Source organism: Ranitomeya variabilis, chromosome 3, assembly GCF_051348905.1.
Source record: "Ranitomeya variabilis isolate aRanVar5 chromosome 3, aRanVar5.hap1, whole genome shotgun sequence".
Lineage (NCBI taxonomy): Eukaryota > Metazoa > Chordata > Amphibia > Anura > Dendrobatidae > Ranitomeya > Ranitomeya variabilis.
The window spans coordinates 483,856,867-484,433,582 of NC_135234.1; the positions used below are offsets into that span (position 1 = coordinate 483,856,867).

At 43.9% G+C, this 576,716-nt stretch overlaps 7 protein-coding genes and 1 long non-coding RNA gene across 12 annotated transcripts; 4 read left to right on the plus strand and 4 right to left on the minus strand.

Moving 5' to 3' along the window:
• The first annotated feature begins 3,416 nt into the window (after positions 1 to 3,416).
• On the plus strand, positions 3,417 to 46,470 carry RAB9A (RAB9A, member RAS oncogene family). Its single transcript, XM_077296730.1, has 3 exons — positions 3,417 to 3,558; positions 42,951 to 42,983; positions 45,564 to 46,470. The coding sequence occupies exon 3, from the start codon at positions 45,606 to 45,608 to the stop codon at positions 46,209 to 46,211; it is 606 nt and encodes a 201-aa protein (XP_077152845.1). The 5' UTR covers positions 3,417 to 3,558; positions 42,951 to 42,983; positions 45,564 to 45,605; the 3' UTR covers positions 46,212 to 46,470.
• A 23,643-nt stretch (positions 46,471 to 70,113) lies between these two features.
• Positions 70,114 to 75,607, minus strand: PCNP (PEST proteolytic signal containing nuclear protein). Its single transcript, XM_077296731.1, has 5 exons — positions 75,451 to 75,607; positions 74,995 to 75,215; positions 74,159 to 74,233; positions 72,720 to 72,775; positions 70,114 to 70,487 (listed from the first exon to the last, which is right to left on the minus strand). The coding sequence occupies exons 1-5, from the start codon at positions 75,476 to 75,478 to the stop codon at positions 70,367 to 70,369; spliced, it is 501 nt and encodes a 166-aa protein (XP_077152846.1). The 5' UTR covers positions 75,479 to 75,607; the 3' UTR covers positions 70,114 to 70,366.
• Positions 75,608 to 94,499: 18,892 nt separating this feature from the next.
• Positions 94,500 to 107,129, minus strand: TRMT10C (tRNA methyltransferase 10C, mitochondrial RNase P subunit). The gene is made up of 2 exons (XM_077296732.1): positions 106,916 to 107,129; positions 94,500 to 95,844 (listed from the first exon to the last, which is right to left on the minus strand). Exon 2 carries the CDS (start codon positions 95,819 to 95,821, stop codon positions 94,547 to 94,549), a length of 1,275 nt encoding a protein of 424 aa, XP_077152847.1. The 5' UTR covers positions 95,822 to 95,844; positions 106,916 to 107,129; the 3' UTR covers positions 94,500 to 94,546.
• On the plus strand, positions 106,984 to 130,458 carry TXNL4B (thioredoxin like 4B). 2 transcript variants are annotated; one of them, XM_077296733.1, is made up of 4 exons: positions 106,984 to 107,054; positions 127,290 to 127,450; positions 127,576 to 127,727; positions 129,986 to 130,458. In XM_077296733.1, the coding sequence occupies exons 2-4, from the start codon at positions 127,319 to 127,321 to the stop codon at positions 130,149 to 130,151; spliced, it is 450 nt and encodes a 149-aa protein (XP_077152848.1). In that variant the 5' UTR covers positions 106,984 to 107,054; positions 127,290 to 127,318; the 3' UTR covers positions 130,152 to 130,458. The 2 variants fall into 2 exon arrangements, with proteins under 2 accessions (XP_077152848.1, XP_077152849.1); XM_077296734.1 differs by lacking the exon at positions 106,984 to 107,054 and adding an exon at positions 107,064 to 107,129.
• Positions 130,459 to 140,749: 10,291 nt separating this feature from the next.
• On the minus strand, positions 140,750 to 175,393 carry LOC143816416 (putative protein ARB2BP). 3 transcript variants are annotated; one of them, XM_077296738.1, is made up of 2 exons: positions 174,969 to 175,088; positions 140,750 to 141,988 (listed from the first exon to the last, which is right to left on the minus strand). In XM_077296738.1, the coding sequence occupies exon 2, from the start codon at positions 141,984 to 141,986 to the stop codon at positions 140,916 to 140,918; it is 1,071 nt and encodes a 356-aa protein (XP_077152853.1). In that variant the 5' UTR covers positions 141,987 to 141,988; positions 174,969 to 175,088; the 3' UTR covers positions 140,750 to 140,915. The 3 variants fall into 3 exon arrangements, with proteins under 3 accessions (XP_077152853.1, XP_077152852.1, XP_077152854.1); XM_077296737.1 differs by having other exon boundaries at positions 174,883 to 174,988; XM_077296739.1 differs by lacking the exon at positions 174,969 to 175,088 and adding an exon at positions 175,271 to 175,393 and having other exon boundaries at positions 140,784 to 141,988.
• On the plus strand, positions 174,900 to 342,979 carry SENP7 (SUMO specific peptidase 7). Of its 2 annotated transcripts, none has more exons than XM_077296735.1 (22): positions 174,900 to 175,262; positions 177,191 to 177,266; positions 183,144 to 183,251; positions 184,069 to 184,160; positions 209,366 to 209,445; positions 218,454 to 218,602; positions 228,461 to 228,821; positions 248,600 to 248,751; positions 252,863 to 252,979; positions 262,808 to 262,841; positions 271,558 to 271,737; positions 273,947 to 274,203; positions 284,268 to 284,392; positions 285,207 to 285,323; positions 287,740 to 287,862; positions 288,071 to 288,163; positions 299,472 to 299,665; positions 304,409 to 304,449; positions 309,471 to 309,508; positions 317,806 to 317,874; positions 331,534 to 331,684; positions 342,597 to 342,979. In XM_077296735.1, the coding sequence occupies exons 2-22, from the start codon at positions 177,204 to 177,206 to the stop codon at positions 342,726 to 342,728; spliced, it is 2,676 nt and encodes an 891-aa protein (XP_077152850.1). In that variant the 5' UTR covers positions 174,900 to 175,262; positions 177,191 to 177,203; the 3' UTR covers positions 342,729 to 342,979. The 2 variants fall into 2 exon arrangements, with proteins under 2 accessions (XP_077152850.1, XP_077152851.1); XM_077296736.1 differs by having other exon boundaries at positions 175,050 to 175,262; positions 284,304 to 284,392.
• Positions 342,980 to 344,983: 2,004 nt separating this feature from the next.
• Positions 344,984 to 474,338, plus strand: IMPG2 (interphotoreceptor matrix proteoglycan 2). The gene is made up of 21 exons (XM_077299206.1): positions 344,984 to 345,083; positions 351,012 to 351,104; positions 352,931 to 353,179; positions 395,975 to 396,141; positions 397,384 to 397,415; positions 402,098 to 402,121; positions 439,113 to 439,162; positions 439,334 to 439,416; positions 440,766 to 440,924; positions 441,095 to 441,153; positions 441,241 to 441,261; positions 441,556 to 441,809; positions 443,011 to 443,090; positions 443,448 to 445,307; positions 449,871 to 450,090; positions 450,770 to 450,980; positions 452,643 to 452,831; positions 458,726 to 458,930; positions 459,979 to 460,058; positions 460,969 to 461,045; positions 473,472 to 474,338. The coding sequence occupies exons 1-20, from the start codon at positions 344,984 to 344,986 to the stop codon at positions 461,003 to 461,005; spliced, it is 4,173 nt and encodes a 1,390-aa protein (XP_077155321.1). The 3' UTR covers positions 461,006 to 461,045; positions 473,472 to 474,338.
• Positions 474,339 to 474,704: 366 nt separating this feature from the next.
• Positions 474,705 to 478,131, minus strand: LOC143816418 (uncharacterized). Its single transcript, XR_013223940.1, has 3 exons — positions 478,081 to 478,131; positions 476,930 to 477,105; positions 474,705 to 475,310 (listed from the first exon to the last, which is right to left on the minus strand). It is a non-coding gene; the product is annotated as an uncharacterized LOC143816418 (long non-coding RNA).
• Between the last annotated feature and the right edge of the window lie 98,585 nt (positions 478,132 to 576,716).

Here is a 576,716-nt window from a genome sequence, read left to right on the forward strand (position 1 = left end):
AATAACTCAGGAACGCTTCAACGGATCCTAGCGGTTCTGAGATTGTTTTTTCGTGACATATTGGGCTTCATGTTAGTGGTAAATTTAGGTCAATAATTTTTGCATTTATTTGTGAAAAAAATGGAAATTTGGCAAAAAATTAGAAAATTTCGCAATTTTCAAATTTTGAATTTTTATTCTGTTAAACGAAAGAGTTATGTGACACAATAGTTAATAAATAACATTAACCACATGTCTACTTTATATCAGCACAATTTTGGAAACAAAATTTTTTTTGCTAGGAAGTTATAAGGGTTAAAATTTGACCAGCGATTTCTCATTTTTACAACGAAATTTACAAAACCATTTTTTTTAGGGACCACCTCACACATTTGAAGTCAGTTTGAAGGGTCTATATGGCTGAAAATACCCAAAAGTGACACCATTCTAAAAACTGCACCCCTCAAGGTGCTCAAAACCACATTCAAGAAGTTTATTAACCCTTCAGGTGCTTCACAGCAGCAGAAGCAACATGGAAGGAAAAAATGAACATTTAACTTTTTAGTCACAAAAATGATCTTTTAGCAACAATTTTTTTATTTTCCCAAGGGTAAAAAGAGAAACTGGACCCCAAAAGTTATTGTACAATATGTCCTGAGTACGCTGATACCCCATATGGGGGCGGGAACCACTGTTTGGGCGCACGGCAGGGCTCGGAAGGGAAGGAGCGCCATTTGACTTTTTCAATGAAAAATTAGCTCCAATCTTTAGCGGACACCATGTCGCGTTTGGAGAGCCCCTGATCTGCCTAAACAGTAGAAACCCCCCACAAGTGACCCCATTTTGGAAACTAGACCCCCCAAGGAGCTTACTTAGATGCATAGTGAGCACTTTGAACCCCCAGATGATTCACAAATTGATCCATAAAAATGAAAAAGTACTTTTTTTTCACAAAAAAATTCTTTTAGCCTCAATTTTTTCATTTTCACATGGGCAGCAGGATAAAATGGATCGTAAAATGTGTTGGGCAATTTCTCCTGAGTACACTGATACCTCATATGTGGTCACAAACCACTGTTTGTGCACACGGCAAGGCTCGGAAGGGAAGGAGCGCCATTTGACTTTTGAATGAAAAATTAGCTCCTATCGTTAGCGGACACCATGTCGCGTTTGGAGAGCCCCTGTGTACCTAAAGATTGGAGCTCCCCCACAAGTGACCCCATTTTGGAAACTAGACCCCTCAAGGAACTTATCTAGATGCATAGTGAGCACTTTGAACCCCCAGGTGCTTCACAAATTGATTCATAAAAATGAAAAAGTACTTTTTTTTCACAAAAAAATTCTTTTAGCCTCAATTTGTTCATTTCCACATGGGCAACATGATAAAATGGATCCTAAAATTTATTGGGCAATTTCTCCTGAGTACACTGATACCTCACATGTGGGGGTAAACCACTGTTTGTGCACACGGCAGGGCTTGGAAGGGAAGGAGCGCCATTTGACTTTTTGAATGAAAAATTAGCTCCAATCGTTAGCGGACACCATGTCGTGTTTGGAGAGCCCCTCTGTGCCTAAACATTGGAGCTCCCCCACATGTGACCCCATTTTGGAAACTAGATCTCCCATGGAACTAATTTAGATGTGCAGTGACCACTTTAAACCCCCAAGTGCTTCACAGAAGTTTATAACGCAGAGCCGTGAAAATATAAGATCATTTTTCTTTCCTCAAAAATTATGTTTCAGCAAGCAATTTTTTATTTTCACAAGGGTAACAGGAGAAATTAGACCCCAATAGTTGCTGCCCAGTTTGTCCTGAGTATGCTGGTACCCCATATGTGGGGGTAAACCACTGTTTGGGCACACGTCGGGGCTCAGAAGGGAAGTAGTTACGTTTTGCAATGCAGACTTTGATGGAATGGTCTGCGGGCGTCACGTTGCGTTTGCAGAGCCCTTGATGTGCCTAAACAGTAGAAACCCCCCACAAGTGACCCCATTTTGGAAACTAGACCCCCCAAGGAACTTATCTAGACATGTGCTGAGCACTTTGAACCCCCAAGTGCTTCACAGAAGTTTACAATGCAGAGCCGTGAAAATAAAAAATCATTTTTCTTTCCTCAAAAATTATGTTTTAGTAAGTAATTTTTTATTTTCACAAGGGTAACAGGAGAAGTGGACACCAATATTTGTTGCCCTTTTTGTCCTGAGTATGCTGGTACCCCAAGGAACTTATCCAGATGTGTGGTGAGCACTTTGAACCCCCAAGTGCTTCACAGAAGTTTATAACGCAGAAAATAAAAAATCATTTTTCTTTCCTCAAAAATTATGCTTTAGCAAGCAATTTTTTATTTTCGCAAGGGTAACAGGAGAAATTGGACCCCAATAGTTGTTGCCCAGTTTGTCCTGAGTATGCTGGTACCCCATATGTGGGGGTAAACCACTGTTTGGGTGCATGTCAGGGCTCGGAAGGGAATTTGACTTTTTGAACGCAAGATTGGCTGGAATTAATGGTGGCGCCATGTTGCGTTTGGAGACCCCTGATCTGCCTAAACAGTGGAAACCCCTCAATTCTAACTCCAACACTAACCCCAGCACACCCCTAACCCTAACTCTAGCCATAACCCTAATCACAACCCTAACCCTGACACACCCCTAACCCTAACCACAAGCCTAATCTTAACCCTATTTCCAACCCTAGCCCTAATTCCATCCCTAACCCTAAGGCTATGTGCCCACGTTGCAGATTCGTGTGAGATTTTTCTGCACCATTTTTGAAAAATCCGCAGGTAAAATGCATTGCGTTTTACCTGCGGATTTACCGCAGATTTCCAGCGTTTTTTTGTGCGGATTTCACCTGCGGATTCCTGTTGAGGAACAGGTGTAAAACGCTGCGGAATCCGCACAAAGAATTGACATGCTGCGGAAAATACAACGCAGCGTTTCCGCGCGGTATTTTCCGCACCATGGGCACAGCGGATTTGGTTTTCCATAGGTGTACATGGTACTGCAGGATGCGTTTTTTCTCCAAAACGACGCATTGCGACGGAGGCCAAACGACGCTAGCGTGAAAGTAGCCTAAGGGGCTAAATGCCAGTGTGAACCTGACCTTACATTGTGGCATTTGGTATCTTCTTTTCCCTTGTTGTCAGTGGCTCAGTACATGAGCCTGTACCGGCACTGCTCCTGTGATAATAACATGGGAGGAGGACAGTCCGCTCAGCACGGAGCCGCCCGGCTAATGGTCAGATTAGTCTGTCAGTAACACCTAGCCCTGAGGAGACACGTGACAGGGACTGAGCCGGCCACATGACCCTCCCCACCCTCACTGGCTGCTGACACCACACTACTGTCAACAGCGATCACGTGTGCGGCGCGAATTCTCATTGGCTGCGCTATCTGCCGCTCCCAGCTGTAGTTCCCGCCCATCGCTAGAGACGTGACGGGCTGCTGACGCTCGCCATGTTGTTTCCCCTGGCGGCCGAGAGAAGAAGAAGCCGGGGATACAGAGAGCTGCTCCTCAGCTGGGCACCGCTGCTTCACACCCGGGATACAAACTTTATCATCCACGGTCACACACAACAGGTTCGTGCTGAGCTGCTCCGGAGACTTGTGATGTCAGTGTAATACCTGCAGCTTCGCCTCTCCGAGTAGTGCGGATATGGGGCTATGTGCTGCGGGCGTACAGCGCTCCTGTCTGTGTGTGCAGGGTACTGAGGCTGCCCACCCTGCTGCCCACTCTCCTGCCCACTCTCCTGCCCACCCTGCTGCCCTGAGCCGCTCACACCTTACCATTAGCTGTGTCCCAGGGAAGCCTCACTGAGGTCTCGTCCCTGCATTCACCTCACTTTCATGGTTTGCCTGATATTCTATATTTTTCCTGCAAACTTCAGGAACACAAATGGTTACCAGTGGGCACTGACCTCACACCTGTCCTATAGGTGCCCGGCACACTGACCGTGCCCACACACCTGTCCTATAGATGCCCGTCACACTGACCGTGCCCACACACCTGTCCTATAGATGCCCGGCACACTGACCGTGCCCCACACACCTGTCCTATAGATGCCCGGCACACTGACCGTGCCCACACACCTGTCCTATAGATGCCCGTCACACTGACCGTGCCCCACACACCTGTCCTATAGATGCCCGTCACACTGACCGTGCCCACACACCTGTCCTATAGATGCCCGGCACACTGACCGTGCCCCACACACCTGTCCTATAGATGCCCGGCACACTGACCGTGCCCCACACACCTGTCCTATAGATGCCCGGCACACTGACCGTGCCCCACACACCTGTCCTATAGATGCCCGGCACACTGACCGTGCCCCACACACCTGTCCTATAGATGCCCGGCACACTGACCGTGCCCCACACACCTGTCCTATAGATGCCCGGCACACTGACCGTGCCCCACACACCTGTCCTATAGATGCCCGGCACACTGACCGTGCCCCACACACCTGTCCTATAGATGCCCGGCACACTGACCGTGCCCCACACACCTGTCCTATAGATGCCCGGCTCACTGACCGTGCCCCACACACCTGTCCTATAGATGCCCGGCTCACTGACCGTGCCCCACACACCTGTCCTATAGATGCCCGGCACACTGACAGTGCCCCACACACCTGTCCTATAGATGCCCGGCACACTGACCGTGCCCCACACACCTGTCCTATAGATGCCCGGCACACTGACCGTGCCCCACACACCTGTCCTATAGATGCCCGGCACACTGACCGTGCCCCACACACCTGTCCTATAGATGCCCGGCACACTGACCGTGCCCACACACCTGTCCTATAGATGCCCGGCACACTGACCGGTCCCACACACCTGTCCTATAGATGCCCGTCACACTGACCGTGCCCCACACACCTGTCCTATAGATGCCCGGCTCACTGACCGTGCCCCACACACCTGTCCTATAGATGCCCGGCTCACTGACCGTGCCCCACACACCTGTCCTATAGATGCCCGGCACACTGACCGTGCCCACACACCTGTCCTATAGATGCCCGTCACACTGACCGTGCCCACACACCTGTCCTATAGATGCCCGTCACACTGACCGTGCCCACACACCTGTCCTATAGATGCCCGTCACACTGACCGTGCCCCACACACCTGTCCTATAGATGCCCGGCACACTGACCGTGCCCCACACACCTGTCCTATAGATGCCCGGCACACTGACCGTGCCCCACACACCTGTCCTATAGATGCCCGGCACACTGACCGTGCCCCACACACCTGTCCTATAGATGCCCGGCACACTGACCGTGCCCCACACACCTGTCCTATAGATGCCCGGCACACTGACCGTGCCCCACACACCTGTCCTATAGATGCCCGTCACACTGACCGTGCCCCACACACCTGTCCTATAGATGCCCGGCTCACTGACCGTGCCCCACACACCTGTCCTATAGATGCCCGGCTCACTGACCGTGCCCCACACACCTGTCCTATAGATGCCCGGCACACTGACCGTGCCCCACACACCTGTCCTATAGATGCCCGGCACACTGACCGTGCCCCACACACCTGTCCTATAGATGCCCGGCACACTGACAGTGCCCCACACACCTGTCCTATAGATGCCCGGCACACTGACCGTGCCCCACACACCTGTCCTATAGATGCCCGGCACACTGACCGTGCCCCACACACCTGTCCTATAGATGCCCGGCTCACTGACCGTGCCCCACACACCTGTCCTATAGATGCCCGGCTCACTGACCGTGCCCCACACACCTGTCCTATAGATGCCCGGCACACTGACCGTGCCCCACACACCTGTCCTATAGATGCCCGGCACACTGACCGTGCCCCACACACCTGTCCTATAGATGCCCGGCACACTGACCGTGCCCCACACACCTGTCCTATAGATGCCCGGCACACTGACCGTGCCCCACACACCTGTCCTATAGATGCCCGGCTCACTGACCGTGCCCCACACACCTGTCCTATAGATGCCCGGCACACTGACCGTGCCCCACACACCTGTCCTATAGATGCCCGTCACACTGACCGTGCCCCACACACCTGTCCTATAGATGCCCGGCACACTGACCGTGCCCCACACACCTGTCCTATAGATGCCCGGCTCACTGACCGTGCCCCACACACCTGTCCTATAGATGCCCGGCTCACTGACCGTGCCCCACACACCTGTCCTATAGATGCCCGGCACACTGACCGTGCCCCACACACCTGTCCTATAGATGCCCGGCACACTGACCGTGCCCCACACACCTGTCCTATAGATGCCCGGCACACTGACGACCGTGCCCCACACACCTGTCCTATAGATGCCCGGCACACTGACGACCGTGCCCCACACACCTGTCCTATAGATGCCCGGCACACTGATTGCAATAATTGGTTGATCCCTATACCTGCTATGAACAGTGGGCAGCGTGAGTTATGCTGGCACATGTAGTGTCCTTCACCATCAGCCATTGTGACCTGCCTAGTGGAGACTACACGGCTGTGTCAGTTGATCAGGCACAGGGGTCTGACATCTGTTACACGTGGGACGGGTGGATAATGGAGAACAGACGCTAGCAGGACTTGATGCTCGATCATGCACAGCCACTTCTGCACAGCTATGTATGTGAGTTATGGAAATCTACTTGTGAAAGGCAGCTGTGCATGAATGGGCGCGGAAACATAGCAAGTCTACTGAAAATGCTACACTGTGCTACAGAACGGCTGCTGGCTGCGTAGTGGTGCCCATCACTAACGGAGATGTCACCCGGTCCTTACACTGCTAATAGTCCTACTTGAAGATCGCACTTGTAATCCAACTTCAGGATAAAAGTCAGAGGCGGTGCTGTGATAGTTTTAAGTTCCAACAGGAACCAGACGAGACGATGATGCCATTTCTTAATCGCCACTGGATCGGCAGTAAGGTTTCGCACCCATGAACACTTTCACATTTTTCATGTTACGCCACAAACTTATTTTATTTTATTGGGATTTTATGTGATGTCACCACAAAGCATGAAGTGTAGGGGCTCGCTCACACTGCTGAGTAGCCAGCGTACAACTGCGGACGAGTGCTATCTGATGTTTCATCGGATTGCACTCGCTCCAGTGTTATACTATGTGGCAGTGCCAACTGCATGCTGCAATTGGCAGCGTATGTTGGACGGCCTGCACCCATACAAGTCTATGGGTGCTTGCAAAACATTGAACTGCGCTCAGATGTCACCCGAGTGCAGTCTGATATATTCAGACTCTCACAATTGGGAAGATAGAAAAATTTAAAGGGCTATTCCCATCTCCAAGATACTATCCCAAAACATAGTAGGTGTAGTAGTAATAATATTAGCAAATATAACATATTAATATTTTTTAAAAAATTGCTTTTTTGCCACTCTTCCATAAAGATTTGTGGAGTTTACGACTTGAGGGCTGGTGCACATGAATGTTTAAATCGGACGCATGATATCTGTGGTTTTGACGGATAGCACTTGTACCATGTTATTCTATGGATCTGTGCACATGTCAGAGTTGTCTGATGGAAAAAATCACAGTATGCACAATTTGCCTTTGAGAATAGCAAGGCCCGTTCATGTTTATGGGTCTGTGAAAAATACTGTACAGCACCTGGATGACATTTGGTTAGTGTGGTCAAATTTTCACTGACCAACATAATGGAGAAGGTGAAAGAAACGTGTATCCATTTATTTCACACTTTACAACTACTTGCTACATAGGGTTAGTATATCACAGAAAATCCCAGTAAAATACCTTTGTTAGATATCTGTCGTCTGGATGATGCTTCGGATAAACGTTTGGCTGATGGCCATGTCAGATGGCTCTCCCATCCACAGGAGGGCTAACTGGGCACAGCACTACTGCATTCTGTACTACCTCTGGCAAAAATTATGGAATAACAGGCCTTGGAGGATGTTCATTCTTTTGTTTAATTTTGTAGAAAAAAAGCAGATCACAGACATGGCACAAAACTAATAATAATATATAATAATAATAATTTTTATGTATATAGCGCCAACATATTCCGCAGCGCTTTACAACTTATAGAGGGGACTTGTACAGACAATAGACATTACAGCATAACAGAAATCACAGTTCAAAACAGATACCAGGAGGAATGAGGGCCCTGCTCGCAAGCTTACAAACTATGAGGAAAAGGGGAGACACGAGAGGTGGATGGTAACAATTGCTTTAGTTATTTGGACCAGCCATAGTGTAAAGCTCGGGTGTTCATGTAAAGCTGCATGAACCAGTTAACAGCCTAAGTATGTAGCAGTACAGACACAGAGTGCTATTAACTGCATAAAGTGTATGAGAACATGATGCGAGGAACCTGATTATGTTTTTTTTACTGTTCGCCACGACAGCACCCCACTGGAGAGAGGGATCCGCCCCGCAGGAACAGGAAACCTATTGAGAAATAAAAGGGGGCGGTCCGCCTCTCCTCCTCAGTTTAGGTTTCCTGTTCCTGCGGGAACGACAGGACTTCGTCATGAGAAACATACCTGGGCTAGCATGCCGCCTGCGCGGTATCCGAGAGAACGGCAGGGGCTGCGGCTCAGAAGCAGCGTCGGGGGAGTTCCGTTAGACGGCTCCCTCCTCGTCTGATGGAGCGGGCAGATGGCCGGGTCCGGGGAGGGCCGACCGGCGTCCTTCCCAGCGTGCGGTGTGGCAGTACGACCAGGAGGGGTAAGGTGATCCTCCATTGCGGCCCGGCGCTGAATCCCGGGCCGCACATGTGCCGACCGCCGCAATACAGGCTACCCCGGAAGTGAATCATGGACTTCCGGGGCGCCCAGGCCGGATCCAAGGCGGGGGAGCCGGCGCCGATCTGCGCATGCGCGAAAAAAAAAAAAAATTTGGCGCACTATTTAAATCGCTCACTAACATTGGAACGGCGATGCAGAGATGTCATCCCCAGGTGCCATGGACCCCACAGCTGGAGATCCAGTACCCCCCGCCAAAGATCACGCCAGAGGATCCTCGGACACCGCTCGTAAAAGTGACGGTTCCAGAACAGGATCTCGGCCTTCTGATCCGGTATTATTTGCTTCACTGGGTGAGTCGTGAACTCTGCCTATTAAGCTGACGTTGTCTCCCTATTTCTCTCTCTTTTCCCTTTCTCTACTTATACGCTTAGGGCAAAAAACGACAAAAAACGAAGCACAGGGAATGTGCCTTGTGTAACCAGCCCCTTCCTGACTCATACCCCAAAAAGCTTTGCAAAGACTGCTTTAAGGAAACAACACAGGGAGCAGCAGTGTCCATTACGGACCTACGGGCCATTATTAGAGAGGAACTAAAAAATATGACCCAGGACAAACCGCGTAGTGCCAAGTCTAAAACACCGACACTTGTGTCAGACTCCGACAGTGACCAACCTGTACTGTCAGACGCCTCCCTGTCATCATGTCCAGCATCATCATCCTCATCAGAGATTGAGGGACGCTCATGTTTTCCCTTAGTGTGGACAACTTGGTAAAATCTATTCGAAATACCATGGGGTGTGAAGAGTCTAAGGGTGCGCAAACCGCGCAGGACATAATGTTCGCGGGTTTGGCAGACAGAAAGAGGAGATGTTTTCCAGTTATACCAGCAGTGAAAACATTAATTAAAAGAGAGTTGGAGAAGCAGGATCAGAGAAGCTTTCTACCCTCAGCGTCAAAACGTAAATATCCGTTCAGTGACGAGGAGCTTCTTACATGGACCAAAGTCCCTAAGGTCGACGCTGCTGTAGCTTCCACCTCTAAGCAATCCACTCTACCTGTGGAGGATGCAGGACTACTAGTCGATCCTTTGGATCGTAAGGCTGAATCATCCCTTAAACGTTCTTGGGAAGCGGCTACAGGAATATTCAAACCTGCAGTAGCCAGCACTTGCGCGGCCCGGTCAATGATCATCTGGATTGATCAATTAGACCAGCAAATTGAAAACAAAAGCTCAAGAGAAAAACTACGAGCAGCCATCCCTTTAATACGAGGAGCAGCGGCCTTTATGGCAGACGCCTCCGCCGACTCACTCCGTTTAGCAGCAAGATCTGCGGGCCTTGTGAATAACGCAAGAAGAGCTCTATGGATGAAAAGTTGGAAAGGGGACGCGCAATCTAAATCCAAAATATGCGCAATCCCATGTGAGGGTGAGTACCTCTTTGGTAAAACCTTAGACGAGATACTCAAAAAGGCAAAGGACAGGAAGAAAGCTTTTCCTGAATCCTCTATTCCCTTTTACAGGAGAGCCTTTAAGAGGAGGCCGTTTGGCAAAAGGAGACAAACGGATAGGTCTACAACATGGACCCCTAAGGACGACAAGCAGAGAGGTACCATGTTTAGAAGACCCAACCCCCCAAAAGACAACAAATACTGAGGATATGCCAGTTGGGGGCAGACTTAAGTTTTTTTCCACTCAATGGGAGAAAATAACATCTAGCTCGTGGGTTTTAAATATCATCCGAGATGGAATTAAACTAAAATTCTCTCGTGTTCCCCACGAGTCTTATATTATAACATCTCTCAGCTCGCCTATACAGCAACAGGCTCTAGAGCTTGAAATTCGAACCCTAATATCAAAACGGGTCCTAGTCCAAGTGCCGGTGGGACAGGAGGGTAGGGGATTCTACTCTCCCCTATTCCTAATTTCTAAGCCCGACGGTTCTTTCAGGACAATCATAAACCTTAAAAAACTCAATTCATTCATTGAAAACTATACATTTAAAATGGAATCCATTAGGTCCACCATAAAGCTCCTCTTCCCAAACTGTATGATGGGGGGGCATTGATCTAAAGGATGCTTACTATCATCTCCCCATTCATGACAGATACCAAAAATTCCTCAGAGTGGCGGTAAAAATCAACAACGAGGTTCGTCACTTCCAGTATGCGGCCTTACCCTTTGGCCTCTCAACAGCGCCGAGGATCTTCACCAAGATAATGCTAGAGGTGATGGCATACCTACGCCAGAAGGAGACTTTGATTGTGCCCTATCTGGATGACTTTCTGGTAATAGGAAATTCAGTTACTCAATGTACTGATCGTTTAGCTCACGCAATTTCCTCTCTACAGGACCTGGGCTGGATAATCAATACCGACAAATCCAGACTCACTCCGCTTTCCCGTCAGGCGTTCTTGGGGTTCCAGTTAGACTCCATATCTCAAAAGTGTCTTCTGCCGCAGGTAAAGGTTCTACTGATCAGACACAAAGTCCTAGCTGCAATAAATAATCCGCGTATATCCCTAAGACAAGCTATGTCGTTATTAGGGTCTCTTATCTCTTGTATACCAGCAGTGACATGGGCTCAACACCATACTCGAACACTACAACATCAAGTTTTACAAGAGGATAGACGGTTATTTGGGCGCCTAAATGCAAAGATAACCTTATCTCAGGAGGTTTTAACTTCCTTAGAATGGTGGCTAGACTCAAACCATTTGATGAGTGGGGTTCCATGGGTAATAACGCCATCTCATACCATAACCACTGACGCCAGTCCTCATGGATGGGGCGCTCATATGGGGAATAATTATTGCCAGGGAGCATGGAGGAAAGCGGCAGCTCCTCTAACCTTAAAGAACTGAATGCTGTAAAATACGCCTTATATCATTTCCTCCCACAGCTTCGGGGGAAAGACGTCAGAGTCCTATCCGACAACACCACCACGGTGGCGTATCTAAACCGGCAAGGAGGTACGCGATCAGAGACTGATGTCTTCTGCTACAGAAATCTTAAATCTAGCAGAAAGTCACCTAACATCCCTTACTGCGCTGCACATAAGAGGAGCAAACAATCAGCAGGCGGACTTTTTAAGTCGACACACCCTGAGACAAGGAGAGTGGTGTCTAAACCAGCAAATATTTCTGGACATAATATCTCTTTGGGGCCGTCCTCAGATAGATCTCTTCGCCACAAGGAAAAACAGAAAAGTCCGGAGATTTGCTTCTCTATCTCCAGCGGATCATCCGGACATTCTGGACGCTCTCCAAGCCCCTTGGCAGTTCAGTCTAGCGTACGCGTTTCCTCCGATCATATTGCTACCTCAAGTTATACGCAAAATCAGAGAAGACGGGGTGAGAATTGTACTGATAGCTCCATTCTGGCCCAAGAGACCATGGTTCTCATGGCTACAGACCATGTCGGTCTCAGATCCTTGGGTCCTCCCCTCAACGCCCAACCTTCTCTTCCAGGGTCCGTTTTTCCACCCTCAGGTGGACAATCTCCACCTGACGGCCTGGAACTTGAGAGGCAGATGCTAAGATCGAGAGGATTCTCGGGGGGTTTAATTGATACGCTTCTCCATAGTAGAAAACCCTCCACCACAAAAATCTATACGAGAGTATGGAAAAAAATTTTTCAATTCCATACATCTACCAACACATCAGAGATTCCGATACATTCTTTCCTGGAGTTTCTTCAAAAAGGGAGAGAACTAGGTCTAACTGTAAACACCTTAAAGGTTCATGTTTCAGCACTAGGAGCCCTCTATGGCCATAACGTCGCGGGGGATAGATGGGTATCCAGATTTATTACGGCCTGCGAAAGAATGAATCCAGTTAACATACCTAGGATTCCACCCTGGGATTTAAATTTAGTCTTACAAGCCCTAACAGACTCTCCATTCGAGCCAATAGACTCAATACCAATTAAATGTCTATCACTAAAAACGGCCCTCTTGGTAGCACTGACTTCAGCTAGGAGAATCGGTGACATCCAAGCACTCTCTATAGATCCACCTTTTTTGTTAACCTTTCAGGATAAGTTAATTCTTAAACCAGACCCTTCCTACCTTCCCAAAGTAGCGAAAAAATTCCACAGGTCACAAGAAATAATCTTGCCCACTTTCTTCAGTAATCCATCCACTCCTGAAGAACAAAAATATCATACTCTAGACGTTAAAAGAGCAGTGTTAAAATACATTGAAAAGACCAGCAGCTGGCGACAGAGTAGGGCTCTGTTTATTTCCTTCCAGGGTGTCAAGAAGGGTCATGGAGTAACAAAAAGCACCTTATCCCGGTGGATCAGAGAGTCTATCAGACTGGCTTACTCCGCAAGGAAAGAAAATCCTCCGGAAGGCATAACGGCACACTCTACCAGAGCGATGGCATCCTCCTGGGCAGAGAGGGGAGACGTCCCGATTGAAACTATATGTAAGGCGGCAACTTGGTCAAATCCTTCTACATTCTATAACCACTATAGGCTAGACCTATCGTCAACTTCTGACCTAGACTTTGGCAGGACTGTCCTCAGCACGGTGGTCCCCTCCCTAGGTGATGGTCTCTGAAAGATCTCCAGTGGGGTGCTGTCGTGGCGAAGAGTAAAAAGCCGGATTACTCACCGGTAATGCTCTTTTAGTGAGTCCACGACAGCACCCTCTTACATCCCTCCCTAGATTAATATAATACATATTATTTGAGTAAAATCTTTTTAATCATTAGCAAATAAGTTTAAAGAATGAAATAAATGATATTTGCCTAACACTGGCGGTCCTCCGGGTACTCTGAAATCAAAACTGAGGAGAGGCGGACCGCCCCCTTTTATTTCTCAATAGGTTTCCTGTTCCTGCGGGGCGGATCCCTCTCTCCAGTGGGGTGCTGTCGTGGACTCACTAAAAGAGCATTACCGGTGAGTAATCCGGCTTTTTTTTTTTTTTTTTTATTAGGCCACACAGGGATAGTTAGGTTAATGTATTGAGGCGGTAGGCCAGTCTGAACAAATGAGTTTTTAGGGCACTGTGGGGATTAATCGTATTAACCTAGGTAGTGCAGTCCAAAGAATCGGCGCAGCACGTGTAAAGTCTTGGAGACGGGAGTGGGAGGTTCTGATTATTGAGGATGCTAACCTGAGGTCATTAGTGGAGCGGAGGGCACGGGTAGGGTGGTAGACTGAGACCAGAGAGGAGATGTAGGGTGGTGCTGAGCCATGGAGTGCTTTGTGGATGAGGGTAGTATTTTTGTACTGGATGACTGGAAAACTAAAGTCATCTCAAATGGCAACTTTCTGGCTTTAAGAAACACTAAAAGAAATCAAGAACAAAAGATGTGGTAGTCAATAACGGTTACTTTTTTAGAACAAGTAGAGGGAAAAAATTATGGAATCATGAAAAACAAACAAACAAAAAACACACACTAGTATTTTGTTGCACCACCTCTGGCTTTTATAACAGCTTGCAGTCTCTGTGGCATGGACTTAAGTGTCAAACAGTACTCTTCATCAATCTGGCTCCAACTTTCTCTGATTGCTGTTGCCAGATCAGCTTTGCAGGTTAGAGCCTTGTCATGGACCATTTTCTTCAACTTCCACCAAAGATTTTCAATTGGATTGAGATCCGGACTATTTGCAGGCCATGACATTGACCTTATGTGTCTTTTCTCCAGTCACCTTCCACGACAGCAGTATCGGAGGTTGTCTCCCCGCCCTACTAGGGGACAGGAAACAAAGAGGTTAAATACCCCTCCCCTTCCTGCAACCACCAGTGTTTTTCCTGTCCCCTATGGGGCATGAAGAGGTTCTCTGATAGTGTTGCCGTGGCCGGCGATCGGGAGCACTGTTACCTGAAGCCGGGCAGTTGAGGTCGGGAGCTCCCCTCTCCTCCTCCTTGGATTGCTCCCGTCTACCGCGTGACTTGGGACCTCCACCCGCCCTACCCGTGCCTTTTTCGGGAGGCAAAGCAGGGCGGTGCGGTGGGCCGGGGTCCTCCTGCAGCTCCCCGGCTTCCTCCTTCCTCCACGCTGCTGCTGGTGGATGACGCGCGCGTACCGGAAGTGACGTGTACCTGAACTTCCGGTTTCTTCGGCTTCATACGCTGAAGCTCCCACGCGCGCCGGCTGGCGTCCCCTGCCCAGGACATCCAGCGGCAGCCATGACGGGCGTCTCTGAGACCCCCCACACAGACACTAACGAGGAGGAGGAGGAGCCCCAAATTCGCTGGGAGCCTCGATAAGTATTTATTCCTGGCTGGGGAAGCCTTCAGGTAAGACCTTCTGTCTGTCACCCTCTTGACTGGACCACTGACCATATGGATGGCGACAAACCCCTACTCTCTGCTCCTGCGGAGCCCAGCGTACACCCCCCTACTGTAAGTAGTGGGATGATGTCCCTTGCTGTCCATTTAAAAAAATTCAAGTGACTTAGTCCACCTTTCTCTCTCGTTTTAGGGAGACAAGGTCCCTGGCCATAGGAAGGATAAAATGCCCAGCCGCAAGTGTGCTGCATGTGCATCCAAGCTTCCCTCCACGTATAAAAAGAAGCTCTGCCAACCATGCACAGACGAAGTCCTGCGTAGTAAACAGCCCTCACTCATGGACAGCATCAGAACCCTCATTAGACAGGAGGTTCAGTCCTCCATGGCGGCCTTTTCTCAAACCCCAACACCGCAGCCTCCCCCTCCTAAGAAAAGGAAGATGGCCCCGGTAGTCTCCGACTCTGACTCGGGCGAGATACATAACTCGGGTTCAGACGACAGTTGGGAGAATGAAGGTTCTACTTCCGCTCCCAAATCTGACAATAAAAAATATATCTTCTCCTCTGAGGATATGGAAGAGTTAGTGTCCATGGTATGGGGCACCATGGGAGTAGAAGACGAGGTAGAGGGTCATTCTGTACAGGATGACATGTTTGGGGACTTGAAACCTAAATCAGTGAAGGGATTCCCCATTCACGAAAATATCGAAGGTCTTATGCTCCATGAGTGGGGCTTACCGGAAAAGGGGTTAAACGTCCCATCGGAGTTTAAGAATCGTTTTCCCCTTGAGGGAGACTGTTCCCTATTAGAAATGCCCAAAGTGGATGTGCAAGTGTCAAGGGTAACCAAAAAAACGGCTCTACCCTTTGAAGATTCCTCTCAGCTTAAAGATTCCATGGATCGGAAAACTGAGAGCTTATTGAGGAAATCTTGTGACACTTCAACCAATTTGCTGAGATCTAACGTGGCTTCAACATGTGTAGCCAGATCTTTGTTTCTCTGGCTGCGTACCTTGGAAAATCACCTTGTACAAGGTACTCCTAGGGAAGAGATTCTTAATTCCCTCCCTCTGCTTCAGAAGGCGACTGGATTCCTCGCGGACGCTTCCGCAGAATCTGTACGAGTAGCCGCTAGATCAGCTGTCCTCACTAATTCGGCTAGGAGGGCTTTATGGCTTAATTCCTGGGGAGGGGATATTACCTCAAAATCCAAGCTTTGTGGTATTCCCTTCCAGGTTCATTATGTATTTGGGCCTGTCCTGGATGAAATCTTGGACAAAGCTTCGGATAAGAAGAAAGTCCTTCCGGAACAAAAGAACCCTAGAAAGCGTTTTTTTCGTTCTCCCCGTGACCAAGCTCCCCAACAAAATTACAAGGGCAAAGGCAAATCGGGTCGGTGGAGCTACCCCAAAGGGGGGAAAACCAGAAATATCCTGGTCCCCCAACCCCAGCAGACCTCTGAGAAGCAATGACTGCTCTCCGGTCGGGGGTCGACTCTCGCGATTCCTCTCCCAGTGGCAGACGATCACCACGGATCAGTGGGTCCTGCGTACCATTCGGGAGGGCCTAAAATTGGAGTTCGAGAGTCCTCCCCCTCACCATCTAAAAATCACTTCTCTACAGTCTCCAGGACTTCGAGAATCTCTGATGTCAAATATTCTAAGCCTGCTTCAAGCAGAGGTAATTTCCCAGGTACCACATCAGGAAATAGGAGAAGGTCACTATTCCCACCTTTTTCTGGTGAAAAAACCCTCAGGGAAACACCGTATCATAATAAACTTGAAACCTCTAAATCAGGTAATAAAGTACCGAAGATTCAAAATGGAATCAATCAAATCAGCAATCCCGCTGATTGGTCAGGACTGGGTAATGGCGACGCTGGACCTGAGGGACGCATACTATCATGTGCCAATACATCCAGATCACAGAAGGTTCCTCAGGTTCGCGATTTCCCAAAACAAGCGAGTCAGCCATTACCAATTCAATGTCCTTCCATTCGGAGTCTCGCGTGCTCCCCGAGTCTTCACCAAGATCATGTCAGATGCGGTAATCTTTATCCATCAACTGGGGGTCTGTGTCATTCCATACTTGGACGACTTTCTCATCACCCCATCCGCTTCGCGTCTCAATCAGGATGTGACGAAGGTCCTCAATACCCTAAAGTCACTCGGGTGGATCCCGAATTTGGCAAAATCAGATCTCCGACCATCTCCACGGAAGAAATTCCTAGGAGTTATTCTGGACTCGGAGAAAAGGATGTCCTTTCTACCCAAAGACTGTCGGATCGATCTTATCCACAGGATCTCCAGGTTCAGAAGCCAAAAAAACCCGACTCTAAGAGACTGTCAATCCTGGGTTCATTGACATCGTGCATCCAGGCAGTCTCCTGGGCCCAAGCCCATACGAAAATTCTGCAGTCTCACATCCTGACGTATTCAAGAGGTCACCGGATGGCTCTAACCAGGAAGATTCCCCTTCCCTCTCGTGAGATCTTCCCTCTCATGGTGGCTGAACTCCCAAAACCTACAACGGGGAGTCAGCTGGGATCAGACTCCTCTCAGTACTCACGACAGACGCAAGTCAGAGAGGTTGGGGAGCTGTGATCGAAGGCTCCCACTTTTGGGGGCTGTGGGCCCCAGATGTAAGACACAGCTCCTCAAATCTGAGGGAATTAAAAGCAGTGGAGGAGGCGCTAAGAGCCGCATCTGCCCTCATCCAAGGTCATCATGTATGGGTGATGTCCGACAATATGACCACTGTAGCCTATCTTCGGCACCAAGGGGGCACAGGACATTCGAGCCTAAAGATAACGGCTGGAAGGATTTTTTTCCTGGGCGGAGAATCACCTTCTGTCCATCTCTGCAGTTCATATAAAGGGATTGGACAACTCCCAGGCGGATTACCTCAGCAGGAGGGACTTCCATCCAGGAGAATGGTCTCTAAGTCAGGATGTATTCCTATCCTTAGTCCAGAGGTGGGGAACTCCCGATGTGGACCTGTTCGCCAACAACCGGAATACAAAATCAAACATCTTCTTCTCCCTGACCTCCTCAAACGAGGCGCAGGGACTGGATGCTTTCTCCCACCCCTGGGAGTTTACCCTGGCATATGCCTTCCCGCCAATCCCTTTGCTACCCCGAACATTACAGAAGATCCGGATAGATCAAGTTACAACGATTCTGATAGCCCCATGGTGGCCAGGGAGAAGCTGGTTCAGCGCACTAACAAGTATGTGTCTAGAGGGCCCGATTTCTACTTCCCCCAAAGACGCGACCTACTTCAACAAGGTCCCCTGATCCATCTGGACCTACACAAGCTAAAACTAGCAGCCTGGCTATTGAGGCCGAGATCCTGAAGGCCAGAGGTCTCTCACGGGAAGTAATCGAAACCCTACAAAAGAGTAGGAAGCCAATAACTAACGCCATTTATGGCAAAGTCTGGAAAAGATTTTCGTCATGGTGTTTCCCGAATAGGCCGGATCCATTCAATCCAAATATTGCACAGATCCTTCAATTCCTCCAGAAGGGCTTGGAACTGGGGCTTTCACCTAGTATCTTAAAGGTTCAGGTGTCAGCTCTTGGGTCTTTCTTCGACCAAGATCTAGCAAGCCACCAATGGATCAAGAGATTCATAACATCGGCAACTAGAATCCGTCCGAGACTTCACGTCCACACCCCTCCTTGGGACTTAAACCTTGTCTTTAAAAGGTCTGACCGGTGACCCCTTTGAACCCCTTTCAGCCTCCAGCTTAAAAGTTGTGACCCTTAAGACCGTCTTCCTGGTAGCTATCACTACCGCCAGGCGCATAGGGGAACTACAGGCCTTATCAGTCCAGGAGCCATTCCTGACCATAACCATGGACAGTATAATCCTCAAATTAGACCCTTCCTTTATGCCTAAGGTAGTCTCGGACTTCCACAGAAATCAAGACATCATATTACCCTCATTCTGTCCAAATCCTTCTAATCCAAAAGAAGAAGCCTTTCACACCCTGGACATCCGTAGAGTGGTCCTATTCTACCTCCAACAGACAAAGTTCGAGGTTGGACCAAAACCTGTTCATCCAGTGGTCAGGACGAAATAAGGACAAGAAAGCAGCCAAAAGCACAATCGCTAATTGGATTAAAAATGCCATTAGTCTTGCATACTCATCACAGAAGCGTACACCTCCAGCTTCACTTAAAGCCCACTCTACCTGTTCAGTCTCGACTTCCTGGGCAGAGAGGGGAAACGCATCATCGGAGCAGATATGCAGAGCCGCCGCCTGGTCGTCAGTCCATACATTCACCAGACACTACAGGCTCAACTTCAATAGGGACCTATCGTTTGGCAGACGCGTTCTCCAAGCAGTTGTCCTTCCCTAAAGAAATTAGCGGTTGGTATTACTCCGATACTGCTGTCGTGGAAGGTGACTGGAGAAAATAGAATGTCTTACCGGTAATTCGGTTTCTTGGAACCTTCCACGACAGCACTAATTTCCCTCCCTATCTGATGTATTTATTAGATGATTCCTGCACTTAAGTGGTAACTATTCATGCTACTGTGTCCAGAAAAAACACTGGTGGTTGCAGGAAGGGGAGGGGTATTTAACCTTTGTTTCCTGTCCCCTATTAGGGCGGGGAGACAACCTCCGATACTGCTGTCGTGGAAGGTTCCTAGAAACCGAATTACCGGTAAGACTAATTCTATTTTTTCAAGGAATGTTTGCACGGTCTTTGCTCTATGGCAGGATGCAATATCATCTTGAAAAATGATTTCATCATGCCCAAACATCCTTTCAATTGATGGGATAAGAAAAGTGTCCAAAACATGAACATAAACTTGTACATTTATTGAAGATGTAATGACAGCCATCTCACCAGTGCCTTTACCTGACATGCAGCCCCATATCATCAATGACTGGAAATTTGCGTGTTCTCTTCAAGCAGTCATCTTTATAAAACTCATTGGAACAGCACCAGACAAAAGTTCCAGCATCATCACCTTGCCCAATGCAGACGCGTCATTCATCACTGAATGACTTTCATCCAGTCATCTGCAGTTCACGATTGCTTTTCCTTAGGCTACTTTCACACTAGCGTTAACTGCAATACGTCGCAAATGCGTCGTTTTGCCGAAAATACGCATCCAGCAAAAGTTCTTGCTGGATACGTTTTTTCGTCATAGACTAACATTAGCGACGCATTTGCGACGCATTGCCAAACGTCGCGTCCGTTTTGCGACGCTTGGGCGTGTGGTAGCGGACCGTCGGGAGAAAAAAACGTTACATGTAACGTTTTTTGCTCCCGACGGTCCGCTTTTTCCGGCCGCGCATGCGCGGCCGGAACTCCGCCCCCACCTCCCCGCACTTCCCCGCACCTCACAATGGGGCAGCGGATGCGTTGGAAAAATACATCCGCTGCCCCCGTTGTGCGGCGGAGACCACGCTAGCGTCGGGAACGTCGGCCCGACGCACAGCGACGGGTCTTTCCCGACGCTAGTGTGAAAGTAGCCTTAGCCCATTGTAACCTTGTTTTTTTTCTGTTTAGATGTTAATGATGGCTTTCGTTTAGATTTTCTGTATTTAAATCCCATTTTCTTTAGGTGGTTTCTTACAGTTCGGTCACAGACGTTGACTCCAGTTTCCACTCATTCGTTCCTCTTTTGTTTTGTTGTGCATTTCCTGCTTTGGAGACATAATATTGCTTTAGGTTTCCGGTCTTGACGCGTTGATGTCTTCCTTGGTCTACCAGTATGTTTGCCTTTAACAACCTTCCCATGTTTGTATTTGGTCCAGATTTTAGACACAGCTGACTGTAAACAACCAACACTGATCTTTTGCAACATTGCGTGATAACTTACCTTCTTTTAAGAGTTTGATAATCCTCTACTTTGTTTCAATTGACATCTCTCGTGTTGGAGCCATGATTCATGTCAGTCCACTTGGTGCAACAGCTCTCCAAGGTGTGATCACTCCTTTTTAGATGCAGACTTAAAGAGTAGATCTAATTTGATACATGTTATTTTTGGGTATGAAAATTTAGAGGGTGATTCCATAATTTTTTCCTCAGAATTGAGTGATTCCATAATTTTTCCCCAATGCTTGGTTAAAAAAAGTAACCATTACAGACTACCACATTTTTTGTTCTGGATTTCTTTGTGTTTCTTAAAGCCAGAAAGCTGCCATTTGAAATGACTTTAGTTTTGTGCCATATCTATGATCTGCTTTTTTTTTTCTACAAAATTAACCCCTTCACCCCCAAGGGTGGTTTGCACATTAATGACCAGGCCAATTTTTACAATTCAGACCACTGTCCCTTTATGAGGTTATAACTCTGGAACGCTTCAACAGATCTTGGCGATTCTGACACTGTTTTCTCGTGACATATTGTACTTCATGATAGTGGTAAAATTTCTTCGATATAACTTGAGTTTATTTGTGAAAAAAATGGATATTTGGCGAAAATTTTGAAAATTTCGCAATTTTCCAACTTTGATTTTTTTATGCCCTTAAATCACAGACATCACAGACATCTCACGCAAAATACTTAATAAGTAACATTTCCCACATGTCTACTTTACATTCGCACACTTTTGGAACCAAATTTTTTTTTGTTACGGAGTTACAAGGGTTAAAAGTTGACCAGAAATTTCTCATTTTTACAACACCATTTTTTTTTAGGGACCACATCTCATTTGAAGTCATTTTTAGGGGTCTATATGACAGAAAATACCCAAATGTGACACCATTCTAAAAACTGCACCCCTCAAGGTGCTCAAAACCACATTCAAGAAATTTATTAACCCTTCAGGTGTTTCACAGGAATTTTTGGAAGGTTTAAATAAAAATGAACATTTAACTTTTTTTCACACAAAATTTATTTCCGCTCCAATTTGTTTTATTTTACCAAAGGGTAACAGGAGAAAATGGACCCCAAAAGTTGTTGTACAATTTGTCCTGAGTACGCTGATACCCCATATGTGGGGGTAAACCACTGTTTGGGCGCATGGCAGAGCTCGGAAGGAAAGGAGCGCCATTTGACTTTTCAATGCAAAATTGACTGGAATTGAGATGGGACGCCATGTTGCGTTTGGAGAGCCCCTGATGTGCCTAAACATTGAAACCCCCCCACAAGTGACACCATTTTGGAAAGTAGACCCCCTAAGGAACTTATCTAGATGTGTGGTGAGCACTTTGACCCACCAAGTGCTTCACAGAAGTTTATAATGCAGAGCCGTAAAAATAAAAAATCATATTTTTTCACAAAAATGATCTTTTCGCCCCCATTTTTTTATTTTCCCAAGGGTAAGAGAAGAAATTAGACCACAAAAGTTGTTGTGCAATTTGTCCTGAGTACGACGATACCCCATATGTGGGTGTAAACCATTGTTTGGGCGCAGGGCAGAGCTCGGAAGGGAAGGAGCGCCATTTGACTTTTCAATGAAAAATTGACTGGAATTAAGATGGGACGCCATGTTGGGTTTGGAGAGCCCCTGATGTGCCTAAACATTGAAACCCCCCACAAGTGACACCATTTTGGAAAGTAGACCCCCTAAGGAACTTATCTAGATGTGTTGTGAGAACTTTGAACCCCTAAGTGTTTCACTACAGTTTATAACGCAGAGCCGTGAAAATAAAAAATTTTTTTTTTTTCACAAAAATGATTTTTTAGCCCCCCGTTTTGTATTTTCACAAGGGTAACAGGATAAATTGGACCCCAAAAGTTGTTGTCCAATTTGTCCTGTGTACGCTGATACCCTATATGTGGGGGTAAACCACTGTTTGGGCGCATGGCAGAGCTCGGAAGGGAAGGAGCGCCGTTTGGAATGCAGACTTAGATGGATTGGTCTGCAGGCGTCACGTTGCATTTGCAAAGCCCCTGATGTACCTAAACAGTAGAAACCCCCACAAGTGACCCCATATTGGAAATTAGACCCCCCAAGGAACTTATCTAGATGTGTTGTGAAAACTTTGAACCCCCAAGTGTTTCACTACAGTTTACAACGCAGAGCCGTGAAAATAAAAAATATTTTTTTTCCCACAAAACTTATTTTTTAGCCCCCAGTTTTGTATTTTCCCAAGGGTAACAGGAGAAATTGGACCCCAAAAGATGTTGTCCAATTTGTCCTGAGTACGCTGATACCCCATATGTTGGGGTAAACCCCTGTTTGGGTACACAGGAGAGCTCTGAAGGGAAGGAGCACTGTTTTACTTTTTCAACGCAGAATTGTCTGGAATTGAGATCGGATGCCATGTCCCGTTTGGAGAGCCCCTGATGTGCCTAAACAGTGGAAACCCCCCAATTATAACTGAAACCCTAATCCAAACACACCCCTTACCCTAATCCCAACGGTAACCCTAACCCTGACACACCCCTAACCCTAATCCCAACCCTATTCCCAACCGTAAATGTAATCCTAACCCTAACTTTAGCCCCAACCCTAACCCTAGCCCTAACCCTAGCCCTAACCCTAGCCCTAACCCTAGCCCTAACCCTAGCCCTAACCCTAACCCTAGCCCTAACCCTAACGGGAAAATGGAAATAAATACATTTTTTTTAATTTTTTTATTTTTCCCTAACTAAGGGGGTGATGAAGGGGGGTTTGATTTACTTTTATAGCGGGTTATTTAGCGGATTTTTATGATTGGCAGCCGTCACACACTGAAAGACGCTTTTTATTGCAAAAAATATTTTTTGCGTTACCACATTTTGAGAGCTATAATTTTTCCATGTTTGAGTCCACAGAGTCATGTGAGGTCTTGTTTTTTGCGGGACGAGTTGACGTTTTTATTGGTAACATTTTCGGGCACATGACATTTTTTGATCACTTTTTATTCCGATTTTTGTGAGGCAGAATGACCAAAAACCAGCTATTCATGAATTTCTTTTGGGGGAGGCGTTTATACCGTTCCGCGTTTGGTAAAATTGATAAAGCAGTTTTATTCGTCGGGTCAGTACGATTACAGCGATACCTCATTTATATCATTTTTTTATGTTTTGGCACTTTTATACGATAAAAGCTATTTTATAGAAAAAATAATTATTTTGGTATCACTTTATTCTCAGGACTATAACTTTTTTATTTTTTTGCTGATGATGCTGTATGGCAGCTCGTTTTTTGCGGGACAAGATGACGTTTTCAGCGGTACCAGGGTTATTTATATCTGTCTTTTTGATCGCGTGTTATTCCACTTTTTGTTCGGCGGTATGGTAATAAAGCGTCGTTTTTTGCCTCGTTTTTTTTTTTCTTACGGTGTTTACTGAAGGGGTTAACTAGTGGGGCAGTTTTATAGGTTGGGTCGTTACGGACGCGGCGATACTAAATATGTGTACTTTTATTGTTTTGTTTTTTTTATTTAGATAAAGAAATGTATTTATGGGAATAATATATATATTTTTTTTCTTTATTTAGGAATTTATTTTTTATTTATTTTTTTACACATGTGGAAATTTTTTTTTTCTACTTTGTCCCGGGGGGGACATCACAGATCGGTGATCTGACAGTGTGCAGCAGGCACTCGGTAAGCCACCTCCCTCCCTGCAGGACCCGGATGCCGCGGCCATCTTGGATCCGGGACCTGCGGCGAGGAGGGAGGTAGGAGACCCTCGGAGCAACGCGATCACATCGCGTTGCTGCGGAGGTGTCGGGGAAGCCCGCAGGGAGCCCCCTCCCTGCGCGATGCTTCCCTATACCGCCAGTACACCGCGATCATGTTTGATCGCGGTGTGCCGGGGGTTAATGTGCCGGGGGCGGTCCGTGACCGCTCCTGGCACATAGTGCTGGATGTCAGCTGTGATATGCAGCTGACACCCGGCCGCGATCGGCCGCGCTCCCCCCGTGAGTGCGGCCGATCGCGTATGACGTACTATCCCGTCGGTGGTCATACGGGCCCACCCCACCTCGACGGGATAGTACGTCAGATGTCAGAAAGGGGTTAAACAACTTAATGAACATTCCCCAAGGCCGGTGATTCCATAATTTTTGTCAGGGGTTGTATAAGAGAGCCACCAAGTGACACACTGGCTGCTGGTTTACCTCCGGGAGAACAATAAGATTGACAGTCTGAAATTGGACATGCCTGATCGACATCTCTCCCAGCCATCAGTCGGCCGGCGCCCCCAAACACCTTAAACAGTCGACGGAACCTGTAAATATTGGTGAAATATTTAGTGAAAGTCTAATGTGTGTAAGGGCCTTAACCTTCAGAGCAGACGTTGAGATGGGATCAGAATTTGTGCCGGGCATTGATATTCATCCTGAGAGCCTGCAACTAGTATGTTGGGATAGACGTTCTACTCAAAAGCCTTCATAGAAACATAATCTTAGAGGAGCCCAGTGTGGTTTATATGGACACTTTAGAGTCAAGTTGGTTGAACCCACCTAATACTGCAGAGCCGGCTGACCATATAATGAGAACTGAGCCTAGTGACTCTGTCCTGAGGATGGAGATGAGCATTCATGTACAGTTGTGTGAAAGTGGTTGCCCCCTTCCTGATTTCCTATTCTTTTGCATGTTTGTCACACTTAAATGCTTCAAATTACCAAACAAATGTAAATCTTAGATAAAGGTAACACAAGTACAAAATGCAGTTTTTAAATGAGTCTTTATTATTAACCCCTTAATGACCGCCAATACGTCTTTTAACTGACCTGAGATATAAGAGAATAGCCTCCCCATACAGGTGACAATCCAGCAGCTGTCGGCTTTACACTATAGCTGACAACTTGCTGCATCAGCCACGATCAGTGTTTGCACCATCCAAATCTGTTTAACCCCTTAGATGCTGCTGTCAATAGTGACTACATCATTATAAATGGTTAACAGAGTGTGGGGGCTTCCTCTTTATCCAAATTGGTGCCCTCAGATCATCATTGTGTGGTCCTGATATTTGCCATGGCAATTCATGACCAAACAGTGGCCTTAGTCTGACTGCTGTAGTAATCTGTTTAGAAGTTAGAGACATTTAGGTGGTAAAAATACATTTTCATTTCTGTCATACCACTTTGCATTAATTCCTGTAAAGCACCTGAAGGGTTAATAAACTACCAGACTGCAGTTTTCAATATGTCAGGGGGTGCTGTTTTTAAAATGGTATCACGTTTGGGGGTTTCCCAATATATGGGACCCCTAAAGTCACTTCAAACATGGAAAAGTCCCTAAAAAAAAAAAAAAATAGTAAATTTCCTTGAAAAAATGAAAAATTACTGCTACATTTTTAAACCTCCTAAAATGAAATGCTAACAAAATAAAAGAACGTTTTACAAATGGTCCTGATGTAAAGCAGACATGTGGGAAATGTTATTTATTAATGGTTTGCTGTGGTATGGCCATCTGGATTAAAGGGATAAACATTCAAATTTCGAAAATGGCTAATTTTTTAACATTTTTCTCAAATTTTTGATATTTTTTATAAATAAACACAAAACATATTGACCTAAATTTACCATTATCATAAAGTATAATGTGTCATGAAAAAACAATCTCAAAATCACTGGGATTTGTTGAAGCGTTGCAGAGTTATTACCACATAAAGTGACACTGTCAGATTTCAAAAATTTGGCTCCGTCGTTAAGGGAAAAAGAAATCCAAACCTACAGGGCCCTGTGTGATAAAGTATATGGGCAAGTCAGGAATGATACCCAGCTATTACAAGGGTGTGGGCACCTTTTTAGATGAGGAGGTAGAGTGCCTGTACCATGATAATGGCTGGAGAGACATGGACCATCTCGTTTAGATGGCAATATGCTTAGTTTGAAAGGTGTTATCATGTAATTTCTGGCTCCAGTGGCATTGCCCTATCACAGGTACATATGTTATCATAAGAATAGGCAGTGCTTGGCTTGGACTGGATATTGGATGTAATTGGGGTTTGTAGTTTTCTCTACATAGAGCCTGTGTAGTCAATTGCCGAGTAAGGCTGTGCACACATTCAGGATTTTTCGCTGTTTTTCGCTATAAAAACGCGAAAAACATGCATACATTAAGCATCCTATTATTAGAATGCAATCCACAATTTTTGTGCACATGTGTTTTTTCTGCGGTGGAATCGCATTCCAGAAAAAAAACGCAGCATGTTCATTCTTTGTGCGGAATCGCGTGGATTCCGCACACATAAGAATGCATTGATCCGCTTACTTTCCGCATGTGGCTATGCCCACCATGCGGGAAGTAAGCGGATCATGTGCGGTTGATACCCAGGGTGGAGGAGAGGAGACTCTCCTCCAGGCCCTGGGAACCATATAATTGTTAAAAAAAAGAAAAAAATAAATAAGAAAATCGTGATATTCTCACCTTCCGGCGTCTCTTGCAGAGTTCCCACTCCTCGCGATGCTCCTGTTCCCAGTGATGCTTTGCGGCAATGACCTGTGATGACTTGGGTCTCGCGAGACTGCTACGTCATCTGTGGTCATTTCCGCTAGGTATTATTGGGACCGGAGCATCGTGAGGAGCGGTAAGACTGCCAGAGGATGCCGGAAGGTGAGCATATTATTATTTTTTTAAATTATTTTTAACATTAGATCTTTTTACTATAGATGCTGCATAGGCAGCATCAACAGTAAAAAGATGGTCACACTTGTCAAACACTATGTTTGACAAGTGTGACCAACCTGTCAATCAGTTTTCCAAGCGATGCTACAGATCGCTTGGAAAACGCTAGCATTCTGCAAGAAAACGCTAGTGTTTAGCGGGAATACGCATGCCAATTCCGCATGCATTTTACCCGCGGCACAGTTGGGGATTTGTCTTGGAAATTCCGGACGTGTGCACATAGCCTAACAATGAACCTTTTTACAGTGGACACCGTGGCTCATGTTCTGTTATTGATGGAGACGATTCTTATTTGTATATTAGTTTCTGTTCACTTTTATCATCATCTTTTACTGGAACATAAACTCCTAAGTGCCTGTGCTATTCTGGCCTGTACATGCCTTGTATTCTGCAGTTGGAGGGAGTCTCTCCTAAACAAAAAGCCACATCAGGGGAGGGTGGGGAAGTTCTATCTGCTGAATTGTGTAGAGGTGAAAATGAAAAACATTGCCTGATCATTAATGCCCGAATACCATATGATTGACCTTCCTGCTTCTGATACATGAAATGTCATGGGGAGCTCATCACTAAGGAGACCTGTCCTGCTCTTACATTCATTCACAAGGCCCCTTTTTTTTTTTTTAATTTATTTTAAGGGTGATATGGCTTGTTTAAAAAAACAAACAAAAAAAAAAACAAAACAAAAAAACTTCCAACTTCAAACAATCAAAGGATGGCCTATGGCTTATAGGCTAACAAGGTTCTACCAACTGCAACACCCTATTAAATTAGGCACAAAAGAAAGAAGTATAAGGCTGCCGTCACACTAGCAGTATTTGGTCAGTATTTTGCATCAGTATTTGTAAGCCAAAACCAGGAGTGGGTGATAAATGCAGAAGTGGTGCATGTGTCTCTATTATACTTTTTCTCTATTTGTTCCAGTCCTGGTTTTGGCTTACACATACTGATATAAAATGCTGACCAAATACTGCTAGTGTGACGGCAGCCTAATATTGAGTCTATCCAAACCTTTCTATGCAATCCCATAGAACAAGGAGATTCTGCTGCTGTAAATACAAAAACGTTATTCAATAATCATTAAGTTAAAAAAAAAAAAATCCAATAAAAAGATATCAAATCCAAGTGGAGGATAGCTTGATGCAGGGTAAAGTATGGTGGCAAGCTGTAATAATAACATACCATCCCACCAGACCTTCATCTGAAGAAGCTATGGTGCGTCCGGGGTGATCTGTGCTATTATGAAGTGGTTTATATTCTTTCAGAAGGTAATCCTTTTCTTCTACTCTGCTTGGCTCAGGTGTGGTGGGATACCACGATGATTGCACCATTCTTATGCATCAGACTTTCTATATGATGTTCTAAATGATTTTCTCCCTCCTAGTTGCACTTTCATTGTGATTGGACTAACTTTGAATTTTGGATGCATACATCATTGGTCATCCTACCCAGTAATGACATTTTTTTAAATATAAAAATCTTGATGGTATTATTTATAGAAGAGTCTACGTGTATAGGATTAACCCCTTCATGACCGTGGGATTTTCCGTTTTTCCGTATTCGTTTTTCACTCCCCTCCTTCCCAGAGCCATAACTTTTTTATTTTTCCGTCAATTTGGCCATGTGAGGGCTTATTTTTTGCGGGACGAGTTGTACTTTTGAACGACATCATTGGTTTTACCATGTCGTGTACTAGAAAAAGGGAAAAAAATTCCAAGTGCGGTGAAATTGCAAAAAAAGTGCAATCCCACACTTGTTTTTTGTTTGGCTTTTTTGCTAGGTTCACTAAATGCTAAAACTGACCTGCCATTGTGATTCTCCAGGTCATTACGAGTTCATAGACACCTAACATGACTAGGTTGTTTTTTACCTAAGTGGTGAAAAAAAATTCCAAACTTTGCAAAAAAATAAATAAATAAAATTGCGCCATTTTCCGATACCCGTAGCGTCTCCATTTTTCGTGATCTGGGGTCGGGTGAGGGCTTATTTTTTGCGTGCCGAGCTGGCATTTTTAATGATAGCATTTTGGTGCAGATACGTTCTTTTGATCGCCCGTTATTGCATTTTAATGCAATGTCGTGGCGACCAAAAAAACGTAAATCTGGCGTTTCTATTTTTTTTTTCATTACGCCGTTTAGCGATCAGGTTAATGCTTTTTTTTTATTGATAGATCGGGCGATTCTGAACGCGGCGATACCAAATATGTGTAGGTTGGGTTTTTTTTTTTTTATTGATTTATTTTGATTGGGGCGAAAGGGGGGTGATTTAAACTTTTATATTTTTTTTATTTTTTTCACATTTTTTTTTTACTTTTTTTTTTTTAACTTTTACCATGCTTCTATAGCCTCCATGGGAGGCTAGAAGCAGGCACAGCCCGATCGGCTCTGCTACATAACAGCGATCATCAGATCGCTGTTATGTAGCTAAAATGCAGGTGTGCTGTGAGCGCCGACCACAGGGGGGCGCTCACAGCCACCGGCGATCAGTAACCATAGAGGTCTCCAGGACCTCTATGGTTACCTTCCTGACGCATCGCCGACCCCCGATCATGTGACGGGGGTCGGCGATGCGCTCATATCCGGCCGGATGCGGTAGTTAAATGCCGCTGTCTGAGTTTGACAGCGGCATTTAACTAGTTAATAGCGGCGGGTGATCGCGATTTCACCCGCCGCTATTGCGCGCACATGTCAGCTGTAAAAAACAGCTGACATGTCGCGACTTTGATGTGCGCTCACCGCCGGAGCGCACATCAAAGCGGGGGTCCCGACATGTGACGTACTATCCCGTCACATGTCGGGAAGGGGTTAAACTAAGGAAGGCGATACCAAGGACCTTTTATCTGATTAACCCCTTAGTGACAGAGCCAATTTGGTACTTAATGACCGAGCCCCTTAGTGACAGAGCCAATTTGGTACTTAATGACCGAGCCAATTTTTACAATTCTGACCACTGTCACTTTGAGGTTATAACTCGAACGCTTTAACGGATCCCGCTGATTCAGAGTTTGTTTTTTCGTGACATATTGTACTTCATGTTAGTGGTACTATTTCTTCGATATTACTTGCGATTATTTATGAAAAAAAAACGGAAATATGGTGAAAAATTTTTAAACTTAGTAATTTCCAAACTTTGTATTTTTATGCCCTTAAATTAGAGAGATATGTCACAAAAAATAGTTAACAAAATAACATTTCCCACATGTCTACTTTAAATCAGCACAATTTTGGAATCAACATTTTTTTTTTTGTTAGGGAATTATAAGGGTTAAAAGTTGACCAGCAATTTCTCATTTTTACAACACCATTTTTCTTAGGGACCACATCACATTTGAAGTCGTTTTGAGGGGTCTATATGATAGAAAATAACCAAGTGTGACACCAGTATAAAAACTGCACCCCTCAAGGTGCTCAAAACCACATTCAAGAAGTTTATTAACCCTTTACGTGCTTCACAGGAATTGAAACAATGTGGAAGGAAAAAATGAACATTTAACTTTTTTTTGCAAACATTTTATTTCAGAACCATTTTTTTTTTTTCACACGTGTAAAAACAGAAATTTAACGATAAATTTTGTTGTGCAATTTCTCCTGAATACGCCGATACTCCATATGTGGGGGTAAACCACTGTTTGGGCGCACCGCAGAGCTTGGAAGAGGAGTGCCGTTTGACTTTTTCAATGTGGAATTGGCTGGAATTGAGATCGGACACTGTCACGTTTAGAGAGCCCCTGATGTGCCCAAACAGTGGAAACACTCCACAACTGACACCATTTTGGAAACTAGACCCCTTAAGGAACTTATCTAGATGTGTGTTGAGCACTTTAAACCCCCAAGTGCTTCACAGAAATTTATAACGTAGAGCCGTGAAAATAAAAAATCCTTTTTTTTTTTTCCCCCTCAAAAATGATCTTTTCACCCCCAAATTTTTACTTTCACAAGGGTAACAGGAGAAATTGGACCCCAAAATTTATTGTGCAATTTATGCTGAGTAGGCTGATACCCCATATGTGGGGGGGACCATTGTTTGGGCGCATGGCAGAGCTCGGAAGGGAATGAGCGCCGTTTTGGAATGCAGACTTTGATAGAATGGTCTGCGGGCGTTAAGTTGCGTTTGTAGAGCCCCTGATGTACGTAAACAGTAGAAACTCCCCACAAGTGACCCCATTTTGGAAACTAGACCCCCCAAGGAACTTATCTAGATGTGTGGTAAGAACTTTGCATTATAATCTTCTGTGAAGCACTTGGGCATTCAGAGTCGTGAACATAAAAAATATTTTACCCTTAACTGCCGCCGTTAAAAGGCGTATCGGCGGTCGTTAAGGGGTTAAAGCTCACTCATCCCTCAGGCGTCTGGACTCTCTTGTTGCCATGAGGACAATCTACAACACTTGGCATAGTGTACCAGTCCCTGGCTCTCCATTCAGGTGCCCTGACCCTGTTCACCCCCATTGTGATGAGGTTGTCTTCTCCCCTTAGTTTCCGCTCTGCCCGACTTTATGTGCAGTAAGCTTCTTTTCCTTCCCATTTTCTGCTTCTTTCTAGTTTGAGGCACATGACTTTTGATCAGAATTGATGTGGAGCGTGATCACTCTCGTTATGTGTTGGCCTCATGACTCATATTTCAGACGACTGTCCTTTTCACTGAGAATTGCGTTAATCGTTCTTTCACTGCCACTTCTAGTTAAAAGACCCTTTTTTGTTCACTTTTGTTGCTGTATGATGACTTTAGAGGAGCATCTTTTTCTGCCAGTTATTAACTGATAACTCTGCCTAACAGTCTTCCTTGAAACTTTGGCCTGCTATCAAACTGCATGATCAGATGTTCTTCTGTAGAAGTGTTGCACCTTCTACCCTCTCCCCACTGAAGGCACTGATTGCTCAGTTTAAGTCAAGTATTCATGTCTATTCATAAAACCTTTTTTTGAGTCAGGAGAGAGATGGACACCTTAGTGATTATTACATTCACTTGTACTGAATGACCATATCACTGTGGCCAGCCATTACGGTAGCTGCTGTGATCACCCTTGTCGAACCAATCCTAAAACCTTGTACATCTGTGTTTTTTTTCCTATGCTACATTTTCTTTGCTGGGCGAGATCACGTTTATTTTTACCATTTTGGTATAGATATGACATTTTGATCGCATGCTACATAATTTTTTTTTTTTATTGTAAAGACAAAAAACGTAATTTTGGAGTTATAGAATTGTTATAGTTTATGGTGTTTACCGATCAGTTAATAATTTTTATATTTTGATCGTACCTTGCTGAATGCAGCGATTATCACATTTTACTTTTTTAATTGGGAGGGAAAGAGGGGTGATTTTAAACTTCACTATACTTTTTAGATCCCTTAGGGGACTCTGATCACTTGTACTATGTACAGCAATACCACAGTATTGCTGCATATGATAAAAATGAGTCTTTGCCACAGGCGGAGTTTTAAGGGGGCTCTGTAATGACAAAGGTGGAGGTCTTCCATTGGACCCCCGGCTGTCATACTGCCCAATCATGTCACAGGCGTCTCAGTGGTCACATGGAATAACAAACTCTCATGCTGGTACATTGTTAGTTTGCCAGCGGCATTTAACAAGTTAACAATAAATTATTAGAGGCAGGTCCTAGCTGTAGCAGACCACCATTCCTGCCAGGTAATGGGCAAACTCACCCTGTGAGCCTGCTATATACACCCACTACCAATTTTCGCCGTACATGTGCTGCGGATATCGGTAAAGGGTTAATAGCGACTGCTGGGGAAAAAAAATCAAAACTGATTTTGTGTACTGTGCATGGATGACAAGTGAGAAAAATGTCTTCCCACTTCTCTGGATGAAATGGAACACTATATACCGTATATACTCGAGTATAAGCCGAGATTTTCAGCCCACTTTTTTGGGCTGAAAGTGACCCTCTCGGCTTATACTCGAGTCACTGTCGGCGGGTGAGGGGGAGCGGCGGCTGTCACATACTCACCTGCTCCTGGCGCGGTCCCTGCATGTCCCATGGTCTCCGGGCAGCTCTTCCTGTGTTCAGCGGTCACGTGGTATCGCTCATTACAGTAATGAATATGCACGCATATTCATTACTGTAATGAGCGGTACGTGACCGCTGAACACAGGAAGATGCCACCGGCTCCCGGAGACCATCTGACAGTGAGACGCTGCCAGGGACCGCGCCGGGTCACCCAGCAGGTGAGTATATCGGGAGGTGAGCATTGCGCGATAGTCACCTTCCTCGTTCCATCGCTGCGTGCTGCTCTGTCTTCCGTCCTCTGGCTGTGACTGTTCAGGTCAGAGGGCGCGATGACACGATTGTGCGCGCCGCCCTCTGCCTGAACAGTCAGTGCAGAGGATGGAAGACAGAGCAGCGCGCAGCGATGGAACGAGGAAGGTGACTATCGCAAGTGCCGGGGGCCTGAGCGAAGAGAGGGGAGTATGTGATTTTTTTTTTATTTTAATTGCAGCAACAGCAAATGGGGCAAATGTATGGAGCATCTTATGGGGCCATAATGTGTGGAGCATCTTATGGGGCCATTATTAACCTTTGTGCATTATTATATGGGGTATATTTTAATATGGAGCATCTTATGGGGCCATCATGAACTGTATGGAGCATTATATAGGGCTCCTGATTCAATATGGATATTCAAAAATACTTAACCTACTGATGTCTCAATTAATTTTACTTTTATTGGTATCTATTTTTATTTTTGACATTTACCGGTAGCTGCTGCATTTCCCACCCTAGGAACTCGAGTCAATAAGTTTTCCCAGTTTTTTGTGGCAAAATTAGGGGGGTCGGCTTATACTCGGGTCGGCTTATACTCAAGTATATACGGTGTGTATATATATATTTTTTTTTTTATACGCATGTGTGAACCTACCCTTAGGAACTGCTCACAACACTGTCTGAGTGCCTGGGAAGAGTGGACCCACTCCACTGTTGCTGCTACTTGTGCCGTTTATGCTCCATGTCGGCTGGAAAAGATGACGGTCATCGGTAGAGTTAGTCACTCTATTGCGGTTCAGTGTATCTGCACTGTACAGGTGCCTTTATTGGGCCATTTCTTCTACACCCTAACTCAACAGTGGTGTCAGGAGTAATAAGGCTCAGGAGACATGCCACTGCCATAACGATCTGGCCGCAGCTTTTTTCCATTTTATCCTTTGAAATATGAACATTTGGCCAATCTGAGTATTCTTGTGAATGGTGGCTCAGGAGATTGCTGTTGGCTGAATAATCATTTATACAGCAATTCTGAAACGAACTTTCAAAGTAAGGCCGGGGTCACACTAGCAAGTGCAATGAAATTCGCACATTAATACCTGGCACTCGGGACTGGAGTGTTCAGCTGCATAGAAATACATACAGCCAATGTCCGCAGCATTCCCGCAACTCCCTGCAGCGGGTAAAACGCATGCGGAATTCGCATGCGTTTTCCCGCAGAACATAAGCGTTTTTAGCTTGCAGAATGCTTGCGTTTTCCAAGCGATTTGAAGCATCGCTAGGAAAAGTGATAGACAGGTTGGTCACACTTGTCAAGCATAGTGCTTGACAAGTGTGACCAACTTTTTACTATTGATGCTGCCTATGCAGCATCAATAGTAAAAGAATTTAAAAATAATTAAAAAAAAAAAAAAAGGTTATTCTCGCCTTCCGACGGCCCCCGATCTCCCCGTTCCCAGGGATGCTTTGTGCGAAGGATCATTGACGTCACGGTCGTGTAACCGTGACGTCATCCCAGGTGATTCGCACAATGCATCCCTGGGAACGGAAGCCACCGCTTACACCGCTGAGAGCCAGGAGAACTCCAAGGGCCATCAGAAGGTAAGTACGGTATATCCTATTTTTTAACCCCTTAAGCCCCGAGGGTGGTTTGCACGTTAATGACCGGGCCAATTTTTACAATTCTGACCACTGTCCCTTTATGAGGCTATAACTCTGAAACGCTTTGACGGATCTTGGCGATTCTGACATTGTTTTCTCGTGACATATTGTACTTCATGTTAGTGGTAAAATTTATTCGATATAACTTGCGTTTATTTGTGAAAAAAATGGAAATTTGGCGAAAATTTTGAAAATTTTGCAATTTTCCAACTTTGAATTTTTATGCCCTTAAATCACAGACATATGTCACACAAAATACTTAATAAGTAACATTTCCCACATGTCTACTTTACATCAGTACAATTTTGGAACCAAAAATATTTTTTTTGTGACGGAGTTATAAGGGTTAAAAGTTGACCAGCAATTTCTCATTTTTACAACACCATTTTTTTTTAGGGACCACATCTCATTTGAAGTCATTTTGAGGGGTCTATATGATAGAAAATACCCAAGTGTGACACCATTCTAAAAACTGCACCCCTCAAGGTGCTCAAAACCACATTCAAGAAGTTTATTAACCCTTCAGGTGTTTCACAGGAATTTTTGGAATGTTTAAATAAAAATGAACATTTAACTTTTTTTCACACAAAATTTATTTCAGCTCCAATTTGTTTTATTTTACCAAGGGTAACAGGAGAAAATGGACCCCCAAAGTTGTTGTACAATTTGTCCTGAGTACGCTGATACTCCATATGTGGGGGTAAACCACTGTTTGGGCGCATGGCAGAGCTCGGAAGGAAAGGAGCGCCATTTGACTTTTCAATGCAAAATTGACTGGAATTGAGATGGGACGCCATGTTGCGTTTGGAGAGCCCCTGATGTGCCTAAACATTGAAACCCCCCACAAGTGACACCATTTTGGAAAGTAGACCCCCTAAGGAACTTATCTAGATGTGTTTTGAGAGCTTTGAACCCCCAAGTGTTTCACTACAGATTATAACGCAGAGCCGTGAAAATAATTTTTTTCTTCTTTTTCTCAAAAATGATTTTTTAGCCCCCAGCTTTGTATTTTTACAAGGGTAACAGAATAAATTGGACCCCAAAATTTGTTTTCCAATTTGTCCTGAGTACGCTGATATCCCATATGTGGGGGGGGAACCACTGTTTTGGCGCATGACAGAGCTCGAAAGGGAAGGAGCGCCATTTGGAATGCAGACTTAAATGGATTGGTCAGCAGCCGTCACGTTGCATTTGCAGAGCCCCTGATGTACCCAAACAGTACAAACCCCCCACAAGTGACCCCATATTGGAAACTAGACTTCCCAAGGAACTTATCTAGATGTGTTTTGAGAACTTTGAACCCCTAAGTGTTTCACTAAAGTGTATAGCGCAAAGCCGTGAAAATAAAACATCTTTTTTTCCCACAAAAATGATTTTTAGCCCCCCAAATTTTTATTTTCCCAAGGATAACAAGAGAACTTGGACCCCAGAAGTTGTTGTTCAATTTTTCCCGAGTACGCTGATAACCCATATGTTGGGGTAAACCCCTTTTTGGGCGCACGGGAGAGCTCGGAAGGGAAGGAGCACTGTTTTACTTTTTCAACGCAGAATTGGCTGGAATTGAGATTGGACGCCATGTCCCGTTTGGAGAGCCCCTGATGTGCCTGGACAGTGGAAACTTCCCAATTCTACCTGAAACCCTAACCCAAACACACCCCTAACCCTAATCCCAACGGTAACCCTAACCACACCCCTAGCCCTGACACACCCATAATTCTAATCCCAACCCTAATCCAAACCGTAAATGTAATCCAAACCCTAACTTTAGCCCCAACCCTAACTTTAGCCCCAACCCTAACCCTAACTTTACCTCCAACCCTAGCCCTAACCCTAACCCTAAACGTGACTGAAATTACGTGGCACTGAAATACGTGGCACTGAAATACGTGGCACTGAAATACGTGGCACTGAAATACGTGGCACTGAAATACGTGGCACTGAAATACGTGGCACTGAAATACGTGGCACTGAAATACGTGGCACTGAAACACGTGGTACTGAAACACGTGATACGTGGCACTGAAATACGTGGCATTGAAATACGTGGCACTGAAATACGTGGCACTGAAATACGTGGCACTGAAATATGTGATACGTGGCACTGAAATACGTGGCACTGAAATACGTGGCACTGAAATACGTGGCACTGAAATACGTGGCACTATGACTGTCAGAAAATGTTCATTAAACGGTTAGGGTTAGGGTTTGGATCCCTTTATCACCTTGATGGTGGTGGGTGGCTTTTCAGTGTGTTTTCTGTTTTTTTTCGATAAAAACGCATGCGTTTTTAACGCAAACAAACGCATGTGCTTAAAAACGCAAGAAAATACTGCAGGTTGTATTTCTGAAAATGAACACATGCAGAAAAAAAACGCATGCGTTTGAAAACGCGACCAAACGCGTACAAAAAAACGCATGCGTTTTCAATGTTAAATATAGGGAAAAAACGCATGCGTTTTTTTGTGCAAAAAACGCTGCAGACAAAAACGCAAGTGTGAAACCAGCGACGCTTTTTATAGCAAAAAAGTTTTTGCGTCTCCACATTTTGAGACCTATAATTTTTCCAGATTTTGGTCCACAGAGTCACGTGAGGTCTTGTTTTTTGCGGGACGAGTTGACGTTTTTATTGGTAACATTTTCGGACACGTGACTGTTTTTGATCACTTTTTATTCCGATTTTTGTGAGGCAGAATGACCAAAAACCTGCTATTCATGAATTTCTTTTGGGAGAGGCGTTTATACCGTTCCGCGTTTGGTAAAATTGATAAAGCAGTTTTATTCTTCGGGTCAGTACGATTACAGCGATGCTTCATTTATATCATTTTTTATGTTTTGGCGCTTTTATACGATAAAAACTATTTTATAGAAAAAATAATTATTTTGGTATCGCTTTATTCTCAGGACTATAACTTTTTTATTTTTTTTGCTGATGATGCTGCATGTCGGCTCGTTTTTTGCGGGACAAGATGACGTTTTCAGCGGTACCATGATTATTTATATCAGTCTTTTTGATCGCGTGTTATTCCTCTTTTTGTTCGGCGGTATGGTAATAAAGCGTTGTTTTTTGCCTCGTTTTTTTTTTTTTCTCTTACGGTGTTTACTGAAGGGGTTAACTAGTGGGGCAGTTTTATAGGTTGGGTCGTTACGGACGCGGCGATACTAAATATGTGTACTTTTATTGTTTTGTTTTTTTTATTTAGATAAAGAAATGTATTTATGGGAATAATATATATATTTTTTTTATTATTTATTTAGGATTTTTTTTTTTTTTTTACACGTGGAAATTTTTTTTTTTTTTACTTTTTTACTTTGTCCCAGGGGGGGACATTACAGATCATTGATCTGACAGTGTGCACAGCACTCTGTCAGATCGACGATCTGCTGTGCAGGGCTGCAGGCTTACCAAGTGTCTGCTCTGAGCAGACACTCGGTAAGCCACCTCCTTCCCTGCAGGACCCGGATGCCGCGGTCTTCTTGGATCCGGGACCTGCAGGGAGGAAGAAGGTAGGAGACCCTCGGAGCAACGCAATCACATCGCGTTGCTCTGGGGGTCTCAGGGAAGCCCGCAGGGAGCCCCCTCCCTGCGCGATGCTTCCCTATACCGCCGGTACACTGCGATCATGTTTGATCGCGGTGTGCCGGGGGTTAATGTGCCGGGGGCGGTCCGTGACCGCTCCTGGCACATAGTGCCGGATGTCAGCTGCGATAGGCAGCTGACACCCGGCCGCGATCGGCCGCGCTCCCCCCGTGAGCGCGGCCGATCGCGTATGACGTACTATCCCGTCACCCGGAATTAAGTCCCAGGTCACCTTGACGGGATAGTACGTCATACGGGATTAAGGGGTTAATTTTAATTCTTTTTTTTTTTTTTTTTTTTACAGAAATATTGTTCCCAAGGGCCTGGAGGAGAGTCTCCTCTCCTCCAGACCCGGGTACCATCCGCACATTAAGCGCTCACTTTACGCACGGTGGGCATAGCCACATGCATCAAGTGAGCATTTCAATGCAATCCTATGGCTGCGGAATCGCCGCGATTCCGCAGAAATAATAAACATGCTGCCAATTTTACCGCTATGCGATTCCACAGCGGGAAAATTTGCAGCATGGGCACAGCAACTGTGGAATCCCATAGGATTGCATGGGAATGCGGTTTTTATGCGTTTCCGCTGCGGCAAAAATGCATTGAAAAAAATGCAACGTGGGCACACAGCCTTAGGCCGGTTTCACACGTCAGTGGCTCCGGTACATGTGGTGACAGTTTCCTCACGTACCAGAGACACATTAAAATAAATGTGTCTCTGCAGATGACAGCGTGATTTCACGGACCGTGTGTCCGTGTGCAAAACACGAAGACATGTCAGTGTTCTTGGGAGCACACGGATCACACGGACCCATTAAAGTCAATGGGTGCGTGTAAACACGTACTGCACACGGATGCCGTCAGTATGCTGTCTGTGTGCTTTTTTAAAGTCATAGGGTCAAAATTGAAACAAACTGTTTCAGCACACGGACAGCAAACACGGATAGCACACGGATGGCCTACGTGCACACACGGACACGGATAGCTCCGGGACCTTTTCTTCCGGTATCGGAAATATCTGGACGTGTGAGACTGGCCTTAAAGTGAGAGACTCATGTGAAAACCTCATTAAGTATAAGGGATCTATTTAGTTTTCCAAGAGGACGACGCTTCAGGAAATCCCAATTTTTATTTATTTTTTTTTCCCTGAAGCAGCTTTCTTTGCACTTTTGTCTGGTCCTTTTCTTTCATTGAACATATGAATAGAATATCATTTTTACCTTTAGGTGATCGCTGCCATCGATTTATACCTATCCCTTACCAGACGGTATTGCCCTATTTTGTGTGCGCTTCTGCCCCTCTCTATAGCTTCTCAGTTTTTACAACATCATGCATATGTTCATTTTTGTGATTGTTAGCGCATTTTAGGTGGGTGTCACAGAGTGGTCCTAGCTTTTAAAAAGATGTCAGTGCACACACCCTAATGTATGCCGTTTGTGTAATGAAATATGGCGACTGAGCCTCTTTAAAGGGCAGTGCCTTGTATGGTGCCTCCACAAGGCTCACGTTGGGGGTGGGTGGGTGAGGGGTTGATATTGCAGTACTTTACAAAAAAATTTCCCCACAAAGTACTCAATTGATCCCATTATAAGTCAGTGGGGTATGACATGCTCCTATGATGGAACAGAAAACAGAAAAATGACAGTGCACATGTGACCTGGGCCTATGTCAGTGATTTCCTCCATAATTATGGGTATACTGGGTTGCATCATTTCCCTGGATGGCTTCAGATCCCAAGTATTTCGGATATGTCATGCTACAGTCATAAGACACGTGTGCTCTGTACACTTCAGTGAGGTTCTGCACACTGCCATACCAGTTATCAGCTGGTTATTTTCCATGAAGAAGACGTTACCACTTAAGCAGTCTTGTTTCATCATGGATTTGGGACTATTTTAATTTTTCACTAACTTAGGATGTGCTGCATGAATAAGTCGCCATCTGTCACCTCTCATTTTCTTTTCATATGGTCTCTAAATACAGGGCAAATTACATAACCCCTTCTTTGTGTAAGTGTGTCCTGGGCGCATATAATAAAAACGCTCCAAATTTGTCTGGATTAGCTATAAATTCACTGGCGATCGACAAGTTTGCCACCTTGTGTAGAATATTCTTAGCTCTTCCGGGCCCAGATTTCAGCACCCTCGCAATCATAGTGATGATGTTATGCCATCAATGTGATTGCTACTTCCACTAGGTGTCACTATCATAGACGGCTTTCTTTGGAGAGCTAAAGTGTCATTATGAGAACAGATCTAGTGTGCAGGGTGGACGCTTGCAAGTCTCCATTAGCCCTGTTTCCCACGTCAGTTGCTCCGGTACGTGTGGTGACAGTTTTCTCACGTACCGGAGACACTGACATACGTAGACACATTAAAATCAATGTGTCTCTGCACATGTCAGTGATTTTTCGCGGACCGTGTGTCCGTGTGCAAAACACGGAGACATGTCAGTGTTCGTGGGAGCGCACGGCTCACACGGACCCATTAAAGTCAATGGGTCCATGTAAACACGTACCACACACGGATGCTGCCCATGTGCCATCCGTGTGCGTTTTTCCTGTCATAGGGTAAAAATTGTTGCAATACACTCACACGGACCTTAAAAACGTACTCACGGACATCACACGGATAGTCTACGTGAGCACACGGGCATGGATAACTCCGGGACCGATTTTTCCGGTACCGGAATTATCTGGACGTGTGAGACTGGCCTTACCCACGGCTGTAGATGGAAATTCAACGATTCCAGCCACTGGCAGTAAAACAGATTATTGGATCTTCAAAATAAAAAAAAAATAAAATTATATATATATATATATATATATATATATATATATATATATATATATATATATATATATATATATATATATATATATATATATATATATATATATATATATATATATATATATTTATTTAAAACAATTTTTTTTATTAATATATAGAAAAAAGTTACCCAATAAGATTGCATATGCTGTGATATAATGTACTGATTGATGTTGGGCTGGTTCCACACTGCTGATCTGTCCCTCCACTCTAAAGTCCCCAAACTGTATGGTCACCCCTTACATCATTATAGTCAGAACTGGGACTGCTACTAGATAACCGCCTTAAATGTATAATGGATAGTAAAATATAATGGATGTGCTGAATAAAAGTAATGAAATGTACTGCTCTGCTGTAAAGTCCCAATTCTCTGGCTACGGGGAAGAGCACATGTAGTACTGTTATAAACTATTCATGCCCTTGGAACAGCTTGTATTGAGCGAGTAACTGATTTCTGTTCCTTAACGGGAATCTGTCAGCAGGTTTTTGCAATGTAATCTGCCAGCAGTATGATGTAGGGACAGATATGCTGACTCCAGCAATGATCACTGCAGCAGTTATGTGGTACAGTTTTCTCTGCTGCAGTTGTAGCAGAGCTGAGATGTTGTTGTTGTTGTTATGTATAACCCCAACCACACCACAGCTTTGTGTACATTGTATAGTGACAGAAAGCTGCTCATCAGTGGTGGCCAGGATTGTGATGCATGAGGCCAGTTGTCCTGAAGTGATCTACTGCTGATAAAACACCGATTCTATCAACCCTGCCCAGTAAGTGACACATTGCTAGAATTGGGCTCTCTTCCTTAATATAATTGTGCTCTCAAACTACATGGCAAACCTTGGTGACCGATTACCTTTTAAAGGAGTTGTTCGGAACTTAGGAAAGGTCATCAATATCTGATTGGTGTGTGACACCTGGCACCCCATCAGTTGTGGAGCTGCACAGCTCAATCAATAGTACTTACTACACATTCCCCCCTCTGATTAGAATCGGCCACACTGGGAACAGCTGCTCCTCAGGGGGTGCCGGGTGTCGTACCCCCAACGATCACATATTGGTGGAGAGAGGTCATCACTAAAAGTCCCGGGCAACCCTTTTAATTCTACATTTGACTTGTTAATTTATAATTGTGGAATACGTTCATCCTAACAAATCACACATATATATTTTTCTTTCAGTTGCTGAGTGATGTCGGACAGTGAAGTGAGAAGGTAAGAGTACATCTTTACTATTTTATTCTTAAAGCAATGATTAAAAGGAACCTGTCTGCAGGATTTACCCCTGAAAACCTTTAACAGCACTGCATGTGTGTTACAACCCTTTAATGACTTGCCAAGTTTTTTTTTTTATTATTTTGGCTTTTTTTTCCAACTTTTCATTTTATCTTTCTTTTGCTATATGAGTTTTTTTTTTTTCTTTTATATAAGTTTTAATTTTGAATGAAACAATTAATTTTACAATATAATGTTGCAACAAAAAATTCCAGGTAGGGTGAAATTGTAAAAAAGCAAACAAAAACAAATTACACCAGTCCACCATTGTGTATTTTGGGAGGTTGTTTTTACAGCTTAATTGTGCTGGGAAAAAAATGACTGGCAACATGATTCATCTGGTCACATCTGATGATGCCAAACTTCTAAGGTTCTTGTTATATTTTGCAAAGCGCAAAAGGTGATTTTAACTCTCCTATTGATGGAGCTGTGAGGGTTTGTTTTTATGCACATTGAGCTGCAGTTTTTATAAATGCCATTTTTGGAGTACCTACAAAGTTTTGATCACTTTTTATTGCATTTTCAGGGTGGTGGAGAGGCAGGCTAGTGACAAAAAAAAATTGGGGATACAATTTTTTTTTCTCCTTTTCATATTTTAATGTTTTATATTAAATCATTTTATATTTTGATAGATCAGACCCTTATGAATATCCAAATATGAAGAATGTTTTTATTTTTTTACATTACTTTGTTTTAGAGCAGGAAAAACTTTTTTTCTTCCCCTACTTTTTCACTTTACTTTGAAACTTTGATATTGAAGTGCATAGTGTAATTGATGTTCTGTGAAGCCCAGCCAGAAACTGGGTTTCATAAAAGGTCTAGGATGTCATAGGAGCATTGTGCTGGACTCCAATTCGATAGTAAGGCATTGACTGCCCACAATTGTTTAGGGGGTGCTGGTGTATGAGTGATTGACTGCAGCATTTAAAAGGTTAAACGTCAGTGAATGACGCTAGATCCAGTCAGTGCAAATACTGGTTATGTAACACTGCTCACACCTGATTGATATTGCGCGGACTCAGTTCCTGAGCACGATACATACAGCACATGACCCATGTCAAAAAGTTTGTCATAAGTCGTTAAGGGGTTAGCACGGATTTCTGTCATCCCTAGAGCTTCTATAAAGTTCCCTGCGTGTTTGGAAGTCGATTCTACTAATGTCAAGCCCAAAGAGGTGTTTCATGTCCCAGCAAGGCCCTCTCCACCTCTTTTCTACGCAAAAGCGGCATACCTGCACTGCGCTCATAGAGAATCGCCCTGTAGCGTTCATTTCTGAAGTCGGGGCTAATACTACACATTGATGGCACAAGGCGGAAGCGGAAAGGCCTTATTGGGACGTCAAACATACCTTTATAGGCACAATATTGTCAGAATGGGCTATACTGTAAAGCAATGGGTGCCCTTTATGTATAGTCTAATTATATTATGAGGCACCACCATATTCAAAAGTTAGTTGTTTTTTTTGCTTAGGGTATGTGAAAACTATCAATAAACAGTGCTGGTTGGACGCTGCATACTTGTGCAGCGTCCAGATGTTACAGCATAGTGGATGAGATTTCAAGAAATCCCATGCCCACTATGCATCCAGACACGCCCGCGGCTCACCCATGGAGACGGACATGCGACGCGTCTTTCCAGACTGTCTCCACAAGATAAATTTCACACACAGAATGTATTGGACGCAGTGAATCCAGACCGTTCAGTGATCACATGTGGAGTCATCTGCGTTCAGTAGACGGCAGCGAACATGTGCTACATCCACAGCGCTGCCAGTTCCGGATTGTGGGCACATAGCGCTAGAGAGCTTTAGCTAAACACAGGTAATAATGGGAAACGGTAATAAATGACACTCGCAGTGCTTTCATTAGCTTACAGGGTAGATCCTACTGATGGGTTCCCTATTTTAAATTAGAACACCTTTTGGGGAACGAGTGGGATTTGATTTAATAACAATTTAATCTAACTGGCCCTCCATTATGGACGCAAATGTGAGAGATGCCACCACCCTCTCCTGCAGGCTGCTTCTTGTCCTGAAAACCAGAAAATTCAGCTATCATAGGGAGGGTTTATGACATGTATTATTATGCTCTTCCAGAACTCAATTGAGGTCTGTTCCTGTCTTTTAGTTTTGTTCAACTTATGAAATAAAAACCATAGCTGAGGCGTAGAAAAATTAAACAAAGGTAGTTTTTTTTTTTGCAGTGGTTACTAATGGAGAAGTTACACTTCATTACCAAAAATAGCAAATACTTCTATAATAAATGATTTTTCCATTTTTGCCTTAAGTTGGTTTGAGAAACTGCTGATCATTTCCAAGCAGTGACTGCTGTGGTGAAGCGCATTGGCTCCATGTCACATATTACTGTAGTATTTGCCCTTGTCCTGTTATTTTCCATGTGATATTATCTATATAAATGTTGCACAAGAGCAGGGTGTTGTCCTGATTAGATCACTGGCTCTTTTAACGAACTGGTCATCAAGAATAGATAACTTTTATAATCTATTTTTTTTTCTCACCAGAACCACCTATTGAAGACAGAGATATTTTGTATAACTTTTACAATGGCATCAAAGTCTTCGTTACTGAAAGTAATACTTTTGGGAGATGGCGGTGTGGGGAAGAGTTCTCTGATGAATCGGTACGTTACCAACAAGTTTGATACTCACTTATTTCACACGATAGGAGTTGAGTTCTTGAACAAGGAGCTTGAGGTGGACAATCACATGGTCACCATGCAGATCTGGGACACCGCAGGCCAGGAACGGTTCAGGAGCTTGAGGACCCCTTTCTACAGGGGATCTGACTGTTGTCTGCTCACGTTTAGTGTAGATGACTTGCAAAGCTTTCAGAACTTAAACAACTGGAAGAAAGAATTCATCTACTATGCTGACGTCAAAGACCCAGACAGTTTCCCATTTGTGGTTTTGGGAAACAAAATTGATATCACTGAACGTCAAGTATCCATTGAAGAAGCACAGAATTGGTGTAGGGACAATGGGTACCATCCATATTTTGAGACAAGCGCAAAAGATGCCACCAATGTGGCCTCTGCATTTGAAGAAGCTGTCAGAAGGGTTCTGGCTATTGAAGAAAGATCGGACCAGCTGATCCACAATGACACAGTTAATCTACATAGAAAACCCAAGTCTAGTTCAGCATGCTGTTGACTTACACTCAACGCACAACAGCTACTGGAGCCGGTGGAGCCATTCATCATGCAAGAAGAAGCCCACCAGGTCATCACACTGGAGTTTCATTAATAATTCTAATAAGACCACTTAATGGAGAAGCCATAGACCTTGCAAGAGGTATCACTTGTGGGAGGAAATGTCACACGTTTTGTGTACTTCAAATTAATATGTATTAATGTAACTAACAAGTTTTATTGTAATGGCATAAGCAAAGAGAAACCTCTCCTAAAGGTTATGGTCTTGTGTCCATGATTATTTATGTGCAGTGAGAGAAAAGCAGGACTTCTTTCTACTAATGATACTTAACACCCCCCCCCCCCCCCCCTTCATTCTCCTCTCTGCAGTTTACTCTTTTCTCTACTTAATGGCTACTTAATTCTGTTGGACTTATTACTAACAGAATTTGGCCACTATTTGGTACTGTCCGTCATTCTAGACTTTTTAAAATCATTTTCGTTATTAACTTTATTTAATTTGGTCTTCATTAGCCTTTGTGGGAAGCCAGTGACTGTGTGAGGGCCTCTGCCATTGTGCTGTAAGTGACGACGTTCTCATACTGCCTAGGGATGAAAGACCCTCAATGTGCTGAATCTTATCACTGACTTTGTAGTAGGTGTTGTGGGAGAATGAACGGTTTCTTTGGACATATAGCAATCATTCTCTGCAGCTTCCCAACATGGTGAATTACAGGAAGAACAAGAGTAAACAAACTAGAGCATACAATATAGTCTAGAACACAGCACGTTGTCATATCGAAGAGCGCGTTCGTCCACAGCATAAGCCTGCAGTTGTTGTACACTTAGTCATGGGTCTGGCTCCTCTCTGCTTGTGTGGTAAGAGGTATATTGGGAGTACTGGAGTTGCACACGCTAGAGTGGGAAAGGAGCTATTGCAATGCAGGGCAAAACGAGGCAGCACTGCACAAATACTAGGGAACTATGGGAAATGTTGTTTTCTACATGACTCTAAAACTGTATACGTGCCCAGCAGGAGTAGGGGTAGCATACAAAAGGTACTGAAGCTGTCAATCATCACTAAGTAACAGAAAAGCTTCATCTGGTTCCCAGACTGCCTGTATTGTTTTTCTTTCTATTATAGATCCTAATTTACTAACCTCTCGATACCAGATATATTTGAACATACAGCACTTTCCTAGAGGTATCAGGGTTGTAACATGGATAAACATTTCTCATGAATATTTATCATAGAAAGCTAAACTTGTTTGAACATAGCCCTCTAAAAACCACAATTTTGAGATTGTGACTTAAAGCCTACTCATCGGATATGGTTAACCATTAATATGTGCGATTTACTGCTTTGAAGAATCATCGGTGTAATTATTTAATTTGGTCCAATTCAAAGTGTTTGGACGATGGCATTGTCATTAATGTGCAGAATTACCCAGCGCCCCCCTCACCCCCAACTCTGGCCACGAGGCTCTGGTTTGATTTAACATTAAAGATCTAGTTTAGTTAATCCTGGTCCTGTAAGAAGTCTGCAAAACAGTCGTATAAGTTCTGAGCTCCTTACAATCTTCTTGGGCCAAGCTCAGATGGCTGTTTGAGATATACAATTTTTCATTTATATGCCACCTGTATGTCCGCTTTTAACATCCATATTACAACTGTCTAGCATGTGGTTTTATGCCTCAACAATGGGAAAAAATAATTCAAGTACAAATACAGTTCCCTGTGTTCAAAGTAGTTATTTGGTCTTAAACTTCAAGTCTGCGGTCACTATTGGGTGACTGCAGACTTGTGAATCTTCGCATCACACGTACTGCGCGCTGTGAGTGCACTCCGGTGTCAGCACTGGTATGTATACCAATATGTATACTGCTGGCCACAATCTGACTAGACTGTCTTCACTCAGTAACTTGTATTCAGTGCAGTGGTACCCATGTAGTCTGATTGTGGCTAGGAGTATACATATCACACTTACGGTCACATGACTGCCGTTCCCAGTGCTGACACCGGAGAATCTGCAGTGTGCATGGTGTGAGGATTTACAAGTCTGCAGTCACATAGAGAGACTGCAGACTTGTAGTCTTAGACTGGATAATGCCTTTAACACTTGCAGTTGCTTTTTTATGTGCACAGACTGAAAGTCTGCATGTATAAATATTCAGTTGAACTATTCCATTCACTTGAACTGTACACAGACCAGTGCATTTGTCATAAGCTAAATTTTAGTGCATATCTGGACAAGAGCCGCAAGGCTAAATTCAGACATCCGTATATCATGGTCTGTGTCCAAACCACGGTACATGAACTGGCCATGGCTATCCTGACCCAAACTTGGTGGTCTTGTATGCTTAAGAGGCTGATGTTTGGGTCAGGACACTTGCTGCTAGTCTGTGCATTGCGGTCTGTATGCAGCTCATTATAGACTTGGGCCAAATTCAGACATCCATGTGAGTGGGTAGAAGGATGTGGCTGAGAGATTGCACCTAATACTCAATTTTTGACCAGCAGCAAAAATCTGCAACAAAGTACAGTATAATTAAGGCCAGGTTCACACTGCGTTTTAGCGGTCCGTTAGACCGACTACGTTACACCACGGCGTAACGCAGTCCGTTAACGCCGCCATTAAGCCCTATGGTGGACGCATCACTAGCGCACGCACACAATGGGCTTTCGCTAGCGATGTGCTGTCATTCAGTGACGGACCCTGGGACGCGGGAGCAGCGTTTCCGGGTCCGTCACTGCTAGTGCAGATAAAGCATCTGCTAGCTCTATCTGCGCTAGCGGTATGACAAGCCGGCACTTGTGTGAACAGCAGCCCGTTAATGCATGTGTTGAACAAGCTGCTGTTGACGCAAGGTGAACCTAGCCTAATGCATATTAATGAAGTTTGGTTTTTTTGTTTGTTAGGTTAAAAAAACAAAGTCATGTACATCAGGAGCAAGTCGTACAGATTTGGGTGTAGAATTAGGACACATTCTTCAATCATCGTCACTTACAACCACTTTATGCGCTTCTGATTGCGGCCTATTTCACATGCCATAAATGGACCACGGTGCACAGACCTGACACCGATCTCCTGACCAGAACTTCCAAACTAGCAGCTTCATAGGCATAGGTCAGGCTTTTAGTTCAGGCTAGGTTCATAGTTCATGAAATATGTTTATCTGAAAGTGGCTTATCTTTAAAGATACCCCTTTAAGTAGTTTTTTCATCAACTCTGAGCTCTGTAATATCCTCCCTTCCTGGTTTCTGGTAGGGACGGGCTCTCCTACTTGAGTGACAGTTCTGGTAAATTACTGAACTGTAGTTTCAGTAGCACTGTAAGTCTTGGCACCTGTTGAAAAGTAAGAGCCGCTGCAGGCTGGTGTTTTTTTTTTTTTGCAGGAGATTTTGATGCTTAGTATGTTTGCTGCACATAAAACGCAATGTCTTACAGTTCCAGCACAGTGGATGGGATTTATAGATTTTTATTTTTCGGTTACGCAGCATAAACTGACCTTCTTGAAATCTGCAACATTATAAAACTCTGCAAACCCGCAAGAGAAATTCTGTGCATATTTTTCTCATAGAACTGCATTGAATGCAGAAAATCCGCAGGTAAAAAAAAACCGCTTGTAATCCACACATCAACAACCCACCAAATACTCATTGTGGAAATGTAGCCTTACACCTGGAGCAGGGGTGAGAGAGGTGAGTAGTTAATGGCTGTCTAGAAATTAATAGGCTGCAGAGAGCCGATTTGTATATTAGGAGTAAACCCCTCTCCTGCAATAAAACTACTGCGTGCACTCAGCCAGTGTCTGGACAGGCTTTGGTGGCCAAGCTCCATGGCAACCAGCTGTACACTATGAAAGAGAAAAGCTGTCAGTGCAGGAAAATAATAACTTGAGAATACCCTTTTAATATCAACTTTTTCTTAGTTCTTTATTATTTAGTTCGATTTTACTTGGCTTTTGCTGGAGTAAGATGTGCCTAATTCATTAACAGGCATGTGCCATTTAATCAATTAGGCGAATCATATAACTAGCATGTGCTTCTGCCAGAAAGATAATTGCTTACCGATAATTTGATTTTCCAGAACCATGACAGCACTGCACAGGGAGAGAGCATCAGCGCCCCAGGAACAGGAAACCTACCACAATAAAAGGGCCGTTACCTCTTCCCCAGTGTGGGTAACCACCTTATTATGACATATATACATACAAAGTGACTATTAACCTTCGATATATTCTTTTATATACACTTTTTTTTTTTTTTTTGTGACAGAGAGGAAAGTCAGCAGAACAATAAGGGAGTGAAGTAGCACGGTGCTGTCATGGTTATGGAAAATCAAATTACCAGTAAGCAGTTATCTTTTTCCCTTCACCGTGACCGCACCGCACACAGAGATTAAAATAGAAGAAATCCCTAGGGAGGGACCACCGCAGAAAGAACCTTTCTCCCAAAGGAAATACCACTGAGCTCTAGATCCAACCTGTAGGGTTTAAAGAAGGTGCTAGAAGACCAGATTGCTGCTTTGCAGATTTGGTCAACTGAGGTATTATCTCTTTTTTCCCAAGAGATAGCGATGGCCTTGTAGAGTGTGCTCTGACCCTGAAGGGGGATGACGGTCAGAGGCCAAATAGGTTAAGGTAATCGCCAGCGTAACCCATCTAGCAATCGTGTATTTATTAGCCTCTTTACCTTTATTTGGCCCCTGAAAGAGAATAAACATGGCAGAGGACATCCTCCACTGACTCGTTACTTCAAGGTATCTTGGGACCTTCTCACATTCAACGAGTGAAACGTCATTTTCCCTTGGGTTTTTGATCTATCACAAAATGAAGGGAGAACTACGGTATTTCCTGACTTCTGTGAAATTTAGAACTTACTTTTGGAAGGAACGTTGAATGTTGGCCTCAATATTTCTGTATCTTACAAGATGTCTGTAAAAGGGGGGTTGACCAATATCACCTGGCTGAGGTTAGCACTACCAGCAGTACTGTCTTTAGTGTAAGCACCCTAGTACTAATGGATGAAACGGCTTCAAAAGAAGCCAGGGGGCCAACTACTGGTCGAGCTGAAAAAGATGCGTTTAGGAACCTATGCACCAATGTGTGACCAGCAATCCTGTGATCAAATAATGCCCCTAAGGGCTCAATCTCACATGCGAGAAACTCGGAGTCTCTCACATCAATACCCAGCACTCGGATCAGAGCGTGCGGCCGCGTAGCAATACATGTAGCCGCACGCTCTGAATCTCTTTAAAGGGAGTCTTATCATGTCCCCAGCAGTGGTGTACTTTGCTAAATACCTTGGCTAACAGTCCCTTTTATTACATTACACACAAACAGATCTTTAGAAAAATATTCTAAAGTCCGTTTATGATATGTAAATGATGGCTTTGGCTTGTCCATGGGGCGTTGGTGTTCCCAGACTAGCCATCCACTACTTAGCATGTTCTCACACCCAGACAAGTGTTGCTGCCAGCGCTATACATCCCCCATATATACATGCACACGGCTTCTTTCCCTCACTGCATTGATCCTCTGAAGCCGGGTGTACGTGTGCCGGCTTCAGCGAGGCAAACTGTGCATGATCAGAAGTGAAGACTTCTGATGGTGTGCAGTGCTACTCTCTGAAGCCGGCATACGTACACATGGCTTCAGAGGATCAATGCAGTGAGGGAAAGTGTCTGCGCTCAGGCGCGAGGTATGTATAGCACTGCCGGCACTTGTAAGTCATGTTTAGCGGGCCGACAGTGTCCCCAGACTAGACACCCCATCAACTAGCCAAAAGCCTCATTTACAGACTTTAGAATACTTTTTCTAAAGATCTGTTTGTGTGTAATGTAATAAAAGGAATGTTAGGCTGAGTATTTAACATTGTAGACACAACTGCTAGTGATTCTGGGGTACGGGGGACCTGACCGGTTCCCTTAAAAAGAATTTTATCTTGCCTTTTAGGTGTGCACTACTCCTTAGCCTCTTGCGCTCAATAATTAACATTTCTGGGGTAGTAGTATCGGTGAGGCGCTGGCCTAAACTGTGCACCCTGATACTGCAAGCAGAGGCCGCTTTGTCTCGGCAATATGGAATGATCATTGGATCAGGCCAGCATCAGAGCAGCACACCATCATAATTAGACCCCCCCCCCAAATAAAAAATAAGATTTTTGCTTGGAATTTTCCAGACCAGTATCCAGGAGTTGAAAGAGAAGTTGCAATCCAGCACTGTGAAGAAGATACAAATTATTGTGCCCCCCCCCCTTTTTTTTTTTTTAAGCACCACTTCCGTGTGTTTCTTTTTTTTTCCCAGTGCTGCTGCTTATAATGTAAGATCCCTGACCGTAGTCTTATACTTGCCTGCCGCTGTCAGCGCTGCGCCATCTTGTGACTGCAACTTCTGTCTGGAAATTAGAAGGAGTTATCACAAGATTGCAGTGCAAGTCTGAGGGCCAAAAGGAGGTTCTCAAAGACTTGCATTAAAAAGTGATCTTCAGCTCACTCAAACATGGAGATACATGAGTGCAGCGGAGATGGGTGAAGATGGCTGTGGGTAAGTGTAAGACTAGGCTCTTGGGTTAGAATCACCACTCCAGCACTGTAATAATACAAAAACAACTGCGGAGTGCTGCTTTATGTTCATAAAATATTGATAAAAACCATAAAGGGAATAAAAGAACATTTGTGATAACCTAACCTTGTAGGAACTGTGCTTCTTAGGACACTAGCCATCACTGATGAACTGCATTGCTGGACAGTAACCAAGGCAACAAGCTGTAAACAATAGAATAAAAAAAATCCATCCATTCTGAAACGGAGCGGATTTTTAATAAGAGATATGTTGCTTTGTAATTTTAACCTTTAAATAACTTGAGAATCAGCATGTATTCCATTAGGGGCTTGCTTGAGATTGGAGGAATAGTAGACAAAAAAAAAAAGTTACAATTTTTTTTTATTTTTTTTTACCTAAAATGTCCCTCTCCTCTTTGAGTGTAGTATTAATAATAAAGGTTAATAAGGGTAGGCCATCATTGATGTGGTACTATATTTTAAATAGTGGTAAACACATTCTAATAGCTTGAAAATCAGTGTACATGAGGCTAAAATTGTAAACTCCATGTCGATTATGTAAACCTCAAGAGCTTGTTCCCATCAGTTCTTTGGTTGCCTTTGTAAGTGTATTCTATACAATAGGGCTGATTGTGCCCCCTGCTGCATTATGAAGGGTGGGGGATGATCTAAGCAGGGGTGTCACTCCCGGGTAGCAGCTCCGCCCTGAGGACCAGCCATCCATGAAGCAGAGGAGCAGCAGACATCAGAACAAGCCTTATGTAGAAAGAAACTGAAATAGAAACTATTTCCTAATAACGTGTCTTAACTATAGATGAAAGATAGAATCAAAATACTATATTTTTACCAAATTCAGGGAACTGTTTAAAAGTATTTTTACTAATATGGTGAAACTTTGTGGAAAATGTATTGATTAGCATTCCATGTGCCAGGCTTAGTATGCGGTGCCTCGGAGTACATTAGGCTCTTTCTCATTCTGTGCAACAGTCAACTCTAGGCCTGCTACCAGCTGCTCTACATTGCACTCATTTACATCAAATCCTCCTAAATATTACACAGACAAAAAGTTGCACATTATCAAATAAAAACAGTACATTTTTTTTCCTGCCATAAAACTGGTGTACTACAATTAATAAAATTCACCTTTGTGTTTCGTTCATACATCGTCAAACGTATGTAGACATCCAGATGTCTTAATCCATATTTGCTTGTCAAGGAGCTACTTCTAAACTCTACCGTCACTATTTCTGACATGTTTGCTGTTGTAAATACTTGCATTTCCTATACAATAAAACATATGCTGTAGCATATACCTCTGTATGGTGCCTCTTAGAGGTGTAGGAATAAACTGACAACTGGGTGTTACTGTTTCATTAAAAATGTGTCCTTAGCCAGTCAGCATAGGCACCGATTCTGTCATAACTCTTACTAATAATAACCAGGCGTCAATCTACTCATTTATTCCTCTAAAGCATAATGACAAAAAATAGGTCAAAGAAAAGTTTCAGAATTGTCTATTTTGGTAAATAGGAGCATTCAGTTCCAGCAGGCAGATGTGCTGGATGATGCAGTACAGAGGACGTGAGACAATGCCTTACATCTAGGGTTGAGCGAAACGGATCGTTCATTTTCATAAGTCGCCGACTTTTGGCAAAGTCGGCGTCTCATGAAACCGAGCCGATCCCTGTGTGGGGTCTGCCATGCGGTACGCGACTTTCGCGCCAAAGTCGCGTTTCAATGACGCTAAAAGCGCCATTTCTCAGCCAATGAAGGTGGACGCAGAGTGTGGGCAGCGTGATGACATAGATCTCAGTCCCCACCATCTTAGAGAAGGGCATTGCAGTGATTGGCTTGCTTTCTGCGGCGTCACAGGGGCTATAAAGGGGCGTTCCCGCCGACCGCCATCTTACTGCTGCTGATCTGAGCGTAGGGAGAGGTTGCTGCAGCTTCTTCGGAAGCAGGGATAGTGATAGGCAGGGTACATAAAGCTACAAACCGCTTGTGCTGTAGCGATTTCCACTGTCAAACACCACCTTTTGATTGCAGGGACAGTGGAAGCTACTTTTTTTTTTCCTCAGCGCTGTAGCTCATTGGGCTGCACTAGAAGGCTCCCTGACCCTGATAGCTGCGTTGCTGTGCCTGTGTGTACGCCGCTGTGCAAAGCAACTGCTTTTTTCAAAGCACAAATCCTGTTTTTCCTTCCTTTCTGCACAGCTATCTTGTGTGTTTGTCCACACTTTTGTGTGCAGCAGTCCTTTTTATAGCTGCCTGCCATACGTTTCTGAGATAGCTGCAGGGAGATAAATATTGGCAAGTCTGCCTCCGTGCCATTGCTGTGTGTGGCATCTGTCTCTCATTGTGTGGCACCGAAAACACTGTGTAATACTTGGCCTTTTTTTTTTTTTTGTTTGGCTAAATTCTCCCTTTTCCCCAAAAAAAATTAGTGGGAGATAAATATTGGCAAGTCTGCCTCCGTGCCATTGCTGTGTGTGGCATCTGTCTCTCATTGTGTGTCACCGAAAACACTGTGTAATACTTGGCCTTTTTTTTTTTTGGCTAAATTCTCCCTTTTCAAAAAAAAAAAATTAGTGGGAGATAAATATTGGCAAGTCTGCCTCCGTGCCATTGCTGTGTGTGGCATCTGTCTCTCATTGTGTGTCACCGAAAACCACTGTGTAATACTGGGCCTTTTTTTTTTTAGGGTAAATTCTCACAGAAAAAAAAAAAAAAAATAGTGGGAGATTAAGATTGGCATTTCTGCTTGAGTGCTGGTCCTGTGTGTGCCATCTGTCTCAAATTATTGGGGCACAGAAAACCTAGTGTGTAACAGTGGGCCTGATTTTCCTTTCAGTGTCAGGCACCTATAAAGGTATATATAAATCCTACAGAAGTTTGAGTTCACCTGATAAGTTGTTTTACAGTAACAAATAGCGTTACTTTGGTTACGTTTTGCAAACAATGAGGAAGTCTAGTGGAAGAGGTCGTGGCCGTGGGCGGTCATTGTCAGCTGGTAATGATGGTAGTGGTGGTGGAGCATCAGGTGGTTGTGGTAAAAGCAGTACAGCACCTAAGTCTCGAGTTGTTGAGCCAGGTTCGTTGTCTGGCTACACAAGGCCTCGAACGCTCTCTTTTCTGGGAGTAGGAAAACCACTTTTGAAGCCGGAGCAGGAGGAACAAGTATTGGCTTTCATTGCTGACTCTGCCTCTAACTCTTTCGCCTCCTCCTCGGAAAGTGCCAAATGTCAGAGCAGTGCATCGTCAGTGGATGCTCCCGGTCAGGAACAAGTCGCTTCCTTGTGTCCTTCACTAAAAACAACAGTTAAGGATGCGTCAGTCGACACAACAGGTTACTCCATGGAGCTCTTTACACATACCGTTCCTGGGTTAGACAGTGAAACAGTTAACAGGCCATGCCCATTAGAAGTTGAATCGGACATGGAGTGCACAGATGCACAGCCACAGCCAGATTACGATGCTGTTCCTTTGACTCAGACCAGAACATTGCCCTCGCAGTGTACTGAGGCAGAATCAAACCCAGCGGAGACTATGGTGCGCCGTCATGAACGCTATACCACCGGCTTACACGGTGACACAAACGAAATTGCACACGACATAGAAGAGGAGGTCATAGATGACCCAGTTGTGGACCCCGATTGGCAGCCATTGTGGGAACAGGGTGCAGGCGGCAGTAGTTCTGAAGCGGAGGAGGAGGAGCCGCAGCAGGCATCAACATCACAACAGGTTCCATCTACCGGGCCCGTATCTGGCCAAAAACGCGTGGCAAAAACAAAACCAGTTGGAGGACAGCGTGGCCATCCGGTTAAAGAAGCTCAGTCTGCAATGCCTGAAAAGGTATCCGATAGTAGAAAGAGTGCAGTCTGGCATTTTTTTAAACAACATCCAAATGATCAGCGCAAAGTCATCTGTCAAAAATGTTCAACTACCTTAAGCAGAGGTCAGAATCTTAAAAGTCTAAATACAAGTTGCATGCATAGACATTTATCCACCATGCATTTGCAAGCCTGGACTAACTACCAAACGTCCCTAAAGGTTGCAGCACCCTCGGCCAATGAAGCTAGTCAGCAACGCTACATCCCTTCCCTCCCTGTAAGCCCACCATTTCCCGCGCCACCTGCAGTATCTGTGCAGCTTTCGTCGCCAGGCCAAAGCAGTCAGGGAATCACCAGGTTAGTAGTAGGAAACACTGCATGTAGGGCACCGGCAAGAATACCATCTCCAACACTCTCTCACTCACCCATGTCCACCGGCACCACCGCTAGTTCCACGATCTCCAGCTCTCCAGTCCAGCTCACCCTACATGAGACTCTTCTTAGGAAAAGGAAGTACTCATCCTCGCATCCGCGTAAACAGGGTTTGAACGCCCACATTGCTAGACTAATCTCATTAGAGATGATGCCCTACCGGTTAGTTGAAAGCGAAGCTTTCAAAGCGCTGATGGACTACGCTGTACCACGCTACGAGCTACCCAGTCGGCACTTCATTAAAATGAACCACTCCTGGATTTCAAATTATTTTGCCCCACCTTTCCCGGCTGACACCTAGCTTTCCTATAAAAAGGTCTTGCTTGTGGACTGGTCTTACTGAGTGTTCCAATCTCTTAATTTGCAGCAGCTGTTTGACCAGCATACGACATGTTTACACATCCCCCAATGGGAAAACTCCCCCCACGGGGCCGTTGTCTCACTCTCGACACTTGTCACAAGCACCCGTTAGTTACAGTGCTGTTTGTCAGAAGAGGTGGGTGTGCTCGCTTTTGGTCGACGGCACTGCCACTGGGTCCAGCATAGTACAATGTAGTGTCTCTGGCGGTGGTGGTGCGCACCCAACGTCAGACACACCGTTGTAACATGAGGGGCCCTGGGGCGGTATCGCCGGCCACAAGAGAGTTCCCCCCCCCCCCCAGCTCAAACTGTGCTCTACCACGTGCAAAATTATCTCGCACAGCTCCACCAATGTTTAGTCTATGCGCTGACATCATTCAATGCCTGGCACTGACAAACAATACCAATTTGTTGACATCTATGATGCTAGTTAAAGTAGTCTGGGTCAGTGTCCTATATTGACACCAGTAAATACTAATTTACTGCCAAATTACTTTGTCATAAACTCTGCAGATGAGCCCACTCCTGTACCTAAGCATGCCACCCTTTTTTTTATTTATAGTTGTTTTGCGAGACATTAACATCTATTTATTTTTTGGGAGTACTAACTGTGTCAGACACTTCTTGCAATACTCCTCCACTGACCACAATGCTGCCTGCCTGTGTATCCATGTAACCGATTTAAAACTGCCATGCCTGCCTATTGTTTGTTATTTTAGGCCTTTGTTAGCCTGTCTGCGGCCCCTACTTGCAATACTCCTCCACTGACCACAATGCTTCCTGCCTGTGTATCCATGTAACCAATTTAAAACTGCCATGCCTGACTATTGTTTGTTATTTTAGGCCTTTGATAGCCTGTCTGCGGCCCCTACTTGCAATACTCCTCCACTGACCACAATGCTGCCTGGAGTGCCTGCCTGTGTATCCATGTAACCGATTTAAAACTGCCATGCCTGACTATTGTTTGTTATTTTAGGCCTTTGTTAGCCTGTCTGCGGCCCCTACTTGCAATACTCCTCCACTGACCACACCAATGCTGCCCGTGTACCCCTGGAACCTATTTAAAAGTTCATAGCGCCTAGTTATATATTTTATTTACTATTAATAAGGCCATGATGGACTACGCTGTACCACGCTACAAGCTAACCAGTCGACACTTCTTTTGCGAGAAAAGCCATCCCAACCCTCCACCAGCATGTAAAAGACCGCATTGTCCATGCACTCTGGCAATCTGTGAGTACAAAGGTGCACCTGACAACAGACGCATGGACCTGTAGGCATGGCCACGGATTACGTGTCCATTACGGCGCAATGGGTTAATGTGGTGGATGCATGGTCCACAGGGGACAGCCTACTAAGTCTGTCTGCAGTCCCTAATTCAAATTGTCCTCCACTGTCTAAATCGGAGCTTCCACCTTCTGGCTTTCGGCCTATAGTATCAGATATTAAACTGCATTTGGCCTTCAACTTTGGTTACGGCCTACTAACGGTGTCTGCCCCTGCCTGGTGTTTTTCCTCAACTGAATAAAGCTGAGCTTCAACCTTCTGGCTCTCATTAAGTGCTGTGTTTTTAAAAATTGGTGGTTAGGGCCTACTAACGGTGTCTGCCCCTCCCTGGTGTTTGCCCTCAACTGAATAAAGCTGAGCTTCCACCTTCTGGCTTTCGGCCTATAGTATCAGATATTAAACTGCATTTGTCCTTTAACTTTGGTTACGGCCTACTAACGGTGTCTGCCCCTCCCTGGTGTTTGTCCTCAACTGAATAAAGCTGAGCTTCAACCTTCTGGCTCTAATTTTTTTATTTTTATTTTTTAAGTGCTGGTTGGGGCATAATACCTCTGTTTGCTGCTCCCTGGTGTTGACCTCAACTGAATAAAGCTGAGCTTCCACCTTCTGGCTTCGGCCTATAGTATCAGATATTAAACTGCATTTGGCCTTCAACTTTGGTTACGGCCTACTAACGGTGTCTGCCCCTGCCTGGTGTTTTTCCTCAACTGAATAAAGCTGAGCTTCAACCTTCTGGCTCTCATTAAGTGCTGTGTTTTTAAAAATTGGTGGTTAGGGCCTACTAACGGTGTCTGCCCCTCCCTGGTGTTTGCCCTCAACTGAATAAAGCTGAGCTTCCACCTTCTGGCTTTCGGCCTATAGTATCAGATATTAAACTGCATTTGGCCTTCAACTTTGGTTACGGCCTACTAACGGTGTCTGCCCCTCCCTGGTGTTTGTCCTCAACTGAATAAAGCTGAGCTTCAACCTTCTGGCTTTCGGCCTATAGTATCAGATATTAAACTGCATTTGGCCTTCAACTTTGGTTACGGCCTACTAACGGTGTCTGCCCCTGCCTGGTGTTTTTCCTCAACTGAATAAAGCTGAGCTTCAACCTTCTGGCTCTAATTTTTTTTTTTTTTTTTAAGTGCTGGTTGGGGCATAATACCTCCGTTTGCTGCTCCCTGGTGTTGACCTCAACTGAATAAAGCTGAGCTTCCACCTTCTGGCTTTTGGCCTATAGTATCAGATATTAAACTGCATTTGGCCTTCAACTTTGGTTACGGCCTACTAACGGTGTCTGCCCCTGCCTGGTGTTTTTCCTCAACTGAATAAAGCTGAGCTTCAACCTTCTGGCTCTCATTAAGTGCTGTGTTTTTAAAAATTGGTGGTTAGGGCCTACTAACGGTGTCTGCCCCTCCCTGGTGTTTGCCCTCAACTGAATAAAGCTGAGCTTCCACCTTCTGGCTTTCGGCCTATAGTATCAGATATTAAACTGCATTTGGCCTTCAACTTTGGTTACGGCCTACTAACGGTGTCTGCCCCTGCCTGGTGTTTTTCCTCAACTGAATAAAGCTGAGCTTCAACCTTCTGGCTCTCAATAAGTGCTGTGTTTTTAAAAATTGGTGGTTAGGGCCTACTAACGGTGTCTGCCCCTCCCTGGTGTTTGCCCTCAACTGAATAAAGCTGAGCTTCAGTCTTTAGGCTTTTGGCCTAAGGTATCAGATATTAAACTGCATTTGGCCTATTAGTGTGTTTGGGCCCTTAAAACAGTGTCTGCTGCTCCTGGGTTTGCTACTCCACTGAACAAAGCAATGCCGCCTGTTTAGTCCTGTTACCAATTTTGAACTGCATTTAGCCTACTTTATTCTTTGGCCCTATATGTGTTTCCTCCTCATCCTGCCCATTGCCCAGCCACTGCTAGATGAGTCTGCTGGTACATTGACCTAGACCACTACATTCCCCTTGCACTCTACACAGCCAGAATCTGACCCTGCTGAAAGTAAGGTTCCCCTTCCCGCATGTTATACCACCTTACACAGGGACAAAGAGGAAGGTGCAGATGAAAGTGCAGGTTCCTTCATCAGGTGGGGGGGGCATACTCGTTGGCGACGTCACTGGCACAGGGCCCCTCAGAGTACGCAAAGTGTCGCTGCTGGTGGGAGGCGCCCCCGCCGTGCAAACACACCGCTGTACTTTGAGGGGCCCTGTGCCAGTGCCAGTGCCAATGCGAACGAGTGTGCCCCTCTGCTTGCTTAGGATCACAGCACTTGCAACGTTGAAATACTTACCTCTCCCTGCTCCACCGCCGTGACGTAGTCCACGATTCCTGGGCCCACTAAAACCTTGAACCAGCCCTACCCCCCACAACTTTTGCCAAATGACCCCCAAGTTCCATTGAACAACTATTATTATAAAGTTAATTAAGATTGACAAGCTTCAGAAACAAGAATGGATGTTTTTGGCATTAAAATGGGCACTGTAGGTGTTTTCCTGGCCTCCACTCACTGCCGACTATGCTTCCCCATTGACTTGCATTGGGTTTCGTGTTTCGGTCGATCCCCGACTTTTAGCGATAATCGACCGACTGCACTCGACTCGACTCGACTCTGGACAAAGTCGGGTTTCACAAAACCCGACTCGATCTTTAAAAAATGAAAGTCGCTCAACCCTACTTACATCAGCTCTTGGTTGTGCCAATATTTGGGGCATTTTCAGTACTGCCTAGTGAGACACAGATCAGGTACAAGGCATGTGTGCCAAAATTGGTGGTGGAGAATGAGGGACGACCATGAATGAAGCAGCGCAGGAGGGAAGATTCAGCAGTTGAGATGGGCTGGGTGTTCTGATGTGAGCACGGTCAGTGAGGCACAGATGTGTGAAACCTGGCTCACCTGGCCTCAAAATGCCTGCACTCGCGACTCAATAAGTATCCACATAGTTTGGCCATGCAGGTTCTTTGTGATTTGTCAACCTGGTATTGTTTGCTCACACGCTAGTACATACAACAGCAGCCACATCCAGATAGATCCGTGAGAGCAGATATGAGGCACTGTTCATCTGGTATTCCAGCCACTGACTGCAGCTGGGCCCATCTGTTCACCATGTGTCAAAGACCTTTTACCCTGAATGGTGAAATTGGATGAAAGGTTTATTTCTGATTGGGAGTGCTACTAGATTTCTGTTTTCTGAACATCTTCCCTGCTGATGATTATATAGATTATTCTAAGCTACCAATAAAGCATTAGAAATGGAGTCTCTGATCGTGATTTTTTTCCCCCACACTGTCAGACTAGAGTGGGGAACCTTTTTTCCTTCCATACGCCATTTGAACATTTATAACCTAATTCATGGGCCATTCAAATTATCAACGTAAAAAGAAGTCTAATTTTCCTTTCCTTCAGCTGTAGGGTCATTGTCAGCCTCTGGAAATGCTTAAATTCATTCCTAAGAAGAGACTGTGGTAACGTTCCCGATGCCCTGATGAATGTCCCGCCATGGCGTGTTAAAAATTACTCTGCTAGATTTGGTGACACATTTAATAACACAAAGAAAACTATATGTGATATTTGCGCTAAGAACACCTATATGAAGCCATAAATCGTTAAAATACTGGGAAATGTCATAAACAAGGTTCTTCATTCAGGACTAGGATTAACAAGATGTGTTTACCTTAATATCAAAGAAAAGGAAAACTGTATCCAGTGCTGGCATCATAATTTATTTTTATTTGGTCTGGGGGCCCCATTTTACTAAATGATTTTATTCAACACTTAAACATAAATGATTACTTTTTAAAATTCACTTCAGTTATAAATAATAAAGAAATAAATTTTTTAGACTTAAGAATTTTTATTGTGATAGTAACAAAATACATACTCAAATATATCACAAACCCACTGATTCTGGAAACTATATAGCCTTGGACAGTTGTCATCTCCCCAGTTGGCTTCTCAATGTTCCAAAGAGCCAATTCCTCAGGGCACACAGAAATTGCTCTAGACTGGACGACTATAACAAGGAAGCAAACCTTTTGGTGGAGAAATTTGTAATTAAAGGATATGACAAAAAATTCCTGTTAGAAACTAAGGAACAGGTTGGAGAACACCCGAGGGAAAGGCTCCTGATGCAGATAGAAAAGAAGTCAGAAAAAATGAATGGAGAAAAATGGGGAGATTACGAGATTCCAATTATAATGCAATATAATTCTAAAAGTGGACTGCTGAACAAGATTGTAAATAAACATTGGAACATACTCAAAGAGGATAAGGTAATTGGGGAGTCACTGCCAGTGCGTCCAAAAATCGTCTACAAAAGGGCAAAAAATCTGGGGAATCTAATTGCCCCAACGATATGTAGACCTCTGGAGAAAGAAGAAAAAAATCAGCATTTTTTATCAAAACGCCCCAATGGCTTCTTCCCATGCAAAAAATGCTTATCATGTAAGAAATTAGGCACAAAAAACAAATCTCCATCTCCAATCAGTCAACAGTAATTAATATTAAAGATTTCATCACCTGCTCCACTAAAGGAGTTATCTACAGCATTATGTGCCCTTGCAAGAAATTATACATAGGTCGCACTATTCGCCCTATGTATGTAAGGATTAGGGAACATTTGTGCAACATCAGTAAAACATTCTCGGAACACCCTCCATCTCAACATTTTGCCAAATATCACGGAGGTTCACTTGAGGACATTTTAGTCACTGGACTGAAAATAGTGAAAAAAGACTGGAGGGGTGGCAACTTTATTCACCAAATGTCAAGAGAAGAAATGAGGTACATATTTGAATTGAACACTTTGGCACCCCATGGTCTAAACACGGAGATAGAACTGTTTGCTTTCATCCAATGAGCAAATAAAAAACATAAAGGGAAGAAAAAAAAAAAGGGAGGCACGCTATATAAAGCACACATCCTGCACACAGCACCATCCCTGATGAAGGAGTCAGCGACTCTGAAACGCGTAGGATTAGTTGGTCCTGTGTGCTATTCATAGCTCCTTAGCTCTGCAGTTTTGTAGCTGGTCACGTGTACACATCACGTGACTGACGTCACACAAGGTCCTGCACCTTGTCGGCTTCAGCTCTATACACGCGGCCGCCACTGCCTGTGCACGGCAGTTACCAAGCTCTGGGGGAGTACGCTAGTCACCGGCCGGGACAGCGTCTCCTATACTACTATTTGCTCTGCAACATATTGGATATTTTTGGAACAGAGATTCAGAGGCGGCTTCAGATACCAACCTTTCAGCGCATGAGTGAAGGACCTTTCCGCATGTCAGCACTAGGACACAGATTTCCTTTTCTTTGATATTAAGGTAAACACATCTTGTTAATCCTAGTCTTTAACGAAGAACCTTGTTTATGACATTTCCCAGTATTTTAACTATTTATGGCTTCATATAGGTGCTCTTAGCGCAAATATCACATATAGTTTTCTTTGATTAACCACTTCTGGGACGATTGGGAGTGATCTCGTCCATATATTTGCTGCTTATTCACCTGGAGCAACTAAGCAGCGCCGTATGGTTCATTTTTAAACACATTTAATAACTCGGCTCATGTGATGGCTTCTCCTAACTTTAACAAAAAAAGAAAAATTATCATTTGTCCATTTCTCTTGGAAAGATCGACACACTGCATCAACTTATCTTTGTAGTTACCATGTCTAAGATTTTTCACCAGTTGCAGGAGTTTGACACAGTAACTTGGCCTGTGCATCACACTTACACGCTTCAGTCTGGCATGCATTAGTAAGTAGTTTTATCTAAGGCCGGTTTCACATGTCAGTGTCTCCGGTACGTGTAGTGACAGTTTTCTCATGTACCGGAGACACTGACACACGTAGACCCATTCAAATGAATGGGTCTATACACATGCCTGTGTGTTTTCACGGACCGTGTGTCCGTCTGCAAAACACGGAGATATGTCCGCTTTTCTCCGGCAGCACGGTCCGCAAAGCGTCCCGCACACGGAGAACAGTGTGCACTCTCCTCCGTGTGCATGTACCGCCGCAGGAGAAACCGCTACAGTTAAGCGCTGTCCCCTGCGTGTGGTGCTGAAGCCGGCATTCTTCCCTTCTGTCCTGCTCGGCTGAAAGCAGCGCTTGCAGGAGAGAAGGGATGAAAGATCAAGTTTTTTTTTGTTAAAAATAAAGTTTGGGGTCACCTCCCGCGTCCCCCCCCCCGTGCACCTGCCCACTTACATAGTTACATAGTTATTGAGGTTGAAGGAAGACTTTAAGTCCACCTAGTTCAACCCATAGCCTAACCTAACATGCCCTAACATGTTGATCCAGAGGAAGGCAAAAAAAACCCATGTGGCAAGGAGTAACTCCACCATGGGGAAAAAAATTCCTTCCCGACTCCACATACGGCAATCAGACTAGTTCCCTGGATCAACGCCTTATCAAGGAATCTAGTGTATATACCCTGTAATATTATACTTTTCCAGAAAGGTATCCAGTCCCCTCTTAAATTTAAGTAATGAATCACTCATTACAACATCATACGGCAGAGAGTTCCATAGTCTCACTGCTCTTACAGTAAAGAATCCGCGTCTGTTATTATGCTTAAACCTTCTTTCCTCCAGACGTAGAGGATGCCCCCTTGTCCCTGTCTCAGGTCTATGATTAAAAAGATCATCAGAAAGGTCTTTGTACTGTCCCCTCATATATTTATACATTAAAATAAGATCACCCCTTAGTCTTCGTTTTTCCAAACTAAATAGCCCCAAGTGTAATAACCTATCTTGGTATTGCAGACCCCCCAGTCCTCTAATAACCTTGGTCGCTCTTCTCTGCACCCGCTCCAGTTCAGCTATGTCTTTCTTATACACCGGAGACCAGAACTGTGCACAGTATTCTAAGTGTGGTCGAACTAGTGACTTGTATAGAGGTAAAATTATGTTCTCCTCATGAGCATCTATGCCTCTTTTAATACATCCCATTATTTTATTTGCCTTTGTAGCAGCTGCCTGACACTGGCCACTGAATATGAGTCTGTCATCCACCCATACACCCAGGTCTTTTTCATTGATGGTTTTGCCCAGAGTTTTAGAATTAAGCACATAGTTATACATCTTATTACTTCTACCCAAGTGCATGACCTTACATTTATCCCCATTAAAACTCATTTGCCATTTATCAGCCCAAGCTTCTAGTTTACATAAATCATCCTGTAATATAAAATTGTCCTCCCCTGTATTGATTACCCTACAGAGTTTAGTGTCATCTGCAAATATTGAAATTCTACTCTGAATGCCCCCTACAAGGTCATTAATAAATATGTTAAAAAGAAGAGGGCCCAATACTGACCCCTGTGGTACCCCACTGCTAACCGCGACCCAGTCCGAGTGTGCTCCATTAATAACCACCCTTTGTTTCCTATCCCTGAGCCAGCTCTCAACCCACTTACACATATTTTCCCCTATCCCCATTACTCTCATTTTATGTATCAACCTTTTGTGTGGCACCGTATCAAAAGCTTTGGAAAAGTCCATATACACTACGTCCACTGGGTTCCCTTGGTCCAGTCCGGAACTTACCTCTTCATAGAAGCTGATCAAATTAGTCTGACATGAGCGGTCCCTAGTAAACCCGTGCTGATACTGGGTCATGAGGTTATTCCTCTTCAGATACTCCAGTATAGCATCCCTTAGAATGCCCTCCAGGATTTTACCCACAGTAGAGGTTAAGCTTACTGGCCTATAATTACCGAGTTCAGTTTTTGCCCCTTTTTTGAATATTGGCACCACATTTGCTATACGTCACTCCTGTGGTACAGACCCTGTTATTATGGACTCTTTAAAGATTAAAAATAATGGTCTATCAATGACTGTACTTAGTTCCTGCAGTACTCGGGGGTGTATCCCATCCGGGCCCGGAGATTTGTCAATTTTAGTGATTTTTAGACGCCGCTGTACTTCCTGCTGGGTTAAGCAGTTGACATTTAATGGGGAATTTTTATCACTAGTCATATTGGCAGCCATGGGATTTTCTTTTGTAAATACTGATGAAAAAAAGTCATTTAGCAGATTGGCTTTTTCCTCATCCTCATCCACCATTTCACCCAGACTATTTTTAAGGGGGCCAACACTGTCATTTTTTAGTTTCTTACTATTTATATAGTTAAAGAATATTTTGGGATTATTTTTACCACCATAGGGGTGGAGCCTCATATCCATCACTGTAATGAGCGGTACCACGTGACCGCTCACACAGGACAGGCTGCAGGCGCTGAGAGGAGGCATCACGGGAGCTGGGTGAGTGTTTCTCTGCAAGCAGGCGGGCGCACGGGGGGTGGGAGGTGACCCCAAACTTTATTTTTAACAAAAAATAAAAAATAGATTTTTCATCTCTTCTCTCCTGCGAGTGCTGCAGGGGACAAGAGATGAATGCTGCCTTCAGCACCACACGCTGGGGACAGCACTTACTGTTGCGCTGTCTCCCTGCATGGTCCGTGTGGTCCTCAGGCAGCACACGGGCGGCACATGGCTGCTGCACGTGTGCGACACTGATGTGCCACGTGAGCACACGGATAACTCCGGTACCGTTTTCTCTGGTACCGGAATTATCTGGACGTGTGAGACTGGCCTAAATGACAGTGAACATCCCACCAAGACTTAGGGTATGTGCACACGTTGCGGATTCGCAGCAGTTTTCCGAGTTTACAGTACCATATAAACCTATGGAAAACAAAATCCACAGTGCACATGCTGCGGAAAATACCACGCAGAAGCATAGCGGTGTTTATTCTGCAGCATGTCAATTCTTTGTGCGGATTCTGCAGCGCTTTACGCCTGCTCCATAATAGGAATCCGCATAAAAATTGCGATAATTCCGTAGGTAATCTGCAGTGCGGTTTACCTGCGGATTTACTAAAATCCGCACCACTTTCCGCAACGTGTGGCCTAACTATGGGGGGGCAGAGATAACTAAAGCCTCTACAGAGACTGACTGGGGGGATGCAGATGTGGTTTGGGTGTGTCCTCCTGATAAAACCTCCAGGCTACCTTATCTGGGTTTACATGCAGTACTAAGGCACAAGTTACTATGCTGAAGAGTTTGCCTTGGCACGACTAGACCAATCATTTTGCAGGCTGGATGCTGCCCACCTATGCTATGAGGACCGAGCCAATTGTCTGGGAGATTTCATGATGTACACCTCTTGCCACCATACTTTGTCATTATCAAAAACTGCAAAACCTACTCCCCACCCCCCATGTATAAGAATGCGCAGTAAGTGCTCACCCCCTTAGTCCTATGGATACAATTTAGGAATATGATGGGATTTTTTTTTTTCCTAATATATACACCTAAAGCAAGGCATAGACACACTGATGCCGATTTCTAAAGCAGTCTAACTTTTAGACCAGGGGTGGGGAACCTCAGGCCCCAGGGCCACTTACCGCCCTCGATGACCTTTTGGCTATGTGCACACGTAAGAAAAGAGGTGCAGAATTTTTTGCACGAAATCCGCATCTCCTGGCAGAATCCGCAGCCGTTAAATAAAGCCATTAAATAACATTATACTGTACATCACAGTGCGGATCTGCAGCGTTTCTGCGCGGAAAAATCCGCTGCGGATCCGCATCGTGTGCACATAGCCTTTATCAGGCCTCCGAGCAGATTCTCAGGGACCGCATTCTTGGCAGGGAGATGTATTTTGATTGCCACCAGCTCATTGATTTTTTTTCTTGCTCTGTTAGCACACACACGCAGTGTTCACCACTGACCACTGAAGAGCATGCAATGAAAGATTACATCCTGACACCAATACCAGAGTCAGGATGCACTTTGTGGGTGGAGTTTGTACGGCCCCTGAAAGATGGTATAAATATCCAAATGGCCCTTGACAGAAAAAAGATTTCCCACCCGTGTTAGACCGTTCAAACTTAATACTAGGCAGTCTTGGAATGCACCAAATTATATTGGCACATACAGAATAATACATTTTGCACATCTTTATGCTGTATAGCGCAGTTATGGCAAAACTTTTAGAGACCGACCAAACTGCAACCCAAAACCAACTTATTTACCACAAAGTGCCAATACGGCAATTTAATCTGAATACTGAGGTTTTAGTTTATAAAAAACAATTCATGCAGAAGGCAGGGGCAACAGAGTGCAAGCAAGCATATCAGAGAGCAGGTTGGTGCAACAGATCAGGCAGGGGCAATGTTGTAAGCAGGGGTAGCAGGGAGGGTCAATAGAGAAGGCAGGGGCAACAGAGAGAAGGAATGGGCACCAGAGAGCAGGCCGGAGCAACAAAGGGCAGGGAAGAGAGAACAGGAAGGGTCAAATGAGAGCAGACGGGTATGTGTGCATGTGTATATAGTACACAGAATATATTTGCTGTAGGAGGGGGGGGTAGGATCAGAGGTCAGCCTGGATTAATCAGAGCATCAGTGACAGGATACAGATTTAGTGTCTGTGCTCGGAGCTCACTGGTTGGTGCAGTGTGGGGATGAGAAATGTGACACTGTACCGATCAGCCAGCACGGAGCTTCAGACTTGCCATCACTAAATCGCAGCTAATAATCTCTGACAGGGCCGCCTTCTGCCACTGCAGATTGAATTGATGGCAGTTGAGTACTTGCTCCAGATGAGTGGAGATCCCAGCTCAAAGCGGGAGGCTGTACTAACCGGGAGGAGGAGTCAAGCAGACTGGGAATCTGGTTCCGCAACACACTGGGCTAAAAGGAGGTAATGCTGCGTGTGTGCCTGCGTACACAGATGCAGACACTGTACGTTACAACAAAATAAACTTTATTTAAAATAGAAACATGCAGACAAAATATTCGGGGCAGTGCACTTCTGATTCGGGGCACAAGCCCTGAAACAAAGGACCTAGCAATGCCCCTGGTGTACACTGTGCACTGCAACGCTGGACTGCTCTGCTACCCCAACCCTGGCGCAGAGCTCCCCATGCAGGCGCTAGTTGTAAGGCGATGGTGTGCATGCCCACAGGGAGGGCTCTCCGTGCTCTCCCTGGCACACGTGCCATAGGTTCGCCACCACTGGTATAGTGTAACCTTTCACCATCTGTTAGTTGGCTTACTTTGGTCCATTCCATTAAGTTACGACACATTTTAACCCATTTCCAGAAAACTCCCATCCCCTCGTCGACCATGTAAAATATGTCTGAAACATGTGGTGCAAGGCATGTAAGCGTAGTTGTTGCCTGATAATCCACATGTTTGTTTATCAATTGATGCAGAATTTCATGATTTTGAAAAATACATATATATCTCCTTATTGACATTGGCCAACTAACACTTGGCATCTGTATTGCAATGGCACCCAAGACAGAAAGCATGGTGCAATAAGAACATGAGTTTTCACATATTAATTTAGAATCATTGTGTCATCAGACCTAACTAACCAGCCAAATGCCTGTATTGCTGAAGAAAGCAGTGTCATTCAGTCAGTGAGATCGTCAGTGGTAGAGGCAAAGAGCAGACACACTCCAAAGGACAAAACAAGTGTTTATTCCCAATGACAGTAAATGAAAACAATAGACAAACAGCAGAACAACTCAGTACAAAACATAATTACAATTCTCATTTGTTTCTGTGCCATACAAGTTCCTTCAAAAACATTACACCTCATTCCAATTGCAAGGGTATCCTTCTGAGGGGGCAGGGGAGGGGAAAAAAAACAAAACAAAAAACAAAACCAGATTTGAACATCAGATCATCCCATAAGCCCTGGCCATAATTCAGTCATCTGGGACCCTTTCCAAGTGTGATTTAATATTCCTCTCCCAGAGCTTCTGGCTGTCCGAGAATCCATGTTTGCCTTTGTTGAACGAGTTTGGTCCTGATGAAGTCGGCGTGTCCCTAGATGGTCAAACAAATAGGCAAACAGAACCTTGTGAAATTCCAGTGCAGTGTAAGGGGATTCTCAAATGGAAACTTTGATGTATTATCTACTACTTTTGTCACACAACGATGGTGTGATGCTATCTCCTTGGACCACCTTGAGATTAAAGGCAAAAAGTAGCCCAATTTTCCCTGCCAAGTTGCACTCCTGAACACCCACCACAGAGAACTGCAGAATGGCCCCATTTTCTTTGTTAGGAATAGCCCATTAAAGGGAACCTGTCACCCCCCAAAATCGAAGGTGAGCCAAGCCCACCGGCATCAGGGGCTTATCTACAGCATTCTGGAATGCTGTAAATAAGCCCCCCATGTATCCTAAAAGATGAGAAAAAGACGTTAGATTATACTCACCCAGGGGCGGTCCCAGTACGATAGGCGTCGCGGTCCGGGGCCTCCCATCTTCTTACGATGACGTCCTCTTCTTGACTTCACGCTGCGGCTCCGGCGTACTTTGCCCTGCTGAGGGCAGAGCAAAGTACTGCAGTGCGCAGGCGCCAGGAAAGGTCATAGAGGCCCGGCGCCTGCGCACTTCAGTACTTTGCTCTCCCACTCCCTCCCTCAACAGGGCAGACAAAGTACGCCTGCGCCGGAGCCGCAGCGTGAAGACAAAAAGAGGACGTCATCTGATGAAGATGGGAGGCCCCGGACCGGACCAAGACTGCCCCTGGGTGAGTATAATTTAACCTCTTTTTCTCATCTTTCAGGATACATCGGTGGCTTATCTACAGCATTCCAGAATGCTGTAGATAAGCCTCTGATGCCGGTGGGCTTAGCTCAACTTCCATTTTGGGGGTGACAGGTTCCCTTTAAAAAGTGTTCTCCAAGATTAGACATTACCCCCTTTTCTCATGATCTTCTGATCACTGTTGGTTCAACCTCTAGGCTGCGGAATAGCCTCATTTAAATGGATCAGAAGTCGGGCATGCTCCCCACTGCTCCATTCATTCTCAGTTCCAAAGATAGCCAAGTGCAGTGCTCCGCAATCTCTGGCTGTCCCACTAAAATGAATGGAGTGAAGGTGTGCATGCTGTTCAGAACCCAGTTCTCGAGGGTTGATGGGGGTCCGAGCAAAAGTGATGTTATCCCCATCCAATGGATATTGGGTAACTTTTAATCTTGATACAAAACCTTTAATTACCACGGCTAAAAGGTTATTCCCAATGGGTATTGTCAAGCAGTACTTGCTAAACCAAGCAATTTTGCTTATTAAAATTTTCAGTCGTTGTTGAGAAATTAGCACTTGTTTATAGCTCATTGCCTTGGAGACTGGCCACCGCTGCTAACCAGTCGAACATGTGCAATGCTTCCAAGATCTTTTCTATTGAGCTTGTAATCACTGTTTTGAAGTTGGCCAGAATCGCTGGTGTGTGCCGTTACCTAAGCTTGGCCAGCTTCAGCGCAGTGCTTACCATCTAGATATCAGCGGTGGTCGGCCTCAAGCTGTAAACACTAGAAAAGTGTTACTATATCAAGAACAGCTGCAAATTTCTATAAGCAGTAAATTACAAAAGTGTTTGTTTTATCATGCGCTATCCTACAATACACATCTATGAAGATGGGAATAATAAAGGCAGTCTACCCAGGACATGGTTATTGCAAATTACATCATCCAAGCCCGGTTATCAAACAGGTGAGGAATTATTTTTTTTCATTCCATAAGTTATGTGGCATGTAACTAGCATGAGGGTCATCAAACAGTGACACTACTGATATACAAGCCCCACTAGTGATCATGCATCCACAGAAGATGCTAATCACTTCTATAGGGACATATCATTGATTAAAAGGAGGATCACAACTAATCTCTTAATCAGTAAGCGCTATTGTATTAGGAACGTAAAAGAGTCGGTCAGAGTCTGCAGTAAGGCATCTAATGGCATCCAGGATACAGTACAGGACAATGTCTCCTGGTGCACAAATGCCCCCACAACAAAACAACTGACGTATTGTACTGATGCATGGCCTAATATGTGGCACCATGCATTACTAGTGTACATACCAGAAAACGGCACATCATTGCCACTGTTGGGTCTGTTGGGTACAATTGCCAAGCTGTTAGCCTAACATTATATTGATCTTTATTTTAGTAGTGAAACATTTCTACAAAACATGATCAGAGTCAGTGCAATCACAAAGAAGCCCCTGTAGGGAGCAGTGTAAATCCAAACTATTCCAGAAAGGGAACCTTACCTTCCAATATTTTTCATCCTCATCTTTGCTTCTGGGGGCATTTCTTCAGGTTCACTCTGCAAATAATGAATGTATCTACATGAAATACAGGTAGCATTTCTAAAACACACAAGGCAGCAGATGTACTGGAAGAATCAGGTGTTGGCCTTTAAGGCTATGTGCACACTTTGCGGGGTCCTCTGCGGGTTCTCCCGCAGCGGATTTGATAAATCTGCAGGGCAAAACCGCTGCGGTTATCCCTGTAGATTTATCGCGGTTTGTTTTGCGGTTTCCGCTGCGGGTTTCCGCCTATACTATTGATGCTGCATATACAGCAATATGCAGCATCTATAGTAATGTTAAAAATAATAAAAAATGGTTATATACTCACCCTCTGACGTCCCGATCTCCTCGGCGCTGCATGCGGCGGTCCGGTTCCAAAGATGCTGTGCGAGAAGGACCTTCGTGACGTCACGGTCATGTGACCGCGACGTCATCTCAGGCCCTGCTCGCACAGCAACCCTGCAACCGGACGGCCGCGTGCAGCGCTGAGAGGGGAGTATATCATTATTTTTTATTTTAATTCTTTTTTTTTTACACTAATATGGTTCCCAGGGCCTGGAGGAGAGTCTCCTCTCCTCCACCCCGGGTACCATCTGCACATTATCCGCTTACTTCCCGCATCGTGGGCACAGCCCCATGCGGGAAGTAAGCGGATCAATGCATTCCTATGTGTGCAGAATCGCAGCGATTCTGCACAAAAAAAGTGACATGCTGCGGAATGTAAACCGATACGTTTCTGCGCGGTTTTTCCCGCAGCATGTGCACAGCGGATTGCGGTTTCCATAGGGTTTACATGCAACTGTAAACGCAATGGAAACTGCTGCAGACCCGCAGCTGCAGAAACGCTGCGGTTCCGCAGTAAAAACCGCTATGTGTGCACATAGCCTTAGTCACTGAGCTGTAAAGGATGTAGATATCCGTTACTGGAACATAAGACCCAAAGCTTGGACTTCTGTCTGGACAGCTGCTACTGTACTGCTTGGAGATAGTTCTGTGCATCTCCACATAGAGGTTTCCACAGTCTAGACATAAAAGACCAATCATTTCAGCCATGAGAACAAGCAACGAAACAGCCTGGACTCAATACCTGGAGACGTATTGTGAAAAGGAAAATAGGCCATATCCCTGTATAGGAATGGTCAGTTACAACACGCCTACCCACTTACATTAAATGGGGTTTTCACTTATTAGACACATTTGTCCAAGAGGAGGATAGAAGATACAATATTGAAAAACAAAATAAATGTATATTATGGGTTAAATCCTCTACTGTCCCAACAGCTGCCTCCTCCATTGGATTTCTGGCATGTCCAAACACCATTGAGCCCAGACTTCAGTAATCCTGCATATGAAGGCCGTGCAGACATGGGGGCGTACAAATGGATGTGCATACTTACATCATCCTCATCATTAAACGCTGCGGCTACAGAGGTTTTTTTGGGGGCTGCGGCAGGAGGTGTATCCTTCGGTTTCTAAAAAAGAAAAACATCACTCACTAATAATGCGAGAATAGCTACAACCTGACGAGACTGCAAACGGCAAGACTTTGAGAAGATGCGGATCGGTGGGTGAAAAGGTGCAACTTGTAGACAGCGTTTCCCCCAGACATCGAGGCGAGGTGCACACTGCATCTGTGCCTGCCCAATGTAGATCCAATGTACAATGGGTCCCTATGTGGTACGGTGCCAGGAAGCCATCCTGACAATGGCCAGCAGTGGCCACAACTGCAGTGTGAACCTACCCCGACATGCATCTGTTTACAATGGCCGAAGCTTATGTTCTGTACAGCAGGAAGAAAGGATTGGGCATGCTGAAATTCAACATGCCTGATCCTTCTTCCCACCATTGCCAAGAGCTGAATAGGGACGACCCATACATTCCAGAATAATTAGAATGTGCCGCACACTCCTCTATATTGCCTCCTTATATTTTTCAGACAGCCAATTATCAGTATTTTTTTTTTAACCCCATGCTGATTTTTTCATTTCCTCCAGGTTACTATTATGAAGAGACAACCCTCCAGTAGGGTTTATCATTGGTTCCTGGATAAGCAGGAGGGTACCAGTAACTCCGCAGCATCTGGCGACAAATTAATCTATGCTTTAGAAATGGATAACAAATGGACCGATACAGCCGCCATGAAGGAGAGGGGTCCGTGTGCAGGACCCCGCTGTACAGGCAGGAGTATGCAGCCATTATTCCACACCGCAGCCCACGGGCACCGGATACGTACCGCCGCGCCAAGCTTTATCGATATGGATGGCGGCTTCTTCGCTGCCTGACCTCCAAACGCAAAGCCGAACTTGGCCACTTTGGAAGGGCAGGGCTGGGAGCCAGCCTCCTCCGCTGAGGCGACGGCTGACCTCTTCTCTGCGCCGCGGCCAGAACTCTCCCCTCCATTACTGGAAGAAACAGGCTTAGTGTTCACTGTGGTTTCTGCGTCTTCTTCTGGTCCTGGTGAAGTTGAAACAACTTACCAAGATGAGCATTTTGTTACTGAGCTGAATGATGGGAACAGCAACCACAAAAAACACCAAAATTCACCATATTAATAGTGTAGGCAGGACCCACACGGCACACAGTGACCCGCCCTGCACTGCAGCCACCACAGCACACGCCGCACTCCTCCACCAACATGGCCACACACCCGCACAGAGCACGCACCGCCATCACACACTCTCCATATCACCTCCTTGTAGCTCCTTCTTATCCGCCATGTTTCTCGGCGCTAACTAGACAGCCATGACGTCACACCTCCTACAAGCCGAGCCTCCATCCAGCAGCGTGACCATAGAGCGGAGGCAGCGCGGCCTAGACAGTCTCATGCGTACGCTCAGGATTACACTAGTCTCTATGGTTGTGGCGGACCTTTTTTGTAGCTACTTCAAAAAGCTTTATTGCAAATACGCAGGCGCCTACAGCAGGAAACAGGCGACTGCCTATTGATTTTTTTTTTGTTTACTACAAAAAGCTTTATTGCAAACCCACAGGAGCACACATAGCAGAAGACAGGCGACTTCCTATTTTTTTTTTTTTTTTTAACTCCAAAAAGCTTTATTATAAAGCCTAGAAGACACAGCAGGCAAAGGGAGTCGTTTTTTCCTCAATGGGGTCTGTCATTTCCAAGGCACAAATTAAATTATTCATTTATTAAGAGGACATGACCCCTATAAAACCATACCACCACTTTTGAAGATGGGAAAGAGGGACAAAGTTTGCGGCGTGCAATACGCGCCGCGGCAGATTTTAGGCCACGCCTCTGACCACAACCATTCATAATTAGTCACACCCATATCCACGTCCCAACCACACCCATTTAGCACTGCTGATCACTGTTTCATATACAATAATTATAAACAAAAAAATATGGCCACACAGTGCTCCATACTGTATAATGGCCACACATGATGCCCCATACTGTATAATGACCCCATATGATGCTCCATACTGTATAATGGCCCCACATGATGCTCCATACTGTATAATGGCCGCACATGATGCTCCATACTGTATAATGACCGCACATGATGCTCCTTACTGTATAATGGCCGCACATGATGCTCCTTACTGTATAATGGCCGCACATGATGCTCCATACTGTATAATGGCCGCACATGATGCTCCATACTGTATAATGGCCGCACATGATGCTCCATACTGTATAATGGCCGCACATGATGCTCCATACTGTATAATGGCCGCACATGATGCTCCATACTGTATAATGGCCGCACATGATGCTCCATACTGTATAATGGGCACACATGATGCTCCATACTGTATGATGGCCGCACATGATGCTCCATACTGTATGATGGCCGCACATGATGCTCCATACTGTATAATGGCCGCACATGATGCTCCATACTGTATAATGGCCGCACATGATGCTCCATACTGTATGATGGCCACACATGATGCTCCATACTGTATGATGGCCGCACATGATGCTCCATACTGTATAATGGCCGCACATGATGCTCCATACTGTATAATGGCCGCACATGATGCTCCATACTGTATAATGGCCACACATGATGCTCCATACTGTATGATGGCCGCACATGATGCTCCATACTGTATGATGGCCGCACATGATGCTCCATACTGTATAATGGCCGCACATGATGCTCCATACTGTATGATGGCCGCACATGATGCTCCATACTGTATGATGGCCACACATGATGCTCCATACTGTATGATGACCACACATGATGCTCCATACTGTATAATGGCCGCACATGATGCTCCATACTGTATAATGGCCGCACATGATGCTCCATACTGTATGATGGCCACACATGATGCTCCATACTGTATGATGGCCACACATGATGCTCCATACTGTATAATGGCCGCACATGATGCTCCATACTGTATAATGGCCGCACATGATGCTTCATACTGTATAATGGCCGCACATGATGCTTCATACTGTATAATGGCCGCACATGATGCTCCATACTGTATGATGACCACACATGATGCTCCATACTGTATAATGGCCGCACATGATGCTCCATACTGTATAATGGCCGCACATGATGCTCCATACTGTATAATGGCCGCACATGATGCTCCATACAGTATATTGGCCGCACATGATACTTCGTACCATATAATGGCCGCACATAGCTACTCCTACACACGCGGCTGCGCTCCGTACACTTTGCACACACGGCTCCACTCCATACACCTCGTACACATTTAGCTCCGCTCCATACACCTCGTACGCACACGGCTCCGCTCCATACACCTCGTACGCACACGGCTCCGCTCCATACACCTCGTACGCACACGGCTCCGCTCCATACACCTCGTACGCACACGGCTCCGCTCCATACACCTCGTACGCACACGGCTCCGCTCCATACACCTCGTACGCACACGGCTCCGCTCCATACACCTCCTACGCACACGGCTCCGCTCCATACACCTCCTACACACACGGCTTCGCTCCATACACCTCCTACACACACGGCTCCGCTCCATACACCTCCTACACACAAGGCTCCGCTCCATACACCTCCTACACACACGGCTCCGCTCCATACACCTCGTACACACACGGCTCCGCTCCATACACCTCGTACACACACGGCTCCGCTCCATACAACGCATACACACACGGCTCCACTCCATACACCTCGTACACACACGACTCTGCTCCATACACCTCATACACACACGGCTCTGCTACATCCACACTGTACACCTCCTAACCCCACACAAGGCATTACTTACCTTATCCTGCGGCTGCAGCACCATGTGGCAAGTTGGCAACCAGCACAGGCAGCAGAGTCCTGCAATCCACGGAGGTCCCGATCATGTGACTCCTGACTCCTCCCCTCCTGTGACCTCATCACAGGACCTGTGCACAGAAAGCAGGCAGCCATACGAAAGGGTAAGGGCCCGGGGCATAGCTTAACACAAGGGGGCATGTCGGTCCTGCTGTCTGCGGGATCAGAGCGTCCCGTGCTGGACAGCAGGGCAAAGGCTAAAAACCGGGACAGTCCCGCACAATGAGGGACGGTTGGGAGCTATGTATAAAACCATAGCAGGCATATAGACTGGAAAGTGACATTTATGCTAACGAGGGGGCTTTGGTGCACCTTAGTGGGGTTTATTTCTTGGTGCACTGTTACGCCCCCAAATTTGCATAGTGCACCCTCCTTACTGACAGCAACCACTTTGTAAGAGCAAACATCTAAAAGCAAGTCCCGTTACTGCACCTGCGCAGCACTGACACCGGAGGAGCCCAGCGATGCACTCAGAGTCAGTGTACAGTACAGACCAAAAGTTTGGACACACCTTCTCACTTAAAGATTTTTCTGTATTTTCATGACTATGAAAATTGTACATTCACACTGAAGCATCAAAATTATGAATTAACATATGTGGAATTATATACTTAACCCTCCGTCAGGGGCAACTGATCTGACAGGTGCAGCTCACTTAGTTTCATTTCTCTATTTTCAGTGGTTTGTCTGGGAAACACCCTCCTCCCAGTACCTTCCTAACTTTTAGGCTATGTGCACACGTTGCGGATTAGGCTTAGGAATTTCTGGTGTGGATTCTGCCTCTCCTGGCAGAAAACGCACCTGCGTTTTTTTGTGCGGTTCCGCAGCATTTTTTTGTGCGTTTTTGCTGCGGTTTTCTTGCGGATTTGCTGCGGTTTTTACCCCTGCGGTTTTCTATAATGGAGTGAGGAGGATGCTCAAGACATAGAAAAATATTACTTTTCTGGTTATTAAACATTTTTTTTCCACCTGATTATATGTATTCTCATTTATTACATTTCTATTAAGGTAACTTATCACTTTTAGAGCATTGAAATTTTTAAAAAGGAAAATATGGCCAATTTTGTAGCCTGTGCCGGACAGGCGCAATGCCCCTAAACTTGTTATGAAACATATTGCCCCCTGACGGAGGGTTAACAAAAAAGTGTGAAACAACTGAAATGATGTCTTATATTCTAGGTTCTTCAAAGTATTACTATTATTATTTATTGTTATAGCGCCATTTATTCTATGGCGCTTTACATGTGAGGAGGGGTATACATAATAAAAATAAGTACAATAATCTTGAACAATACAAGTCACAACTGGTACAGGAGGAGAGAGGACCCTGCCCGCGAGGGCTCACAATCTACAAGGGGTAGGTGAGTATACAGTAGGTGAGGATAGAGCTGGTCGTGCAGTGGTTTGGTCGATCGGTGGTTACTGCAGGTTGTAGGCTTGCCGGAAGAGGTGGGTCTTCAAGTTCTTTTTGAAGGTTTCGATGGTAGGTGAGAGTCTGATATGTTGTGGTAGAGAGTTCCAGAGTAGGGGTGATGCACGAGAGAAATCTTGTATGCGATTGTGGGAAGAGGAGATAAGAGGGGAGTAGAGAAGGAGATCTTGTGAGGATCGGAGGTTGCGTGCAGGAAAGTACCAGGAGACGAGGTTACAGATGTATGGAGGAGACAGGTTGTGGATGGCTTTGTATGTCATGGTTAGGCTTTTGTACTGGAGTCTCTGGGTAATGGGGAGCCAGTGAAGGGATTGACAGAGGGGAGAGAATAGCGGGGGGACAGGTGGATTAGTCGGGCAGCGGAGTTTAGAATAGATTGGAGGGGTGCGAGAGTGTTAGAGGGGAGGCCACAGAGCAGGAGGTTACAGTAGTCGAGGCGAGAGATGATGAGGACATGGACTAGGGTTGTTGCAGATTCTTGGTTTAGGAATGAACGGATCCGTCAAGGATTACCCCGAGACAGCGAGCTTGTGGGACTGGGGAGAGTGGGTAGCCGTTTACTGTAATGGATAGGTTCGTTGGGGGGGTCGCGTGAGATGGGGGAAAGACAATGAATTCTATTTTGTCCATGTTAAGTTTTAGAAATCTAGCGGAGAAGGATGAAATAGCAGATAGACATTGAGGGATTCTGGTTAGTTGGGTGGTGATATCTGGTCCAGAGATGTAGAGCTATGTGTCATCAGCATAGAGATGATACTGAAAACTGTGAGATTCTATGAGCTGTCCCAGGCCAAAAGTGTAAATGGAGAAGAGCAGGGGCCCTAGAACTGAACCTTGTAGGACTCCGACAGATAGGGGGCAAGGTGAGGAGGTGGTGTGTGAATGGGAGACGCTGAATGTTCGGTCAGTTAGGTATGACGAGATCCAGGATAGGGCCAAGTCTGTGATGCCAAGGGATGAGAGGGTCTGTAGTAATAGGGAATGGTCCACTGTGTCAAAGGCAGAGGACAGGTCCAGGAGGAGGAGGATAGAGTAGTGTCGCTTGCTCTTGGCGGTTAATAGGTCATTGGTGACCTTAGTTAGGGCAGTTTCAGTGGAGTGGTGTGACCGGAAGCCTGATTGTAAGCGGTCGAAAAGGGAGCAGGAAGATAGATGGGCGGACAGTTCAAAATGGACGTGTTGTTCCAGTAGTCTTGAGGCATAGGGGAGAAGTAACGTAGGGCGATAGCTAGATACAGAGGATGGGTCAAGAGAGGGCTTTCTGAGGATAGGTGATTGAGGCATGTTTAAAGCTTGAGGGGAAAACACCATTTGTTAGTGATAGGTTGAAGAGATGGGTTAGAGTTGGGATGAAGACTGTGGCGAGGTTTGGGATGAAGTGGGAAGGGATCGGGTCAAGTGCACAGGTGGTGAGATGTGATCTTGAAAGTAGAGTCGATCTTCTGTAATGGTGGAGAAGTTGGTTTTGGAGGTGGAGGGCTGGGTAGTTGGGAGGAAGGGCTCTGGGGGTTGTCGACTAAAACTGTCCCTGATGTTCTCAATCTTCTGCTTGAAAAATGAGGCAAAGTCTTCAGCTGAGATGAGTGGGGAGGGAGGAGGTGCTGGAGGACGGAGGAGAGAGTTTAAGGTGTTGAATAACTGTTTAGGGTTGTGAGACGGAGGATATGAGAGACAAGAAGTAGGATTGTTTAGCTGTGGAGAGTGTGGTCTTGAAAGTAATGAGGGACTGTTTGAATACGATGAAGTGCTCTCTGGAGTGGGATCTTTTCCATCTCCGCTCAGCAGCCCTGGAAGCTCGCCTCAGTTCCTTGGTCAGGCTGGTGTGCCAGGGCTGTTAATTTTGCGAGCTTTGGTATGTGTAAGAGGGGCGAGATTCCAAAGCTGCAGCTATTGTGGTGTTATATAGAGTGGCAGCATCATCCACATTGTGTAGGGAACTTATGTCTGTGAGAGGAAGGAGGGATTCAGAGAGTGAATGTAGATGAAGGTGTTTAAGATTTCTGCGAGGGAGTGCAAGTTTGTGGGGTGGGGATTGTAGACAAGGAGTGGAGAGGGAAGAGAATGTGAGTAGATTGTGGTCAGAAAGAGGAAGAGGTTAGAGAGGTTAGATAGGGAGCAGAGGCAGGTGAAGATGAGGTCCTATGTGTGACCATCTTTGTGAGTGGCTGCAAAGACCATTGAGTGAGGCTGAAGGAAGAAGTGAGAGATAGAAGTTTAGTGGCAGCTGAGAGGGAAGTGTCAATCGGTATGTTGAAGTCGCCCATGATGATAGTGGGGATGTCTGCAGAAAGGAAATGAAGTAGCCAGGTGGTGAAGTGGTCAAAGAAGCTGGTGGCTGGCTCTGGGGGGCGGTAAATGACAGCCAGTTGGAGGTTGGTGGAGGCATAGATGCGCACAGAGTGCACCTCAAAGGAAGCGAGTGTAACAGAGGGTGGCAGTGGGATTGGGATGGAGCAGTTATCTGACAGGAGAAAACCAACTCCTCCGCCATGCTTGCTGCTGGGGCGGGGTGTGTGAGAAAGGTGGAAGCCACCATAGGAAAGTGCAGCAGTAGAGGCTGTGTCAGAAGGGGCGAGCCAGGTTTCAGTGATGGCGAAGAAGGAAAGTTTGGTAGTAACAAAAAGATTGTGGATGTAGGAAAGCTTGTTACAGACTGAGCGAGCATTCCATAGAGCTCCTGTTAGTGGGACTGGGGAAGTGGGGGCTGGGCGAATGGGTATAAGGTTAGAGGTTACGGAAATTTGTGATGGAGCGTGGGTGGGAGGTAGAACTGACTGTGGCGATGTGGACCAGGATTTGGAGAGATATCACCAGCAGTGAGAAGGAGCAGAGAAAGTGTTAGCAGGTGGGAGCAGGAGAGGGCATGAGGTAGCTGTCTGTGCTTGGAGACAGAGGATTGTATGTTAAGGAACAGTTCTGAAGAGTAGCCACATTTTGCTTTGATGACTGCTTTGCACACTCTTGGCATTCTCTTGATGAGCTTCAAGAGGTAGTCACTGGGAATTGTTTTCAATTCACAGGTGTGCCCTGTCAGGTTTAATAAGTGGGATTTCTTGCCTTATAAATGGGGTTGGGACCATCAGTTGTGTTGTGCAGAAGTCTGCTGGATATACAGCTGATAGTCCTACTGAATAGACTGTTAGAATTTGTATTATGGCAAGAAAAAAGCAGCTAAGTAAAGAAAAATGAGTGGCCATCATTACTTTAAGAAATGAAGGTCAGTCAGTCCGAAAAATCGGGAAAACTTTGAAAGTGTCCCCAAATGCAGTGGCAAAAACCATCAAGCGCTACAAAGAAACTGGCTCACATGAGGACCGCCCCAGGAAAGGAAGACCAAGAGTCACCTCTGCTTCTGTGGATAAGTTTATCCGAGTCACCAGCCTCAGAAATCGCAGGTTAACAGCAGCTCATATTAGAGACCAGGTCAATGCCACACAGAGTTCTAGCAGACGACACATCTCTACAACTGTTAAGAGGAGACTTTGTGCAGCAGGCCTTCATGGTAAAATAGCTGCTAGGAAACCACTAAGGACAGACAACAAGCAGAAGAGACTTGTTTGGGCTAAAGAACACAAGGAATGGACATAAGACCAGTGGAAATATGTGCTTTGGTCTGATGAGTCCAAATTTGAGATCTTTGGTTCCAACCACCGTGTGTCTTTGTGCGACGCAGAAAAGGTGAACGGATGGACTCTACATGCCTGGTTCCCACCGTGAAGCATGGAGGAGGTGTGATGGTGCTTTGCTGGTGACACTGTTGGGGATTTATTCAAAATTGAAGGCATACTGAACCAGCATGGCTACCACAGCATCTTGCAGCGGCATGCAATTCCATCCGGTTTGCGTTTAGTTGGACCATCATTTATTTTTTAACAGGATAATGACCCCAAACACACCTCCAGGCTGTGTAAGAGCTATTTGACCAAGGAGAGTGATGGGGTGCTACGCCAGATGACCTGGCCTCCACAGTCACCAGACCTGAACACAATCGAGATGGTTTGGGGTGAGCTGGACCGCAGAGTGAAGGCAAAAGGGCCAACAAGTGCTAAGCATCTCTGGGAACTCCTTCAAGATTGTTGGAAGACCATTCCCGGTGACTACCTCTTGAAGCTTATCAAGAGAATGCCAAGAGTGTTCAAAGCAGTCATCAAAGCAAAAGGTGGCTACTTTGAAGAACCTAGAATATAAGACATAATTTCAGTTGTTTCACACTTTTTTGTTCAGTATATAATTCCACATGTGTTAAGGCCCCGTCTCACATAGCGAGATCGCTAGCGAGATCGCTGCTGAGTCACAAGTTTTGTGACGCAACAGCGACCTCCATAGCGATCTCGCTATGTGTGACACGTACCAGCGATCAGGCCCCTGCTGCGAGATCGCTGGTCGTGTCAGAATGGCCTGGACCTTTTTTTGGTCGTTGAGGCCCCGCTGACATCGCTGAATCGGTGTGTGTGACACCGATCCAGCGATGTCTTCACTGGTAACCAGGGTAAACATCGGGTTACTAAGCGCAGGGCCGCGCTTAGTAACCCGATGTTTACCCTGGTTACCAGCGTAAATGTAAAAAAAAACAAACAGTACATACTCGCCTTCTGATGTCCGTCAGGTCCCTTGCCGTCTGCTTCCTGCTCTCACTGACTCCCGGCCGTACAGTGAGAAGTGAGAGCACAGCAGTGACGTCACCGCTGCGCTCTGCTCTCAGTGTACGGCGGCTCAGTCAGAGCAGGGAGCAGACGGCAAGGGACCTGGACACCGAAAGGCGAGTATGTAGTGTTTGTTTTTTTTGGTAACCAGGGTAAACATCGGGTTACTAAGCGCGGCCCTGCGCTTAGTAACCCGATGTTTACCCTGGTTACCCGGGTGCTGCAGGGGGACTTCGGCATCGTTGAAGACAGTTTCAACGATGCCGAAGTCGTTCCCCTGATCGTTGGTCGCTGGGGAGAGCTGTCTGTGTGACAGCTCCCCAGCGACCACACAGCGACTTACCAACGATCACAGCCAGGTCATATCGCTGGTCGTGATCGTTGGTAAATCGCTTAGTGAGACGGGGCCTTTAATTCATAGTTTTGATGGCTTCAGTGTGAATGTACAATTTTCATAGTCATGAAAATACATAAAAATCTTTAAATGAGGTGTGTCCAAACTTTTGCTCTGTACTGTATATTATATATATATATATATATATATATATATATATATATATATAATACATTGCTCAAAAAAATAAACGTAACACTAAAATACCACATCCTAGATATAACTGAAATAATCCAGTTGCAAATCTTTATTCATTACATAGGGGAACGTGTTGAGAACAATAAAACATAAAAATGATCTCTGTAAATCAAAATTATTATCCCACGGAGGTCTGTATTTGGAATGATACTCAAAATCAAAGTGGAAAATCAAATTACAGGCTGATCCATGTGCCTGTATGACTTTCCTACAACGCCTGGTTTCTCCTACATCTGGATTCAAGTAACCGTCAATTTCTGGACAGTCTATGTTGCGACATAGTGTTGGTGAATGGAACAAGATATGGTGTCCCAGATATGTTCGATTGGATTCAGGTCTAGGAAACATGCAGGCCAGTCCATAGCATCAATACATTCATCATAAAGGAACTGCTGACACAAATCAGCCACGAGACCTAGCATTGCCATGCATCAGAAGGAATCCAGGGCCCACTGCACCTGCATATAGTCTCATAATGTGTCTGAGGATCTCATCCCGGTACCTAATGGCAGTCAAGATACCTCTGGCTAGCACATGTAGGGCTGTGCGGCCCTCCAGAGAAATGCTTCACCACACCATTTCTGACCCACTGCCAAACCGGTCATACTGGGGGATGTTGCAGGCAACAGACCGTTCTTAACGCCGTCTCCAGACTCTCTCACATGTGCTCAGTGTAAATCTGCTCTCATCCGTGAAAAGCACAGGACGCCAATGGCAGATCTGCCAAGCTTGGTGTTCTCTGGCAAATACCAATTGCCCTGCATGGTGTTGGGCTGTAAGCACAACATCCGCTTGTGAATGTTGGGACCTCAAACCACCCCCATGAAATTAGTTAGTGGCATGCTGGAGGTCATTTAGCAAGAAGATAGCAGTCTTGCTGCTGGGTTGTTACCCTCCAAGGGCCCCCTCCATGTCTCCCAATGTACTGGCCTGCCTCCTGGTACTGCATCTGTTCTAGGCACTATGCTGACAGACACAGCTACTACCTGAGCAACTTCTGTGGGTTGTAAACACCGCCTCATCCTACTATACAGTACCTCTAGGTGTGAGAGCAATGACAGAAGTGACCAAAACAACAGCCAAAAAGAATGAGAACAGAAAAATGGTCTGTGGACACCATCTGCAGAACCACTTCTTTATAGGGGTTGTCTTAATAATTGCCTATAATTTCTACCTCTAGCCTGTTCCATCAGCATAACAGCAGGAGAAATTGAGTCACCATCGATGTTGTGGTAGACAGTTACATTGTGTTGAGTGTTCCCTTTATTTTTTGAGCAGTGACAAAATGTATATTTGATGGAGAAATTTTGCCCCCTGGATCCAGGTCTTTTTTTTCCAACCTACCGTATATAATCGAGTATAGGCCGAGTTTTTCAGCACATTTTTTGTGCAGAAAAAGCCCCCTCAGATTATACCCGAGTAAGGCTACGTTCACATTTGCGTTGTGCGCCGCAGCGTCGGCGACGCAACGCACAACGCAAACAAAAACGCAGCAAAACGCATGCACAACGCTGCGTTTTGCGACGCATGCGTCCTTTTTTTGGTTGATTTTGGACGCAGCAAAAATGCAACTTGCTGCGTCCTCTGCGCCCGGACGCGTGCGCCGCAGTGACGCATGCGTCGCAAAACGCAAGTACAACGTATGTCCATGCGCCCCCATGTCAAATATAGGGGCGCATGACGCATGCGGCGACGCTGCGGCGCCCGACGCTGTGGCGCAGACCGCAAATGTGAACGTAGACTAAGGGTCCCACAAGACGGAGGGGTAGTGGGTCACAGGAGTCAGGAGCCGACTACTAAAGAGAAATGAATTTTCACTGCGCTCACAGTGAATATTCATTTTGTTTTCATAGCGAGCACAGTAGTCACAGCCGCCGACTTCCTGCAGCGGCCAGGCGATCACGTGAGGACTGAGCCATGCAGATCAGAATAGGGATGAGGAGGCAATGTATACCAGGATAGGGATGAGGGGGCCATGTATACCAGTATAGGGATGAGGGGCCCATGCATACCAGTATAGGGATAAGGAGGCCATGCATACCAGGATGGGGATGAGGAGGCCATGCATACCAGTATAGGGATAAGGAGGCCATGCATACCAGTATAGGGATAAGGAGGCCATGCATACCAGGATGGGGATGAGGAGGTCATGTATACCAGCATAGGGATGAGGAGGCCGTGCATACCAGGATTGGAATAAGGAGGCCATGCATACCAGGATGGGAATGAGGCGGCCATGCATACCAGGATGGGGATGAGGCCATGTATACCAGGATGGTGATGAGGGGGCTGTGTATACCAGTATAGGGATGAGGGGCCCATGCATACCAGGATGGTGATGAGGGGGCTGTGTATACCAGTATAGGGATGAGGGGCCCATGCATACCAGGATGGGGATGAGGAGGCCATGCATACCAGGATGGGGATGAGGGGGCTGTGTATACCAGTATAGGGATGAGGGGCCCATGCATACCAGGATGGGGATGAGGAGGCCATGCATACCAGGATGGGGATGAAGGGGCTGTGTATACCAGTATAAGGATGAGGAGGCCATGCATACCAGGATGGTGATGAGGGGGCTGTGTATACCAGTATAGGGATGAGGAGGCCATGCATACCAGGATGGGGATGAGGAGGCCATGCATACCAGGATGGGGATGAGGAGGCCATGTATACCAGTATAGGGATGAGGAGGCCATGCATACCAGGATGGTGATGAGGGGGCTGTGTATACCAGTATAGGGATGAGGGGCCCATGCATACCAGGATGGGGATGAGGAGGCCATGCATACCAGGATGGGGATGAGGGGTCTGTGTATACCAGTATAGGGATGAGGGGCCCATGCATACCAGGATGGGGATGAGGAGGCCATGTATACCAGTATAGGGATGAGAAAGCCATGCATACCAGTATAGGGATAAGGAGGCCATGCATACCAGGATGGGGATGAGGAGGCCATGTATACCAGCATAGGGATGAGGAGGCCGTGCATACCAGGATGGGGATGAGGAGGCCATGCATACCAGGATGGGGATGAGGAGGCCATGCATACCAGGATGGGGATGAGGAGGCCATGTATACCAGTATAGGGATGAGGAGGCCATGCATACCAGGATGGTGATGCATACCAGGATGCGGATGAGGGGGCCATGCATACAAGGATGGGGAGACTGTGCATACCAGGATGGGGATGAGGGGACAACGCATACCAGGCTTATACTCGAGGCAATAAGTTTTCACAGTTTTCTGTGGCAAAATCAGGTGCCTCTGCTTATACTCAAGTATATACGGTATGTAACTGGGTTTTTTTTTGTTTTTTTTTAAATCCTCTAGTCCCTATAAGAGACTTAAACCAGCGGTGAATGTAACAGATGACCAAGCAGGATCTTGTGGCTTAAATGGAGCTATTAGTTATTGACAGCAGCAATTAAGGAGTTAACAGCAGCAAATAGCGTTTTGTTCACTGCTGTTAGGCTGCTTTCACACATCAGTTTTTTGCCATCAGTTGCAATCCATCGTATTTTGAAAAAAAAAACGGATCCGTTGTAGATTGTGAAAAACTGATGTGACGGATCTGTTTTTTCGCCAGGTCCGTCGAAAAAACTGACAGCTACGGATCTGTTGCCGTCCATCGTTTGTTAGAATGGAAGCTTATGGGCACCGGATCCGTCAAATGATAAGAATCTGGAGACGGATTCAGTTTTTTTTAACTGAGCATGCTCCGATTTCTTAGGATCCTTTAGCCAGCCCCCCTAGTCGGATCCGGTGAAAAAACTGATCCGTCACATCAGTTTTTTCACAGTCCGTGACGGATAAGTTTTTTTCAAAATACGACGGATTGCGACTGCTGGCAAAAAACTGATGTGTGAAAGCAGCCTAAGGCTAAGCCTAAGGCCGGCGCATGTGCAGATGAAGATCTCGGCACCAAGATCTCGGGAGATGAGATCTCAGCGCTGAAATCTGGAATTTGAGTCCATCCCATAGGAAACGATGCAACTGCTGGGGTTCTGGCCTTTCGCAAAATGTCGGCAGAGCCCTCGCAGCACCAAACACCCGCAGCGGAACGCTGCACATCCCAACACCCCGTCATCCTAGCCAGTGGCCTGCAGCAAAGCTCCACTCTTGTCTCCTCCAGCAGCGACCCTAGGACTCTGCCAGGGCCGGTTTTAGGCAAAGTGGGGCCCTAGGCAAAAGTATAAAATGGGGCCCCAAATACTAACATATTGCACATCACACAGAAATAGCAAAAAGATCTAATGTTAAAAATAATAAAAAAACAAAAAAACTGCTATTCTCACCTTCCGTTGTCCGCCAATGCGCGCGCGGCTGCCGCCAGCTTCCGTTCCCAGAGATGCATTGCGAAATTACCCAGAAGACTTAGCGGTCTCGCAAGTGTTATATACTGCGTGGGCTGTTATATACTACGTGGGCTGTGCAATATATTACGTGGGCTGTGTTATATACTGCGTGGCTGCTATATACTACGTGGCCAGTGTTATATACTGCGTGGGCTGTGCTATATATTACGTGGGCTGTGTTATATACTGCGTGGCTGCTGTATACTACATGGGCTGTTATATACTGCGTGGCTGCTATATACTACGTGGCCAGTGTTATATACTGCGTGGGCTGTGTTATATACTGCGTGGGCTGTGTTATATACTGCGTGGGCTGTTATATACTGCGTGGGCTGTGTTATATACTGCGTGGGCTGTGTTATATACTGCGTGGGCTGTTATATACTGCGTGGGCTGTTATATACTGCGAGGGCTGTGTTATATACTGCGTGGGTTGTGTTATATACTGCGTGGCTGCTATATACTACGTCGCCAGTGTTATATACTGCGTGGGCTGTTATATACTACGTGGGCTGTGCTATATATTACGTGGGCTGTGTTATATACTGCGTGGCTGCTGTATACTACGAGGGCAGTGTTATATACTACGTGAACAGTGTTATATACTGCGTGGGCTGTTATACACTGCGTGGCCACTGTTATACACTGCGTGGGCTGTGTTATATACTGCGTGGGCTGTGTTATATACTGCGTGGGCTGTGTTATATACTGCGTGGGCTGTGTTATATACTGCGTGGGCTGTGTTATATACTGCGTGGGCTGTGTTATATACTGCGTGGGCTGTGTTATACACTGCGTGGGCTGTGTTATACACTGCGTGGGCTGTGTTATATACTGCGTGGGCTGTGTTATATACTGCGTGGGCTGTGTTATATACTGCTTGGGCTGTGTTATATACTGCGTGGGCTGTGTTATATACTGCGTGGGTTGTGTTATATACTGCGTGGCCTGTGTTATATACGGCGTGTCTGCTATATACTATGTGGCTGCTATATACACACATACATACATATTCTAGAATACCCGATGCGTTAGAATCGGGCCACCATCTAGTAGATTACATAACCACGATATGTCTGGTATCTGCTCTACATATACTGTACAAACATACACACATATACCGACATACATACAGATACACATATAAATACAGTATATGCAAACACATACATATACCATACATACAGATACACATACATATACCGTCATACATACACATACCGTACATACACACATGCATATACCGTACATTCACACACATACCGTACATACACACAGATACACATACATATACCGTACATACATATACATGCATATACCTTACATACATACACACATACCGTACATACATATACACATACACGTACTGTACATACACACACATACTGTACATACACACACATACTGTACATACACACATACAGTTATATACACATATTGTATACACATACCGTACATACATATACCATACATACACACAAATACACATAAATACAGTATACTGGACATACATACACATACCGTACATAGATATACCGTGCATACACACAGATACACACATATACCGTACATACAGATACACATACATGTACCGTACATACACACAGTATATACACATATAGTATAAACATACCGCACACACATATACATACACATACTGTATGTACATGCACATAAACATACATATATATCATATATACATACAAATTTATTGCACATACAGATACACATACATATACTGTACATACATACTGTACATGCATACACACAGCCATACAAATATACCATACATACACACATATACCGTACATATATACACAGAAACACACACAGATAGAAACATACACATAGATACACACACATACACAGATGCACATACATACACATACAAGCATATACATACACACATTAATCTGTGATATCAGCTCACAGGTGATCAGATGAGCCCTGGATGAGGTCACATAGTTCAGCTGGAGAGGGCTGCAGAACCCACTATTGTGGGGGATGGGGCACAGAGCAGGCAGGACTGATATCAGCCCCCTGGTGCTGCCCTGTTGTCCCGTGCAGTGAGCCTCCTCCCCCATCTCTTCTCTGTGAGGAGACGCTGCAGCCTGCTCTGAACAGAACAGTGGAGGGAGCAGAAGACCCCCTGTAAGTCCTGCTCTTCCTCCACTGATGTCTCTATTTGCTGTGCAGCCAGGGCCCCTGACTGTAGGTGAGCACTCACCATTGGGAGGCGCCATGCAGGGGGACAGACGGCAGCCAGTGAGCACTCTCCTCAGTCTAGTGAGGAAAGCGTTCATTGGCCAGCGTCTCTCCCTGCATGACATGCCCCCTTTTTGATCTTCTGCACTTCGCACCCCGCTCTCTCCCCGGCACTCGGTGTTCCATGATTACAGGAGGGAGTGAGAGGGACTCGATCCTACATGATACCGGGCCTGCCTGCAGGGGCCCCCCTCCACCTCTGGGCCCCGAAGCAGTGCCATCAGCAGTATGTCCACCACTGGCTGGGGGCCCCTAGGGCAGCGGGGGCCCTAGGCAGCTGCCTAGTCTGCCTGCCCCTAACGCCGGCCCTGGACTCTGCTTCACTGCAGCCACCACCCCCGGTAAGCAATAAGACGCATGGATTGTAAGAGGCACCACCATTTCATTAAAAAAAAGTTTATTCCTCAAAATTTGGGGTGCGTCTTATAATCCGGAGCATCTAATAATCCGGAAAATATGGTACTTGCGTTTTGGATGGTACAGTTTTTGTCTGTTTGGTATGTCATTTTTTAATTAAAACTGCTTTGTTTTTGATACGTCCTGGTATTTGAACTTGACTACACTTTTTTTGATGCAGTAATTTTCTGATTACATGTGTTTTCTACCTGCCGATCTTCTGCATCTAATGCAATTCTATGTGGAAAATTTGCACATAAAACTCAGTGAGCCCGCAAGAAAAATTGCCTTGTTAGGGATCTCAAAAGTACCGCAAATTAGTCTGTGCTGTATAAAAAAAAAAAAAGCACACTGAGCATGAGATTGCTACTATTACTTATTGCTTTTATTGATTGGTATTATTATTGCTATTATCCAGTTTGCTGATACTGCGAGACACTGCATTTTTGTCTCAGTGAAAACATGTAGCATCAAAAACTCACCACAATCCTTAACATGTCAATTTTTCTTATGGGTTTGCTGAGTTTTGTGTGCAAATTTTCCCCAAAGTAATGCAATAGATGCAGGAAATCCAAGGGTTAAAAATGCATGTAATCAGAACATGACTGCATAAAAAAAGTGTGGTCAAATTCAAACACCGGGACGTATCAAAAACAAAACCTAACACAGCTAAAATCTGCCTTGTGTGGGGAGAACTCAGCTCCTGAGCCCACTCCATACACCAACTATGATGCAATGTACAGATAAGTCCATATATATTTGGACAGAGACAACATTTTTCTAATTTTGGTTATAGACATTACCACAATGAATTTTAAACAAAACAATTCCGATGCAGTTGAAGTTCAGACTTTCAGCTTTCATTTGAGGGTAGCCACATTAAAATTGGATGAAAAGTTTAGGAGTTTCAGCTCCTTAACATGTGCCACCCTGTTTTTAAAAGGACCAAAAGTAATTGGACAGACTAAATAATTTTAAATAAAATGTTCATTTTTAGTACTTGGTTGAAAACCCTTTGTCGGCAATGACTGCCAGAAGTCTTGAACTCATGGACATCACCAGACGCTGTGTTTCCTCCTTTTTGATGCTCTGCCAGGCCTTCACTGCGGTGGTTTTCAGTTGCTGTTAGTTTGTGGGCCTTTCTGTCTGAAGTTTAGTCTTTAACAAGTGAAATGCATGCTCAATTGGGTTGAGATCAGGTGACTGACTTGGCCATTCAAGAATATTCCACTTCTTTGCTTTAATAAACTCCTGGGTTGCTTTGGCTTTATGTTTTGGGTCATTGTCCATCTGTAGTATGAAACGACGACTAATAAGTTTGGCTGCATTTGGCTGGATCTGAGCACACAGTGTGGGTCTGAATACCTCAGAATTCATTTGGCTGTTTCTGTTCTGTGTTACATCATCAATAAACACTAGTGACCCAGTGCCACTGGCAGCCATGCATGCCCAAGCCATCACACTGCCTCCGCCGTGTTTTACAGATGATGTGATATGCTTTGGATCATGAGCTGTACCACGCATTCGCCATATATTTCACTTTCCATCATTCTGGTAGAGGTTGATCCTGGTTTCATCTGACCAAAGAATGTTCTTCCAGAACTGTGCTGGCTTTTTTAGATGTTTTTTAGCAAAGTCCAGTCTCGCCTTTTTATTCTTGATGCTTATGAGTGGCTTGCACCGTGCAGTGAACCCTCTGTATTTACTTTCATGCAGTCTTCTCTTTATGGTAGATTTGGATATTGATACGCCGACCTCCTGGAGAGTGTTGTTCACTTGGTTGGCTGTTGTGAAGGGGTTTCTCTTCACCATGGAGATTATTCTGCGATCACCCACCACTGTTGTCTTCCGTGGACGCCCAGGTCTTTTTGCATTGATGAGTTCACCAGTGCTTTCTTTCTTTCTCAGGACGTACCAAACTGTAGATTTTGCCACTCCTAATATTGGAGCAATTTCTTGGATGGGTTTTTTCTGTTTTCGCAGCTTAAGGATGGCTTGTTTCACTTGCATGGAGAGCTCCTTTGACCGCATGTTTACTTCACAGCAAAACCGTCCAAATGCAAGCACCACACCTCAAATCAGCTCCAGGCCTTTTATCTGCTAAATTGAGAATGACATAACGAAGGGATTGCCCACCCCTGTCCATGAAATAGCCTTGGAGTCAATTGTCCAATTACTTTTGGTCCCTTTAAAAACAGGGTGGCACATGTTAAGGAGCTGAAACTCCTAAACCCTTCATCCAATTTCAATGTGGATACCCTAAAATGAAAGCTGAAAGTCTGAACTTCAACTGCATCTGAATGGTTTTGTTTAAAATTCATTGCGGTAATGTCTATAACCAAAATTAGAAAAATGTCTCTATCCAAATATATATGGACTTAACTGTAGGTCATGGAACTTCTCATGGTTATAATGGGTTTCCAGTGGAAAAATACATTAAATTATTATACAGCAAGTTACATAAACTACTAGTATAGCCCCTATGTTCCCCCGGCCAATCGATCATGCTCCTGGCTATCTTTCTGGTTCTCGGTTCACTGGTGATTTACTTCTTTTCTACAACTATAGAAGAGCATGAGAAATTCCAATTAATTTGTATGGGAATTCTGACCCAGTAGCGTACCTTTTTCTAAAAATCTTACAACAGTTAGACATAACATTATAGTGACTATTCTAAGGTATTATGCTGCTAAAAGCCTACCCCTATGTTTTTATGTCACTAAGTGTTCACTTACACAACAAAGCAAATTAACAAAAGTAATTGTATGATTTACTGTTTTTGATTATATATTGCATTAATCAGTTTCTTGCCACCAGTTTTTAGACTCCTTTTGGGCAGAATGAGTTTGGGTCTCTTTTTGAGCATTTGTGGCTTTCCGTTTCAATAACTCATATGTTTTAGCATTTTTTGACAAGAGTTGCTCAGATTTATGACTTTCTCTAAATCCATCGTGTTTTCTGGTTGGAACAGAGGACAGTGCCTTCTTCCAGTCTCCAGTGTCCTTAACAGTCATCAAGATTTCAATCATGTTGTTAAGGGTGAGATTTTTGCCTCCACAGTTCCACTTCAGGAACTTATCTAATGGTAACCGTGCTGTGGCCAACTGTAGCCGCTTAGCATTTCCTAAAGACACTCCAGTCTTTTGACTTTTATCAACAAAAGCCCCAATGATATAAATTTTATCATGCTCAAATGTCTTGAGCACATTTGGAGAGTCAGCCGTGAGGTAAACCAGTTGATCGTTAGGGAAGAGGTCGACGTGCGACTTTTCAGTGGTAGTTATCATAAGGTTATCAAAGGCACCCTCATAACGCTTCACCAACTCTTTATGGTACAGACTATTTGGTTGTAAGTTACAGAAATGAAGATGAAAGGGTTCTATGGAGCTTTTGTTGAAGCCGTCACACATCTGAAGTTGAGTCACCGTGTTCTCCATTTCTCTCTGAGACATGTAGCGTTCATAAGCCATATCAAATACTAGTGGTTGCCCAAATATCATAGCTTGGGCACAACGCCATGCCTCAAAGCAATCCTCTGACCTACTTCTGAAATTTAACAAGTAGGTACTTCGCTTCTCAGTGTTAATCTCAACATTGCTCTTTGACTGCTCTTTTTCCATTTTCTTTTTTTGTCTACTTTTCTTGTTTATCTCTTTAAAGTGGAGTTGTTTCAGGTATTTTTTTCTGGATGACTTTGTGGGAAGCTCCAGAAGGACCTGTAGCTCCTCTGTGCTAATGGAGTCAGGTACGGCTTTTCCTGCCAGTCTCCACATGTCAACAAGCTTCTGCACACTTTCAATAGTGGACTCCTCTTCAGTTTCTTGCTCGCTTTCTTCACTTTCAGTCTTTGGTGCAGAACTTTTTAAAATATTTTTCCACGTGTCCAGATCTAACTTTTCAGAAGCACTGGGCTTCTCTTGGTTCCTTATGCAGTGGGTCAGCATCAACACTCTGCATTGCATGAGCTGGTGAGAAATTCTTAAGGGGCGCTGTCTATTTATACCTTCCTTAATTAGATTGTGGACCGTAGAACACCTAAAGTTTCGTAGGAACGCGTTCATGAAACCCATTTCCAGGCTTTGTGAAAATTAGACTGAAAGATAAACAGAAAGATTATTTTAAAATGCAGCATAAAGTCAAACTCATGTTTAGACTGTGTGCACACATAAGTGTTTTTGGTGAGGTTTTTTTAAGCTTTTTTCTGCTACTTTTAGCTGAGTTTTGCAGTGCCAGCTATATCTATGAGAGTTCAGAAATCTCATGCACACCGCTTTTTTTTAGTCCTCAGTATTCTGTGCAAAACCTTGGGTTTGCAGAATAGAGAATGTCACTTCGTTCAGCATTTTTCACCCATTGAAAGGAATGGGTGGTGAAAAAAACATAGAAAAATCACAGATATCAGGATTTGCTGCGTTTTTTTTGTGCCAAAACCTGATGAAGTAGAACCAGATTTTTTTGGGGGGGCATTAAACTTTATCAGCAAGTAAAATAGACAAATTAAGGATGACAAAAACGCAGCAAAAAAAGCAACAAAAACCAAGCAAAACCTTTTTTGCAAAATGTTTTAATGCCAAGGGAGCAGGTTTTGCTGCAGAAAAAAAACGCAATGTGTGAACATAGCCACGCAATGTGTGAACATAGCCTTATACTACTACAGTAATAGAATAGTCCCAGCATCATCAGTGAGAGTACAGAGCCCTGTGTAGATATGGCCAATCCAAATGACCTCAGCAGACCATAGATCCATTATGTGCCAATGCAGATTTTTTGCTGCATTCTTGTGGTATTTGCAGGCTAATAGGTGCCAGAATAATGACTCTTAGGCCGGCGTCACACTCAGCGTATGAAAATACGGTCTGTACTTTACGGCCGTAATACGCAGAAATGTTCCAAAAATAGTGATCCGTATGTCATCCGTAGGCAGAGTGTGGCAGCGTATTTTGCGCATGGCATCCTCCGTATGTAATCCGTATGGCATCCGTACTGCGATATTTTCTCGCAGGCTTGCAAAACCGACATCTAATGGATTTATGTGCTCAAATGTTCGTTAAAACATATATACAGTATATATATATATATATATATATATATATATATATATATATATATATATATATATATGTCATCGAGACACACATATACTGTATATATATATTCTGTACTTATATTTAATTCAGCGCGAGATATGTGAAAAGCCGGTAATTCAATTGCCGGCTTTTCATTTCTCCTTCCCAAACCCGACATGATATGAGACATGGTTTACATACAGTAAACCATCTCATATCCCTTTTTTTTTGCATATTCCATACTACTGTTAGTAGTGTGTATGTGCAAAATGTGGGCACTGTAGCTTGTAAAATAAAGGGTTAAATGGCGGAAAAAATTGGTGTGGGCTCCCGCGCAATTTTTTCCACCAGAGTGGTAAAGCCAGTGACTGAGGGCAGATATTAATAGCCTAGAGAGGGTCCATGGTTATTGGCCCCCCCCTGGCTACAAACATCTGCCCCCCAGCCACCCCAGAAAAGGCACATCTGGAAGATGCGCCTATTCTGGCACTTGGCCACTCTCTTCCCACTCCCGTGTAGCGGTGGGATATGGGGTAATGAAGGGTTAATGTCACCTTGCTATTGTAAGGTGACATTAAGCCAGATTAATAATGGAGAGGCGTTAATTATGACACCTATCCATTATTAATCCAATAGTACGAAATGGTTAATAAAACACACACACATTTTTTACAAGTATTTTAATGAAATAAAGACACAGGTTGTTGTAATATTTTATTATACTGGTAATCCACCTGATGACCTTCGTTCTGTAACAAAGGAAAAATAAAAACTCAACAATATTTCATACCTTCCGACGCTCAGGTCAAGTCCCACGAAGTAAATCCATCTGAAGGGGTTAAATCATTTTACAGCCAGGAGCTGTGCTAAAGCAGTGCTGGTGGCTATAAAACCCCCGGGAATGAATGGAGTGCAGGGGAATGACCTGTAGTTACCTTGAGTTGCGGTGAGGCGCCCTCTGCTGGATGTCCTAATATGATCTCGAGTGTGGGAACTTTTTACCAGGCTCCAGGGATATTGTTTTTTTTATTTTTCCTTTGTTACAGAACGAGGGTCATCAGGTAGATTACCAGTATAATAAAATATTACAACAACCTGTGTCTTTATTTCATTAAAATACTTGTAAATAATGTGTGTTTTATTAACCATTTCGTACTATTGGATTAATAATGGATAGGTGTCATAATTAACGCCTCTCCATTATTAATCTGGCTTAATGTCACCTTACAATAGCAAGGTGACATTAACCCTTCATTACCCCATATCCCACCGCTACATGGGAGTGGGAAGAGAGTGGCCAAGTGCCAGAATAGGTGCATCTTCCAGATGTGCCTTTTCTGGGGTGGCTGGGGGCAGATGTTTGTAGCCAGGGGGGGCCAATAACCATCTCTAGGCTATTAATATCTGCCCTCAGTCACTGGCTTTACCACTCTGGTGGAGAAAATTGCGCGGGAGCCCACGCCAATTTTTTCCGCGATTTAACCCTTTATTTTACAAGCTACAGTGCCCAAATTTTGCACATACACACTACTAACATTAGTAGTGTGGAATATGCAAAAAAAAAGGGATATGAGATGGTTTACTGTATGTAAACCATGTCTCATATCATGTCGGGTTTGGGAAGGAGAAATGAAAAGCCGGCAATTGAATTACCGGCTTTTCTATAGAACACCGCTGCGTATTTCTCGCAAGTCACACTGCTGGTCCGTGTGTAATCCGTATTTTTCTCGCCCCCATAGACTTTCATTGGCGATTTTTTTGCGCAATACGGTGACAAACGCAGCATGCTGCGATTTTGTACGGCCGTAGAAGACCGTATAATACGGATCCGTAAAATACGGCTGATAGGAGCTGGGCCATAGAGAATCATTGGGCCGTGTGTTATGCATATTTTACGGGTGTATTTTCTGCGCTCATACGTCCGTAAAACTCGCCAGTGTGACGCCGGCCTTATAGTGTGAAGTTTCCTTTATATGGAATACTGCAAAAATACAGACTTTATTGCATGATTCTGTTGCCACACAAGTCTCATATAGCTAAAATCATGCATCCTGTACTCCACATATTTTAATCACACAGAGTTCTGCAAAAAAAAAACAACAGCAACAGAAAACATGATCTTGTTTCCATTTTTTTGGCTAAAAATGCAGCAGCCTGATGTTACAATAAAATCTATAGTGAAATATAAAATGCACTTTTTTGGGGAGAGATTCTGCAAAAGCTTCAAAATATAATCCTGGAAACACCAGAAAAAAATCATTTTTCATCACCGCATTTTTCAAGTTATTTTTATTTTCTGTCAACATAATTGTAAGGTCAGCTCAGCAATATTGGTCCTGATTGATCAATGTGTTTATCAGCTTAAACAAAAATTTGGCAACCTGTGGCGTTTTCATGCCAGTTTTGGCCAGCTTGGCAGAGCTAGGGCACGATGGTGCATAGAAAATTCATTGACAACTGTGGCAACCCTGATTGGAGTAACAGTTCTGGCGAGTAGGACGCCAGTGATAAGTTGCGCCCAATTCATCTAATGGTGTGTGCATGTTAATGAATTCTTATTTCTGCAAATCCATCAATATATTTATAGACACTATGGCCCTAATTCATTAAAGGGGTGACCAAAAACTAAAAATTATTATAATTCTGAATATCTATTTAATTTCAAAATCAAATCTTTTTTCTAATATACTTTAATTAAAGGTCCCTATCGCTCCATCACTATTTCCAACTGCTTTATTTATATTTTTATTACATCCTGTGTGATGAAGCTTCATTTCAGAATCCAAGTATACTCAAACGTATTGTCATCAGGGGGCAGCGGCTGTGGTCACTGCTACTGCCCCTCCCCCCTGAAAAGAAGCGTCATCAGGGACATCTGTTTCAAAGGCTGGGCTAGTCCCTACTCTACTGAGCATGCGTCAGTTGTCAATTCTGATGGATACTCAGTAGGATCTTGTCACTATGCACTGCACTTCTCAGTGCACAGAAACAATGCACTCTCTCATTGACTCTGATGAGAAGTAGAGTGCGCCGTCAGTGCGAATTGTAAGGGTATGTGCACACGTATTTTTTAGCTCTGCAGATTTTTCCGCAGTGGATTTAATAAATCCGCAGGTAAAAGGCACTGCGTTTTACTGCGGATTCCACCTGCGGTTTTACACCTGCGGATTCCTATTATGGAGCAAGTGTAAACTGCTGCGGAATCCGCACAAAATAATTTTCTTTTAAGAAAGACATAGCTGAACTGGAGCGGGTGCAGAGAAGAGCGACCAAGGTTATTAGAGGACTGGGGGGTCTGCAATACCAAGATAGGTTATTACACTTGGGGCTATTTAGTTTGGAAAAACGAAGACTAAGGGGTGATCTTATTTTAATGTATAAATATATGAGGGGACAGTACAAAGACCTTTCTGATGATCTTTTTAATCATAGACCTGAGACAGGGACAAGGGGGCATCCTCTACGTCTGGAGGAAAGAAGGTTTAAGCATAATAACAGACGCGGATTCTTTACTGTAAGAGCAGTGAGACTATGGAGCTCTCTGCCGTATGATGTTGTAATGAGTGATTCATTACTTAAATTTAAGAGGGGACTGGATACCTTTCTGGAAAAGTATAATGTTACAGGGTATATACACTAGATTCCTTGATAAGGCGTTGATCCAGGGAACTAGTCTGATTGCCGTATGTGGAGTCGGGAAGGAGTTTTTTTCCCCATGGTGGAGTTACTCTTTGCCACATGGTTTTTTTTTGCCTTCCTCTGGATCAACATGTTAGGGCATGTTAGGTTAGGCTATGGGTTGAACTAGATGGACTTACAGTCTTCCTTCAACCTTAACTATGTAACTATGTAACTATGTAACATGCTGCGGAATGTAAACCGAAGCGTTTCCGCACGTTTTTCCCGCAGCATGGGCACTGCGGATTGCGTTTTCCATAGGTTTACATTGTACTGTAAGCGCATGGAAAGCTGCTGCGGATCCGCAGCAAAATCCGCAACGTGTGCACACACCCTAACGAGAGAACGAGCGAGCAGAGAATAGCACTGCCACTGCAAGTGATGTCAGACTCCAACCACTGGGGGTGGAGATACGGAAACATCCAAAGGGGTAGTGATGGACAACCCGGAATGTTTCAGCTCTGCTCACCATAAAGAGCTAGCTCTTTTGGATCCCAAATGGATCTTGTTAAATGTGTTTATCCACAGGTGAACACATGTTTAAAGGCAACCTGTCATGTCATTTTTAGCATCTAACCTGTCCTCAGTGCGTGGATAGTGATGCAACGTGCATCAGTAACACTTTTTCTTTTTTTTTAAATTAAAAACAGCACTATAATAATGTGCAAGAAGCACTTTATATAGTTAATCGTACCTGCTTCATTTTGTTCAGTCACAGTTGTCGCCGCCATACAATTTGAATGAGGTTCCCGGGGTTGCGCCGACCTCACTCCAATCCGCTTTGAGATCCTGCACTTGTGCAGTGTTTATTGTGGAGCTGCACATGCGCCGTGACATGCGGCTTCCCGAGCTTGTGCACTGAAGCTGTGTGTACTACCCAGCTTCACTGTGGGTGCATGCGCATACAGTCAGTAAAGCTGGGTACTACACACAGCTTCAGTGTGCATACGCGGGGAGCCGCTCATCATGGTGCAAACATGGGGAGCCGCTCATCACAGCACATGCCCGGCTCCATGATACACACTGCCCAAGTGCAGGAATTCAAGGCGGATTCGAGTGGCGTCTGCACAACCCCGGGAACATGATTCAAATTGCGTGACGGCGACAACCGTGACTGAACGAAATGATTGCATCACTAACCACACACTGGGAACAGTTTAAAAATGTCATAACATATTTCCTTTAAAGTTGTTGTCACTATTATATCACTGATGACCTATCCTTAGGATAGATCAACAAAGTCTGATTAGTTAAGAGTCAGACGCCCGGTACCACCACAGATCAGTTGTTCTCGGCGATGGCAGCCCCAGTAATCAATTGCGGCACATCCCCCTCCTACTGATATAAAATGAGCATTTCCGGCTTCCGCTGATCGGCAGTGTGTGCTGGGTGTCAGACCCTGACTGATTAGTCATCAATGACAGATCATAAATGAGAAAGTAGTGCACAACCTCTTTAACCCCTCTGTGACCTTAGACGTACTATCCCGTCGAGGTGACCTGGGCCTATCTGACCCTCGACGGGATAGTACGTCATAGCCGATCGGCCGCGCTCACGGGGGGAGCGCGGCCGATCGCGGCCGGGTGTCAGCTGACTATCGCAGCTGACATCCGGCACTATGTGCCAGGAGCGGTCACGGACCGCCCCCGGCACATTAACCCCCGGCACACCGCGATCAAACATGATCGCGGTGTACCGGCGGTATAGGGAAGCATCGCGCAGGGAGGGGGCTCCCTGCGGGCTTCCCTGAGACCCCCGGAGCAACGCGATGTGATCGCGTTGCTCCGAGGGTCTCCTACCTCCCTTCTCGCCGCAGGTCCCGGATCCAAGATGGCCGCGGCATCCGGGTCCTGCAGGGAGGGAGGTGGCTTACCGAGTGTCTGCTCAGAGCAGACACTTGGTAAGCCTGCAGCCCTGCACAGCAGATCGTCGATCTGACAGAGTGCTGTGCACTCTGTCAGATCAATGATCTGTGATATCCCCCCCTGGGACAAAGTAAAAAAGTTAAAAAAAAATTCCCCACATGTGTGTAAAAAAAAATAAAAAATAAAAATATCCTAAATAAAGAAAAAAAAAAAAATATTATTCCCATAAATACATTTCTTTAGCTAAATAAAATAAAAAAAACAATAAAAGTACACATATTTAGTATCACCGCGTCCGTAACGACCCAACCTATAAAACTGCCCCACTAGTTAACCCCTTCAGTAAACACCGTAAGAAAAAAAAAAAAAAAAACGAGGCAAAAAACAACGCTTTATTATCATACCGCCGAACAAAAAGTGGAATAACACGCGACCAAAAAAAATGATATAAATAACCATGGTACCGCTGAAAACGTCATCTTGTCCCGCAAAAAACGAGCCGCCATACAGCATCATCAGCAAAAAAATAAAAAAGTTATAGTCCTGAGAATAAAGCGATACCAAAATAATTATTTTTTCTATAAAATAGTTTTTATCGTATAAAAGCGCCAAAACATAAAAAAAATGATATAAATGAGATATCGCTGTAATCGTACTGACCCGAAGAATAAAACTGCTTTATCAATTTTACCAAACGTGGAACGGTATAAACGCCTCCCCAAAAAGAAATTAATGAATAGCTGTTTTTTGATCACTCTACCTCACAAAAATCGGAATAAAAAGCGATCAAAAAATGTCACGTGTCCGAAAATGTAACCAATAAAAACGTCAACTCGTCCCGCAAAAAACAAGATCTCACATGACTCTGTGGACTCAAATATGGAAAAATTACAGCTCTCAAAATGTGGTAACGCAAAAAATATTTTTTGCAATGAAAAGCGTCTTTCAGTGTGTGACGGCTGCCAATCATAAAAATCCGCTAAAAAACCCACAATAAAAGTAAATCAAACCCCCCTTCATCACCCCCTTAGTTAGGGAAAAATAAAAAAATTAAAAAATTTATTTATTTCCATTTTCCCATTAGGGTTAGGGTTAGGGCTAGAGTTAGGACTAGAGTTAGGGCAAGGGTTAGGGTTAGGTTTAGGGCTAGGGTTAGGGCTGGGGCTAGGGTTGGGGCTAGGGTTGGGGCTAGGGTTGGGGCTAGGGTTGGGGCTAGGGTTGGGGCTAGGGTTGGGGCTAGGGTTGGGGCTAGGGTTGGGGCTAGGGTTGGGGCTAGGGTTAGGGCTAGTGTTACGGCTAGTGTTACGGCTAGTGTTAGGGCTAGTGATAGGGCTAGGGTTATTGCTAGGGTTAGGGCTAGGGTTGGGGCTACAGTTAGGGTTGGGGCTAAAAATAGGGTTAGGGTTTGGATTACATTTATGGTTGGGAATAGGGTTGGTGTGTCTGGGTTAGAGGAGTGGTTAGGGTTACTGTTGGGATTAGGGTAAGGGGTGTGTTTGGATTAGGGTTTCAGTTATAATTGGGGGGTTTCCACTGTTTAGGCACATCAGGGGCTCTCCAAACGGGACATGGCATCCGATCTGAATTCCAGCCAATTCTGCGTTGAAAAGGAAAACAGTGCTCCTTCCCTTCAGAGCTCTCCCGTGTGCCCAAACAGGGGTTTACCCCAACATATGGGGTATCAGCGTACTCAGGACAAATTGGACATCATCTTTTGGGGTCCAATTTCTCCTGCTACCCTTGGGAAAATACAAAACTGGGGGCCAAAAAATAAGTTTTGTGGGAAAAAAAAGAGATTTTTTATTTTCACGGCTCTGCGTTGTAAACTGTAGTGAAACACTTGGGGGTTCAAAGTTCTCACAACACATCTAGATAAGTTCCTTGGGGGGGTCTAGTTTCCAATATGGGGTCACTTGAGGGGGGTTTGTACTGTTTGGGTACATCAGGGGCTCTGCAAATGCAACGTGACGCCTGCAGACCAATCCATTTAAGTCTGCATTCCAAATGGCGCTCCTTCCCTTCCGAGCTCTGTCATGCGCCCAAACAGTGGTTCCCCCCCACATATGGGGTATCAGCGTACTCAGGACAAATTGGACAACAACGTTTGAGGTCCAATTTATCCTGATACCCTTGTGAAAATACAAAACTGGGGGCTAAAAAAATCATTTTTGTGAACAAAAAAAGAATTTTTATTTTCACGGCTCTGCGTTATAAACTGTAGTGAAACACTTGGGGGTTCAAAGCTCTCAAAACACATCTAGATAAGTTCCTTAGGGGGTCTACTTTCCAAAATGGTGTCACTTGTGGGGGTTTTTAATGTTTAGGCACATCAGGGGCTCTCCAAACGCAACATGGCATCCCATCTTAATTCCAGTCAATTTTGCATTGAAAAGTAAAATAGCGCTCCTTCCCTTCCGAGCTCTGCTATGCGCCCAAACAGTGGTTTACCCCCACATATGGGGTATCGTCGTACTCAGGACAAATTGCACAACAACTTTTGTGGTCTAATTTCTTCTCTTACCCTTGGGGAAATAAAAAAATAGGGGCGAAAAGATCATTTTTGTGAGAAAATATGATTTTTTATTTTTACGGCTCTGCATTATAAACTTCTGTGAAGCACTTGTTGGGTCAAAGTGCTCAACACACATCTAGATAAGTTCCTTAAGGGGTCTACTTTCCAAAATGGTGTCACTTGTGGGGGGTTTCAATGTTTAGGCACATCAGGGGCTCTCCAAATGCAACATGGCGTCCCATCTCAATTCCAGTCAATTTTGCATTGAAAAGTCAAATGGCGCTCCTTCCCTTCCGAGCTCTGCCCTGCGCCCAAACAATGGTTTACACCCACATATGGGGTATCAGCGTACTCAGGACAAATTGCACAACAATTTTTGGGGTCCAATTTCTTCTCTTACCCTTGGGAAAATAAAAAATTGGGGGCAAAAAGATCATTTTTGTGAAAAAATATGATTTTTTATTTTTACAGCTCTGCATTATAAACTTCTGTGAAGCACTTGTTGGGTCAAAGTGCTCACCACACATCTAGATAAGATCCTTAGGGGGTCTACTTTCCAAAATGGTGTCACTTGTGGGGGGTTTCAATGTTTAGGCACATCAGGGGCTCTCCAAATGCAACATGGCGTCCCATCTCAATTCCGGTCAATTTTGTATTGAAAAGTCAAATGGCGCTCCTTTCCTTCCGAGCTCTGCCATGCGCCCAAACAGTGGTTTACCCCCACATATGGGGTATCAGCGTACTCAGGACAAATTGTACAACAAATTTTGGGGTCTATTTTCTCCTGTTACCCTTGGTAAAATAAAACAAATTGGAGCTGAAATAATTTTTTTGTGAAAAAAAGTTAAATGTTCATTTTTATTTAAACATTCCAAAAATTTCTGTGAAACACCTGAAGGGTTAATAAACTTCTTGAAAGTGGTTTTGAGTACCTTGAGGGGTGCAGTTTTTAGAATGGTGTCACACTTGGGTATTTTCTATCATATAGACCCCTCAAAATGACTTCAAATGAGATGTGGTCCCTAAAAAAAAATGGTGTTGTAAAAATGAGAAATTGCTGGTCAACTTTTAACCCTTATAACTCCGTCACAAAAAAAAATTTTGGTTCCAAAATTGTGCTGATGTAAAGTAGACATGTGGGAAATGTTACTTATTAAGTATTTTGTGTGAAATATGTCTGTGATTTAAGGGCATAAAAATTCAAAGTTGGAAAATTGCGAAATTTTCAAAATTTTCACCAAATATTCGTTTTTTTCACAAATAAATGCAAATTATATCGAATAAATTGTATCACTATCATGAAGTACAATATGTCACGAGAAAACAATGTCAGAATCGCCAAGATCCGTTGAAGCGTTCCAGAGTTATATCCTCATAAAGGGACAGTGGTCAGAATTGTAAAAATTGGCCGGGTCATTAACGTGCAAACCACCCTTGGGGTGAAGGGGTTAAAGGTAAAATCCAGACCGATATGATCAAAAAGCAGTTTTCACTCTAGGTGGGGGGTGTATTGGTAACATCAGGGTGGAACACCAACATTTCACCCAGTGAGTGCAAGTTGTGCGCCAGCTGCCATCCATCGGTCACAGAACAGTCGGCATGTTGTCTCATCAGCAGTCAGTGGCGGAGTACAAGCTTGGCCTCGCAGCAATCACACTGACCCGAACAATCACATTTCCAGATCATTTTTACTGCTCAATGAATGCTGCAAAAACACCACAAAAATTCAGAACTACGAAACAACAAAACAAAATAATTATTATTATAGAACTAAAAATCGTCCACCAAAAAATCAAGCCCTCATACAGCTACATTCACACACAAAAAGTACATGAAGTCACGTCTCTAGAAGAATGGGAGGAAAACAGAAAGTGGGAAAAAAAACAATCACTGTGAGGGAGGGGTGACACTGCCCAGCACCGGCGGGCATTAGAGCGGTCACCACGTGCCTGGCACAGCAGGAAGGTGGCACAAGTCACAGAGCTGGTCGTCCTGGGCACTGAGGGCTACTACGGCTCTCTATGGCTGCACACACGTACGTACCAACCACTGCTGCTCCGCACATGCCCGCCGCGCAGCTCCCAGAGGCACTCACTTCCTCTTCCGGTGCAGCGCGCTATTCCTTCCCCAGTGACAGAAGCCACAGCAGCCACAGCTCAGAGACACAATGCGCGGAGACTAGGTAATGTCATCACCGGCCGGCGACACCGTGCTGCTCAGCACCGGAGGACGGGAGCGCCGACTGCCAACGTGTAGAGTAGGCTCTGTACTGCGGTATACCTCCAGGGTCTGCACAGTCCTGTGTGTGTATATATATTATACACCTTATATCAGCGATATGAAGGTATATATATATATATATATATATATATATATATATATATATATATATATATACACACACTACATGGTGGCCCGATTCTAACGCATCGGGTATTCTAGGATATGCATGTCCACGTAGTATATTGCACAGTCCACGTATTTTATTGCACAGCCCACGTACTATATTGGCCAGCCACGTAGTATATTGGCCAGCCACGTAGTATATTGCCCAGCCACGTAGTATATTGCACAGTCCACGTAGTATATTGCACAGTCCACGTAGTATATTGCAGTCCACGTAGTATATTGCACAGTCCACGTAGTATATAGCACAGCCCACGTAGTATATTGGCCAGTCACGTAGTATATTGGCCAGCCACGTAGTATATTGGCCAGCCACGTAGTATATTGCACAGTCCACGTAGTATATTGCACAGTCCACGTAGTATATTGCAGTCCACGTAGTATATTGCACAGTCCACGTAGTATATAGCACAGCCCACGTAGTATATTGCCCAGCCACGTAGTATATTGGCCAGCCACGTAGTATATTGCACAGTCCACGTATTTTATTGCACAGCCCACGTAGTATATTGGCCAGCCACGTAGTATATTGGCCAGCCACGTAGTATATTGCCCAGCCACGTAGTATATTGCACAGTCCACGTAGTATATTGCACAGTCCACGTAGTATATAGCACAGCCCACGTAGTATATTGCCCAGTCCACGTAGTATATTGCCCAGCCATGTAGTATATTGCACAGTCCACGTATTTTATTGCACAGCCCACGTAGTATATTGGCCAGCCACGTAGTATATTGGCCAGCCACGTAGTATATTGCCCAGCCACGTAGTATATTGCACAGTCCACGTAGTATATTGCACAGTCCACGTAGTATATTGCAGTCCACGTAGTATATTGCACAGTCCACGTAGTATATAGCACAGCCCACGTAGTATATTGCCCAGCCACGTAGTATATTGGCCAGCCACGTAGTATATTGCACAGTCCACGTATTTTATTGCACAGCCCACGTAGTATATTGGCCAGCCACGTAGTATATTGGCCAGCCACGTAGTATATTGCCCAGCCACGTAGTATATTGCACAGTCCACGTAGTATATTGCACAGTCCACGTAGTATATTGCAGTCCACGTAGTATATTGCACAGTCCACGTAGTATATAGCACAGCCTACGTAGTATATTGCCCAGTCACGTAGTATATTGCCCAGCCATGTAGTATATTGCACAGTCCACGTAGTATATTGCCCAGCCACGTAGTATATTGCCCAGCCACGTAGTATATTGCCCAGCCACGTAGTATATTGCCCAGTCACGTAGTATATTTCCCAGTAACGTAATATATTGCCCAGTGACGTAGTATATTTCCCAGCCATGTAGTATATTGCAGAGCGACGTAGTATACAGCACAGTCACGTAGTATATTGCCCAGCTACATAGTATATAGAACAGAGATGTAGTATATAACAGAGCCCACGCAGTAAGTAACACAGCCCACGTAGTATATAGCAATGTGGGCACTATATGCGTGGTTAAAAAACACTTAACCCCTTCATGACCCAGCCTATTTTGGCCTTAATGACCTTGCCGTTTTTTGCAATTCTGACCAGTGTCCCTTTATGAGGTAATAACTCAGGAACGCTTCAACGGATCCTTGCGATTCTGAGATAGTTTTTTCGTGACATATTGGGCTTCATGTTAGTGGTAAATTTAGGTCGATAATTTCTGAGTTTATTTGTGAAAAAAATGGAAATTTGGCGAAAATTTTGAAAATTTCGCAATTTTCACATTTTGAATTTTTATTCTGTTAAACCAGAGAGTTATGTGACACAAAATAGTTAATAAATAACATTTCCCACATGTCTACTTTACATCAGCACAATTTTGGAAACAATTTTTTTTTTTGCTAGGAAGTTATAAGGGTTAAAATTTGACCAGTGATTTCTCATTTTTACAACGAAATTTACAAAACCATTTTTTTAGGGACCACCTCACATTTGAAGTCAGTTTGAGGGTTCTATATGGCTGAAAATACCCAAAAGTGACACCATTCTAAAAACTGCACCCCTCAAGGTGCTCAAAACCACATTCAAGAAGTTTATTAACCCTTCAGGTGTTTCACAGCAGCAGAAGCAACATGGAAATAAAAAATGAACATTTAACTTTTTAGTCACAAAAATGATCTTTTAGCAACAATTTTTTTATTTTCCCAAGGGTAAAAGGAGAAACTGGACCATGGACGTTGTTGTCCAATTTGTCCTGAGTACGCTGATACCTCATATGTGGGGGTAAACCACTGTTTGGGCGCACGGCAGGGCTCGGAAGGGAAGGAGCGCCATTTGACTTTTTGAATGAAAAATTGGCTCCAATCTTTAGCGGACACCATGTCGCGTTTGGAGAGCCCCCGTGTGCCTAAACATTGGAGCTCCCCCACAAGTCACCCCATTTTGGAAACTAGACCCCCAAAGGAACTTATCTAGAAGCATAGTGAGCACTTTAAACCCCCTGGTGCTTCACAAATTGTTCCGTAAAAATGAAAAAGTACTTTTTTTTCACAAAAAAATTATTTTAGCCTCAATTTTTTCATTTTTACATGGGCAACAGGATAAAATGGATCCTAAAATTTGTTGGACAATTTCTCCAGAGTACACCAATACCTCACATGTGGGGGTAAACCACTGTTTGGGCACATGGTAAGGCTCGGAAGGGAAGGAGCGCCATTTGACTTTTTGAATGAAAAATTATCTCCATCGTTAGCGGACACCATGTCGCGTTTGGAAAGCCCCTGTGTGCCTAAACATTGGAGCTCCTCCACAAGTGACCCCATTTTGGAAACTAGACCCCCCAAGGAACTTATCTAGAGGCATAGTGAGCACTTTAAACCCCCAGGTACTTCACAAATTGATCCGCAAAAATGAAAAAGTACTTTTTTTGCACACAAAATTTCTTTTAGCCTCAATTCTTTCATTTTCACATGGGCAACAGGATAAAATGGATCCTAAAATTTGTTGGTCAATTTCTTCTGAGTACGCCGATACCTCATATGTGGGGGTAAACCACTGTTCGGGTGCACGGCAAGGCTCGGAAGGGGAGGCCTGCCATTTGACTTTTTTAATGGAAAATTAGCTCCAATCGTTAGCGGACACCATGTCGCGTTTGGAGAGCCCCTGTGTGCCTAAACATTGGAGCTCCCCTACAAGTGACCCCATTTTGGAAACTAGACCCCCCAAGGAACTTATCTAGATGCATAGGGGTCATTCCATATCAAGTGATCCAAATATGAATATTTTTTTTACCTGACGTCTTTAGATTTTTTTTATTTTTTGTTTTTATGAAGTACAACTTTAGTTAATTACAAATTAAAAGTTTAGAATTTTTTTCTTCATCAGTTAATTTTTTACAGATTTTTAAAGTTTTAAAAAAGCGCTGATTTTGGCCTGGTATGGCTTTACATTTTTTATCATATCTCGGGCTATGATTAAGATATAGAGGTGGGAGAGGCATCATTTTTCTCAGAACGGTACCGGCTTTCATTTGATATGTCACAAGACTATGTTTCTTTATATTTTGTTTTGGTGAAATCAAATTAAACATTTTGATGCGCAATTCTGAAAAAAACGTATGTTTTAAAATTGTGAAAACATGCATGTGTGTTACTTGTGTCCTTGTTTATATTTGTACAGGGATTCAACTTGGGACCTATCAAATTTGTATTTTTTTTTAAGCCTTGAATCATCTGATTTTATGTTTGTGTGAGCTTCTTCCCTTTTTCTTTTCAAATTACAACTTATTGCATTCAGCATTTATATGTAACAATAAAGAAACACAAAAAACAAATACCAAAGTGCCAGAATAAATACATCTTAATCATCATAACAACTGGCTCAGCATTTTCAACCTTTTGGCTATGTTCACACGGTGCGGTTTTTGCTGCGGATCCGCAGCGGATTTGCACTGCGGATCCGCAGCAGTTTTCCATGTAGGTTACAGTACAATGTAACCCAATGGAAAACAGGAACCGCTGTGCCGACGATCCTTTTTTCCACAGGCAAATCCGCAGCGGTTTTGCCTGCAGAAAAAAGAAGTACCATGTCAATTCTTTCTGCGGATTCCACTGCGGGTTTCCAGCAGCACCAATAGGAAACTGCATTTGGAAACCCGCAGTGGAATCCGCAGAAGAAAAAGGATCAAAAACCGCAGCTAAAATCAGCGCTGAATTTAGCTGCGGTTTTTCAAAACAGGACCTGAAAAAAAAAAGGATGAAAAAAAGGAACGTGTGAACGTAGCCTAATTCATTGAACAAGCCAAAAGAAAAAACGTGATCACATCCTCAAGTGTGGTTTTCTAAATACAGTCTCATCCTGATTATATGTTAAAAACAAGATTAAAAGAACCAATATTTCTACCACCCATTTATACATGGAACATTTTTTTTTCTACTATATCACTAAACATGTCATTTCTGAAGTGTTTAAGAAGAATAGTCCAGTAGTTAAATCCTCGTACTATAAAATATGAACTAATTAAACAATTAATAGTAGGTTTTTACACTGGCCTGTTATCATCAATGTGTCCCTTCTAGTGGGTGAAATGTCATCTTGTCCATAAGCGCTCACTAGCAATGGCCGTTTCCTTCTGTGTCAGAGTATGTGCGGCTGTCATGGTGCTCGGCTCCACCTGAGTTATATCTGATTTTTGTTCACTTTTACAATGTCTGGTTTTCTTGGATACACAAAGGACGGCGCTGGACCAGAAGGTGCAGAAAAGTCACTTCTACGTCTTCATTTTCACAATCTTTGGAGAGTCCAGTAGCCGTCAGCGCCGATCATATTCACAGGTCACATCGCCAGTTGTGTCATCCATTGCCGATCTTGTGCCGCCTTCTACCACGTCATAGACGTCACTGTCTTTATTTCCACTACATGGGATAACAGTGCGGTATTGCTGAGTCCCTGTGCCTGTAACCGATGTTATAACAATCTCTCCTCCTCCCTGTAGTCCTGGTTTGTACAATACATGAACTGGATGGTAAGAGTATTTTTCTCCCTCCATTTGAGGAGTTGCCTGGGTGATAAGATTTGGTGTGAATACGGCCTGTGGAGGCCCGAGCTGCCGGCCTGTCATCTGCTCTGCAGTCACCGTCTACCCCTGTTCAATCTCAGGTTGGGCCCTAACAAAGCTTTCTCCTCTGTCCTCTCCTGCTTCTAACTCTAACATAATAAAATAATACAGGAATAGCTAACAATCATGGAATATTTGGTAAATACAGACCCCACACTTCTACACCACAGGCTGAACAGACCTGAAATCAAGATTTTTGAACTGACACTGTAATAGTTTTATTTTTTAAAATATGATCCCATCACGATCCCAGCTTGTATTTTGGTGCAGAAGTGGCTAGGAGCATAACAGGCACATGTGCAGTTTTTGAAATATTTAAATTAAACGTTTTTTTCGGAAATGGGTTTTAAAGTTTTGCGCTTGCGTTCGCATAGGTAAATTATTATCAAAGATACTCTTGTGACATATCTGGTGAAAGCATGTACAGTTCTGAGTAGAATGGTGTTTATTTTGTTTCTCTATCTCTTTTCTAGCCTGAGTTACGGGGAGAAATGTAAGGGCAGGCAACACCGAAATTCGCACTTTTTCCGAACTTTGAAAATCAATAAAAAATAAAAAAAAATATCTAGAATTTTTTTTTTCTTCACATTTTGCATTCTCTGACAAACTATTACCAAATACCAAAATCTCAAAAGAATTAAAAATATAGTGGTAAAAATCATTGGTTCACTTGACATGGAATGACCCATAGTGAGCACTTATAACCCCCAGGTGCTTCACAAAAGTTTATAACGCAGAGCCGTGAAAATAAAAAATAATTTTTCTTTCCTCAAAAATGATTTTTAGCCCAGAATTTTTTATTTTCCCAAGGGTAATAGGAGAAATTGGACCCCAAATGTTGTTGTCCAGTTTGTCCTGAGTACGATGATACCCCATATGTGGGGGTAAACCACTGTTTGGGCATATGCCGGGGCTCGGAAGGGAAGTAGTGACATTTTGGAATGCAGACTTTGATGGAATGGTCTGCGGGCATCATGTTACGTTTGCAGAGCCCCTGATATGCCTAAACAGTAGAAGCCCCCCACAATTGACCCCATTTTGGAAACTAGACCCCCCAAGGAACTTATCTAGATGTGTGGTGAGCACGTTCAACCCCCAAGTGCTTCACAGAAGTTTACAACGCAGAGCCGTGAAAATAAAAAAATCATTTTTCTTTCCTCAAAAAAGATGTTTTAGCAAGCAATTTTTTATTTTCACAAGGGTAACAGGAGAAATTGGACCCCAATATTTGTTGCCCAGTTTGTTGTGAGTACGCTGATACCCCATATGTGGGGGTAGACCACTATTTGGGCATATGCCGGGGCTCGGAAGGGAAGTAGTGGCATTTGAAATGCAGACTTTGATGGAATGGTCTGCGGGCGTCACATTGCATTTGCAGAGCCCCTGATGTGCCTAAACAGTAGAAACACCCCACAAGTGACCCCATTTTGGAAACTAGACCCCCCAAGGAACTTATCTAGATGTGTGATGAGCACGTTCAACCCCCAAGTGCTTCACAGAAGTTTACAACGCAGAGCCGTGAAAATAAAAAATCATTTTTCTTTCCTCAAAAAAGATGTTTTAGCAAGCAATTTTTTATTTTCACAAGGGTAACAGGAGAAATTGGACCCCAATATTTGTTGCCCAGTTTGTTGTGAGTACGCTGATACCCCATATGTGGGGGTAGACCACTATTTGGGCATATGCCGGGGCTCGGAAGGGAAGTAGTGGCATTTGAAATGCAGACTTTGATGGAATGGTCTGCGGGCGTCACATTGCATTTGCAGAGCCCCTGATGTGCCTAAACAGTAGAAACACCCCACAAGTGACCCCATTTTGGAAACTAGACCCCCCAAGGAACTTAACTAGATGTGTGGTGAGCACTTTCAACCCCCAAGTGCTTCACAGAAGTTTATAACGCAGAGCCGTGAAAATAAAAAATAATTGTTCTTTCCTCAAAAATTATGTTTTAGCAAGTAATTTTTTATTTTTGCAAGGGTAACAGGAGAAATTGGACCCCAACAGTTGTTGCCCAGTTTGTCCTGAGTACGCTGGTACCCCAAATGTGGGGGTAAACCACTGTTTGGGCGCACGTTGGGGCTTGGAAGGGAGGGAGCACCATTTGACTTTTTGAACGCAAGATTGGCTGGAATCAATGGTGGCGCCATGTTGCGTTTGGAGACCCCTGATGTGCCTAAACAGTGGAAACCCCTCAATTCTAACTTCAACACTAACCCCAACACACCCCTAATCCTAATCCCAACTGTAGCCATAACCCTAATCACAACCCTAACCCCAACACATCCTAACCACAACCCTAACCGCAACACACCCGTAACCCTAATTCCAACCCTAATCCTAATCCCAACCCTAACCCTAATCCCAACCCTAACCACAACTGTAACCCCAACACACCCCTAACCCTATCCGTAACCCTAACCACAAGCCTAATCTTAACCCTATTTCCAACCCTAGCCCTATTTCCAACCCTAACTCTAATTCCAACCCTAACCCTAAGGCTATGTGCCCACGTTGCGGATTCGTGTGAGATTTTTCCGCACGATTTTTGAAAAATCTGCAGGTAAAAGGCACTGCGTTTTACCTGCAGATTTACAGCAGATTTCCAGTGTTTTTTTGTGCGGATTTCACCTGCGGATTCCTATTGAGGAACAGGTGTAAAACGCTGCGGAATCCGCACAAAGAATTGACATGCTGCGGAAAATACAACGCAGCGTTTCTGCACGGAATTTTCCGCACCATGGGCACAGTGGATTTGGTTTTCCATAGGTGTACATGGTACTGTAAACCTGATGGAAAACTGCTACGAATTCGCAGCGGCCAATCCGCTGCGGATCCGCAGCCAAATCCGCTGCGGATCCACGGCCAATCCGCTGCGGATCCGCGGCCAATCCGCTGCGGATCCGCAGCCAAATCCGCACTGTGTGCACATGCCATAACCCTAACCCTACCCGTAACCCTACCCCTAACCCTAACCCTACCCCTAGTTCTAACCCTAACCCTAGTGGAAAACGAAAAAAAAATATATATATTTTCTTTATTTTATTATTGTCCCTACCTATGGGGGTGATAAAGGGGGGGGGGTTTATTTATTATTTTTTTTATTTTGATCGCTGTGATAGAACCTACCACAGCGATCAAAATGTACCTGTAAGGAATCTGCCGGCCGGCAGATTCGGCGGGCGCACTAAGCATGCGCCCGCCATTTTGGAAGATGGCGGCGCCCAGCGAGGAGACGTACGGACACCGGGAGGATCGGTAAGTATGAAGGGGTGGTGGGGGGGTGGATCGGAGCACAGGGGGGGTAATCGGACCACAGGGGGGGTGAATCCAAACAAGGAGGGAGCGGACAGGAGGACGGGGGAGCCGGCAGGCGGACGGAGGGGACCGGACCCCATAACGGAGGACTGGGGGGGCGATCGGTGGGTGTGGGGGGGGTCACTTCAGTATTTCCAGCCATGGCCGATGATATTGCAGCATCGGCCATGGCTGGATTGTAATATTTCACCAGTTTTTTAGGTGACATATTACAAATCGCTCTGATTGGCAGTTTCACTTTCAACAGCCAATCAGAGCGATCGTAGCCACGGGGGGGTGAAGCCACCCCCCCTGGGCTGAAGCACCACTCCCCCTGTCTCTGCAGATCGGGTAAAATGGGAGTTAACCCCTTCACCCGATCTGCAGGGACGCGATCATTCTGTGACACAGCATATGCGTCACAGGTCGGATTGGCACCGACTTTCATGACGCATACGCTGTGTCACAGGTCGGGAAGGGGTTAAAATAAAAAATAAACATATACTCACCTTCTGAAGGCCCCTTGAAGTTCTGGTGCCTGTGTGCAGTGCACGTGGCAGCTTCTGGTCCCAGGGTTGGTATGAGCGCAGGACCTGTGATGACATCGCGGTCACATGACCGTGACGTCATGGAAGGTCCTTCTCGCACACCATCCTTGGCACCAGAACCTGCCGCTTGCACTGCCGAGGACAGCCGTGACATCGGAGGGTGAGATTAACCTTTTTTTTTATTACTCTTATTTGTAACATTAGATCTTTTTACTATTGATGCTGCATACGCAGCATCAATAGTAAAAAGTTGGTCACAGGGTTAATAGCTGCGTAACCGGAGTCCGTTACACCGCGCTCCGGTAACGCTGGCATTAACCCTGTGTGAGGGCTGACTGGAGGGGAGTATGGAGCAGGCACTGACTGCTGGGAGGAAAGAGCGGCCATTTTGCCGCCGGACTGTGCCCGTCGCTGATTGGTCGTGGCAATGGTTGTGGGCGTTTTGCCACGACCAATCAGCGACTTGGATTTCCATGACAGACAGAGGCCGCTACCAATGAATATCCGTGACAGACAGAAAGACAGACAGACGGAAGTGACCCTTAGACAATTATATAGTAGATATATCAGCGCTCAGTACACAGCAGTACCTCATTCTATAGTGGGGGCATGATGTACAATAACAAGTTATATTGGGGGCACACACACGTGCATCTCACAAAATTAGAATATCATCAAAAAGTTCATTTATTTCAGTACTTCAATAGAAAAAGAGAAACTCTTATATAGAGTCAGTACAAACAGAGTGATCTATTTCAAGTGTGTATTTCTGTTAATGTTGATGATTATGGCTTACAGCCAATGAAAACCCAAAAGTCATTATCTCAGTACATAATAATAATCTTTATTTTTATATAGCGCTAACATATTCCGCAGCGCTTTACACACATAATCATCACTGTCCTCCATGGGGCTCACAATCTAAAAAACTAGAATACTTTATAACATCAGCTTGAAAAATTATCTTAAAATCCGAAATGTTGGCCTACTGAAATGTATGTTCAGTAAATGCATTCAATACTTGGTCTGGCTCCTTTGGCATCAATTACTGCATCAATGCGGCGTGGTATGGCGGTGATCAGCCTGTGGCACTGCTGAGGTGTTATGGAAGCCCAGGTTGCTTTGATAGCAGCCTTCAGCTCATCTGCATTGTTGGGTCTGGTGTCTCTCATCTTCCTCTTGACAATACTCCATAGATTTTCTATAGGGTTAAGGTCAGGTGAGTTTGCTGGCCAATCAAGCACAGTGATACTGTTGTTTTTAAACCAGTTTTTGGTACGTATGGCAGTGTGGACAGGTGCCAAGTCCTACTGAAGAATGAAATATCCATCTCCACAAAGCTTGTCGGCATAGGGAAGCATGAAGTGCTCTAAAATATCCTGGTTGATGGCTGCACTGACTTTGGTCTTGATAAAACACAGTGGACCTACACCAGCAGATGATATGGCTCCCCAAACCATCACTGATTGTGGAAACTTCACACTAGACCTTGGAAATCAAGGTCCCAGAGTCTGGAGGAAGAGTGGAGAAACAGACAGTCCAAGCTGCTTGAGGTCTAGTGTGAAGTTTCCACAATCAGTGATGGTTTGGGGAGCCATGTCATCTGCTGGTGTAGGTCCACTGTGTTTTATCAAGATCAAAGTCAGCACAGCCATCTACCAGGCAATTTTAGAGCACTTCATGCTTCCCTCTGCCAACAAGCTTTGTGGAGATTGATATTTAATTCTCCAGCAGGACTTGGCACCTGGCCACACTGCCGTATGTACCAATACCCGGTTTACAAACAACAGTATCACTGTGCTTGATTGGCCAGCGAACTCATCTGACCTTAATCCCATAGAGAATCTATGGAGTATTGTCAAGAGGAAGATGAGAGACACCAGACCCAACAATGAAGACAAGCTGAAGGCTGCTATCAAAGCAACCTGGGCTTCCATAACACCTCATCAGTGCCACAGGCTGATCGCCTCCATGCCACACCACATTGATGCAGTAATTGATGCCAAAGGCGCTCCGACCAAGTATTGAGTGCTTTTACTGAATATATATTTCAGTAGGTCAATATTTTGGATTTTAAAATATTTTTTTCAAGCTGGTATTATAAAATATTCTAATTTACTGAGATAATGACGTTTGAGTTTTCATTGTAGGCCACAATCATCAACATTAACAGAAATATATAATATGAGTTTACATTTTTGTATTGAAGACCTGAAATAAATTAACTTTTGATGATATTCTAGTTTTGTGAGATGCACCTGTGTGTATATATATATATATATATATATATATATATACAGCACAGAACCTCACACATATACGTATATAAGTGGCCCCCACTACAGTACCTATTGGACCCTGCTATGTACTGAGCACTGATGTGAGTTACATACATTTGTTCAGCAGCACAGTCAGATGACACATGTGGTGATAGCAGTAGCGGATCCCCCTGCGCCTTTGCTCTGCAGTGATCACCAAACATCACCGTTTTGGATTCCTTTGCAATTTGTAGTCAGAAATGGCTGTGAAATGTGTGTTAGGCCGGTTTCATACGTCCTGATATTTCCAATACCGGTAAACATGGTACAGGAGATGTCCGTGTGTGTACTACATGTGGCACACATGTGGCCACCCTGTTCCGCATCAGTACCACAAGGACGGCCGCCGGGGAAGAAGGGCTGCAAAACGTGCCACACACGTGCACACGGAGAACAGTGTACACTGTCCTCCGTGTGCACGGACAGCCGAGGGGGAAGCAGCACTACAGTAAGCGCTGTTCCCCTGCGTGTGGTGCTGAAGCCGGCTTTCATCCCTTCTCTCATGCTCAACCGGCGAGCAGGGGAGAATGAATGAAAGAAAAAAACGACGTGGGGTCCCCCTAGTTTATTAAAGGGAACCTATCACCCCCCTGACGTTTTTAACTAAAAGAGCCACCTTGTGCAGCTCTAATGTTGCATTCTGTCAAGGTGGCTCTTTTATTTGGGGTCCCTTCTAATGCTGCAATATTCGTTTTTTCAATTAGCCCGCCATACCTGTAGTCTGTCCGGGGGGCATGTCTTTTCCCCCCAGACACAAACGCCTCCCAGCCATCACTCGGCCCCTCTGGGCGCCGAAGGGCAGGGCAACCTGCGCATGCCCGAAAAAGGAACTTACAGCGCAGGTGCCGGGGACGTTAATGAAGGCACAGGAGGCGGCGCCCGGAGGGGCTGAGGGATGGCTGGGAGACATTTGTGTCCAGGGGATGGAAAGACATGCCCCCCGGACAGACTACAGGTATGGCGGGCTAATTAAAAAAACGAATATTGCAGCATTAGAAGGAACCCCAAATAAAAGAATAAAAGAGCCACCTTGTCAGAATGCAGCATTAGTGCTGCACAAGAAGGCTCTTTTAGTTAAAAAACGCCGGGGGGGGGGTAACAGATTTCCTTTAACCAGCCAGACAAAACTCACAGGTGCGGGCTGCTATTCTCAGGCTGGTAAGGGGCCATGGATATGGGCCCCCCAGCCTAAAAACAGCAGAATGCAACTGCCCAGAAAAGGTGCATCTATTAGATGTTCCTATTGTAAGGTGACATTAAGCCGGCTTAGTAATGGGGAGGTGTCAATAAGACACCTCTCCATTATTAATCATATAGTTGTTAAAGGGTTAATAAAACACCACACAGTAAGAAAAAAGTCTTTTAATGAAATCAAACAATAAACACAGTTTTGCCATTTTATTAGTCTGCCATTCCAAGCGAAGCCCTCGATCTGTAAAAAAAATAAATAAATAAAAAGCCAACAATCTACCAATACTTGTCCGGCATACAGTCAGTCCCACGCAGTAATCCATATCTAGGGGAATGTAGTTTACAACCGGGAGCGGTGCTAATGCGACCGCTCCCGGCTGTAAACTAGTGGGGAATGAATGAGAAGCAGCCAGCACAGACTCAGTGACGTTACCGCTAGTTACTGAGCCTACGCTCGCAGTGTCTCATTCATTCCCCAGTAGTTTACAGCCGGGAGCGGTCGCATTAGCACTGCTCCCGGTTGTAAACTACATTCCCCTAGATAGGACGGGCAAGTGCAGGATTAACTCATATCCCCTTTGAAAAAGCCATCAAAACGCGAAACGCGCGTCAGGGGTCTTAGGGTGGACCACTGTTTCCAGCTGGACTTACAATGGGTAAGCAGTGATGTCGGTATTTTTGTATGTTGTTGGTAATTATGTGGTGTTAATTATTTTTTGATACAAGCACGATCCCTTGTGTTTTAACACCAATAATAGTGACACTTTTTTACTAAATACATGGACACATGCTACACCGGGTCATATTAATGGAACAGTGATTCCCTCATTGAGTGCTCAGTTGTTGTTCCCCCTCTTTGTATAATCTGTTTTTGTATTGTGTTTTATACTGAATATTTAAATAAAAATTGATTATTTTAAGATTATGTGGTGGTGAATTATATATACTCTGGTTCTCTCGGTGTCTAATCTGATGTTTGAGTATTTTCACCTGGCGATATGCCGCCTTGATATATGGGAAGGGTTTTAAATTATATACCTTTGACCCTTATGAATATGCAGTGCTGGATTGCTTTTGTTTGTATACTGATTGTTTCTGTGTTAATTACAGTTTCAAATCCTAAGCACATGGACTTTCGTGCTCGAGACCAATCTTGGTTATCTCGATTGAATGATGTTTTTGAGGAGGACACAGCTGGCACTCTGGAACTAAGTAACAGGGAGTCTAAGGAACAAATTACTAGATTGAAAGTCTTGCTTCATAGACGAACCAGACTGTGGTGGAACAGGGCATCTTTGGGGCAATATTTGACTCGGGGTTTAATTCCAAGAGGATTACGTGTTCAAATTTTCCCTTCCTTCCCAGTAGAAGATGTTACATTCAAAAAAGAATGGGAGGAGACTGCGACAAGGTGTTCTCGCAGTTTTATAGAAATCTTGATGAGATTGGATGAGAGCAAACTGGGAGACTTAGAAAAAGAGATTGATGAGTTGCAGTCTTCAATTAAAGGGGATTTAACCCCTGAAGCTTTGGACAGACTAAATGCAGATTTGGAGAAGGACTTTTCTACATGGGAGAAGGAAATTGGGGAACTTAAAGCTAAAAAATTGCATAGAGATAATCTCGATCTTCAGGAGAATAAAGTATATAGATGGAAAAGGAACTTTAATAATCATCGTCCTAGATCCCAAATGAGATCTGGATCAATTTCTTCTCTTACATCTGCTGATGAGTCCAGCGTCACTTCTGAAAGCTCCAGAATTCCAGATAAAGATGGATATGGGAAGTCTAGGTACCCCAAAAGAAATCCTACGAACAGTAAAAGGAAACTTACTTTCCCTTCAACATATGAACGGAAGGCAAAAAACACTAATTTGGAGGTAATTAACCTATCCACATATCCATTATCTGAGACTCAGAGTGATTTGCTTAAATTGGGCTTAAATTTTGTACCACGTAACGGCTTTGATTTTTTCACAGCATTGAAAGATGTCCATCTTCTATGCCGCAAACTTGTATTAAAGAAACTCCATAATCAGACCAATGTACAATTGAGTCTTACAAGTACCATTGAACAACAAGCACTGGCTGCATTAGAGGATCTGTTGAATGAACAACAAGCCGAAAATCAAGGTACTCCCTTTCCCTCCTCGATTGTACCCAGGTCGCGTACATTCCCTTCCTTGTCTGTTTGTCCTCAGGTGGAAATATTCTGCAGATTAGTTGCGGAGGATTTAAAAGGTTTGCCATACAAAATATATAATGACAATCTTACCAAAAGGCAAAGACATGCTTTGGGAGAATTACAGGCGCTTGATACGGTTGTGATAAAACCGGCAGACAAGGGAGGGAATGTCGTGATCTGGCCAGTTGAGAAATATGAGAAAGAGGCATTTCGCCAGCTGAAGAATAAGGATGTTTACCGTTTGCTCCCACAAAATCCCATGACAAAGTTTCAGACGGAGTTGGAATTCATTTTAAATTGTGCCCTTGAGTCGAATATTGTCCCTAAAAAAGTTATAGATGGTTTATTGCCGAAGTTTCCAAAAGTGGCGACACTATATTTTTTACCAAAAATACATAAAGATAAGGTAAATCCCCCTGGACGTCCAATAGTCTCTGGCATAGGAGGGTTGAGTGATAACATATGTAAATTTATTGACTTTTACCTAAAACCTTTGGTCGAGACCCTCCCCTCCTATGTCAGAGACACAACAGATGTTCTCACCAAGATCGATGGTGTCTCAATTGACGAGAACATGCTATTGGTGACTATCGATATTGAATCGTTGTACACTTCAATAAGACATTCTGATGGATTGCGAGCAGCCCGGTTCTTTCTTCAGACGGCCAACTGGGATGGCCATCTGTCTGATTTGATTTTGGATTTATTGGAATTTATTTTAACACACAATTTTTTTGTTTTCAAAGATCGTTTTTTTTTACAGATACAGGGTACCGCGATGGGCGTGGCCTGTGCCCCGGCGTATGCAAATCTTTTTCTCGGTTTTTGGGAGAGACATATTTTTCAGGGCGACGGGGCGCAGGCCGCTGACCCAGTGATAGGCTGGTTTCGATACATTGATGATGTGCTGATGATTTGGGAGGGTGACGAGACCAGCCTATCGGGGTTCATGCGGTACCTTAATTCCAATTCTTTCAATTTGAAATTTACATATAATTTTCATAAGAAATATATTAATTTTTTGGATATTAGTCTGGTTGTCGGGGAGGATGGAAGGATAGAAACAGACTTATATAGGAAAGATACTTCTGTTAATGCACTCCTACATGCCTCCTCGGCACACAGCTATTCCACAATTAAGGCCATCCCAGTTGGTCAGTATCTCAGAAACAAGCGGATCTGCTCTACAGCGACACGTTTTGAGAGACAGTCCACGATCTTGTCAGAGAGGTTCAAATCCAGGGGTTACAGTGTTCGTAGCATTAAAGCTGGATATAAACGTGCACGAAATGTAGAGAGAAACGAGTTGCTAAAGCCATCTAAAAAGAAGGATGAAGCAACTAATTATGAGATTAGTTATATCTCTACGTCTAATTGCCAATGGGATCGGATCCATGGAATTTTGAAAAAACACTGGCCAGTACTGCTCACGGACTCAGTCCTGGCAGCCCACATACCAAAGGTGCCGCGCATGACACAGAGGAGGAGCAGAAACCTACGTGACCATCTGGTAAAAAGCCATTATGTGGCGAAAGAAAAGAGACTATTCAATTTTGGTGGTCCAAGGAATGGCTGCTCCCCCTGTGGATCGTGCGTGGCATGCCCAAACATCTTGAGATGTGACACCTTTATGGTGTCTGATGGAAGCAGGGAATTTAAAATTCGTGATCGCATTTCTTGCGGGACATCACACGTAATTTATTACGCGACTTGTCCCTGCTCCCTCATTTATGTGGGATTGACTTCTAGAGAACTTAGGATTAGAGTCCGTGAGCATGTACGTGACATCAAGGCTGCTAAAGATGAGGTAGATTTATCCATCTTAAAAACTCTACCTAAACATTTTAGGGAATTCCATGGATCTGATCCCCGGGGTTTAAAAGTCAGGGGTATTGACTGCATCCACGGTGGAGTGAGAGGTGGAAATTTGAAACAAATCCTTGCCCAGCGCGAGTGTAGATGGATTACGATCCTTGACACCCTATCCCCAAAGGGGCTAAATGAAAAATTGACCTTTGCACCTTTTTTGTGACGGTTTTTTGTGACGTTTTTCTGATCCTTTGGACTAATATAATATTTGGAGACAACGGTATGCCCTGTTCTTTTCACAGTCTGTAGGGGTTTAAGATACAATTTTTCTGCAAGAACTCGGTATGATAATATTGCTACTTACCTCTTCTGTTGCTTATTTTTAATTTCCTTGTTTGTCCTGTTTGTCTATTTAGTGTACTTGTTTTGAGTATATGGGTTATAGAAGATTGCCTGTCCTTCCAGAGAGAGTCCGGATTGGAAGGAGGAAAATAAGATGCCATCAACTGTCAAAGGAAGAAGAAAATGTTCTTTAGCTGTTATTATATACTCATTATCATTGTCAATGGTTTGCTAGTTTCTAATTTTTAAGACAGATGTTTTATTGCACCTATATGATGTGTGATACATTTTTGTATTCACATCATCTTGCACTTTATATATCCCTTTTTTGGGTCTTATTTATATTTTAGTTTGTATTTTAGTGCAAAACATATTTGTATAATGGATTACAATGTATCACTTATGTAATTTAGTTTTATTGATTATGTGGATATCTTACGTTTTTCTTTGTTTTTATCTATGTAATTCTTTAAATTTTGATTTTCACCACATTAGGTGTGGGATTTTTTGATATTAACACATTTTGTTCACTTATACCTGTCATTGTTCATGTACAGACTGCTGTCAATGTATTTGCGTGCTGTGTCATTTAACACAGTGGATTTATGCAGGGCTATGAGCTGACATGCTATGTTTGGCTTTTTTTCATCTGTAGTTTTTTCCTAGCGTAGTGACTGTTGCTGGTACGCGTGCGTGCCATGTTCCATTTAAACACATTATTCCTTTGTGTGGTAATGGGTCGGCACAGTACGCATGCGTTCTTTTTCGCTTCCTTTCTTCTACTTCCTTCCTCTCTGACTCGAGCCCTATTATAGATAGATTGCTGGTGGTGCGCGTGCGCGCCGCGCCCCTTTCTACACAACGTACCTCTGTGTGGCGACAATGTTGCGCAGTGCGCCTGCACCTGACGTCACTGGGTATACTTTTACCCGCATGCGCACTGGGCAGATGACGCCAATAGGAGGCGACGTCTTTTACATGTGTGGGGGAGCTCGGGCGCATGCGCCGACCTAGCATCAGCAACCGGGGGCAGTATATAAGGACGGGCAAGTGCAGGATTAACTCATATCCCCTTTGAAAAAGCCATCAAAACGCGAAACGCGCGTCAGGGGTCTTAGGGTGGACCACTGTTTCCAGCTGGACTTACAATGGGTAAGCAGTGATGTCGGTATTTTTGTATGTTGTTGGTAATTATGTGGTGTTAATTATTTTTTGATACAAGCACGATCCCTTGTGTTTTAACACCAATAATAGTGACACTTTTTTTACTAAATACATGGACACATGCTACACCAGGTCATATTAATGGAACAGTGATTCCCTCATTGAGTGCTCAGTTGTTGTTCCCCCTCTTTGTATAATCTGTTTTTGTATTGTGTTTTATACTGAATATTTAAATAAAAATTGATTATTTTAAGATTATGTGGTGGTGAATTATATATACTCTGGTTCTCTCGGTGTCTAATCTGATGTTTGAGTATTTTCACCTGGCGATATGCCGCCTTGATATATGGGAAGGGTTTTAAATTATATACCTTTGACCCTTATGAATATGCAGTGCTGGATTGCTTTTGTTTGTATTCCCCTAGATATGGATTACTGCGTGGGACTGACTGTACGCCGGACAGGTATGGGTAGATTGTTGTTTTTTTTATTTTTACATTTTTTACAGGAGATCGAGAGCTTTGCTTGGAATGGCAGACTAATAAAATGGCAAAACTGTGTTTATTGTTTGATTTCATTAAAATACTTTTTTCTTACTGTGTGGTGTTTTATTAACCCTTTAACAACTATAGGAATAGTAATGGAGAAGTGTCTACTAAGCCGGCTTAATGTCACCTTACAATAGGAAGGTGACATTAACCCCTTATTACCCCACTTGCCACCGCTACAGGTCAAGTTTGAAGAACCTTTTCTAGGCAGCTGCAGGCTGCTGTTTTTAGGCTGGGAGGGCCCCTTACCAGCCTGAGAATAACAGCCTGCACCTGTGAGTTTTGTCTGGTTGGTTAATAAACTAGGGGGGACCCCACGTGGTATTTTTCCTTCTTTCATTCTCCCCTGCTCGCTGGCCGAGCAGAGGAGAAAGGATGACAGCCGGCTTCAGCACCACACGCAGGGAAAAGCGCTTACAGTAGTGCTGCTTCCCCCTCGGCTGTTTGTGCACACAGAGGACAGTGTATACTGTTCTCCGTGTGCACGTGTGTGGCACGTTTTGCAGCTCGTGTGTCTGGGTAAAAACGGACATGTCTGCATGTCCGTCAAAACACGCTGACATTTGCATACGTGTGACAGTGTCTCCGGTACGTGAGAAAACTGTCACTACACGTACTGGAGACACTGACGTGTGAAACCGGCCTAATAAGGGTTTTTGATGCTGATTTAACCTTTTAAAACACTGCGTGATGTATATTTTTTTCCACACCATTTGTATGGGACTTTGTAAACCCCCATTTGGTCTAGGTTAAAAACTTGCATCAGAGTCTCCATTGAAAGTTACATCATTTTTGCCAATAGAAAATTAAGTTCGCTTTTATTTTTGTTTTTAAAGTGTTTGTGTCATAATAGACAACCCCTTAGAAATTGCAGCCGATGCAGGGGAGAGACACCCATTCAGATAAATGGCCAGCTATGTAATGCACTGTTGCCTCGAGTCCATTAGAATGGGAGCTGATCATATACACTGGCTCTCATTCCTGGCTCATAGATTAGCTAATGTGAGGCTCAATAACTCATCTGCCAAATGGCGACATCTGAAGCCTCTCTGGTACAGAGCCCAGGTTCCCCATCAGCCTATGCAACACTTTCAGAATCACAACTGTTGGGACATCCACGGTTATGGCAAATTAATTGGGAAGAAAATAAGTGGACAATCTAAATGAAGGTGGCTATAACTTCTCGTCAGTAACAACTGCAGGTCCTGTCATACATGGATCTGACAACCTGAACTAACTCTATGCCTGTTAAACTGTCCATTTGGCTCTTGTTACAGCAGTATTATGGGCGAGAAAATGCGCCCACTATGTAGGCGTGTAAATAAACCATAAAGGGGTAAAAGCACACTGCTGTTTTTTTTTTTTTAAATGTCAGTGCAGTTTTTTCATCTCCTTAAATGGGTAAACTTGCAATGTGGTTGTAAAAACAAGCAACTTTGCATTTTACCATTTATTGAAAATCCTTTAAACATGCCTATGCTAAGAGAAAGCCTGCACTTAAAAACAGACCTGATTAGCTTTTTATTAAATGTTTCCACACCTCTTTTTCAGAAACCATCTGAGTCCAAACCTTGAAAATCATGAGTTTTCTTCTCCCGAAAATAAGTAGTAAATCCGATGTAGATCATGTGATAAAGACGACAGCTGAGGTGGTCTTGGTTCTCCGGTTTGGAAGAGATGACGATCCTGTTTGTTTGCAGCTGGATAATATTGTGAGTTTATTTCCTGAATCCTACTGCATTATGTTTGGAAAGTTTTTCTGACGTACCTTGGACACCTACCCAATCCATATCCATCGTATCTTATTTCCATTTTCACTTTGTTCCTGTCTTTTCAGCTTGCAAAGACATCCCATGACTTAAGTAAAATGGCTGCCATTTATCTTGTGGATGTGGACAAAGTGCCGGTCTACCGCCAATACTTTGATATCAGCTACATCCCATCTACTGTCTTTTTCTTTAATGGGCAACATATGAAAGTGGATTACGGGTAAGGTGATATTAATGTGCTATATGTTATTCTATTGGATCTACTAATGGAATATCGTTCATTTCCTTCCTATCCAGAATGAGTTATATAACTTATTAATTACACCACTCAGACTTGGAGTCCTCAACTCCCGGTAGCTGCTCCAATACAGTCCCAGCTATTTTAGTTTAAAAGGCACAGTGATGCCTATTTCGTCCATTTGACCAGACCTAAGTGTGAAGTGAGCCAGCAACCTGCTAGGCTTGGAGTTGTAATTTCACACAGATTTTTTGTTGTTAAAAATATTAGTATTAGGCTACATTCTAAAGAACAAAACATGTCTTCCGTTTCTCATCCATTTTACTTGGATTCTCATAGACTTTAAAGGGAACCTGTTATGTGCAAAAACCTGCAAATGTGGGGTTAATATGCAGGTTAATAGCCTTCTGAAGATATATGGCCGCTGCTCTGATAGCCTGGAGGAAATGACCTTTCTTCCTCTGGCTTTCAGTCATAGAGGTACAGCTTCAGTTGTAGCTCAGTACACAGTGAGCAGCAGCTGTAACCATGCCCCCAGCACTGACTGACAGCCAGCTCAGCAGTGCATCAGTGTAACGTTGGCTTCTCACTTTGTAATGAGCGGGGACTGAAACCTCGCCGACCCAGCTCTATGACTGAAAGTCGGTTGCTGCCTGGAGGAATAAAGTTAATTTGCTCCTCGTAGCCAGACTTTCAGTGCAGTGGGTGGCACGACTTTAAAACGCTATTAACCTGCAGATTGACAGTTTTTTTTTTTTTTACATGACAGGTCTCCTTTAATGGTAGAATCTGATCAGCAAAACAGATAAGAATAGGACAAGCTCTGAGTCGCACAAAGCAGAGAAACAAATTTGTTCTTAAAACTAAGGGTACTGTCACACAGTGGCACTTTTGTCGCTACGACGGTACGATCTGTGACGTTCCAGCGATATCCATACGATATCGCTGTGTCTGACACGCAGCAGCGATCAGGTACCCTGCTGAGAATCGTACGTCGTAGCAGATCGTTTGGAACTTTCTTTCGTCGCTGGATCTCCCGCTGTCATCGTTGGATCGGTGTGTGTGACAGCGATCCAACGATGCGTTCGCTTGTAACCAGGGTAAACATTGGGTTACTAAGCGCAGGGCCGCGCTTAGTAACCCGATGTTTACCCTGGTTACCATCGTAAAAGTAAAAAAAAACAAGCAGTACATACTCACATTCCGGTGTCCGTCAGGTCCCTTGCAGTCTGCTTCCTGCTCTGACTGACTGCCGGCCGGAATGTAAGAGCAGAGCACAGCGGTGACGTCACCGCTGTGATCTGCTTTCACTTTACGGCGGCACTCAGTCAGAGCAGGAAGCAGACTGCAAGGGACCTGACGGACACCGGAATGTGAGTATGTACTGTTTGTTTGTTTTTTACTTTTACGATGGTAACCAGGGTAAACATCGGGTTACTAAGCGCGGCCCTGCGCTTAGTAACCCGATGTTTACCCTGGTTACCCGGGGCCTTCGGCATCGTTGGTCGCTGGAGAGCTGTCTGTGTGACAGCTCCCCAGCGACCACACAACGACTTTCCAACGATCACGGCCAGGTCGTATCGCTGGTCGTGATCGTTGGAAAGTTGCAGAGTGTGATAGTACCCTAAGATGCATATACTGTATCTCAATTAAATTTTATGCTGTCAGACAAAAGAAAATGGACATATCACAAATTGTGACTGTAGCCAAAGCATGGATTTTTGGAATGAAGCTCAGTAGGAAGAAACGCTGTGTTCCAGCAGGAGAGTGTACATAGAGCGATGTATGAATACGTATTACCAAATTACCTGAAGGGTAAATAAGCCCTAATTAAGGGATGCATTAAAACATGACTTATTGCTAATCTGAATAAGTGGTAAATACATTTAAAATCACACTAATTTGTGTTATTAATAGGATATTCAATCTCTAGGACCTATAATGTTCATTCATCAGTATGATTTATAATACTGAATCTTTGCTATCTACTCTGACAGCAGTTTGAAGGTTATCTTAACAGATGGATTGTTCACTAGGATGCACACAGATTGGGGCTAACTAAAGCAATCATATAGCCATAGGGGTGTATACATGAATGGGCTCATATAGTCTCTATTGTGGCCATTTCAAACTGACCGATGATGGGATATTTTATGGTACTGATCGTATTCTACACTGGACTTGTATTTTTTTTACAATGTTTCATTGCTTAGGCCCTAATGTCACAGTTTGTTTTCTAGGTCCCCAGATCATACCAAGTTTGTAGGAAGTTTCAAGACGAAGCAAGATTTTATTGACCTCATTGAAGTAATTTACAGGGGCGCAATGCGTGGAAAGCTCATTGTCCAAAGTCCAATAGATCCAAAGAACATTCCAAAATATGACCTTTTGTATCAGGGGGTTTAGGGTGGCCAAGGACATTGTAGTCACCATCACAAAAGAGAAAAAGCTCTGTGTTTATGTTAATATATGTACAAAAGGAATCCTTGGAGGAATGGGCGGCCATCTTACTTAGTGGACAACTTTGATGCAGTCAACGAAATACACACGTGAAGATTTTTTTTTTTTTTTATATAACAGCTTTTTTTTTTTTTTTTTTTGCTTTCACTGCATAGTATTTAATTTCCACTTGAACTGCTTATGTGAATACTGCACTAGGGTACATTTATTTTATTAATTACTTGTAATAAATTACTAGATTGTAGAGTGTCAATGTGTATTACTGTAAATGTGCTGATGTAGCTGGCAATGTTCATATCATAGCACTCACTACAGAAGGTCTGGTAATTGATTGGTATTTTTTAATTTTGTTTGGTTTCTGGTCAAATTTAGTATACTGCATTGTAGAGTTGAGCAAAATGTTTTGCAGTACCCTTGTCTAGCGGCCATGCCAGTTCTCCATGTTTTCTGGACCAGAGTCTTGCGGCATTACTACATGTGACATGCCCGGCCGTTTTTCTTGGTAGAAGACCACCTTGATGTCATTTGAGCATCTTGCTGCAATGTAATGATGTTGCAGGGCCTACTAATTAGAAGAGGCATAGGAGATTTGCAGGGCCTTGTTTAGTGGCCACAGACTTCTGACATGGCTGCTGAACCAGACTCTTGCAAATCTTGTTGTTAAACTTTATTTCACATGTGTTATTAATTTGAATAGATGCCATGCACAATACCCACAAATTACAATTGCTGGGTCAACTGTACCACTCACCGTGCGATTTTCTCTTCCCACGCCTGATATATCAGGCAAATATTCACAGTGGGGAAAATAAGTGATACACTGCCAACTGTGCAAGTTTTCCCACTTACAAAGAATGTTGAGGTCTGTAATTTTTAGTGTAGGTGCACTACTACTGACAGAATCTTAAAAAACAAATCAACTATATCATATTTTATGATTTTTACATATTTTATGCAATAAAATGCAAATTAAGTGTATTTAATACAATAGTAAAACATAACTTAAGATTTGGTACAGAAACCTTTGTTTGCAATTACTGAGGTCAGATGTTTCCTGTAGTTTGTGACCAACTTTGCACACACTGCAGAAGAGATTTTGGCCCACTCCTCCATACAGATTATTATTATTATTGTTATTTATTATTATAGTGCCATTTATTCCATGGCGTTTTACATGTGAGGAGGGGTATGCATACAGATCTTCTGATCTTTCCGGCTTCGGGGCTGTCACTGCGAGTTTCAGCTCCCTTCAAAGAGGAGGTCGGCGCTCATAGCAAGTGAACAATTCTGCCACATACAGGCGATCTGATTATCACCTGTATGTAGCAGAGACGATCGGGTTATGGCAGCTTCTAGTCTCTCATTGAGACAGACTATTGAAGCATGCCAAAAGTAAAAAAAAAAAATGTTTTTTAAAAATATTTAAAAAAAATATATAAAAGTTCAAATCACCCCACTTTCGCCCAATCCAAAATAAAATAATGAAAAAAAAAAATCAAACATATACATATTTGGTATCGTCGCATTCAGAATCGCCCGATCTATCAATAAAAGAAAGGATTAACCTGATCGCTAAGGCGAATCCACTGCGGATCCGCAGCAAAATCCACAGCGTGTGCACATACCCTAACTTAAGCACAGAATTAGTCAAGTATGATAGTGTATCAAAAATTGCTACAGGCATAGACTGACTTTGCAGAACATGACCACTTTATGAAACCTGCTTCTCCAGCAAAGCCGCCCCAACAGCTATTGAGGCCAGCCTCTCAATGAGAAGTTCTGATCTAAGGTTATGTTCATATGTGACAGATATGCTGCAAATTTCCCTCACGATTAAAAGGGTGGGAAATGTTCAAAATATTACAGGAGCAGAAAAGTGGAAATCTTGATTAGCTACTGAAAAAAACAAAGTGGAAATCGACCTGCAGTGCAGATTTTCAGGGTAAGTTCACACAGGACGTTTTTGCTGCGTATTTTTGCAGCGTTTTTTAATGCTAATTTTCAGCTGCTTTACAGTTCCAGCAAAGCCTATGAGATTTCAGAAATCTCATGCACACACATTGGTTTTTTGTTTGATCAGTATTTTGTGCTTTGCTGCGTTTTTTTGACATAGAGCATGTTACTTTTTTCAGCGTTTTTGCTGCGTTTTTTTCACCCATTGACTTGAATGGGTGTTGAAAAAAACGCTGCAAAAACGCAGATATCATTATTTGCTGCGTTTTTGCTGCTGCAAATCTAAGGACATTAGCCTGGACAAAGAGAAAAAAAAAACGCACCAAAAAAACGCACCAAATAAGCAAAAAAAAAAAACGCACTTAAACCTGCATTTTCCAGGACGTCCCTCCTGACAGCACCACCAGGAGGTTGTCCTTCGTATCCTTGATAGGGAGAGGAACACAGAAGAGGTTAAATAGCCCCTCCCCACCTCCACCCTTCAGTGTTTTTCTTGTCCCTATCAGGGACAGACGCAGGAGAGAGTTCTCCAGAAGATTTACCTGGATATTAGGGAGCAGAGGCTCCCGAAGGCGGTCCTTGCTCCGGGTGTGGGCTCTGGACCATGGGGGGTCCCGATGGAGGTCCCTCACGCGATCCTGGTAGAGCTTTGCGCTCCCGTCAGCTGCCTCATCCCTTCATCAAAAGGGCTCTGAGGCAGCAGCTACTGCAGCGGTGCCGGTAAGTTCTGGGCCTGAGCTCCATGTGCCATGATCGGCAGCATTTCCCTGAAGCTTCTGGCTCCGGTGGCAGCTCCCAGGACTTCCGGTGCTTGCGTTGGAGGGGGCGCGCTGGGGGATCACTTCCGGGGGCGCGGTCAGCCGGATCCAGCGTCGCTGGCGTTTCCGGCTTCTGGTGGCCCAATATGGTGCTGGAATGAAGGGGAGAGCCCAGGACATGAGGACACCAAAAGTACAGAGTCCCAGGCCGGTCTGCCTGCGTTCCAGAGGACGCATGCGCAGTACGGCTGGGACCTTCAGTCACCAGAAAACTGCAGCAGCTGAGCTCGGGAAGGAAGACGGTTCAGATGATTTTAAGACAGGTGAGGTAAACTATTTAGACACGGTTAGTTGACAGGCCATTTGTCCAGTAGTCATGAAAGGTGCTAACCATCAAGACGTGCAGTCCTCAGAGCTCGCCCCTGAACATGTAAGTGATACATAGTGGGGTTTATTTGGACTGGTCAGATACAAACGACAGGGCCCTCTTATATGTCAATTGCAGGATAAAGAAGCGCCCAAGCGTACAACAGCGGTGACTAAGTGCAAGACTATTAGATGTCCCTTATGCTCAAGCAGACTGCCAGAAGGACATTCTAAAAAACTATGTGACGGCTGTATGTCAGGAATACTCAAAGAAGAGCAGAGCTCCTTTCTAGACAGCATTAGAACTATGATCAGAGAAGAGGTACAAACTATGGTATCATCTCTGATACCAGCTGAATCCCCCCGCCCTAAAAGACCCAGGGGGGAGCAGGATATTTCCTCAGAAGAAGGAGAGGTCTCAATTCACTCTATTTCAGACTCTGCAGAGGGTGAGGGTCCATAAACTTTGTTCCCAGAAGAGAGGAAGAGATATCCGTTCTCTTCCGAAAACACGGACATACTCCTGCAGGCTGTTAGAAACACCATGAAGGTGGAAGAAGCCACAGAACCGCTAAGGGTATGTGTCCACGTTCAGGATTGCATCATGATTTGGTCAGGATTTTTCATCAGTATTTGTAGCCAAAACCAGGAGTGGAACAATTAGAGGAAAAGTATAATAGAAACATATGCACCACTTCTGCATTTATCACCCACTCCTGGTTTTGGCTACAAATACTGATGAAAAATCCTGACCAAATCCTGATGCAATCCTGAACGTGGATACATACCCTAACAGTTCAGGATGAAATGTTCGGCGGGCTTAGAGCTCGCAGAAATAGAGTATTCCAAGTAAATCACCACATAACGGAGATGATTCTGGAAGAGTGGGAGGACGTGGGGAAAAAACTCATAATCCCAAGAGATTTTAAACACCGTCTTCCATTTGACCCAGATGAGACCAAAATATGGGAATCCGTGCCAAACGTGGATATATCAGTGGCTAAAGTCTCTAAGAAGACAGCCATACCGTTCGAAGATTCATCTGGTCTCAAAGACCCTATGGACAAGAGATCAGAAGATCTCCTTAAAAAGGCCTGGGAGGCATCGTCAGCCATCATGAAGGCTAATATTGCGGCCACCTCAGTGGCCAGATCAATGTCTCTATGGGTAGAGAAATTAGAAGACCAGATCGACAATAAAATCGCTAGAGAGGAGATCCTAAAGTCGTTAACATTACTGAAGATGGCGACGGATTTTATGGCCGACGCCTCAGCAGAATCAGTTCGTTTTGCAGCAAGGAACAATGCCTTATCTAATGCAGCAAGGAGGGCTCTATGGCTCAGGTCGTGGTCCGGGGACACACAATCAAAGAACAAACTCTGTTCAATACCATTCTCCGGCCTCCCATGTATTCGGACCTGTATAGGACGAGCTGCTTGAAAAAGCAGCAGACAAGAAAAAAGGCTTTCCGGAAGAGAAACCAAAGAGTACGCCATCTTTTCGTAGGACTCGTTCCCATCCCAGACAGGACTATAGAGGGAAGGGGAAAGGTGGACGATTGAGCTACCCGAAAGGGGGTAGAGGTAGAGGTATCTTCCAGGATCAAAAACCAAGAACCAACAGACAATGACGAATAGAATTCAGCCAGTTACCTCCCAAGAGATTTTGTCTGACTCAGACTCAGTCTCCGACAGTCCACCAGAGACTTCTAGACGATATACATGACCTTCTCCAGTTAAGAGCCATTATCCCAGTACCCAGCTCTCAAAAATTGAGGGGATGCTATTCAAGCCTGTTCTCTATAAAGAAACCAGGCGGAGAACATCGTACAATCATAAACCTAAAACCACAAAATCAGTGGGTATCATACAAACAGTTCAAGATGGAGTCCCTCAAATCCGTTATACCTCTAATTCAAAAGGGCTCAGTAATGAGCACATTAGACCTAAAAAGAGCTTACTACCAGGTCCCCATCTACTCCTCTCATCAGCAATATCTCAGATTCGCTATAAGGAACCGGAATCATATAGAACATTTCCAGTTCAGGTGCCTGCCATTTGGCCTCTCATCTGCCCCAAGAATCTTCACCAAGCTGATGGCAGAAGTGATGGCCTTCCTAAGAGAAAGAGAGATCCTAATCGTTCCTTATCTGGACGACATTCTTCTTATAGCGGACTCCCCTCAACAACTGGAAAGACATCTGGCGACAACCAGGTCTGTCCTACAGAATCTGGGATGGCTAATAAATCTAAAGAAGTCAAATCTCAAACCAGAAACAAGGAAGCTGTTTCTCTGAGTGATCCTGGACTCCATTTAGGAACATTCATACCTCCCGCAGCACAAACAGGAATCAATCAAAAAAGAGATTCAGATATTACAGAAACAGAGGCAAACCTCCATAAGGAAGGCCATGAGGGTGCTGGACTTGATGACATCATGCATTCCCAGCGTCCAGTGGAGTCAGTATCACTCAAGACCCTTGCAGCAAGAAGTCCTCTCACTATGGGACGGCAGAGACTCATCTCTAGACAAAAAGGTGCTCTTATCTAAAGAGGCAAAAAGATCACTATCATGGTGGACCGAGGAAACAAACCTCGGGAAAGGAAGACCCTGGAGAACATCTCCGTGTGTGAACATCGCCACGGACGCAAGCCTCAAAGGCTGGAGAGCCAATATGGAAGGAAGCTACCTGCAAGGAGACTGGCCGGTGTCAATAAGCAGCAGATCTTTGAATTACAGAGAGCTCAGGGCAGTCTGGGAAGCCCTAAAGAGATTCCACGGAAGTCTAGGGGACCAACAAGATCCGTATCTTCTCAGACAATTCGACAACAGTAGCCTTCCTACTTCATCAGGGAGGCCTAAGACATCGTCACTAAGGGTACCGTTACACAAAACGATTTACCAACGATCACGACCAGCGATACGACCTGGCCGTGATCGTTGGTAAGTCGTTGTGTGGTCGCTGGAGAGCTGTCACACAGACAGCTCTCCAGCGACCAACGATGCCGAAGTCCCCGGGTAACCAGGGTAAACATCGAGTTACTAAGCGCAGGGCCGCGCTTAGTAACCCGATGTTTACCCTGGTTACCAGCGTAAACGTAAAATAAAAAAAACACATACTCACATTCCGGTGCCTGTGTCGCTTCCCTGCACTCCTCCTGCATCCTGTGTAAGCGCCGGCCAAAGCAGAGCGGTGACATCACTGCTGTGCTCTGCTTTCACTTTACGGCCGGCGCTCACAGTCAGTGCAGGGAAGCAGACGGCCAGGGACCTGACGGACACCGGAATGTAAGTATGTACTGTTTGGTTTTTTTTACATTTACGATGGTAACCAGGGTAAACATCGGGTTACTAAGCGCGGCCCTGCGCTTAGTAACCCAATGTTTACCCTGGTTACAAGCGAACGCATCGCTGGATCGGTGTCACACACACCGATGCAGCGATGACAGCGGGAGATCCAGCGACGAAATAAAGTTTCAAACGATCTGCTACAACGTACGATTCTCAGCGGGGTCCCTGATCGCCGCTGCGTGTCAGACACAGCGATATCGTATGGATATCGCTGGAACGTCACGGATCGTGCCATCATAGCGATCAAAGTGCCAATGTGAGACGGTACCCTTACAGAGCTTGTCAGACACAATCTTCTCCTGGTTCTCCTGGGCATAGCTCACAGTAAAGTCAATAACAGCAGTTCACCTGAAAGGCACCGAAAATCAGATAGCCGACTTTCTGAGCAGGAAAAAACTATATCCCACAGAATGGCCCTTAAACCATGAGGTCTTTCTTCAGTTAACCAAACGCTGGGGCTTCCCAGAAGTAGTTCTATTTGCTTCAAGACAAAATACAAAAACAGATGTTCTTCTCTCTAAATCCAGGAGACAAGCCGTCAGGGATAGACGCCTTGGCCCAGGAGTGGGACACGGACCTAGCTTATGCCTTTCCACCTCTGGCTCTAATACCAAGAGTATTGAGAAAGATTCAGGAGAACCGAGCATCATTAATCCTAATCGTACCATACTGGCCCAAAAGGAGCTGGTTTCCGTTACTGAGATGGATGTCCCTAGAAGAACCAGTTCATCTACCACTAAGACCAGACCTTTTGTTTCAAGGCCCTCTAGTTCAACAGAACCCGGTTCTATTACAGTTAGCAGCTTGGATCCTGAAAAGGAGATCCTGAGGTCAAAGGGCCTTTCAGAACTAGTCATTTCTACCATCCAAAATAGCAGAAAGCCGGTGACTTCTGCAATATACAGGAAAATATGGAAGAAGTTCTGCTTCCAAAATACATCTCCTGTATCAGTATCTGAGGGCCCAGATATACCAAGAATTCTATACTTTCTTCAATCAGGCTTTGATAAAGGCTTAAGACCCAGTATGCTAAAAGTACAAATTTCAGCTCTCAGTTCTTTCTGACTTCCAGTTGGCCAGCCATCCCTGGGTAGTGAGATTTGTTAAAGCCACTCAGCGTCTTAGGCCCACAATACGCAGCTCAGTATCTCCTTGGGATCTCAGCCTAGTCTTGAACGAACTTTGCAAAGAACCATATGACCCACTAGATCAAGCAAACTTGAGAGCAGTAACCTTAAAAGCCCTCTTCTTAGTGGCAATAACATCAACGAGACGTATTGGAGAAATCCAATCCTTCTCCATTAAAGACCCATATCTGAGGGTTCAAGATGACTACATCATCCTAAGACTGGATCCTGCCTTTCTTCCCAAAGTGGTATCTGACTTCCATAGAAATCAGGAGATCATTCTCCTTACCTTTTGCCAAAACTACAGTAATGAGAAAGAGCGTTCTCTGCACGCATTGGACGTTAAAAGAACAATAATCCACTACTTAGAGATCACGGACAGTTGGAGAATAGACTCTAACCTCTTCATCCAGATGGCTGGAAAAAACAAGGGGAAGAAGGCGTCCAAAGCTACAGTAGCTAGATGGATTAAATCAGCTATTAGTGTGGCCTATATCTCGGTAGGGAAATCCCCACCAGAAAGCCTCAGAGCGCACTCGCTGAGAACAATCTCAGCTTCATGGGCTGAAAGTGCTGGTGCCTCTATAGACCAGATCTGCAGAGCCGCAACTTGGGCTAGATCAAATACTTTTTGTAAGCATTATAAGTTGGATGTCATAGCAAACCAACATACTTCGTTCGGGAGGAAAGTCCTCCAGGCTGTAATCCCACCCTAAAATAAGGAGTTATTTGGTATTTCTCCTGGTGGTGCTGTCAGGAGGGACGTCCTGGAAAGTAGGAATTAGTCCTACCGGTAATAGTGTTTCCGGGAGTCCATCATGACAGCACCCCTTATATACCCTCTCTTGAGTTTCCTGTCTGATATGTGATGTAAACATGTGTAGAGAGGAAGTTCAATAAAATAGTGTTGCATCCATCCTGGTATGGTACTTGGGAAAATCACTGAAGGGTGGAGGTGGGAGGGGCTATTTAACCTCTTCTGTGTTCCTGTCCCTATCAAGGATACGAAGGACAACCTCCTGGTGGTGCTGTCATTATGGACTCCTGGAAACACTATTACTGGTAGGACTAATTCCTACTTTTGACGCAGCTTCTTTCCTGCCAAGATCAGGTTTTGCTGCAGAAAAAAAAAAAAGCAAAAACGCCCTGTGTGAACTTACCCTTACTCTGAGGCCGGGGGTCACACTTGCAATTGCAATGTGAGAAACTGGCATCAATAACCAGCACTGCCGCCAGCACTCGGGACCGGAGAGTACAGCTGCATAGAAATACATGCCACTGCACGCGCCAGTCCGGAGTGCCGGCAGCAGTGTCGGGTATTGATGCACGAGTTTCTCACATTGCACTCGCAAGTGTGATCCCGGCCTTAATTTAGATTTCAATTTTCACCACGGAGTTTTCCCTTTGCAAAGCATAAGATGAAATGCCCGTTGCTTCAAATGCAACTCAGATTTGGTCTGCATCTACAGAAAAATGCTAATTCAGCAATTATACTTAGGCCACATTCACACATCCATGTGACTCAGCCTAGTCCTGTCCGGTTTTTTTCTTGGACTGCACACTGACCCATAGAGTTTTATTGTGAAACACGCACAACCAAGTAAATATATCTGGAATATGTATTCTAAAAATATTTTAGTTATCTATATAATTGTCTAAGGGGTACTTCCGTCTCTTTGTCTGTCTGTAACGGAAATCCCTTGCTGCGGATGGGGTGACAGGCTTAGTCCGGCCGCGAATTTGCCCCTCCCTACTCTCCAGTCAGTGCCCCCTCCCTACTCCCCTCCAATCAGTGCCAGTGTGTCACCCCATCCCGGACCAACTTTTTACTATTGATGCTGCCTATGCAGCATCAATAGTAAAATTATATAATGTTAAAAATAATATAAAAAAATAAAAATGTGCTATTCTCACCTTCCGCCGTCCACCGATGCGCGCAATGCTGCTGCCAGCTTCCGTTTCCAGTGATGCATTGCGAAATTACCCAATGACTTAGCGGTCTCACAAGACTGCTACATCATCACGGGTTATGGCGTGGGATTTAAACCACGCTTCGCTGATTGGTTGCGGCCGGCCGGCAATCAGAGACCATCCCGGACCAACTTTTTACTATTGATGCTGGCTATGCAGCATCAATAGTAAAAGGATATGTTAAAAATAATTTTAAAAAATCGTGATATCCTCACCTTCCGGCGTCCGCGGCAGCTTTTCCTGCTCCTCGCGATGCTCCGGTCCCATAGTTTCGCTGATTGGTCGCGGCCGGCTGCGACCAATCAGCGACATTGGCGTGGGATTTAGACACCGCTTCGCTGATTGGTCGCGCCCAGCTGGCCGCGACCAATCAGCGACAGGTGCTGTCCGGCCGGCCGCAAATTGGCGCGGGATTTAAACCACGCTTCGCTGATTGGTCGCCTTATATTCTCACCTTCCGAAGTCCGCCGCAGCCTTTCCTGCTCCTTGCGCTCCGGTCCCAAGAATGCATTGAGGCAATGCCCCGAGATCATGTGGCGGTCTCTCGAGACCGCTACATGATCACGGGTTATTGCTGCTAGGCATTACTGGGAACGGAGCGTCGTGAGGAGCATCGGTAAAGGCCTCGGCTGGATCCGGGGGCCGACGGAAAGTGAGTATATAACTATATTTTAATTGTTTTTTTAACAGGGATATGGTGCCTACATTGCTATATACTACATGGGCTGTGCTATATACTGCGTGGCCTGTGTTATATACTACGTGGGTTGTTATATACGGCGTGGCCTGTGTTATATACTACGGGGGCTGTGTTGTATACTACGTGGGCTGTGCTATATCTACGTGGGCTGTGTTATATACTACGTGGGCTGTGTCATATACTACGTGCCTCTAATACATATATCTGATGCATGGAAACACTACAGTATTCTGGTATTATTTAGAGACATTTTGATATTCCGTCTTCCATAAGAAATTGCTAAATATTAATGTGACATATCATGTCATCATGCTAATTCCATTGTTGTAATGTTTATTAGGGTGTGCTCCAACTTAAGTATACATAATAACCAAGTAATAATGGGAATCTTAACACATACATGACTGGGTACAGACGCACCACTTGTGCTCGGTACCGTATATTTTCCAGCATTACCATCTGTGTTATTGTGCAGACATGTTATTTACATTGACTTCCTAACTGAACTTCTAGTAACCATTGTGCGTACTGGTGGAACTGAATTGCGACGACTTTTTGAAGATCTACTAAGAAATCGGAAAATAGACTGAAGAGAACAAAAAGGTGCAAGATCACTTTTTTCAGTTCCGGCAGATACCTTCAAGCAATCTAGCTTTCTTAAAGACCCAGTAGGTCTGTCTAACGCCTTGGCACTTAATACCCAGCTTCTGCAGTGTGATCGAATCCAAGTCCATATTTCTGGGTCCGTTCTTGTTTGATGCTGAGCATGATGTCTAGAGTCTATGAAAGCCACAGCAGTCACTTTACTCATGACCTCTTGGCTTTTCTTATAAAGCAAATCCATAAACACTAATCCACCATACCCATGAGCAATAAATGACACATTCGTAGCTGCACTCTTCGAAATAAAGTTATCCCAGACATAGGTGGTGTGTTCTTCTGGAGAACTGCAGCATCTTTTATCGAAAGCAAATTTCTTATCTGTAAATACATTACATGCATCCCTGGTTTCTACACAGACGGCGTCCTCTTCTTTTTTGACAAGAGCTTGGGTCTCTTCTTTCATCTCCACAAAATTGTCATTGGGGTTGAGAACAATTACTGAGCCGTTGTCTCTTAAAGCAGAGGTGATATATGGGATCTGGGTTCCTCTGTCTAAAGAGTGATGGACAATGACTTTTTGGTTCCATTGTCCAGCACGGATTACCCCTCTATCTTGAAGAAGCACAAACAAATTTTTCTGCTTACTCAATGGCTCCCTACTCATAAAGAAGAATGACTTTTGTTCTTCATCACTGGCATCAATAGGAATAGTAATTCTGTCAAAGTTGAGTTGTTTCTCAAGTAGTTCATAGATATGAAGTGTGATCATATCTCCAAGCATCTTGTAACGTTTGTGATTTCTTTCATGTTCATTTTTGTAGTAATTGTAGACAAATGGTTCCTTGGTGACAAAATGCCTCAACTCTCCATGCTCATTGAAAGAGAACTGCAAGTCTTCCAGGCTAAAAGGAACTTGTAGACTTGAGGTAAATTTCATCAGTCCTTCCATCATATCTAAGTAAAAAGAAAGATAATTGACATGCTTTAAGTTGGATAAACTAGCAGCAAACATAGGTGTCTGTATGTCTGTTTAATCCTGATGGATAAGAATGCTTTTTGTAAGGCAATAATATAATAATGTAACTTAATAGGCAATCCCTACAGTACACAAGCGATTATGCTGCAGCGCAGGTGCCACAGCTGACGCCTGCCGAAGGTTTTTATTTTCAATATGTATATATAATATTCATTATGTATACTAGGGGGAAGGTCACTAAGGGGGAAGGTCTCTGAGGGATCAGTGACCTGTCAGAAGCCATCAGTATGAATAGCTATTCAGTACCACATGAAGACCCCCCACAGCCTTGCCCGGAAAATAAAGATTAAACAACAACCACAAGATGGATTTCATAAACCAAGGTATTTTAATCAGTATAACGGCGCCGACCTGACACTGTCTGTAGGTTACTGGGCACAATCATGCTGACAGGTTGCCTTTAAGAGTATCAGCTGTGCACTGTTAGCCACTCCCGTCTCCTATCTAAATTTTGCCTTGGCTAGCACTCATTGTCAGAGAAGCTTAGGCCATGTTCACACGCTGCGGTTTTTACCGCGGAACCGCCGCGATTTTGATGCTGCGGGTCCGCAGCAGTTTCCATAGCGTTTACATTAACATGTAAACCCTATGGAAACCGCAAACCGCAGTGCACATGCTGCGGGAAAAACCGCGCAGAAACGCAGCGGTTTACAACCCGCAGCATGTCACTTCTTTGTGCAGAATCGCTGCGATTCTGCACCCATAGGAATGCATTGAACCGCTTACTTCCCGCATGGGGCTGTGCCCACGATGCGGGAAGTAAGCGGATAATGTGCGGGTGGTACCCGGGGTGGAGGAGAGGAGACTCTCCTCCAGGCCCTGGGAACCATAAAATAGTGTAAAAAAAAGAATTAAAATAAAAAATGAAGCTATACTCGCCTCTCAGCGCTGCCCGCGGCCGTCCGGTCTCAGTTGCTGTGCCGAACAGGACCTGTGGTGACGTCGCGGTCACATGACCGTGATGACGCCGCGGTCACATGACCGTGACGTCACGAAGGTCCTTGTCGGCACAGCCGCTTGCAGCGCCGGGGAGATCGCGACGTCAGAGGGTGAGTATAGCCAATTTTTATTATTTTTTACATTACTATTGATGCTGCATATTGCTGCATATGCAGCATCAATAGTACAGCAGTAATCCCGCAGCGGAAACCGCGGAACAAACCGCGATAAATCTGCAGGGATAACCACAGCGGTTTTGCCCTGCAGATTTTCAATTCCGCTGCGGGATTAACCCGCAGAGGAACCCGCAGCGTGTGAACATGGCCTTATGATGCATGGCTGGAGGTTGTTGGCTGTTATTATTGGAGAAGGCTTTGGTAGATTTATCTGAGACTGTTGCTAGGTTTTGAGTGTGTGTTAATTCCTTTCTTCTCCTACTTTGGTTTATCATCCTCCACTACCCGTTGATTACCGCTGTTTTTATGTGTACGTTTGTATGATTGGTATTTTCCTTTATCCCTAGTCGTATTACCTTGTAAGGGCTCATACTCACATGTGAGAAACTCGGATGAGTCTCGCATGTCAGCACTCGGGAGCGGAGCATGCGACCTCATGCATTGCTACGCGGCCGCACGATGGAGGTGGTAGATCTACGCACTGTTGTTTTACAGCACCCTAACACATCAGGTTTGGGGACAGTGACTCCCAGGCAGTCCTTAGTGTAATCCGAAATCATTTTGCCTGACAGGTTTTCTTGGGGGGCGTGACAACTTTGTTTTTTTCAGGGAGGCATGTAAGCTATACTTCTGGTTATGTCCTTGTTGCTCAGGAACCAAGGAGCAATGGGTGGGGATAAAATCTCTCCTTCAGGTTGACAACCCTAAGCGTGGGCATTCTGTCTCCCAATCGCTCCAGACAGTGGAAGAATTTTTTCTGGGACTGGGTCATATACACAATGACCCTGACTGCATCTTCCTGGCTGAGTCCAAACCACATCAGCTTCAACAGGAAGACTGGCCAGCAGTGGAGTATTGTTCCGAGTTTCGGAAGTGGTCCGCTGACACTAAGTGGAACAACCATGCCCTCTGTAGCCAGGACTGTGAAGGGCCATCAGTAAGGGGGAATGATGCCTTAGCCCTGTATGAGACTCCAGTTTCCCTCGAGGCCGGCTATGTCTCTGGCTATCTGGATGGATCGTCGTCTTGACCAGAGAGAAAAAGAGAAACCCCAATGTGTGGGAGGACCGAGTGTGGCAATTCATTCTGGAAAGCAGTCAGTTGTTCGGTGCAAAGGGGAGAGTATGTTTTTACTTTGGTAGAAAGGACCATTTCGTGGGCACATTTCCTTCTCACTCACTGTAAACTGCCGCCGGAGAACTAAGGAGCCCGAGTTGTGGGGAGGTTAGCAACCCAGATGTACATATCTCTTCCGTGGTTAGGGCACAATTTTTTCTGCCTGCTGTAATCCATCTGGGCCAAAATAAGGTGGTTGTTTCTGCCTTTCTGGACAGTGGGCTGGGTTTAACTTGACCGACGCTAGGTTCGTCCAGGTTCAGGGCCACAAACCAAATACACTGTTCACACCTATACCCATAGTTTCTATTGACTTTGCACCCTTGAGATGGGTATTTTACACAAGTTGTCTGAGGGTTACATCTACAAGTAGGGGCCATGCACTTAGAAGGTATCGAGAGGTGGTTGATGAACTTCCTTGGCTCACTCTGCAAAATCCTGTGGGAGATTGTCAGACTCAGGGAATTGGTAAAGTGGAGTGAATATTGTCAAGGTCGCTGCTTGGGCAGCCGGCATGCAAGGGTGGATACCCGGTCCGTGCCTAAATACCTGTCTGAATTTGGGAATGTGTTTTCGGAGCAGGAGTGCCAAGAATTTCCTTCCAATCATCCTTATGACTGTACCGCTAATCTTGTCACTGGGGCAAAGCTGACAAAGAGCAGACTATATAATATCTCTAGTCCAGAGAGGCAGGCCATGAAGGACTATATGGCGGAAAGTTTGGCAAAGGGTCACATCAGACCATCCTCATCCCCCATTGCTGCAAGGTTTTTCTTTCTAAAGAAGAGAAAGAAGGGTTACGCCCCTGCCTAGATTTCCACAAACTCAATCAGATCACGGTTCAGGATCCGTATCCGCCACCTCTCATCCCGGACCCCTAATCAGATTGTAAGAGCAAAATGGTTTTCTAAACTGGATATCAAGGGGGTGTATAATCTAATTTGTATTAAAGAGAGTAATGAGTGGAAAACAGCCTTCAATAAGGACACTATGAGAACCTTGTGATGCTATTTGGGTTGACTAGTGCTCCCACCGTCTTTCAAAACTTTGTAAATGACATCTTTAGTCACCTGGTAGGTAGATTTGTGGTAATCTATCTTAATGACATCAGGCAGGTCTTACAGATTCTCAGACAATAAATTATTTGTCAAACCAGAGAAATGTATGTTCTCGGTTGAGGAGATCCCTTTTCTAGGATATGTTTGATCGTCCACAGATTCTCCCATGGATCCGGTGAAAGTACGGGTGGTATTGGATTGGGATCGTCCTGAGGATTTGAAGGCGTTACAAAGGTTTTTAGGTTTCACCAACTACTAGCGCAAGTTCATCAAAAACTTTTCGGTAATGGCCAAACCTCTGATGGATATGACCAGGAAAGGGATAAACTTTTCCAAGTGGTCCAATCCGGCCAGGAAGACAATCAATATGTCAGGACTCTGAACATTTTTTACCTTTTGTGCATTACTGCCCTTTTCCAAGATGGCGTCTTTCGTCTCATGTGCACTGTGTCTTCCTGCTATAAAACTCCACCCCAGCCTTCAGTCTGTGCTAGAGTATTCTGCCTTGCATCCAGCTCCTGACCTCTGATGACTCACTGGCTATATACCTGCTCCTGTGAACCTGTGTGGTGATCCCGCTACTCTGCTCTGAATTCCTGCTGCATACACCAGTTCCAGTAATCCTCCTTCATCTGCTGCTCGTGTTTACTTCCATCTCATTTGCTGGACATGTTAGGCTGGTTTCACATTTGCGTTTATAAACGCAACGTTTTAAAAAAAACGCAGGTGGTGAAAAAACGCATGTAAACGCGTACAAACGCTGCGTTTTTTAGACGCATGCGTTTTTGCATGCGGCGTTTTGACGCGTTTACATGCGTTTTTTTCATGCGTTTGCGTTTATGTCAGAGCTCCCAGGGTCGCTACTCCATCTCTGGATGCACGCACAGAGAAGGGGTAACGACAAGCATAGGGAGATGACCAAGAACTGTCCATAGAGTCAATACAAGGTTTAAAGCCAGTTGACATGATGTCAGAGCTCCCAGGCTCGCTACTCCACCTGTGGATGCACTCACAGAGAAGGGGTAACGACAAGCATAGGGAGATGACCAAGAACTGTCCATAGAGTCCATACAAGGTCCAAAGCCACTTGACACGAGAGTCACCACCTGGCTTATCTGACCATCTCCATGGAACCAGGCGACCAGCAGGTCCCAACCCTGGCTTTCTCCAAACATATCAATGGTGGTCACTGGATCAGATCTGTGTCCTTCCAACCGGAGCCGAAAACCCCTGGGTTGTTTCCTATAGAATCATAGATCAGTGTCCCTCGTGATGGGGCCATGATGAATTGGCTGGACACAGAATATAAGATCGCTGGCTGGAACTCCTTGGTTACATGGACGCATATAAAAGATCACTGCTTCTCCAAGTATTTCGTAGCTCCTGCATTAAATTCTATTCAATCCGTTGAAGCTGGAACATCTCCTGTAGTTTCTGTTTCTTGTTGAGGTCATATAGCTACTCTGGTCCTCTTCCCAAGGCCGATTTGGTGGGGTTGGATATAGTGGCATCCAAAACCTGCTGTGCATGCCTCATCAATGGTCTGCTGGGTCTGTCTGTATACCTCCCTTATTGTGGAGCCCTGGATGGTGTGTGAGAACACCAGTCCCCTGCAGCTCCCCCGATTCCGCCGGGCTGAGTAGTGTCCCACTGCTGCCACCAATTGTGGAGAAACGGGGTCAGTGGGTGCTCTCGTCCGCTGGCCCGGCTGTCTTTAGCAAGACTGCATGGACCACGGCTCATACCATTGAACGCCCGCTCTATCTCCCAGTGGGCAATACACTACACAGACAACACAGGGTTAAGGTAAAACAGTGTGGCAATACTTTATTGAACCACAACACACAATAGCAAACAGAACAATCCCACCAATTACCCCAAGATGGTGCACATTACAGGGCCTCACCCTTCCGCTGACTCGCCGAGATAATGGTAGAAGCTATGTCAGAGCTCCTAGGGTCGCTACTCCATCTGTGGATGCATGCACAGAGAAGGGGTAATGACAAGCATAGGGAGATGACCAAGAACTGTCTGGAGCGCCCCCAAGGGCAATGGGGTACCGGGTCCCTCTCGATTCTGGGGATGTCACGGTGGCCCGACCCGGTCCGTGGCCCTTTGAGGGGTGCCCAATTAAAGGTGTAGTTGTCTGGTGTTCGTGACGCCACCTGTGGTACTCGGTCAGGGTGACCGACGCTGCTTAAGGGGTCCGCTGGGGTGATGGAATGGCAGCTAGATGATATACCTTCCCACAGGTGAAGTATGTCCCCAGGGCTTCCCGGATGTGTAGTGGACGATGTAAGGCGCAGTGAATAACGAGGACACAAAGGTTGCAGTCTCTTTACCTTTTCTGAAGACTTCAGCATCCACAGTCCAGAGTACCTTTCACAGGGCAGGCAGAATCTGGCCGGTCCGAAGGCACATCCAGCGTTCCCTTACCCAGGTGGAAATCAGTAGCCTTCCTACTAGTGTGTTGTAGTACCTCCCTGCTGAGCACCACGGTATAGTCCTCACAACTTTCGTGGATGTTTCTGATCTTCTCTCTGTCCCCCAGATGGTATGGATAGGACAACCCGTATGACGGGGTAGGCCTGGAGCTTATTTATATGGACCTTAGAGATGCCCCTCTCCCACAATTTGCCTCCATGTCTTCATAGGTATTAAGGTCGGGCAGCCAACTTGGAATCAACTGTCCTGCCGGTCTCTGAAGTAATGCGTAGAGCCTATTACTCCCTCGGTGTTCCGGCCACCGGCTACGCACCTCAGGAGGAGGCTGCCGATCTTGGGGCAGAACTCCTCCCGGTATTATCTCCTTGTGCTGTGACTTCGTTTCTCACTCTCCACAATACAATTTGCTTCGTGTCCTTTCTTAGGATGCTGCTGCAATGGGTGCAGGCGCAGCTCCGTAACGTTCTATCTCGTGCTTGGTCTCTGTCAGGATCCCACCCCTGACAGGGACCCTCTGTCTGCAGCTCAGATGTTCCTCCTTTCCCCCTGTCTGCCTGACAGGTCCTCGCTGGGTCAAACCCAGGTAGCTTCTCTCTGACTTCCTATCCAACCCACCAGTTTTACCCGTGTGTGAGGAGTGGCCTAGTAGATAGTACCTTTGCTCCCCCTGGTGGACTGGAGTGTGAAGTGTAGTGTGTGACTGTGATACCTAGCAAGGTGAACTCCTTTAGTACCATCAGACGTAATATCACTCCCCCTGGTGGAAGAGCGACATTACTGCAACGACCAGGACTCTGGGGCGCTGCATGTCCATAGAGTCCATACAAGGTCCAAAGCCAGTTGACATGATGTCAGAGCTCCCAGGATCACTACTCCATCTGTGGATGCACGCACAGAGGAGTAACGACAAGCATAGGGAGATGACCAAGAACTGTCCATAGAGTCCATACAAGGTCCAAAGCCAGTTGACACGAGAGTCACCACCTGGCTTATCTGACCATCTCCATGGAACCAGGCGACCAGCGGGTCACAACCCTGGCTTTCTCCAAACATATCCATGGTTCAGAGATGGTCTCTGGATCAGATCTGTGTCCTTCCAACCAGAGCCGAAAACCCCTGGGTTGCTTCCTATAGAATCATAGATCAGTGTCCCTCATGATGGTGCCATGATGAATTGGCTGCAGTCCTTTCTCTTGTCTGTTGGGTGGTTTGCAGAATGTCTGGCTGGTAGCTCTGTGTTACTTCAGTCTCCCAGGATGTGATCTCTGAGGGTATGTGCACACGTCCGGATTTCTTGCAGAAATTTCCTGAAGAAAACCGGAAATTTTCTGCAAGCAATCCGCATTTTTTTGCGTTTTTTTTCCGTTTTTTTCGCGTTTTTTTTTAGCATTCTGCAAGCGTAATTAGCTTGCAGAATGCTAAAGTTTTCCAAGCGATCTGTAGCATCGCTTGGAAAACTGACTGACAAGTTGGTCACACTTGTCAAACATACTGTTTGACAAGTGTGACCAACTTTTTACTATAGATGCTGCTTATGCAGCACCTATAGTAAAAGATAGAATGTTTAAAAATAATAATAAAAAAAAAAAAATGGTTATACTCACCCTCTGCAGACAGCCGATCTCAGCGGCGTCCGTTCCTATAGATGCCGGTGTGGTTCAGGACCTTCGATGACGTCGCGGCTTGTGATTGGTCGCGTGAGTTACATGAGCGGTCACGCGACCAATCACAAGACAGCGACGTCACCACAGGTCCTGAACCACACCATCTTTAGGAACGGAAGAGAGAGCATGCACCGGAGAGGCAGGAACACTTCGGGGGCCATCAGAGGGTGAGTATATCACTATTTTTTATTTTAATTCTTTTTTTTTTACCAATTATATGGTGCCCAGTCCGTGGAGGAGAGTCTCCTCTCCTCCACCCTGGGTACCAACCGCACATAATCTGCTTACTTCCCGCATGGTGTGCACAGCCCCGTGCGGGAAGTAAGCAGATCAATGCACTCCTAGGTGTGCGGAATCCCCGCAATTCCGCATTTTTAATGAACATGTTGCTTTTTATTCCGCGATGCGATTTTTTTGCGGAAAAAAATGCAACATTTGCACAAAAAATGTGGAATACCCTGTAAATAATAGGAGGCATATGTTAGCGTTTTTTTCGCGTTTATCACGTTTTTATAGCGAAAAAACGCGAAAAAAAATGCGAAAAATCCTGAACGTGTGCACATGGCCTGAGTCTTTTTATACCCAAGGCATGTAAGCTATTTTTAGAATTACCCAGGGTCTTTCAGTCCAACATCAAGATTAGGTAAACAATGGTGATGGGATTAAGTAGCACTATTAGCATATAAGCACACATCAATAAACAAAGCTTCACACACTCTATGTACAGTCACTATTACAGACTTAAGGTACCGTCACATTAAGCGACGCTGCAGCGATAACGACAACGATGCCGATCGCTGCAGCGTCGCTGTTTGATCGCTGGAGAGCTGTCACACAGACCGCTCTCCAGCGATCAACGATGCCGAGGTCCCCTGGTAACCAGGGTAAACATCGGGTAACTAAGCGCAGGGCCGCGCTTAGTAACCCGATGTTTACCCTGGTTACCAGCGTAAAATGTAAAAAAAACAAACAGCACATACTTACATTCACGTCCCCCTGCGTCCACTTCCTGACTGACTGAGCGCCGTACAGTGAGAGCAGAGCGGTGACGTCACCGCTGTGCTGCTTTCACTTTCACTTTGCGGCGCTGAGTCAGAGGAGGAAGCAGACTGCAGGGGACGCAATGTGAGTATGTGCTGTTTGTTTTTTTTACATTTTACGCTGGTAACCAGGGTAAACATCGGGTTACTAAGCGCGGCCCCGCGCTTAGTTACCCGATGTTTACCCTGGTTACCAGTGTAAAATATCGCTGGTATCGTTGCATTTGGTGTCAAACACAACGATACACAGCGATCAAACGACCAAATAAAGTTCTGGACTTTATTCAGCGACCAGCGACATCACAGCAGGATCCTGATCGCTGCTGCGTGTCAAACTAAACGATATCGCTAGCGAGGACGCTGCAACGTCACGGATCGCTAGCGATATCGTTATAAAGTCGTTTAGTGTGACGGTACCTTTAAGGTACCTTCACACTAAGCGACGCTGCATCGATACAGACAACGATGCCGATCGCTGCAGCGTCGCTGTTTGGTCGCTGGAGAGCTGTCACACAGACAGCTCTCCAGTGACCAACGATGCCGAGGTCCCCGGGTAACCAGGGTAAACATCGGGTTGCTAAGCGCAGGGCCGCGCTTAGTAACCCGATGTTTACCCTGGTTACCAGTGTAAAATGTAAAAAAACAAACAGTACATACTCACCTTCGCGTCCCCCGGCATCCGCTTCCTGCACTGACTGAGTGCCGGCCCTAACAGCAGAGCGGTGACGTCACCGCTGTGCTGTGCTTTCACTTTATGGCCGGCGCTCAGTCAGTGCAGGAAGCGGACGCCGGGGGACGCGAAGGTGAGTATGTACTGTTTGTTTTTTTACATTTTACACTGGTAACCAGGGTAAACATCGGCCCTGCGCTTAGTAACCCGATATTTACCCTGGTTACCATAGTAAAACATCGCTGGTATCGTTGCTTTTGCTGTCAAACACAACGATACACAGCGATCTGACGACCAAATAAAGTTCTGAACTTTAACCAACGACCAGCGATATCACAGCAGGATCCTGATCGCTGCTGCCTGTCAAACTCAACGATATCGCTAGCCAGGACGCTGCAACGTCACGGATCGCTAGCGATATCATTTAGTGTGAAGGTACCTTTACACAGTATGTTAGATAGTATATTAGTTGGCAAGTCTGTCTTCTTGACCCACCAGACAAACACTTAAATTCACAAGCCAATAAATATACAGATAAAAAAACAGTTCTTTTGGTTTTTGCAAAAACATGGTTGTCTGGGAATTTAAGATACAATCTGGTTTCTTCACACTAGGATAAAATAATGAAAGATTACTGTCTCTGCCGCCAGTCTGTTTACGTATGTAGGTCTGTGAATAGCACTGTAGAGGCAGTGGATGGAAAGGCTTATTCCCACCCTACCAAGGTATTTCCTACCCCCCAGAATAGAGGTCATCCCATCGATCCTGAACGTAGAGTTCTGAAATGCCCCTTTTGCTTGGAGTGGTGACCGGTAGTGATGAGCGAATATACTCGTTACTCGAGATTTCTCGAGCATGCTTGGGGGTCCTCCGAGTATTTTTTAGTGCTCGGAGTTTGTTTTTCTTGCCACAGCTGAATGATTTACATCTGTTAGCCAACTTAAGTACATGTGGGGATTCCCTCGCAACCAGGAAACACCAACATGTACTTATGCTGGCTATCAGAGACAGGTGAGTGCTGTACTCAGCTCCCTCTGTCAGACACACACTGGAGTAGTGGCCATGCACATATTCTATGGCACACTGACGAGTGATGCGGCTGTGAACATGTATCACAGCTCCAATCTAATGGGCATCTCAGAACTCTATGCTTAGCATGGGTGGGGTCCCAATGATCGGGGACTCAGGAATCGCTTGCCCTAGTGGCAATAACCCTGAGCCAGTGAAGTCCTGGTGTTTCATGCCAGTCATTCCAATCAGCCCAGTTAGAAAACTGCGATTTATCAACAACCTCTATGCCAAAGAGGTGGTTCATGAAGTAGGGACCGATAGCAGGCTGTGGGGGCCGAGGGCATCGGTACCAGTATCCCCTAGCTATGGGGGTAAGTACTGACAGGTGTTTATATTTGTGCAGTTAGTGTGTGATCTGTGTATACAAACTGTGATGCAGTGACCCCTGATACAGGTAGGGGGCGCTGCATGGTCTTCGCAGAATACGCATGGAGTCGTATTGAGGCTACAGGAATGCATGGCAATCGCAGGCATAGCTGTGGTGATGAGTCATAGTCCGGCATTATTATGAATGGCCAGTATGTGTGTCGCAGAGGAATACACTCCGCACTGCCAGCCTGAAGTAAGGTTGTTCTGGGACCTGAAGTCCCACAAATAATTGTTCTTTTAGAGGGAGGCTGGCAGGGCTAGTTCAGGGAGCTGGGCGGGTCGAACTAGCCACTCACACCTCCCACCTGTGGGGGTGGTTAGAGCTTCATAATGTGACCAGGGTGTGGGTCACATGTGTTGAGAGTGTTTGGACCTGAATGATGTTTACCTGGAAGGTCCTGTGAGAGGAGGAGAGGCCTGGGTGTTGGGAGGTCTAGAGTGGGGACCGGATCCCTGGAGAGCACATGGTGAGGCTGAGGTCCAGGAAGGCCTCTCTGTTGGGAGGTCCTGAGAGTAGGACTGGATCCCTGAAGAGCACATGGGGAGGCCTTGGACCTGGCGGCCTGAGTGTTGGATGGTCCCAGGTGGGGACGGACGTCCTGAATAGCGCACAGAGAGGCCATGTGTGCAAAGTCCGTGATGGCACTGCATTGGGGGAGCTACAGCCCGTCTGAGGATGTGGACTGACTGATGTGTGCCTGCCAGGAGACGGCGTGAGGAGCGGAGCTCCTGGAAGGTAACCCCGGACAACTGCTGGAGGTTTCAGGTGTCAGCCTGGGGCACACAGAATGCCTGTCTGTGTGAGACAACCGTGAGTGTGAGCTGTGCTCATGATCTGTGTAATGTTAGCTGGGAGGGAGAAGCCCCCCCAGTTGTTAGATAGGAACGTATTTGTTTAGTTAGCGCCGGACAGGCTAGGATTTATTTTTATGTTTTGTTTTCTGTATTTGCTTTTACTTTAATAAACCTGACTTGAGGTCAGTTAACTTGGAAACCTGCTGTCGCCTCAGAGTTCAATGCACAAACCACGTGACCTTTGACCCCAGCAAAGGCGATCCCGGAGTGTTTTGTTACATTGTGGTGGAGAACGCGGGCATCACGTGGCACAGGCGACAGTATGGAAGACGTGGTGAAAGCCCCAGTACAGTCCACTGCCATACAGCAGCAGGCCACTGCGGCACAGCAGGAAGCTAATCGCTTGATGGCCGCACAGCTGAAGGAGTTACTGGACATGACGGCTGCAGACCGCCAGCTTCTCCAACAGGTGGCGCAACGCTTGGTGAGCATGCCTGAGGTTGACCCGGAAGCAGAGTCCAGGAGGATCCATGTGAGTCGATACTGGCAAAAGCTGACCGCAGAAGATGACGTCGAGGCGTACCTGACAACGTTTGAGCGGACAGCGTTGAGAGAGAAGTGGCCGAAGGAATGATGGGCCGATCTAATTGCTCCGTTTCTCTCCGGTGAGGCCCAAAAAGCTTACCATGACTTGGACCCGGAAGTCGCTCAGGACTTTGAGAGGCTGAAAGCTCAGGTCCTGGCCCGGCTGGGTGTGACGACGGCTGTCCGTGCACAGAGGGTACATCAGTGGACCTATCAGCAAGATAAACCGCCGCAGTCGCAGATGTTCGACCTGATCTACTTGATAAAGAAATGGCTGCAACCCGAGGTACTGACAACTCCGGAGATAATCCAGCGGGTCGTTCTGGACAAGTACCTGAGAGTACTACCACCGGCGCTGAAAAAGTGGGTGAGCCAAGGAAATCCCGCGACAGCGGATCAACTGGTGGACTTGGTTGAGCGTTATTCCGTGGCGGAAGGACTTCCTGATGATACCGCTACTACCCGAACTGTACCTCCTCCTCTTGGAACCGGTAAGACTGTTCCAGGGACTGCGGGGGAAGGAAAATTGCCAAAAACTGTGGGGGAGGAACACGGGACTGCTCGCACCCCGAGATCAAGGGTGTCGGACTCTGGTTTCAATAGGGGGCTTGTTAGGTGTTTCCGTTGCCATGAGAAGGGCCATGTTTCTGCGAACTGTCCTGTTACCACTGAACCCATGCAGTGCGACGTTACGGACTCTAAGAAACGCATGTCTTTGGTTACACGGCTAGTAAGTGTGAATGCGGCTCAAAATGATACAGTAAAACATCTGTGTGAATTGTCTGTAGATGGGAAAAATGTTGTGGCATTACTAGACTCTGGAAGTGTGGTGACTCTAGTGAAAGCCAGTCTGATAGCACGTCCAACTAGTCCGTTTGACAAGTTTTCTGTAACGTGTGTGCATGGTGACACCTGCTGATATCCTACAGCGGTCATATGTATCTCCACTCCCTATGGGTCTGTGCAACACAAAGTGGGACTCGTTCCCGCATTGTTACAGGATATAATCTTGGGCAGGGATTTTCCTCTTTTCTGGCAGTTGTGGGAGAATCAGTTGCTCCTTCACGGTAGCTGTGACCGTGAATCTTCTCCCATGCTACCTGGAGGTCCCGAGCTCCTGGAGGAGACCCCACAGGAAGATGCTGCTGGGGAGATTAGTGAATCTAACCTTCAGTTCCCCTTCTCAGTTATGGCGGGGGAAACTGAGGAAACTGAGGAAACTCAGCGAGAGGCGGAGGCAGACAGCAATCCCGCACCCTGCCTACCAGATTTGGGAGTCCAGTTGGATGACTTCCACAGCGAACAAATGAAAGATCCTACCCTGACTCAGGCTAGGAAAAATGTAAAAATGATAGATAGCGTACCCGTAGAACCTGACACTAGGCTAGCGTACCCATACATGGTTCTTGAAAATGATTTACTCTACCAGGTAGAAAAAAAAAGGGGAAGACACTGTGCAGCAGTTAGTGGTACCCAAACCTTATCGGCGGAAGGTACTGGACCTGGCCCACGGACATATAATGGGGGGACATCTGGGGGTACAAAAAACCACAGAAAGAATATTGCATTGTTTTGTGTGGCCTGGAATACACAATGATGTGCGTAACTATTGTGAGTCCTGTCCAGAGTGCCAAATCTCGGCACCTAAACCTCGGTACTGTAGCCCTTTGGTACCCCTCCCTATCATTGGGGTCCCTTTTGAGAGAATTGGGATGGATTTGGTTGGGCCCCTTCCCCGGTCCGCACGTGGGCACCAACATATCCTCGCCATCATGGACTATGCCACTCGCTACCCGGAAGCCATCCCTTTGCGTAACACTGCTACCAAAACGATCGCCAAAGAATTGGTGCAAGTGTTTAGTCGGGTAGGAATTCCAAAACAGATACTCACCGACCAGGGGACTCCCTTTATGTCGAGGGTAATGAAGGAGCTCTGCAGACTCTTACAAATAGATCCGTTGCGTACATCTGTCTATCACCCTCAAACAGATGGGTTGGTTGAGCGGTTCAATAAAACTTTAAAACAGATGCTCCGGAAGGCGATAGACAAAGATGGGAAGAACTGGGATTACTTGTTACCCTATTTGCTGTTTGCCATTAGGGAAGTTCCCCAGTCTTCCACAGGGTTCTCACCTTTCGAGCTATTATACGCCCGTCGTCCCCGTGGACTGTTGGACGTCGCAAAAGAAACCTGGGAAGGTCAAGTCACTCCCTTTAAAACGGTGATAGACCATGTAACGCAAATGCAGGACCGTATTGCTGCTGTCATGCCCATTGTTAGGGAACATATGTTACAGGCCCAGGGAGCCCAGAGGCTAAGTTATGATAGAGGCGCCAAGGTCCGTACGTTTGCACCCGGGGATAGGGTGTTGATCCTAATCCCTACGGTGGATAGTAAATTTCTGGCGAAATGGCAGGGCCCCTTTGAGGTCATGGAACGAGTTGGAGAAGTGAACTATAAAGTGCACCAGCCTGGTAAGAGAAAACCAGAACACATTTATCATGTGAATCTGATAAAACCCTTGAAAGACCGCGCTGTCCTAACAGCGGATCTGCCCCGTCCGGTTTGCTCACCTACCGTACCGGAGGTGCAGATTGCCGAGACTCTCTCTGAACGACAAAAATCTGAGGTTAAGCAGTTTTTGTTACAGAACCAACAGTTTTTCTCGGAAAAACCTGGCCAGACTAGGCTAGTGAAACATGAGATTGTCACAGAGCCTGGTGTCACAGTTCATGTAAAGCCGTACCGGATTCCGGAAGCACGCCGTGAAGCCGTCTCCCGGGAGGTGAAGGCAATGTTGGACTTAGGGGTCATTGAAGAGTCGCACAGCGCCTGGTCCAGTCCAATCGTGTTGATACCTAAGCCGGATGGCTCTATACGGTTTTGCAATGACTTTAGGAAACTGAATGCGGTTTCTAAATTTGATGCCTACCCTATGCCCCGGGTCGATGAGTTGATCGATCGGCTGGGTAAAGCCCGATACATTACGACCCTGGATCTAACAAAGGGGTACTGGCAGATCCCTCTGGCTGAGGCGGCCAGAGAGAAGATGGCATTTCCTACACCGGAAGGGCTGTTCCAGTATATCTACATGCCGTTTGGACTTCACGGAGCCCCAGCAACATTCCAGAGATTGATGGATCGAGTCTTGAGGCCCCACAGGCAGTACGCTTCTGCCTACCTAGACGACATCATAATTTACAGCGTGGACTGGGAAGCTCACCTCCGGAAGGTACAGGCGGTGATTGATAACCTGAGAGACGCAGGCTTAACGGCAAACCCCAAGAAATGTCACATCGGCCTTGAAGAAGCCCGATACTTGGGCTACGTGATTGGCAGAGGAGTGGTTAAACCCCAGATCGACAAAATACAGGCAATTCAGGGCTGGCCGCAACCAGTGAACAAGAAACAAGTTCAAGCTTTCCTGGGCATTGCCGGCTATTATCGCCGGTTCATACCCAACTTTGCGGCCATGGCTACCCCCTTGACGGATCTCACCAAAGGGAGGGATTCCGTCATGTTAAAATGGACCTCAGCGGCTGAAGAGGCCTTCCACAGTCTGAAACGGGCTTTGTGCTCTCAGCCCGTACTAGTGACTCCTGATTTCAGCAGCGAGTTTGTGGTGCAAACTGATGCTTCTGATACTGGTGTCGGAGCTGTACTTTCCCAGGTAAGGGACGGAGTCGAACACCCGGTCCTCTACCTCAGTCGGAAACTGAATGTACATGAGCAGAGGTATGCCGTGATTGAAAAAGAGTGCCTAGCCATCAAATGGGCTCTCGACTCCCTCAAATATTACCTGGCAGGTAGGAAGTTTAGGCTGGTCACGGACCATGCCCCTCTCAAGTGGATGCATCTCCACAAGGACCGTTAATAGTTGGGTAACCCGGTAGTTCCTTGCCCTGCAGGCTTACTCTTTCACGGTGGAGCACCGCCCCGGGGTGCAGATGGGGAACGCTGATGCCCTGTCCCAAGTACAGGTTCGAGAGTATTCTTGCTCGACCTGAGTGGTCTGAGCAGGGGGGGAGGATATGTAAGAGTCATGTCGGTCTGGTAGTCAGGGGCAGGTATATCTCGCCCAGGTATTTGTCCTATGTGAATTAGGCCGCTCAGTATCTTCAGGATACCGAGGGGTTAATAAGTGCAGGAATAAAGGCTGACCAGCTGGAGGTTTCAGGTGTCAGCCTGGGGCACACAGAATGCCTGTCTGTGTGAGACAACCGTGAGTGTGAGCTGTGCTCATGATCTGTGTAATGTTAGCTGGGAGGGAGAAGCCCCCCCCCCCCCAGTTGTTAGATAGGAACGTATTTGTTTAGTTAGCGCCGGACAGGCTAGGATTTATTTTTATGTTTTGTTTTCTGTATTTGCTTTCACTTTAATAAACCTGACTTGAGGTCAGTTAACTTGGAAACCTGCTGTCGCCTCAGAGTTCAATGCACAAACCACGTGACCTTTGACCCCAGCAAAGGCGATCCCGGAGTGTTTTGTTACACCACGTATCATGCTTCAAACATAAAGATACCAAATGTAAATTTTGGTGAAGAATCAACAACAAGTAGAACACAATTGTGAAGTTGAACGAAAGTTATTGGTTATTTTAAATTTTTGTGGAAATTCAAAAACTGAAAAGTGGGGCGTGCAATATTATTCGGCCCCTTTACTTTCAGTGCAGCAAACTTACTTCAGAAGTTCAGTTCATTGTGGATCTCTGAATGATCCAATGTTGTCCTCAATGCCTAATGATGATAAATATAATCCACCTGTGTATAATCAAGTCTCCGTATAAATGCACCTGCTCTGTGATAGTCTCAGGGTTCTGTTTGAAGCATAGAGACCATCATGAAGACCAAGGAACACAACAGGCAGGTCTGTGATACTGTTGTGGAGAAGTTTAAAGCTGGATTTAGATACAAAATGATTTCCAAAACTTTAAACATCTCAAGGAGCACTGTGCAAGCGATCATATTGAAATGGAAGGAGTATCATACCACTGCAAATCTACCAAGACCCGGCCGTCACTCTAAACTTTCATCTCAAACAAGGAGAAGACTGATCAGAGACGCAGCCAAGACGCCCATGATCACTCTGGATGAACTGCAGAGATCTACAGCTGAGGTGGGACAGTCTGTCCATAGGACAACAATCAGTCGTACACTGCACAAATCTGGCCTTTATGGAATTGTGGCAAGAAGAAAGCCATTTCTCAAAGATATCCATAAAAAGTGTTGTTTAAAGTTTGCAACAAGCCACCTGGGAGACACACCAAACATGTGGAAGAAGGTGATCTGGTCAGATGAAACCCAAATCGAACTTTTTGGCAACAATGCCAAATGAGAGGTTTGGCGTAAAGCCAACACAGCTCATCACCCTGAACACACCATCCCCTGTTGTGAATCCGCTTTTGGGCTCCCCTGGTGGTTGCTGGTGGTACTGGTGACTTGTGTGTCTTTGCTGTCTCAGTTCACCTGCTCCCATCAGTGTTTCGGAGTTTCCTATTTAGCCTTGCTCTCCAGTCATTTCCTTGCCGGTCATCATTGTAACCAGAGCCTTCGGTTGCATGTTCCTGCTACTAGTCTGCTGATCAGCTAAGTGGACTAAGTCCTCTTTTGTATCCTTCTGCTATCTAGTAAGTGGACCTCTCTTTGCTAAATCTACCTTCATACTGTGTATGTCTTTTCCTCTAAACTCACCGTCATTACATGTGGGGGGCTGCTATCATCTTTTGGGGTATTTCCCTAGAGGTAAGCCAGGTCTGTTCCTTCCTCTACCAGGGGTAGTTAGTCCTCCGGCTGGCGCGTGGCATCTAGGGTTAATCAGGTATGCTCCCTGGCTACTATTAGTTGTGTGGTAGATTTAGCTCACGGTCAGCTCGAGATTCCATCACCCAGAGCTCGTCCGTTATCTTTGTGTTTTGATGTTTCCCTGCCATTGGGAATCATGACAGTATGACCGGCCCGTGTTAAAGTTACTGGCAGAAGAAAGGAGAGAAAAAGAAGTCTGTAGAGTTTTTTTTTTTTTTTCCTATGTTTGCTCCATAGTTGGATCAGTTGTATTTCAGCTCTAATTACAGCCTTTGCCTTTCTCTCCTTCTAATCCTTGAATGGCTCTGATCTCACCTGTTTAAAGATGGATCCTCATAGCTTGGCTGCAGGTTTAAATAATCTTGCTACTAAGGTTCAAAATTTACAAGAATTTGTTATACATACTCCGATGTCTGAACCTAAGATTCCTACACCAGAGGTATTTTCCGGAGATAGATCTCGGTTTCTGAATTTCAAATATAATTGTAAATTATTCCTTTCTCTCAGACCTCACTCCTCTGGAGATCCTGTCCAGCAGGTTAAGATTGTGATTTCTTTGCTGCGAGGTGACCCTCAAAACTGGGCATTTTCATTGACACCAGGGGATCCTGCGTTGCTCAATGTGGATGCCTTTTTTCTGGCTTTAGGCTTGCTTTATGAGGAACCTAATTTGGAGATTCAAGCTGAAAAAGCTTTGATAGCCCTATCTCAAGGGCAAGATGAAGCTGAGATATACTGCCAAAAATTTCGTAAATGGTCTGTGCTTACTCAGTGGAATGAGTGCGCCCTAGCGGCAAATTTCAGAGAGGGCCTCTCTGATGCCGTTAAGGATGTTATGGTCGGGTTCCCTGCGCCTACAGGTCTGAATGAGTCCATGACAATGGCTATTCAGATTGATCGGCGTTTGCGGGAGCGCAAGCCTGTGCACCATTTGGCGGTATCTTCTGAAAAGTCGCCAGAGAATATGCAATGTGACAGAACTCTGTCCAGAAGCGAGCGGCAGAATTACAGGCGTAAAAATGGGTTATGTTTCTATTGTGGTGATTCTGCTCATGTTATATCAGCATGCTCTAAACGCACAAAGAAGGCTGACAAGTCTATTTGCACTTTACAGTCTAAATTTATTCTGTCTGTAACCTTGATTTGTTCATTATCAGTTATTACTGTGGATGCCTATGTGGACTCTGGCGCCGCCCTGAGTCTTATGGATTGGTCCTTTGCCAGGCGCTGTGGGTTTGATTTAGAGCCACTGGAAGTCCCTATACCTCTGAAGGGTATTGATTCTACCCCTTTGGCTAGTAATAAACCACAATTCTGGACGCAAGTGACTATGCGTATGACTCCAGACCATCAGGAGGTGATTCGCTTCCTTGTGTTGTACAATTTACATGATGTTTTAGTGCTTGGATTACCATGGTTACAATCTCATAACCCAGTCCTTGACTGGAAAACAATGTCTGTGATAAGCTGGGGATGTCGGGGGGCTCATGGGGATGTACCTTTGGTTTCCATTTCGTCATCTACTCCCTCTGAGATTCCAGCATTTTTGTCTGATTATCGTGATGTTTTTGAAGAGCCTAAGATTGGTTCTCTCCCTCCCCACAGAGATTGTGATTGCGCCATAGATCTGATTCCTGGCAGTAAATTTCCAAAGGGTCGTTTGTTTAATTTATCTGTGCCTGAACATGCTGCTATGCGAGAGTATATTAAGGAGTCCCTGGAAAAGGGACATATTCGTCCTTCTTCATCTCCTTTAGGAGCTGGTTTTTTCTTTGTGTCTAAGAAGGATGGCTCTCTGAGGCCTTGTATTGATTATCGACTCCTGAATAAAATTACAGTCAAATATCAGTATCCGTTGCCTTTGTTGACTGATTTGTTTGCTCGCATAAGAGGGGCTAAGTGGTTCTCTAAGATTGATCTTCGTGGGGCGTATAATTTGGTGCGAATTAAGCAGGGGGATGAGTGGAAAACCGCATTTATAAGCCTGAGGGCCATTTTGAGTATTTAGTAATGCCTTTCGGCCTTTCAAATGCACCTTCGGTCTTTCAGTCCTTTATGCATGATATTTTCCGTGAATGTTTGGATAAATTTATGATTGTGTATTTGGACGATATTTTGATTTTTTCTGATGACTGGGAGTCTCATGTTCAACAGGTCAGGAGGGTTTTTCAGGTTTTGCGGACTAGTTCTTTGTGTGTAAAGGGTTCAAAGTGTGTTTTTGGGGTTCAAAAGATTTCTTTTTTGGGGTACATTTTTTCCCCTTCTTCTGTTGAGATGGACCCTGTTAAGGTTCGGGCTATTTGTGACTGGACGCAGCCTACTTCTCTTAAGAGTCTTCAGAAATTCTTGGGCTTTGCTAATTTCTATCGTCAATTTATAACTGGGTTTTCTGGCGTTGCTAAACCTTTGACTGATTTGACTAGAAAGGGTGCTGATGTTGCCGATTGGTCCCCTGCTGCTGTGGAGGCCTTTCGGGAGCTTAAGCGCCGCTTTTCGTCTGCTCCTGTGTTGCGCCAGCCTGATGTTTCTCTTCCCTTTCAGGTTGAGGTCGATGCTTCCGAGATCGGAGCAGGGGCGGTTTTGTCGCAGAAAAGTTCCGATTGCTCAGTGATGAGACCTTGTGCGTTCTTTTCTCGTAAATTTTCGGCCGCCGAGCGAAACTATGATGTTGGTAATCGGGAGCTTTTGGCCATGAAGTGGGCGTTTGAGGAGTGGCGTCATTGGCTTGAGGGTGCCAGACATCAGGTGGTGGTTTTGACTGATCACAAGAATCTGATTTATCTGGAGTCTGCCAGGCGCCTGAATCCTAGACAGGCACGCTGGTCGTTGTTTTTTTCTCGGTTTAATTTTGTGGTCTCATACTTACCGGGTTCTAAAAATGTGAAGGCAGATGCTCTTTCTAGGAGTTTTGAGCCTGACTCTCCTGGGGATTCTGAACCTGCTGGTATCCTTAAGGATGGGGTGGTTTTGTCTGCTGTCTCCCCAGACTTGCGACGTGCTTTGCAAGAATTTCAGGCAGATAGACCTGATCGTTGTCCACCTGGTAGACTGTTTGTTCCTGATGATTGGACCAGTAGAGTCATCTCGGAAGTTCATTCTTCTACTCTGGCAGGTCATCCTGGAATTTTTGGTACTAGAGATTTGGTGGCTAGGTCCTTCTGGTGGCCTTCCCTGTCTCGAGATGTGCGTGTTTTTGTGCAGTCTTGTGATGTTTGTGCTCGGGCCAAGCCTTGTTGTTCTAGGGCTAGTGGGTTATTGTTGCCCTTGCCTATTCCGAAGAGGCCTTGGACGCACATCTCTATGGACTTTATTTCTGATCTCCCTGTTTCTCAGAAGATGTCTGTCATCTGGGTGGTGTGTGACCGTTTTTCTAAAATGGTCCATTTGGTGCCATTGCCTAAGTTGCCTTCCTCATCTGAATTGGTCCCTCTGTTTTTTCAAAATGTGGTTCGCCTGCATGGGATTCCGGAAAACATCGTTTCTGACAGGGGAACTCAGTTCGTGTCTAGATTTTGGCGGACATTCTGTTCCAGGTTGGGAATTGATTTGTCTTTTTCGTCTGCATTCCATCTTCAGACTAATGGCCAGACGGAGCGAGCTAATCAAACTTTGGAGACTTATTTGAGGTGTTTTGTGTCTGCGGATCAGGATGACTGGGTTGCCTTTTTGCCGTTGGCAGAGTTTGCTCTTAATAATCGGGCTAGTTCTGCCACTTTGGTTTCCCCTTTCTTTTGCAATTCAGGGTTTCACCCTCGCTTTTCATCTGGTCAGGTGGAATCTTCGGATTGTCCGGGAGTTGATGCTGTGGTGGATCGGTTGCATCGGATTTGGGGACAAGTGGTGGACAATTTGAAGTTGTCCCAGGAGAGGACTCAGCAGTTTGCTAACCGCCGGCGTCGTGTTGGTCCTCGCCTTCGTGTTGGGGACTTGGTGTGGTTGTCTTCCCGTTTTGTCCCTATGAGGGTTTCTTCTCCTAAGTTTAAGCCCCGGTTCATCGGTCCTTATAGGATTTTGGAGATTCTTAACCCTGTGTCCTTTCGTTTGGACCTCCCGGCATCTTTTGCTATCCATAATGTATTCCATCGGTCGTTGTTGCGGAGGTATGAGGTACCGGTGGTTCCTTCTACTGAACCTCCTGCTCCTGTGCTGGTAGGGGGTGAATTGGAGTACGTTGTGGAGAAGATCCTGGACTCCCGTATTTCCAGACGGAGACTTCAGTATCTGGTTAAATGGAAGGGCTATGGTCAAGAAGATAATTCTTGGGTAACTGCCTCTGATGTTCATGCCTCGGATTTGGTTCGTGCCTTTCATAGGGCTCATCCAGATCGTCCTGGTGGTTCTCGTGAGGGTTCGGTGCCCCCTCCTTAAGGGGGGGGGTACTGTTGTGAATCCGCTTTTGGGCTCCCCTGGTGGTTGCTGGTGGTACTGGTGACTTGTGTGTCTTTGCTGTCTCAGTTCACCTGCTCCCATCAGTGTTTGGGAGTTTCCTATTTAGCCTTGCTCTCCAGTCATTTCCTTGCCGGTCATCATTGTAACCAGAGCCTTCGGTTGCATGTTCCTGCTACTAGTCTGCTGATCAGCTAAGTGGACTTTGTCCTTTTGTATCTTTTGTCCAGTTTGCAGTTTTGTTATTCTCTGTAGCTGGAAGCTCTTGTGGGCTGAAATTGCCACTCCTGTGTCATGAGTTGACACAGGAGTCTTAAAGTAATTTCAGGATGGTTTTTTGATAGGGTTTTCAGTTGACCGTGAAGTCCTCTTTTGTATCCTTCTGCTATCTAGTAAGTGGACCTCTCTTTGCTAAATCTACCTTCATACTGTGTATGTCTTTTCCTCTAAACTCACCGTCATTACATGTGGGGTGCTGCTATCATCTTTTGGGGTATTTCCCTAGAGGTAAGCCAGGTCTGTTCCTTCCTCTACCAGGGGTAGTTAGTCCTCCAGCTGGCGCGTGGCATCTAGGGTTAATCAGGTATGCTCCCTGGCTACTATTAGTTGTGTGGTAGATTTAGCTCACGGTCAGCTCGAGATTCCATCACCCAGAGCTCGTCCGTTATCTTTGTGTTTTGATGTTTCCCTGCCATTGGGAATCATGACAATCCCCACTGTCAAACATGGTGGTGGCAGCATCATGGTTTGGGCCTGCTTTTCTTCAACAGGGACAGGAAAGATGGTTAAAATTGATGGGAAGATGGATGGAGCCAAATACAGGATCATTCTTTAAGAAAACCAGTTGGAGTCTGCAAAAGACCTGAGACTGGGACGGAGATTTGTCTTCCAACAAGACAATGATCCCAAACATAAAGCAAAATCTACAATGGAATGGTTCACAAATAAATGTATCCAGGTGTTAGAATGGCCAAGTCAAAGTCCAGACCTCAATCTAATCGAGAATCTGTGGAAAGAGCTGAAAACTGCTGTTCACAAACGATCTCCATCAAACCTCACTGAGCTCGAGCTGTTTGCCAAGGAAGAATGGGCAAGAATTTCAGTCTCTCGATGTACAAAACTGATAGAGACATACCCCAAGCGACTTGCACCTGTAATCGCAGCAAAAGGTGGCACAACAAAGTATTAAGTTAAAGGGGCCAAATAATATTGCACGCCCCACTTTTCAGTTTTTGAATTTCCACAAAAATTTAAAATAACCAATACATTTTGTTCAACTTCACAATTGTGTTCCACTTGTTGATTCTTCACCAACAATTTACATTTGGTATCTTTATGTTTGAAGCATGATATGTGGGAAAAGGTTGAAAAGTTCCAGGGGGCCGAATGCTTTCGCAAGGCACTGTATACATAGGCCCGTGTGGGTGTATAGACACACACATGTATATACACATTAGGTGTGCAGGCCGCAGGTGTTGAGCCCACACACACGTGCACACTAAATTAGAATATCATCAAAAAGTTAATTTATTTCAGTTCTTCAATACAAAAAGTGAAACTCATATATTATATAGAGTCATTACAAACAGAGTGATCCATTTCAAGTGTTTATTTCTGTTAATGTTGATGACTATATGGCTTACAGCCAATGAAATCCCCAAAAGTCATTATCTCAGTAAATTAGAATACTTTATTACACCAGCTTGAAAAATTATTTTAAAATCCAAAATGTTGGCCTACTGAAATGTATGTTCAGTAAATGCACTCAATACTTGGTCGGGCTCCTTTTGCATCAATTATTGCATCAATGTGGTGTGGCATGGAAGCGATCAGCCTAGGGCACTGCTGAGGTGTTATGGAAGCCCAGGTTGATTTGATATCAGCCTTCAGCTCGTCTGCATTGTTGGGTTTGGTGTCATCTTCCTCTTGACAATACTCCATAGATTCTCTATGGGGTTAAGGTCAGGCGAGTTTGCTGGCCAATCAAGAACAGTGTCTCTGTTGTTTTTAAACCAGGTATTGGTACTTTTGGCAGTGAGGACAGGTGCCAAGTCCTGCTGGAAAATGAAATTTCCATCTCCAAAAAGCTTGTTGGCAAAGGTGATGCGATGGCCGGGGGACCACCACAGTGCAGGAAGACTACTGTACACAAGATGAGGTGCACACAACAAAGGGTAGATTTATTGGAAGGCAAGGAATGAAGTGGATGAGGTGGATGAGGATGCGCTGTGTTGCAGGGACCTGCTGGCATACCCGATGACTCTCTCATGTCCATCCTGAATCTGAAAAAGTACTGCATCGAGTCCATGAAGGCTACATCTGTGTACAACAGGAACGGTTGATCGAAATCTGTGTAGGCCAAAATCGGGGCTGAGGTAAGGGCATTCTTTATCAGCTATCAGCACAAAGTTCTCTCTGCAGCAGCCTCAGCTCACACACGCTGTTCAGGCTCCACCCCTGCCATCTGCACAGTCCAGTTCATTCACACAGTCTAATTGCAGGGAAGAAGCAGAACATTCCATCCAGACAAGGGGGTGCAGTCTCTTAAAGTAACAGCGTGTTCCTTACTGTCCATAACACCACCCTCCTACAAAGGGAAGCATGAAGTGCTCTAAAATGTCCTGGTAGATGACTGTGCTAACTTTGGTCTTGATAAAACACATTGGACTTACACCAGCAGATGACATGGATCCCCAAACCATCACTGATTGTGGAAACATCACACTAGATCTCAAGCAGCTTGGATTGTGTGCCTCTTCACTCTTCCTCCAGACACTGGGACTTTGATTTCCAAATGAAATGTAAAATTTACTTTCATCTGAAAACAACACCTTGGACCACTGAGCAGCAGTCCAGTTCTTTTTGTCCTTGGCCCAGGTAAGATATTTCTGGTGTTATTTATTGGACATGAGTGGCTTGACACAAGGAATGCGACACTCAGGGCCGTATTTGCCACTAGGCACTTGAGGGCACGTGCCTAGGGCCGGACAAAATGGGGGGGGGGGCACCTGAGCAAGGTTGTTTTTTTTTTTTTAAGTCGTGGGTCACCTCCCGTCCAACCACCCCCCAGCCCCCCCCGCCCGCTTGCCTGCCTGCCTCCCACCCTCCTTGAAGACTATACTCACCCTGCTCCAGCGATGCCTGGTCTCATCGTCTACAGCTCGTCCTGAGTGAGCGGTCACGTGGTACCGCTCATTAAGATCATGAATATGCACATATTCATGACCTTAATGAGCGGTTTCACATGACCGCTCACGCAGGAAGAAGGTGCTGCGCAGGGAGTCGGGACAGAGCCAGAGGGATGTCGGCGCGGCCGCGCGGTGCGGGAAAGGTGAGTATAGGGGACAGGGGGGATGAAGGAGGACAGTAAGTGGCGCTATGCAAGATGGGAGCGGGGGGGGTTGAGAGATCAGTTAAAAAGCAAAGAAAGGCGGGCACCGCACAAAAGATATGTAAGCTCCAGGGATCAACCACGTGCATATATAATGTACACACTCAACACAAAGGAAAAGAATATGCACACAGTGGGATCAACCTGATATGATAAATTTTATTTTATTATAGAATAACACCTCACCACACATATGTGTGGTGAGGTGTTATTCTATAATAAAATAAAATTTATCATATCAGGTTGATCCCACTGTGTGCATATTCTTTTCCTTTGTGTTGGGGGTTGAGAGATCAGCCATGCATACAGGGGGGAATATGAGCCATGCATACAGGAGGGGGAATATGAGCCATGCACACAGGGGGGAATATGAGCCATGCATACAGGAGGGGGGAGATATGAGCCATGCATATGGGATGGGAGGGAGATGAGCCATGCATACAGGAGGGGGGGTCATTATACAGTATGGAGCATCATGTGTGGCCATTATACAGTATTGAGCATCATGTGAGATCATTATACAGTAGGGAGAACTGTGTGGCCATTATACGGTATGGAGCATCATGTGTGGCCATTATACAGTATTGAGCATCATGTGGGATCATTATACATACAGTATGGAGAACTGTGTGTGGCCGTTATACAGTATTGATCATCATGTGTGGCCGTTATACAGTATGGAACATCATGTGTGGCCATTATACAGTATTGAGCATCATGTGGGATCATTATACAGTATGGAGAACTGTGTGCGGCCATTATACAGTATGGAGCATCATGTGTGGCCATTATACAGTATGGAGCACTGCGTGGCCATATTTTTTTTTGTTTATAATTATTGTATATGAAACAGCTTGATCAGCAGTGCTAAATGGCTGTGGTTGAGACGTGGATATGGGTGTGACTAGTTGTAAAATGGGTGTGGTCAGAGGCGTAGCCTAAAATTTGCCGCGGCGCACTACTTGCGCCACAAACTTTATACCTCCTTCCCTTCATCAAAAGTTGGGGGGTATGGTACCGCATTTGCCAGATCACGGCAAGTGCCATAAATCCTAGGGAATGAATGAGGCCGAATGCAGTGTTGCTGTAAGTGATCCGGTACGTGGCAGATGCAGAAAAACTGCCGGATCTGCTGCAAAAGGCTACTTTCACATCAGCGATTCTTGCCAAAGTCACTGCCGATAGTGTCGTACTCACCAAAGGGGGAGGCAGCACTAAAAGTGCCTAGAGCAGCAGAAACTCTGAATACGGCCCTGGCGACACTTGTAGCCCATTTCCTGGATACCTCTGTGTGTGGTGGCTCTGGAAGCAATGACCCCAGCAGCAGTCCACTCCTTGTGAATCTCCCCCAAATTTTTGAATGGCCTTTGCTTAACAATCCTTTCAAGGCTGCGGTTATCCCGGTTGCTTGTGCACCTTTTTCTATCACACTTTTTCCTTCCACTCAACTTTCCGTTAACCTCTTAATCACAGGGGAATTTTTGGTTTTGCATTTTCATTTTTTGCTTTCCTTATTCCCAGAGCCATAACTTTTTTATTTTTTGGTCAAATAGCCATGTGACGGCTTATTTTTTTGCGGGACGAGTTGTACTTTTGAACAACACCATTGGTTTTACCATGTCGTGTAATAGAAAAGAGGAAAAAAATTCCAAGTGCAGTGAAATTGCAAAAAAGTGCAATCCTACACTGGTTTTTTGTTTGGCTTTTTGTTTTACTAGGTTAACTACATGCTAAAACTCAGATGCCATTATGATTCTCCAGGTCATTACGAGTTCATAGACACCAAATATGTCTAGGTTCTTTTTTATCTTAGTGGGGAAAAAATCCAAAGTTTGTAAAAAATATTGCCATTTTCCTAGACCAGTAGCACCTCCATTTTTTGTGATCTGGGTCTGGATGAGGGCTTACTTTTTGCGCGCTGATCTGACGTATTATTGATACCATTTTGGTGTAGATATAATCATTTGATTGCTTGTTATTGCAATGTTGCAGCGACCAAAAAAACGTAATTCTGGTGCGTTGATTTTTTTCCAGCTATGCTGTTTACCGATTGGATTATTTCTTTTTTATATTGATAGATCGGGCGATTCTGAACGCGGCGATAACAAATATGTGTATATTTGATTTTCTTTTTGTTTTATTTTGAAAGGGGGGGTGATTTGAACTTTTATATTTTTTTTACTTTTTGCATCCTTCAATAGTCTCCATGGGACTATTAGACCTGCTCTATGTAGCAGATATGCTCACTTGCTATGAGTGCCGACCACCAGGCGGCGCTCATAGCGATCTAGCAATGACAACCACAGAGGTCTCCTGCTGACCCCGGGTTGTCATGCCAACTCATCGGCGACCCGTGGTCATGTAAGGCTGGTTTCACACTTGCGTTTTTATCTGCATGCGTTTTTAAAAAAAACGCATGTGTGAAAAAACGCATGTAAACGCGGTAAAACACATGCGTTTTTTAGACGCATGCGTTTTTATAGAAAAACACAAGAAAACACAAGAAAAAACAAGAAAACCCTAACCCTACCCCTAAACGTGACTGAAATACGTGGCACTGAAATACGTGCAACTGAAATACGTGCAACTGAAATACGTGCAACTGAAATACGTGCAACTGAAATACGTGGTACTTAAATACGTGGCACTTAAATACGTGTCACTGAAATACGTGATACGTGGCACTGAAATACGTGATACGTGGCACTGAAATACGTGATACGTGGCACTTAAATACGTGGCACTTAAATACGTGATACGTGGCACTTAAATACGTGGCACTGAAATACGTGGCACTTAAATACGTGCAACTGAAATACGTGCAACTGAAATACGTGCAACTGAAATACGTGGCACTTAACCCCTTCCCGACATCTGACGTAATAGTACGTCAGATGTCGGGTCCCCTGCTTTGATGTGCGCTCCGGCGGTGAGCGCACATCAAAGTCGCGACATGTCAGCTGTTTTTTACAGCTGACATGTGCGCGCAATAGCGGCGGGTGAAATCGCGATCACCCGCCGCTATTAACTAGTTAAATGCCGCTGTCAAACGCAGACAGCGGCATTTAACTACCGCATCCGGCCGTGCGGCCGGATATGAGCGCATCGCCGACCCCCGTCACATGATCGGGGGTCAGCGATGCTTGTACATTGTAACCATAGAGGTCCTGGAGACCTCTATGGTTACTGATCTCCGGTGGCTGTGAGCGCCACCCTGTGGTCGGCGCTCACAGCACACCTGCATTTCTGCTGTGTAACAGCGATCTTATGATCGCTGCTGCATAGCAGAGGCGATCGAGTTGTGCCTGCTTCTAGCCTCCCATGGAGGCTATAGAAGCATGGCAAAAGTAAAAAAAAAAAGTAAAAAAAAATGTGAAAAAAAAAAAAAATATATAAAAGTTTAAATCACCCCCCTTTCGCCCCAATCAAAATAAATCAATAAAAAAAACCCCCAACCTACACATATTTGGTATCGCCGCGTTCAGAATCGCCCGATCTATCAATAAAAAAAAAGCATTAACCTGATCGCTAAACGGCGTAATGAGAAAAAAAATCGAAACGCCAGATTTACGTTTTTTTGGTCGCCACGACATTGCATTAAAATGCAATAACGGGCGATCAAAAGAACGTATCTGCACCAAAATGCTATCATTAAAAATGCCAGCTCGGCACGCAAAAAAATAAGCCCTCACCTGACCCCAGATCACGAAAAATGGAGATGCTACGAGTATCGGAAAATGGCGCAATTTTGTTTTGTTTTTTGCAAAGTTTGGAATTTTTTTTCACCACTTAGGTGAAAAATAACCTAGTCATGTTAGGTGTCTATGAACTCGTACTGACCTGGAGAATCATAATGGCAGGTCAGTTTTAGCATTTAGTGAACCTAGCAAAATAGGCAAGCAAAAAACAAGTGTGGGATTGCACTTTTTTTGCAATTTCACTGCACTTGGAATTTTGTTCCCGTTTTCTAGTACACGACATGGTAAAACCAATGATGTCGTTCAAAAGTACAACTCGTCCCGCAAAAAATAAGCCCTCACATGGCCAAATTGATGGAAAAATAAAAAAGTTATGACTCTGGGAAGGAGGGGAGCGAAAAACGGAAAGAGCTCCGGGGGTGAAGGGGTTAAATACGTGGCACTGAAATACGTGATACGTGGCACTTAAATACGTGCAACTGAAATACGTGGCACTTAAATACGTGGCACTATGACTGTCAGAAAATGTTCATTAACGGTTAGGGGTGAGGTTAGGGGTAGAGTTAGGGTTTGGATCCCTTTATCACCTTGATGGTGGTGGGTGGCTTTGCATTTCTGCAAATGAACGCACGTGTCAAAAAACGCATGCGTTGCCGAAAATGCGTCAAAACGCATGCGTTTTTAATGTTAAGTATAGGGGAAAAAACGCATGCGTTTTTTAGCGCTAAAACGCAGCTTACAAAAACGCAAGTGTGAAACCACCCTAACAGTGGTGCCGATGGGAGGAGGGAATGATGCGCTTCCTGTGCGTGCATGTTAAATGCCGCTGTCAGCGGCACTTAAACTGTTAACAGCTGCGGGTGAATCGCGATATATTATTATTATTATATAGATTTATATAGATTTATAAACACACCGTGACCTATGTGCATGTTAGGTGCATACCTGCTGCAGGTGATGAGCGCTCACACACATATATACACGATATAGCGACCCGTGTGTGTATAAGACAGTAAATGTGCACACACACGTATACAGTGCCTACAAGTAGTATTCAACCCCCTGCAGATTTAGCAGGTTTACACATTTGGAATTAACTTGGCATTGTGACATTTGGACTGTAGATCAGCCTGGAAGTGTGAAATGCACTGCAGCAAAAAAGAATGTTATTTCTTTGTTTATTTTTTTTTTTAAATAGGGAAAAGTTTTTTCAGAGGGTCATTTATTATTCAACCCCTCAACCCACCAGAATTCTTTTTGGTTCCCCTAAAGTATTAAGAAATAGTTCAGGCACAAAGAACAATGAGCTTCACATGTTTGGATTAATTATCTCTTTTTCCAGCCTTTTCTGACTATTTAAGACCCTCCCCAAACTTGTGAACAGCACTCAAACATGGTCAACATAGGAAAGACAAAGGAGCATTCCAAGGCCATCAGAGACAAGATCGTGGAGGGTCACAAGGCTGGCAAGAGGTACAAAACCCTTTCCAAGGAGTTGGGCCTACCTGTCTCCACTGTTGGGAGCATCATCCGGAAGTGGAAGGCTTATGGAACTACTGTTAGCCTTCTACGGCCTGGACAGCCTTTGAAAGTTTCCTCCCGTGCCGAGGCCAGGCTTGTCCGAAGAGTCAAGGCTAACCCAAGGACAACAAGGAAGGAGCTCCGGGAAGATCTCATGGCAGTGGGGACATTGGTTTCAGTCAATACCATAAGTAACGTACTCCACCGCAATGGTCTCCGTTCCAGACGAGCCCGTAAGTTACCTTTACTTTCAAAGCGTCATGTCAAGGCTCGTCTACAGTTTGCTCATGATCACTTGGAGGACTCTGAGACTGACTGGTTCAAGGTTCTCTGGTCTGATGAGACCAAGATCGAGATCTTTGGTGCCAACCACACACGTGACGTTTGGAGACTGGATGGCACTGCATACGACCCCAAGAATACCATCCCTACAGTCAAGCATGGTGGTGGCAGCATCATGCTGTGGGGCTGTTTCTCAGCCAAGGGGCCTGGCCATCTGGTCCGCATCCATGGGAAGATGGATAGCACGGCCTACCTGGAGATTTTGGCCAAGTACCTCCGCTCCTCCATCAAGGATCTTAAGATGGGTCGGTTGTCATTTCATCTTCCAACAAGACAACGACCCAAAGCACACAGCCAAGAAAACCAAGGCCTGGTTCAAGAGGCAAAAAATCAAGGTGTTGCAGTGGCCTAGTCAGTCTCCTGACCTTATCCCAATTGAAAACTTGTGGAAGGAGCTCAAGATTAAAGTCCACATGAGACACCCAAAGAACCTAGATAACTTGGAGAAGATCTGCATGGAGGAGTGGGCCAAGATAACTCCAGAGACCTGTGCCGGCCTGATCCGGTCTTATAAAAGACGATTATTAGCTGTAATTGCAAACAAAGGTTATTCCACAAAATATTAAACCTAGGGGTTGAATAATAATTGACCCACACTTTTATGTTTAAAATTTATAAAAATTTAACTGAGCAACAAAACTTTTTGGTTTGTAAGATTTATGCATCTGTTAATAAATCCTGCTCTTGTTTGAAGTTTGAAGGCTCTAACTTATTTGCATCTTATTAAACCTGCTAAATCTGCAGGGGGTTGAATACTACTTGTAGGCACTGTACTATACACACACGTATGTACAGGTGGAGAGCCCTCACACCACATTATTTATATATATATATATATATATATATCTACTATATAATTGTCTAAGGGGTACTTCCGTCTGTCCTTCTGTCACCGTTATTCGTTCGCTGATTGGTCTCGGCAGCTGCTTGTCATGACAGTCCGGAAGAAAATGGCCGCTCCTTACTCCCCGCACTCACTGCCCGGCGCCCGCATACACCCTCCGCTCACCGCTCACACAGGGTTAATGCCGGCGGTAACGGACCGCGTTATGCCGCGGGTAAAGCACTCCGTTACCGCCGCTATTAACCCTGTGTGACCAAGATTTTTACTATTGAGGCTGCCTATGCAGCGCCAATAGTAAAAACATCTAATGTTAAAAATAATTTAAAAAAATAAAAAATGATTATATACTCACCTACGCCGCCTTTCCCGCTCCCTGCGATGCAACTGCCACGCTCCGGTGCCATGGATGGTCTGGCAGAAGGACCTGCCGTGACGTCACGGTCATGTGACCGCGACGTCATGACAGGTCCTGCGCTACAAGGACCTGCCAGTCGACAGAGCTACAACGCGCCGGTGGAAGGTGAGTATATGTTTATTTTTTTACCTGTGTCATACGTGGCTGGGCAATATACAACATAGCTGGCCAATATACTACATGGGCTGTGCAATATACTACGTGGCTCTGTGCTGTATACTACGTCACTGGGCAATATACAATGTAACTGGCCAATATACTACGTGGCTGGGCAATATACTACGTAGCTGGGCAATATAGTACGTGGCTGGGCTATATACTACGTGGACATACATATTCTAGAATACCCGATGCGTTAGAATCGGGCCACCATCTAGTGTATATATATATATATATATATATATATATATATATATATATATATATATATATATATAGTATAGACCCGTGTGTGTGTATAAGACAGTATATCTATATATACACACCTATGTGCGCGTGTGAGGAGTGTCCAGGTGACGAGCCCCCGCACCACATGCCGTCCCCACTACACGCAGCACACACAGTAACTCACTTCTCTGGAGGGAGGACTACAGTCACGTGACAGGAGTGCGGGACAGGTCACGAGACCAGGTTCATGACGTCGCTTGCTTTTGTCACTTCCGCAAACAGCGCCGAGGAGTGGTGGGCCGTGTCTCCATCTTGGGGGTGGGCACAGGCTGCACTTGTACTGGGGGCTCTGATATTTTCTTTTATCGCTACGTTATGTAAGAAGTGGTCGCTTTATCCCTAGGACCCGCTGACGTCAATGTTTACATTTTGCGACCTGTCTGGACGTGATGTAAAGAGCCGGAGCTGCGGCGGCCATGTATGTACCTGCGGGCGGCCCCGGCCTCACTGTAGATATATACTCGCGATTCCTGCACTGAAGCCTTGTGTGAACTGGCGCTATCTTCGGTGCAGCCCTTTATTAACAGGTGGCCGGTCACCCATAGCGACCAGTGTGCTGCTCCGGGGGCTGGGGCTGCACGGGATTACTGTACCTGCGCTGCTCCTTGTCACCCGGCCTGTGTGCGGTGTGTGACCCTTAGTGCTGCCGCCCTCGCCTTCAGCGCCTGACCCTAGTGCTGCCGCCCTCGCCTTCAGCGCCTGACCCTTAGTGCTGCCGCCCTCGCCTTCAGTGTCTGACCCTTAGTGCTGCCTCCCTCGCCTTCAGTGTCTGACCCTTAGTGCTTTCGCCTTCAGTGTCTGACCCTTAGTGCTGCCGCCCTCGCCCTCAGTGTCTGACCCTAGTGCTGCCGCCCTCGCCTTCAGTGTCTGACCCTTAGTGCTGCCACCCTCGCCTTCAGTATCTGACCCTTAGTGCTGCCTCCCTCGCCTTCAGCGCCTGACCCTAGTGCTGCCTCCCTCGCTTTCAGTGTCTGACCCTTGTGCTGCCTCCCTCGCCTTCAGTATCTGACCCTTAAGGTACCTTCACACTGAACAACTTAACGATATCGCTAGCGATCCGTGACATTGCAGCGTCCTGGATAGCGATATCGTTGTGTTTTGACACGCAGCAGCGATCAGGATCCTGCTGTGACATCGTTGGTCGGAGCTAGAAGGCCAGCACCTTATTTCGTCACTGGATCTCCCGCTGACATCGCTGAATCGGTGTGTGTGACGCCGATTCAGCGATGTCTTCACTGGTAACCAGGGTAAACATCGGGTTACTAAGCGCAGGGCTGCGCTTAGTAACCCGATGTTTACCCTGGTTACCAGTGTAAATGTAAAAAAACCCAAACACTACATACTTACATTCCGATGTCTGTCGCGTCCCCTGGCGTTCTGCTTCCCTGAACTGTGTCAGCGCCGGCTGGCCGTAAAGCAGGGCACAGCGGTGACGTCACCACTCTGCTTTACGGCCGGCGCTTACAGTGCAGGGAAGCAGAACGCCGGGGGACGCGACAGACATCGGAATGTAAGTATGTAGTGTTTTTTTTTTTTTTTTACATTTACACTGGTAACCAGGGTAAACATCGGGTTACAAAGCGCGGCCCTGCGCTTAGTAACCCGATGTTTACCCTGGTTACCCGGGGACTTCGGCATCGTTGGTCGCTGGAGAGCTGTCTGTGTGACAGCTCTCCAGCGACCACACAGCGACGCTGCAGCGTGTCTGACCCTTAGTGCTGCCGCCCTCGCCTTCAGTGTCTGACCCTTAGTGCTGCCGCCCTAGCCTTCAGTGTCTGACCCTTAGTGCTGCCGCCCTCGCCTTCAGTGTCTGACCCTAGTGCTGCCGCCCTCGCCTTCAGCGCCTGACCCTTAGTGCTGCCGCCCTCGCCTTCAGCGCCTGACCCTTAGTGCTGCCGCCCTCGCCTTCAGTGTCTGACCCTTAGTGCTGCCGCCCTCGCCTTCAGTGTCTGACCCTTAGTGCTGCCGCCCTCGCCTTCAGTGTCTGACCCTTAGTGCTGCCGCCCTCGCCTTCAGTGTCTGACCCTTAGTGCTGCCGCCCTCGCCTTCAGTGTCTGACCCTTAGTGCTGCCGCCCTCGCCTTCAGTGTCTGACCCTTAGTGCTGCCGCCCTCGCCTTCAGTGTCTGACCCTAGTGCTGCCGCCCTCGCCTTCAGTGTCTGACCCTATTGCTGCCGCCCTCGCCTTCAGCGCCTGACCCTTAGTGCTGCCGCCCTCACCTTCAGCGTCTGACCCTTAGTGCTGCCGCCCTCGCCTTCAGCGTCTGACCCTTAGTGCTGCCGCCCTCGCCTTCAGTGTGTGATATTGTGCTGGTGACAAGTGACATTTTCCCCTGTTCTTATTGCAGCAGCCGAGTAATCATGATGGATAAACAGAAGAGGGAGCCGGCACCACTGTCCTCAGCGGTCGGGAGAAATAATGTGGTAAGTATGGGTCAGACATTAGGGTGGTCTGTTATCACAGAGGTGGTCCTCATTCAGACAACTTTGTCTATGTGTAGTTCATTGGGAAAAAAAGCAACCAAAAATTGAGCCTTACTCACCATCCCGGGGTCCAGTGCTGAGTCTCCGCCGCTACGCTGCTGTTTGTTGCTTGGCTTCATTGCTGACATTACTGGGCTCGCGGATCGAGCTCACTGATTGGCTGGAGAGATGGTGATGTATCTCAGCGCGACACTCGGTTAGCACCCGAGCATGGTCGGATAAGACTTTATCACAGCACGTTTGCTCATCACTAGTAGTTATCCCTTCTTTGAAAGGGGTGATCACGTTGGTTATTTTTCTCTCTAGTTGCTAGCTACCTGCCTGTTCTGTCTGGTGCTGATCTCTGCCAGCTCAGAGCTGTGATGGACCGCTCCTGTAGGCGATTCTGCAGCTTCCGGTGACGTTGATAGAGCAGTTGCTTTCTCTTATTCTCATCTCTGTTGATGGGACGTCACTGGTGATGTCATGCTGATTGACAGGCGTCTCCCTGCTGCCAAACTGCAGGGAGCTAGCTGTCAATCAGCATGACATTCCATCGTCAGAGTAGGTTAGAACAGTTGCTTTCTTGACGTAAGGTCAAATGAAGCAGCGGGATCGCAGGCAGGAGCCATCTGTGACATCTTTACACTGAAAAAGATTGATAGCAGGCAGGAAGTTAGCAATTACATGCCTGTACATTTTTAGCCCCATAGGGATTGATAAGTAAAGTTTCAGATAACCTCTTTAAAGATAGCTATAACTTCCAAACTTGCTACAAACCTTTTAAAGGGATCCTGCCTTGATTCATGCTGCCCAAACCGTGAGCAGCAAGAATCAGCGCCTGGCATGATTGCAGCCAGGTATATTTTTCTCTGAAATGTGCAGAGCTTCAGAAAAATTCTGCTTGAACATTTTGGCCAGAGACTAGACTAGTCCATCCCCAGTTGCAAAATTAGAACTCAGCCACATATGAATCCAAAACTGGATACAACAAAAACTCCCCAGCAATATGTATAATACGAAAAAAGGAGTCATAGAGTTGTCTTTAAAGGTACAAAAATTTAACATATTTATTTAACACCCATACATATAGGAAATGTTAATAGTAAAACGTACATACAAAATCAAAACATGATAATATTGTGAATAGAGGAAACAGGTAAACAAAATCCACAGGTCGTACCTAAAATGTACGCCTTGAGAGTCCGGGTAAACACAATGCGTAAGTGGCAATACCAACTTACAGATCCCACCCACAATGCATGTGAAATAAGGGGTTAACAGTTAGTAAGAAACCGGACCTCACCCATGTTAGACGTGGTGTGAACCTGTGGAACCGCCAGCCCCTACGCGCGTTTCGCGTAGGCTTCTTCGGGGGGCTGTCCAGCGTGTGTCACTGGGTGATTTTTATATCGGGTCACCGCACCTGATGTAAATCAAGAGGCAATGTAGCGGCGCATGTCCGAGTGGCCACGGCGCCGGAACTAGCATCGCCGCCCGGACGTCCGGCTCTAGCGGTGAGACAGGGAGCCGTATCCACGGCAACCATGTCACACACGCCAGAACCAATGGGCGCCCGCGGCGGCGCACCGTCACGCCGACGTCACAGACATGCGCACAAGCCCCGACGGAGGACTTAGGTGAAGAGAACGGATCTCAGTATGTATAACCAATTATATTAAGAGTATAGAGTGTAAAAGTGCTATAGTGCAGTGCAAAGTACGTGCGGACAACAGGATAAGTGGTACAGAATGTACATGTACGTACAGAATAAAAATCAGTGGCATAATAGGAGAACAAATATTATAAAAGACTTAATGAGGTGCAACATTATTATAACCATAAAGGCGACGTGTCAAAACTTGAGGTTCTCCAGTGAAAAAGTGAACAGCCATATTCAAATGTGCCTATTCCGCTCAGATCACCTATCTCGAGATGCGGTGGAAATCACTGCTGATAATATTCACATTAGGAACACTGAAAATAAAATACAGTACAAACAAAAATTATTAAAATATCAAAAGACACACAGAGACAATAAAATCTAAGTCCAGAGAAACCGGAACATCAAAATCTAGAGGAAGGAGGCAAAACTATTCTGCTCGTTGAGTCCATATGGGGTCACTGTATTAAGAATAGTAATCCACCTGCATTCACGTTGGAATAACAGGCGTTTACTATCACCACCTCTAATACCAGTATGGATCCTATCGATACCCCACACTTTTAGCTCATTAGGGTTACACTTATGTTTTAACCAAAAGTGTCTCGGAATGGTTTTTAAATTTCCCACCTCGCTCTCATCCTTTGCAGCTATAATCTCTCTAACATGCTCACGTGTTCTCACACGTAACTCCCTAGATGTAAGCCCTATATATATAAGGTTACAAGTGCATTTTGCGTAGTAAATAACATACGTGCTTTTACAGGTAATGTATTCTTTGATCGTAAATTCTTGTGACCCATCCGAGGACGTGAAAGATTTGGCGCGCCGATGGTTTCTGCACGCCATGCAATCCATACACGGGAAGAATCCTGCCCGTGGTGAGTTGGTTCCAAAAAGAGTGGGGGGTTTTGCCACATAGTGGCTTTTCACTAATATGTCACGCAGATTTTGACTGCGTCTGGCCGTTACACGTGGATTGTATGTTAGGTGCTGACTCAGCAAAGGATCTGTTCGTAGAACAGACCAATGCTTAGATAAAATGGACCTGACTTCATCCCATTTTGAATTAAAGGTGGTGATGAACCTAGTACCCTCCTGTTGTGCATTCTTACCCACCTTCCTTTTCCCAGACACATGATGTAGTTGGTCCTGGGATAAAAGAGATGTCCTGTTTGTATGTTTGGCCCTTTTATACCCTTTTTTTATTGATCTCTTACTGTAACCACGTTCACTAAATCTCTCCCCAAGGTCCAACGCCTGACACTCAAAAGTGTACGGACGTACATAGAAAGGAAACCTCAGTGAATGCAGTATTGCATGCGTCCTCCGCACACATAGGATCAACCATCAGAGCTGTACCTGTTAGGCAATTTCTCCGGATGAGGAGAATCTGTACTTCCGAGGAGGCTTTTGAGTGTCAGGCGTTGGACCTTGGGGAGAGATTTAGTGAACGTGGTTACAGTAAGAGATCAATAAAAAAAGGGTATAAAAGGGCCAAACATACAAACAGGACATCTCTTTTATCCCAGGACCAACTACATCATGTGTCTGGGAAAAGGAAGGTGGGTAAGAATGCACAACAGGAGGGTACTAGGTTCATCACCACCTTTAATTCAAAATGGGATGAAGTCAGGTCCATTTTATCTAAGCATTGGTCTGTTCTACGAACAGATCCTTTGCTGAGTCAGCACCTAACATACAATCCACGTGTAACGGCCAGACGCAGTCAAAATCTGCGTGACATATTAGTGAAAAGCCACTATGTGGCAAAACCCCCCACTCTTTTTGGAACCAACTCACCACGGGCAGGATTCTTCCCGTGTATGGATTGCATGGCGTGCAGAAACCATCGGCGCGCCAAATCTTTCACGTCCTCGGATGGGTCACAAGAATTTACGATCAAAGAATACATTACCTGTAAAAGCACGTATGTTATTTACTACGCAAAATGCACTTGTAACCTTATATATATAGGGCTTACATCTAGGGAGTTACGTGTGAGAACACGTGAGCATGTTAGAGAGATTATAGCTGCAAAGGATGAGAGCGAGGTGGGAAATTTAAAAACCATTCCGAGACACTTTTGGTTAAAACATAAGTGTAACCCTAATGAGCTAAAAGTGTGGGGTATCGATAGGATCCATACTGGTATTAGAGGTGGTGATAGTAAACGCCTGTTATTCCAACGTGAATGCAGGTGGATTACTATTCTTAATACAGTGATCCCATATGGACTCAACGAGCAGAATAGTTTTGCCTCCTTCCTCTAGATTTTGATGTTCCGGTTTCTCTGGACTTAGATTTTATTGTCTCTGTGTGTCTTTTGATATTTTAATAATTTTTGTTTGTACTGTATTTTATTTTCAGTGTTCCTAATGTGAATATTATCAGCAGTGATTTCCACCGCATCTCGAGATAGGTGATCTGAGCGGAATAGGCACATTTGAATATGGCTGTTCACTTTTTCACTGGAGAACCTCAAGTTTTGACACGTCGCCTTTATGGTTATAATAATGTTGCACCTCATTAAGTCTTTTATAATATTTGTTCTCCTATTATGCCACTGATTTTTATTCTGTACGTACATGTACATTCTGTACCACTTATCCTGTTGTCCGCACGTACTTTGCACTGCACTATAGCACTTTTACACTCTATACTCTTAATATAATTGGTTATACATACTGAGATCCGTTCTCTTCACCTAAGTCCTCCGTCGGGGCTTGTGCGCATGTCTGTGACGTCGGCGTGACGGTGCGTCGCCGCGGGCGCCCATTGGTTCTGGCGTGTGTGACATGGTTGCCGTGGATACGGCTCCCTGTCTCACCGCTAGAGCCGGACGTCCGGGCGGCGATGCTAGTTCCGGCGCCGTGGCCACTCGGACATGCGCCGCTACATTGTCTCTTGATTTACATCAGGTGCGGTGACCCGATATAAAAATCACCCAGTGACACACGCTGGACAGCCCCCCGAAGAAGCCTACGCGAAACGCGCGTAGGGGCTGGCGGTTCCACAGGTTCATACCACGTCTAACATGGGTGAGGTCCGGTTTCTTACTAACTGTTAACCCCTTATTTCACATGCATTGTGGGTGGGATCTGTAAGTTGGTATTGCCACTTACGCATTGTGTTTACCCGGACTCTCAAGGCGTACATTTTAGGTACGACCTGTGGATTTTGTTTACCTGTTTCCTCTATTCACAATATTATCATGTTTTGATTTTGTATGTACGTTTTACTATTAACATTTCCTATATGTATGGGTGTTAAATAAATATGTTAAATTTTTGTACCTTTAAAGACAACTCTATGACTCCTTTTTTCGTATTATACATAGTCCATCCCCAGACAGCTTTTCCCAGTACTGCCAGAGGTGGGAGAGCATTGTTACAGTGCTACTCCTAGTGATTATCTTATTTGAAACACTGGAGGCTCTGATTCTTGCCACCCACGGTTTGGGCAGAAAGAAAAGGGGTACATGTTCCCTTTAAATTCCTCATTAAATTGACATAATCAGATTGGTGAGTGTAATACCTACTATTACTGAAGGGAATGAGTGGGATCTAAAAGTTAAATGATAGAGGTAAAAACAAATCAATAAGTTGGAAATTTCGCTTCTATGAACATTCGGCGCTAACATTTTATACACAAACAGCGTGAATATATCGTTATCAATAGCATCGGTGGTCAATTATTAGTGTACGAAACAGACCCATGACAATACACTACCTCAAAATTAATCCTCTAAAGTGGGACCCTCGTGTATCTCTGGTTGATTCATTTATGAGTTAATCAATTCGTTTATTATGTTATTTTTCACATTTTGAATATAGTGTATACTTTTTAGGTATGACCAATGTTTTTGTTTATTTGCATGTAGTGTACTTGTTTCTGTACTGACCATTGACATGCAATTAAATTTCTCTTTCTTTGTGTCTTGCATTAATTGCTAATAGTCTAGCGTAATAAATTATGTAATGCTTATATCATCCAGCTAGCTCCTCTGAGAGCTGGCCACTGATATTCTTATATATATATTCTATTGCTGTAGATATCCGGTATTTTCAGGCCATTGCACTTTACGTTTTTATTCTGTAGCGCAATTTAAGGTGATCTCCCCTTCTTGTTTGTTTTCAGTTATTTTAATATATTTTTCTTTTGATTCTTCACAGTTTAAAATTCCAAAGAAAAAAGCTGATGAATGGTGTGAAGAAGTCCAAGCGAGTTCACCTTTAACTAGACTCTGCAAACCTGAGTTTAGAAATGTCACTGTCCGGAAGGTAAAGCGTCATGTCTGCAACTAATAGTGCTTCTTTTCAGAGGTGAAGAAAATGAATCTCTCATCTGTAGAAATAGGCAGGTTTGCTTCGTGGTGGATAGCTGTTTGTAGACCGCCCATTGACATAAATTGTCTGGCAGTCCACAATAACGTTTTAGAGCATCATTACAGCTGACTAGATATAGTCATCGTCCGTATTTGTATTGCTGACATAAGAATATATATATATATATATATATATATATATATATATATATATATATATATATATATATATATATATATATATACTATACACACACACACACACACACACACACACACACACACACACACACACACACACACACACACACACACACACACACACACACACACACTGTTCTGCCTACTTGTTGTCCTGATTGTTTGGGATTAGGTTTATATAATTACCTACACAAACGAGGGCTCTACCAAATTTTTGATACTAAGAGTGCACATTAATTTTTAACCTTTATCTGGGTGTACCCACCTGGTGTTTTCATTCTTTTACCTTTTAGTTTACAAAGTCTTTAATAAAAATGTATATGTTTAAATGTTTTTACATTGGCCTTGTGTAAAAGTTTTTTTTTTTCTTTTGGAGTTTCCTAGGTTTTTTTGCTTTATGGCCATAGACATAGAGGATAATCAAATTGGTATATCTATATTTATATAGTGTTATATTTTATTCCAACACCCCAAATAAGGGACAACACACGGATTATACAGGATAGAAATTGTACAGCAGTTTTGGAATTGTCCTTTGCTATCTTAATATGATATCGACTTTTATTTTTCAGAGACCGAGCTCATCTTATGAAACATATAATGTGCCACGGAATATGGGGACCCACACGTATTTTACTTCCGCTGGTTCTTGCAGGTCTAAGAGGTAATTTTTATTTATTATTTATTTTTTTTCCCAAAAATACAAAATGTAAAACAAACAGCCTGCTTGTATTTTTTGCTTTAAGATTGTGTCTTAATGTTATGCAGACTTGTACCACATTTATATATGCTCCCTAATCTCCCAAAAATCTTATTATCCATACTCTTTAGGAACAGTAAATGGTACATTGGCAATGTTTTCTTCAGTGTGTTACGTTATACGTCATGTTTAGGGAAGAGTGGACCCTTGGAAGTTTGGGTTTCTTCTGAACTATAGTTCAGTGTTTGGTTCAGGTACCAGAACTTAACCTGAACTTGACCCCATATACTATATGTCAATTGGGACCTGAACTTTGGTGCTGTAAAATGGTCGCAGTAAGAGCTTAGTGGGTTGCAAAATGGAGATAAGAGCAGCACAGTTGTCCTGTAAACAAATGTGGATGGGGAAATTACTTAAAATAACAGAATAAAAAATATAAATCATAAACTTGAACCAGGCGGCAGGGGTCCAAGAGGAGGAGTGGAGCAATGCCTTGCATATGTAGTTTACTTTACTTCTTAATATATAAATGTAAAAAATAAAGACGTGGGGTCCCTCCTATTTTTAATAGCCAGCCACGGGAAAACAGCCAGCTATGACCTGGTCCTATTTTAATACTGGGAAAGGGCCAATATCCATGGACCTTCTCAGCTTATTAACCCTTTCACGCCACAGCCCTTTTTCGTTTTTGTTTTTCGCTCTTTTCCTTCCCAGAGCCATAACTTTTTTATTTTTTTATTTTTATTTTATTTTTCCGTCAATATGGCCATGTGAGTGCTTATTTTTGCGGGACGAGTTGTACTTTTGAATGACACCATAACATATCGTGTACTAGAAAATGGGGAAAAAATGAATTCCAAGTGCAGTGAAATTGTAAAAAAAAAAAAAAGTGTAATCCTACACTTGTTTTTTGTTTGGCTTTTTAGTAGGTTCACTAATGCTAAAACTGCCATTATGATTCTCCAGGTCGTTACGAGTTCATAGACACCAAACATGTCTAGTTTATTTTTTATCTAAGTGGTGAAAAAAATTTCCAAACTTTGCTTAAAAAAAAAATTGCGCAATTTTCTGATACCCGTAGCGTTTCTATTTTTCGGGATCTGGGGTTGGGTGAGGGCTTATTTTTTGCTCTCTGAGCTGACGTTTTTAATGATACCATTTTGGTGCAGATACATTCTTTTGTTTGCCCGTTATTGCATTTTAATGCAATGTTGCAGCGACCAAAAAAAACGTAATCCTGGCGTCTTGAATTTTTTTCTCGCTACGCCGTTTAGCGATCAAGTTAATCCTTATTTTTATTGATAGAACGGGTGATTCGGAACGCGGCGATACCAAATATGTGTAGGTTAGATTTTTTTTTTATATATATATATATATATTTTATTTTGAATGGGACGAAGGGGGTGATTTAAACTTTTTTATGTTTTCCATTTTTTTAAATATTTTTTTTAAAACATGTTTTTTTTACTTTTACCTTGCTTCAATAGCCTCCATGGGAGGCTCTGCTACATAGGAGCGATCTGAGCATCGCTTCTATGTAGCTGAATTCCTGCATTGCTATGAGCACCGACCACAGGGTGGCGCTCACAGCAATCCGGCATCAACAACCATAGAGGTCTCAAGGGGACCTCTGGTTGTCATGCTGACACATCGCTGACCCCCGTCACGGTAGCCGGAAGCGCTAGTTAAATGCCGCTGTCAGCGTTTGACAGCGGCACTTAACTAGTTATTAGTGGCGGGTGGATCGCGATTCCACCCACCGCTATTGCGGGCACATGTCAGGTGTACAAAACAGCTGACATGTCGCGGCTTTGATGTGGGCTCAGCGCCGGAGCCCACATCAAAGGGGGAGACATGACATGCGCAGTACTAGTATGGTGCATGTCGTGAAGGGGTTAATATCAGATGTTAGCTGGTCGTTAATAATAGAGGGGACCCCACATACATTTTTGTTGTGGTCCCTCCAAAAAAAGCCACACAGGAAAACAAATTTATTTGAATAAAGACCCCCCACACATACACGTTTCCCTGGTTTACCCGTTTGTTATTAACCCCTTCCCGACCTTTGACGCCACGTAGGCGTCATGAAAACCCGTGCCAATCCGACCCATGACGCCTATGTGGCGTCATGGAAAGATCGCATCCCTGCAGATCGGGTGAAAGGGTTAACTCCATTTTCACCCGATCTGCAGAGACAGGGGGAGTGGTACTTTAGCCCAGGGGGGGGGGGGGGGCTTCACCCCCCGGTGGCTACGATCGCTCTGATTGGCTGTTGAAAGTGAAACAGCCAATCAGAGCGATTTGTAATATTTCACCTATGAAAATGGTGAAATTTTAAAATCCAGCCATGGCCGATGCTGCAATAGCATCTGCCATGGCTGGAGACCCCGATCTGCCCCCCCCCACCCCACCGATCGACCCCCCCAGTCGTCCTTTCTGCCCCGATCTCCTGTCCGCTCCCCTCCTCCCTCCTGTCCGCTCCCCCCCTCCCTCCTGTCCGCTCCCCCGGTCCTCTTGTCCGCTCCCCCCCCCCCGTGTTCCGATCCCACCCCCCCATACTTACCTAGCTTCGATGTCCCTCCCGGTGTCCGGCCGTCTTCTCCATGGGCGCCGCCATCTTGGAAAATGGCGGGCGCATGCGCAGTGCGCCCGCCGAATCTGCCAGCCGGCAGATTCATTACAAGTACATTTTGATCGCTGTGGTAGGTTCTATCGCAGCGATCAAAATAAAAAAATAATAAATAAACCCCCCCCCCCTTTATCACCCCCATAGGTAGGGACAATAATAAAATAAAGAAAATATCTTTTTCCACTAGGGTTAGGGTTAGAACTAGGGTTAGAACTAGGGGTAGGGTTAGGGGTAGGGGTAGGGGTAGGGTTACGGGTAGGGTTAGGGGTAGGGTTATGGCATGTGCACACAGTGCGGATTTGGCTGCGGATCCGCAGCGGATCGGCCGCGGATCCGCAGCGGATCGGCCGCGGATCCGCAGCGGATCGGCCGCGGATCCGCAGCGGATTGGCCACTGCGAATTCGAAGCAGTTTTCCATCAGGTTTACAGTACCATGTACACCTATGGAGAACCAAATCCGCTGTGCCCATGGTGCGGAAAATTCCGTGCAGAAACGCTGCATTGTATTTTCCGCAGCATGTCAATTCTTTGTGCGGATTCCGCAGCGTTTTACACCTGTTCCTCAATAGGAATCCGCAGGTGAAATCCGCACAAAAAAACACTGGAAATCTGCTGTAAATCCGCAGGTAAAACGCAGTGCCTTTTACCTGCAGATTTTTCAAAAATCGTGCGGAAAAATCTCACACGAATCCGCAACGTGGGCACATAGCCTTAGGGTTAGGGTTGGAATTAGGGCTAGGGTTTGAAATAGGGTTAAGATTAGGCTTGTGGTTAGGGTTACGGATAGGGTTAGGGGTGTGTTGGGGTTACAGTTGTGGTTAGGGTTGGGATTAGGGTTAGGATTAGGGTTAGGGTTGGAATTAGGGTTACGGGTGTGTTGCGGTTAGGGTTGTGGTTAGGGGTGTGTTGGGGTTAGGGTTGTGATTAGGGTTATGGCTACAGTTGGGATTAGGATTAGGGGTGTGTTGGGGTTAGTGTTGAAGTTAGAATTGAGGGGTTTCCACTGTTTAGGCACATCAGGGGTCTCCAAACGCAACATGGCGCCACCATTGATTCCAGCCAATCTTGCGTTCAAAAAGTCAAATGGTGCTCCCGCCCTTCCAAGCCCCGACGTGCGCCCAAACAGTGGTTTACCCCCACATTTGGGGTACCAGCGTACTCAGGACAAACTGGGCAACAACTGTTGGGGTCCAAATTCTCCTGTTACCCTTGTGAAAATAAAAAATTGCTTGCTAAAACATCTTTTTTGAGGAAATTAAAATGATTTTTTTTTTTCACGGCTCTGCGTTGTAAACTTCTGTGAAGCACTTGGGGGTTGAACGTGCTCCCCACACATCTAGATAAGTTCCTTAGGGGGTCTAGTTTCCAAAATGGGGTCACTTGTGGGGGGTTTCTACTGTTTAGGCATATCAGGGGCTCTGCAAACGTAACATGATGCCCGCAGACCATTCCATCAAAGTCTGCATTCCAAAACGTCACTACTTCCTTTCCGAGCCCCGGCATGTGCCCAAACAGTGGTTTACCCCCACATATGGGGTATCAGCGTACTCAGGAGAAACTGGACAACAACTTTTGGGGTCCAATTTCTCCTGTTACTCTTGCAAAAATAAAAAATTCTGGGCTAAAAAATCATTTTTGAGAAAAGAAAAATTATTTTTTATTTTCATGGCTCTGCGTTATAAACTTCTGTGAAGCACTTGGGGGTTCAAAGTGCTCACCACACATCTAGATTAGTTCCTTGGGAGGTCTAGTTTCCAAAATGGGGTCACTTGTGCGGGAGCTCCAATGTTTAGGCACACGGGGGCTCTCCAAACGCGACATGGTGTCCGCTAATGATTGGAGCTAATTTTCCATTCAAAAAGCCAAATGGCGTGCCTTCCCTTCCGAGCCATGCCGTGCGCCCAAACAGTGGTTTACCCCCACATATGGGGTATCATCGTACTCAGGACAAACTGGACAACAACATTTGGGGTCCAATTTCTCCTATTATCCTTGGGAAAATAAAAAATTCTGGGCTAAAAATCATTTTTGAGGAAAGAAAAATTATTTTTTTATTTTCACGGCTCTGCGTTATAAACTTCTGTGAAGCACCTGGGGGTTATAAGTGCTCACTATGCATCTAGATAAGTTCCTTGGGGGGTCTAGTTTCCAAAATGGGGTCACTTGTAGGGGAGCGCCAATGTTTAGGCACACAGGGGCTCTCCAAACGCGACATGGTGTCCGCTAACGATTGGAGCTAATTTTCCATTCAAAAAGTCAAATGGCACGCCTCCCCTTCCGAGCCTTGCCGTGCACCCAAACAGTGGTCTACGCCCACATATGAGGTATCGGCATACTCAGGAGAATTTGCCCAACAAATTTTAGGATCCATTTTATCCTGTTGCCCATGTGAAAATGAAAGAATTGAGGCTAAAAGAAATGTTGTGTGAAAAAAAAGTACTTTTTCATTTTTGCGGATCAATTTGTGAAGCACCTGGGGGTTTAAAGTGCTCACTATGCCTCTAGATGAGTTCCTTGGGGGGTCTAGTTTCCAAAATGGCGTCACTTGTGGAGGAGCTCCAATGTTTAGGCACACAGGGGCTTTCCAAACGCGACATGGTGTCCGCTAACGATGGAGATAATTTTTCATTCAAAAAGTCAAATGGCGCTCCTTCCCTTCCGTGCCTTACCATGTGCCCAAACAGTGGTTTACCCCCACATGTGAGGTATTGGTGTACTCAGGAGAAATTGCCCAACAAAATTTAGGATCCATTTTATCCTGTTGCCCATGTGAAAATGAAAAAATTGAGGCTAAAATAATTTTTTTGTGAAAAAAAAGTACTTTTTCATTTTTACGGATCAATTTGTGAAGCACCTGGGGGTTTAAAGTGCTCACTATGCTTCTAGATAAGTTCCTTGGGGGGTCTAGTTTCCAAAATGGGGTCACTTGTGGGGGAGCTCCAATGTTTAGGCACACGGGGGCTCTCCAAACGCGACATGGTGTCCGCTAAAGATTGGAGCCAATTTTTCATTCAAAAAGTCAAATGGCGCTCCTTCCCTTCCGAGCCCTGCCGTGCGCCCAAACAGTGGTTTACCCCCACATATGAGGTATCAGCGTACTCAGGACTAATTGGACAACAACGTCCGTGGTCCAGTTTCTCCTTTTACCCTTGGGAAAATAAAAAAATTGTTGCTAAAAGATCATTTTTGTGACTAAAAAGTTAAATGTTCATTTTTTACTTCCATGTTGCTTCTGCTGCTGTGAAACACCTGAAGGGTTAATAATCTTCTTGAATGTGGTTTTGAGCACCTTGAGGGGTGCAGTTTTTAGAATGGTGTCACTTTTGGGTATTTTCAGCCATATAGAACCCTCAAAATGACTTCAAATGTGAGGTGGTCCCTAAAAAAAAATGGTTTTGTAAATTTTGTTGTAAAAATGAGAAATCACTGGTCAAATTTTATCCCTTATAACTTCCTAGCAAAAAAAAAATTGTTTCCAAAATTGTGCTGATGTAAAGTAGACATGTGGGAAACGTTATTTATTAACTATTGTGTGTCACATAACTCTCTGGTTTAACAGAATAAAAATTCAAAATGTGAAAATTGCGAAATTTTCAAAATTTTCGCCAAATTTCCGTTTTTTTCACAAATAAACTCAGAAATTATCGACCTAAATTTACCACTAACATGAAGCCCAATATGTCACGAAAAAACAATCTCAGAATCGCTAGGATCCGTTGAAGCGTTCCTGAGTTATTACCTCATAAAGGGACACTGGTCAGAATTGCAAACAACGGCAAGGTCATTAAGGCCAAAATAGGCTGGGTCATGAAGGGGTTAAAAAATAATCCCAGCAGCTTTGACATTCACTGTGATTCCCATGACATTGAGCGCTTTTCTCTTCGAACCCGTGGAGCGTCATTCTTGCATCATTCTGGCATGTATGCTCCTTTATACACCTGAAAACGTGCTAAAAGGAAAGAACATATGCACTGCAATATAAAATCGACTTGTACGTACATTCCATTTCTTTTTAGCTTTCTTTGTGTTGTTCAGGTTTCAAAAGATGCATAGCTATTAAAAGAAGCAACTTGACCAACCATCTGGCACTTTCCGCTTGGAAACCACTCACGTTTTCTCAATACAGGTTTAATGAACCCTCAAAACATACCCAAAAAGATGCTTCAGATCAAAAGATGACAACATGTCCTGAAGCGTCTTCCTCTTGAAAAAGTAGCCGATTTTGTACACATCTTAATCAAATCATGTGCCCATACTTTTAAACAGTGTTTTGAGAAGGATTCTGGTGGGTATATTCTCCAGAAACACAATGTGTACATAGCCTAAAGGCTTGTCCGGCAGTCCAAAATCTAGAAGCTACCTTGTGCAGCATTGATGGCATTTCTACTTCTTGATTCATTTGTTTGCCTGGTTTGTACAACCTCCTGCCGCTTATACATTCCTATTCTGGTAGATGTGTACACAAACAGATGTCGGGATCAGCTGAAGGAGCTGCCAGTCATGTGAACTAAAGGCCTGCCACCTCTGTATCTCACATGCTGCCTGCATATAGAAAGCTAGTTAGTCTTTCCATTGTACCTGCTACATCAGTTGGCAGTGCAACAGTCTTCTGGTCTTGGGAAATACCTTGTTACAGGGAAGCACAAGTTGTCATTGAAAATGGTATCTGATGTTCAGGCAGGATATTATAGAGCAGGAGGAGCTGATCAGATTAAATATTCATTTTCACTGGAAAAGTTTCAGTAAAATTTGCATTTTACTCGTTGAATTCCCTTGTGTTTTTTGCATATAAATTCAGTGGGTGGTCCAATTGGGTGATTGTGCTTATGGAGATAGCTGTCAGTCACTGCATAGGAGCACCCACTGCACTCATATGTGTAAAAACACCAGGGATTTCAATTAATAAAATGTTATACTGAATCTTTTCCCATAAAACCTGTATGTCGTTCTGTTCTGCTCAGCTTCTTCTCTATAACATGCTGCCCATAAATCAGTCTGTGTTCCCTTTAAAGGGAACCTGTCACCCCGTTTTTTGAAGATGAGCTAAAAATAGCGTTAAATAGGGGCAGAGCTGGGCGTTACATTAGTGTCTTTGTGTGCCTTTATAACCTACCTAAGCTGCTGAAATACCTTCGTAAAGTCGCCGTTTTCTGCTGTCACTCACGCTGGTCTGGTCCTATGGGCTATCATTACGTTGGTGGCGTAGTGGTGTGCGCATGTCCAAAAGGCGAATCCACTGCCCAGGTGATGAAAAACAGCGCGATCTGCGCTATTCAGCCGTTTACCCGTTGGCGTGGCCATCTTTCCTGTGGCCGCGCGTGCGCAGATGGCGCGCTCTGCTGCCCGGGGCTTCAGGAAAATGGCCACGGGATTCCGTGCGTGCGCAGATGGAGATCGCGGTGGCCATTTTCCTGAAGCCCCGGGCAGCAGAGCGCGCCATCTGCGCACGCGCGGCCACAGGAAAGATGGCCACGCCCACCGGTAAACGGCTGAATAGCGCAGATCGCGCTGTTTTTCATCACCTGGGCAGTGGATTCGCCTTTTGGACATGCGCACACCACTACGCCACCAACGGAATGATGAGCAGGATTCTGGGGGAGAAACAGCGCTGTCACCACGCCCATAGGACCAGACCAGCGTGAGTGACAGCAGAAAACGGCGACTTTACAAAGGTATTTCGGCAGCATAGGTGGGTAATAAAGGCACACAAAGACACTAAGCTCTGCCCCTATTTAACGCTATTTTTAGCTCATCTTCAAAAAATGGGGTGACAGGTTCCCTTTAAAGGGAATCTGTCAGCAGGTTTTTGCTATGTATTCTGAGGACAGTATGAGGTAGGAGTTAAAACACCGAATTCAGCAATGTGTCATTTATTATGCTGTGTGCTGTTTACTTACAATGAAGGTTTTATCACTAGGACATTCTCATTGCTGTGACTAGATGCCAAGACATGCGACTCTGAGGCTATGTGCCCACGTTGCAGAATTGAAGCAGAGTTTTCTGTATCAAATCTGCAGACCCTTGACAGGAAAAACGCATGCGGATTTAGACGCTTTTTTGACGCGTTAATCATGCAATTTTCAAGCTTTTCTCTAATGCATGTCTATGGGCACATAGCCTGACCCCTCCTCTGATAAGCAGATCACTGTCTATACACAATGTTCATAGCGAGTCTGGTGTGGGCAAGGTTGGCTTTCTCAGCTACATGATACATCTAAGAACTGTGTCCCGACGGCTGCACCAAGAGAACTGAGTGATACACAGGTGCATCTCACAAAATTAGAATATCATCACAAAGATAATTTATTTCGGTTCTTCAATACAAAAAGGCAAACTCATATATAGAGTCATTACAAACAGCGTGATCTACAGTATTTCAAGTGCTTATTTCTGTTAATGTTGATGATTATGGCTAAGGCTGCTTTCACACATCCGTTTTTTCGTTTCAGGCACAATCCGGCAGTTTTAGAAAAAAACGGATCCGTTTTTTTTTTTTACACCGGATCCGTTTTTTCCCCATAGAGTTGTATTAGCGCCGCATTGTGCCTGAAGGACATGCGTTTCATCCGTTTTGTGCCGGATCCGTCCCTTCAGGCTTTTTTGCCGGACACAAAAAACGTCTACTGCAACGTTTTTTCTGTCCGGCGAAAAAGCCTGAAAGGACGTTTGCGGCAATAAACGCATGGAATGGATGTGTGAACGAACAGTTCCGGCTGCCGAATCCGTTTTTTGTACACTGAGCATGCCCAGAAGCTTTTTTATGCATGCTGGTCTCTCTCTCTCTCCCAGAAGCTTTGTTATGCATGCTGGTCTCTCTCTCTCTCTCTCTTCTCTCTTCTCTCTTCTCTCTCTTCATCCCGGTATCAACATGTCTAAAATACATGCACAGTAAAGAAAACCAGATGTGCCGGATCCAGCTAAAAAAACTGATCCGGTGCATCAGTTTTTCACAATTTAAACTGGATCCGTTTTTTTGTAAAACTGCCGGATTGTGCCTGAAACAAAAAAAACGGATGAGTGAAAGCAGCCTTACAGCCAATGAAAACCCAAAAGTCATTATCTCAGAAAATCAGAATACCGTATTTTGCAGATTATAAGACTCGCCAGATTATAAGATGCACCCCAAATTTTGAGGAGAAAAATAGGGATTTTTTTTTTTTTTTAATGAAATGGTGGTGCTTCTTATAATCCATTAAATGGTGGCCCGATTCTAACGCATCGGGTATTGTAGAATGCACAGCCACGTAGTATATAGCACAGCCACGTAGTATATTGCACAGCCCACGTAGTATATAACACAGCCCACGTAGTATATTGCACAGCCACGTAGTATATAACACTGCCCACTTATGTACTACGTGGGCTGTGTTATATACTACGTGGCTGTGCAATATACTACGTGGCTGTGCAATATACTACGTGGCTGTTATATACTGCGTGGTCTGTGCTATATACTAACAGCCACGTAGTATATTGCACAGCCACGTAGTATATTGCACAGCCACGTAGTATATTGCACAGCCACGTAGTACATTGCACAGCCACGTAGTATATAACACAGCCCACGTAGTATATAGCATAGCCACGTAGTATATTGCACAGCCACGTAGAATATTGCACGGCCACGTAGTATATAACACAGCCCACGTAGTATATTGCACAGCCATGTAGAATACTGCACAGCCACGTAGTATATAACACAGCCCACGCAGTATATAACACAGGCCACACAGTATATAACACAGCCCACGTAGTATATAGCAATGTGGGCACCATATCCCTGTTTAAAAAACAATTAAAATAAAAAATAGTTATATATGCAAAAAAGAAAAATATAACGGCACTGCTGTGGGGCCAAACAACCATATGCTGAGTGGAGTGCTTTCCGGATAGAGACCGCCTCTGTGGACTCCGAGTGCTCATGCAAAAACAGGGTGTATGCAGCAAAGAAGAAAAATGCAGATAGCACTCACCGGTCCTTAAAACTTCATCCTTTATTCAAACTTTAAAATGTCATGGCCAGAGGAACAGGTTGCTGGGATGTGCGAGCTGGTGTAAGACGACAGCCGTTTCGCGCCACTTAGCGCTTCAACGGGTCTATACGTCAGAGGATATGACGGTGAGTGATATACCTTAGTCCAGGACAAGCTCCTCCCATCATATCAACCACATGACAAAGTGCAAAAGACATACAACTGTTAAAAACATTGCCACATTATTTGTATCATAATGTCTGTATAGCAAAGAGAAAAGAAAGACAACACCTATGTCACATTACCGGAGAAACAATTTCTTAGTATAAACTTGTCGGGGAGTTATTATTATGCCTGGCTTGGCCTGTAGCAGGGAGGAAAAGAAAAACAAACATCTGTGCTCCCTTAGGGACCAGTCTTACCTAGTTATTTCACAGGAATATGGACAAGTCCACTCTATCATTTAACCCCATAGGGTTTTTAATTGCTGCATTTTTGCATGTTGATACAGTTGAGTGTCTTCTCCCCGCCCCCCCCCCCAAAAAAAAAAAAAAAAAAAATTCTGATTCAACTTCCTTAGGGTTTTGTTCAAAAATGCAGCAAAAACTGATGGATACCGGCGTTTTTGCACTTAGCCTTTGTTTCCTATGGGTGAGGAAACACTGCAAATACGCAGAAACAACGCTGAAAGATATGACATGTTGCAGTTTTTAAAAACGCAGCAGTTTTCCAAATCGGTGAGGAAAATAAAACCAATATGTGTGCATGAGACTTCTGAAATCTCAAACTTTGCTGGTACTGTAAAAAAAAAAACAAAAAAAAAAAACAGCTGAAAATTTGCATAAAATGCAGCAAACATGCAACGTGAGAAAATAGCCTTATATTGGTATTGTCAAGACATGAACTATAAAACTAACAATTTTCTAAAAGTAGCTAAAACAATGGTATTGCCTTGTATCTAACAGAACAAAGTTTCCAAATCATTTAACCTCACATCCTATACATAAATGTGACCCCCAACAACAATTGGAATCTTTTTTCCCCCCATCATTCTCCTCTCCTAAAAAAAAACAAAAAACTATTTTTTGTATAAAACATATACATATCCTAAAAAAGATAAAAAGCCACAGTTATCACCAGTATTTAGTTTTAATTCCTAGACCTCAAGGTAAAAATATAACATTATATATTAGGAGGGCACACCTAATAACAGACTTGCTGTATCTTGGATCAGTGAGCCACAAACGGAAATCAAAACCATTTTTGCTTTCTTTTATGTAATGGATTTGTTGACATGCTTTTTAATTGTTCCAGATTCTTTTCTTGCAAGTTTCCCTTGTACTATAAACACCCTCAGGATGCTTTTTTTAATTAAAATAGTTAAAAGAAAATCTGACAAAAGTACCAATACCTGGTTTAAAAACAACAGTATCACTGTGCTTGATTAGCCAGCAAACTCTCCTGACCTTAACCCCATAGAGAATCTATGGGGTATTGTCAAGAGGAAGATGAGAGACACCGGACCCAACAATGAAGACAAGCTGAAGGCTGCTAGCATAGCAACCTGGGCGTCCATAACACCTCAGCAGTGCCACAAGCTCATCGCCTCCATGCCACGCCGCATTGATGCAGTAATTGATGCAAAAGGAGCCCTGACCAAGTACTGAGTGCATTTACTAAATATACATTTCAGCTAGCCAACATTTCAGATGTTAAAATCATTTTTTCAAGCTGGTGTTATAATCCAAAAAATACGGTACTTTATAATACGCACATTTTTCCCCCCAAATTTGGGGGGAAAATGAGGGTTCGTCTTATAATATCCAGTCCACCACATAGGAAACCATGTCACTGCGGGGGCTCTGGGCTTCACAAGATGTCGGCAGAGCCCCCACAACACCGGACTCTCGCAGTGGCGCACAGCACTGTACATCCGAACACCCCCTCATCCCAGCATGCGGAAACGCTCCACTCTTGCCTCCTCCAGCGGCGACCCTGGGACCCCGCTTCACTGCAGCCACCACCTCCGGTAAGCAATAAGTCGCATCAATATATATATAATTGCCTAAGGGGTACTTCCGTCTGTTTTTAACGGAAATCATGGGTCGCTGCTACTGCTCCGGCGTTGCTTCCGGCCGGGGCACGCTAGGAGTTGGCGGTTCCTGCCCTTCCAGACACCCAGCGTTGAGCCACTGATCTGGGGATAGCCGGCCCTGGCACCCCCCCCCTAGCTGCATGGTGCAGCCCAAGACGTCAATCAACAAGTGACTTGGACATCCACTGACCCCCGCAACTCTCTTCACCTTCACAATTAGTAAGTGTGTATGTACCAACAGGCACTTTAACACTGTCAGCTTCTAGCGGATAGTCTGCCATTTCGCTTAAATCGGTATTATGTGTGTTGGGCACGGTCTGTTTATTGAACCTATTACATTAATGCGAACGCAGGTGTGTTATTGTTACGCTTGTTGGGAATAGCCTTCTCATTGTACCTATGACATTAACTAGAGCGCAGGTGTGTTATTGGTAAATTTTATTACATTTATTTTAGACAGGGTATAGCACAGACCCTGCCACCCCACCAGCGGCTTCATTTCCTTACTTTTTTCCCCCCTCCCCTGTTTTCTTATTGCCCGAGAAGTGCAGCGCCAGTGTTCACAATTTTTATATCTTAAATATATTTTGTTACATTAAAGCATTTTTATTGGAGGGGGGAAAAGCATGTCTGCAGAGAATGCTGTGATATAATACATTCTAAGGCTACGTTCACACGTTCAGTTTTTTCATCAGTTTTTTTTCCTGTCCTGTTTTGAAAATCCGCCGCTAAAATTCAGCGCTGATTTTAGCTGCGGATTTTGATCCTTTTTCTTCTGCGGATTCCACTGCGGGTTTCCAAATGCAGTTTCCTATTGGTGCTGCTGGAAACCCGCAGCGGAATCCGGAGAAAGAATTGACATGGTACTTCTTTTTTCCGCAGGCAAATCCGCGCGGATTTTCCTGGGGAAAAAAGGATCGTCGGCACAGCGGATTTTGGTTTCCATTGGGTTACATTGTACTGTAACCTACATGGAAAACGGATGCGGATCCGCAGCTGAAATTCCGCTCCGGATCCGCACCAAAAAACGCACCGTGTGAACATAGCCTTAACCAGTATACCAGAAAATATTTTGTTGCAAATTGTACCTTCAGTGTTGCAAACTCTTAAAGGGAACCTGTCACCCCCCCAGGCGTTTTTAACTAAAAGAGCCACCTTGTGCAGCAGTAATGCTGCATCCTGACAAGGTGGCTCTTTTAGTTCTGGGTGCTGTAACTGCCGAAAAAATCAGTTTTGTAATTTGTCCTAAATACCTTTTCTTCAGACAAGGAGGCAGGCCTTTCCCCCCTGCTGCAGACACCACACAGCCGTCACTGAAATCTTCTTGACGCCGGGCGCCGCCTCCTCACCGCTGTTTTGAAATGAGCCAGTGCCTGCGCTCTTATCCCCTGCCTGGTGCAGGCGCAGTGAGCGCTGCCCGTCTGTCCTCATATGCAGTCTAGCTGACTGCGCCTGTGCGGATGCCGTGCTTGTGAATCCCAGCCCCGCAGTGAGAATAAATCAGAAGACACTGTGGGGCTGGGATTCACAGGCAGGGCGTCCGCACAGGCGCAGTCAGCTGGACTGCATATAAGGACAGACGGGCAGCGCTCACTGCGCCTGCCCAAGGCAGGAGAAAAGCGCGGGCACCGGCTCATTTCAAAACAGCGGTGAGGAGGCGGCGTCCGGCGCCAAGAAGATTTGAGTGACGGCTGTGTGGCGTCTGCAGCAGGGGGGAAAGGCCTGCCTCCAGGACTGAAGAAAGGTATTTAGGACAAATTACAAAACTGATTATTTCGGCAGTTACAGCACCCAGAACTAAAAGAGCCACCTTGTCAGGATGCAGCATTACTGCTGCACAAGGTGGCTCTTTTAGTTAAAAACACCTGGGGGGGGGAGGGGTGACAGGTTCCCTTTAAGCTGAACCCAGCCTTGCATTTGAGACCATTTCATGTACAACAGTTCTCAAACTCACCAAGGAGTCTCTCCCTTTATGTAAAGGATAGATACAATAGCAGATACGTTCTGGTAAGAGAATCCGGTTCATTTATTAATTTCCAGTCTTGTGAACCAATATTCTGAATGGTTATTTGATTTTCATTAAATTCAAAAATTTAGTTTTGTTTTCTCGGTTCCCCATGACAGCACTACGGAGAGAGGGGATCCGCCCTTCAGGGACAGGAAACCTACAGATAAAAGGGCGGTACCTCTCCCTCGCATCAGTTGGTTTCCTGTCCCTGACGGGGAACCTCTTTTTGGCAGTACCTGTAAGAAGAAGACGCCGTATCCAAGGACCGGGACCGGACGGTCGGGTTCCGGCAGCGAGGAGGCTCCTGCCGCGGCTTGTCCGGCACCCGAAGCCGCCACCGCTGGAACCGACAGGTTCTTCAGGGTGTGCGGGGGAGAGGCCGCCGCCAGACTCCGAGGGGGGAAGGGGCGCTGGCACCCGGAGCTCCTGTGCCGGCCTCTGCACGCTCCGGGTGCAGAAAGATGGCCGCCGCTCCGGAAATGCGGCGTTAACTTCCGGGTCATCTCCGCGCGCATGCGCGGTGATCTCTCCTCTCCCTGGGATGTGCGCAGGACCGGAAGTGCGGCAGAACGCCGGGGGTGGCGCCGGATTTAAAAAGGGAGATGGTGCACACATAGTTGTCGCACTATCTTCCTTTAACTATGGAGGACAGCGATCCACAACAGCTGCAACCCAGGCAGCAGCACCATAAGAAAGTGGACCCCAAAAGCTCCAGAAGAAGTGGATCAAGCAGTCGGTCCACACAGCGCAGCAGATCTGCTGCAAGGACAAACTCCCCTCCTCAAGAGGCTCCGCTGCCAGACCCGGGCCCTCCTCCAGAACCGGTACCTGCCTCCACATCCGAATGGTGAGTGATCTCCGTGAAAGTGTACATTTTTTATAATGGGGCTTCCTCTTCTCCCTTACTAGGGTAAGAAGAGCTTGGAGAAAAAGAAAAACAGTGTCTGCCCCACCTGTAGCAAAGCTTTGCCGGTAACCTGGAGAAAAAAGCTTTGTAGATCTTGCATTCAGCGTTTATTATGTGAAGAAACCCCTGACTTCGCATCTGAACTTAAAACTATAATTAGATCTGAAGTTCAGAATGCCCTGTTATCTTCCAAAAAAGGGAAGGAAAAGGTGAAGGACACGGTATATTCCCACTCTGCCCGATCCTCGTCTGAGGACGTGGACTCTAACGATTCCAAATCCTCCCTATCTTCCTCTGATGAAGATTCGGGCCGTCATTGCTTCCCACTAGAGGAAGTGGACGCTTTAGTAAAAGCCGTCAGAGCCACTATGGGGGTTGAGGATCCCAGACCCGATAAAACGGCTCAAGATATAATGTTCGGAGGTCTGGGACAAAAAAAGCGGAGAGCTTTTCCGTTAAATTCCAATGTCCAGACACTGATCAAAAAAGAATGGGAAAAACCGGACAGGAGAAATTCTTCAGTACCCTCGCTTAAAAGAAAGTATCCCTTCGATGACGAGGCGTCCACTTCTTGGGACAAGGCTCCAAAATTGGACGTAGCAGTAGCCAAAGCCTCGAAAAAATTTGCGCTCCCGTTTGAGGATATGGGTACCCTCAAAGACCCCTTAGACAAGAAAGCGGATACCTTTCTTAAAGGGGCATGGGAATCGGCTGGGGGTAGCTTGAGACCTGCAGTCGCAGTGACCTGCACCTCCAGGTCTTTGATGGTGTGGGTTGACCAGCTGGAAAGCCAGATTAAGGACGGGTCACCCAGAAATAAATTGCTTGACTCAATCCCTGCAATTAGGGCAGCAGCAGCGTTCCTAGCGGACTCCTCAGCGGACTCGGTACGTTTAACATCTAAGGCCGCTGCCCTCTCCAACGCAGCTAGAAGGACCCTATGGCTTAAGAGCTGGCCAGGGGATCTCCAGACAAAGTTGAAATTGTGTTCTATCCCATGTGAGGGAAATTTCTTATTTGGGGAAACCCTGGATGACATCCTCCAGAAAGCAGGGGACAAAAAGAAGGGGTTTCCAAATCTGGGCCAGCCCCATTTAAACAGTCCTTTCGGAACCGTAAATTTTTCCGTCGAAGACCTCCCAGAGAACAGAATAAATGGGAAGAAGGGAGGAGACGAGATTTGGCAATACCTCCCGTGATAAAAAACCCTCCAAATGACATTCTCCCTACGGTGGGGGGAAGGCTCACCTCATTTCTTCCTGCCTGGGAAAAAATATCCAACAACACCTGGATTTTGAGACTCATACAATCTGGTCTAAAAATAGATTTCATTTCCCACCCCCCCTGAAATTACGTAGTGACAAAAACGAGGTCTTCGGCAGCAGAACAAGCGGCGTTAGAGAAAGAAATTATTTCCCTACTGGAGAAAGCCGTAATTCGGGAGATCTCTCCTCAAGAAATGGAGGAAGAGTTTTTCTCCCCTCTGTTTCTAGTACCGAAACCCGATGGGTCCTTTCGGACAATCATAAACTTAAGAAACTTAAACAATTATGTAACAAACCACAAATTCAAAATGGAAACAATAAAATCTACAATAAAAATTCTTTTTCCAAATTGCTACATGGTTGTGATAGACCTGACCGACGCATATTACCATGTGCCCATCCACGAACATTCTCAAAAATTTCTCAGGATGGCGGTGTCTATAAAGGGGAAAATAAGGAACTTCCAGTACAGGACCCTCCCGTTCGGGATCTCTATTGCTCCGCGGATATTCACAAAAATAGTAGCGGAGATGATGGCCCACATAAGGGAACAAAACATTATCATAGTCCCTTACTTGGACGATTTTCTTATTGCCAGCGACTCGGCTCAAAGTTGCAGAGAACAGAGAGACCGAGTATTGACTATTCTAACGGACTTGGGTTGGCTCATAAATACAAAAAAATCAAAGTTGGAACCCTCTCAAGTACAGGAGTTCCTAGGGCTGACGTTAGACTCCCAGGTTCAAGAATGCCGACTCCTGGGCCCCAAAAAAGACAATATATTAACCATGATAGCACAAACACTACAAAACCCTTCCATGACTTTAAGGAGGGCAATGTCACTGCTGGGCTCTCTATCTTCATGCCTGCCGGCGATACCCTTCGCACAATTCCACACAAGGGAGCTTCAGTGGCACATACTAGAATGGCAGTTAATATTAAAAAACAATTTGGAAAGCAGGGTCATTCTAAATTCCTCCGTTATTCATTCCCTTCTCTGGTGGGGAAAGAACCAGAATATCTCAAAAGGGATTCCTTGGGTACCAAAAATATCTCGGGTGATAACAACCGATGCGAGTCCCAGGGGGTGGGGGGCCCACATGGAAGACAGAGTGGCTCAGGGCAACTGGTCAATTCAGGAACTGTCAGCATCCTCAAATCAAAAAGAACTCTGGGCGGTGCATCGTGCTCTTCTATCATTCCTTACCTACATTCGGGGACATCATGTCCGAATCTTCTCGGACAACATAGTGACAGTAGCCTATATAAATCACCAGGGAGGAACAAGGTCTCGGTCACTGATGAATTCCTCCGCCAAAATTATCAGCCTTGCAGAAACAAATCTACTATCCCTATCTGCACTACATATTCAAGGTTCAAAAAACGAGAAAGCAGATTACTTGAGTCGAACCCAGTTGAAACAAGGCGAGTGGTCCCTGAATCAGTCTGTCTACAACCAGATCACGAGAATGTGGGGAACCCCAACAATAGACTTGTTCGCCAATTGCAAAAACAAAAAAGTAAGCAAATTTTGTTCTCTAAGCCCGGAAGGGAATCCCCAGGCTCTGGATGCCTTTCTGATTCCATGGACACACAAACTGACATACGCTTTTCCACCAACCATTCTGATTCCGGCAGTCATTCGGAAAGTCAGGACAAAACAAAAATGATCCTTATTGCCCCATTCTGGCCAAAAAGGACATGGTTTTCCTGGCTAAGGATGCTATCGGTTTCAGACCCATGGGTTCTACCGAATTTGCCAGACCTACTTCAGCAAGGACCGATCTTCCACCCACAGGAGACGAATTTGCATTTGACAGCCTGGCTTTTGAACGGGAACTATTAATAAAAAGAGGCTTTTCAGACAACTTGGTTGCAACATTATTAAAATGTAGAAAACCTATTACTACTAAAATATATGGGAAAACATGGAAAAAATTCTTGTCTGTATCCAAAGTTAAAATCCAGGAGGGACCTTCAATTAATAAAATACTTGAGTTCCTACAAAAAGGTCTGGAACAGGGGTTAGCGGTCAGTACTCTTAAAGTGCAGATAGCAGCCCTGGGTGCACTCTATAACCAGAATATTGCAGCCAACCCATGGATAATAAGATTCATTAAAGCGGTAACAAGAGCAAAACCTGTAGTTACCCAAAAAATGGCCCCATGGGACTTAAATTTAGTCCTCTCAGCATTATCTGGTCCTCCATTTGAACCCATAGACATGATTCCCATTAAAATACTATCTCTTAAGACCATTCTTCTGGTAGCCTTAACATCTGCGCGCAGGATAAGCGACATTCAAGCCCTGTCCTCTAACCCTCCCTTTACAAAAATAATGGATGATAGTCACTCTAAGACCTGACCCGGCCTATTTGCCAAAAGTGGCGTCAAAATTCCATAGGTCACAGGAAATATCCCTGCCGTCCTTCTGCCCGAACCCTAGAAATGAGAAAGAGCAGAACTTCCATAATCTAGATGTCAGAAGATGCCTAGTCCAATACCTAGATTCCACCAGGGAGTATAGGAAGGAAGGCTCTTTGTTTGTCTGTTTTTAGGGTCCTAGAAAAGGATTCCGGGCATCTAAAGGTACCTTGGCAAGGTGGATAAAAGAGGCAATAGCGTTGGCATATTCATCCACGGGGAATGCGATCCCGGACGGTATAAGAGCGCATTCCACAAGGGCAGTAGCTACCTCATGGGCTGAGAGGTCAGAGGTATCAATAGAACAGATCTGTAAGGCGGCCACCTGGTCATCACCGTCAACCTTTTTTAGGCACTATAGATTAAATCTAGCCTCTGTGTCTGACTTGACCTTCGGTCGAAGGGTTCTTGAGGCGGTGGTCCCTCCCTAAGCTTAGTCTCTGCAATTCTCTCCGTAGTGCTGTCATGGGGGACCGAGAAAGTCATAGTTACTCACCGATAACGGTGTTTCTCGGAGCCCATGACAGCACTCGCTTATTCCCTCCCATCACGAGTGCGGTGAGCACCTTTAATTACATATGATTTATATAGTTTATATATTACAATTTAGGCACGGGGTTCCTTTTTTTTTTTTAAGAAATGTTATAATATGGTATTTTCTCTGTTGTAAACTAACCTGGAGGTCCTCCGATGCTCTGTAAACCAACTGATGCGAGGGAGAGGTACCGCCCTTTTATCTGTAGGTTTCCTGTCCCTGAAGGTCGGATCCCCTCTCTCCGTAGTGCTGTCATGGGCTCCGAGAAACACCGTTATCGGTGAGTAACTATGACTTTTTTTTTTAATGGGGAATGTCTGACATATGCCACTGTAAACTACACAGTAGCGTTCATCCTCGTACAGCAGGGAATATTTCCAGTATATACCTTTTTGATGTACCTGAAAGATTAGTTGTTAAAGGGTACCAGTCATGTCCCAGACACTATCACCCTGCACTTACAGAATTAATTTGGTTCCAATACTGTCTGTCTGCCTTACGGAAAGCACGGTTAACAGAAAAAATGAACTTTGTCTCCTGGGAGCTGTCTGGTTTCTCAGTCATAGGAGTGACCGGAACGGCTTCAGTACATTCATTTGTGTGAAAAAACTGTTTGCCCCCTTCCAGATTATCTATTCTTTTGCATGTTTGTCGCACTTAAATGTTTCAGATCACCAAACAAATTTAAATATTAGGCAAAGATAATACAAGTAAACACAAAATTCAGTTTTTAAATGAAGGCCTTTATTATTAAGGGAAAAAGAAATCGAAACCTACAGGGCCCTGTGTGAAAAAGTGATCGTTCTCTAAACCTAATTACTTGTTGGGCTACTCTTAGCAGCCCTACAATCAAACGTTTGCAGTAACTGGCAATGAGTATTTTACAATGCTCTGGAGGAATCTTGGCCACTCATCTTTGCAGAATTGTTGTAATTCAGCCACATTGGATAATGAATCGCCTTTTTAAGGTCCTGCCACAGCATCTCAATCGGATTAAGGTCAGGACTTTGACTAGGCTACTCCAAAGTCTTAATTTTCTTTTTACCAGGATGGTCCCTCATGACAGCACGACAGGAGGTAGTCCTACTCATCCTCTAGGGACAGGAAACGCACAAGAGGATAAAAGCGCCTTTCATCTCACCCTCAGTGTTTTTCCTGTCCTTAGCAGGGCACAGGAAGAGAAGCGCAGGAGCCCGAAGAAATGTATCTGAGCTCAGTGGGATCGAAGCAGACTGATCTCTTCCCTTTCAGCTGTCAAGAGGCTCTGAGGCTGATACTTCACTGGGCTGGGGTCCCTCAGCCTGTCGGTAGAGCAGGACGGAGCTCCCAACAATGCCGCTTCCCTCTCTGGAGGGCTCTTGGCGCCACGTTGCTGCACCTCCAGCGCACATACTAGTGTGCTTTCCAGCATGGAGCGCAGTTCCGGTTTAAAGAGACACTTCCGATCGGGGTGGTGCAGCGTGCGTTCCAGCCAGGAACACAAGGAAAGGCTATGGGGGTAATATGAAGGTCACCTGGACAAGGTAAGACCCTACAAAAGGGGTACTAACAGAGTGGTGTGGTGTGCACAGTCTGAGGCATGGATATTAATCCTGCACACAAGCACCAGCCGAGCAGTACTTGTCCATTGTAAGTAAAACCCATAGCGTCCACTTTGATTTATTTCATGGTGTACCACTTTAATTTAAAGAGCACAAATTTCCCATCTTTTAAATAGGTCACAGGGTCTCCCTTAGGATCAGATTCCTCTTCCCGGAAAGGACCTAGAAAATGCCAGACATGCAATATGAAGCTCGCATAATCATAAAAAGCAGTTATGTACAGAGTGTATTGCGAAGTTCCTGAAGGACAAACGTACTTCCTATCAGATATGCAGGCCATGATTAGGAAAAGGTCCAGAACACCGTCACCAATCTCGTACCTACAAAGCCATCCCAGCGTACCTCCCGTCATAAGAGAGCCAGATACTATTCAGAGGAGGACGTTGAAGGGGAGGAAGAAAGTATTCCCCAAATGCCTTCTGAGGAGAGGAAAAAGTATTTATCTCATCTGAAAATACGGATGATCTGTTGAGAGCTGTAAGAGCTACCATTAAGGTCGAGGAGGCTCAAGTGTCTCACACGATTCAGGATGAAATATTTGGAGGGCTGAGGACACAAATAATTTGTTTCCGGTCAACCAACATATTAAGGCAATGATCCTGGAAGAATGGGAAGATACAGAGAATTGTCTGGTCATTGACAGAGACTTTAAAGCCCGTCTCCCCTTTGATCCAGAGGAAGTCAAGATATGGGAAGAAATCCCAAAAGTGGACATCCCTATCGCCAAGGTCGCAAAAATGATCTCCATACCTTTTGAATATTCTTCCTGCCTGCGGGATGCCATGGACAGGAAGCCGGAGGGACTATTAAGGAGGAGTTGGTAGTCTTTGGCAGCCGTCATTAAGGCTAATATAGCCACCACCTCGGTAGCCAGGTCCATGTGTATTTGGATAGATGAGCTAAACTCCCAATTGAAATCTAACGCCCCTAGAGAGGTTATGTTAGAGTCCCTCCCTATGCTGAAAATGGTGACCCAATTTATGGCGAATGCTTCATCTGAATCCGTAAGATTCGCAACTAGGAGTAATGTACTATCTAACTCAGTGCGTCTGGCCATCTGGCTTAAAATGTGGTCGGGGGACAGCCAAAGAACAGACTCTGCTCCATCCCTTTCTCAGGCACAGATCTTCGGTCCAGTGCTAGTTGACTTCTTAGGGCCTCTGATGACAAAAAGGGATTCCCGGAAGAAAGAACAAAAAAATTCTATTCCTTTCATAGGCCCAGTCAGTCCCACAGGCGATACTTTAAAGGGAAGAGGAATACAGGAAGTAGGAGTTACCCAAAGGTAGATCCACCCAGTTTTCTTCTGGCCTACTGGGGAGATCTTGACGCCAGGAAGATAGGAGGGACACTGCAGTTTTTTCTGGAAAGGTGGCAGTCCATTACAGACAATACTGCGCCCCATAGGTTAAGGGTACAGGATAGACTTCTCCCATCTCCCTCCTCAACGGTTTTGCACCACCAAACCCCAGTCACTCTCCACTTCAAAAAGACTATGGGTGGGTGTCAGGAGCCTCTTAGAAATAGGAGCATTCGATCAAGTACCCATTTCAGAGATAGGTCGGGGTGACTTCTCCCTTTTCTCCATAAAAAAAAAAGCCTTCGGGCAAATGGAGACCATAAAGTCATGCATTCAGTTGATAGGGGAGGACTCCTCCATGTGCACTTTAGATATGAGATTCATACTATCGCGTGCTAATCCACCCAGACCACCGCCAGTTTCTGAGGTTTGCACTGGAACATCAGGGATCAATCCACCATTTCCAGATTACATGTCTACCATTCGGCCTGTCCTCAGCCCCTCTTATCTTTATGAAGGTAATTACAGAAGTGGCAGCTTTCCTGAGGTAGAAGGGAATTATTGTGGTTCTGTGACTACCCTCCTCAGTCAGCAGCTGGCCCAGACTATCGAGAACATAGCCTGGGATGGCGTGTCAACTGGGAAAAGTCTGACTTGCGACCAGGTCCTCAGAAGGTGTTCTTAGCAGTCCTCCTTTATTCCCTTTACAGGATGTCTTCCCTGCCCCTCATAAAGCAGGAAGAGAGCAGAGGCAAGATCCAGGCATTGCAGAGGAAGAAGATAGTTTCCATCAGGTATGCCATGAGGGTCCTAGGCCTTATGACATCCTGCATTTTTAAGCGTACGGTGAAGTCAGGTCCACTCAAGACATCGGCAAGGAAAAATCCTGTCAGTCTGGAACAGACATCCATCCGGCCTAGACAGGAAGATATGAACAGATAGCTGAACATTCTTTTTCAGGATTTTTTTTTTTTAGATGGCAGAATACATGGTTCCGTTTACCACAGCAAGTCTTCCAGGTCCTGAAGCAGCAAAACAGCCTCAGAACATTAAACTACTACCACCATATTTTACTGTTGGTATGATGTTTCTTTTCTGAAATGCTGTGTTACTTCAACACCAGATGTAATAGGACATACACATTTTAAAAAGTTCAACTTTTTGTCTCCTCAGTCCACAGAGAGTATTCTCCCAAAAGTCTTTGGGTCATCAAGATGTTTTCTGGCAAAATTGAGACAAGCCTTTATGTTTTTCCATGGCCATGCAGGCCATTTTTGCCCAGTCTCTCTCTTATGGTGGAGTCATGAACACTGACCTTAACTGCGGTTCTTTTTGATGTTGTTGTGAGGTCTTTTGTGTACTATTGGATGAGTCATTGCTGTGCTCTTGGAGTAATTTTGATTGGCCACTCCTGGGAAGGTTCACCACTGTTCCACGTTTTTGCCATTTGTGGATAATGGCTCTAACTGTGGTATGATGATGATGACGACAGTCTCCCGTTTTGAAGCAGTAGTGGATGATGAGATATGGAGCCTGAAATTCAAAAGTTCAAAACATTGTTCTCTTTTGCTTGTTGGTGTAATTTGTGCTTTATATTTATGATTTTTTTGGGACAGCTTCTGGCTGTTATCTCTATGACTTGTTTTCTCCTATGCCAGCATTCCAGATTGCATGTCACACCCTTCCCACAGTCACATGCTTACTTTGGTGGCAGGTGCACCGCCGTGTGACAACTAGGTTCTTGCCAGGGCAGGAAGCACCTGGGTGATGGCGGTAGGAGAATACCGGTCCTAGTCATTTGTCTATCAAGCTTTAAAGAAAGTGTTATGAAACAAAAAATAAACCTCTTCTGTCCCCTGACTATACAGAGCTGATTCTCCGGCTAACCTCCTTGTCTTTGGTTGTACTCATTCTGTGCAAGCCATTTGTAAATGGCAGTGGTCACAAGACATGTTGCTGGCATCGTGGCTCTGTGTTGTGTGGTGATGTCAGTGAAGTACAGAACATGTCCGCTGCAGCCACGACGTGCAGTCTGTCTTGAGTCAGTCTTGAGCATAAAGTCCAGGAGGACTGTTCTAGCATCAGTGCTGGATCATCAGGGAAAGGAATGCTGTGTAGTTTCTTTTTTTGTTCTATAACCTTTGCTGCTGTTTTAATGTATCTATTTTACACTAGTCTTCATAAAAAATACACCTTTCTAAGTGAGCGTGGAGGCCACATTTTCAGCTCTATCTTTCTTACTTTTTTTTTTTTTTTTTTTGAGTAGACCATTCTAGAAGACCACTTTTCAGTTTTGGAAGTGCGGGGAGGGTCATCTCATAAGAGGTTTCACAGCATCATTCATTTTCACTCAGTATAGAAAATGACTAACACCTTCTGTGACCTATGCAAGAGGTCATCCATATAATGTTTTTATTTTTTTTATTTTTCAGGACAGAACATATGCACAAGGAGGTGGAAAGGGAAGCCAACGTTAAAGCTACTGAAAAAAGAACATCATCGGAGCACAAAGGTATGTCACAAAAACACCTGCACCCAGGCAGGTCAGGAGATCCCAGTTTTAGATGAAAGTCCCAGAACTTATCCTGTGAACGTACTATGAATTTCCAGTGTGGGACTGACTATGCCTTATGTGGTATAAGTTATGAAAACTATTTAGGTTATGTGTCTAACTAAAATAGGGCATATGGACAGAGGTTATTTTTCTGAGACAACCCCTTTAATAGTCTGTTCTATCTTCAGAATATATCTAAGCAAAGCCAGGTTTGATGTTTAAAATATTTATCGCCCCTTGCAATTCCTAATTCCCACACTGTCCCATAAAATTATGTTTTGGTGTGAAAATTGACCTTCTTAAAGAGGATCTGTCACTTAACTTTTCTGACCTAAAAACTAGGGATGAGTGAACCCGAACTGGAAAGTTCCGGGGTTCATATCAGACTTGTGTCCGGTATCGGACCCCGAACACCGGCTACTTACTGTATGTCCAGCTTCCTGTTCGGGTCCGGAAGTCTAATAAATCTTGTTAAAAGGCTGCAGCACAGCCAGTCAACGAGTTTTAAGGCTGTGGAACTACCGGCTCCATCACAGCCATGCCAAGTAATGATTGTGATTTGCCAGCGCACCTTCCAGCTTCCAAACTTATTAATATCAGCCAGTAGCTGTCTAATTTGCCTTAGCTGGTTATTAAAAATAGGGGTGACCGTAAAAAAAATTGTGGGGTCCTTCCTATTTTTAATAACCAGCTAAGACAAAGGAGACAGCTGCGGCTGATATTAATAGGCTGGGAAGGGCCATGAATATTGGCCCCCTCACAGTCTATAAATACAGTTCTCAACCACCCCAAAAATGGCGCATCCATTAGATTTCTGGTGCTTAGCCTCAGCTCTTTCTGTTTGCCCTGGTGTGTTGGAAAAAATAGGGTAATGGTTTTGGGGTTGATGTCAGCTTTTGTAATATCTGCTGCCATCAAGCCCAGGAGTAAGTAATGGAGAGGCATCTATTGCACCCCTATTACCAATCCTGTAAGTTTAACAAAGAAAAGTCCTTAATTTGCACAAAGCACCCTTCCTCTTTTACCCATATATTACCTTTAAAAAATCAAATAATCCAAAGGTGTCTGCCATAAATCCATCCCACTGAGCAGTGACCTCAGTAATGTGACCGCTCACCACAGCACCTGGCACACACTGACAGTAGTGTGTGAATCCGGCTGCTGAGCTGGTCTTATGCTGGGAAAGGGCCCAATATCCATAGACCTTCCCAGCCTATTCATATCAGCAGGGTAAAATAAAATCCATCTCACTGTCCGTGATTGCATCTTGAGTGTTTTCATAGACTGGAAGTACCTTGTCAAGGTGTGGAAAATGTAAAAATGAAGAGACTCCAGCTCCACGAACTGTGATTCTTTATTTACATAAGCAATTCGGAGGACAAACACAGTCAACGATACAAAATCACATGACATGTATCAACACGTTTCAGGTGTTTGCGTACCCTTAATCATGAATCATAAGCATCTTTATGATTAAGGGTGCACAGACACCTGAAATACGATGATGCGAGTCATGTGAATTTGTATCACTGACTGTGTATGTCCTCCGAATTGCTTATGTGAATAAAGAATCACAGTTCGTGGAGCTGCAGTCTCTTCGTTTTGTATTCGTATCAGCCCCGAGCTGTCTAGTTTGCCTTAGCTGGTTATTAAAAACTAGATCGTAGCCCGATTCTAACGCATCGGGTATTCTAGAATATGTATGTAGTTTATTTATGAAGATTTTAGAATAATACATTGAATACACAGGTGTAATAGTTATAGGGGATAACTCAGGAGACTCTTTGCGTGGAACAAGACAACTACAGGACACAGTTTTATAAGTGGTAAAGTCTATATTATCATATGGTGATTCAAACAGGTGCAGAGAGAAACTCAAGTCCACAACACTTGGTGCAAATATCAAATGCAGCTCAGCAGTCTATAGGAAACTTCAGAGGAAAATGCAATCACGCAGAAAGTCTATGAAGCACAGTTATTCTTGAGGATACTTGACACGAATAAGTCCTTGCTTAGTCCAAAACACAGATAGATATGCTTATAAGGCAGTTCAAATAATTTCTTAGCTCAACCAGGGAGGTCTGGGTAATAGTCTCAGGTTCTTGCAGAGCAGCAACAGCTTACATGTCCAGCAAATGCAGATGGAAGTAAACACGAGCAGCAGATGAAGGAGGATTACTGGAACTGGTGTATGCAGCAGGAACTCAGAGCAGAGTAGCAGGATAACCCCACAGGTTCACAAGAGCAGGTATATAGCCAGGGAGTCACCAGAGGTCAGGAGCTGGATGCAAGGCTGAATACTCTAGCACAGACTGAAGGCTGGGGTGGAGTTTTATAGCAGGAAGACACAGTGCACATGAGACGAAAGACGCCATCTTGGAAAAGGGCAGTAATGCACAAAAAGGTAATAAAAAATGTTCAGAGTCCTGACAACAGGAGTTGGCCAACCGCGACCAATTAGTGAAGCGTGGTTCAACTCCCGTGCCAATTCGCGGCCGGACTGTGCCTGTCGCTGATTGTTCGCGGCCGGCCACGTAGTATATATCACAGCCACGTAGTATATAACAGTCCACGTAGTAAATAGCACAGCCACGTAGTATATAGCACAGCCGCGTAGTATATAGCACAGCCCACGGAGTATATAGCACAGCCACGTAGTATATAACACAGCCCACGGAGTATATAGCACAGCCCACGGAGTGTATAACAGCCCACATAGCATATAACACAGCAACGTAGTATATAGCACACGCCACGTAGTATATAGCACAACCCACGTAGTATATAGCACAGCCCACGTAGTATATAACAGCCCATGTAGTGTATAACACAGCCACGTAGTATATAGCACAGCCCACGTTGTATATAGCACAGCCACGTAGTATATTGCACAGCCCACGTAGTATATTGCACAGCCCACGTCCCACGTAGTATATAGCACCGCCCACGTAGTATATTGCACAGCCCATGTCCCACGTAGTATATTGCACAGCCCACGTAGTATATTGCACAGGCACGTAGTATATTGCACAGCCCACGTAGTATATTGCACAGCCCACGTAGTATATTGCACAGCCCACGTAGTATATTGCACATTCCCCTTCTTGAAGAAGTATATACGCGAAACGCGCGTCAAGGGGTCTCAGCAAGAGGACCTATACCTTATTTGCTGCATAGGCAGCATCAATAGTAAAAAGTTGGTCACACAGGGTTAATAGCAGCGATAACGGAGTGCATTACACCACGGCATAACGCGGTCCGTTACCGCTGCCACTAACCCTATGTGAGCGCTGACTGGAGGGGAGTATGGAGCGGGCGCCGGGCACTGACTGCGGGGAGCAAGGAGCGGCCATTTTGCCGCCGGACTGTGCCCGTCGCTGATTGGTCATAGCTGTTTTGCCGCGACCAATCAGCGACATGGGATTTCCGTTACAGACAGACAGACAGAAAGACGGAAGTGACCCTTAGACAATTATATAGTAGATAGGGGGGAGGCCATATCATTTTTTTTTTTTTTTTTGGGGCCACCCCATTTTAAATAACCAGCAAAGCAGGCAGCTGGGGACTGATATTAATAGGCTGGGAAAGTTCATGGATATTTGCCCCTTCCCAGCCTAATAAGACCAGCTCTCAGACATCCTAGAAATGGCGCATACATTAGATTTGACAATTCTGGCACTTAGCTTTGGCTCTTAACGATTTCCCTGGTGTTGTGGCAATAGGGGTAATAGTTTATGAGTTTATGGGGTTGATGTCAGCTTTGTAATATCAGCTGACATTCAGCCTATATGTTAGTAATGGAGAGGCGTCCATCATTACTAACTGAGTAAGTTAAAAGTAAAAAAAAATACACACACACACAGGAAAATAGATTTTATTTGATTATACTCCCCGTCACATTCCCTGGTTTACCCATTTATTTAAAAAAAATATATATGTATGTATATATATATATATATATATATATATATATATATATATATATATATATATATATATATATCTCTATATCTCTGACAACATCCAACTAGGTTTCACATAATCAACCAATTTTTTCGCTGGCGATCTGTAACGTCATCACCCCTGAGCCATGACTGCAAGAACAAGGCTGCAGAGGTTATTCGAGGTAATTTCTTATGGGTGATGATGTTACGCCTGTGAGAAATGACCGCGAATAACCTCTGCAGACTTGCTCTCGTTGTACTGGCTCACAGTGATGATGAGACCGTGAGAACAAGACTGCAAAGGTTACTCGTGGTGGCTTCCAGCTGCTGGAATACATGGAGGCTGTGAACTAAGGTTACATAGGGTGTGTATTTTTCTGTAAATAAATGAAAAAAAAATGAAGTGGGTTTCCCCCTATGTTTAATAACCAGCCAAGGGAAAGCAGACAGCTGAGGGCTGGTGTTATTATTCTGCGAAGAGGCCAATAACCTGTCATCGCATTTACTGGTTATTAACAACAGCTAAGAACTGTGCTAGCCATACTGACATCAGCGCTCGTCACAGCACCCAGATTCACACACTACTGTTGGTAGCATGTGAAAGGACTTTTCGCTGTGTGTGTCTTTCTACTATGTGACAGCTGACATCATTCCCCAAAACCATTACCCCGCTTGCTAACCCAGCATGGTAAGTGGGAAGTGCCGAGACTAAGCTCCAGAATTGACTCCTCTAACGGAAGTGCCATTTCTGAGGCCGCTGAGGGCTGGTGATATTAGTCTGGGAGGGGGCCAATATCCATGGCCCTTTCCCAACTTACTATCAGCCTGCAGCTGTCTGTTTAGCCTTTGTTGATTATTAAATATAGGGGGAACCCAACGTAATTTTTTTTTTTGGGGGGTCACCTCATTTTAATAACCAGTAAAGGCAACACAGACAGTTGCAAGCTGATATTAATGGCCTGGGGAAGCTTCATGGATATTGGCCTTTTCCCAAAATAATAACACCAGCTTTCTGCTTTCCCTCAGCTGGATATTGGTAAAAGGGGATTATTTTTCTTTTATTTCTTCGATCAATACATGTACAGTAGCACAAAAGCACATACTGCACTAATTATATGTCACGTATATATTTCTTACTGTGCACAGGCGTCGGTTGGTGAATACTTTGACCAGCGTCGCCTGCTGTCGTTGCTATCAGCGAGTCTAGGCGTATTATGTTGAGAGTAGTAGTCATCAGGTGACGCCTGACCGGCGGTAAACTTTTCATCGGGCACAGCCACTGGTTCACACGCTGTCCTCTGTGTGACAGCATGTGAACCCGCAGCGGTCCACGATACCCAGCATCTGTGGCTGGTGGTGACTTTAGTATTGTTACCGCCTGTCAGAGCCAGTGTTTCCAACATTGTCACACTGATGACACTGTAGGAACCAACGGAAGTTCGGGCCCCCCCATTCACTTGAATGGGGTTCGGTAGAAAGATTGGCTACTGTTCTGGTAACCAAACTGAACTTAAAAAAAAAAAAAGTTAGGCCAAACCCAGACGGACATGAACATCCAGGGGTCTGCTCATCCCTACTAAAGACTATTGAAATCCTTGAAATGGAAATAATTATGTATCTAAGTAGGTACCGTATATACCAGTGATCCCAAACTCCAGTCCTCACGGACCCCACGGGTCATGTTTTCAGGATTTCCTTAGTATTGTGCAAGTAGTGGAAGTATCATCAAGGCATCAGGAGTTGTCTCACCTGTGCAACACTATGGAAGTCCTGAAAACATGACCCGTGGGGTCCGTGAAGACTGGAGTTTGGGAAATACTGGTATATACTCTAGTATAAGCCGAGATTTTCAGCCCATTTTTTTAGGCTGAAAGTGCGCCTCTCGGCTTATACTCGAGTCATTGTCCCAGGGGGTCGGCGGGGGAGGGGAGTGGCAGGAGTGGCGGCTGTCACATCATACTCACCTGCTCCCAGCGCAGTCTCTGCACTTCCCTGCTTCTCCGATGGTCTCCGGCACCTGCAGCTCTTCCTGTGTTCAGCGGTCATGTGGTACCGCTCATTAAAGTAATGAATATGGACACGACTCCACTCCCATAGGCGTGGAGCGCATATTCATTACTTTAATGAGCTGTACAATGTTACCACTGAACACAGGAACAAGCTGCCGGTGCGCGCTGGAGACCATTGGAGAAGCAGGGACATTCAGAGAGACCGTGCCGGGAGGGGGTGAGTATGACAGGGGAGGGTGAGCCATGCGATATTCACCTGTCCCCGTTCCAGCGCCGCGCTGACTTACGCACCCTCTAGCTGTGATTTTCCTGTCAGAGGGCGCGATGACGTGTTTAGTGCACGCCCTCTGCCTGAACAGTCACTGCAGAAAGTCAGAAGACACAGCGGTGCGCCGGTGTCCCCGCCTGCTCAGGCCCCCGGCACTTGGCGCCCAGCGATGAGATGAGTTTGTCTTTTTTTTGTTTGTTTCATCACAGCAGCAGCAGCATACGGGGCATATTATTCTATGGAGCATCTTATGGGGCCATCAACCTTTGTGCAGCATTCTATGGGGCATAGTATTCTATGGAGCATCTTATGGGGCCCATCATGAACTTTATGGAGCATTATGGGGCTCCTGATTCAATATGGATATTGAAAAACACTTCTCCTACTGATGTCTCAATTAATTTTACTTTTATTGGTATCTATTTTTATTTTTGGATTTTACCAGTAGCTGCTGCATTCCCCACCCTAGGCTTATACTCGAGTCGGCTTTTACTTGAGTATATACGGTATGTTCAGTTAAAGGGAATTTGCTATTTAATCTGAGAGTAGCATAATATATGGCAAGTGAGCCTAATTCCAATGATCACTTAGTTTACTGGGTGCAGCAGTTGTGACACAGAGCTCTTAGATGCAGCATTAAGCAGAGCTGAAAAGCTAAACCCCACCTACACCAGGCTCCCTATGTACATTTACACCTATAGAGAGAGTGAATGAACACTATGATACAGATATATAAAAAATATCAAATGTTATCAAGATAGATAGAATACAGGAAAGATAACAGAAATAACTGTCATCAAAAAATCACAACTTAGTATGGACATCAAAACATAAACCATGAAAGGCAGCAGTAGCCCAATATATCATGGGTATAAGGTGTAAAAGATATAGAAGTACCATATTGCCCAAAAATTTGATAACCTTTAATATTCCAAGGCAGTACTAAGAGACACATATTACCAACCCATATGAACTGGTCAATACAAGATTAATATTGTAATTGCTATAGTAGCCACCATTTACCGTATATACTCGAGTATAAGCCGAGATTTTCAGCCCACTTTTTTGGGCTGAAAGTGACCCTCTCGGCTTATACTCGAGTCAGTGTCGGTGTGGGGTCGGCGGGTGAGGGGGAGCAGCGGCTGTCACATACTCACCTGTTCCTGGCGCTGTCCCTGCATCTCCGATGGTCTCCGGGCAGCTCTTCCTGTGTTCAGCGGTCACGTGGTACCGCTCATTAAAGTCATGAATATGCACGCATATTCATGACTGTAATGTGCGGTACGTGACCGCTGATGCTCCCGGAGACCATCTGACAGTGAGACCTGCTCCCGGCGGGGTCCCTGGCAGCGTAAGTATATCAGGGGAGGGGGAGCATTGCGCGATAGTCACCTGTCCCCCGTTCCATCGCTGCGCGCTGCTCTGTCTTCCGTCCTCTGGCTGTGACTGTTCAGGTCAGAGGGTGCGATGACGCGATTAGTGTGCGTGCCGCCCTCTGCCTGAACAGTCAGTGCGGAGGATGGAAGACAGAGCAGCGCGCAGCGATGGAAGGTGACTATCGCAAGTGCCGGGGGCCTGGGCGAAGAGAGGTGAGTATGTGATTTTTTTTTTAATTTTAATCGCAGCACCAGCATATGGGGCATGATGTGTGGAGCATCTCATGGGGCCCCTAATGTGTGGAGCATCTCATGGGGCCCCTAATGTGTGGAGCATCTCATGGGGCCCCTAATGTGTGGAGCATCTCATGGGGCCCCTAATGTGTGGAGCATCTCATGGGGCCCCTAATGTGTGGAGCATCTCATGGGGCCCCTAATGTGTGGAGCATCTCATGTGGCCTTTAATGTGTGGAGCATCTCATGTGGCCCCTAATGTGTGGTGGAGCATCTCATGTGGCCCCTAATGTGTGGAGCATCTCATGGGGCCCCTAATGTGTGGAGCATCTTATGGGGCCATCAACCTTTATGCAGCATTGTATGGGGCAAATGTGTCTATGGAGCATCTTATGGGGCCATTATTAACCTTTGTGCAGGATTATATGGGGCGTATTTTGTATGGAGCATCTTATGCCCTTCATGATCTGTATGGAGCATTATATGGGGCTCCTGATTCAATATGGATATTCAATAACCCGTAACCTACTGATATCTCAATTAATTTTACTTTTCTTGGTATCTATTTTTATTTTTGACATTTACCGGTAGCTGCTGCATTTTCCACCCTAGGCTTATACTCGAGTCATTAAGTTTTCCCAGTTTTTTTGTGGCAAAATTAGGGGGGTCAGCTTATACTCGGGTTGTCTTATACTCGAGTATATACGGTATATGAAAATCACATTTCACATTAGGTATATGTGTATTGCTGTATAGTTGTAACATATTCAGTCTATGAAGCCTATAATAGATTACCTGTGGCCATAATGGACAAAAAAGACCAGTTGCTGCACAAATCGATGCACGTTTCACTGATGTGTTTTGCTTCATGGGTTCGCTCCAGTAAAATAAATATTCTCCAATCTGTGACATTAAACATTTTGATGGTGCTTGGTGTCACTGAAGTGGGCTTAAAAAAAATAAGTACATTTTTGTTCTGTTACTCGTTATGCCAACGTTTTTGCAGCAATTTAAACTTTTACCCCAAATTTCTGCCAAAAACTCTTTGAATTGGAGCCGTTATGTGTACACTTTTGACTTTGGTAAATCAGTTTTTTAATTATTCAGTTTGTTCAATTTTACTTAAATCCAACAGAACAGACTCGGGAAACCTCGTTGAATACTGCCTGCAGGGATGTCAGCAATACACCTATTTCTCCACAAAAAGACCTCAACTTTGGAGTGATGAACAATAGCAGTGAAGAAGGAAGCTCAAATGTATCAAAAGCAGCTGATGTTGAATGTGTGAGTAGCCATATGTCTGTCTCAGGCAGGTAATTGTGAAGACACATATTTAGATGAAATATCTAATAGTATTGGTGACATGCATGAAAATTGAAAATTTTTTTTTAAAAAAAATGTTGCTTTTTTTACCCTTTGAAAGTCACTCTTAGGCTATGTTCACACTTTGCGTTTTTGCAGTGTTTTTTTTTTTATATGCAAATTTTAACCCCTTTCTGCCAGCTGACGGAATAGTACGTCAGCTGGCAGATCCCCTGCTTTGAGGTGGGCTCCGGCGGTGAGCCCACCTCAAAGCCGCAACATGTAAGCTGTTTTGTACAGCCCGCGCCCATTAACTAGTTAAATGCCGCCGTCAAGCACTGGCAGCGGCATTTAACTAGCGCGGCCGCGAAGTGCTCGCACCGCTGACCCCCGTCACATGATCGGGGGTCAGCGGTGCATTGCCATAACAACCAGAGGTCTCCTTGAGACCTCTATGGTTGTTGATGGCCGATTGCTTTGAGCGCCACCCTGTGGTCGGCGTTCAGAGTACACCTGCATTTCTGCTACATAGAGGTGATCTGTACTTTATCTCTATGTAGCAGAGATGATCGAGTTGTGCATGCTTCTAGCCTCCTATGGAGGCTATTGAAGCATGCCAACATTTAAAAAAAAAAAAAGTGTTTAAAAATATAAAAAATATATAAAAGTTCAAATCACTCCCCTTTCGCCCCAATCAAAATAAAACAATTAAAAAAAAATCAAACCTACACATATTTGGTATCGCCGCGTTCAGAATCGCCCGATCTATCAATAAAAACAAAGGATTAACCTGACCGCTAAATGGCGCAGCAAGAAAAAAAATCAAAACGCCAACATTACGTTTTTTTGGTCGCCGCAACGTATCTACACCAAAATGGTATCATTAAAAACGCCAGCTTGGCACGCAAAAAGTAAGCCCTCACCTGACCCCAGATCACGAAAATTGGAGACGCTTCGGGTATCAGAAAATCGCACAAATTTATTTTTTTTTTTTAGCAAACTTTGGAATTTTTTTTCACCACTTAGATAAAAAATAACCTAGACATGTTAGGTGTCTATGAACTCATAATGACCTGGAGAATCATAATGGCCTGGAGAATCATAATGGCAGGTTAGTTTTACCATTTGGTGAACCTAGCAAAAAAGCCAAACAAAAAACAAGTGTGAGATTGCACTTTTTTTGCAATTTCATCACGCAATTTTTTTTCCCGTTTTCTGTTACACGGCATGGTAAAACCAATGGTATCGTTCAAAAGTACATCTCGTCCCGCAAAAAATAAGCCCTCACATGGCCATATTGACGGAAAAATAAAAAAGTTATGGCTCTGGGAAGGAGGGGAGCGAAAAAACGGAAAAAGCTCCGGGGGTGAAGTGGTTAAGCTGCTTTTTACAGTGCCAGCAAAGGCTATGAGATTTCAGAAATCTCATGTACGCACATTTTGTTTTTTTTCTGACTGATTTGGAAAACTGCCTGGTTTTTGAAAACTGCAGCATGTCACTTTTTTCAGCGTTTTTGCAGTGTTTTTTCACCCATAGAAAAAAAAATGAGTAAGTTCAAAAAAGCAGCAAAAATGCAGGAATTAGGTTTTGCTGTGTTTTGGTGCAAAAAAGTAAAGGAAGTTGCATCGTGATTTTTTTGTGGGGCACTAAAGTTTATCAGCGTGCACAAGAGACAACAAAAACGCAGTAAAACCTGTTTTGGTTTTTTTTTTTGTATTTTTGTAGCAGCTTCGAGAAGGTTTTGCATGCAGGAAAAAACCCCGCAACTTGTGAACATAGTCTTAACCCCTTAGTGACAAAGCCAATTTGGTACTTAATGACCAAGCTAATTTTTACAATTCTGACCACTGTCATTTTATGAAGTTATAGCTCTGGAATGCTTCAACGGATCCCACTGATTCTGAGATTGTTTTTTCGTGACATATTGTGCTTCCTGTTAATGGTAAAATTTCTTCGATATGACTTGTTTATTTTTGAAAAAATGGAAATTTGGCAAAAATTTTGAACATTTTGCAATTTTCAACCTTTTAGTTTTTGTACCCTTAAATTATAGAGTAGTGTCACACAAAATATTTACCGTATATACTCGAGTATAAGCCGAGATTTTCAGCCCAAATTTTTGGGCTGAAAGTGCCCCTCTCGGCTTATACTCGAGTCATGTTCGGTGGCGGGGTCGGCGGGTGAGGGGGAGAGAGCAGTGTCGCATACTCACCTGCTCCCGGCGCTCCTAACGCTGTCCCAGCCTGTCCCATGGTCTCCCGCGCTGCAGCTCTTCCTCTATTCATCGGTCACTTGGTACCGCTCATTAAAGTAATAAATATGGACTCCACTCCCATAGGGGTGGAGTCGCATATTCATTACTGTAATGAGCGGTACCGGTGACTGCTCATTACAGGAAGAAGCTGTGGTACCATGGGACAGGCAGGGACAGCGTCGGGACCAGGTGAGTATTTCATATTCACCTGTCCGCGTTCCATTCGCCGGGCGCCGCTCAGTCTTCCCTTCCTCCTGCTGTGACTGTTCAAGTCAGAGGGCGCGATGACATATTAGTGTGCACACCGCCCTCTGCCTGAACAGTCAGTGCGGAGAGACGGGACGCTGAGGAGCAGTGACGAGAGGTGAGTATGTGATTTTTTTTTTTTTATTGCAGCAGCAGCATTACATGTGGCACACTGCTGTATGGAGCGTCTATGCGGCCATAAAGAACTGCATGGAGCATTATATGGAGCCATAACTGCATGGAGCTTTATATGGGGCATCTATGGGGCCATAACTGCATGGAGCATTATATGGGGCATCTATGGGGCCATAATAAACTGCATGGAGCATCTATGGGGCCATAACTGCATGGAGCATTATATGGGGCATTATATGGGGCCATAACTGCATGGAGCGTCTATGGGGCCATAACTGTATGGAGCATTATATAGGGCCATAACTACATGGAGCATTATATGGGGCATCTATGGGTCAATAATGAATTGTATGGAGCATCTATGGGGCAATAATGAATTGTATGGCACATTATATGGGGCATCTATGGGGCAATAATGAATTGTATGGAGCATTATATGGAGCATCTATGGGGCCATAAAGAACCTCATGGAGCATTATATGGGGCATCTATGGGGCCATAAAGAACTGCATGGAGCATTATATGGGGCATCTATGGGGCTATAACTGCATGGAGCATTATATGGGGCATCTATGGGGCCATAAAGAACTGCATGGAGCATTATATGGGGCATCTATGGGGCCATAAAGAACTTTATGGAGCATTATATGGGGCATATTTTAATATGGAGCATCTTATGGGGCCCATCATGAACTGTATGGAGCATTATATGGGGGCTCCTGATTAAATATGGATATTCAAAAACACTTAACCTACTGATTTCTCAATTAATTTTACTTTTATTGGTATCTATTTTTATTTTTGACATATACTGGTAGCTGCTGCATTTTCCACCCTAGGCTTATACTCGAGTCAATAAGTTTTTTGTTGCAAAATTAGGGGGTTGGCTTATACTCGGGTCGGCTTATACTCGAGTATATACGGTAATTAAGTAACATTTCCCACATGTCAACTTTACATCAGCACAATTTTGTAAACAATTTTTTTCTGTAAGAAAGTTAGAAGGGTTAAAAGTTGACCAGCAATTTCTCATTTTTCCAACAAAATTTACAAAACCATTTTGTTTTAGGGACCACCTCACATTTGAGGCGAGTTTGGGGGGTCAATATAACAGAAAATACTGAAAAGTTACACCATTCTAAAAACTGCACCCCTCAAGGTGCTCAAAGCCACATTCAAGAAGTTTATTAACCCTTCAGGTGCTTCATGAGAACTAAAGTTGAAGGGAAAAATGAACATTTTACTTTTTTCACAAAAAATTTAATTAGGAACCAATTTTTTTTATTTTCACAAGGGTATTAGGAGAAAATGGACCAAAAAATGTGTGAATTTCTGCTGAGTACGCAGATACTCGATATGTGGGGGAAAGTCACTGTTTGGGCACATGGCAAGGCTCAGAAGGGAGGGAGCACAGTTTGACTTTTTGAAGGCAAATTTGGCTGAAATCAACAGTGGGTGCCATGTCGCGTTTGGAGACCCCCTGATGTACCTAAATAGTGGAAACCCCCAAATTCTATCTCCAACCCTAACCCCAACACGCCCCTAATCCTGATCCCAACCATAACCCTAACACACCCCTAACCCTAATCTCACCCCTAACCTTAATCCCAACCCTAACCCTAATGCCAAGCCCAGCCGTAACACTAACCATAGCCCCAACTCTAGCCCTAGCCCAACTCTAACTCTAATGGAAAAATGGAAGTAAATAAAAAAAAAATAAATAAAATTTTATTATTTTTACCTAGCTGTGGTGGTGATAAAGGGGGGGGGGTTTATTTACTATTTTTTATTTTGATTACTGTGATGGGGTCTATCACAGTGATCAAAACGAACCAATAGGAAAAATTTCCTTTCGGTGCCGGCTGGCAGATCTCGGCGGGCGCATGCACCCGCCATTTTCTTCCCGGAAGAAGATGCCGGGGGACAGGACCAGGGGATGCAGGAAGGTCCAGGGACACCGGAGGTACCGAGGGAGGCTCGGGGGACCTCATTTCTCTCTCCTCTGATGTGCTAGATCATATCAGAGGAGAGAGAAATTAAATTGGAAATCTGACTTTTTTTTGGTAACCATTATTCTGTGAATGGTGATCGCAACCCTGGGGTCGGTGGAAACCGACGCGAAATATGTTTCGTAGCCGAGACCCCAGAGAATTTCCAACGCTGTGGGGCACTATAACCTTATTTCTCAGCGCTGTTAAAATGTAGCGCTGAGGAATAGGTACCCTTAACTGCTGCCGTTAAAAGGCGTATCGTCAGTAGTTAAGTGGGCCACCACTCGGGCCCTCTGTTCCTCCTGTCTTATTGTCCACTGCCTATTGACAGGGAAAATCCATCTTTGGATGAACAGAGACCCCAGAATAAAATGGAGAAATTTGGGTTGGACAATATTTATGACAGAGACTTTAAAAAACTAATCTAGTTAATTTTTATTGATTTTAAAAACATTTACAGAATGAAAAAAAACTGGATATCCAGATCAGCACATTTGTTTCCCAGCTCTTCTTGCCACCCTTTTAAACACCAGTTGTAGTTGACCAGAGCCCAAATTTCAGTACACATAGGAATATAAAGTAACAAAACATGTCTACTTGTCTTTTCACACTTTTGTCCGGACCAGCTAACCAGCGTGCAGTCCAGACATATAGAGTATCTTTTAAGGCTCTTTAGCACAACATTAAGGCCATGTTCACACTTTGCGGCGTCCCTCTGCGGGTTCTCCCGCAGCGGATTTGATAAATCTGCAGGGCAAAACCGCTGCGGTTATCCCTGCAGATTTATCGCGGTTTGTTCCGCGGTTTCCGCTGCGGGTTTCCGCCTATACTATTGATGCTGCATATGCAGCAATATGCAGCATCAATAGTAATGTTAAAAATAATAAAAATTGGTTATACTCACCCTCTGATGTCTGGATCTCCTCGGCGCTGCACCCGGCGCTCCGGTTCCAAAGATGCTGAGCGAGAAGGACCCTTCGTGACGTCACGGTCATTTGACCGCTGCGTCATCACGGTCATGTGACCGCGACGTCACCGCAGGTCCTGTTCGCACAGCAACTCTGACCGGCCGGCCGCGTGCAGCGCTGAGAGGTGAGTATATCATGATTTTTTATTTTTATTCTTTTTTTTTACCCCAAATATGGTTCCCAGGGCCTGGAGGAGAGTCTCCTCTCCTCCACCCCGGGTACCACGCGCACATTAACCGCTTACTTCCCGCAACGTGGGCACAGCCCCATGCGGGAAGTAAGCGGTTCAATGCATTCCTATGGGTGCAGAATCGCAGCGATTCTGCACAAAGAAGTGACATGCTGCGGGTTTTAAACTGCTGCGTTTCTGCACGTTTTTTCCCGCAGCATGTGCACAGCGGTTTGCGGTTTCCATAGGGTTTACATGTAAATGGAAACGCTATGGAAACTGCTGCGGACCCGCAGCATCAAAATCGCGGCGGTTCCGCGGTAAAAACCGCAAAGTGTGAACATGGCCTAAACCACAAAAATGTAATAGTTACAGTCCTCCCAAGAAGATTAAAGTTTGTCAAAATATGCACTTCTTTTCCTTTGGAATAAAATCATTTTGCAACCAATATAAGACATTTCACATGTTTGATGTATTCCCTGCGGCGCGGAGGACTCTCTGAGATCCAATTTTTAGCAATTAATTTCCTGACTTCGAACAACAGGCATGTAATAGCTATTTTTCCCACCTCTTCCACACGTAGCTCAGCGCCATACCCCAGAATACAAATCAGGGGGTCTTTAGGCACTGTACATTCATATGGCAATTCTATAAGGTTAAGAACTAGTGATGAGCGCACGTGCTCCGATATCTTGTTACCTGAGCATGCTTGGGTTTCATCAGAGCATCTTGGGAGTGCTCGTAGATTACCGTATTTTTCGGACTATAAGACGCACTTTTTTTCCTCCAAATTTGGGAGGAAAGTGTGGGTGCGTCTTATAGTACGGATATAGCATGTGGGGAGGGGGGCAGCAGTGAGTGGGATCGCACTGTTATCCCACTTCAGGATGTCCCCGCTGCCGGAATCAGCTGCTGGGGAAAGCACATGGCCCCGCTGATTAAGTGCAGTGAATATTTATTAGCTGCTCCCCGCCCACCGATCAGCTGAGCGGTGAGCTGGGAGCAGCAAATGAATGCTGCACTTAAGCAGCGACACACAGTTTCCCCAGCACTGATTCTGGGGAGAATCTGTGTGTCCGGGGGAGGAGGAGGCAGCAGCAGAGGCCAGGAGATCGCTGTCTACCTGCCTGTGCTGGACGCTGAGCTGTCTGGTGCACAGGGAGGACCTGTGTGATGTCAGAAGTGGGCGGGCTGGAGCATCACATGGCAGCTCAGAGCCCTCCCTCTTCTGACATCATCACAGGTCCTTCAGACTCCCACCTAGAATCTGCAGCTTCCTCTTATGTCCTGCGCTGTGGAAAGGCAACAACGACAGGGAGGGCTCTGTGTGTGCAGCCATGGGATGCTCCAGCTTTTACCTCACAACAGTGTGGCTGGCTGCCACAATTAAGAGGTCAGTCTTTACAAAACACAATAAAGCACTCTGCCACTCCTTTGGTGAACTATAACTCCCAGCATGTCATAGGATCTGCAGGACATGCTGGGAGTTATAGTTCTCCCATGGGATTTTAAAGCAGCACTCCAGTGTTATTTTGCAGTGCTGGAGTGGTGCTTTCACTATAAGCCCTGTGCACCCATTCTTAGGGCTCATTTCCACATGCGAGGCACACGTCCGTATCTCGCATGTGGAAACCAAGCTGTGGAGCCGGCACTCCAGAGCGGAGCGTGCGACCGCATAGGAACACATGGAGCTGCACAGCTCCGCTCCAAAGTGCCAGCGCCAGAGCTTGGTTTCCACATGCGAGATACGGACGTGTGCCTCATACTTCACAGACACCACACTGGCCCCGCAGCTTCCAACATAACATACTATTATATATAATAACACCACATATAATAGTATGTTATTTATGTTATTAAATATTTTACCACATTTTTTTTGCTTCAAATATTTTTTTCCCTATTTTCCACCTCTAAAACCTGGGTGCGCCTTATAGTCCGGTGCGTCTTATAGTCCGAAAAATACGGTATGTTTGAGTCCCTGTGGCTGTTAGACAACCTGAACACATGTGCCTAACAGACAGACAATCCCCGCATATGTTGCTGCTGTCTAACTGCCGCGAATCACATGGCTGTGGGGACTCGAACATATTACTCGAGCACTCCCAAGATACTCGGATAACACCCGAGCATGCTCGGATAACAGAATATCAGAGCACGCTTGCTCCTCACTATTAGGCTATGTGCACACGGTGCGGATTAGGCTTAGGAATTTCTGGTGCAGATTCTGCATGTCTTGCCAGAAAACCTAGCTGCGGATTTGTCACGTTTTTTGTGCTGATCCATTGCGGATTTTCTGCATTTTTTTCCCTGCGCATTTCTATAATGGAATGGGTACAAAAACGCTGCAGATCCGCAAAAAAGAAGTGACATGCTACTTCTTTTATTCCGCAGCGTTTCCTCACGGAATTTTCTGCACCATTAGCACAGCTTTTTTTTTTCTCATTGATTTACATTGTACTGTAAATCACTTGCGGATCTGCAGCGTTTCTGCACTGCAAAAAACGCTGCGGATCCGCAGCAAATCCGCAACGTGTGCACATACCCTTAAGAACCACAATCAACTATGTATGTAATTGCAAGACCATAACATGTGAAATATTCCTGCTTCCTCCCCAGAACAGCTTTGGTAGTTAGAGTTGGGTCTGATGGCCGTTTTTTACAACACCACTGGTGATCTGTAAACTCTATGTATGACATGCAACTGTGAAAGTCTAGCAGGTTCACTTAGTGAGAGACTGGGGAACACTTATCTTCAGAAATGACCCCCAAATTCAATTCCCATTTTTTTCAGAAAGATAAGTATCAAGTCATCAATTATGCAGGACATCACTCCCTTAGTGACCCCTGTTGAGCATATAGTGTCTGAAGTACTATTTTTCTGAACTAGAAAATTATTTAACTTGCATCGGGCTTTATATGCAGGTTTAAGGAGTGTTCAAATAAACTTCTTTCAGGCAGGTGAAATTCCTCCTGTAAGCATTCAAAGGTTTTAAGTGCATTGTTATTGATTAACTGGTTAACATCTAAAATTCCCATGGACCTCCAATTTCCAAATTGAGATATTTTTGCAAATACCAAGGATTATTCTTTATTTCATAATGACAGGGACTTTACAGCAGGTTCTATAGTTTCTTGCAAAAAAGAAAAAACCTTTACCGCCATTATGGGAAGCAGTGCTGATTTTGTGAATGCAAAATCTCTTTGCCGACTAGCAGGAGAGACTGGGTGGACCTTCAGATGTGGCTCACCGGGGATTGGTGGAAAGTGTACTGCGATGCATCCTTGATATATGGGGAAAGTATTCAGTGATAGTACTGTAATGGTAGACTTCATGCCATGGTCCTCCATGGTAAGCAGTGGCAAGAGGGAACACAGCTGAATATTGGGCTATTGCAGCACTCAAATTAGGAGAGAAGGATACTGAGCAGCTAAACAATGAAGCCCATGTCCGTATTTTCTGATTGTAACCTTTAAAGAGGACCTGCCACCCCACCAGGTAAAAAGTGGGCAGTTTTTGCTTTTATCTTATTCCCCTTGATCTTCAGAGCATTTATTTACACCCAAGTGCATGTATGGCTGTACAGCGCATGCACAGTAGAGCTGGTGCCCTTAGAAGGGCAAGCTACTCAGCGAGGAGACCTCATGACCGGTGCCATATGTCAGAAGGAAGGCCTGATAGCAATCAACAGAGAGGCACTAATAAAGTAAGAATCAAGGAGGCTTTATTTGATTCATGTATCAGAATGAAAATATACTGGTACCAGTGAGTTCAATTTTTGTAGTTCTACATGCATATATTAAGGACTCAAACATATTATTCACGCATTCCGAAGTCACTCGGATAGCACCTTATCCAGGCAGGTTCGCTCATCACTTAGATTCCCTTTAATGCCTTTGGATTTATAATGTGATGTCATAAAACTTCTTGTAGGTATAAAACGTACTTTTCTCCATATACTCTATTTGCACCTTCAGATAACCCTTTAAACGAAACTGTGAGCATATTGTTGCACTTATTAGTTTATTTTGGTATATGGTAGAGACCATTATTCATTATGTTTTTTTTCTTTGCAGAAAAATTCCTTGAAGAATAATAGCGTTAACTCGCCAAATACACGGGAAAAAACGTACTGCTGCAAGAGAGCGGAGTACCAGAATAAGAAGACCCCTACTTCACCTAAAGGTGTATCTGTGCATCCTTCTGTAGCTAAAACTCCATCCCCTTCATCGGAATCTTGTTCGGAATGTCCTCTGAAATCATCTCCTACTATCAAAGACAGAGCGGCCAGGACGTGTAAGGAAAGTAATAAGTCTTCACTTGGTTGCTCTGCAGTGGATCCACCAATAAACAGTTCACACTCTTACAGAAACCGACTATGTAGAAAAAGGACGCATGTGCAAATTGTCAGGAAAAAAAATCTGCCATCAGAGCCAAGTAAGTGATGTATGTACCTTGTTTGCCTTGTAAGAAAGCTGTAGAGTTGCTACCTCCAAAACTGGACACTGACTCATCTGATCCCTAAACATTGGGGACATTTATTATAGGGTTTATGATGACTATTGAAGTGTAAAAAAAAAAAAAAGTAGAAAATTATGGTACACTACAAATATGACATATTGTGCAACCTTTTTTTTTTATTATTTTGTTTTTGAGATTTGCCGAAACGAGGACACAATTATATTCATTTTCTTCTGTAATGTGTTTAAATTACATTATAATTCTGGCTTCGATTTCATAAGTCAAATATATAGAAGGATATCTATTAGTAAGGGTCATTAGATCCTCCTCTAAATATTTGTTTAGACATGTTTCATATATATTAAGTTAACTAAAGAGTATGTTCTTTGTATTTACCCAGATAATGAAAAGACTGATCCGACATGCTTTTGCGTTACACTGCACATATTCATTGAAAATTGGGCATTCAAGCAAAAATACATCCACACAAGAATAAAACAATATACATTAAACACACAGTACTGTGCAAAAGTTTTGGACAGATGCTGAGAAAAAGTTGCAAAATAAGAATGCTTTTAAATATACAGCTATGGCAAAAATTAAGAGACCACTGCAAAATGTTGTTTGTCTGATTTTTTTTTTTTCCTATAGGTATATTTTTGAGTAAAATGTAAAGTGTTCATTTATTCTATAAACTTCTGACAACATGTCTACGAATTTCCAAGCAATACTTTTTGTATTTTTTTCTGACTAAGAAAAATGGTAAAAATAAAATAAAATAAAAAAAAAAAACAGCACTTTCAGATTTCAAATAATGCAAAGAAAACAAGTTTGTAATCATGTAGAAACAACAATAATAATGTTTTAACTCCGGTTATTTTGTGGAATAACCATGATTTCTCCTTCGCCTCATTGGGAGACACAGACCGTGGTTTATGCTGCTGCTGCTGCCTGCTGCCCCTAGGAGGCTGACACTAAATGATACAAAAAAAAGTTAGCTCCTCCCCTGCAGTATACACCCTCTGGCTCTCAGCTAACCAGTTCTTGCTTAGTGTCTGTAGGAGGCACTTGGGTCTGGTTCAGACCCCAACGTTTTTATTTTATTTTTTACTTTTCTGTAAATTTTTATTTTTTAATTAACGGAGTGAAGGGGCGACGGATCCATTCAAGGTTCCGATCTCCCCCGAACCATCAACAGGCGAGCACGGCGAGTATACCTCCCCGTACCCTCTCCTGCGACGTGGGAAGCCATGCCTGAGCTCACTTCAGGGGCGACGGTTCCTTCGAGTCCCGATCTCCCCACACCAGCAGCAGGCGACCACATGGAGTGTCGCCTCCATGTATCCTCTCCTGGAGCCAGGCCTAATGCCGGACAACTGGCCCTGTCCACCCATGGATGTACAGAGGCCCCTCTCTATGGCGTCCGAGCAGCCCCCACTGTCCCACCACTGTGAAAGCTGATGGCACAAGGAGGCGGACGGTTCCTCTCCACCTCCCTAACAAGGGGATGGTCAATTGAGGTTTACCCCTCTATCCCTGCACCGTCCACGCTGCACCTGCAGCAGAACAGCACTGAAACCCACATCCTCGGCGGCTCCATGCCGGGACACGCACCGATGGTGAGTGGATCCATCTGCAGCAGGATATCCACATGCTGACAGGCAGCCTTAGCCACTTCCCTGTGGCCCACCTCCCTGAGGTAACGCTCCAGCCAGCTGCAAAAATTTAGCCCCGGTTTCAGCTGACGTGTCGGCCGCATCCCGGAAGCCGTGCCTGCACTATGGCGCTCTAAGGCGGCTCCGCCCGCTTTTCTGGTGCTTCTCGCCTGGCAACAACGCCCCTTAATTCTACCGCCAGTGTCGCCCGCCGGCTGCTGAAATTTAGGCCCCGGCTTGGGCCTATTCACGGAAGTCTCGAGGCTCCGCCCACAGAATTGGCACTACTCGCTCTCTGCGAGATTTTATCAAGCAAGTCCCGGTGGCCATCTTGGCCCACCCGGCCGGCTCATACAGGGGCAACAGTTTTTGCATTAAAGGGGCACAACGACTCTACATCAGTACCCGGGTAAGGAAGTACCTGACCAGTTGGTCTTCAAGCCACATGACCAGTATTCCCTGGTCTTAAAGGCGCATAACCAGTATTCCCGGGTCTTAAAGGCGCATGACCAGTATTCCCGGATCTTAAAGGCGCATGACCAGTATTCCTTTGCCTTAAAGGCGCATGACCAGTATTCCCTGGTCTTAAAGGCGCATGACCAGTATTCCCTGGTCTTAAAGGCGCATGACCAGTATTCCCTGGTCTTAAAGGCGCATGACCAGTATTCCCTGGTCTTAAAGGCGCATGACCAGTATTCCCTGGTCTTAAAGGCGCATGACCAGTATTCCCTGGTCTTAAAGGCGCATGACCAGTATTCCCTGGTCTTAAAGGTGCATGACCAGTATTCCCTGGTCTTAAAGGCGCATGACCAGTATTCCCTGGTCTTAAAGGTGCATGACCAGTATTCCCTGGTCTTAAAGGCTCATGACCAGTATTCCCTGGTCTTAAAGGCGCATGACCAGTATTCCCTGGTCTTAAAGGCGCACGACCAGTATTCCCCGGTCTTAAGGGCACATGATCAATCCGAAGCTGGTCACCTAAATGAGCTCAGGAGCCCTCCGCCGCTGATCCCAGTTTATCCCAGAGTACCTAGTTCCCCTCAGTGGACTTTGTCACTGACCGCAATCCATGGTTCTCTGACCAAGAGATTGAATCCCTCCGTGTACCCTCTGGCTCGGAGTGCTCGCAGGACCGATGTACATGGTCCCTATCCAACATAGGAGCCGTCGACTAGCAGGGGCCGCAAGTATTCTAGAAACGTACAGGCGTCTAGAAACATACAGGACGTTTCCTGATCCCTCACCAATGATTTGATGACGGCAAGGCTCTGAATATTGATCGGATATTGCCTAAGACCTGGACTTGCCAGAGCTTCAGAAAAGGATGGACTCGCCTATTTATACCATCAACCAATCCCGGTACATTGACGAGGACTCTGGTTCTGCTCTAGACTACGCAGTGTCCCTCATAAGGAGACTAAACTCCCTCGTAGAGCATTTGCCATTCAGTCCGGATAAGCGATTCACTGGACAGAAGCCTCTACGTGGGATGCCATGCCTGGTCTGATTTTTAAGGGCGACGGGTCCTTTAAAGGGCACCGATCTCCCCACACCATCAACAGACGAGCACATGGAGTGTCACCTCCATGTATCCTCTACTGCATCCAGACCTAACGCCAGACAACCTGCCCTGTCCACCCGGGGACCTGTCCTCTGGGGATGTACAGAGGCACCCCTTTTTGGCGTGCGAGCACCCCCCTTTGCATCACCACTATTTAGCGGATGATGCAAGAAGGCGGACTATTCCTCTACACTTCCCTGTTAAGAGGATGGTGGATCGAGGGTTCCTAATTTTCTACTCTGCACCGTCAAAAGAGAGCGACGATGGCAAGAGACGGTTTCTTCCTGACCTGCTGGATGCAGCCCCGCATTCTGCCACTTGGCAGACTAACCGGGTAGAATCTCTTGTTGTATACCTTCCAGTATCCCTGCCTGATTTATCATCAATTTAAAAATACCACGGACTGTCGGATAGCAAATCTGGTTCTTTCCATCTTGCAGCTTGGGGTTCAGCGCTCTACCCTTCTGTCAGGACTCTGAACATTTTTTATTACCTTTTGTGCATTACTACCCTTTTCCAAGATGGAGTCTTTGGTCTCATGTGCACTGTGTCTTCCTGCTATAAAACTCCACCCCAGCCTTCAGTCTGTGCTAGAGTATTCTGCCTTGCATCCAGCTCCTGACCTCTGGTTACTCCCTGGCTATATACCTGCTCCTGTGAACCTGTGCAGTTATTCCCTATAATTATTACAGGATACTCTAGCCTAAAAAAAAAGAGACTGCTGGAACAATGACTGCAGAAAGCCGACTAGAGCAGGTGTTTTCCAAAATTAGATCACTGCAGAAAGATGGGGGAAGGTCTGCAAAAGAAGTTTGGAAGCTTTGAACACAATCAACAAGTGTTTGGACAGACTTTGCAGGACTTAAGCACCCGCATGGCAGCCCAGGAAAAGAAACTTGCTGGCATAGAGTCCCAGTATGGACGGGCTTTTCAGGACATAAGCACGCAAATAGCTGCACAAGCGACTTTTCCCTCTGGGCAACCGCCACCAGCTAGCCCACCTAAGTTGCCCCCATTCAGATTTAATGGTGATCGCGACAAATTTCGTGGCTTTGTGAATCAATGTATGCTATATTTTGATGTGCATGCTGACCGTTTTCCTAATGATAGATCCAAAGTATTGTGTGTAATAATGCTGCTGACCGCACGAGCGCTCGCCTGGGTGAATCCGATGATTGAGTCTCGTGACCCACGGTTAAATAACTTGGATGATTTCTTGGCCGCTATGGCATTAATGTTTGATGATCCTAATCGCTGTGCAACCACTGAATCTGCTTTATTGTCTGTACGCCAGGCAAAACGTTCTGTTATTGAGTATGCTACTGAATTCAGGAGATTAGCGGTAGATACCAATTGGGACAGTTATGCACAATTGCCTATTATTAAAAGGGGTCTGTCTAGTATTGTAAAAGATGAACTAGCTCGCTCTGAGTCACCACAAGAGCTAGAGACATTTATACAGCATTGTGTGCGCATTGACATTCGCCTTCCTGAGGTAGGCAGGAGAAGTTGCTGCATATAACCGTATTTCTAACTTTTCCCTTCCTTCCAAAGAACCTGCAGGTAAAACATCTCGGGAGGTGGAGGAGGTGCCCATGCAAATTGATTCCGTTCAGAGGCGCGAGATCATTGAGCGCCGGGAGCATCGCCTTCGTGAAAGTCTATGTTTCTACTGCGGCTAGTCTGACCACTTCTTGATCAATTGTCCTAAGTGTCCTAGACGGCCTAACAAGGTGCTAGCAGCAGTAGGAGAGTATGACAACTGTGATGATGAATCTGACATCTCTGAATGTAGCCTGCCTTTAAACGCTGTATTCCATTCACTTTCTATGACTTCACCCCCCAAGGAGCTTAAGGAAAAGAACTCTCACTGTTCTCTCCCTATTAAGATCCTGTGTTCAGGACAGTGGATTTCCAGTGCAGCTATGATTGACTCTGGTGCAGGTGGCAATTTCATGGATATCGCATTTGCCAAGGAACATGGTATTGAAATTCAGCAAAGAGCCTCTCCAATTACCATGGAAACAGTGGATGGGTCACCTTTAATCTCTGGGCCTGTGGATCAGGAGACCGTACCCCTTGAAATTTTATTGGAGCCTAATCATCAGGAGCAACTTTCTTGCTAATTTCTTCTCCTCATTTTCCTGTGATTTTAGGCATTCCTTGGTTGCGTTCTCAGAACCCAATTATCAACTGGGAGACCAAGGAGATTATCTTTCCAACAAGGAGCAACTCAGTATTAACAAAAGCTGTCCCTGAGTCCACGGCTACGGAACTACATGTACAGGTATTTTCTTTACCTCCAGCATATAAAGAGTTCTCTGACATCTGTGACAAAAAGAATGCAGATCAGCTTCCTCCACACAGGCATTATGACTGTCCCATTGAGTTGCTTCCTGGGGCAGCTATTCCTTCTGGTAACGTATACCCTTTGGCGGCACCTGAGATTCAAGCCTTAAAGGAGTATATTGATGAAAATCTGGCCAAAGACTTCATACGTCCTTCCTCATCAGCAGGGGCACCTATCTTTTTTGTAAAGGAGAAGGATGGGACCCTGAGACCCTGTGTTGACTATCGGGAACTCAATAAGGTAACCGTACGAAACCGTTACCCACCCTTTGCCTCTGATTCCCGAATTACTGGAAAGAGTCCGCCACTAAGGTGTTCTCTAAACTGGATCTTCGTGGGGCTTATAATTTGGTGCGTATTCGTCCAGGGGATGAGTGGAAGACAGCATTCAGATGCTGGTATGGACACTTTGAATCTCTTGTGATGCCCTTCAGGCTTTGTAACGCCCCTGCAACGTTTCAACACCTTGCTAATGACATTTTCAGAGATTTGTTGGACCAGTTTGTAGTGATCTATTTGGACGATATACTAATCTTTTCTGACTCTCTACAGGAACATGAAGAACATGTCAAAACTGTTTTAAGACGTCTGAAAGAGAACCATCTGTATATTAAGCCGGAGAAATGCGAGTTCCATCGTTCTGAGATACAGTTCTTAGGTTATATCATCTCTCCCCAAGGGCTGAACATGGAATCTGGTAAGATTCAGGCTATCCTTGACTGGCCGGTACCCAAGAACGTTAAGGAGGTCCAACGTTTTATTGGTTTTGCAAATTTCTACAGACGCTTCATTCGAAATTTTTCTGATATTGTCCGTCCCATTACTTCTTGACAAAGAAGGAAAAGCCCTTTAAGTGGTCATCACAGGCTCAAGAAGCTTTTGATCGGCTTAAGACCTGTTTCACATCAGCACCGCTGTTGATACACCCAGATCCAACACTTTCTTTCATTGTGGAGGTGGACGCTTCTGATAATGCTTTGGGGGCTATTCTCTCCCAAAGAACTGGAGAGAAGGGTCTGCTACATCCTTGTGCTTTCTTTTCCCGTAGACTAACCTCAGCAGAGAAGAGTTACGACGTGGGAGACAAGGAATTGCTGGCTATTATTGCGACTTTCAAAGAATGGAGGCATCATCTGCAAGGAGCTGCACAACAGATCATAGTGCTAACTGACCATCGCAATTTAGAGTTCCTTAGATCCGCTAGATGTCTTTCTCCTCGTCAGGCTCGTTGGAACTTATATTTAAATCAATTTAACTTTATCTCGTACCGTCCAGGTTCTCGTAATGGGAAGGCTGATGCTTTATCCCGAATCCATGCTGCGGATTCCGTACCTGGAGCCCCGTGCAAGACCATTCTATCTGATGCCAATTTCATCGGAGTTATCCACGATCAGGACTTGTGGAAGGAGTGCAGGGAGGCCTATGACAGTGATGTATTTCTGGCCAACCCACCTGTGGATATTAATTTTGTCTTTAAGGGTGGCATGTGGTTCAGAGATCGACGTATCTACGTCCCTGAGGTCGTCCGTCTGCAGATCTTCAAGTTCGTACATGACTCCAAGTTGGCTGGTCACAGGGGGTACAGAAGACACAAGAGTTCCTGAGCCGATTCTTCTGGTGGCCAACTTGCCTGAAGGATACCAAGGACTATGTTCTCTCTTGCAAGGTATGTGCTCGTTACAAGACTCCTCATGTGGCACCTATGGGTCTTCTACAACCATTACCTGTTCCTTCCCCCCCTTGGGGGTCTATATCAATGGACTTTATTGTGGAGCTGCCTACATAGGGGGCCATGAATACAACCATGGTGGTAGTTGATCGCCTGACTAAAGCATTTTGTTCCGTGCACCAGCCTCCCCTCAGCTAAAGATACAGTGAACTTGGTTATACAGAATGTCTTTCGGTTGCATGGGGTTCCGGATGAGATCATCTCTGACTGTGGAGTGCAGTTCACTTCAAGATTCTGGAAGGGGTTTTGCTCTGCACTCAATATTAATGTCTGTCTCTCTTCCGCTTACCATCCCCAGACAAATGGTCAGACTGAGCGGACCAACCTGACGCTGGAACAATATCTAAGATGCTATGTCAGCCATCTCCAGGATGATTGGTTGGAGTTGCTGCCGTTAGCCGAATTTTCATATAACAATTCTCAGAGCGCCTTCACTAAATTTACACCTTTCTTTGCCAATCTGGGTTATCATCCGTGTATCTTACCTAGGTCTCCAATTAATTCTCCGGTTCCGGCAGTGGAGGAAAGGCTGACTGCGATGAGGCAAAATTTGGAGGTTCTGAAGGAATCCTTGACCACAGCTTAAGAACGTTATAAGAGATCGGCTGATAGATTCCGTAAACCTGCACCTATGTTCAAGGTAGGAGATTCCGTGTGGTTAGCAACTAAGAATCTGAAGTTAAACGTTCCTTCACAAAAACTTGGACAGAAATTCATTGGCCCTTTCAAGATCAACGGTATTGTGAGCTCTGTGGCCTGCCGGCTGAAGCTGCCTAGGACTATGAAGGTACACCCAGTTTTTCATGTATCTTTACTAAAGCCTGTATCTCCTAATACCTTCCAGGGACGTGTTGTGCCACCTCCGCAGCCTGTGGTGATTGATGGGCAAGAACAATTTGTGGTGGAGGAAATTGTTGATTCCAGGATTCGCAGGAATCGGCTCCAATATGTGATAAGATGGCAGGGATATCCCCCTGAGGAAGACTCTTGGGAACCTGTGGAAAACATCAATGCCCAACAGAAGATTTCTCGTTTTCTTCAGAGATTCCCTGAGAAACCAGGTCCAGGATCGTCCTGAGGCCGCTTCTAAGGAGGGAGTAATGTCAGGACTCTGAACATTTTTTATTACCTTTTGTGCATTACTGCCCTTTTCCAAGATGGCGTCTTTGGTCTCATGTGCACTGTGTCTTCCTGCTATAAAACTCCACCCCAGCCTTCAGTCTGTGCTAGAGTATTTTGCCTTCCATCCAGCTCCTGACCTCTGGTTACTCCCTGGCTATATACCTGCTCCTGTGAACCTGTGGAGTTATCCCCTATAATTATTACACCTTCCTTAGCCGCCACATGGGTTTCTTGAGCAATGGTCTCCTGGTCGGTGACCTTAACTACTTCAATTCACACAAGTAACCTTCCCCCGAAGACAGTTCAGCTGGCCAATCAAATCTTCTGAGCGGGAGACTAACAAGGGATCGTATTTTTTTTCTACAGACCCAACCAGCAGTGGAAGGGTTGTCCAGGACAGTCTAGATCTAAGGGATCTTGGTTCCAAAAAGGGCGAATGAAAAGTAAGACCGATCCTGGACCTTAAACTTCTAACAACCTTTGACAAGGTTCTCCTTTTTTTCAGATGGAGTTCCTCCGCTCAGCCATTACTTCAACAGAAAAAGGTGGAGTTTCTGGCATCCATCGACATTCGGGATGCTTACCCTCACATTCCTAATTTTCCTCTCTACAAAAATCCCTTCGCCTTTCCATTCGCAAACAGCATTTTCAAGTCACGACCTTGCCCTTCGGCCTGGCTACCGCACCCAGAGTGTTCGCAAGGGTCATGGCGGTTGTCATGTTCCTCTGGCACCCTAGTAGCGTGGTCGTCCTGCCCTATTTGGTCCACTTTCTAGCCGCTCTTCCAGGACTATGCTGAGTTGTCTATATCACTTGTGATACCCTCTCACCTAGGCTGGCAGCTAAACTTAGACAAGTTTTTCTCATTTACAGCCCAGCAGATCCTTTTTGAGGGATGATCCTGCACACTTCCAGAAGGATGGTAATTCTCTCTCGAGTCAAGGTTGTGGCTCTTCAACAGGGAGCTCGCGCACTTGGTCACTCATCCCCTCAGTTCATTCGATTCGCTAGGAGGGTTTTGAGGAAAAATGGTGACGAGAATTGAAGCAGTTTCCTTCGCTCCGCTCGTTTTCAGCAAGTCAATCAGGCTTTCAAAGGGTAGTCTCTGAGCTCCTTCCTCATCCAGGGCCTTCTCCTGGTCCAATGGTTATTAGTGATTACCCATGCCAGTCTTCTTCTCCCGATCATTGCTCTGGGGATCCGAACGGTACGGCTAATCCTACAGCAGTTCCACTACCTTCAAGCGGGTCACCCCATCCGACTGCAATTGGATAATGCCACGGCTGTGCCATACGTCAATCATCTAGCAGGTAACCGCAGTCAAGCACCATGGCCGAGGTACCTCACATTCTCTGATGGGCCGAGATCTGTCATTCGGTGATCTTGGCAGTACATATCCCTGGAGTAGAACACTGGGCAGCAGACATATTCAGCCGTCAGGGTTTCTCCTCAAGTGAGTGGGAACTTCACCCGGAAGTCTTCCATCAGATCTGCCTTCACTGGAGTACTCCAGATGTAGGTCGGATGGCGTCCAAACTGAACGCCAATGTACTCGAGTTCATGGTTCGGCCTAGAGATCCAAGAGCCATCGCAGTGCATGCTCTGTTCTTCCATGGTACCAATTTCAATAACCCCTCTTCCACTACTTCCGAGATCTTTTTGGAAGCAGGAAGGGCTCCAGTGATCCTGGGAGATCCTCACTGACCCTGGGAGATCCTCACTAACCATGTCAGGATTTCTCGTTTGCGGTACTAGTATTTTTCCGTCTTATTGCAACAAAACTGCAAATATGGACTTCCTCACAGGGAGTCTTCACCTGTGGTTCTTTCCTATCGCATACCGTCTTACAGTAGACTCCTTTTGATCCGGACAGACTTTACTATCAGGGAAGGTCGCCCTTTTTTCTCTAAGATCTTCTCATCCTGACGAGTCTTCGGAGCTAGCCGCTCTGTTCTTTCAGACTTTTTTCCTTATTACCATCAAGGCAAGGTTGTCCTCAGGCCATCCCCTTCCCTTGTTACCAAGGTGGCATTGTATTTCCACTGTCACAGGGGCATCGTCCTTCCCTCATCTCTTTCGGCTCCAGTCCACAAAACGGAATGGGTTCTCCATAATCTGGACGAAGTGAGTGCTCCGAGTAGGTAGGTATCGAGGACGGCGTCCTTCCGAAGATTGGACTCTTTATTTGGGCTTCCTGACGGTCACAGGAAGGGTTTAGCCGTTTCATCGGCCATGTTAGCCTGGTGGATTCGTTTCACCATCCAGGAGTCATTCAGTGCTAGATGTCAGCCTATCTCCCTGTCTGAGGGCTCTAGGCACCAGACATCGGCAAGAACGGTTGCAAGCTTGCGGATTCGTCCCGTCCGCATGCATTCTTGAAGCACTATAATTCCCAGACTTCCACAGATGTGAGTCTGGGCAGGCGGACTCTGCAGGCTGCGGTGGCGCACTTGTAAGTAGCGGTTACACAGGGCCTGATCTGATGTCCCCACCCAGGGACTGCTTTGGGACGTCCCACGGTCTGTGTCCCCCAAGGAGGCGAAGGAGAAATAGGGATTTTTGTGTACTCACCATAACATCCTTTTCTCCGAGCCATTCATTGGGGGACACAGCTCCCACCCTGTTATTAGCTTGTGCTTGTTTTATAATTTGACATGCTATACTCTTATATATAATATGACATGCTATACGCTCATATATTGTTATTGATCTCCTACTGCTTTTGCACCGAACTGGTTAACTGAGAGCCAGCATGAAGGTGTGTACTGCAGGGGAGGAGCTAACTTTCTTTGTATGACTTAGTGTCAGCCTCCTAGTGGCAGCAGCATACACCACGGTCTGTGTCCCCCAATGAATGGCTCGAGGAAAAGGATTTTACGGTGAGTACACTAAAATCCCTATTTTTAATAACAGCTTTCATGCGTCTTGGCATGCTTTCCACCAGTCTCTCACACTGCTTCTGGCGCAAAAATGTAAGCAGTTCTTCTTTGTTTGATGGCTTGAGACTATCCATCATCCTCTTGATTACATTCCAGAGGTTTTCAGTGGGATTCAGGTCTGGAGATTGGGCTGCCCATGACAGGTTGTTGATGTGGTGGTCTATTAATTTTTGCCATAAGTGTTAAGTCAGTTTATTTTGATCAATTACCAAAATGGAAAGGGAATAAATTAAAATTAAATCCAGATCATTATTTGCTACGGACACCTTTTGCCTTTAAATCAGCATCAATTCTTCTAGATGCTCTTTCACACAGGAGGGGATTTTGTAGGATGGTGACGTGTGGAAGACCGTTTTATGTCGCACTTCATTCACTGTGTCAAGACTGAAGACAGCAACAAGAGGACTGATGTGTTGCTCAAGGTTTCTTTCTTTTTTTTCTTTTTTTTGAAGAAGCATCAAGAAGTGTCAACGTTGAATTAAAAATCTACATACAATCACAAGTGTCTGCAGGCAGCAGTAAAGCTTGATGGGGATTTCTTTCCAACTTGGTGCTGAATTTCAGCAAATGTATTTGTTAGTTTAGCACAACAATAGTGTCCTCAATGCTGAGGCAGATATTTATCCATCATACAACTCCATCAAGGAGGCGTCTGGTTGGCTCCAAATGTTTTCTGCAGCAGGACAATGACACGCGCAACAATCTTCAACTTGAAGAAGAGCATGGAGTCCTGAAAGTGATTTTATGGCCCCACAGGGCCCTGATCTCCACATCATTGAGTCTGTGGTGGATTACATGAAGAGTCAGAAGAATGTATGCAAGCCTACAGTCAAAAATTTTGAAACTGCCTCAAATTTTGATTTACACAAAGTTTACTACTTCAGTCTTTATAATGGCTCTAGAAAAATATTTAGTATTGAGTCCTCAGTGGTTGATATCTTTTTAATGGCCATTAAAAGGTATCAACCACTGAGGACTCTCAATTCTAAATATTTTTCTATCTACTGGCTAACACGGTACCAAGATATATATCTTTCCTGTATTATAATGGCTATATGCATTCATTATAGATTGTTATTAAGTGATCAGATGTGCTGCAAAGTCTTATTTTGCTATGAAAATTAACATGGAGTCCAAAGTAATTTTTATCCTCAATCCTATTATCCATTTAATGTCATAATCAAAACTATTTTCTAATATAAATAAAAAGAAATGGATCCGCGCTGCAGTGATATTAAAATGACCAAGGATGTGGATGAGTGTATATAGAAATGCCTAAGAGATATTACGCTGTATAAATGCACCGTGTGTCAGCGGGAGGTCCCCTACCACAGCCCATAAACCACCATAAGCCAACCTAGATTGATATAAAATTAGATCTGGAACAGGGTTATAATTATACCCAAAGAAATGTGATGCGGACTCACCGTGATGTAATGAGGACTCAGCGTGCAGTAGAGAATGTGGTCCGGGTTGAATGGCAGGATTCGTCCGGTGGGTGTGCAGGTAAGCAGGCGGGCGAGCAGGGGAAAGCAAACGCCGGGTGGCGTGTGTTGCACCGACGCGTTTCGAAGGAGCAACGTCCTTCTTCAACCCTGATGAAGAAGGACGTTGCTCCTTCGAAACGCGTCGGTTTTTTGGTCCCTGTGTCTCCCCGTACCTTTCTCTAGCTCAGTGACGTCACGCGCTGAGCCCTGTGCCAGCGAGCTCCGCCCCCTGTTCTCTCCCGCTCGTATCCAGGGACGCTACCGGCCGGAGCCGTCCCTGGCTCTACGTAGCCCCTGCAACACACGCCACCCGGCGTTTGCTTTCCCCTGCTCGCCCGCCTGCTTACCTGCACACCCACCGGACGAATCCTGCCATTCAACCCGGACCACATTCTCTACTGCACGCTGAGTCCTCATTACATCACGGTGAGTCCGCATCACATTTCTTTGGGTATAATTATAACCCTGTTCCAGATCTAATTTTATATCAATCTAGGTTGGCTTATGGTGGTTTGTGGGCTGTGGTAGGGGACCTCCCGCTGACACACGGTGCATTTATACAGCGTAATATCTCTTAGGCATTTCTATATACACTCATCCACATCCTTGGTCATTTTAATATCACTGCAGCGCGGATCCATTTCTTTTTATTTGTTTGCATTCCCCTTTGACAGTACCAGCTCCTTCTGTCTTGGTTCCTGCAGCTCAGTGATTTCAGTCAGGTAGCGCTGGTGTATTTTCTTATATCATATTTTCTAATATACTTAAATTTAAAATTCTCTTTCTCCTTCGCGTCATTGGGGACACAGACCATGGGTTATATGCTTCTTGCCACTAGGAGGCTAACACTAAGTTAGCACAAGCAAAGTTAGCTCCCCCTTTGCAGTATACACCCTCATTCTGGCTCCCAGAGAACCAGTTCTTGCTTAGTGTCCATAGGAGGCACACCGACTGGTCTGCTATTCAGACCAAAACACTTTATTCTTTTATTTTTACAATCAAGGGCGGCGGATCCTTTCAAGGCTCCGATCTCCCCGAACCATCAACAGGTGAGCACGGAGAGTGTCACTTCTCTGTATCCTCTCCTGCGACATGGGATGCCACTGCCTGAGCTGATTCTTAGGGGTGATGGGTCCCTTCAATGGCACCGATCTCCCCACACCTTCAACGGACAAGCACATGGAGTGTCGACTCCACGTATCCTCTTCCGCAGCCAGGCCTATTGCCGGACATTCCGCCCTGTCCCATCCTAGATGGTTAACCCTTTGGATGTACAGTGGCCCACCTCGTGGCATCTAAGCCACTGCACCACCACTGTTATAGCGGATGGTACAAGGAGGCGGACAGTCTCTCTCCACCTACCTTCTAAAGGGATGGCGGATTGATGGTTTTCCCCCTTATCCCTGCACCATCCAAACCCGCAGTAGCAAAGGTGGACCTGCAGCAAGATGCCTTACCTGCCACCCGACAGTTTCTCCGGGTAAGTGCCAGGCTGGAGGGCTCCTTTCAGGCGGTCTGGGGCGGCGCTGGTTAAGGGGGACTTATTTTGACTGCGGGGGCGCGCATTCGGCCCCTTCCTGTACCTGTGCTAGACTGCGTCGCAAATTTAGTCCCCAGCTTCGGCCCTGTACTAGGCCGCAACTCCTTTCTCCGCCCATGCGATAATTCGATGCGAAGGCTCCGCCCACCAGTCCTGGTGCTTCTCGAACAGCACGAGAAGCCCCTCTGAGATCTCGGGGGGCCATCTTTCTCCCCCCCAGACCGCCTCAGGACACACTAACTGCCATCAGGACCGGCAGCAAGTGTTTTCTGCGCAGGGGCCACGCAGTGGAGAAACACAGGAGGAGCGGGGACACACACCTGGGTAAGGGAGCGCTGCATTATACATCCTCCTCCCTGCTGTAACCCCCTTTTCCTCAGCAGTATCCCTTCTCGGCAGCCCCTAATATTATAGGGCCACATAGAAGGATACATCATGTCCCAGCCTAAGGCATCAAAAGTCTAAAAAGACTATAGCTATATTCTTTATTTCATGCTCATGCCAATCTGCGTTCCCTAAGGCTCAAGAGTTCGCTGCTCTTCAATGCCTGTGACCCCAACTGCGCTCAGGAGCCCTCTGCCACCACCGAGCCCAGTGTACCTAGTCCCCCTGAGTGGGCTTTGTCACTGTCTCAGTCCATGGTTTCGCTGGCCAAAGCGATTGAATCTCTCCGTGATCCTTCGGGTGACTGGAGCGTTTGCAGGACTGATGTAGACGGATCCCCCCAAGCCGGGAGCAGTCGGTTAGCAGGGGCCGAAAGCACTCTAGAAAGAATCAGGCACCTATAAAACGGATCCGTAGCACGTCTCTTGAGCAGACACGTGCCTTGTCGCCTCACAGCTCCGTTTCTCGCTCTCTCTCTCCAGAGTTCAATAGCGAACGCGAATCTGACTGCAAATCTGATGGTTCCTTAGATCCGGATTCGCGAGATTTTCAGAAGACAGTGGATTAGCTTATTGAAGCAGTCAACCAGGCTTTAAAGGTTGAGGAAGATTCCGGCTCCGCTCCGGATCAGACCTTGTCCTTTAAGAGAACTAAACGCTCTCATAAGGCATTTGCTATTCATTCTGAATTTAGAGCCATAGTTAATAGGTGTGATGAGGGAATAGCCGCCATCTTGGACGGGCATACTAACAGAGATTGGCGTGACTCCATTTTGTCTCCTGGTCACAGGTCTGCAGAGAGGAGTGCTCCTGGCCCCCACCTTTTCTCATGAATAATGTTCCTTTTAGTATGGTAATGGGCTGAGCACAGTGTAGCAGGCAGATGGCATTTCAAAGCCTGAGTGAGGAAGCCACACCAGCAGGGGACATAGAGGTGCCTGAGGGGCTTAATTAAAGCACGCATGTCAAGTGGCCACAGGATACACATCTATTATGGCTTTCCAGTCGAACTGTCTCCAACATGGAATCGTGAATTATGGACGCATCGTCCGAGGTACAGGCTCATAAAAAATATCCCCCTCGCCCTAAAGAAATTGCGCATCTGACAGTGTGACTCCCGGGTCCGTGGGAGTTCTGAAACCTGGGATATAGAGATCAGCCTCCCACAGCGACCTAATGGGTCCAGGTTTGATCCCTGTACGACCGGCAGAACAAACCACATGCGCTGGTACTGCCCGGGTACTGATCCGATCACCCTGAGAGCAGTTATCCCATTTATTAGATATTGGAATAAATCTTGCAGGGATGCAGAGGGGTGGAGATTGCTAAGCCCACCCAGCTACAGGGGGAGGGACACAGCAGGGTTAAGAGCTGGGACACTTGGGAGAGTGGGTCAGAACAGAGGAAGATGACTAACTAAGGAACAGGGCATATGCCAACCAGAGGGGAGCAAGCACACGCTTTCTGGGGGCTGCCCGGCAACTAAGTCTTGGACCTGCAGAACGCTGAGCCCCCTGGCATCCACAAGCGACCTTCAACCTGGTAAATTGACCTCCAGCTTTATACCTCTAAGCCTTGTCTTATGATTGTTATATTTTACTCTGACTGTAACTCTTGATATATTTTGACTGTATATTTCTTGTAATTACCTAGTGCGCCCTTAAGGTAATTAAATCATAAATTAATTTTGGGCTGATCCTTTTACTCTGATTGAGAATTTTAGAATACCCAGCGTGGGTAACAGGGCAGTCTCCCCGGCGGCCATTTGCTCTAGGTGCAGTTCCCTTACTGACCTGAGAGACAAAGGGGGCGCCGGAGAGCTGTGCCTGTGTAGTGACGTCACGGATTGGTGACGTGGGAGGAACAGGGCTTCCTTCACAATAGGCATAGAGAACGCCCGAATAAACGCTTCGCAGGACAAAAGCTTCTTGAAGCCAAGTATCGTTTTTCAGCTGATCTGAAAAAGGATTGGGCGGAATCTCCGGTGGTAGACCCCTCAGTATCCCGCCTAGCATCCAAAACTCTCCTGTCCATGCCGGATGGCTCATCCATCAAAAATCCCATGGACCACAGAAGTCTTGGCCCGCTCTGCTTTTGAGGCCTCAGGTTCGGCCCTCTATTCATCCTGTCGCAACATGGGTAGCTAAGGCTGTGGTTTTCTGGTCAGAGACCATAGCTAATTCTCTTCAGAACAGTAACCTTCCTCAAGAGGTGGCGCACCTTGCCAACCAAATTTCCTGGGCAGGGGATTACATGGTACACGCATCCTACGGCCGGTTGGGCGGCTCAGTCAGCAGCCAATGCCATCTCTATTAGAAGGTCATTATGGCTCAGAGAGTGGAAGGTGGACTCTGCATCAAAAAAGTCTCTCACCTCCCTTCCTTATCAAACCTGTCGCTTATTTGGAGAAAAGCTGGTTCAAATTATTTCCGATACTATTGGAGGAAAAAGTAAATTCCTTCCCCAACAGAGACTTAGGCGTCCCTTTCGGAGACAGCAGCAAATCCGTTTCCGTTCCTTTTGTTCCACTCCAAGCTGGGCCACTACCACTACTTTGTCCGGTTCAGGATGTTCTCCACAAAGAGATGGAGGAACTCGGGTCTCGTACAGGCCTAACCAGCACTGGAAGTCCCGACCCAAGCAGTCGAGGCCTAAAGGACCTAGGTCCCAGAGATTTTCCCAACGCTGACTATCAGCGCTATCCGGACGACACCGGCAGGGTAGGCGGCCGCCTTCTTCTCTTTCGTCAGGCCTGACTTTCCGTCATCTCTAACGAGTGGGTCAGAGATTTGGTGTCGTCCGGATACAAAATAGACTTTGCTACGCGCCCTCCTTCACTTTTCTTTCCTTCTCGTCCTCCCTCTTTAAGGGCAAGGGCAAAAGCTTTCTCCCTGGCCATAGACGCATTGTGTCACGATGGCGTCGTTGTCCCTGTCCCAGAAAGCAAAAAGTTTCAGGGTTTCTATTCAAACTTTTTTGTCATCACAAAGGATGGAAAGGTTTAGACTTCAAACTTCTAAACAAGTTTGTCAAGGTCGGTCATTTCCACATGGAATCTCTGTGTTCAGTTATCACTTCCCTGAAAGAAGGGGAATTTTTGGCCTCAATCTACATCCGAGACGCTTACTTGCACATTTCAATTTTTCCCCCTCACCAGAGATTCCTGCGCTTCGCCATTCACGATCAGCATTTCCAACTCATGGCCCTGCCCTTCAGCCTTGTTACTGCCCCCAGAGTGTTCACAAAGGTCATGGCGGCCGTCATGTTTCATCCTGCACTCTCGAGGCGTGATCGTTCTGCCCTATATGGACGACCTGTTGATCAAAGGTCCGTCCTTCCACGACTGCGTGGAGTCCGTTCGCATTACTTGCGATACCCTTTCTTGCCTGGGCTGGCTGATAAACTCAGCCCAGCAGCTCTCCTTTCTAGGAATGTCCCTGGACTCGTCTCGGGGGGTTGGTCTCCCTCCAGACAAAGTCTTAGCCCTTCAACGAGGAGCCCGAGCGCTCCTTCAGTCTACCCCTCACTCCATCCGGTTTGCAATGAGGGTACTAGGAAAGATGGTGGCCGCAGTGGAAGCAGTCCCCTTTGCACAACTGCACCTTCGTCCCCTACAACATGCCCTTCTGGCAGCTTGGGACAGAAACCCTTTGTCCCTCGACAGAAGGTGCCGCTTATCCCTGCTGGTCAGACAGACTCTCATGTGGTGGATATTGAACTCTTCCCTCAACCGGGGGGGGGGTCCTTTCTACCCTTTCAATGGCTATTGGTGACTACCGATGCCAGTCTTTCAGGCTGGGGAGCAGTCTTCAGCCACCACACTGCCCAGGGCCGCTGGTTAATTCAGGAATCGAAGCTGCCGATCAATGTTCTGGAGATCCGTGCTATTCTACTGGCCATGCAGCACTTCCATCACCTTCTGGCGGGTCATCCCATCCGTATCGAATCAGACAACGCCACGGCTGTGGCATACATCAATCATCGGGGGGTACCTGCAGTAGGACGGCCATGTCCAAGGTAACGCGCATCCTTCCATGGGCAGAGAACAACCACTCGGTGATCTCAGCGGTACACATTCCAGGAGTGGAAAACTGGATGGCGGACATGGATACTTTATTACACTTTCCCGTACAGCACATGATAAACTAAAAGTTGTCAGTTAAAAGTACTACTTGTCCAGCAAAACAAAAAGCCCTATTTTGCTATGTCTTAGGAAAAATTAAAACTTATGACTCTTAAAAAAGGAGAGGAAAACAAAATGCGAAAAACAGAAACTAGTCATGGCACGAAAGAGTTGAAGGGAATCTGTCAGCAGGTGTTTGCTATGCGATGTGAAAGCGGCATGATGCAAGAACAGAGATCCTGATTCCAGTGATGTATCACTAAGCTTACTGGGTGCAGCAGTTATGATAGTCACCGTTTTCTCTGCTGTAGATGTAGCAGAGCTCAGTTGTTGAGCTGTGTATCACCTCTCCCGCACCACTGTTTACAATGTATAGTGAGAGGAAGCTACTAATCGGTGCTGGAGATGGGGTTTGGACTACCCTGCATGTACCACATTTCCAGTAGTGATAATCTCCTGCTGATAACACTGGTTGTATTGAAACAGAAAAACCCAGGCAACTAAGTGAAATATCGCTAGAATTAGAGTCTCTGCTCCTACATTTTGTTCCTCTCAGATAAAATAGCAAAAACCTGATGACAATTTCCCTGATGTAGTGTTCAAAAGGCAAATCCATTTCTGCCCCAATTTCTGCCACCATACAGTACTCATATGATACACTTTGTTGACCATTTTACTGTTTTACTTTGTCCACATAAAACTTTACATATATAGCCACATATACCTGCACAGATATACTACCCGATTATGGAAATCTTTCACAAAGTTATTTTTACTTGTTATTTTCCTCAAATGTTTAAAGTTGCTATTTTGATTCAATACATTAATATTAAATTATAAATGTCTATTTTATTGTCTACACCCAGTTGTTCTGTCAAGCGATGAGGAGGAAAGAGAACATGAGAAAGGTGTATTATTGGGGAATGAGCAAACTGTGTCGGAATCCTCAAATGAAGCGAAGGAAGATGATGAATGGGAAGATCCGTCTCCGTCTTCCTGTAGTGATGAGGAGCCTATGGTATGTTATGCACAAAGCAATCATGGGTTTCTAAGGGTACGTTCCCACGTTCAGGATCTGCTGTGGTTTTGACGGTGCCGAATGTCCACACCTATTATGCAAATTGGCGGACACACATTTACATTTTTTACAGGAGATCTGCAGGTGCACATAGACTCACAGTGGATATGGGATTTCTAGAAATCCCATCCACTGTGCTGTAACATCTGGCCGCTGCCGTTTTGACTCTGCATAAGTGCACAGCGACAATAACGCAGCAAATCCTGAATGTGGGAATGTACCCTGAGTGTGCTCTGAAAATTTCAGTAAAAGACCGTTCACCTGTACTGTCAAATCTGCTCAAGTGAGTGCTTGTATGTCTAATAATACGAAAAAAACAACCCTGAAGCATCCTTTCTCAGTAATCTGAAGTGTTTCCCTCTGTTATTCCTTAAGAATACAATGGTAACTAGATTTCACCCCTCCCTGTGTAAGGATCTATTTCTACTCCGGTATCCCAGATTAGACAGAGTCAGGGACACAACCTCAACCAATTAGGCTACTTTCACATCTCCGTCGGTAGTCGCCTGTCACAAAGCGTCGGCGCGATGTACCGACGGAAGATTGTTCTTTCACATTTCCGTCTGTATTCTGGGTGAGGGACGAGAGTGAGAGCGAGACACTGGATACAATCTACAGAAAACCGTTCCCTTGAACATTTTTTTTGCAAAAGACGGCCTGTCACATTCCACAGGATCCAGTGCACGACGGACAAAACGTGTGTCCATCCGTCGTGATATGTCGCTAATACAAGTCTACAGGAAAATGCAGAATCCTGCATTTTCAAAAATCGACGTATTGCGACGGCAGAGGAAAGATGGAAATGTGAAAGTAGCCTTACACCCAGCTGTCCATTTTTTCCAGTTTTTTTTTTTAGGAGGAATTACAGCAGCACTTTGCAAAGTTCTAAGAAACCTGCCCTTCCCACATGTGTAATATTATGGGAATACAAGTATTGCTGACTTGCTGACTGATGTCTGCAAAGCTTTGACAGAGAGAGGTCATTTACCTCCTAATGGATGAAACCTGAATATTTGGAGCTCTGAAACAGACCAAAGTGTTGGGAAATATTACATGTAGAAAGATTTATTAATGGTGATCAGGTATTCAATTTAAAGTGTTATAATAATAATAATAATAATAATCTTTATATAGCGCCAACATATTCTGCAGCGCTTTACAGGTTAACTATTTCAAACAGTCATCAGTAACACTGTTAACAATACAATAATTAAAGCAAAATAAAATGCCCCTGCTAGTGAGAGCTTACAGTCTACAATGTGATGTGGGGGAGATACAAAGTACAGGTGTGTATTTACAATGATGGTCCAGCCATCTTCAGGTGTGGGGGATAGATAGAGATAGTGAATGGGCTACACACGCTTACACATAAAATGACTTTGATTAGGGAACGTGATTGGCCACTCTGAACAAATGTGTTTTGAGGGAGCGCCTAAAACTGTGCAAGTTGTGGCTGGCCCTAATTTCTTTGGTTAGAGGATTGACGCAACATGGGAGAAGTCTTTGAGTCGGGAGTGGGAAGTACGGATTAGTGCAGAGGTTAGTCAGGATAGACAGAAATAAGGGAGGAGATGTAAGGGGTTCCGCACTGTGGAGAGCTTTGTGTGTGAGAACAAGTAGTTTGAATTGGATCCTATAATGAATGGTAAGCCAGTGTAACGACTGGCGAAGAGCGGACGCGTCTGAGTACCGATTAGCCAGATGGACAACCCTAGCTGCTGCATTAAGGATGGACTGGATAGGGGAAAGTCAAGTAACGGGGAGGCCATTTAATAGAGTGTTATAGTAGTCCAGGCGGGAGTGGATCTGGGTGACAGTGAGGGTTTTTGTTGTTTCCATGATGAGAAAAGGTCAGATTCTAGAGATGTTCTTTAGGTGTAAGCAGCAAGAGCAGGCAAGAGATTGTATTTGGGAGGTGAAGGAGAGATTGTTGTCAAACATAACACCCAGACAGCACGCCTGCTGCCGGGGTGTTATAGTGCCACCCATGGAGAGGGAAATGTCAAATTCAGGGAGGTTAGTAGATGGCAGGAGCAGAAGTTGTTCAGTTTTGGAAAGATGGAGTTTTAGTAGAGAGCAGACATAATGTTGGTGACTGCGGACAGACAGTCACTGGGGTTCTGTAGTACAGCGGGGGTAAGGTCAGGGGATGACGTGTATAGTTGTGTGTCATCAGCATAAAGATGGTACTAAAAGCCAAATCTGCTGATGTTCCGTCCAGTTGGGGCCGTGTGGAGAGAAAAGAGAAGGGGGCCAAGAACTGAGCCCCGAGGGACCTCAACAATGAGAGGAAGAGGAGATGAAGTGGAGCCAGTGAACAAAACACTGAAGGAGCGGTCAGAAAGATAGGAGGAGAACCAAGAGAGGGCAGTGTCCTTAATGCCTAGTGACTGGAGCCTAGAGAGTAGGAGATGGTGGTCAACAGTGTCGAAAGCTGCAGAAAGGTCTGGAAAAATGAGCAGAGAGTGGTCACCGTTACATTTTGCTGTCAAAAGGTCATTGGTCACTTTGATGAGTGCAGTTCTGTTGAATGTAGGGGGCGGAAGCCAGACTGAAGGGTCTAGGAGGGAATGAGTGGAGAGGTAACGGGTAAGGCGGGAGTAGACAAAGCGCTCCAAGAGTTTAGAGATGAGTGGGAGGTTGAAGACTGGTGTGTAGTTGTTTGTGCAGGATGGGTCGAGAGCCGGTTTCTTTAATAATGGAGTAATGATGGTCTTTGAAGGAGGAGGGGAAAATGCCCGAGAGAGGGAGAGATTAAAGATTGTAGTTAGGTGAGTTGTGACGACTGGAGAGAGAGACTGGAGGAGATGTGAGGGAATGTATGTAGTTGGATGTGGAGAGGAGCCTGGAGACTTTTTCTTCTATGATGGGATCAAATGTAGAGAGTGAGCCAGGGAAATGCAGGGAGGGATGGGAGTCATGGCACCTGGTGGCTGGGAGCGGATTTCCTGATGAATATTATCTATTTTCTCTATAAAGTGGGAGGCCCGGTCATCAGCACAAGCAGAGCACAGCTGCCAGAATACTCACTGGCACCGTTTAACGCAGAGAGCAGTGAGTATCCATTCCTCTTCAGTAGCGCGCATTGTCAGCCAGCGGCTTCCTGCTGCAGCCTAGCGGTCACGTGTGCCGATACTTGCGAGAAATGAATATTCTGAATATTAATTTTTTTCTAAATTTATAGGCCATACTACAGGGTCAGGAGAGAGGGATTGTGGGAGCTGGTTTGGGATAAATTAGCAGCTGCTCAACACACCAGGGGGTGGATAGATGATCAAAGACACTAGTCCTGGCTCCATCTCTATGCTATAACACCTTTCCCATGATAATATCTACAGTGACCCCAACCATGGATATATAGCAGTGTGTATTGAGTACACTGCAACAGATGAATTATAGCAAGGATTCAGCAAGCATAGTTCTATACCATTAAAGTTCTTGCAGGATAACAAGGCAGTAGATGATAGACAGCAGAGTTCTTATTCTACATGTATATTAATTACCTGGAACATGAATATCAGATTGGTGGGGGTCCGATGTCTGGCATCCTCCCTGATCAGCTGATCTCGGTGCCGTATGCGGAGCTGAACAGCACAGCTCTGTAGTGGCTGCTGCCGGGTACTGCAGATCCATCTTTTTTTTTTAATAAATAGGAGCCATGAAAGTATACACATCTGTTGGGCTATAAATGTTTAGATTAATGCATCTGTTTTACCTTTCCCAGTCTTACTGGGGTTTCATTGGTTGACCATATGGAGGATAGCAGTGTGGCCTCTTGTCTGCGTGCACGGATCTTTTTTTATTGCCACCTTCTAGCCTATCATTATCATGTGGAGCTATAGCAAAATGTAAGCTCCCAGATGTTGTGCAGTCACTTGATTGCCTGTTGATTGCAGTACAAAAGAGGGAAAGTCTGGAAAAGGGCAAATTGACCAAAAAAAGTTACTTGCAGTAATGAATCTTTTCTTGTTCATATTCAAACACAATTTCAATATTGGAATATAATGAGCCCAAAGCTTAAATTTTCGAATTGGCATTTTCTGATATACAGGATTGTTCTGCCTCTGTAGCGGATCCACTTCCAGAATCAGAGAATTCATCGCTGAAATTACGGTTTTTCAGAGTGTACCATGGCAAGAAGAAAGGATACGCAGACGGCTTTGCTATGGTAATGTACTAATAGGTCAATCACATTGATGTCCCAATGAACATATTCGAGTTAGATCTTGCTCATGCACATGGTCCCTCTGCCCAGGTTGTCCACAGACGGCAGGGTGATTCCTCGTACTGTGTAGGGCAGAGGGAATCAGCACATGCCACCAGCACTCAGCACACTAGATGGATAATTATCCATGGAATTCAAAGCTGACCAGGTGTGCAAAAACTATTATGTAAAGGCAATAGGTGTATTTTTTTATTTCTTTTTTTTAAGTTTTAAACTTTTCCAATTGACGAATTGCGTTTTACTTGATGTAACAAGAGTTTCTAGAATAATATAGGATTTTGTTGTGGGGCTTCCTCTTAAATATGAAAATTAAAGTGAACATGTCAACATCTTTTCTTTATCGCTTCATTGGGGGACACAGGTAACCATGGGTGTATGCTGCTGTCGCTAGGAGGCTGACACTGCAAAAAAAGGAAAATAGCTCCTCCTTTGCAGTATACACCCACCGACAGGCACAAAGTACCTCAATTTGTGCTTAGTGTCTGTAGGAGGCGGACCTGGATCTGTTCCCAGATCCGCAGCTAATCCTTTTTTCCTTACAGGTATTGTTGTGTTTTATTAACCCCTACACCGGGTCTGAGGTGTCTGCGCCTTTTTGTTTTCACATGGCACGTTCCCTTTGTGGGTATATCGCTGCACGGAACCTTCTTTCTCTGCCTCACACTTTACCCTCGTCAGGACGCCGCACAGAATATGGTGTCACTGAACGACAGCGGCCATTTTTTCTTCTCCCCCTCCTTCTGTCCTGGCCAGAGCCACGCTCCCGCACTTAGTGCGCGTATGTATCGCGCGCTTTCTCCCCCATCACGGGATCTCCTCTCCCTACGCGGTGCACTACTCCGGCGGCATAACCAATAGAAGGGGCCCCTATTCCCTTATGCTGTGAGATGTGGCCAATTTTCATGCCCGGACTAGGACTTTTGTTAATGCCTTTTTTCCAGTTCTGTCTCTGCGGGTGCCGAGCCTTTGCATAATGCCATGTCCTCTGTTGATTTAGCGCCCGGTTTTGGGCCGCCTTCAGACTCTTACCGGGCCACGGCCAATCAGGGCATGCCGCACGCTTAGTCTCCTCCCCCACTTCGATGAGCGTGTTTTCTTGGCATAATGAGAGAGTGTGTTTTTCTCTATCCCTCTCTCCCGCTCACCCGAGACACGCCCCCCGCATAGTGTGTCTGTCTGCAAGGCGTGTGAACATTTGTGCAGTGTCTGCCACCATCGACTTCCGGCTCCAAAGGGCACAGCAGGCGTTCATCACTAACCTGCACTGGATCTGGGGGACTCTGCAGCCTGAGCAGTCACAGCGCCGTCTCTGTTATCAGGTAGGACCAGCCCAGTCTGGTTATTTTCTCTCTTCACAAGGGCTTAGCTCTCGCCCTAGTCCCTCGCACTTGCCCTATCTCGGGGAGGCCCATTCCTGTCCCTATAATCCACGATGCCTGTGCCATCTGTTAAAGAGAAGTGGCATTCAAACCAGCCCGGGATGAGAGCACTCCCCTCCCTCCGGAGTGGGTTGTTGCCATGTTGCATTCGGTCTCAGACCTGACAAAAGTTTCACAGTCCCTGGTCCAGGTCCTGCCACCTGTGCTCCGAACACCTCTCATGGTGATTCGCACGCACCTGACCGCGCCCTTGCCAGTGTCAAATTGGGTACAAAGCAAAGAAGCGGGCTCCTCCCCATGCCCCCTTCTCGGTCTTCTGCCACCAGTGCTACGAACGCCTCTCACGGTGATTCGCACGCACCTGACCCCGACCTTACCAGGGACAAATCGGGTACAAAGCAAAAGAAGCTGGTTTCTTCCCATGCCCCCTCCTCGGGGGTGGCTTTTGGGGTCGGTTATGGATTCCCAGTCTATAGTCCTATACTGACCAGACCTAAAACATGCAAGATATGCTCATTAGCCTCATCTTGGGAAGTTGCCCAAATTCTGAACCTAAGGGAGGACGAGGCACCTGCTCAGGAGCACTCCGTTGTCTTCAAACGGGTAAAATGTCCTTCCCGGCATTTCCCTAATCACAGGGAATTTGTGATGATTATGTCCAAACACTGGGAGCACCCTGAAAAGCGCTTCCCAGGAATGAAGAAGATATTCATTCTCTATCCCTTTAGCCCACACCTTGGTGATTAATGGGCAGAATTCCCTAATGTGGATCTGCCAGTTTCTCGCCTGTCTTCCAAGACAGTCTTATCTCTGCTGAACAGTGCATCTCTTAAGGATTCTACGGATAGACAGATTGAATCCTTGGCTAAGTCAGTCTTTGAATCAGCTGGCGTCTCTCTCTGTCCCATATTTGCCTCCACCTGGGTATCAAAATCCATGTCTGCCTCGGCAAGAATGCTTCATTAGGGTATTTTAGGCTTCTTCGGATGAGATGCCAAATCTGGTAGATCAGATTTTGATGTGGCTGGATGATCCGCCATGGCTATCAGCAACATCGCTGCTATACGCCACATTCTCTGGTCTCTCCTTCCAAGGCCCTAGACCTTTTGGATTCAAGCTGGATCAAATAATTTTGGATGTCCTGGCGGGAAAAGCACCTCGCTTCACTGGTCCAAGTCTAAAGTTCTTTTAATAGAAAAAGGTTGCCTCAATCTCGAGACAAATGGCGACTTCTGGCTACAAAATCATCTTTTTCTTCTCCAGGAAGACATTTCCTTCTGTCTCACCCGCCAAGACATGCGTCGCAGGCCCCAGGGGTTCTTCAGGCCGTCTTTTTCCGTACCACGCACAGCAGTGATCGTACCCGTCCCCAGGAATCAACGTTTTTTTTCGGGGTTCTACTCTATTCTTTTCATAGTCCCAAAGAAAGACAGGCCGCCCCTTCCGTTTTTTTACCTCAAACGATTGAAATGTCAGGTTCGGATCTGCCTTTCGGGACTGAGTCCCTACGTTTGGTAATCACTTCCATGGAACCAGGACAATTTCTTCACTTTCTTGTTTGTGTTCAGCATCAGAAGTTCCTATGGTTTGCAATCCAGGAGCATCTTTATCAGTTCATGGCCCCCTCCCTTTCGACCTGGCTTCTGCTCCCAGACTATTCACGTCATGACAGCGGTCATGGACATCCTTCATTCCAAGGGGATTCTCATATTTCTATATACTTGGACGATCTTCTGATCAAGGAACCGTCCCGCCGAGACTGCGACCAGAGTCTTCAGTTTTCTCTGGACGCTATGGTCCATCTCAGCTGGATTATCAACAGAGAGGTTCTCCATCACCCTTGCCCAGCACCTGGTGTTTCTAGGTTTAAGGTTCGACACTACCCAAGCCCATGTCTTTCTTCCAAAGGAGAGGTTTTCATCCCTATTCCAGGGGACCCATACTCTAAAGCGACCACCTTCTCTCCCCCTTCGGTCTTGCAGTAGAGTTCTAGGGAAAAGGATTGCCGCTGTGGAAGCCTTTCCTTTTGCCCATTTCCATGCCCATCCTTGTCTGCTGGCCTTCTGGTCGTCTTCAAACAAGAGGTCCATCTCCCTGGATGGTTCCGTGCTTCTACCTCTCTTGGTGAGGTAGTCCCTCACCTGGTGACGCTAACGGCATCAGTCTTAAGAAGAAAGTTCTTCCTTCGTCTCCGTGGCAGGCCAGTCTCCTCAGTTGGGGAGCTGTTTTTTCTTCGTCACACAGCGCAGTGCCGCTGGAATGCCCAAGGGGGCGCTCTCTCCCATCAATCTCCCGGGGATCAGGGCAATTTCCTTTGCTCTTCGCCACTGGCATACCCTCCTTCCAAGCCAGCCGGTCTGCATACAGTCGGACAACGCCAGCACATTCCGGGGATAGAAAATCGGGCAGCTGATTTTCTGAGCCATCAGGTCCTCGCTTCGGGCGAGTGGTCGCTTAGCCCCGCCATCTTCACCCAGATATGCAGAAATGGGGCTCCCCGGACGTCATCCTCATGGTGTCTCGGATGAACCACAAGGTTTCTTGGTTCATTGCCAGGTCCTGGGATCCACTAGCCATCTGTTACGAGGCTCGAGTAATATCGTGGTCGCAATTCTCACTGCCTTAGTTTTTTCCGCCTCTCTCTTTGAACCGAGAGTCGGGAAAGGGTTTAAGACAGAAGGCATCCCTGTAATCCTGATAGCTCAACTGGCCAAGAAGTGCCTGGTGAACATACTCATGGATGCCCCCTGGAAGCTTCCTGGCCGTCCAGATCCTCTCTCTCAAAGCCCCCTCTTCCACCAGAGTTCACAGTCTGAGTTTAAGAGCATATCCGTTTAGGCCATAGTCCGGAGGGAGGCTGTTTTTTTCCATCAGGTCACTCAGACCTTGTTTAGGGCCAGAATACCAGCATCCTTGCGTATCTACTACAGATACTAAAAGGCTTTCTTCTGGTGGGTGTGAGGACAAGGGTTTGGTCCCTATGTCCTGTTCTCTCCCTTCCATTCTTGGTCTTCTACAAGTGGGTCTTGACTCTGGTCTATCGTTCTGTCAATTCTTTTCCAACGAAATCTGGCTTCTCGTTCCCAGGTAAAGACCTTTCTTCAAGGAGTCGCCCACCTGGCAACTCCTTATCATCTTCTGATAGATCCATGGGATTTTAACCTTGTCTTTGGCGACCTCCTGCTGAGCCCATTCAAGACATCACGTTTTCTCTCCTGTTATGGGAAGTTGTCTTCTTAGTTGCATTACGTCCATCAGGAGAGTTCCCGAGTGAGCGGCATTGTCCTGCCGTTCCTCGTTCCTGATTCTGAATCAGGAAAAGGTAGTTCTCAGGCCTGTTCCTTTCTTCCTATCTAAGGTGGTCTTTTCATTTCACATTAATGAACACATTTTCCTTCTCTCTCTGTCTCTCTCTCTGGTCCATCCCCCTGGAGAAGTCCCTCCACAAGATGGATCCCGTCAATGCTATCCAAGTCCACTTTTCAAGGACTGATCCCTTTCGTCAATCTGATGCCCTGTTCGTCATCTCTGAAGGTCGCCATAACGGACTCCCAGCTTCTCCATTCACTATTGCCATTGGATTCGTTCAGCAATAATGGAGGCATACCGCGTTCAGGACGATCAGCCTCCTCCCGGGATGAAGGCTCACTTCGCTCGGCTTTGAGGCCTCCTGGACTGTTTACCAGGCCTTGGCTTTCCAGATTGTAAGGCCGTTACCTGTTTGGTTTTACAGGGTTCATAGTGATGCCTCATCTGTTGCAGGCCTGGGAAGGAAGGTGCTACAGGCGGCGGTTATGCAACTGAGTCTCTCTTTCTTTGCATCTTTCCTGTTCCCCACCCTAGGGACTGCTTTGGGACGTCCCATGGTTACCTGTGTTCCCCAATGAAGCGATAAAGAAAGAGGGATTTTTGATACTCACCGTAAAATCTCTTTCTTGGAGCCTTCATTGGGGGACACAGCACCCTCCCTAATTGTTTGTACCATCATTGGGCCTGTGTGCCATTCCTTGTTGGTTGGTACATATGTTCAGTTTTGGGTTGCCTCTCCTACTGCTTTAACATTAACTGAGGTACTTGGTGCCTGTCGGTGGGTGTATCCTGCGACGGAGGAGCTATTTTCCTTTTTTTGCATAGTGTCAGCCTCCTAGCGACAGCAACATACACCCATGGTTACCTGTGTACTCCAATGAAGGCTCCAAGAAAGAGATTTTACGGTGAGTACCAAAAATCCCTCTTTTTTTTCCCCAAAACGGTTTATACAGCTGTGTAGCTCTTTGCAATATAATGCAGTCTATGGCTTATATCCCAAAGTACTGTTTCAGCAGCAAGAGACTGCGCTCTTAAGGTATTTGCAAATGAGGCCGTAGATTGTAAGGCAGGGTCACATTGCGTCAATGGCATTTCGCTGACAGCATCCGTTACACAGCGGCACTAACGCATGCGGCATGTAACGGATGCGTTAGCGCACCCATTGACTGCCATTATGTAGCGCATCGCTAACGCATGTCATAATCGGCATGCGTTAGCGATGTGCCGTCATTCTGTGATGGACCCTCGGACGCGGTCTGCAGCGTTTCCGGTTCGTCACCGATAGCGTAGGTGGAGCATCTGCGCTATCGCTATCACATAACACAATTTTTAAACGGCACTAGCGTTGGTGCAGTCCGTTTAACGCATGTGTTGAACGGACTGCACCAACGCAATGTGAACCCAGCCTAAACCTGCAAGGACAAGGTTGTCTCTGTGTGTGTTTGTGTATGTATGTATACAGGTCCTTCTCAAAAAATTAGCATATAGTGTTAAATTTCATTATTTACCATAATGTAATGATTACAATTAAACTTTCATATACTATAGATTCATTATCCACCAACTGAAATTTGTCAGGTCTTTTATTGTTTTAATACTGATGATTTTGGCATACAACTCCTGATAACCAAAAAAACCTGTCTCAATAAATTAGCATATTTCACCCGACCAATCAAATAAAAGTGTTTTTTAATACCAAACAAAAAAAACCATCAAATAATAATGTTCAGTTATGCACTCAATACTTGGTCGGGAATCCTTTGGCAGAAATGACTGCTTCAATGCGGCGTGGCATGGAGGCAATCAGCCTGTGACACTGCTGAGATGTTATGGAGGCCCAGGATGCTTCAATAGCGGCCTTAAGCTCATCCAGAGTGTTGGGTCTTGCGTCTCTCAACTTTCTCTTCACAATATCCCACAGATTCTCTATGGGGTTCAGGTCAGGAGAGTTGGCAGGCCAATTGAGCACAGTAATACCATGGTCAGTAAACCATTTACCAGTGGTTTTGGCACTGTGAGCAGGTGCCAGGTCGTGCTGAAAAATGAAATCTTCATCTCCATGAAGCATTTCAGCCGATGGAAGCATGAAGTGCTCCAAAATCTCCTGATAGCTAGCTGCATTGACCCTGCCCTTGATGAAACACAGTGGACCAACACCAGCAGCTGACATGGCACCCCACACCATCACTGACTGTGGGTACTTGACACTGGACTTCAGGCATTTTGGCATTTCCTTCTCCCCAGTCTTCCTCCAGACTCTGGCACCTTGATTTCCGAATGACATGCAAAATTTGCTTTCATCAGAAAAAAGTACTTGGGACCACTTAGCAACAGTCCAGTGCTGCTTCTCTGTAGCCCAGGTCAGGCGCTTCTGCCGCTGTTTATGGTTCAAAAGTGGCTTTACCTGGGGAATGCGGCACCTGTAGCCCATTTCCTGCACACGCCTGTGCACGGTGGCTCTGGATGTTTCCACACCAGACTCAGTCCACTGCTTCCTCAGGTTCCGGTCACCTCTTCTCGTTGTACAGCGTTTTCTGCCACATTGTTTCCTTCCAACAGACTTACCATTGAGGTGCCTTGATACAGCACTCTGGGAACAGCCTATTTGTTGAGAAATTTCTTTCTGGGTCTTACCCTCTTGCTTGAGGGTGTCAATGATGGCCTTCTTGACATCTGTCAGGTCGCTAGTCTTACCCATGATGGGGGTTTTGAGTAATGAACCAGGCAGGGAGTTTTTAAAAGCCTCAGGTATCTTTTGCATGTGTTTAGAGTTAATTAGTTGATTCAGAAGATTAGGGTAATAGGTCATTTAGAGCAGAGGTCCCCAACCGCCGGTCCGCGGACCGGGACCGGGCCGTTGGGGTTTTTCAGCCGGTCCGCGGCGCCGCTGACAGAGGAAGAGGCTGCGGCACCGAAGACCAGCTGTCCGGGGGAAGGAGCGGGACGCCGGGAGCAGGTAAGTATGACATATTCACCTGTCCTGGTTCCACACGCCGGGCGCTGTCTCCATCTTCCCGGCGTCTCTCCTCACTGACTGTGCAGGCAGAGGGCGCGATGACGCATATAGTGTGCGCGCCGCCCTCTGCCTGATCAGTCAGTGCAGGGAGACGCCGGGAAGATGGCGCCGAGGAGCTGCAAGCAAGACAGGTGAGTATGTGTTTTATTATTTTTATTGCAGCAGCAGCAGCTATGGGGCAATAATGAACGGTGCAGAGCACTGTATGGCACAGCTATGGGGCAATAATGGTGCAGAGCACTATATGGCACAGCTATGGGGCAATAATGGTGCAGAGCACTGTATGGCACAGCTATGGGGCAATAATGGTGCAGAGCACTGTATGGCACAGCTATGGGGCAATAATGGTGCAGAGCACTGTATGGCACAGCTATGGGGCAATAATGGTGCAGAGCACTATATGGCACAGCTATGGGGCAATAATGGTGCAGAGCACTATATGGCACAGCTATGGGGCAATAATGGTGCAGAGCACTATATGGCACAGCTATGGGGCAATAATGGTGCAGAGCACTATATGGCACAGCTATGGGGCAATAATGGTGCAGAGCACTATATGGCACAGCTATGGGGCAATAATGGTGCAGAGCACTATATGGCACAGCTATGGGGCAATAATGGTGCAGAGCACTATATGGCACAGCTATGGGGCAATAAAGGTGCAGAGCACTATATGGCACAGCTATGGGGCAATAATGGTGCAGAGCACTGTATGGCACAGCTATGGGGCAATAATGGTGCAGAGCACTGTATGGCACAGCTATGGGGCAATAATGGTGCAGAGCACCAGGGAAACAAGCATGGTGCTCCCACTCATTCTGAACCTATGGTAAGTTGAATCACATTCTCATTATAAATGTCATAATTATATGATAAGTATGCACTAAGCTCCATCCCTCCATAACCCCACCCCCATATGACTAAAGCCCCGCCCCTGCCCCACCCCTGCCCCACCCCCACCGGGCCATGGAAAACTGGTCTTGCTTAAAGCCGGTCCCTGGTGCAAAAAAGGTTGGGGACCTCTGATTTAGAGAACCTTTTCTTGATATGCTAATTTATTGAGACAGGTTTTTTGGGTTATCAGGAGTTGTATGCCAAAATCATCAGTATTAAAACAATAAAAGACCTGACAAATTTCAGTTGGTGGATAATGAATCTATAGTATATGAAAGTTTAATTGTAATCATTACATTATGGTAAATAATGAAATTTAACACTATATGCTAATTTTTTGAGAATGACCTGTATATATGTGTGTGTGTATATGTATATATATGTGTGTGTGTATATATATATATATATATATATATATATATATATATATATATATATATATATATATATATATATATATATATATATATATATATATATATATACTTTTTTTTCGAATTAATAAACAATATAATGAGGCTGAAAGTGCAATCCTCATTGCATATGTATTCAAAATGTAATGAATATGTCTCTGCTGGAGCAGTACTTTAAAATATAAACCAGTCAAAAGCTTAAGGCCCCTTTCACACATCAGGTTTTTGCAGTCAGGCACAATTCGGCAAATCTTGAAAAAAAAACGTATGCGTCGCAGATTGATGCGATGGATCCGTTTTTTTTTTTACGGATCCAACTATCGGATCCAGCTAATTGGACCCAAAAAAAATCTGAGCATGCGCAGTTACAAAAAAAACGGAATCTGTCATTTGACGGATCCGGCGCCCATAGGCTTCCATTCTAGCAAAATCCAGTTTTTCACCGCAGACAAAAAACATAACTTTGTAAGTTTTTTTCCAGACACCGGACAAAACTTTTTGGTGAAAGACAGACGAAACGTGAGGCCATCCGGCGCAATGAGAATTTCATCTGATCCGGCGAATTTTGAAAAAAACGGACTGAGCCTGACGGCAAAAACCTGATGTGTGAAAGGGGCCTAAGTCCTAAAGAGCTACAAAGCCATGTAAAAGGGCCAGAGGAGGGGTGCTGACAAGTTTACTCTAAAGATGAAACACAGGATGACCTTTTTTATAGTTTTGTCTGAGCGTTTCTTTCAATTTTTTTTCTTGTTTAATATAGGTTACTCCAAAATCTATTGAAATCCCGCTGAAAGGCAAGTTTTAATTTAGAGCTTCCATTTGCATGATGTCTTACCTTACATTGCATCAAAAGCTAGGTGTATAATTTCACTTTGAGTATGTTCACCATAATGACTTGAACTTGGTTTTTGCCTTTTCATCATTACCTCTAAGTAAGGATGCTGAGCGTCTATGTGGACCTTGAAATACTTTTGCTTGTCAGGGAATTGGGATGAAATGCTTGCTTTTACCTTACAACATGTTGGTCTTTACATAGCCATTTTTCCCATCAGGGTGAAGTTTATTTTTTTTTTGTTTCGTCGTACATTTAAAATGTGAAAGAATTGCATATGATGGATAAGTGGTTGATTGTTGTGGGTCGTACCACTTGGATCCTCACCAGTTACTAGAACGTAGGTCCTAAGTCTCCTGTCTCACGCCCAGGCGAGCATGCACACAGCCCTTCCATTCACATTCCATGGGACTGACAGAGGTGGTCAAGTTCTGTTCTCTATCTCCTTCAATCCCATAGAATTTGAATTCAGTGTTTATTGAGGGATTCAATGAATTTCATTTCTCCAATTGACTAGAAACGTCAGTTTGCTGTTACTTAAATGTAATCTGTCAGCAGGTTTTTGCTGCTTCCTCTGAGAGCAGCATAAGGTAGGCAAAGATGAGCTGAATCCAACCATGTATCACTTAGAGTGTAGCCCTTCTGACACAGAGCATGTAGATTTAGAATGAAGCAGAGCTGATAAAGCTAACCACGCCCACAGCAGGCTCTCTGTACAAAGTCCATATACAGTGAGCTGTTTATCACAGGGGAGGGGAATCGCTTGACTTGTGTAGTCCAGCATTTTTACTGATTAATCCTTCACAATTCGTAAACATCAGCACGCACTTTGACAACTGACACATCCCTGAGTTCTGTGTTCCAGCCTCTATCTCCTGCTGTCTTCAGATTACATAGCGAAGACCTGCTGACAAATTCCTTTAACATCACATGGCATGCACTAAAGCTTTCCAAACTTTTGAGGAATATTTTCTCAGTGTTCAACACAGCTGATTACTCTGTCGCCTCATTGGGGGACACAGGACCATGGGTGTTATGCTGCTGTCCACTAGGAGGCGACACTATGCATAATCTGATAAAGATTAACTGTGGCTCCTCCTCTGCAGTATACACCCCTGGACGGCGTCAGCCTTCTCCAGTTTTTACTTAGTGTCGCATAGGAGGCACACCTAAAAGATTTTTACTCCGTTTTTTCCAACGGGATTACAGATGAAGAAAAGAGGGTCTCCTGTGAGACTCCCGGCATAGCTCCTTCCTCGGCCCCCTATTATGGGGTGCCCAGTTGAAGTAGAGATGGCTATTCCCCATGTTGCTCCTTCCCCAGTCCCTCGGATGCTGGTTCGAAGTCGAGACCCCCCCTCCTTCCCCAATTCCTTTTGGTTTCCGGGTTGAGGTCGAGGCGAGGATAAAGGCCCCTGAAGGTGTGACAACAGCACCCTCCCTAATCCCCCTCTGGGGGTATTAGGTTGAGACACCTCAGGTAGGGCCTGTACAGGCAGCATTCTACAGCTCCCAGCAATGGGCCAGCACACTGCGCCTGCATCCAGGCACCCCAGCCCAGCTGCGGGCTCCTGTTGGGGCCGGGGGGAGTGCAGGCAGGCATGGCACATACAGACACAGGGCTCCCTGCGCCCCTGTCTCTACGGCAGCACCAGCTCTATACTGCCTCAGGGAGACCCCAACCGGGCTCCCCCTTCCTCTTATATCTCCACCGCCATCCTGCCTTTAAATCCGGGGGGGTCCGGTTCAGATCCGACCCCCTCCCGGACTTTCGCGCCGGCCTGGAGCCCTTCTGGGCCTCAGGCACCTAATTTAGGCCCCGGCTTCGGCCTAGCTGAAGCCGCCTCCTCTCCGCCCCCCGGCCCGCCCCCCGGATGACAAATATGACACTCTATAGTGTCATAAAGGGGGTGGATCGAGACAGAAAGGGCACGTTTTTACACAGCCTTGCCGCCTTTTTTCCAGCTCTCCGCCCCCTTCTCCCTTCTCAGCAGTCATTTTTCTGCTGCAGATTAACCCTGCATCTCCCGGTCTGCAGGACCAGGCAGCCAGTCTCCGGGGGGCACAGGACTGTGGATCTTCGGCGCTGGACCTAGGGGCACACTGGTGGGGTAAGATCACAGCTGGGTTTTTTACTCAGCTGTGAATCCATATTACCTATAAGGCTCCCCTATAGGTTTCTCTACCCCTGTAAGGTCCTCTGCCGGCAGCCCTTCTGCACTCTGTGCACTATGCCGGGCTCAAGGTCCAAGAGAACCAGGCAGAACTGCTATTATGCATTCTGCACAGCCTGCGGGACCGCTCTCCCCAGTGGCAGCACGTACCCGCATTGCCAGAACTGTATACAAACTAATGTGTCAGAGCCCCAAGAAGCCCCTGCCAATGCCTCGGTGTCTAATGCCACGCCGGAATGGGCTACTCAGATATCGCAATCTATGACGCAGTCTATAGATAACCTAACCTCCACATTGCTTCAGGCTCTGCAGGGTCATGCCTCAGCTATGACCGTTACCCAGCAAAGGGAGAGCTTGACTCAGGAACAAGATGACCCTGGCACATCCACGTCTAGGTCAGGACGCAAGCGGACCCATAGATCAAGTCCATCTGCGTCATCCCATAGCACACGGTCATCCCCCTCTAGGGAGAGACACCGTAGCTCCAGGTCATCTAGACCAGTGATTTTCAACCAGTGTTGAAACATGGTCGGGTGTGCCGCGGGGAAAGTTCCCCAAACTATGGTGCCCCCTTTGTTTTGTTCCCCGGCAATGCGCAGCAATGCGCAGTCACGGAATAACACATGCGCGAGCTTTGAACGCTCGCGCGACTTAATGACGTCACCGAGGCCGGCGCATCATCCTGAGAGCGGAGAGACTCTCGCATTTGCCCGCCGCCAAGGTAATGCCCGCCAATAATGCTGTGTATAATCATTAAGTCAGCAACAGCTCATTAACCCCTTCCCGACCTTTGACGCCACGTAGGCGTCATGAAAGTCGGTGCCAATGATCGCGTCCCTGCAGATCGGGTGAAAGGGTTAACTCCAATATCACCTGATCTGCAGGGACAGGGGGAGTGGTACTTCACCCAAGGGGGGGTGGCTTCACCCCCTCATGGCTACGATCGCTCTGATTGGCTGTTGAAAGTGAAACTGCCAATCAGAGCGATTTGTAATATTTCACCTAAAAAACTGGTGAAATATTACAATCCAGCCATGGCCGATGCTGCAATATCATCGGCCATGGCTGGAAACACTTATGTACTCCCCCCACCACCACCGATCTCGTCTCCGGTCCTCCGTCTGGTGCTCCGCTCCCCTCCGTCGTCCTGTCCGCTCCCCCGTCCTCCTGCCCGCTCCCCCCGAGCTCCGATGCCACCGCCCCGTCCTCCGATCCACCCCCCATGCTCAGATCCCCCCTCATACTTACCGGGCCTCCCGGTGTCCGTCCGTCTTCTCCATGGGCGCCGCCATCTTCCAAAATGGCAGGCGCATGTGCAGTGCGCCCGCCGAATCTGCCGGCTGGCAGATTCGTTCCAGGTATATTTTGATTACTGAGATATAACCTATCACAGTGATCAAAATAAAAAAAAATAGTAAATGACCCCCCCCTTATCACCCCCATAGGTAGGGACAATAATAAAAAAAAAGAAAATATATTTTTTACTTTTTCCACTAGGGTTAGGGTTAGAACTAGGGTTAGAACTAGGGTTAGGGGTAGGGTTAGGGTTAGGGCATGTGCACAAAAAAACTAAAAACAGGGAGAGACTGAGAACTGTTGAGGAAGAGCTTCGTGTGTGTCTTTCCACCATTCCTGCCAGGATATCCCTTTTGTGTTTATCGAAACAGGCCCAGGTTTCACACTGAGTGAGTATAAATACATTTAGAATCTATATTATTAACTATATGTAGAATATGTACTGTTTTAGTGTCATTTTGTGCCATTTTGTTTGGTGGTGTGCCCCGGGATTTTTTAAGTATAAAAAGTGTGCCGCGGCTCAAAAAAGGTTGAAAATCACTGATCTAGACCGTCCCATTCCAGGGACAGACAATGCAGATCTCCGCAATCCCGGACCAGAGAAGGCCTCCTCCCCGGCTCACTCAGCAGGGGACGCCTGAGTGATACACAGGATTCGGAAGGCATCTGCGACTCTGACTCAGATAGGGAAACGGAGGGGTCCCTGATCCCAATCCCTCCTAGCAATACAGCGCTAGTTGAGGACATAATCTCTTCCATCCATCGGGTGCTGGACATTTCTGATCCGCCACCAGAGGCCCCAGAACATAAGATTTCCTTTGAAGGACCTCTGAAGCCGCCCAGAGTTTAAGGCGATCCTTAAAAAGCAGCTCTCACAGCCTGAGAAAAAATTTGCTAATCGCAAATATCTTGAGGCAAGGTACCCCTTCCCACAGAAGGACACCAAGGAATGGACAGATCCACCCGAAGTGGACCCCCCAGTCTCTAGGCTAGCAGCACAGACCCTCCTTTCACTGCCAGATAGCTCAACCCTCAGGGACGCAGCAGACCGGCAGGTAGAACGCATGGCTCGTTCAATTTTCGAGGCAGCAGGGGCATCCCTGGCTCCCGCGTTCGCCTCAGTTTGGGCTGCCAAGGCCATTCTGGCCTGGGCAAAAAAATTTACAAGCTCTCCAAGCATCCGCTCCTGAGCTGTCGGACCAAGCGGTTCAAATAGCAGTTGTAGCAGACTACATGCTTCATGCAGCTCTGGATTCAGCAAGGGTAGTAGCGGGGATAGCATCAAACGCCATCACAATTCGGTGTATCCTCTGGCTGCGTGAATGGAAAGCGGACGCAGCCTCAAAGAAGTCCCTCACGCACCTCCCCTACCTCAGTGGGAGACTTTTCGGTGAACAGTTGGACTCTATGATATCCAACGCTACCGGGGGTAAGAGTACTTCTCTTCCACAAATCAGACCTAAACGCACTTACAAGAAGCGTAACCAAACTCGATTCCGATACTTTCGGAATTCCTCAGGCTGGTCCGTCTCGCGTCCAGCACAAAATCGTAACCGTTCCCCACGCAGGGACAACTCACGATCGACGCAAAGGTCGGACAAGACCTGGCAGTCAAAAGCAGGCCAGCCTAAGCCCAGTGGAGGAAAATCTCAGACTTTCTCCTCATCATGACTCACGGACTCCGGAAGACACCACACCAGTAGGCGGCCGACTTTTGCTCTTTCATCAAGTCTGGCTGCCTATTACAGAAGACAAGTTGGTCAGGGAACTAGTGTCTTCCGGATACAAAATAGACTTCACCTCCAACCCACCGGACCGATTCTTTCTCTCTGTCCCCCCCAAAACCGCCAGCCAAGGCTCGTGCCTACCACCAAGCGGTCTCGCTTTTTCAAGCAGGAGTCATAGTACCGGTCCCCACAACCAACCGCTTCCGAGGGTTCTACTCCAATCTGTTCGTAGTTCCCAAGAAAGGAGGCAGCGTACGGCCCATACTAGACCTAAAACAGCTCAACAAATATGTACGGGTCCGTCACTTCCGCATGGAGTCCCTTCGGTCCATCATTGCGTCCATGGAGAAGGAAGAATATCTCGCCTCCATAGACATACAAGACGCATACCTGTATATACCCTTTGCACCTGCCCATCAGAGGTTTCTCAGGTTCGCAAAAGGCCAGGACCACTACCAATTCGTGTCTCTCCCTTTCGGACTCGCCACGGCTCCCAGAGTGTTCACCAAAGTCATGGCAGCCACCATGGACGTCCTACACTCCAGAGGCATAGTAGCCGTTCCATACCTGGACGATCTACTCATCAAGGCTCCCACCTTCAAGGACTGCGAGCTCTGCGTCTCAATCACAACCGATACTCTCAGTCGCGTGGGCTGGTTAATCAACTTACAAAAGTCATCACCAACCCCGAGTCAGTCCCTGACCTTCCTGGGAATGCTATTCAACACCTCCAGGGGTCTAGTGCTCCTTCCCAAGGACAAGGCACTGGCTCTCCGCCTAGGAGTTCACACCCTCCTCCGCAAACCCCCTCGATCTCTCCGGTTTGCCATGAGAGTCCTCGGCAAGATGGGGGCAGCAATAGAAGCGGTCCCATTTGCCCAGTTTCACCTCAGGCCTCTCCAACTAGCCATTCTCAAGTCCTGGGACAGGAATCCCTTTTCTCTCGACAGGGAGTTCCAGCTAACGTCGTCAACCAGGAGGTCCCTGCACTGGTGGCTCAAGCCAACCTCGCTAGCAAAGGGGAAATCCTTTCTCACAGGTCAATGGAAGCTTCTGACCACCGACGCGAGCCTGACGGGTTGGGGTGCGGTGCGCCTACACCACAGGGCACAGGGCAAGTGGTCCCCAGTGGAAGCGACCATGCCCATCAACATCCTGGAAATTCGTGCCATCCTCCTGGCATTGAGGGCCTTCCATCACTTACTGGCAGCCTCTCACATCAGAATACAGTCGGACAATGCCACGGCTGTGGCATATGTGAATCACCAAGGGGGGACCCGCAGTACCCAGGCGATGCGAGAAGTGTCACACATCCTCCGCTGGGCGGAGGACACAGGGTCGGTTCTTTCGGCAGTCCACATTCCGGGTGTGGACAACTGGGAAGCAGACTTCCTCAGCCGACAAGGAATAGACTCGGGAGAGTGGTCTCTCCATTCCGAAATTTTTCACCAGATCTGTCACCGCTGGGGGACCCCGGATGTGGACCTAATGGCATCCCACTTCAATGCCAAGGTCTCCAACTTCATGGCCAGAACAGACGATCCGCGGTCGCTCAGAGCAGACGCTCTGGTTCAGGACTGGACTCAGTTCCAGCTACTGTATATTTTTCCACCTCTCCCCCTGATATCCAGAGTGGTGAGAAAGATCAAATAAGAGGGAGTTCCAACCATCCTAATTACGCCGGACTGGCCCAGACGTACATGGTACGCCGATATCGTACAACTTACAGCAGACGCCCCCTGGCGTCTCCCCGTCCGCCACGATCTTCTATCACAAGCCCCGTTCTACAACCAGAACTCAGGGGCTCTCAATTTGACGGCGTGGCCCTTGAGACCTGGGTTCTAACCCAGGCAGGGCTCTCGCCGGACGTCATTGGAACCATGATCAGGGCACGGAAGCCAGCCTCTGCCAAGATTTATTACCGTACCTGGAAAGCTTTCTTTACCTGGTGCGAATCTCGTGGCCAGACCCCACTCCCTTATTCCCTACCCAAAGTACTTGGTTTTCTCCAATCGGGTCTGGAGGCCAAGCTGTCATTAGGCTCGCTTAAGAGCCAGGTGTCAGCCCTCTCAGTGCTTTTTCAAAGGCGCATTGCTACTAAGCCGCAAGTAAGGACTTTTTTTCAGGGGGTTTCCCGATTGGTTCCCCCCTACAGACGACCACTAGAAACGTGGGACCTCAACCTGGTCCTGACAGCATTGCAGGAACCACCCTTCGAACCCCTTAAGGAGGTCCCGCTCCGCCTTCTCTCCCAGAAGGTGGGTTTCCTGGTGGCAATCACCTCGCTACGCAGGGTGTCTGAACTGACAGCACTCTCCTGCAGACGGCCTTTCCTGGCTTTTCACCAGGACAAGGTAGTTCTTCGTACGGTACCATCCTTCCTTCCAAAGGTTGTGTCCAACTTCCACCTCAATGAGGAAATTTCACTACCATCCCTTTGTCCGGTTCCGTGGAGCCGTGGAGAAGGCTCTGCATACGCTTGACCTCGTCAGGGCATTGCGTATATACGTGTCTAGGACTGCGTCCTTCCGGAGGTCTGATTCTCTTTTCCTCCTTCCGGAAGGCGGCCACAAGGGTCTGCCAGCTTCCAAAGCTACCCTTGCCAGGTGGATCAAATACCACCATACAAGAGGCCTACCGCCTTAAGAATTCTCCTCTTCCAGCCGGTATTACGGCACACTCTACATGAGCGGTAGGGGCCTCCTGGGCCTTTCGGCACCAGGCTTCGGCACAACAAGTGTGTAAGGCGGCCACTTGGACTAGCCTACACACGTTTACTAAACACTACAGGGTTCATACCCAGTCCTCAGCGGACGCGAGCCTGGGTAGATGTGTCCTGCAGGCGGCGGTGCCCTAAGTATTGGGGCCTGTCTGCACAATATTTGTCCATTGCTTCCTACCCAGGGGCTGCTTTAGGATGTCTCATGATCCTGTGTCCCCCAATGAGGCGACAGAGTAAAGGAGATTTTTGTGTACTCACCGTAAAATCTCTTTCTCTTAGCCTCTAATTGGGGGACACAGCTCCCACCCTGTTGCCCTTTTCGGGCTGTTGTTACTGTTGAGTTCTCATATTGTTCTTTGAGCTCGTACATAGTGGCCTTCTTATAGGCATGTCTATGTTATTCATGTTACGTTCCTCCTACTGCTTTTGCACAAAACTGGAGAAGGCTGACGCCGTCCAGGGGTGTATACTGCAGAGGAGGAGCCACAGTTAATCTTTTTCAGATTATGCATAGTGTCGCCTCCTAGTGGACAGCAGCATAACACCCATGGTCCTGTGTCCCCCAATTAGAGGCTAAGAGAAAGAGATTTTACGGTGAGTACACAAAAATCTCCTTTTTCCCATCAGGTTTCCAGTATGGGAAAACTGACGTGTTTTAGTAGCACTATGTATGAAGTTTTAAGAAATCTGTGTACACTCTGTAAAAGAATATTCTCTAGCCGTGCAGATTTCACCGTTTCCATAAATGCTTGTTTGCAGTGCCTTTGGAGCAAAGTGTGCATATTTCCCTGGATACAATGAAGCTACAAAAGTATGGTTTATGGCTAACCAGCGGCGGAGACTCTGTAAGAAGCAGTGCCGTTATTATCTTGTGGATAACTACTGACTACATTCCTCATATTGAGAAACAAATAGGAGCAAAATCCAAAAACCAAGGATGTGAGTATGTGTTCTCTTCGGTGGCATTAATGCCTCAACAGAGTATTCTCTGCATTTAAAGATAAGTAAAAAAACAAAGACCGAAACATAATGATTAAGTACCCTGCAGTAAATAAATAGCATAATGCATGAAGATAATGTATGGTATTTAGTTAACATGTTTATTTATATATAAAAAAAAATGTGAAAGCCATCCCGCCTCATCACGACAACCATTACTGGGACGATCCTAACTCTTAAGGTACCATCTCACAGTGGCACGTTGGTCGCTACGACGGCACGATCCGTGACGTTCCAGCGATATACATACGATCTCTCTGTGTCTGACACGCAGCAGCGATCAGGGACCCCGCTGAGAATCGTACGTCGTAGCAGATCGTTTGAAACTTTATTTCTTCGCTGGATCACCCGCTGTCATCGCTGGATCGGTGTGTGTGACACCGATCCAGCGATGTGTTCGCTTGTAACCAGGGTAAACATCGGGTTACTAAGCGCAGGGCCACGCTTAGTAACCCGATGTTTACCCTGGTTACCATTGTAAATGTAAAAAAAACACTACATACTCACCTGATGTCTGTCACGTCCCTCGCCGCCAGCTTCCCACACTGACTGTGAGTGCCGGCCGTAAAGTAAAAGCGGAGCACAGCGGTGACGTCACCGCTGTGCTGTGCTTTACGGCCGGCACTGACATAGTCAGTGCGGGAAGCTGACGGCGAGGGACGTGACAGTCACCGGAATGTGAGTATGTAGTGTTTTTGTTTTTTTCACATTTACAATGGTAACCAGGGTAAACATCGGGTTACTAAGCGCGGCCCTACGCTTAGTAACCCGATGTTTACCCTGGTTACCCGGGGACTTCGGCATCGTTGGTCGCTGGAGAGCTGTCTGTGTGACAGCTCTCCAGCGACCACACAACGACTTACCAACGATCACGGCCAGGTCGTATCGCTGGTCGTGATCGTTGGTAAATCGTTTAGTGTAACGGTACCCTAATAGTAAAAGCCTTACCATTTGGCAAGTGACATGCACGTAGATAAGGGATGAGAAGGACTGCCACCAACTAAAGAGAAGTACAAAGATACTTCTTTGTGCTTGTGTAATCTCTATTCCTCCCACATATACAGTCATGGCCAAAACTGTTGGCACCCTTGAAATTGTATTACACATGTTTTGTTATGCACATGTTTACTTCTTGTGTGTCTATTGGAACAACACAAAAAACAGAGGGGAAAAAAGGCAAATTAAACATAATTTCACAAAAAAAAACAACTAAAAATGGGCCTTACAAAATTGTTGGCACCTTCGATTTAATATTTGTTTACACAGCCTTTGGAATAAATAACTGCAATCAATCGTTTCCTATAATCATCAACGAGCTTTTTACACCTCTCAACTGGAATTTTTGACAACTCTTCTTTTGCAAACTGCTTCGGGTCTTTCCTATTTGAAGGGTGCCTTCTCCCAACAGCAATTTTAAGATTTCTCAACAGGTGTTCAATGGGATTTAGTTCTGGACCCATTGCTGGCCACTTCAGAACTCTCCAGCGCTTTGTTTCCATCCATTGGGGTCATTGTCCTGCTGAAAGACCCTTGACCTAGGATGCAAACCCAGCCTTCTGACAGTGGGCACTACATTGCGGCCCAAAATCTGTTGGTAATCTTCAGATTTTGTGATGTCTTGCACACAGTCAAGGCACCCAGTGCTAGAGGCAGCAAATCAACCCCATAACATCTTTGAACCTCCACCATATTTGACTGTACCTTTTTTTTTTCTGCTGCTCAAACCACGCCCATATCTGATTGCCACTGGTTGCATAAATTTTTTTAAAATTAATACCTTTAGTATCACCTGCAGAATTATGTGTCAGTTAGCTACTGCACGCAAACGTGGTGTTAGCCGCATCTGGCTGTCGTAGCATGGAGGCCCAACTTTTAAAGGGATTTCCAGCTATAAAAGAAAATCTTCTGGCAGGAGCTTATGGTCCAAAGTTACAACTGTGCATCAATTTGTCTTAAATCACTCCATGACGTGAGAAGAATGATTTCCAAATCCTAGTCACATCACATACCTCTATCTAATAAAATGAGGCTGCTGAGACTTGCAGTTATCTTGGTTCCAGGCACATGTAGCAGTGTATGTAGTAAGTGAATTGTTGTACTTGTTTTCCTCTTATTACAAAGTATTTCCTCATTTTTTCTTTCTTTTCAGCTAAATCAAATGAACTCCTCTTTCTGGAGTTGTTGGAACCTTTGACATGGGAAGAGCAATCTCTCATGTGTAAGATTATGAAGGAAGCCAGTGAGTGGGGGATACCTACCTTGGCTGATATCTTGACCTGGGACGAGATATATGCTATCTTGGAGGATTTGTCTAATGAAGACTGCTCTTTCAAAACAAATTGTGGCATGAACTGTAAAAGGAAACAAGAGTCAAGCAATACATCTCCTCTCAAAGACCCACCAGAGGTAGGTTTCTTAACCCCTTAATCCCATATGACGTACTATCCCATCAAGGTGGGGTGGGCCTCAATTCCCACCGACGGGATAGTACGTCATATGCGATTGGCCGCGCTCACGGGGGTGGGGGGGGGGCGCGGCCGATCGTGGCTGGGTGTCAGCTGACTATTGCAGCTGACATCCAGCACTATGTGCCAGGAGTAAAAGCTCACAGACACAAAAAGAGGACTTAAAAATCCTCCAGAAAATTGAAAAAAATCACAGAGAAAAAAGCAGAGATGTTTACCTGCTGAAGCCGCCAAACAAATGCACTAGCAGGGCGCATCGACCCGATTAATGATGGAAAAAAACACAGGTGCAAAAAATACCGATGAAACAACCACTTTCAATCCAGTGTTGGCTGTTTGGCATTAGGGTACTGTCACACAGTGACACTTTGTTCGCTACAACGGCACGATCCGTGACGTTCCAGCGATATAGTTACGATATTGCTGTGTCTGACACGCTAATGCGATCAGGGACCCCGCTGAGAATCGTACGTCGTAGCAGATCGTTTGAAACTTTATTTCGTCGTCAAGTGTCCCGCTGTGGCGGCATGATCGCAGCGTGTAACAAAGGTGTGCACGATATTCCCAATGTCCCGTATGACTTCTTCATCGCAACTACGTCATGAAATTATCGCTCCAGCGCCGTGCATTGCAAAGTGTGACCGCAGTCTACGAAGCTGGAGCGATAATCAAGCGACGCTGCAACGTCACGGATCGTGCCGTTGGAGCGATCAAAGTGCCACTGTGTGACAGTACCCTTAGTGCACAAAGAGATAAGAGATAATAGTCTGTATGTGGCATTGTTCACAGGCAATGCAGAGCATCTGGTTTACAGCCTATTACTAACGCACATACAGGCGGGCTGCCCAGTGCTACAAAATGCATGCTGTGTGAGTAAAGGCCTACAGTTTACAGAGCCATCTTGGTCCGACTGCGCCCAGCTAGATAAAGTGCAAAAATAACACAAATCAATGTATGTAAGGTATTAGTTTATATTGGGGCCTCAATACGTAAGCTGGCAACCCGCGTCAAGGGTCCTTACATTTTGCCAGTCCTAACGCTAAACATTGAGTAAAAGCTCACAGACACAAAAAGAGGACTTAAAAATACTCCAGAAAATTGAAAAAAAAATCACAGAAAAAAGCAGAGATGTTTTTGCCATCATTAATCGGGTCCGATGCGCCCTGCTAGTGCATTTGTTTGGAGGCTTCAGCAGGTAAACATCTCTGCTTTTTTCTCTGTGATTTTTTTTTCAATTTTCTGGAGGATTTTTAAGTCCTCTTAAGGGGTAAGAGGGTAACACCCAGCATAGGGGTAATGTGTGTATAAATCTCTAGAGTAGATGTATACACTGTCCTGCATATGGCATTACCAGGTTCAAGCAAATCTACCAACTGCAAGATGATTTATTGGTACATCATAAGTATAGGGCCCGATTAATGAATTCTGCTGTTGCTCACACCAGATCTACATATCTCACACTGATAACACATACACACACCAACAGTGCCGGCACCATTCAAGTTGTGTCAACAACTGCCTCTGTCAGGGATCGCTTGACATCAGCTGCTGCTGCTCACACTTCATCAGGATGTCAAATATGTCCGTAGGAGAGGAGAATGAAGCTAGCAATGATTGGCTGCAGGAATCTCGTGGCATTATGTCACGCGATCCCCGGGAGAGTTTAGCTAGTGCCTATACCAGCACCAGAGGTGAGTATAAGTGTTATTATAACCCTTTTAAATTATAAAGCACTTGAAAAAAAAAAATTAAGATTCATAACTTGACTGCTTTAGATGTACTGCCATGTACATACAAAGTATAACATGTGTAAAATTGGCAGCATGCTCAAGTCTTTAAAATAACTTTTATAAAATACAAGAAATAAATGTAAATAAGACACATATTGCAATGATAAAGTGGTTGACCCACAATTCATTGTTTTTGTCAAAAGCCAATACTTTCTTACCATCAGAAGATAGAACGCAATCTGCCCCCTCCACGAGCTTTCCTGTCACGTACTTGGACTTTTTAGTACATGTTTATCCACTGAGCAAAAATGGGGGTCATTCTGCTCAGCTCACAAGACCAGTGTTTGTGTCTGGGAATCTAGAGGTCGTAGTAGCAATTTCTTTTTTTTCTTTTATGGCTAAGTCGCTTATTCCTAGAAACCAATAAAAACACCACATAACCGGAGTATATTTCTCTAGCTCACTGGTCCCACTAAGAGTGAATCAGCAACACAGCGGTCAGTCGGTCCCCCAGTGATCGGGAAGTTATTCCCTTTCCTAAAGATAGGTGATATGTTCCAGACTTGAGATACCCCTTTAAATAGGTTGACCAGATGAAGGAAAGCAAGTTTGCTCTCTTTCAGAAACAATGCAACTATGTAATGCCACCTCTGAACATATGTTGTTTGTGGTTTCGCAATTAAACTGCATTCACTTTAATGAGGCTGGGTTGTCTTAACAGAGTCTACCCATAGTCAGGGGTCGCGCGGTTCCTGAAGAAGGCAACCATTTTTCTCTACTTTTGGACATCCCTTTGACCGTCTGACCAGACGTGTCTGACCATCTTTGAAATTCTATCTTTTAAATTACAGATTTTTAATTACTCTGAATTAGACTAGAATTGGACTGGAATTGACTGGAAGGTAAAGGAATAGAAAACTACTATAATGTTTCGGTTTCTTTTAACATTCACCCCCATACTACTTTATTTCTTATCTCCTGTAAGTCCTCCACCCAGTAAGGAACTAGTCGTTTCTTCCTCCATCCTCCCCAGCCACCTCACCTCCTCCACAGAACTGTTCCTCCACATACAGTCATGGGCAAAAATTTTGAGAATGAGACAAATATTAATTTTTCCAAAGTCTACTGCTTCATTTTTTCTAATGGCAATTTGCATATACTCCTGAATGTCAGAGTGATCAGCTTAACAGCAATTACTGTACTTGCAAAGTCAATATTTGCCCAGAAAATGAACTTTAACCCCCAAAACACATTTCAACATCATTGCAGTCCTGCCTTAAAAGGAGCAGCTAACATCGTTTTAGTGATTGATCCATTAACACAGGTGTGGGTGTTGATGAGGACAGGGCTGGCAATCAGTCAGTCATGATTAAGTAAGAATAACATCACTGGACACTTTAAAAGGAGGCTGGTGCTTGGTATCATTGTTTCTCTTCAGTTAACCATGGTTATCTCTAAAGAAACACGTGCAGCCATCATTGCACTGCACAAAAATGGCCTAACAGGGAAGAGTATCGCAGCTACAAAGATTGCACCTCAGTCAACAATCTGTCGTATCATCAAGAACTTCAAGGAGAGAGCTTCCATTGTTGTCAAAAAGGCTCCAGGGCGCCCAAAAAAGACCAGCAAGCGCCAAGACCGTATCTTAAAACTGCTGCGGGATCGGACTACCAGCAGTGCCGAGCTTGCTCAGGGATGGCAGCAGGCTGGTGTGAGTGCTTCTGCACGCACTGTGAGGCGGAGACTCTTTGAGCAAGGCCTGGTTTCAAGGAGGGCAGCAAAGAAGCCACTTCTCTCCAGAAAAAACATCAGGGACCGACTGATATTCTGCAAAAGGTACAGGGAGTGGACTGCTGAGGACTGGGGCAAAGTCATTTTCTCTGATGAATCCCCTTTTCGATTGTTTGGGACATCTGGAAAACGGCTTATTCGGAGAAGAAGAGGTGAGCGCTACCACCAGTCTTGTCTCATGCCAACTGTAAAGCATCCTGAAACCATTCATGTGTGGGGTTGCTTCTCAGCCAAGGGAATCGGCTCACTCACAGTCTTGCCTAAAAACACAGCCATGAATAAAGAATGGTACCAGAATGTCCCCCAAGAGCAACTTCTCCCAACCGTCCAAGAGCAGTTTGGCACCCAACAATGCCTTTTCCAGCATGATGGAGCACCTTGCCATAAAGCAAAGGTGATAACTAAATGGCTCATGGAACAAAACATAGAGATTTTGGGTCCATGGCCTGGAAACTCCCCAGATCTTAATCCCATTGAGAACTTGTGGTCAATCATCAAGAGACGGGTGGACAAACAAAAACCAACAAATTCTGGCAAAATGCAAGCATTGATTACACTGGTCAACAGCATTTTTGGTGCCAAAGATATTTCATCGAATTTAGGGTATTTTTGGGGTGCTGATTCTGAATATGTCATCAGTTTTGCCAGATTGGCTCAAGTTTTTGAGATTTTTGGTATCTTATTTATAGCACTTGTTGGTAAATGCGACGCATCATCTCATTAATTTCTTTGGATTAGTACTTGAACTGAGCAGTTCTCAATATAGTTTTGTGTTAATTAGTGTTCTAAAAGTTTGTTCATAGCTTGATTTTTGCACTAACTTTATGTTGTTGTCTGTTTTCCAGTGAAAAGCATGAACTCGTCAAGAAGAAGTTGTCTTAACGATCCAGACTCATTCTGTTACATTTGTGGTGAATACACACTGCCAAAACATAGAAGAAACATAACAGACTTCGTAAAAAAAGTGTATTTTGCCTATTTTGGGGTTATGCTTGGGGACCAAGACAAGTTTGGGGCACCACACATAGTGTGCAAAGCATGTATCGAATTATTACGAAAATGGAGCAAAGGACAAAGAAAAAGCTTCACATTTGGTGTTCCAATGGTGTGGAGAGAGCCAAAAAATCATCATGATGACTGTTATTTATGGTAAACACAGGTACAGGCACATCTTCACAATGAGGGACAGGCCTTCTTGCAGATTCCATGTTACTCCCATTTTCGTTTCTTATGCTTATTGAATCCTTGCACTTGCACTGCACAGAAATAACAGTCATCATGATGATTTTTTGGCTCTCTCCACACCATTGGAACACCAAATTTGAAGCTTTTTCTTTGTCCTTTGCTCCATTTTCGTAATAATTCGATACATGCTTTGCACACTATGTGTGGTGCCCCAAACTTGTCTTGGTCCCCAAGCATAACCCCAAAATAGGCAAAATACACTTTTTTTACGAAGTCTGTTATGTTTCTTCTATGTTTTGGCAGTGTGTATTCACCACAAATGTAACAGAATGAGTCTGGATCGTTAAAGGGAACCTGTCACCACGTTTTTGGAAGATGGGATAAAAATAGCGTTAAATAGGGGCAGAGGTGGGCGTTACATTAGTGTGTGTGTTATGCGTTTATTACCCACCTAAGTTGCCGAAATAACTTTGCAAAGTCTCCGTTTTCGCCTGTCAATCAGGCTGGTCAGGTCGCATGGGCGTTGTCTTCCCCCAGATTTGGCGTAGTTTTCCGTTGGTGGCGTAGTGGTGTGCGCATGCCCAAAGTCCGGAATCCTCTTCCAGGGGATTTAAAATAGCGCGGTGTTCGTTATTGCATTGGTGATCGGTGGGCGCGGCCATCTTCCTTTGGCCGCGCGTGCGCAGAAGCGGCGCTCTGCTGGCCGCGGCTTCAGGAAAATGGCCGCCGCGATATCCATCTGCGCACGCGCGGCATCCCGCGGCCATTTTCCTGAAGCCGCGGCCAGCAGAGCGCCGCTTCTGCGCACGCGCGGCCAAAGGAAGATGGCCGCGCCCACCGATCACCAATGCAATAACGAACACCGCGCTATTTTAAATCCCCTGGAAGAGGATTCCGGACTTTGGGCATGCGCACACCACTACGCCACCAACGGAAAACTACGCCAAATCTGGGTGAAGACACCACGCCCATGTGACCTGACCAGCCTGATTGACAGGCGAAAACGGAGACTTTGCAAAGTTATTTCGGCAACTTAGGTGGGTAATAAACGCATAACACACACACTAATGTAACGCCCACCTCTGCCCCTATTTAACGCTATTTTTATCCCATCTTCCAAAAACGTGGTGACAGGTTCCCTTTAAGACAACTTCTTCTTGATGAGTTCATGCTTTTCACTGGAAAACAGACAACAACATAAAGTTAGTGCAAAAATCAAGCTATGAACAAACTTTTAGAACACTAATTAACACAAAACTATATTGAGAACTGCTCAGTTCAAGTACTAATCCAAAGAAATTAATGAGATGATGCGTCGCATTTACCAACAAGTGCTATAAATAAGATACCAAAAATGTCAAAAACTTGAGCCAATCTGGCAAAACTGATAGCATATTCAGAATCAGCACCCCAAAAATACCCCAAATTCATTAAAATATTTTGGACACCAAAAAAAAAATTTTTTTTTGTTGACCTGTGTTATGCAAGAATGGACTGCTATCAGTCAGGATTTGGTCCAGAAGTTGATTGAGAGCATGCCAGGGAGAATTGCAGGGGTCTTGAAGAAGAAGGGTCAACACTGCAAATATTGACTTGCTGCATTAACTCATTCTAACTGTCAATATAACCTATTGGTACTCATAATATGATTGCAATTATATTTCTTTATGTGATATAAACATCAGACAAACACTAATAAAAACCAGAGGGCAGCAGATCATGTGAAAATATAATTTTGGTGTCATTCTCAAAACTTTTGGCCATGACTGTACAAACCTTTCTCTCCAGGCACACACGGCCACATCATGACCTATCCAGCTCACACCTTCTAACGCTCTGTCTGCTGCTCCTCATTGCTGGCGACATATCCCCAAATCCTGGCCCTCCTCATCACATCCCCACACTCATTTCTAATCCCCTGCCACGATCCTCTACACGTCTTCTCAACCACAGTAACCTCATACCCATTCATCCAGCCCCCAATCCCCCAACTTCCCTACCTGGAGCACTATGGAACGCACGCTCTGTCTGCAATAAACTTTCGTTTATCCATGACCTCTTTATCAATAACAAATTCTCCTTTCTCGGCATCACTGAAACCTGGCTCACCCCCTCTGACTCAGCCTCTCCAGCCGCTCTTTCCTATGGTGGATTCCACCTCTCTCACACTCCTCGCCCCAGCAACAAACGTGGTGGAGGGGTTGGCTTGCTCCTGTCCGATACCTGCTCCTTTACCCCAATTCCACTACCACCCTCTGCTACTCTTCCCTCGTTCGAGGTGCACTCCGTCCGCATCTACTCCCCCGCCAATCTCCAGCTGGCTGTCATCTACCGCCCCCCAGAACTAGCCATCTCCACCTTTCTTGACCACTTCACCACCTGGCTACTTCATTTCCTCTCAGCCGACATCCCCACTATCATCATGGGTGACTTCAATATCCCCATTGACACTTCCACCTCAGCCGCCTCTAAACTTATATCGCTCACTGTCTCCTTTGGTCTCACTCAAAGGTCATCCGCAGCCACCCATAAAGATGGCCACATATTGGACCTCATCTTCACCCGCCTCTGTTCCCTTACTAATCTCACTAACTCGCCCCTCCCCCTGTCTGACCACAACCTACTGACATTTTCTTCTCTCTCCCCTCCTAGTGTGCAACCTCCACTCCACAAACGCACTCACCCTCGCAGAAATCTCAAACACCTCAATTTACAATCACTCTCTGAGTCCCTTCTCCCTCTTACAGACATAGCTTTCTTCCATGACACAGATGCTGCTGCCTCTTTTTATAACACCACAATAACAGCAACACTCGATTTGGCCACCCCACTCATGCATAGCAAAACTCGTAGAATCAACAGGCAGCCCTGGCTAACCAGCCTGGCCAAAGAACTGAGATGGGCTTCCAGGATAGCTGAACGGCGATGGAAGAGATCTCGTTCTGCTGAGCACTTCACTGCATACAAGCAGTCCCTCACCAGCTTCAAGTCCACACTCACTGCCGCAAAACAAACTTACTTCTCATCTCTCATATCCTCCCTGACTCACAACCCTAAACAACTCTTCAACACTTTCAATTCTCTACTCCGTCCCCCAGCTTCTCCTCCCTCCCCTCTCATTTCAGCTGAAGAATTTGCCTCTTTCTTTAAGCAGAAGATAGATAACATCAGACAAAGCTTTGGCCCTCAGCCCCCAATGCCCCTCCTCTTGACTTCTCAGCCCTGTTCCAAAGCCAGCTTCTCCATCATGCCAGACGATCAGCTCTCCATCCTTCTATCAAGATCACATCTCACCACTTGCACTCTTGACCCGCTCCCGTCGCACCTCATCCCTAACCTTGCAAAAGTCTTCATCCCAACCCTAACACAACTCTTCAACCTCTCACTTACAAACGGTGTCTTAACCCTCAACCTTCAAACACGCATCAATCACACCTATCCTCAAAAAACCCTCCCTCGACCCATCCTCTGTGTCCAGCTATCTCCCGATATCCCTTCTCCATTATGCCTCAAAACTACTGGAACAGCATGTCCATCTTGAACTGTCCTCCCACCTCTCCTCCTGCTCCCTCTTTGACCGGTTACAATCTGGCTTTCGAACACATCACTCAACTGAAACTGCCCTAACTAAAGTGACCAATGACCTACTAACCGCTAAGAGCAAGCGACACTACTCTGTCCTCCTCCACCTCGACCTGTCTTCTGCCTTCGACACTGTGGACCACTCCCTCCTGTTACAGATTCTCTCATCTCTTGGCATCACAGACTTGGCCCTATCCTGGATCTCATCATATCTAACAGACCGGACATTCAGTGTCTCCCTCTCCCACACCACCTCCTCATCTCGTCCCCTGTCTGTTGGTGTTCCCCAAGGCTCAGTTCTAGGACCCCTACTCTTCTCCATCTACACCTTCGGCCTGGGACAGCTCATAGAATCCCACGGTTTACAATATCATCTCTACGCTGATGACACGCAGATCTACCTATCTGGACCCGACCTCACTTCCTTACTGACCAAAATCCCACAATGTCTGTCTATTTCATCCTTCTTTTCTGCTCGTTTTCTAAAACTGAACATGGACAAAACAGAATTCATCATCTTTCCCCCACCTCACTCTACCCCTCCACCCGACCTATCCATCAATGTCAATGGCTGCTCACTTTTCCCGGTTCCACACTCTCGGTGCCTCGGGGTGATCCTTGACTCTACCCTCTCTTTCATGCCACATATCCAAGCCCTTGCCTCCTCTTGCTGATTCCAACTCAAAAACATTTCCCGGATCCGTGCATTCCTTGACCATGAAACCACAAAAACACTAGTACATGCCCTTATCATCTCCCGCCTCGACTACTGCAACCTCCTACTCTCTGGCCTCCCCTCTAGCACTCTGGCACCACTCCAATCCATCCTAAACTCTGCTGCCCGACTAATCCACCTGTCTCCCCATTACTCCCCAGCCTCTCCTCTCTGCCAGGCCCTTCACTGGCTTCCTACAGTTCAAAACACTAACAATGACGTACAAAGCCATTCACAATCTGACTCCTCCATACATCTGTGACATGGTCTCCCGTTACCTACCTGCACGCAACCTTCGATCATCTCATGATCTCCTTCTCTACTCCTCTCTCATCTCTTCCTCCCACAACCGCATCCAAGACTTCTCCCGTGCTTCCCCTATACTCTGGAACTCTCTACCCCAACACATCAGGCTCTCACCTACCACGGAAACCTTCAAAAGGAACCTGAAGACCCACCTCTTCCGACAAGCCTACAACCTGCAGTGATCCCCAGTCTACTGAACCGCCACATGACCAGCTCTACCCTCACCTAGTGTGTATCCTCACCCATCCCCTGTAGACTGTGAGCCCTCGCGGGCAGGGTCCTCTCTCCTCCTGTACTTGTGTGCGCCTTGTTTTACTCATGTTTATTGTACTTGTCTATATTTGCCCCGTTCACATGTAAAGCGCCATGGAATAAATGGCGCTATAAAAATGAATAATAATAATAATATGCTATCCTGTCACTTTTAAAAATCAGTTGCAAGACGTATCCACTAAATACAAATACTGGTCTTACTTTATTCTTTTATTGAAGATCTGATTAAAACACAACGGCTTTTACGTGTGCTCAAAGAACACCACTTGTGTTTTAGGTGCATCTGCGATCTTACACTTCGGATTGGCGGAAAATTGCTCCAAATAGTGTGAATTTGGAGTAGTACTATCTGTTACTCTTGTTGTGGAAAATGTGTTTTTTTTAACTTGTAGTACTTTTACTTTAGTTACTTATATTTTCTAGGCTTCAAAAGTAACATCTTCCTACACCTTGATACAGACTTGCAAAGATGGACGTTATTCAGTGTCTATGGTCCCAAGACGAGATGACACCTTGAAAGAGATAGACAAGGGAGGAAAACTTCTGAGGTGCGTGTAAGGTTTATTTTTATTAAGAAGCATACACCTTAGAACTAGGCTTCCCCTTTAATAAAAGCAGATCTGTAAGCTGGATATACTGCCTATGTATAGATTGGTATAGATGCAGGTCCCAACTACTATTACAAAAAAAATATTCTGCCTTTTAAAAAGGACAGTGAAAAAATTTAGCGGACTCTTACTTCACAGCAAAACCCAAGGCAATCGGGCAGACTCCTAGCCACACTATAGGCCATATTATAATGTAGCTTTAAAATCTGGTGCCTCCATCCCACATAATCCTGGAAGCCCTTTCTTAGGTTTCTGTCTGCACTCGTGCCGTAACCTTTATCACTTCGTATGGCCGTACAGTTAATCAACTTAATCTTGTGCGGTAATTCTTTGTAAAGCAAATTACATGTGCACATTGTGCTCTGCTGGGACAGTCCTCTGCATCTTTAATTGATCTCTATTAGGTGCAGGAGCTTTCAGAACATCTGAGGATTAAACCCATGCTTCCTCAGGCCCTTAGAAAACAAATTTTAACTTTATGTGCAGTATATGTCTCCTGGGTCTTCAGAAATGATCATAGAAGTGTGTATGTTTATCAAATATAGTATTTTATTTTGTACCTGGCACACTGACTATAAATTGCACTTCTGAACAAGGATAACATGTTTGACCATTTGTTTCATGTAGCGGCTAACTTCTGATGACAGTTGTAAGGGAAGAAGTGATCATAAACATATGTATACTACAAGATGTATTCTTTTTGCCTCCTTATTAGTCTTTTTTATGTGTTCATTAGACTTTATCTGTTTGTCAGGTTACTGGTTTATCCTCCACCCCCAACTAAAGGGGGCCTTTCCGTAACCAATGAAGATTTGGAGTGTTTGGAACATGGAGAGTTTCTTAATGACGTTATTATTGATTTCTATCTGAAGTAAGTACTTTTTAGCTAGTTCTATGGATGAGTTCTTCTAGTTTGGCCGCATTGCTGAAAATATACCACCTGCTTAAGTATTGAGTGCTCTTCAACCTAAATCTGCATTTACACGGAAAGATAATTCTGAAACAAGCTTGTGTTCGTTTTATGATCCTCCTTAAGAATACTTGTTTAACCATCATCTTGCAATGTAGACATGCAATTCATTCATCGGGTGACATGCTCTTTTGTGCAGCACAAAAGGTTTTCATTCCCAGCGATTCATCATTCTCGGTGGCTCATTGTTCTGTGTAAACACGACTCGCACTGCTGAGAGCGGTAGCCGCCTACACGCACTGAGCAATCTATTATTGATTGATCAGTACGCATTTATTGCATCTGCCTGTGTAAACAGGCTATTATATAACCCCCAATCGCTTAAGGTCAGTCCGTGTTTAGTCCCTAGCCACTGTGATCACTATATTACCATTTCAATGCAGTACAATTGATGCACCTTTGCTTGACACCTTCACGATCATGTTTTTTTTTCTGCCTTTAAGAGTCACTGTTTAGTAGCTGCTGTAGGTTACTGCAGATCAGCGCTTATTGAATAGAATAGTAGCAGATCTGGAGTAGTTGGAAGCAGCCAGTGACCAATGTGTATAGCTGTGGTCTTCCTCTCCATTCGGTGTTTACATCTGGCCATTTCCGGAGGTCATAACATCTGATTAGTGAAGTGGCTGTCGGATCCCTATTTTATATAGACGTCTTATTTTATGGATAATCTTTTAATGTGCTAGGCCTCATTCAGCTGTCTATTTTTTTCTCAGATATGAAAAATAAGGACTTATTTTTTTTCTTATCAGTGTGCAGTATCAGAGTTTTATTAGTGTTTAGCACATAAAATAGTTTTCTGGTTCTTCTACCCATTAAAGCAGCACTCCCATCAAAGTTTTCATCCTCTTAATATATTGCAATCATCATATTCTATAGCACTGTGTAATTACAATTACTAATTTTTACTTTCTACCCAGCCAATGAATCTCTCTTCTTTTTTTTCCTGCTCTATGTAGAAACAGGAAGACTCTTGTCCCTGCGTTTATCATCCCCCTCATCAACTCCTGACCCAGCTGCTTCCTCTTCCCCCCCTGCCAGGGATTTTTGCAGAGACTTTTGACTCATACAGGAAAAATTGACCTCCTGTTTCTACATAGCGCTTAGAAGGATTGAGCTAATAAGTTTTTAATCATATAATGTCATAGACCTAATGGAAACAAGAAGAATCAGGTGGGTAAAAAGGCAAAATGAGCAATTGTAAGTACACAGTGCTGTGTGATATGATTGCAATATATTAAGAGGATAAACATTTTTGACAGGAGTTCTTCTTTAAATACTAAAACATGGACATCACATGGGTGACACACTGACATCCATATTTAGTACTTTATTTCCCTGACAGATTGATTTCTTTTTGCCCCAAGACATTAATCAAACTCGGTCGTACAGTCATACGTAGATTTTTTTTTTCTTTTTTTGCAGACACTCTGTCACCAAAATAACACAGACTTTCCCATAGACTATAAAGGGTATGTGTTCAATCTATGAAAAATGGACATCTGAGTGAGGCCTTAGACACTTTCCTTAGGAGAAATGCTTGTTTACCACTAATATTTCATAGCAACATTCATACATGATGCAACATAATACGTCAGTAATCTTGACCTGTAGCGTATTAGATCACTGATCCCCCTGAATAAATAAATCCTCTAAATACAGGGTTACCACCTTTTGTGCTGTGCTATGTGGATGATTTCATGCTATGTCTTTTACATTTGTAGCCAGACACTAATCATTACTGACTTGCCAGCTGGCCGCTACACTGAGAAATGCTTGGGAAAGCTAATTCTTGCTGGATTATACCCTGAGCCGAACAGTTAGCTGGAAATTGTGTAAGCAGATATTAGTGTGTTTTGGAGGAAGCATTTATTTAGTTTAGGAGTTAAGAAGGTAATTTTCCTACAGAAGTCTAATAGTTTGGCAACATTTGGCTTTGAATACTTTTGATGCCATTTGTTTCAAATTTTTAACGTGTACAAATAAAACAAGAGTGATAAAAATGTCATATTTTATGCCGATACTCAGGTAGCCAAAAATAGGTGGTGTACCCCCCAGAAACAGCTGTTGTCTGAAAGCGCATTGTGAAAATGCCATCAAGGAGTTTTATTTCTCACTTCATGCATGTGGCTAAAATATTGTGGTAATGGACCACATTAGCAGGGGGTACGCTTTCTTCTCGCCGTCAGAAACAGAACAAGGACTTTCCATGTTGCTCCCTGACTTCCTACCTGCCGCTCCTTCTTTTACCCAAACTCAGACCAAATTGGCCATGAATTCAGTGTTGCATTTCTTTATCATTTCCTTTTCTCTCCTACAGGTACCTCCTATTAGAGAAGTTTCCCACACATTTTGCAGAGAAATGCCATGTATTTAGCAGTTTTTTCTTTAAGTGTTTGACAAGAAAAGATAATGTTACGGATGATGATAACTCGGGAATGCCGTAAGTATGCATTTTTTTTTAATTGCTTGTAAGTTTAATACTTAACTACATCAGTCTGCATTCAATTTACTAGGAAGAAATTAATCTTCCAAATCAACTTTATTTTCATAAAATTCGCCCCCTACATTATTTCTTACACAAGCAGTTTGAAGCTCTGTTGTCTGTGATGTGAATGTTTAATAGTAACATTGCTTTATTCTCTGTACAGTGCTGCGCAGAGACGACACCGTAGAGTCAAAACTTGGACCCGACATGTTGACATCTTTACAAAGGATTTTATCTTTGTACCCGTTAACGAAAAGTAAGTATTTCACCAGATACAGTGAAGAATGGTTCAAATACGGTTACTATTGTTTTACAAAATATTTATCATTAATAATTTCCCTTGTTTCCCTGTTTAAACACTCTTAGTAAGGGTATGTGCACACGATGCAGATTTAGTGCAGAATTTTCTGCACAAAATCTGCATCTTCTGGCAGAAAATGCAGCTGACAATTCATGCGTTTTTTATGCGCTTTTTAAGCGCTTTTTATGCATTTTTCGTGCGTTTTTCATGCGTTTTTTGTGCGTTTTTTTGCAGTGCAGCTTTGGTGCAGTTTTTAGTGCGTTTTTTGTGTGTTTTTTATGCGTTATTTATGCGTTTTTTATGCTGATTTGTCAGCTTTTTTTAAAGCTAAATAAAGAGATTAAAGTTTAAAAAAAAAATAAATTACGTGATAAGGGGTTAACGTCACCTTGACATTGTATGGCTACGTTCACATTTGCGTTGCGTCGGGCGCAGGTTCGGCGACGCATGCGTCATGCGCCCCTATATTTAACATGGGGGCGCATGGACATGCGTTGTCTTGCGTTTTGTGACACATGCGTCATTTTTGGCGCAAGCGTCAGGGCGCAGAGGACGCTACATGTTGCATTTTTTTGCATCCAAAATCAAGCCAAAAATGGACGCATGCGTCACAAAACAATGCATTTTTGCATGCGTTTTGCATGCGTTGTGCGTTGCGTCGCCGACGCAACGCCCAACCCAACAACGCATGTACACAACGCAGCGTTTTGCGACGCATGTGTTGTCATAAGATCCTACAGATCGGGAATTTCGGCGCAGGGAAAACGCTACAAGTAGCGTCCCCTGCGCCCTGTCTTGTGCATCTATATGACGCATGCGTCGTAAAACGCAGTACAACGCATACCGGCGCATGTCCATGCGCCCCCCATGTTAAAGATAGGGGCGCATGACGCATGCGTCGGTATGCGTCGCCGACGCTGCGGCCAACAACGCAAATGTGAACGTAGCCTAAGGTGACGTTAACCCCAGTTAATAATGGAGAGGCGTCTATAAAGACGCCTATCCATTATTAACCCCTCCAAAAAAATTGGCGTAGGCTCCCGCCCAATTTTCATGTCCAGAAAGGGAAAGCCAGCGACTGCAGGCTGCTAATTTGTAGCCAGGGAAGGGGTTAATCTTCCCAGGCTATGAATATCAGCCCACAGCTGTCTGCGTGGCCTTACTGGCTATTAAAATAGGAGGACCCCAGAAAAAAAATGACATGGGGTCCCCCTATATTTTATAGCCAGAAAAGGCTACGCAGACAGCTGCGGGCTGATATTCATAGCCTAGAGGGGACATGGATATTGGCCCCCCCGGCTACAAATACCAGTCCGCAGCCGCCCCAGAAATGGCGCATCTCTAAGATGCGCCAAATCTGGCACTTGGCCTCTCTCTTCCCACTCCCGTGTAGCAGTGGGATATGGGGTAATAAGGGGTTAACGTCACCTTGACATTGTAAGGTGACGTTAACCCCAGTTAATAATGGAGAGGCGTCTATAAGACGCCAATCCATTATTAACCCCAAATTACTGAACACAAAAAAAAGACACAGGAAAAAGTATTTTAATATTCTAAATTTTACCATACTTACAAATCCCTTGATGATCTGTAGTCTTTTCCGACGTAGTCCATTAATATCGAGTGTCCCACGACGATCTGCCATGGAGAACAGCCACACCAGGAGATGTGACTGCTCTCCACGGCTTCCCAAACACACTGACTCTCGCTTTACGGCACTGCTGCGTGAGAGATTTCACGGCAGTTCAATTGCCGTAAAGTGAGCTCCCGGAGTTCATATAACTCCAGGAAACGAACGGGCAGCTCCGATACACTGCAGGAGCGATTAACTCCTGCAGTGTATCACCGGAGGACGTCGTGGGACAACCTATACTATGGATTACGACGGAAAAGATTTTTATTTTTTTTTATTTTGGGACAAGGATGATCGTGGATGGTGGCCTTCTGGGACGTATGTGGTGAGTATGTACTACATGTTATATGTTGTATGTAATGTGTGTTTTATGTGTTAGTGTTTTTAACCCATTGTAGTCAGTCGCCTGACGATGGGACAACTCTCCCATCATCACATTTCGATGGGAGAAGTAGTCCCACCCGACGAATGACTACAATGAGTCACTACTGACACACTGACACACAGACACACACACAGACACACACACACACACACACAGACACTATACATACCATATGCCTCACATCGATCCCCATCCGACAGTACGACTCCGCCCACACACTTCCTCCACATCACTGACGTCACTTCCATCTGCTGCGGTTTTGACACCCAAATCCGCATAAAAACTACAGATGGTTTTTACATCTGCAGTTTTTATGCGGATTTGACCCACAAAATGGGAGTCAATGGGTGCAGAAACGCTGCAGAACTGCACAAAAGAAGTGACATGCACTTCTTTGAAATCTGCAGCGTTTCTGCACGGATTTTTCTGCACCATGTGCACAGCATTTTTTCACATTGATTTACATTGTTATGTAAATCACAGTGCAGTTCTGCAGCGTTTCTGCTGCAGAAAAAACCGCTGCAGAACTGCACTAAATCTGCATCGTGTGCACATACCCTTAGGCTATGTTCACATGTCCGTTTCTGTTCTGTTTAGCATAGACAAGCATAACATGTAAATGAGCAGAATTATCATCCTGTGCATCTTGGAGTCAAACAGAGCAGAGGGCCGACATCGATTATAAATGGGATTCATCTGGTTTCTGTTTGTTGCTTACTTATAGAACGGAACAAAAATTTCTGCATGCCGGACCTGCTTATTTTCAGAATACAAAAATAAAAAATGGAATGGAAAGTAGACTGACCCCATAAATCAATGGGCCCGCTCTTCTTCTTTCATCTGACACAGAAACACATAGGATACAAATTCTATGTATCTGTTGCGTTTCTTCTAAACAGAGCAGACAAACTAAAGATGAAGGGACATGTGAAAATGTGTGTCTAATAGTGTGACATGATAACTTGACCATCAATCACAACGGGCAACTTTTTATATTGGCATCACTGATGCTGTCAGTAGTGTTATAATTTATGCTAATTTCATAAGTGTAGAACATTTGGAGTGGGCAAAGTTTTATAGTTTGCGAATTGATGAATTATGATCTTTTACAGTCCTATTATACATTACTAGATGGTGGCCCGATTCTAACGCATCGGGTATTCTAGAATATGTGTGTAGTTTATTTATGAAGTTTTCAGAATAATGCAATTTATACACAGGATTCGGCCGGCCGGGCGCGACCAATTAGCGAAGCGTGGTTCAAATTCCGCGCCAATTCGCGGCCGGACTGTGCCTGTCGCTGATTGGTCACGCCCGGCCGGCCGTGACTAATCAGTGAAGCCAGGGCCTGCTCCAGGTTTTTGAGGGCCCCGGGCGAAAGTCTCAGTGGGCCCTCTCTTTAACACATACCACGATTCATGATGCACAGATACAGCAGAGAAATATACCACAGCCCACGTAGCATATAGCACAGCCCACGTAGCATATAGCACAGCCCACGCAGCATATAGCACAGCCCACGTAGCATATAGCACAGCCCACGTAGCATATAGCACAGGCACGTAGCATACAACACAGCCACGTAGTATATAACAGTCCACGTAGCATATAACAGCCCACGTAGTATATAGTACAGCCACGTAGTATATAGCACAGCCACGTAGTATATAGCACAGCCACATAATATATAGCACAGCCCACGTAGTATATAGCACAGCCCACGTAGTATATAACACAGCCCACGTAGTATATAACACAGCCCACGTAGTATATAACAGTCACGTAGTATGTTGCCCAGCCACATATATTGCACAGCTACGTAGTATATAGCACAGCCCACGTAGTATATAGCACAGCTCACGTAGTATATAACACAGCCACGTAGTATATTGCACAGCCACGTAATATATTGCACAGCCACGTAGTATATAGCACAGAGACGTAGTATATAACACAGCCCACGTAGTATATAGCAATGTGGGCACCATATCCCTGATAAAAAAAAGAACTAAAATAAAAAATAGTTATATACTCACCTTCCAGCGGCCCCCGGATCCAGGCGAGGCTTTTAAAGATGCTCCTCGCGACGCTTCGGTCCCAAGAATACATTGCTGTCTCGCGAGATGATGACGGCATAACGCGGTGTAACACAGCCATTAACCCTGTGTGAGCACTGACTGGAGGGGAGTATGGAAGGGGCACTGACGGAGAGAAGAAAGGGGTGAATTCGCTGCCGGACTGTGCCCGTCGCTGATTTCCAGCAATGCGGGATTTCCGTGACAAACAGACGGAAGTGCCCCTTATACGATTATATAGATAGATGCATCCTTCAGAATATTTTTACCCACATTGTGCATGTTTAGAACACTTCCTAGTTTCCTAAATTGCCTCACAGAACCATTGTGCAGTTATTTATAAGGTTTAGGCTCTGGCTGAATATTGTTTTTTAAGACATGGCAATAACATTGTCTATGTGCTCCAACTTATTGAAACTGCAGTCTCCGTTTTATCAAGCTCCTGCTTTCTGCTAGGTATTGCATTTTTATTATTATTCTAGCACCATTAATTCCATGGCACTTTTTTTTTAATCAGATACATTTTTATTGAATATAACAAAACTTAGAGCAGATATTACATAACAAAACAAAGTCCATGGCGCTTTACATGTGAAAAGGGGTATACATAATAAAAAACATGTACAATAATCTTAAACAAAACAAGTCACCGACTGGTACTGGAGGAGAGAGGACCCTGCCCTCAAGTGCTCACAATCTACAAGAGATGGGTGAGGGTAGAGCTGATCATGCAGCGGTTTGGTGGAATGCGAGTTACTGCAGGTTGTCGGAAGAGGTAGGTCTTCAGGTTACTTCGGAAGGTTTTTATGGTGGGCAAGAGTCTGATAAGTTGGGCTAGAGAGTTTCAGAGTGGGGGGAATGTGCCGGAGAAATTTTGTATGCGATTGTGGGAAGAAGAGATAAGATGAGAGCCGAGAATGAGATCTTGTGAGGATCAGAGGTTGCGTGCAGGAAAGTACTGGGAGACGAAGTCACAGATGTATGGAGGAGACAGGCTGTGGATGGCTTTGTATGGCATGGTTAGGGTTTTGAACTGGAGTCTGTAGGTAATAAGGAGCCAGTGAAGGAATTGACAGAGAGGAGAGGCCGGGAAATAGTGGGGGGGACACATGGATTACTTGGGCAGCAGAGTTTAGAATAGATTAAAGGGGTGCTAGAGGGGAGGCCACAAAGCAGGAGGTTGCAGTAGTCAAGGCGGGAGATGTTGAGGGCGTGCACTATCGTTTTTGCAGATTCTTAATTTAAGGAATGTGCGGATCCGTGAAATGTTTTTGAGTTGGAGTCGCCAGGAAGTGGAAAGGGCTTGGCTAGTATTGCCCAGTAGCTCAGTTGCAAGTAGGATGTCAAGCACTAAACCAGTTTTCTATCCCTCTCTTAATGGACTTATGTCCATCTTGCACTCTGGCTACAGACAAACTGCACATGCTTGATCTGAGCCACCAAGGTAGAACAAATAGCCATACAATGGGATTCTGTCCTGGATAGAGGATATTATTGTTAATGGAGAAATTACTCCTATGTGTAACATGCTGTGTCGGTATAAAGAGGCCAAGCCATGGTGCCTAACGTTTAACCAGGACTGTAGAGTCTGAGTCCGTGTCCATTTTGGTGGAGTTGGAGTCAGTATAAAATGAGCCGACTCCTAAAATGTATAATAAATTGGGTACAGTAGTACGATGCAGGATGTGATCTAAATGTTTCCATAATAATTTGGGAAAGTTATAAAATGTCCTATAAATGTCTGTTCTTTTCCTAAAGGAAAGATCTCAGCTTTTAGTTGAGATGAATCTGGGCTGCACTTTATGTACATGCTGAGTAGTGAGGCATTGCTGTGGAGTCGGAAGTCAAGGAAATTGAGGAGTTGGAGTCGGTAGTTTGGTTTACCGACTCCACAACCCTGCTTTGAACTAATTTGATCACCTGATCAAACTTACCATTTTTGCATATTTTACTATTTAGACCTAATTTTTGCTTAATTTAGACCTAATTTTTGCTTAATTTAGACCATCTGGCTTTTTTTTCTGGTGTGGCAGAGAAGTGCTGGAGGAAAACTGATGCATGGACTGATCCTATAGTTTCTGATCATTCATAATTACCCAGCTCATCAGTTGCTGCACCAGACTCTTCGTCGAACCACATGCACTTAGATGTTGTATTTTCCTATCCGACATATCAATGTGTAGTAGAAGCTGGTGTAAACGCCTGATGACAATTTATGCCATTTGATGCACAAGAAAAATTATCTGCATTCTGGAGACATAAGGAAAACTGACCATATACTGCCTCAATGGACACTGTTATGCTTCTTTCTTCTTTTGTGCTATACTCAATGGTAGGAATTACTGACAAGTTAGGGTACTGTCTCACAGTGGCACTTTTGTCGCTACGACGGTACGATCCGTGATGTTCCAGCGATATCCATACGATATCGCTGTGTCTGACACGCAGCTGCGATCAGGGACTCTGCTGAGAATCGTACGTCATAGCAGATCGTTTGGAACTTTCTTTCGTCGCTGGATCTCCCGCTGTCATCGTTGGATCGGTGTGTGTGACACCGATCCAACAATGCGTTCGCTTGTAACCAGGGTAAACATCGGGTTACTAAGCGCAGGGCCGCGCTTAGTAACCCGATGTTTACCCTGGTTACCGTCGTAAAAGTAAAAAAAACCAGTACATACTCACATTCCGGTGTCCGTCAGGTCCCTTGCCGTCTGCTTCCCGCTCTGACTGACTGCCGGCCGTAAAGTAAGAGCAGAGCACAGCGGTGACGTCACCGCTGTGATCTGCTTTCACTTTACGGCGGCACTCAGTCAGAGCGGGAAGCAGACGGCAAGGGGCCTGACGGACACCGGAATGTGAGTATGTACTGTTTGTTTTTTTTTTACTTTTACGATGGTAACCAGGGTAAACATCGGGTTACTAAGAGCGGCCCTGCGCTTAGTAACCCGATGTTTACCCTGGTTACCCGGGGCCTTCGGCATCGTTGGTCGCTGGAGAGCGGTCTGTGTGACAGCTCTCCGGCGACCACACAACGACTTTCCAACGATCACGGCCAGGTCGTATCGCTGGTCGTGATCGTTGGAAAGTTGCAGAGTGTGACAGTACCCTTAATGTGTGTGGCGGCACCACTATTGTCCTATAGCCTCTGCTGTCAGTAATGGAAGAGCCCAGTTAGTTAGATTTAAAGGGGTATTCCCGGGAAATAAAAAACAAATTTGTACTGTTCCTGCCTTCATAACCTATAAAGATGAGATGCTGAGTGCACTTTATCTTTAGAACGCTTGTAATTCAGTGTGACAGGAGCTGCCTCCCTTCCCTTAACCCCTTTCCAACATCGGGCGTAATAGTACACCGATATCTGACTCCCCCTGTTTGATGCGGGCTTCGGCACTGAGCCCGCACTTTCCAGGCACATGGCAGCTGATCTGTAAAGCGGACATGTGCCCACAACAGCTGCGGGTGGAATCGCGATCCACCCGCAGCTGTTTACTAGGTAAATGCTGCTGTCATCTCTGACAGCGGCATTTAATTTGCGTTTACCGGAAGCATGTTGTAAATACCGCCCATTAGTGACCCCGTCACATGATCACGGGTCACCAATGGGTTGGCAATATAACCAGAGGTCTCCAGCAGACCTCTATGGTTGTTATTGCCAGATTGCTATGAGCGCCACCCTGTGGTCGGTGCTCATAGCATGTGAGCATTTCTGCTACACACAGGCAATTGATCATCGCCTGTGTGTAGCAGAGAATATCCCATAGAGACTATTGAAGCATGCAAAAAATAAATAATAAAAGTTTTCAAAAATATAAAAAAAAAAATAAAAGATCAAATCGCCCTCCTTTCACTCAATTAAAAAAAAAGTGTGTATGTATATGTATATGTATATATATATATATATATATATATATATATATATATATATATATATATATATATATATATATATATATATATATATATATACACACACTTTAGTCATTCAGCAATAGTGCAAGTTCCACCACTTAAAAAGATGAGGCGTCTGTAATTTACATCATAGGTAGACCTCAACTATGGGAGACAAACTGAGAAATAAAAATCCAGAAAATCACATTGTCTGTTTTTTTTATCATTTTATTTGCATATTATGGTGGAAAATAAGTATTTGGTCAGAAACAAACAATCAAGATTTCTGGCTCTCACAGACCTGTAACTTCTTCTTTAAGAGTCTCCTCTTTCCTCCACTCATTACCTGTAGTAATGGCACTTGTTATCAGTATAAAAAGACACCTGTGCACACCCTCAAACAGTCTGACTCCAAACTCCACTATGGTGAAGACCAAAGAGCTGTCAAAGGACACCAGAAACAAAATTGTAGCCCTGCACCAGGCTGGGAAGACTGAATCTGCAATATCCAACCAGCTTGGAGTGAAGAAATCAACAGTGGGAGCAATAATTAGAAAATGGAAGACATTCAAGACCACTGATAATCTCCCTCAATCTGGGGCTCGACGCAAAATCCCACCCCGTGGGGTCAGAATGATCACAAGAACGGTGAGCAAAAATCCCAGAACCACGCGGGGGGACCTAGTGAATGAACTGCAGAGAGCTGGGACCAATGTAACAAGGCCTACCATAAGTAACACACTACGCCACCATGGACTCAGATCCTGCAGTGCCAGACGTGTCCCACTGCTTAAGCCAGTACATGTCCGGGCCCGTCTGAAGTTTGCTAGAGAGCATTTGGATGATCCAGAGGAGTTTTGGGAGAATGTCCTATGGTCTGATGAAACCAAACTGGAACTGTTTGGTAGAAACACAACTTGTCGTGTTTGGAGGAAAAAGAATACTGAGTTGCATCCATCAAACACCATACCTACTGTAAAGCATAGTGGTGGAAACATCATGCTTTGGGGCTGTTTCTCTGCAAAGGGGCCAGGACGACTGATCCGGGTACATGAAAGAATGAATGGGGCCATGTATCGTGTGATTTTGAGTGCAAACCTCCTTCCAACATGAAGGGCATTGAAGATGAAACGTGGCTGGGTCTTTCAACATGACAATGATCCAAAGCACACCGCCAGGGCAACGAAGGAGTGGCTTCGTAAGAAGCATTTCAAGGTCCTGGAGTGGCCTAGCCAGTCTCCAGATCTCAACCCTATAGAAAACCTTTGGAGGGAGTTGAAAGTCCGTGTTGCCAAGCGAAAAGCCAAAAACATCACTGTTCTAGAGGAGATCTGCATGGAGGAATGGGCCAACATACCAACAACAGTGTGTGGCAACCTTGTGAAGACTTACAGAAAACGTTTGACCTCTGTCATTGCCAACAAAGGATATATTACAAAGTATTGAGATTAAATTTTGTTTCTGACCAAATACTTATTTTCCACCATAATATGCAAATAAAATGATAAAAAAACAATGTGATTTTCTGGATTTTTTTTTCTCAGTTTGTCTCCCATAGTTGAGGTCTACCTATGATGTAAATTACAGACGCCTCTCATCTTTTTAAGTGGTGGAACTTGCACTATTGCTGAATGACTAAATACTTTTTTGCCCCACTGTGTGTGTGTGTGTGTGTGTGTGTATATGTATATACATATATATATATATATATATATATATATATATATATATATATATATATATATATATACACACACACATATTTGGTATCGTTGCGTTCAGAATCGCCCGATCTATCAATATAAAAAAGCAATATAAAAAGCAATAATGGGCGTTCAAAAGATCTTTTCTACACCTAAATGGTATCAATAAAAATGTCAGTTCGGGCCGCAAAAAATAAGCCCTCACCCAGCCCCAGATCACAGAAAATGCCGGCATTTTTTAACACAGGAAAGATATATATCTTGGTACCGTGTTAGCCAGTAGATAGAAAAATGTTTAGAATTGAGAGTCCTCAGTGGTTGATACCTTTTAATGGCTTGTGTTGAAAGGTAACTTCAAAACTCAGAGAGACAAAAGAGTCTGGGAATATAAACTGATGACGACCTTTGACTGTCTTAGTGGTGGAATGAATGTGTCGCATGGATTTGTCTTTTTACATCAACTAAGGAACTTGCCCCTCAGACTATGAGGGGTCATCACAACAGAGACCCCAATCAGAGGACAATAAAACATTCCTTATCTAAGAACTGGCCCAACATTTATGGACATAACTGTTTATCACTCATAGTAATTCTGCTTCATGCCACCTGTCTTATCTATGTTTTTTTTTTTCTGTGCTATGTTGTGCTTTAAATATGTGATTCTTCAGAATTTGTATTAGTCTATGCCTGATGAAGAGACCTGTGTAGTCTCGAAAGCTTGCAATTTGTTACCATCTTTTTAGTTAGCCATTAAAAGGTATCAACCACTGAGGACTCTCAATTCTAGGCATTTTTTAAGAAATTTGTGCCAAATTCTGGATTTGTTTCCTCCACTTAAATAAAAAAGAACCTAGACATGTTTGGTGTCTATGAACTTGTAATGACCTGAAGAATCATAATGGCGGATCAGTTTTAGCATTTAGTGAACATGGTTAAAAACAAAACAAAAAATAAACAACTGTGGAATTGAACTTGACCGACAAATAAAAAAGTTATGGCTCTTGGAAGAAGGGGAGCAAAATACGAAATAGCAAAAATGAAAATACCTCTGGTCGTAAAGGGGTTAAAGGACATTACATATCACTCACCGGTGTGCAGCTATTCCCTGTGAGTAACAGCCAGCCTGAGAAAAGGGTGTGTGCCCATGCACCATGTTCTATGCAGAGAATAAGCTATTATCAGGAGACAAGCTGAACACTGCAATAATATCCCAGATGGAGGGGTGAGCAGTGAGGAGCAGCTCCTGTCACAAGGAATTACAAGAGTTCTAAAGATAACAGAACTACACTGGGTATCTCTTCTTTATAGTGTATTAGGGCAGGGGCAGTGCAAACATTTATTAGTTTTCTGCATGCATACTAAACCTTTTGTTGTTCTGGAACAAACATTAAGAAGATAAACAAAAGCTTAGTAAATGCAAGCATGCATGTTATAGAAGAGGAAAAATATCTCCTGTATTAATGATTTTGATCTGTTAATGTATGTGGCTGTCCCTTTTTTCACTTCTTACACCATTGGACGTTTTGCAGTGTGTTCAGGAGTAATACATTAGTAATACTCATTATCTTTTCTTCTTCAGTTCCCACTGGTATCTCGCAGTAATATGTTTTCCCTGGCTGGAAAAAACTATTTATGAAGACCGAAAGGAACCCAGTGCCTTTCAGGATACTAAAAAAAGAGACGATTCTGGTAGTGGGTCAGTCATTATATTCAATGACCGTTTGTCAAAGAAAGAGGAAATTATTGGAGAAGGAAGCAACAGTGAGTCTGAAGGTATTTACTCTGCTTTTTATTATTTGTCCGCTGATAGCTGCCTGTGCTGCTTGCTAGGTTTTTGGGACAGTGTTTGTTGACTTCATATCAAGATGTTTAACCTCATCCCGACATTTGATGTACTGGTACATCATATCTGGAGTCTTAGTCTTTGATGCAAGCTCAGAAACGGACAGCTTGCGTCATTGCCAGCAGATAATGGCTGTGATGCAAAACCAGGTTCTGCCACTAACAGCAGGCTCTGCTGAAGCCCCCCATGCAATACCAGGCGATCAAAACATTGTATCTACCCCAAAATGGTATTAATAAAAATGTCAGCTCAGTACTTAAAAAGTAAGCCATCACCCAGCCCAGATTCCAAAAAATGGAGACACAACAGGTATCGGAAAATGGCCCCATTTTTATTTATTTTTTAAGAACTTTAGAATTTTTTTTCACCACTTAAAGTACTTATACATGTTTGGTATCTGCGAACTCGTAATGACCTGGAGAAACATAATGACAGTTCAGTTTTAGCATTTAGTGAACATTGTAAAAAAACAATAATAATAATTGTGGAATTGCACTTTTTTTTTGCAATTTCATCACACTTGGAAATGTTTTCCTGTTTTCTAGTACGCTATATGGGAAAATAAATTGTGCCATTTAAAAGTACAACTTGTCCAGCAAAAAACAAGACCTAACCTGGTTTTATAAAGGAAAAATAAAAAAGTTATGGCGCTGGGAAGAAGTGGAGCAACAAATTAAATCGCAAAAATGGAAAATCCCAAGGTCGTGAAGGGGTTAACTCCTTAAGCCCCGAGGGTTGGTTTGCACGTTAATGACCGGGCCAATTTTTACAATTCTGACCACTGTCCCTTTATGAGGTTATAACTCTGGAACACTTCAACGGATCCCGGTGATTCTGACACTGTTTTCTCTTGATACATTGTACTTCATGATAGTGGTAAAATTTCTTTGATATTACCTGCGCTTATTTGTGAAAAAAACGGAAATTTGGCGAAAATTTAGAAAATTTCGCAATTTTCCAACTTTGAATTTTTATGCCCTTAAATCACAGAGATATGTCACACAAAATACTTAATAAGTAACATTTCCCACATGTCTACTTTACATCAGCACAATTTTGGAAACAAATTTTTTTTTTTGTTAGGGAGTTATAAGGGTTAAAAGTTGACCAGCAATTTCTCATTTTTACAACACCATTTTTTTTAGGGACCACGTCACATTTGAAGTCATTTTGAGGGGTCTATATGATAGAAAATACCCAAGTGTGTCACCATTCTAAAAACTGCACCCCTCAAGGTGCTCAAAACCACATTCAAGAAGTTTATTAACCCTTCAGGTGTTTCACAGGAATTTTTGGAATGTTTAAAAAAAAAAAATTTGTTTTACTCTTTACCAAGGTTACCAGAAGATATTGTACCCCAAACGTTGTTGTGCAATTTGTCCTCAGTACGCTGATACCCCATATGTGGGGGTAAACCACTGTTTGGGTGCATGGCAAAGCTCGGAAGGGAAGGAGCGCCGTGTGACTTTTCAATGCAAAATTAGCTGGAATTGAGATGGGACGCCATGTTGCATTTGGAGAGCCCCTGATGTGACTAAACATTGAAACCCCCCACAAGTGACACCATTTTGGAAAGTAGACCCCCTAAGGATCTTATCTAGATGTGTTGTGAGAGCTTTGAACCCCCAAGTGTTTCACTACAGTTTATAACGCAGAGCCGTGAAAATAAAAATTCTTTTTTTTTTCCACAAAAATAATTTTTTAGCCCCCAGTTTTGTATTTTCCCAAGGGTAACAGGAGAAATTGGACCCCAAAACTTGTTGTGCAATTTGTCCTGAGTACGCTGATACCTCATATGTGGGGGGGGTAACCACCGTTTGGGCGCATGGCAGAGCTTTTTTAAAAAAAATATGCAAAAGTGTGAATCGCCCACTTTTTCTTTACTTTTAACGCAAAAAAAAATAAAAAATAGTGATGTGTTTGTCAAAATATAAGATTAATTATCCCAATGGCGAGTTTTTTTTTTTTTATCGCTACAACTCAACGAATAAAAACAGTGAGAAGCTTTCAAAACATATCCACCCCAAACTGGTATCAATAAAAAACATTAGGTAGTTAGACAAAAATCAAGCTCCATCAAATGTAAAATGTAAACATTATGGGTCAGAAAATTGCAACATTAGCAAAACATTGTAATATTTTTAAATAAATTTCCAAATGTTTTTTCACCTCTCTAAAAAATACAACTTACATGTTTAGGTATTGCTGTAATCTTACAATATAATAGTAGGTATACGGCACTCTTGAAGGAAAAGATTGAGTGCTCAAGAAGGGTTACAACCCTTGTACATGAAGAAGTTAAGATATACTTGGCACTTCAGATAACGTAGCAAATCTTTATTCAGGCAATCCAATTAGTGAGTCAGTGACGTTTTGGCCCTTAGGGTACTGTCTCACAGTGGCACTTTTGTCGCTACGACGGTACGATCCGTGACGTTCCAGCGATATCCATACGATATCGCTGTGTCTGACACGCAGCAGCGATCAGGGACCCTGCTGAGAATCGTACGTCGTTGCAGATCGTTTGGAACTTTCTTTCGGCGCTGGATCTCCCGCTGTCATCGTTGGATCGGTGTGTGTGACACCGATCCAACGATGCGTTCGCTTGTAACCAGGGTAAACATCGGGTTACTAAGCGCAGGGCCGCGCTTAGTAACCCGATGTTTACCCTGGTTACCATCGTAAAAGTAAAAAAAAAAAAAACGTACATACTCACATTCCGGTGTCCGTCAGGTCCCTTGCAGTCTGCTTCCCGCTCTGACTGACTGCCGGCCGGAAAGTAAGAGCAGATCACAGCGGTGACGTCACCGCTGCGCTCTGCTTTCACTTTACGGCGGCACTCAGTCAGAGCGGGAAGCAGACTGCAAGGGACCTGACGGACACCGGAATGTGAGTATGTACTGTTTGTTTTTTTTTTTACTTTTACGATGGTAACCAGGGTAAACATCGGGTTACTAAGCGCGGCCCTGCGCTTAGTAACCCGATGTTTACCCTGGTTACCCGGGGCCTTCGGCATCGTTGGTCGCTGGAGAGCTGTCTGTGTGACAGCTCCCCAGCGACCACACAACGACTTCCCAACGATCACGGCCAGGTCGTATCGCTGGTCGTGATCGTTGGAAAGTTGCAGAGTGTGACAGTACCCTTAGACATGGGCCTTCATCTGATACGGATTGCAACAGTAAGCGCCTAGCACCAGGCGATTCGGTTCGCCACTCCACTGCGCTGATACCCTATCCCAGTGATAACGAACCTTTTAGTGACCAAGTGCCGAAATGGCAACCCAATACCCACTTGTTTAATCAGAAAGTGCCAATACGGCAATTTAACATCACATCACAGAAGACCTTCAAAATTCTCCCCCTTGCACGCACGCACGCACACACGCACACACACACACACACACGCGCACGCACACATACACACACGCGCACACACACATACACACACACTAACCCTCTGCAAAATACATACACACACTAACCCTCTGCAAAATGCACAAACTCTATCTGGGGGGGCACAGAGATCACAGGGGGCACATAGTTGAGGGGCACAGATCACCAGCAGAAAGGCACAGAGCTGCGGGCACAGAAACCACCAGCACACAGGTACAGAGCTGGCTGCACAGAGATCGCTCTGGACTCTGGCAGCAAGCTCCTCATCCGGGACAGGAGGACGGGAGCGCATTGGGCGCTAACCCCGCCCACCCCGATGACTTCATCATTCATGTGCAGGCAGCGTTCTGTAATGAACGCTGTGGGCCGGCATCTGGCAGGATACGACTGCGGCCCGAGCATTGCGGATTCAGGGGACTTGCCTGCGGGCTGCAGGTTCCCCGCACCTGGTTTGAATGTATTAGCGTCTAAAAGGCGCAAATACATTTGAACATCGGAAGGGAGTGGAGTGTGTGCGGAGGCAGGCCTGGCATGCGTGCCCACAGAGAGGGCTCTGCATGCCCCCTGTGGCATGCGTGCCATAGGTTCGCCATCACTGCCCTATCCCATACATCCTTTTGCTCTTGTTGCAAGCCATGTCAGATGAAGGTTCATGTCTTAGGGATGAAAATAATAATTTGCTACGTTATTTGGACAGCCAAGTATCTCTTCTTCGAGACCTGGAGAATCATATTCACAAGTCATTTTTACTAAACAATGAATACTGTAAAAATGAAACCCAAAAAGCGATTGTGGAATTTAGTTTTTTTTTCCTGCAATATCACTGTACTTGGAATTTTTTTCCCGTTTTCAGTGCACTATGTAATAAAATAAATGGTGCTATTCAAAACAAAAACTTGTCTTGCAAAAAAAAAAGCCCTCATATGACTCTTTCAATATAAAGATAAATTGTTATGGCTTTTGCAAAAGAGATGGAAAGAACAGAAATGGAAAATTGCAATGTCAGGAATGGGTTGATGTGTTTTGGCAAACATGCCGTCATGGTATCATTGTATTAAAATTATTTCTATACTTTGAGTAGCTACTGTTTACATACTGTACATACTATGACATGCTTCCAATATCTATGATGAAACAACCCTTTAAGCCATTTGTAATGACTGACATTAAGAGTTATGTGAGAAAGCGGATCCATCTCCCTGCCTGTTTTTTAAGGCATGTATGTATACCTTGCAGTTGTTGGCAAAATGCTTCTTAGTATGTCATTTTCTTATGTTTTAGAATCTACTAGTTTGGAACCAAGCTGCGACCCTAAACATTCGGTAAGTTTTGTTTTGTTTTTACGGTCTTGCCAAATTCAGCACAAGAAATGTGCTTTAATATTTCAGCAAATTTCATTGAGTGCCATTGCGCGACCACATTTACATTACTACTATATGACCAGATGGAAGTACAGTTGTGCTCAATAGTTTACATATCCCGGCAGAATTTTTGCTTTCTTGGCCTTTTTTCAGAGAAAATGAATAATAACGCCAAAACTTTTTCTCCACTCATGTTTAGTGGATGGGTGAAGCCATTTATTGTCAAACTACTTAGTGTTTTCTCTTTTTAAATCATAATGACAACACAAAACATCCAAATGACCCTGATCAAAAGTTTACACACACCATTTCTTAATACTGTGTATTGCCCCCTCTAGTATCAATGACAGCTTGAAGTCTTTTTTGGTAGTTGTGGATGAGGTTCTTTATTTTCTCAGATGGTGAAGCTGTCCTCTCTTCTTGGCAAAAAGCCTCCAGTTCCTGTAAATTCCTGGGCTGTTTAGCACGAACTGTGCACTTAAGATCTCCCCAGAGTGGCTCAATGATATTGAGGTCAGGAGACTGAGATGGCCACTCCAGAACCTTCACTTTGTTCTGCTGTAACCAATGACAGGTCAACTTGGCCTTGTATTTTGGGTCGTTGTCATGTTGTAACGTCCAAGTACGTCCCTTGCGCAGCTTCCGGGCTGATGAGTGCAAATTTGCCTACAGTATTTGCTGATAATGTGCTGCATTCGTCTTTCCTTCAACTTTGACCAAGTTTCCTGTGCCTTTGTAGCTCACGCATCCCCAAAAAATCAGCGATCCACCTCCGTGCTTTACAGTAGGAATGGTGTTCCTATAGGCCTTGTTGACCTCTCTCGAAATGTAACGTTTATGGTTGAGGCCAAAAAGTTCAATTTTGGTCTCATCACTCCAAATTACCTTGTTCCAGACATTTAGAGGCTTGTCTCTGTGCTGTTTTGCATATTGTAGGTGAGGATACTTTGTGGCATTTGCTCAGTAATGGGTTTCTTCTAGCAACTCGACCATGCAGCTCATTTTTCTTCAAGTGACTCCTTATTGTGCATCTTGAAACAGCCACACTGCTAATTTTCAGAGAGTTCTGTATTTCAGCTGATGTTATTTGTGGGTTTTTCTTTGCATCCCAAACAATTTTCCTGACAGCTGTTTTTGTTGGTCTATCTGACCGTCATTTTGTTTTTACAGACCTCCTGATTTTCCATTTGTTAATCACAGTTTGAATGCTGTGGACTGGCATTATCAATTCCTTGGATATCTTTTTGTATCCATTTCCTGTTTTACACAGTTCAACTACCTTTTCCCATAGATCCATTGACAATTCTTTTGCTTTCCCCATGACTCACAATCCAGAAACGTCAGTGGCTGGATGAAAGATGCAAGAGTCTGTCTGGATCCCAGAAACTCACTCAGCTTTTATGCGCACACACTGATCACAAGGTCACAGGTGAGGATGTTACCTTTAGTAGCCATTCAAACCCATTTGTGTCAACTTCTGAGCATGTTATCAGGCCCAAATCACCAGGGTATGTAAACTTTTGATCAGGGTCATTTGGATGTTTTGGGTTGTTTTGACAATTGTCATTTGACAATAAATGGCTTCACCCAACCACTTACCATGAGTGGAAAAGTGTTTTGATGCTATCATTCATATTTTCTGAAAAAAAGCCAAGAAAGCAAAAATTCTTCTGGGGTATGTGAACTTTTGAGCACAACTGTATGTATGTATGTCATATTGTAAGTTCATGATTGAGGATAGTTCTAAAAAAAGGCCTGGTATGCTTACAGGTTATTCACAAAGCACAATAAATGCATGCTTATTGTTATTACACAGATTAAACCCAACATTAAGTTTTTTTTATTGTATGTTTGTGTCTTTACATTGCTTCTCTGTACATCCAGCTTCACATGGTAGAACGGGTGGTCCTATTCTTATCTGCTCATTCTATATTTCCAAACAGCCCTTGTTTCTCAGTGCTGCAAACCCCCCTCTTGTGTGCTCCTGACAAGCCCCAAATTTCTGAGTTATCAAGATAATCTAAGTGTAGAATTCACTTTATGCTTCTGTGCACTCTCAGCAGTTCCCTGCTTGACCGATTTTAATCTTTTGCCATCTACATCAGTACATCTGCAGTGTGGTGTTACATCATTGTTAGTTGGTTCTAGTAGAGCTGAACTCTCCACAACAGTAGTGAAGAGTCAAGATTAGTTGAATTGTGTTTTTTGCCTACTGCTCAATGATCAGTTTTGCAAAACTGCAAATGCTGCTGCATTAATGCATATGGCAGAAGATAATCTGTCATATGAATCAACAGAGCAGAAAAATAATTAGAATTGAGAGTCCTCAGTGGTTGATACCTTTTTAATGGCTAACTGAAAAGATGGTAACAAATTGAAAGCTGTCGAGACTACTCAGGTCTCTTCATCAGACATAGACTAATAGAAATTCTGAAGAATCACCTATGCACAACACAGCACAGAAAAATGCCATAGATAAAGACAGGGGACATGAAGCAGAATTACCATTATGTGAGTGATAAACAGTTATTTCCATAAGTATTGGAACAGTTCATAGGAGTGTGAATGTTTTATGGCCCTCTGAATGGTCGCCAAAGAAAGACCTTTTTGAATCAGGGCTACCATCGAAGAACAATTCAAAACCAACTTACAAGAGCAACTAGAATATCAAGGAATCACCTGCTACATTACAAAGCTAAAGAAGAAAATAATCGGGTGCCTCTAGTAGTCATCTGCAATCCAAATCTGGAGGTGCTAAGGGGAGCTGCACAGAATTTACAACCTTTGCTACAGAAAGATGCCCGCTTACAATCCATTTTTCCAGACCCCCCACTAGTGTGTTTTAGGCAGCCCCCAAATCTAAGAAGTATCATTGTCAGAAGCTCCCTGTCCTCTCCAACAGCTGCAGGAACCTTTACTTGCAACCAGAAAAAAATGTAAAACCTGTCCATTTATAATGACCACGGACAAGATGAAGATCACCAATTCACATCAGGACGTGTACATGTGGTATGCTTAATTATTTGTACTAAATGTCCAACTGGGGCTCCGTATGTAGGGGAGACAGGGCAGAAACTGAGAACAAGGATGAACTCTCATCGCCATACAATAAGAGAAAAAAGAATGGACCTGTGGCAATACATTTTTGTCTCCCCGATCATAGCATTATGGACATGAAATTACTTGTATTAAAAGGTAACTTCAAATCTCAGAGAGACAGAAGAGTCTGGGAATATAAGCTGATGATGACCTTTGACACTCTCAGTGCAGGAATGAATGTGTCGCATGGATTTATGTCTTTTTACATCAATTAAGGATTTTGCTCATCAGACTGTGTGGGGTCATCATAACACATAACCAGACCCATTCAGAGGACCATAAAACATTCACACTCCTTATCTATGAACTGTTTCAATATTTATGGACATAACTGTTTATCACTCACACTAGATGGTGGCCCGATTCTAACGCATCGGGTATTCTAGAATATGTATGTATATAGCAGCCACATAGTATATAGCACAGGCCACGTAGTATATAGGAGCCATGTAGTATATAGCAGACAAATACTACGTGGCCTGTGCTATATACTATGTGGCTGCTATATACATACATATTGTAGAATACCCGATGCGTTAATACAGCCCACACAGTATATAACGGTGGCCACGCAGTAAATAACACAGCCCAAACAGTATATAACACAGCTCACGCAGTATATAGCAGCCACGTAGTATATAACACAGGCGACGTAGTATATAACACAGGCCACGCAGTATATAACACAGGGCACGTAGTATATAGCACAGCCCACACAGTATATAACACAGCCCACACAGTATATAACATTGCCCACATAGTATATAGCACAGCCCACGCAGTATATAGCAGCCATGTAGTATGTAACGCAGCCTACGCAGTATATAACACAGCCCTGCATAGGCAGCATCAATAGTAAAAAGTTGGGGACACACAGGGTTAATAGCAGCTGTAACGGAGTGCGTTACCCATGCCATAATGCGGTCCGTTACCGCTGGCATTAACCCTGTGTGAGCAATGACTGGAGGGGAGTATGGAGCGGGCGCCGGGCACTGACTGCAGGGGAGTAGGGAGGGACTAATCAGACTGTGCCCGTCGCTGATTGGTCGCAGCAGCCATGACAGGCAGCTGGCGAGACCAATCAGCGACGTGGGATTTCCGTGACGGAAGTTGCAGACAGAAAAACGGAAGTACCCCTTAGACAATTATATATATAGATAATGGTAATTCTGCTTCACGTCACTATGGCATTTTTCTGGGCCGTGTTGGGCATAAATATGTGATTCTTCAGAATTTCTATTAGTCTATGCCTGATGAAGAGACCTGTGTAGTCTCGAAAGCTTGCAATTTGTTACCATCTTTTCAGTTAGCCATAAAAAGGTATCAACCACTGAGGGCTCTCAATTCTAAATATATTTTTTTTTTAGCAGCAGACAATAAACACAACTCAAATAATCTCAGCCTCTGTATACAGAATCCCATCCAATAGTATATATTTCCTTTCAGACCCTGTATATAGACCTATCCTGCAGTATACCCTCTTGGCCCCTCTACACAGAGCCCCATTCTGCAGTAGATCGTGCAGTATAGCTCTCCTTTCATCTCTATGCAGGGACTCACACTGGAAGTGCTTGTCATTTCCAGCATCCCTAACCATAGAAGCTCAGTTCTAGACAAGTCCCAAAGCATAACTATGCTGTCAGGTAACCCGCTTAGAGATGATGCACCGTGCGGATCGACCGGGGTCTCTAGAACTGTACCAGAAAGCTTTCAATGTCAACTGGAGCCTAGAGGAAAACACTTTGGGGCTGATATGTGCAAATTGTCGCATACTAAAAAATAAGTTAAATTAGTACAACAGAGTACATGTATGCATACACTATGATAATACTATGATTTCGAGAATAACTCTTTAATGTTTTGTGGGGTTTTTTTCTTGTCAGAAACACAAAGACAAGGACCTTGGTAAACTCTGTAAAAGGTAAACAGTAATTCTGCTAACTTACATATATGTACAGTTTTGTCTGAACTAGACATTTTTTTACATAGCTATAAAAAGTTGATTTATGAAACATTCTTTTTAATTGCTGTTTTGACCATGTTAAACAAAGCCTTTTTTTGCCTATGATTGAAAGAGACATGGTTAATATTAACAAAGACAAGAAGATTCCTGACTTGACTAATCCCCTTTCACCATATGGTGATGACAATTTCAGCTCCTTATGTTCAGAAGTTTATACAGTAATGTATTAGTCTTTTTAACTGTGATCCTACCTAAATCATGTTTCTTTTGTTTTGTTTTTTTTCCTCAAGAGTTCTTAAAAGGAATCAGTCAATAGGATGAACCTTCCTAAACAGTCTATATGGCAATACAGGTTATAGAAAGTGGGAATAAATGATACCTTGATATCTGTGATCTGATGTATTACACCAGAGAAATTCACATTTTTCTTATATATTCCTTATTTCTTCACACTATTGAAACTGCCCGCACTAAAGTCTCCAAACAGTCTCCAAACAGCAAAATCCACTATTCCCTGCTGATTCTCCTGGATCTCTCTGCTTCATTTGACACTGTGTATCACCAGCTCCTCCTCATTATGCTCCTCTATCGGCCTCAAGGACATCATTTTCTCTTGGTTCTCATACTACCTACCTGATCTCTCCTTTTCTACATCTTTTACCGGCCCTTACTCCTTTAATCTTACTCTATCGGGGTTCCTCAGGGCTCAGTTCTAGGCCCCCTCCTCTTCTCTCTATACACTGCCCCTATTTGACTAACCATTAGCAGATTTAGTTTACAGTATCATCTGTAGCGCCCCCACTGCCGCAGGGCCGAGGGGTACCCGGTACCGGGCCTCTGAGTCTCTGCTCTGGGGTTGTCACGGTGGCTAGACCCGGTCCGTGACCCTGCTGAGGGGCGTACAGTGATAGATGTAGATAGTGGTGGTGGTGCGGTGCAGTAAATAACGAGGACACCAGGTTGCAGTCTCTTTACTGAAGGTCTCTGGGTCCTCAGTCCGGAATACGGTTCACCAGGCTGCGCAAGTCCGGCCGGTCCGATGGCACCTCCAGAGTTCTCCTTGCAGGTGGAAATCTGTGCCTTCCTGCTAGCGCTATGTGTTGTGGTCCTCCCCTGCTGTGCTTACGGGATAGTCCCCACAACTGTTGTGTCTGTTTCTCGTGTTCCCTCACAACAACTCGATTAGATGATGTACTGCTAATCCTCCGTCCCTCCCGGTGTTATGGTTGGGACGCACCCGTATGACGGGTAGGCTCGGAGCTCTTCCGGGACCCTAGAGTCGCCCCTCTCCACAGGTTGCCCCCCAAGTCTGCATAGGTGATTTAGGTGAGACAGCCCGCCTGTGACTGACTGTCCTGCCGTTGGTTTGAAGTATTGCTTGGAGCTAGATATATGAATACTTCCTCGGCGTTCCGGCCGCCGGTTGTGCGCCTCAGTAGGATGTTGCCTCGATCTTACAGCACGACTCCTACTGGTAATCTCCTTCTTGCTTTGATCTCGTTTCTCACTCAGCACAATATATCTCGCTTCTGATCCTTTCTTAGGGCACCGCTGCTATGCTGAGCAGGCACGGTCCCGTGACGTTCTTTGTTGTTGCCACGCCTCTGTCAGGGTCCCAAACCTGACAGGGACCCTACCAAATCTTCCCCCACAACACCCTCTGCCACAAGGTGTTGCCTGGTTCCAACCCAGTCAGCTTTCTGAACTAACTTCCTGCCTGACCCCCAGTTTACCCACACGGTGAGGAGTGGCCTAATAAATAGCACCCTTAGCTCCCCCTGGAGGCCCGACTGTGAAATGTATTGGTGTATGTGATACCTGGTCAGATGAACTCCTTCAGTGCCATCAGACGTACCATAGCCCCCCTTAGCGGCGGAGCCACAGTACTGCAACGACCAGGACTCTGGGGCGCTGCACTCCCCCCCGGTTAAATCCAGTACTCCGGGACTGGAAAGAAAACAACAATACATGTCAGCAAAAAGACATACAATTTTTGTGAGTGCAATAACAATAAGCATATTTGAACAGAGCTTCCCTTTATGGGAGGTGAGGACACTTAAACGTTACAAACATGGTTAAATACTTTCAAATAACTTTTCTTACCCAACCGGGTACTCTACTAAGTGCAAAATTTTTAAACATTAATTCAACATTGCCTTTAACCCCTTCCCGACATGTGACGGAATAGTACGTCACATGTCGGGACCCCCGCTTTGATGTGCGCTCCGGCGGTGAGCGCACATCAAAGTCGCGACATGTCAGCTGTTTTTTACAGCTGACATGTGCGCGCAATAGCTGCGGGTGATATCGCGATCACCCGCCGCTATTAACTAGTTAAATGCCGCTGTCAAACGCAGACAGCGGCATTTAACTACCGCATCCGGCCGTGCGGCCGGATATGAGCGCATCGCCGACCCCCGTCACATGATCGGGGGTCGGCGATGCTCCTCCATTGTAACCATAGAGGTCCTTGAGACCTCTATGGTTACTGATTGCCGGTGGCTGTGAGCGCCCCCCTGTGGTCGGCGCTCACAGCACACCTGCAATTCTGCTATATAGCAGCGATCTTATGATCGCTGTTATGTAGCAGAGCCGATCGGGCTGTGCCTGCTTCTAGCCTCCCATGGAGGCTATAGAAGCATGGCAAAAGTAAAAAAAAAAAGTTTTTAAAAATGTGAAAAAAATAAAAAAAATATAAAAGTTTAAATCACCCCCCTTTCGCCCCAATCAAAATAAATCAATAAAAAAAAACCCCAACCTACACATATTTGGTATCGCCGCGTTCAGAATCGCCCGATCTATCAATAAAAAAAAAGCATTAACCTGATCGCTAAATGGCGTAATGAGAAAAAAATTCGAAACGCCAGATTTACGTTTTTTTGGTCGCCACGACATTGCATTAAAATGCAATAACGGGCGATCAAAAGAACGTATCTACACCAAAATGCTATCATTAAAAACGCCAGCTCGGCACGCAAAAAATAAGCCCTCACCTGACCCCAGATCACGAAAAATGGAGACGCTACGGGTATCGGAAAATGGCGCAGTTTTGTTTTGTTTTGTTTTTTGCAAAGTTTGGAATTTTTTTTCACCACTTAGGTGAAAAATAACCTAGTCATGTTAGGTGTCTATGAACTCGTACTGACCTGGAGAATCATAATGGCAGGTCAGTTTTAGCATTTAGTGAACCTAGCAAAATAGGCAAGCAAAAAACAAGTGTGGGATTGCACTTTTTTTGCAATTTCACTGCACTTGGAATTTTTTTCCCGTTTTCTAGTACACGACATGCTAAAACCAATAATGTCGTTCAAAAGTACAACTTGTCCCGCAAAAAATAAGCCCTCACATGGCCAAATTGACGGAAAAATAAAAAAGTTATGGCTCTGGGAAGGAGGGGAGCGAAAAACGAAAACGGAAAAACGGAAAAAGCTCCGGGGGTGAAGGGGTTAAGGATGTACACTCTGAATCCACTAAAGACCTTCTTATAACACATTATAAGGCTTAAGCAACTGTGCTACATTCTCCTACTTTACGTCTGCAGGACCGCCTGTCCTAACGGCTCCAGACCTACTGCCTCTCCTTTCTATTACAGGACCGCTCCTTTCAGCCCGAGCCTTCTGTCCTTCCACTACTATACACAGTATAGAACATGTTTTTCTTTCAGTTGGAGATTACTGAGCCATCCCTATATGGCTCCTAAGAGGACTCACCACTAACCCCTACGGGTTCACTTCCTGTCCTCATCCTTCTATTAACATTATTGAACATTTCTTACAATTAACTAATTGGTTACATTTAACTTTCACATATCAACATTATTACTTCTTCTTTCAAAGCATCATCATTCCTTAAGTGCTATCGATGAACATCCCCTTTAAGAGGGGACCAAGTCTCTATGAGGTAGTGCAACTTTTCAAGCTGCAAGTCCGTATGCAGCAAGGACTCCAGTACAAGTTCCAATAACCGTATCTTCGCAAAGAGTCCGTCTTTTATATAAAACCAGTAGGGAGCACCTTTAAGAAGGTGCAACTATGTACAAGAAGTTTGTATCATGCATTGTTCATGATTCAGCAGTTCTTGATAACATTGTGGAACAAAAACAAAAATGAAAATAAAAGCAAAAATGAAAAGCAATAGGGATCCCAGGTAAACGAAGGGATCCCTTTAAGAATAACCCTAGTCGGGTTTAAAGCAGCAAAAAGCAGGGAAACAAACAGTTAACTAATTACATATTCAGGTTTCCGAGGTTTAGTTGGACGGCTTCCAGGGCTGCACCTGGCACTTAACCCTCCTTGGCCTGGGCAAAGTGAGGTCCAGGGTTACACCCAGTGCTGGACAAACACCGTTAATCCGTCTTTCATGTATGGTTAAATCATGCGCAGCGATGGAGGTCTGCGCAGCTTGAGTATGGGCATTTGCTGCAGCAGAGGTAGCGGCTGCTGCAAGATCAGTCACGGGAATGGAGTCAGCAGTTGTGGCACTAGCAGTCACCGGAGTGGTATCGGTCGTCAGGGCAGGGTCGTCCTTCATACCTGCTTCAGATGCGGTCCCTCCGGTGCCGGTCTGCTCCGTCTCCGCTGGAATCTGGAACGCTGGTTGCAGGGCCTTGCGCTGCGGCGTTGTCATCTCTGCTTGCAGCGTCTCGCTTTCCGGCAGGGCCTTGCTTTCCAGCTTCGGAGCGCTGGACCTTCTTTCCTGATCCAGACCAAGCGAGGCTGCCGACAGGCGTCTGGTGAGGCTACCGATGATGGTCGTCTTCCACCCGGCCTCAGTGCTCAGCGGCGTCCGCCGGGATTGGTGGATCAGCTCGTCTGCTCCGGTCTGCAGGAGGTCAGTGTCAACTGTGGAGGTCTGGCTGCGGTGCCTCTCCGGGTAGCTGGGGGAGTCCTCGGCTCCGACCCCACGCTCCGGCTCCGGGCGGCTGGCCATGGCGTCCTCCATGTCGCTGACTTCTTCTTCCTGGTCCTTTTTCCGCTCTCTCCTTCGTGGGCGGTTTCGTTTTCTTTGTCTCTGCCCACCATTGAGGATCAGGAGGCGGATCTCGGCTGCTGACGGACACGTCCTCAAGGGGCCAAAATGTTTAGACTGGGCGGCCATTGTCTTTCGCGCTCTTCAGCTTGTTCACGCCCACTTCCACGCCCTTCTTCTTCTCCTGCGCTCTCCTTAGCGCTGTAATGGCGGCGACTTTTGGCGGTAAATGGCAGCACACAGTCTTTGCAATAAGTCACAGTCCAAGTATAATAAATCACAGTTCCAAGGCACACATGACCCGATTCTTCAGGCTTAAGTAGATCCTGTTCGTGACGCCAAGTTGTAGCGCCCCCACTGCCGCAGGGCCGAGGGGTACCCGGTACCGGGCCTCTGAGTCTCTGCTCTGGGGTTGTCACGGTGGCTAGACCCGGTCCGTGACCCTGCTGAGGGGCGTACAGTGATAGATGTAGATAGTGGTGGTGGTGCGGTGCAGTAAATAACGAGGACACCAGGTTGCAGTCTCTTTACCTCTTTACTGAAGGTCTCTGGGTCCTCAGTCCGGAATACGGTTCACCAGGCTGCGCAAGTCTGGCCGGTCCGATGGCACTTCCAGAGTTCTCCTTGCAGGTGGAAATCTGTGCCTTCCTGCTAGCGCTATGTGTTGTGGTCCTCCCCTGCTGTGCTTACGGGATAGTCCCCACAACTGTTGTGTCTGTTTCTCGTGTTCCCTCACAACAACTCGATTAGATGATGTTCTGCTAATCCTCCGTCCCTCCCGGTGTTATGGTTGGGACGCACCCGTATGACGGGTAGGCTTGGAGCTCTTCCGGGACCCTAGAGTCGCCCCTCTCCACAGGTTGCCCCCCAAGTCTGCATAGGTGATTTAGGTGAGACAGCCCGCCTGTGACTGACTGTCCTGCCGTTGGTTTGAAGTATTGCTTGGAGCTAGATATATGAATACTTCCTTGGCGTTCCGGCCGCCGGTTGTGCGCCTCAGTAGGATGTTGCCTCGATCTTACAGCACGACTCCTACTGGTAATCTCCTTCTTGCTTTGATCTCGTTTCTCACTCAGCACAATATATCTCGCTTCTGATCCTTTCTTAGGGCACCGCCGCTATGCTGAGCAGGTACGGTCCCGTGACGTTCTTTCTTGTTGCCAGGCCTCTGTCAGGGTCCCAAACCTGACAGGGACCCTACCGAATCTTCCCCCACAACACCCTCTGCCACAAGGTGTTGCCTGGTTCCAACCCAGTCAGCTTTCTGAACTAACTTCCTGCCTGACCCCCAGTTTACCCACACGGTGAGGAGTGGCCTAATAAATAGCACCCTTAGCTCCCCCTGGAGGCCCGACTGTGAAATGTATTGGTGTATGTGATACCTGGTCAGATGAACTCCTTCAGTGCCATCAGACGTACCATAGCCCCCCTTAGCGGCGGAGCCACAGTACTGCAACGACCAGGACTCTTGGGCGCTGCACTTCTCTATGCTGATGACACCCAATTGTACACATCTTCTCCTGACAATATCCCCACCTTAATGCAAAATTCTAGGGATTGACTGTAACCTCATGTCCTCACTCTATCTGAAAATGAATCTTTCCAAAACTGAACTTTTTGTGTTTCCTTCCTCTAGTCTAGTAACTGACTTCTACCCGATATTGCAGTTGCCTTGGGTGGTTCAACCATAACTCCCAAGTAGCTCGCTTGCTGTCTTGGGGTCGTATTTGACACACAACTTTCCTTTATTCCCTATATCCAATCACTCACTCATGTTACCTGCATCTTAGAAACATCTCCAGTATCCAACCTTTTCTCACGTTTGGAGCTTCAAAGTGCACCTTATGATATGGTATTTTTCCATTATTTACCACACTTGATGATATAGTGTTAAAGGGGTGGTCCAAAGGCTGTCATTTTGCTCCTAACTCCCTGTTTGATACTATAATATAAGCAATTTTCTAATATACTTGCTTTAAAAATACCCTACTGTTACCTAACTACAATTTTTAATAGCTATTGTATTTTTTTTCCCAAGATAACAGAGCGCACACAGGGGCGACAGCACGCCACGCACATCGCAAGTGGGAGGCAGCAGGAACAGCACCACCCCTGAAACAAGCGTCACTGATGACACTTCATTTCAGGGAGGGGGCTGTGACAGTGACCCCCTGATGATTCTTTGAGTGTCCCAACATGCACTGGGATACTCAAATGAATCTTCCTCACAGAATAAGGATGGAAAAAACTACAATAGCTGTTATACAGTGCAGTTAGGGAACGGTAGGGAATTTTTAAAGCAAGTATATTAGAAAGCAGCTTCTATTATAGCATCAAAAAGGGAGTTAGGAGCAAAATGACTTTGCCTTTGGACCACGCCTCCGCTATTCAGACAAAGCTTTCTGAATCCCTAGGTTTCCCCCCTGTAAAATAATAACACTTTAACTCACCTCTGGTGCCGGGTCCGTTACAGCAGTGCCTGCACTGGCTCTCCACTGGCCTCACTTCCTTCAGATGTCAATTATATTTGTAGGAGAGGAGAGTGAAGCCAGTGCTGATTAGCAGCAGGGGTCTCATGAGAGCCATAAGTGGTGGTATTTTTCTGGGGGAAACATAGTGATTCAGAAGGGGTTGTGTAGTGAACTATATTTAAGCCAAGCAGATTTGACAGCCAACTGTCTGATAATTGCTTTCTGATGTTCCCCCTCCCCACCTTATTAACGATGAAGTGGCATCGACTACTGAGACTTCATCTAGAATGGGACTCCAAAACGCCCTATTAGAGTGTAGACAAGACCTCATATACACAACTGCTCCTTTCGTTGCCTATTGCACTGCTGAAAATATTTGAGTACATCGCTCGGGCAATGAATGGAGTAGTGGCACTGCATGCTGCATTTGAGACGATTGGATGTTCCAGTGTTTGGAGCTACAGGATAGGTACTTGTTAAGCAATAAGATTTGCAGGATTATGGACGGCGGAGAAGATATTGCAAATCTCCCACTACCTGAGGCATTCCTCCTCCTCTTCTGATATTAGGACCCTGCAAAGTCATGCACGCATTGTGCCGCAATGTAATGACGTTACTGTGCCTTATTAATCATAGGACGTGCCATGAATATAACAGGTAAGGGGATTTCATTGTTCTGGTCCAGCAGCAATGGACGACCGAAGTGGTGATCATTTGATAAAGTGGGAGTAACCCATTGAATAAATTGTAATATCCGTGTACTTGTGCCATAAGAATGCAGATGTGACATACAGTATGTATCTTTCTTTCACACAGATCATGTCTACTCATCTTTGATTCTCTAAAAACTGGATCGGTACAAACTACTGTACAAGTTTTACGAGAGTAAGTGCCTTGAATATTTAATTTTTGTTATTTTCCTCTCTACCAATTGTTTTCAAAGCAGGCAGTAAAGCAATGCAGTTATACAGTTAAATGGCCACAAAACTACTTCCCTTCCACACATCCACCATCTTACTATAGACATCACAGTAGACTTATATGACTAGCTGGCATTTTCAGGGACTATTTCTATTGCAACTCAAAACTTGCTTGAATTATTTAAAATTAATCTGTAAGACTTAAAACATTCAGACTGAAGATGTAGTGTAGCCAGGCCCTTAAAGGAGTTGTTAAATGAAAACAAGTTACCGTATATACTCGAGTATAAGCCGAGATTTTCAGCCCAAATTTTTGGGCTGAAAGTGCCCCCTCGGCTTATACTCGAGTCACGGTCTGTGGCAGGGTCGGCGGGTGAGGGGGAGAGGGCGCTGATGCATACTTACCTAGTCCCGGCGATCCTGACGCTCCCCCTGCCCGTCCCACGGTCTCCGGGTGCAGCAGCCTCTTCCCCTGAGCGGTCACGTGGGACCGCTCATTAGAGAAATGAATAGGCTGCTCCACCTCCCATAGGGGCGGAGCCGCCTATTCATTTCTCTAATGAAGCGGTGCCGGTGACCGCTGACAGAGGAAGAGGCTGCGGCACCGAACACAGGCAGGGGGAAGGAGCGGGACGCCGGGAGCAGGTAAGTATGACATATTCACCTGTCCTGGTTCCACACGCCGGGCGCTGTCTCCATCTTCCTGGCGTCTCTCTCTCCTCACTGACTGCAGGCAGAGGGCGCGATGACGCATATAGTGTGCGCGCCGCCCTCTGCCTGATCAGTCAGTGCAGGGAGGCGCCGGGAAGATGGCGCCGGGAAGATGGCGCCGAGAAGCTGCAAGCAAGACAGGTGAGTATGTGTTTTATTATTTTTATTGCAGCAGCAGCAGCACAGCTATGGGGCAATAATGGACGGTGCAGAGCATTATATGGCAGAGCTATGGGGCAATAATGGTGCAGAGCACTATATGGCACAGCTATGGGGCAATAATGGTGCAGAGCACTATATGGCACAGCTATGGGGCAGTAATGGTGCAGAGCACTATATGGCACAGCTATGGGGCAGTAATGGTGCAGAGCACTATATGGCACAGCTATGGGGCAGTAATGGTGCAGAGCACTGTATGGCACAGCTATGGGGCAATAATGGTGCAGAGCACTGTATGGCACAGCTATGGGGCAATAATGGTGCAGAGCACTATATGGCACAGCTATGGGGCAGTAATGGTGCAGAGCACTGTATGGCACAGCTATGGGGCAATAATGGTGCAGAGCACTATATGGCACAGCTATGGGGCAGTAATGGTGCAGAGCACTATATGGCACAGCTATGGGGCAGTAATGGTGCAGAGCACTGTATGGCACAGCTATGGGGCAATAATGGTGCAGAGCACTATATGGCACAGCTATGGGGCAGTAATGGTGCAGAGCACTGTATGGCACAGCTATGGGGCAATAATGGTGCAGAGCACTATATGGCACAGCTATGGGGCAGTAATGGTGCAGAGCACTGTATGGCACAGCTATGGGGCAATAATGGTGCAGAGCACTATATGGCACAGCTATGGGGCAGTAATGGTGCAGAGCACTGTATGGCACAGCTATGGGGCAATAATGGTGCAGAGCACTATATGGCACAGCTATGGGGCAATAATGGTGCAGAGCACTATATGGCACAGCTATGGGGCCATAATGAACAGTATGGAGCATCTATTTTTATTTTTGAAATTCACCGGTAGCTGTTGCATTTTCCACCCTAGGCTTATACTCGAGTCAATAAGTTTTCCCAGTTTTTTGTGGCAAAATTAGGGGGGTCGGCTTATACTCGGGTCGGCTTATACTCGAGTATATACGGTATCACCTATCCAAAGGATCCGTTGGTGTCCGACTGATTGGACCAGTACGGATCAGCAGATCGTGGAATTTTTATCCACAACTAGGAACTTTTATTCTCTTTACAAAACGGCACAGAATGTCGGGCATCTGACTGCCAGTCCACTAATTAAAAGCCAAGGGCCGCGTTCGGCAGACCCATAGAACACAAATGGAGCAGTAGTTGCAACATCATTCTAAAAGAGAGAGATGAAAGTTCCCAGTTCTTCTCCTAGTGGCAGGACCTCCACCGATCAAGAAGTTATCACCTATCTTGTGAATAGGTGATAATTTGTTTTCACTGGACAACCCCTTTTAAAGTGGAGGTCATTGAGACATCCCATCAGTCAGTGGGCAATTTTTGGATTTCAAAATCTGTTAATATTTATTCACTTTAGTAAGATGGAATGTGGATTACATTTGAGTCAGTAAGAAAGTCCTAGGACATATCCCTCACAATGTCGCAATGATATGCCAAAATGTAAATCTTCATAATTGTGTCATTTCTAGATGTGTTTCGGTAGCATCTTTTCAGCCACATGTTTCCAAGACATTACTCATGTCACGAAGAAAACAATCGTGTGTAGGCCGAGCACCCGTGGTCTGGTCGGTCCATTATGCTTCTTGACTTTATGCGGATTGAAAAGTGAAATAACATTTTCCTCCCTGATGCTTCTATGGTTCCCTCACATGCTCCTCTATCCTCTGATAACATCTTGTCTCGTGACAGCTGCAGCCCAACAAAGGCTGCACAGATCACATGGGATGAAGTACAAAAATATAAATACATTATTTTTACTTCACAATCTTTTTTTCATGAGTTGTGCGTTTTGCAGCACATCTGCATCAAAATCTGTGTTTGTTTCAGATTTTAACTTTCCTATTAATCTCAACAGGGGAAAATACTTAGTATGAATTGACATGCTGGGTATTTGAACACCCTACCACAGGTAGAGATGAGCGAATATTTCAATGTTTGGTTCGGATTACGGTCGCCAAATTTGCAATATTTGCCAATTAATTCGTCGAATATTCGCCGAACATAACCAAAAACAAATGCATGCACGACACCTTATAATGGCCCCAAATGCTACCAGAACACATCAATTGAGGGACAGACACCATGAAAGTGGCCTCAATTCACCTACAGTACAATTTGTAGCTTGAAACAGCAGCAATCAGCCAGGAAAGAGGTATCGGGGTCTGGGACAGAATTTACAGCTTTCAATTGAACGTCACAGTAAGATGATGTGGGTGAGAGATCGGTGTAGGCCTCCTTTGCTGGGAGCCCTGATACCACATGCAACACCTCTTTTTTAAATCAGATACATTTTTTATTTATAGTATTCAAATTAACAAACCAGTGCAATTTTGTCAAAAATAGACATGTTTACATATTTCAAATTACTCCCCTACTCCCCCCCCCTTAAAACATGTATGAACGGCAATGGGACAATAGCATACATTGCATACATATTAGAACAGCACCCTATTGGAATCAGCTCCTCTCCATCCACGGTTTCCACAGTGTTTCAAAGGTTTTCACACTTTTTCTTTTTCATAAATACCCTTTTCCATATTAACAACCATGTCAAACTGTCTACAAAATTCTCGCAATGTCGGCTGTTCTTCACTTATCCAGTGTCTGGCAATTAATTTACGCGCAACATACAACAATCTGGCTATTGCCAGTTTATGATGATTTTGCACCCGGATCTCCTCCACATAGCCCAAAATACATACCACAGGGCCCCTTTCAGTTTTACAACCATATGTTTTCTCAATTGCTTCCCCAACATCTAACCAGTATGAGTTCAGCTTCGGACATTGCCATAACATGTGAAGAATCCCTGCCCCCTCGGACTGACACCTAGAACACTCAGAGGTCTGTCTCAACCCGGCTTTATACAGCCTATCCGGAGTTCTATATACTCTATGGAGCACATATATTTGCGAGAGTCTACCTGGCTCACTTAATGACAACTGGGGGATATATTCCATGATATCTTCCCATTTATCCTCCTCTATCCCTCCCAACTCTTCCTCCCATTTCTCTTTGGCTTTAATCGGGTATCTGTTAAGAAAGGTATATAACAAATCTTTATAAATATCTGAAACCACCCCGTTCGTTCCACCCTTCGCACAAACATAGTCCACCAGAATATCTTTATGAATCTCCATGTTAACTGTTTTACTCTGTGCTAAGTAGGCATGTCTCAACTGTCTGTATTGAAACTTACAGACCTCCGGTAACCCATAGCCCTCCTGCAGTGCCTCATAGGATGTCAGTCCCTGTGCGTCTTGTATCTGGGCCATATATTGAATACCCAATGTCTTCCAATTTTTGAATTCCCCCATTTTAATAAATTCCGGTAATACTTCGTTGTGCCATACTGGGGAAAAATTTGTCAGTAGCCCCACTCCCCTTGTCTTTTTAATTGCCTCCCACACCTTTTGTAGTAGTGTTAAAGTAGGATAGACCGTTCCAAACCTCTTAAAACTACCTGCCTCCAAGTCCTGATCTAATGGATCCCTTCCCAATAACCGAACCAAAACCTTTTGAACCGAGCCCAAGCCATTTACCTCCCTCCAGCCTCTCATCTGTTGGCCCTGCGCTGCCAAAAAATAAATCCAAGGGTTCGGAAGTGCCAGTCCCCCACCGTCTTTAGGCCTCTGCAGCAATTCCATCCTGATTCTTCGCTGTTTTTTTTTCCCCCAAACAAGGTCTCGAAACATAGAATTGATGGTGAGAAACCATCTCCGGGGCAACCATATGGGGGTATTGTGCAATACATGCAATAATTGGGGCATAAGAATCATTTTAATTAAGTTTATCCTTCCAACCAATGACAGATATAATCTACACCATGCCCCTATTTTCTTACTAAATCTATCCAACAATGGGGACAGATTTAAGTCTACATAGCTCGAGAGGGGAAGTGACACCAGGATACCCAAATATTTGAACTTTTGGACCACAACCAACTTACTACCCTCCCCCAATATCAGGATATCATCACAACCTCTATCTTCCACCAGAATATTAGACTTCTCCCAGTTAATCTCAAGGCCCGATACATCCCCAAATGCTCTTAACAAGGACTCTCCAAGGTCTTCCAAAAAAAAGCAACAGGTCATCCGCATACAGGGCTTTTTTTTACTCTACTAGGCCATACCAAAACCCTTTAACTGAGACCGCATTTCTAATTGTCTGTGCCAGGGGCACCACTGCTAGCGCAAAAAGCAGCGGAGACAGCGGGCACCCCTGCCTAGTCCCCCTATAAAGATTAAAACTTCCAGACAACTGTCCACTAACTCTAACCCTAGCAGTCGGGAATGTATATGATAGTCGCACCCATGAAATAAGTCAGCCCAAAACCAAAAAAATCTCAATACCTCCCAAAGATAACACCATTCAACACTATAAAACGCTTTACGCGCATCCAATGATACCACAACCCTATTACCCCCATTGTCCGACGGCAGCTGCAAGTTCAAAAATAGTCTACGTAAATTTATAGCTGTAGACTTACTTGGCATAAAACCAGATTGATCAGGATGGACCAGATTCTGGACCCAGCTTGCCAAACGGTTAGCCACTACTTTAGCCAATATCGTAACATCTGCCGTCAGCAACTAAATGGGCCTATAGGATTCTGCCAACCCCGTGTCCTTGCCTTCCTTCAAAATAACCACCACTATTTCCTCTCTCATGGACTCAGGCAACTCCCCTTCCTTTAACGCCTCGTCAAAGACTACCTTTAATTTACACACTGATACAGCCATCAAGTTCTTATATATCTCAACCGGAAGTCCATCCGCTCCAGGGGCCTTATTATTAGTCATTGACATGATGGCAATTTTAATCTCCTCTTCCGTTATAGGTTCATCCAACCTCCTTCTATCATAATCCTCAATCTTGGGAAGTCCGCCACTCCAAGGAAATCTTCTATATCCCCTAACGTGGCCATTAGTCCAGATGTATACAGTTGTTTATAAAATCTTCTAAACTCCCCCAAAATACCCTCTGTGTCCATTATCTCAGTCCCTTTATCTGTCCTTAGTTTGTATACATATGACGAGACCTTCTGTTCTGCCGTTACCACACATGCAAAATACCTTTACCTGCTTTCATACTGAGCCACACTCAGGTGGCACAAATATCAGTTTCGTAGACTATCATTGTGAGAAAAATTTAAGGCTAGTAACACCGGTAGTTGAGTCCAAGGTAGTTGAGGGCCTGACTGTCTCGGAGGCCTACTGCTACAGGCAACACACATGAATGAGTCTCAACCAGGAGTATACACATTTTCAAAAATTTGTGGCAGACACTACCAAAGTGGCATCAATTTCACCACAGTAGAAATAGTATAATAGGGACCAACAGGTCTTCCACTACGCCCAATCCAGCAAATGGACACCCAACCAGGAGTGTTCACATTTAAACAAATGTGGGCCTTACACCACAGAAGTGCCATCAATTTCACTACAATAGAAATAGTACAATAGGGACTGACAGGTCTTCCACTACTCCAAATCCAGCAAATGGACACCCAACCTGGAGTTTTCACAATTAAACAAATGAGGGCCTGACACCACTGAAGTGGAATAACTGTCACAAGAATAGAAATAGTATAATTGGGACCGACACGTTTTCCACTACAGCTAAACTGGCAGATGTAGACCAACCATGACTGTTCACATTTCCACAAATTTGTGTTAGCAGCAGCAGGCACAGAAGCCACACTAAAGATATCACAGATTGCAGTTTCGTGACATTAATGCATCACACTAAAAATGCAATATCACTTAGTCTGTACAGTCTGCTATTGGGGTGCATAAGTCCTTGGAGATCCATGACTTGTTCATCTTGATGAGTTAGGCGGTCTACACTTTCAGGAGACAGCCGGCTGTGCTTATACATCAGGACACCACCAGCAGTGCTGAAGACACAATCTGAGAGAACGCTGGCTACTGGGCACGATAAAACTTCCAAGGTGTGTGAGGCGAGCTCAGGCCACTCATCCATTTTGGAAGACCAAAATGTGAAAGGGTCCAAACCCTACCTGATGATTCAGTTCTAGATATTCCTGCACCATGCTCTCCATTCGTTCACCACATGTAAGACTTGGACTTCGCGGGTCCCTTTCCAGGGCAGGAAGCATCTGTCAAAATTTGGTTTTATAACGTGGATCTAACAGAGTGGCAAACCAGTAGTCCACAGTATTCCTAATCATAACTGTACGGGGATCATGTTGCAGATAGTGCAACAAGAAGGCACTCATATGTTGGCGGAGAAAATGCTGTACCACCAGGTTGAGGACGTGAGCCATGCAAGGCACGTGTGTGAGCTTACCACGCCGTGGGGCTGCCATCAGGTTCGCACAGTTATTGGACATGGTCTTCCCTGGATGCAAGTTCAGCAGAGACAGCCATTGATCAAACTCCGCCTAGATATCTGTCCACAACTCTTCAGCTGTATGACTGCGATCTCCAAGGCATATCAATTTTAATACTGCCTGATTGCGGTGAACCCTAGCTGCGCAGTACGGAGGTGGTGGGGATTCACTCTGCACTGTTGGAATGCGTGTCTCATTAAGGCAGAGGTTGATTGCGTAGGTGGAGGCCCTAGAGGAGATAGAGGAGGAGGAGGCAGAAGCAGTGGAAGATGTGTTAAATGTAGAGGTTTGTCCTGCAATTCTTGGGGATTCCAAGACTTGTGAAGCAGCGCCTGCCACCAGAGTTGCCCAGTCAGCGAGATGTAACGCCCTTGGCCATGCTTACTCGTCCAAGTGGCTGTAGTGAAATGCACCCTGGCACACAGAGATTTAGGCAAGGAAGGGTGATGGTGTCTGCGACATGCTTGTGTAGAGCTGGCACAGCTTTCTTAGAAAAGTAATTGCGACTGGGCAATTGGTAATGGGGGGACTGCGACGGCCATCAGCTTTCGAAAACCGTCTATCTACGAGGCGGAAAGGCATTTCAGTGGTCAACAGATTGGAGATGGTGGAGTTCAACCTCTTAGCTTTCTCATACGTAGGAGAAAAAAATCTTCTACGTGACCACAACTGCGGAAACGTGGGCTGGCTGCAGTGCTGAGAGAGGGCGGAGAACAGTGTACTGGACAAACTCCTGGACCCATGAGAGAGGTGCAGGCGGAGATGTTATGGTGGATTGAGAAAGTTGTGGTGTGCTCGTTCTCTGAGATCGGTCAAAAACAGGCATGTCCGCTTCCGTTACAGCTGATGGCGGGCTCTCAGTGAACGTGACTAGAGCGGGTAAAGAACCCGAGGTTCTGCAGTCAAAGGCCTGCGTCTCAATAGTTGGCACGGTAACAGAGGAGGAGGAAGAAGCAGCAGATGCGATTGATGGGAGGCTGATGATTGTTGAGGTCCGCATTTTTGCGCAGTGGGATTCCCACAGTAACGCATGTTGATTGTGCATGTGAAGGTTCATACATGTTGTATTCAAATTATTGCACTTTTTACCTCAACTCAGTTTTTTTTTTTTTTTTTTTTTTGCAAAGTTGGCAGATTGCTTGAGTTGGCTCACCCTTTGCAGTGTCAAAAAAAGGCCCAGGCAAGGCAACCCTTGCCACCCCTGAGAGCAGCAGACCCGAGGACTCTGCTGGTCACAGCCACAGTTGTGGCTGAGCATGCATTTCTCATGGTGGCTTCATCACTGTGTCTGCAATGTACAGCGCAACGTAACTTCCTCGTCTACCTTCTCAGATTACCTACTCAGCTGTGTGCCTCTGTTCACGCCATCTGGGATCTAACACCTCATCATCCTCTGTATTATCACATTCCTCGCCTTGGAGTCACCCTACTCCTCTTCCTGCCCTGACAGCACAGTATAGTCCGTGTGAGCCTCAAATATCTGAGTCTCGACAGGATCAACTCCCGCCCCAGGGGTTAACGACTGATGACGAGGGACAGGATGCTGTTCGGACCCTACTTGTCCTGCCCTGGATCCAAGCTAAAAAAAATATTGGGCATAGGTGCAGATTTCCTCCTCTTGACTCTGTGAAGCTTTTGAGTATACTTCTGGTGACTATGGCATAGAATGGATGAACAGCTCTTCAGACTTACCCATCTGTGTTTCCGTACAGTCAGCTGAACATTTGGATATTTGGGACACGGGGGGAAGCAAGGAAAATTTGGTTGCCACTTCTGTGGACTGTACTGGGTGTGATGTTTAGGAGGAGAGACCACTTGAAGCTGCGCTTGCCATCCACTCGAACACTTGGTCTTTCTGGGCCTCATCAACAAGGCATACCGCTGTGCGTCTGCCAAACAAAGGTAGTGGTGTAGCCTGTCCAGTAACGTAAGTTGTCAGTTGTCTTTGCATATGACGTGACGTTGCTTCACTAGTGCTTTCACAAACATTACCACCTACATTACACCTTGAACACCAAGCCTAATTCCCCTTCCACCACGGCCTCGCTTTTTCCCAGTCATGTTGCTCAGATACTGTGGTTGGAGCACAGTATTAACAACCAAAAATTAGATTTTAAACTCTGCACCACCTCTGCAAACGGCTGAAAAATGGCATCCTGTATCGTGTTAGTCACAGAAGAAAGTGAGTGTGGATGAGGCCTATATGACAAACAATTTGAAAGTCAGATGTCCCCTACTATATGACGTTAGGAACATAAAGTTTTTGGTGGCCTCTGGATTAAGCCTCTATAACACACTAGATGCTGCAAACATTTTGAGTCAGGTCCCCTACTGTATGACACTAGGAACAGAAGTATTTTATGTGGCCTCTGGTTCAGGCCTCTATAACACACTAGGTTCTACAAACTATTTTAACCCCTTAGTGATTGAGCTAATTTTAAAAAAAAAAGTCTGCTGTATCACTTTGTGTAGAAATAGCTATGAAGTGCTTCAGCATATCCCATTGATTTTGAGACTGTTTTTTTCATGACACATTATACTGAATGATAATGGTGAATTTAGGTTGATATGTTTTGTTTTAATTTACTAAATGATCAGAAATTTGACAAAAATAAAAAAAATTAGCGGTTGTCAATCTTTGCATTATTATCCCTTAAATCCAGATAGCATACCCACAAAAACATTAATGAATAACATTTCCCTCATGTCTGCTTTACATCAGCATAATTTGTAAAATATTTTTATTTTTTTTAGAATGTTTAAAAATGTAACAATAATTTTTCATTTTTCCAAAGAAATTTACAAAACTTATTTTTATAGGGACCTGTTCAGTTTTGAAGTGACTTTCAGGGTCCTACGTATTGGAAACCCCCAAATGTAATAAAATTTTAAAAACCGCAGCCCTTAACGTATTCAAAATTGCTTTTAAGTAGTTCATTAACCCTTCAGGTGCTTTTCAAGAATTAATGCAAAGTGTCATGACAGGAATGAAAAAGTTTATTTTTACCTCCTAAATTTTTATAACTTTTGACAAGGCCGCTATAACCGGCAGACTCTAAGGCCGCTATTTGGCCGTGAATTGCAATGGCAAACATCAGGACCACACGAGCAAGATCTCAGGGTGCCATTAGGGTTAAGGAGGGAGCCCCCGCACTTGCTTAATCATTTAGATGCTGTAGTCAGTATTGACAGCAGAATTTAAGGGCTATGGCTATGGCTATGGCGGTGCCAACATGCATCGTGATTGATGCAGAAAATTGTCAGCTATAGTGTACAACTGTTAGTCTCTTATATTTTAGGTCAGTTAAAAGACGTCTTGGTGGACACTAAGGGGTTAAAGTCATGTCCCCTACTGTATGACACTAGGAACAGAAGAGTTTTTTTGTGGCCTCTGGATCAGGCCTCTATAACACACTAGATGCTGCAAACTATTTTAAAGTCTGGTCCCATACTGTATGACGTTAATAACACAAGATTTTTTTGAGGCCTCTTGATCAGGCCTCTATAGCTTAATTTCAACCCAAGAAAATGACAGAGTGTGACATGGTGGGCTATAACTTTTTGCAACAGAAAAATTATATATATTTATAACTTTTTGCAACAGAAAAATTATATACCGTATATACTCGAGTATAAGCCGAGATTTTCAGCCCATTTTTTTGGGCTGAAAGTCCCCCTCTCGGCTTATACTCGAGTCATACCCGGGGGTCGGCAGGGGAGGGGGGGCGGGAGCTATCTAATTATACTCGCCTACTGCTGGCTCGGCCCCTGCGCTTCCCTGCTTCTTCCAGCGCTGCATATTCTTCCTGTACTGAGCGGTCACATGGTCCCGCTCATTACAGTAATGAATATGCGGCTCCACCTCCCATAGAGGTGGAGCCGCATATTCATTTCGGGTGGCACATGTTAAGGAGCTGAAACTCCTAAACCCTTCATCCAATTTTAATGTGGATACCCTCAAATGAAAGCTGAAAGTCTGAACTTCATCTGCATGTGAATTGTTTTGTTTAAAATTCATTGTGGTAATGTCTATAACCAAAATTAGAAAAATGATGTCTGTCCAAATATACACTCACCGGCCACTTTATTAGGTACACCATGCTAGTAACGGGTTGGACCCCCTTTTGCCTTCAGAACTGCCTCAATTCTTCGTGGCATAGATTCAACAAGGTGCTGGAAGCATTCCTCAGAGATTTTGGTCCATATTGACATGATGGCATCACACAGTTGCCGCAGATTTGTCGGCTGCACATCCCAAAGATGCTCCATACAAGGCAGGATGGATCCATGCTTTCATGTTGTTTACACCAAATTCTGACCCTACCATCCGAATGTCGCAGCAGAAATCGAGACTCATCAGACCAAGCAACGTTTTTCCAATCTTCTACTGTCCAATTTCGATGAGCTTGTACAAATTGTAGCCTCAGTTTCCTGTTCTTAGCTGAAAGGAGTGGTACCCGGTGTGGTCTTCTGCTGCTGTAGCCCATCTGCCTCAAAGTTCGACGCACTGTGCGTTCAGAGATGCTCTTAGGCCTACCTTGGTTGTAATGGGTGGCGATTTGAGTCACTGTTGCCTTTGTATCAGCTCGAACCAGTCTGACCATTCTCCTCTGACCTCTGGCATCAACAAGGCATTTCCGCCCACAGAACTGCCGCTCACTGGATTTTTTTTCTTTTTCGGACCATTCTCTGTAAACCCTAGAGATGGTTGTGCGTGAAAATCCCAGTAGATCAGCAGTTTCTGAAATACTCAGACCAGCCCTTCTGGCACCAACAACCATGCCACGTTCAAAGGCACTCAAATCACCTTTCTTCCCCATACTGATGCTCGGTTTGAACTGCAGGAGATTGTCTTGACCATGTCTACATGCCTAAATGCACTGAGTTGCCGCCATGTGATTGGCTGATTAGAAATTAAGTGTTAACAAGAAGTTGGACAGGTGTACCTAATAAAGTGGCCAGTGAGTGTATATGGACCTAACTATGTGCTATTCATACCAAATTTATGTTTGGCGATCGTTTTCTGAACAAATTGGCTCATCACTTACCACAGTTCAGTTTGGGGGGCATTCTCCCTGGATATTGTTCTACAATGTATGAATGCAATTCAGTAAAACTATTTTGCTGCTAAGGCTTCTTTCACACTTCAGTTGTTTGGCGTCAGTCTGCTCAGACATTGTGACGGATCGACGGATCCGTCAAAATTGTTGAGAAAACGGTTCTAACGGATCCGTTTTTTTGACGGATCCGTTACACGGATGCATCAAAAAAACGGATCCGTTAGAACTGTTGCGACCGTTTTTTTACATCCGTTGGAACCGTTTTTTGACGGATCCGTTTTTTAAAAACCAAAGATCTCAATGTGATTGGCTAATACAAAGTACTGGGAAATGTGACTGGCTACTGGAAACTACTGGGAAACTATATATACAGTGTATTTACACCACATCTTTGAAAGGTTGTAGAGAAAGTGGCAGAGATGAAAGGAGTACTGGTGAATATTGTGAAGATATGTGCAGATTTCACTTTTGAGGCTAATCGGTCTGTCTTGCTGGCTGCTGGCAGGGTCTGTCTTGCTGGCTGGCACTGTGTTCTCTCTGCTGCTTCTCTGCTTGATGGCACATTGAGGAATGAAGCCCACCTGTCCTGTTTTTATATATATATATATATATATATATATATATATATATATATATATATATATATATATATATATATATATATATATAGTTTTGGGGTTGTCTGGGAAAAGTATCTACTTTTTGGAGCATGCTCAATTGAAAAAGCGGATTGGGGCGACGGATCCGCCAAATGATGGATCGCGACGAATCCGTCGCCCATAGGCGGCCATTCTAGGGAATGGTGGACGCGACGGATTCGTCGCGAACCGCCATTTCGGCGCAGACAAAAAAACGTTGCAATGTCCGTCAATGTCTAGACGACGTCCGCCAAATCTCGACAGATCCGTCACATGGCGGATGGAACACAAGACCGTCCGCCACAATCCGTCGCTAATGCAAGTCTATGGGAAAATAGCGTTTCCGCAAAAAAAATGGCGGATCCACTATTTGACGAAAACGGCGGATTCAAACTGACGCCAAAAGACTGAAGTGTGAAAGAGGCCTAATGTAACGTCCTCTGGAATTTCTGCCCCAAAAATCCATCTCTTGTGACCATAGGTTTTGGAGCCAGTGTGGCCTTTTTATTTAGCCAAAAGCATCCTGTTCATTATTTAATAGAGACAAATTGGCATGGATTTTATTGCATGTATTGGACTTTTTAAGCACTGTATGTAAATTTGAATTATATTTTTTCAAGTTATTGTTTTCATTATTTTCTGATATGATGCAGGTATTTAAAGGTTGAATGGGATGTCAAACGGAAAACTCCAAGGGAATTTACTAGGTCCAGCATGAGAGACTTGTATCCAAAGGTTCCGAAACAGAATAACAGCACTGACTGTGGTTTGTACGTTTTGCAATACGTGGAAAGCTTTGCTCAGGTTTGTACAGTCTTAAAAAAAAGGATTATTAGTCAACATACAGTGCTATGCAAAAGTTTTAGGCAGGTATGATGTAAACAGCTGCAAAGTAAGAATGTTTTCAAAAATTGAAGTGTTTATTGTCATTAACTTAATGCATAGTAAATAAACAAAAACACAATCTGAATCTAATCAATATTTTGTGACCATTCTTTTGCCTTTAAAATGGCAACAGTTCTTCTAGGTACACTTGTGCAAAGTCAGGAATTTTGCAGGATTGTTTGGAATAACTGTCTACTTATAAACCATATAACAGGTGATAATCATCATTTTCATATGTAGGTTGAAACTCAGTGATTAACTGAAACAGAAATAGCTGTATGGGGAGAGATTATAAATGGGTGAGGATCAGACAAACTCTGTTATAAAGAGAAGGTTATCAGTTTCATGTCACCGGTCACACACCATTGCAAGTCTGAGTACAGCAACACAACACAAGGTAGTTATACTGCATATGTGAGGTCTCCCCAAGGTAAAGATTTCAAAGCACATTGGGGCTTCAAGATGTACTGTTCAAGCTCTTTTGAAGAAGCACCAAAAAATAGGAAATGTTGTGGACTGCAGATGCAGAGGTTGCCAAGCAAACTTGCGGCAGATGAAGGACAAATTATGCCTACTTCCCTTCATTACTGGATGATGTCCAGCAGTGCCATCAGCTAAAAACTGGCAGCAACCTGTGAGACCCAGCTACATCCATCTATTCTTTAGAGAAATATGAGCAGATGATGTCTTCATGGAAAAATTGCAGCCAAAAAGCCAAACATTCAGCATGGAAACAAGGCAAAGCGACTCAACTATGCAGGAAAACATAAGAACTGTGGGTAGAAAAATAGCAGCAGGTGCTCTGGACTGATGACTCAAAATGTGAAATATTTGGCGATAACAGGAGGAATTTTATTTGCCGAAAGAGGTCGTGAGCAGAAAAATAGCGAATGTCTGCAGGCAGCAGTGAAGCATGGAGAAGATTCTTTGCAAGTTTAGTTCTATATTTCAGCAAATAGAGTTTATGATTTGGTCAGGTAATGGACAAGCTCTTTAACACTTCTTGATATTTTACTCCTTACCAGCGTTAAAACTTTTGCACTGTACTGTGTGTGTGTGTGTGTGTGTGTATGTATGTACATATATATGTATGTATATATATATATATATATATGTATGTATATATATATATATATATATATATATATATATATATATATATATATATAATATATATATACACCTACATTTCAAGAGATCCGATAGCATGAATAATATACTTTAGCAGTAAGAACTGAATTTCTCCTACGCCTCATTGGGGGACACAGGACCATGGGTGTTATGCTGCTGCCACTATGAGGACACTAAGTGAACACATAAAAAATTAACTCCTCTGCAGTATACACCCTCTCTCTGGCTAAGATTGACCCAGTTCTTGCTTAGTGTCTGTAGGAGACATTTGGGTCTGGTTTTTCAGACCCCAACGTTCTTCTTTTAATTTTCTATATATTTTTATTTTTTAATTAACGGAGTGAAGGGGGCGACGGATTTCTTTCAAGGATCCGTTCTCCCCCGAACCATCAACAGGCAAGAACGCGGAGTATACCTCCCCATACCCTCTCCTGCGATGACCGGGGCACGCCTAAACTCCCTTGGGGCGACGGTTCCTTTATGGTCCCGATCTCCCCACTCCTGAAAGACGGCGAGCACATGCAGGTTCCCCCTTCATGTTCCTCTCCAGGGCTGGGAAAAAACCACACAGCTGGATGCAGAGGCCCCCACCTAATGGCGTTACAACAGCCCCACGATCGCTGGCGGAAGGAGGGTCCTCTCCATCCCCCGCTATAGGGAGGATGGATTGAGCTCATACCCTCAGGATGTCATCAGCGGCAGTGGCCTCCGTGAGTATGAGCCCCCGCGCTTCCCTGTGAAGGATGGTGCTGGTCCTGGTCCCTGGGGCGAGGAACCGCTGGCTTGGCGCCAGCGGCGGTACGTCCAGTGATCATCGCGGCCCCTTCTTTATCAGCCGGCAGGCCCCAAAAATGTAGTCCCCAGCTTTTAGCCGGACTAGGCCGCAATTAACATGGCGCCGCCCACCGTCGGAGCTCCGCCCTCGTCCCTGGCGCTTCTCGTCCTGAACGAGAGGTGCCGCTTATAGTCTCGGGGGCCATATTTTTCCAGCATCTGCGGTGGGATTACGCTATCTGAGCCTCTCAACGCTACAGGACCGCTGAACTCCCTTCTGTGGTCTCCAGACACCGACTCCTTCCCTGGGGACACACACTGGATCCTGGGTAAGCTGCTTCAGCCTCTGGAAGAAAGCTTAACCCCTTCTCTGCACCTATAGCACACACTCTGCTCTAACTCTAAGACACACTATGTCTCAATCTAAGGAGACCAAACGGGTTAATATAAAACAGTGTTTTTTACCTCATGTGCCACTTGCAATACTACTTTGTCACGTGCCCACAGTACCCATTTATGCACGAATTGTGACCTGGCCTGTGTGCAGCTGCAGACGCTGCCAATGTTGCCGCTGACTCTGCTGAGCCTAGCCCTCCTGAGTGGGCCACTTCCTTGTCACAATCTATGGTTTCCCTGGCCAAAGCGATAGACTCTCTCCGGGGTCCCTGCATAAGTCAGAACACCCCTCTCCCGACCGCTGTGGACTCTGGCGCTGGTACGGAACTGTCTACCTACAGGGGGCGTACTCAGTTACGGGGGCCTCAGGGTTCCAGAAAGAGGACCCAGTCTCCATCAGAAGCAGTCTCCATCAGAAGGGCCCTGTGGCTCCCGAGATTGGCGAGCACATTCTGCTTCCAAAAAATCATTGACCTCTCTGCCTTACCAAGCTGGTCGATTATTTGGAGAAAAACTAGGCCAAATTATTTCTGACGCTACAGGAGGAAAGAGTAAATTTCTTCCTCAGCAAAGACCTTTCGGAAACAACAACAGCCTTGGTTCGGGCTTTTTCGCAACAACTCCAGTTGGTCCTCTACAACCTTCTCTTCGATTTCAGGACGATCTCCGCGTGGAGACAGAGGTTCCCAGGTCTCATACAGACCTAACCGTACCTGGAAATCCAGACCGAGGTCATCCAGCTCTAAGGGACCCAGATCCCTTAGACCTTCTACACAATGACTCGTCGCTACATCCGGCGGACACCGACAAAGTAGGCGGTCGCTTTCATTTGTTCCATCAAGCCTGGCTCTCGGTCGTTCATGACGAGTGGGTCAGAGAGCTGGTGTCCTCCGGATACAAAATCGAGTTTTCTTCCCCTCCAACGACACGTTTTTCCAGTCTTCTCCTTCCAAAACAAGGACATCAGCCTTTCTTCAGGCCATACAGGCGCTCCGAAGAGATGGAGTTATTATTCCGGTCCCCCAGGACCAAAGGTTCAGGGGGTTTTACTCGAACCTATTTGTGGTCCCAAAGAAGTATGTTTCACTGCGACCCATACTAGACCTAAAGCTGTTAAACAACTTTGTCAGGGTCCGATGCTTCAGAATGGACTCTCTACGTTCTGTTGTCGCGTCCATGGAAAGAGGAGAGTTCCTAGCATCCATAGACATCAAGGATGCTTACCTCCACATCCCAATTTTTCCCTTTCATCAACAGTTCCTACGATTCGCATTCCGCGACGAACACTTCCAGTTTGTGGCCTTGCCCTTCGGCCTCGCCACCGCCCCAGGGTTTTCACCAAGGTCATGGCAGCTGTCATGGCCATTCTTCACACTCGGGGAGTGGTGGTACTTCCGTATCTGGATGACCTACTGATCAAAGGCCTGTCCTATCCAGCATGCGAGGAGTCCGTCGGTATCACGGTGGATACTCTTTCTTGTCTGGGCTGGAAAATTAACTTTGAGAAGTTATCTCCGGTACCAGCTCAGCAAATTTCCTTCTTGGGCATGATCCTGGACTCTTCCCGCGGGTTGGTCATTCTCCCTCCAGAAAAGGTCTTGGCTTTACAACAGGGAGCACGCAGTCTTTCCCGCCCTGTTCCTCACTCTATTCGTTTCAGCATGCACATCCTCAGGAAAATGGTAGTAGCGATGAAAGCGGTTCCGTTCGCACAGTTCCTTCTCAGTCCTTTGCAACATGCGCTGCTATTGGCCTTGGACAGGAGCCCATTCTCGCTCGACCGTCGATTCCGTCTGCCTTCGCCGGTCAGGCAAACCCTCAGGTGGTGGACGCTGAAGTCCTCCCTGAACCAAGGGAAGTCTTTTCTCCCAGTAAGCTGGTTAGTGGTGACCACCGACGCCAGCCTCTTGGGCATGAGGGCAGTTTTCAGCCACCACACGGCACAGGGTTGTTGGTCCACTCGAGTGTCGCGTCTCCCAATCAAAATCTTCGAAATACGAGCGATGAGACTTGCCTTACTCAGTTTTCACCATCTCCTCACAGGTCACACCATCAGAATCCAATCCGACAATGCCACAGCAGTGGTGTATATCAACTGTCAAGGGGGAACCCGCAGCAGGACGGCCATGCACGAAGTGAGTCATATCCTCCGTTGGGCCGAGAGCAACCACTCGCCCATCTCAGCAATCCACATCTCTGGTGTGGAGAATTGGGCGGCGGACTTTCTCAGTCGCCAGGGCCTCGCCTCGGGAGAGTGGTCTCTCCATCCGGAAGACTTCCAGCAGATTTGCAGTCGCTGGGCGACTCCGGATGTGGACCTCATGGCCTCAAGGCTAAACAACAAGGTTCCCCAGTTCATTGCCGATCACTCGATCCACGCGCCGTCTGAGCAGACGCCTTGGTGCTGCCGTGGCATCAGTTCCAGCTCCCGTACATCTTTCCCCCTCTCCCCTTGCTCCCAAGGGTCATCAAGAAAATCAGAGCAGAGGGGGTACCAGTGGTCCTAGTCGCGCCGGGCATGGTATGCCGAACTGGTCTCCGACGTCCCCTGGCGGCTATCAGATCGCATGGATCTACTCTCACAGGGCCCGATTTACCACCAGAACTCCAGGGCCCTGTCTTTGACAGCGTGGCCGTTGAATCCTGGATTTTAGCCCGAGCTAAATTCTCTCCTCGGGTGTCCTCCACCATGATTAGTGCTAGGAAGCCCGTATCCATGCGCATTTATCGCATCTGATGAATTTTCTTTTCATGGTGCAATTCCCATGGACGTTCTCCTCTGGTGTTCTCCATTCCTTCCATATTGGAATTCCTCCAATCAGGATTAGAATTGGGTCTCACTCTAAGCTCGCTCAAAGGACAAGTGTCAGCTTTGTCAGTTCTATTCCAACGCAAAATTGCCACCAGACTACCGGTTAAGACGTTCATTCAGGGTGTTGAATTCTTGGGATCTTAATCTTGTTCTCGGAGTCCTTCAAGAGGCTCCTTTCGAATCACTGCAGGACATCTCGCTAACTTTTCTTTCCTGGAAAGTGGTTTTTCTAGTAGCGATTACGTCAATCAGACAAGTTTTGGAGTTGGCAGCTCTCTCCTGCTGACCCCCGTTCTTGATCTTTCATCCAGATAAAGCAGTCTCGAGGACTTCCCCCTCTTTCCTACCCAAAGTTGTTTCCTCTTTTCACCTCAATGAGGAGATTGTTTTGCCTTCATTCTGTCCGGCACCAGTCCATCGTTTCGAGAAAGCTCTCCACACTCTCGATGTGGTTAGGGCTTTTCGACGGTACATCTCTCAGATGGCTCCCTTCCGCAAGTCAGATGTCCTGTTCGTGCTTCCAGAGGGACCTAGGAAGGGTCTACCCGCTTCAAAGGCCACGCTAGCCAAGTGGATCCACTCGGCTATTCAGGAATCCTACCATGTCAGGAACACTCCTGTCCCAGCAGGGATTAAGGCGCATTCGACTCGGTGAGTGGGCGCCTCTTGGGCCATTCGGCACCAGGCGTCAGCACAACAGGTCTGCAAAGCTGCGACTTGGTCCAGTTTGCATACTTTTACAAAACACTACCTTGTTCATTCTCAATCCTCGGCAGATGCTGCCCCTGGCCGGCGCATTCTGCAATCGGCAGTACCTCAGCTATAAGCTAGCGGTACATGGGGTATTAGCAGTTGTGTTATTTCCCACCCAGGGACTGCTTTAGGACGTCCCATGGTCCTGGGTCCCCCAATGAGGCGTAGGAGAAATAGGGATTTTTGTGTACTCACCGTAAAATCCTTTTCTCCGAGCCAATCATTGGGGGACACAGCACCCACCCTGTTAGCCTATCGGCTTGTTGTTAGTCCTTTCGGTTTTGACATAGTTTATTGTCTTTTGTTTAATGCTCCTACTGCTTTGCCACCGAACTGGTTCAATATTAGCCATAGAGAGGGTGTTAATTTTTTATGTGTTCACTTAGTGTCCTCCTAGTAGCAGCAGAATAACACCCATGGTTCTGTGTCCCCCAATGATTGGCTCGGAGAAAAGGATTTTACGTCGAGTACACAAAAATCCCTATTTTTTATATTTAGGGCAGATGTATTAACACTATTTTTAGAAGAAGGTTACGGAAATATGTAAAAAATAAAATTAATATGAGCAGTGCACCCTATGAGCTGCAGAATGAGTTAACAATGAATCGCCAGTGAACTTGTTCTTAACAATGAATCCGCCAGTGAGCTTGTTTTTACTGCAGGCCTTGTGACCTTATCTCTTTCTGAACTCCTGTCATGTGGTTATAAAGCAGTAAGGCCATGTGCACACGTTCAGTATTTTTCGCGTTTTTTTCGCGTTTTTTCGCTATAAAAACGTGATAAAAACGCGAAAAAAACCGCTAACATATGCCTCCCATTATTTTCAGTGTATTCCGCATTTTTTGTGCAAATGTAGCCTTTTTTTCCGCGAAAAAATCGCATCGCGGAAAAAAAAGCAACATGTTCATTAAAATGCGGAATTGCAGGGGATTCTGCACACCTAGGGGTCCATTGATCTGCTTACTTCCCGCACGGGGCTGTGCCCACGATGCGGGAAGTAAGCAGATTATGTGCGGTTGGTACCCAGGGTGGAGGAGAGGAGACTCTCCTCCACGCACTGGGCACCATATAATTGGTAAAAAAATAAGAATTAAAATAAAAAATAGTCCTATACTCACCCTCTGATGGCCCCCGAAGTGTTCCCGCCTCTGTGCTGCACGCTGGCTTCGGTTCCTGTAGCTGGTGTGCGGTGAAGGACCTTGCCGAATGACGTCACTGTCCTGTGATTGGCCGAGACCGCTCACGTGACCGTGACGTCATGGAAGGCCCTGCGCGCACACATCAGCTATAGGAACGGACGCCGGTGAGGAGATCTGATGTCTGCGGGTGAGTATAAGCATTTTTTTTATTTTTTTTATTATTTTTAAACGTTCTATCTTTTACTATACAGGTCCTTCTCAAAAAATTAGCATATAGTGTTAAATTTCATTATTTACCATAATGTAATGATTACAATTAAACTTTCATATATTATAGATTCATTATCCACCAACTGAAATTTGTCAGGTCTTTTATTGTTTTAATACTGATGATTTTGGCCTACAACTCCTGATAACCCAAAAAACCTGTCTCAATAAATTAGCATATCAAGAAAAGGTTCTCTAAACGACCTATTACCCTAATCTTCTGAATCAACTAATTAACTCTAAACACATGCAAAAGATACCTGAGGCTTTTAAAAACTCCCTGCCTGGTTCATTACTCAAAACCCCCATCATGGGTAAGACTAGCGACCTGACAGATGTCAAGAAGGCCATCATTGACACCCTCAAGCAAGAGGGTAAGACCCAGAAAGAAATTTCTCAACAAATAGGCTGTTCCCAGAGTGCTGTATCAAGGCACCTCAATGGTAAGTCTGTTGGAAGGAAACAATGTGGCAGAAAACGCTGTACAACGAGAAGAGGTGACCGGACCCTGAGGAAGATTGTGGAGAAGGACCGATTCCAGACCTTGGGGAACCTGAGGAAGCAGTGGACTGAGTCTGGTGTGGAAACATCCAGAGCCACCGTGCACAGGCGTGTGCAGGAAATGGGCTACAGGTGCCGCATTCCCCAGGTAAAGCCACTTTTGAACCATAAACAGCGGCAGAAGCGCCTGACCTGGGCTACAGAGAAGCAGCACTGGACTGTTGCTAAGTGGTCCCAAGTACTTTTTTCTGATGAAAGCAAATTTTGCATGTCATTCGGAAATCAAGGTGCCAGAGTCTTGAGGAAGACTGGGGAGAAGGAAATGCCAAGATGCCTGAAGTCCAGTGTCAAGTACCCAGTCAGTGATGGTGTGGGGTGCCATGTCAGCTGCTGGTGTTGGTCCACTGTGTTTCATCAAGGGCAGGGTCAATGCAGCTAGCTATCAGGAGATTTTGGAGCACTTCATGCTTCCTGGCACCTGCTCACAGTGCCAAAACCACTGGTAAATGGTTTACTGACCATGGTATTACTGTGCTCAATTGGCCTGCCAACTCTCCTGACCTGAACCCCATAGAGAATCTGTGGGATATTGTGAAGAGAAAGTTGAGAGACGCAAGACCCAACACTCTGGATGAGCTTAAGGCCGCTATTGAAGCATCCTGGGCCTCCATAACATCTCAGCAGTGTCACAGGCTGATTGCCTCCATGCCACGCCGCATTGAAGCAGTCATTTCTGCCAAAGGATTCTCGACCAAGTATTGAGTGCATAACTGAACATTATTATTTGATGTTTTTTTTGTTTGTTATTAAAAAACACTTTTATTTGATTGGACGGTTGAAATATGCTAATTTATTGAGACAGGTTTTTTGGGTTATCAGGAGTTGTAGGCCAAAATCATCAGTATTAAAACAATAAAAGACCTGACAAATTTCAGTTGGTGGATAATGAATCTATAATATATGAAAGTTTAATTGTAATCATTACATTATGGTAAATAATGAAATTTAACACTATATGCTAATTTTTTGAGAAGGACCTGTAGATGCTGCAAAAGCAGCATCTATAGTAACAAGTTGGTCACACTTGTCAAACGCTATGTTTGACAAGTGTGACCAACTTGTCAGTCAGTTTTCCAAGCGATGCTACAGATCGCTTGGAAAACTTTAACATTCTGCAAGCTAATTACGCTTGCAGAATGCTAAAAAAACGCAAAAAAAACGGAAAAAAAACGCAAAAAAAAAAATGCGGATTTCTTGCAGAAAATTTCCGGTTTTCTTCAGGAAATTTCTGCAAGAAATCCGCAACGTGTGCACATACCCTAAGAAAAGCTTAGGAGAAGAAAGATAGGAGTTACAAACTCTGCAGTCAGAAAAGCTCACCAATGGATTAAAAGTTCTCAATGCACTCTGTAGTTCACTGCGTATAGTAAAATGTAAAGACTTGGAAAACTAATTTGAGCTAAATTTTTGATGAAATCCAGATTAAAAAGTATTTTTATATGCACGCAAATGCATTTAGCTGAAAAAACTTCAACCAGAGGTGTCCATATCCTTTAACCACTTCTCAATGTAGCACGTAGATGTGTGCCCCTAGTCAGATGCAGGTGTGTGATGCGTTTGTATAGCTAGATTCTGCCCATTCAGCACTGATCAGAGCTAGATGCTGTTTAACCTTTTACATGCCCAGCCAGTCTCTAACAGCAGCATTTAAATGGTACTGATCAGCATGGGCCTTTGTTCCGACTCCCACCCATCGTTTCCCTGCAATTGCGGAGTGCTAAGGGGCTACCATAGCAGCAGTGGACCTACTGAGGCCCCTGCCATCGCCATCTTTGCACTCCTATGAAATGTTGCAGTATACAGTGCACGTAATAAAATAATTAGTGGTCTTAGTCTTCAAGAGGGACACAAAAGTAATAAAAAATATTTAAAACACTTCTTTTTTTTAATAAAAAAAAAAAGTTTCAATCACCTGACTTTTCCAAACCTGTAAGAAAATAGAAAAAAGGATATTTTATATACCGGTATGTCTGATCAAGATATAGAATTGTTTAACCCACATGGAAAATGGCTTAAAAAAAGATTTTGTACATTTTGCAGTCATACCTCCCAAAAATGTGATAAAAAGTGATCAAAGCACTATATGTACCTCCAAAATGGTACCAATAAAAAAACCTTGCCTAAAACAAGCCATCACACAATTGTCAATGGAGAAACAAAATAGATATTAACAAAGTTCTGAATTTTATAAACTAGTTGTGAGAAATTGCTTTCCTTAATCGTTTCACTGTCTACACAGCTGTTGAAGGTCAGTCTTGATGAGCTGGCATGCGGGAGTCAGATACTCCTGATTTTTGAAGAAGTATATGCCACTTCATGAGGTTTGTTAACAGACATTCTTTGGGCTGTTTATATTTTCCCCCTTTAATGACTGCCCAAATCGTAATAAGGCAACATCATAGAGGGGGGAAGAGAAAGCAAAAGTTGGCAAAGCAGGTTCTCTGTGTGATCTGGTAGAACTTGATGTGTCTCACTTGACCATGCAGAGAGCTCATTGTTACTTCAAGCCATACAATCAATCTTAATATTCCTCGGTACAACTCTGTGGACCTACTACAGGTATGTAACAAATGCTCCTCCCGCGATGATCTTCACTGATCCAGCGCTTTCACACTGCACCTCTCCTCGCTTTCCCATAAGAAAGTGATGGGAGTGGAGAGTGTTAAAGTGAGACATTTCAAGTTTGCCCAGGATCAGACTGATAGTCTGCTTCACTGTGGGGTTTTGCTTTTTCTTTCCTTGTATGATGTTGCTTTTTATTATTGGAGAACTTGATAAATGGGAGAAGGTAATTGCCCCAGAGAAGAACCTCAGCTAATGCCTTTTTCGTTTAAAGAGAAATTTGCATATTGTGTACACTAAACTTTTAAGGTCCATTTTTAAAACAAAAAATGTTGGAGAACATTCTCCTTAAGAACCATTTTATGGTAGTTCTCCTTTAATATTATCAAAAATGTTAACTACTGAAGAAACATTTTAATTTTTGCTTTCCTTACAGAATCCTATCGAAAGCTTTGATCCTCCGATGCATTTGCAGAACTGGTTTCCGGCTAGTGTGGTTAAGAATAAAAGGGATAAGATTAGAAACCTGATTCTACAGCTACATGTGCAGCAATCTAAGAAGCGCTAAGGAGACAGCCACCGCCTTAATCTATACCTTATGTCGCAGCAATAGGAAGCTTGTGTATTTATGGAAAGACTGAGCAGAAGACATCGAATGTGTTTATAATTATTTATATGTAGAAATATCCTTAAATGAATAAAAAGAAAATGTGAATATAAAAGTTTAGCAAACGTTTAAATATGTGGCAAGTTTTTATTTTGTGTCTTGTGCATGGAAATGTCCACCGATGACATACAGTAAATTTTTTTTATTGCTGAGATGCTTTTAAATTTTTTCCAAATAATTTTAATTAGACAACGTCTATCCTACTTTATGTACAGACCTTTTTCAATAGTAATAAGCTACAGGGAAAACCTGTGTAGTCTGACCCTGCAGTTATATTTCTTTCCATCACCCCCTACTTCTTGCTTAACTCACAAATGGGGTATTGAAAAGAAATGGGACTGACATAAGGGGAATATATATATATATTTTGTTTTGGATCCTTTGAAACATGCCAAAAATAAATTGCATATTATGTAAATGTTGTGGTTATTACATTTTCACCTTGCCTCTATTAGGGTATCCCTGTTTAGATTGTGCATTAACTACACGTTTGGGCTGTGTCTTCATTACATTTGTAAGTGTGTGCTGCATGTTTCCTTTTAGGTATGACTATGGACCGCAGCAAAAATCTCAACTTTTTGTATATACTGATGACATAGCAGCAAATGTGTGCAGCTCCACCAGAAGATATAATTCTGCACCCCATTAAAGGGAACCTATCAGGTCCCTCATGCCCTCCAACCCAGCAGCATTCATCTGTGAGATTAAACTCCCTACTCAACCAGCCTCTATATAACATAATTCTGTAAATAAATGCTTTAAAAAAGCATTTATAATGTCCCGGTTTCCTATGCTAATGAGGGCTTTGACTAATCATTGGTGCGTTAGTTGCCCCAGACTAGTCAGCCCTTTTTCTATGCTGTCAAGCCTATGTGGGCGTGATAACATAATTTGCATGAGCTGACCTCATTGTCAGCTCATTTAAATCTACCTCATGCACGCCGCTCATTTCAGCAGCGTCAATGCGTCCGACGCCGGGTGTACACTTCCTGGCTTCAGAGGTGCATTGCGCATGACCGGAAACCATCTTCTGAACTTCCAGTCATGCATAGTGTTTGCTACTCGAGTTTGCATTGGGTGCTCGGGTATGCAGGGAGTATCGTGGATCCCCACAAATTTTTTTTGGGGGGTGTCTAACAGCTGTGAAACGTGGGGTAGGGACTCTAGCATGTCACTCGAGCACCCACCATATTCTGTGCATACCCAAGCACCCAATTATTATTATACATTTATATAGCGCCATTTATTCCATGGCGCTTTACATGTGAAAAGGGGCAAATATAGACAAGCACAATAAACATGAGTAATACTAAGCACAAGTACAGAAGGAGAGAGGACCCTGCCCGCGAGGGCTCACAGTCTACAGGGGATGGGTGAGGATATACTAGGCGAGGGTAGAGCTGGTCGTGTGGCAGTTCTGCAGACTAAGGATCACTGCAGATTGTAGGCTTGTCAGAAGAGGTGGGTCTTCAGGATCATTTTTTAAGGTTTCCGTGATAGGACGGAGTCTGATGTGTTGGGTAGAGAGTTCCAGAGTATGGGAGAAGCACGGGAGAAGTCTTGTATGCGGTTGTGGTAAGAACAGATAAGAGGGGAGTTGTGAAGGAGATCTTGGGAGGATCGAAGGGTGCATGTGGTAAGTACCGGTAGACCATGTCACAGATGTATGGAGGAGACAGGTTGTGGATGGCTTTGTATGTCATAGTAAGGGTGTTGAACTGGAGCCTCTGGACAATAGGAAGCCAGTGAAGGGCTTGGCAGAGAGGAGAGGCTGGGGAATAACGAGGAGAAAGGTGGATTAGTCGGGCAGCAGAGTGTAGGATGGATTGTAGTGGTGCTAGAGGGGAGGCCAGAAAGTAGGAGGTTGCAGTAATCGTGGCGGGAGATAAGGGTGTGCGCTAGCATTTTTGTGGTTTCATGGTCAAGGAATGCACGGATCCGGGAAATATTTTTGAGTTTGATTGCAAAATCGTAGAAAAAGAGAGTGGGCACTCACCATCTGCTAATATTCAGTCTTTATTATGACCACATGTCAATTGCAGGAACAGCAGGGAAGAACGTGATATCACAAGACGACGGCCGTTTCGCGCATAATATGGGATGGGGATAGCAATTCTTTCAATAGTTTTGTTTAGCACTTGGGACGGATTAACAATATGAACATGAAATTTACCTCAGATTTTGGGGGGCCAAATTTGGAGTTTCTGGACGTCAAGGTTAGTGCAGAGGAGGGGAAGCTACACACAGAAATCTTTCGTAAGATCACAGCAACCAACTCCCTATTACATTATGGTAGTGCACATCCACATTACACGAAGAATTCCCTCCCCTTTAGCCAGTTCTTAAGGGTAAAACGGGTGAATAGTGATCAGGAGAAATGCAAGCAACAGACACATGAGTTGTATGATAGATTCAGAGCTAGAGGTTACCCTCGGTCAACACTAGATAAAGCCTTAACTAGGACCCACGAGTCGGGAGTCCAGTCCCCCCAGGAAGTACAAAGAAAAAAGCACAGAAAAGATTCACTTTCAGTTTTACCTTTGGACTCTTAGATTCGGCAATAAGAGCAGCGGTCAGGAAGAACTGGCATTTACTAGAAAAAGATCCTGCTTTAACTGAACTGACCAGCAGGGGTCCCTTGTTTGTGTGCCGTCGGGGAAAAAATCTAAAAGACATTCTGGTTCATAATAATATCAGCACTACTCGATCCACTTGGCTTCAAGAGGGGTCTCCCCAGCCCATGTTGCGTTTGGAGAGCCACTGATGTGCCTAAACATTGAAACCCCCCACAAGTGACACCATTTTGGAAAGTAGACCCCCTAAGGAACTTATCTAGATGTGTGGTGAGCACTTTGACCCATTAAGTGATTCACAGAAGTTTATAATGCAGAGTCGTAAAAATAAAAAATCATATTTTTTTACAAAAATGATCTTTTCGCCCCCAATTTTTTATTTTCCCAAGGGTAAGAGAAGAAATTGGACCCCAAAAGTTGTTGTCCAATTCGTCCTGAGGATACTGATACTCCATATGTGGCAGGGAACCACCGTTTGAGCGCATGGCAGAGCTCAGAAGGGAAGGAGTGTAATTTGGAATGCAGACTTAGATGGATTGGTCTGCAGGCGTCACATTGCGTTTGCAGAGCCCCTAATGTACCTAATCAGTAGAAACCCCCCACAAGTGACCCCATATTGGAAACTAGACCCCCCAAGGAACTTATCTAGATGTGTTGTAAGAACTTTGAACCCCCAAGTTTTTCACTACAGTTTATAACGCAGAGCCGTGAAAATAAAAAAACTTTTTCACAAAAATTATTTTTTGCCCCCAGTTTTGTATTTTCCCAGGGATAACATGAGAAATTGGACCCCAAAAGTTGTTGTCCAATGTGTCCTGAGTACGCTGATACCACATATGTTGGGGTAAACCCCTGTTTGGGCGCACGGGAGAGCTCGGAAGGGAAGGAGCACTGTTTTACTTTTTCAACGCAGAATTCGCTGGAATTGAGATCGGATGCCATGTCGCGTTTGGAGAGCCCCTGATGTGCGTAAACAGTGGAAACCTCCCAATTATAACTGAAACCCTAATCCAAACACATCCCTAACCCTAACCACACCCCTAACCCTGACACACCCCTAATCACAACCTTATTCCCAACCGTAAATGTAATCCAAACCCTAACTTTAACCCTAACATTAGCCCCAACCCTAACTGTAGCCTTAACCCTAGCCCCAACCCTAACTCTAGCCCTAACTCTAACCCTAGCCCTAACTCTAGCCCTAACCTTAATGGGAAAATGGAAATAAATACATTTTTTTTAATTTTTCGCTAACTAAGGGGGTGATGAAGGGGGGTTTGATTTACTTTTATAGCGGGTTTTTTAGCGGATTTTTATGATTGGCAGCTGTCACACACTGAAAGACGCTTTTTATTGCAAAAAATATTTTTTGCATTGCCTCATTTTGAGAGCTATAATTTTTCCATATTTTGGTCCACAGAGTCATGTGAGGTCTTGTTATTTGCGGGATGGGTTGACGTTTTTATTGTTAACATTTTCGGGCATTTGACATTTTTTGATCGCTTTTTATTCCGATTTTTGTGAGGCAGAATGACCAAAAACCAGCTATTCATGAATTTCTTTTGGGGGAGGCGTTTATACCGTTCTGCGTCTGGTAAAATGGATAAAGCAGTTTTATTCTTTGGGTCGGTACGATTACAGCGATACCTCATATCATTTTTTTATGTTTTGGCACTTTTATACGATAAAAACTATTTTATAGAAAAAATAATTTTCGCATCGCTTTATTCTGAGGACTATAACTTTTTTATTTTTTCCTTGATGATGCTGTATGGCAGCTTGTTTTTTGCGGGACAAGATGACATTTTCAGCGGTACCATGGTTATTTAGATCCGTCTTTTTGATCGCGTGTTATTCCACTTTTTGTTTGGCGGTATGATAATAAAGCGTTGTTTTTTGCCTCGGGTTTTTTTTTTTTTTTTTTACAGTGTTCACTGAAGGGGTTAACTAGTGGGACAGTTTTATAGGTTAGGTCGTTATGAACGCGGCGATACTAAATATATGTACTTTTATTGGGTTTTTTTTTATTTAGGTAAATGTATTTATAGGAACAATATTTTTTTTTGGGGGGGGGAATTTTTTGAGGATTTTTTTTTTTATTTTTTTTTTACTCATGTGAATATATATATATTTTTTTAACACTATAACATTGCCCCAGGGTGGGGGGCATCATGTTATAGTGTAAGATCGCTGATCTGACACACTGCTGTGCACTGTGTCAGATCGGCGATCTGACGTGCACAGATCCAGGCTTCCCGGCGCCTGCTCTGCGCAGGCACTGTGAAGCCACCTCCCTGCAGGACCCGGATGCCGCGGCCATTTTGGATCCGGGCCTGCTGCAGGGAGGAGGAGGTAAGAGACCCTCGGAGCAACGTGATCACATCGTGTTGCTGCGGGGGTCTCAGGGAAGCCTGCAGGGAGCCCCCTCCCTGCGCGATGCTTCCCTATACCGCCGGAACACTGCGATCATGTTTGATCGCAGTGTGTCGGGGGTTAATGTGCCGGGGGCGGTCCGTGACCGCTCCTGGCACACAGTGCTGGATGTCAGCTGTGATAGTCAGCTGACTCCCGGCTGCGATCAGCTGCGCTCCCCCCGTGAGCGCGGCCGATCGCATATGACATACTGTCCCGTCAGTGGGAATTAAGTCCCAGGTCACCTTGACGGGATAGTACGTCATATGGGATTATGGGGTTAAGGAAACCAGGATGGATGAACACAGAATTCAAACACATGCTAAAAAGGAAGAAATAAATGTTTATCAAATGGAAAGATGGAGGCATATATAAAGAAGAATATAATGCTGTCTGGAGAACCAATCAGATTAGCTAAAGCTGACAATGAATTAAGGCTTGTAAGAGACGTCAAAAGCAATAAAAAAAGGTTTTTGGGGATATGTCAAAAGTAAAAGAAAAGTCAAAGATGCTATAGGATTTTTACTGGATGAAAATGATGAAATGGTAAGAAAGGATGTTGAGAAGGCCAAACTTTTAAATTCCTATTTTGCATCACAGTCTGAGATCCTATGTACCCCTGTTCCGTAATTACCTGTCACCAGTGCCTGGGAAAATACTTTACTTGTAATCTGAAGCAGCTCTACCCATAAGTTACATGGACATGACTTTATCTTAGGTCCCTCAACTCTATCTAGCATCTTCTTTTGTTGGGGCAGGGAGCTGATCGGTGTTCCTCTGCCCATGCACCCCCCCTAAAAAAAAGTAAAGATGGCAGTTTTCCTCCCCAGTCAAGCGAAGGTAAGAAAGAGAGGGGAATAAAAAAAAAATTTAAACCAAATCTGCCTTCATGATGGCGCCGCTCACCATAACCTGCTGCCCTAGGCACCCGCCCTCAGGTATTGGTAGAAGAATTTCTAAACTACTGAAGGTTCCGGTGAGCACTGTTGAGGCCATAATTCGGAAGTAGAAAGAACATCATTTCACCATAAACCGACCCTGGGCAGGTGCTCCCTGCAAGTTTTCAGACAGAGGAGTGAATAAAATAATTATCAGAAGAGTTGTCCAAGAGCCAAGAACCACCCATGGAGAGTTACAGAAAGACATGTAGTCAGCAGGTACAATAAAAGAAAACAATAAGTAATGCACTCAACCTCCATGGCACGCTGTCCACGCATGAATCCATTGCTGAATATGTTAGTTTGCTCAACAACATTAGACAAGCCTGTGAAAAGCTGAGAGAATATAGTCTGGTCAGATAAGACTAAAATTGAACTCTTTGGATGCCGTAAAATACACACCTTGTTTGAAGGCCATTAAGCACTGCATATCTCCCCAAAAACACCATACCTACAGTGAAGTTTGGAGATGGGGACATCATGGTGTGGGGCAGATTTTCAGAACACAGCACTAGCAAACATATAATTGAAGGAAGGATGAATGGACAAATGTACTGAGACATTCTTGAATTGAAAATTAGCTGGCATCTACGAGTAAAATGAAATGAGGGTGGACATTTCAGCAAGACAATGATCCCAAATACACAGCCACGGAAACTCTCAATTGGTTTCAGAGTAAAAAGTATAGCTGCTAGAATGGCCCAGCCAATCACCTGACAAGAATCCAAAAGAAAATTTATGGAAGGCGCTAAAGCTCAAAGTTCATAGAAGGAGCCCACGAAACCTTCAGGATTTGAAGAGTGTTTGTAAGAATGGGCCAAAATCTCACCTGAACAATGCATTTGACTAGATTTTCCATAATAGGAGGCGTCTTGAAATGATTATCACAAACAAAGGCTTGTACGAAATATCACATAAATTTCAGTAAGCACGTTCAATACTTTTTCCTGTGTCGTTTCTCATTATTACACTTACCGGTAACTTAATTTAAGGACATCTATGGTATGATTTCTTTGCCTGTGTGGATTGGATGGATTGTTATCAACATTTGGTGAGAATTTAATGTCAATAGCACCTTCAGAAATTTATTTACATAGAAAATTGGTGACATGTTCTATACTTATTTCAGCTGCTGTATGTATATACCATAATTAGAATAAATAGAAATTCTGCACTTCTAGAGGCAATAGCTACTGGTATCGTCAATCGAATGTGCAAATCATTGCAACAATGGTGAATGTGTCTATAATCACTTATTTCTAAAATAACTTAGACACTTTTTGATACCTCTTCAGACAAGTGGGAGTGACTTAAGATAGACCATACTACTCAAACCAAGATTTGGTGTAAACTTAAAGAGGTTTTCCAGGTTTTAAAAAATCCTTTTCCCTGAGCACAGTTTGTTTACACAAAAACCCAAACTATTCTTCACTCGTCCAAACCAGGTCCACCGCCGATTCTCCCGTTGCTGCTCGTGGTGACTGTTATTGACTGTAGCATTCATGTCAGCAGCTCTGCAGTCAATACATTTGCTCAGTGGCTCATGGCGTCAACTTAGCCAGTATGACCAAGCATTGACTTCAGCGCTCTGGACGTGACGTCAGCACTGTACACGATAACCGACACCAGAATCAGTGGCGGAGACTCAACATTGAACCTGGGGAGGGTACTTAAAGCACCGATTGTTTTTAGAACAAACTGCTGTCTAGATACAAAAGAGTTCTGAAACTATAAAAATTATTTTAATCTAAAAATGCATCAAATTTATCATCTAATTCTGAGCTGTCTATTAGCAAATCTGCCCCATTATCTTTTATTTGTGATTTCCAATGAGAATTCTTAATTACTAAATGTGGAAATTCCCGTGCTGATCGTGTTCATGAAAAATCTAGAACAACAAGTTATTATAAGAAAAAACTGTTTCTACCCAGACAGCAGAGTGGCACTGGCAATCCGCAGCACTTGGATCCAATAAGTGATGTGTTCAGTTAGGTGTGAAATGCTCAGCCTATCAATGGGCTGTCTGTCTCTTAACAACTTGACAAGCTCTGCTAAAGAGCTTAGCCAGTGCAGATTAAACCTTAAAAAATTGTCTACCATCTGTTAACTGGAGGAGCTGTCATTCGCATTCAACGTGGAGTCCAAACTAAGTTGGAAGTTTGAGTAAGTAATTAAAAATTGCATATTGGGCAGAATGTGGACCCTCACCTACTGTAACACTACATGTTTATGGTGAATATGTCTGCGCTTTGTTTCCCTAGGTAAGAAAATAAGAATGAATCATTGTTCTTGGGTAGTCATCTTGGGAATTTTCTGCATGACGGTACTTGAAGGACAACTGCAACCTCCGACAGGTAACAAACGTCACTTACTCAGCTTGGTGTACAATACCAAGGTGTGCAATATAGTTTTCACTGGATTGGAGATAATTCTGTATTAAGGACAAACATTCAATGACTCTTTCAGATCTGCTGTATGTGTACGTAATGCACTACTGTATGATCAATTGTGTCTGAGAAGGTTTCCTATGCATCCATGGCAAGAAAACATTGTTTCGTTCTATGACTATGTACATTGTACTTTCTTAGATAAGTCCAGAAATATTTTGTTATATTAGGTAGCATTTTCCTAGAAAGCAGCTCCTATAGATACATTCATTTACTACAGTCTATGTGGTCGTGTGTTATATATGTGCAGTAGAATCTTACCCATACTTATCACCTAATATTAAATATATTCTAACTTGGCTCTTGCACCTTGTATCTAAGATGCCTAAGAAATATGTAACGACCCTAAAAAACACTTTACTAAGTTACCCAGCTCATTCGTCCAAGCCTGCTAGACTATATTTTAAGGCCACTATATGGGTTTCTAACACAGTATTTAGTAATATAAAATTGACCGTCATAAAACAATATAAATAATATATATAGGTTTTATCAATGTATTTATAACAGTTGTGTGAATGCATACTCATCGATCTATGCATATATGTATACATATATAATATATATATAAATATTTATATATATTAACTGTATGTATGGTTGCATATGATCTTGAATCTATTTTTGTTTTTGAGTGATAAGATATCATAGTACAACAGCATTTTTGTCGGAATACAACTGTACATGTATGTATGCAACTATATATGTAGATTTTTTTATATATAAATATATATATACATAATAGTTGTATTAATGTGTTGTATATATGCCTTCATGTTAGCATTTATGTTTGTAGAGACATTTGTAATTATACATCTTGCCAGTTTGAATATTATAATAGTAATTTCCTTTAAGCTCCCATTGTACAGAGTTGGATCTTTTACATGTCTGATTCTGTACATGGTTTATGGTTGATGCCCTTATTGATGTCCTTATTTGCTGAATAGACAAAACTCTATTATTAACCTTTCCAATCAAGCACAATATACGGCACATTTTTGCCATTAATTAAAACTTGGCACGCCATGTGAGCGCAGAGCAGTACAGTTGAAAATGCTGAACTTTTGCCCCATTGTCATACAGATTCTAAGGCTTTGAATTCTGAAATTCTCAAACAAAGGATTCTCTGATATTACCAAGGAAAAGACATTAATTGGAGTCTACATCTGTTTATCAGAACTGTTAATAATTGTATAATTTCAACACTAAGATAATAGATAATATTGATACAGCCACACTATAACAGAGGCAATAAATAAAATATCTGAGACCTTAGGACACTGTTTTGTAAATTTTTGTCACCCACTTTCTGTAGTGACATAAAAATGCTATTCTTATATCCCACATTGTACTATGAATAATACATGGACTTTAATATTATGATTACAGGGTTTTGTTGGATTAGAAAAAATCTAATTAGGCTTTTTAAAAAAAAAGCATGGTGCCACTATTCTTTCTGGCCTGGGTCTGGTATTGTAGCCTTATTCAAGTATATAGGGCTGAGCTTGAATGGTCCATAGACAAGATTGCCCTATTTCTAACTCTTGACAATTTTTTTAGGTGTCTTTTATGATCTGTGATGGTCTCTGAGGGGAAATTGTATATTTCTGCCATTGGCAACTTCATATGGTGAAAATATATTTTCTTTCAGTATAAAATCCATATGATGTTCTGTTAGATTTTGATTTATTTGTCATCTGCCCTTTTTCTCATTATCCTTTTTTTTCATTTAGTTATAGAATCCAGGACAGGACTTGACAATATTCTCCATAAAGAACCTATAAAAGTACAGTATGGCTTGGAAGAAGGCAGCGGATCAGTGCCAGAATCCAGCCCATCTCTGGCTGGAGCACAGAATCACTATAGGAGTTTCCTCAGAAGGAAAAAGAGAGCCATATTATTTCCCAGTGGAGTGAAGGTGTGCCCAGAAGAAACATTTCAACAAGCTCTTGCGAATCATATGAATTACTTTAAACTTAGGGGTAAGTAAAACGTTTTCAGATGAAACCTTGAGGGTTTATGTCTATGTTTTTTCGTTTGGTCACATTGCCAGAGGTGTGTAAAATCTAGCCCCTAGCCATACAGTCTGCCTTTGCCAACATTTGTTAAAAAAAAAAGGGTTGTTATAAAGAGCTCACGGAGTATGATCGTGGTGCTGTAAAAGGTCGCCACCATTGTAACAAGGCAGTTTGTGAAATTTCTTCCCTCCTACATATGATCAGCTATGAGTGATATTATGGAAAAATGGAAGCGTTTCAGAACCATTACAACTCAGACCTGAAGTAGCAGATCCCGTAAAGTTACACAACGGTGTCGTTGTGTGCTGAGGTGCCCAGTACATGAAAGTCACCAACGTTTCCAACTCAGGAACTGCAGAGCCCAATCCTCCTCTGGTACTAACATCAGTGTAAAAACGGTGTGCCAAGAGCTTCATGGCATAGGTTTCCATGGCTGAGCAGCTGGATGTAAGCCTTCCATCACCAAGCATTGGATGGAGTGATTTAAAGCACATCGCTAGTAGAAACGCGTTTTGGAATGATGAATCATACTTAACTATTTGGCAGTCTAATGGATGAGTCTGGGTTTTATCAGATGCCAGGATAATGTTTCCTGCCTGACTGCATTGCGCCAACTGTAGGATGTTGTGGGGTTGTTTTTCAGTCGCGCTCTAGGCTCCTTCATTCCAGTAAAGTGAAATTTTAATGTTTCAGTATTACAAGTTATTTTGGACATTTTTACACTCACAGCTTTGTGGGAACAGTTTGGAGAAGGTCATTTTCTGTTCCACTATGACTGTGCCTCATTGCACAAAGGAAGGTCCATAAAGGCATGGTCACATTAGTATAGTTTAGAAGAACATGACTGGCCGTATAGAGCCCTGAGCCCAACCTCATCGAATGCCTTTGGGATGAATTAGAATTGGAATAAGACTTTGAGGCTTTCTCTTGTTGGATGATGATTTTATAAATTTGGTTTATGTAAATGGGTAAAAAGTGAATACCACCATAGCTATTGAATCATAGAAGACTGGAGGTCATAGGTATATTACCTATCCAACTGCTTCTTGTTTAGATTGGCTTCAAACTTTTTATTTTCTTGATGTTTTCTGTCTCAGTTACTTCAAGATCTTGCTGTGTAGTGATTCATCCTCCTGATTTCTTTTTTGAGGTAGACCAATCTAAAGAGGAAGATGAGTACTCAATAGAACCTTGGTAAAACACAGGCATACATAACTTTCCAGTCATTTACTGAGTATATTATATCCCAGAGCAGCATTCACAATTCTGCAGGCAGGTTTAAAGACTTTCAGCACTCTTCGCCTCCTTGCTGGCTGAGGGTCTGCACACAGGCAAACTAGCCCTTGTCATTTGTTTTCTGGGATGTGTAAGAGGCATGAACAGCAATGTGATGTAGGATAAACTGGTCGGGTCACTGCATTATAGGAGCTCAGCTAATCTCTTAGGGATGTCTATGTCAACAAAGATTAAATAAGATCAAGTATGAACCATTTACTGTGAATGAAGATCTGGACTTTAACAGAGGCATATATAGAGTTTACAGATGTGCCAAAATGTTGGTTAAAGATGAACGTAAATTAAGAGAGATGTATGTCTACTTAAACTCTGCCTCATATGTACTATCCCTTACAACAAGATCTCTACTTGCTGTCAATTCATTGTTCATTGCTTGCTGTCAGAGGATAAGAATCTATACAGGTCATTGATATACAGTATCTCGGCTTAGGTCTTTTTTGTTTTTTTTAAATGGGAAATTACCATATCCATTAAGGGAAGTTCTCTATTATTCCTCTAATTGAAGTATTTTTGTGCTATAGAGCACCTCTTTTGGGTTACACTTCCATACATTGTGGTTACATTAGTTGTAATAGTTCCCATTAAAAGGTTAGTGGTAGAGTTGGTGCGAATCGATTCACAAGATCCAATCCAGCAGCCTGGTCAGTAATCTGTAGCCGTCAGACAGGATCCCCAAGAACCGCCTCTTTGCTGACTACATCCATTGTTCTTCTGATCTGGCCAGGTTAAATAATCAAAGAAGAGCTGAGAATGTTGGGTGTTAGAAGGCAGTTCTCTGGGCTTCCATCCTATGGCCACACATTACAGACCTGGCCACTCGACTAGGTTCTGCAATTCAATTCACCCTATCTTCAGCTGGTGGAAACTTTTTAGTGTTCTACATAATCAGCTCTCTATTGTATAATTAAAAATTCAATACAATTTTTGTGTAAAGGTGCCACTTATCTGAGCTGTGCTGTTGGCTGGAGCTGCACCTCAGACTTTCTGCCATTCCCACCTGCTGCCTGAACTCTACAAATACTACTGGCAATACCAAGAGCTTTCTTCTCCATCTTAGTTACATTGTTTGGGCCAAAAATAAGGGCAATTTACTTGTAAGGACTCAGACCGTTCAGCATTATCAATGTTATGTGCAGAGTATATGCAGGAGGTGGGCATAGCTGGTAGTCTGTGAGCTCTCTGTTTTGTTGATTTTGGAATACTCCTTCAAGGATCTATTATGTATAGAGCATCATGGAAACGTACAATTGGAAAATTACACTGGTGTGTTAAATCACCCTTATAACTCCAGTTTACTAATTATGATAATTTGCTGAGAAATAATTTTTGTTTAATTTTACTTTATATACTTTACTCTGTGTGTTATACAAAGAGGCTCTATCACCAGGTAAAAAGTGGACAGTTATTTTCTCTTTATTCCTCCTGTTCCTCTGATTATTCCATTGTTTTTTTTTCCGCCATACAGTTCATGAGATATGAGATTTTTAATTTAATTCAAATTTTTATGGTCTTTACCAAGTGTGCTCAGAAGTAGTGATGAGCGAGTGTGCTCGTTACTCGGGTTTCTCCGAGCATGCTCGGGTGGTCTCCGAGTATTGCGGCATGCTCGGAGATTTCGTTTATGTTGATTCAGCTGCATGATTTGCGGCTGCTAGACAGCTTGGATACATGTGGGGGTTGCCTAACAAACAGCCAATGCCCACATGACCAGGCTGTCTAGCAGCCGCAAATCATGCAGCTGCGTCGACATAAACTAAATCTCTGAGCACGCCAAAATACTTGGAGACCACCTGAGCATGCTCGGAGAAACTTGAGTAACGAGCATACTAGCTCATCACTACTCAGAAGGTAATAATTGTTACTGTAATCAAAAAGCCACCATGTGTATACAACTTGAGAGTATAAAACTCTCCCCGGATGCCCCAAGGGCCTCCACTTTACTGGACAACTCCAGAAATATTGTGACGCAAGCAAATGGAGTACAACAGTCCAAAGTATCATTATAATATAATTTATTAATCAGCAAATCAGAACAAACAAACATTCAAGTATATCTGCTGTCAGCAGAAAAATACCAATCAGGAAGGCAGTACAAAAAAGATATGATGGTACATTAGGTGGGATGTGGAAAGGGTAAGTAACACCCCTAACTGATGCACATGGTATAACGTCAATAAAGTATGTCACAGGGAAGTAATGCCATAAAGCACTAACGTATGTAAGAGCCTTAGGTGGTCTGTGGTTGGGTTCCCTCTGTACCATGGGTAAGTGCACATAATCAATATCGCCAATTGTATTTTGTATGTTCATTGGGGCGGGGATTACGCACATACGTTAGTGCTTTATGGCATTACTTCCCTGTGACATACTTTATTGACGTTATACCATGTGCATCAGTTAGGGGTGTTACTTACCCTTTCCACATCCCACCTAATGTACCATCATATCTTTTTTGTACTGCCTTCCTGATTGGTATTTTTCTGCTGACAGCAGATATACTTGAATGTTTGTTTGTTCTGATTTGCTGATTAATAAATTATATTATAATGATACTTTGGACTGTTGTACTTCAGAAGGTAATAATGCAGAGCAGTCTGAACCTCTTCATCCCCAAAACTGTTTTCACCTTCCTGACCGGGCCAAATTTTACAATTCTGACCACTGTCACTTTATAAGGTAATAACTTCAGCAAATCCCAGTCATTTTGTGAGTTTTTTCTTGACACATTGTACTACATGTTATTGGTAAATTTTAGCTGATATGGTTGCATTTATTTAAGATAATATCAAGCATTTTATGAAAAATGTGAAAATTTTGCACAGCTTTTAATTTTCATGCCCTTAAACCAGATAATACCACACAAAACAGATAATAAATAACATATACCACATGTCTGCTTTCCATCAACATCCTTTTTGACACATTTTTTTTTGGCTAAAAGTTTAGCAGCATTTTGTAATTCTTCCAACAAAACCAATTTTTTTAGGAACCTCATCACATTTTAAGTGACTTTGAGGTGCCTATGTGACAAAAAATACCCCAAAGTGGCACCATTTTCAAAACTGCACCTCTCAAAGTGCTCAAAACCACATTCAAAAAGTTTTATCCCTTTAGGTATGTCACAGGAATTAAAGCAATGTGGAAGGAAAAAAATGACAAAAATTTTTCCCCCATAAAAATGTTGCTTTAGTACCAACTTTAAAAATGATTCCGCGCTATAGGGATGTAGCTAGCCCACAGGACACAAACTTACTGCGCCCTGATAGGTAAGTAAATAGGTACCAACATAAACTTATAAAAACAATAATGATGCTAAGTGCCCCAACAAGCCAGAACTCACCGCTGAGATGAGTAACATGGAGTCCCTCCAGGTAAAGATAGGAGGACAACTTGGTGTGCCGAGGAGTCCATTCTAGTAGTGCGGTGAAGGATTCTGCATGCAGGAGTGCAGTCAGAGGACTGCAGCCCTATCAGGGCGCAGTAAGTTTGTGTCCTGTGGGCTAGCTTAATACGCACACGATTTTACTTTTTGTAGCCATACTATATTTCCCCACTATAGTGTCTACACACATTCTTGATGGGGATTGTGCCCGCTTAGACCACTATAATTCATTCCTTGGGGGACTATATCTTTTGTTGCAGTTTTGTGTTTAACTGTATTTCCCTGTTCATACGGGATATATCATTACTTGCATTTTGCCTAGGATCCCATGACGTATATTGTCTGTACAGCCTTACCACATCTTTCCACTGCAGTGTCAATCCAGGGATTGGGCCTGCATTGGTATACTAGTTTGTTTCCTATTCTTTGGATTCTACATCCCTATAGCGTGGAATCAGCTATAATTACATTTACTGGCTTTTTTCCATTGACAGTGGGGGCACCTACCTGTCCTGTTTCCTGCTGCTTAGGGATTTTGTTTGTTTACGGTGAGGCAGCGCGGGTGTTATATTTTAATCGACCAACTTTTTTCATTTTCACAAGGAATACACTGATAACCCATGTTTGTTGAAAACTACTGTTTGGGTACATGGCAGGGCTCGGGAGGGAAGGAGCACCAGTCGACTTTTGGGGAGTAAAATTGGCTGGAATAGATAACAGATGCCATGTTGCATTTGCAGGGCCCCTGATGTGCCTAAACAGTAGAAACCTCTCACAAGTGACCCTATTGCGGGAACTACTTCTCTCAAGGAATTTATTTCCAGGTGTGATGACCTTCTTAAAATCACAGGTGCGTCCCAAAATATTATAACGTTTAGCCGTGAAAATGAAAAAATACATTTTCCCCGCAAAAATGTTGCTACAGCCCCAAATTTTACATTTTTGCAAGGTTAATAGGAAATAGCAAATGGACCAATTTGTTGTATGATTTCTTCTGAATATACCGATACCCAATATGTAGAAAACAAGTGTTTAGGCATACAGCAAGGCTCGGGGGAAAGGAGTGCCAGTTGAATTCTGGGGTTCAAGTTTTTCTGGAATAGATTGCGAATACCTTGTCACATTTAAAGTGCCCCTGACATGCCAAGACATCAGAAACCCCAACAAGTCACCCAATATTGGAAACTATATCTCTTGAGGAATTCATCTGAGGTGTAATGAGCATTTTAATCTTCAAGCAATTCACAGAATTGTATATTATTTGGTTGAGTAAATGGAAAATTCCAATTTTTTTTCCACAAAAATGTTGCTTTGGCCAAAACAATTTAATATTCAAAAATAATATTAGGAGAAAATGTAATATACAATTTGTTGCACAATTTCTCCTGAGTATGCCAATATCTTATGTGTGATCGAAAACTACTTTTGAGACACAGTGCAAAGCTCAGTAGGGAAGAAGTGCAATTCTGGAGTTCAGATTTTGCTGGAATGGTTTGCGGGTGCCATGTCACATTAGCAGAGCCTCTGAGGCACCACAACAGCAGACCCCTCTGTAAGTAACCCCATCTATCAAACTTCAATCCCCAATGAATTCATCTAGGAGTACAGTGAGCATGTTAACACATGTGCTTCACAGAATGTTAGACCATTGGACAGTGAAGAAAGAATTTTACATTACATTTTACATTACATTTTTTTACCACTAAAATGTTGCAGTTTTTAATTTTTGTAAGGGCTAATAGGAAAAAATGGACTTCCTAGTTTGTTGTGTAATTTCTGCTGAGTATGCAAATACTCTACATGTAGTCAGGAAACACTTTTAAGACACAGTGGAAAATTCTGAAGGGAAGGAGTGTCTTATTGTAGTGCAGGTTTTGCTGTTCCGCTTCGCGGATGCCATGACTTACTGGAAGAGCCCCTGACGTGCCTGAATAGCAGAACTCTGGTGTGAAGACATGGGGGGCAGTGGGTGCTCTCGTCTGCTGGCTTGAGACTGCATGGACTAGGGATCATACCACTGAACGCCCGCTCTCCTTTTTACTGTGGTCATAACACTACTCAGACAACACAAGGTGTTGGGGTAAAACAATGTGGCAATAATTTATTGAACCACCAGCAAACAATAACATATAGAACAGTCCCAGCTAATACCCAAGACGGTGCACATTGCAGAGTCTAACCCTTCCGCTGGCTTGCCGGGATTAGTACAGCTGCAACTTTAGGGCTTCCAGGGCTGACCACCCCCAGCAGTGGCACTCACTGAAACGAGGTAACAACAGACTTAGGAAGATGACTAGCGATGAGCGAATATACTCGTTACTCGAGATTTCCCGAGCACGCTCGGGTGACCTCCGAGTATTTTTTAGTGCTCGGAGATTTAGTTTTCCTCACCTCAGCTGAATGATTTACATCTGTTAGGGTATGTGTCCACTGTTATGACCCCAATGGCAGGGAGTCTCAGAGACAATAGCGAAGTCTGCAAACATAAAACCCAGCTCATAGGGCAGTGGTAACTGGGCTGACCATATACCTGAACCTAGCACACAAATAACAGCAGCCGGGGAACATACCTACGTTGATTCTAGACGTCTCGCGCCAGCCGGAGAACTAACTAACCCTAGCAGGGAAAAGAAAGACCTTTCTTGCCTCCAGAGGAAATACCCCAAAAAGTTGGATACAAGCCCCCAACAAATAATAACGGTGAGGTAAGAAGAAAAGACAAACGCAAGAAATGAACTAGGTTTTAGCAAAGAGAGGCCCGCTAACTAATAGCAGAATATAGGAAGATGACATATATGGTCAGCAAAAACCCTCACAAAAACTCCACGCGGAATATTCAAGAACCCCCGAACCGTCTAACAGCACGGGGGGAGAACATCCGCCCCCTAGAGCTTCCAGCAATATAAGGAATCACATTTAGTACAAGCTGGACAAAAATAAGAGCACAGTAAATAACCAAAAACAAGAAAGCAAGACTTAGCTTAATTTTGCAAAGAACCAGGACCAGCAGATAGGAGCAAACAGAAGGATCTGATTACAACGATGCCAGGCACCAGACTGAAAATCCAGGAAGTTCAAATAGCGACACCCCTGGACTAACGAGGCCAGGTGGGTACCAAGCAAGGGAAGGAATATCAAAGTGTCATATCACTAGTGACCACAAGAGGGAGCCAAAAAGTCTAATTCACAACAGTACCCCCCCCTTAAGGAGGGGTCACCGAACCCTCACCAAGACCACCAGGGCGATCAGGATGAGCAGCGTGAAAGGCACGAACCAAATCGGCCGCATGCACATCAGAGGCGACCACCCAGGAATTATCCTCCTGACCATAGCCCTTCCACTTGACCAGATACTGAAGCCTCCGCCTGGAGAGACGAGAATCCAAGATCTTTTCCACCACGTACTCCAACTCGCCCCCAACCAACACCGGAGCAGGAGGCTCAACAGAAGGAACCACAGGCACAACGTACCGCCGCAACAAAGACCTATGGAACACGTTGTGAATGGCAAACGACACAGGAAGTTCCAAGCGAAAGGACACTGGATTAAGAATTTCCAAAATCTTATAAGGACCGATGAAGCGAGGCTTAAATTTAGGAGAGGAGACCTTCATAGGAACAAAGCGAGAAGACAGCCACACCAAATCCCCAACGCGAAGTCGGGGACCCACACCGCGGCGGCGGTTGGCAAAACGCTGAGCCTTCTCCTGTGACAACTTCAAGTTGTCCACCACATGATCCCAAATCCGCTGCAACCTATCCACCACAGAATCCACCCCAGGACAGTCAGACGGCTCCACATGTCCCGAGGAAAAACGAGGATGGAAACCAGAGTTGCAGAAAAATGGCGAAACCAAGGTAGCGGAACTAGCCCGATTATTAAGGGCAAACTCAGCCAACGGCAAGAAGGTCACCCAATCATCCTGATCTGCAGAAACAAAACATCTCAAATAAGCCTCTAGAGTCTGATTTGTTTGCTCAGTTTGGCCATTAGTCTGAGGATGAAAGGCAGATGAAAACGACAAATCAATGCCCATCTTAGCACAAAAGGATCGCCAGAACCTGGAAACAAACTGGGATCCTCTGTCAGACACGATATTCTCAGGAATGCCGTGCAAACGAACCACATTCTGAAAGAATAACGGAACCAGATCAGAAGAGGAAGGCAGCTTAGGCAAGGGCACCAAATGGACCATCTTGGAAAAGCGATCACATACCACCCAGATGACAGACATGCCCTGAGACACTGGAAGATCCGAAATGAAATCCATGGAAATGTGTGTCCAAGGCCTCTTCGGGACAGGCAAGGGCAAAAGCAACCCGCTGGCACGAGAACAGCAAGGCTTAGCCCGAGCACAAGTCCCACAGGACTGCACAAATGACCGCACATCCCGTGACAAGGAAGGCCACCAAAAGGACCTAGCCACCAAATCTCTGGTGCCAAAAATACCCGGATGCCCTGACAACACCGAGGAGTGAACCTCGGAAATGACTCTACTGGTCCATTTATCAGGAACAAACAGTCTGTCAGGTGGACAAGAGTCAGGTCTATCAGCCTGAAATCTCTGCAACACACGTCGCAAATCCGGAGAAATGGCCGACAAGATTACACCCTCTTTAAGAATACCAACTGGCTCTGAGGCTCCAGGAGAGTCAGGCACAAAGCTCCTAGAAAGAGCATCAGCCTTAACATTCTTTGAACCAGGCAGGTACGAGACCACGAAGTCAAAACGGGAGAAAAATAATGACCAACGGGCCTGTCTAGGATTCAGGCGTTTAGCAGACTCGAGATACATCAGATTTTTGTGATCAGTCAAAACCACCACATGATGCTTAGCACCCTCGAGCCAATGACGCCACTCCTCAAATGCCCACTTCATGGCCAACAACTCCCGATTGCCAACATCATAATTCCGCTCAGCAGGCGAAAATTTCCTAGAAAAAAAAGCACATGGTCTCATTACTGAGCAACCAGGGCTTCTCTGCGACAAAACGGCCCCTGCACCGATCTCAGAAGCATCCACTTCAACCTGAAAGGGAAGCGAGACATCAGGCTGACACAAAACAGGCGCCGAAGTAAACCGGCGCTTCAGCTCCTGAAAAGCCTCCACGGCTGCAGGAGCCCAGTTAGCAACATCAGAACCTTTCTTGGTCATATCCGTCAAAGGTTTAACAACGCTAGAAAAATTAGCGATAAAACGACGGTAGAAGTTAGCAAAACCCAAGAACTTCTGAAGACTCTTAACCGACGTGGGCTGAGTCCAATCATGAATAGCTCGGACCTTGACTGGGTCCATCTCCACAGTAGAAGGGGAGAAGATAAAACCCAAAAAGGGAAACTTCTGCACACCAAAGAGACACTTTGAGCCCTTAATAAACAAAGCATTCTCACGCAAAACGTGAAACACCATCCTGACCTGCCTTACATGGGAGTCCCAATCATCAGAAAAAACCAGAATATCATCCAGATAAACAATCATAAATTTATCCAGATACTTCCGGAAGATGTCATGCATAAAGGACTGAAACACTGAAGGAGCATTAGAGAGCCCAAAAGGCATCACCAAGTACTCAAAATGACCTTCGGGCGTATTAAATGCAGTTTTCCATTCATCTCCCTGCTTAATGCGCACAAGGTTGTACGCACCACGAAGGTCTATCTTGGTGAACCACTTGGCACCCTTAATCCGGGCAAACAAGTCCGACAACAGAGGCAAAGGATACTGAAATTTAACAGTGATTTTATTCAGAAGTCGATAGTCTATACAAGGTCTCAAAGATCCGTCCTTCTTGGCCACAAAGAAAAATCCCGCACCAAGAGGGGAAGAGGATGGACGAATATGTCCCTTCTCCAGAGACTCCTTAATATACGAACGCATTGCGGTATGCTCAGATACAGACAGATTAAATAATCTTCCCTTAGGAAACGTACTACCTGGAATCAAATCTATAGCGCAGTCACAGTCCCTATGAGGAGGAAGAGCACTGGACCTGGACTCGCTGAATACATCCTGATAATCAGACAAATACTCAGGAACATCCGAAGGAGTAGAGGAAGCAATAGACACCGGCGGGGAATCGCAATGAATTCCCTGACAGCCCCAACTTGACACAGACATAGCCTTCCAATCCAAAACTGGATTGTGAGTTTGTAACCATGGCAGACCTAAAACGACCAAATCATGCATTTTATGCAAAACAAGAAAACGAATCACCTCTCGATGATCAGGAGACATGCACATGGTCACCTGTGTCCAAAACTGCGGCTTATTCTCCACCAATGGCGTAGCATCAATACCTCTCAGAGGAATAGGATTAACCAAAGGCTCCAGAACAAAACCACAGCGCTTGGCAAACGACAGATCCATAAGACTCAGGGCAGCACCTGAATCCACAAACGCCATAACAGGATAGGAAGACAATGAGCAAATTAAAGTCACAGACAAAATAAATTTAGGTTGCAAATTACCAATGGCGACCGGACTAACCACCTTTGTTAAGCGTTTAGAGCATGCTGATATAACATGTGTAGAATCACCACAGTAGAAACACAACCCATTCTGACGTCTATGATTTTTCCGTTCAATTCTAGTCTGAACTCTATCACATTGCATTAACTCAGGTGTCTGTTCAGACAACACCACCAGAGGATTAGCGACTTTGCGCTCCCGTAAGCGCCGGTCAATTTGAATAGCCAACGCCATGGAATCATTCAGACTTGTAGGAACGGAGAAACCCACCATCACATTCTTAATGGCTTCAGAAAGGCCATTTCTGAAATTTGCGGCCAGAGCACACTCATTCCACTGAGTAAGCACGGACCATTTCCGAAATTTTTGGCAATAAACTTCAGCTTCATCCTGGCCCTGAGAGATAGCCAGCAAAGCTTTTTCTGCCTGAATTTCAAGATTGGGCTCCTCGTATAGCAACCCAAGCGCCAGAAAAAACGCATCAACATCTGCCAAAGCCGGATCGCCTGACGCTAACGAGAAGGCCCAATCCTGAGGGTCGCCCCGTAAGAAAGAGATAACAATTTTTACTTGCTGAGCTGAGTCTCCAGACGAACGAGGTCTCAGAGATAGAAACAATTTACAATTATTCCTGAAATTTCTAAATTTAAATCGGTCTCCAGAAAACAATTCCGGAATAGGTATTTTAGGTTCTGACATAGGACTGCTAGTAACAAAATCTTGAATACTCTGCACACGAGCAGCAAGCTGATCCACACTAGAAATCAAGGTCTGGACATTCATGTCTGCAGCAAGGCTCCAGCCACTCTGAGATAAAGGGGAGGAAAGAAAGAAAAAAAAAAAAAAAACTCAGAATTTCCTTTCTTATAATCCCACTTCTGCAATGCATTAAATATTCACTTACGGCCTGGCATACTGTTATGACCCCAATGGCAGGGGGTCTCAGAGACAATAGCGAAGTCTGCAAACATAAAACCCAGCTCATAGGGCAGTGGTAACTGGGCTGACCATATACCTGAACCTAGCACACAAATAACAGCAGCCGGGGAACGTACCTACGTTGATTCTAGACGTCTCGCGCCAGCCGGAGAACTAACTAACCCTAGCAGGGAAAAGAAAGACCTTTCTTGCCTCCAGAGGAAATACCCCAAAAAGTTGGATACAAGCCCCCAACAAATAATAACGGTGAGGTAAGAAGAAAAGACAAACGCAAGAAATGAACTAGGTTTTAGCAAAGAGAGGCCCGCTAACTAATAGCAGAATATAGGAAGATGACTTATATGGTCAGCAAAAACCCTCACAAAAACTCCACGCGGAATATTCAAGAACCCCCGAACCGTCTAACGGCACGGGGGGAGAACATCCGCCCCCTAGAGCTTCCAGCAATATAAGGAATCACATTTAGTACAAGCTGGACAAAAATAAGAGCACAGTAAATAACCAAAAACAAGAAAGCAAGACTTAGCTTAACTTTGCAAAGAACCAGGACCAGCAGATAGGAGCAAACAGAAGGATCTGATTACAACGATGCCAGGCACCAGACTGAAAATCCAGGAAGTTCAAATAGCGACACCCCTGGACTAACGAGGCCAGGTGGGTACCAAGCAAGGGAAGGAATATCAAAGTGTCATATCACTAGTGACCACAAGAGGGAGCCAAAAAGTCTAATTCACAACAGTCCACGTTCAGGAAACGCTGCGTTTTTGACGCAGCGCTGAGCTGCAGTGTCAAAAACGCAGCATCCAGATGTTACAGCATAGTGGAGGGGATTTAGTGAAATCCCGTCTCCACTGTGCAGTAAAAAACGCATGCGGATTTCCCGCAAAAACGCACATGCGTTGCGTTTTTTCAGAACGCAGCATGTTGCTACAATGAGCAAAACACGCAGGAACACCGCAGGTGACCTGCCAGTGACCTCAGGTGCATTTTTGGTCAGGATTTTATCTGCATAAAATCCTGACCAAAGCCTGAAGCAAACCTGACCGTGGACACATACCCTTAGCCAGCTTGATTACATGTGGGGATTCCCTAGCAACCAGGCAACCCCTACATGTACTTATGCTGGCTAACAGATGTAACTCATTCAGCTGCGGCGCAGAAAACTAAATCTCCGAGCACTAAAAAAAATACTCGGAGGTCACCCGAGCGTGCTCGGGAAATCTCGAGTAACAAGCATATTCACTCATGACTAAAGATGACAGTCCATTGATGTACGAGGCCAGGTGCCCTGATTGTCCCAACCTGGATTCTTTAAATGTCTTTGATGGTCAGTGGAGCAGATCTGTATTTCTTCAGTTGGAGCCATGATGCTACTGTAATTAGATATAAGGAGGTTGGGTCAATAAAAAATGGCATAAATCAAAACACACCCAGTGTTACATGCAGGAAAATACTAGTATAATGCCAAAGAAAGTTGGACGTATATAGGGTTCAGTACAATAGGAGGAGATCAGACAGAAAAAATGTGCACAAGAACCAATTATACAAAAAGTACGGTACATCATTTTAACAAAGTAAAGAAGAAAAAAAAACACAGACAGAGTTTAAAATAGTGGGAAACCAAAATAATTGGCACCATACACCCACCACATATTATATAGAGGTTGCCCATACAGATAAATAGAATTTAATACGTCACAGCATAATGTGAACAGGTAAAAGACTAAAATTCCAAGTAGAAAAGCTCTCAAAGAGGTGTGAATGAATATAAAAGCAAGTAATCAAATACTACAAAGGCTACCTCTTGTGGGTGATGGTGCCTGCCCCAACGCACATTTCAGCTATTGCCTTCTTATGGGGGATGGCATCACACCAACAAGAGCATGGTTATATAGTTTATAGCAGACCAATCATAGAAAGAGTCACAAAGAGGAAGGGTATGCAGGAAGATCCGGAACTTGATATTCAAAATTATAGGATGGAGGGTTGTGATGTTTGGGAAGTGGTGTATGTTTCCAGCCAATCATATGGTTAGGGCATCATTAGGCTGCTCCCTATATCTCGATGTCTCATGAATAAAAAGACAGCCCCTTATTTAAAAGAAGATGATGAAGTGCGTAAGAAGATGATAAAGTGCATATGAAGTATATCAAATATGTGAGTTGTTATAATGAATGGAATGGGCAGCATATTACCCATTCAATCATGTACCCCAGGGGGCATCACAAAGACACATCATATATCCCATGATTAACATATAGAGGAACCTCCCCTTTGCAAAAGTAGTGCTTAAACATCGCTTTTTTGGACCAAAACAGTAGGTCCAATAACACAGCCCACGTAGTATCTAACACAGCCCACGTAGTATATAGCAATGTGGGCACCATATCCCTATTAAAAAAAGAATTAAAATAAAAAATAGTTATATACTCACCTACTGGCGGCCCCGGATCCAGCCCAGGTCTTTAGCGATGCTCCTCGTGATGCTCCGTTCCCAGTAATGCCTTGCGGCAATAACACGTGATGAAGTAGCGGTCTCGCGAGACCGCTACGTCATTTCCGGTCATTGCCACAATGCATTCTTGGGACCAGAGCGTCGCGAGGAGCGGGAAAAGCGCCGGAAGGTGATAATATAATGATTTTTTATTTTTATTATTTTTAACATTAGATCTTTTTACTGTTGATGCTGCATAGGCAGCATCAATAGTAAAAAGTTGATCACACAGGGTTAATAGCAGTGGTAACGGACTGCTAAAACGCTATGGGGCACTGACTGGAGGGGAGTAGGGAGGGGGCACTGACTGGAGGGGAGTAGGGAAAGTCCAATTTGTGGCCACGACCAATCAGTGACGCGGGATTTCCGAGACAGACAAACAGACGGAAGTACCCCTTAGACGATTATATAGATAGATAGTTGCATAGTTACGTAGGTTGAATAAAGACCTAGGTCCATCACGTTCAAGCTTTCTCCACCAATTGTACATTTCGTCACAAATCTAGCTATAACCCGCAATGTTATGTATCTCAAGGAAATCATCCAGCCCTTTTTTAAATGCTGTTATAGTGTCTGCCCTTACTACCTCCTGTGGTAGGGCTTTTAACAGTCTGACTGCTCATATCTACAGTTGTAAAGGGATCCACTGTAGGCACTTACATTTATAAGCTTTGCACAAATATCTTCATTGTTTCTATGTACACAGTACGCTGTTACCAAGAATATTGAACACGGTATTGTACTTAGTTTTTCATTATTTCTGCTTACTTTAATGATTTATACCATAAATCTTTTTTGCACACTTCTTGACCTGAGATCTTTTCTTCCCAGCAGTCATTATGTATGATGTAGTGTTACTCTCCCATTGGTTAGTGTTTTCTTGGACTGTCATGTTTATTTAAAAACATTCTTCCTGGAGCAAGGAAGAGGTTATTTATATAAAGGGATAAAAGATGATTTCTCAGCAACTACACAGTTGATATGATACATACAGGTATCGCTCTCCTCAGCAGTCTATAACCTGTATGCCTATATTAATATCTGAGATATAATTTAAACCAGAAGTTTACATACACTATATAAAAAGACACATATGCATGTTTTTCTCAATATCTGGCATGAAATCAGTATAATCCTTTCCCGTTGTAGGTCAATTAGGATTACCATAATTATTAATATTTGCCAAATGCCAGAATTATTAGGGAGAGAAGATGTTTTAAGGCATTTTTTATTACTTACTGCAAAGTCAAAAGTTTACATACACTAAGATTACTATACATTTAAACAATTCTGGACTGCCGATATGATGATGTCGTGTGTTTGAAATATTCTGGTAGGTTTTTTGACAACATCTGAGTTAATTGGAAACACACATGTGGATGTATTTTAATGCACACCTGAAACACACGGCTTCTTTGTGTAGCATCATGGGAAAGTCTCAAGAAATATGTCAAGATATCAGGAAGAAAATTGTGGACTTGCAAAAGTCTGGCTCATCCTTTGGTACAATTTCAAGATACCTGAAGGTGCCTTGTTCATCTGTACAAACAATTATACGCAAGTGCAAACAAGATGGGAATGTCCAGTCATCATACTGCTCAGGAAAGAGACCCAGAGATGAACATGCATTGGTCCGACATCTGCATATCAACCTAAGGATTAAAGCAAAAAGCCTTGAGAAGATGATGGCGCAAGCTGGTAAGATTGTAAGATAACCACAGTGAAACGAGTTGTGTTTCAACATGGGATGAAATTCCACTCTGCCAGGAAGAAGCCATTACTCCAAAAGAAGCATAAAAAAGCCAGATTAATGTTTGCAAATGCACACACGAACAAATACCTTAATTTTTGGAGACATGTCCTGTGGTCTGATGTAATTAAAATTTAATTTTTTTGGCATAATGGCCATCGTTACGTTTGGAGGAAAAAGGGAGAAGCTTGGAAGCCTAAGAACACTATCCCAACTGTGAAACAGGGGGTGGCAGCATCATGGTGTTCGGTTGTTTTGCTGCATGAGGGACTGGTGCACTTCTCAAAATAGAATGCATCATGAGAAAAGAAGATTATGTGTCAATACTGAATCAACATCACAAGACAACAGCCAGGAAGTTAAATCTTGGGCTTAAATGAGTCTACCAAATGGACAATGACCAGAAGCATACTGCCGAAATGGTAACAAAGTGGCTTAAGGATAACAAAGTCAATGTTTTGGAGTGGCAGTCACAAAGCCCTGACCTCAATCCTATTGAAAATTTATGGGCAAAGCTGAAAAGGCACGTGAGCGCAAGGCAACCTACAAACCTGGATCAGTTATACCAGTTTTGTCAGGAGGAATGGGCCCAAATTTCGACCAACTATTGTAAGAAGTTTGCGGAAGGATATGCCAAACATTTGACCCAAGTCATTCAGTTTAAGGCAATGATACTAAATACTAATGAAATGTGTGTAAACTTGTAACTTTGCAGTAAGTAATAAAAATGACTTAAAACATTCTCTCTGTCTCATTATTCTGGTATTTGCCAAATATTAATAATATCCTAACTGACCTAAAACGGGAAAGGTTTATTATAATTTCATGTCAGATATTGAGAAAAACATGCATATGTGTCTTTTTATATAGTGTATGTCAACTTCTGGTTTCAACTGTAGGTCAAATGTGGTGACTGATTCCCTTTATATGCAATATTTGCATTTGTTAGTCAATTAATCTGCTATTAACTATGTGTTCTTTTAAGAATGCAGACACTTTTTAAATTTTTCAAACAACAAGAAAAGTTGCAAACTTTGGCATTAAATATTACATTCCATTATTTGCAACATTTTAATGAGGTAAATTACACCCAAACTGGTGATAACTGCTTAATAACTATGGGTCCATGTGTTGTTCCCGCAATTCCAGTGTTGATCAGTTTTTATTGTCAATCATATTTGTAGTTTCTTGAAAAAGTATTCATACCTCTTGAACTTTTCCACATTTTTCACGTTACACCCACAAACTTAAATGTATTTTATTGGGATTTTATGTGATATATCAGCACAAAGTAGCAGGTATTTGTCAAGTGTAAAGAAAATTATACATGGTTCTCTAATCATTTAAAAAATATAAATCTGAAAATTTTGATGTGCATTTCTGTTCAACCCGCCTGAGTCTATACTTTATAACAGGGGTGAGAAATCTTTTTTCTGCCAAGGGCCATTTGGATATTTATACCATCCTTTGGGGGCCATACAAATTCCACCCACAAAGTGCATCATGACTGTGGCACTGGTTTCCGGACGTAATCTTTCATCGCATGCCCTTCAGTGGTCACTAGTGAACACTGTGTGTGTGTGCTAACAGAGCATGAAGAAATTAATGAGCTGGTGGCAATCAAAATACATCTCCCTGCCCAAGAATGCGGTCTCTGAGAATCTGCTCGGGGGCCTGATAAAAGGCCATTGAGGGCCGTAAATGGCCCTGAGGCCTGAGGTTCCCCACCCCTGCTTTATAGTTCGACATTTCCTGAAATTATTTATGGTAGTCTTTTGGGGTATGCCTCTACCAGCTTTGCACATCTAGAGGCTGACCATTTTGACCATTTTTTGACCATTTGTTGGAAGACAACATGGACAATGTGTGTATCATAGAAAGATGATTGGACATTTGCCACAGAAGATACCGGAAGAGAGGGACGGAGTTGTGGGTTGTATGTGGGTGTGGATGTGAAATCTTGGTATAAATGGAGGAAGAATCAAGGCCATCTCTCTCTCTCTCATTATTGCCATGATGAAACATTGCTAAGTATACTTATAATATATAGATATTTGTATTGGTATTTTCGCTAATTATAGGACATTGAAGAAAGGTTTTATTGTTACATTATTATTTAAGTTGTCTTATTACTATGTTATTTTACTTGTCATTAAATATCTTTATCATTTCCCCAAACTTGAGTTATTGATTATATAGGAAATATTCAGGGCAGGATACTGGACGGGAAAGGAAATTACCCCCAACACCATTCGTCTTTGTAAACTAGCTCTAGCTCAGTGAGATTGGATGGAGAGAGTCTGTGAACAGCAATTTTCAAGTCTTGTCACAGATTCTCAATGGAATTTAACCTCTTCCCGCCGCGACCCTTTTTCGTTTTTGCGTTTTCGTTTTTCGCTCCCCTCCTTCCCAGAGCCATAACTTTTTTAATTTTCCGTCAATATGGTCATGTGAGGGCTTATTTTTTGCGGGACGAGTTGAACTTTTGAACAACACCATTGATTTTACCATGTTATGTACTAGAAAACGGGAAAAAAATTCCAAGTGCGGTGAAATTGCAAAAAAAGTGCAATCCCACACTTGTTTTTTGATTGGCTTTTTTGCTAGCTTCACTAAATGCTAAAACTGACCTGCCATTATGATTCTCCAGGTCATTACGAGTTCATAGACACCTAACATGTCTAGGTTATTTTTTATCTAAGTGGAGAAAAAAAATTCAAAACTTTGCTAAAAAAAAAAAAGGCGCCATTTTCCGATACTCGTAGTGTCTCCATTTTTCATGATCTGGGGTCGGGTGAGGGCTTATTTTTTGTATGCTGAGCTGACGTTGTTAATAATATCACTTTTGTGCAGATATGTTCTTTTGATCGCCCGTTATTGCATTTTAATGCAATGTCGCGGCAACAAAAAAAACTTAATTCTGGCGTTTTGAATTTTTTTCTCGCTTCGCCGTTTAGCAATCAGGTTAATCCTTTTTTTATTGATAGATCGGGCGATTCTGAACATGGTGATACCAAATATGTGTAGGTTTGAGGTTTTTTTAATTGTTTTATTTAGGATGGGGCGAAAGGGGGATGATTTAAACTTCTATATTTTTTTTCATATTTTTAAAAACTTTTTTTTTTTAACTTGTGCCATGCTTCAATAGCCTCCATGGGAGGCTAGAAGCTGGCACAACTCGATCGTCTCAGCTACATAGCAGCGATCATCAGATTGCTGCTATGTAGCTGAAATGCAGGTGTGCTATGAGCGCCGACCACAGGGGGGTGCATACAGCAGGCCGGCATCAGTAACCATAGAGGTCTCAAGGACCTCTATGGTTACCATCCTGATGCATCGCCGACCCCCGATCATGTGACGGGGTTGGCAATGAGGTAATTTCCGGCCGCGCGGCCGGAAGCGCCGGTTAAATGCCACTGTCAGCGTTTGACAGCGGCATTTAACAGGTTAATAGCGGCGGGTGAATCACGATTTCACCCGCCGCTATTGCGCGCACATGTCAGCTGTCATCAAAGCAGGGGACCCGACATGTGCCATACTAGTACGGGGCATGTCGGGAAGGGGTTAAGCTTGGACTTGGACTGGTGCCATTCACACACATGAATATGATTTGATCAAACCATTCCATTGTAGGCTGGCAGTATGTTTATGGTTGCTTTCAGTTGTTGTCGTGCTGGAAGGTGAACCCACACCCCAGTCTCAAGTCATTTGCAGCCTCTAAAAGGTACTTCTCCAGGATTGCCCTGTATTTATCTCCATCTGTAGCGCCCCCACTGCCGCAGGGCCGAGGGGTACCCGGTACCGGGCCTCTGAGTCTCTGCTCTGGGGTTGTCACGGTGGCTAGACCCGGTCCGTGGCCCTGCTGAGGGGCGTACAGTGATAGATGTATGTAGAAGGTGGTGGTGGTGCGGTGCAGTAAATAACGAGGACACCAGGTTGCAGTCTCTTTACCTCTTTACTGAAGATCTCTGGGTCCTCAGTCCGGAATACGGTTCACCAGGCTACGCAAGTCCGGCCGGCCCAATGGCACCTCCAGAGTTCTCTTTGCAGGTGGAAATCTGTGCCTTCCCGCTAGCGCTATGTGTTGTGGTCCTCCCCTGCTGTGCTTACGGGATAGTACCCCACAACTGTTGTGTCTGTTTCTGATGTTCCCTCACAACTCGTTCGGATGATGTTCTTCTCCTCCGTCCCTCCCTGATGTTCTGGTTAGGACGGCACCCGTATGACGAGTAGGCTCGGAGCTCTTCCGGGACCCTAGAGTCGCCCCTCTCCTAGTGCGCCCCCCATGTCTTCATAGGTGTATGTGAGACAGCCCGCCTGAGACTGACTGTCCTGCCGTCGGTTTGAAGTATTGCTTGGAGCTAGATATATATATACTTCCTCGGCGTTCCGGCCGCCGGTTGTGCGCCTCAGTAGGATGTTGCCTCGGTCTCACAGCACGACTCCTACTGGTATTCTCCTTCTTGCTTTGATCTCGTTTCTCACTCAGCACAATATATCTCGCTTCTGTTCCTTTCTTAGGGCACCGCCGCTATGCTGAGCAGGCACGGTCCCGTGACGTTCTTTCTTGTAGCCAGGCCTCTGTCAGGGTCCCAAACCTGACAGGGACCCTACCGAATCTTCCCCCACAACACCCTCTGCCACAAGGTGTTACCTGGTTCCAACCCAGTCAGCTTTTTCTCTAACTTCCTGCCTGACCCCCAGTTTACCCACAGTGGTGAGGAGTGGCCTAATAAATAGCACCCTTAGCTTCCCCTGGAGGCCCGACTGTGAAATGTATTGGTGTATGTGATACCTGGTCAGATGAACTCCTTCAGTGCCATCTGACGTACCATAGCCCCCCTTAGCGGCGGAGCCACAGTACTGCAACGACCAGGACTCTGGGGCGCTGCACATCCATCTTCTCATCAACTCTGACCAGTGTCCCTGTCCCTGCTAAAGAACAGCATCCACACAGCATGATGCTGCCACCTGCACATTTGATAGTGGGATGGTATTTTCAGGGTGATCAGCAGTTTTAGTTTTACACCACACAGTGTTCTGCATTGAGCCCAGAAAGTTCTACGTTGGTCTTATCTGACCATAGCACCTTCTTCCACACGCTAGCTGTGTCCACTACACGGCTTTTTTTTCAAACTGCAAATGGGACTTCTTGTAGCTTGCTTTTAAAAATGGCTTTTCTCTGCAGCTCCTCCTGAGTGACCCTGGGCTACTTGGCTGCTTCTCTAATTGATGCTCTCCTTGCTTGGGATGACATTTTAGGTGGACAGTCCTGTATTGGTAGGTTTGCAGTTGCGCCATACTCCTTTTATTTTTGGATCATGGATTCAACAGCGTTCTGTGAGATGTTCAGAACTTGATTTTTTATAATCTAACCCTGCTTTACTCTTTTCCACAACTTTATCCCTGACCTGTCTGGTGTGTTTCTTGGTTTTCATGATGTTGTTTGATCCCTAATGTTCTCAAACAAACTTTTCAGGCCCTCACAGAACAGCTGTAGTTAAACTATGAATAAATTACACATAAGTGGACTCAATTTACTAATTATGTGACTTCTGGAGGCAATTGGTCACTCAGGATTTTATTTAGGGGAAACAGATTACAGGGGGCTAAATGCAAATGCACATCACAATTTCCAGATTTATATTTTTAAAATAATTTGAAAACCATGAATCAATTCCTTTAGACATTAAAAATACTTGCTACTTTGTGTTAGTATACCACATACAATCCAAGTATAGTACTTTTAAGTTTGTGGGTGTAATGTGAAAAAATGTGAAAAATATTTATGGAGTATGAATACTTTTTCAAGGCACTGTATTAGCTATACAATTAAGCCATTCATCTGTGTGAGTGTTACACTCTGAGAGAAACTAAATTATTTTTTTTCTCTGGTGACATATCCATTGACTGGTAGTTAAATACAGATGGAATTCTGAAGTACAAAATATGTCTTCCTAGTTGATATGGATTTTATTGCTCATGTCTGCTCCAAAACAAATGAGAATAGTAAATGCTCGGAGTCTCTAGGATAGGAGACCTGGACCCGTTTTTAAAACTGATGTGTGTATGGACTAATGAAACTCTATGGGTCAGTGTTCTGTCTGAGAAAAAGAACGGCAGCACAAGGAAGTGTCAGAGATATGTGTGAACGTAGCCTGCGTGTGTAGTATGCATGCCTAAGCTCTTGGTATTTTTAAGTCTATGACATATCCCTAGACTAAGCTGGATAAAGGGCTGACTTGGTCATGGATGGAAGAAGCAGGATTTAAGACGTGTTAAACAGCGGGATGTCAGTTATATAACAACTGTAACCTTGGTGTTTGAAAGAAACTATTATGTAATATATCATTTAGTTGCATATGCCGCCTTCCCACAAGGGGAATATTAGGAAATATATGAAATGTATGAAATTAAAAGTTTCCTCAGACTATCAAAAGCCTTCTGCTCCGTTATATATAACAAATCATCATTGCATTGCTATGACAAGAAGTGATGGCAGAAGTGGATACAGTTCTTGGCCGGCAGGGAGAGCAGCATAAGTCATTGATAATCTTTCTGCAAATCTAAGAGGAAGTTCATTTTTTACTTAATTGTTATCTCTTTTTAATGAACTTCAAATTATTTGCAAATTATTGGAAGTCTACAGATAATTTGTCTGAATTAAACATGACCTGTCGACCGCTTTTGGTGCTACTTTTAGGAATGTGGAAAGAGAAAATCCCTTTACAGTAAAGGTTAGGAATTACAAGTCAACACATGCAAGACTGAGAAAGTCCTTAAGCTGAGGTTAAGCGGGGGAGGCAGAGAAATTACATAAGACGACATCGGCATTAAAAATGGCACATAGCAGGTGGGGGCCTGTTACAGACTTTATATTTAGGCATCATGGTGCCTTTTTAACCCCTTAACGACCAGAGGTATTTTCTTTTTTGCGTTTTCATTTTTCTCTCCCCTTCTTCCCATAACCATAACTTTTTTAGTTTTTGGTCAAAATGGCCATGTGAGGGCTTCTGTTTTGTGGGACAAGTTGCACTTTTAAACAACACCATTGGTTTCGACATATCATGTACTGTAAAGTGGGAAAAAATTCCAAGTGCTATGAAATTGCAAAAAAAACACATATATATATTTTTTAACCGTTTAAGCCCCGAGGGTGGTTTGCACGTTAATGACTGGACCAATTTTTAGAATTCTGACCACTGTCCCTTTATGAGGTTATAACTCTAGAACGCTTCAACGGATCTTGGCGATTCTGACATTGTTTTCTCGTGACATATTGTACTTCATGATAGTGGTAAAATTTATTCGATATAACTTGTGTTTATTTGTGAAAAAAATGGAAATTTGGCGAAAATTTTGAAAATTTTGCAATTTTCCAACTTTGAATTTTTATGCCCTTAAATCACAGAGATATGTTACACAAAGTACTTAATAAGTAACATTTCCCACATGGCTACTTTACATCAGCACAATTTTGGAACCAACATTTTTTTTTGTTAGGGAGTTATAAGGGTTAAAAGTTGACCAGCAATTTCTCATTTTTACAACACCATTTTTTTTTAGGGACCACATCTCATTTGAAGTCATTTTGAGGCATCTATATGATAGAAAATAACCAAGTGTGACACCATTCTAAAAACTGCACCCCTCAAGGTGCTCAAAACCACATTCAAGAAGTTTATTAACCCTTCAGGTGTTTCACAGGAATTTTTGGAATGTTTAAATAAAAATGAACATTTAACTTTTTTTCACACAAAATGTATTTCAGCTCCAATTTGTTTTATTTTACCAAGGGTAACAGGAGAAAATGGACCCCAAAAGTTGTTGTCCAATTTGTCCTGAGTACGCTGATACCCCATATGTGGGGGTAAACCACTGTATGGGCACATGGCAGAGCTCGGAAGCGAAGGAGCGCCATTTTACTTTTCAATGCAAAATTGACTGGAATTGAGATGGGACGCCATGTTTCATTTGGAGAGCCCCTGATGTGCCTAAACATTGAAATTCCCCACAAGTGACACCATTTTGGAAAGTAGACCCCCTAAGGAACTTATCTAGATGTGTGGTGAGCACTTTGACCCAGCAAGTGCTTCACAGAAGTTTATAATGCAGAGCCATAAAAATAAAAAATCATATTTTTTCACAAAAATTGTATTTTTGCCCCCAATTTTTTATTTTCCCAAGGGTAAGAGAAGAAATTGGACCCCAAAAGTTGTTGTGCAATTTGTCCTGAGTACGCGGATACCCCATATGTGGGGGTAAATGACTGTTTGGGGGTATGGCAGAGCTCGGAAGGGAAGGAGCGCCGTTTGACTTTTCAATGCAAAATTGACTGGAATTGAGATGGGACACCATGTCGCGTTTGGAGAGCCCCTGATGTGCCTAAACATTAAAACCCCCCACAATTAACACCATTTTGGAAAGTAGACCCCCTAAGGAACTTATCTAGATGTGATTTGAGAGCTTTGAACCCCCAAGTGTTTCACTACAGTTTATAACGCAGAGCCGTGAAAATAAAAATTCTTTTTTTTTTTCACAAAAATGATTTTTTAGCCCCCAGTTTTGTATTTTCACAAGGGTAACAGGATAAATTGGACCCCAATAGTTGTTGTCCAATTTGTCCTGAGTATGCTGATACCCCATATGTGGGGGGAACCACTGTTTGGGCGCATGGCAGAGCTCGGAAGGGAAGGAGCGCCATTTGGAATGCAGACTTAGATGGATTGGTCTGCAGGCATCATGTTGCATTTGCAGAGCCCCTGATGTACCCAAATAGTAGAAACCCCCAAGAAGTGACCCCATATTGGAAACTAGACCTCCCAAGGAACTTATTTAGATATGTTGTGAGAACTTTGAACCCCCAAGTGTTTCACTACAGTTTATAACGCAGAGCCGTGAAAATAAAAATTCTTTTTTTTTCCACAAAAATTATTTATTAGCCCCCAGTTTTGTATTTTCCCAAGAGTAACAGGAGAAATTGGACCCCAAAAGTTGTTGTCCAATTTGTCCTGAGTACGCTGATACCCCATATATGGGGGGAAACCACTGTTTGGGCGCATGGCAGAGCTCGGAAGGGAAGGAGCGCCATTTGGAATGCAGACTTAGATGGATTGGTCTGCAGGCGTCACGTTGCATCTGGAGAGCCCCTGATGTACCCAAACAGTACAAACCCCTCACAAGTGACCCCATATTGGAAACTAGACCTCCCAAGGAACTTATCTAGATGTGTTGTGAGAACTTTGAACCCCCAAGTGTTTCACTACAGTTTACAACGCAGAGCCGTAAAAATAAAAAATATTTTTTTACCAAAAAAATGATTTTTAGCCCCCCAAAGTTTTATTTTCCCAAGGATAACAAGAGAACTTGGACCCCAAATGTTGTTGTCCAATTTGTCCCGAGTACGCTGATACCCCGTATGTTGGGGTAAACCCCTGTTTGGGCGCACGGGAGAGCTCGGAAGGGAAGGAGCACTGTTTTACTTTTTCAACGCAGAATTGGCTGGAATTGAGATCGGACGCCATGTCGCGTTTGGAGAGCCCCTGATGTGCCTGAACAGTGGAAACTCCCAAATTCTACCTGAAACCCTAATCCAAACACACCCCTAACCCTAATCCCAACGGTAACCCTAACCACACCCCTATCCCTGACACACCCCTAACTCTAATCCCAACCCTAATCCCAACTGTAAATGTAGTCCTAACCCTAACTTTAGCCCCAACCCTAACTTTAGCCCCAACCCTAACCCTAACTTTAGCTCCAACCTTAGCCCCAACCCTAACCCTAGCCCTAGCCCTAACCCTAACCCTAGCCCTAATCCTAATGGGAAAATGGAAATAAATACATTTTTTTTTTATTTTATTATTTTTCCCTAACTAAGGGGGTGATGAAGGGGGTTTAATTTACTTTTATAGCGTTTTTTATATCGGATTTTTATGATTGGCAGCTGTCACACACTAAGACGCTTTTTATAGCAAAAAGTTTTTGCGTCTCCACATTTTGAGACCTATAAATTTTTCCATATTTTGGTCCACAGAGTCATGTGAGGTCTCGTTTTTTGCGGGACGAGTTGACGCTTTTATTGGTAACATTTTCTGGCACGTTACATTTTTTGAACGCTTTTTATTCCGATTTTTGTGAGGCAGAATGACCAAAAACCAGCTATTCATGAATTTCTTTTGGGGGAGGCGTTTATACCGTTCCACGTTTGGTAAAATTGATAAAACAGTTTTATTCATCGGGTCAGTACGATTACAGCGATATCTCATTTATATCATTTTTTTATGTTTTGGCGCTTTTATACGATAAAAGCTATTTTATAGAAAAAATAATTATTTTGGCATCGCTTTATTCTGAGGACTATAACTTTTTTATTTTTTTGCTTATGATGCTGTATGGTGGCTCGTTTTTTGCGGGACAAGATGATGTTTTCAGCGGTACCATGGTTATTTATGTCCGTCTTTTTGATCGCGTGTTATTCTACTTTTTGTTCAGCGGTATGATAATAAAGCGTTGTTTTTTTGGCTCGTTTTTTTTTTATTTCTTACGGTGTTCACTGAAGGGGTTAACTAGTGGGACAGTTTTATAGGTTGGGTCGTTACGGACGCGGTGATACTAAATATGTGTACTTTTATTGTTTTTTTTTATTTAGATAAAGAAATGTATTTATGGGAATAATATATATATTTTTTCTTTATTTAGGAATTTTTTTTTTTTTTTTTTTTACTTTTTTACTTTGTCCCAGGGGGAGACATCACAGATCGCTGATCTGACAGTTTGCACAGCACTCTGTCAGATCAGCGATCTGACTTAGAGCGCTGCAGGCTTACCAGCTCCTGCTCTGGACCCAGAAGTAATCCCTGCAGGACCCGGATGCAGCCCCGCGGCCATTTTGGATCCGGGGCCTGCAGGGATAGGAGGTAAGAGACGCTCGGAGCAACGTGATTACATCGCGTTGCTCCGGGGGTTTCAGGGAAGCCCGCAGGGAGCCCCCTCCCTGCGCAATGCTTCCCTATACCGCCGGAACACTGCGATTATGTTTGATCGCAGTGTGCCGGGGGTTAATGTGCCGGGGGCGGTCCATGACATGACACAGTGCCGGATGTCAGCTGCGATAGTCAGCCGACACCCCGCCACGATCGGCCGCGCTCCCCCCGTGAGTGCGGCCGATCGCTATGATGTAATATCCCGTCGGTGGGAATTAAGGCCCACCCCACCTCGACGGGATAGTACGTCATATGGGATTAAGGGGTTAACCATGTTCACTAAACGCTAAAACTGACCTGCCATTATGATTCTCCCGGTCATTACAAGCTCATAGACACCAAACATGTCTAGGTTTTTATTTAAATGGTGGAAAAAAAATCCAAACTTGAAAAATAAATGGCGCCATTTTCCGAGACCTGTAGCATCTCCATTTTTCACGATTTGGGGCTGGGTGAGGGCTTAATAGTGGGTGGAGACTTTAACGTCCCTTTGTCAGAGGTTTTTGATAGACACTCATTGGGGGGCAGTTTGCCTCCACAAAACCTAGTCAGATTAGCATTGGAATTTAGGAAATTGATTAGGGCCAACTCAATGTTTGACATATGGAGAATAGATCATCCTAAGGAGAGGGCTTTCTCTTTTTCTTTTCCCCCACCTCACCATACACTTACAAGAATAGATTTTTTTTTAAATATTTTAACTCATAGAATGTTGAAAAGGGTGGAGACGGGACAAATCACTTGGTCCTATCATGCCCCAATTCTGTTGGTCCTGATGTCTTCTCAGCCGTTAACTCAGGCCTGCCACTGGCACCCGAATGAGTTTCTTGTCAAGGACCTCAACATTAGGAAAGCTCTACTTGAGCATCTGTCTCGCTTTCTTCTCCTTCAATGCCGTGGGAGGCTCAGAAGGCAGTAATGAGGGGTAATTGTATTAAAGAGGGTTCCAAATTGAAAAAAAATGCCAAACTTGAATATAATAATCTTTCTTTGCAACTCAAAAGAGAAGAACATAAACTGCATCTCCTTCTTTGCTGGTTTTGAGGAGGGTGGTAGGAGGGTGCAATAATTTCTACATTTCTGTTTTTTTTTCAGCCAAGATGGGGTTCAGAGTGTACATTAATGAGAAAAAAATTAGCTTTTTTGAATTTGCCTAATGGCTTTACCAAAAATGTAAAGGGGTCTGAATACTTTCCGTACCCACTGCATTCCTAAGGCGGGAAAAGACCCTCTGGATTGCTCTAATTATCGTCCAATAAAAGCCCTAGGACTAAACTAAGGACTTGAACATATTTACCTGTATGTTGGCTAATAGACTTAATCGATGGCTACCCTGGCTTATTAGTAAGGATCAGGTAGGCTTTGTCCCCTTTCGACAGGAAAGGGACAACACCAGAAGAAAAATAGATTTGATTGATGTGTCCAACAACAAATGAAACACAAATGCTTATTTTAAGTTTAGATGCAGAAAAGGCATTTCACCGACTTAGGCTACTTTCACACATCAGTTTTTTATCGTCAGGCTCAATCCGGCGAATTTTGCAAAAAACAGATCTGGCAAAAACTGTGAAAAACTGATGCGATGGATCTGTTTTTTGGAGAGAGAGATCCAGAATGGAAAATGCAGCTACGGCGCATGCTCAGTGTAAAAAAAAAATGGAATCGGTAGCCGGATTCACTCATTTCATCTCACGTTTCATCCGTTTATTGCCGGAACCGTCGCTGTGCTTTTTTTTGCCGGCAGAAAAAACGTTCCTCTGTACGTTTTCTCTGGCTGCCGGAGAACTAATTTTGTACGGATTCGGCAAAAAACGGATGAAACGTTAGGCCATTTGGCGCAATCCGGAGCTAATACAACTCTATAAGAAAAAAATGGATCAGGAAGAAAAAATAACGGATCTGTTTTATTCAAAATTCGCCGGATTGTGCCTGACGGCAAAATCCTGATGTGTGAAAGTAGCCTTAATTGGTCTTTCTCGTTTGAAACAGTAAAAACATTTGGTATTTCGGGAGCTTTTTTAACAGCATTAAAGGCATTGTATAGATCCTGATCAGCCTCGATTAAATTGCCTTTTTGTGTCTCCCCCTCTTTTCTTATCTCTAATGGCACAAGGCAGGCATGCTCTCTTTCCCCACTGCTATACGTAATGTGTATAGAGCCTCTACCGGCAATGATACGTCAAAATCATAATATCGCAGGGGTGGAAGACAAGAATAAGGTATTTAAGATTTCATTATTTGCTGATGACGTTTTACAGACCCTCACTAAAGTTCATATAACACTCCCCAACCTCATAGTCACTTTGAAGGAGTATGGACAGCTGTCGGGATATAAATTAAATACCTCTAAAACAGAGGCCTTACCCTTGAACATTCCCCCTAATATCCTTGACTATTTAAAGACAAACTTTAAATTTAGATGGAAAACCGAGGCTGCTAAATACTTGGGGGTTAATTTGTCCTCTTCCTATAAGGCCACGTTCACACATTCAGTATTTGGTCAGTATTTTACCTCAGTATTTGTAAGCCAAAACCAGGAGTGGGTGATAAATACAGAAGTGGTGACGTGTTTCTGTTATACTTTTCCTCTGATTGTTCCACTTCTGATTTTGGCTTACAAATACTGAGGTAAAATACTGGCCAAATACTGAACGTGTGAAACCGGCCTAACAGTCTATATAATTGTAACTATCTGTCTCTTTTGGAGAGTTGAGAAGACTTTTGACTAAGTGGAAGCCACTTTCGCTCTCACTCATTGGCAGGATAGCTTCAGTTAAGATGACTCTCCTCCCTAAACTACTTTATTCTTTTGAGACTCTCCCCATTAAGGCTCCACTTGGGGAACTTAGGTCTCTCCAAGCTGCTATAATGAAGTTCATTCCGAACGAAAGATGCCATAGAATATCCAAAAGTGTTCTCACATCTCATAGATCAAAAGGGGGCTTGTCTGTTCCGGATATCAATAAATACTATTGGGCACCACACCTGAGGAGGATTCCTTCATGGCTTCATTATGAGCTTACAATATTTGGACTGAAATAGAAAAGATATGGTTGGCTCCGATCCACCCGAACTACCTTTTATGGTCGTCTTAGCCTATTAAGATACCATTTACTTTGTTGGGCCCTATGTAGTTTATGAGGGGTCTGTGGCTCTCATGTGCAAGATGCTTTGGTTTGGTCTCTCCCAATTATGCAATGATATCTTTTATATACCAGCCTTTGATACCAAACAGTTTGGAACCGACCATGGTCTACCTGTGGATTTCTGCAGGATTATTTAGATTTGCAGATTTGGTGGATGGAAACACATTGAAAGTTCTCTCATTTGATGATATAAAATGTAAATTTGCTATAACTAGTAGAGAGTTCTTCCAGTTCATGCAGATGAAGCACCTGGCGTATTTACTATATGGCTCAATAAAGGTTTCTCAACCAACAAAATTTGAGATGCGTTGTAAGAAAGGCACCTCAACTAAAGGGTTAATATCAGATATTTACAGGATCTTGGGTTCTCCTCGGACTGTCCCCCCCTTGAAACATCCATATATAGTTAGATGGTAGTGTCTTTTGGGAAGGACATTGTGTCCCCAATGCTGGCAGAATATATGGGAAAAGGCGTCCAAATCCTCTATCTGCACCCTTTATAAGGAGAACCAATATAAAATTTTGAGGTTTTGGTATCACACTCCAGAGCTCCTTCACAGACAGAATCATCAGCTCCCATATATTTGCTGGCGTTGTTGCTCAGCACTGGGTTCTCAGTTCCACATTTCCTGGTCTTGCTCTGGGCTGGCTGGATTTTGGAAAGGGTGAAAACCTTAATACAAGGGTTCTATATGTGAAGGTTGAACTGGATCCTGCTATATACCTACTAAATATTTACCCTCGAGGGATGGGGAAGAATTTGATCAGACTGCTGTTACAACTGTTGACGTCAGCTAGATGTTTAATTGCCCTTCATCGGAGACAGACTACTCCCCCCTCTTATCAGAAGGTTTTGGATAGAATAGCTGACATCTGCAGGATGGAGCACATGACAGCCTTATTGAATGTGAGTTTGGACAGATTTACGAGCGTCCGGGCTCCCTGAGACTATTTTAGGGCCCAAAACAACGGTTAGGAGCATGTTGGTTTTTGAACAGGATTCTTCTTTCCTTCCCTTCCCTATGTGTATGTCTCGTATTATTTAGCATTGTGGTTTTATAAAAATTGTAATATGAGTATGGGGATGGAGTCATCTTCACTTGGCATCATTTAGAACTGCTGTTGGACTTTGTCTTTTTCTGTTCTATTGCACAATATGTTTTGATGCCACCGGGGGAAACGTCTTTCAAGAGTTCATTCTATTTGTACTCCATTCTTTCTGACCCTCTAATTTGTTAAGCCAAATTGTGATCGTTTTCTTTAATTTCTGATTGTAAAATTGTATAAAATGTAATAAAAATTGCAGTTATTAAAAAATCATGTGAGCTCAGCGACGGAGCCCACATCAAAAGGACTGCTTAAGCCTGATGTCGGAAAGGGGTTAAATCCCACTGTCAGTGATTGACAGCGGGATTTAATTGGTTAATAGCTGCTCCGCTCCACTTGCAGCTGTTGAAGGCCCTTGATGGCTGATTAAATCAACCACCAAGTGAGGGGGAAAGAGGTGGCCTCACATGGGACATTGCCTTTGATATATACATCAAAGGTACTCAGCTTTTGGCAATACTCACCTTCAGGCTTGAAAGCCCATAAAGAGCTCAGAATTGCAGTCATTTGTTCTACAACAAACCTATAAGGTGCCAAGACCGTAGCTATGAGTGAGCTGCTGCTTCATATTGCCATGTACTTTACAAACAAGTTGTGTCTCAGTCCATAAGTGTTGTGCTGTGTACATTGCATTGTACTTATTTGCAGGCCAGAGGCTTTCGCTGTCTCCACTTCCTCAGTTCCAGGACCAGCCACACACCCATCAGGGGACACCTGGTTTGTTTCAACAAGTTCAACTTTGCTGGCCTGTTCAAGTACATCAGTATTTAACACTCTGTATTGGGCATAACACCCTTTGGTTCTTGTTCCATCAACACCGTACATTTCAATAATTTTTTACTTTCCAGTCAGACTATCCCTACTTTAACAGGTCTCGTTTAACCCGACCTCATACCACCAGAACGATATTCCACCACCGTGCTTTCATCTCATTGCCACTTTAATTTGACCTTGCCTCAAAAGAACACCTTCACTAACAGACTAAACCAGGAAATCATTCCCGTTTTGTCCAACTAGCTCCCCCCAAATTTTGGCTTTTACCAAGTATTAACTATTTGCTACCTTATGTACTAGCTTAAATTCTTAACTATGGTTTCCCTATACACAAGCTGAGTGTTCCTGGTTACCTTGGGCACTACCTTTACAGTGCCCACACAGCAGCATCAGAACCTAAAACACTATGCATTGTTTATGTTACACTACAAAAACGTATGGCATTATTCATAATACAATTCTTCACACTACACAATTCTTGTCTTCAGGGGCAGGAACATGGCAGTCTGTCACATCCTTACAAATATATTAGTCCATTTGACTGTTTTTCTGTTGATAACTTACACACTCTGGACACATAAAACTGTAGATAGGTTCACATTTTGCACCGATAGTCACTAAATATGCCACCATCTGGTGATTCAAGAATGAAGAATGCAGAAACAGCAAATGTATTTGGATGGCATTTCTTGATATATAACTAATGAAAAGCTAGTCTGCTGTATATCAAAAGTACCAGACAAAGGTGGTCTCCTACTAGTCATCATCTTCATCCATAACCCAAGCACTAACCTGAACAGTACGTATTATACATGGTAATAGATAAAACAAGCAAAATAATTTAGATAAACAAATTTAGATATACACACGTGGTCATCTTGTTTAATGACAGAAAAACCCATAATTTTCTCTGCAACACTCTCTAGTGTTTCAGATAAACTGTCGTGTATGGTTCCGATCCAGGCGACTGATGGGTCTCTCACTAAGTAAGGTGCAGATGTAGTTCCAATCACCCAAATTGAAGCTTCTAAGTAGATTCAGCACGGAAGGAAGATCCCACCGTTTCTTGTATTATATTGTATCAAAAATTTTATTTAAAAAAACTTTGAATAAAATTGGCAAAATCGGTACATCCAATCAACATGCAATTTGTCTTTTCTTACGCATTTAATACTATATCAATATGACTTGTATTGTTTAAGATTATTGTACTTGTTTTTATTATGTATACCCCTCCTCCCATGTAAAGCGCCATGGAATAAATGGCGCTATAACAATAAATAATAATAATAATATCAAATCCTTAATCATGGATTATGGATCAAATTGCATATTGCTTGGATATAATAGTAAATAAAGTTTTTTGAAACATTGTAATGCATTAAATGCCTGGATCATCCTTCATTGTTTATTCTCACTAAGTACGCATCTTTGAACTATATCTTTTTTCTTCTTCTGAAGCGTTACAGAGAAAAATATATCTAGCCAAAATCGGCCATCCAGGCTCTGATACATGCTGTCCACAGTTTGGCAGCATAAATTGAGTCACCGGTTCCTTTTAACTTCTTAACAACTACGCAAATTTCTGTTTTTGAGTTTTCATTTTTCATTCTCTTCTTTCCAAAGCCATAAATGTTTTATTTTTCTGACCAGATAGACATATTAGGGCCTGTTTTTTGCAGGACAAGTTGTGTTTTTTAATGACACCATTCATTTTATCAGATAGTGTACTGGAAAACAGGAAAAAAAAGTCAAGTGCTCATCAGTATGATTATGTTGATACCAAACATGTCCAGTTTTTTTTATATTTTAGTGGTGAAAAAAAATAACAAATTTGCAAAAAGAAAATTTGGTTCTGTCGCCAGATCCATAACTTTTGTATTTTTCCGTCGATGGAGCTGTGTGATGGATGTGACGCTTTGATTGCTTGTTATTGCATTTTTTGCGGAATTTCAGCTATCAAAAAAACTTAATTTTGGCGTTCTCGACTTTTTTTTTCACTTACGGTGTTTACCGATCTGGTTAATTATTTTTATATTTAGATCAAATTTTTCTGAACCTGGCGTTACCACATATGTGTATTTTTTTAAATATCTCCTTAGGGGGACTTGAAGCTGCAATTGTTCGATCGCTTGTGCTATATACAGGGATTCCACAGCATTGCTGCATATAGCAAAAATCGTGGTCTCCTTTGAAGTCTGGCCACAGGCAAGGTGTCAAAGGAACTGCATATTGACAAGCATGGAGGTCTTCTTCTGTCTGTCAAGTTGTTTAAGTGTTTTCCAAGATGTATACACTTTGATACTAAACATTACGTTCTATAATTTGTAGTCTGTACTCCACTTTTCTAGCTCTGTATGGCTGTGTTAGTTATAAATTGCATTGCTCTGACATTTACAATCACGTTTTATTTATTTATGCATGACATGGCTCTGTTACTTTCAGTGTATAGTTCTGCTACTTAAACAGAATATGACTGTATTAGTTATGCTCTTCATGTTTATGGTCCTATTATTTGCTTTTCTATGTTCCTTTTCTCATGTGTGAGGAGATGGGTATACTGCGCGCGTTCACCCTTGCAGACACATGTATAGTAGTGATGAGCAAATATACTCGTTGCTCGGGTTTTCTCGAGCACGCTCAGGTGACCTCCGAGTATTTGTTAGTGTTCGGAGATTGTTTTCCTCGCAGCAGCTGGATGATTTGCGACTCTTAGCCAGCTTGATTACATGTGGCAATTCCCTAGCAACCAGGCAACCCCCACATGTACTCAGGCTGGCTAGGAGCTGTAACTCATGCAGCTGAGGTGATTAAAACTAAATCTCCGAACACTAACAAATACTCGGAGGTCACCCAAGCAATGAGTACACTCGCTCATCACTAATGTATAGTTGTAAGTGTAACCAACCACATAGAAATAAGAACATAAAGGACTCACAGAAAGAAATTCCCATATACAGGGAATAAACAAATAACCAAATCCCTGAGACCTTCTAGACAATACACCAATGTCAGTCTCTTAAGGATCCACTCCTAAGAGGGAGCACGTGACACATGTAGATCACAAACCACATGTCTTTTGTCTCCATCAATCATGTGGAGATGCAGTGATCCTGATTAATAAAAATTGGAACGATCTCACCTTCAGACTTCCTTTTCGGTAAGGGTAAGACCTCTCATGTCCGCAGCATCTGGAAAGGGGGGGCCCATAAATCTGGCCGCACACATACCCGTCCACGCTTTCAGGAAAGTAATTTTAACCCCAAAATACCAGACACATTTCCCTACGCGTTTCGTTCTGTGTAACTCATCAGGGGAAATTAATGTATCATCCCTCCACCTCCGTGGGGGACCCTTAACAGAGGGGTGTATAGGTAATCCAATTACCTATACACCCCTCTGTTTAGGGTCCCCCACGGAGGTGGAGGGATGATACATTAATTTCCCCTGATGAGTTACACAGAACGAAACGCGTAGGGAAATGTGTCTGGTATTTTGGGGTTAAAATTACTTTCCTGAAAGCGTGGACGGGTATGTGTGCGGCCAGATTTATGGGCCCCCCCTTTCCAGATGCTGCGGACATGAGAGGTCTTACCCTTACCGAAAAGGAAGTCTGAAGGTGAGATCGTTCCAATTTTTATTAATCAGGATCACTGCATCTCCACATGATTGATGGAGACAAAAAACATGTGGTTTGTGATCTACATGTGTCACGTGCTCCCTCTTAGGAGTGGATCCTTAAGAGACTGACATTGGTGTATTGTCTAGAAGGTCTCAGGGATTTGGTTATTTGTTTATTCCCTGTATATGGGAATTTCTTTCTGTGAGTCCTTTATGTTCTTATTTCTATGTGGTTGGTTATACCAATTTTAGCGTAAATGTATTAAAAGTTATTTTTTATATATTAGTCACACCCTGCTTTGAAAAAGTCTATTTGATTGGTGCATATCCCATTTCATGATATAGTTGTAAGTGTACCTTGATGTGTAATATGAATTGTGACATGCATTATTAGTGTTCGTATTGTTTTCTGCCCAACAGTAGCGGGAGATAGAGCTAATGATTGGGACTGGCCCAGAGTGAGAAAGGCTGTTTTGAAGGGACAGAGACAGTTTCCTGTCAAGACGTTAGACATGGCATAGCTTGCATCTAGAGCAAACTTTTGGTCTGAGTACTCAGAAGAGCCACTTGAATTTAGTATCCCCAAAGAGAGTGCAGACTGAGGCAGTGGATATCGTCATCCCAAGCAGAGAAAGGAAAAGTGATAGAAAGATAGAGTGATGTACTGGGTCCTGGCACAGGACTCCTAGCAGTATGGCCCCTGAGTTTGCAACTCAGAGAGGTAGCGGTCCAGGACACGGCAGAGACTGTGAAACAAAGAGAGTGCCCTGGGCAGGAGTTCCAAGACGTCAGCAAGCAGAGAAGCTAAGTACCAGCCATAGAGGCAAACTAGCTCCTTTAAGAGGAAGAGAGGACGAAGAACCGCAGGTTTAGAATGGGACACTCACTAACTGGACTGTAGTATCATGCTGCGGTGTGATGAAGGAAATGGGACTAGTTGAGGCAGAAACAAGAACATTTGAAGAAGTAAAGATACTATGTGTGAAAATGCTCATTGAACTATTTATGCAAAAATTGCCTCTTCTGAGAAAAAGAGGACTTAACTCTATAGCGCCACCTGTTGGAAGTACCGATCCTACAAGTCACAATCAACCCTTTAACGAGTCGTGCAATATGACTTAGGATAAAAGCCAAATCAGTATCTCAATTCGCAGACACGGTGTTTCGGGCTGTTGGCCCTCGTCAGTGCGAAGCTTTTATCCTAAGTCATATTGCACGACTCGTTAAAGGGTTGATTGTGACTTGTATGATCACTACTTCCAACAGGTGGCGCTATAGAGTTAAGTCCTCTTTTTCTCAGAAGAGGCAATTTGCATATTTAAATTCCCAGAGGAGCATTGTACGGCAAATAAGCCTCCTTACCTTGACAAGCCAGAGATGGTATGTCACTCTCCATAAGGAGAAACGATACCCCATTGAACTATTTAACATCTGATCCTGCCCAGTCGAAGTCACCGGCATCATGCGGCTTGCAAGAGCATAGTGCCCCTTTAGACAAAGTGCACACACCCAGCCAGGACCCCCACCTTCCTGTAACGCGTCGGGGTGTAAGAAATGAATACCTCCCCCATGGTGCTGCCCTTTGCCACGTTACACATGCACTATACGGCTTTGCTATTTATGCACTGTCAGGCCCTGGGTTGCTATAAATGCTGGATGAAAAAATATTGCTTCACCTGGTAAAGTTCAAAAATAATTTGAAATGCGAAATTCTCCTTAAGAGCAGGAAAGTGTTACTCTAGCCGCTCAGATATATATTCTTGTCCAGAGGGTTTTATTGATTGATCTTGAACATTGACTTCACTCTTAATTGAGCATTAAATGTCCGGAGTAGCATCACTTTCCTGGTCAGCAGAGCAAGTCAAAGATTTTAGAGTCATCATGGACTATTAACCTGCTACCATCCCTACTATCATGAGATTTATTACCTTTTCATTTAATTTTTTATTTCTGATATTCTTTAATCAGTTTTTCTGTTCACAAACAGTAAATTTCCCTTTTGCTTTTTGCAATCCTGTAGCTGATCTTAGTATTAGTGCTGATCCACTGTAAAATTGTGTCAGTGTGAAGGCGGACCCAGGACAATGTATTTATATCTGTGTCGCTAACAATACACTTTAATCAAGAGCTTGACCCACTGAAATAGTAAATACCCTACATGCCTACAGTGTCTTTAGTTAAATATTATCCCCAGTTACAGGGGAAATGCAGACTCCATAGCAGAGCGGTCTGGATCTCCTATGACCCTGAGCTCCTGTTCTCTCCCTGTACACACCAATCACAAGACTGCTTTGTATGGGGGAGTTGTTAACACTTCCTAGTACGGCATCCGTAGGGCTTCCTTAATATACACAGTGATGTAGAAGGCATGGATGATAATAAACCATCTCTGCCTTCTTTATGGGGACAAATAGCTGCAATACTATGCAATGACATTTAAAATGTCACTGCCCAGATGTTGAAATGGACGGACCTGAAGCAAGTTTTTATCTTAAACATAATTTTTAGCAATTTTTGGTGATTTATTTTTCATTTTTTCCATATAAGTTTCTATATTAAGCAAAGATGAAATCTTGCTGTTTTCACAGTGGACACAACGATTAAAGGGGTGGTCAGAAATACAAATTGCAATACGCTATTTAACTGCTTTTCTTTTTTTCCTCTACTTTCTTTTTGATGATGTTTCATTTGAGAATCCCAATGCATGTTGGGATCCTCAAACAAAGAGTCATCAGGGGACAGAGGCTGCAGTCACTGCCACAGCCCCTGCTCTTTCCCTAAAACGAAGCATAATCAGTGACCTACATTTCAGGGGCTGGGCTAGTCCCTTCATAATGTGCACTGTGCAATGTGCACAATTACAGCATGCTTTCTCGCTGGCTCAGATCAGCAGTAATGAGTCGGCAACACAGTGCAGTGTCAGTTTGTGTGTAACATGAATGCAGAGGGGACGGCGCTGGTCTCTGCACGATATTTTGACAACGTATACTGACAGTGCGCTCATCTCCAAACTCGTTTCTGCTGATCTGAGCCAGTGAGAGAGCATGCTGTCACTGTTCACATTGCACACCGTGCAGGGACTAGCCTAACCCCTGAAAAGATGGTCACTGAAGATGCTTAGCTTCAGGGAGGGAGCAGGGGCTGCCAAATCAGAATCTCAATTTGCGGACACAGTGTTTTGGGGTATTGCCCCTCATCAGTGCAAAGTATGAGATCTGATTTGCCAGGGCCAGCATGTCAATGTATGATGGTCATATGGTATGTCATGACTTGTAGGATTGCTGCTTCCAACAGGTAGCGCTATAGAGTTCTAGTCCTCTTCCTCTCTGAAAAGGAAATTTGCATATTTAATTTCCCAGACGAGCATTGCATGGCGAATAAGCCTCCTTACATTGGCATGCCAGGGCTGGTATGTTATTCACCACAAGGAAAAACATTACCCCTTGGACCTCAACCCTTGATATAGGGATTTACTATCCTTTATTATGGGTACAAAACATTATAGGGCTTTCTAGGGCATCATAGGGTCAGATGACGGTGAACGGAGGCTCCATTTGCATTTTACTTTAGGGTGCCAACCTCCGCGGTCAGGTAGTGCCACAGTTTAGGTACAACTAGGGTGTATCATTTAAATCCATAATTGTTTAAACCTGGATTGTCCAGAAGAGTATATTTATAGATTAATTCCCGCTATTTGTAGTGCAGTTTTTAGTTTTTGTATTATTTAGTATGATGTTTGTTTGGATTTTTTTTTATTCATGAACCAATAAATATATGATTTTAGGGGACTGTTTTATTTTCACTACTTGTTTTTAGCAGCGCAGCAAGGTATATTGTTTCCAATCCAATCTGTTCTTATCAATATTAAATCTGTTTATTTTTTTTCCAAAGCAATTAGTAATGTCCTAGTAAAAAGGAGAGAAAGTCACGTTTCCAGCCTTTACCTTCTGTTCTTCCATCAATTTAATGTTAATTTTGCCAAAAGAGTTGAGTAATCTGAAACTGGTCATTTAGAGAAGTGCCACTTGACTGGTTCATTAAAGGCCCCGTCTCACATAGCGAGATCGCTAGCGAGATCGCTGCTGAGTCACAAGTTTTGTGACGCAACAGCGACCTCCATAGCGATCTCGCTATGTGTGACACCTACCAGCGATCAGGCCCCTGCTGCGAGATCGCTGGTCGTGTCGGAATGGCCTGGACCTTTTTTTGGTCGTTGAGGCCCCGCTGACATCGCTGAATCGGTGTGTGTGACACCGATCCAGCGATGTCTTCACTGGTAACCAGGGTAAACATCGGGTTACTAAGCGCAGGGCTGCGCTTAGTAACCCGATGTTTACCCTGGTTACCAAAAAAAACAAACAGTACATACTCGCCTTCTGTTGCCCGTCAGGTCCCTTGCCGTCTGCTTCCTGCTCTGACTGAGATCCGGCCGTACAGTGAGAGCACAGCACAGCAGTGACGTCACCGCTGCGCTCTGCTCTCACTGTACGGCACTCAGTCAGAGCAGGAAGCAGACGGCAAGGGACCTGACGGGCAACAGATGGTGAGTATGTACTGTTTGTTTTTTTTGGTAACCAGGGTAAACATCGGGTTACTAAGCGCGGCCCTGCACTTAGTAACCCGATGTTTACCCTGGTTACCCGGGTGCTGCAGGGGGACTTCGGCATCGTTGAAGACAGTTTCAACGATGCCGAAGTCGTTCCCCTGATCGTTGGTCGCTGGAGAGAGCTGTCTGTGTGACAGCTCCCCAGCGACCACACAGCGACTTACCAACGATCACGGCCAGGTCATATCGCTGGTCGTGATCGTTGGTAAATCGCTTAAGGCCCCGTCTCACTAAGCGATTTACCAACGATCACGACCAGCGATATGACCTGGCCGTGATCGTTGGTAAGTCGCTGTGTGGTCGCTGGGGAGCTGTCACACAGACAGCTCTCTCCAGCGACCAACGATCAGGGGAACGACTTCGGCATCGTTGAAACTGTCTTCAACGATGCCGAAGTCCCCCTGCAGCACCCGGGTAACCAGGGTAAACATCGGGTTACTAAGTGCAGGGCCGCGCTTAGTAACCCGATGTTTTTCCCTGGTTACCAAAAAAACAAACAGTACATGCTCGCCTTCTGTTGCCCGTCAGGTCCCTTGCCGTCTGCTTCCTGCTCTGACTGAGTGCCGTACAGTGAGAGCAGAGCGCAGCGGTGACGTCACTGCTGTGCTGTGCTCTCACTGTACGGCCGGATCTCAGTCAGAGCAGGAAGCAGACGGCAAGGGACCTGACGGGCAACAGAAGGCGAGTATGTACTGTTTGTTTTTTTTGGTAACCAGGGTAAACATCGGGTTACTAAGCGCGGCCCTGCGCTTAGTAACCCGATGTTTACCCTGGTTACCAGTGAAGACATCGCTGGATCGGTGTCACACACACCGATTCAGCGATGTCAGCGGGGCCTCAACGACCAAAAAAAGGTCCAGGCCATTCCGACACGACCAGCGATCTCGCAGCAGGGGCCTGATCGCTGGTAGGTGTCACACATAGCGAGATCGCTATGGAGGTCGCTGTTGCGTCACAAAACTTGTGACTCAGCAGCGATCTCGCTAGCGATCTCGCTATGTGAGACGGGGCCTTTAGTGAGACGGGGCCTTAAGAGAAACGTTGGTGACAGCCTGTGTATCCTTAACAATAAGAATATAAAAAATTATGCCAAAATAATACGGTGCCTCCATCTACCTGGGACCTGGGCCTTTCAATTCACTGCCATTCTCAGCCACGGCCTTCAGGAAGACATGGGAGTTAGAAATGTTTGATATCGATTTCTATGTGGCAGAAGTCATAGACAGGTTTATTGTGATGTCTTGAATGTCCAACCACAAGAGGTAATATCATATATAGCCATTTAAAAAAGATCTGAATGCCAGCCTAATGGCAAATAATAGCGACAGGTAAATATAATATAGAAATAAATATTGTATAATTGATTGAGAAAAGTTGATCTTGATAAACTTTTGCATTTTTTTCAGCCTCTATGTATAAATTCATAGATGCTTAAATGGATATACTATTTTAGGCTACATAGTTACATGGGTTGAAAAAAGACCTAGGTCCATCAAGTTCAACCTTTCTCCACCAATTGTACATTTTGTCTCTACATTTACTATAATTCACAATGTTATGTGTATTGAGAAAATCATCCAGCCCTTTTTTAAAAGCTGTTATAGTGTCTGCCATTATTACCTCTTCTGGTCGGGCATTCCACATTCTCACTGCTCTAACTGTGAAGAACCCTTTCCTATTTACCTGTCGGTATTACCTTTGTTCCTCCCATAATGAGTGCCCACTGGTCCTTAGTATGGTCTTCGGGAGGATTAAGTCATGCGTCAGTCCATTGTACCGACCACACATATAGTCAGAGTTAATCTTATATGACAATGTTCCTAGAAGGGCCTCCATTATTTTTTGGACATAGGTGTCTGTTGGACTACTGGCAGCTTAGATCACTTGGCAGCAATCACGCCCTGTCATTCATGAACTCAGGTTTACTAATCAGTTAATTTAAATGGAGGATCACATTAAACATTTACTGAAAACATTAAAATGATAACTGCCTATTATGAATCTATATTACACACGTCTTGTTTTGTTCAGTTGATGTAGTCGATCTGATGAAATAGTCCCTCAGTGCTGACCCTAATTTTCAAACACACAAACGGAGGTCCATTAACTCTGTCTCATAGGTAGTTCACTGACATTTCTTTTGTGGTCAGCTATGACAAGCATTTCTTTGTGATTATGTATTTGTACAGTTTGCCAAGAAACAGTTTGGGAAGTTTTCAAGATATTTTGGGACCGACTTCCGGACCAAGCAGAATATCAGCACTGGATGTTTTTGTGTGAGGAGGGCACAATGCCAGTATTTGAAATCGGCGAGAGTTTCAGTCAATCGGATGATCATCGCAAGTTGGTCATGGAGGTAAATGACAGGACTATTATTTACTGTATAAAGGAAACTCCTAAATCATAGGTTTAATTTTTTCTGAATGAGAAAGCCCTACAGTCTTTTTACTTATTTACAGTATTGTACAGGGTATTGCATTACTATTATTATTATTACATTGCACCTTGTCTGGTATCAGGTAATAATACCATTTGTATATGGCAAGACTTCAGTGAGGTGACGGCAGACATTGTGGGAAGAAGAGATGGGTATGTGGAACTGTTGGAAAGAAAGGGGCCGACGGTTACACCATGTGTAATGTACAGCTATTCAATTGCTTTACTAAAAATTGTATCGAATTTTATACACAACATCAAATGAATCCAGAGACACCAAAATGCAATAATTATATTTTGATGTTGAATAACACAAAGGAAATGAAAAAAATGGGAAATGTGGTGACAACATCAGATTTGGGGGTCACTAAATATGTAGAATTTCTGACATAGTAGTTGTCAAATGCTGCAAAGAGGAGAATCATATTGTAATAACTTGTCTGATATATTGAATATTCATGTTTGGGGTTAGACACTGCATAGTTCATCTGATAACTTATGTCCTGCATATTTATAGACTTCTGTTAGGAATTCGTGATTGATTTATGGAAATACAACTCCTGGGATCAAAATTGGTGAATTTCTTTGCCTTAAAGGGAATCTGTCAGCAGGGTTCTGCTATGTAATCTGATGACAGCAGGAGATAGAGCCTGAGACACAGAACTCAGGGATGTGTCACTTGTCAGGGTGTGTGCTGTTGTTAACTATCTGTGAAGGAGTTATCACTAAGATATTATCATTGCTGGACTAGTCCATCAACTAAGCACCTCCCTGTACCTCGCAGAGAGCTTAGTGTGGGCGGGGTCAGATGTGGGGGCGGGGTTAGCTTTCTCAGCTCTGCTTCACTCTAAATCTAAAAACTCTGTTTATGTGAGAACTTTGGCACACAGTAATCTAAGTGCTACATCGTCAGATTCAGCTTCTCTTTTCCTACATTATGCTGCTCTCAGATGAGATAGCAGAAACCTGCTGACAGATTCCCTTTAAGTTGATAAACAAGATTAAATTTAGCTAAATTTAGGAGGACCATGTAAATGTCAATAAAGTAGTTCAGGAATATTGTATATCCCATGAAGTTGACACAGAGCATTTTTTATAACTGTGGACTAAAACCTATTTTACATCATACTGCCAAAGTTCACACTATAATATTCTCTTACAGAAATTGGCCATGACTAAACATGCAGCTGGCAGGTAGGTCACAATATGTTCTATATCTCCTGTATCTCACCAAATATCTTTGACTGGGAAGTTCCTGTGATATTTTTCTTTAGTGGTTAGCAATCATTTTAACACATTTAGCCAGCCAGTATAAGGATGCTACACCTTAAGTTTTACTCAATCCATGTATTACAGTTCTTAGACAAATGACACAACACTGGAAATATATGAAGCCATAAATGCTACTGTAATTAGTACTATTGTTGTGCCCTTTTAAAAAGAAACAGCGTCCTCGGGCTCCTCTTCCTTCTTCCCCCGTACATTCTGCTTTGACTTCTGGTGCATGTTCTCCCCTGCTCTTAAAGGGAACCTGTCACCCCCCCCCCAGTCGTTTCAAAGTAAAAGAGCCACCTTGTGCAGCAGTAATGCTGCATTCTGACAATGTGGCTCTTTTAGTTCTGGGTGTTGTAACTAGAGAAATAATCAGTTTTCTAATTTGTCTGAAATACCTGGTCCTCAGTCAAGGAGGCCGGCGTTTCCCCCCTGCTTCAGGCAGCACACAGCTGTCACTCACATCATCTTGGCGCCGGGCGTCGCCTCCTCCTCACCGCTGTTTCAAAATAGCCGGTGCCTGCGCTCTTTTTCCCTGCCTGGTGCAGGCGCAGTGAGCGCTGCCCGTCTTTCCTCATATGCAGTCTCGTTGAATGCGCCTGCGCGGCCGCCCTGCCTGTGAATCCCAGCCCCGCAGTGACTTATGATTTATACACATTGCGGGGCTGGGATTCACAGGCAGGGCGGCCGCACAGGCGCAGTCAGCTGGGCTGCATATGAGGAAAGACGGGCAGCGCTCACTGTGCCTGCACCAGGCAGGGGAAAAGAGCGCAGGCGCCGGCTATTTTGAAAACAGCGGTGAGGAGGAGGCGGCGCCCAGCGCCAAGAAGATGTGAGTGACAGCTGTGTGCTGTCTGAAGCAGGGGGGAAGATCTTGACTGAAGACCAGGTATATCAGACAAATTATAAAACTGATTATTTCTCTAGTTACAGCACCCAGAACTAAAAGAGCCACCTTGTCAGAATGCAGCATTACTGCTGCACAAGGTGGCTCTCTTAGTTTGAAACGACTGGGGGGGGGGGGTGACAGGTTCCCTTTAATGGAGAAGCGTGCGCACCTGCAAAGATGCCCCCAGCCAATAGCTGTGAGGCATCTTGTATGGAAGGCACCCTCCCCAATAGGGAAATGCCTGAGCAACCCCTATAGTTTGTTTCTGGTACTTTGTGGGTGCAACTGTATGTTGCCAGGTCCCATGTCCTTAGTCTAAATTAGACATGTCCCTATCCTGTACTGTTCTTTTAGACCTCTGTAGTGTGTATATGACCCTGAAGCTGCTCCGGCAGTATATGAATTCTGTAGCCATGTCGGCGGTATCTGAACCTTTCCCAAGACCTGTGGTTATAGTAGGAACGCTATAACCAGTATAGTAGGCACGCTATAACCAGTATACAGTTAGGTCCACATATGTTTGGACAGAGACAACATTTTTCTAATTTTGATTATAGACATTACCACAATGAATTTTAAACAAAACAATTCAGATGCAGTTGAAGTTCAGACTTTCAGCTTTCATTTGAGGGTATCCACATTAAAATTGGATGAAGATTTTAGGAGTTTCAGCTCCTTAACATGTGCCACCCTGTTTTTAAAGGGACCAAAAGTAATTGGACAGATTCAATAATTAAAAATAAAATGTTCATTTTTAGTACTTGGTTGAAAACCCATTGTTGGCAATGACTGCCAGAAGTCTTGAACTCATGGACATCACCAGACGCTGTGTTTCCTCCTTTTTGATGCTCTGCCAGGCCTTGACTGCGGTGGTTTTCAGTTGCTGTTTGTGGGCCTTTCTGTCTGAAGTTTAGTCTTTAACAAGTGAAATGCATGCTCAATTGGGTTGAGATCAGGCGACTGACTTTTCCCATTCAAGAATATTCCACTTCTTTGCTTTAATTAACTCCTGGGTTGCTTTGGCTTTATGTTTTGGGTCATTGTCCATCTGTAGTATGAAACGACGACCAATCAGTTTGACTGCATTTGGCTGGATCTGAGCACACAGTATGGCTCTGAATACCTCAGAATTCATTCGGCTGCTTCTGTCATGTGTCACATCATCAATAAACACTAGTGACCCAGTGCCACTGGCAGCCATGCATGCCCAAGCCATCACACCGCCTCCGCCGTGTTTTACAGATGATGTGGTGTGCTTTGGATCATGAGCTGTACCACGCCTTCACCATACTTTTCTCTTTCCATAATTCTGGTAGAGGTTGATCTTGGTTTCATCTGTCCAAAAAATGTTCTTCCAGAACTGTTCTGGCTTTTTTAGATGTTTTTTAGCAAAGTCCAGTCTAACCTTTTTATTCTTGATGCTTATGAGTGGCTTGCACCGTGCAGTGAACCCTCTGTATTTACTTTCATGTAGTCTTCTCTTTATTGTAGATTTGGATATTGATACGCCGACCTCCTGGAGAGTGTTGTTCACTTGGTTGGCTGTTGTGAAGGGGTTTCTCTTCACCATGGAGATTATTCTGCTATCATCCACCACTGTTGTCTTCCATGGGCGCCCAGGTTTTTTTGCATTGATGAGTTCACCAGTGCTTTCTTTCTTTCTCAGGATGTACCAAACTGTAGATTTTGCCACTCCTAATATGGTAGCAATTTCTCGGATGGGTTTTTTCTGTTTTCGCAGCTTAAGGATGGCTTGTTTCACCTGCACGGAGAGCTCCTTTGACCGCATGTTTACTTCACAGCAAAACCTTCCAAATGCAAGAACCACACCTCAAATCAACTCCAGGCCTTTTATCTGCTTAATTGAGAATGACATAACGAAGGGATTTCCCACACCTGTCCATGAAATAGCCTTGGAGTAAATTGTCCAATTACTTTTGGTCCCTTTAAAAACAGGGTGGCACATGTTAAGGAGCTGAAACTCCTAAACCTTTCATCCAATTTTAATGTGGATACCCTCAAATGAAAGCTGAAAGTCTGAACTTCAACTGCATCTTAACTGTTTTACTTAAAATTCATTGTGGTAATGTCTATAACCAAAATTAGAAAAATGTTGTCTCTGTCCAAATATATATGGACCTAACTGTAGTAGGTACGCTATAACCAGTATAGCAGGTACGCTATAACCAGTATAGTAGGTACACTATAACCAGTATAGTAGGAACATTTAAGCCAGTATAGTAGGAACACTATAGCCAGTATAGTAGGTATGCTATAACCAGTATAGTAGGTACACTATAACCAGTATAGTAGGTACACTATAACCATTATAGTAGGTAAACTATAACGAGTATAGTAGGTACACTATAACCAGTATAGTAGGCACGCTATAACCAGTATAGTAGGAACGCTATAGCTAGTATAGTAGATACGCTATAACCAGTATAGTAGGTACACTATAACCAGTATAGTAGGTGCACTATAACCAGTATAGTAGGTACACTATAACCAGTATAGTAGGTACACTATAACCATTATAGTAGATAAACTATAACGAGTATAGTAGGTACACTATAACCAGTATAGTAGGCACGCTATAACCAGTATAGTAGGAACGCTATAGCTAGTATAGTAGATACGCTATAACCAGTATAGTAGGTACACTATAACCAGTATAGTAGGTGCACTATAACCAGTATAGTAGGTACACTATAACCAGTATAGTAGGTACACTATAACCAGTATAGTAGGAACATTTAAGCCAGTATAGTAGGAACACTATAGCCAGTATAGTAGGTACGCTATAGCCAGTATAGTAGGCACGCTATAACAAGTTTAGCAGGTACGCTATAACCAGTATAGTAGGTACGCTATAGCCAGTATAGTAGGCACGCTATAACAAGTATAGTAGGCACGCTATAACCAGTACAGTAGGTACACTATAACCAGTATAGTAGGCACACTATAACAAGTATAGTAGGAACACTATAACCAGTATAGTAGGCACGCTATAACCAGTATAGTAGGCACGCTATAACCAGTATAGTAGGTACGCTATAACCAGTATAGTAGGTACACTATAACCAGTATAGTAGGCACACTATAACCAGTATAGTAGGCACACTATAACCAGTATAGTAGGCACGCTATAACCAGTATAGTAGGTACGCTATAACCAGTATAGCAGGTACGCTATAACCAGTATAGTAGGTACAGTATAACCAGTATAGTAGGCACGCTATAACCAGTATAGTAGGTACACTATAACCAGTATAGTAGGTACGCTATAACCAGTATAGTAGGTACGCTATTACCAGTATAGTAGGTACAGTATAACCAGTATAGTAGGTACGCTATAACCAGTATAGTAGGTACGCTATAACCAGTATAGTAGGTACAGTATAACCAGTATAGTAGGTACGCTATAACAAGTATAGTAGGAACACTATAACCAGTATAGTAGGCACGCTATAACCAGTATAGTAGGTACACTATAACCAGTATAGTAGGTACGCTATAACCAGTATAGTAGGTACGCTATTACCAGTATAGTAGGTACGCTATTACCAGTATAGTAGGTACACTATAACCAGTATAGTAGGTACACTATACCTATTTTAGTAGGTACAATATAACCATTTTCAGATTCGACTTATTGACATGATGCCATCGTTATTGGTAATTAATACTTCCTGGTTTTATTTTCTGCCATAAGTTCTTGCAGTGATTGGACATGCGGGTAAGTTACTGGTCTTATATATTTGATTATCTTTTAGAATGTTGGTAGCAATACTGTCTGATAACATTACTGCTCTCCAGCAATAATACATACCAAACTGATCATACGATTTAACTAAAATAATTGAAAACTACCAAGTATCCTAAATACCATGGAGTAATCCCATGTGACTGATATGGAACCTATGGAGGAGTAGAGAGGGTTAGACTCCTCTGACATTTAGCAACAGCAGGGAGGTGGTATTTGTTTGTATTGTGGGGTCCCTTCTGTTCTATGCATATGCCACAGCAGGCCAGGAGATTTGGAGAGATTAGTATAAGAATGTATAGAGCCTAGATTCCTGAAGATTACTGGAAATAATGACAGTGTTAAGGTATCTTCACACGAAACGACTTTGTAACGATATCGCTAGCGATCCGTGACGTTGCAGCGTCCTCGCTAGCGATATCGTTTAGTTTGACACGCAGCAGCGATCAGGATCCTGCTGTGATGTCGCTGGTCGCTGAATAAAGTCCAGAACTTTATTTGGTCGTCCGATCGCCGTGTATCGTTGTGTTTGAAAGCAAAAGCAACGATACCAGCGATGTTTTACACTGGTAACCAGGGTAAACATCGGGTTACCAAGCGCAGGGCCGCGCTTAGTAACCCGATGTTTACCCTGGTTACCAGCGTAAAAGTAAAAAAAACAAACAGTACATACTCACCTGCGCGTCCCCCAGCGTCTGCTTCCTGACACTTAGGGTACCGTCACACATTGAAATTTCCATCGCTACGACGTTACGATTCGTGACGTTCTAGCGATATCGTTACGATATCGCTGTGTCTGACACGCTACTGCGATCAGACACCCTGCTGAGAATCGTACGTCGTAGCAGATCGTTTGGAACTTTCTTTCGTCGCTTGATCACCCGCTGACATCGCTTGATCGTTGTGTGTGACAGCGATCCAGCGATGTCTTCGCTTGTAACCAGGGTAAACATCGGGTAACTAAGCGCAGGGCCGCGCTTAGTAACCCGATGTTTACCCTGGTTACAAGCGTAAACGTAAAAAAACAAACCGTGCATACTCACCCGTCGGTGTCCTTCAGGTCCCTTGCCGTCTGCTTCCTGCTCTGACTAGTGCCGGCCGGAAAGTGAGAGCAGAGCGCAGCGGTGCTGCGATCTGCTCTCACTGTACGGCTGCACTCAGAGCAGGAAGCAGACGGCAAGGGACCTGAAGGACACCGACGGGTGAGTATGTACTGTTTGTTTTTTTACGTTTACGCTGGTAACCAGGGTAAACATCGGGTTACTAAGCGCGGCCCTGCGCTTAGTTACCCGATGTTTACCCTGGTTACCCGGGGACTTCGGCATCGCTCCAGCGCCGTGATTGCAACGTGTGACCGCAGTCTACGACGCTGGAGCGATATTCATACGATCGCTGCGACGTCACGGATCGTGCCGTCGCAGCGATGAAAATTTCAATGTGTGACGGTACCCTTACTGAGCGCCGGCCCTAAAGTGAAAGTGAAAGCACAGCGGTGACGTCACCGCTGTGCTGTTAGGGCCGGAGCTCAGTCAGTGTCAGGAAGCAGACGCTGGGGGACGCGCAGGTGAGTATGTACTGTTTGTTTTTTTTACTTTTACGCTGGTAACCAGGGTAAACATCGGGTTACTAAGCGCGGCCCTGCGCTTAGCAACCCGATGTTTACCCTGGTTACCCAGGGACCTCGGCATCGTTGGTCGCTGGAGAGCGGTCTGTGTGACAGCTCCCCAGCGATCAAACAGCGACGCTGCAGCGATCGGCATCGTTGTCGCTATCGCTGCAGCGTCGCTTCGTGTGAAGGTACCTGTAGCCAATATCCTAAGGAATGGAAATGAAGGATAGTTCTCTGAAGAAGTCTTTCTTTTTATCTACTAAGGACTCCAGATTTTACTTGGAAGAATGATAAAATGCATATGCCATTGACTCACAAAGACTAATGCACTCAGCCAGCATAGGGAGGCAGTTTAAGTTGATTTATTGGATCAGATATATGGATGAGTGAAGGCATAGAAATGCATGAGTAGGTACTATCCACAGGATTGATGATAAATGTACGATTTCAGAGATGCAGATATGTGCAACAACCACTTGTATAGACAAATAATCAACACTAATTCTCTATTCACATAGGGACTATGGTGTTCCTTGTCATGATTGGTGAAAGTCCAAACATTTGTAGCTCCAGCGATCATAGATTTATCATCTTTCATATGGATAAGTAATATACGTTCATGGGACTACCTCTTTACTGTATATTGAGCCATTATGAGCTGTTTGTCACATGGCCGCCCACTCCCAGCGCCAGCACCTGAGAATTCTCGCAGCGCAGTTTACGTGATGTGAGGATTCACAAGTCTGCAGTCACATGGAGAGACTGCAAACATGTAATCTAGGGTCAGACAACCACTTTATGTAGAACATGTGACTGCCCAAAACTACGTAATTTATTTTTTAACCTGAGCAAAAGGCTGATGTTTTCCTGAATCTGCCATAGTTATTTTTTTCCTTCTCTCAATTCCTGAATTATGTCTTCCACGCAGGTAAATTTTGTTTTATTATCCAAGAGGATGCGATCCTTATGAAGCTGCACACAAAGAAGAGTTGAGGATTATGCCCACTTGGCCAATAAGACAAAATTTACCTGCTAGGAGGGGATGGCTATACGTCAGGAATGGGAAGGTGCAGGAACAAAAATATATCAGGTTCAAGAGATGATTGGCATGTAGTCCAGATAAAACAACTGCATATTAACGGCAAGTGACAGGTCGTCTTAATCAGCTAACATAAAACTATTTTGTTGCTCATTAGCAGCCAACATTTTCTTATGTAATTGGGTTACTAGTAGTGATGAGCAAGTGTGCTCGTTACTCGAGATTTCCAAGCATGCTCAGGTGGTCTCCGAGTATTTTGGGTGTGCTCGTAGATTATGTTTGTGTCACCGCGGCTGCATGATTTGCGGCCGCTAGATACCCTGAATACATGTGGGGTTGCCTGTTTGTTAGGGAATCCCCACATGTATTCAGGTCAGGGCCAAACTGGACATCGGGCATTTCTGGCAAATGCTAGAAGGGTCGGTGGCAGTCGTGGGCTGCTTGCCAGCGCGGACTCCCCCCCCCCCCCCCCCCCCTGCCGCTGACTCACCCCCCCCGCCAGCACCGCCGCATTCAACTATACCAGAGTCTATGACGCCGGTACAGTTGAATGCAATGATGGAGGAGAGAGCGTCTGCTGTTGCTCCCTCTCCCATCATTCCCCGCTCTGCCTCTGATACTGCGGGTGTGCGATGACGTCATATCATCGCGCACCTGCTGTGTGTCGGGCGGGCAGACTGCGGCCGCTGAGATCGGAGCAGCACGGGCACGAGGGGAGGTGAGGAGAGTGTTTTTTTTTTTTTTAAATATATCAATGAGTGATAACTGGATTGTGGGGCTATTGGGGGGGGCTGTATTACATTCTATGGGGGGCTGTATTACATTCTATGGGGGCTGTGCTGCATTACATTCTATGGGGGCTGTGCTGTATTACATTCTATGGGGGCTGTGCTGTATTACATTCTATGGGGGCTGTGCTGCATTACATTCTATGGGGGCTGTGCTGCGTTACATTCTATGGGGGCTGTGCTGCGTTACATTCTATGGGGGCTGTGCTGCGTTACATTCTATGGGGGCTGTGCTGCGTTACATTCTATGGGGGCTGTGCTGCATTACATTCTGTGGGGGCTGTGCTGCATTACATTCTATGAAGGCTGTGCTGTATTACATTCTATGGGGACTGGCTGCATTACATTCTATGGGGGCTGGCTGCATTACATTCTATGGGGGCTGTGCTGCATTACATTCTATGGGGACTGGCTGCATTACATTCTATGGGGGCTGTGCTGCATTACATTCTATGGGGGCTGTGCTGCATTACATTCTATAGGGGCTGGCTGCATTACATTCTATGGGGGCTGTGCTGCATTACATTCCATGGGGGCTGTGCTGCGTTACATTCTATGGGGGCTGTGCTGCATTACATTCTATGGGGGCTGTGCTGCATTACATTCTATGAAGGCTGTGCTGTATTACATTCTATGGGGGCTGTGCTGCATTACATTCTATGGGGACTGGCTTCATTACATTCTATGGGGGCTGGCTGCATTACATTCTATGGGGGCTGTGCTGCATTACATTCTATGGGGCTGTGCTGTATTACATTCTATGGGGCTGTGCTGCATTACATTCTATGGGGGCTGTGCTGCATTACATTCTATGGGGGCTGTGCTGCATTACATTCTATGGGGGCTGGCTGCATTACATTCTATGGGGGAGGGCTGTATTACATTCTATAGGGGGGCAGTATTACATTCTATGGGGGAGGGCTGTATTACATTCTATGGGAGGGCTGTATTACATTCTATGGGGGCTACATTGTATTCTATGGGGGCTGTATTATATTCTATGGGGAGGTGGGCTGTATTACATTCTATGGGGGCTGTATTATATTCTATGGAGGGGCTACATTGTATTCTATGGGGGGCTGGATTATGCTCTATGAGGGGGCTACCATATATTATACATGCAGGGGCTGCATTATACTATATGAGGGGGCTGCATTATATTCACTATTCTCTGGGGGGTTACATTATACTCAGGGGGCTACAATATATTCTGTGGGGTGGCTGCATTATACTCTGGGGTGGCATCATTATAATATATGTGGGCTGCGTTATAATGTATCGAGGACTATGGGGAATACATTATACTATATGAAAAGCTATGGGATGCATTATACTTATACTATGTGAAGTGAAATGTACTACATGGATGACAATGGTGGGGCATTATACTATATGGAGCACTATGAGGAATGTATTATACTATTTGGAGGACTCAGGAGTGTATTAAACTATATGGAGGACTGTGGCAGTACATTATACTATATAGAGGACTGAGGAGTGTATTATACTATATGGAGGAATTGCAGTGTATTTTAATATATGGAGGACTGAGGAGTGTATTATACTATATGGAGGACTGAGGAGTGTATTATACTATATGGAGGACCGAGGTGCACATTATAATATATGGAGGACTATGGGGTGTATTATACTAAACAAGCAAAATGCTGCCTATTCATCGAGTGATTGGATTGTTTATGTGGGAACAGAAATCCTTGTCCTCAGCAGCACATCGCCGATGTAAACTGTAGATGTGCTGCTGATAACATGATACTGTATGGGAACAGATTGATCTAATTGTGATTGTTCTGTTCCCTTCATTCTTTCTCAGTTGTTGTAAAGAGGCCGGGAAACAAGTGAATGACTTCACTATTGTCCATCACACTCATTTAGCGGCCTGAGATTAGCGCATGTAAATACAGCAGAAATGCTTCGCAGGGAGACCAGGCAAGGATGATGACAGTTGTAGTTAGCACCCGGCGCCTGGGAATAGCGCTAACTCTACTGCTTTTCCCAGCTGCCAGAGCATTTAATTCTGGTATGTGTAATGATTTTTAGGGTTGATGTCAGCTGCGTAATGTCAGCTGCTATCAATCCCTGGTGTAAGCAATGGAGAGGTGTCTATCAGACACCCCCAGTACTAGCCCAGACCTGGCGAGATCCAGCGGCTTTGAAGAGCGGTGACGTTAGTAACAGTACCACTCTTCACAGTCGCTGAGCTCAGCGCAAGACCCGGAATATCTGAAGAGTGGTGAAGTTACCGAGTTACTGATGTCACTGCTCTTCAGAGTCACCGGGTCTCGTGCTGCGCAGCGGAACCAAAAGTGGCTGTAGGCAACATTTATGGAGCATCAGAACGAGGTTCCATAGCCTTTTGTCGTCTCATCCCTTCATTATCTACGAGATCCAGTTATGTAGGTAACGTAGCGGCTTTTCTTGGTACTTCAACTAAAAGCCATAAATAGGACTGAGCTATAATGCTGGATACAGCTGTGATTATATGTTATATAGTCATGTTACACTCCCCTCACTTCTTGTAACCTACAAATCTACAAAGTTATTATACAGTCACCATGTGACAAGTGGGCCTGTGTAACTTCAAATGCCAGGGCTGAATTTTAGTCCCAGTCCGACCCTGATTCAGGCTGTCTAGCAGCCGCAAATCATGCAGCTGCGGCGACACAAACATAATCTCCGAGCACACCCAAAATACTCGGAGATCACCTCAGCATGCTCTGAAATCTCGAGTAATGAGCACACTCGCTCATCACTAGTTACTAGGTCTTGTCCTAAAATGCCTATGAGTAGAGATGTGAAATATTTATTTAGAGGAACTATGTCAGGACAAAAGTGAAGGTGAAGTGGTGGAGAGTCTATGAATCTAGGAAATGTACAGTATCTATTCAATTTCAAAAAGTTGATTTGAAGTGTTCATATTATGTTGATATTACTATTATAGTTATGAGTATTGGTGTCAATGGTAGTAGTTAGAGATTTAGAAAAATAGATATTTAATTTAAATCTTTAGAAAGTTTACTTACTGTGCATTAATTGTAATGAAATTAGAAAAATAATTAGCAGAACTGACTTGATGAAAGTACTCTGACAACATGACTGTAAGCTGCACAATTTATGCATCTTGAATAAGTCTGCTGGACACCAACAAAATAAAAGGCATCCGGACTATGTCATGTTGTCACAAAGACAATTGCTGTACATATATGTTACAGTTTTCGTGCCAATTGCTGACACAGTTTTTTAAGCCAAAGCCAGTAGTGGATCTAAAAGTGATAGGAAGTATAAACTTCTCTTTCTTAATGTAAGTGTTACACCTCCCTAAAGTCCCCCAGACACATTGATTGAAAGTTGGATGAATCTACCACTTTCAGCAGGAATAACTGACTACCTGATATGTATGGATTACTCCCGACTCTTCCATGACAAATGATGTCTGAGGAGAGACGCATTGGTTGGTTATTATTCCAATGACCATTCCTTTAATTTTCAGGCTAACTAATCTGCTGCTGAGCGCTCATGTGTAAGGGGCAGTCAGGAGAGATGTTTGGCAGCCGACATCTCATTCACACCACCAGCTTTGAAGCAAAATGTCTCAGCCATGCTTATCAGCTGAGAACAGAATGAAACTGTAATATGTTCTCTGATTCCGTAAATGATTGGTAAACTGTAAGAGAGTCTACAGCTAGAGATGAATGGATTGATCCATGGAGGATTGCGTTTGAGTTGAATTTCTTGAAATGTGTGGTTTCACGCAAATTTAAATAATCTTTGATTTAATTTGTGGTTAACAAAAAAACCTTGCCTGACACCATTTTCCACACTGCTTAAAATATCACTCAGTGGGCTAAAATAATTTTGTTTGTTTATACGGGTTTTGACATAATGCAGCTATGACATCTCCTAGCGGAGCACACTTTGTATAGAAGTAATTTTTCATCTTCAGAGTCACTAGTTAAGTCTTTCTCTCCTATAGAGTGTAAGCTCTTATGATCTGCAGGGTCCTCTTTCTCGCCTATAGAGGGTAAGCTCTTACAGTATGGTCAGTGGGGTACTCTGTCATGAATCCCAATGGCTAGGGATAGCACAGGACAAGCAAAGTACAAATATATTACGGACGAGCTCTAGGGTGATGGAACCTGGGCTGACCGCTGCCCTACGCCTGACAAACGCAACTAGAGATAGCCAGGGAGCGTGCCTACGTTGGTTCTAGACGCCACGCACCAGCCTAAGAGCTAACTAGCACTGCAGAGAAAATAAAGACCTCACTTGCCTCCAGCGGAATGAACCCCAAAAGATATAGTTGCCCCCCACATGTATTGACGGTGAAATGAGAGGAAGGCACACACATAGAGATGATATATATAGTTTTAGCAAATTGAGGCCCGCTGTAAACTAGAAAGCAGAACGATACAAAAGGGGACTGAGCGGTCAGCAAAAAACCCTAATCAAAAAACCATCCTGAGATTACAAGAACCCATGTGCCAACTCATGGCACATGGGGAGAACCTCAGTCCACTAGAGCTACCAGCTAGCATAGAGACATAATAAGCAAGCTGGACAAAAAAAACAAACAACTGAAAATCAGCACTTAGCTTATCTTGAAAGATCTGGGAGCAGGTAGGCAGGAACCAAACAGAGCACATCTGAATACATTGATAGCCGGCAAGGGAAATGACAGAAAGGCCAGGTAAAATAGGAAACACCCAGCCACTGATGGACAGGTGGAAACCAAAGGCCGCAACCCACCAAAGTCACCCAGTACCAGCAGTAACCACCAGAGGGAGCCCACAAACAGAATCCACAACAGTACCCCCCCCTTGAGGAGGGGTCACCGAACCCTCACGAGAACCCCCCAGGGCGATCAGGGTGAGCTCTATGGAAGGCGCAGACCAAATCAGTCGCATGAACATCGGAGGCGACCACCCAGGAATTATCCTCCTGACCATAACCCTTCCACTTAACCAAATACTGGAGTTTGCGTCTGGAAACACGAGAATCCAAGATCTTCTCAACAACATACTCCAATTCTCCCTCCACCAGCACCGGAGCAGGAGGCTCAACCGAAGGAACAACGGGCACCTCATACCTCCGCAACCACGACCGATGGAACACATTATGAATAGCAAACGATGCTGGGAGATCCAAACGAAAAGATACAGGGTTAAGAATCTCCGAGATCCTATAAGGACCGATGAACCGAGGCTTGAACTTAGGAGAAGAGACCTTCATAGGGACAAAACGAGAAGACAACCACACCAAATCCCCAACAAAAAGTCGGGGACCCACGCGGCGACGGCGATTAGCAAACTGCTGAGTCTTCTCCTGAGATAACTTCAAATTGTCCACCACCTGATTCCAAATCTGATGTAGCCTGTCCACCACCACGTCCACTCCAGGACAATCCGAAGGCTCCACCTGACCAGAGGAAAAACGAGGATGAAACCCTGAATTACAAAAAAAAGGAGAGACCAACGTGGCCGAACTAGCCCGATTATTAAGAGCAAATTCGGCCAGTGGCAAAAAGGCAACCCAGTCATCTTGATCAGCAGAAACAAAACACCTCAAATAAGTTTCCAAGGTCTGATTAGTTCGCTCCGTCTGGCCATTCGTCTGAGGATGGAATGCAGACGAGACAGACAAATCAATGCCCATCTTGGCACAAAACGTCCGCCAAAATCTAGACACAAACTGGGATCCCCTGTCAGAAACGATATTCTCCGGAATCCCATGCAAACGAACCACGCTCTGAAAAAATAAAGGGACCAACTCAGAGGAGGAAGGCAACTTAGGCAAGGGCACCAAATGAACCATCTTAGAAAAGCGGTCACACACAACCCAGATAACGGACATTTTCTGTGAAACCGGGAGATCAGAAATAAAATCCATGGAAATGTGCGTCCAAGGCCTCTTCGGGATGGGCAAGGATAACAACAACCCACTGGCCCAAGAACAGCAAGGCTTAGCACCCTCAAGCCAATGACGCCACTCCTCAAATGCCCACTTCATGGCCAAAAGCTCCCGATTACCCACATCATAATTGCGCTCGGCGGGTGAGAATTTTCTAGAGAAGAATGCACATGGCTTCATCACCGAGCCATTAGAACTTCTCTGTGACAAAACCGCCCCCGCTCCAATCTCGGAAGCATCAACCTCAACCTGAAAAGGAAGTGAAACATCTGGTTGACACAACACAGGAGCAGAAGAAAACCGGCGCTTAAGTTCCTGAAAGGCCTCCACGGCCGCAGGAGACCAATCAGCAACATCAGCACCCTTTTTAGTCAAATCAGTCAAAGGTTTAACAATACTGGAAAAATTAGCAATGAACCGACGATAAAAATTAGCAAACCCCAAGAACTTCTGAAGGCTCTTAACAGATGTAGGTTGTGTCCAGTCACAAATCGCCTGAACCTTGACGGGATCCATCTCAATAGTAGAAGGAGAAAAAATGTACCCCAAAAAAGAAATCTTCTGGACTCCGAAGAGACACTTTGAGCCCTTCACAAACAGAGAATTGACCCTCAGAACCTGAAACACCTTCCTGACCTGTAGAACATGAGACTCCCAGTTATCAGAAAACACCAAAATATCATCCAAATACACAATCATAAACTTATCCAGATATTCACGGAAAATATTGTGCATAAAGGACTGAAAGACTGACGGAGCATTGGAGAGTCCAAAAGGCATTACCAAATACTCAAAATGGCCCTCAGGCGTATTAAATGCGGTTTTCCACTCATCACCCTGTTTTATCCGCACCAGATTATACGCACCGCGAAGATCTATCTTAGTGAACCACCTAGCCCCCTTAATGCGAGCAAACAAATCAGTCAATAATGGCAATGGATACTGATACTTGACTGTAATCTTATTCAGAAGGCGATAATCTATACAAGGCCTCAGGGAACCATCTTTTTTTGCCACAAAAAAAAAACCTGCTCCCAGAGGGGACGAAGATGGACGAATATGTCCCTTTTCCAAGGACTCCTTAATATAATTCCGCATAGCAGTATGCTCTGGCAGTGACAGATTAAATAAACGACCCTTAGGGAACTTACTGCCAGGAATCAATTCTATAGCACAGTCACAATCTCTATGCGGAGGGAGCGAATTGAGCTTAGGCTCCTCAAAAACATCCCTATAGTCAGACAAAAACGCAGGGATCTCAGAAGGAGTAGATGAAGCGATTGAAATCGGAGGTGCATCATCATGAACCCCCTGACATCCCCAGCTTAACACAGACATTGTTTTCCAGTCCAGGACAGGATTATGAGTTTGTAACCATGGCAGACCAAGCACTAGTACATCATGTAAATTATAAAGTACAAGGAAGCGAATCACCTCCTGATGAACGGGAGTCATGCGCATGGTCACTTGTGTCCAATACTGCGGTTTATTCATAGCCAATGGTGTAGAGTCAATTCCCTTCAGAGGAATAGGAACTTCCAGAGGTTCCAGACTAAAACCGCAGCGTTTAGCAAATGACCAATCCATAAGACTCAGGGCAGCGCCCGAATCCACATAGGCATCGACGGAAATGGAAGACAGTGAAAAAATCAGAGTCACAGACAAAATGAACTTAGGCTGCAGAGTACCAATGGCAAAAGATTTATCAACCCTTTTTGTGCGTTTAGAGCATGCTGATATAGCATGAGCTGAATCACCACAATAGAAACACAATCCATTTTTCCGCCTATAATTTTGCCGTTCACTTCTGGACTGAATTCTATCACATTGCATAGTCTCAGGTGCCTGTTCAGAAGACACCGCCAACTGGTGCACGGGTTTGCGCTCCCGTAAACGCCGATCAATCTGAATGGCCATAGCCATAGACTCATTCAGACCTGTAGGCGTAGGGAACCCCACCATAATATCCTTAATGGCCTCAGAAAGACCATTTGTGAAGTTTGCAGCCAGGGCGCACTCATTCCACTGAGTAAGCACCGACCATTTCCGAAACTTCTGACAATATATCTCCGCTTCATCATGCCCCTGAGAGAGGGCTAATAAAGCCTTTTCAGCCTGAATCTCCAGGTTAGGTTCTTCATAGAGCAATCCCAATGCCAGAAAAAACGCATCCACACTGAGCAATGCAGGATCCCCTGGTGCCAATGCAAATGCCCAATTCTGAGGGTCGCCCCGCAGGAAAGATATTACAATCTTGACCTGTTGAGCAGGGTCTCCAGAGGAGCGAGATTTTAAAGAAAGAAACAATTTACAATTGTTCCTGAAATTCAGGAAGGTAGATCTATCTCCAGAAAAGAACTCTGGAATAGGAATTCTAGGTTCAGACATGGGAGTGTGAACAACAAAATCCTGTATGTGTTGAACTTTTGCCGCGAGATTACTCAGGCTGGAAGCCAAACTCTGGACATCCATGTTAAACAGCTAAGATCAGAGCCATTCAAGGGTTAAGAGGAGGTAAGAAGCAGCTAGACAGCAATTAAGGGCTAGGCAGCAAAACTCTGAAGGAAAAAAAAAAAAAAAAAAATTCCCTTAAACACTTCTCTTTCTCCTGCTTCAGCCCAAACAATTAACACTTTGTGGGCCGGCTATACTGTCATGAATCCCAATGGCTAGGGATAGCACAGGACAAGCAAAGTACAAATATATTACGGACGAGCTCTAGGGTGATGGAACCTGGGCTGACCGCTGCCCTACGCCTGACAAACGCAACTAGAGATAGCCAGGGAGCGTGCCTACGTTGGTTCTAGACGCCACGCACCAGCCTAAGAGCTAACTAGCACTGCAGAGAAAATAAAGACCTCACTTGCCTCCAGCGGAATGAACCCCAAAAGATATAGTTGCCCCCCACATGTATTGACGGTGAAATGAGAGGAAGGCACACACATAGAGATGATATATATAGTTTTAGCAAATTGAGGCCCGCTGTAAACTAGAAAGCAGAACGATACAAAAGGGGACTGAGCGGTCAGCAAAAAACCCTAATCAAAAAACCATCCTGAGATTACAAGAACCCATGTGCCAACTCATGGCACATGGGGAGAACCTCAGTCCACTAGAGCTACCAGCTAGCATAGAGACATAATAAGCAAGCTGGACAAAAAAACCAAACAACTGAAAATCAGCACTTAGCTTATCCTGAAAGATCTGGGAGCAGGTAGGCAGGAACCAAACAGAGCACATCTGAATACATTGATAGCCGGCAAGGGAAATGACAGAAAGGCCAGGTAAAATAGGAAACACCCAGCCACTGATGGACAGGTGGAAACCAAAGGCCGCAACCCACCAAAGTCACCCAGTACCAGCAGTAACCACCAGAGGGAGCCCACAAACAGAATCCACAACAGTACTCTCCACCACGTGTATTTTCCGAGCAATTACAAGCTTTCCAGTATTAAGATTCTCACAAATTTATTTGCAACAAATCAAATTTTGGAGTAAAATTTGGTGAAATTGGCAAATTTGAATTTCAAAAGATCCACTCATTTCTTCTACTGTCACATAAAATCACTCTTTTGGTTTATCTTTTCTCACATCATCATCAACTATAATTACTAATATTAAGTATGATATCAAAACTATTAAAGCTAATTGTTTACGCTTAGAAGTTAAGCATTTTTTTAAGAGATTGAGCAACAGTTTAGGAACGAATATCAGTACAGTGGAAAAAGGATTGGAAATCCAGTGAGGCACATGTGGTACAATCCGGAAAAAACGTTATTGTCAAAAAATAAATAAAATACAAAACCAAGGATGGAGTTAACAGCGGCACACTGACCAACGTGTTTCAGCTATTTCAGCTAAGGCGCCTATAAGACTGAAACGCGTTGGTCAGTGTGCCACTGTTGACTCCATCCTTGGTTTTCTCTTTTATTCATTTTTTGACAATAACTTTTTTTGGGATTTACCACATGCGCCTCATTGGATTTCCAATCCTTTTCTCATTGAAGATTTTGCCTTGCTTCAGGCCATCTGTGCGGGGCTTCTCATCTGTTTTCCTACAAAATGGTGAGCTGACTTTCCTTCCCCAATATCAGTATAAGAAACCATTGTCCTTTGACAGAATTGCTTCTAGGGGAGGCCCAATGAAGCACCAAAGTCACCAATGCAATCTGTGGCCTTTTCTAAAGCTTTGCTCCTTTTGGTATTCATATAATAAGCCCGGTCTGATATACCGTAAGTCATAAGCCCACTAATTTTATTGGCCAACCAATTTGATTTCTTGCAGCTATTAAAGACTTTCATCAAATCATTTTTCATGGTCATCATGATAGATTCACAGTGAACTTTACATTTATTCGATATGAGTTGATCAGTGTGGTGGATGTTTCCAGACGTAGAAAACATTTAGAGATACATATGGCATAGATGGTCGCTTACAGTTTGTTAGCAATGAATGAATGTCAAGTTTTTGCTGCCTCTTGAAGTTTAGACTTTTTTTTATTTTACTTTGAATACCATGCAGAAAAGACGTTGCTCTATGGCTTCATCTATGCAGGTAAGAAGAAAATATAGTTCAGCAGCTCATAGTCTTAGCATAGAAGAAATATTAAAGTTAAATCCTATTTGCTTTTAGGAGAGATATTATTTAGCTTCGAGCACAACGACCCTGACCAGTGGGAAGCAACACATTATAGGCTACTTTCACGTAGGTCGCTGAATTTCTTGAAGCAGTTATGTCTTCTAGTTGCAGGTTTGACTAGCTATGCGTGCAGCTTTGTGTTCCCATTCATATAACGGACAGGTGCAGGAGGTGCCTACTATTTACATGCACTAGTCTGGTCTGGATCAGATTAGCGCGTGCTGTATTTTTTTCACACAGACGTCTGGTGATTTAGCATGTAGGTTAACATTGGGTCAGTGTGCTATCTGTTTTACACATGAACAGTGGACTAACAAGTTGTTAGTCTGAACATATCCTTAGGGTACCGTCTCACATAACGATTTACCAACGATCACGACCAGCGATACGACCTGGCCGTGATCGTTGGTAAGTGGTTTTGTGGTCGCTGGGGAGCTGTCACACAGTCAGCTCTCCAGCGACCAACGATGCCGAAGTCCCCGGGTAACCAGGGTAAACATCGGGTTACTAAGCGCAGGGCCGCGCTTAGTAACCCGATGTTTACCGTGGTTACCAGCATAAAAGTAAAAAAAAACAAACAGTACATACTCACATTCCGGTGTCTGTCCCCCGGCGTTCTGCTTCTCTGCACTGTGTCTGCGCCAGCCAGAAACCACAGCGGTGACGTCACCGCTGTGCTCGCTTTCCGGCTGGCCGGCGCTCACAGTGCAGAGAAGCAGAACGCCGGGGGACAGACACCGGAATGTGAGTATGTACTGTTTGTTTTTTTTACATTTACGATGGTAACCAGGGTAAACATTGGGTTACTAAGCGCGGCCCTGCGCTTAGTAACCCGATGTTTACCCTGGTTACAAGCGAACGCATCGCTTGATCGCTGTCACACACACCGATCCAGCGATGACAGCGGGAGATCCAGCGACGAAAGAAAGTTCCAAACGATCTGCTATGACGTACGATTCTCAGCAGGGTCCCTGATCGCTGCTGCGTGTCAGACACAGCGATATCGTATGGATATCGCTGGAACGTCACGGATCGTACCGTCGTAGCGACAAAAGTGCCACTGTGAGACAGTACCCTTACGTGTATGTAAAATCTTTAGCATCCTATAGAGCTATAGACGTGTAAAATTACATGCAGTTACTGTATAATAAAGAATATTGAACTAGAATGCAAGTATAAAAGTATAAAATTCACAACTGTAATGAACTAGTAAAATGAAATGTCACCAATGCAAACAGTGTAACGTATGCATTTTTGTGGCTGCTCCGATCCCTTTGACTAACAGTTTTTATATTTATAAAATATTACTTCTTATACAATTATCTTACATTGTAGAAAGAGCCAATGTCACATTACATATCAGTTGTGCTTGAAGGGCTATTCTCAAAATGTCTCTTGAGAAGCTCACAGCTTTGCAATCTCCTTATTTCCTGGTTGCTTGGGTGGCGTGCGCTCCTCCTTGGGTGACTGTTCTGGTCAGGAGCTTCATCCAGCTGCAACACCTTAATACTCTGTCAGTGTTCATTTTGAGTCTACACTGTTATCACTATTTTTGCACTTGCACAAGCAACAGCTTAGGGTATGTGCACACGTTCAGGATTTCTTGCAGAAATTTCCTGAAGAAAACCGGAAATTTTCTGCAAGAAATCCGCATTTTTTTTTTTGCGTTTTTTTCCCGTTTTTTTTGCGTTTTTTTAACATTCTGCAAGCGTAATTAGCTTGCAGAATGCTAAAGTTTTCCAAGCGATCTGTAGCATCGCTTGGAAAACTGACTGACAAGTTGGTCACACTTGTCAAACATACTGTTTGACAAGTGTGACCAACTTGTTACTATAGATGCAGCTTTTGCAGCATCTATAGTAAAAGATAGAACGTTTAAAAATAATAAAAAAAATAAAAAAAATGCTTATACTCACCCGCAGACATCAGATCTCCTCACCGGCGTCCATTCCTATAGCTGATGTGTGCGCGCAGGGCCTTCCATGACGTCACGGTCACGTGAGCGGTCTCGACCAATCACAGGACAGTGACGTCATTCGGCAAGGTCCTTCTCCGCACACCAGCTACAGGAACCAGCCAGCGTGCAGCACAGAGGCGGGAACACTGCGCTGGACATCGAGGGTGAGTATAGGACTGTTTTTTATTTTATTTCTTATTTTTTGACCACTTATATGGTGCCCAGTGCGTGGAGGAGAGTTTCCTCTCCTCCACCCTGGGTACCAACCGCACATAATCTGCTTACTTCCCGCATGGTGTGCACAGCCCCGTGCGGGAAGTAAGCAGATCAATGGACTCCTAGGTGTGCGGAATCCCCGCAATTCCGCATTTTTAATGAACATGTTGCTTTTTTTTCCGCTATGCGATTTTTTCGCGGAAAAAATCGCAACATTTGCACAAAAAATGCGGAATACCTTGTAAATAATAGGAGGCATATGTTAGCGTTTTTTTTCGCGTTTTTATCACGTTTTTATAGCGAAAAAACGCGAAAAAAACGCTAAAAATCCTGAACGTGTGCACATGGCCTTAGGAAAGTGAGAACGTGATCAGGAGAACTGCTCTGGAAGTTTCAGATAGTGGGGGTCAGTGGACTAGATTCTAGAGGACTGATAACAACTCCAGAGCTGAGATGGAGGAGGGGACTGAGCAGATTATTGCTTTATAGAAATCAGTAGGCTGGAAAGAGCTGACTGGGATGCTAGAAGTTAACTCATCTCCTGAAATGAAACTTCTGCAGGTACCTGGCCAGACTCTGGTTTGCGAGCTACTTGGAAGGAAGCTGTATTCTGTGTATGGTAAGGGTGTGTGTCCATGGGCCGGATTACATCCGGTTTAGCTGCGGATTGAACGCTTCGTACAACCGCAGCATTCAACCCGCAACGTCCAGATGTTACAGCATAATGAAGGGAATTTTATGAAATCCCGTCTCCACTATGCGTAAGAACACGCATCTGGTGGCCCTGCGTTTATGGACATGCGGTGCGTCTTTTTAGAACGCAGCATGTCTGTTTACCTTGCAGTGACGCTCCATTGCTGCAAGGTAAATAACAGGGTCCTATGTATAGGGTTCGGAGATTCCGGATGTGTGCAATGAACACATCCGGAATCACCGCACGTACAGAAGGGGGCGGCACTTTGGGCGGAGTGGGTTTTCTGCTCCGTCCAAAGCGCCGTGAATCCAGACAGTGGATACGCACCATTACAGATCTCATTGCAGGAGAATGGCAGTAGATAGAAAAAGGAAGTCAAATGCAAACTTGCTTATTTTCATTTTGTCTAATTAACTAATGCTATTTAATAACATGAGAATATCCCTTTAAGAGAAAGTATGAACAAACATATCATTTTCCAAAGACCACTGAAACAATATTTTCTATGGTTCAGCAGTATAATAAATGTATGCAGGTAAATAGTATTATATCGCGCAGCCTAAATGCACCCAATGAATACCATAAGTACCAGTGATTTTAAATAAACAAATATCAAGCTCAAAGTGATAAATTCCATTTTGGAGTGCTGTGATTGCTAAAAAGATATACATTGCAAGATATCTGTCATCTACAGGAAAATCCATCTTCATTCTTGCTATAACATATTTGTATTTTCTATTGCACTTGTACAAATTTTACTTTCTGAGAATAGCAGCTGACTGAACTGATCAGTCTATATGGGTATTCTTAAGACCCCCCCACACACATTAGATAAAAGTCATCCAAACCCACAATTTTCAGCAGGACAGGCCAACCATCTGATGTGTTTGGGGACCTTCTGACTTCTGACCAACAGATTATATTGGAGGAGAGAAGGTTTGGGCCACCGGAAATTCAGTGGCCATTCCTTTTGTATTAATGGGAGATAAGCTGCTTCCAGAGAACAGAGGCTTTCACCTGTATCTCAGTTGAAAAGACATGAATGTTCAGCCAAGCCAAGAGCTCATGTGATATGAGAGAGTCGGGATAGCTAGTTGTCTGCTGAATGAACCTTTGGGCAGCAGGTATCTCATGTTTTCAGCCAGCATTTATGGTCTTTCAATACTTCTTAGCTACGGCTATGTAGGAGTCCATTGGCACTCATTTATTGGCCTGTCTACATTGGCTGGTGAATACTGATGGGAACAGATCACTTTGTCCACATGTATCATGTTATCGACAAGACATCCACTTTTTACACAGGGTGAACTTTTGTCGATAATGATGATTTTTATGTCGGCATTAACAATCCTTTAAACCGATGAACAAGTGATAAATTACATAAACTTATCATGCCTGCATTTAACAATAAAAGAAAAAAAGCTGTTTAAAATTAAACGTTAATTTCCAGTTGGAAATTAATTTTGTATATTATCTCAAATATACCCAAAGATATCAATACAAAATGAGCAAAAATAAATTAAAATGTAAAAACCTGCCGAAATGAACATGTGTTGTGAGGAATGAGGTTTATTCCTTGCTCCAACCTATCAATTATTAGTTACGTGTATACTCTTACTGGTCTTCCACCTCAGAACTCAGTGATGAGGTGAGAACATGAAACGTATTGAAGTCGTCTGACGTCTAGGTGCACATGGGCCTTTTGAAGACCATGTCACATGCAGGTGAGTATTACCTCTGTCATCCCGCTGGAATGTATTCTGCTCTGCTGTATGGTTTATGATTGTACCAGTGTGTATAGACTTACAATGCATGTATATATCCTGGATCTGGTACAGGTGGTGACGTAGTTCCCTATTAATGACCTATTATGCCATAACATTACATCTTGTGGTGTTCTCCATCGTCATGTGTTACCTATCTCTCAACTGTTGATTTATTTTATACTCTTGAAATCGTGTTTGTCCTATGTGACTAAAAAATTATTGGTTAGGTTCTATAAAATACAAAGTACAGGTTTTGGTGCACATAGGCTACCTATCACCAACACGAGATAAAGGAGACCATCTGAATAGACCGATTGGATCTTGTACAGCTACAGTTCTTCCTGATAAATAAAACTCAAAATTATTGACCGAATAAAATAAAACTTAATTTTACTCAAATAAGCATTAAAACCCACATAAAGGTAATAGTATACATACAAATATGTATTAATATCCCACAAAAGCAGGTGCAAATGTAACACCCCAGGTAACCGGTTATTACAGTGATGTTGCCTTCCTTTCAGGGAGGGTGATATCACAGGTGGAGGCAAGGGGCATTATCTCTATCAGGTAAGGCTACTTTCACACATCAGGTTTTTTGTTTCAGGCACAATCCAGCAAGTTTTGAAATAACGGATCCGTTTTTTTTACGCCGGATCCGTTTTTTCTCATAGAGTTGTATTAGCACCGGATTGCTTATATAGACATAATCAAAAAGCACAAATATATGTTGTGACTGAGGGCAAAATTCCCTCCCTAGACACCCCAAGGATGTCAAATGTACTGAATAGCTCCAAAAGCATAGAAACACCAAAAAACAGAGCAAAGAAATTCTGGATCTCATAATTAATACAAAGTACAAAATTTATTGAAACAAAAACAGCAATACAGCTAAAAGTCTTTAAATATATATCTCTGCTGTAGGCAGTATATATTAATACAGAGGTATCATAGGGAAAAACATATCAGTACACCGGGTTATTTGCGGGCAGCCCAATTAAATTCATCCCTGGGATAAGCATCAAATATATATACCTGTCTAAAGCAGAAAACTAGTTGGTCCTATGAGTGTATACACGTCTCAATATCCCTATATAAGCGGGCCCATAGTCTGCTATATGACAAATAGTGATAAGCACTTACCCATAGTAACAGTCAGGGGAACAGCCCACACTTCACCCGGCGGCCCCGTGTGAAGTGTGGGCTGTTCCCCTGACTGTTACTATGGGTAAGTGCTTATCACTATTTGTCATATAGCAGACTATGGGCCCGCTTATATAGGGATATTGAGACGTGCATACACTCATAGGACCAACTAGTTTTCTGCTTTAGACATGTATATATATTTGATGCTTATCCCAGGGATTAATTTAATTGGGCTGCCCTCAAATAACCCGGTGTACTGATATGTTTTTCCCTATGATACCTCTGTATTAATATATACTGCCTACAGCAGAGATATATATTTAAAGACTTTTAGCTGTATTGCTGTTTTTGTTTCAATAAATTTTGTACTTTGTATTAATTATGAGATCCAGAATTTCTTTGCTCTGTTTTTTGGTGTTTCTAGCACCGGATTGCGCCTGATGGCCAGATGTTTAATCCGTTTTTCCGGATCCGTCCAAATAGTCGCTTCCAGCGGACGAAGAAAACGTCCAGAGGAACGTTTTTTCGTCCGGCTAAAAAAGCGCACAGTGACGGAGCCGGCCAAAAACATGTGAAACGGAGATGTGAAACAATTAATCCGGCCTCCATATCCGGTTATCAATCAATCTTTCTTTCCCGTTGCATCAGTTTTTTCACTATTTGCAACGGATCCGTTTTTTTGAACATTAGCTGGATTCTACATGAAACAAAAAACCTGATGTGTGAAAGTAGCCAAAGGCACTCACATTCAACACAATCTGAATCCAGGCCAGAAGGAGGAGCTCAGGACCTAATTCACGGGAGCGTCCCTTAGCTATAGGCTTCCTGGTCTGGAGGAGGAGTTAGGCAGTCTCCAGGAGGGAGAGATAGAGGAAGGACGTCTGGAACAGATGGAGAGGCAAGCAGCCACGTGGGAGCTGCAGCCTCTGGAAAGAGTGAGAATTTGAAGGAGTTGAATAGTGGAGGAGCTTAGAGAAAAGGAGCACAGAGGAGGAAGAGGCTCAGCAGGGGAACAGCGGAAGGACACCTTCAGAGCCAGAGCGCAGAAACCGGGTATCGGGAGCCCGAGGTCGTGTTGTTCTCCAGGACGCACGACAGAACCGGAGGGCATAGGACTGTATCTCAATTGCCCGCATCAAGTCTGAGGTGAAGCAGTAACCTGAGAGCCTGGGTCGTGATAGAGACCCTATAAACCGGCTCGCACTGCCTATCGTGCAGACATCTGTCTTAGGACAGGAGAGAGGGGACTTTGCAACCAAGGTTCAAGCGGCAGGTACCTCGCCAACTAAAGTAGCGCAAGTAGGAAAGGCTTGCGGACCTCACCTGGGAGAGGGATCCCCTATTGCCTCCAAGCCGGCCGGACCACAGCTACCCTGCACTTGGTACCCTGGACTGAGGACTGCTATCAATAGTAAAACAGGTAAAGACTGCAAACCTGTATCTTCGTTCTTTGCCATACCATCCACCACACCATCGGTGCCCTACACCTGGGAAGCCCTGGGGACCCCGCTTCACCTGTGGGAAGCGTCTCCATCTTGCTGCATACCATCACCCCAGAGGACCCCTTTGAGCAGCGTCAGTCCCCACTGACCGAACACCACAGGTGGCGTCATGAACAATAAACTTTATTCATAAAACCCCTAAAAGACATTCCCCTTTTATTGGGCGTCCAGGGCCACGGACCGGGTCGCAGCCACCGTGACATCCCCTTTAAGTACCGGACCCGGTACCGAGTACCTCATGGCCCTGGCGGGAGACTCACTAATATAAAATTACATCTAAAAGGGAGCATCATTCTTGGGGCCCACCATTCATTTACTATCGAAATAAGAAAGTCTAAAGTCTGGAGGAGGACTGCGTTGTGCACATTAAGATAAAGCAATTGAATGTAAATGTCAGAGATTTCTTTCATTTTTCTTATTGTTTGGACTATATTGGCTTTTTCTAGTTGGTTAAATAAAACAATCAAATGTGATGATGTAAGGTAGTGGTTTTGTACTACTGGCTTTATTATAGTATTAGTAATGGAGGTATCAGACAGACCCCTTTAAAGTTATTTTCACTGGGGCTTAGTGTCAGCCAGCGTTTTGTTGCCTCAGTAATTGATCATCCTTTACTATGAATTCACTGTGTAATGCACAAGGATATGGGAGTTGGTTACCCCCAGAAAAGACCATCCAACATGATAGTTTGTGCCTGGGACGGCTGCAAGCCATCAATATTAGATTATGAAATAACCATCATCTAAGGACCTTCACATCCCGAGAGCATCCGTTTTCTGGTGCTAATTTTGTATTGGCTGGTTATAAAAATGTGCGGATCCACATGGAAACATGAGTAACTAGATTAGGTTGTTTCACATGTTAATATTTTATCCTGTGTTATCTTGAAAATGTAACCAGGAGATGAAGAGGGCAAAATTAACTGCTTCTACTCAAAAGAAATAGAAATAAATGACCCCAGTATGGCATAACACCGACTGTTCGATTCTGCATATACTGTGTGAATAGTTAGAAAATAAAAATAACATGAGCTCCTCTCATTTTAAATAACCAATTGCGGTAAAAATGACAGCAGCAAACTGATACTATCAGGATGGGAAGGTCCATGGATACTAGTGCCTTTATATCCTAAAGACACCAGCCAGCAGTCAGTCCAGAGGTGGCCTGTCACGTTGAATGGTCCAATTCTGAGGGTAACCTGGCTCTTCTCAATACTACCTCTGTGTTTGTACTTAGAGAGGTTATCCAGGATTTTTTTTGCCTTTGGCCTAAAAACTAACAGGTAGGTAGTTGCTAACTACCTGCCTGTTCTACCCAATGCCAGCTCAGACCGGTCACTGACTGCTCCTGTTAGTGATTCTGCTGCTCCACCTTAACACAGCAGCTCTTTCTCTTCCACTGTGCTCTGTTGGTGTGGCGTCACTGCCATCATCATGCTGAATGACACCTCGCTGACTGCAGTTATGCTGCTGGGAGACAGCTGTCAATCTATTTGACGTCGGTAGAGCAGAGTGGAAGAGAAGGCGCCTACCTGCCCGTTAGGTCTTTGGCACATTGTAAAAATAAAAACTAAGAGGGGGAACAGCCCTTGAGTGACAAACAAAAACACTGGAAAACACCAAACTGGAAAACCGCAAAAAAGTAAAAGCACTACAAAAACATGGCAATAAGAAGAATGAAAGACATCTCTTATTTTGCAGCACTAAAAAGGATTAAATGTCAGCACAGTCATCAATGTAAGCGCTGCAAGTGAAATTCACTCCTCAGAATCAAATCTAGAAATACAGGTGATCATTAACAAATGCAATCTCATATATATTTCCAAAATATGTTAGTACATTTCAGAAACAGGACAACACACAAATAAAACATATGTACAGCACAAAGGTGCCATCTAATAGAATGGGCCCACAATCCCCTACTTACCCAATAATGCAGCAGAGAAGCCAGTATAATAATAAAATACCAGGCCAGTATACAGATAAGTACCATGGCAATAAGCAGACTTGTATGGGTGATTTTGATCTGTGACTTGGACCAAAAATTGAAGTATATTTATTTTGCAGTGCAGGCACAATGCCATCTTCTTATAGCCTTTTCCTGCTTTGTGGGCCTCCACCATTTTCATTTTCTGAGTGCTAGGCAGGTGCTTAGAAGACCCCATGGCTGCTTTTTTTGGCACAAGGTTAGAGGAGGGAAATTTTCATCACGTGGTGTTTCCTAACAATGATAGTGATCAAAGCCATAACCCTAACAGGCTAATTAAGGCCTGAAACCTTGGTCAAAGTTATCTGAGCACACATATCCCAAGGGTGCTCAAATTTTAGCATTGGCCCATTTTCCTTTTTTGTAATTCTTAAAATGTAAAAGATGAAAATATATACATATTTTTGCTTAAAATACATAGGAAATGTGCCATCTGTAACTTTAGGCCTTTTAGAGACCATTTCATCTTCAACTTGCTTAACACAATAACCGTAATTTTGACCTGGGATGCCCAAACTTAACTGATTGAGCGCCCATTGCTCAACCTACAAATCTATCAGTAAGTGTGAGTGTGAACTTGTGTATACGTATTAGAACATAAGAACACGGAGCGTATCAACCACCAAAAAATACATAGTAATTAAAAAGATATATTTTTAATGACAAAGTAGATAATAAAAGACAGTACATAAATATGGGGAGAGACAAGCACAGAACCAAAATCCTTAATCAGGTATACACATAAAGTGACAGTGCACCTAATTATATAAAAAGTAATTTAGGAAATGACAGGCTCACTTCCACCACATAGGAGAGAATATGTAATGTAATTCATTTTCTAAGGTCAATGACCATTCAAGTTTTTAGACCTAAACAATGGTGAAGCAAGTAATGCCATTATTGGTTCTTACCCATATTCATGGCCGTGAGTGTACCACGCGCCCCTACGCGTGATTCGCATCGGCTTTCTTGGGGGTCCAAGATCTTGATGCTCCAGATTTCAGCCAAAGTGAATCTACTCCAAACATACAGAAGCAATGGGGAGGGCCCATCGGAGGATCCTCCGATGTTCTGCTTGGCCAGTCCAACACTGGGCATGGTGTCTGTGAGAACCCAACTGCGTGTTGTACTGACTATTGGAAAATGAGCTTATCACCATGCATCACTTTCCCCATCATTGGGGCCTATGACAGTGCACTCCTGTAGGTGCTATAGTACATTTTGCTCACAGTGATTGCGTTGTCAGGAGACGCTAAAAGACTCCCTGGATGCTGGAACCTTATTAAAGGGGTTACGCTCCAGATGTGTTTTGTGTATAAGAAATTATTTGGAATGCCCAATGGTGAGTGCAAGATAAATAAGTTAACCTTCCTCTCTCATTAATATTTGTGGATCAATTCCATGGGATATTTCCCATGCCATTGTCCAAAATATAGCTGGCTCCAACCATCTTTGGCTTACTCTTTCTTACTAGTATTGATTGTTGTCATAAATTTATTCCTACCAAATTATATGCAGATGCTTTCTTAGAAATCACATGTGGTGAAAGTATTAAAACAGTTTAAAGAGTACTTGAATATGGATAATACATTCTGTAACAATAAATCTGCATTTAAACCGCATGAATGAGAGCCTGACTGCATGATTGGAGGCAAGTAATTTTTTGTCTGAAACACTGCAGCAATTCAGAGAAAACATAGTTTGAAAAGCCGAATGGGGACTATCAGGAGAGGCAACACTAGTCCGGCATCACCCCCTGGCATCTATCTTTTTTCTGCACCCTCTATTTGATTGACCGTTCTCCTGTGATGTACATACATGGGAAAGAAGCTGAATTGTTTCGGAGAGAAACGTACCTGGATGCAATTGTGCAGCCAAGTTCTGATTAATCCTGTATGTTGTTTTGCAAGTACTGTATGAATCAACTGACAGGTTCCTTTTTACAGAAGGCCAATTAACCTTTCAGTATATACAAACTCAATTAATATATTGTCATAGGTGGATTGAAACTCAAGATTCCGCTGCTGTAGGTGACAGTTCGAGCCATTGTGATATCAGTTTGCCTATATATTATTCTAGGTTCTTTTTTTACTTAGCCCCTTAACGTCCAATGATGGATATATCCAACATTAGACGCCTCCCCCTGTGTGGCGTGGGCTCCGGCAATGAGCCCACACCTTTTCCGGCACATGACAGCTGAAAAAATTAAAACGCCAGAATTACTTTTTTTTGGTCTCTGCAATATTGCAATAAAATGCAATAAAGGGTGATCAAAAGATCGTATACACACCAAAATTGTATCAATAAAAAAACATAAGATTGGCGAGCAGAAAATAAGCCCTCACCTGGCCCCAGATCCCGAAAAATGGAGATGCTATGGGTCTTGGAAAATGGCAACTTTTTTTTTGTTTCACCACTTAAATAAAAAAGAACTTAGACATGTTTCGTGTCTGTAAACTTGTAAAGACCTGGAGAATCATAATGGCAGGTCAGTTTTAGCATTTAGTGAACATGGTAAAAACAAATGCCCCCCAAAATTGTGCAATTGCACTTATTTTGCAATTTCACTGCATTTGGAATTTTTTTCCCGTTTTCCAGTACACAATATGGTAAAATCAATAGTGCAATTCAAAAGTACAACTCGTCCCACAAAACAAGCCATCACATGGCCATATTTACAGAAAAATAAAAAAGTTATGGCCGTGGAAAGAAGGGGAACAAAAATAGAAATGCAAAAACGGAAATACCCCTGGTCCTTAAGGGATTAAACCATTTAAAATTGTTTTCTGCAGCATTTTTAGGTTCACATCAATTTTGTTTTACCTTCAATCTTCAAAACAACTTTGATGAACCCGTTATCATTTTCTTGAATATTAGAGTTGCCCAAATGTCGGTAAATCAGATGCTAGATAAAGATCAACGATTGTAGAGTCCATAACACATTATACACTTTTATGAAACCCTTAATATTCTTGATAAATCAGTACATCAAGCAAACAAATACAAAAGCAAAAAAAAGTTAAAACCTTACCAGGTATTGTTTATGCCAGATAAGAGCAAGACATATGTCACTTATGGGTCATTCATCACTGTTCATATTCCTATATGAACTATATTACTATATGGCTCTTTGGTCCTAACTGGGATATAGGGTTGATGGTACCCGTATAGTGTGAGATGGCCAATTGTCTGCCACAGGGGCACCTTAATCAACCATCACTGTCAGGATGTGCAAGAGCGGGCATTGTCTATATGCTATGTTTCTCACCTACAGTTCTGGAAGTAACTATGGTTGCTAATGGTGTTTTGGATTTACAGTACTCACATAAGATGTATTGATCAAACCTTCTCTTCAGGGCTCTAGATACAACTGTTTTTTTTAGAATGAGAACCATTATAAATGCTCTATGTATTCCACTAATTGGGGTGGAATAGAACATATTTATCCATACTAATTGGAGTAGAATTGCTAAGTGCTATCTTGCCCTCTACACAGCAAGATTAGTGTCCGAATTAACGCTTTTGCTAATAGGCATGACTCCTTACCCTCTATTTGCATAAGTTATACCCTGTATGATTTTTATCTTTTTTTCTCCTTATGTATTGTATTGTTTGGTGCACTGATTTATTAATTATTGTATTGGCTTAATAAAAGTCTACTACTACGTACTCTACAATTTGTGTCCTTAGCCTAAAAGGTAGAGTATAAGCTATTCAGTCTTAAGTGTTATCAAGCACACATGTCCCGGCTTCTGTGATTATTTAGATGCTAAATAAGTATAGTGACAACAGAATGGACAGACATATTAGTTGTAATATTAATTATCTTATATTTACATAATGTCTTAAAATGTTTGAATTATCTTCACAGAAAATTGAGCGAAAAGTTACGTTGTTATTGATGCTCAGAGAACAACCAATTACTATTAGGTTATTTAAAGGGAATCTGTCTGTAGGATCACCGGTCCTAAGCAGTCAATATGGGCACGCAGGTCATAAGAAGCAGAATAAAATTATACCTTGATATCTGTGATCCGATATCTTATTCCAGTGAAGTCCACATTTTTCTTATATGCAAAATGAGCTGCTCCAGGCAATGGGCCGGACACTGATTTGCATAAGAATCTGGCCCCAGATTCTTAATAAAAAGGGGTGTTACCGGTTTGAGACATATAACTAAGGGTATGTTCACACTGGGCATTTTTGCTGCTATTTTTCTGCAGCAAAACCTGATTTCTTGGCAGGAAAGAAGCTGCGGCAAAAACGCTTGTTTCAACCTGAATGGTGCTAAGATGTGACCGCCCCAGCTGAAAACCACTTGTGAATGAGATGCTGAGACCGGACAGTGGGAAAATGACAGTGCATTTTCCCACAGTCAAGAGTTCACCGCAGTTCATGCTGTGTTGGAGTACAGCTTCAGTGACGTCACCACTAGTCACTGAAGCTCCCCTCTCAGCATCTCATTCACCAGTTGTTTTCAGCCGGGATGGTCGCATCTTAGCACCGTCCAGGTTGAAAACTGTATATTCCCCAGATATGGATTACTGCGTGGGACACAACAACGGACAGGTATGGGTATATTGTTGCTTTTTTATTTTACTTTTATTACAGGAGATCGAGGGCTTCGTTGGGATCAGGCATTTAAATAAAAATGGAAAACTGTGTTTAGCCTTATTTCAAATGAAGGACTTTATTCTTGCTGTGTCTTTATTTACAAACATCACAACTATAGGATTAGTAATGGATAGGTGTCTTAAAGACGCCTTTCCATTACTAAGCCGTAGGCTTGATGTCACCTGAAAGGTGACATCAACCCCACAAATATTACCCCATTTGCCACCGCTACAGGGCAAGTGGGAAGAGCCAGGCAAAGCCTCAGAATTGGCGCATCTAATAGATGAGCCTTTTCTGGGGAGCTGTGGGCTGCTATTTTTAGGCTGGGGGGCCAACATCCATGGCCCCTTACCAGCCTGAGAATACCAGCCCCCAGCTGTGAGCAGCTACGGTAAAATCACACTGACAGGTTAGAATAGAATAGATAGAATAGATATATACACCTAGAATAGGTATATATATGTCAGTGACACACACACACATATATATATATATATATATATATATATATATATATATATATATATATATATATACTGCTCAAAAAAATAAAGGGAACACTTCAACTACAGAATATAACTCCAAGTAAAACAGACTTCTGTGAAATCAAACTGTCCACTTAGGAAGCAACACTGTTTGACAATCAATTTCACATGCCGTTGTGCAAATGGAATAGACAGCAGATGGAAATTACCGTATTTTCCGGCGTATAAGACGACTTTTTAACCCCCGAAAATCTTCTTAAAAGTCGGGGGTCGTCTTATACGCCGGGAATCGACTTGTACGCCGGTGTATATGGTGGGTGGGGAGGGGGAGTGATCCTGATGACGAGGGGGCGTCTCACAGGAAAGTGAGTAATCCCCATTACCTTATCCTAGCGGTGCAGCGTGGGGGTGTCAGTGCTGGGAGCGGCGGCGGCTGCTGTGTTCTGGTGCGGCGGCTCCTCTTCTGTGTGGGGCCTCTGTGCTGTGAGGTGGCGGCGGCAGCGGCGTATCTTTATCCAGTTGGGGCTCCTCCGGCATCTCCTTAGCCCTGGAGGCCCCGCCGCAACTCCATCGGTGCAATGTGGTGGCCTCCGGGAAAATGGCCGCTGCTCAGATTCAGATCTCGTGTCCCGAGATTTCGGGACGAGATCTGAATCTGAGCAGCGGCCATTTTCCCGGAGGCCACCGCATCGCACCTATTGAGCTGCCTCCGGGAAAATGGCCGCTGCATTGCACTCATGGAGTTGCGGCGGGGCCTCCAGGGCTAAGGAGATGCCGGAGGAGCCCCAACTGGATAAAGATATGCCGCCGCCACCGCCACCGCACAGCACAGAGGCCCCACACAGAAGAGGAGCCGCCGCACCAGAGCACAGCAGCCGCCGCACCAGAGCACAGCAGCCGCCGCCGCCACTCCCAGCACTGAGACCCCCACGCTGCACCGCTACGATAAGGTAATGGGGGATACTCACTTTCCTGTGAGACGCCCCCTCGTCATCAGGATCACTCCCCCCCCCCCCCCCAAAAGGCACATATTCACCGGCCCTATAAGACGACATAGGGTGTATAAGAAGACCCCCGACTTTTAAGAAGATTTTATATTTTAACTGGTAAAGTTGGGGGGTCGTCTTATACGCCCAGTCGTCTTATACGCCGGAAAATACGGTATTGGCAATTATCAAAACACACTCAATAAAGGAGTGGTTCTGCAGGTGGGAACCACAGACCACATCTCAGTACCAATGCTTTCTGGCTGATGTTTTGGTCACTTTTGAATGTTGGTTGTGCTTTCACACGTGGTAGCATGAGACGGACTCTACAACCCACACAAGTGGCTCAGGTAGTGCAGCTCATCTAGTATGGCACATCAATGCAAGCTGTGGCAAGAAGGTTTGCTGCGTCCAGAGGCTGGAGGCACTACCAGGAGACAGGCCAGTACACCAGGAGAAATGGAGGGGAACGTAGGAGGGCAACAACCCACCAGCAGGACCACTACCTCAGCCTTTGTGCAAGGAGGAACAGGAGGAGCACTGCCAGAGCCCGGCAAAATTACCTCCAGCAGGCCACAAATGTGCATGTGTCTGCACAAAAACTGTTAGAAACTGACTCCATGAGGATGTCTGAGTGCCTGATGTCCACAGATGGGGGTTGTGCTCACAGACCAACACCATGCAGGATTGTTGGCATTTGCCACAGAACACCAGGATTGGCAAATTCGCCACTGGCACCCTGTGCTCTTCCCAAATGAAAGTGGGTTCACACTGAACACATGTGACAGATGTGACAGAGTCTGGAGACGCTGTGGAGAGTGATCTGCCTGCAACATCCTTCAGCATTACTGGTTTGGCAGTGGGTCAGTAATGGTGTGGGGTGGTATTTCTTTGGAGGGTCGCACAGCCCTCCATGTGCTCGCCAGGTACCAAGATGAGATCCTCAGACCCCTTGTGAGACCATATGCTGGTGCAGTTGGCCCTGGGTTCCTCCTAATGCAGGACAATGCCAGACCTCATGTGGCTGGAGTGTGTCAGCAGTTCCTGCAAGATGAAGGCATTGAAGCCCATTCCCCAGACCTGAATCTGATTGAACACATCTGGGACATCATGTCTCGCACCATGCACCAACGTCACATTGCACCACAGACTGTCCAGGAGTTGGCGGATGCTTTAGTCCAGGTCTGGGAGGAGATCCCTCAGGAGACCATCTGCCGCCTCATCAGGAGCATGCCCAGGTGTTGTAGGGAGGTCATACAGGACTTGGTGGCCACAAACACTACTGAGCATCATTTCTTTGTCTTGTGACATTTCCACTGAAGTTGGATAAGCCTGTAATTTTATTTTCCACTTTGATTTTGAGTATCATTCCAAATTCAGACCTCCATGGGATATTAATTTTAATTTACATTGATCATTTTTATGCTTTATTCTTCTCAACGCATTCCACTATGTAATGAACAAAGATTTACAACTGGAATATTTAATTCAGTGATATCTTGGATGTTGGATTTTAGTGTTCCCTTTATTTTTTTTGAGCAGTGTATATATGTCTTTATATTTCATAGAGAGATAGATGGAAGAATAGCCGGTAATTCATTTGTCAGCTTTTGTAAAATCACTGCAGGAGCCGACAGGATAGAAGACATGGTTTACATACAGTAAATAGATGCAGAATAGGTAGATATATAGATGTCAGTGACCAGTACAATTAGTAGTGTGTGTGCAAATTAGGGGACATGTATGTAATTAATAAAAGATTATTTTTGGGGAATAAAATGGTGTGGGCTCTCGAGCAATTTTCGGAACCAGCAGAGGGAAAGCCAGTACCTGGGGGCTGATATTAATAGCCTAGGAAGGGACCATGGTTATTGCCCCCCTGGCTAAAAACATCAGCTCCCAGTTGCCCCAGAAAAGGTGCATTTCTAAGATGTGCCAATTCTGGCACTTAGCCTTGCTCATCCCATTTGCCCTGTAGTGGTGGCAAGTGGGATAATAGTTGTGGGGTTGATGTCACCTTTGCATTATAAGGTGACATCAAGCCCACAGCTTAGTAATGAAGAGGTATCAATAAGACACCTATCCATTACTAATCCTATACACATTAAATAAAGACACAGCCAGAATAAAGTCTTTTAATGAAATAAAACACTAAACACAATTTTCCTTTTTATTATACACCAAATTCCTGCGACGCCCTCAATTTCTTGTAATAAACATAAAATAAAAAAGCAACAATATACCATACCTGTCCATCATTGTGTCCCATACCGTAAGCCATATCTGGGGTATATACAGTTTACAACCAGGATGGTGCCAAGATGCGACCACTCGGCTGTAAACCACTGATGAATGAATGAGATGCTGCCGGCGCTGCTTCAGAGATTAGCAATGACATCACTGATGCTGCGCTCCCTCACAGCCTGACCTGCGCTGAACTCTGGAGCATGGGAAAATGAACTGGCATTTTCCCACGCTCCAGAGTTCAGCACAGTCAGGCTGTGAGTATTAAATACAAGCAGGGTGTGACTATAGCTAAAATTTAACTTTTAATAAATAGGTCTAAAAATGGTATAGTAAACCAACATAATAAACACACAAAAAAAACCACACAAAAACGGACTCACAGGGAAATCACATTCTTTGGAATGTAAAACCACAACAATCCCCGAGATTTTACACCACCATTCAATTTTACAATCTCATTGGGTAAAAAGGATTCTCATAAACATGAGAATCGCAGTACAAAAGCAATCAACCATCGCATATCTTGTATTCCAAATACCTTCTTGTGGAATGGAAAAGCAGTAGTGGTGATTGACATATGCAAATGGAACGATCTCACCTCAAAGTTCTCTTTCTTTGCTATGGATAAGACCGCTCACTGTTGGCGCTGCATCCGGGAGGAGGGGCACATTCCGGCCACACATCCATCTACCCACGCTGCCAAAAGGATTTTTGCTTAACCCCAAATTAAAGAAACCATTTTCCTACGCGTTTCGTTATATAAACTCATCAGGGGAAATTTGTAAGGTGTCCCTCCAAATCTGTGGTGGGCACTCAACGCGGGGGTAATGAGGCAATCAATAGAGAGCAGTATTCGCTGCTCTTAAATAGCCCGCCCAGTTCTCACCAAGGCTAGCAGGCTGATGATGTCATATGCTAAGCGCCCAGGCTGGAGCGCATAGCTGCACCGCATGCGTCATTTCTGGTGACGCGTGCGAGTGTTGTTTCCATAGCAACGCGCTACCGCGCCATATCCTCCAAAAGGGGCATGCCGGTTGCAACGTGACTACTGGAGTCCAGGTACAGACGCTGCCTTGAACTTATCATTCAATCTTCTCACTGGCCGCGTAAAAGTAAAAGAAGTATGTTAACTCCTATTTCGTTATAAAAACCTTAATTAGGGCATGTCAGCTGACTGTTTCTGCAGAGTCACTTCTCAGCTAAACAATGTAGATCCTACCAGACCTCCTAATAGGAAGGAGGATCGTAACAATGGGCACATGCCGGCTATACCCAAAAAAAAGGGAAAGAAACACTGAGTAAAGGGGCCGATAATGTACAATCTAAGCCATCTAATATTCCAAGGATGTTCCCCAAAGAAAAGAGGGGGAAAAAAAAGGAATTGATTCATTTGATGGTCCAAAATAGGACTCCAAAGTGAGGACATTTCAGAGAGATGGAGGGGGAAGGTAGTACAAGGTTATTAAAAAAATTACTACAGAGATTGGTGCATGGAAAAAATAGTTAGAGGGATAGTATCATATGTGAACCCCCCTTCTTACCCTAATGTGCTCCTGATATTTATCACCTACCTAACAATGGAGGTTGGCACCCTAGGACAGAAAAAATGCAAGAATGGCGCCCCCATTTCTCGACGGCTGAACCCTGTTAACAGCCCTACTAAACCCTAATGAGGGGGAGAGAAAGGGGGGGGAAGGAAGAATAGAGAGATGTTATGTTCTTCATTGCTTAACCTAACCTTCAAGGAAGCAACTGTACGTCGGAATTTCATTTAAACCTCTTGGTGTTTGTGTCTTGAGGCGGAAGATCCATTTGGTTTCACATTGTAGTAACATCTGATCCCAATTCCCTCCCCTCTTGGGTGCCCCAATCCTGTCGATCCCCATGAATTTTAACCCCCGGCTGTCACCATTATGTTCATTGTTAATATGTCTAGCTAGGGATGTATCCCTTTTTAGAGCAATGTCTCTCAAATGTTCACCAACACGCCTTCTGAATTCGCGTATTGTTTTGCCTATGTATTCCAATCCACAAAGGCAAACAGCTCTATAAATCACTCCTTTTGATCTACAATTTATGAAGTGGTAAATTTGGTATTCTCTCCCTGTCACTCCACTCACAAATTTGGATCCCACTGCAATAACCGGGCATGCTACACAGCCACTACATTTATGGCACCCCTTCGGTGGATTTGGGAGCCATGTGTCATTTGCTGGTGGTAGGTAGTGACTGTGTACAAGTCTGTCCCCCACCGATTTACCTTTTTTAAAAGTGATTTTTGGGGAATCCCCCACCATCTCTCCAACATCCTCGTCCATATTTAAGATAGGCCAATGCTTTTATAGTATTGTCCGTATTTTCTGAGCCCCATTATTATAGGTAGTGATATATCTGCAAGTAGGTACTTCTTCCCTTTTTAGAGCTGGCACCAGTAAACTGTTCCTATTTACCCCTTTGACCTCATTGTAAGCCTTCCTTAGGATACCCTCAGGGTATCCCCTGGCTAGGAAACGTGTCTGCAAATCATCCGCTTGTATTTTATACTCCTCATCCGAGGAGCAATTGCGCCTCATTCGCAGATACTGACCTTTAGGTATGCCTCTCCTCAGGGACACTGGATGATGGCTATCCCATCTGAGGAGGGCATTCGTTGAGGTCGGTTTCCTATAGGTCTTGGTGTCCAGATGTCCATCTGGTCTTTTCTGTATATATAGGTCCAAAAATGGTAATTGGTCCCTATGATATTCAAAAGTGAAAGACAGTTCCAACTGATTATTATTCAATTTCGATACAAAATTAGTCAAGGCTATGGCGCCCCCATTCCAAATTAACAGCACGTCGTCAATATAGGCTGTGAGGTAGCGCAGCATCAGTGACGTCACCGCTGGTCACTGAAGCTCCGCTCCCAGCATCTCTCTCATTCACCAGTAGTTTTCAGCCAGTGCGGTCTCATCTTGGCACCATCCTGGTTGTAAACTATATATACCCCAGACATGGAGTATCCCCATATTTACTGTATGTAAACCATGTCTTCTATCCTGTCGGCTCCTTAAGTGATTTTACAGAAGCCGGAAAATGAATTACTGGCTATTCTTCTATCTAACTTTCTGTGCAAAATAAATACATATATATATATACAGTATATGTGTGTGTTACTAACATATATATGTATTCTACTGTATGTGTATATTTCTATTCTATCTATTCTATTCTGTGATTATACTGGATGCGGCAGATCATTTGCCGGCTTTTAATCTATCTATCTATCTATCTATCTATCTATCTATCTGTCCAATATATATATATATATATATATATATATATATATATATATATATATATATATATATATAGGTATATATATATATATATATATATAGGTATATATATATATATATATATATATATATATATATATATATATATATATATATATATATATATACAGTGTATATATGTGTGTGTGCTTTCAGGAATATTTTGTTTTAAAATGATGTGTAAATGACAGAGGACTGCTGTATGTAAAAGCTCATGTTAAAATCACATTGCATACGGATGTCATATGGATACATAGATGCGAGGAAATTGCATAATCACATTTCAAATGGATTACGCATGGATGACCATACGGAGAACACTCGTGCGATTCTCGGCCGAGAGAATCGGACCGATTTTTAATACGTTAAGTGTGACGCCGGCCTCATAGTCACACACTGAGGTGAGGAGAGCAGAGAGCGGCCATTACACTGTTAATACCCATTTGATTTAAAATTAACTCTGCAGGCAGATTCTCATGCACATCAGTGTAAAGTGCAAGGTCCTAAACAGCTAAGTTATATATAAGAAAAATTTGGGATTTCTCTGCAATAAGACATTGGTTTGCAGATGTCAAGGTATCTTTTTATTCAGCTTCCTATTACATACAGCCCATATAGACAGCTTACGAGGATTGATCCTACTGACAGATTCCCTTTAAAGGGAACCTGTCAGCAGGATTGTGCATAGTAACCTACAGACAGTGTCATGTCAGCGCCATTATACTGATTACAATATACCTTGGTTGATGAAATATGTCTTGTGGTTGTTGTTTAATCTTTATTTTCAGTTTTGAGTTAATGAGATGCTCGTGCTCTGGGGCAGCCTGTGGGGGTCTTCATGTGGTGCTCTGCTTAGGTATTCACCAATATTGAAAAAAAAAAAAATCAAATTCAGCAGGCAGGCTGTATCATGATCGCATGTATAATGTCCATTTAATGTCCATTTAATTATTATGTATACCCCTCCTCACATGTAAAGTGCCATGGAATAAATGGAGCTATAATAATAAATAATAATAATTATTATTATTATTATATTATTTGGTGATATACATTTATTCATAAAAAAGTTCTCAAAATGGTGCCGGTGGTGCCTGTGCAGTAGTATCTATCAGATCCCAATATATGCTACTGCGCAGGCCATTTTGAGAGATAATTTTTTTTTACTGAATAAATTTATATCACCAAATAAAATAATTAAATGGACATTATAAATGCAATTATGCCGCTGGCACCTGCCTGCTGAATGTGTTTTTTTTTTTTCTTTTGAAAACATATTATATTCAGTATTTAAAATAGGAGGCGGGTCACTGAGGGATCAAAGACCTGTTATAAGCCATCAGTATGAATATCTAATCAGAGCACCACATGAAGCCCCCCCACAGGACGACCTGGAGCACGAGCAGATCATTAACTCAAAACTGAGACTAAAGATTAAACAACAACCACAAGACCGATTTCATCACTCAGGTATCATTGCAATCAGTATGTAGGTTACTGTGCACAATCCTGCTGACAGGTTCCCTTTAATGGTAACATCCAACATAAGTGCACTTCTTGTTGCCACTTTTATTAACACTGTTGTCAATTTTGGAAGGAAAAAAATAACCCAGACAAATGTCATTTAAATGAAAATTTTTGATTCAAACATAATGCCAAAACTTTGGCTAATTTTCATTTTTAATTTACTGTTATGTGGCCATTTGTACATCTTGACAGTAAGTTCATTTTGGACCTAAAAATGGACTTACTGGGCTTAAAAATTGAATAGCTTAAAAATGGATTTACTACAGCTGTTTTTTTCTAACTTTTCCTTTCAAAAATGTTTTTGGAAGGCAATGTTTTAGTTATTTGAGTGTATTACAGGCAAATGACATCTTTTGACTTTCTATTTGGATTTCATCTTTTAGACTGATATTTATATAGAAGATAATTAATTTAAAAGAAAACAAATCTGCTGTCATAAAATTGTGATACATTTTCTTTTTTTTATACATTTTCTTTTCCTTTTTATTCTTATGATTTTTTTTTTTTTTTTTTCCTTACAGATCAGATGTCACATCAGCACCTGAAACCGTGGACAGTACAACAGCTCCAGGTACTAATTGATCTACACAGGATATTTTCATAGTTCTGATTTTGGGAGCACAACCCAATTTACTTACTAGCAATAGCTAGACTGCATTGTAAACTTATGAGAGAATGCTTATATCATCATACCATACATAGTCTAAAACTAAATTTGCTTGTCTTGATTTGTTCACTGCAGCAGCCAAAGTAACTTCACAAGAAATATCTGTTGAGAACGCTTCATCTACAACCTTTGTGGAAGAAAAGCAAACTGAAGAAGATGTAAGTGAACACATGTATAGTGCAAATACATTCTAGTATTCTGGATCATAAATGTGAAAAATGCTATTAATATTTTATATTAATGGCATAGAAATGGAAACTGAGATCATAAATCTGACAGCGTCCTACAATATAGGATCAGCAGCAGAATTTCTGGATTATTGGGTGCTAGAATAAAATACTTATACTAGGTATCTAGATTAAGTAATTTATTGTATCAGTGATATTTTCTGATGCCAGAAGAAGCTCTTCATTGTTTTGCAAAATTAAAAACTTCAAAAATGCCATGGAGCAAAGTTTATTTTACTGTAAATTCTGGTCTACTTATGTATGGTAAGTTGCCACATAACTGGAAAAAAAGGATCTGGTTGCTGAGAGCTTCTTCCCATCCCCCATGTTTTAGGAATAAAGGCAGCTGTCTGTCTGGATTAGCTCATTAGCTAATCTAACTTCTTTCAAGGCTGATTCAGAGGCAAATAAGGGGACCCGCTTAGCCAATGAACTAAGTCAGACAGCCGTGATATATGTTACTGAAATTTAGAAAATAAATTGGTGCCTAACTTATCATTCAATAGTATAGGAGCTGTCCCGTAAGAACAACTGCTGCCCATATACCTTATTATGAAATATTGACATCATATTGGGGTGGAGGTCACTACTTGGTATTTCCTTCTATGTGCCAGAATAGGAGAATAAAGGTCCGCATACATATTAGAGTATTGACGTTGATATTGACCGATTTGGCCAATGGTCTAATGTGTATGGGGATGCCGAATACGCATGATGGTCAGGAGATAAGTTAATAGGACATTTCTGATTTTAGACTGCCAATCGCATTGTTCCCCCTGAGGTAAGCAGCTGGTCAATATGTCAGTTGGCTGCTTTCTCATAGAGAACACAGGAACACTACTGTGTATAGAAGTGATGGCTGAGACAAGATTGGTCGAAACATCTAATGTATATGGCCAGATTAAGAATGGCTCTTGCTCTGGTGGACTCAAAGCATCTATGCATTATATGAGCAACCAGTTTGTCTGGCCTGTCTGGCATGTAAATCTGTATATCCGTGTAGCTGCTGCAATGTGTGGCTGTCTGTGGCTTATCCCTGTCATAACAGCTGACTGTTTACTGTAAAAGTCTATCCCACGTTGATCAGCTGATTTTATACAATCAAGCACGTCTTTCTTGTTGACAAAGGATTATCTTTATGAGATAAGCTATAGATTTTATATTGAATATTTGCAAAACTTTATTATTTTGCATTTTTCAGATGTTTGCTGTAAATTATTTGTGAAAATGGTATACGGCAATCACTAAGATGATGAAACTATTTCTATCATTATCTCTAGATGGACAATGAAATATTAAAGGTGGCGGAGAACGCAAAAAAACAAGAGGACAAAATGGTTGAATTTAGTATCCTTATTCTAAATGAGCCTTACGAAATGGAGCTAGGCGACAAGTCTAGTGATTTGTACAAAGAGTTAACTGAAAGGTTCGTTGATGAGGTAAGATCTTGGTGAGATCAATCTCTTTGGTACTGATTATCCAAAACTGCTTTACTTTGTTGATTCTGACCAATGAACCTAGTAATTATCATGGACATAGTCATTCTGTCTTACTAATGGCCTGTTGGCATTGACAGGGAACTCAACTTGGTTTGCTTCACTTCTTTCAGATTGAACCTGTATTTCAAGTTTTGCCTGGATATAAAAGAATCATAGTGCAAAAAATCAGGTATTTCTCATAGTTTTGGAGGTAACAGAACCACATCTTTAAACCAATGAAGTTTAATTTCTAATGTACCAATTTCTTTATTTTCAGTCCTCCCATAATGGATGACAGGTACAGTGAATATGGACAATTAAATTATTGATAGCTCATGTATATTTTTGACTTTCTATAATAATTTTTTAATTTTCTTTGCCCTTTAGTTTTTCTTATAGCAACTTTCTCCAACATTAGATTATGTAGCAACTCAAAATCTGACACTTTTTTGACAAGTTATGCAAGTAGAAATACAGAATGATAAAACTTAGACTTCATCAATGGAACTGTTCATTTCTTTTACAAATAATAGAACTTTATTTTTTTATTTCATTCTCATTTTAAATTTTTTTCACCTTCTTTCTGATGCAGAGTTGTCTTACAAGTACACTATGCAGTTATTTTTGAAGGGGATGCAGATGCCATTAACAGTGCAACCTTAGACCTCATGAATCTCCATTCCAATATAATTGAAGATTTTTCATTGAATGATGTTGAAGATAATCCCACAGTGGTTTATACAGGCAGCAGCTTCAGGAATTACATAGTAGATGCTCTAAGCAAACAGATATTATTAGGAGAAGGTGCACTGGATATTGATGCGGACTCCCTGCAGCTTGTTAATGGTAAGCATTGAAAAAAGATTTCACAGTTACTATAATTATCACCTATCCATTGGAAAAGTGATAAATGTCTGATCTTTTGGGGTCCAACTGCTGGGACATCCATTGTTCCTAACAACAGGGGCCCATAGAAGTGAATGGGTCATTGGTCACACATGCACTACTGCTTTTAAGACCCTGGTTCTAAGACCAAACGGGAATCTCAAAGATTGGCCCACCGTGATCAAGCTCTCCTGTGATGAAAACACCTTAAAGTTCTGTATGCTAAGAGTTTTCATGGAGAGGATAGTTTGTATTCTTGACTATGAAAAAAAAATCTGAATCTATATTTATTTTTGACATTATAGCCTAGAATAACAAAGATGGTTGTTTTGTAGGAATAAATAGTTTTCTTGCTAGAAAAAGTTTAATGTTTTGGGGGGAAGGGTGAGGATTAATTAAACTATTTTCAAATAGCCAATTAAGAAAATCTGAGAAAATGCATAACCTTCATCTATTAGTCTGAGTGAAGTGGAGCTACAATGCTCTCTCTCGCTGAAGGACTCACCATATTCATACTGTTAATGATTGTAATGAAATCTGTGCAATGCATAACTTCTCATGTGGTGGCACTGTAGGGTAATGAAATACTTGATGTCAAGTTCTTCCACATTTTACAGTTTGTTATTTGGAGTGTCAGCAGATTTTCTGAGCCATCCCCTTATAATGAGAAATGGGTAACTAACGATATGCTAATTGTCCAATTATACTAAAATATACCTTACATGTTACAGTATTCGTGTACACAATCTTTACCTTCTAGTCTTCTTGACCTTGCCATACATGTTAGATGGTTCGGCCAATTGTTCACCTTGGAAGCTATCTCGGCTGGCTTTCCCATACACAGATGGACATATTCTGCCAAGCGCTCCTATGTTCTCCCCAAGACCTGGCTGTCAGCAGCTTATCTCTGGGAGATCAAAAGGATTGGCAGTTCAGATTTGAATATGTTGATTACTCAACTTCCCCGACAATCAATTGTCCGGAGCCTTTATATATATTAGACGGTCATCGATATCAATGGTTCAGCCAACATTAGTCTAATGTGTACGGAGGGGGTGTTAGTCTAATAAAATGTTACCTTAATATTGTGTATAATAATTATTTAAAATTTCTTAAAATATATGTTTAATCTCATTGATCATGTTTTTGTTCAATTTTTTAGTCAAGATCGTTCCATCACATCTTTATAATGAATTTGTAACTGAGAAGCCAGCATTTCCTTTTCCTTCCACGGCTGATGTTGTAAGTACCAGATTACATTGATTTCATATTTCAACAATTAAAAATAAAGTCAACAGATTCATGTTGCACTACATTATTCATAATTATGCTTGAATTTTATGGCAAACATTAGACACATGTTAGAACAAACAAAATATTAGATTAATATGTATTAGCAAATATATATTCTTTAGGTCCGATTGTATTATTTTGGTGGCACTAAAGATCACTTAATTCACCAATGAGAAAAGAGAATAATTGTTGGAGCAGATTTCAACTTTTACTTTGTAAGCTCTTTCAGTGAAGCTCCACTTTTGTCTTTTATTCCTATTCTGTGTCCCTATATAGCAACGTATTTTATCTAACTTTATATTTTAGGATAATGCATTACAAGCTGAATGGCTTCCAACTGATTTTTCAACTATTAAAAACATCTTTTCCTATGAAGAAACAAGTGAAGAGCTTACATCAAGAAGTCAGTTAGCACTGGAAGCAGAAAGCCCTGTTGTTACAGAAGACATTCATTTTAATGTTCATGCCACATCAGCCTTGGAAAACATCTTTGCCACTCCAGCAGATGACCTAACCTTCCAGCTGAACACATCCTTAAGTGCACTTGAATCTACCACAATCGCCAATATTTTAGAAATTGAAGAAGAATCAGGGGACAATGGCATTTCATTGTTCCAAAATCCGACTGTAAGAACTGATCAGGAGCTCGATACTATTGAGGTAATTCCTAATGAAATCCAGTTAGTTACCACCAATCTACCTCCAACCTCAATTACTTCATCAGCTGGAGAATACAATTCAGACATTGTGACTTCTGCTATAGCAGCTGAAGAACCTGCACTAAGTGAATCCTCTTTGGTGAGTGTATTAATAAAGACAGAACAAACAAATGCAGATTGGGATACAGTGATTTCACAAGTTACTTCTGAAAACATGCAAGAAACAGCTGAAATACTCGTAGAAGATAACTTACTGCCAACAGCAGAAAGTATTAAACCTTTGGATGAGGGGTCTGGCTCAGGATTTGAACATAAGACAGAAGATGGCATTGCTACATGGTCTTGGTTAAAAACTACAGTGGATCCACTTTCTACTTTTAAAGGACAGCCAATAGATGTTGATTTAATGGACACAACCAAACACCTTGAAGACTTAATAGAAGAACATTTTACTGATAAATCTCTTGAGAACATTATATTGGGTAGCACTCAAGCCAGCTTGATTTCAGACCAGGAATCTGATGCCTCACACCCTCAAAATCCTGTTTCCACTGCCAGTCTAGAAAAACAGCTGATTATACATGAATCCTCATCTAAGCCGCCTCCAATGTTGTGGACACCTGAATACTGGAATATTGAGTTGTCAGTGCAAACACCAGAATCATCTGAGATAGTAAGACAGTTTATCACTAGTGAACCAGATGTGTTACATGGAAGCACAGTGGATTTTTCATCAACTTTAACAAAAGATACATTGTGGTCTACACATGCACCAGAATCTCCATCAAAGACAAGCCTCACTGTGGAACATGGTGTTGAGACTACAGAGGATTCAATATCCAATAAAATTGAGTCACATGTTGTAGCCGATAGTATAACTGCACACACCGTTGCAACAACCAGCGAACATCTCACATTTACATCCATCTCTGACACAAATGATTTTGTGACGTCATTGAGTAATGATGTCAAAACAGAAGAAAGTGTATTGGTGCCATCATCTAAATCGCATGAGGAAATGTTAAATATCATACCCATCATCGATGCCAACACCACTCAATCACACAGAACCATTGATTCAACAGGAGAAAACAACATACCTAATATAATCCCTATTATACAGAAAGGAGAGGCCATTACGGATCCTATACAGTATGAACAACTTCCCATCAGTTCTTCTGTAGGTCCAACAAGTTTTCAGACTCAAGATATAGAAGTAACGGTTGATGTTCAGGATATATCTCTGGAACTTGATCACATGAGCACAGTATATTTTCATCCTGACATGAGTCAGGAAGACAGAAGCATGATAGCAAAAAATATAGATTCTACGGATTTGACAAGTGTTGTGTTTTCTACTCACGAGAACATTGTCAATACTTCGGCAAAGGCAAGGGCGCTTGTGGTGTTCTTCAGCCTGCGTGTCACTAATATGATATTCTCAGAAGACTTGTTTAATAAGCGCTCCCCTGAATATAAGGCTTTGGAACAAAGATTTCTCGAGCTGGTAAATATTAACATGTCATGTTTGTGTGTTTAGAATAGCATTCTCTAGGTGAAACCATTAGAATTCTATAGAAAACTGCTTAGCAGATGTTTTGTTATTGTAGAGGCATTATTGTCTATGACTTTGTCTCATTTGTGTTGCTATATATAGCGTAAATCCTTAGTGTACTTTGATAATTCCCAGAAGTTCTGATATGTAATTTATTTAAAGGGAACCTGTCACCTGATTCATACTGCCCAAATCATGGGCAGCATAAATCAGATCCTGCCTACATAATTATAGCATTTATATTTTTCTTTGAAATGCTCTGGCATTTCAAAGTTTCTGAAAAAAATTATTTTAGAGAGTGGACCCTGTATTGGGGAAAGCAGGCAATTTTTTGCGACAACGGACTAGTCTCATGTCTGGCTGTGGATGTTCCCTTTAAATTTTTTTTGTTGTTTTAGTAGTTATTAAAGGGAACCGGTCACTCCGTTTTTTCCGTATGACATAAAAATACCGTTAAATAGGGCCTGAGCTGTGCATTACAATAGTGTATTTTGTGGACCCTGATTCCCCACCTATGCTGCCGAAATACGTTACCAAAGTCGCCGTTTTCGCCTGTCAATCAGGCTGGTCTGGTTGGATGGGCATGGTGACATCGCTGTTCCTTCCCCCAGATCTTGCTTATTTTTCCGTTGGTGGCGTAGTGGTTTGCGCATGCCCAAGGCCCGAATCCACTTCATAGGTGTGGAAAAAGAGCGCGATCTGCGCTATTCCCCTGGTGATCGGTGGCGGCGGCCATCTTCATGTGGCCGCGCGTGCGCAGATGGAGCGCTCTGCTGCCCGGGGCTTCAGGAAAATGGCCGCGGGATGCCGCGCGTGCGCAGATGGAGATCGCGGCGGCCATTTTCCTGAAGCCGAGATGCGAACTCTGCTCAAGGAAAATGGCCGCGGCGATCTCCATCTGCGCACGCGCGGCATCCCGCAGCCATTTTCCTGAAGCCCCGGGCAGCAGAGCGCTCCATCTGCGCACGCGTGGCCACAGGAAGATGGCCGCCCCCACCGATCACCAGGGGAATAGCGCAGATCGCGCTCTTTTTCCACACCTATGAAGTGGATTTGGGCCTTGGGCATGCGCAAACCACTACGCCACCAACAGAAAAATAAGCAAGATCTGGGGGAAGGAACAGCGATGTCACCACGCCCATTTGACCAGACCAGCCTGATTGACAGGCGAAAACGGTGACTTTGGTAACATATTTCGGCAGCATAGGTGGGGAATCAGGGTCCACAAAATACACTATTGTAATGCACAGCTCAGGCCCTTTTTAACGGTATTTTTATCTCATACGGAAAAAACGGGGTGACAGGTTCCCTTTAAGTAGTTATTAAACAAGGGGTTTTTTTTCCTTCCCCAAATCGAGCATAATAATACATACCATAAATGAGAAAGTAAGCATAGTGACTGGACTAGACAGGTGCCTTGGGCCAACTACCAAAAATGGCTCTAAGGATCCACCTCACCATCTGTGCAGAATGTGTAGATATCTACTTGTAAGCAACTAATCAGTGTGTGATATTGTGGACTTAGCCCCTATAAAAATCATCCCGTTGTTTAGTGTTCTCAGCTATGATTATCCAGAAAATAATCTGTAATTATGCTAATGAGGGTGCACCGTTGGCCAAACTCTCAGTGCACTGTTCCACCCCTCCTCTCCTTTGCTGAGTGACAATGCTCCCTCACCCAGAGCGAACGTTTCTAAAATGGAATTTGTTGGCTGAGAGCGCACACACTGATGCTGCCGGATCCAAGCGGGTGCACACATCCCTCCTCGTGTTTGCAGCAGATGGACGCTTGCTAGAACTCCATGGGTTATTGGAGTGAGTGGGCGCAGCACAATGGGGAGAGGGATGTGTGCTTGTCTGCTCAGCTCCAGCACTGATCCTATGTGTACTCTTTTCCAGCAATGTCAGTGTGTGTGCGCAGGGCCGGGTTTTCAGTTCAAGCAGCGTTTGATCTTGGCAAGTGAGTGCTATCAACCATGTCAACCAACAAAGATGTAATAGAGATGAAGCTGGCACTAAGGCCCCTTTCACACATCAGTTTTTTGCCGTCAGTCACAACCCGTTGGCTCAATGGATCCGTCGCAGATTGTGAAAAACTAATGCGACGGATTCGTTTTTTCGACGCATCCAACTAGCTGATCAGGCTAAATAAATCGGAGTATGTTCAGTTAAAAAAAACGGAATCCGTTGCCGGATTCCATCATTTGACAGATCCGGCGCCCATAGGCTTCCATTCGGGCAAATGACGGATGGCGACGGATGTGTCGCCGTCCGTTTTTCCGACGTACACAAAAAACGTTACTTTGCCCGTTGTCTCTGGCCACTGGACAAACACTTTTCGAACGAACGATGGATGATACGTGATGCCATCCGTTGCAATCCATCACTAATACAAGTCTATGAGAAAAAAACGGATCCGGCATCATCAGTGGCCGGATTCGTTTTTTTCAGAATTCGACGGATTGCAACTGATAGCAAAAAACTGATGTGTGAAAGGGGCCTAAGAGCTTGGCCATGACATGGGTGCAGGCAGCTCCTTTAGTTTGCATAATAAATAAGGTCATTTTCTGAATAACCATAGTTAAGAACACTAAACAGGCATAATGTTTAGTCCCCTATATGACAGTCTGATTAGATAAAATTGACTTTTGGGGCTGACAGACTCCCTTATTTTAAAGAAGATCTGTCACCGGATTTAACAATACAAACGGTGTAATAGTAAATAGATTTCTTAGACGAGATGACATTTGAAAATCCATCCCATAATGTGGGTGTTTAATATGGAACATTTTCCTGCTTGATACTAAAGTATCAGTCCAGCAAGTTTTTTTTTCAGCGTTGGAGTGGTGCTTTTAATCTAAGTTCACTGCCTGTAATCTCATAATTACTAGTCACCATCTGCACCTTTCATCTGTACCTATTCGGTCATGCGGCGCCATGTTGTGAGGCAACTTCCAAGTGGCCGGAAGTCAGAAGCTACCTCACAAGATCTCAATGTAAGTCTATGAGAACCAGAAAAAGGCTCTCATAGACTTGCAGTGAAAAGTGAACTTCGGCTCACTCCAGCAAACACTGCAGCGATCCGTCAGGTCACAAACTACTGGAGACTGAAGAGACCGGTGGCAATAAAAGGTGAAGACAGTGGTGGATAAGTATAAGACTAAGGGCACAGAACTTAGATATGAAGCACCACTCTAGTGCTACAATAAAATAAAATGCTGGAGTGGTGTTTTAAGATGTAGAAGTTGTGAATCCAGCAAGACAGTTAAAGAGTCCGAGTGTAATAATTATGTAAACTAAATCTTCACCCACCCGGCCTGGCTGACAGCACTAGGTTGTATTAAGAAGTGTAAGATGTCAACAGCAGGAGGAAGGAGGGCATTGTGGAGCTGTCAATCAGGCTAGGCTGGCAGAGATTGAGTATAGCTCATTAATACTCTGAACTCATGAGCTCATGAACTCGGTCCTTATCTGGACTCACAGTATGCTCATTTTTAAAAGGATTATACAGCTAAAACTAATTTTTTAACGTTTACCAATCTTATCAGGTCTAAGAGATCTTTTTAATAATGTATAATTCTTTTGTAATTCTGGTGACAGATTCTGTGTAAGTCAAACTTACTTAGTTTTTAGCTTTATGGTTTTTCATGTCTTAATTGAGTGTGCTGTGTCTATTGAGAGGGGGAGAATAGATAACTTACAAAATATACAGGAATTTGAGTACAATTAGATACAGTTCTGTCATCCCCACATGTACAGATTAGGATTTTCATCCCTCAATTCCTTGTTTTAAATAAAAGATGGGCACAGAAAGCAGTAGAGGTTATAAGGATAAGAAAGGAGCAAGGACTGGGATGACCTACCAGATTACCAGTGGCTCTATTAGTGGGATCAGGATCTAAAAGAAGTATTCCAGCAGCAGACCACTAAATTTATAAATTAAGAAATTAATTTGGGTTTTTTTATAGTTTGACTCACAAATATGCTTTTTAACCTTAAAGGTTTTTTTTTCAAGTTTAAAAGTTAGCACCTATAAACAGGATGAGGATAACTTTCCGATTGCTGGAGTTCTGACTACTAGGGCTCTTCACTGATCCCAAGAAAAAAAATAGGGCATGCCCGATATTTCTGATCTTAAGTGCCCCTATTAGAATGAATGGAGAGGACCTGTGCATGACCAATCTCCGCTACATTCAGCTGAGGCTCTTGGGATGGGTGAGGGCCATGGTGGTTGAACCTTCTCCGATCGTAAAGTTAAACCTTAGCAAGTGGATAAGAGATATAATGGCTATTGGTAAATGATATAACACCACAACTCTCTTACATTTTGTTCTTCTATTATATGTGAAAGTATAAAAGTCAAGATTAAAAATGATTGACTATAATCTAACTGCATCTGAAATAACATATTTATTATATTTCCTTACTAGAACAATAAATGAAATAAAACTATTGTCTGGAACCATACAAGTACACTTTGCACAGATTACTTTTGTCATCCTATTTTTCTTTCAGTTGGTTCCCTATCTGCAGTCCAATTTGACTGGATTTCAAAACCTTGAAATATTGAATTTTCGGAATGGTAGCATCATTGTAAATAGCAGAATGAAATTTGCAAAACCTGTTCCAAGAAATGTAACAAATGCCGTGTACATCATTCTTGAAGACTTCTGTAACACTGCTTACCAAACCATGAACCTAGCAATTGATAAGTATTCCTTGGATGTTGAATCAGGTACTCAATTAAAGGCTTTGACTTATATTTTGCCAAATAACAAAAATGGACCCATGTATCTTCGTAATTCGTGAGATATTAATGTTGGAAATTAAACAAAAATATAGAAAATCATTTACAATGTACACATTGAAACCAGAAAAACCCATTAAAATTGTAAAATTTAGAGTCCTGCAAATTTTCAGATTTCGTGCAATGCCATTTCCCACAATTTTCAAGGTGTCGGTTTGGTGTTAGCAAGTGGAAACACATTTTTTTGCATTCTTATGTAGAACAAATTTTTTGGCTGATATAGGAATACTGGTATATCCCGTCTAGGCAATCGTCTGTGGGATAATGAGTCTGGACTCTAGACTGATATACAACATTTAACCTGCATGCAGTAAACAAATGGGAAATGCTGTGAAATCTCGCAGAGGTTTGTCTACACTGGTTACATTCTATACATTCTATCCATTCCTTGTGAGATGTTCAAGCCGTAAGGAAGAATTCATTGATTTATTCAAGCATCATTGATATAAGACTGCTAACCCCCTTTACACAATGTTACTTGATCTTCATTTTGTTTAGTAGACTCTTCTTTATCAGATTACTATAATCATTTCAGTTTTCATGTAATCTGATCAATGCGTTTTCCTATTATAACACATACATGATTTCTTTCCCTCTTCATAATCAGGAGACGTAGCTGACCCTTGTAAATTTCAAGCATGCAATGAGTATTCTGAATGTCTTATAAACAAGTGGAGTGGTGAAGGAGAATGTGTCTGTAACCCTGGATATGTCAGCGTTGATGGTTTGCCATGCCAAAGCATGTGCGATCTGGAAATAGATTTCTGTATGAATGATGGTAAATGTGACATTATTCCTGGACAAGGAGCAATATGCAGGTATGTACATCTATTGAACACATTATATTTTTTTTACTTTTTTTGTATGTAGTATCACATTATCTTTGTTGAAGTTAGATGTATGCATAGTATGTACGCTGAGTGAGCAATTATTAGGCAAGTATTTTATCCATATAATTTTTATGCAAATTTGCCAATCTGTATAATCTTGAATGCTTATTGATTGAAGCAGATCAGGTGGTGTGTATTTGTGTAATGAGGGAGGGTGCAGCCTAAAGATATCATATCCAGATATGCAGAATAATTATGCAGCTTGTATTTGGCAAAATGGGCCAAAAAAGAGATTTAACTGACTTTGAAAATTCAAAAATTGTTAAAAGTCTTACAGGTGGATTCAGCACTCTTGAAATTGCTGAGGTGTTAGGGTGTGATGACAGAACCATCTGGTTTTGTTGCAAATAGTCAACAGGGTTGCAAAAAAAGTTGTTAAGAAAAAGGACGCATATATCTGCCAAAGAGTTGAGAAGAATCAAACGTAAAGCGACCAGGAATCCATTATCCTCCAGTGCTGCCATATTCCAGAACTGCAACCTCCCTGGAGTGCCCCAAAGTACAAGGTGTTCAGTGCTTAGAGACATGGCCAAGGTAAGGAAGGCTGAAACCCAATCACCTCTGAACAAGACATACAAGTTGAAGTGACTGGGTCAATAAATATCTGAAGACAGATTTTTCAAAAGATTTTATGGACTTATGAGATGACAGTGATTCTTGAAGGACCAAATGGACGGGCCCATAGCTGAATCAGCAACGTATACAAAACTCCATTTCAACTCAGACACCAGCAAGTTGGTCGTCGGGTATTGCTATAGGTTGGTATTATTAATGATTAGCTAGTTGGACCATTTTGGGTTAAAGATGGACTCAAAATTGACTCCCAAACCTAATGCCAGATAGAAGACACTTTCTTCAAGCAGTGTAACAGGAAAAGTCTACATCTTTCAAGAAAACCTTGATTTTTTGTTATGGGCAATTCTCCATTACATGCATCGAAGTACTCCACTGCTTGGCAAGCCACTAAAGGCCTTAAAGATGAAAGAATAATGACATTGCCCCTTCCTCATCTGATCTAAACCTTATGAGAAATTATCAGCCCTTCTTAAAGTGGAGATTTACAGTGAATGAACAAGACTGTAAAACAGGAAAACCGCATATCTCTCTGAACAGTGTCTCGGAGGCTGTAGTTGGTGATGCACAAAACGTCGGCTGGAAACAGATTAAGAAATTGATAGACTTCATGGATGTAAGACTCATGAGGGTTATTGAAAAGAATACATGGGGCACTGATACATTTTTTAAATGTCAGAAATGTATTTTTGTATATTTTTAGTTGTTTGATTATTACTCTCAGTTTAACAGATGAAAGTAAACATTTGAGATGGGAAGATTTACATTTCTCATTTAGTTGCATAATAAGTCTGCACGCTAATAGTTGCCCAATAATTCTGCACACATAGATATTCTCCAAAGAAAGACAAAGCCTGACTTATACTTTCTTAAATATTTTGATTTTAAGTTTATTAATATTTTGGATTGACCGACAGCACTATAGTTGTTCAGTAATAAAATGAATCATCAAACATACAAATTGCATAATAATATGGTGATTGTATCTAATGAGCAATTGTTTTTGTATTTCTTCAGGTGTCGAGTAGGAGAAAACTGGTGGTATCGTGGAGAACACTGTGAAGAATATGTCTCAGAGCCCTTAGTGGTTGGTATTGCCATTGCATCTGTTGCTGGATTTCTTCTGGTGGCATCAGCTATAATATTTTTCCTAGCAAGAACACTTAGAGTACAGAATTCAAAGGGTGATTCAGAAGAGTCTGGAGGGTAAGATTATTTTGTTTTTCTTAATTTCCAACACAGGTTCTGTAGATATGTAGGCAATACTGCATTTACATTCCATGTCCAAGTAAAAAAAAAAAAAAAGAAACCGTATACTCCACACATCAAATATACTACACCATGTGTGTCCCACCATAAATGGCTTTAAAATAGAATGTTCACCATTATACTTTATAAAATGCACAAAATACTGTTCTCCAAAAATCTAAATATAGAGTTGTTACAACTCATTCTTTTCAGGATCAATAGATCAGAAGTGTCATCAAGCACGTTATGTAGATTTCCCTCTTGCAGTTTTTGGGTGTTATCTTTTCATTATCATAGTATTATGAGTAATTAACATATGAATGTAAACTTAATGTTTTACATCTGCATGTATGACAGTCTGATTAGTTGCTATGAAAATTTCTAGGTGCCTGTGGAATAACTTTTCTTCTGAACATGCTTACAATAATGCATGTGTGATTGTAGTTAGCATGTGTGTATATATTGTCTATTTAGTGAGTGTGCTCTATGTACAATATATATTCAGTGTACATTTACACCATATATATATAAATATGTGTAAATAAATATATATATATATATATATATATATAAACAGTATAAATGCACAGCACTGTCTATAGACAAAGAGTATTTTATATTTCATAAATAAAGTGTGTAAATCATTTATAAGTATATACAGTATGTAGTTAATGTATACAGTACAGACCAAAAGTTTGGACACACCTTCTCATTTAAAGATTTTTCTGTATTTTCATGACTATGAAAATTGTACATTCACACTGAAGGCATCAAAACTATGAATTAACACGTGGAATTATATACTTAACAAAAAAGTGTGAAACAACTGCTGAAAATATGTCTTATATTGTAGGTTCTTCAAAGCAGCCACCTTTTGCTTTGATGACTGCTTTGCACACTCTTGGCATTCTCTTGATGAGCTTCAAGAGGTAATTACCGGAAATGGTTTTCACTTCACAGGTGTGCCCTATCAGGTTTAATAAGTGGAATTTCTTGCCTTATAAATGGGGTTGGGACCATCAGTTGTGTTGTGCAGAAGTCTGGTGGATACACAGCTGATAGTCCTACTGAATAGACGGTTAGAATTTGTATTATGGCAAGAAAAAAGCAGCTAAGTAAAGAAAAACGAGTGGCCATCATTACTTTAAGAAATGAAGGTCAGTCAGTCTGAAAAATTGAGAAAACTTTGAAAGTGTCCCCAAGTGCAGTTGCAAAAACCATCAAGCGCTACAAAGAAACTGGCTCACATGAGGACCGCCCCAGGAAAGGTAGACCAAGAGTCACCTCTGCTTCTGAGGATAAGTTTATCCGGGTCACCAGCCTCAGAAATCACAGGTTAACAGTGGCTCAGATTAGAGACCAGGTCAATGCCACACAGAGTTCTAGCAGCAGACACATCTCTACAACAACTGTTAAGAGGAAACTTTGTGCAGCAGGCCTTCATGGTAGAATAGCTGCTAGGAAACCACTGCTAAGGACAGGCAACAAGCAGAAGAGACTTGTTTGGGCTAAAGAACACAAGGAATGGACATTAGACCGGTGGAAATCTGTGCTTTGGTCTGATGAGTCCAAATTTGAGATCTTTGGTTTCAACCACCGTGTCTTTGTGCGACGCAGAAAAGGTGAACGGATGGACTCTACATGCCTGGTTCCCACCGTGAAGCATGGAGGAGGTGTGGTGGTGGGTGTGCTTTGCTGGTGACACTGTTGTGGATTTATTAAAAATTGAAGGCATACTGAACCAGCATGGCTACCACAGCATCTTGCAGCGGCATGCTATTCAATCCGGTTTGCGTTTAGTTGGACCATCATTTATTTTTCAACAGGACAATGACCCCAAACACACCTCCAGGCTGTGTAAGGGCTATTTGACCAAGAAGGAGAGTGATGGGGTGCTACACCAGATGACCTGACCTCCACAGTCACCAGACCTGAACCCAACCGAGATGGTTTGGGGTGAGCTGGACCGCAGAGTGAAGGCAAAAGGGCCAACAAGTGCTAAGTATCTCTGGGAACTCCTTCAAGATTGTTGGAAGACCAATTCCGGTTACTACCTCTTGAAGCTCATCAAGAAAATGCCAAGAGTGTGCAAAGCAGTCATCAAAGCAAAAGGTGGCTACTTTGAAGAACCTAGAATATAAGACATATTTTCAGTTGTTTCACACTTTTTTGTTAAGTGTATAATTCCACGTGTGTTAATTCATAGTTTTGATGCCTTCAGTGTGAATTTACAATTTTCATAGTCATCAAAGTACAGAAAAATCTTTAAATGAGAAGGTGTGTCCAAACTTTTGGTCTGTACTGTATATGTAGAAGAGTGTGTCCATATGTAAGTGTATTGAACTGAATCCAGGCAATCATCTTTATATATTTCTATTGCAATAGCCTTTTAAGAAACAGCCAGTGCCACATGCTATCCTCAAAATAGTTTTCTAGGAGTTCAAGAAATTTGGGAAAAAGTAGGAATTTATATACATAAATGAAATAATTATGGCAGTGCTAGATGGGCAGGGAATTCAACTGGTAAATAATATTTTTTTTTTTTATATTATAGCATTCCTTATTCTTGGCCACAATTCTTAAAACCACAGAAAAAAATTTGTATATTCATGGAAGGAGCACAGCATGAAGTTAGTTTGGGGGAAGATGAGAAACAGTCTCCTAAAATATTATTTTACTGAAACAGTAGTAGATGCCTAGTAAAAATTTTAACATATGTGGCTGGAAAATCAACAGTCAGTGATATTAAACATGTCTGGAATAAGCATACATATACAGTATACAAAACATACGTAACATAAAAATTAAAATGAATGGGTAGATTATATGGACTATGTGTTCTTTTTCTACCATCAGTCTTCTATGTTTCTTCTGTTACTCATATTAGTATAACATAGTCACAGACTAGACCCATGAGGCAGCAACTGACTATGAAAAAAAATAAATTAATTATGGCAAATAACAGTTATATTTGATAAAATACTGTGGGTGAGAGTTATTAACCATAAAGGGGATGTCCAACACTTAAATACATTTTTTAAGTTTGAAAATGATTTAATATAATAAATGGAGGCATACTCATCCTGCACCACTTCTGTGTATTCAGCACATGCGGCTCTCATGTCACTCACCTATCCTGGCTCCAGCACTGAGTTTTGCTTCCTAACCCTATGGCTGCCTCCCTTTGCAGTGGTTCAAACCGAGTTTCTTAGGTAACCTGTCGTCCTCCTCTAATATCATCATCCTCGTCCTTTTAAGGCCAGTTAATGCATGGGCTAAGTACTTGGCTATTAAGTAGTATTGTTTATGGTTGTCTCACAATTTCTTCTACTTCACTTGGCTCAGCTCCAGCCAGGTATCTGTCTTCTCTTCTGCTAAATTTGGCTTCCATGATATAACCAGCATTACCTTCAAGCTCAGTCCAGTTTACAAGGTGTTGTCTACACCTATCACTCAGTTAGCAAGTTGGAATAGTTCCCAGTGCAGTTCACACCTAACCTCTGCAATCAAGGTAACACATCTCCAGTTTGGCTATACTTCAGTGCTATCTTGCAGTTATCCATTTTTTTTTATTATAAGTCCAAGTTTGCATGCATTGCTTCCATTAGCCATTACCCTGCAGGAAGATTCCAGACAGAATTTACTTATTTTTCATTCTTGTTATTTTCTGCTTCTTTCCTGGAAGAAACCAGATTGTAAATACAGACATTTATTCCTTTGATTAACTGTATTTCTGATTGAAGATACCGGTTTCCCATGCAGTTATTTTATCTGCATATCTGGCTCAGCTTCATCTGCTACTACGTGCTGTGCTTGTTTATCTGCCATTCTGCACAGATTGCTTTTCTGGTCTATGTTATTGTGTCTTCCATCAAGACCCATTCCACTGCATCATCACCTCTGGTATGTGCTGCTCACTCAGACCTAAGGCTTAGAGAATCTACTTTCCGAGGTGAGCTGTTAACAATCGCAGGTCTTTGCTGGCTCCAGAAGTGATGTGTTTTCCATTCTGAAATTAACAGGACTGCTGTAGCCTATGATTGTCAGTAGCAGTCAGGTGACATTAGAAGTGCATCATTGGAACTTTCTCCAATGAACAGGTAGCTATGGACCTGGTAACTTCACAACTTATGAGATTCGTTTCCAGATTAGACGGGAAGCTATATGCCATAAAATTACATGAAAATTAATTATTGATACAATATTAAAAGATTCAACATAAAACCAGTTAGTATGGGGACAGCAATATGCAAGTAAACAGCCAAAAAAAGGTACACAAATTAGAGGTGAATCATCACCTTTAAGAGTGGAGCTGTTATTAGAATTAAAGTGAAAATTAAATATTTATAAATTTGTGGAGCAATGAAGCTTCCAAAATTTTTTATATACCATACAGCGGCTTGATTACAGCGCTTCCGTCTGCAAACCTGCTTGACGCAGGCAAGGGTCAGCGTCACGTGACGCCCGAACCTCCCTCCGGGGGTCACGTTGACCCTTGGCAGCGTCATGCAGGTTGCAGACGGAAGCGCGGTAATCAAGCCGCTGTCACCAATGTAATGAACACTATATAAGTACACTTAGAAAGAGCCATCAACCATGCACACTCCCTTGGAAAAAGGGGTGGTACAGTACTTACTATCTTTTCTTCCATCCTTAAGGTTTCCTATCCCTGTTCCTTACTATCATGCCCCCTTTTTATGGATTTTTTTGCTGCATACATCATAATTAGGCACTAATTGAAAACTTTTTCATACTTTTTCTGTGGCTGAATCACGTGAAGGCAGTTACTATTATAGGGATTGACAATATCTAAGGATATTACAAACACTGTTATGGGGCTTGTTATATTTTGACTACTTCACTATGTATGATATATAAAACATTTTGGAAGCTTCATTGCTCCACAAATTTATAAATATTTAATGTTCACTGTGATTCAAATAACAGCTCCACTCTTAAAGGTGATGATTCACCTGTGATTTGTGTACCTTTTTTTTTGCTGTTTTTTTGCATATTGCTGTCCCCACACTAACTGGTTTTATGTTGAATCTTTTAATATTGTATCAATAAAAATTTTCATGTAATTTCATGTCATATAGCTTCCCATCTATTTTTCTTATTTATGTAATGTTTGGAAGTGCCATGGATCTAGGCATGGTATATACTCTTTGAGGTTCATTTCCAGATGAGTTGCAGACCTCTGAAGCCATTTGCTCAGGATCCCTAGGGATGCTGAAGGGTAAGTATGTCATCTGCTTTTAGTTTAAAATTACTCATGCCTAGGAAAAAACATATATTCAAGTGTTGGACAACCCCATTAAAGGGTAGTCGGTAATGGCTGACCAAACCAGCAAAAAGACTGTGAGCTGAGGAACATTGACTAAATTTTCCATGTTAAACTAGATACAAAATGTAATAACAAGTATTTAGCACTTGATCAGTTACCTTTTGTTAAAGTGAACCTGTCAGTAGGATTTTGCTAAATATACTACAGGCATTGTCAGGTTGGAGCCATTATACTGATTAAAATGAAACCTGGGGTGATGAAATCTGTCTTGTGGTTCTTGTGTAATTTCTCTCTGCAGCCACTAGTACATTGTGTGTCCAGTTCAATATGTAAAATTTGGTGAAAGTTCCTCTTAAATAATGTTGCTTATTCTTTATAGACTTCTCATGAAGGTTAGTTTTTACTGCAGACACAGTGGTGAACTGAAGCGTACAATCACAGGGATACGTTTTGATTGTCTTGAACTGGACAATATTGGTTTTGCAGTTTATTCTAGCAGTTCCATTTTCATTAGCTCATCTCACTTTCTTGTTAAACATTTTGATCAATGTTGTCTATTCCACAGGAGACCAAGTGACAGTCTGTCCTCTATTGAAAATCCTGTCAAATACAACCCAATGTATGAAAGTGACATCACGGGCTACAGTCACTATTATAAGAGATATCCACAGCTCCCATCTTCCAGCACATCTACAAGTCCTGAAACATCAGCAGACTTCAGTAGTGAAGAGATCCGGCACATTTATGAAAACAGTGAGCTCACTAAAGAGGTACATAGATCTCCATAGAGGTACATAGATCTCCATAGAGGTACATAGATCTTCATAGAGTTACACATCTCTCTGTAGAGGTACATAGATCTTCATAAAGGTACATAGATCTCCATAGAGGTACATAGATCTCCTTAGAATTACATAGATCTCCATAGAGGTACATAGATAACCATAGAGGTACATACTGTAGATCACCATAGAGGTATACAGATCTCCATAGAGGTACATAGATCACCATAGAGGTACATAGATCACTATAGAGGTACACATATCTCTGTAGAGGTACATAGATCTCCATAGAGGTACATAGATCTTTATAGAGTTACATAGATCTCCATAGAGGTACATAGATCACCATAGAGGTACATAGATCACCATAGAGGTATATAGATCTCAATAGAGGTACATAGATCACCATAGAGGTACATAGATCACCATACATGTATATAGATTTCCATAGAGGTACATAGATCACCATAGAGGTACAAAGATCACCATAGAGGTATATAGATCACCATAGAAGGTACACAGATCTCTGTAGCGGTACATAGATCTCCATAGAGGTACATAGATCTCTATAGAGTTACATATATCTCAATATAGGTAAATAAATCGCCATAGAGGTATATAGATCTCCATAGAGGTACATAGATCACCATAGAGGTACACAGATCACCATAGGATCGAATAGCTTCTCTTCAGATACTGTAATTGAATAGTATGTTATCTGATTGTCTATTTTTATGAGTAGTGAAGTTCACCAACCTGCAGATGACTCTTTACATTCGTAGTAAAAAAAAAATCTATAGTTACTATAAATAATCAATATAGTATCCCTATAGCGCTGACCACATACAGTCTGGGCCTCCTCAGTTTCCATAACTTACACTGATTTTAATGACGGTAGGTGGACATGTAGTCAACTCCCGATGTGGCTTATCCAAACCCGAGAGGCAGCTGGACTCTGCTATAGCTTAGCCTTCATTAGCTGCATCCTACTATTATCATTTAAGACTCATTTTCTGTTTTATAATGTGTTTTTTAGGAAATTCAAGATCGAATACGAATAATAGAACTTTATGCAAAAGACCGACAGTTTGCTGAATTTGTGAGGCAGCACCAAATGTAAGTTACATGTCTTCTTACAACATATTATCTCTATAGTTAATGCTCAAATACTCAAAAATTATCTTTATTAAAGAGGTTTCTCACAAAATTTTCCCACAACTACCCTTAGTGATAAAATAAGTAAATAATGCATCCTCCTTCATTTTATCCTCCGTCATTCCAGCCCCTCATGCTCATTACACCCTCAGGCTCTGTTCACACGTTGCGTTTTTGCTGCCCTTTTTTATGCAAATTTTAAGTTGTGTTTTATAGTATCAGCAAAAGCTATGAGATTTCAGAAATCTCCTGCATACACATTGTTCTTTTTCTGGACTGAGTTGGAAAACTGCTGCGTTTTTGCAAACTGCAGTATGTCACTTCTTTCAGCGTTTTTCACCCAACGAAAGCAATGAGTAAGTGCAAAAAAGCAGCAAAATCACAGCAAAAAAAAAAAAAATGGAGGTATCAGGTTTTGCTGCGGCTTTGCTGCAGAAACCTAAGGAAGTTGCATCATGTTTTTTGGGGGGAAAGGGGCACTAAACTTTATCAGCATGCACAAGAGACAATAAAAACACTGCAAAAATGCAGCAAAATTCTACAAAACCTGCTCTTTGTAATCAGATTTTTATGGCTAAGAGAGCCAAATAGGCAGGAAAAATGCAACGAGTAAACATAGCCTCATAGTCCTCCTGTATCTGCAGCATTAAAATCCCATATATACCCAATTTGACCATTGTAGGAAGTCACAGGCTTCAGATATAGAAGACACAAAATCTAAATAGTACATTGGAAGTAATCTAATATTACATACATATAGCAGACTCCTGGGTAGTAAAATAGGGTTAGAGTAAAAGATTTTCCTATAAAAAAAAACTGTATATATTACAAATACGTCTTATTGTTAATATCATTTTTGCATTTTTGACAGGTCTGTGGATGTCAGAAGTTCAAGTTCAACAAGCTAATTCTTTATCCTACATTTTACCTTGTGAAGAAGTATAAAAGGTAGAAATTATGTATTGTTGAGTACAGTTATTGGTATGAGCTCTCTGGGACAAATGTAGACTTACATCTTATGACAGTCAGTGCGCAAAATAACATCAAAATCAGAATTTGTCAAATCCTAAGCTTTCCGGATACACTGCAGATATCCTAGGATCAGTCTAATACCAAATTTGCTCTAGATCCCGAATGAGAGGCCATAAAGTCTACATATGCCTTTTATGTGGGAAATATTGAAGGGTTTGTCATATCATTAAGTATTTCACATCGCTTCTTCTGTAGATCACACAAAGTATAGTATATCAGGTTTTAAATTGATATTTTAAAAATGTGTCTAGATATTGCCGTTGCATATTTTTTATGGCACCCCTTAGTATTCTTTCAGCTTTCTGTTCCTATCCACTTAATGTGTTCTCTCCTAGTGCACTTATTGTTTTTAATTGGCTGGTACTGTCGGGGCCGTAATAACGACAATTAATCCTCATTCACCAGTCATTCCAAATTGTAATGTGAGCGCAGAACTTCTGGTACCGGAAAAAGAAATGATTCAGACACGTAGCTGATTCAATCTTTGCTGATGCTCTTGCGTTCACCTCAGTGAGGAGCTGAGCAGCAACTGTGCTTTATTCTTCAATACATAGTACTAAAAAGGGAATGCAATGGGTGGGGTTTAAGCAGCATACATCTAGTGCTCAGTCTCTCTGATTCGTCGAACATCTCCTGGTGAATTCCTCCTCTTCTTATCATTCCTTTAGTTTCGTTTCCAAAGAAATGATTCATCCCTCCAGACACAAACCAGAAACGAAACTGAACTCTGGCGGCCATCTTTAAATACAATTACATTTGCATTAACTAGCAGATAGGAAAAACTTATTGTTTCACAGTATAAAAGTATAGCAGTACAAAAAGAGTATAAAGATTTATATAAAAATACAAAGGTATATAAGAAAATACATTTTCACCTTGACAATCCCCCCTAAACACTAAGTTTTTCCCTTAAAGAAGGATCCTTCGAGACTGTCCATGTGATGGGGAAAGGGGAGGTGGATTTCTTCATCCAGACACCTCAGAAACTCTCCCCTAGCGAGAGGCCTCCAGGCAGCTGAACCCTTCACTAACCTCACATGGAGTTCTCCCACTGTCCCTAAACTAAATCTCTTAGCATCATCTGAGAATGGGGGGTTTTGTCTACTCTCTTGAGGGGAATATACTTAGGGATTTCCCCTGGATCAGTACCATCGTACTCTGGTGGGTCTACTTCTTGATTGAGGAAGGTACCAGTCGGAGTTGCTTTGACAATGACCTTTTTGTACAAGGGAATAACACAACAGAGAATTATCGATCCAATTACAAGGAGGGCAATCAGTACCAGACAGGCTTGTTGAAGGAATCCCTTGAGCCCACCCAACCAACTGGAAAAGAAGGATGTGTCTACTCCAGCATTAGTTTTCAATTCTGCTGCTAACCCAGTTATCTTTTTAAGGGCTATCATGGTTTTTCCATTCACTCCAGTGTTCTGAGGGATATAGGTACAACACTCCTCTCCTACCATCCCACAGACTCCTCCTTTCTCAGCTAAAATCATATCAAGGGCTAGTCGGTTTTGAAGAGTCATTCTAGTGTTAGGGCCCAATTCTTCAACTATACCCTGGAAGGCATCTTGGCTAAAATTGACAAACCTTTGTTCACTGTAATATATGTAATTGATCCATTCAACATTTTTATTAATCTGCACCTGTGGGATTATAGAAGCAAAGCCAGCATAGATCTGGTTCTGGGCTTTAAACTGGTCAGGTACCCCCCTTGGCACTCCAATGGCATCAATATATACTAGTGGATCTTCTTCATAACTCATGTGGAGCTGATCGAGACTTCTCCTCTTTCTGGTAGGTTCATCAGGTATCTTTGGATCCCAAGGTAAAATCTTGAACTGCATGGCTAGTTTAACAAGGGTGCATTGGCCTATCCAGGCATTAGGCAACCTAGGACGGAGCTTACCATCCCCACATAACCAATAAATGTCGTACATATAATGTGTATGTTTAATTAGCAAGTCAGTATCTAAAGAACTGTTCTCCCTGCAGAAACCTGTCTCGAAGATCCCTACTGGTGTACCTGTAGTGTTATGGGAATTGTAGCAGGTATAATTGTCAGCTAATACGATTACTTCTCCTGGGACCTTTAGTTTGGGTTTCTCATGAATTAATGGGACATAGTCTGGGCAATCAGTGGGCTTCAAACCTTTCAACAGATTCATAACACAGGCAGTGAAGTTGTCATCAGGGAAAAGCAATGCATGTGTGTATAGATGCGTATTCGCAGCAGCACAAGCAATACATCCTACAGAGATGTTCTGGACTTTTACATTGTATCTCACCCATTCTAACCATAGGTTTTTCCTTGGGGCTGTTTGTGTTTCTATGGAGAAAACCTCTTGCCACCTGAGACCTGGAATGGGGATCACTTCATTAACTACACTTTGCAAACGCTCACTTGGGCCTGTTTTAGGTATACTGGTAACAGGGGCCTTGGTTGGTCTGAAGCTAATATCCTGGAGCTGTATATGGCCTAAATACGCATGGGGTCCAGCACTAAATACATAATTATAATTCCTTCCCAATACGAACGTCTGCAGATCAGCAGATTGGGCATTCTCCAGATTCAGGAGGAGGGGGTGACAACTTTTACCCCATTTACAGCCCCTAAGTGGTTGCAGAAGGGCTGTTAGATGCATTCTCTCACGAAGACTCCTACCCGTCCTATCCTTAGGGAACATGGCTTCGCTAGGTTTATATCCCCAATCTTTCCCTGTACTCCAGGCAGCATCTGTCCAATAATGACAATTATTGTTGTATTGTCTGGTAACACACATATAAAACTGGATAGTTCCCTCTACTATCCGTTCAGTCTCAAGGCACTTGACTACATCACAGAAATCAAATCGCCAGATATTCACCGGGGCTGTCAGATTTACCCAGAGAATAGTGGGGCCAGAATTCTTATTTACAACAGGGGCCGAAGAGGTAGGGGCGAGGATGGCCCCCAGTCCCAAGGTCAAAAACAGCAACATTTCCCTTCAGTCACTTCTGTGACTAAACACTGGTTCGGTCTCTTTTGCAGTGTGAAGCGTGAATCCAGGTGCTCTTTCCTTCAAGTTTTACTGCAGTGGGGGTGACCAGGATCACCGTGTGGGGTCCTTCAAATCTTGGCTGGAGACAATCTCTGCGCACAAACTTTTTCACATACACCAGGTCTCCAGGCACAAAGTCATGGACCACGTCACCTGTGGATTCTGGAAGAGAAGCAGAAACTGTAGAATGGGTGTTAGACAGTTCCTTAGACAATGCAATCACAAATTGTACAACTTTATCATTTGTCTCAGACAACTCTTGAGGCCTAATATCTCCTATTTTAGGTGGAGCACCGAAAAGAATCTCAAAGGGAGTCAAGCCGTGTTTTCCCTGTGGGGTGTGTCTGATATGGTATAAGACCACAGGGAGCAAATCTGGCCATGGGAGTGGGTGGTCCTGGCTCATTTTAAGCAACTGTGTCTTAATTGTGGAGTTCATTCTCTCAACTTTGGCTGAACTGGAGGGGTGATAAGGGGTGTGTAGACCCAAATCTGTCCCTAACATGTGCCACAATTCCTCGTAGACATTGGCAGTGAAGGCTGGGCCTTGATCTGATTCAACGACTTCGGGTATTCCAAATCTGCACGAAGTTTCAGTGATGAGCTTCTTAGCTGTAGTTTTGGCAGTCATATTGGTCACTGGGTAGGCTTCAGGCCATCCTGAGAACATATCCACAGCCACTAGGACGTACTCATACTTTCCTGACTTGGGCATTTGAATATGATCAACCTGGATTCTCTGCCAAGGGTAATCTGGTTTGGCAAGATGCTGAAGTGGAACCTTGGCGGTGGCTGTTGGGTTACAGATGGCACAGACTGGGCAGGCTCTTGAGTAAGCGGTGACAGTGGTAGAGATTCCTGGGGCCCAGTAGAGCTTCTTGATACAGGCTAGTGCTTGGTTCTTTCCTCGATGAGTTGATCCATGAGCCCATGCTGCAACGGCTGGATACATTCTTTTGGGTAGACAGGGTTTCCCATCCACCTTATAGAGTCTAGGAAATTCGTATTGTCCGGCCGAACTACGATTCCCATGAATGGCTCCTGCAGCTTCCCACTGTTTCTTTTCTTCTCTAGAAGTCAACTTTTGTTCTTCCCACAATCTTTCTTCAGGTGGTCGAGCTGGCTTCCAGCCAGATCCGGTGGCAGGGTATTCCATTTCCATGTCTTCTATCAACTTCTTCTTCTTTCTTCGGGCTTCAGACTTCTCAAAGTCTCGTTCTTCTTCGGCTCGGGTAGCTTCTTTGGTTGCTTGTTCCTTTGTTTGTGCTCTGGTAAGCACAGGCATCACGGGTGTAGCAGTGTCTTCCCAACAGGGTTTTTCTGGTGCTGTTTCTTCTTCTTCCCACTTTGCTGAGACATTCTTTATGGCAGCAGCTTTGGCAGCTTGATCTGCTAAATGGTTTCCTCTAGTTTCCTTCGAGTTGACTTTCCCATGAGCTTTGACCTTGATCACCGCAATCTGTGCGGGGAGCTCCAGTGCCTTCATCAGGGCTTTAATCCTTAGTGCATGTTTAACAGGGGTTCCTGTAGCCGTAATGAACCCTCGGGATTTCCATAGGAATCCGAAATCGTGACAGATTCCATAGCCGTATCTTGAGTCAGTGTAGACATTGGCCGTTTTCCCTTCTGCTAGATAACATGCTTGTTGTAGGGCCACAAGTTCGGCTTCCTGAGCTGACAGGTGAGGTGGTAGAGCTTCAGCCAGAAGGACTTCTGTGTCAGTGGTGACAGCATATCCAGTGTGGAACTTGCCATAAGAGTCTGCAAATCGGGATCCATCAGTCCATAGTTGCAAATCAGGGTTGATGAGTTCCTGAGTTACCACATTCTGTGGTGCAGAAATTTCTTGCTCCAGTGCTTTTACACAATCATGTGGGTCACCAGGTGATCTCCAGTCTGGTAAGTCCTTATACCATTCAGGTAACTCCCCCCTAGAATGTGGAAGCAAAGTGGCTGGGTTGATCGTAGTACATTTCTGGAAAGTGATGTTGGAAGGCAGAAGTAGAGAGCACTGAAGCCTGAGATGTCTTTGGCTCGTCGGATGCTTAGGAGATGTTTGTTGAAGAACGGCAGAGAGATCATGGCCAGCTTGAATGACCAAGTCATGACCAAGGGCTATGTCAGCAGACTTGTCCAGGAGAACATGGGCCGCATGTACAGCCTTGAGACAGGATGGAGCAGTTCTGGCCACAGGGTCTAGTCTGGCTGAGTAGTAGGCCAGAGGACGGAAACGATCAACATGTTTCTGTGCTAGCACACCAGAGGCATATCCTTCAGACTCTGAAACAAAGAGGTGGAACGGCTGAGTGTAGTCAGGGAGACCCAGAGCAGGGGCACTGACAACAGCTTCCTTGAGAGTCTCAAAACAGTCCTTTTGCTGAGCATAGATATACGGATTTTCAGCATGTTCCCAATCTGGTCCTCCAGTTTTAAGACAGTCATACAAGGGTTGCATGAGTCTTGAAGCATCTGGAATCCACTGTCTGCAGTAGGTAATGAGTCCTAGGAAAGACTGCATAGCAGAGTACGTCTTCGGATAAGGGATGTCCTCGATGGCATGTTTTCTGTCCTCGGTGAGGTGTCTCGAGCCTTGAGAGATGCAGTGTCCGAGGAAGACAACTTTCTCTTTGCACCACTGGACCTTGGCCTTTGAGACTTTGCAGTTAGCAGAGTGGAGGAAGAGGAGTAAGGACTCAGAAGCAGCAAACAGATTCTCTTCAGTTCCACAGAGGAGTAGGTCATCAACATACTGGAGAAGCGTGACATGAAGATTCTGTAACACCCACGGATCCAGGGTCATCTTCATAGCATGTGTGAACTGGTTAGGGGAGTTCTGGGCACCTTGAGGTGTCCTGGTCCAGGTCAGCTGAGATCCTTGAAACGTGAAGGCAAATAAGAACTGTGAGTCTTCATGAAGCGGGACACTGAAGAAAGCATTAGCCAGGTCAATGACGGTGAAGAGTGTTGCTGAAGTAGGCACTTGGGAAAGCAAGGTGTTGGGGTTGGGTACCACAGGAGTTTCCAAGATGGTGGCTGAATTGACTGCTCTGAGGTCCTGTACGAGTCTGTATTTTGGAGGGTCTCCAGGAGCTGTCTTTTTCTTTACCGGAAACAGGGGCGTGTTGCAGGGTGAAACACATCTGATTAGCACTCCAGAACGCAGGAGGGAGGTAATCTGAACTCCAAGGCTCTGCTCTTGGGCAGCCTTAAGTGGATACTGAGGTAGTCTGGGGTACGGATGCCCAGGTTTGAGGTGTACTTTTACTGGAGGCACTTTGAGCAGACCCACATCTTCAGGTCCAGTTGACCACAGAGCGGTAGGTACATTGGGCAAATCCGGGGAAGGTGTCGTTTGCAGAGTCATCATCATCAGAGGGAAAGCTTTAAGGACACAACGATCTTCAGCACCTTGTTGTGAGGCAGGGTCCTGTAACTGCAGTTCCATCCCTTGATCACCGAAGGTGATGGTAGCATGAAGCCTTTGAAGGAGGTCAGCTCCTAGAAGGTTGACAGGGCAGGTTTCAGACACCAGAAATTTGGCAAAGACACCAGAGAAAGGGCCAGCTGAGACAGGAACAGTGAGTGGTGATGAGGTTTGTTGGCCTTCAACTCCAATACACGTGAGGAAATCTGAAGACAGGGAAATCGTAGGAGGCAGCTGAGATGAAGAGATAACAGAGGTGGCCGCCCCAGTGTCCACTAAGAACTTGAGAGGTTGGCTGTCCACTTCCAGGGTCACTGTACCGCAAGATGAAGAAGTACAGGTGGCGGGAAAAGTGGGCACCGGTTGGCCTGAACTTCATGAGTGTGGAGGAGGAGGAGGTCTCTGAGGGTACCCCCTGTGGGGACAATCACTTCTCATATGATTAAGACTGCCACACTCCCAACATAGAGGTCTTCCTTGGTCATCACGATCTGGTCTGTCCCTGTAGTGTCGGCTTTGTGACCTTCTTGGTCCTGTAGATGGGTGTCTGTACCGATCCTGAGCCTGATACACCATAACAGGTACTTCTGAGGCCTCTGCCATATACATGGCTGGTTTCTTCTTTCCTTTGTCCTTCTGCGCTTCCTTCTCTGCTTCCTTTGCTGCTTCTTTTTCTGCTTCTTTCTCTTCCCTTTGAAGCATTTTCTGATAACTCTTCACAACAGTAAGGGCCTGTTTTAGGGGACCATCAGGTAATTCGGGACGAAGCTTCATGACCTTATCCTTCAGTGGATCTTCCAGACCATCAATAAAAGCACGGACCAACAAGGCTGCCTGCGTCTTCACATGGGTTGAATAACCCAAATCTTCAAACTGCATAGTTAGTCTGGCAGCATATTTCTCCACAGCTTCTCCAGATTCTTGTCGTATATCCTGTATTGATCCTGCTTCGTCACAGAGACGATCCTGGGCCCACTTTGTGAGTTGAGCAATAAACTCCTTTCCAGACTTGAACTTATTGAGAGGTCCTGCTTTAGTGGGGTCCAATTCCTTCATGATAGTGGGGAGAAAGTATTCGGAGGCTCTGATAGATGTAATACCTGATAGATCTGACCATGTAGCCCCATAGATGCTCCTAATCTGCTCCAGTCTCCTCACATACTGCATGGGAAATTTGTCTGGGTCACATAACTTGCTGACAATAGCATCAATCTGTACCGGAGTGAAGGGTTTGTACTTCAGCTTCAGTTCTTCTTCTTCTTCGTCATGTGTCACTACCTCGCCCTCCGGGGCAGTTGGGGGTGCTGTGGGCGTTATCTCATCCACAGGCTTTATACCCGTATGCATCAGTGGCACCATGTATTCAGCTACCAAGGGCATGATGCCCTCTAATCCAGACTCGTGGTAACAGACGATTCTGACTTCTTGTAAGTCTAGATTTGGGGTTGATTGGAGGCAATTCTTGATGACTTCAACATGTTCCTTCATACAGGGGCCCAGTGGGTATCCAAAGAGTCCTGAAGATATCAATGGTACAGCCAAAGTTCTACGAGGAAGTGTATCTCTCCCTAGCCGTCCTGCAAGGATGACCACTGTCTGCAGTGCAGTCTGCAACATTGTACGGCAATGTTCGGGTGTCCTGTGGTCGTATATAGGGCCTGCAGTGTGTAGCACTATATCACAGGGCAAATTCCCTCCCTGGGTAGTCATAGCATCTCCTGGATGCAAGGGGCCATAATTGACAAGGTAGGCCTGACACTCTTGGGCTATGGATGGGCCCCCCTTTTTAGCTATCTGTTGGGCCAAACCACCTCTATGTGACAGGGCAGAATTAGCTGGGTTCACTATGGCTCCCACCTGGTGGGTAAGTATGTCTCCATAGCCTACTGAGAAGAGAACCTGGGAGCCCTGAGGTGTGATGTAATAACGTGAATGACAGGGGAACCAGATTTCGGGGTCATGGGGCAGCTTAAAGGATTTGTTGAGAGGGGTAGGTAGTGGGCTCCTTCCAAGCCAGGGGGATTCGAATGGACCTAATAGCATTGGCAGGGCAGGGGGAATTGTAGCAGCCTGGTTGTCCAGGTCTTCTGATCCTTCATCATCTCCGATAGCTTGGCGTCTCTTACGCATTACGGACTGGAAAGCTGCACTGCCGGTCAGAGCTTCGAGGGTAAAGGGACCCTGACCTGGCGTGTTTACAAATATCACAGTGGGTTGCACTGGGAGACTAGACCCCGAGACTGAAGTGGGTACGGGAACATTGGAGGTGGAGGCAGCATCAGTCGGTGCTGGGGGTTTCTCAGGAAGTGGTGGTCCCTGATAGTACTCGCCAGAAAGTGTTACCAGCGGACATAGTGGCTGGGGAGGAATTCCAGGTGCACCAAGATGGCTGCCGGTGGAGGCGTGGCATGCCCCACTTCCGGGGGAAGTTCCGGGTGCACCAAGATGGCCGCTGGAGGAAGTGTGGCATGCCCCACTTCCTTCCATGATCTGGGCGGAACCCCGAGGACGACCCGCCCCACACACACGGCAGGTTTCCACCCAGTTTGGATTCTGCACGCCACAAGCAGGACACACCCACGCTTCTGGAGAGTTTGGCCCATCGCCATTATATGGTGGTGGTTGGGACTGCATTTTCATCACCAGTGGCACGGCGGCCATTTTACAATCTGTAAAATCACAGCTCAAAGGCATTTTATAACCAAACATGGGCTCCGCATTGTCTGAACCTCCCCCCCCATCGACCTCTTTCCATCCTTCATTCTTCAAGCCCCGCGCAACTCGCAGATGAGCTTGTGCTTGTTCTAACAATCCTTTATCTTTCAACATGCCTCGTTTGTTCTCTATGAGATTATTCCACATAGCCGGCTGTAGTCTCCCTGACGAGGGCAATCCTACATGCTTATACAATCTCTCAACATTCTTGACTGCCTTCTTGCCCTCCCGTGACTGAACTATTGCCTTGACTTCCACAGCATCCTCATCTAACTTGTGGGGCACTGACTTCTTCTGCTTTAAGAGACGCAACATGACTCTTACAGAATACTATGGTTTCCTGCAGTAAAACCACTAGCAGCGATCGTCGACACTGAGTTCCACAGTACGGAGCCTCACGTTCGACGTACTAGGAAAAGAGCCTCGCGCTCAATGTTTCCTGTCCCTAAACCAGAACACAGTGATTACAGACTATCCTGCCACGATATTCCAACCGTTGGGAGGCAGCCTCCTAATGAGACCCCTCCACAAAAATATAGGTGGTCCCCTCACGGAACGTCTTAGGTTACCTAACTAGACAGGTGGTCCCCTCACGGAACGCCTTAGTTACCTGCCTGGACAGGTGGTCCCCTCACGGAACGCCTTAGTTACCTGCCTGGACAGGTGGTCCCCTCACGGAACGCCTTAGTTACCTGTCAGCACAATATCACAGAGGCTGCGTCTCCTATCCCTTTCTCTAAGCTGCCCCACAATCTACAACTGGCTCAAATTTTTTTTTTTTTTTTTTCTTCAGTCCACTTCACTACTAGACAATAGTCACGGGTAGGATGGTTGAATGGAGTACAATGACCGGTGGAGAAGGTGTGGTGTACAGAGATCGCACAGGATGCGACATCTCTCAGTTGCTGGTTCAGAGCGTGGCACAGGATCACATTCGATCTCACCACTCGACCGGTCACTCTCCAGACCCAAAAAGAGACCACAGACAAACCAATAACGGCTGAGACACTAGCAAGTGTGACACATACAGTGTATATGATCGCCACTTACCGTATCAGGAGGGTGATCAGTCCTCGAGGTCAGCCACTACGGGTATCATCCACAGACATCCAGGCATGGGTCCAGAGAGTCTCGGATCGCTGGCCACGCCCCCCGTTGGTCGCGCCAAAATTGTCGGGGCCGTAATAACGACAATTAATCCTCATTCACCAGTCATTCCAAATTGTAATGTGAGCGCAGAACTTCTGGTACCGGAAAAAGAAATGATTCAGACACGTAGCTGATTCAATCTTTGCTGATGCTCTTGCGTTCACCTCAGTGAGGAGCTGAGCAGCAACTGTGCTTTATTCTTCAATACATAGTACTAAAAAGGGAATGCAATGGGTGGGGTTTAAGCAGCATACATCTAGTGCTCAGTCTCTCTGATTCGTCGAACATCTCCTGGTGAATTCCTCCTCTTCTTATCATTCCTTTAGTTTCGTTTCCAAAGAAATGATTCATCCCTCCAGACACAAACCAGAAACGAAACTGAACTCTGGCGTCCATCTTTAAATACAATTACATTTGCATTAACTAGCAGATAGGAAAAACTTATTGTTTCACAGTATAAAAGTATAGCAGTACAAAAAGAGTATAAAGATTTATATAAAAATACAAAGGTATATAAGAAAATACATTTTCACCTTGACAGTACGATAGCAGGAATTACTCTGCACCCCCCCAGGCACGAGGGAATCGGTGTGGTGGGACTGATCTCCTGGCATGTGGGACTACCTGCAATGGAATCCTAAGGGGATTGTTCTGAAAGGAAATCAGAACAACACAAGAGGCGCAATAACAAATTTTCTATGGCAATTTTTAGATATGAGTGTTTTTTTTTTAATTATTCCAAATCAATATGTGTTATATATTTCAAGATCTCATGGAATAAATTCATATTTATTTTAGGGATAACCTTTTTAAGATGGTTGAAGTTTATCTTTATAGCTTATTTCCTTTACTACAGCTTTTTAGCCTCATGCAATGTGTGAAATACTGCTGATTAGCTTCAACTGTATGAAATTAGTCTGCTTTACATGAAAATGGGCTGTAACTTTTCTGATTGTTCAGATGACTAACCTCATTGAATATGTTCTTAGTAAGTTGTGTGTTAGATCTAATATTGTACAGAGGAAATCACTTATTTGTTGTATTACAGGGTTATTCTATTCTCGCCTTCTGCCTTCAGGGGCGCACCACTCCCCAACCACTTGGCTTTCTGCCTACCTGGGAATGGTGCGTTCCTCATAATTGACAGGTCTGACCAGTGGCATGGCAGGGCCACTGGTCCCAACTGTTGCACAGGGTCACTGAAGCTGGCTGGATCCAGACATCTGGACAGCTTCAGAGCAGTGTTTGCAAGCTGCATAACAAAAAGCTTGAAAGCGTGTACTCCTTGCCTAGAAGACTGTCCATCTCTGATAAACTGCAGAGGTTTCTGGTAACCTAGGCAACAAACAGTAAACTATACAATTAAAAATTCCTCCATTCTTGACAATGGATAGAATTTTTAGAAACAGGTAAATTGCAAAGTTTCTTTCAGAAGTTGTGACAACCCCTTTATAGGGGCTATCTAATACTTTGATATTAATGACCTGTCCTTAGGTCAATATTATCAGATTGGTGGGGGTCCGATACAGCATCTGCATCAATCAGTTGTTATTAGCTCCACTTGGTCAGTATTTTACCTCAGTATCTGTAAGCCAAAACCAGGAGTGGAGCAATTAGAGGAAAAGTATAAAAGAAACCTATGCACCACTTCTGCATTTTTCACCCACTCCTGGTTTTGGCGTACAAATTCTGAGGTAAAATCCTGACCAAATACTGAATGTGTGCACGTGGCCTTACAGACACAAGTAAACAATGTATGGAGGAAGCACATTTAATTGAATAAGAGTTGAGCAGCGATGACAAAAATTTGCTCCATTCCTAACAGAATATCAGGACATCTTGCATCAGCCATTGAGTTACTGGAATTTAGCAGTCCGTACATGAGGCAAAAACCTTTGTGTTATCATATGTTGCATATGTTAAACTCAAGATGTTTATAAAAATCCTCCCCATGTATGTGATGGTTATCTAACTGTATTCTCTTTATACTTTCTTTTGTTCTTGGTTTTAGGAATACAGAAAAGTATTTCTGAAGAAACATCACTTTTTGCCATTACAGAAGAAATGAGTTACCTCATAAAGAATCAGTTTATGCCACAATTGTATATATGTAGCTGTGAATTGTGAAATAATGGGTGAATATTGTGTTTAATGCTAGGAGGACAAATGTTTCTAACCACTTTTTTTTATATGTTCACTGCTACTTTTGTATTTGTGATCTTTTCTTAGTTTTTCAATACCATTAGTCAGCTATCGGAATATTGTTGAAAGGGACATGCACATGTACTGTATGTAAGACTTTATGGCTATTTTGTCTCATAATTGGAACACAGACCAAAAGTTCATAGAGATGTCTGTCACTTACATTCATGTCAACTGCCTTCTAATATATGACATCAACCGAGCTGTCAGCCACTAGATGGTAAACTCTGTGGATTACCTATGGGTCTCTTCAGAGAGGATGGTTGTTAATTCAGAAAGTGATGGTGTCATGATACATGATACAATCTACCTTCTCTTTCAAGGTGGAGTTTTTAATATCATAATGCAGGGAACAAAATACCGCTTAGACATTGTACGGGCAAGACAACGTCATATATAAGTGTATTAAGGAGACACCGTGACGTTGTGAAGAAATGTCCACATGTATGAAGATCTGTTTTTCTATACATGACTGTGATAAAGGACTTTGCTTCTTCTTGTTAAATGGCCCCATGATATTGGAAGGGGGCGCATTTTGATTCACCCCATCTGACAGCTGTAAACAGGACAGTCCAAATCAGCGGTAGGCTTTGCAAATTGCTTGAAACTTCAGGATTGATAACTCTGCTCTGGAAAAGATTGCTAGAAGCTGTCTCTGGGTAACTCACAATGGTGCACCTAACATAAAAGAGTTAATTCAGGTGAAAACATCAAAATAACTCATATCTGATATGAGGTAGATATATATCTATATAATGGCTCATGCCTATCAATGTCATGTCTGTCTGTCTGTCTGTCTATACATCTATCTATTTTCTAAATAGATAAAAAATGTTTTTAAAATATTTGTCAATTCAGAAAACAAAATTTCTGATATATCAGTGTGACAACTGAATGTGCTCTACGGATTCAGATTTAAGAACCCATTCCATGAAGTTTTTTTCATTAAATCTATGCAAATATTTATGTAGAAGGTGTTAGTATACTCACCTACCACCTTTCTGGGATTCGGCGCCATTCCGCTCCTCTTTTGAGAGACATCACCACTATTCAGGCTCTCAGGATCACACTGCGCTCTGCATGATACGGCAGTAGATTTTACAATGCAAGACTATTGACCATCAGAACGAGGCTTCAAAAGATTACATTGTAAAAGAGTCTTCCGGATCATGCTTAATGTCAGAAGTGTGGTGACATCACTGAGAAGAGGAGCAGAATGGCTCTGGATATCAGAGATGACAGCAGTGGTTGAGTACATTAACACACACAATATTACATACACATGTGCCCAGAATTGGTGAAAAAAAAAAGGTCATAGGAGGGTTTCTTTAAAGCCGGTCATACACATGAAAGAAAAGATAGGCTAGCCAGCTTCTAATGATGGGATGATCAGCAGTGTTCCCTCTGAGATTTGTACTTTGGAAAGGAAAAAGATTAAACAACTTCCCAATGAAGTTACCAAGCCCATTAGCTGTACCTGTTGACAGCTTTTACTATATTTAACTAAATTATTACCCGGGTACATACGGAATAGAGAACGATGATCTTCAGGTCATCTTATGTGGATCTAGCCTCCAGGCTTTCCACAAGTGGTGGGAGAAAGAAGCACTGGGCATGTTACAACCTCAATTCCATAAAAGTTGGGAAGCTGCGAAAGACGAAAAATAAGAATGCAATGATAATGAATTCTCTTACAGCCATATTTTATTACAGCAGAGTACAAAACACATATAGAAGTTGATAGTCAGACATTTTCCATTTCATTTGAAAAAAATTAACTCATTCACAAATTGATGTCAGCATCACATCTGAAAAACGTTGGTACAATCCTGCTAAAATATACAGGACCTTCCCTGAACTAGGTGATGTCTGAATGTGAGCATATGTTGTTCTAAAACCTCTATATAATGCTCTGCATTGGCAGTGCCTTTCAAGATGTGTTAGCTGCTGCTGACATAGGCAGCAATGCAGCCCAATACCATGCGAGATGTAGGGTTTAAAATTGTGTGCTAATAACAAGCTGGATGGTCCATCCCCTCTTGAGTCTGCAGGACACAGCGTCTGTGGTTTCCATAAAGAATTCCAAACTTTGAGTCATAGAACAGTTTTTCATTTTGCCTTAGTCCATTTTAAATGAGCGTTGGCCCAGAGAAGACATAAGCATTTCAGGATTGTGTCGATACTTGGCTTTTTTCTTTACATTGTAGAGCTTTAACTTGCATTTGTGGATTGCAAATCGACCTGTGTTCACAGACAATGATTTTTGGAAGTATCGCCGAGCCCATGCAGTAATTTGCATGACTGAATCATGCCTATATTTAATGTAGTGCCACCTGAGAGCTTAAAGATCGCAAGTGTCCAGTATTGACTGCCATCCTTGTTCCGTGTGCACATGGATTTCTCCAGAATCTCTGAATCTTTTGATGATATTATGTACTGTAGCTGGTCAGATATTTAAGTCTTTGCAATTTTATGTAGAGGAACATTTTATTAAAGTGTTCCACAATTTTTAGATGAAGTTGTTCACAGATTGGTGAACCTCTGACTATGTTTGGTTCTGAGAATGTCAGTCTCTGTAACATGTATTTTTAATTAAATAATTATTTGTGCATTTACCCACCAGCAGTTTTTCCTTAGCAACATTTACTTTTCTAGCCTTTTGTTAATCCTGTCCCAACTTTTTAGAGAAGTATTGCTGCCACCAATTTTTAAATGAGTTTATTGTTTCAAATGAAATTGAAAAATGTCTAACTTTCACCTTCTGATCTGTGTTGTTTGTTCTGTTGCGATTAAAATGTTAGAGATTTCCAAATAATTGTATTTTGTTTTTTTTGCATTTTACATGGCTTCTCAAGAAACCATAAGTAGGTATATTATTTTACTCTTGTGTGTCCCCTCAGGAGCTCATAGATACCACAATAAGTATGCTGAATGGCAAAAGCCTTTATATATACATCAACAGCACAAATAAATGTGTGTAAATGAACACAAATAAAAAGAACAACAAAAGAGCGCTGTACACGAAGTAGCAAGGTCTAGGGTGGATATCCAATTAGGCTGCAATAAATAATTTATAAAAAAATTGTGAATAAAATTGAAAACATGTTGGGATCAGCCTAAATTAGTCCACCCTGACACTAAAGCTTATGAGCCAATGTGTATCCCATTACATGTTAGAGAACTCAATAAATATAGTGAACAACAATATAGATTAACAATATAAATTAACAATGTAGATTTAACAGAATAAGTGAGGGCCCTAGTCACCGCTATGCAGTCCAGAAAAGATCTTAGTTGTTAAAACACTCGACACATATTGTAATGCAAATAAATGAAGTAGTTATTTGACCTACTCAACGCTATGTAGTCCAGCAAAGTTCTTAGCTATACCAGTTGGAAATAGAAGAGCAGGAAAATCCACGCTCTACGGGTCTAGAGATGTCCTTGGAGAAGAAAAAAATGAAGCATGTGAATCTGCAGTGCAGAAAACAGGCAGCCCGGAAAGTAACACTGCCACAGGTAAAACAGCATGTGACGTCACGCAGTCCACAGGGTACGGAAGCCAATGAGGTCTGCAAGACCTTTTCCTTCTGTGTTTCGAAAAGCTTGGCTTCCTTCATCAAAAGAGTCTGTAAACACGCTATATCCCACATACTGCTCATTTATTGTTGTTAATTATGTTCATTTACACACACACTTATTGTGCGGTCGATGTATATATTAAGACTTTTGCCATTCAGCATACTTGTGGTTTCTATGAGCTCCTGGGGGGACACACTAGATCACAAGGAATATACTTATTTATGTTTCGTTGAGACATCTTGTCTAAATTTGCACACATTTATCAGGGTGTGCAGCATACCTGTTTGCATCTTTTATTTCCCCCACAGGTTATCGTTTTTTTATTTTTTTTAGCACAGGTATCAGTTATGTTATGTCTATTTTACATGACATCTCAACTGTTTTGGAATTGGGGTTGTAGATTTTAGGGGTATTCTACAGTGGTGTACTCTCCTCTCCCTATTGAAATAAACATGTTTCTGCATCGTGCGTTAAAGTATTTAATTGTTTAAGGTAATCTCCACAATCCTCCTGGACTGATGATTGGCTAGTTTACATTTAGGCTATGTGCCCACGTTGCAGAAATGCTGCGGAAATGTCCACAGGCATTTCCGCAACTCCCTGCATCAGGTAAAAAGCATGAGGAATTCGCATGCATTTTCCCGCAAAACACAAGCATTTTTTAGCTTGCAGAATGCTTGCGTTTTCCAAGCGATTTGAAGCATCGCTTGGAAAAGTGATTGACAGGTTGGTCAAGTGTGATCAACTTTTTACTATTGATGCTGCATATGCAGCATCACTAGTAAAAGACAGAATGTTAAAAATAATAAAAAAATAAAATATAAGGTTATTCTCACCTTCCGACGGCCCCTGATCTCCTCAGCGGTGCTCTTGGTACGTTCCGTTCCCAGGGATGCTTTGCACGAAGGACCTTTGTGACATCACGGTTGCATGACCGCGACGTCATCCCAGGTGATTCACACAATGCATCCCTGGGAACGGAAGCCGCTGTGTGCACAGCTGAGAGGCCTCCAGGGGGCCATCAGAAGGCAAGTATATCCCCCTATTTGTTACTTTAATTCTTTTTTTTTTTTTACAGAAATATGGTTCCCAAGGGCCTGGAGGAGAGTCTCCTCTCCTCCAGACCAGGGTACTATCCACACATGAAGCGCTCACTTTACGCATGGTGGGCATAGCCACATACGTAAAGTGAGCGTTTAAATGCAATCCTATGGCTGCGGAATCGCCGCGATTCCACAGAAATAATGAACATGCTGCGGATTTTACCGCTATGTGATTCCGCAGCGGGAAAATCCGCAGCATGGGCACAGCAACTGTGGAATCCCATAGGATTGCATGGGAATGCGATTTTTAAGCGTTTTTATGCGTTTCCGCTGCAGCAACGCGGCAGAAATGCATAAAAAATGCAACGTGGGCACACAGCCTTAAAGGAATACACCCTGGTAATGGTATTTTCAGGATTATTGTATTTCTCTGTATTTCATATCTGTGGGATTTAAGCTTACACAACACTGTACATAAAACTGTATGGACGTATTTTTGTTTTACAACCAAACCACATTTTGCTCACACAACTGTTTGCTACTTTCTGGTTTGCTTTATGTTTCTGGTATTTGTGTAATTTAATGTTTAAGGTGTGCCTTCTGTATTGGTAAACAGATGTTTTCATATGTATATAGAGGGTGCACTTCATCAATCTTCAGTTATACTATATCCATACATGTCAATGCTGAGCGTTACACTCCATAATATGTCACTTTGTTGGGTTAGATTTACATTCTCTCCACCTAATATATACCAAAATAACAAAAACAAAACAGCACGAATATACAACAGAAATCACATTGTATATTATAATAAGCTAAATGTACTTATAGACACTAAAAAGTGTTCTGCTGGGAATTGATTGACTTTACAGATTTTCTTTAAATTTTGTCTTACTGGACGAACCAGTATCAACTTGATGAATATCACCCAATGACTTGTTTCAATGGTTCATTTTTTGTTGTCTGTTATATGATTATTGTACCTATTACACACGGAAATGTTTCTGTTTTTTGTACTTTGATATCACTTTCAAATATATATCCTTACTAGTGACTCTTTTGTCTGTGTTTTAATCTATTGTACAGATGGATCCTATTATTCTCAATGCGAATATTGCTGTTCACTTGTCATGGAAAGTGCTTATATGTTAAAAGGGTTATCTAGGACTTTACTTATTTATATATATTTTGCTATGGTGGTTAAGATTTTACAGGTAAGTAATTGCTAACTGCTCAGCTCAGAGGGGTCATGGTCCGCTCAACTAAACTGAGCAGCTCTTCCTCTTCTGGTCTGCTCTGTCGATGGGGTATCACTGACAACATCATGACGATTGACAACCAGCTCCCCGCAGTCATACACCCTGATATTGGCAGAGATGCCCAATCAACAGAGCAAAGCAGAAAAGATAAAGCTGCTATATTGACATTATGTCACCGGAAGCCACAGAATTGTTTCTAAGAACAATCTGTGACCGCTTTGAGCCAATGGAGATCGACGCCAGGCAGAGCTTTCAAGCAGTTAGCAAGTACCTGCCTGTAAATTTATAGCCCCCTAGCCAAAAAAAGCCCAAATGCCCGGATAACCCCTTTAAGCTTTACATTCTAAGAACATAACCTGCTTATGGCATACTAACAAGCTTGGTTGGTGGTGTTGTTTTCTTTTACTTTATAGGAAACATGAAAATGGTGTAACTTTTAGCTACAAAAGTTTTGTTGCTGTTATTTGATTATTATGCAAAATATTAACTACTCATAGCATGAAAAATGACAGATGGCTCGAGCCTTTTTACAGGGTCTATCACGACCTGGGCTCTATGTGCCATTGTGTCTCCTGGATATTAGGGCAGACAGGTGACGTGAACTCCAGCTGTCCTGCCGGTTTCTGCTCTAATTCTTGGAGTCCCTCACAACCTCGGCCTTCTGGCTACCGGTATCTGTGCTTTGCAGGGAGGTAGCCCAATCGCAGCTGTCCTCCCCAGTGGTCACTCTCCTGTGCTTCGCTCTCCTGCACGTTCACTACAAGCTGTTCTTCCTTCTGTGTTATCTCTGTCCAGGAGCTGCAGCACTTTCTCGTGGCTGCATGGCCCCACCAGTCCTTCTGACTGCTCTCTTCTCTTTCTGCCAGAGGCTGCAGACTCCCATGTCTGCTCAGCTATACTCCTTTCTTACCAACCATGCCTAAGCTGATGTTCCTTGACAAGCTCCTCTCTGGCATTCCCTGACAGGAACTACCTAAATTTCCCTCCAGACCAGAATAAATATATAGGGGAGCCACCCATAAGCTGGATCAGAGCTCCCCCTTCTGGTCTGGAGTGTGAACATGTTGTATGCTTGTGGTTACCAGATAAAGAAGATCATCCTTCGCTTCCAAGTATGACATCACTCTCCCATGAGGAAAGCAATGCCACCGTGAGAACCAGGACCCTGGGGTTTCACAAAAACATATTCAAGATGCAGTTATATAGGTAATCAATATGAGCTTAGAGTGCAGACTCTCAGCTTTAATTTGAGGGTATTCACATCCTAATTGGAGTAAATGTTTAGGAATTACATCTCTTTAATATTTAGTTGCCTTTTTTTTAAGGGACCAAACTTAATTGGACAATTATCTCAAAAGTCCTTTAATAGACTACATGGGCTATTCCCTCGTTATTCCATCATCAATTAAGCAGGTAAAAGGTCTGGAGCTGATACCAGTTGTGGCATTTTCATTTTGAAGCTGTTGCTGTGAACCCACAACACGCTGTCAAAGGAGCTCTCAATGGAAGAAAAACAGACAATCATTAGGCTGAAAAGAAAGACGAAATCCATCAGAGTGATAGCAGAAATGTTAGGAATGGTCAAATCAACAATTTGTTATATTCTGCAAAAAAAGAAAATGAGCGCACTGGTGAGCTTGGGAACTCATAAAGGCCTGGATGTTCACGGCAGACAGCAGTGGTGAATGATCGCAGAATCCTTCCAGTGGTGATGAAAAACTCATTCACAACATCCACCTAAGTGAAGAACACTGTCCAGGAAGTAGGTATTTCAGTATCTAAGTCTGCCATAAAGAGAAGACTTCATGATAGCAAAACAGAGGGTTCACCACAAGGTTCAAACCATGATCAGTCTTAAAAATAAAAAAACATATTAGACTTTTCAAAAAGAGAATCTAAAGAAACCAGCCCAGTTTTGGAAAAGTATTTATTGGAGAGATGAAACTGAGATCAACTTGTAATAGAAAGATGGGAAGAGGCAAGTATGGAGAAGGCTTGGATGAGCTCATGATCCAAAGTACGCCACATCCTCTGTAAAACATGGTGGAAGCAGTGTGATGCTATGGGCATGCATGAATTCCAATGACAATCCATGCAATGGATTTGTTGATGATGTGTCTGAAGACAGAAGCAGCTGAATGAATTCTGAAGTGTAGAGGGCCATGCTTTCTGCTTAGATTTAACCAAGTGCAGCAAGGTTGATTGGATAGCGATTCACAGTACAGATGGACAGTGAGTGACCCAAAACAAGTGGCAAACGCAACACAGGAGTTTAAGGCAAAGAAGTGGAAATTCTGCAATGGCTGGATCAATCACCAGATCTCATAGAAGGTAGCCAGGGCAATTCTGTGGATTGGTGCACAAATAGGATCCTGTCCCGTAGATAAATAGACATAAACTTGGCATTTCAGGTAGGTGCAATGATGAGGTTTATTATAAAGACCAATCCAGAATGGTAAAAAACATTTTGGTCAACAACAGACATTTGTCAGTACACAGACCTCTCCAATCTTTGTAAGTAGGAAAACTTGCAAAATCAACAGTGTATCAAATATTTATATTCCCTACTGTATATATAGACTTTAAATATCTAAAATAGGGATTACCCTTTTGTGTTTTAATTGGTAGACTAAGTCTTCCATTCTAGATGTATTTTCATACAATATAATGTTTAATGAGTAGAAGCATTTTGGTACAGAGCGGTACAATAATGAGTGGATTACTTAGACATGTTAACAGTGGTGTCACCAAAATGAATGTGTTGTAAGAAAAAAAAAAAGCTTGCGCTCTCAAAATTTTCCATGGGAAAAAATTTGGCTCTGTATCAAATCTCTCCTTCTGGATGAGCTTTTAAAGATAAAATATAATGACAGAGTAAACCAATTCACAATTATGTCCTTTCTGATGGATTTCATGCTGAGTGCACCAAAGCACGTGTTTTCCCTTATTTACACGAACGGAAATCTTATGGATGATTCTAAAGTCAACAGTATTTGATGTGGTTTCCTAATGTTGTGCCTCATAAGGGCATTCCCAAATTTTATACTCTCAAATTTTATCTTACAGACATGCAACCACATAAGTATTTATGTACAGTTGAAACCAGACGTTTACATACGCTATATAAAAAGACACATATGCATGTTTTTCTCAATATCTGACATGAAATCAGAATAAAATTCTCCCATTTTAGGTCAATTAGGATTATCATAATTATTAGTGATGAGCGAGTATACTCGTTGCTCGGGTTTTCCCGAGTATTTCAGCATGCTCGGGGATTTAGTTTATGTTGACGCAGCTGCTAGACAGCTTGAATACATGTGGGGATTCCCTAACAAAAAGGCAATCCCCACATGTATTCAAGCTGTCAGGCAGCCGCAAATCATGCAGCTGTGTCGACATAAACTAAATGCCCAGGCACGCCGAACTACTCGGACACCACCTGAGCATGCTCGGGAAAACCCAAGCAATGAGCATACTCGCTCATGATTAATAATTATTAATATTTTCCTAATGCCAGAATAATGAGAGAGAGAGAATGTTTTAAGGTATTTCATTACTTATTGCAAAGTCAAAAGTTTACATACAGTACATTTCATTAGTATTTGGTACCATTGCCCTTAAACTGAATGACTTTGGCATATCCTTCCACAAGCTTCTCACAATAGTTGGTCAGAATTTGGGCTCATTCCTCCTGACAAAAGTGGTATAACTGATCCAGGTTTGTAGGTTGCCTTGTGCTCACGTGCCTTTTCAGCTTTGCCCATAACTTTTCAATAGGATTGAGATCAGGGCTTTGTGATTGCCACTCCAAAACATTGACTTTGTTATCCTTAAGCCAGTATGTTACCATTTTGGCAGTTCGCTTCAGGTCATTGTCCATTTGGAAGACCCATTTCGGCCCAAGCTTTAACTTCCTGGCTGATGTCTTGAGATGTTGCTTCAGTATTGCCACATAATCTGCTTTTCTCATGATGCCATCTATATTGTGAAGTGCACCAGTCCCTCCTGTAGCAAAATAACCCCACAACATGATGCTGCCACCCCCGTATTTCACTGTTGGGATAGTGTTCTTTGGCTTCCAAGATTCTCCCTTTTTCCTTCACGTATCTTGAAATTGTACCCAAGGATGTGCAAGTCAACAATTCTCCTCCTGATATCTTGGCTGATTTCTTGAGACTTTCCCATGATGCTACACAAACAATCAGTATGTTTCAGGTGTGCATTAAAATACATCCACAGGTGTTTCTCTAATTAACTCAGATTATTCCAAAAACAGAAGTTTCCAAACACATGACATCATCATATGAGCAGTCCAGAATTGTTTAAATGCATAGTAATCTTAGTGAATGTAAACATTTGACTTTGCAGTAAGTTAATAAAAATGCCGTAAAACATTCTCTCTCATTCTGGCATTTGACAAATATTAATAATTATGGTAATCCTAATTTACTTAAAATGGGAAAGGTTTATTCTGATTTCATGTCAGATATTTAGAAAAACGTGTATATGTGTCTTTTTATATAGTGTATGTAAACTTCTGGTTTCAACTGTATATAGGTAGTTCTCAAAATTAATTTATACTTGGTGTATACAGATGTAGTCATTTTATGATCCAAAATGCATGGAAGTATATAATTATAGAAATTCATATATGAAATTGTAAATTTTCTAACATTCTACTCAAAGAGTAACCGTCATTTTAATATTTAATAAATCAATGGTACACCTGAAAATAAGCAACTATGTAATATCTGATCAGAGAGATCTGCTTATTTGTTCCCCCTGGATTCATCTTTCACTCTCATTTCATGGGTTAAATCTGTATTCAGTGAAAACAGGATTTCCCTTTGCTGACATAGGGGGTGGCAGTTGGTGCTTTAAAATTTCTATGGAGAGAGGAGAACAGAGGAGGAAGGGGGATCTAGAGGCAGATGCAGACATTCTGCTGTAAGTTCTCCTGAAATGGTAGTTATAATTCTCCATAGAACTTATGAGCACCAATTGTCATTTCCTATCTTAGTAATGGGAAGGTCTGTATTCACTGAAGACAGATTTTACCTATGAATTGAGAATTTTGAGAATGAAAGATCAGTCCAGGAGGAGAAAGAAGCCGATTTCTCTGTTAAGTTATATTTGTTTTTTTATTTTATTGTGTACTTATGATTTCTGGAAAAAATAAATAAAAAGATGGATACTCTTTAATTTCTTCAATTCCTGTACATAGACGTGAATAAACATTTACAGTTCATCAGCTCAGTCAGTTTCCCATAAAGCAGATTAGGAAAAGCACATTGAAATAGATTAGAGGACCTCTAGGTAGCAGGAAAACATTTAAGCATATTACACATTAGCGACTAAGATGCAAAAAGACAGATGACCCATAATTGAACTGCCCTGACCTGTCAATCATTATGTTGTAATAACCTCCTATTGGACATATTATAGTTAACACTGCTATGCCCTTTAGCTTTACTTATGTGTTACCTTCATTAAATTATAAATACTATTGGAAAAAAAACCTATTTCCAATGTATAATTATTATTTTTTTTATTTTGTGCAGCATGAACTGTTATAATTTTAAATGATGCATAATAGTCTGATCATATGTCAGATTAATGTGGCTGTGCAAATATCCAATTTATTCCTTGGACAGTCTGCTCGAGGAAAAAAATTGCAGCATGCACGATATTCATATTGCACTCGGGTGTGACAGTCAATGAGTCCAGACTGAGTGCAGTCTGATATTTACGGACTGAGAGAATGAAGAAGATGGACACATTTTTTCCATTTTCTCCTCATCCTTGAGAATCAAATCTTCATCAGAGTGTGATTAGCATAATCAACCCAATTATCTGGGATGAGAGAAAATACTGACCCTAGCCATAGTGTCATAATGCTCATCTATGATTTATAAGAATGATCCCAATGCTTAATTTGTAGCACATTGCTTTATGACTAAAAATTAGGACACACAGGAAAAGAAACTCAAAAGCAGATCAGAGCTATGGCTCGTCACACAGTTGTGTTATAGCTTTGCATTATACAGAGCAGCCATAAGAGTCAATGTGGCCGCTTTGTACCTCCAGATGCATGTGATGCTCCATAATTCATTGCATTCTGGAATGTTTCATGAGGAGAACATCTTTGTATCAAGATCACTATGGAGGCGCCATACACAGATAGTACAGGGCAGTAGGGAATATGTACATCATTGCGCAGGCTCCCCATGGACAGAAGAGAGACTGCAAACGAGTGATCCAAGGCTGCAGATGCACCCAGGAGTGCAGAGAAAGAAAATTGGGATATGCTACCCACACTCAATTTTGCTCAGGATATCGTCTTAATATTTGGAATAGGGAGAACACCTGTACCTGCAAATTCTCCCTACTGAAAGCAATAATACAAATACCCAATTGCAAAAATTATACAAAAAAGAAAAAATATGTCTAAGTTTTTACAGAATAATTTTATTTTTATAATGTGTAAATGGTATAAAATATATATATATATATATATATATATATATATATATATCATATGTATTTTTTAGATACTTTACAAAAATAAAATCAATATATTCTCTAAACAGAGATCCTGCAATTTTATCTTTTTTTTCAGATTATCATCTTCTTATCTTCAGCAGAACTCTTACATTTTAAATTCCTTTAATCTTTCTCGTTCTTTTTGCCTAATAATGTAAAATATATGTTTCTTTATTCCATTCCCCAAAGTTTTTATACATTATGGCATATTGCGTATCATGATGATTTATTTACTGATAAATGCTTACTGAAAAGGACTGTAAAAACCAGTGATTTTATAGACATTGTTGGCTATATATGCCTATTACATAAATGAATGGTAATGGTGACATTCAAAGTGAAGAGTGAAGCCCCCATTTGATTGCATCACCCCGTGATATGAGCTCAATAAATACCAGGCTAAGTGAAAAATCCCAGGGATGTGAAAATGCTAAATCCCCATGGCATTAAAAAAAAAAGGTAAAAAAAAAAAGGCTTGATAAAAAAAATTAGCAAAAATGTACAGCCTTTTCTGGCATGTCAAGCGCGGAACCAGAAAGCAGAGACCAGAGGGGACAAGCTACGTACCGGAGGGTGAGCAGCTTATTATTTTAGCAGCTGCCGCATTTAACAATAAAAAAATCCCTGGAACACCTACTTAAAGAAAAAAAATAAAAAGCAACCTTGTTTTTATTAAATAATATTAGGAATATTACCAATAACTATGAGCATTTCCTTCTGACTTTGGCATTACTGATATGTAGAACATGTCCCTACTTTTTTAGTATTATATTTGTGGAAATGCATAATTGCATTGTCTCGAAGAGATTACTGTTTGCCATCAGGTGGATAATTGAATTTACCCTAATTGGTGTCAAACCTATATATAGGCAAATAATGTGAGGGCAGCAATCCTCCTAAGTGTCAGAATGCAGCGCACACGTGTCAGAAAAGTCTCATCAAAGCATTAGTTAATAGGATAGACTTCTGTATAGATCTCTCCTGACATGTTGTGGGCTTTTCAATATATTGCTAATGGTGACAGGAAATGTACAGTCTATTTAGGACCACGGTAAGTGTTAAGGCTGATATTATTGAAGAACTGCAATACTATATCAATATCAAATTATCTTAATAGTAAAATTCCTGGGCAGCAGCTGACAAGATTGGGCATTTTGGATTTCAATTTGCTTTATTCTTTATTCATATGTATAAAAAAAAAAATAGTGTGGCAACGTGTTGCCTAATGTGATCTGAAATACTTTGGATTGATACCTTTATTAGCTAACCAGAAATATTATACAGCCAAACCTTTGCAGCACATTCTTCAACCTCTTCATTGGGCAGGTTCACAAATCACTGAGGGTAGAGCACAATATTTAAGAAATGTTACACCAAGAAAATTTTACATTTTTTAATCATTAAAGTGTTGTTCTCAAAATTGCCTTTAGAAGCCCTCGGCTCCCCTGCCTCCCTGCTTCTTGCTTGTCAGTGTGCTCCTGAATGATTGACATTTTGGGTCAGCAGCATGGTTGACCTACTAGCCGATACTGTGGCCTCTGATGCTGCACGCAGAGCCAAGTTTGCTTCTGGAGCACTGGCGTAGCGCAATTGCACTGAAACTGGATCCAGTCAGCTTTATAGCAGCGTTTGCATTCTCTATGGTAAAGAACTATGCTCCTTATCTCTGATAGACCGCAGAGGTGGTGGTCCACTAGCACTGACCCCTCTATTAAGCAGAATCTAAAAAGTACACTGTTATTCATCCTATAACTTCTCTACAGGAATGTGGACATCGGGTTGCATCTGCTGAATATTCATTGGCTGTTGTAGCAAGTTAATGGGTAACCAAAATAGCCGGGATCAGAGCCAGATATTCAATAGCCAGAGACAGAATCAGAATGAACCAGCAAAGTCAGGAATTGCCAAGTCAGATTCCAGGAATGGAAGGTAGAGGATTCAGGAAAACAAAGGGTCAAGGTGTGAGGTAAAACCAGAGTGCACGTCCAGGGATTATTCCAGAAGGTCAGAATGATGTCCTTGAGGAAGCATGGTTAACAGAACTGTTGGCACAGAAGTCTGTCTGAATCCTGTGGCCATGAGAGAAGGGTGGTACTTACACTTGCTGCTGCCCTATGCACCAAGCCTTACTACACCCTATATCATCCTTTTGGGGCATTTATCTCTTATTAACCCCTTCATGACCGTGGGATTTTCCGTTTTTCCGTATTCGTTTTTCACTCCCCTCCTTCCCAGAGCCATAACTTTTTTATTTTTCCGTCAATTTGGCCATGTGAGGGCTTATTTTTTGCGGGACGAGTTGTACTTTTGAACGACATCATTGGTTTTACCATGTCGTGTACTAGAAAAAGGGAAAAAAATTCCAAGTGCGGTGAAATTGCAAAAAAAGTGCAATCCCACACTTGTTTTTTGTTTGGCTTTTTTGCTAGGTTCACTAAATGCTAAAACTGACCTGCCATTGTGATTCTCCAGGTCATTACGAGTTCATAGACACCTAACATGACTAGGTTGTTTTTTACCTAAGTGGTGAAAAAAAATTCCAAACTTTGCAAAAAAATAAATAAATAAAATTGCGCCATTTTCCGATACCCGTAGCGTCTCCATTTTTCGTGACCTGGGGTCGGGTGAGGGCTTATTTTTTGCGTGCCGAGCTGGCATTTTTAATGATAAAAAAATATATGTAGAGAAAGCATTACTGCATAACATGCACACCATCCAAAGAATAACACGTATATAGGGAAAAATATATATAGTTTATTAATGCGCTAAAAACACACCAAGCAATGAATAAAACATACTTAAAAACTGACACAAAACATATAATGCATAGCAGGTTGAGTCATATACAAAAATAGGGCAACCACCAAATCCTAACTAAACTGGCTCATATAGTGGTATCCCGTGTGGCCGTAGCAGGATAGAGGCCACTAATAAGGATCCCACATGGGAAAGTAAGTATATACCCACAAATATACGGCCTAAGCTAGATGGAAAACCCAAGTCCTAAAATACACAGGACAGAGGGAAGGCAGTCAGCCATATAAGCAACATAAATAGTGGCTCATATGAGATCACATAATACATACAACCTGAAGCAAACCAATATGGATATTGGTTTGCTTCAGGTTGTATGTATTATGTGATCTCATATGAGCCACTATTTATGTTGCTTATATGGCTGACTGCCTTCCCTCTGTCCTGTGTATTTTAGGACTTGGGTTTTCCATCTAGCTTAGGCCGTATATTTGTGGGTATATACTTACTTTCCCATGTGGGATCCTTATTAGTGGCCTCTATCCTGCTACGGCCACACGGGATACCACTATATGAGCCAGTTTAGTTAGGATTTGGTGGTTGCCCTATTTTTGTATATGACTCAACCTGCTATGCATTATATGTTTTGTGTCAGTTTTTAAGTATGTTTTATTCATTGCTTGGTGTGTTTTTAGCGCATTAATAAACTATATATATTTTTCCCTATATACGTGTTATTCTTTGGATGGTGTGCATGTTATGCAGTAATGCTTTCTCTACATATATTTTTTCTGGTTCTGTTTATTACTGCTCTTTGCACCCTCCATATTTATGTTATACTATATGGCTGTGCGCCTTGCCCTTAGTCTGGCATTTTTAATGATAGCATTTTGGTGCAGATACGTTCTTTTGATCGCCCGTTATTGCATTTTAATGCAATGTCGTGGCGACCAAAAAAAACGTAAATCTGGCGTTTCGATTTTTTTTTTCATTACGCCGTTTAGCGATCAGGTTAATGCTTTTTTTTATTGATAGATCGGGCGATTCTGAACGCGGCGATACCAAATATGTGTAGGTTGGGTTTTTTTTTTATTGATTTATTTTGATTGGGGCGAAAGGGGGGTGATTTAAACTTTTATATTTTTTTTATTTTTTTCACATTTTTTTTTACTTTTTTTTTTAACTTTTACCATGCTTCTATAGCCTCCATGGGAGGCTAGAAGCAGGCACAGCCCGATCGGCTCTGCTACATAACAGCGATCATCAGATCGCTGTTATGTAGCTAAAATGCAGGTGTGCTGTGAGCGCCGACCACAGGGGGGCGCTCACAGCCACCGGCGATCAGTAACCATAGAGGTCTCCAGGACCTCTATGGTTACCTTCCTGACGCATCGCCGACCCCCGATCATGTGACGGGGGTCGGCGATGCGCTCATATCCGGCCGCACGGCCGGATGCGGTAGTTAAATGCCGCTGTCTGAGTTTGACAGCGGCATTTAACTAGTTAATAGCGGCGGGTGATCGCGATTTCACCCGCCGCTATTGCGCGCACATGTCAGCTGTAAAAAACAGCTGACATGTCGCGACTTTGATGTGCGCTCACCGCCGGAGCGCACATCAAAGCGGGGGTCCCGACATGTGACGTACTATCCCGTCACATGTCGGGAAGGGGTTAAAAGGTCTGTAAGTTTCTGTTGGGTCCCATTTTTTTTATCTCCAAGTATATCTACAGTATAATGAACGCCCTCCCCTGAGTTTATCTTAGGGGGGTCGCATGAGAACACAACCCCCAATTTTTATATGTAATGGTTTAATACAACCCCAGTTTTATAAAGGTAATGGTGTTTTTAAGGTGGTAAACAATTAAGGGTTAATATGTTTTTTCCCAGTCAGCTGTGCGAGGCACGAGCAGGTTCTAACCAGTTTTTACAGGTTCATTTTCTGTGTTCTTCCCGCAATTTTGCGGCATCCTGATTGGCTAACAAGTTTTGTGAGGGAAGAAATTTGTCTATATAACCAGCTGTTTCCTGGGTCCTGTCATCAGTCGACCACAAGAAGATTTGAAGATCCCACCCGCCCTCCCGTTTTTTCGACTGTTAGGCCTTGTTCACACGATCCTTTTTTCCCTGCGGATTTTTCAGGTCCTGATTTGTGAAAACCGCAGTGCAAAACCAGCGGTGGTTTTCACTGCGGTTTTCAGTCCTTTTTCTTCTGCGGATTCCACTGCGGGTTTCCAGCTGCTTTTTCCTATTGGTGCAGGTGGAAAACAGCAGCAGAATCCGCAGAAAGAATTGACATGGTACTTATTTTTTTCCGCAGAAAATCAGCGCGGATTTTCCGGCGGAAAAAAGGATCGTGGGAACAGCGTTTTTTTTTTTTTTCATTGAGTAACATTGTACTGTACCCTGCATGGAAAAAGGATGCGGATCCGCAGTTGCAAATCCGCTGCGGATCCGCAGTAAAAACCGCATCGTGTGAACATAGCCTTAATCCTCTTGCCGTGTCGTTTAATTTTGTGGGAAAATCGCCCGGATTCGGGTGGATTTGGACAGTTCCTGGTCAGTTGGTATTCAAGTTTGGGAAAATTTTATAAAGATTTATTTGGTTATAATTTATTTAAATTATTATTCATGTTACTCAAAAAATAAACGTCACGGCCAAGAAAATATTTATTCCAAAACTTATATCTTGTGTCCTTGTTTTTGTTTACCGTCAATAGTGGGGCTTGTGTTATCAAGACTATTCTTGTGGTTAAAACCGCTAAAACCCTTTAATACACAACTAGAAATGCCAGCCTGCTCAGCCAGACTGAGAGGTCTCTACCTACACACATAGGGAGAGACCTATTAATCTAGCTTCTAGGGTGGGGACACACAACCTGGAGCAGTCCCCTCATCCTCAGCTGTGATTTTAACTATGTTTTGTCACTGAAACACTGCAGAGAAACACATACATTTTTAATGATGGGGGCTGTGCTCTAATTCATGCTCCCCGTGGTTCAGTCAGAATGAATCATGTGAGAAGTTCATTACCTGCAGCTCCAGCTCTGCCTCTCCTATATTTCACCATGGTCTTTTATATGGTTACTGCGTTTACGTGATTTCTACAACATGTGACCGCTGCAGCCAATTAAGGGTCTCTGTAATCGTCAATCATCCAGGGAGTCCCTGCAGCGGTCATGTGTCATAGTCATGATGTCATCACTGCATACGTATCAATAAAGGGGGCTGCAAAAAAGCAACACAAAGGTCAGGGGGTAAACAATAAGGTTTTGTTATTATTAAGAATAGTGATGATGAACGAATATACTCATTACTCGAGATTTCTCAAGCACGCTCGGGTGACCTCCGAGTATTTTTTAGTGCTCGGAGATTTAGTTTTCATCGCCACAGCTGAATGATTTACATCTGTTAGCCAGCATAAGTACATGGGGGGGTTGCCTGGTTGCTAGGGAATCCCCACATGTACTTAAGCTGGCTAAGAGATGTAAATCATTCAGCTGAGGTGAGGAAAACTAAATCTCCGAGCACTAAAAAATACTCGGCGGTCACCTGAGGGTGCTCGGGAAATCTCGAGTAACGAGTATATTCGCTCATAACTAATTAAGAATAGTAAGCCTTTAATGTATTAAAATCTAAAATTGAGACCCCCCTGAAAATATAGCATGAACAATTTCATTGGTCTTACAATAGACTTGTGTTTCATTTCCATCATGTTACATGGTTATGAATACAGCAGTGCTCATTGTGACCAAGGCTTTCTTTTATTGCCGCATCGCTTCAGTCACACTTTGCATTTAGCCTACAGATTACGTTGGGAGCTTTTCTGACATATACAATTGGGGCCAAAAGTTTTGAGACTGACACAAATTTTGTTTTCATAAAGTTTGCTGCAGTGTTTTTAGATTTTTAGTCAGATATTTCTACTATGGTTACTGAAGTAGAATTATAAACATTTCATAGGTTTTTAAACCTTAGTAGACAACTACGTCAAATTTATGCAAAGGCTGAACATTTACTGTATTAACCCTTTTTTTACAGATTTAATTAATTTACGCTGACATGCAGGATATCGGCATCTGGACCAAATCCTGACTGATGGTAACACATTCTTGCCTAATCAGTCCTTGGAGTTTATCACAATTTTTATGCTTTTGCTTGTCTATAAGGTACCTTAGCAAGGTAGTCGTGGGCGAGCTGCTGCTTCTGCTTGCTCTGGCATCCTACAGAAAATCATGTACCAGTCCCAGTGTGCTGCTGTGTGTTGGGTGCATCACACTTACTTGTGGCCCATAGGCCTCCACTGGCTCCAGGCTTTCATTTTCCATAACCTTCGCAGCACACAATGCAGTGGACACTGAATTCGTTTGAACAGTCAAACTTTTATATGGCAGTTTACAGTCATTACAATGAAGCATATAGAATAGGGTCCAATGGGTTACAGTCTTTCCCACAAGTAAAGGACACAACTTCAGCTCCAGTAGAGGTAGAACGTCCCTCTTGCTAACTCCCTTAGCATTAGGAATTCTTCTCCACCACAAGCAGTGCACCCGGATTGCATTACCTACCACCTCTGAGAGTTTGATTGCATCTTTCACTGCAGCTCTGCAGGCTTAATGTGCTCAAGGGCCTCAACATCCATCTCAAGATTCCCTGTCCGACAGATGGATTCACACAGAAGAGTTCTATGGCAATCCACTGCTCCAAGAAATAGGCTCACGCTGTCCCTTGCAGCCTACTGGCTATGATCACTGCTATCATTTCACCACACTTTCCGTAACTGAATTGGAAATTTCCTGAACTTGGCACTAATTCTCAGTTCCCCCTCTGCAATCTGGGTCGGCTGTTAGTTAACCCTGTCTAGACTAAACTGCAGCCCCTTTTATGTGTCCACCCACTTTTTGAGGATTGACCAATGGGTTTAAGATCTAGGTAGTTTCCTGCCCAAGGACAAAAAGTAAATTTTTTTGTTCACTATGCCACTTAGAGTACCACATCACAAGACAAAAGTGTTAACTATCAGGCTGGAAAAATCATTGATCATCACCAAGTTACTCCTGGATTGTTAGGAGAAGTTGTTCTTGGATGATTGATTCATAGAGTCCTTTGCAATCCAATCCCTCTGCTCCCTACAGAATGACATTTTGCAGTAATTACAGGGATTGGACTGCAGAGGACTGGGGTAAAGTTATTTTCTCTTTTGTAGCCCCCTTCAGACTGTTTCTGTAAGAATGATTGTTGAGAGAAGAAAAGGTCAGCGCTCCCATGAGTCCTGTATCATGGCGACCGTAAAGCATCCTAAAACCAGTCAAATGTATTGTTGCTTTAGATCCAAGTGAGTGGGTAACTCATAATTTTACCTAAGAACACTGCTGTGAATTAAAATGGTATCTAAGCATCATCCACGAGCACCATCTCCTAACGATCCAAAATCAATTTGATGATGAAAAATGCTTTGATGGAGTACTATGCGGCAAGTAAAAATGATAACTAAGTGCCTCGGGGATCAAAAAATTAAAATTTTAGTCAACGGTCAGGAAACTTTCCTGAGCTCAAAGCCATGGAGAACCTATGGTCAATCCTCACAAAACGGGTTGATAAAAAAACACAGACATTGTGATAAATTCTAAGCGCTGACTAGACAAGAATAGGCTGCCATCATTGAGGATTTGGCCAAGAAGCTGATATCTGACTGAAAGGTCTAAGGCTATGTGCACACGTCAGGATTTCTAGCAGAAATTTTCCTGACAAAAAACAGACATTTATGCCAGAAATCCGCATGCGTTTTTTTCACGTTTTTTGTGCGTTTTTTTCTAAATGCATAGAATTGTGGGAAAAACACGGAAAATCCGCAAAATTAATGAACATGCTGCTTTTTTTTAACCCGATGCGTTTTTTTCGTGGAAAAAAACGCACCATGTGCACAAAACATGCAGAATGCATTCTAAATGATAGGATGCATAATGTATGCGTTTTTAATGAGTTTTTATAGCGTTTTTATCTGAACGTGTGCACATACCCTAAAAACACTGAAACAACAAAAGTTGTGAAAATTTTTTTGAAAATTTATGTCAGTCACAATACTTTTGCCCATGACAGGCTTGTTTCATCAGAAGCCCCAAACAGCTCAGCAAATCCGATTTGCAGTTATCTACCTCAAGCTGAATCAGCTTGAATCATTAAGCTGCCAATGTATGACACAACACATTGTTCCTTTTCTGCAAGTAACCCAATATTGTACAAAGTGCTGCAACCTGTGTCCCAGCCAAGGAGACCTGCCCCTCCTCCATCCAAGCCGTTGCAAGATTTTAAAACAAATTATCTGGTGACAGCATCTGGTCAAAGAAACAAGCAAATTAGGTAATTTTCTTGAAGATTGACGCACACTGCTTCTTGCTTCCCTAGGTACATGCCCTCAAGTGCATAGTTATGATTATGGCCCTGCTGCATGTGAGGGCAATCAATGATGGAAAATGAGCCATTGGTAGTAGTAAGTGCTGCAGTTTTCTCTATTGTTTGGAATATTTCACTATTACTGAGCACTCACTGAGGATGTAATGGCATGTTGTTTGACTAATCAATTGTGGATAAATGTGGAGCAGTAAAAAAGTTAGTGATGGACTGATCTTTTTTTTCATGAGTTCCAAATACCAACATGGTAACAGCAATAAGTTTCCAGATTCAACAATTTTCCAGTAAGACAGCCCTCTCATCAATCAACTGATCAACTTTCTTGATTCACCAGTCAAATGATTCAAGTGGCCAAGAGAACCATCTGCCAGTTAGCTGCAGAAGTGTGTTACAGGCTCACCTGTAAGGGGGTTTCTCTAAACTGGATGTCTGAGTGAGAAACTTGGAACAGAGGTGACAGTACAACTAAAGGTACCGTCACACTAAACGATATCGCTAGCGATCCGTGACGTTGCAGCGTCCTGGATAGCGATATCGTTGTGTTTGACACGCAGCAGCGATCAGGATCCTGCTGTGATATCGCTGGTCGTTGATTAAAGTTCAGAACTTTATTTGGTCGTCAGATCGCCGTGTATCGTTGTGTTTGACAGCAAAAGCAACGATACCAGCGATGTTTTACAATGGTAACCAGGTAAATATCGGGTTACTAAGCGCAGGGCCGCGCTTAGTAACCCGATGTTTACCCTGGTTACCAGTGTAAAATGTAAAAAAACAAACAGTACATACTCACCCTCTGATGTCTGTCACACGTCCCCCGGCGTCCGCTTCCTGCAGTGACTGAGCGCCGGCCCTAAAGTGAAAGCACAGCACAGCGGTGACGTCACCGCTCTGCTGTTAGGACCGGAGCTCAGTCAGTGCAGGAAGCGGACGCCGGGGGACGCGAATGTAAGTATGTAGTGTTTGTTTTTTTACATTTTACACTGGTAACCAGGGTAAACATCGGGTTACTAAGCGCGGCCCTGCGCTTAGCAACCCGATGTTTACCCTGGTTACCCAGGGACCTCAGCATCGTTGGTCGCTGGAGAGCGGTCTGTGTGACAGCTCTCCAGTGACCAAACAGCGATGCTGCAGCGATCGGCATCGTTGTCTGTATCGCTGCAGCGTCGCTTAGTGTGACGGTACCTTTAGTGGCCAAATGCAAAAGAAGAAACGGACAGCACCACAGCAATTGTGACAGAACAGCTTACGTGTTTATTCTGCCATCTGCAACGTTTCTTTTGCATTTGGACTTTATACTGGGATGGATCCCCTGGTGTGGACGGGCACCCTGTTGTCCATAGAGACGTTATTAATTTAGGGTGCGGCCTGACTTCCAATTTTTTATTTTTGGTACCTTTAGTGGGTCTTGACATAGAACATATGGGTCAGCAAAGACAAAAACATCAGGGTATGCAGGACAGAAGACAAACAAGCAGAGCGGGCAGCACTGATAAAGCAGACCCAAGTGTGTGCTTTTTACATGGTAATTTGATGTTTTTTATACCAATTTGAGGTCCATATGATGTCTTGATCACTTCTGGCTGTAATATTCTTTTATCCTTAAAGTCTGAGTTGATTAGTTTTATATTTAATCATTTTGATGGACTGAATTTTTATGGATGTGGTTGTAAGCAGGTGCGGAAATGCAGTAACGCAGGGATTGCAGAGCAATGCTGTGTAACAATATTGAAGAAAAATAGGGGTAACCAAAGGCAAACAAGGTCTATAGAATATCATTTGGGAAAAGTAATAAACAAAATTATATACTGATTGAAAATAATGAATAAATAACTCCCAAATGAATTTATTTTTGCCCTAGTACTGGATCAAGACAGTTATCCTAAACATAATACAGACAGGGGGGAGGAAATAAATCCAAATAGATAACTTTTATGTCTTTTAGATAGAATTGCTTTATTAACAGTGCAAGATAGGAGGGCAATGGTGACAACACAGTCACCCAACAATAATTAAAAACAACTAATACACATAGAACACCGATAAGCTGCCTGCTGACCCATATAAATCATTATATTGGTTGAGTTTATACATCATTTGGATCAGGCCGGCGTCACACTGGCGAGTTTTACGGACGTAAGAGCGCAGAAACTACGTCCGTAAAACTCGCATAACATACGGCACAATTATTCTCAATGGGGCTGCTCCTATTAGCCGTATATTACGGTTCAGTATTATACGGCTTTCTACGGCCGTACAAAATCGCAGCATGCTGCGTTTGTCAGCGTACTGCGCAAAAAAATCGCCAATGAAAGTCTATGGGGGCGAGAAAAATACGGATTCCACACGGACCAGCAGTGTGACTTGCGAGAAATACGCAGCGGTGTTAGTGAAAAGTCGGTAATTCAATTGCCGGCTTTTCATTTCTCCTGCACAAACCCGACAGGATATGAGACATGATTACATACAGTAAACCATCTCATATCCCTTTTTTTTTGCATATTCCACATTACTAATGTTAGTAGTGTGTATGTGCAAAATTTCAGCGCTGTAGCTGCTTAAATAAAGGGTTAAATGGCGGAAAAAATTGGCGTGGACTCCCGCGCAATTTTCTCCGCCAGAGCGGTAAAGCCAGTGACTGAGGGCAGATATTAATAGCCAGGAGAGGGTCCATGGTTATTGGCCCCCCCGTGGCTAAAAACATCTGCCCCCAGCCACCCCAGAAAAGGCACATCTGGAAGATGCGCCTATTCTGGCACTTGGCCACTCTCTTCCCACTCCCTGTAGCGGTGGGATATGGGGTAATGAAGGGTTAATGCCACCTTCCTATTGTAAGGTGACATTAAGCCAGATTAATGATGGAGAGGCGTCAATTATGTCACCTATCCATTATTAATCCAATTGTAGGAAAGGGTTAAAAAACACACACACATTATTAAAAAGGATTTTAATGAAATAAACACAGCGGTTGTTGTAATAATTTATTGTTCTCTCAAATCCATTTGCAGTCCCTCGCTTGGCAACATAATAAACTCACAAGATACATACCTTCTGATGTACTGTCAGGTCCAACGATGTAATCCATCTGAAGGGGTTAACTAATATTACAAGCAGGAGCCCTGCTATAATGCAGCTGTGCTCTTGCTTGTAATTCCCCGGAGAATGAAGGAAATGTAGGTCATTGACCTACATTTCATTCATTCGCGGTGAGGCGCCCTCTGGTGGATGTTCTCATGAACTGCAGCCTGGGAACTTTTTCCCACGCTCCAGGTCATATGAGGACATCCACCAGGGGGCGCCTCACCGCGAATGAATGAAATGTAGGTCAATGACCTACATTTCCTTCATTCTCCGGGGAATTACAAGCAAGAGCACAGCTGCATTATAGCAGGGCTCCTGCTTGTAATATTAGTTAACCCCTTCAGATGGATTACATCGTTGGACCTGACAGTACATCAGAGGGTATGTATCTTGTGCGTTTATTATGTTGCCAAGCGAGGGACTGCAAATGGATTTGATAGAACAATAAATTATTACAACAACCGCTGTGTTTATTTCATTAAAATCCTTTTTAATAATGTGTGTGTGTTTTTTAACCCTTTCCTACAATTGGATTAATAATGGATAGGTGTCATAATTGACGCCTCTCCATCATTAATCTGGCTTAATGTCACCTTACAATAGCAAGGTGACATTAACCCTTCATTACCCCATATCCCACCGCTACAGGGAGTGGGAAGAGAGTGGCCAAGTGCCAGAATAGGCGCATCTTCCAGATGTGCCTTTTCTGGGGTGGCTGGGGGCAGATGTTTTTAGCCATGGGGGGGCCAATAACCATGGACCCTCTCCTGGCTATTAATATCTGCCCTCAGTCACTGGCTTTACCGCTCTGGCGGAGAAAATTGCGCGGGAGCCCACGCCAATTTTTTCCGCCATTTAACCCTTTATTTAAGCAGCTACAGCGCTAAAATTTTGCACATACATACTACTAACATTAGTAGTGTGGAATATGCAAAAAAAAGGGGGATATGAGATGGTTTACTGTATGTAATCATGTCTCATATCATGTCGGGTATGTGCAGGAGAAATGAAAAGCCGGCAATTGAATTACCGGCTTTTCACATAGATCGCGCTGATTGAAATCGAAATACAGAATATATATATATGTGTCACAATGACATATATATATATATATACTGTATATATGTTTTCCCTAACATTTGAGCACATAAATCCATTAGATGTCGGTTTTGCAAGCCTGCGCGAAAATCTCGCAGTACGGATGCCATACGGATTACATACGGAGGATGCCATGCGCAAAATACGCTGAAACACCCTGACTACGGATCAATATTTTGGGAACATTTCTCCGTATTACGGCCGTAGTACGGACGTATAATACGTGGCGTATTGTCTTACGCCAAGTGTGACGCCGGCCTCAAAGTTTACAAAAACTTCATAGGGGAACTCAACCCTGTATAGTGAAAAAATCAATTAAGGCAGTCACCATATCAGATACTAGTATCTGATATGGTGACTGCCTTAATTGATTTTTTCACTATACAGGGTTGAGTTCCCCTATGAAGTTTTTGTAAACTTTGATCCAAATGATGTATAAACTCAACCAATATAATGATTTATATGGGTCAGCAGGCAGCTTATCGGTGTTCTATGTGTATTAGTTGTTTTTAATTATTGTTGGGTGACTGTGTTGTCACCATTGCCCTCCTATCTTGCACTGTTAATAAAGCAATTCTATCTAAAAGACATAAAAGTTATCTATTTGGATTTATTTCCTCCCCCCTGTCTGTGTAACAATATTATTTAATTTTTAACAAAAGGGTAAAGATGATCTCCTCGCAGGGAGTTAATAAACAGTAAACAGGAATCAAGGTAAGTAAATAGGTAATTGAACAGTCTGATAGTTAAACAGCACTTATCGTAGTCTTCTCTGATCCTCATCCACAAACAGTCTGATGGGAGTTGGAGTACCAGCAACGGCCGGTGTGGTGTTCTCAGATGGATCCAAAGAATCACGGTCCAGCTTCTGGTAGCAACGGGCAGTCACCGGTTTTGCCCACTGAGCCCCTCTAGTCCATTAATCTGTGTAGCCAAAGTGTGCAGTGCTGCAGTAGTCTCTGTCTCACACGTGGCATAACACAGGTACCCGCAGCCCGGTCTTCCTCCTTACACTCCCGTCCTCCTTTAACTCGCCATTCCACAGGTGAGAGTTCCTTCATCAGATGTTCACACTTTTCTATTTCTTGAATAATTCATTGCCAAATAAACTGGTCTTGGGCATAATGACCGGGAGGTATTCCAGCTGTCGTCCGCTCCATGCGTTTTAGTTCAGGTTGAGTGATAGAAGACGGAAGCATATCTTGATCGGATGAATGGGCCATCTCTGAGATTTCAGGCCTATGCACTTCCCTGGGAATAGCAGGTGGTGGACTATCCAAGTCTGAGACCAAGACGAGTGTCTCTTCCTCATCACAGTTGAGAACAGTTGGCGTGAGCATTTCGGTGGTGTTCGGCACTCTCTCTCCTTCTGCAGGACCCTGTGACAAGCAAGGACGCAACATGCTACAGTGAACTATTCAGGTAGGTGCTTCTTCCTCCCATTCGGGTTGAACTTCATACACTGGCCCATCAGACCCGATTCGGCATTTCACCTGATACAGGGTTTTTTCCCATCGATGCTCCAACTTGCCCCGGGGCCACTTGTCTCAGACCAACACTTGATCTCCGGCCTTGAGAGCTGTGCCTCGAAGAGGCATCGCTTCATGGTGTTGGAGCTCCTGAAACTTAGTCTGCACCAGCCGGTGAAGAGTCTGCAGTCGATGTCAATGTTCGCGGACCCAGGAAGACACCCCCGTCCATGGGTAGCCTTCTTTTGGATCCAACTGTGATTTCCCATCCCTTTCGCCACTGAGCCCTAGACCATTAATCTGTGAAGCCAAAGTGTGGAGTGCTGCAGTAGTCTCTGTCTCACACGTGCGCTGTGACTGCTGCCGCGTGTATAACATCAATGGGGAACACACCTCAGGGTCCTGCTACTGGGACACGCTCCTCCACACGAGCACTGTGTTCTGCTTGGCCGGGCGCGTGGCGCTCTGAACACTCACTGGCTCACTGGAGCGTTTGCCTGAGGCCTGCTGGGGCGCACATCTCTACTCTGCCCCTGTACCTGTGGAGCGTGCCGCACACTTCCTTCCGTGGTCACCGCCGGTGGGAAACTGAGGGCTGTTTCCCACGCTTCATGCTCACTGCCCGGCCTAGCCATGCCCCCTCTCCCCGGGTCATGGGACCGGTGCAGTTCCCCATTCTTTCCCCCCGGCAACACTCCATGCAGCCTCGACAGTTCCGGACCCGGCATAACGCAGTTACCTGCAGCCCAGTCTTCCTACTTATACTGTCATACTAAATATTTTTCTATTCTTTAATTTCTTTATTTCGAACTGAGCTAAGTGGCCATGTCAACAAAAATTGAAAGGAACGGATGGCACTCACCGGTTAAAAAACTTCTTAATTTCAATACTTTAAAACATCGGCGTCAGGAGGATGGGAGCAGGAGTGAAATGGACGACAGCCGTTTCGCGCTGCAGTGGCGCTTCTACTGTTCACACAGGTAAGTGAGACTGACATCACCTCTTAACAGAGGGAGGCAGCTAAACCCACACCAACAATTAAAATGCATTTGGAAAACAAATGAAAACAATACAAAAACACAATAAAACCGGCTTATTACAGGAAAATGGACATATCCAATCTTTCATTCAAACCAGCGGATTCTTGTGCTCGAGTGCGCATAATCCATATGGCCTCTCTTTTTAGTAGAAGCTTGTGCAGATCTCCTCCTTGCACTGGAAGAGACACCCTTTCAAGGCCAGCAAAAGAAAGCACCTCTGGGTTTCCTCCATGGGGTTCAGCTGCCTCCAGTTCATGCAATTACCTGTGCACTGAGTGGGCTTCCCCGCTGTGCGGATTGACACTTTGTTGGAGCTAAGTGGCCATGTCAGTATAGACAAAATGCTTGTAGGTCAATGATTGGCTGCCATGCTTTAGTGTGACATCAGCACAGGAGTCAAACACAGAGACTGGGACTGGAGAATAAGACCTGGACCTGGTGCTGGTGAGTAAGGCTCAGTTTGTGTTTTTATAACAAACTGCACTTGGGGACCAGAATTTTGAAAAGCTTACAACCCTTTTAACACAGTGATCAATTGTAATGTGAAATCAACCTCCACCATAAAATTTATATCACATAAACCTACAACTCCCAGTATGTCTTTAATAAATAAGGAGATACTGAGAGTTATTGTTACCTGTCATCATTAGACTACAGCCCTAGAGTACTGATTGAATGCAGGCAGTATCAAAAATAAGCATTTATATTTAGGTACCTTTATAGAAAACATTTTCTCTGATTTAAGTCCTTTTCATTTGTTTCTTCTGCAACTAGTTCATGCATCAAGATGATTTTTTACAAACACAGCTTGTCTCTGCAGACATCTATCTTCACCATGGGTGGCTTTAAAGATAACAGTGTCATTATAGTGGCCCTTAATAAAAATATCAGCTCTATTTTGTGCCACTGAATAATTCTACCTGCACAAAATAAAACACCCACACTATCTCTCTTATGGTACATGGCTTCCTCACTGTCTTCTTCAATAAAATAATGTCTCCACACTGTCTTCTCTTATCTATATATATAATTGTCTAAGGGTTTTTCTGTCTGTCTGTCTGTCCTGGAAATCCCGCGTCTCTGATTGGTCGAGGCCGCCAGGCCTCGACCAATCAGCGACGGGCACAGCATGGCGACGATGATGTCATAAAGGTCGCCTCGACCAATCAGCGACGGGCACAGTCTGCCGCGAATTCACCTCGACCAATCAGCGACGGGCACAGTATCGACGTAGATGTCATAATGGTTGCCATGGCGACGATGATGTCATAAAGGTTGCCTCGACCAATCAGCGACGGGCACAGTCTGCCGCGAATTCTGGAATCATCATTGTCCATATACTACGGGGACATGCATATTCTAGAATACCCGATGCGTTAGAATCGGGCCACAGTCTAGTGAACTATAACTGCCGCACCATGTCCATTTCATTCTACCCCCGCTCCACTGTTTACACTCACTGCACTTTTGCACCATGCCTACTTCACACTACCCTCTCTTCACTGTTTACACTCATGGTGCACCCATTAACAAAATACCCCCATCTTCAGTATCATTCCATACTATCTCCCACAAACCGATCCTTGTAGATGGTGTCTCTCTCCAAACGGTCCCACACACGCTCCATCCCAACACACTGTACCTCTCAATACTCTCCCTCACGTGCTGCTACTCTCCATACTGTCCACCACAATAAGCCCAATTGCATATTTTCCCCCACATTCTGCCTCCTTTAAATACTGTCCACTACACTCTGCTCCTCTCTATACTGTCCGCACATGGTACTTCTTTCCACACTGTCTCTACCTGCTGCTCCTCTACATACTGTCATCCACATGCTTCCTCTTTCCATACTGTCCTCCGCAAACTGCCTCTCTCTACACTGTCCTCCAGAACATGCCCACTTCCCAAACTATTCTCCTAAAAGTTACCCCTCCCCAAAATGTACAAGTTGCCCCTGTCCATATTGTCCCTTGCATGCTGCCACTTCTTCATACTTTCTACCACATGATGGCCCTTTTCAAACTGTCCCCACAAGCTGTCCCTCTCCATACTGTCCCCAACAAGCTGCTCATTTCCATACTGTGCCCACACACAGCTCTTCTTCATGTTGTTCTAAAACTGCCTCTCTCTATACTGTTCCTAACAAGCTTCCTATTCACTATGATATCCCCGCAAAAGCTAACCTCTCTCCATATTGTCTCCCAATAATTTGAACTGCTCTGCACTGTCCTCCACACTACCCTGTTTCATATTGTCCCTCCACTAGCTAACTCTCTCCATACTGTCCTCCACAAGATACCCTCTTCATACTGTCTCCCACATGCTGCACCTCATCATAATGTTACTCGCCATACTGTCCTCCACAACCTGCCTACTCTTAGTTCTGTCTCCCACAAGCTGGCTTTTCTATACTGTCTATCACAAGCTTCCCCTCTGCATTCTGTCCCTTATATTCTGCCTCTTCTCATTCTGTCCCCCAATAGCTGCCCATTCTCAATACTGACCCCACAAGTTGCCCTATTCACACTGTCCCCCCCCCACAGACCTCATTACACCTTTGCAATTCTCTGCTGCCCGTGCTGTTGGTTTGTTCAATTGTGTTCGTGTCTACGCGATTGCAAATGAATACAAACAGCAGGAACTGGCGTTCTCCCTGTCAGTTTTACAGCCAACTTCCACTTTAGCGACATTGCATGTAGTATATAATTGCCATAAATTACCTGTATATTTTTTTTCATATGGAATTTTATTATATCAGTTACAGCTTTAGTTTCATGTAGAATTTTAATATATTAATTTTATCCATGAATATAGTGTAAAATATTATGTAATTATATCCCACATAGTTTTTTTTTACTTTTGCATGTAGTATAATAATATAATTTGTTAGTTTTACTCTTGCATATATCTATGTAATAAATACAATTACAAATAGTATATAATTATCTTTTAATAATTAGAAATAAAAAAGATGATAGAATTTCCATCATATCTAACCAAAGTTCAACACTGCCAAACAATTTTCTCACAGCCTTCAGAGGAATGTTCAGAAAAGTTCAGCTGGTGACAATCAAATCTTTATGTCCTGTGTCCCTCTGAATCACAGCCGTGTTGGAGTGACAGACCACTGGCACATGCAGAATTCTGTAATTAATTTACTGCATCTTAATGAAGCTGTAAACATCTACAAGCTTTTAGTCCTCGCTTTGTTTTAATATGGATGGAGAGCATAAAATAAAGAGCATAGTCTTCAGATCAAATTGTAAACTCATGATCGAGTGAGCAGCAATAAAAGACTTTGTGTTCATGATTATATGTGTTCTCAATAACTGCGTACATTACTGTGTGACTCTTCACAGCACTTGTTACTGTTTATATCAATTTTCTAAAAAAAAAGTTAGGGTAATGAGGTTGCGCTAATTCTGTTTTATATTTGACCTGTGTCTGTGCCCTGTTAACTGGAGCAGCGGGGGGCTACAAAAGTTCAGTTTTCTATTTTTACACTGGGTAAGTCTATGGGCATAAAAAGTTAAAGAAACACTCTGATCAAAGTTTTTTTTATCATCTTAAAACTGTATATTGTCATCATTTTATTATATAGCACTGTGTAATTACAATTGCTCATTTTACCTTTCTACTAAGTAAGTTTTTCTGCTCTATGTAGACACGGGAAGTCTCTTTTCCCTTCATTTATAATCTCCCTCATCAACTCCTGACCCAGCTTCTCCCTCATCCCCCTACTATTGACGTTTGCAGTAACGTATGACTCATGCAAGGAAAATTGACCTCCTTTTTTCTACATAGAGCTAAGAGGGAGTCAGCTACTCAGTATTTAATCTTGTGATGTCATAGATCTAATGGAAAAGATAAGAATTAGCTGAGTAGAAAGGCAAAATGAGGAAGCGTAAGTGCACATTGCTACATTATATAATATGATGATTGCAATATATTAAGAGGATAAACAATTTGATGGGAGGAGTGCTTCATTAATCCTGGAAAAAAAAACCTTAACTTACACCTTGGTGTTCTAGTGCTGTTTCTCTGCTGCTGCCCACTAAATTTCTTACATGGCTGCAGCAGTGATGCCATGACTATAACATTCCCGAAGAATGTAAGTCCACAAGGACAGGGTCCTCTCCCCTCTGTACCAGTCTGTCATTGTAAATTTGTTTACTGTTAACGATCTCTATAACCCTGTATGTAACCCCTTTTCTCATGTACAGCACCATGGAATTAATGGTGCTATATAAATAAATAATAATAATAAATAATAATAAAAATGTGACCATTACAGCTATTCACTGGGCTCAGTGGCTTTGTGCTGTCTACTAACCAAATACAATATCATCCCTTCTCTCCCCATTTTCTTAAATGGGTGCACATCTTTTCACCTGATTTGTTATGCTATAGATGAGAATGAAACGTACGTCATGCCCTCAGCTGCAGGCCTGGTCTCCGCTGCGCAGAGAGAATGGCGCCTATCACGCAGCTCCACTGGTACTCACCCTGTCCATGGCTCCAGATGATCAGCGGCTCCTTTCTCTGCTAAGAACCTGCATCCACTTGGCAGGCCTCCTGGAAATGCTCTTAGGAGGCACGCCCCGCTTCCTGCACATACTTAAAACTGCAGGGCACCTGTTCTCTATTAGGACTGTCTGCGCTGTGATGCTCTGTGCATAAAAGGCATCCTCCCCTTAAGGGTGGTGCCTGGGCAAAGTGTTCATTCTCTGGGATTGTTGCCTCAGCTTCATGCCACGCTCTGCTGTGTTCTGCAGAATCCACTTCTGGCGATTCCTATCCTGGATCCCTCTGGTCACTCCGGTTCCCACTCCAAGCTGACTTAGCCTCTCCTCACGGAACCCTCCAGATACTGCTACCGGCGGGTTCAGCCTTTCTGGGATTTCATGGAGCTTCTAGAATTCTCTCCACCAGCAGAGCCAAGTATTCCACAGTGTTTCTAGTCTGTCAATACACCTTGCCCGCTGCTCCATTAAGTGGTACAGTACCGTGATCCAGAGGTACCTTCCTTCTGACACCTTTTCCCTTTTTACTTAACCTTGTTAATAAATATCTTTTGGTTAATGAGATCCACTCTCCTGTCTTTTGAGTATCGGGTATACAGCCGCCACTGCACCATCAGTGGTCTAGTGAGTCCACTACACTTTATCACACCCTGTGGGTGTAACAATGTGGCTGATCAGTTGCTGATCTGGGTCGCAAAAACCGATCTATAGTGCAAAACACTGCTCTGAAGTGAACATATTGTGCATGAGAGTGCACATAGAGTGGGGTGTATGTAGGGTGTACTGTGCGCACACTCTTACAGGAGCTGCTCACTTCAGAGTAGTAGTTGTTTGAGAGTTTAATGGGGTCTCAAGACCCTGAACACCACTGATCAGCCACATGTGTGAGTGTTAAAGACCCACCAATTACAATAATTCCAGGACCTACTCTTCAGCTACATGGAAATGTTACCTGATCCTCATGAAAAAATGAAACACTCTTCATATAGGAGAGTGGAAATGGGGCTGCAGCAGATTTACCAAAATGTTAGTTTTCAAATTCATTAGTGACAATATCATTTACATGTATAAATACATGTATGGTCAGTAAGGACAAACATATTATTTATTACTTCCAATAACCTTACAAAGGACAAGGGGACATTGATTATGTGAGAAGGAAAGTTTGAACCCCTAAGTGCTTCATAGAAGTTTATAACGTAGAGCCGTGAAAATAAAAAATCTTTTTTTTCCTCAAAAATGATTTTTTAGTCCTCTATTTTTTATTTTCACAAGGGTATCAGGAGAAATTGGACCACAAAAGTTGTTAAAAAGAGAAATGATCCAGCTGGAGGTGGAGGCAGTTCAAACTTTGTGAGACTTTATTAGACAACTAAAGCAATAAATAGTTCTTCAAAATGAAAAATCTTTGCATAGCAAACACCTGGCACACCAGTGAGGAGGATCAACGCGTTTCAACTATGAAGTCTTACTCATGATCTACCTGATAGTGCAATGAGAGCATATATATATAGTGTGCACATGACATTGATTGGACAAACAATTAAAAATGCAAAAAAAAAAAAAAGAAAAGAATAAGGAAAATCACCGGTTAAAATTATCATAGAAATAACAGATTGACATATGAAATACCCTTAAGAGACATTGCTGGAACATTACTTGAACATAAATTAATATTGCTTTATTAAATCATGTCTAGCATTAAGGCCATAGGGAATACGTGTGTCTAACATGAACATCCAATACGTTTCCCGATTAAAAAGTTTCTGCTGTAAATTACCTCCTCTCGGAGGTTTGTAAACCTTTTCTATTCCACAGAATCTGAGGCTAGTTAAATTACCTTTGTGCACGTTGTAAAAGTGTCTGGACACAGCTGAGGCAGACAGGGCTTTAGAATTCACTGCATCTGATAGATGCCGTCTCACTCGTACTTTCAGTGGACAAGTAGTGCAGCCTATGTACTGAACTTTACATGTAATACATTCTATTAAATACACTACATTTTCGGTGTTACAATTAATGTAGTCATGTATATCAAATTGTTTATGGTTATGAAAAGATGAAGATTTGTTAGTTTTATGCACATAGTTACATGTTTTGCAACGAGTGGCTCCACATCTAAAAAACCCTGTGGCGTTGAGCCATGTAGCTCTGTTAGTGTCCCGTGGAGAGCTGGAGAATAGACTTGGAGATAGGATCGAGCCCAAGGTGGGAGCTCGTTTAGCAACGAATTTGATATCGCTCTGTATTAAAATTCGTTTTAGTTTGTCATCTTGTTTTAGCATGGGTAAATGATTCTTGACAATATCCACGATCTGCCTGTATTGTGAGCTATATGGGGTACTGAATACTACATTATTATTGTTTTTCTGGGGATTATTATAAGTAGATTTATAGTTTTTCATTGTTAATAAATTTTTGCGATCTACTTTGGAGATTTTTCTACGTGCTTTGTCCAGATTCCATTTAGGATACCCTCTATGAGAAAGACGCTCACAGGTTTTCTCTGTCTCTGCCAAAAAAACGTCATTATCAGAGCAATTCCTTCTTGTTCTGATAAGTTCACCATATGGAATGTTATTTATGACATGATTTGGATGGCAGGAATTGGCTCTAAGAATTGAATTACTTGAGGTAGGTTTTCTATAGGGAGTAATCTCAACCGTATGTTTTAGTGTATTACCTGAGAGATTCAAATCCAAAAAATTGGTGTGTTTTTTCTGAAAGGAATGGGTGAATTTTAAATTAAAATTATTACTATTAATATGATCAACAAATTTAGTCACTTCCTCTTGTGAACCCCTCCATACTAGGATCAAGTCATCTATATAGCGACCATACCATACAATATGTTTGCATATATCGTTATCATCATTGTAGATATGGCTCTCTTCCCATTTCAACATAACAATATTCGCTAAAGAAGGCGAAAATTTAGCGCCCATGCTCACTCCCGTTAGTTGTCTGAAAAACCTATTGTCAAAACAAAAGTAATTATGATTAAGTAAAAAGTCCACTGCAGAAATTAAAAAACTTTTTGTATCATTATTATAGGCAGAGTATGTATCCAGATAGTATGACAAACTCGACAATGCCACTGAATAGGGAATTGATGGATATAAGCCTACCACATCACATGTAAGCCATGCATATTCTTCCTTCCAGTAAAATTGATCAAAAACTGAGGTTACATATTTTGAGTCCCGTATGTAACTAGGGGTATTTTGCACCAATGGTTGCAGGTAATGGTCCACCCAAGATCCCAATCTTTCCCCTATGGAACCAATACCTGCAACTATTGGTCTCATTGGGGGAGGAAACACATTTTTGTGTATTTTAGGGAATGAATGGTAAATTGGTGTAACTGGATGATCATTTTTTAAAAATTCTGCTATTCTATCGTCAATAACATTCATATGTACACCTTCCTGTAGCAGGTTGTGCAACAATGAGTTAAATTCTTCGGTGGGGTTAGAACTAAGTTCTGAATACATCTCCTTATTTTCCAAGTCTTGTAAATTCAGTTTTTTATACAGCCCTGCGTCTAGTAACACAATAGTGCCTCCTTTATCTGATTGTCTTATTATAATATCCTGGTTATCATGCAGCTCTTTCAGCGCTTGTCTTTCCTTTTTTGTCAGGTTGGAATAGTTATTTTTGGAATCTAAAACAGATTTGTTCAGATCGACTAATTCCTTTTCAACTAGGTCCTGAAATTGATCCAAGACTACTGGTCTGGATTTCAATGGATAAAAAGATGGATTACTGACAGAAAAAGAATCATTAAGAGAGACAGAACCTAAAAAGGATTCTCTCTCCAACGCTTTTAAACTGAGAAGTGCTTTTTGTTCATGAAACATGCGTATATTATCAGTAGTGGAATAATCAAGATTCTCTATACGTACAGCATTTTCACTAGCAGCATCTGAAAGAAAATGACATTTTACTTTCAGGTTACGTGCAAATTTATTCAAGTCAAGTAAGGTTTTAAATATATCAAAGTCAGTAGTTGGAGAGAAGCTTAATCCCTTGCTGAGAATTGCAAACGAATTTTAATACAGAGCGATATCAAATTCGTTGCTAAACGAGCTCCCACCTTGGGCTCGATCCTATCTCCAAGTCTATTCTCCAGCTCTCCACGGGACACTAACAGAGCTACATGGCTCAACGCCACAGGGTTTTTTAGATGTGGAGCCACTCGTTGCAAAACATGTAACTATGTGCATAAAACTAACAAATTTTCATCTTTTCATAACCATAAACAATTTGATATACATGACTACATTAATTGTAACACCGAAAATGTAGTGTATTTAATAGAATGTATTACATGTAAAGTTCAGTACATAGGCTGCACTACTTGTCCACTGAAAGTACGAGTGAGACGGCATCTATCAGATGCAGTGAATTCTAAAGCCCTGTCTGCCTCAGCTGTGTCCAGACACTTTTACAACGTGCACAAAGGTAATTTAACTAGCCTCAGATTCTGTGGAATAGAAAAGGTTTACAAACCTCCGAGAGGAGGTAATTTACAGCAGAAACTTTTTAATCGGGAAACGTATTGGATGTTCATGTTAGACACACGTATTCCCTATGGCCTTAATGCTAGACATGATTTAATAAAGCAATATTAATTTATGTTCAAGTAATGTTCCAGCAATGTCTCTTAAGGGTATTTCATATGTCAATCTGTTATTTCTATGATAATTTTAACCGGTGATTTTCCTTATTCTTTTCCCTTTTTTTTTTTTTTTTTTTTGCATTTTTAATTGTTTGTCCAATCAATGTCATGTGCACACTATATATATATGCTCTCATTGCACTATCAGGTAGATCATGAGTAAGACTTCATAGTTGAAACGCGTTGATCCTCCTCACTGGTGTGCCAGGTGTTTGCTATGCAAAGATTTTTCATTTTGAAGAACTATTTATTGCTTTAGTTGTCTAATAAAGTCTCACAAAGTTTGAACTGCCTCCACCTCCAGCTGGATCATTTCTCTTTTTGTCTTCATTTGCTGTGGGCGCTCACCCTGAACCGTGCTGGGCGTTGGCAGGTCTGGGGATTTCGTCCAAGACCGGTAAGCTGACTATATTCCTTTTTTCTTTTGTTATTCACTGTGAGTTTTTTAGTCGTGCTACTACCGAGTCTGTTATCCCTTTGAATCTGACTTTAAGACAACTCATTCATATCATAGCATAGCATATAAACACCTTCCTTCTCCTGTTTTTTCTGATATATATTTTTTGAAACATGGATCCTCAACATACGAACTTTATAGACATAGATGACCATACAAATAGACTTAATAAAGTAGCCTCAGTGTTCAGTAGTGAAACACCTGATATAGCAACTGAAACTGATGAACTGAGAACCCTCATGCTACTATTAGAAAAGATGAAAAAATGGCTAAAGAGATGAAAACATGGTGGGACTGGACTACTTTGAAAACATATGAATCAAAAAATATGATTCCTAGAGGACTACGTTTAAAAAAAGTTCCTACAAAGATTTTTAATGAGGATTTTGAAAAAGAATGGTACTCTATTTTGAGTCAATGCTCCCTTAAACTCATCTCTTTGATAATTAAGTACGAGGACATGGAAATAAACAATATTAAACAGGACATTAAGAGTCTGCAATGCTCTTTGGAGGGGCACACCAGTTCAAAAGATTTTAATTTTTACAATGATAGATTGAAGATGAACATTACTAAGTTGGAAAATCAAATTATGGACACAAAAAAATCAAAATTTAAACGAGACACAGAAGACTATATTGCTAACAAAGTCTATAATTGGAATATGAAACCGCACTCGATTCTAAAAAAACAAGTACAGAGACAGGATTTTGCTAAAGGAAAAGTGAGTTTCAGAGATAAAGATTACTCCTCGGATATTTCTTCCTTTTTTTCCACCACAGAGGAACTTTCTGATTCATCAGTAGGCTCCACAAATAGCACATATTCAATGCAGCAGAGATCAGTTCCCAATATTCCAAGTGCTAGTGGAGCGATTCCAAAAAACGCAGGAAACGTGCAGGCCGGAAGCACAAGAGGAAGAAGATATCCAACCCGGAACAGGAATCGCCGTCACTACTAGAGGCTCCAGTGTGGAATTTATCCAGCTATGTGATCTCAGAAGAACAGATAGCAATTCTCAGCAAGGGATTAAGCTTCTCTCCAACTACTGACTTTGATATATTTAAAACCTTACTTGACTTGAATAAATTTGCACGTAACCTGACAGTAAAATGTCATTTTCTTTCAGATGCTGCTAGTGAAAATGCTGTACGTATAGAGAATCTTGATTATTCCACTACTGATAATATACGCATGTTTCATGAACAAAAAGCACTTCTCAGTTTAAAAGCGTTGGAGAGAGAATCCTTTTTAGGTTCTGTCTCTCTTAATGATTCTTTTTCTGTCAGTAATCCATCTTTTTATCCATTGAAATCCAGACCAGTAGTCTTGGATCAATTTCAGGACCTAGTTGAAAAGGAATTAGTCGATCTGAACAAATCTGTTTTAGATTCCAAAAATAACTATTCCAACCTGACAAAAAAGGAAAGACAAGCGCTGAAAGAGCTGCATGATAACCAGGATATTATAATAAGACAATCAGATAAAGGAGGCACTATTGTGTTACTAGACGCAGGGCTGTATAAAAAACTGAATTTACAAGACTTGGAAAATAAGGAGATGTATTCAGAACTTAGTTCTAACCCCACCGAAGAATTTAACTCATTGTTGCACAACCTGTTACAGGAAGGTGTACATATGAATGTTATTGACGATAGAATAGCAGAATTTTTAAAAAATGATCATCCAGTTACACCAATTTACCATTCATTCCCTAAAATACACAAAAATGTGTTTCCTCCCCCAATGAGACCAATAGTTGCAGGTATTGGTTCCATAGGGGAAAGATTGGGATCTTGGGTGGACCATTACCTGCAACCATTGGTGCAAAATACCCCTAGTTACATACGGGACTCAAAATATGTAACCTCAGTTTTTGATCAATTTTACTGGAAGGAAGAATATGCATGGCTTACATGTGATGTGGTAGGCTTATATCCATCAATTCCCTATTCAGTGGCATTGTCGAGTTTGTCATACTATCTGGATACATACTCTGCCTATAATAATGATACAAAAAGTTTTTTAATTTCTGCAGTGGACTTTTTACTTAATCATAATTACTTTTGTTTTGACAATAGGTTTTTCAGACAACTAACGGGAGTGAGCATGGGCGCTAAATTTTCGCCTTCTTTAGCGAATATTGTTATGTTGAAATGGGAAGAGAGCCATATCTACAATGATGATAACGATATATGCAAACATATTGTATGGTATGGTCGCTATATAGATGACTTGATCCTAGTATGGAGGGGTTCACAAGAGGAAGTGACTAAATTTGTTGATCATATTAATAGTAATAATTTTAATTTAAAATTCACCCATTCCTTTCAGAAAAAACACACCAATTTTTTGGATTTGAATCTCTCAGGTAATACACTAAAACATACGGTTGAGATTACTCCCTATAGAAAACCTACCTCAAGTAATTCAATTCTTAGAGCCAATTCCTGCCATCCAAATCATGTCATAAATAACATTCCATATGGTGAACTTATCAGAACAAGAAGGAATTGCTCTGATAATGACGTTTTTTTGGCAGAGACAGAGAAAACCTGTGAGCGTCTTTCTCATAGAGGGTATCCTAAATGGAATCTGGACAAAGCACGTAGAAAAATCTCCAAAGTAGATCGCAAAAATTTATTAACAATGAAAAACTATAAATCTACTTATAATAATCCCCAGAAAAACAATAATAATGTAGTATTCAGTACCCCATATAGCTCACAATACAGGCAGATCGTGGATATTGTCAAGAATCATTTACCCATGCTAAAACAAGATGACAAACTAAAACGAATTTTAATACAGAGCGATATCAAATTCGTTGCTAAACGAGCTCCCACCTTGGGCTCGATCCTATCTCCAAGTCTATTCTCCAGCTCTCCACGGGACACTAACAGAGCTACATGGCTCAACGCCACAGGGTTTTTTAGATGTGGAGCCACTCGTTGCAAAACATGTAACTATGTGCATAAAACTAACAAATCTTCATCTTTTCATAACCATAAACAATTTGATATACATGACTACATTAATTGTAACACCGAAAATGTAGTGTATTTAATAGAATGTATTACATGTAAAGTTCAGTACATAGGCTGCACTACTTGTCCACTGAAAGTACGAGTGAGACGGCATCTATCAGATGCAGTGAATTCTAAAGCCCTGTCTGCCTCAGCTGTGTCCAGACACTTTTACAACGTGCACAAAGGTAATTTAACTAGCCTCAGATTCTGTGGAATAGAAAAGGTTTACAAACCTCCGAGAGGAGGTAATTTACAGCAGAAACTTTTTAATCGGGAAACGTATTGGATGTTCATGTTAGACACACGTATTCCCTATGGCCTTAATGCTAGACATGATTTAATAAAGCAATATTAATTTATGTTCAAGTAATGTTCCAGCAATGTCTCTTAAGGGTATTTCATATGTCAATCTGTTATTTCTATGATAATTTTAACCGGTGATTTTCCTTATTCTTTTCCCTTTTTTTCTTTTTTTTTTTTTTGCATTTTTAATTGTTTGTCCAATCAATGTCATGTGCACACTATATATATATATGCTCTCATTGCACTATCAGGTAGATCATGAGTAAGACTTCATAGTTGAAACGCGTTGATCCTCCTCACTGGTGTGCCAGGTGTTTGCTATGCAAAGATTTTTCATTTTGAAGAACTATTTATTGCTTTAGTTGTCTAATAAAGTCTCACAAAGTTTGAACTGCCTCCACCTCCAGCTGGATCATTTCTCTTTTTGTCTTCATTTGCTGTGGGTGCTCACCCTGAACTGTGTTGGGCGTTGGCAGGTCTGGGGATTTCGTCCAAGACCGGTAAGCTGACTATATTCCTTTTTTCTTTTGTTATTCACAAAAGTTGTTGTCCAGTTTGTCCTGAGTACGCTGATGCCCCATATGTGGGGGTAAACCACTGTTTGGGCACACGGCAGAGCTCAGAAGGGAGGGAGCACCATTTGACTTTTTGAACGCTAAATTGGCTGGAATCAATGGTAGCGACATGTCGCGTTTGCGACCCCCTGATGTGCCTAAACAGTGGAAACCCCTCAATTCTAACTCAAACACAAACTCCAACACACCCCTAACCCTAATCCCAACCCTATCCCTAACCACAACTCTTACCCCAACACACCCCTGGCTGTTATGATCTGGTGGCCTAAGAGCAGCATGAGACGTACTCTGGAGAAGGTGGTACCTGTACTGATCGCAGACCCTGAACCTAACACCGCAACTAGAAGTAGCCGTGGAATGTACCTAGCGCTCCCTAGACATCTCGACACAGCCGGAGGACTAATTACCCCTAGAGATAGAAAAGGGAAAACTATCTTGCCTCAGAGAAAATCCCCAAAGGATAGGCAGCCCCCCACAAATATTGACTGTGAGAGGAGAGGGAAAAATCATACACAGGCTGAAATGAGAATTTAGCAAAGGAGGCCACTTCTAGCTAAATAGAAAGGATAGGACAGAGTACTATGCGGTCAGTATAAAAACACTAGAAAATATCCACCACAGAAAATACAAAATCTCCACAGCTAACTAAAGATATGGAGGGTATATCTGCATCTCCAGAGATACCAGCTTGGCTAAAAAAATCCTTACACAGACCAAGCTGGACAAGACAAAACATAGAAAAGAACTGAACAATAAGACCACAGCATGTGGACAGCAAAATCAAGGCCAGAACTTATCTTTGTTGAAATGAACTGCAAAGCAGAAGAGACCAGGCAGGGATGTGAATCCTCCAGGAACAATGGACAACTGGCACTGACTAAAGGGTGAAGCAAGACTAAATAGCCCAGTCAAAATTGCCAAAAGTGAACACACCTGATAAATGCTGCGATTCAGAGACAGCAGCGCTACCACTTACAACCACCGGAGGGAGCCCAAGAGCAGAATTCACAACAGTACCCCCCCTTGAAGAGGGGTCACCGAACCCTCACCAGAGCCCCCAGGCCGATCCGGACGAGCCAAATGAAAGGCACGAACCAAATCATCAGCATGAACATCGGAGGCAACAACCCAAGAATTATCCTCTTGGCCATAACCCTTCCATTTGACAAGATACTGAAGCCTCCGCCTCGAAAAATGAGAATCCAAAATCTTCTCAACCACATACTCCAACTCCCCATCAATCAACACCGGGGCAGGAGGATCAACAGAGGGAACAACGGGCACCACATATTTCCGCAACAAAGATCTATGAAAAACATTATGGATGGAAAAAGAGGCTGGAAGGGCCAAACGAAAAGACACTGGATTGATAATCTCAGAAATCCTATAAGGGCCAATAAACCGAGGCTTAAACTTAGGGGAAGAAACCTTCATAGGGACATGACGGGAAGACAACCAGACCAAATCCCCAACCTGAAGCCGGGAACCAACACACCGATGACGGTTAGCAAAACGCTGAGCCCCCTCCTGAGACAACACCAAATTGTCAACAATATGAGCCCAAATTTGCTGCAACCTGTCAACCACAGAGTCCACCCCAGGACAATCAGAAGACTCAACCTGCCCAGAAGAAAAACGAGGATGAAAACCAGAGTTACAAAAGAAGGGTGAAACCAAGGTAGCAGAACTAGCCCGATTATTAAGGGCAAACTCGGCCAATGGCAAGAAAGCCACCCAATCATCCTGATCAGCAGACACAAAGCATCTCAAATAAGTTTTCAAAGTCTGATTAGTTCGCTCGGTTTGGCCATTTGTCTGAGGATGAAATGCGGAAGAAAAAGACAAATCAATGCCCAGCCTAGCACAAAAGGCCCGCCAAAACCTAGAAACAAACTGGGAACCTTTATCGGACACAATGTTCTCCGGAATGCCATGCAAACGAACCACATGCTGAAAAAACAACGGAACCAAATCAGAAGAGGAAGGCAACTTAGGCAAAGGTACCAAATGAACCATCTTAGAAAACCGGTCACAAACAACCCAGATAACCGACATCCTCTGGGAAACCGGAAGATCCGAAATAAAATCCATAGAAATATGCGTCCAAGGCCTCTCAGGGACCGGCAAAGGCAAAAGTAACCCACTAGCGCGGGAACAGCAAGGCTTGGCCCGCGCACAAGTCCCACAGGACTGCACAAAAGAACGCACATCCCGTGACAAAGAAGGCCACCAAAAGGACCTACCCACCAAATCTCTGGTACCACAAATCCCAGGATGACCGGCTAACACAGAACAATGAACCTCCGAAATCACTTTACTAGTCTGCTATGATCCTTAGTGGTTGAGGATCACAAAATACTCCAGCTAAGTAACATAACATAGGACAAGCTCTAGAGAGGTGGCAAACTGGACTGACCGCAAATCTGAACCTATCCAACACACTAAAGGTAGCCGGTGAACGTGTCTAAAATCCTAGATGTCTCGAGCCAGCCTGAGGAACTAACTACCCCTAGAGAGAAAGAAAGACCTCACTTGCCTCCAGAGAAATAATCCCCAAAGATATAGAAGCCCCCAACAAATAATAACTGTGAGGTAAGAGGAAGGCACATACACAGGGGTGAAAGCAGATTCAGCAAATGAGGCCCACTAATACTAGATAGCAGAAAATAGAAAAGGGGTCTGTGCGGTCAGTAAAAAACCCTTACAAAATATCCACACTGAGATTTCAACAACCCCCGCACCAACTAACGGTGTGGGAGGAGAAACTCAGTCCCCTAGAGCAACCAGCAAGCGAGGAAATCACATTTTAGCAAGCTGGACAAGAAACATGATGAATGCTGATAATCAAAAAATAAACAAACAAAAACTTAGCTTGTCTTGGAGAGACTGGGAGCAAGGTAGTCACAAGGAATCTGAAGAGCACTGAATACATTGAGAGCAGGCAAGGAACTGAGTATCCAGGTGAGCTAAATAGGAAACCAACCAAGGATAACGAACCAGCTGATGCTGCCAACCTGCAGAAAGACAACACTACACAGTACCGCTTGTGACCACTAGAGGGAGCCCAAAAATAGAGTTCACAACACTAGTCCATCTGTCAGGAACAAACAATTTCCCCATTGGACAGCGGTCAGGTTTATCAGCCTGAAATTTCTGAAGAACCCGTCGTAAATCAGGGGAGATGGCAGAAAGAATCACCTCTTCCTTCAGAATACCGACCGGCTCAAGGACCCCAGGAGAATCAGGCAAAAAGCTCCTAGAGAGGGCATCAGCCTTAACATTCTTAGAACCTGGAAGATACGAGACCACAAAATCAAAACGGGAGAAAAACAGGGACCATTGGGCCTGTCTAGGATTCAGCCGTTTGGCAGACTCGAGATAAATCAGATTCTTATGATCGGTCAAGACCACAATACGGTGCTTGGCCCCCTCAAGCCAATGTCGCCACTCCTCAACTGCCCACTTCATAGCCAACAACTCACGATTGCCGACATCATAATTGCGTTCCGCAGGCGAAAACTTTCGAGAAAAGAAGGCACACGGTTTCATCAAGGAACCATCAGAATTCCTCTGAGACAAAACGGCCCCTGCCCCAATCTCTGAAGCGTCAACCTCAACCTGAAAAGGAAGAGAAACATCCAGCTGACGCAACACAGGGGCAGAAGTAAATCGGCGTTTAAGCTCCTGAAAGGCAGAAACAGCCGCAGAGGACCAATTCGTCACATCAGCGCCTTTCTTCGTCAAATCGGTCAGGGGTTTAACCACACTGGAGAAGTTGGCAATGAAACGGCGATAAAAATTAGCAAAGCCCAAAAATTTCTGAAGGCTCTTCACGGATGTGGGCTGGATCCAATCATGAATGGCCTGAACCTTAACCGGATCCATCTCTATAGATGAGGGAGAAAAAATGAAGCCCAAAAAAGAAATCTTCTGTACTCCAAAGAGGCACTTAGACCCCTTCACAAACAAGGCATTATCACGAAGGATCTGAAATACCATCCTGACTTGTTTCACATGAGACTCCCAATCATCTGAAAAAATCAAAATATCATCCAAATATACAATCATGAATTTATCAAGATAATTCCGAAATATATCATGCATGAAGGACTGAAACACAGATGGAGCATTAGAGAGTCCGAATGGCATCACAAGGTATTCAAAATGGCCTTCGGGCATATTAAACGCAGTTTTCCATTCGTTACCCTGCTTAATACGAACAAGATTATATGCCCCTCGAAGGTCAATCTTAGTAAACCAACTAGCCCCCTTAATCCTAGCAAACAGATCAGAAAGCAAAGGCAAAGGGTATTGGAATTTGACCGTGATCTTATTCAAGAGGCGATAATCAATACAGGGTCTCAAGGAGCCATCTTTTTTGGCAACAAGAAAAAAACCTGCTCCCAATGGTAAAGAAGATGGCCGAATATGCCCCTTCTCCAAGGACTCCTTAACATAGCTCCGCATGGCGGTATGTTCTGGCACAGACAGGTTGAAAAGTCGGCCCTTAGGGAACTTACAGCCTGGAATCAAGTCAATAGCACAATCACAGTCTCTATGCGGTGGAAGGGAACTGGACTTGGGCTCATTGAACACATCCTGGAAATGTAACAAAAATTCAGGAATTTCAGAAGAGGGGGAGGAGGCAATTGACATCACAGGAACGTCACCATGAACCCCCTGACAACCCCAACTAGTCACAGACATAGATTTCCAATCTAATACCGGATTATGCACCTGTAACCATGGGAAACCCAGCACAATAGCATCATGCAAATTATGCAACACCAGAAAATGACAATCTTCCTGATGGGCTGGCGCCATGCACATGGTTAGCTGTGTCCAAAACTGAGGTTTATTTTTAGCTAACGGTGTAGCATCAATGCCCCTCAAAGGAATAGGACTCTGCAAAGGCTGCAAGGGGAAACCACAACGTCTGGCAAATTCTAAGTCCATTAAGTTTAGAGCGGCGCCTGAATCCACAAATGCCATGACAGAAAATGACGATAATGAGCAGATCAGGGTCACAGATAACAGAAATTTAGGTTGTACAGTACTGATGGTAACAGAACTAGCGATTCTCTTGGTACGCTTAGGGCAATCAGAAATAACATGAGCAGAATCGCCGCAGTAAAAACACAACCTATTCTGACGTCTGAATCCTTGTCGTTCAGCTCTAGACACAATCCTATCACACTGCATAGGCTCAGGACTCCGCTCGGAAGACAATGCCATAGTGTGCACAACTCTGCGCTCGCGCAAGCGCCGATAAATCTGAATGGCCAGAGACATAGAATCACTCAGACCAGCAGGCGTGGGGAACCCCACCATAACATCTTTAACGGATTCAGAAAGACCCTTTCTGAAGATTGCCGCCAAGGCATCCTCATTCCATTTAGTCAGTACAGACCACTTTCTAAACTTCTGGCAATATGATTCTGCCGCTTCTTGACCCTGAGACAGGGCCAACAAGGTCTTCTCAGCATGATCCACTGAATTAGGTTCGTCATACAATAACCCAAGCGCCTGAAAAAAGGTGTCTACATTAAGCAACGCCGGATTCCCAGGTTCCAGGGCAAATTCCCAATCCTGGGGGTCACCACGCAGCAGAGATATAATAATTTTAACCTGCTGGATGGGATCACCAGAGGAACGGGGTTTCAGAGCAAAAAACAGTTTACAGTTATTTTTAAAGCTCAGAAATTTGGACCTATTCCCAAAAAACAAATCAGGAGTTGGAATTCTAGGCTCTAAAACTGGAGTCTGAACGATATAATCGGAAATACCCTGTACTCTAGCTGCAAGTTGATCCACACGAGAAGCCAATCCCTGAACATCCATACCAGCGCCGAACTCCTGAGCCACCCAGAGGTAAAGAGGGAAGAGAAAAAAAAAAACACAACCGACTACAGAAAAAAAAATGGCTCAGCACTTTCCTTCCCTTCTTCTGAGATGCGGTTAACTCATTGTTGGCCAGTTGTACTGTTATGATCTGGTGGCCTAAGAGCAGCATGAGACGTACTCTGGAGAAGGTGGTACCTGTACTGATCGCAGACCCTGAACCTAACACCGCAACTAGAAGTAGCCGTGGAATGTACCTAGCGCTCCCTAGACATCTCGACACAGCCGGAAGACTAATTACCCCTAGAGATAGAAAAGGGAAAACTATCTTGCCTCAGAGAAAATCCCCAAAGGATAGGCAGCCCCCCACAAATATTGACTGTGAGAGGAGAGGGAAAAATCATACACAGGCTGAAATGAGAATTTAGCAAAGGAGGCCACTTCTAGCTAAATAGAAAGGATAGGACAGAGTACTATGTGGTCAGTATAAAAACACTAGAAAATATCCACCACAGAAAATACAAAATCTCCACAGCTAACTAAAGATATGGAGGGTATATCTGCATCTCCAGAGATACCAGCTTGGCTAAAAAAATCCTTACACAGACCAAGCTGGACAAGACAAAACATAGAAAAGAACTGAACAATAAGACCACAGCATGTGGACAGCAAAATCAAGGCCAGAACTTATCTTTGTTGAAATGAACTGCAAAGCAGAAGAGACCAGGCAGGGATGTGAATCCTCCAGGAACAATGGACAACTGGCACTGACTAAAGGGTGAAGCAAGACTAAATAGCCCAGTCAAAATTGCCAAAAGTGAACACACCTGATAAATGCTGCGACTCAGAGACAGCAGTGCTACCACTTACAACCACCGGAGGGAGCCCAAGAGCAGAAATCACAACACCTGGCCCTAATCCCAACACTAACCATAACCCTAACCACAACTCTAACCACAACACACGCCTAGCCCTAATCCCAACCCTAACCATAACCCTAACCACAAGCCTAACTTTAACCCCAACACACCTCTAACCCTAATCTTATCCCTAACCATAACCCTAAGCACCAGCCTAACCCTAGCCCCAACACACTGCTAACCTTAATCTTATCCGTAATTCCAACCCCAACCCTAATCCCAACCATAACTCTAATTCCAACCCTAACCCTAAAGCTATATGCCCACGTTGCGGATTCGTGTGCGGATTTTTCGGCACCGTTTTTGAAAAATCGCAGGTAAAACGCACTGCGTTTTACCTGCGGATTTACCACAGATTTCCTGCGTTTTTTGTACGGATTTCACATGCGGTTCTACACCTGCGGATTCTTATTGAGGCGCAGGTGTAAAACGCTGCGGAATCCGCACAAACAATTGACATGCTGTGGAAAGTACCACTCAGCGTTTCCGCACAGTATTTTCCACACCATGAGCACAGCAGATTTGCTTTTCCTTAGGTTTACATGGTACTGTACACCGCACGGAAACCTGCTGTGAATCCGCAGCCAAATCCACACTGTGTGCACATACCCTAATTCTAACCCTAACTCTAATTCTAACCCTAACCCTAATTCTAACCCTAACCCTAATTCTAACCCTAACCCTATTACTAACCCTAACCCTAGTTCTAACCCTAACCCTAGTTCTAACCCTAACCCTAGTTCTAACCCTAATTCTAACCCTAACCCTAATTGCAACACTAACCCTAATTCTAACCCTAATTGCAACCCTAACCCTAGCCGTAACCCTAACTCTAGTTCTATCCCTAACCCTAACCCTAGTTCTAACCCTAGCCCTAAGGCTACTTTCACACTAGCGTCGGTACGGGTCCGTCGCTATGCGTCGGCCCGACGTACCGACGCACGTTGTGAAAATGTGGCACGACATGGGCAGCAGATGCAGTTTTTCAATGCATCCGCTGCCCAGTCTAAAGTTCGGGGAGGAGGGGGCGGAGTTTCGGCTGCGTATGCGTGGTAGAAAATGGCGGACGCGACGTACGAAAAAACGTTCACTTGAACGTTTTTTCACTATGACGGTCTGCCAAATACCGACGGATCCAATGCACGACGGATGCAACGTGTGGCCATACATCGCAATCCGTCGGCAATACAAGTCTATGGGAAAAAAACGCATCCTGCGGGCACTTTTGCAGGATCCATTTTTTTCCCAAAATGACAAATTGCGACGTACGTCACACGATGCAAGTGTGAAAGAGGCCTAACCCTAACCCTAGTTCTAACCCTAACCCTAGCCCTAGCCCTAACCCTAGCCCTAACCCTAGCCCTAACCCTAGCCCTAGCCCTAACCCTAGTTGTAACCCTAACCCTAGTGGAAAAATAAAAATAAATATAATTTCTTTATTTTGTGATGTTCCCTACCTATGGGGGTGATAAAGGGGGGGCTATTTACTGTTTTTTTATTTTGATCACTGTGATAGGATGTATCACAGTGATCAAAATGAATGAATGAATCTGACGGCCGGCAGATTCGGTGGGCGCACTGCGCATGTGCCTGCCATTTTGCAAGATGGCAGCGCCCATCCTGGAAGCTGGACGGACACCGGGAGGGACCCCAGGACTCGGTAAGCAGGGGGGGTGGGATCAGACAGAGGGGGGGCGCCGGACAGGACGAGGGGGGAGGGGAGAGGAGGGCAGCGGGGACAGAGCGGAGGGGTAGGAAAGGCTGACAGCAGCATCAGATCGCCGCTGTCAGTGTGTGGGGGGGCAGATCAGGGTCTCCAGCCATGGCCGATGCTATTGCAGCATCGGCCATGGCTGGATTGTAATATTTCATCAATTTTCATTGCTGAAATATTACGATTGCTCTGATTAGCTGTTTTACTATCAACAGCCAATCAGAGCGATCGTAGCCACGGTGGGGGGGGGGCGATGCCTCCCCCCGGGCTGAAGTACCACTCCCCCTGTTCCTGTAGGTCGGGTGAAATTGGAGTTAACCCTTTCACCCAGCCTGCAGGAACGCGATCATTCTGTGACACAGCATATGCATCACAGGTCTGATTGGCACCGACTTTCATTATGCATATGCTGTCACAGGTCGGGAAGGGGTTAAGATCCATGGGACAGAGCCAACCTCTCTGGACATGGCCGCAGGAGGAAAATTGATGACAAATCAAAGAGATGGATAATACGAATGGTAACAAAAGTGCCCAGAAGAACTTTTAAACAGATTAAATGTGAACTTCAAGCTCAAGTAGCATCAGTGTCAGATCGCACCATTCGTCGTTGTATGAGCCAAAGTGGACTTCATGAGAGATGACCAAGGAGGACACAATTGTTGAAAAAAAATCATAAAAAAGCCAACTGGAATTTGCCAAACTACATGTTGACAAGCCACAAAGCTTCTGGAAAAATGCACTGAGATCTCATCTCCTGAGATCTTGGTGCCGAGATCTCCATCTGTGCATGCACCACGCCCCGGCAGCCATTTTTCCGGAGTCCACCACATAGGAAACCATACAACTGTGGGGCTCTGGCCTTTCACAAGATGTCAGCAGAGCCCCCGCAGCACCGCTGGACACTGCAGGACACCCCCGCAGCACTGCCGGACACCCCCTGAAGCATCACCGGACACCCTCAGCACCGGCAAACACCCGCAGCAGCGCGCCGCACATCCGAACACCCCCTCATCCCAGCCTGCGACATGCATCATCGCCCCACTCCTGCATCCGCCAGCAGCGACCCTGAGACCCCACTTCACCACCGCCACCACCCCTGTTAACTGTAATCTCTGGGGACTTTAACAGAGCCATGATCTCAAAGCAAAGTTCTATCAATATGTAAAATGTGCCACAAGGGACAACAGTATATTGGATCTCCTCTATGCGAATGTTAAAGACGCCTATTCTTATATATAATATAATATAATATATATATATATATATATATATATATATATATATATATACTTCTATATATACAGTGACTACAAGTAGTATTCAACCCCCTGCAGATTTAGCAGGTTTAATAAGATGCAAATAAGTTAGAGCCTTCAAACTTCAAACAAGAGCAGGATTTATTAACAGATGCATAAATCTTACAAACCAAAAAGTTTTGTTGCTCAGTTAAATTTTTATAAATTTTAAACATAAAAGTGTGGGTCAATTATTATTCAACCCCTAGGTTTAATATTTTGTGGAATAACCTTTGTTTGCAATTACAGCTAATAATCGTCTTTTATAAGACCTGATCAGGCCGGCACAGGTCTCTGGAGTTATCTTGGCCCACTCCTCCATGCAGATCTTCTCCAAGTTATCTAGGTTCTTTGGGTGTCTCATGTGGACTTTAATCTTGAGCTCCTTCCACAAGTTTTCAATTGTGTTAAGGTCAGGAGACTGACTAGGCCACTGCAACACCTTGATTTTTTGCCTCTTGAACCAGGCCTTGGTTTTCTTGGCTGTGTGCTTTGGGTCGTTGTCTTGTTGGAAGTTGAAATGACGACCCATCTTAAGATCCTTGATGGAGGAGCGGAGGTTCTTGGCCAAAATCTCCAGGTAGGCCGTGCTATCCATCTTCCCATGGATGCGGACCAGATGGCCAGGCCCCTTGGCTGAGAAACAGCCCCACAGCATGATGCTGCCACCACCATGCTTGACTGTAGGGATGGTATTCTTGGGGTCGTATGTAGTGCCATCCAGTCTCCAAACGTCTCGTGTGTGGTTGGCACCAAAGATCTCGATCTTGGTCTCATCAGACCAGAGAACCTTGAACCAGTCAGTCTCAGAGTCCTCCAAGTGATCATGAGCAAACTGTAGACGAGCCTTGACATGACGCTTTGAAAGTAAAGGTACCTTACGGGCTCGTCTGGAATGGAGACCATTGCGGTGGAGTATGTTACTTATGGTATTGACTGAAACCAATGTCCCCACTGCCATGAGATCTTCCCGGAGTTCCTTCCTTGTTGTCCTTGGGTTAGCCTTGACTCTTCGGACAAGCCTGGCCTCAGCACGGGAGGAAACTTTCAAAGGCTGTCCAGGCCGTGGAAGGCTAACAGTAGTTCCATAAGCCTTCCACTTCCGGATGATGCTCCCAACAGTGGAGACAGGTAGGCCCAACTCCTTGGAAAGGGTTTTGTACCTCTTGCCAGCCTTGTGACCCTCCACGATCTTGTCTCTGATGGCCTTGGAATGCTCCTTTGTCTTTCCCATGTTGACCATGTTTGAGTGCTGTTCACAAGTTTGGGGAGGGTCTTAAATAGTCAGAAAAGGCTGGAAAAAGAGATAATTAATCCAAACATGTGAAGCTCATTGTTCTTTGTGCCTGAACTACTTCTTAATACTTTAGGGGAACCAAACAGAATTCTGGTGGGTTCAGGGGTTGAATAATAAATGACCCTCTGAAAAGACTTTTCACAATTTAAAAAAAAAAATAAACAAAGAAATAACATTCTTTTTTGCTGCAGTGCATTTCACACTTCCAGGCTGATCTACAGTCCAAATGTCACAATGCCAAGTTAATTCCAAATGTGTAAACCTGCTAAATCTACAGGGGGTTGAATACTACTTATAGGCACTGTATACAGTATATATATATATAATATAATATATTATATATATACTTCTGATATATACATAATATATATATATACTATATACATAGATATATACTAATATATATATATATTATATATATACTTCTGAGGTGTAAGAAGGAAAAATATAGGAAATCATTTGTGCCAACTGCTATGGGAATGTACAACAATAACATTAGGGTTAAATCATCAAGTTGAATGTCTACTTTATTTCTCTACATTTCAGTTCACTCGTTGTGTATGTCCTATTCTAATGTATAATGTATAATGTTCTTCTGTCAACTCCACTGTCATGTCAAATAAATAATTCATTTATGATTTTTATGATTTAAGTTGTGCTGCTGTGATACCATAATTTCCCACGGGATCAATAAAGTGTATCGTATCGTATCGTATCGTATCGTATTCATCGTCTGCACTGCCCCCCTGGGGAAATCTGACCACAACGTCATACTATTGTCTCCATCATACCAACCTGTTGTCAGTAAGCAACCAGTGACAACAAAACTAATTAGGAAGTGGACTCCAGCGGCAGAGGAGGCTCTACGGATAAACGCTGCATTTTTCCTGCGGATTTATCGCAGATGTACCGCTGTTTTTGTGCGGATTCCCCTGCGGTTTTCTATTATGGAGCAGGTGTAAAACCGCTGCGGAATCCGCAGAAAGAATTGACATGCTGCGGAATGTAAACCGCTGCGTTTCCGCGTGGTTTTTTCCGCAGCATGGGCACAACGTTTTATGTTTCCCATAGGTTTACATTGTACTGTAAACTCATGGGAAACTGCTGCGGACCCGCAGCTGCGGAAACGCTGCGGATCCGCAGCAAAATCCGCAACGTGTGCACATAGCCTTAGGGTTAGGGATAGGGCTTGGGTTAGGGTTAGGGCTAGGGTTAGGGTTAGAGCTAGGATTAGGGTTAGAGCTAGGGTTAGGGCTAGGGTTAGGGTTGGGGCTAAAGTTAGGGTTAGAGTTGGGATTACAGTTTGGATTAGGGTTACATTTGGGATTAGGGTTAGGTTTGGGATTAGGGTTAAGGCTAGGGTTGGGATTAGGGATAGGGGTGTATTGGGACTAGGGTTAGGTTTTGAGGTTAGGGTTGAGATTAGGATTAGGGGTGTGTTCAGTTTAGGGTTTTGATTAGGGTTATGGTTAGCTTTGGGATTAGGGTTAGGGGTGTTTTGGGGGTTAGGGTTGTGATTAGGATTATGGATCGGGTTGGGATTAGGGTTAGGGGTGTGTTGGGGTTAGGGTTGGAGTTAGAATTGGGGGGTTTCCACTGTTTAGGTACATCAGGGGGTCTCTAAACGCCACAGCCAATTTTGCGCTCAAAAAGTCAAATGGTGCTCCCTCCCTTCTGAGCTCTGCCGTGCGCCCAAACAGTGGTTTACCCCCACATATGGGGCATCAGCGTACTCGGGATAAATTGGACAACAACTTTTGGGGTCCAATTTCTCCTGTTACCCTTGTGAAAATAAAAACTTGGGGGCTAAAAATCTTTTTTGTGAAAAAAAAATATTTTTTATTTTCACGACTCTGCATTATAAACTTCTGTGAAGCACTTGGGCATTCAAAGTTCTCACAACACATCTAGATAAGTTTCTTGGGGGGTCTAGTTTCCAAAATGGGGTCACTTGTGGGGGGTTTCTACTGTTTAGGTACATCAGGAGCTCTGCAAATGTAACATAACGCCCGCAGACCATTCTATCAAAGTCTGCATTCCAAAACGGCGCTCCTTCCCTTCCGAGCTCAGCCATGCGCCCAAACAGTGGTCCCCCCCACATATGGGGTATCAGCGTACTCAGGACAAATTGGACAACAACGTTTGGGGTCCAATTTCTCTTGTTACCCTTGTGAAAATAAAAATTTGGGGGCTAAAAAAATCTTTTTTGTGGAAAAAATATATTTTTTTTATTTTCACGACTCTGCATTATAACCTTCTGTGAAGCACTTGGGCATTCAAAGTTCTCACAACACATCTAGATAAGTTTCTTGGGGGGTCTAGTTTCCAAAATGGGGTCACTTGTGGGGGGTTTCTACTGTTTAGGTACATCAGGAGCTCTGCAAATGTAACATGACACCCGCAGACCATCCCATCAAAGTCTGCATTCCAAGCGGCGCTCCTTCCCTTCCGAGCCCTGATGGGTACCCAAACAGTGTCCCCCCCACATATGGGGTATCAGCGTACTCAGGACAAACTGGTCAACAGAATTTGGGGTCCAATGTCTCCTGTTACCCTTGAGAAAATAAAAAATTGCAGGCTAAAAAATCATTTTTGAGGGAAAAAAAAAGGATTTTTTATTTTCACGGCTCTACGTTATAAATTTCTGTGAAGCACTTGGGGGTTTAAAGTGCTCACCACACATCTAGATAAGTTCCTTAAGGGGTCTAGTTTCCAAAATGGGGTCATTTGTGGGGAGTTTCTACTGTTTAGGCACATCAGGGACTCCCCAAACGCGACATGGTGTCCGATCTCAATTCCAGCCAATTCTACATTGAAAAAGTAAAACGGCACTCCTTCTCTTCCAAGCTCTGCGGTGCGCCCAATCAGTGGTTTACCCCCACATATGGGGTATCAACGTGCTCAGGAGAAATTGCACAACAACTTTTGTGGTCTAATTTCTCCTGTTACCCTTGTGAAAATAAGAATTTGTGGGTGAAAAGATCATTTTTGTGTAAACAAATGCGATTTTTTATTTTCACGGCTCTACTTTATAAACTTCTGTGAAGCACTTGGGGGTTTAAAGTGCTCACCACACATCTAGTTAAGTTCCTTAAGGGGTCTAGTTTCCAAAATGGTGTCACTTGTGGAGCGTTTCCACTGTTTAGGCACATCAGGGGCTCTCTAAACATGACATGGCATCCGATCTCAATTCCAGCCAATTCTGCATTGAAAAAGTCAAACGGCGCTCCTTCTCTTCCAAGCTCTGCGGTGCGCCCAAACAGTGGTTTATCCCCACATATGCGGTATCGGCATATTCAGGAGAAATTGCACAACAAAATATATGGTTAAATTTCTGTTTTTACACTTGTGAAAATAAAAAAATATGGTTCTGAATTAAAATGTTTGCAAAAAAAGTTAAATGTTCATTTTTTCCTTCCACATTGTTTCAGTTCCTGTGAAACACGTAAAGGGTTAATAAACTCCTTGAATGTGGTTTTGAGCACCTTGAGGGGTGCAGTTTTTAGAATGGTGTCACACTTGGTTATTTTCTATCATGTAGACCCCTCAAAATGACTTCAAATGTGATGTGGTCCCTAAAAAAAAATGGTGTTGTAAAAATGAGAAATTGCTGGTCAACTTTTAACCCTTATAACTCCCTAACAAAAAACAATTTTGTTTCCAAAATTGTGCTGATGTAAAGTAGACATGTGGGAAATTTTATTTATTAACTATTTTGTGTGACATATCTCTCTGATTTAAGGGCATAAAAATACAAAGTTTGAAAATTGCAAAATTTTAAAATTTTTCGCCATATTTCCATTTTTTTCATAAATAATCGCAAGAAATATCGAAGAAATGTTACCACTAGTATGAAGAACAATATGTCACGAAAAAACAATCTCAGAATCAGCAGGATCCGTTGAAGCGTTTCAGAGTTATAACCTCATAAAGTGACAGTGGTCAGAATTGTAAAAATTGGCCCGGTCATTAAGTTCAAATTGGCTCTGTCACTAAGGGGTTAAAGGAGTTTTCCATTATGGAACATTAAGCATAAAAGGGCAAATGAATTAATATTGATGTTATGCACGCCAATATTAATGAAGAGCTCTCTGGAGTATGATGCGCCAATAACGAGGCACATGCCACGTAATTAATTTGGTACATTTCCTAGGAGCCAGATTGCACACAGTGAGATGGATGGGAAGAAGAACACAGCCACTAGGGAAAAACTAGAAGGACAACCCCTGAAACTTACCTTGCATAACCCTGAGCTTTCTGACTTCCCCAGACAGGTTATTTCACCTCACGTGGCAATTGTATTCCTTTCCCTGTCTTGCCTTAAGTTCGACCCTAGCTATTGCGTGGAGCAACAGGACCATTAGTCCCGTTCTATAATACAGACACAAATGGAAACAGAAAAGGATAAAAGAAAACAGCAATCACACTTCATTCTCTGGACCAATTTCCAGGGTACCAACACTTTCGCCCATGACTGTATGAGTGTTACTTTCTGCAGAGATGAGTCCTGGCTGGAAGACGTCATAGCAGTCTGTGCCAAATTAAGAAGAAAAGTGAAAATGTTTGACTTTAATTGGAGGCATTACCATAAACTTGCTGGATTTACCTACTGTGGGGAAAATAAGTACCGTATATACTCGAGTATAAGCCGACCGAGTATAAGACGAGACCCCTAATTTTGCCAAAAATACCTGGGAAAACTTATTAACTCGAGTATAAGCCTAGGGTGGGAAATGCAGCAGCTACTGGTAAATTTCAAAAATAAAAATAGACACTAATAAAAATAAAGTTAATTGAGACATCAGTAGGTTAAGTGTTTTTGAATATCCATATTGAATCAGGAGCCCCATATAATGCTCCATACAATTCATGATGGACCCCATAAGATGCTCCATACAAAATACGCTCCATATAATGCTCCATAAAGTTCATGATGGGCCCCATAAGATGCTCCATATTGAAATATGCCCCATATAATGCTGCATAAAAGGTTAATGATGGCCCCATTGAATAATATGCCCCATATGCTGCTCCATAAAGGTTGATGGCCCCATAAGATGCTCCATAGAATATTATGCCCCATATAATGCTGCGCAAAGGTTGATGGCCCCATAGGATGCTCCATAGAATATTATGCCCCATATAAAGATGCTCCATAGAAAATTATGCCCCATATAATGCTGCACAAAGGTTGATGGCCCCATAAGATGCTCCATAGAATATTATGCCCCATATAATGCTGCACAAAGGTTGATGGCCCCATAAGATGTTCCATAGCATATTATGCCCCATATGCTGCTCCATAAAGGTTGATGGCCCCATAAGATGCTCCATAGCATATTATGCCCCATATGCTGCTCCCTAAACGTTGATGCCCCCATAAGATGCTTCATAGCATATTATGCCCCATATGCTGCTCCATAAAGGTTGATGGCCTCATAAGATTCTCCATAGAATAATATGCCCCACATGCTGTTGCTGCAATTAAAAAAAAATAAAAAAGACATGCTTACCTCTTGTTATAGAAGGGTTAATAGGTTGCCTTTAAGTGCCTCTTGCCTTTAATTGCTAGAATTACTAGAATCTGTTGACGCAGTAGTCTGATGGTCTCCTCTTCAAGGAGACTATACTTCTTATCATGTATGCTTTCAATAGTCAGCCACAACATGTTCTGAGTTATGGTAAATAAAGTATGACCCTGGGTGATGGTGGGGGCTACATGAGTTACATTGAGATGCATTTGTTGTAAATGGTATAAAACATTGCTTTGGCTTTTAATATATCAGATAAAAGTGACTTGCTCACAGGATATGTGTGAGGTGTCTTTTTGTCTCCAAGCGCACTTGTAAAATGACGGGCGTAATTACACAATTTGGTCTCACTGGTGATCTGTCAGCTGACATTGGGTCAGAATGAAAACAGCTACGACACTCTCATCGCTGGGCGCCGAGTGCCAGTGTCCTGAGCAGGCGGGGACACCGGTGCGCTATGGGGGTCAGGTGCGGTAGTCGCTGCTGGCTCAGGACAGCAGTACTTGCAATATTCACCTGTCCCCGTTCCACCGCCGCGTGCCGCCTGTGTTTTCTTGGTCTCTGCAGTGACTGTTCAGGCAGAGGGCGCGCACTAAACATGTCATCGTGCCCTCTAACCTTAACGTCACAGGCAGAGGACGCGAAAGACAGAGCCCAGCGGTGGAACGGGACAAGTGAATATGGCTTACCCTCCCCCAGTCCTACTCACCCCATCCTGGCGCTGTCTCAGCTTCTCTGATGGTCTCCGGCGCACGCCGGTAGCTTGTTCCTGTGTTCAGCGGTCGCATGGTACCGCTCATTAAAGTGATGAATATGTGCATCAAGCCTATGGGAGTGGAGTCACATCCATATTCATTACTTTAATGAGCGGTACCATGTGACCGCTGAACACAGGAAGAGCTGCAGGCACTGGAGACCATCGGAGAAGCAGGGAAGTGCAGAGACCGCGCCGGGAGCAGGTGAGTATGATGTGACAGCCGCCACTCCTGCCACTCCCCCTCCCCCATTGACCCCCTGGGACAATGACTTGAGTATAAGCCGAGAGGGGCACTTTTAGCCTAAAAAAGGGCTGAAAATCTTGGCTTTTACTCGAGTATATACGGTATTTGATACACTGCTGGTTTTGCAACTTTTCCCTCCTACAAAGAGAGAGAGAGCTCTGTAATTTTTATCGTAGGTACACTTCAACTGTGAGAGACAGAAAGTAAAAAAAAATCCAGATAATGACATTGTATGATTTTTACATAATTAATTTGCATTTTATTGCATGAAATAAGTATTTGATACAATAGAAAACAACTTAATATTTGGTACAGAAACCTTTGTTTGCAATTACAGAGGTCAGACATTTCCTGTAATTATTGATCTAGTTTGCACACACTGCAGCAGGAATTCTGGCCTCCTCATTCATACAGATATTCTCCAGATTTTTCAGATTCTGGGGCTGGCGCTGGGCAACATTGAATTCCAGCCGCATCCAAAGATTTTCTATTGGATTCAGGTGTGGAGACTGACTAGGCCACTCCAGGACCTTGAAATGCTTCTTACAGAGCCACTCCTTCTTTGCCCTGGCTGTGTGTTTTGGGTCATTGTCATTCTGGAAGACCCAGCCATTATCCATCTTCAATGCTCTTATTGAGGGAAGAAGGTTGTTAGTTAAAATAATGCCATCCATGACCCCATCCATCCTCCCTTTAATATGGTTCAATCGTCATGTCCCCTTTGAAGAAAAGCACCTCCAAAGTATGATGTTTCCACCACCGTGCTTGGGTGGTATTGGGATGGTATTCTTGGTGAGTGGAGTTGACACCAAAAAGTTCTATTTTGGTCTTATCTGACCACATGACCTTCTCCCAGGCTTCCTCTGGATCATCCAGATGGTCATTAGTAAACTTCAAACAATACTGAATATGTGTTGGACTGAGCAGAGGGACCTTCTATGCCCTGCAGGATTTTAATACATGACAGCGTAGTGTATTTGTAACAGTAATGTTTGAGACTATGGTCCCAGCTCTCTACAGGTCATTGACCAGGTCTTTCCTTAGAGTTCTGGGCTGATTGATGACCTTTCTCAGAATCATCCTAACCCCACAAGGTGAGGTCCTGCATGGAGCCCCAGACCGAGGAAGATTGACAGTCATCTTGTATTTCTTTCATTTTCTAATAATTGCATTGTTACCTTCTAACCAAGCTGCTTGCCTATTGTCCTGTAACACATTCCAGCCTTGTGCAGGTCTACAATTTCAACCCTGGTATCCTTAGACAGCTCTTTGGTTTTGGCCATGGTGGAGAGGTTGGAGTGTGATTGATTGAGAGTGTGGACAGGTGTCTTTTATACAGGTACTGAGTTCAAACAAGTGCAATTAATACAAGTAACGAGTGTTAGTACTTTGATTGATGATAATGATCAGAATGGTGGTATTATTTGGTTACTATGTGGAAATAGTATCTGGTCTGGTCATGGTGTGGTTGTATATATACCCTGTATGTGGTATTCTCAGTATACAGTGCCTTGCGAAAGTATTCGTCCCCCTTGAACTTTTCAACCTTTTCCCACATATCATGCGTCAAGCATAAAGATACCAAATGTAAATTTTTGGTGAAGCATCTACAACAAGTAGACCACAATTGTGAAGTTGAATGAAATTTATTGGTTATTTTAAATTTTTGTGGAAATTCAAAGACTGAAAAGTGGCGTGTGCAATATTATTCGGCCCCTTTACTTTCAGTGCAGCAAACGCACTCCAGAAGTTCATTGTGGATCTCTGAATGATCCAATGTTGTCTTAAATGCCTAATGATGATAGATATAATCCACCTGTGTGTAATCAAGTCTCCGTATACATGCACCTGCTCTGTGATAGTCTCAGGGTTCTGTTTGAAGCACAGAGACCATCATGAAGACCAAGGAACACAACAGGCAGGTCCGTGATACTGTTGTGGAGAAGTTTAAAGCCGGATTTGGATACAAAAAGATTTCCAAAACTTTGAACATCCCGAGGAGCACTGTGCAAGCGATCATATTGAAATGGAAGGAGTATCATACCACTGCAAATCTACCAAGACCCGGCCGTCCCTCTAAACTTTTATCTCAAGCAAGGAGAAGACTGATCAGAGATGCACCCAAGAGGCCCATGATCACTCTGGATGAACTGCAGAGATCTACAGCTGAGGTGGGACAGTCTGTCCATAGGACAACAATCAGTCGTACACTGCACAAATCTGGCCTTTATGGAAGAGTGGCAAGAAGAAAGCCATTTCTCAAAGATATCCATAAAAAGTGTTGTTTAAAGTTTGCAACAAGCCACCAAACATGTGGAAGAAGGTGCTCTGGTCAGATGAAACCAAAATCGATACTTTTGGCAACAAAGCCAAACGATATGTTTGGCGTAAAGGCAACACAGCTCATCACCCTGAACACACCATCCCCACTGTCAAACATGGTGGTGGCAGCATCATGGTTTGGGCCTGCTTTTCTTCAGCAGTGACAGGGAAGATGGTTAAAATTGATGGGAGTATGGATGGAGCCAAATACAGGACCATTCTTGAAGAAAACCCGTTGCAGTCTGCAAAAGACCTGAAACTGGGACAGAGATTTGTTTTCCAACAAGACAACGATCCCAAACATAAAGCAAAATCTACAATGGAATGTTTCAAAAATAAATGTATCCAGGTGTTAGAATGGCCAAGTCAAAGTCCAGACCTCAATTCAATCGAGAATCTGTGGAAAGAGCTGAAACCTGCTGTTCACAAACGATCTCCATCAAACCTCACTGAGCTCGAGCTGTTTGCCAAGGAAGAATGGGCAAGAATTTCAGTCTCTTGATGTACAAACTGATAGAGACATACCCAAAGCGACTTGCAGCTGTAACCGCAGCAAAAGGTGGCGCAACAAAGTATTAAGTTAATGGGGCCGAATAATATTGCGCACCCCACTTTTCAGTTTTTGAATTTCCACTAAAATTTTAAATAGCCAATAAATTTCATTCAACTTCACAATTGTGTTCCACTTGTTGTTGATTCTTCACCTAAAATTTACATTTGGTATCTTTATGTTTGAAGCATGATATGTGGCAAAAGGTTGAAAAGTTCAAGGGGGCCGAATACTTTCGCAAGCCACTGTATTGGTCTTGGTATAGTGGATTTTGTTCGGCAACACGGTGCGAGTTATATTGAGACATTTTGGTGATAATATACTGGTCATTGTGTGGTGGTATTTATGTGGTTTATTATTGATATACTAGATTGTGGCCCGATTCTAATGCATCGGGTATTCTAGAATATGCATGTCCCCGTAGTATATGGACAATGATGATTCCAGAATTCACGGCAGACTGTGCCCGTCGCTGATTGGTCGAGGCAACCTTTATGACATCATCGTCGCCATGGCAACTATTATGACATCTACGTCGATACTGTGCCCGTCGCTGATTGGTCGAGGCGAATTCGCGGCAGACTGTGCCCGTCGCTGATTGGTCGAGGCAACCCTTATGATATCATCGTCGCCATGCTGTGCCTGTCGCTGATTGGTCGAGGCCTGGCGGCCTCGACCAATCATAGATGTGGGATTTCCAGGACAGACAGACAGACAGATAGAAAAACCCTTAGACAATTATAATTATGACTACTATTTATACTATTTAGAAACATTACATAGCAAACTACATTTATATATTTTATCTGTCATTTTTTTTCTAATGGGGAGTAGAGTGGGTGAGCAAATATAGATTTCTTTTTAGGATCTAGAAGGCTTCAGGTGTTAAATCATCTAACCAACATGCAGGTGGGGTCCCAGGTCCAAATTTTGCACTGGGGCACATAGGAGTCTAGGATGTCACTGCTGATTGTCAACTAGGCAGTGCTAGGGGGACTGTAGAGCATGTGTCTGGTAGACATCATATAATCAAGGCTGGATCACAATACAGCCACTGCATTCACAAATTATAGGAAGGAGGCATTTTGGTCAATGTAAGTAAATGATAAAAGAGTTATTTAGGATGCTACGTTGTGAATTAAAAGAAGAAGTTAATTCATGGAAACTCCAAAGAAAAGACCAATTTATTTATTATGCATGGATTACCAACACCTATGGAAATGCAGGAATGTAAACACTTAGATGTAAAATGTTCCAGTAACTGGATTCAACAGATTTCAGTTTGTTACAATTATTCTTTATTGCTGAGAGTTTCTGATACATAGCATGCCAACATCTAATCACATTATGTGGTTTGCAGTTATAGCTTATGCCTTCTTAAATCTGAGGAAATAATAATAAAAATTGGATAACAAAACACATGCACATATGGCATCCAAATGTAGGACTTTGGTGAGGAGTATACCACCAGATGGAGCTAGAACCATTGGTAATGCTTAACCTTTTCTGGATGTTCCTGCTGATATACATGATCCTTGAAACACAATCTTCATATAAAAGAAAATGTGTTTAATGTGAAAGAAAAAAGTTCAATCAATTATATAATATTTACATAATTATAACAATCACTTTTTACCATATATATCTGTTCACTAGGCTTTTTAAGATACTTGCTATCATTAATGTATTTTTTAATTCAATTCTAATTTTAATATCAAATTCAATATATTGCACAGTGCTTTACAGACATGGTCATCACTCATTGTGCCCAGTGGGGCTTTCAAGAAGAATTAAATTAGGTCTGGCACTTTCCCACAAAAATGAAGGACTTGAACCTCAACAATTGTCCAAGATTGATATTTCCTCAACCCATGGATGTGAGTTACGCACACACTGTAATGCCTATTTATGACATGCTAATGTACAGTGGGCATAGAAAGACCCCCTTTAATTTTTCACTCTTTTTTTCACTGCAGCCATCTGGTAAATTCAAAAAAGTTCATTTTTTCACATTAATGTATACTCTGTATCCCAACATCTTGCCTGGAAAAAAAACAGAAATGTAGTAACTTTTGCAAATTTAATAAAAAAGAAAAACTGAAATATCACATTATTATTATTATTTATTATTATAGCGCCATTTATTCCATGGCGCTTTTCATGTGACGAGGGGTATACATAATAAAACAAGTACAATAATCTTGAACAATACAAGTCACAACTGGTACAGGAGGAGAGAGGACCCTGCCCGCGATGGCTCACAATCTACAAGGGATGGGTGAGGATACAGTAGGTGAGGGTAGAGCTGGTCGTGCAGCGGATTGGTCGATCGGTGGTTACTGCAGGTTGTAGGCTTGTCGGAATAGGTGGGTCTTCAGGTTCTTTTTGAAGATTTCGATGGTAGGCGAGAGTCTGATGTGTTGTGGTAGAGAGTTCCAGAGTAGGGGTGATATCCCAGTGAAGGGATTGACAGAGGGGAGAGGCCCGGGAATAGGACAGGTGGATTAGTCAGGCAGCAGAGTTTACTGTAGAATAGATTGGAGGGGTGCGAGAGTGTTAGAGGGGAGGCCACAGAGCAGGAGGTTACAGTAGTCGAGGCGGGAGATGATGCATGGACTAGGGTTTTTGCAGATTCTTGGTTTAGGAATGTACGGATCCGTGAAATATTTTTGAGTTGAAGGTGGCAGGAAGTGGAAAGGGCTTGGATATGTGGTTTGAAGGAGAGATCAGTGTCAAGGATTACCCCAAGACAGCGAGCTTGTGGGACTGGGGAGAGTGGGCAGCCGTTTACTGTAATGGATAGGGGGGGGGGTCGCGTGAGATGGGGGAAAGATGATGAATTCTGTTTTGTCCATGTTAAGCTTTAGAAATCTAGCGGAGAAGAAGAATGAAATAGCGGACAGACATGGTCATAATAAGTATTCAGACCTTTTGCTCAGACACTCATATTTAAGTCACATGCTGTCCATTTCTATCTGATTCTCCTTGAGATGGTTCTACTCCTTCATTGAAGTCCAGCTGTGTTTAATAAACTGATAGGACTTGATTTGGAAATGCGCACACCTGTCTATATAAGATCTCACAGCTCACAGTGCATGTCAGACCAAATGAGAATCATGAGATCAAAGGAACTAGCCAAGGAGCTCAGAGACAGAATTATGGCAAGGCACAGATCTGGCCAAGGTTACAACAGAATTTCTGCAGTACTCAAGGTTCATAACAGCACATTGGCCTCCATAATCCTTAAATGGAAGAAGTTTGGGACCTCCAGAAGTCTTCCTAGACCTGTCGTCCAGCCAAACTGAGCAATGGTGGGAGAAGAGCCTTGGTGAGAGAGGTAAAGAGGAACCCCAAGATCACTGAGGCTGAGCTCAAGAGATGCAGTAGGGAGATGGGAGAAAGTTCCACAATGTCAACTATCGCTGCAGCCCTCCTCCAGTGGGGACTGGCTTTGCATTGTGTGCAGAGTGACTTTATAAGTGTAGACGCACCAGAACTACAATTTCTTAAATTTTTAATGAGGTATTCCATTTGGTGCCTTCAAGGGTGTATGGATGACCCTTCTTTAATTTACGGCAGGCTTTGCACTATGTGCAGAACTTCTTTGAGTGCAGGAGTACCACAACTACACTTTGTTCACAATATTTGAATGAGGTACTACAATTGGTGCCTTGAAGGGTGTATGGATGACCCTGCTTGTAATTTTTTGCAGGCTTTGTACTGTGTGCAGAGCCTTTATGAGTTTTGGATTACCACTACATGACGATTTTAACATAATGTGTATTAGGCCCTCCTTTATGTTTAATACAGGGTGTATCTGAGTCCCTCTTCCATCACATTTTTGGCAGTTCTTGCTTCCTTCATAATGCGTGGAAATGTCCAGTATATTTTTTTATTTCAATTTTGGTTCACTTAAATTATTATTTTTTTTAAATCCTTTTTAAATTGTGCCTTATATACAAGTCATTATACAGTAATATAATAATACTATGGCTACTGACGGTTTGCAATATGATGAACTTTTTAAAATTATTAAAAATTTGACTTATAAGAGAACTCGGGCCTGGTGAAGTAAGGCTTTTTTTTAGAAAATTATATTCAGCACCAATTAATCCCTAGGGGATTACGGATACATGTGACCCCAGCATTTCCCGTCACTGATGAGGAATTTATTAAAAGTTGGGAAGAGATATGTAATAGTGCCTCTAAACAGCTGATGGAATTATTAGTCACATATAATTCCAAAAATTTTGGTACAATTGATAAATCGTTGGATGAAGTTTATATTAAAGCTAAGAATTGTTTGTCAGCTGAACAATTATCATCTATGGATAATCTACTGGAAAAACTAATGAATCAGTGGATAAAAGATATCCAAACTACTCAGAGAAATAAATTAACAAGAGATCAAAGGGATTTTTCCAGTGGGAGGATTTATAGGTGGCGTAAAAACCCACAAGATGATAATGCACGTACTCGGATTGACTCTGCCTCATCAAATCAAGCCAAACGGAATTATAGACAAACTCCAGAGAGTGTTGGAAACAATTTGAAGGTGATTAATTTGAGTAACCATATTTTATCTGAGATTGAAATAAATGTTCTTAGAAAAGGTCTTACATTTTGCCCTATGGCACAATTTGATAAGTTTGTAGCTATTAAAGACTTACACTTATTTGCCAGAAAATTAATGTTCAAAAAATATTTTCACAATGAAAAAATGTTACAATTATTCCCCACAGAGGCGGAGCAGGAGGCACTAGAGATCTTGGATGAATTAGCGCAAGAGCACAATGATCCAGTGGGAGGTAAGATCCCGTCGTCTATTAGGCCAAGGTCTCGTAAATTTCTCTCCTTGTCAGCCTGTCCCATCATTGACACGTTTGTCAAAACAGTGAGTAGAGAATTCGATAAAATTCCTCGTTTTCCATCAATTGAAAATCTTGATAAGGCCGAAAAAAAGGCCTTAAAAAATTTGGAAAAATTAAATGATGTGGTAATTAAATCAGCTGACAAGGGGGGCAATGTTGTAATTTGGCCTAAGAAGATGTATGAATCTGAGGCATTTAGACAGCTAAGAGACAATATATATTACAAAAAATTGACATTCAATCCCCTAGTAAAATTCAGAGCTGAACTTTCGGTTATTTTAAAAGATGCCCTTGATGAAGGGGTTATTAGTAAGGAGTTGCATGTGGCTCTTCAAGTACCTGAACCAACCATATCGACATTATATTTATTGCCAAAAATTCATAAAAACCAGAAAACTCCACCAGGAAGACCCATCATATCTGGATGTGGCAACTATCTTGAGAAAATAAATAAATTTGTCGATTCAAAATTACAACCTTTAGTTGAGAGCTTACCTTCATTTATAAAAGACACAAATGAGTTTTTAAAGAAGATAGATGGTCTTTATGTTGGTGAGGATACACTCCTGGTGTCTTGTGACGTCGAGAGTCTATACACCAACATATGCCATAGTGATGGTGTTCGGGCGGCCGAGTATTTTTTGAGCTCATCCTTTATACCCACATCCATGAGACAATTCACTATAAGAATGCTTGAATTTTCATTGACAAAAAATGTTTTCCTTTTTAAGGGGTCCCTCTACCTACAGCTCCAGGGCACAGCCATCCATCCATCCATGAGACAATTCACTATAAGAATGCTTGAATTTTCATTGACAAAAAATGTTTTCCTTTTTAAGGGGTCCCTCTACCTACAGCTCCAGGGCACAGCCATGGGCGCGTCATTTGCGCCCTCGTATGCTAATTTGTTCCTGGGGCTGTGGGAGAGGGACCCTTTTCACACTGAGCCAATGTCATCAATGGACCGCATCCTTATATGGGTGCGGTTCATTGATGATATATTTTTTATTTGGCAGGGCTCTACGGAGTCACTCCATATTTTTATGGAACAATTAAATAAAAATCACTTAAATATTCATTTAACATATAAGTGTGATGAAAAATTCATGGAATTTTTGGATGTGGGTGTACATAGGGATGAAAGTGGCTGCCTTTACACCAATATTTTCCGGAAATCGACGGCGGTGAATTCCCTCTTACATGCCTCTTCATCACACCCTCCAACAATGATTCAATCGATCCGTATAGGCCAATTTTTGCGCCTACGGAGGATATGTACAAATGAGGCAGATTTTGAGAGGCAAGCTTTGGATCTTAAAGAAAGATTCTTGGAAAGAGGATATAGTAAGCGCTCAGTTAAAAAGGGTTATAATCGTGCCAAGCACATAACGAGACATCAAGCCCTTTATGAAAATAAGCCATCTAAATCCGATAGGGTAGTAAGATACATTACGCAATACCATGGTCAAACTGAGCTAATGAGAACATATATACCGTATTTTCCGGCGTATAAGACGACTGGGCGTATAAGACGACCCCCCAACTTTACCAGTTAAAATATAAAATCTTCTTAAAAGTCGGGGGTCTTCTTATACACCCTATGTCGTCTTATAGGGCCGGTGAATATGTGCCTTTTGGGGGGGGGGGGGGGAGTGATCCTGATGCCGAGGGGGCGTCTCACAGGAAAGTGAGTATCCCCCATTACCTTATCGTAGCGGTGCAGCGTGGGGGTCTCAGTGCTGGGAGTGGCGGCCGCGGCTGCTGTGCTCTGGTGCGGCGGCTGCTGTGCTCTGGTGCGGCGGCTCCTCTTCTGTGTGGGGCCTCTGTGCTGTGAGGTGGCGGTGGCGGCGGCATATCTTTATCCAGTTGGGGCTCCTCCGGCATCTCCTTAGCCCTGGAGGCCCCGCCGCAACTCCATCGGTGCAATGCAGCGGCCATTTTCCCGGAGGCAGCTCAATAGGTGCGATGCGGTGGCCTCCGGGAAAATGGCCGCTGCTCAGATTCAGATCTCGTCCCGAAATCTCGGGACACGAGATCTGAATCTGAGCAGCGGCCATTTTCCCGGAGGCCACCACATTGCACCGATGGAGTTGCGGCGGGGCCTCCAGGGCTAAGGAGATGCCGGAGGAGCCCCAACTGGATAAAGATACGCCGCTGCCGCCGCCACCTCACAGCACAGAGGCCCCACACAGAAGAGGAGCCGCCGCACCAGAACACAGCAGCCGCCGCCGCTCCCAGCACTGACACCCCCACGCTGCACCGCTAGGATAAGGTAATGGGGATTACTCACTTTCCTGTGAGACGCCCCCTCGTCATCAGGATCACTCCCCCTCCCCACCCACCATATACACCGGCGTACACGACGATTCCCGGCGTATAAGACGACCCCCGACTTTTAAGAAGATTTTCGGGGGTTAAAAAGTCGTCTTATACGCCGGAAAATACGGTAAATAAATCATGGGCAATTTTAAAGGCTGATCCTGTCTTGACACAGTATGTTGGTGAGACATGTAATATCACCTTTCGTAGATCTAGGAATTTGAAGGATCAGCTGGTTAAAAGCCATTACTCATATAACTCAGAAATTCCGTCTTTTCTCACCAATACAAAACCAGGGCCTGGATGCAAACCATGTGCCGATGTGTCGCATGCCCTAATATTATAAGGACTGACACATTCTGCAATTATAATGGTAGTATTATTTATAAAATCAAACAGGCCATAAATTGCACCTCCAAAGCTGTAATTTATCATGCCACGTGCCCTTGTTCCCTGGTATATGTAGGAATGACTACCAGACAACTTAAAATACGGACCAGGGAACATATTTTGGGTATTTTAGCTGCTAAGGAAGTGGAAGATATATCCTCACTAAAAACAATCCCAAAGCATTTCAAGCTACATCACGGGTGTGATGCATCTTTATTAAGGGTAACTGGCATTGATATGATTAAAACCAATGAGAGAGGTGGCGAAATAAGGCTTTGGCGAGAAAAGAAACAAAATGGATTTGGACCCTTGGTACGGTGTCACCTAAAGGGTTAAATGAGAATTTGAGTTTCGTACCCTTTTTATAAACCATTTTCAGTGGCCTTTTATGTGAAATTCTTTTAATGTTTTATTTTTTAATCTGGGATGTGGTTTTATGATTTTAATACTTTTAATATTGATTTTAGTCTATATCTCACTTACCTTGGGCGTTATGTTGTTGCTGATCGCGCTGGAGGGTTGGATTGTGGAGGATGGTGCATGCCTGGAGAATCTGCAAGCAGTAAACAAGAAGTATATTGTGGAGAAAAAACAAAGAAAGAAGAATTTCATCATCATTTTTCATTATTTATATATATTGCTATAATTATATTATTTTTTTATTATTAATTATTATTATTTTTTATTTATTATTTATTTTTTATTTATTATTTTTTATTATTCATTACATTTTTCTTTTTCTTTCTTTTTTTCTTTTTTCTTTATTATTATTTCTTATTTTCTTTATTGTTATCTATAATAGTATATGTGCTGATATTGGTTGTATCTGTACCATAATTATACATACTGCCTATCCTCTATATTGAATTGATTGGCAGATACATATCAAAATGATGTAGTTACCTACATGGCATAGTCCATCATATACATGCTTGATATATGGAGTTAAACTTTGTTTTATATGTCCTTGTTTTCCTTCTAGCCCCAGCAGCGGTATTTAAATATATTCTTACCATTATGTGTAATCCTCTATACGATATGTGCGCTGATCAGCTGCGCCTTCCCACACTGTGTCCCTGGCTGTGCGCGTGCGTAGTCTGTGTCTGGGGAGTTCCGGCGCTTTGCGTCCATGTTTCCGTGGTTATGCCGGGTACTCCATTCCTGTGCGGCCGGTCATGTGACGTGGGGACCGGAACTCTCGGACCTCCTGACTGCGCACGCGCCAGATACACCCGGCAGCACTTGGATTCATGACACTATAAAAACCCTCTCAGAGTAGTTGTAACTACCCCTGATGAAGGATATACTTCCGAAACGCGCGTCGGGCGCCCGCAGGTCCAGGTCTCAGCCAAAAAAAACCCCAGGTATATATAAGAAGCATATTGTGCTATCCGAAATTTTGGTTCTGCTGCTATATTTTTATAGTGATCTATGCACTTTATGCACTTTGGCACTTTTTAAACAACGTTATTGGTATTTGGTGTGTTATAAATTACTTTTTAACATGCACTTCTTGGCACATTTTTTTAAATAATATTGCGTGAATCTCTTTTTATGCAAATTTTGCACTTATATTGTTGTATACTTAACACAAATATAATGGATTACTTTATTGGAAACAATCTTCTCAGCACCTTCTGATATGCACTTTTTAAAAAGTATATATATATATTTTTTAGATCACTGGGGACGTTTTTTCTGAGTATAATTATTGTGGAATCCTGTCCCTGTGGAATTTTTATCTTATATTACATTATTTCTTAATTTTAAATAATTTTGTATTCCTGCCATGTTGATAAATAAAGGTACAATATTCCCATGTTCTTTGACTATCTGGTGATTTCATGTTCCATGGTGGTTTGATATTGAGTTAAGTCATTATACGGGAAAGAATGTTTCTTAACATTTTTATTCTTGTAAACTCCAATTTCTTTTCGATTTAGAATGTTTTATTGTCAGTCCTTCAAGTGGAATAAAAGTGTGTAGTCAGAGCTGCTTCCAGGGGTCTTCCCTATGCTGTTCTCCTTCCAGCACTTTTTCCATCCATTTCAACATTTTCACTGCCCCAGACCTCCTTCTAGGGTCCGTCAGAATAATGCTCAAATTTCCCATTACCTCCCATTATGCTCGTTACTTGAAACAAGCATCCGAGCATTAAGAATTGCTCGGTTTGAGTAACGAGCATCTGAACGTTTTAGTGCTGACTCATCCTTAGTAATCACCACTTTTATTTTTGTTACAACATTTTTTATATTCTTACTTTGAATAGCAATTGATTAATCAGACACATATTTAACAGAATCCACAATAATTCAATATACCCATGTATGGATGTGGATATAAGTTGCCACTCCAGAAAAATATACCATATTATTCAGACCATAAGTCGCACCTAGGTTTTAGAGGAGGAAATGAGAAAATAAAATTGAAGCAAAAAATTTGGTCAATTCTATAATAATATTCCCTATCTTGGTATATATATCTCCCCAATCATGTATGCATGGCCTCCTCATCCCCACCTTGTGGTCGTCACTCATAGCAAGCCTGTAATTCAGCTACATAGAGGTGATTTGTGCATCACCTCTATGTACCGGAGGCAATCGAGTAGTGGATGCGTCTAGCCTCCCATGGAGGCTATTGAAGCATGCCAAAAAAAAATGTTGTTAAAAATATAAAAAAAATATAAAAGTTCAAATTACCTCCCTTTCGCCCCAATCAAAATAAAACAATAAAAAAAATCAATCCTAGACATATTTGGTATCGCAGCATTCAGAATCACCCGATCTATAAAAAAAAAAGGATTAACCCAATCGCTAAACGGCATAGCGAAAAAAAAAATCAAACCACCAAAATTACATTTTTTGGTCACCGCGATATTGCATTAAAATGCAATAACGGCTGAGCAAAAGAACGTATCTGCATAAAGGTGGTATAATTAAAAATGTTAGCTCAGCACACAAAAAATAAGCCCTCACTCGACCCCAGATCACGAAAAATGGAGACACCACCGGTATCGGAAAATTGTTCCCTTTTTTTTTTCTAGCAAAGTGTGGAATTTTTTTTACCACTTAGATCAAAGAGAGCCTAGACATGTTTGGTGTCTATGAACTTGTAATGACCTGGAAAATCATAATGGAAGGTCAGTTTTAGCATTTAGTGACCCTAGCAAATAAGCCAAACAAAAAACAAGTGTGGGATTGTACTTTTTTTGCAATTTCATCGCACTTGGAATTTTTTTCCCGTTTTCTGTTACACGACATGGTAAAAAGAATGGTATCATTCAAATGTACAACTCAAAAAATAAGCCCTCACATGGCCATATTGACGGAAAAATAAAAAAGTTATGGCTGTGGAAAGAGGAGCGAAAAATGAAAATGAAAAAAGCTCCGTGGGTTAAGGGGTTAATTGCGGATACACTTGATCGCCCGGCAGCTGCTGCTTCTGGGCCCGCTATTAAAGATCAATGAATATCACTGCTTTCCATGCCTTAGGGAGTGGAGAGCAGTGAATATTCATTCTCTTAAGTAGTGGGCATATGTGAAAGCCGGCGGCTGCGGCTAACAGCATGTCAGCTATTAAAGAGAAATGAATATTCACTGCTCTTCACTCACATGGGTGTGGAGAGCAGTGACTATTCATTTCTCTTTAGCAGCGGAAACAGGAGTTAGCCTCAGCCATCGGCTCCTGCCCCCTGTGACCCGCTGCTCCGCCGCTGCCGCACTCCACCTCCCCATCCACAGCCAGAGCAGGTACATCCAGACTATAAGTATAATTAATATATATACTATATTTTATTGTTTTAAAGAAAGGTATAACACACAAACAACAAGACAAAAACAAGAATGACAAACACCAAATACCATATACCCTGGTGACACAAATCAGTTATCCAGCATAGTGCAGGTATGAATAATATATCCTACTATAGACAGAGAAGGATATGATATACATAAGAACAAAAACAAGAGCTTTAAATTCCCAAATGTAACTTAATAATAATGAATAAGTAATCACACATGCCCAGAAAAATTCTATACAAAATATATCTTTATTAATAATTAAGTACAAACAAGGCAAACCAGTGCACATCATAAAAAACAAAAAATACTGGACAGATCTATTGAACAATGATACAAACTAGTAGAGGCAGGCAATCCATAAAATGAGAACACTCAAAGTAACCCCACATGTGTGTGTATAAAGAAAGAGAGTGGCCTCATAGAAAACCTAGTATAAATGGGCAAGATATATAATGCTCGTCAAAAGGACATGCTTATCAATCAGTATAGGGTTTAACAAAATCTCCGCATTCCTTCAGGGCTAGAAGTAAAGTGCAAATAGTGCATAAATGTCAAAGACAAGGATGTCTTACCCATTGGATGCCGAAAGCCGCTGCACAGGTACCCCAACGCGCGTTTCACTGCTGCTTCTTCAGGGGGCAGTGTATAAATGTGCCATATTACAAGTTTAAATATCCCTCTGTGAGGCCAGGAACCAATCCCTTGCAAGGGAGAAGATTAACACCGGCCGCGTCTGACAAGCGCATGGGGGCAGGACCAACACCAGCCCATCATCACGTCTGGCGTCAGGAAGCAGTGAGTGCTGGGAAAGAATTCCCATAGCAACAATTGTACTCAATGCTTCACACAGATGCCGTTGGGGATGGAGGACGGTGAAGGCAGCCGCGCGCATGCGCTACCCACGGCAGGAAGTAACCTGGCGCCAGGAAGCAGTGAGTGCTGGGAAGCAGTTCTCATGAGAACAAATATACTAAATGCTCCACGCTGATATGATTGGAAGTGAAGGATGGAAGGGACAACCGCGCACATGCGCTACCCACACCAAGAGGTAATCTAGTGGCCATATTTACTGTGGGCAATAACAAAGGGTAAGACACAATACCAAAAGCATATTCTTATACATCAATAAAACCCCAAAAATTAACAGTATCAAAATACAAAAATAAAAGAGCAAAATAAATATATGACAATGAATGATAGAAACATAATCATAGTATTCCGGTGTCCATGATGTGCTGTAGACTCCAATAATGATTCACCACAGAGATCAGATGTAAAGGCCAACGAACCGTCACTTGCCCCAAGGAACGTCAGTCATAATAGGGATATGGCATGATGTCAACAGCCAGAATATGTAATCCAGTAAAACATCCACTAATGAAATAAGTGAAAAACACAAAAACACACAAAAGTTAAAATAAAATTAAAAACACAAGTTCCAAAGGCAGATGATCAACATTATTTGCGAAAGGCAAAGGTAATCCCAGAAGAGACGCACATAGTTATAAAAATAAGGAAAAGCTTACTTTTTCGTTTAATCCCAAAGGGGCCACAGTATCCAAAGTTATAATCCAACGGCATTCAAGGGAATTGGGGGATGATGAGGGGCTGTGTGGGGAATGGGGGGATTTAATGTGTGTGGGGAGATTTGGAGTGGAGATGGGGGAATTTAATGTGTGTGGGGGGATTTAAGAACACAAAATGAGGAGCAAAGGGGGAGATGCAGGGCATGTATGAGGAAATAGTATAGGAGAATGGGGTGCATGTATGAGGAAACAGTATGAGGGGCATGTATGAGGAAACAGTATGGGGGATGGGTGCAGACACAGTATGGTGAGTGGGGATGGGTGCAGACAGTATGGGGAGCGAACGGGGAATGTATGAGGACACAGTATGTGAGTAGCGATATGAAAAATGTATGTGGACAGAGTAAGGGAAGTGGGGGTGATAGGATGTGTGCAGACACAGTGGGGGTATGTGTGAGCAGGTAGCATAGAAAGTGAGGGGGTAAATATACGAGGAGACAGTATAGTGAACAGGGGGGAAGTGAGAGGAGACAGTATAAGGAGCGAGGGGAATAGTGTGAGGAGACAGAATGGGGGGAGAAAAGTGAGATGGCACAGAATAGAATCTGAGTAGTCGGGGCGTAGCATGGGGACAGTGTAAGGGTATAGCCAGGAGGGGACAGTATACCAAGGAGGGGGAGTGTGATGCCAGAGTACAGTATAAATACTGGGTCCTATAGGGGGGGACACAGTATGAGAGGACAGTGTGAAGAGGTGGGACAGTATGGAAAGGAGAGGTCAGTGCAAAGAGCATGTAGACATAAGAGGGACAGTGTGGGGTAATATTTTGTGCAGACAATATAGTGAGGGGCAATTTTTCATTCAGGAGCATTATAATGACACTTCTATCCTTAAGGGCATCATGTGGAAATTTTCTGCAAAAGAGAGCGGAGAAGATGGAAGTCTGCAGAGATGGCTGTGGATGAGAAAACTCATCATGGGGTCTGGACAAGATGAAGAAAAGAAGCAGAACGACTCCAGAGACGATGACATCTATAAGGTACCTGAATGTAAAATGTTATTTGTGATCCTGACTAATTCTCATGTTTTTATTTATTGGGAGCATTAAAGGGGTTGTCCAGGTTTGTGATGAGACTGCAGACTTCTGAATTCTCACAGTGCGCATTGCATGCCTTTTAGGATTCTCTTGCGCCGGTGATTTATATACATGCAGTCACGTGCTGACTAGACATGTGTGGCACCCCAGGAGTTCAGGTACCACAGTGGTATTGCCTTCCTCTCGGGGAGAGTAATGCCACGCCTGGAGACAGGAGGGATCCCTTTGGCAGGTAATCTTACATGCAACATTTTCTGACTCCAGGCCAGAAGGGGGAGCTCTAAACCCGGTTTAAGAGGAACATCCCTATATACATCCTTGTCTGGAGGAGGAGTCAGTTAGTCTGGTGCAGACAAGCAGACAGTTGACAGTTGGTAGCAGACAGTGAAGGAGCAGAGAAGGACTTAGGAGCTAGAGGAGGACTGCTACTGGGCCTCTCTAAGCTGAGCGCAGAAACCGGGCACCGGGAGCCCAAGGTCGTGAGGAACTACAGGTCCCATGGCAGAACTGGAGGGCAGGAAACTAAAAGGGACTTGCCCACATAATACCTGAGGTACAGCAGCAATCAGAATCCGGAGTCACCGTGGACAGAGACCCCAAAGAGATGGCTCAAGTTGCCTACCGTGCAGATACTGTCCCTGAACAGGGAAGAAAGAGGGCCTTGTTAGAAAGCTATAGGCAGCAAGGGACCACAGACCAGCGCATAGTGGAAGGTTCCCAAACTGACCTGTCAAGGAGATTTCCACCTGTCTTCAGGCTGCCTGGACTCCATCTTTACCTGTTGCCGGTACAATGGACTGAGGCTGCTTAACACCAGTAAACCAGGTAAAGACTGCAATCCTGTGTCCTCCATTTATTTGCCGGCATTCACCATCCCTGCCAAAAACACCAGGAGCCCTTGGGACCCCGCTTCACCTGTGGGAAGTGATACCATCTTTGCTCCAGCACCATTGCCCCCAGAGGACCCCTTTAAGCAGCGTCGGTCACCTCTGACCGAGAACCACAGTTGGCATCACGAACTTTCATTATTTCCACAACCGCTTTAAAGACTGTCCCTTATACTTGGGCACCCAGGGCCATGGACCGGGTCGCTGCCACCGTGACCACCCCTTTAATTGCGACCTGGTACCGAGTACTCCACTGCCCCGATGGACGACTCACATGCATGGCCTCACGTCTAGTTGGAATGTGGCCAGAAGTATACAAATCACATACTTGTGCTGACATGACTGTCCACCGGCAAGGGAGAATCCAAAAAGTGTGCAGTGCTTTAGTTGTGAGAATTCAGAAGCCTGCGATGTCAGGATTCAGCTCTGCAGGTTCCAGCAGTCATCACATTGACACTTCAACCATATGCGATTTTCATACTTATGGTCCTGTGACAATGAGCTTCTCTTCCTGCTTCTCTCAGTTTTTCACTGATCCTTGAGCACATTGGGGAAATCAGCTTGTCGGAAAGACCGGTGACTAAGGTCGGTGTCACACTTGCAAGTGTGATGCGAGAAACTCGGACAGGAGCATGCAGCTGCATGTATTGCAGCCGCTCGCTCCGGTCTGAGTGCCGGCGGCAGTGCCGGGTGTTGATGCGAGAAACTCACACAAGTCTCATGCGAGTTTCTCGCAAGTGTGACACCGGCCTAAGAGTGCAAATTGCATGTGTGCTTGAGGGGGGGCGCCAAATTGAAGTCTTGCCCCGGATGCTAGAAAACCTAGATTCACCTCTGCGCCCAGCTCTGGGCGTTCACGTCCTCCCTCGCTCTAATTCCAAGAGCAATCCCGACATTTGAAATCTGTGTGCTGTTTCTTCCTGGTATGACGCACATCCGCATAATTTCCAGTCCTGTGCATTGTGAGAGAGTATTGGGTGTACTCGCCAGCATCAGAATGTGCAGTGCGCATGCTCTGGAGCCGACCAGTACACCCAATACACCCCCACGCTGCACAGGACCAGTAATGACGCGCTGCAGCTGTCGCACCCCAGGAGTTCAGGTACCACAGTGATGCTGCCTTCCTCTTGGGGAGGGTAGTGCCATGCCTGGAGACAAATGGGATCCCTTTGGCAGGTAAATCCTACACACAACATATTCTAACTCCGGGCCAAAAGGGGAGCTCAAAACCCTGTTTTAGGGGAACTTCCCTTATATCCATCCTGGTCTGGAGGAGAAGTCAGTTCAGTCTTGAGCACACAGTGAAGGGAGAGGAGTTATTAGGAGCTCAGAGACTGCAATTGGGCCTTCTGTGAGCCAAAGCGCAGAAACCGGGCACCGGGAGCCCGAGGGTGTGGATAACTGCAAGGTCCACAGTAGAACCGGAGGGCATAGGACTGCATGTTAATTGCCCATACCATACCTGAGATAAAGCAGCAGTTAGAGCCTGGAGGCACCGAGTAAAAGACCCCAAGAGAACAGCTCAAGCTACCTACTGTGCAGGTTCTGTCCCAGGACAGGAGAGAGAAAGGAGTACTTTGCCTTCAAACCACAGGTAGCAAGGTACAAGAAACCCAGCGAATAGAGGAAGGCTCCCAACCTGACCTGCCAAAGGAGATTGCTACTTGTTTCCGGGCTGCCTGGACTCCTTCTGTACCTGTTGCCAGTACCCTGGACTGAGGCCTTCTACAACTCCAGTAAACCAGGTAAAGGCTGCAACCCTGTGTCCTCTGTTATTTGCTGGCAGCCCATCATCCTTACCATACACCTTGGGAGACCTGGGGACCCCGTTTCACCTGTGGAAAGCGTCACCAGCTTGCTGCAACAACACCACCCCAGAGGACCCCTTTAAGCAGCGTCGGTCCCCTCTGACCGAGAACCACAGGTGGCATCACGAATAGACTTTATTAAACCCTTTAAAGAGTTATCCCTTTTTTTTTGAGTGCCCAGGGCCATGGACCGGGTCGCATCCACCGTGACATCCCCTTTAAGAGCGACCGGACCCGGTACCGAGTATCCCCATTGCCCTGGTGGGTGACTCACAGCGTCATACCAGGAAGAAACAGCACACAGATTTCAAACACCCGGAGTGCGCTTGGAATTAGAGCAAGGGAGGACACGAACGCCCAGAGTGTCTGCACTTCCGAAGACATCACCATAATTAGCATAGGGACATGTAAGTTATAAAATAATTTTTCTCAACGATTACAGGGCAGTATTAGGTCAGACTATACAACATTGCAACAAAACTATAGTGTGCAAAATTAATAGGGAAAATGTGAATTTCGGTGGAATATATTTTGGCATAGGGGGGGGGCCATTTGAAAGTTCACACCGAGGCTCATACCTTTGTAGTTACGCTATTGACTACATAATTAGTTTAAATATTGCACCCTTACCCCTGGTAATAGGAAAAGCGTCACCAGGGAGAACGAAGGAACCTCAACACGCGTTTCACCTACACTGTGTGTTCCTTTCTCAGGGATATACAGAGTAGGACCTTCAACAGGCTGATTGACCACCAATTGCAATCACAAAAAACATCACCAAAACGTATGGAAATTTTTATTATTATTAAAATTGTATAATCTACAACAGATATTTATTTATTAAGAATATAAAACATACAACTATAGATAATATGTATCTCCTCCAATCGAGGTTTACTTAGGGATAGATAAAAAAATATATATATAAAAATCCCGTATGTGCAAGACAGGGCAAGTCCAAACTGATCAGTATAATAAACATAAAAATATATATAATGCAGCAAATAATAATTTAATAATATAATATGTGATAAAAATCAGTCAAATAAATTTGTGAATAATATGTGTGTATATCCATATATACACACACACACCTATTGTGTGCAGCAAAATAAATCAATTCATAATAAAGTGCAATAGTGCAATAAAAAATAAATTGCATACAAAACAACCAGTGTGTCCACAAAAGTTGTGAGCCAAAAACAAAAAACAAATAATTATATATTACCCAGTAAAAGCGCTGCCAAATGTGCCAAAATATATTATGAATACTGACCAGTTAGGAGTACCACTGCCCTGCACACACCACTCCGACGCCGTTTCGCTCACTGCTTCATCACTCCCTGATCACTCCTTTATTATGAATTGATTTATTTATTTTGCTGCACACAATAGGTGTGTGTGTGTATATATGGATATACACACATATTATTCACAAATTTATTTGACTGATTTTTATCACATATTATATTATTAAATTATTATTTGCTGCATTATACCGTATTTTCCGGCGTATAAGACGACTGGGCGTATAAGACGACCCCCCAACTTTACCAGTTAAAAAATAAAATCTTCTTAAAAGTCGGGGGTCTTCTTATACACCCTATGTCGTCTTATAGGGCCGGTGAATATGTGCCTTTTGGGGGGGGGGGAGTGATCCTGATGAGGACGAGGGGGCGTCTCACAGGAAAGTGAGTATCCCCCATTACCTTATCATAGCGCTGCAGCGTGGGGTCTCTGTGCTGGGAGCGGCGGCTGCTGTGCTGTGCTGTGCTGTGGCGGCTCCTCTTCTGCAGTGTGGGGCCTCTGGTGCTGTGGGGCGGTGGCGGCGGCGTATCTTCATACAGTCGGGGCTCCTCCGGCATCTCAAAGACTGGAAGCCCCGCCGGCAACTCCATGGGTACAATGCGGTCAGGTGGCCTCCGGGAAAATGGCCGCTGCTCAGATTCAGATCTCGTCCCGAGATCTCGGGAGACGAGATCTGAATCTGAGCAGTGGCCATTTTCCCGGAGGCAGCTCAATAGGTGCGATGCGGTGGCCCGGCCGCTGGGGGCTGTGCATGCTCAGATTCAGATCTCAACGAGATCTGAATCTAAGCAGCGGCCATTTTCCCGGAGGCCAGCGCATTGTACCGATGGAGTTGCCGGCGGGGCTTCCAGGCTGAGATGCCGGAGGAGCCCCGACTGCATGAAGATACGCCGCCGCCGCCACCGCCCCACAGCACCAGAGGCCCCACACTGCAGAAGAGGAGCCGCCACAGCACAGCACAGCAGTCGCCGCCGCTCCCAGCACAGAGACCCCACGCTGCAGCGCTATGATAAGGTAATGGGGGATACTCACTTTTCTGTGAGACGCCCCCTCGTCGTCATCAGGATCACTCCCCCCCCCACCCACCATATACACCCGGCGTACAAGGCGATTCCCGGCGTACAAGACGACCCCCGACTTTTAAGAAGATTTTCAGGGGTTAAAAAGTCGTCTTGTACGCCGGAAAATACGGTATATATATTTATGTTTATTATACTGATCAGTTTGGACTTGCCCTGTCTTGCACATACGGGATTTTTATATATATTTTTTTTTATCTATCCCTAAGTAAACCTCGATTGGAGGAGATACATATTATCTATAGTTGTATGTTTTATATTCTTAATAAATAAATATCTGTTGTAGATTATACAATTTTAATAATAATAAAAATTTCCATACGTTTTGGTGATGTTTTTTGTGATTGCAATTTATTTTTAATAAAAAATATATTTTATTTAATATAATCTGGTCTGAAGGAAATTTTTTAAGGGTTCATTTCTATAGTGTTTTTCCTCAGTTTATAAAAATTATTATCTCTGGTGTTTCTTTCTATATAGGTTGTTGATTGACCACCAAGACCTGTATGTCTAGAGTAGGATATACTATTCATATTGCACTATGCTGGATAACTGATTATGTGTCACCAGGATATTTTTATGATACCTTTCTGTAAAATAATAAAATATTTAATCAGCTGTCATGTGCCCCTAACAGCAGAGGGTGGAATCATGAACCACCCGGAGCTGTTAACATGCTAAATGCCGCTGTCATTCTCTGTCATTAGCATTTAACTTGTGCTTACCTGGAAGTGCGTCACAAACCCCCCCTATCTGCGCCTCTGCGCCCCTGTCATACGATCATGAGGCGCTGATGATTCGGCATGTCAGCCAGGGGTCTGCAGAAAACCCTTGTGCATGTCTTTGCAGATCTCCTATGGACGCTGGCCTGAAGCGTCCATAGTAGATCTGAAGCCCTGAATATGTGTAACACAAGCGATTGGATGATCGCAGCTGCAAGTCTTCTAAAGAGACTATTGAACTGAGTGAAAAGTATAAAAAAAGTTTTAAAAAATATTACAATTCAAATCACCCTCCCTTTTGCACCATTCAAATTAAACAGTCAAAAAATAAAATACACATGTTTGGTATCTTTGCATTCAGAAATACCTGATCTGTCATAATATAAATTAAAGTAATCCAATTGGTAAAAAAAAATCAAAACACAAGAATTACGTTTTTTGGTCAACGCAACATTGCAATAAAATGCAATAGCAGGAGATCAAAACATTGTCTTTATGCCAAAATGGTATCAATAAAGCATCAGCTCAGCATTCAAAATAGCAGCCCTCATTCCGCCCTATATCCTGAAAAATGGAGATGCTACGGGTCATGGAAAATAGAACCATTTTTGTTTTTTTACAAGTTTGGATTTTTTTCTTCACCACATAAAGAAAAAAGAACCTATACATGTTTGGTGTTTACGGACTCGTAAGAGACCTGGAGAATCATAATGGCAGGTCAGTTTTAGCATTTAGTGAACATGATAAAAAAGCTCCTCAAATTGCACTTTTTTTTGCAATTTTTCCGCACTTGGAATTTTTGTCCTATTCTCCAGTACACTATATGGTAAAATCAATGATGTATTTGAAAAGTACAACTCGTCCCGCGAAAAACAAGTCTCCACACGACCATATTGACTGAAAAATAAAAAAAGTTATGACTCTGGGAAGAAGGGGAGCAAAAAATGAAAACAGATAAATTGAAAATCCCAAGGTCATGAAGTGGTTAACATAAAAACCTAGTTCATACATTAGGTATTTTTGTTAATTAAGCAAGGAATATTGCATATGTAAATTTTCTCTTCTCTATGTTGAAGTTGCAGTGAACTATATGAGTATTGCCACTGGTGTGGTAGAACATTTAAAGCACCACTCCAGCATTTTTTGTTTATTTTACTGCTAGAGTCGTGCTACTAATGTAAGATGACGGCGGGAGATGATAAGGGCATGTACTAGTGTTTTTGTGGTTTCATGGTCAAGGAATGAATGGATCTGGGAAATGTTTTTGAGTTGGAATTGGCAAGAGGAGGCAAGGGCTTGGATATGTGGCTTGAAAGAGAGGGTAGAGTCAAGGATCACCCCGAAGCAGCGAACGTGCGGGACTGGGAAAAGTGAGCAGTCATTGACATTGATGGATAGGTCGGGTGGAGGGGTAGAGTGAGGTGGGGGAAAGATGATTAATTTTGTTTTGTCCATGTTCAGTTTTAGAAAGCAAGCAGAAAAGAAAGATGAAATAGCAGACAGACATTGTGGGATTTTGGTCAGTAAGGTAGTGAGGTCAGGTCCAGATAGGTAGATCTGCATGTCATCAGCATAGAGATGATATTGTAGACTGTGGGATTCTATGAGCTGTCCCAGGCCGAAGGTGTAGATGGAGAAGAGTAGGGGTCCTAGAACTGAGCCTTGGGGAACACCGACAGACAGAGGGCGATATGAGGAGGTGGTGTGGGAGAGGGAAACACTGAAATCAAGTGTAGCTGTTATTGTGGTGTTATAAAAAGTGGCAGCAGCATCTGTGTCATGGAAGGGAGGATGTCTGTAAGAGGGAGAAGTGTTGTGAATTCTGCTCTTGGGCTCCCTCCGGTGGTTGTAAGTGGTAGCGCTGCTGTCTCTGAATCGCAGCATTTATCAGGTGTGTTCACTTTTTGCAATTTTGACTGGGCTATTTAGTCTTGCTTCACCATTTAGTCAGTGCCAGTTGTCCATTGTTCCTGGAGGATTCACATCCCTGCCTGGTCTCTTCTGCTTTGCAGTTCATTTCAACAAAGATAAGTTCTGGCCTTGATTTTTGGTCAATCTTAGTAAACCAACTAGCCCCCTTAATCCTAGCAAACAGATCAGAAAGCAAAGGCAAAGGGTATTGGAATTTGACCGTGATCTTATTCAAGAGGCGATAATCAATACAGGGTCTCAAGGAGCCATCTTTTTTGGCAACAAAAAAAAAACCTGCTCCCAATGGTGAAGAAGATGGCCGAATATGCCCCTTCTCCAAGGACTCCTTAACATAGCTCCGCATGGCGGTATGTTCTGGCACAGACAGGTTGAAAAGTCGGCCCTTAGGGAACTTACAGCCTGGAATCAAGTCAATAGCACAATCACAGTCCCTATGCGGTGGAAGGGAACTGGACTTGGGCTCATTGAATACATCCTGGAAATCTGACAAAAACTCAGGAATTTCAGAAGAGGGGGAGGAGGCAATTGACATCAAAGGAACGTCATCATGAACCCCCTGACAACCCCAACTAGTCACAGACATAGATTTCCAATCTAATACCGGATTATGCACCTGTAACCATGGGAAACCCAGCACAATAGCATCATGCAAATTATGCAACACCAGAAAATGACAATCTTCCTGATGGGCTGGCGCCATGCACATGGTCAGCTGTGTCCAAAACTGAGGTTTATTTTTAGCCAACGGTGTAGCATCAATGCCCCTCAAAGGAATAGGACTCTGCAAAGGCTGCAAGGGGAAACCACAATGTCTGGCAAATTCTAAGTCCATTTAGTTTAGAGCGGCGCCTGAATCCACAAATGCCATGACAGAAAATGACGATAATGAGCAGATCAGGGTCACAGATAACAGAAATTTAGGTTGTACAGTACTGATGGTAACAGAACTAGCGATTCTCTTGGTACGCTTAGGGCAATCAGAAATAACATGAGCAGAATCGCCGCAGTAAAAACACAACCTATTCTGACGTCTGAATCCTTGTCGTTCAGCTCTAGACACAATCCTATCACACTGCATAGGCTCAGGACTCCGCTCGGAAGACAATGCCATAGTGTGCACAACTCTGCGCTCGTGCAAGCGCCGATCAATCTGAATGGCCAGAGACATAGAATCACTCAGACCAGCAGGCGTGGGGAACCCCACCATAACATCTTTAACGGATTCAGAAAGACCCTTTCTGAAGATTGCCGCCAAGGCATCCTCATTCCATTTAGTCAGTACAGACCATTTTCTAAACTTCTGGCAATATTATTCTGCCGCTTCTTGACCCTGAGACAGGGCCAACAAGGTCTTCTCAGCATGATCCACACGAGAAGCCAATCCCTGAACATCCATACCAGCGCCGAACTCCTGAGCCACCCAGAGGTAAAGAGGGAAGGAAAAAAAAAACACAACAGACTACAGAAAAAAAAATGGCTCAGCACTTTCCTTCCCTTCTTCTGAGATGCGGTTAACTCATTGTTGGCCAGTTGTACTGTTATGATCTGGTGGCCTAAGAGCAGCATGAGACGTACTCTGGAGAAGGTGGGACCTGTACTGACCGCAGACCCTGAACTTAACACCGCAACTAGAAGTAGCCGTGGAATGTACCTAGCGCTCCCTAGACATCTCAACACAGCCGGAGGACTAATTACCCCTAGAGATAGAAAAGGGAAAACTATCTTGCCTCAGAGAAAATCCCCAAAGGATAGACAGCCCCCCACAAATATTGACTGTGAGAGGAGAGGGAAAAAACATACAGAGACTGAAATGAGAATTTAGCAAAGGAGGCCACTTCTAGCTAAATAGAAAGGATAGGACAGAGTACTATGCGGTCAGTATTAAAACACTAGAAAATATCCACCACAGAAAATACAAAATCTCCACAGCTAACTAAAGATATGGAGGGAATATCTGCATCTCCAGAGATACCAGCTTGGCTAAACAAATCCTTATACAGACCAAGCTGGACAAGACAAAAACATGGAAAAGAACTGAACAATAAGGCCACAGCATGTGGACAGCAAAAATCAAGGCTCTTAGGCCACCAGATCATTACAGAGAAGGGACTCAAAGAGAGATTGTTAATTGAGGTGTTTGAGATTTCTGCAAGGGTGAGTGAGTTTGTGGAGTGGAGGTTGCGCACTAGGAGAGGAGAGGAAGGAAAATGTCAGTAGGTCGTGGTCAGACAGGGGGAGGGGTGAGTTAGTGAGATTAGTAAGGGAACAGAGGCATGTGAAGATGAGGTCTAGTGTGTGGCAATCTTTATGGGTGGCTGCGGTTGACCATTGAGTGAGACCAAAGGAGGCAGTGAGCGATAAGAGTATAGAGGTGGCTGAGGTGAAAGTGTCAATGGGGATATTGAAGTCACCCATGATGATAGTGGGGATGTTGGCTGAGAGGAAATGAAGTAGCCAGGTGGTGAAGTGGTCAAGAAAGGTGGAGATGGCTAGTTCTGGGGGGCAGTAGATGAGAGCCAGTTGGAGGTTGGAGGGGGAGTAGATGCGGACGGAGTGCACCTCAAACGAGGGAAGAGTAGCGGAGGGTGGTAGTGGAATTGGGGTAAAGGAGCAGGTATCGGACAGGAGCAAGCCAACTCCTCCACCACGTTTGTTCCTGGGGCAAGGGGTGTGAGAAAGGTGGAATCCACCATAGGAAAGCGCGGCTGGAGAGGCTGAGCCAGAGGGGGTGAGCCAGGTTTCAGTGATGCCGAGGAAGGAGAGTTTGTTATTGATAAAGAGGTCATGGATAAATGACAGTTTATTGCAGACAGAGCGTGCGTTCCATAGTGCTCCAGATAGGGGGACCGGGTAGTGGGGTCTGGATGAATGGGTATGAGGTTATCATGGTTGCGAAGACGTGTAGAGGATCGTGGTAGGGGATTAGAAATGAGTGTGGGGATGTGTTGAGGAGGGCCAGGATTTCTGCAATGTGGGCACATAGCCTCATGCTTACCTTCACCTTCTATCGACTCTGCTCCGGTCAGTCTCCAGCAGTTTGTGACCTGCCAGATCTCTCCAGTATTTGAGCTGGAGGTCATTTTACAATACAAGTCTATGAAAGCCTTGTTCTGGCTCTCATAGACTTGCACTGAGAGCTTGTGACTATTATTTTTTTTTTAATAATTATTTATTTATTGAAAAGATTCAGACAAACAGACTTAAAGTAAAGCACAACCAAAGCACTGAACAAGCATGTAAAACCATAAATGATTTCAATATTACCATTAGTTGCAACTATAGAGCAATTATTAACTGGCAAAAAGTCACTGTCACTCCGAACTCCTCATAAAATGTTCAAATATAATAAAGAGAGGAAAAGAATGAAAAATGGAGGGGAAGAATAATAGAATTATACCAGTAGTCAACAATATGCTGAGGAGGAAGGGAGGGAGAGAGAAAGAGGAAAGGAGATTCACCAGCAGTAAGCTTTTGACATAAGGGCAGCCCATTTTTGACCATACAAGTTTGACTCAAAACAAGTGAACAGGGAGCAGACAGTCATGATATAAAAAAATAACAGTAGTTCAAGGAACCTTCGAAGACTGTTGGAAAACCACTCATTGAATACATGTATTGCGGACTTTCGTATAGGAGTCTTGGATGAAGGAAGTAAAATCTTCCATATATAAAATCTCATTAACGTTTGCCTCCCATAAAGATATGGGGGGGGGGGGGGGCAAGAAGTTTTCTTCCACAGTAGAGGAATACAAACTATAGCTGCCATAACAAGGAATCTTAACAGAGAGTGTTTATGAACATTATTTCTGAATCCCAGACAGTCAGAAGTTGCGGTCCCAAGATGATGCTGCAGAACCATAGCGGTCATCAATAAAATGTGAAGACAGTGGTTTGTAAGTATAAGACTATGGGCTGGGACCTTAGATTAGAATCACCAGTCCAGCACAAAAAAAAGTTGACTGGTTCTATAAGAATTGAGTATTGTTTTTTATTATGTTGGTACTTGTCTCATTACTTCTTGGACCATTGCATCATTACTGTTTCAATTAAACAATACAGGATCACATCGATCGATTTTCATTCACTGTGATAAAAGTGTGTGATGGCGAAATGTTTTATTTACTAAATTGTGCATATTTACTAATGCTGTCTTATTTACGGGAGCACAGTAGCTCAATGGTTAGCAATGTTGGGGCCAGTATCGTAGCTACCGGGGGGGCAGAGGGGGCCATCGCCCCGGGCCCAGTGCTCAAAGGGGGCCCACCCAGAGCTTCGCTACTGCAACTGTATTGGCACGCGCAGCCTTCTGTGGCAGAGCAGGGAGAATCGATCTCCCTGCTCTGCCGCACACTATGGGGCTCCTGAGCAGGCCGGGGGGGCCCGGTGCCAGTAGTGGGCCCCCGCCCATCACCGCACGCACTGATGAGGGAAGGAGCGCTGTGCTGTGCTCCTTCTCCCATCATCCCCCTGTCAGCTTCTGGCGTCACCGACGCTGACAGTGGGCGCGATGATGTCACCACACCAGGGAGCAAAATGTGATCACTGTTTTCTAGGGCACTTGCACCCGGCATTACTATATTATAGAGGGTTGCTTTAGAATTTAGAAGGCACAGAGAACCACACAGCAGGTGCAGTAATAGGGACACATACGGGCAGCAGCGGATCAGTATTGGGGTATCAGCGGGATGAGGAGTTTGTGCAGGTTGGGAATAGATGGTGATGGGGCTGGAATATGAGAAGTGAAATGAGTCTTTGTTGTAATCTCTGCAGCCGAGTAGTGGCTGGAAGAAGTTGTCATGTCGGTCTGGGCCAGATGGAAAAGATGGAAAAAGTGAATGATTCCATCAAAAAGGACATCAGCAGTAAGTCATTATCTGTAACTGTGCTGTGATCTCTTATATGTCCTGTAGGACTGGTATCTACCACTGACCATATGGCGGTAATATCCATGTTGGTCGTTATATAAAGATTCTTTTCAGTAATAGCGCGGTCATCTGCTGAGGTTCTCCTCCACTATTAGGGTGTATCACCGAGTTGTAATGAAGATTACCTGGTTAGGGGCCCACTCAGAAGCTTTGCCCCCCCTTAACCAAAACCCTAGCTATGCCTCTGGTTGGGGCTCATCAAAGAGAACATCTGTAATGCAGGTGACTGGATGCAACGCACAGATAATGCAAGGCAGGAACGGTCAGTGAATAGTGTTGAGCATTCCGATACCGCAAGTATCGGGTATCGGCCGATATTTGCGGTATCGGAATTCCGATACCGAGTTCCGATATTTTCCGTATATCGGATACCGGAATCGGAAGTTCCCAGAATTCAAAGTGCCCGAATTCAGCCAATGAGGAATGATTAGAAGTGTGGGCACATCCTCTTCTGCATGGTGGGCATGTAACTACTGGCATGGCTGTGATTGGCTGCTGAAATTATGTCATGATGCACTATAAAAGTCGCTGCCGCCATTTTGGGCTCACTCTGCTGTGAATTCAGTTAGGGACAGGACGCTGTGTTCTGACTGAGGGCCAGTTTAGAGATAGCGATTTGCTTCATTGTGCTTTACCCAGGCTAGTATAGCAACCGCTGTGTGAGAACCTTGCTTTTGCCTTACAGCGCTGTTCACAGCTGTCTGCAAGGTCTCTGTGTGTGTGAGTGCAGCTCACTCTGTAGTCTGTCCACAGCCACAGCCGGTTGTAGTCAGCTCAGGGGTGCGTCACTGCCTCATACTGTTCTATCTATTGTCCTTTTTTGCAATTAGTGCAGCCTGCTGCACATTTTTTCAAATATTTCCTATTAGTGGCTTTCCATCCGTATCCAGCTAAATTGTGGAAAAACACTACATAGGATAACATAGAGGAGTTTTTTTTTGCGTTGCAGCGCCGTTTACGGCTGTCTGCACGGTCTCTGTGTGAGTGCACATCGCTCTGTAGTCTGTCCGCAGCCACAGCTGGTTGTAGTCAGCTCAGGGTGCGTCACTGCCTCATACTGTTCAATCCATTGTCCTTTTTTGCAATTAGTGCAGCCTGCTGCACATTTTTTCAAATATTTCCTATTAGTGGCTTTCCATCCGCATCCAGCTATATTTTGGAAAAACACTACATAGGATTACATAGAGGAGGTTTTTTCAGCCTTGCAGCGCCGTTTACAGCTGTCTGAACGGTCTCTGTGTGAGTGCACATCGCTCTGTAGTCTGTCCGCAGCCACAGCTGGTTGTAGTCAGCTCAGGGTGCGTCACTGCCTCATACTGTTCAATCCATTGTCCTTTTTTGCAATTAGTGCAGCCTGCTGCACATTTTTTCAAATATTTCCTATTAGTGGCTTTCCATCCGTATCCAGCTAAATTTTGGAAAAACACTACATAGGATTACATAGAGGATGTTTTTTCGGCCTTGCAGCGCGTTTACGGCTGTCTGCATGGTCTCTGTGTGAGTGCACATCGCTCTGTAGTCTGTCCGCAGAAACAGCCGGTTGCAGTCAGCTCAGGGTGCGTCACTGCCTCATACTGTTCAATCCATTGTCCTTTTTTGCAATTAGTGCAGCCTGCTGCACATTTTTTCAAATATTTCCTATTAGTGGCTTTCCATTCGTATCCAGCTAAATTTTGGAAAAACACTACATAGGATTACATAGAGGAGGTTTTTTCGGCCTTGCAGCGCTGTGTACGGCTGTCTGCACGGTCTCTGGGTGAGTGCACATCGCTCTGTAGTCTGTCCACAGCCACAGCCGGTTGTAGTCAGCTCAGGGTGTGTCACTGCCTCATACTGTTCAATCCATTGTCCTTTTTTGCAATTAGTGCAGCCTGCTGCACATTTTTTCAAATATTTCCTATTAGTGGCTTTCCATCTGTATCCAGCTAAATTTTGGAAAAACACTACATAGGATTACATAGAGGAGCTTTTTTGGGCCTTGCAGCGCCGTTTACGGCTGTCTGCACGGTCTCTGTGTGAGTGCACATCGCTCTGTAGTCTGTCCGCAGCCACAGCCGGTTGTAGTCAGCTCAGGGTGCGTCACTGCCTCATACCGTTCCATTGTCTGTTTCTCAATTAGTGCAGCCTGCTGCACATTTTTTCAAATTTATCCTATTAGTGGCTTTCCCTCCTTATCCTGCTTGATTGTGGAAAGACACTATATAGGATTACATAGAGGAGCTTGGTTTGGCCTTGCAGTACCGTTCATGGCTGTCTGCACGGTCTGTGTGTGAGTGCAGCTCAATCTGTAGTCAGTTCTGAAAAAAAAAAATGAATAAAGTTCACCAAACACACCACTTTACAGTTGTTTGTAGGCCACATTAGCTCATATTAAAGTCTAGTCTGTTATGGACCTGGTGGTTAGGAGCACCCGGAATGACCTGATGAGTAAACTAGTAATCGGAACAAGCTCTGGGAAAGTGGGAACTCTGCTGACCGCAAACTCTACTCCTATCACACACACTAGAAATAGCCGTGGAGCGTACCTAACTCTCCCTAGATGCCTCTTCACAGCCTAAGAGGTAACTACCCCTAAAGATAGAAATAGAGCCTAACCTTGCCTCAGAAAAATTCCCCAAAGGTAAAGGCAGCCCCCCACATATATTGACTGTGAGTTAAGAGGAAAGTCACAAACACAGGAATGAAACAGGTTTTAGCAAAGGAGGCCGAATCTTCACTAAATAGACAGAGGATAGGAAAGGGAACTATGCGGTCAGCACAAAAGACTACAAAAAACCACGCAGAGTAAGCAAAAAGACTCCCCACACCGACTCACGGTGTGGAGGTGCCACTCTGCACCCCAGAGCTTCCAGCTAGCAAGGGAATATCATGATAGCAAACTGGACTAGAAATTAGCAGTACTAAGAAATATATTCAGGAAGCAGCAACAACAAATGAACTAGCAAAGACTTAGCTTCTGCTGGAGTAGACAGGTCCTCAGAGAAGTCCAAGAGAGATCTGAACCAATACTGATACATTGACAGCTGGCATGAAGTAACGATCTGAGTAGAGTTAAATAGGGAAGCCAGCCTAACAGTAAACGAGGTCAGCTGAAAAAGCAAACCTCAGAGACCAGCAGTTCCGCTCAAAGCCACCAGAGGGAGTCCAAGAGCAGAACTAACCAAAGTACCATTCATGACCACAGGAGGGAGTCCGAGAACGAAATTCACAACAGTACCCCCCCCCTTGAGGAGGGGTCACCGAACCCTCACCAGGACCCCCAGGCCGATCAGGACGAGCCAAATGAAAAGCACGAACTAAATCGGCAGCGTGGACATCGGAGGCAACAACCCAGGAATTATCCTCCTGACCATAGCCCTTCCACTTAACCAGGTACTGAAGCTTCCATCTCGAAATAAGAGAATCCAAAATTTTTTCCACCACATACTCCAACTCCCCCTCAACCAACACCGGGGCTGGAGGATCAACGGAGGGAACCATAGGCGCCACGTACCTCCGCAACAACGACCTATGGAACACATTATGGATGGCAAAAGAAGCTGGAAGGACCAAACGAAATGAGACAGGGTTGAGAATTTCAGAAATCTTATAAGGACCAATGAAACGAGGCTTAAACTTAGGAGAAGAAACCTTCATAGGAACATAATGAGAAGACAACCAAACCAAATCCCCAACACGAAGTCGGGGACCAACACAACGACGGCAGTTAGCGAAACGTTGAGCCTTCTCCTGGGACAACGTCAGATTGTCCACTACGTGAGTCCAAATTTGCTGCAACCTGTCCACCACAGAATCCACACCAGGACAGGTAGAAGGCTCAACCTGCCCCGAAGAAAAACGAGGATGAAAACCAGAATTGCAAAAAAAAGACGAAACCAAAGTAGCCGAACTAGCCCGATTATTAAGGGCGAACTCAGCCAATGGCAAGAAGGTCACCCAATCATCCTGATCAGCAGAAACAAAGCACCTCAGATAGGTTTCCAAAGTCTGGTTGGTTCGTTCGGTTTGGCCATTTGTTTGAGGATGGAAAGCCGAAGAAAAAGACAAATCAATGCCCATCTTAGCACAAAAGGACCACCAAAACCTAGAGACAAACTGGGAACCTCTGTAAGACACAATGTTCTCCGGAATGCCATGCAAACGAACCACATGTTGAAAAAATAATGGCACCAAATCAGAGGAGGAAGGTAATTTAGGCAAGGGTACCAAATGGACCATCTTAGAAAAGCGATCACAAACCACCCAGATGACAGACATCCTTTGAGAGACAGGAAGATCTGAAATAAAATCCATGGAAACATGCGTCCAAGGCCTTTTCGGGACTGGCAAGGGCAAAAGCAACCCACTGGCATGAGAACAGCAGGGCTTAGCCCGAGCACAAGTCCCACAGGACTGCACAAAAGAACGCACATCCCGAGACAAGGAAGGCCACCAAAAGGACCTAGCCACCAAATCTCTGGTCCCAAAAATCCCAGGATGACCAGCCAACACTGAGCAATGAAGCTCAGAAATAACTCTGCTAGTCCATCTATCAGGGACAAATAGTTTCTCCGCTGGACATCGGTCAGGTCTATCAGCCTGAAACTCCTGAAGCACCCGCCGCAAATCAGGGGAGATGGCAGACAGAATTACCCCCTCTTTGAGAATACCAGCCGGCTCAGGGACTCCCGGAGAATCAGGCACAAAACTCCTAGAAAGGGCATCCGCCTTCACATTCTTAGAACCTGGAAGGTATGAGACCACAAAATCGAAACGGGAGAAAAAACAGCGACCATCAAGCCTGTCTAGGATTCAACCGCTTGGCAGACTCGAGATCAGTCAGATTTTTGTGATCCGTCAAGACCACCACGCGGTGCTTGGCTCCCTCAAGCCAATGTCGCCACTCCTCGAATGCCCACTTCATAGCTAGCAGCTCCCGATTGCCAACATCATAATTACGCTCAGCAGGCGAAAACTTTCTAGAAAAGAATGCACATGGCTTCATCACAGAGCCATCAGAACTTCTTTGAGACAAAACAGCCCCTGCTCCAATCTCAGAAGCATCAACCTCGACCTGAAAAGGGAGCGAAACATCTGGCTGACGCAACACAGGGGCCGAAGAAAAACGACGTTTCAGCTCCTGAAAAGCCTCAACGGCCGCAGAGGACCAATTCACCACATCAGCACCTTTCTTTGTCAAATCAGTCAAAGGTTTAACCACACTAGAAAAATTAGCGATGAAGCGACGGTAAAAATTAGCAAAGCCCAGGAATTTCTGGAGGCTCTTCACAGATGTAGGTTGAGTCCAATCATAAATGGCCTGAACTTTAACAGGGTCCATCTCGATAGTAGAAGGGGAAAAAATGAAGCCCAAAAAGGAAACCTTCTGAACTCCGAAGAGACATTTAGACCCCTTCACAAACAAGGAATTAGCACGAAGGACTTGGAATACCATTCTGACCTGTTTCACATGAGACTCCCAATCATCCGAAAAGACCAAAATATCATCCAAATATACAATCATGAATCTATCCAGATACTTTCGGAAGATGTCATGCATAAAGGACTGAAACACAGATGGAGCATTTGAAAGCCCGAATGGCATTACCAGGTACTCAAAATGGCCCTCGGGCGTATTAAATGCTGTTTTCCATTCATCGCCCTGTTTAATACGCACAAGGTTATACGCCCCTCGAAGATCTATCTTGGTGAACCAACTAGCCCCCTTAATCCGAGCAAACAAATCAGACAGCAGAGGCAAAGGGTACTGAAATTTGACCGTGATCTTATTGAGAAGGCGGTAATCTATACAGGGTCTCAGAGAACCATCCTTCTTGGCCACAAAAAAGAACCCTGCTCCCAACGGTGATGAAGACGGGCGAATATGCCCTTTCTCCAAGGACTCCTTTATATAACTCCGCATAGCGGCGTGCTCTGGCACAGATAAATTGAAAAGTCGGCCCTTAGGAAACTTACTACCAGGAATCAAATTTATAGCACAATCACAATCCCTATGAGGGGGTAGGACACTGGATTTGGGCTCATCAAATACATCCTGGTAATCCGACAGAAACTCAGGGACTTCAGAAGGAGTAGAAGCAGAAATTCACACCAACGGAACATCGCCATGTACCCCTTGACAACCCCAACTAGACACAGACATTGATTTCCAATCCAATACTGGATTATGAACCTGTAGCCAAGGCAAACCCAACACGACCACATCATGCAAATTATGCAACACCAAAAAGCGAATATCTTCCTGATGTGCAGGAGCCATGCACATGGTCAACTGAGTCCAATACTGAGGTTTATTCTTGGCCAACGGCGTGGCATCAATTCCCCTTAATGGAATAGGATACTGCAAAGGCTCCAAGAAAAAACCACAGCGCCTGGCAAACTCCAAGTCCATCAAATTCAGGGCAGCGCCTGAATCCACAAATGCCATAACCGAGTAGGATGACAAAGAGCAAATCAGAGTAACAGACAAAAGAAATTTAGGCTGAACAGTACCAATGGTTACAGACCTAGCGAACCGCTTAGTGCGCTTAGGACAATCAGAGATAGCATGAGTGGGGTCACCACAGTAAAAACACAGCCTATTCTGACGTCTGTGTTCTTGCCGTTCAGTTCTGGTCAAAGTTCTATCACATTGCATAAGCTCAGGCCTCTGCTCAGAGGACACCGCCAAATGGTGCACAATTTTGCGCTCACGCAAACGCCGATCAATTTGGGTGGCCAAGGACATTGATTCATTCAGACCAGCAGGCGTGGGGAATCCCACCATAACATCCTTAAGGGCTTCAGAAAGACCGTTTCTAAAAATTGCTGCCAGGGCACCCTCATTCCATTGAGTAAGCACAAACCATTTTCTAAACTTCTGACAATATATCTCTGCTTCATCCTGACCCTGACACAAAGCTAGCAAGATTTTCTCTGCCTGATCCACTGAATTCAGTTTGTCATAAAGCAATCCAAGCGCCAGAAAAAACGCATCTACATTAAGCAATGCAGGATCTCCTGGTGCAAGGGAAAATGCCCAGTCTTGGGGGTCGCCACGCAACAAAGAAATAATAATTTTTACTTGCTGAATGGGGTCACCAGAGGAGCGGGGTTTCAAAGCAAGAAACAGTTTACAATTATTTTTGAAATTCAGAAACTTAGATCTATCCCCATAAAACAAATCAGGAATTGGAATTCTAGGCTCTAACATCAGATTCTGAACTACATAATCTTGAATGCTTTGTACTCTTGCAGTGAGATGATCCACACAAGAGGACAGACCTTGAATATCCATATCTACACCTGAGTCTCCTGAACCACCCAGAGATTAAAGGGAAAAGAGAGACAAAACACACTGCAAAGAAAAAAAATGGGTTCAGAACTTCTCTTATCCCTCTTTTGAGATGCATTAACACTTTGTGGGCCAGCTGTACTGTTATGGACCTGGTGGTTAGGAGCACCCGGAATGACCTGATGAGTAAACTAGTAATTGGAACAAGCTCTGGGAAAGTGGGAACTCTGCTGACCGCAAACTCTACTCCTATCACACACACTAGAAATAGCCGTGGAGTGTACCTAACTCTCCCTAGACGCCTCTTCACAGCCTAAGAGCTAACTACCCCTAAAGATAGAAATAGAGCCTAACCTTGCCTCAGAGAAATTCCCCAAAGGTAAAGGCAGCCCCCACATATATTGACTGTGAGTTAAGAGGAAAGTCACAAACACAGGAATGAAACAGGTTTTAGCAAAAGAGGCCAGACTTCACTAAATAGTCAGAGGATAGAAAAGGGAACTATGCGGTCAGCACAAAAGACTACAAAAAACCACGCAGAGTAAGCAAAAAGACTCCCCACACCGACTCACGGTGTGGAGGTGCCACTCTGCACCCCAGAGCTTCCAGCTAGCAAGGGAATATCATGATAGCAAGCTGGACTAGAAATTAGAAGTACTAAGAAATATATTCAGGAAGCAGCAACAACAAATGAACTAGCAAAGACTTAGCTTCTGCTGGAGTAGACAGGTCTTCAGAGAAGTCCAAGAGAGATCTGAACCAATACTGATACATTGACAGCTGGCATGAAGTAACGATCTGAGTAGAGTTAAATAGGGAAGCCAGCCTAACAGTAAACGAGGTCAGCTGAGAAAGCAAACCTCAGAGACCAGCAGTTCCGCTCAAAGCCACCAGAGGGAGTCCAAGAGCAGAACTAACCAAAGTACCATTCATGACCACAGGAGGGAGTCCGAGAACGGAATTCACAACACTAGTCCAGACTTTAGAAAATTAGTGTTTCTTATACCTGTTAGGAGCTTTTCCGGAATAAGCACACTAAGCCCTTAGTACTTTTCTGCTTATCTTTATCAGTCAACCAAGATGAAGAAGGCAGGGAGTAAGGCACGTGGGCGTGGGTGTGGAGCAAGGAGAGGACGTGGGGATTCTGTGCCTGCTGCGGGCACCGGTGACTCATCATCACCCAGTTTCAGCAGGGAACAGTCCTTCATGCGCAGCTTTGTAGGAGATCGCTGTACACCGCTGCTGCGTGAAGAACAAATTGAAGCCATTGTCGGATGGATGGCAGCTAACGCATCGACTTCAATTAGTGCCACATCCTCTCAGGCACAGAGCACTGGAGAGCACCCATCTGTCTCTTCACCACCTGCCAAATTACCCAGGCAGTCAGAGAGCCCAGGACAGGAGCCATCTCTACTTCTGTTCTCTGAATATCTTGGCTTGGAAACAGGGGGCCAGCCAAGCAGCATTGGAGAAATGGAAGAAGAGGCAGTATGCAGTGATGCCCAACAGCTTTGTCTCTCTGACTCTGAAGAGACGGGTGGGCCAGTGCCTCCGGTCAGCACACCTCAGTTTGCATCTGATGATGAGACTCAGGTGCCACTTTCAGGTGCATACTGTGCTGCCGAGACTACCCAGGAGAAGCAGTTGGTGGAAGAGGGGAGTGTAGATGATGAGGTCCTTGACCCATCATGGCGTGAGGTACAGGAAGGTGGTGGGAGCAGCTCTGAGGAAGAGATTCCCCAAACGGCCCAAAGAGGGAGAGGGAGGGGGAAGACTGCGGAGCCTGTAGCTTCTACTTTGGCACCTGTTAGGAGCATGCCTCTTCCAAAAGCCAAAACAGGTGCTCCCAAGACTTGCAGTGCCTTGTCCTTTTTTGACACAGTTGCAGATGACATTTGCTTTGTCAAATGCAAGGTGTGTCATCAGAAAGTCAAAAGAGGGAGAAATGTCAGCAACCTCAATACCACAAATATGTGGAAACACGTGCAGACCAGGCAAGAGGTGGAGTTACAAAAACACACTAAAGACCTAGGCCAACCTACAGCGGCACCTACCACCTCTTCAGCTCATGTTGTTGCCTCTTCCTCCAGCTCCCACACAGTTGGTTCGGCTTCCTCACAGGATTGCCATGGAAGAACCTCTGGCACTGTTGTCCACAGACCCAGTGTAATTCGACCCACAGCACCACATTCCCAATCATCCTCACACTCCCAGCCCAGTCTACAGCCAACGGTAGCACAGGCATGGGAGAAAGGTGGCCATTCTCGGCAAACCACCCCCGAGCACAGGCTCTGAATGCAGGCATTGCAAAACTACTGTCCCTTGAAATGCTGTCATTCAAGCTGGTGGAGACTGACAGCTTCCGTTCCTTGATGGCATTGGCAGTCCCACAATACAATGTGCCCAGCCGCTTTTATTTCAGCAGGCAAGCCGTCCCTGCCCTGCACAAGCATGTGGAGGGACACAAAACACGCGTTACTGAACGCCGTCAGTAGCAAGGTCCACCTCACCACCGATGCGTGGACCAGTCACCATGGACAGGGGCGATACCTTTCCCTCACTGCCCATTGAGTTAATGGTGTTGAGCCGGGTACAGATCGTGCGAGTGGCGCAGGACGTGTTCAACTCCAAGGATTAGACATGCTGTGATATGGGTATACCTTGGCGATTGGTACAGCGGCTTAATATACATTTTTTGCAAAAAACGTATCAACCAAATACCCTGTTTTTTCCATCTTTTTACTAGCACTTGCTGTCCACTGTGATTGTTTTGCAACAGAGTGGTTTTGGTTTTACTGTGCTTTTTTGTGTTTTCAAGTCTCTTGGTGGTGTGAACATGTCTTTACTGGCTTGTTCACTGTGCGCGCAGCTCATGTGTTCTGGTTCTACATAATTGTTTTCTTGTTTCTACAAGACTGGGGAGGCCTCCACCCCTCTTTTTTTGAGCTGTGCGCACAGGAGCCGTTCTGTCCAACGTGTCCACATGGACATTCCTTTTCTGAATCCTGCTCATACAGGTATTGTACATATGACCAGGTTTTAAATACATCAGATAGGGATTACATTCATTAGTTAGGACTGCTGTGATATGGGTATACCTTGGCGATTGGTACAGCGGCTTAATATACATTTTTTGCAAAAAACGTATCAACCAAATACCCTGTTTTTTCCATCTTTTTACTAGCACTTGCTGTCCACTGTGATTGTTTTGCAACAGAGTGGTTTTGGTTTTACTGTGCTTTTTTGTGTTTTCAAGTCTCTTGGTGGTGTGAACATGTCTTTACTGGCTTGTTCACTGTGCGCGCAGCTCATGTGTTCTGGTTCTACATAATTGTTTTCTTGTTTCTACAAGACTGGGGAGGCCTCCACCCCTTTTTTTTTTGAGCTGTGCGCACAGGAGCCGTTCTGTCCAACGTGTCCACATGGACATTCCTTTTCTGAATCCTGCTCATACAGGTATTGTACATGTGACCAGGTTTTAAATACATCAGATAGGGATTACATTCATTAGTTAGGACTGCTGTGATATGGGTATACCTTGGCGATTGGTACAGCGGCTTAATATACATTTTTTGCAAAAAACGTATCAACCAAATACCCTGTTTTTTCCATCTTTTTACTAGCACTTGCTGTCCACTGTGATTGTTTTGCAACAGAGTGGTTTTGGTTTTACTGTGCTTTTTTGTGTTTTCAAGTCTCTTGGTGGTGTGAACATGTCATTACTGGCTTGTTCACTGTGCGCGCAGCTCATGTGTTCTGGTTCTACATAATTGTTTTCTTGTTTCTACAAGACTGGGGAGGCCTCCACCCCTCTTTTTTTGAGCTGTGCGCACAGGAGCCGTTCTGTCCAACGTGTCCACATGGACATTCCTTTTCTGAATCCTGCTCATACAGGTATTGTACATATGACCAGGTTTTAAATACATCAGATAGGGATTACATTCATTAGTTAGGACTGCTGTGATATGGGTATACCTTGGCGATTGGTACAGCGGCTTAATATACATTTTTTGCAAAAAACGTATCAACCAAATACCCTGTTTTTTCCATCTTTTTACTAGCACTTGCTGTCCACTGTGATTGTTTTGCAACAGAGTGGTTTTGGTTTTACTGTGCTTTTTTGTGTTTTCAAGTCTCTTGGTGGTGTGAACATGTCTTTACTGGCTTGTTCACTGTGCGCGCAGCTCATGTGTTCTGGTTCTACATAATTGTTTTCTTGTTTCTACAAGACTGGGGAGGCCTCCACCCCTCTTTTTTTGAGCTGTGCGCACAGGAGCCGTTCTGTCCAACGTGTCCACATGGACATTCCTTTTCTGAATCCTGCTCATACAGGTATTGTACATATGACCAGGTTTTAAATACATCAGATAGGGATTACATTCATTAGTTAGGACTGCTGTGATATGGGTATACCTTGGCGATTGGTACAGCGGCTTAATATACATTTTTTGCAAAAAACGTATCAACCAAATACCCTGTTTTTTCCATCTTTTTACTAGCACTTGCTGTCCACTGTGATTGTTTTGCAACAGAGTGGTTTTGGTTTTACTGTGCTTTTTTGTGTTTTCAAGTCTCTTGGTGGTGTGAACATGTCTTTACTGGCTTGTTCACTGTGCGCGCAGCTCATGTGTTCTGGTTCTACATAATTGTTTTCTTGTTTCTACAAGACTGGGGAGGCCTCCACCCCTCTTTTTTTGAGCTGTGCGCACAGGAGCCGTTCTGTCCAACGTGTCCACATGGACATTCCTTTTCTGAATCCTGCTCATACAGGTATTGTACATATGACCAGGTTTTAAATACATCAGATAGGGATTACATTCATTAGTTAGGACTGCTGTGATATGGGTATACCTTGGCGATTGGTACAGCGGCTTAATATACATTTTTTGCAAAAAACGTATCAACCAAATACCCTGTTTTTTCCATCTTTTTACTAGCACTTGCTGTCCACTGTGATTGTTTTGCAACAGAGTGGTTTTGGTTTTACTGTGCTTTTTTGTGTTTTCAACTCCAAGGATTGCAGGAATCCAGTCTGTATGTATTGACTCCTCCTGATACACAAGTTCCTCAGAATCATCGCTGCAGGAGCCGTCACAGTCCACCTCCACATGGACCCGTGAACGTTTACCTGTTACGACCGATATGAGCACAGCCGTGGCCAAACGTCAACAGGCCGTCTTGAAATTAATTTCTTTGGGGAATCGAATCCACACAGCGCAGGAGCTCTGGAATGCCATCAAGCAGGAGAGCGACGTGTGGTTTGTGCCAGCGAATCTCCAGCCAGGCATGGTAGTATGTGACAATGGCCGAAATCTGGTGGCAGCTCTGGGCCTAGGCAACCTCACTCACATCCCATGTCTGGCATGGCACATGTGCTCAACTTGGTCGTGCAGAGTTTTTTGAGGGACTATCCGGATCTTGATGCACTGCTGCACAAGGTCTGCCTAGAGTGTGCTCACTTGCGGCGTTCCAGCATGGCAAGATCGCGCATTGCAGCTCTGCAGCGCCGATTCCGCCTTCCGGAACATCGCATCATATGTGACCTACCCACCAGGTGGAATTCCACGTTACATATGTTGGAGCGGTTGTGTGAGCAGCAGTAATGGAGTACCAGCTGCATCAGGCGCAAAGAAATCGCACTCCGCGCCGTTCAGACTTCACAACCACAGAGTGGGCCACTATGAAGGATGTCTGCCAGGTTTTGTGTTCCTTCGATGATTCCACACGGATGGCGAGTGCAGATGATGCACTAGTCAGCATGACTGTCCCCCTTATCTGCCTGCTTCAACAAACACTGCAAGCGCTAAGGGAGGATGTTGTGGAAGAGGTGGAGGATGAGGAGTCACCAATTCCATCAGCTTCTGGACAGTCAGCGCTACGTGGTTCCTCACAAAGGCCTAGGCAGGGGACACTTTGTGAGGAGGATGAGGAGGAGTCAATGGAGGAGGAAGACATCGGTCCACAGGAGGGAGTTGCACAGTTCTCCAATAGTCAGTGTGTAGAGCGAGGGTGGGGTGATGCAGAACAGGCAGAGATCACGCCTCAAGCAGGGGACAGCGTTTCTTGGCCAGTTGGCAGTCTGCAGGACATGGTTGATTACATGCTGCAGTGCCTGAGAAACGACCGCCGCATCGCCCACATTCTCAACACGGCTGATTATTGGGTGTACACCCTCCTAGATCCTCGCTACCGGGACAACTTACAAAGCCTCATAACACCGTTGAACCGGGAGCGTAAAATGCGGGAGTACCAAGACACACTGGTGAATTCCATCATCTTCTCCAGTCCAACTGAGAGCAGTGCTGCTAGTGCTTTACAAAGCAGCTCAGTGCGTCGAGGCAGTGGAGGAGGCTCTGCACAAAGAGGGAGCAGAAGCAGTGCCTCAGCACAAGGCAAGACCAGTATGGCCCAACTGTGGCACAGTTTTGTGTGCCCGCCACAAATGTCTACACCATCACAGGCGGCTCCAGTCAGCAGGAGACAATGTTTCCGTCAGATGGTGACAGACTACATGTCTTGCCCTCTTACTGTACTCCCAGATGGCTCTTCCCCCTTCAAGTTTTGGGTCTCTAAGCTGGATACATGGCCAGCCTGTATGCATTGGAGGTGCTGGCTTGCCCTGCTGCTAGTGTATTATCGGAATGCGTCTTTATTGCTGCAGGTGGTGTACTAACAGACCGTCGCATGCGACTATCCTCCGATAATGTTGACCGGCTTACTTTTCTGAAAATGAACCAGGCCTGGATCTCGCAGGAATTTGCCACTCCTATTCCAGATTAAATAATTGGTTGTCTA

Coding starts and splice junctions, on each gene's coding strand:
- RAB9A (XM_077296730.1), top strand. CDS start 45,606: ATGGCATCAAAGTCTTCGTTACTGAAAGTAATACTTTTGGGAGATGGC.
- PCNP (XM_077296731.1), bottom strand. CDS start 75,478: ATGGCGGATAAGAAGGAGCTACAAGGAG. Junction 75,216..75,450: donor TAAGAAGGAGCTACAAGGAG/GTGATATGGAGA, acceptor CAACTTCACCAG/GACCAGAAGAAGACGCAGAA. Junction 74,234..74,994: donor CGATAAAGCTTGGCGCGGCG/GTACGTATCCGG, acceptor TTTCTTTTTTAG/AAACCGAAGGATACACCTCC.
- TRMT10C (XM_077296732.1), bottom strand. CDS start 95,821: ATGGGTTTCATGAACGCGTTCCTACGAAACTTTAGGTGTTCTACGGTC.
- TXNL4B (XM_077296733.1), top strand. CDS start 127,319: ATGAGTTTTCTTCTCCCGAAAATAAGTAGTAAATCCGATGTAGATCAT. Junction 127,451..127,575: donor GTTTGCAGCTGGATAATATT/GTGAGTTTATTT, acceptor CTGTCTTTTCAG/CTTGCAAAGACATCCCATGA. Junction 127,728..129,985: donor CATATGAAAGTGGATTACGG/GTAAGGTGATAT, acceptor TTTGTTTTCTAG/GTCCCCAGATCATACCAAGT.
- LOC143816416 (XM_077296737.1), bottom strand. CDS start 174,931: ATGTGGTGCGGGGGCTCGTCACCTGGACACTCCTCACACGCGCACATA. Junction 141,989..174,882: donor CTCCTCACACGCGCACATAG/GTGTGTATATAT, acceptor CTTTTTACTTAG/ATATGATGGAAGGACTGATG.
- SENP7 (XM_077296735.1), top strand. CDS start 177,204: ATGATGGATAAACAGAAGAGGGAGCCGGCACCACTGTCCTCAGCGGTC. Junction 218,603..228,460: donor AAGCAGCTGATGTTGAATGT/GTGAGTAGCCAT, acceptor TTTTCTTTGCAG/AAAAATTCCTTGAAGAATAA. Junction 284,393..285,206: donor AAGGGAGGAAAACTTCTGAG/GTGCGTGTAAGG, acceptor TCTGTTTGTCAG/GTTACTGGTTTATCCTCCAC.
- IMPG2 (XM_077299206.1), top strand. CDS start 344,984: ATGAACATGAAATTTACCTCAGATTTTGGGGGGCCAAATTTGGAGTTT. Junction 440,925..441,094: donor CTGAAAGGTTCGTTGATGAG/GTAAGATCTTGG, acceptor CACTTCTTTCAG/ATTGAACCTGTATTTCAAGT. Junction 460,059..460,968: donor TTTGTGAGGCAGCACCAAAT/GTAAGTTACATG, acceptor CATTTTTGACAG/GTCTGTGGATGTCAGAAGTT.